The sequence below is a fragment of the Blastomyces dermatitidis genome, assembly GCF_000003525.1.
Source record: "Blastomyces dermatitidis ER-3 genomic scaffold supercont1.5, whole genome shotgun sequence".
In the NCBI taxonomy this organism is placed as follows: Eukaryota; Fungi; Ascomycota; class Eurotiomycetes; order Onygenales; family Ajellomycetaceae; genus Blastomyces; species Blastomyces dermatitidis.
In genome coordinates, this window is record NW_025544778.1 from 2,794,437 (window position 1) to 3,230,878 (window position 436,442).

General features: G+C 41.9%; 99 protein-coding genes and 1 non-coding gene across 123 annotated transcripts; 45 read left to right on the forward strand and 55 right to left on the reverse strand.

Annotated features, from left to right (window-relative positions):
• Positions 1–49,338: 49,338 nt before the first annotated feature.
• BDCG_05213 (uncharacterized protein) lies at positions 49,339–49,773 on the forward strand (the record flags this gene model as incomplete). The annotated part of the gene is made up of 2 exons (XM_045420876.1): positions 49,339–49,371; positions 49,468–49,773. 2 exons carry the CDS (start codon positions 49,339–49,341, stop codon positions 49,771–49,773), a joined length of 339 nt encoding a protein of 112 aa, XP_045276887.1.
• Positions 49,774–55,308: 5,535 nt separating this feature from the next.
• On the reverse strand, positions 55,309–55,737 carry BDCG_17091 (uncharacterized protein; the record flags this gene model as incomplete). The annotated part of the gene is made up of 1 exon (XM_045426249.1): positions 55,309–55,737. The coding sequence occupies one exon, from the start codon at positions 55,735–55,737 to the stop codon at positions 55,309–55,311; it is 429 nt and encodes a 142-aa protein (XP_045281173.1).
• A 1,941-nt stretch (positions 55,738–57,678) lies between these two features.
• On the forward strand, positions 57,679–58,566 carry BDCG_17092 (uncharacterized protein; the record flags this gene model as incomplete). The annotated part of the gene is made up of 4 exons (XM_045426250.1): positions 57,679–57,900; positions 57,979–58,006; positions 58,116–58,261; positions 58,288–58,566. 4 exons carry the CDS (start codon positions 57,679–57,681, stop codon positions 58,564–58,566), a joined length of 675 nt encoding a protein of 224 aa, XP_045281174.1.
• A 5,284-nt stretch (positions 58,567–63,850) lies between these two features.
• Positions 63,851–65,515, forward strand: BDCG_17093 (uncharacterized protein; the record flags this gene model as incomplete). Its single annotated transcript, XM_045426251.1, has 3 exons — positions 63,851–63,928; positions 64,485–64,527; positions 65,244–65,515. The coding sequence occupies 3 exons, from the start codon at positions 63,851–63,853 to the stop codon at positions 65,513–65,515; spliced, it is 393 nt and encodes a 130-aa protein (XP_045281175.1).
• Positions 65,516–81,173: 15,658 nt separating this feature from the next.
• BDCG_05215 (Atg16p) lies at positions 81,174–86,225 on the forward strand. Its single transcript, XM_045420877.1, has 6 exons — positions 81,174–81,827; positions 81,978–82,399; positions 82,507–82,666; positions 82,783–83,367; positions 83,460–84,499; positions 84,567–86,225. Exons 1-3 carry the CDS (start codon positions 81,743–81,745, stop codon positions 82,663–82,665), a joined length of 666 nt encoding a protein of 221 aa, XP_045276888.1. The 5' UTR covers positions 81,174–81,742; the 3' UTR covers position 82,666; positions 82,783–83,367; positions 83,460–84,499; positions 84,567–86,225.
• Positions 82,729–85,640, reverse strand: BDCG_05216 (histone-lysine N-methyltransferase, H3 lysine-79 specific). Its single transcript, XM_045420878.1, has 2 exons — positions 84,702–85,640; positions 82,729–84,608 (listed from the first exon to the last, which is right to left on the reverse strand). Exons 1-2 carry the CDS (start codon positions 85,328–85,330, stop codon positions 83,639–83,641), a joined length of 1,599 nt encoding a protein of 532 aa, XP_045276889.1. The 5' UTR covers positions 85,331–85,640; the 3' UTR covers positions 82,729–83,638.
• On the reverse strand, positions 85,721–88,759 carry BDCG_05217. 2 transcript variants are annotated; one of them, XM_045420879.1, is made up of 3 exons: positions 88,442–88,759; positions 87,583–88,370; positions 85,721–87,489 (listed from the first exon to the last, which is right to left on the reverse strand). In XM_045420879.1, exons 2-3 carry the CDS (start codon positions 87,781–87,783, stop codon positions 86,488–86,490), a joined length of 1,203 nt encoding a protein of 400 aa, XP_045281176.1. In that variant the 5' UTR covers positions 87,784–88,370; positions 88,442–88,759; the 3' UTR covers positions 85,721–86,487. The 2 variants fall into 2 exon arrangements, with proteins under 2 accessions (XP_045281176.1, XP_045281177.1); XM_045420880.1 differs by having other exon boundaries at positions 88,437–88,638.
• Positions 88,760–89,107: 348 nt separating this feature from the next.
• BDCG_05219 (mannosyltransferase) lies at positions 89,108–93,443 on the forward strand. Its single transcript, XM_045420881.1, has 5 exons — positions 89,108–90,240; positions 90,327–90,725; positions 90,794–90,880; positions 90,951–91,362; positions 91,455–93,443. The coding sequence occupies exons 1-5, from the start codon at positions 89,966–89,968 to the stop codon at positions 91,794–91,796; spliced, it is 1,515 nt and encodes a 504-aa protein (XP_045276890.1). The 5' UTR covers positions 89,108–89,965; the 3' UTR covers positions 91,797–93,443.
• Positions 93,444–93,813: 370 nt separating this feature from the next.
• Positions 93,814–97,655, forward strand: BDCG_05220. Of its 2 annotated transcripts, XM_045420883.1 has the most exons (2): positions 93,814–97,194; positions 97,257–97,653. In XM_045420883.1, exon 1 carries the CDS (start codon positions 94,019–94,021, stop codon positions 96,737–96,739), a length of 2,721 nt encoding a protein of 906 aa, XP_045281179.1. In that variant the 5' UTR covers positions 93,814–94,018; the 3' UTR covers positions 96,740–97,194; positions 97,257–97,653. The 2 variants fall into 2 exon arrangements, with proteins under 2 accessions (XP_045281179.1, XP_045281178.1); XM_045420882.1 differs by having other exon boundaries at positions 93,814–97,655.
• A 167-nt stretch (positions 97,656–97,822) lies between these two features.
• On the forward strand, positions 97,823–100,328 carry BDCG_05221 (ran-specific GTPase-activating protein 1). The gene is made up of 4 exons (XM_045420884.1): positions 97,823–98,410; positions 98,816–99,068; positions 99,210–99,338; positions 99,422–100,328. Exons 1-4 carry the CDS (start codon positions 98,075–98,077, stop codon positions 99,502–99,504), a joined length of 801 nt encoding a protein of 266 aa, XP_045276891.1. The 5' UTR covers positions 97,823–98,074; the 3' UTR covers positions 99,505–100,328.
• A 29-nt stretch (positions 100,329–100,357) lies between these two features.
• BDCG_05223 (transcription initiation factor TFIID/TFIIF subunit) lies at positions 100,358–104,123 on the forward strand. The gene is made up of 7 exons (XM_045420885.1): positions 100,358–100,944; positions 101,152–101,192; positions 101,582–101,736; positions 101,857–102,002; positions 102,144–102,284; positions 102,387–102,507; positions 102,598–104,123. The coding sequence occupies exons 1-7, from the start codon at positions 100,936–100,938 to the stop codon at positions 102,684–102,686; spliced, it is 702 nt and encodes a 233-aa protein (XP_045281180.1). The 5' UTR covers positions 100,358–100,935; the 3' UTR covers positions 102,687–104,123.
• Positions 104,124–104,150: 27 nt separating this feature from the next.
• On the forward strand, positions 104,151–107,752 carry BDCG_05224. 2 transcript variants are annotated; one of them, XM_045420886.1, is made up of 3 exons: positions 104,151–104,639; positions 104,704–105,611; positions 105,680–107,752. In XM_045420886.1, exons 2-3 carry the CDS (start codon positions 105,410–105,412, stop codon positions 107,104–107,106), a joined length of 1,629 nt encoding a protein of 542 aa, XP_045276892.1. In that variant the 5' UTR covers positions 104,151–104,639; positions 104,704–105,409; the 3' UTR covers positions 107,107–107,752. The 2 variants fall into 2 exon arrangements, with proteins under 2 accessions (XP_045276892.1, XP_045281181.1); XM_045420887.1 differs by having other exon boundaries at positions 104,219–105,611.
• Positions 107,753–118,668: 10,916 nt separating this feature from the next.
• BDCG_05227 (uncharacterized protein) lies at positions 118,669–121,906 on the forward strand. The gene is made up of 2 exons (XM_045420889.1): positions 118,669–120,122; positions 120,201–121,906. Exons 1-2 carry the CDS (start codon positions 119,970–119,972, stop codon positions 121,089–121,091), a joined length of 1,044 nt encoding a protein of 347 aa, XP_045276894.1. The 5' UTR covers positions 118,669–119,969; the 3' UTR covers positions 121,092–121,906.
• Positions 118,767–119,694, reverse strand: BDCG_05226 (uncharacterized protein; the record flags this gene model as incomplete). Its single annotated transcript, XM_045420888.1, has 1 exon — positions 118,767–119,694. The coding sequence occupies exon 1, from the start codon at positions 119,283–119,285 to the stop codon at positions 118,767–118,769; it is 519 nt and encodes a 172-aa protein (XP_045276893.1). The 5' UTR covers positions 119,286–119,694.
• A 243-nt stretch (positions 121,907–122,149) lies between the features above and the next one.
• On the forward strand, positions 122,150–123,773 carry BDCG_05228 (methionyl aminopeptidase; the record flags this gene model as incomplete). Its single annotated transcript, XM_045420890.1, has 5 exons — positions 122,150–122,192; positions 122,254–122,421; positions 122,473–123,089; positions 123,145–123,657; positions 123,717–123,773. The coding sequence occupies 5 exons, from the start codon at positions 122,150–122,152 to the stop codon at positions 123,771–123,773; spliced, it is 1,398 nt and encodes a 465-aa protein (XP_045276895.1).
• A 1,059-nt stretch (positions 123,774–124,832) lies between these two features.
• Positions 124,833–126,335, reverse strand: BDCG_05229 (methionyl aminopeptidase; the record flags this gene model as incomplete). The annotated part of the gene is made up of 4 exons (XM_045420891.1): positions 124,833–124,936; positions 125,067–125,613; positions 125,731–126,090; positions 126,177–126,335. 4 exons carry the CDS (start codon positions 126,333–126,335, stop codon positions 124,833–124,835), a joined length of 1,170 nt encoding a protein of 389 aa, XP_045276896.1.
• Positions 126,336–129,353: 3,018 nt separating this feature from the next.
• On the forward strand, positions 129,354–130,848 carry BDCG_05230 (MIPC synthase; the record flags this gene model as incomplete). The annotated part of the gene is made up of 4 exons (XM_045420892.1): positions 129,354–129,632; positions 129,802–129,957; positions 130,071–130,430; positions 130,507–130,848. 4 exons carry the CDS (start codon positions 129,354–129,356, stop codon positions 130,846–130,848), a joined length of 1,137 nt encoding a protein of 378 aa, XP_045276897.1.
• A 721-nt stretch (positions 130,849–131,569) lies between these two features.
• On the reverse strand, positions 131,570–137,922 carry BDCG_05231 (leucine rich repeat protein). Its single transcript, XM_045420893.1, has 4 exons — positions 137,717–137,922; positions 136,792–137,659; positions 135,585–136,582; positions 131,570–135,446 (listed from the first exon to the last, which is right to left on the reverse strand). Exons 2-4 carry the CDS (start codon positions 137,032–137,034, stop codon positions 132,704–132,706), a joined length of 3,984 nt encoding a protein of 1,327 aa, XP_045276898.1. The 5' UTR covers positions 137,035–137,659; positions 137,717–137,922; the 3' UTR covers positions 131,570–132,703.
• Positions 137,923–137,977: 55 nt separating this feature from the next.
• On the reverse strand, positions 137,978–144,189 carry BDCG_05233. 2 transcript variants are annotated; one of them, XM_045420895.1, is made up of 6 exons: positions 143,645–144,189; positions 143,267–143,491; positions 143,010–143,202; positions 142,884–142,947; positions 138,094–142,828; positions 137,978–137,997 (listed from the first exon to the last, which is right to left on the reverse strand). In XM_045420895.1, the coding sequence occupies exons 1-5, from the start codon at positions 143,840–143,842 to the stop codon at positions 141,244–141,246; spliced, it is 2,265 nt and encodes a 754-aa protein (XP_045281183.1). In that variant the 5' UTR covers positions 143,843–144,189; the 3' UTR covers positions 137,978–137,997; positions 138,094–141,243. The 2 variants fall into 2 exon arrangements, with proteins under 2 accessions (XP_045281183.1, XP_045281182.1); XM_045420894.1 differs by having other exon boundaries at positions 137,978–142,828.
• BDCG_05234 (bifunctional purine biosynthetic protein Ade1) lies at positions 143,991–148,065 on the forward strand. Its single transcript, XM_045420896.1, has 5 exons — positions 143,991–144,379; positions 144,464–144,577; positions 145,063–145,360; positions 145,492–146,019; positions 146,093–148,065. Exons 3-5 carry the CDS (start codon positions 145,084–145,086, stop codon positions 147,691–147,693), a joined length of 2,406 nt encoding a protein of 801 aa, XP_045276899.1. The 5' UTR covers positions 143,991–144,379; positions 144,464–144,577; positions 145,063–145,083; the 3' UTR covers positions 147,694–148,065.
• Positions 148,066–152,440: 4,375 nt separating this feature from the next.
• On the reverse strand, positions 152,441–157,793 carry BDCG_05236 (actin beta/gamma 1). The gene is made up of 8 exons (XM_045420897.1): positions 156,797–157,793; positions 156,637–156,667; positions 156,288–156,343; positions 156,184–156,214; positions 155,323–156,094; positions 154,106–155,252; positions 153,928–154,022; positions 152,441–153,852 (listed from the first exon to the last, which is right to left on the reverse strand). The coding sequence occupies exons 1-6, from the start codon at positions 156,801–156,803 to the stop codon at positions 155,022–155,024; spliced, it is 1,128 nt and encodes a 375-aa protein (XP_045276900.1). The 5' UTR covers positions 156,804–157,793; the 3' UTR covers positions 152,441–153,852; positions 153,928–154,022; positions 154,106–155,021.
• Positions 157,794–159,060: 1,267 nt separating this feature from the next.
• Positions 159,061–160,646, forward strand: BDCG_05237 (hsp70-like protein). The gene is made up of 2 exons (XM_045420898.1): positions 159,061–159,891; positions 160,007–160,646. The coding sequence occupies exons 1-2, from the start codon at positions 159,499–159,501 to the stop codon at positions 160,253–160,255; spliced, it is 642 nt and encodes a 213-aa protein (XP_045276901.1). The 5' UTR covers positions 159,061–159,498; the 3' UTR covers positions 160,256–160,646.
• Positions 160,000–161,954, reverse strand: BDCG_05238 (uncharacterized protein). The gene is made up of 4 exons (XM_045420899.1): positions 161,576–161,954; positions 161,223–161,477; positions 161,023–161,120; positions 160,000–160,931 (listed from the first exon to the last, which is right to left on the reverse strand). Exons 1-4 carry the CDS (start codon positions 161,672–161,674, stop codon positions 160,868–160,870), a joined length of 516 nt encoding a protein of 171 aa, XP_045276902.1. The 5' UTR covers positions 161,675–161,954; the 3' UTR covers positions 160,000–160,867.
• Positions 161,955–162,128: 174 nt separating this feature from the next.
• On the reverse strand, positions 162,129–163,917 carry BDCG_05239 (uncharacterized protein; the record flags this gene model as incomplete). Its single annotated transcript, XM_045420900.1, has 2 exons — positions 162,129–163,786; positions 163,863–163,917. 2 exons carry the CDS (start codon positions 163,915–163,917, stop codon positions 162,129–162,131), a joined length of 1,713 nt encoding a protein of 570 aa, XP_045276903.1.
• A 248-nt stretch (positions 163,918–164,165) lies between these two features.
• On the reverse strand, positions 164,166–165,534 carry BDCG_05240 (vacuolar protein sorting 55 superfamily protein). Its single transcript, XM_045420901.1, has 3 exons — positions 165,239–165,534; positions 164,944–165,157; positions 164,166–164,794 (listed from the first exon to the last, which is right to left on the reverse strand). The coding sequence occupies exons 1-3, from the start codon at positions 165,275–165,277 to the stop codon at positions 164,661–164,663; spliced, it is 387 nt and encodes a 128-aa protein (XP_045276904.1). The 5' UTR covers positions 165,278–165,534; the 3' UTR covers positions 164,166–164,660.
• Positions 165,535–165,648: 114 nt separating this feature from the next.
• BDCG_05241 (20S proteasome subunit alpha 6) lies at positions 165,649–167,865 on the forward strand. The gene is made up of 3 exons (XM_045420902.1): positions 165,649–165,826; positions 165,903–166,014; positions 166,086–167,865. The coding sequence occupies exons 1-3, from the start codon at positions 165,789–165,791 to the stop codon at positions 166,728–166,730; spliced, it is 795 nt and encodes a 264-aa protein (XP_045276905.1). The 5' UTR covers positions 165,649–165,788; the 3' UTR covers positions 166,731–167,865.
• BDCG_05242 (uncharacterized protein) lies at positions 167,114–167,988 on the reverse strand (the record flags this gene model as incomplete). The annotated part of the gene is made up of 2 exons (XM_045420903.1): positions 167,114–167,834; positions 167,924–167,988. The coding sequence occupies 2 exons, from the start codon at positions 167,986–167,988 to the stop codon at positions 167,114–167,116; spliced, it is 786 nt and encodes a 261-aa protein (XP_045276906.1).
• A 739-nt stretch (positions 167,989–168,727) lies between these two features.
• Positions 168,728–170,078, reverse strand: BDCG_05243 (RNA polymerase II transcription mediator complex subunit; the record flags this gene model as incomplete). The annotated part of the gene is made up of 3 exons (XM_045420904.1): positions 168,728–169,435; positions 169,502–169,902; positions 169,985–170,078. The coding sequence occupies 3 exons, from the start codon at positions 170,076–170,078 to the stop codon at positions 168,728–168,730; spliced, it is 1,203 nt and encodes a 400-aa protein (XP_045276907.1).
• Positions 170,079–170,680: 602 nt separating this feature from the next.
• BDCG_05244 (RNA-dependent RNA polymerase) lies at positions 170,681–175,986 on the reverse strand. Of its 3 annotated transcripts, none has more exons than XM_045420906.1 (6): positions 173,515–175,986; positions 172,406–173,415; positions 171,931–172,301; positions 171,690–171,844; positions 171,062–171,547; positions 170,681–170,974 (listed from the first exon to the last, which is right to left on the reverse strand). In XM_045420906.1, exons 1-5 carry the CDS (start codon positions 175,367–175,369, stop codon positions 171,219–171,221), a joined length of 3,720 nt encoding a protein of 1,239 aa, XP_045281185.1. In that variant the 5' UTR covers positions 175,370–175,986; the 3' UTR covers positions 170,681–170,974; positions 171,062–171,218. The 3 variants fall into 3 exon arrangements, with proteins under 3 accessions (XP_045281185.1, XP_045281186.1, XP_045281184.1); XM_045420907.1 differs by having other exon boundaries at positions 170,681–170,966; positions 171,055–171,547; XM_045420905.1 differs by having other exon boundaries at positions 170,681–171,547.
• A 14-nt stretch (positions 175,987–176,000) lies between these two features.
• On the reverse strand, positions 176,001–179,976 carry BDCG_05245 (aminodeoxychorismate synthase). Its single transcript, XM_045420908.1, has one exon. It carries the CDS (start codon positions 179,148–179,150, stop codon positions 176,508–176,510), a length of 2,643 nt encoding a protein of 880 aa, XP_045276908.1. The 5' UTR covers positions 179,151–179,976; the 3' UTR covers positions 176,001–176,507.
• A 989-nt stretch (positions 179,977–180,965) lies between these two features.
• Positions 180,966–186,459, reverse strand: BDCG_05246 (HATPase_c domain-containing protein; the record flags this gene model as incomplete). Its single annotated transcript, XM_045420909.1, has 3 exons — positions 180,966–181,089; positions 181,194–186,254; positions 186,335–186,459. The coding sequence occupies 3 exons, from the start codon at positions 186,457–186,459 to the stop codon at positions 180,966–180,968; spliced, it is 5,310 nt and encodes a 1,769-aa protein (XP_045276909.1).
• Positions 186,126–192,054, forward strand: BDCG_05247 (hypercellular protein HypA). The gene is made up of 3 exons (XM_045420910.1): positions 186,126–187,365; positions 187,452–188,455; positions 188,533–192,054. Exons 1-3 carry the CDS (start codon positions 187,200–187,202, stop codon positions 191,953–191,955), a joined length of 4,593 nt encoding a protein of 1,530 aa, XP_045276910.1. The 5' UTR covers positions 186,126–187,199; the 3' UTR covers positions 191,956–192,054.
• A 1,186-nt stretch (positions 192,055–193,240) lies between these two features.
• On the forward strand, positions 193,241–195,847 carry BDCG_05248 (hydrolase). The gene is made up of 6 exons (XM_045420911.1): positions 193,241–194,327; positions 194,480–194,640; positions 194,740–194,820; positions 194,990–195,113; positions 195,207–195,335; positions 195,425–195,847. The coding sequence occupies exons 1-6, from the start codon at positions 193,530–193,532 to the stop codon at positions 195,641–195,643; spliced, it is 1,512 nt and encodes a 503-aa protein (XP_045276911.1). The 5' UTR covers positions 193,241–193,529; the 3' UTR covers positions 195,644–195,847.
• BDCG_05249 (uncharacterized protein) lies at positions 195,598–197,080 on the reverse strand. The gene is made up of 3 exons (XM_045420912.1): positions 196,534–197,080; positions 196,262–196,411; positions 195,598–196,157 (listed from the first exon to the last, which is right to left on the reverse strand). The coding sequence occupies exons 1-3, from the start codon at positions 196,837–196,839 to the stop codon at positions 196,014–196,016; spliced, it is 600 nt and encodes a 199-aa protein (XP_045276912.1). The 5' UTR covers positions 196,840–197,080; the 3' UTR covers positions 195,598–196,013.
• Positions 196,640–198,612, forward strand: BDCG_05250 (NADH dehydrogenase (ubiquinone) 1 alpha subcomplex 6). Its single transcript, XM_045420913.1, has 5 exons — positions 196,640–197,323; positions 197,432–197,493; positions 197,647–197,793; positions 197,977–198,084; positions 198,165–198,612. The coding sequence occupies exons 1-5, from the start codon at positions 197,281–197,283 to the stop codon at positions 198,174–198,176; spliced, it is 372 nt and encodes a 123-aa protein (XP_045276913.1). The 5' UTR covers positions 196,640–197,280; the 3' UTR covers positions 198,177–198,612.
• Positions 198,613–198,705: 93 nt separating this feature from the next.
• Positions 198,706–199,779, reverse strand: BDCG_05251 (DNA-directed RNA polymerase I and III subunit RPAC2; the record flags this gene model as incomplete). The annotated part of the gene is made up of 4 exons (XM_045420914.1): positions 198,706–198,827; positions 198,961–199,037; positions 199,307–199,398; positions 199,642–199,779. The coding sequence occupies 4 exons, from the start codon at positions 199,777–199,779 to the stop codon at positions 198,706–198,708; spliced, it is 429 nt and encodes a 142-aa protein (XP_045276914.1).
• Positions 199,780–202,001: 2,222 nt separating this feature from the next.
• Positions 202,002–203,245, reverse strand: BDCG_05253 (glycoprotein endopeptidase kae1; the record flags this gene model as incomplete). The annotated part of the gene is made up of 2 exons (XM_045420915.1): positions 202,002–202,744; positions 202,894–203,245. The coding sequence occupies 2 exons, from the start codon at positions 203,243–203,245 to the stop codon at positions 202,002–202,004; spliced, it is 1,095 nt and encodes a 364-aa protein (XP_045276915.1).
• A 152-nt stretch (positions 203,246–203,397) lies between these two features.
• BDCG_05254 lies at positions 203,398–207,439 on the forward strand. Of its 2 annotated transcripts, XM_045420917.1 has the most exons (6): positions 203,398–203,713; positions 203,791–204,377; positions 204,436–204,666; positions 204,723–205,494; positions 205,584–206,264; positions 206,723–207,439. In XM_045420917.1, exons 1-4 carry the CDS (start codon positions 203,563–203,565, stop codon positions 205,197–205,199), a joined length of 1,446 nt encoding a protein of 481 aa, XP_045281187.1. In that variant the 5' UTR covers positions 203,398–203,562; the 3' UTR covers positions 205,200–205,494; positions 205,584–206,264; positions 206,723–207,439. The 2 variants fall into 2 exon arrangements, with proteins under 2 accessions (XP_045281187.1, XP_045276916.1); XM_045420916.1 differs by having other exon boundaries at positions 205,584–207,439.
• BDCG_05255 (enhancer-polycomb-like protein) lies at positions 204,038–207,903 on the reverse strand. The gene is made up of 4 exons (XM_045420918.1): positions 207,554–207,903; positions 206,900–207,382; positions 206,546–206,842; positions 204,038–206,488 (listed from the first exon to the last, which is right to left on the reverse strand). Exons 1-4 carry the CDS (start codon positions 207,713–207,715, stop codon positions 205,700–205,702), a joined length of 1,731 nt encoding a protein of 576 aa, XP_045276917.1. The 5' UTR covers positions 207,716–207,903; the 3' UTR covers positions 204,038–205,699.
• On the forward strand, positions 207,440–210,430 carry BDCG_05256 (calcineurin subunit B). The gene is made up of 5 exons (XM_045420919.1): positions 207,440–208,389; positions 208,475–208,527; positions 208,634–208,707; positions 208,814–209,148; positions 209,266–210,430. Exons 1-5 carry the CDS (start codon positions 208,290–208,292, stop codon positions 209,274–209,276), a joined length of 573 nt encoding a protein of 190 aa, XP_045276918.1. The 5' UTR covers positions 207,440–208,289; the 3' UTR covers positions 209,277–210,430.
• On the reverse strand, positions 209,902–211,684 carry BDCG_05257 (uncharacterized protein). The gene has a single exon (XM_045420920.1). It carries the CDS (start codon positions 211,414–211,416, stop codon positions 211,066–211,068), a length of 351 nt encoding a protein of 116 aa, XP_045276919.1. The 5' UTR covers positions 211,417–211,684; the 3' UTR covers positions 209,902–211,065.
• Positions 211,663–214,561, forward strand: BDCG_05258. Of its 2 annotated transcripts, XM_045420921.1 has the most exons (12): positions 211,663–212,031; positions 212,124–212,161; positions 212,268–212,323; positions 212,405–212,434; positions 212,545–212,567; positions 212,664–212,805; positions 212,906–212,928; positions 213,014–213,051; positions 213,124–213,267; positions 213,379–213,631; positions 213,821–213,987; positions 214,127–214,561. In XM_045420921.1, the coding sequence occupies exons 1-12, from the start codon at positions 211,987–211,989 to the stop codon at positions 214,164–214,166; spliced, it is 999 nt and encodes a 332-aa protein (XP_045281188.1). In that variant the 5' UTR covers positions 211,663–211,986; the 3' UTR covers positions 214,167–214,561. The 2 variants fall into 2 exon arrangements, with proteins under 2 accessions (XP_045281188.1, XP_045281189.1); XM_045420922.1 differs by lacking the exon at positions 212,545–212,567 and having other exon boundaries at positions 212,412–212,434; positions 213,379–213,756.
• On the reverse strand, positions 214,554–220,509 carry BDCG_05259. 5 transcript variants are annotated; one of them, XM_045420925.1, is made up of 7 exons: positions 219,082–219,575; positions 218,353–218,945; positions 217,224–218,250; positions 216,863–217,108; positions 215,427–216,780; positions 214,968–215,233; positions 214,554–214,832 (listed from the first exon to the last, which is right to left on the reverse strand). In XM_045420925.1, exons 3-5 carry the CDS (start codon positions 218,053–218,055, stop codon positions 216,686–216,688), a joined length of 1,173 nt encoding a protein of 390 aa, XP_045281191.1. In that variant the 5' UTR covers positions 218,056–218,250; positions 218,353–218,945; positions 219,082–219,575; the 3' UTR covers positions 214,554–214,832; positions 214,968–215,233; positions 215,427–216,685. The 5 variants fall into 5 exon arrangements, with proteins under 5 accessions (XP_045281191.1, XP_045276920.1, XP_045281190.1 ...); XM_045420923.1 differs by having other exon boundaries at positions 216,863–217,129; positions 217,224–218,669; positions 218,824–218,945; positions 219,031–219,575; XM_045420924.1 differs by having other exon boundaries at positions 217,224–218,945.
• Positions 220,510–223,453: 2,944 nt separating this feature from the next.
• BDCG_05260 lies at positions 223,454–226,620 on the reverse strand. Of its 2 annotated transcripts, XM_045420929.1 has the most exons (4): positions 225,686–226,607; positions 224,589–225,598; positions 224,253–224,388; positions 223,454–224,066 (listed from the first exon to the last, which is right to left on the reverse strand). In XM_045420929.1, exons 1-2 carry the CDS (start codon positions 226,530–226,532, stop codon positions 225,507–225,509), a joined length of 939 nt encoding a protein of 312 aa, XP_045281194.1. In that variant the 5' UTR covers positions 226,533–226,607; the 3' UTR covers positions 223,454–224,066; positions 224,253–224,388; positions 224,589–225,506. The 2 variants fall into 2 exon arrangements, with proteins under 2 accessions (XP_045281194.1, XP_045276921.1); XM_045420928.1 differs by having other exon boundaries at positions 223,454–224,388; positions 225,686–226,620.
• A 34-nt stretch (positions 226,621–226,654) lies between these two features.
• Positions 226,655–228,764, forward strand: BDCG_05261 (elongation factor 1-gamma). Its single transcript, XM_045420930.1, has 4 exons — positions 226,655–226,871; positions 226,998–227,181; positions 227,464–228,150; positions 228,210–228,764. Exons 1-4 carry the CDS (start codon positions 226,842–226,844, stop codon positions 228,494–228,496), a joined length of 1,188 nt encoding a protein of 395 aa, XP_045276922.1. The 5' UTR covers positions 226,655–226,841; the 3' UTR covers positions 228,497–228,764.
• Positions 228,765–228,766: 2 nt separating this feature from the next.
• BDCG_17094 lies at positions 228,767–232,030 on the forward strand. Of its 2 annotated transcripts, XM_045426252.1 has the most exons (2): positions 228,767–230,099; positions 230,292–232,030. In XM_045426252.1, exon 2 carries the CDS (start codon positions 231,206–231,208, stop codon positions 231,626–231,628), a length of 423 nt encoding a protein of 140 aa, XP_045281195.1. In that variant the 5' UTR covers positions 228,767–230,099; positions 230,292–231,205; the 3' UTR covers positions 231,629–232,030. The 2 variants fall into 2 exon arrangements, with proteins under 2 accessions (XP_045281195.1, XP_045281196.1); XM_045426253.1 differs by lacking the exon at positions 228,767–230,099 and having other exon boundaries at positions 230,244–232,030.
• Positions 228,790–230,108, reverse strand: BDCG_05262 (rRNA biogenesis protein RRP36). The gene has a single exon (XM_045420931.1). It carries the CDS (start codon positions 230,077–230,079, stop codon positions 229,009–229,011), a length of 1,071 nt encoding a protein of 356 aa, XP_045276923.1. The 5' UTR covers positions 230,080–230,108; the 3' UTR covers positions 228,790–229,008.
• A 97-nt stretch (positions 232,031–232,127) lies between the features above and the next one.
• BDCG_05263 (NIF domain-containing protein) lies at positions 232,128–235,188 on the forward strand. The gene is made up of 3 exons (XM_045420932.1): positions 232,128–232,416; positions 232,511–232,863; positions 232,930–235,188. The coding sequence occupies exons 1-3, from the start codon at positions 232,327–232,329 to the stop codon at positions 234,620–234,622; spliced, it is 2,136 nt and encodes a 711-aa protein (XP_045276924.1). The 5' UTR covers positions 232,128–232,326; the 3' UTR covers positions 234,623–235,188.
• Positions 235,189–235,299: 111 nt separating this feature from the next.
• On the reverse strand, positions 235,300–240,509 carry BDCG_05264. Of its 3 annotated transcripts, none has more exons than XM_045420934.1 (3): positions 239,281–239,927; positions 238,340–239,191; positions 235,300–238,258 (listed from the first exon to the last, which is right to left on the reverse strand). In XM_045420934.1, exons 2-3 carry the CDS (start codon positions 238,624–238,626, stop codon positions 236,719–236,721), a joined length of 1,827 nt encoding a protein of 608 aa, XP_045281199.1. In that variant the 5' UTR covers positions 238,627–239,191; positions 239,281–239,927; the 3' UTR covers positions 235,300–236,718. The 3 variants fall into 3 exon arrangements, with proteins under 3 accessions (XP_045281199.1, XP_045281198.1, XP_045281197.1); XM_045420933.1 differs by having other exon boundaries at positions 235,400–238,258; positions 239,555–240,509; XM_045420935.1 differs by having other exon boundaries at positions 235,400–238,249.
• A 78-nt stretch (positions 240,510–240,587) lies between these two features.
• Positions 240,588–243,145, reverse strand: BDCG_05265 (Snf1 kinase complex beta-subunit Gal83). The gene is made up of 3 exons (XM_045420936.1): positions 242,032–243,145; positions 241,266–241,929; positions 240,588–241,139 (listed from the first exon to the last, which is right to left on the reverse strand). The coding sequence occupies exons 1-3, from the start codon at positions 242,979–242,981 to the stop codon at positions 241,092–241,094; spliced, it is 1,662 nt and encodes a 553-aa protein (XP_045276925.1). The 5' UTR covers positions 242,982–243,145; the 3' UTR covers positions 240,588–241,091.
• A 420-nt stretch (positions 243,146–243,565) lies between these two features.
• On the forward strand, positions 243,566–244,471 carry BDCG_05266 (uncharacterized protein; the record flags this gene model as incomplete). Its single annotated transcript, XM_045420937.1, has 2 exons — positions 243,566–243,673; positions 243,839–244,471. The coding sequence occupies 2 exons, from the start codon at positions 243,566–243,568 to the stop codon at positions 244,406–244,408; spliced, it is 678 nt and encodes a 225-aa protein (XP_045276926.1). The 3' UTR covers positions 244,409–244,471.
• A 396-nt stretch (positions 244,472–244,867) lies between these two features.
• Positions 244,868–248,793, reverse strand: BDCG_05267 (Atypical/ABC1/ABC1-A protein kinase). The gene is made up of 3 exons (XM_045420938.1): positions 247,662–248,793; positions 247,323–247,602; positions 244,868–247,261 (listed from the first exon to the last, which is right to left on the reverse strand). The coding sequence occupies exons 1-3, from the start codon at positions 248,484–248,486 to the stop codon at positions 246,099–246,101; spliced, it is 2,268 nt and encodes a 755-aa protein (XP_045276927.1). The 5' UTR covers positions 248,487–248,793; the 3' UTR covers positions 244,868–246,098.
• BDCG_05268 (urease accessory protein UreF) lies at positions 248,680–250,319 on the forward strand. The gene is made up of 2 exons (XM_045420939.1): positions 248,680–248,905; positions 249,015–250,319. Exons 1-2 carry the CDS (start codon positions 248,761–248,763, stop codon positions 249,875–249,877), a joined length of 1,008 nt encoding a protein of 335 aa, XP_045276928.1. The 5' UTR covers positions 248,680–248,760; the 3' UTR covers positions 249,878–250,319.
• BDCG_05269 lies at positions 249,972–256,620 on the reverse strand. Of its 2 annotated transcripts, XM_045420941.1 has the most exons (8): positions 255,616–256,620; positions 254,408–255,272; positions 253,661–254,340; positions 253,396–253,539; positions 253,264–253,315; positions 252,646–253,193; positions 251,514–252,587; positions 250,048–251,436 (listed from the first exon to the last, which is right to left on the reverse strand). In XM_045420941.1, the coding sequence occupies exons 3-8, from the start codon at positions 253,850–253,852 to the stop codon at positions 251,263–251,265; spliced, it is 2,184 nt and encodes a 727-aa protein (XP_045281200.1). In that variant the 5' UTR covers positions 253,853–254,340; positions 254,408–255,272; positions 255,616–256,620; the 3' UTR covers positions 250,048–251,262. The 2 variants fall into 2 exon arrangements, with proteins under 2 accessions (XP_045276929.1, XP_045281200.1); XM_045420940.1 differs by having other exon boundaries at positions 249,972–251,436; positions 254,408–256,620.
• On the forward strand, positions 254,228–256,665 carry BDCG_05270 (transcription factor TFIIIB component). The gene is made up of 2 exons (XM_045420942.1): positions 254,228–254,360; positions 254,418–256,665. Exons 1-2 carry the CDS (start codon positions 254,333–254,335, stop codon positions 256,178–256,180), a joined length of 1,791 nt encoding a protein of 596 aa, XP_045276930.1. The 5' UTR covers positions 254,228–254,332; the 3' UTR covers positions 256,181–256,665.
• Positions 256,666–256,981: 316 nt separating this feature from the next.
• Positions 256,982–258,008, forward strand: BDCG_05271 (uncharacterized protein; the record flags this gene model as incomplete). Its single annotated transcript, XM_045420943.1, has 2 exons — positions 256,982–257,443; positions 257,571–258,008. The coding sequence occupies 2 exons, from the start codon at positions 256,982–256,984 to the stop codon at positions 258,006–258,008; spliced, it is 900 nt and encodes a 299-aa protein (XP_045276931.1).
• Positions 258,009–258,527: 519 nt separating this feature from the next.
• Positions 258,528–260,861, forward strand: BDCG_05272 (maintenance-mitochondrial morphology protein 1). The gene is made up of 3 exons (XM_045420944.1): positions 258,528–258,600; positions 258,660–258,699; positions 258,769–260,861. The coding sequence occupies exons 1-3, from the start codon at positions 258,585–258,587 to the stop codon at positions 260,321–260,323; spliced, it is 1,611 nt and encodes a 536-aa protein (XP_045276932.1). The 5' UTR covers positions 258,528–258,584; the 3' UTR covers positions 260,324–260,861.
• On the reverse strand, positions 260,071–262,036 carry BDCG_05273 (1,2-dihydroxy-3-keto-5-methylthiopentene dioxygenase). The gene is made up of 3 exons (XM_045420945.1): positions 261,843–262,036; positions 261,374–261,745; positions 260,071–261,254 (listed from the first exon to the last, which is right to left on the reverse strand). Exons 1-3 carry the CDS (start codon positions 261,870–261,872, stop codon positions 261,129–261,131), a joined length of 528 nt encoding a protein of 175 aa, XP_045276933.1. The 5' UTR covers positions 261,873–262,036; the 3' UTR covers positions 260,071–261,128.
• A 100-nt stretch (positions 262,037–262,136) lies between these two features.
• Positions 262,137–264,997, forward strand: BDCG_05274 (tRNA uridine 5-carboxymethylaminomethyl modification enzyme GidA). The gene is made up of 2 exons (XM_045420946.1): positions 262,137–262,319; positions 262,388–264,997. Exons 1-2 carry the CDS (start codon positions 262,213–262,215, stop codon positions 264,375–264,377), a joined length of 2,097 nt encoding a protein of 698 aa, XP_045276934.1. The 5' UTR covers positions 262,137–262,212; the 3' UTR covers positions 264,378–264,997.
• BDCG_05275 lies at positions 264,708–268,064 on the reverse strand. 2 transcript variants are annotated; one of them, XM_045420948.1, is made up of 6 exons: positions 267,607–268,064; positions 267,048–267,402; positions 266,807–266,944; positions 266,282–266,595; positions 265,921–266,185; positions 264,803–265,279 (listed from the first exon to the last, which is right to left on the reverse strand). In XM_045420948.1, the coding sequence occupies exons 2-6, from the start codon at positions 267,260–267,262 to the stop codon at positions 265,126–265,128; spliced, it is 1,086 nt and encodes a 361-aa protein (XP_045281202.1). In that variant the 5' UTR covers positions 267,263–267,402; positions 267,607–268,064; the 3' UTR covers positions 264,803–265,125. The 2 variants fall into 2 exon arrangements, with proteins under 2 accessions (XP_045281201.1, XP_045281202.1); XM_045420947.1 differs by having other exon boundaries at positions 264,708–265,279; positions 267,048–268,064.
• Positions 265,571–265,686, reverse strand: BDCG_17095. The gene has a single exon (XR_006700908.1). It is a non-coding gene; the product is annotated as a 5S ribosomal RNA (ribosomal RNA).
• BDCG_05276 lies at positions 268,034–271,410 on the forward strand. 2 transcript variants are annotated; one of them, XM_045420949.1, is made up of 6 exons: positions 268,034–268,325; positions 268,434–269,004; positions 269,068–269,476; positions 269,533–269,887; positions 270,037–270,269; positions 270,395–271,410. In XM_045420949.1, exons 2-6 carry the CDS (start codon positions 268,452–268,454, stop codon positions 270,822–270,824), a joined length of 1,980 nt encoding a protein of 659 aa, XP_045276935.1. In that variant the 5' UTR covers positions 268,034–268,325; positions 268,434–268,451; the 3' UTR covers positions 270,825–271,410. The 2 variants fall into 2 exon arrangements, with proteins under 2 accessions (XP_045276935.1, XP_045281203.1); XM_045420950.1 differs by having other exon boundaries at positions 268,055–268,325; positions 268,421–269,004; positions 270,395–271,327.
• A 223-nt stretch (positions 271,411–271,633) lies between these two features.
• BDCG_05277 (vacuolar protein sorting-associated protein 45) lies at positions 271,634–273,540 on the forward strand (the record flags this gene model as incomplete). The annotated part of the gene is made up of 3 exons (XM_045420951.1): positions 271,634–271,750; positions 271,806–272,831; positions 272,902–273,540. The coding sequence occupies 3 exons, from the start codon at positions 271,634–271,636 to the stop codon at positions 273,538–273,540; spliced, it is 1,782 nt and encodes a 593-aa protein (XP_045276936.1).
• A 459-nt stretch (positions 273,541–273,999) lies between these two features.
• On the forward strand, positions 274,000–275,233 carry BDCG_05278 (oxidoreductase; the record flags this gene model as incomplete). Its single annotated transcript, XM_045420952.1, has 2 exons — positions 274,000–274,143; positions 274,223–275,233. 2 exons carry the CDS (start codon positions 274,000–274,002, stop codon positions 275,231–275,233), a joined length of 1,155 nt encoding a protein of 384 aa, XP_045276937.1.
• On the reverse strand, positions 275,143–277,499 carry BDCG_05279 (flavin-containing amine oxidasedehydrogenase). Its single transcript, XM_045420953.1, has 2 exons — positions 275,690–277,499; positions 275,143–275,619 (listed from the first exon to the last, which is right to left on the reverse strand). The coding sequence occupies exons 1-2, from the start codon at positions 276,920–276,922 to the stop codon at positions 275,479–275,481; spliced, it is 1,374 nt and encodes a 457-aa protein (XP_045276938.1). The 5' UTR covers positions 276,923–277,499; the 3' UTR covers positions 275,143–275,478.
• BDCG_05280 (tyrosyl-DNA phosphodiesterase domain-containing protein) lies at positions 277,474–281,326 on the forward strand. The gene is made up of 8 exons (XM_045420954.1): positions 277,474–278,834; positions 278,940–279,131; positions 279,193–279,371; positions 279,427–279,538; positions 279,602–279,662; positions 279,727–280,001; positions 280,081–280,187; positions 280,333–281,326. The coding sequence occupies exons 1-8, from the start codon at positions 277,965–277,967 to the stop codon at positions 280,625–280,627; spliced, it is 2,091 nt and encodes a 696-aa protein (XP_045276939.1). The 5' UTR covers positions 277,474–277,964; the 3' UTR covers positions 280,628–281,326.
• Positions 281,327–281,785: 459 nt separating this feature from the next.
• On the reverse strand, positions 281,786–284,704 carry BDCG_17096 (uncharacterized protein; the record flags this gene model as incomplete). Its single annotated transcript, XM_045426254.1, has 10 exons — positions 281,786–281,937; positions 282,173–282,437; positions 282,490–282,537; positions 282,681–283,205; positions 283,417–283,521; positions 283,633–283,703; positions 283,928–284,019; positions 284,090–284,170; positions 284,226–284,296; positions 284,396–284,704. 10 exons carry the CDS (start codon positions 284,702–284,704, stop codon positions 281,786–281,788), a joined length of 1,719 nt encoding a protein of 572 aa, XP_045281204.1.
• Positions 284,705–285,007: 303 nt separating this feature from the next.
• Positions 285,008–285,658, reverse strand: BDCG_17097 (uncharacterized protein; the record flags this gene model as incomplete). The annotated part of the gene is made up of 2 exons (XM_045426255.1): positions 285,008–285,516; positions 285,574–285,658. The coding sequence occupies 2 exons, from the start codon at positions 285,656–285,658 to the stop codon at positions 285,008–285,010; spliced, it is 594 nt and encodes a 197-aa protein (XP_045281205.1).
• Positions 285,659–287,162: 1,504 nt separating this feature from the next.
• Positions 287,163–288,416, forward strand: BDCG_05282 (uncharacterized protein; the record flags this gene model as incomplete). Its single annotated transcript, XM_045420955.1, has 3 exons — positions 287,163–287,312; positions 287,383–287,628; positions 287,691–288,416. 3 exons carry the CDS (start codon positions 287,163–287,165, stop codon positions 288,414–288,416), a joined length of 1,122 nt encoding a protein of 373 aa, XP_045276940.1.
• Positions 288,417–288,423: 7 nt separating this feature from the next.
• BDCG_05283 lies at positions 288,424–295,268 on the reverse strand. Of its 2 annotated transcripts, XM_045420957.1 has the most exons (9): positions 294,316–295,268; positions 292,582–294,184; positions 292,294–292,514; positions 291,663–292,217; positions 291,570–291,601; positions 291,253–291,506; positions 289,833–291,189; positions 289,378–289,761; positions 288,442–289,304 (listed from the first exon to the last, which is right to left on the reverse strand). In XM_045420957.1, exons 2-9 carry the CDS (start codon positions 293,871–293,873, stop codon positions 288,732–288,734), a joined length of 4,668 nt encoding a protein of 1,555 aa, XP_045281206.1. In that variant the 5' UTR covers positions 293,874–294,184; positions 294,316–295,268; the 3' UTR covers positions 288,442–288,731. The 2 variants fall into 2 exon arrangements, with proteins under 2 accessions (XP_045276941.1, XP_045281206.1); XM_045420956.1 differs by having other exon boundaries at positions 288,424–289,304; positions 292,582–295,268.
• Positions 295,269–296,307: 1,039 nt separating this feature from the next.
• On the forward strand, positions 296,308–296,763 carry BDCG_05285 (uncharacterized protein; the record flags this gene model as incomplete). The annotated part of the gene is made up of 2 exons (XM_045420958.1): positions 296,308–296,530; positions 296,723–296,763. The coding sequence occupies 2 exons, from the start codon at positions 296,308–296,310 to the stop codon at positions 296,761–296,763; spliced, it is 264 nt and encodes an 87-aa protein (XP_045276942.1).
• A 2,323-nt stretch (positions 296,764–299,086) lies between these two features.
• BDCG_05286 (Ryp1) lies at positions 299,087–300,577 on the reverse strand (the record flags this gene model as incomplete). Its single annotated transcript, XM_045420959.1, has 1 exon — positions 299,087–300,577. One exon carries the CDS (start codon positions 300,575–300,577, stop codon positions 299,087–299,089), a length of 1,491 nt encoding a protein of 496 aa, XP_045276943.1.
• Positions 300,578–311,437: 10,860 nt separating this feature from the next.
• Positions 311,438–311,899, reverse strand: BDCG_05288 (uncharacterized protein; the record flags this gene model as incomplete). The annotated part of the gene is made up of 1 exon (XM_045420960.1): positions 311,438–311,899. The coding sequence occupies one exon, from the start codon at positions 311,897–311,899 to the stop codon at positions 311,438–311,440; it is 462 nt and encodes a 153-aa protein (XP_045276944.1).
• Positions 311,900–316,344: 4,445 nt separating this feature from the next.
• BDCG_17098 (uncharacterized protein) lies at positions 316,345–316,830 on the forward strand (the record flags this gene model as incomplete). Its single annotated transcript, XM_045426256.1, has 1 exon — positions 316,345–316,830. One exon carries the CDS (start codon positions 316,345–316,347, stop codon positions 316,828–316,830), a length of 486 nt encoding a protein of 161 aa, XP_045281207.1.
• Positions 316,831–318,240: 1,410 nt separating this feature from the next.
• BDCG_05290 (uncharacterized protein) lies at positions 318,241–320,641 on the reverse strand (the record flags this gene model as incomplete). The annotated part of the gene is made up of 3 exons (XM_045420961.1): positions 318,241–320,159; positions 320,234–320,529; positions 320,586–320,641. The coding sequence occupies 3 exons, from the start codon at positions 320,639–320,641 to the stop codon at positions 318,241–318,243; spliced, it is 2,271 nt and encodes a 756-aa protein (XP_045276945.1).
• BDCG_05291 (MBOAT family protein) lies at positions 320,143–325,862 on the forward strand. 3 transcript variants are annotated; one of them, XM_045420963.1, is made up of 6 exons: positions 321,580–321,843; positions 321,901–321,945; positions 322,019–323,137; positions 323,212–325,162; positions 325,228–325,672; positions 325,765–325,862. In XM_045420963.1, the coding sequence occupies exons 1-4, from the start codon at positions 321,822–321,824 to the stop codon at positions 323,691–323,693; spliced, it is 1,668 nt and encodes a 555-aa protein (XP_045281208.1). In that variant the 5' UTR covers positions 321,580–321,821; the 3' UTR covers positions 323,694–325,162; positions 325,228–325,672; positions 325,765–325,862. The 3 variants fall into 3 exon arrangements, with proteins under 3 accessions (XP_045276946.1, XP_045281208.1, XP_045281209.1); XM_045420964.1 differs by lacking the exon at positions 325,765–325,862 and having other exon boundaries at positions 323,212–325,133; positions 325,228–325,251; XM_045420962.1 differs by lacking the exon at positions 325,765–325,862 and having other exon boundaries at positions 320,143–321,843; positions 323,212–325,229.
• On the reverse strand, positions 324,038–329,892 carry BDCG_05292 (serine-rich protein). The gene is made up of 5 exons (XM_045420965.1): positions 329,796–329,892; positions 329,188–329,687; positions 326,010–329,093; positions 325,725–325,927; positions 324,038–325,654 (listed from the first exon to the last, which is right to left on the reverse strand). The coding sequence occupies exons 3-5, from the start codon at positions 328,117–328,119 to the stop codon at positions 325,628–325,630; spliced, it is 2,340 nt and encodes a 779-aa protein (XP_045276947.1). The 5' UTR covers positions 328,120–329,093; positions 329,188–329,687; positions 329,796–329,892; the 3' UTR covers positions 324,038–325,627.
• A 2,050-nt stretch (positions 329,893–331,942) lies between these two features.
• BDCG_05293 (uncharacterized protein) lies at positions 331,943–332,535 on the forward strand (the record flags this gene model as incomplete). The annotated part of the gene is made up of 3 exons (XM_045420966.1): positions 331,943–331,953; positions 332,026–332,144; positions 332,194–332,535. 3 exons carry the CDS (start codon positions 331,943–331,945, stop codon positions 332,400–332,402), a joined length of 339 nt encoding a protein of 112 aa, XP_045276948.1. The 3' UTR covers positions 332,403–332,535.
• Positions 332,536–332,663: 128 nt separating this feature from the next.
• BDCG_05294 (oxidoreductase) lies at positions 332,664–336,120 on the reverse strand. Its single transcript, XM_045420967.1, has 7 exons — positions 335,762–336,120; positions 335,288–335,647; positions 334,694–334,897; positions 334,175–334,595; positions 334,059–334,120; positions 333,328–333,994; positions 332,664–333,210 (listed from the first exon to the last, which is right to left on the reverse strand). Exons 3-7 carry the CDS (start codon positions 334,883–334,885, stop codon positions 332,933–332,935), a joined length of 1,620 nt encoding a protein of 539 aa, XP_045276949.1. The 5' UTR covers positions 334,886–334,897; positions 335,288–335,647; positions 335,762–336,120; the 3' UTR covers positions 332,664–332,932.
• A 585-nt stretch (positions 336,121–336,705) lies between these two features.
• Positions 336,706–337,383, reverse strand: BDCG_17099 (uncharacterized protein; the record flags this gene model as incomplete). Its single annotated transcript, XM_045426257.1, has 1 exon — positions 336,706–337,383. One exon carries the CDS (start codon positions 337,381–337,383, stop codon positions 336,856–336,858), a length of 528 nt encoding a protein of 175 aa, XP_045281210.1. The 3' UTR covers positions 336,706–336,855.
• Positions 337,384–337,392: 9 nt separating this feature from the next.
• On the reverse strand, positions 337,393–337,776 carry BDCG_17100 (uncharacterized protein; the record flags this gene model as incomplete). The annotated part of the gene is made up of 1 exon (XM_045426258.1): positions 337,393–337,776. One exon carries the CDS (start codon positions 337,774–337,776, stop codon positions 337,393–337,395), a length of 384 nt encoding a protein of 127 aa, XP_045281211.1.
• A 127-nt stretch (positions 337,777–337,903) lies between these two features.
• On the reverse strand, positions 337,904–338,558 carry BDCG_17101 (uncharacterized protein). Its single transcript, XM_045426259.1, has 2 exons — positions 338,216–338,558; positions 337,904–338,152 (listed from the first exon to the last, which is right to left on the reverse strand). The coding sequence occupies exons 1-2, from the start codon at positions 338,438–338,440 to the stop codon at positions 338,033–338,035; spliced, it is 345 nt and encodes a 114-aa protein (XP_045281212.1). The 5' UTR covers positions 338,441–338,558; the 3' UTR covers positions 337,904–338,032.
• Positions 338,559–339,236: 678 nt separating this feature from the next.
• On the reverse strand, positions 339,237–340,848 carry BDCG_17102 (uncharacterized protein; the record flags this gene model as incomplete). Its single annotated transcript, XM_045426260.1, has 2 exons — positions 339,913–340,848; positions 339,237–339,750 (listed from the first exon to the last, which is right to left on the reverse strand). Exons 1-2 carry the CDS (start codon positions 340,119–340,121, stop codon positions 339,237–339,239), a joined length of 723 nt encoding a protein of 240 aa, XP_045281213.1. The 5' UTR covers positions 340,122–340,848.
• Positions 340,849–341,198: 350 nt separating this feature from the next.
• BDCG_05297 (prenyl protein peptidase) lies at positions 341,199–343,236 on the forward strand. The gene is made up of 4 exons (XM_045420968.1): positions 341,199–341,590; positions 341,672–341,718; positions 341,838–342,218; positions 342,293–343,236. The coding sequence occupies exons 1-4, from the start codon at positions 341,539–341,541 to the stop codon at positions 342,824–342,826; spliced, it is 1,014 nt and encodes a 337-aa protein (XP_045276950.1). The 5' UTR covers positions 341,199–341,538; the 3' UTR covers positions 342,827–343,236.
• A 7-nt stretch (positions 343,237–343,243) lies between these two features.
• Positions 343,244–345,357, forward strand: BDCG_05298 (uncharacterized protein). The gene is made up of 2 exons (XM_045420969.1): positions 343,244–343,910; positions 344,100–345,357. The coding sequence occupies exons 1-2, from the start codon at positions 343,467–343,469 to the stop codon at positions 344,811–344,813; spliced, it is 1,158 nt and encodes a 385-aa protein (XP_045276951.1). The 5' UTR covers positions 343,244–343,466; the 3' UTR covers positions 344,814–345,357.
• Positions 345,117–346,285, reverse strand: BDCG_05299 (uncharacterized protein; the record flags this gene model as incomplete). The annotated part of the gene is made up of 2 exons (XM_045420970.1): positions 345,668–346,285; positions 345,117–345,577 (listed from the first exon to the last, which is right to left on the reverse strand). The coding sequence occupies exon 2, from the start codon at positions 345,558–345,560 to the stop codon at positions 345,117–345,119; it is 444 nt and encodes a 147-aa protein (XP_045276952.1). The 5' UTR covers positions 345,561–345,577; positions 345,668–346,285.
• Positions 346,286–346,429: 144 nt separating this feature from the next.
• On the forward strand, positions 346,430–350,250 carry BDCG_05300 (leucyl-tRNA synthetase). Its single transcript, XM_045420971.1, has 3 exons — positions 346,430–346,998; positions 347,102–347,242; positions 347,301–350,250. The coding sequence occupies exons 1-3, from the start codon at positions 346,537–346,539 to the stop codon at positions 349,596–349,598; spliced, it is 2,901 nt and encodes a 966-aa protein (XP_045276953.1). The 5' UTR covers positions 346,430–346,536; the 3' UTR covers positions 349,599–350,250.
• BDCG_05301 (uncharacterized protein) lies at positions 350,069–354,128 on the reverse strand. Its single transcript, XM_045420972.1, has 4 exons — positions 353,020–354,128; positions 352,787–352,953; positions 352,351–352,730; positions 350,069–352,289 (listed from the first exon to the last, which is right to left on the reverse strand). The coding sequence occupies exons 1-4, from the start codon at positions 353,316–353,318 to the stop codon at positions 351,201–351,203; spliced, it is 1,935 nt and encodes a 644-aa protein (XP_045276954.1). The 5' UTR covers positions 353,319–354,128; the 3' UTR covers positions 350,069–351,200.
• Positions 354,129–354,576: 448 nt separating this feature from the next.
• On the reverse strand, positions 354,577–356,662 carry BDCG_05302 (diaminopropionate ammonia-lyase). Its single transcript, XM_045420973.1, has 2 exons — positions 356,527–356,662; positions 354,577–356,406 (listed from the first exon to the last, which is right to left on the reverse strand). Exon 2 carries the CDS (start codon positions 356,314–356,316, stop codon positions 354,943–354,945), a length of 1,374 nt encoding a protein of 457 aa, XP_045276955.1. The 5' UTR covers positions 356,317–356,406; positions 356,527–356,662; the 3' UTR covers positions 354,577–354,942.
• A 1,129-nt stretch (positions 356,663–357,791) lies between these two features.
• On the reverse strand, positions 357,792–358,742 carry BDCG_05303 (uncharacterized protein; the record flags this gene model as incomplete). Its single annotated transcript, XM_045420974.1, has 3 exons — positions 358,346–358,742; positions 358,158–358,253; positions 357,792–358,005 (listed from the first exon to the last, which is right to left on the reverse strand). The coding sequence occupies exons 1-3, from the start codon at positions 358,432–358,434 to the stop codon at positions 357,792–357,794; spliced, it is 399 nt and encodes a 132-aa protein (XP_045276956.1). The 5' UTR covers positions 358,435–358,742.
• Positions 358,743–359,669: 927 nt separating this feature from the next.
• On the reverse strand, positions 359,670–363,589 carry BDCG_05304. 2 transcript variants are annotated; one of them, XM_045420976.1, is made up of 6 exons: positions 361,644–363,589; positions 361,408–361,503; positions 361,192–361,218; positions 360,857–361,032; positions 360,171–360,715; positions 359,670–360,094 (listed from the first exon to the last, which is right to left on the reverse strand). In XM_045420976.1, the coding sequence occupies exons 2-6, from the start codon at positions 361,408–361,410 to the stop codon at positions 359,754–359,756; spliced, it is 1,092 nt and encodes a 363-aa protein (XP_045281214.1). In that variant the 5' UTR covers positions 361,411–361,503; positions 361,644–363,589; the 3' UTR covers positions 359,670–359,753. The 2 variants fall into 2 exon arrangements, with proteins under 2 accessions (XP_045281214.1, XP_045276957.1); XM_045420975.1 differs by having other exon boundaries at positions 361,192–361,503.
• A 174-nt stretch (positions 363,590–363,763) lies between these two features.
• BDCG_05305 (uncharacterized protein) lies at positions 363,764–364,343 on the reverse strand (the record flags this gene model as incomplete). The annotated part of the gene is made up of 2 exons (XM_045420977.1): positions 363,764–364,222; positions 364,317–364,343. The coding sequence occupies 2 exons, from the start codon at positions 364,341–364,343 to the stop codon at positions 363,764–363,766; spliced, it is 486 nt and encodes a 161-aa protein (XP_045276958.1).
• A 1,057-nt stretch (positions 364,344–365,400) lies between these two features.
• Positions 365,401–371,020, forward strand: BDCG_05306 (cytokinesis protein; the record flags this gene model as incomplete). Its single annotated transcript, XM_045420978.1, has 4 exons — positions 365,401–366,551; positions 366,616–368,786; positions 368,887–370,142; positions 370,283–371,020. The coding sequence occupies 4 exons, from the start codon at positions 365,401–365,403 to the stop codon at positions 371,018–371,020; spliced, it is 5,316 nt and encodes a 1,771-aa protein (XP_045276959.1).
• Positions 371,021–371,375: 355 nt separating this feature from the next.
• On the forward strand, positions 371,376–372,956 carry BDCG_17103 (uncharacterized protein). Its single transcript, XM_045426261.1, has one exon. It carries the CDS (start codon positions 371,397–371,399, stop codon positions 371,637–371,639), a length of 243 nt encoding a protein of 80 aa, XP_045281215.1. The 5' UTR covers positions 371,376–371,396; the 3' UTR covers positions 371,640–372,956.
• Positions 372,957–375,403: 2,447 nt separating this feature from the next.
• BDCG_05307 (uncharacterized protein) lies at positions 375,404–376,279 on the reverse strand. Its single transcript, XM_045420979.1, has one exon. It carries the CDS (start codon positions 376,123–376,125, stop codon positions 375,811–375,813), a length of 315 nt encoding a protein of 104 aa, XP_045276960.1. The 5' UTR covers positions 376,126–376,279; the 3' UTR covers positions 375,404–375,810.
• A 738-nt stretch (positions 376,280–377,017) lies between these two features.
• On the reverse strand, positions 377,018–381,167 carry BDCG_05308 (tRNA modification GTPase). The gene is made up of 3 exons (XM_045420980.1): positions 380,235–381,167; positions 378,616–380,159; positions 377,018–378,536 (listed from the first exon to the last, which is right to left on the reverse strand). The coding sequence occupies exons 1-3, from the start codon at positions 380,496–380,498 to the stop codon at positions 378,518–378,520; spliced, it is 1,827 nt and encodes a 608-aa protein (XP_045276961.1). The 5' UTR covers positions 380,499–381,167; the 3' UTR covers positions 377,018–378,517.
• A 1,404-nt stretch (positions 381,168–382,571) lies between these two features.
• Positions 382,572–384,555, reverse strand: BDCG_17104 (uncharacterized protein; the record flags this gene model as incomplete). The annotated part of the gene is made up of 3 exons (XM_045426262.1): positions 382,572–383,958; positions 384,025–384,365; positions 384,424–384,555. The coding sequence occupies 3 exons, from the start codon at positions 384,553–384,555 to the stop codon at positions 382,572–382,574; spliced, it is 1,860 nt and encodes a 619-aa protein (XP_045281216.1).
• Positions 384,556–385,011: 456 nt separating this feature from the next.
• BDCG_17105 (uncharacterized protein) lies at positions 385,012–385,206 on the reverse strand (the record flags this gene model as incomplete). Its single annotated transcript, XM_045426263.1, has 1 exon — positions 385,012–385,206. The coding sequence occupies one exon, from the start codon at positions 385,204–385,206 to the stop codon at positions 385,012–385,014; it is 195 nt and encodes a 64-aa protein (XP_045281217.1).
• Positions 385,207–415,981: 30,775 nt separating this feature from the next.
• Positions 415,982–416,441, forward strand: BDCG_17106 (uncharacterized protein; the record flags this gene model as incomplete). The annotated part of the gene is made up of 3 exons (XM_045426264.1): positions 415,982–416,084; positions 416,142–416,234; positions 416,338–416,441. 3 exons carry the CDS (start codon positions 415,982–415,984, stop codon positions 416,439–416,441), a joined length of 300 nt encoding a protein of 99 aa, XP_045281218.1.
• Positions 416,442–433,459: 17,018 nt separating this feature from the next.
• Positions 433,460–435,709, reverse strand: BDCG_05311 (C2H2 finger domain-containing protein). The gene is made up of 4 exons (XM_045420981.1): positions 435,545–435,709; positions 435,214–435,453; positions 434,651–435,139; positions 433,460–434,547 (listed from the first exon to the last, which is right to left on the reverse strand). The coding sequence occupies exons 3-4, from the start codon at positions 435,059–435,061 to the stop codon at positions 434,209–434,211; spliced, it is 750 nt and encodes a 249-aa protein (XP_045276962.1). The 5' UTR covers positions 435,062–435,139; positions 435,214–435,453; positions 435,545–435,709; the 3' UTR covers positions 433,460–434,208.
• Between the last annotated feature and the right edge of the window lie 733 nt (positions 435,710–436,442).

The following is a 436,442-nucleotide window of genomic DNA, read 5'->3' on the forward strand; positions in this document are numbered from 1 at the left end:
TTCTAACATAGTACTCATTTGTTAAAAATTCAATAAAGAGTATTATTAAATATTATTGCTTTTCTAAACACAGATTATAATTCATATATAATTTTAATTATAAAAAAAATATAAAATATAAAAAAAATAAAAAATAAAAAACAAAACAAACACAAGAAAAAATCACAATAAAAAAAAAAAAAAAAAGAGAAAGAAAAAAAAAACAAAAAGAAAAGAAAAAAATAAAAAAGAAAAATAAAAAAAATCAAGATTGTAGAGCTGCAGTACTCTTAAAATACTTACTTCTCAGAGTCTTTATAATATTCATTATTAATTATATATCTCTCACAGTGAGAGTAACACAGCTGTGATAAGTTATTATCTTAATATTATCTAATAAATAATCAGTATATATCTGTATAAATGTGAATAATTAGAAAATATATACTTAAAAAGTGTGATCAGAGTGAACTCTGCTATTACTTGAATAATATCAAGAGTAGAATACTGAAATCAATGATTCTTCTTATCAATTTCATAGATAAGATATATAAAGATAATCTTGAGAAATATAAGATTCTCTGACTTCTGATAAAAACAGATCTTATGAAGACACTCTATTTTTATAATATCAGAGACTGAGTATTATTAAAAAGCATTACTTTTATACAATGTATATATACTTACTGCAGTGATTCACTCTCTGTATATATAACTGAGAGTTGCAGCTTTCTCACACTGCATGACTCTCTCTGAGATACTACTGTCAGTTTGCAACTCATGCAGTCTCTCAGTTCAGCATGTACTGTGTATATACAGCTCTACATGCTGAGACTGTATTGATTATTATAATCTGATATAATACTCACTTTTTATGAGTCATATTTCATTTGAAGAGGAAGAGAAAGATACAACTCTTATTTTATTAAAGAGAGAATGAATAATTAGTATTATTGAATATAATTTAATTCATCTGTATTTAAAATTTGATTAATCTATACTCTTCAATTTGAGAGTTTCTATGAGTGTTTTAATAGTTTTCATATCAGCTTGAACTTAGTGATGAGTTGAAGAAGAAGAGAAAAGAGAGAAGAAAGAAATGAGAATAACTTATCTTTATAATATGAAAATAGAGAAGTACTGTAATTATTCTTTTTAATAACAAAGATCTGTTTTCTGCATGTATTTCTGATATAGATTATATGATAAATGTATATAAAGAATATTAATAGTGCATGTATTAAATGAAGATAATATTGCTATATAACATTGTAGCTGTTTCTATACATCTCTGAAAGCTGTTAATAGTTTCTTTATCTCTTTATGTTTAATAAGTTAATAATATATTCTGATACACTTTCTCTTTCATTATTATCATTATCATTATTATCATTATTACTATTATCATCATCATTATTATTATTATTATTATCATTATTATTATATTATTATCTGTCTTCACTCTCTTTTTAATACTTATTAAAATCAATTATATCATCTCTCTTCAAATATTCTGCGGTTCTGCGGATCATCAAGGCGCGTGAGCATCATCACAGATTGAAGAAAGAGAAGAAGAAGATGTTCAAGTGCAGAGAGACAGATCACAAGACATGTTATAATACCTTGAAGAGACTCTGTAAGAAAGTAGAATGATAATGATTTTAAGTAATACTTCTGATAGATTTAGACTGAACTAAGTATAGAAATAATGTGAATAATGCTGTCTATGAGAGATTGAAAAAGAAGACAGTGAAGAGTCTTATACAGTAGTAGTAAGATCAGAAGAAGTTCTGAGAATGATTTGAGACTAAAATGAAGAGAGAGAGAAAGAAGAAGAGTATTACTGTAAATAAGTGATAATAGAAGAAGATTGAGAAGATATTGAAGCAGAAGACAAAGAAGTCAAAACTGATAAGTTTTTTATTAAGAGATAATAATTTTTAATAACACTTCTATTCTCTAATTGATTAGCAGGAGCTGACAGAGAAGAGAATTGAGATCTTATTCAGATCTTAAATGTGCTTCATGATTCAGAATATTGAGAAGACAGCTCTACTCTCTAAGCATGCTAATCTGCTTACTGCTGAGATGAAATCTGAGACAGCAGATCAGAAAATGTGGGATTTTAAGATACAGATTAATCTGACTGAGAGAAAGCAGTGAGAACTCTCTTCTGAGAAGGTAGCAGAGAGAGATTTTAAAATGATTATCATCTCAGATGAGAAGAAGAAGAAGAAGAATGAGAATAAGAAGTGAATTATAAAGAATAATGAGAAGAATGAGAAAGAGAAGAAAGATAATAAGTAGAAAAAGTTTTTTTCTTTTTATATTAGTTAGTTATAAGTTTGTAACTATTAGTTAATAATTGAAATTAATTTTGAGTTTTCAAAAATTATTGTACAAGTTGTAATCAATTATTAATATCAGAAATAATATATATATATATATTCAACTATCATGTCACTATAATATATAAGTATCAATATTTTTTCAACATTGATATTCACAATATTAATATATTTTTAATAATATTATCTAATAACATAATTTGATAACACTCTCTTTTATAATATTAATATATTTCAAGAAATATGACAGAGATTAATCAAGATTATTTATTTACTTTTATACATTGATAATATTCAATCTGAGTTAGTACTAAAATTATAACTAAGCTAAGAAAGAAGATTATTTTCTCTTATATTAATTCTTCTTACACACATCAGTGATCAGTTATTGAAAATAAATTATTATCTTTCTTAAATTATTATCATATCTTCTGAATTCACTTCTTTCACTTATTTTACTTCTATTAAAGATTTATAAACTCTTCAAGAAATCACTGTGAATCACAAAGTCTATGTTATTTATAATTCAACACAGAATACTCTCTTTTAATCATGATAAATAATCACTTCATTCTTCATATCTGATTTCAGGTCATGAAATTTATGAAAAACTCAATACAAACACTGAGATGAACTATAAAATAATTATCAATAGATTGTATTATAGATTACTGAAGAGTCATCTCTCTGTTACAATTACTATAACTTTATTCAGAAACATTCATTATAAACTGATTATAACTCTGAAGAAATTTCTTAACATCTGAAGTTATCAGAATGCAGATAATAAAAGAAAAATAATCAGAAAATTACTACTAAGCTGATAAGTTACTCTATCAGATAATAATTTTTAATAACACTAACTTTCTAATTTGAAGAAAATCATGTGAAAATGATTATATATCAGTACTCTGATTTCATAACTCTTATCTGATAACTTCTGTGAATAATTACTTTATATATATATATCTCTAAATCTTTCTTTTCAATCAATTGAAAATCTCGAATTCTGAACACTTCTTTAAATACTTAATTCAAATCTTCATATTTCACATTAATTCTGTCTTTGATTCAATCTTGAGACATACTATAAAGTCAATATATAATATCTAGAATCAGAGTTGAAGAATCATTGAAGAGTGTCTCTCACAGTGAATGTATAAACTAGTATAAATAATCTTGTATTTATGAAAGTTACATGTTATTATATTAATGAGAACTGAACTTATCAAGAGATATTAATTGAATTTAAATCATTAATCAGTAGTCATACTGAGAATTATATAACAGAGATATTAATGACTATGATTAAAAATAACTATTGAGATATTAGTCTCAGTCTTCTTACAATTATAACTGATAATACTGTGAATAACTACACTATAGTTAACAGCTTGAAGCAAAAATTGACTTTGTATTTGTGAAATGATAAATAAGGTCATATTCTCTGCATTGCTCATAGACTGGCCGCTGGGATCATGAATTTCATATTTGATCTTCTTTGATCTGGTGGCCCGGTGGCGTAGTAGTTAACTACGCTACCATGGAGCCTCAATTAGCGGCCTTCTCCCCGGGGAATGAATGCCAAGAGAGGGTAGGTTCGAACCCTGCAAAGGTCATCTTAATCACAGCTTTCACTGTTAAGTTATAAAACAGTATCAGAAGCTCTCAGATGCACTATAGTGAATTATTATCAAGCTTAAGATGTTCATTCTGAGGGTTTTCAAGTGCTAATTCTCACTGATCTTAGAATTAACAGCTCTCTGAGCACTTCAAGTTAGATCAGTACTAGAGTGATTGAGGTCTAGAATGCCTGCAGAATAGTAAATCATTATCAAGCTTAACTGATCAGATCTCATTCCTCTCACTCTAGACACTCACTTTCAGAGAATGAGATTTAAAAACTATTCAATTAGAACACTCTGAGTCTAGCAAGAACCTAGGTGAGACAAGACCTAGGCACTCTTAATAGGTGGTTAGTGTAAGCAAGACTGTGATGATCAATTGATAGGCTGAAATGCTGAGATTGACAGCTGAAAGATTAGAGACTTAACTAGAATTAAGTAGCTCTGATATTATTCTTAGTGAGAATCTCACTTATGAGTAAGCTAGTTACAGAAGCTAGCTGAGTGATGACTCTTTAGAGGGAATGATAACCTCTGAAGTGAGCCTGAGAGAACAGAGACAGTGATCAGTTATATAGAGTGTTAAAATATGTATATAGCTTAAGATGTAAACTGCAGAGATCTGTTCTGTAGCTCTCTTTACTGTACTTATTTTCTTCTGTTCTTTTCTCTATCTATTTAATATATCTATCTTTAAGACTATGTTCTCTTTTCTTTTGTCATAATATTTTCAAATGATTTCAAACTATCAGAAGGTGTTAAAATACTGCAATTTGTAAACAGTTTTTATATTCTGAGCTGGAATTTTCTGATTTTACATATTTGAAATTGATAAATGTATAATAGTTGACTCTATAGATATAGGAAAAACTCTGAGAACTAAAGATTCTCAGGTAGATGTCATAGTCTCTGACTGCATACATCTATAATTGAAGAATAATAATAATAATAATAATAAAAATAAATTCTTTGATCTGGTCTCATACATTTCTTGGCGTGAATCCTGCTGAGACTGGCTATTAAAAAAACATGTAAAGTGACTATATATCAGATCTTAAAATGAAATCATAACTTGAAAAAAATAAGAAAGTAATCTCATTTGATCTCATTTAGTTTCATTCTTGGCATAAAGTTACTATTTTTAGACATTTTAAGGTTTTTTTTAGACTATTTTTAATTTTTTAAAAAGTAACACTTTTTGATAACACTTAAATGAGATTTAAAGTCATTTAAAGCAATAAAAATAATTTAAATTGAGAAGTGAAAATCATGATCTTATTTGGAAAATGTGATAAGAGTAGACAGTAAGTTTCACTGAAACAGTATGAGATCACTATTTAATGTTAAAACCGTGTAATGAGATCAGTCAAATTGATAATGAGACTATCAAAAAATCTGATTCTGGTCTCAGACACGGTCACACGGTCAGTCTAATTACTCATGTGATTCAACTTGTAATATAAACACTGATAAAGAATTTTAATATTGAGATGAAGAATAATAAGATGACTGATTCTTGAGATAAGAATGAGATGAAAGTGATTACTCAAGTAACTTTTGTATTCATTTTACAAAAGATAATATTTTTTGATAACACTTTTTAATATTGCTTTTTAATAATGCTTTTTGATAACACTACTGTTAATTTTGAATAGATTGACTAATAATTTAAATATTACAGATTTGAAACATTGTTAATACAATTTGTATCTCTTCTAAATAATAACAATGATTTTATAATATTCAATAAATAAACAAATCAGTCACATTACTGAAAATAATACAGAATGTTAGAACACAGTGAAGTTCAATATATAAGATAATTGTTCAGACTCTTTGATTATATCAGATAATTAATCATTGAGTGTAACACTCTGATCAGAAAAAGATTCAGATATTAAAACTTTCTAATATGAAGTGAACTCAGTTGAGATATATGATTGATTTACTGTTTCAGTTTTATAAGATAATAAAGATAGTCTCAATCACTTATACATCAATACTGCAGTCAGTCTGATAAGTGTATAACAGTTTATTTACTTATCTTGAGAAGTAGTTGAATCACTCAAAAAGAAATTCAGTCTGAAATGATGCTATAGCAAAGGCTATTATTACTGTAAGAGATAAACTGATATATTACTACAGTAAAACTAAACAATCTTTTACAGAGTACTATGCTGTAACAGCTCTACTAGATTTCTTCTATTAAGTTAATATTTACACTTCTCAAGATTGAACAGAGAAGAAATGAGACTTATATATTAAATTAGTCTGAGACTACTACAATGTCAACTATCAGAGATTTGAATGAGTAGATATTAGAGATGTGAAGATAGTGAAATACAATTCTCTAATAAGTAATGATCTTTGATAACACTTCATATCACATAGAACTATAATACTAACTTTGAAATAGAACTTACATACATTAATTACAACTGAAAATCAGATAAAACTATATACTTATAAAACTGAATTTTACTGCTATCTTCAAGATAATTCAATAAATTTACATATTAAATCAATTCTAGAGTTATGAAAAATTATTGAGAGTATATATTCAACTATTGCACTGATGACATGTGATATTCTGACAATTTCATTGACAGAGATGAGAATGAAGTGAAAGTTCAACTCAAGCTGAGATATTTATCACTATCATCAGAGACAATTACAAGGAGAAATAATTAAGAAACTCATGATTGTAAAACATGAAATTATCAGACAGTTTAATATCTCTGATCACAGTATATCAGAGAAGTGTAGTTTTCATGAGAAAGTAAAGAATAAACTTATATAAGAATGAATTTAGTTATTTCATGAGTGTTATCAATAATTGTTATCAAATTCTGATTATATAAGCAATCACTGAATAAATTGAATAAGACTGAATTTAATCTTCAGTCTCAGTTTCATTCTGATTTTGAAAGAATAATCATCTTTCACAGTTTATTCTGAGAAATTACTCTCATTTCAATATTCTTGAAATAAATCTGATTATTTTTCACATCATTTCTCTCAGAAATGATTCATTTTCAGATTTTTTTGAGACTTGATTCTGATGAGACTCATGTCAAGAAGTGTATGAGATCAGATCAAATAAGATTAAATGTGAAATTTATAGTCTCAGTAGCTAGTCTAAGTGTAGCAGGCATTCTTCAGAAGCTGGCACAGTTAGACTGATTATGTAATCATGTCTGAGATCAGAACTAGATTTTTTAATAGTTTCATTATCAATTTAACTGATCTCATTACACAGTTTTAATATTAGATCGTAGTTTTATACTGTCTCAGTGAGACTTACTATCTACTCTTATCATATTTTTCAAATAAGATTATGATTTCTACTTCTCAATTTAAATTATTTTTATTGCTTTAAATGACTTTAAATCTTATTTAAGTATTATCAAAAAGCATTACTTTTTAAAAAATTAAAAATAGTTTAAAAAAAACCTTAAAATATCTAAAAATAGTAACTTTATACTAAGAATAAGACTAAATAAGATTAAATAAGATTACTTTCTTATTTTTTTCAAGTCATGATTTCATTTTAAGATCTGATATATAGTTACTTTACATGTTTTTTTAATAGCTAGTTTCAGCAGAATTCATGCTAAGAAATGTATGAGACTAGATTAAATAGAATTAAATGTGAAATTCATGATTCTAACAGTCAGTCTAAATACAGCTATAAAATATTATTAGTCTGAATCAACCTCTTCAGTGTTTATAAGTTGTTTATACAGAAAGTCAGAGTAACTGAAGAAAGAAAGACAGTGAATCAGCTGCTTAACTAAGTGAAATTGAATATTTTAACTAGTAACTGAATCAGATTATCAGTACTCTGCTAGAATTTTTATACTTGATATAATTCAATATAACTATTATATATATAATATTCAGTGTTAACTGAATAGATTCTAATCACTTAATAATATAAGCTAAATAAATATAAGATCTCATCTTTCAGATTTTCTAATCTCAAGTTAGTCAGATATAGCAGTAAGATAAGTATATAAGATAATAATGAAATAAAAGTAATTCACTGACTCTTATTTAATAAAATTTATACTTAGTACTGCTATGTCTTTTTCTGATATAATAATCTTTTAAACTTTGAAAAAGAAGACTATACTTACTTTCTTATCTAAGAGACTCTTCTTACAGATCTGACACTTAATCTCTTCTTATATTACTTAAGCTGATTCAGATGAATCTTCACAATCTCATTCTCTAACTATTATATAAGCACTTATAGAAGAAATTGAAGATACTCTTCTCTAGTCTCATAATATAGTAGAATATGAGAGCTGCTTGTATCTGACTTAAGATAAGATATGAAAGAGTTACTAACTCTAACATAAGTTTTCTTTAAGAGTTCATTCTCAGAGATATTATTTAACAGTGTACTGAAAATAAATTGTAATAGTAATAATTTAATATTCTTCTTATTATTATTAACACAGCTGAGATCTTCTAAATTTATTAATATATACTCTCTGCAGTTCACAGCTATCAGTAGACTGACTGTGTGACTGTGTCTGAGATCAGAACTAGATTTTTTAATAGTTTTATTATCAATTCAACTGATCTTATTACACAGTTATAATATTAGATAGTAGTCTCATACTGTTTCAGTGAGACTTACTGTCTACTCTTGTGATTCAAAGGTTGCTTAAGCCAGCGTACGATTACAGGCGTACGCCGGCTTCTTATATATTGTAATATCATACGCTAATTATGATTAGCGGCCGCTATGGCCCCTTTACACTCATACGCGTACACTAGTAGTTTGGAAGCAGCTGTGTTATTATCTGATGGTTGTATGTTCTTTCAAATCACATTCTCCCCCACCAGATTCAGTCACGCCCACGTGACCATGTTGTATGCCCTAGCTCATGCGGATTAGCTCACTACTAGCATTTCATGATTGTGTGACCTATCTCTGATTCAGCTAGTGTTCTGTATACATTCTCACAAAGAAGCTTTTACTATATTACATTACTCATTTACTAACTTTTCTCATTCTTCAATTATCTTCTTCATTTCATTATTATTGAATATTATCATCTCATTCAAGATTTCTACTTCTTCTTCTGTTCAACTCTTTTTATCTGTTCATCTATCACATTATATGTGTTTCTGACAATGACTTTCTGTTCTCACAACAAGCATTATTGTAGTACTCATATCAGGCAGTTTGTTAGCAGTAAGTGTAATACATTGTGAAATGTGATCAGAACTTGTTTATCTTCTAACAATCACTAGAACAATGTATTATCATGAATGATGACACATTTTCTTCATCTTCTTATATGCTCTTAACTGTTTCTTCTTCTCAGCAGGTTTCTGATCATGTTTTCTAACATGATTTTGCATGGACACAGATGCTGATGTTTATTTTTATTCATGTAGAATCTTTATATGTTGACAGATCTATATTCACTGATGATAGTGAACTCAGTGTTGAATCATTGATTGAGAACTTAAAGAATGTGATAATGAAGAAATTGTCTGTGTCATATATAGCTGAGTCTTCAGTGTTCTTCTCTGCCTCTTCTGTCACTTCTTTCTCTGCTGCTTTCTCTCAATCTTCTACACTTACTTCTGTGTCTGATTTCCCTGCTTCTGCTACCTCTGTTCCCGCAACTTCTACTCTCACTACTTCTGGTTTTACTGTCTCTGCCTTCTTTACTAGCTCTCTCTGTTTCAAGAAGATGTTATGTAGACTCAGTGAATCATGTTTCTCAGCATGTACACTCTCACCCTTCTTACTGACCTTTAGAACAATTTATTGTATAAAGACAGTGTATGACATAACTATCTGAAGCTTGATCACAGACACTGATTATTATATTCATTTTAAATATTTATAATGAGAGAATCTAGACTGACTGTGTGACTGTGTCTGAGATCAGAACTAGATTTTTTAATAGTCTCATTATCAATTCAACTGATCTCATTACACGGTTTTAACATTAGATAGTAGTCTCATACTGTCTCAGTGAGACTTACTGTCTACTCTTGTCACATTTTTCAAATGAGACCATGATTTCCACTTCTCAATTTAAATTATTTTTATTGTTTTAAATGACTTTAAATCTCATTTGAGCATTATCAAAAAGTGTTACTTTTTAAAAAATTAAAAATAGTCTAAAAAAAACCTTAAAATGTCTAAAAATAGTAACTTTATGTCAAGAATGAGACTAAATGAGATCAAATGAGATCACTTTCTCATTTTTTTCAAGTTATGGTTCCATTTTAAGATCTGATATATAGTCACTTTACCTGTTTTTTTGATAGCCAGTCCCAGCGGGATTCACGCCAAGAAATGTATGAGATCAGACCAAATGAGACCAAACGTGAAATTCATAGTCCCGGCGGCTAGTCTAAGAGAATCATTCATTCATATCAGAGAATTGCCCCTCTTCTTAACAGTGTTGAGATTGTAAGTCTTTTTCTTTTTATCTTTTCTTTCTAACACTGATTTTCCTGTTCTTAGAGAAAATCATTATAGGTTTTGCTGTGTATGAAGTCATGATATTCACAGATATTAAGAAACTTTTCATAACTGTAAAGTTAAACATTATCAGAACATCTGCTCTAATGAATTTCTTTAAGATGATAGATCTGTATCAGTCTATTCTCTGATATCTGTTATTCAACTTCATGATACAGGTAAAAGATATCTGTGTTTTCAGAAATGAGAACACAGATGTTATACTCTTTTACATCTGCAGATGTGAGGCTTGTACATCTTGTCTGAAATGTTGTTGTAAGAATGAGCTGTTTGCACACTGCATTCTGCTTTCTGCATTCTCTCATGTCTCTCTCTCTCTTTCTGAGAAGTCTCATGCATGTTGTAATTGCATGTATAACTCTAAGGTCAGCAAGTGTTTATTCAGTAACTGTTCCCATCTCTGATTTTATAATTTTCATACACTAACAATAATTCTTAGTTGCTCTGGTGTCAGAGACCATTCTGATTGAAGATGATAATGTCACTGAGACTACTCTCTCTCATCTTCAAGCTTCTTCTGTTACTTTCTCTTTCTTCTCTGCAGAGAAGATTATGCATACATCAGATTGTAAGTGTTTAGCTCTGAATGACTTCTGTTGTTCATCTGATTCTGCATCTTCTTCTTCTTCTGTTTCTTTCATCTCTGTTTCCTCTGCTCTGACTTCTAGTCCTGCGGATTCTGTGCTCTTCTTCAATTTCTCTACACATATGCATGCACATTTCTATATTGACATTTCAGCCAATCTTGTGATCAATGACATTAATGTCATACATAGAGCAGTAGAGAAATCAGAGATATACACAGTGTTATTATAAGAGCAGCTTACAACTCTCAAATTTCTTGCAGATCTCAAGTTTTGAGATTTTCTTTATTTTTGATGTTTTTCAGGTGGTGTGGTGTTGAAAATAGATTAAACATGTGACATATGAAAATGAATGAGATATGTATGATAATATTTGTCTTTTACAGCTGACTCTTACAGTTGATGATCAATTCATTATTTCTTTTCTTTTCTTACACTTTTTCTTTATCTGCTAGCCACTACTCTTACACACTCTCTATATGATACAGTATTCAGTGACTAGATTCAGCAGCTTTCAACTTTTTATAATTCTGTCTCATGCATTATACTGTCTCTCTTCGCCTGCTCAGATCACTATAGTGAACAGCTCATCAAAACTAATCTCATCTGATCTCTGAGCATTCTCAGAGGTTGAGATGACTTGATTTCATGTGTTCACAGATGTTTCAGATAGTTCATTCTCTGTGATCTCTGCAATTGAACTGATGTAAACAGTTGAATTCAACTCTGAATTCCTTTTTCTTCTGTGATCTGACTTATGTGTAAGTCTGCTGCTTTGAGATCACTCTTTACTGTGTTGCACTCACTGTCTGTAGCATGTTATTATACAACTGGCTACAGTCTCATCACTTATTGAAGTATGATATTTGTCTGATTTCTTCATTTCTTCTCATTCTTTTCTTATAATTGTGAAAAGATTGAAATAAGTGAGATCATCTGATTCATAAGCATAGACTGACCGTGTGACCGTGTCTGGGATCAGGACCAGATTTTTTGATAGTCTCATTATCAATTCGACTGATCCCATTACACGGTTTTAACATTAGATAGTAGTTTCATACTGTCTCAGTGGGACTTACTGTCTACTCTTGTCACATTTTTCAAATGGGACCATGATTTCCACTTCTCAATTTAAATTATTTTTATTGCTTTAAATGACTTTAAATCTCATTTGAGCGTTACCAAAAAGCGTTACTTTTTAAAAAATTAAAAATAGTCTAAAAAAAACCTTAAAATGTCTAAAAATAGTAACTTTATGCCAAGAATGAGACTAAATGGGACCAAATGGGATCACTTTCTCATTTTTTTCAAGTCATGGTTTCATTTTAAGATCTGATATATAGTCACTTTACCTGTTTTTTTGATAGCCAGTCCCAGCGGGATTCACGCCAAGAAATGTATAGAACCAGACCAAATGGAATCAAACATGAAATTCATGATTCTGGCGGTCAGTCTACATAAGCATCTATAATTTCTCTTACTTTGTAAGACTTTTCAATTATAAGTCTCTTCTTTTTCAATGCTGATAATAGTACTGTAGATAATCATAATCTGCTCAGGTCTTACATCTTTGCTTTCATAAGTCATGAATCATTTATTAAGTTGTGTAAGACCTGTCTCTCTGATTCTTTCAATGTGTACATTCTCAGAGAATGTGATTTGAGTATCTTATATGACTCAAATCATCTAGGTTGAAACTTCTCAGAACTCTCATTGTATATGAGAACTCATGTTCTCATCTTGAGACTCAATTTCTTAATAAGTGAGTCTTGTATTCTTTTCAATTGAATTGCTCAGTTCAGAAGTAACTTGTTAGCTTTTGTGTATATGTAACTGATCTCTTTTAATCTTGATTCTGCATCTGTGACTGTTGCATCTGCAACTGCTACTGCTGTGTTCATAACTGCTGTTCCTGCTGCATCTGCAACTGCTTTCTCCCTCATCTTTTCTGAAGCATTCTCCGGGATGCGCGGATGCAATTCATACAACAGGTAGAATAATGAACACTTGAAGACTGCATGCTGCTGAATTCATGTGACTAATAGCACCTGTCTGAGATATTCATCTCATAGTCTCATAGGCTTGCTCACTAGATATTTCATCAGCATGTTGCTCAAGATTTCATTCAAGTATTTCATCTTCTCATTCATTCACAGATGATATAACATTGTTCTATAATGTCTTATCTGTAACTGACTCATGAAATGCCTCACTGCTTCTTCTACAAGATTCACACTGTTATCAGTTAGAATCTCATGCAGAATTCCATAGTTGATATAGATCTCATTATGTAGAAACTTCACTATCATCTTCTCTGTCATCTCTGAAACTGCTTTCATAACTAGCCAGTCAGTAGTGTAATCAATAGCAGTGATTATTCATCAATTTTCATTTGATGTTTGTGATAATATGTCTATGAGATTCACTTTTCATCATTCAAATGATTGTATCATACACTCTATCTAATGTTGTGCTTCTTCACATTCTAACCCTTTCTTAGATTCTTTCACAACCTGACAATTCAGGCACTTGTGAGCATACACCTGAATGTTCTCAGTCATGCTTGATCAGTATGCTCTTAATTCAAGTATACTCATGAGTTCAGAGCTTTCTAAGTAGCTGAATTCCTTGTGCATGCAAGTCATCAAGTTGTGTCTAAATGCAGGTTCTAGATAGAAAGCTTCTATGTATTCTAGATCATAATAAAGTACAACATTGTTTTTTAATTTCCTCAGCTTGAAGTTCAGAAGCATCTCTTCTACTACTTTCACAAGACACTTATCATTCAACATCTTATCATTCTCTAAGTGAGAGATCATGATGTTCACTCATTCTGATTCCTTGCATCTTCTCAGTATATTTAACACAAACATTTCTTGTATCTGATTCACAGAACTCTTACTCATGAAATCAGATCTGTGACTGATTGTATTCAGTATCACTGCATTCAATCTCTTTCAGTATTTGATATGAAGATTATACACTTGAAACTCTGAGATTCAACATGCTAAGTGTTTGAAAGGTTTTATCATTGATTATAGATAGATAAGACTTTCATGATCTGTAATCACTGTTGTTGTATACTTATTGTCAATATATCTATTTCACAATGCTAGTGTGTGCTTGATCACTAGCAATTTCTTTTCATACACTGAATAATTGAGCTCAGTGCCTGATAGTTTTCTATTATTATACATCACTGAGTGCAGCTTGCTGTTCTTACTCATCTGTAGAAGAGCATCTTCAATAGCTCATTCAGATATGTCTATCTCAATGTAGAAAGGTTTATTATAATCTGATTGAATAAGCACTGAGAATGTTGTTACATATTCTCTCAGTGTGAGAAAAGCCTCTTCACACACAGTATTTCAGATAATTGAATGAAACTTCTTCTTTTACAGATTCACATTCATTTCTCTTAAGAGATCTGAGAGTGATGCAGATATTTGTGTGAAATCCTTGATGAATCTGTGATAGTATGAGATCAACTCAAGAAACTGTTATACATGATGTATATTTCTCAGCCGCGGTTAATTTACTATGACATTCAATTTCTCTGAAATGAGGTGTATACAGTCATCACTCACTATATATTCTATGAACTTCAACTCTTTCATTTCAAACACACACTTGATTGATTTGATGTAGAGCTTATACTCTGTCAGAGTTATAAGCACTTCATTGAGATGCTTCAGATATTTATCATATAAGTTTGAAAAGACTAGAATGTTATCAAGGTATACAAGACATGAGGTTTCATTCTGTTTATAAAGAATTGTATTCATCATCATTTAAAAGATGACAGGCACATTTATCAGACTGAATAGCATTGCCAGGAATTCAAACTTCTCTCATTGTGTATTAAACACAGTTCACAGAACTGATAGTTCATCTACACAGATCTGTCAGTATTCTGAGAGAAGATTGATCTTCAATAGATATCAGATGTTTCTGATCATATTCAACTGTTATTGAATTCATGACAGTGAATATTCATTCTTGATTGTAAGCTTGTTAAGTGCTTAATAATCAATACACATTCATCACTTCTCATCTGCCTTTTTCATGAATAGAACTGGAAAGTCTCACACACTTGATAAGAATTGTATAAGATCATGTTCTAGAAGATCTGTGATCTGACACTTCTGTTCTTCAAGATGCATTTATGACAGAGAGTATGCATTCTAGTTAACTGGTTTTGCATCCCCTGTGTCAATCTCATGTATGAATCCTCATTTCAGCAGTAATTCTGATGAAAGATCTGTTCAGAAGACCTTTTCATACTTCTTCAGAAGCTTCTTCATACACTTATTCTTCTGTATATTCTTTATCTTAGTTTTCTTCACTTTCAGATTCTGTATGACATACAGAATACTTTCAGATGAGATCTTGTGAATCATTCTTTTTACTTATTAATGCATAAGCAGATTTAACTCTTCTATATCAGAGATATGAAATGTTCTTCTCATATCAGTTAATAGAATTGTATGAATCATTTTCTTTCTATCAGTTAACTGCATATGACATGTACATCATTGAATCTGTGAATTGAACCTTTGAAATCAATTAAGTCTGAGAATAAGGTTGTATTTCATGTTCTGCAGCTCTTGTACTCAAATATAGCAAGATCATTCTCTGAAGTGCAAGGAAACTCTTACTCTTGCAGATGATATCAAATATCAGTTATCAGATAATCTTATATATCAGAGATTCTTCACTCAGCAGACCTCTTTCAATCTTTGAATTATATAATTATCAATATATTGTGTAGAAGCTTCTGTGTCTGCTAACACTTTTACAGCCATCTCTCAATTCTTACTCAAGTGCCCTCTATATATTAACATTTCAGATCTCAAGACATTGAGATAAGTGTTCACTTCATTCTCACTTACATCTTATTCAGAAGCCTACTTCTTCTTTGCATTTACAGAATTCAGAGAGTCATCTAACATGAGTATCTCTTTCACTTTGAAGACTTTTCATAGAATATCAGTGAGTGTCTCTGAACTCACTGATTCTGCTAGTTTTTTAACTCTCTTACTTCTCTTGACTGTGTATGCTGAGTGCAATCTTTTATATCATGATTTTAGTATCTGCAGTTGAAGCAAGCTCAATGCTTGCAATATCAAGATTTTCACTCAGAGAATTTCTTTTTTGAGAAATTCAGCACTTTAGTGATAGTATTCAGATCTAGATTCATCATATTCAAGTATATAACTTGTATTATAGAAGTCTGATTACTCATTCTTCACTGAGATATACTTGATTGCAGTATTTTCTATTGCAATTGACTCACTTGTTTCTATATAATGAGAATATTATATACTTTCTTCACTGTGCCTGACTGTGAGATTAAGTATTTTCATTTCACTCTCAACTCAGATATAAGATCATGAATAAAGATCTGTAAACAGAAAGATGTTAAAAGCTCTTCATTTAACATGAGATAGTGTAAGCTGAAGTGTGTGAAGTATAATGTAAGATTATCTACTTATCTACACTCAGTGAAGTGTTCATAACACTTGTCTTATATATTCACTTTCTCAAAGTTGTGCAAGATTCACTTGAAAAACTCATTTCATGTTTGTGAAAATGAATATCACTCTGAGTCTGTAAGATTCATCTTTTTATCAGTCATTTATAATAACTTCACTTTTTCATGTAGAAATGCAGCAGATCTTAAGACTTATTGAAATTCTGTTAACTATCTGTCTGTAAGTTCATATTTAATCTGATAATATAATTATATCTGACTTAGTCAGCTGATTGCAGCATTATTTTTTCAGTTATCATTGAAGCTTAGTAGCTTCAGCAGATCTCTTAGCTTGATATATCTCATACTCAGATTCTCATTCTGCACAGCAGTCTCTGATGATGTATACACTTCTGAAGAGATTGTGAACAATTGTGATGAGATCTTCAGATTCAGTGTAGTTATCTGTCTATGTAAACATTTAATCTTCTGCTGCAGGTCTAAGATCTGATTTTCTCTATTCTTATTAATGATAATAATTGCATCAGCAAAGCTCTTCATAGTGAATACTTGATCTGCAGTGAATATCAATTATTGTTTAACTTTTACCTCAGTCTGTCACTGTGTACACAAGGTAGACTGACCGTGTGACCGTGTCTGAGACCAGGATCAAACTTTACAGTTGTCACATTGCCTAAAAGCATTACTTCTGATCATGGTTTATGTTCATCACATTGATCTCAAATCCCGTTATTTCAAATATTAAAGGTCTCAGATTCACTTTTCAAATAAAAATCTAGTCTCAGATAAAGAATATGTTTGAATTCTTAGTCACATTTTCATTCTGATCTCATTATTGAAAATGATATCAAATGAAACCATGAAATCATTTCTCACTTACATAATATCATAACATAGTACTCATTTGTTGAAAATTCAACAGAGAGTGTTATTAAATATTGTTACTTTTCTGAACACAGATTATAATCAATATCATTTTAATTAAAAAAAAAATGTACAATACAAAAAATAACAAAAAAACAAACAACAAAACAACAAGAAAAAATCACAATAAAAAAAAAAAAAAAAAAAAAAGAGAAAGAAAAAAAGAAGAGAAAGAAAAAAAGAGACAGAAAGAGAAAGAAAAATAAAAAAAAAAGAAAAGAAAAAGAAAAAAATAAAAAATAAAAATAAAAAAAAATCAAGATCACAGAGCTGCAGCACTCTCAAAATACTCACTTCTCAGAGTCTTTACAATGTTCATTATTAACTGTGTATCTCTTACAGTGAGAGTAACACAGCTGTGATGAGTCATTGTTTTAACATCATCTAACAAATAATCAGTATATATCTATATAAATATGAATAATTAGAAAATATACACTTAAAAAGTGTGGCCAGGGTGAACTCTGCTGTCACTTGAATGACATTAAGAACAGAATGCTGAAATCAATGATTTCTCTCATTGATTTCACAGATAAGGTGTGTGAAGATGATCTTGAGAAATATAAGATTCTCAGACTTCTGATAGAAACAGATCTCATGAAGAGACTCTATTTTCATTATATCAGAGACTGAGTGTTATTAAAAAGTATTACTTCAATGCACATGCACTTACTGCAGTGATTCACTCTCTGCACATGTGACTGAGAGTTGTGGCTTTTTCACACTGCACAGCTCTCTCTGAGATGCTGCTGCTGGTTTGTAACTCACACAGTCTCTCAGTTCAGCATGCACTGCATATATGCAGCCCTGTGTGCTGAGGCCGTGTTGGCCATTATGATCTGACGTGGTACTCGCTTTTCGCGGGCCATGTTTCATTTGATTGAGAGAGAGGGGGGGGACGCGACTGCTGTTTTATTTAGAGAGAAATGAGTAATTGAATCTGTAGAAGATAATTTGATTTCTTCTGCATTTAAAATTTGATTAGTCTATACTCTTCAATTTGAGGGTTTCTGAGAGTGTTTTAATAGTTTTCATATCAGCTTGGAATTAGTGATTGATTGAAGAAGAGAAAAGAGAGAAGAAAGAAATGAGAACAACTTATCTTTATAATATAAAAACAGAGAATTGCTGCAATTATTTACTCTAGCAACAAAGATCTGTTTTCTGCATATATCTCTGATACAGATTATATGATAACTGCATATAAAGAATATCAACAGTGCATGCATTGAATGAAGATGATATTACTATGCAACACTGTAGCTGTTTCTGTACATTGCTGAAAGCTGTTAATATTTTCTTTGAGTCTCTTTATATTTGATAAGTCAGTAATATATTTCAATGCACTTTCTCTTTTATCATCATCATCATCATCATCATCATCATTATTACTATTATTATCATCATTATTATCACTATTATTATCATTATTACTATTATCATCATCATCATCATTATCATCATTATTATTATTATCATATCATTTCTGGCCATCTCTTCTGCCTTCATCTCTCTTTAATACTCACTGAAATCAATCATGTCATCTCTCTTCAAATATTCTGCGGTTCTGTGAACCATCAAGGCGCGTGAGTGCTGTCACAGATTGAAGAAAGAGAAGAAGAAGATGTTTAAGTGAGAGAAGACAGATTGCAAGGCATGTTATAATACCTTGAAGAGGCTTTATAAAAGAGTAGAATGATAATGATTTTAAGTAATACTTCTGATAGATTTAAACTGAACTAAGTATAGAAATAATGTGAATAGCACCATCTGTGAGAGATTGAAGAAGAAGATAGTGAAGAGTCTTATACAGTAGTGATGAGATCAGAAGAAGTTCTGAGAATGATTTAAGATCAAGATGAAGAGAGAGAGAGAGAAGAAGAGTATTACTGTAAATAAGTAGTGACAGAAGAAGATTGAGAAGATGTTGAAGTAAGAGACAAAGAAGCTAAAACTGATAAGTTTTTTATTTATTGAGAGATAATGATTTTTGATAATACTTCTATTCTCTAATTGATTAGCAGAAGCTGACAGAGAAGAAGGGAATTGAGGCCTTATTCAGGTCTCAAATGCACTTCATGATTCAGAACATTGAGAAGACAGCTCTGCTCTCTGAGCATGTCAATCTGCTTGCTGCTGAGATGAAACCTGAGACAGCAGATTAGAAAATGCAGGATTTTGAGATGCAGATTGATCTGACTAAGAAGAAGCAGTGAGAACTCTTCTCTGAGAAGGCAGTGAAGAGAGATTTTGAGATGATTATCACCTCAGATGAGAAGAAGAAGAAGAAGAAGAAGAATAAGAAGTGAATTATAAAGAATGATAAGAAGAATAAGAAAGAGAAGAAAGATGATGAGTAGAAAAAGTTTTTTTCTTTTTATATTAGTTAGTTGTAAATTCATAATTATTAATAATTGAAATTAATTTTGAGTTTTTAAAAATTATTGTACAAGTTGTAATCAAGTCAGAAACAATATATATATATATATATATATTTAACTATCATGATTCACAAATCACTATAATGTATAAGTATCAACATTTTTTCAACATTGATATTCATAATATTAATATATTTTTAATGATATTATCTGATAATGTAATTTAGTAACACTCTCTTTCACAATATTAATATATTTCAAGAAATATGACAGAGATTAATCAAGATTGTTTATTTACTTTTATACATTGATGATATTCAATCTGAGTTAGTACTAAAATTATAACTAAGCTAAGAAACAAGATTATTTTCTCTTATATTAATTCTTCTTACACACATCAGTGATCAGTTATTGAAAATAAATTATCATCTTTCTCAAATTATTATCATATCTTCTGAATTCACTTCTTTCACTTCTTTTACTTCTATTGAAGATTCATAAACTCTTCAAGAAATCACTGTGAATCACAAAGTCTATGTTGTTTACAATTCAATACAGAATGCTCTATTTCAATCATGATAAATGATCACTTCATTCTTCACATCTGATTTCAGGTCATGAAATTTATGAAAAACTCAACACAAACATTGAGATGAACTATGAAATAATTATCAACAGATTATATTGCAGATTACTGAAGAGTCATCTCTCTGCTATAATCACTGCAACTTCATTCAGAAACATTCATCATGAACTGGTAATGATTCTGAAGGAATTTCCTGACATCTGAAGTCATCAGAATGCAGACAATAAAAGGAAAATAATTAGAAAATTACTACTGAGCTGGTAAGTTACTCTATCAGATAATGATTTTTAATAATGCTAACTTTCTAATTTGAAGAAAATCATGTGAAAATGACTCTGTATCAGTACTCTGATTTCACAACTCTCATCTGATAACTTCTGTGAACAATTACTTTGCATGTGTATATCTCTGAATCTTTCTCTTCAATCAATTGAAAACTCTGAATTCTGAACACTTCTTCAAATGCTTAATTCAAATCTTCATATTTCACATCAATTCTGTCTTCAGTTCAATCTCAAGATACACTACAAAGTTAATATACAACATCTAGAATCAGAGTTGAAGAATCATTGAAGAGTGTCTCTCACAGTGAATGCATGAACTAGTACAAACAATCTTGCATTTATAAGAGTTATATATTATTACATTGATGAGAACTGAACTTATCAAGAGACATTAATTGAATTTGAATCATTGATCAGTAGTCATACTAGAAATTATATAACAGAGATATTAATAACTGTGATTAAAAATAACTATTGAGATATTAGTCCCAGTCTTCTTACAATTACAACTGATAATACTGCAAATAACTACACTATGATGAAGAGCTTGAAGCAAAAATTGGCTTTGCATTTATGAAATGATAAACAAGGTCATATTTCCTGCATTACTCATGTGATTTAACTTGTGATGCAAACACTGATAAAGAATCTTAACATTGAGATGAAGAATAATAAGATGACTGATTCTTGAAATGAGAATGAGATGAAAGTGATTACTTAAGTAACTTTTGCATTTACTTTGTAAAAGATAATGTTTTTTAATAACACTTTTTAATATTGCTTTTTGATAATGCTTTTTGATAATACTACTGTTAATTTTGAATAGATTGACTAATAATTTAAATATCATAGATTTGAAACATTGTTAATGTGATTTGTACCTCTTCTAAACAATAACAACAATTTCATGATATTTAATAAATAAACAAATCAGTCACATCACTGAATATGATACAGAATATTAGAATATAGTGAAGTTCAATATATGAGATAACTATTCAGACTCTTCAATTGTGTCAGATGATTGATCATTGAGTGCAATACTTTGATTGAGAAAAGATTCAGATATTGAAACTTTCTGATATGAAGTGAACTCAGTTGAAATATGTGATTGATTTACTGTTTCAGTTTTATAAGATAACAAAGACAGTCTCAATCACTTATACATCAATGCTGCAGTCAGTCTGATGAGTGTATAACAGTTTATTTACTTATCTTGAGAAGCAGTTGAATCACTCAAAAAGAAATTCAGTCTGAGATAATGCTATAGTGCAGGCTATTATTGCTGTAAGAGATAAACTGGCATATTACTACAGCAAAATGAAACAATCTTTTACAGAGTACTATGCTATAGCAGCTCTACTAGATCTCTTCTATTGAGTTAATATCTACACTTCTCAAGATTGAACAGAGAAGAAATGAGACTCATATATCAAATTAATCTGAGACTACTACAATGTCAACTATCAGAGATTTGAATAAGCAGATATTTGAGATGTTAAGACAGTGAAATACAATTCCCTAGTAAGTAACAATCTTTGATAACACTTCATATCACATAGAACTATAATACTAACTTTGAAACAGAACTTACATACATTAATTATAACTGAAAATCAGGCAAAACTACATGCTTGTAAAACTGAATTTGACTGCTATCTTCAAGATAATCTGACAAATTTACACATCAAATCAATTCTAGAGTTATGAAAAATTGTTGAGAGTACATATTCAACTGTTACACTGATAACATGTGATATTCTGACAATTTCATTGACAGAGGTGAGAATGAAGTGAAAGTTCAACTCAAGTTGAGATATTTATCACTATTATCAGAGACAATTACAAGGAGAAACAATCAAGAAACTCATGATTATAAAACATGAAATTATCAGACAGTTTAATACCTCTGATCACAGTATATCAGAGAAGTGTAGTTTTCATGAGAAAGTGAAGAATAAACTTACATAAGAATGTATTTAGTTGTTTCATGAGTGTTATCAATAATCATTATCAAATTCTGATTATATAAGCAATCACTGAATGAACTGAATGAGACTGATTTTAATCTTCAGTCTCAGTCTCATTCTGATTTTGAAAGAATGATTATCTTTCACAGTTTATTCTGGAAAATTACTCTCATTTCACTGTTCTTGAATTAAATCTGGTCATTTTTCATGTCATTTCTCTCAGAAATGATCCATTTTCAGATTTTTTTGAGACTTGGTCCTGGTGGGACTCACGCCAAGAAATGTATGAGACCAGATCAAATGGGATCAAATGTGAAATTCATGGTCCCAGCAGCCAGTCTAACACAAGGCCTCAATCTCATTTAGAATTCTTGTACATGTACAGAGCTTTGATTTCAGTTCAGTGATCTCAGTCACTTTTCTTACTGCTTCAAGTAAACCCTCTAAGAGGTTCTGCATATCTTTCAGTTCAGATAGCAGAGAAGAGTGTTGTTCATATCAGCTAGAAAAGATATTCATTTCAGTGATTTCTCATTAATTGTATAATGTCTATTGTTATTACTGTATCATTATATTATTATATCACTGTATTATTATATCACTATATCATTATATCACTATATCACTCTGTTATTATTGTATGACTCCGGTAGTAATCATCTCTCTCTTTTATCTCTTTGAGTGAAGAGCAGTCTTCTTTGAATCTGATTCATCACTCTCATTTCTTTTCTCACATCTCATCTGTTCACATACATGGCATTCACCTGAGTGTGAAGTTTTCCCTCAACAAGTGAAGCAGTATCAATTGAATGCTCTTTCACTCACTGTTCTTTGTACACTATCTTTTGAGATGTTCTAAGATCACACTGGCATGATAACTACAAATCACTTTGTAGACAGAATTATCATGCTCTGAAGAAGCCTGCACTTCTCACCAGTTTTTAGACATGCTATCAGATGTGATTCAAAGGTTGCTTAAGCCAGTGTACAATTACAGGCGTACGCCGGCTTCTTATATATTGTAATATCATACACTAATTATGATTAGCGGCCGCTATGGCCCCTTTACACTTGTACGCGTACGCTAGTAGTTCGGAAGCGGCCGCGTTATTATCCGACAGTCGTACGTTCTTCCGAATCACACTCTTATCACATTTTTCAAATAAGACTATGATTTTCACTTCTCAATTTAAATTATTTTTATTGCTTTAAATGACTTTAAATCTCATTTAAGTGTTATCAAAAAGCATTACTTTTTAAAAAATTAAAAATAGTCTAAAAAAAACCTTAAAATATCTAAAAATAGTAACTTTATATCAAGAATGAGACTAAATGAGATTAAATAAAATCACTTTCTTATTTTTTTCAAGTTATGATTTCATTTTAAGATCTGATATATAGTCACTTTACATGTTTTTTTAGTAGTCAGTTTCAGTGAAATTCATGCTAAGAAATGTATGAGATCAGATTAAATGAGACTAAATATGAAATTTATAATCTCAGCAGTCAGTCTAGCTATCAGAGAAACTCATATTTATATATAATAATTATCTTTGACTCTGACTCTGATACTGACTGAGAGAATTCTATTAACTGTGATTCTGACTAGACTGACCGTGTGACCGTGTCTGAGACCAGAACCAGATTTTTTGATAGTCTCATTATCAATTTGACTGATCTCATTACACGGTTTTAACATTAGATAGTAGTCTCATACTGTCTCAGTGAAACTTACTGTCTACTCTTGTCACATTTTTCAAATAAGATCATGATTTCCACTTCTCAATTTAAATTATTTTTATTGCTTTAAATGACTTTAAATCTCATTTGAGCGTTATCAAAAAGCGTTACTTTTTAAAAAATTAAAAATAGTCTAAAAAAAACCTTAAAATGTCTAAAAATAGTAACTTTATGCTAAGAATGGGACTAAATGAAATCAAATGAGATCACTTTCTCATTTTTTTCAAGTCATGATCCCATTTTAAAATCTAATATATAGTCACTTTGCATGTTTTTTGATAGCCAGTCCCAGCGGGATTCACGCTAAGAAATGTATGAGACCAGACTAAATAAGATCAAACGTGAAATTCATGATCTCAGCGGCCAGTCTAATTCTGACTATAACTGTATCTGTAGCTTCTCTTTCAAGTTCTGAATTAATATTATCTCTCTACTTCTTTCATTATCAGTTTCACTATTATACTCACACTCAGTGTTATCTTTAAGAGATGATAATTCTCAATCTTTACTAAGAAATTTCATATTATATTCTTTATCTAATCTATTATTCAGATCAATCAGATTATTCAGTAATAATTCAGATTTATTATTAACTGAGTAAGAAAGACTCAGACAGATAAATTATAATAAAAGTTAATTTATAGTTAGAGAACTTAATCTAGATAATCTCTGAGAATTATAGAAACTTACTATCAAGAATTTTTATTTAAATACTGATCAGATTTTAATAGATTTTATATTAATAACTCAGAGCTGTTATATCTACTTGAAATCTTGCATACTACAGCATGTTTTAGCAGAGAGTGTATTATTATCTGAGTTGAAATTACTGCTTATAATAATGAGATCTGAGATGTACTTGCTATACTTATACTCTGATATTTTTTATAGTAATAATTTTGATCAGAAATTTAACATCTTTTTATATTTATAACAATCTTAACACAGTGAATAAGAGAAATTCTACTGATACTATTTTATCTACTCACTTTTATCATATTGTCTCTACAGGAAGAAATTATTATAATACAAAAATATTAATATTATAAAGAGAAGATCAGTTAAATTCTTATAAATCAAGATAGAAAAATAAGTGTTATATAGATTATATAACATCAGTTATTATTTATATAGAAAGTAAGAGAAGATTATAATCTCTCTTACTTTTTATTTTCTAAACTGTAGCACTGACTGATGAGATGTTAGATAATTATTATATAATTATCTATTAAATCATTGAAGTGCAGATTAAGAAAATAGAGAAACTTAAATATTATATTATTATTATATTATCTCTTTCTCTTCTAATTAATTTAAGCTCTTAGAAGGCTGAGACTGAAGCTTCTTTTTCAGTGAATATCTATCTTTATCAGCTTAATTAGACTGACTACTGAGACTATAAATTTCATATTTAATTTCATTTAATCTGATCTTATACATTTCTTGACATAAATTTCACTGAGACTAGTTATTAAAAAAACATACAAAGTGACTATATATCAGATCTTAAAATGAAATCATGACTTGAAAAAAATAAGAAAGTAATTTCATTTAATCTTATTTAGTCTCATTCTTAGTATAAAGTTACTATTTTTAGACATTTTAAGGTTTTTTTTAGACTATTTTTAATTTTTTAAAAAGTAATACTTTTTAATAATACTTAAATGAGATTTAAAGTCATTTAAAGCAATAAAAATAATTTAAATTAAGAAGTGAAAATCATAGTCTTATTTAAAAAATATAATAAGAGTAGACAGTAGACTGACCGTATGACCGTGTCTGGGACCAGGACCAGAATTTTTGATAGTTCCATTGTCAATTCGACAGATCCCATTACACGGTTCTAACATTAGATAGTAGTTTCATACTGTCTCAGTGAGACTTACTGTCTACTCTTGTCACATTTTTCAAATGAGATCATGATTTTCACTTCTCAATTTAAATTATTTTTATTGCTTTAAATGGCTTTAAATCTCATTTGAGCATTATCAAAAAGTGTTACTTTTTAAAAAATTAAAAATAGTCTAAAGAAAACCTTAAAATGTCTAAAAATAGTAACTTTATGTCAAGAATGGGACTAAATGAGACCAAATGAAACCACTTTCTCATTTTTTTCAAGTCATGGTTCCATTTTGAGATCTGATATATAGTCACTTTGCATGTTTATTTAATGATTAGTCCCAGCGGGATTCACGCCAAGAAATGTATGGGACCAGATCAAATGAGATTAAACATGAAATTCATGGTCCCAGCGGCCAGTCTAGTAGACAGTAAGTTTCACTGAGATAGTATAAGATTACTATCTAATATTAAAACTGTGTAATAAAATCAGTTAAATTGATAATAAAACTAGACTGATCACTGAGATTATGAATTTTACATTTAATTTTATTTAGTCTAGTTTCATACATTTCTTGATGTGAATCTCACTGAGACTGACTATTAAAAAAACATGCAAAGTGACTATATATCAGATCTTAAAATGAAATCATAACTTGAAAAAAATAAGAAAGTAATCTTATTTAATTTCATTTAGTCTCATTCTTGATATAAGATTACTATTTTTAGACATTTTTAGACTGACCGTGTGACTGTGTCTGAAATCAGAATCAGAATTTTTGATAGTTTTATTATCAATTCAACAGATCTTATTACATAATTCTAATATTAGATAGTAGTCTTATACTGTCTCAGTGAGACTTACTGTCTACTCTTATCACATATTTTAAATAAGATCATGATTTTCACTTCTCAATTTAAATTATTTTTATTGCTTTAAATAACTTTAAATCTCATTTGAGTGTTATCAAAAAGTATTACTTTTTAAAAAATTAAAAATAGTCTAAAAAAACCTTAAAATATCTAAAAATAGTAACTTTATGTCAAGAATGAGACTAAATGAGATTAAATGAGATCACTTTCTTATTTTTTTCAAGTCATGATTTCATTTTGAGATCTGATATATAGTCACTTTACATGTTTATTTAATGATTAGTCTCAGCAGAATTCATGCTAAGAAATGTATGAGATCAGATTAAATGAAATCAAATATGAAATTCATAATCTCAGTGATCAGTCTAAACATTTTAAGGTTTTTTTTAAACTATTTTTAATTTTTTAAAAAGTAACACTTTTTGATAACACTTAAATAAGATTTAAAGTCATTTAAAGCAATAAAAATAATTTAAATTAAGAAGTGAAAATCATAATCTTATTTAAAAAATATAATAAAAGTAGACAGTAAGTCTTATTAAAACAGTATGAAATTATTATCTAATGTTAAAACTGTGTAATGAGATCAGTTAAATTGATAATGAGACTATCAAAAAATCTGATTCTAATCTCAGATACAGTCACACAGTCAGTCTGAATAAAACTATTAAAAAATCTAATTCTAGTCTCAGATATAATTACATAGTCAGTGTAGTATATATTATCTGTAGTGTATACTGATCACGTATCATACATGTAAAAAAGGTAAATCTTGTCTTATTCTTCAAGATGGAGATGAGCGGACGCCTCTATATATATATATATACATGCTTGTTTGTTTATTGTGATTGACTTTTACAGAAGAAAGAAGTGAAAGCCTCAGAAAGAAAGAGACAGAAGTCTCAGAAAGAAAGAGATGAAAGTCTTAGAAAGAAAGAGATAGAAGTCTCAGAAAGAAACAGAAGTCTTAGAAAGAAAGAGATAAAAGTCTTAGAAAGAAAGAGATAAAAGTCTCAGAAAGTAGTAAGAAAGAAAGAGGCAGAAGTCTCAGAAAGAAAGAGACAGAAGTCTTAGAAAGAAATAAAAGTCTCAGAAAGAAAGAGACAGAAGCTTTAAAAAGAAAGAGATGAAAGTCTCAGAAAGTAGTAAGAGTGAATGCCACAGTCTCTCTGTCTGAAAAGAGATGAATGTGTGAAAATGAGATGACAGAAAAAAAAGCTAAATCTAATAAGAAATGAGTTAGGCATTTTTCAGATGTGAGTTAATATTCTTCTTGTGTGAGAGGCAGGTAAAGAAAGAAGTTGAAACAATAAGATGATAATAACACAGTGATAAAGAGTCTGAGATAACAAGATAATAGATATCATAGAGAATCTTTATCTGTCGCGGATATTATATAAGTACAATAAGATGATAATGAAACAATGACTATAAATAAGATAAAGAGTCTGAGACAACAAGATAATAGAAGTCATAAGAATGAATAAATAGATGAAAGATGAAGAACTGTAAAATACAGAGTAAATGCAGATGAAAGAGAATAAGAGAATTGAGAATAATAAAGAGACAGATCTTCTGTCAGAAGACTGAGAGTGATGTAAGTGAATAATCTATAAGTATATAATATAATCAGTCATCTCTTTCTTCTTATTTTTCTTTTCTCTTTCTTATTATCTTTTTATCATCATTCTTATTATTATAAAAAAATTTTCATTGAAATCTAGAGAACTCATGACAATGAGTTCAAGAAAGATATTCAGAATATCAGATATGAGAGAAGTAATTAATCAGATTAATCATCTCAACAGAGATAGTATAAGAAGAGTATTGAAAAGATTATTTCAATCATTGAGTCAGAAAGAGTGTAATACTCTTCTTAAGACTGCAGAGAAGACAAATGAAATTGAAGAGTCAGAATCTCATTCTTCAATATCTAAGATAGTTTCAAGAAGTGATAAGAAAAAGATAGTTATATCTCATTGTTAATTGACTAAGTTACATAATTAGAAAGTTATGAATAAATTGATGAAGAAATCTGAGAGTAAAAGCTTAAAAGATTCAGATATAACTGTAGAGAGATTTAAACAGAAGTTTATTACATCATTCACTGAGCTGAAGAAGTCATGATCTTCAAATATATATAAGTTCTCCGACAGAGATACAGATGTGAAGGCAGTAACTGAAGATAAGATGAAGTCAGTAGCTTAAATAGAAGTGAAAGTGAAGTCAGTGATGAAAGACATTCATAAGAAGAAAGATGAAGAGAAATCAGAGCTGACTGAAGTAGATAAACAGTGATGAAGAGATAGTCAGAAGCAATGTAGCATATTAGAGAATAACATACTGAGAAGAATAAGATGAAAAAGAGTTATTGAAGATAATCAGATATCTTGACTGTGAGATGTAACTTATATACACTGTCTACATCATGATGATAAAACTAATCTACACTTTTAGAAGAATGAGAAGCCAGCTCAGCTGAGTGTATCAATAATGCAGAATCTGACTGTAGAAGAACTTGCAGATACTATATCAATCATTGAAAGACTCACAGAACATAGTGAGAAAATACTGTTTATAAACTGTGAATTTTTTATTCTGCTCAGTCAGCAGTTGATCAAGCAGCTGAGATAAATGCTTATGTAATAAAAGTTGCAGTGATAAATAATAAATGATAACTTGATTACTCTAAGAACAGTTGATCTCAAAGATTCAGCTAATCAGAATATTGTTATTCTTCAAACTTATGAGAAAGTAGCTTTCATGTCTTGTCAGTCTTATACAGTGAGTCACAGATAATTCAAAGAGTGTATAATTACTTCTTCAGATGACAACTGAACTCAGCAGAGATATAATACTTATATTAACTATCAGTGAGATAACAAGAATACCTGCTGTTCTTTAAATCATTATAGCTGATACAGGTTTGAAAAAAACACTGATAATCTACTGTTTAAGAGAAGTGTACTGAGGTTTGAGAAGACTGTGAGTGTGAATAGAGATAACACTATTAAAGATAGTGATACAGATGAAAACAATTTAATCTTTATCTCTGTTAAGAAGACACTTACTCTCTTAAAATAGAAGATCTTGAATCTGATTACTCTGAAATCTATCAAGCATGTCTGAATTAGTGAGAGAGATGCTAGTTCAACTTCTGTCAGAGTAATCAAGAATATCAAGATAAGTAGTGAGTAGTAATTATCAATTTTATCTTTCAGAGATCAGACTATGAACTGTATAACACAGAATCTGAAAATGTTAAGACAGTTATCTAATCTTGATAAATATAATCTGAACATTATGCAGACTGCTCAGAAGAAGTTAGACAAGATCAGAGAATTTACTAATATAATCTCAGTCACAGATAATATCATTAACAACAATTATTTCTTCAAGCTGTCTAGTGAGACATGCTTCAGTAATCTCATGAATAGCAGTCTGTCAGTGAATGTTATATTCTGAGACACACATCTTATTAAATAGAAGGCAAAGCTGTAACATGAGCTTGAGAATAATTAATAAGAGTCAGCATGGCCCAGTTGATAAGACTGATAATCAAGGCCGCACACATTAGAGATGTGTGGATTCGAATCCCACCACTGGCATCTGTCACTTCTTACCCATGAAAGCCCTCATGTAATAGAGGCTGAGCCTAATTAGTAAGGCTTGGTGCGGAGTAGAACTCTCTACTGCAAGCCAAGTCACTAGTTAAGTGAGATCCTGCGAACACTCACCAGGGCTGGCATAGAGTGTCAATATCTCACTATTCTACTATGCACCCGTCAAGGTTCTAATGATATAGAGTCAAGCCTAATGTAGTGATTATACACTACTTAAGTGAGTCCCTAACTAGAGCTGTCATCAGAGCCTAGCTCCCTCTTAAATACAGAGAATGATTTTGAAAATCATCTGACTAGCAGGTCTAGACGCGCATCTAGGCCCTAGGCAGGGCACCCTGATAGGCTAGAGCCTGCAAGCTCCCTGCCAAGCCCTAATACTGGCAGGGAGGACTGCAGTCATCAAGTCTATGATTAGTCCCTAACACAGGGCAAGGCCATGATGGCTGATTGGTAGGCCTATGGGCATCTAATGGGGCCGAGATCAGCAACTGGAAGCTTGGTGTGTATGCCATCAAGTGGGCGGTGGCAGCCACTAACTAACACCCCTGGAAATTAGTGGCTGGCCCGAGAGGACAGACGCGGTGATCAGTTAATTATAGAGGGTTAAATGTAATTAGCTTAAGATGCATCCTGCGGGTGGCTAGCACCCATAGATTCATGGCAATGAATTGGCTGATTCAGCTGCAAAAAAGAGTGCAGAATTAAGCAGATCTATTCAAAAAATTATATCCTGATCTTTTATAAAGAGAAAAATAAAAGAATCTTGTTTAGACAAGTGAAATGAAAGCTGGCAGAAATAAAAGAAGAGTATACATTATTCAAGATTTGAAATAAAACCCAAGTGAAAATCTTGTTCAATTAAATGTAAAAAGAAAATATTCTCATCTATAATACAGCTGAAACTAGGACATGACTATTTCAAATCTTATATACAAAGATTTGATGATAGATTTGACTTAATAGAATGCTCATTCTGTAATATAAATGAGAATTCTGAGTATATTATAATACACTGTGTATTATACAATAGTCTCAGAGTCAGATTGAAAGAGAAGTATAATCTAAATCAATTAAATATGAGATTCTTATTCTCAACTGAGACAGGAATTAAATACTTAATAGACTTTCTATCAGAAACTCAAGCAGCTATAAGAAAATAACTAAATTCAGAACTATCTGAATATGAAGAGGAGAAAATTAATCAGATATAGTCTGTTAAAACAGCTATACACTCTCTTTTAATAATTTGTTTTATTATAGTCTCTCTTTACTTTATCTTTTTCTGTATCTTTTTCTTTCAATTTCTTTCTATCTATCTATTTAATGTGTCTATCTTTGAGACTGTATTCTTTCTCTCTTTTCTTTTGTCATAATATTGTCAAATGATTTCAAAGTATTAAAAGATGTTAAAACACTGCAATTTGTAAACAGTTTTTGTATTCTGAGCTGGAATTTTCTGATTTTGCATATCTGAAATTGATGAATGTACAATAGTTAACTTTACAGACATAGAAAAAACCCTGAGAACTAAAGTTCTCAGGTAGATGTCATAGTCTCTGACTGTATACATCTATAATTGAAGAATAATAATAATAATAATAATAATTGATAAGAGGCTTGAAATAAATGTAATGAGTGAAAGATCTCTGATTTTACTTTTCTTTATTCTGTTTTCTTTTTTTTCTTTTTCTTCTGCAGTCAGTAGTTAAAAATAGTGATAATGAATTTTCTTTTCTTTTCTCTTTCTTCTCTTTTTTCTTGTTACTTCTACTCATAATATTCTCTTTCTTACCTGTCTCTCTTAGGCTTGACATGGTCGCCTGCGAGGTCTCTTAATCATGAAGACTTTGATAAGATCTGAAGTATTCTCTGTGATCATATTAAGAGATTCTCAGGTTGAGTTTTCATATTCTCTTCACTTGATCTGAAGATATGTTTTTTTCCTCTCTATGTGTTTGTCAATGATCTTTTCAATTTCAAATTGAGACTGATTAGTTATGATGATTGACTCTGAGAGTGAATGTTTAAGATCTGCAGAACATAGAAGTGTTTTTTTCAAATGAATAACAGAAATAACAGAGTGTATGCATCACTTAAGAGAAAGTAGTAGATGAAAGACAATATCAGAGACTTTTATAACAATCTTAAACAGATCAGTCTGCAGAGATGAGATCTTTGAAGATTCTTGAACAGTATATTCTTTTTCATTCTTGCAGGCCAGGTTAAAAAAGACAAAGTTACTCATCTTAATAACTGATTGAGTATAAGAGCAGTCAAAGAATTCTGTTATTTTAATCTTTGCAAGAGTATATAAATCTAGAGTGTTCTGCTGTATAATATTATAAACTGTGATGAATTCAGCTGCATCTGCTGAGGCTTCTTTATTTCTCAGTAGTAGTCATCTCAGCTTGACTTCTGTGAGTAATTCAAATGAGAAGACTACTGCTGAGTGAGTAGCTACTGAGTTCAGAGCTCTTTTCATCTGATTGAGTAGAGTTCTTTAAGATGATTTCAATAGTGAGATTGATTCACTCACTCTGATCATTTGAATGAGAATTGTAGACAGTTATTATTCAGCTCTTGATTTTCATCTGTTAAAGAATACTCTTTCAAAATTATAATATGAATTTGAAATCTCTATCTGAGATAATGATCAGTGAAAGCTATCAGTGACAGACTACTTCTCTGTAGAACTCTTTCACTTATCACAGAGTATTTTATTTCTCCTGCTTAGTAATCAGAATAACAGCTTTTGAGAATTTATCTGTAACTATTTAGAAAGTAGAAAACTTAACCTTACTAAGTACATCACTTAATCTCATTATGTAAGCTGATCTTGTAAATGTGACCCGTGTCACTATCTGACCTCGCTTAATACATCTTTTCTTATAATTTGAAATTACTCAATTATTTATCATTAATTCTACAATCAATTCTTAATTAATTCAAAATCAATTCAAAATTAATTTAATACTGAAATTATTCTTGAATTTAATAATAATACTGAATTGATTATTAACTGATTTTCAATCAATTATTAATTACTTAAATATATAGATTAAATCTATTTTTATTACTATAATCAATTCAGAATCAATTTAAAATCAATTCTACAATTAATTTAAAATCAATTCAAAATCAATTCAAAATTAATTTAATACTGAAATTATTCTTGAATTTAATAATAATACTGAATTGATTATTAACTGATTTTCAATCAATTATTAATTACTTAAATATATAGATTAAATCTATTTTTATTACTATAATTAATTCAGAATCAATTCAGAATCAATTTAAAATCAATTTAAAATTAATTATTAAATATTTTTATCTTGCAATTCAGAATCAATTTAAAATCAATTTAAAATTAATTATTAAATATTTTTATCTTGATATATTTTAAAATTCTGTAAAATATCTCTTTATATTCTATATGAATTTATCTGTTTATTTAATTAATTATGAATCAGCTATACATGCTTTGATTGATTGATAAGCTGAATGAATGAGTGAATTGAAAGATTGAAAGTCAATTACCAACTGATTATTACTGTATTATGCGAGGTCGGGGTCATGATTATATAATGAGATTAAGTGACGCACTTAGCAAGGTCAAGTTTTCTGTATACACGTAACTATCAGTATTGTGTCACAGTCATTGCTTATGTCACACTCTCAGCCGCGTCAAGACTCTGTTACGGTTTCACATGACTCATCACTTTCATATGAATGATTTCATCTTATCTGAACCGGTTTTCAACTGCTCTATGATATTATTTGAATATATTATAGAAAGATCTGATTAATGAGTATGAAAACCTCACTTCTATATAAGATCAGCAGATTACTCTTTCTTAATAATAAGATACTGCTGAGATATCACTCTGACTATTCTCACTTATGAAATGAGAGAAGAGTATTCACTCATTGTCTATATAGAATAGCTAGATACTGGCTTCTTATCAAAGAAGTCAGTAATTCATCTTTTTCTTCTACTGAAATATATACAAGAGTTACTGTATATCTTATACAATCTTCTTAGTATACTAAGTATTATATCTGTGATATTCTTGCAATAACTCTGTAGTCTATGAGCTCACTATTTAAGTAAGATAGTCAAGCTCACTTATACAGCTTCTTAAATAACTATCTCTATATAACACTGCTGACTAGTTACTGCTTCAGTTTTATTATATTATAATTTAAATTACTTAATCTAATTATACATTTGAATCAGTTAAGCTTTAATAAACTGATATAACTTTATATATCTGTGCTGAGACTGATCTGATCTCACTCTCTGAGAGAAACACTACACTATTCTCTAGAGTATGTATATCTCTATCTTAGTAGAAATCTGAGATTTCTGAATCTGCTGTATATTTTAATATAAGCTCTTCAACTGCTCTATCACTGCTACAGTCTTTACACACCTACATCTATCATAGAGATAGAGAGATTAAGATCAGAGATTCACTAAGATATAAGAGAAATATCTTATCTGAATTTCACAGCTTTATCTGTACTCTTGAATGAAAATTCTGCCTTAATTCAAGTCAGTATAATACTCATAAGATATAAGTAATATATACTGTCAATCTTCTTGAAGACACCTCTGCAACTACTTGAGCTATTAAGAAGAGAGAGCTTGAGTGTATCAATACTATTATAACTTGAGAAGAATTCAAGAACTTTCTACTGAATTAAATTGAAGATCACTGCAACTGCAGCTTTATAACAGTGTAGCAGTTCAACTTATTATATTAATAAGATGATGAGAATTCTTTCAATTTCAATGTAAGATTTGAAGAATATTGAGAGAAATTAACTGATAATTTAAATCAATTAAAAACACAGCTTTATCTTGTGAAGCTGACTTATAAGATACAGATAATAATATTATAATATCAGAGTTTATTAATTAATCACACTAAGCTTGTCAATCTGACTTCTCAGATCTATTTGAATAATCAATTCTCTAAGAAAAAGATCAATAAGATCTCTTCTAAGTAATTAATAATAAGATCTAAACAGTACTGTGACAGCTTCAGTGCAGAGAAACTAAAGAAGAATTTCAAGTATTCTGATTCTTCACTCACTGTGAAGAATTATTAAAAAAGATTTGATAAAGATCTCTATTTTAACTGCAGAGCTGATAATTACTATGTTAGTGATTATAAGAAGCTGAAGAAGAGAAGAAATTAAGAAGACATCTTCTCAAAGTTAACTTCTCTTCTGATAAACATATCTGTAGAAGATAAAGAAGAGAAAGAAAAGAATTGATAATTCTCATATCTCTGAGTTTATGTTACAATTACAATGTATACTCTGAATAAGAAGATATCAGTGAGATGTCTACTCAACTCTGAGATAAATATTAACTTCATATTTTATTTCTTTTCTTTGATGAAGAATTGAAAGAAGATAGATCTGTCAGATCATGTGAAATTTATAGATGAAATAAAATATCACTGTTTTGTGATTCAAAGGTTGCTTAAGCCAGCGTACGATTACAGGCGTACGCCGGCTTCTTATATATTGAATCTCATACACTAAATTAATTAGTGGCTGCTAGAGTCCCCTTTACATTCATACACTAGTAGTTTGAAAGCGGCCGCGTTATTATCCGACAGTCATACATTCTCCCGAACTACATCCTCTCTCACCAGATTCAGTCACGCCCACGTGACCATGTCATACACTCTAGCTTCATGTGAATTAGCTCATCACTAGTGTTTCACAATTGTGTGATCTATCTCTGATTCAGCTAGTATTCTGTATACACTCTTATAAAGAAACTTTCACTATATTACATTACTTATTCACTAACTTTTCTCATTCTTTAATCATCTTCTTCATCATTATCATCATTGAATATTACTATCTCATTCAAGATTTCTACTTCTTCTTCTATTCAACTCTTTTTATCTGTTCATCTATCACATTATATATGTTTCTGACAATGACTTCTCATTCTCATAACAAGTGTCATTGTAGTGCTCATATCAGGCAGTTCATTAGCAGTAAGTGTAACATGTTGTGAAACATGGTCAGGACTTGTTTATCTTCTAATAATCACCAGAATGTACTACTATGAATGGCACATCTTCTTCATCTTCTTATACACTCTCTTCACCTTCTCATACATTCTTGACTGTTTCTCTTCTCAGCAGGTTTCTGATCACATTTTCTGGCACAATTTTGTGTGAATGCAGATGCTGATATGTTGTTTTTATTCACATAGAATCTTCATACATTGACAGATCCGTGTCTGTCAATGATAGTGAACCTGATGTGAAATCATTGATTGAGAACTTGAAGGACGCAATAATAAAGAAATTACTTGTATTATGTGTGACTGAGTCTTCTGTGTCTCTCTTTGTCTCTTCTGCTGCTCTCTTCTCTGCTGCTTCTCTCTCTGTCTCTTTCTCTGTCACTTCTCAATCTTCTACACTTGCCTCTGTGTCTGGTTCTCTCACTCTCACTATCTCTGTTCCTGCAACTTCTACTCTCACTACTTCTGGTTTTACTGTCTCTACCTTTCTTACTAGCTCTCCCTGTTTCAAGAAGATATTGCATAGACTCAGTGAATCATGTTTCTCAGTATATACACTCTCACTCTTCTTACTGACTTCTAGAACAATTTATTATATGAAGATAATGTACAATATGACTATCTGAAACTTAATCACAGATGCTGATTATTATGTTTATTTTAAATATTTATAATGAGAGAATCATTTATTCATATCAGAGAATCATCTCTCTTCTCAACAGTGTTGAGATTGTAAGTCTTTTTCTTTTTATCTTTTCTTTCTGATGCTGATTTTCCTGTTCTTAGAGAAAATTATTATGAGTTTTGCTATGCATGAAGTCATGATATTCATAGATATTAAGAAACTTTTTATAACTGTAAAGTTCAATATTGCTAAGATATCTGTTCTGATAAATTTCTTCAGAATAATAGATCTATATCAGTCTATTCTCTAGTATCTGTTATCTGACTTTGTAATGCAGATAAAAGATATCTGTGTTTTCAGAAATGAGAACACAGATGTTGTACTCTTTTACATCTGCAGATATAAGACTTGTACATCTTGTCTAAGATGTTATTGTGAAAATGAGCTGTTTACATACTATGTTCTACTTTCTATATTCTTCTGTATCTCTCTCTCTCTTTCTGAGAAGTCTCATGTATGTTGTAATTACATGTACAACTCTAAGATCAGTGAGTGTTTATTCAGTAACTGTTTTCATCTCTAATTTTATGATTTTTATATACTAATAATAATTCTTAGTTACTCTGATGTCAGAGGCTATTCTGATTAAAGATGATAATATCACTGAGACTATTCTCTTTTATCTTCAAGCTTCTTCTATCACTTTCTCTCTCTTCTCTGCAGGGAAGATTGTGTGTATACTGAATTATAAGTATTCAGTCTCAGATGACTTCTGTTATTCATCTGATTCTGTGTCTTTTTCTTCTTCTGTTTCTTCTGTCTCTGTCTCTTCTGCTCTAACTTCTGATTCTGTAGATTTCATGCTCTTCTTCAATTTCTCTATGTATACACATGTGCATTTCTATATTAGCATTTCAGTCAATCTTGTAATCAATGATATTAATGTCATATACAGAGCAGTAGAGAAATCAAAGATATGTATGATATTATTATAAGAGTAGCTTACAATTCTTGAATCTCTTATAAATCTTAAGTTTTGAGATTTTCTTTGTTTTTGATGTTTTTCAGATGATATAATGTTGAAAATAGATTAAATATATGATGTATAAAAATGAATGAGATGTGTATAATAACATTTATCTTTTTACAGTTAACTCTTATAGTTGATGATTAATTCATTATCTCTTTTCTTTTCTTATGCTTTTTCTTTATCTGCTAGTCACTACTCTTATGCAATCTCTATATAATACAGTGTTCAGTGACTAGGTTCAGCAGCTTTCATCTTTGTAATTCTGTCTTATGTATTATACTGTCTCTCTTCACTCACTTAGATTACTACAGTGAACAGCTCATTGAAACTAATCTTATCTGATCTCTGAGTATCTTCAGAGATTGAGATAACTTAATCTCACATATCTGCAGATATTTCAGATAGTTTATTCTCTATGATCTCTGTGATTGAACTAATATAAACAGTTAAATTCAACTCTGAATTTCTTTTTCTTCTGTAATCTGACTTATATACAAGTCTGCTGCTCTGAGACTGCTCTTTACTGTGTTACATCTGCTATCTGTGACATATTATTATATAACTGGCTACAGTCTCATCACTTATTGAAGTGTGATATTTATCTGATTTCTTCATTACTTCTCATTCTTTTCTTATAATTGTGAAAAGATTGAAATAAGTGAGATCATCTGATTTATAAGTGTCTATGATTTCTCTTACTTTATGAGACTTTTCAATTATAAGTCTCTTCTTTTTCAACACTGATGGTAGTGCTGTGAATGACTATAATTTACTTGAGTCTTGTATCTTTGCTTTTATAAGTCATGAATCATTGATTAAGTTGTATAAGACTCATCTCTCTGATTCTTTCAATGTGTATGTTTTCAGAGAATGTGATTTGAGTATTTTATATGACTTAAATCACCTAGATTAAAACTTCTCAGAACTCTTATTATGTATAAGAACTCATATTTTTATCTTGAGACTTGATTTCTTAACAAGTGAGTCTTATATTCTTTTCAATTGAATTGCTTAGTTCAGAAGTAACTCATTAGCTTTTACACGTGTGTGGCTGATCTCTTTCAATCTTGATTCTGTGTCTGTGACTGTTGTGTCTGTGATTGTTGCATTCACAGCTGCTGTTTTCTCTCTCATCTTTTCTGAAGTATTCTTCAGAATGCGCGGATGCAATTCATATAACAGGTAGAATGATGAACACTTGAAGACTGCATACTGTTGAATCCGTGTGATCAATAGTGCCTGTCTGAGATATTCATCTCATAGTCTCATAGACTTGCTCACTAGATATTTTATCAGTATGTTACTCAAGATTTCATTCAAGTGTTTCACTTTTCTGTTTATCTGTGAATGATATGATGTTGTTCTATGATGTCTTGTCTGTAACTGACTCATGAAATGCCTCACTGCTTCTTTCATGAGATTTACACTGTTATCAGTTAGAATCTCACATGACATTTCATAGTTGATATAGATCTTATTATGTAGAAACTTCACTATCATCTTCTCTGTCATCTCTGAAACTGCTTTCACAACTGGTCAGTCAGTAGTGTAATCAATAGCAGTGATTATTCATTGATTTTCATTTGATATTCATAGTAATATGTCTATGAGATTCATCTCTTATTGTTTGAATAGTTGTATTGTATACTTTATCTGATATTATACTTCTTCATATTCTAATCCTTTCTTAGATTCTTTCACAACCTGGTAATTCAGGCACTTGTGAGTGTATATCTGAATGTTCTCAGTCATGCTTGATCAGTATACTCTTGATTTAAGTACACTCATGAGTTCAGAGCTTTCTAAGTGACTGAATTTCTTGTGTATGTGAGTTATTAAGTTGTGTCTAAATAAAGATTCTAGATAGAGAGCTTCTGTGTATTCTAGATCATGATAAAGTATAATGTTGTTTTTCAATTTTCTCAGCTTGAAGTTCAGAAGCATCTCTTCTACTACTTTCATAAGATACTTATTATCTGACATCTTGCTATTCTTCAAGTGAGAGATTATAATGTTCACTCATTCTGATTTCTTGCATTCTCTCAGTGTGTTTAATGTGAATGTCTCTTATATCTGATTTGCAGAACTCTCACTTATGAAATCAGGTCTGTGACTGATTATATCAGACATCACTGTGTCTGATCTCTTTTGATATTTGATATGAAGATTATATGCTTGAAACTCTGAGATTCAATGTGCTAAGTATTTAAAAGATTTTATTATTAATTATAGATAGATGAGACTTTCATGATCTGTGATCACTGTTGTTGTATGCTTATTATTGATATATCTATCTCACAATGTCAGTGCATGCTTGATTGCTAGCAATTTCTTTTCATACACTGAGTAATTGAGCTCAGTGCCTGATAGTTTTCTATCATTGTACATCACTGAGTGCAGCTTGCTGTTCTTACTCATCTGTAGAAGTGTGTCTCTGATAGCTCATTTAAATGTGTCTGTCTCAATATAGAAAGATTTATCATGATCTGATTGAATAAGCACTGAGAATGTTGTTACATGTTCTCTCAGTGTGAGAAAAGCCTCTTCACATGCAGTATTTCAGATAATTGAATAAAACTTCTTCTTTTGCAGATTTGCATCTGTTTCTCTTAAGAGATCTGAGAGTAGTACAGATATTCATGCAAAATTCTTGATAAATCTGTAATAGTATGAGATTAACTCAAGGAACTGTTATACATGATGTATATTTCTCAGTCATGACTAATTTGCTATGACATTCAATTTCTCTGAAATAAAGTGTATACAGTCATCACTCACTACATGTTCTATGAACTTCAACTCTTTCATTTTAAACACATACTTGATTGATTTGATGTAGAGCTTATACTCTGTCAGAGTTATAAGCACTTCATTGAGATACTTCAGATATTTGTTATATGAGTTTGAAAAGACTAGAATGTTATTGAGATATATGAGACATAAGATTTCATTCTGTTTATAAAGAATTGTATTCATCATTGTTTGAAAGATGACAGGTGCATTTATCAGACTGAATAATATTATCAGGAATTTGAACTTCTCTCATTGTGTATTAAACACAGTTCATGAGACTGACAGTTCATCTATACAGATCTGTCAGTATTCTGAGAGAAGATTGATCTTTGATAGATATCAGATATTTCTAATCATATTCAACTGTTGTTGAATCTGTGACAGTGAATATTCATTCTTGATTGTAAGCTTGTTAAGTACTCAATAATTGATACATATTCATTACTTCTCACTCACCTTTTTCATGAATAGAACTGGAAAGCCTCATGCACTTGATGAGAATTGTATGAGACTATGTTCTAGAAGGTCAGTGATCTGATACTTCTATTCTTCAAGATGCATTTATGACAGAGAGTATGCATTCTGATTGACTGGTTTTATGTTCTCTGTGTCAATCTCATGTACAAATTCTCATTTCAGCAGTAATTCTGATGAAAGATCTGTTTGAAAGATCTTCTCATACTTCTTCAGAAGCTTCTTCATACACTTGTTCTTCTGTATATTCTTTATCTTGATTTTCTCCACTTCTGAGTTCTGTATGACATACAGAATACTTTCAGATGAGGTCTTGTGAATTATTCTCTTTACTTATTAATGTGTAAGCAGATTTAACTCTTCTATATCAGAGATGTGAAATGTTCTTCTTATATCAGTTAATAGAATTGTATGAATCATTTTCTTTCTATCAGTCAACTGTATATGATATGTACATCATTGAATCTGTGAATTGAATCTTTGAAATTAATTAAGTCTGAGAATAAGATTGTATTTCATGTTCTGCAGCTCTTGCACTCAAATATAGCAAGATTATTCTCTGAAGTGTAAGGAAACTCTTACTCTTACAGATGATATCAAATATTAATTATCAGATAATCTTATATGTCAGAAATTCTTCACTCAGTGAATCTCTTTCAATCTTTGAATTATATAATTATTAATATATTGTGTAGAAGCTTCTGTATCTGCTAATACTTTTGCAGTTATCTCTTAATTCTTACTCAAGTGCTCTCTATACATTAACATTTCAGGTCTTAAGACATTGAGATGAGTGTTCACTTCATTCTCACTTATATCTCATTCAGAAGCCTACTTCTTCTTTGCATTTACAGAATTCAGAGAGTCATCTAACATGAGCATCTCTTTCACTTTGAAGACTTTTTATAGAATATCAGTAAGTGTCTCTGAACTCACTGATTCTGCTAGTTTTTTAACTCTCTTGCTTCTCTTGACTGTGTATGCTGAGTGTAATCTTTTACATCATGATTTTAGTATCTGCAGTTGAAGCAAGCTCAATGCTCATAATATCAAGATTTTCACTCAGAGAATCTCTTTTTTAAGAGATTTAATACTTTAGTAATGATATTCAGATCTAGATTCATTGTGTCTGAGTGTGTAACTTGTATTATAGAAGTCTGATTATCTGTTCTTCACTGAGATATACTCAATTGCAGTATTTTCTGTTATAATTAACTCACTTATTTCTGTATAATGAGAATATTGTATGCTTTCTTCACTGTGTCTAACTGTGAGATTAAGCATTTTCATTTCACTCTTAACTCAGATATAAGATTATGAATGAAGATCTGTAAACAGAAAGATCTTAAAAGCTCTTCATTCAATGTGAGATAGTGTAAACTAAAGTATGTGAAGTATAATATAAGATTACTCACTTGTCTATACTCAGTGAAGTGTTTATAATACTTATCTCATGCATTCACTTTCTCAAAGTTGTGCAAGATTCACTTGAAAAACTCATTTTATATTTATAAGAATGAATATTACTCTGAGTCTGTGAGATTCATCTTTTCATCAGTTATTTATAATGACTTCACTTTTTCACATAGAAATGTGATAGATCTTAAGACTTGTTGAAATTCTGTTAACTATCTATCTGTGAGTTTATATTTAATCTGATAATATAATCATATCTGACTTAGTCAGCTGATTGCAGCATCATTTTTTTAATTGTTATTGAAGCTTAATAACTTCAGCAGATCTTCTGACTTAATGTATTTCATACTCAGATTCTCATTCTGTGCAGTGATCTCTGATGATGTGTATACTTCTGAAGAGATTATGAATAATTGTAATGAGATCTTCAGATTTGATATAGTTGTTTATCTATGTAAATGTTCAATCTTCTGCTACAGATCTAAGATCTGATTTTCTCTATTCTTATTAATGATGATAATTGCATCAGTGAAGCTCTTTATAGTGAATACTTGATCTACAGTGAATGTCAATTGTTGTTTGACTTCTGCCTCAGCCTGCCACTGTGTACGCAAGGCCTCAATCTCATTTAGAATTCTTGTATGTATATAAAGCTTCAATTTCAGTTCAGTAGTCTCAGCTGTTTTTCTTACTGCTTCAAGTAAACTCTCTGAGAGATTCTGCATATCTTTCAGTTCAGATAGCAGAGAAGAGTGTTGTTTGTATCAGTTAGAAAAGATATTCATTTCAGTGATTTTCTTGTTAATTGTACAATGTCTATCATTATATTGCTGTATTGTTATATCACTATATTGCTGTATTATTATATGATTTCTGTTATCATTGTACAACTCTGATAATGATCACCTCTTCTTTTATTCTTCTTTTAAGTAGGGAGCAGACTTCTTTGAATTCAGTTCATCACTCTCATTCCCTTTCTCACATCTCATTTGTTTGCATACATGGCATTCACCTGAGTATGAAGTTTTCCCTCAATAAGTGAAGCAGCATTAATTGAATACTCTTTCACTCATCACTCTTTGTACACTATCTTTTGAGGTGTTCTAGAACCACACTGACATGATAACTATGAATCACTTTATAGATGGAATTATCACACTCTGAAGAAGCCTGCACTTCTCACCGGTTTTTAGACATACTATCAGATGTGATTCAAAGGTTGCTTAAGCCAGCATACGATTACAGGCGTACGCCGGCTTCTTATATATTGAATCTCGTACACTAAATTAATTAGTGGCCGCTAGGGCCCCCTTTACATTCGTACGCTAGTAGTTCGGAAGCGGCCGCGTTATTATCCGACGGTCGTACGTTCTCCCGAACCACAGTTTTAACATAATTCAAGCAAAGTGTGTGATCACAGACTTAGAAGAAATCTTCAAGAAGAGCAGTCTGCTTCTTTACACAGTTAATATTATAGATAAGAATATCATTCTAAATCTTCTGTAATTGAGAGAAAACAATTCTCTTATTAACTGAGTTACTTAGATGTGACAGTACTATCTCACTAATGAAGAGACAGTGATAGAGAAATCTGAAGAGTTTCATCAGAAGAATCTTGAGAAAAAGATTGAGTTAATATACTATATAGCAGGTGATTGAGACTTGAAAATAGATAAAGAAGTCATCATTCTCACTGTAAGATTAGCAGCAGTATCTGTTATTGAAGATGAATATATATAACATCTCTTTACAGATTTTAAGAATGTCTTTTTGAAAAGAAAAGCAGTGAAGTTTCCTGATATCAAGATATAATATAAGATTTATCTTGAAGATAATACAACAGTGCTGTACAGATCTCTTTATAACTTATCTGTAAAGAAATTAAATGTTCTGCATAAATATCTTGAAGAAGTGCAATCAAAGAACTGAATATATTTATCAAAGAGTTCAGCAGAGATGTCTATACTCTTTATACTCAAGAAGAATGATAGACTATGTCTATATATAGACTACAGAGATCTCAATAAGATGATGATTAAGAATTACTATTTACTATCATTGATTGATAAGATGATTGATTGATTATCTGAAGCAAGAGTGTTCTTAAAGATTGATATATAAAATATCTATCATAGAATCAGAGTTAATAAAGATGACATTTGAAAAACAGCTTTTCATACTAAGTACAGTAATTTTGAATATCTTGTTTTATCTTTTAGTCTTTGTAATGCTTCAGTTATCTTTCAGATCTATATAAATAAGATACTGCAGAGTCTTGTCAATGTCTTCTATATAGTATATCTGAACAACATTTTAATCTTCTTGAAATCAGAGAAAGAATATAATATTCATATTCAAGAAGTGTTGAGTCACTTGAGACAGTATTAACTCTATATAAACACTGAAAAATACTTGTTCTACATGCAGGAGATTGATTTCTTAGATTATATTATTAAGATGAATGACATTTCAATGAACAGAAGTCAGGTCTTCACTATTGAGAACTGATAAGCACTGTGAATATATCACAAGATGCAGATATTTCTAGAATTTATGTATTTCTACAGATAATTCATCTATACATATTCACAGATTACTGTCTCTCTTACAGATCTGTTAAAGAGAAGTGTGAAAGACAGAAAAATAAAACTGTTTATTCTCACTTAAGACACTGTACAGATATTTGCAGAATTGAAACAAGCTTTCACAGATATTATAATACTGAATCACTTTAATCTCAACTTACTTAATCAGTGTGAGACTGATGTATTCAGAAATAAAATCTATGAAATCTTTTCACAGTTAACACTGAAGATCTTTCAATGTTGAAAGAATCAGAGAATAATTATCTCTGAGAAAATAGATAATGAATTATCTGTGAGAGAAGACTTTTTCACAGAGTCTATAAGACACTGTGAATAAAGATCAGTAATCTTCTTCTCTAAGAAGTTATCACTCACACAGAGAAGATATGATACTCATGATTAGAAGATATTAGTAATTATTAAATTCTTTAAGATCTGATAATATTATCTTCAGAGTAATAAGTACTCAGTGCAAGTTCTCACTGATTATATAAATCTGTGTTACTTCTTGATAACAAAGAGCTTGATAGAATGTCAAGTCAGATGAGTAGAGCTGCTTTCAGAGTATGATTTCTATATCTGATACTGTTCAGATCAGCTTAACTCTGCTAACATACTATCTAGATAATCTAATTATAATATCATTGATGCAGAGAAGAATTCTACAAAAGAATCTCTATCATCACTACAGAAGAAGCTAACTACAGAGAGTTGAAGTTCTCTAAAGCTCAGAAACAGCACTGAAGAGACAGCTGTATAACTCAGTATAGAAGATGAAAAAGAATCTGAGTCTCTGTGAGAGACTGACACTGAAGATCATGAGCTTCTTATATTATATCTTACAATCATTGAATTAATAAAGAATGAAACAGTCTACAATCTTTCAATCTGACTACTTTTGAAATTCATTAATAAATTATAGAAGAGGGATATCTCTACTACAGCTTGAATTCAAAAGTTAAAGAAGAAAGAATTCAGTTCAAACTTGAAAGAGACAGACTCTGAGTAAGACAGTGCTGCTAAGAAATCAAGTCACTGATAACTAGAAGAATATAAACTTCTACTACTGAATGATTCAATCTTCATCTCTTATAGCAGAGCAGTGCACTAGAAGTTATTAAGAATTCATCATAATAATTCTCATGCAGGACACTTCAGATTAGAGAAGACTGAGAAGCTTTTAAAATGTAAATACACTTAAGACAAGCTCTGAGCAGATGTTAAAGAGTATATTAAGACTTATAATATCTATCAAAGAATAAAGATTCTACAGTATAAGTAATACAATGAGTTGATATCACTGTCTATTTTAAAGAGCTTATAACAGAATCTATCAATGAATTTCATAGTTGATCTGCTGAAGTCAACAAGAGTCAAAGAATATAACTTAATTTTAATTATTATTGACTGTTTCATGAAGATGATCAGATATATTTCTATTTATAAAAAGATTAAAGTCTCTGAATTGACTGATCTATTTTTAGATATCATTATTTATAATCACAGTGCTCTGAAATCATTAATAATAGATTGAGAATCTCTCTTCATCAGTAAATACTGATCAGCTTTTTACTATTATCTTATAATAAGATGTCTTCTCAGTATCATATTTCATTCACAGATTGATAATCAGACTGAATATCAAAATCAGATACTAGAACAGTATCTTTAAATATTCTATTTATATTATCAGAATAATTAACTCAAACATCTTCTGATCACTGAATTTATATATAATAATATAAAGAATACAATCTTAAAAGTATCTTCTTTTTATACTTATTATGAATATAATTCTTCATTATTCAGTGACATTGTGAACAACATTTCAAAGAAAGAGATAGACAGTCAGAATATCAGACAGATATAGAGAATGAAGTATTTTTCAGTATTAGAAGTAAAAGTAAGATTGAAACTTTTAAATAAAATTTATAAGAAGACAGTGAAAAGTATTCACTACACTTAGAAGTAATAGATAAAATACTATAATTGAAAATATCTTCTGATGAAGTTCTTGATAGAAGATCAAGTACTATTTTTAGTAAAGAATATTAAGATAATAAGACTGTGTAAGAAGCTCAGTGAGTGATGACTAGAATCTTTTCTGATAATAAGAGTAATAAGTAAGTAGATATATAAGTTAAAATTACTCACAGAATTGAAATCAATTTATTCTATTTTTCACATTTTCTATTTAAAGCTCTATAAGTAATGTCTCAGAGTGAAGCTATCTTGACTGAATAATATCAAGATCAAGAGTAATACTGAATATCTTATAGAGAAAATATTGAATAAGTGAATATATTACAGCAAGCTTCAATATCTTGTTAAATAAGAAGAATATTTATTATCAGAGAATTTATAAGAACTGCTTAAGTATTTGAAAAATACTGAGAAAGAGATTGCAAGCTATAAGATGACTAGTAAAGACTATCTTATTATATATATATCAGAGATATTAAGTAAGAAATACTACTTAAAGACTTCTTATTTTTCTTAAAGAATTTTTTAGAGATTATCTCACAGTGATAAGTCAGTGTCTTATAGACTCTGTAGCACTCTTCTTCTATTTTCTCTCAAAGAGTTTTTTAAGAGTTTAATAAGACTACACAAGTGTAAAATTTCTGAAACAGTTAATAAGAAAAGAAAGAAATATTTAAAATCAATAAAAAGATTAATATTAATCAATTCACAGACTGCTGCTAATCTAATAAGATTACAGCTTACTGAAAAAGTAAAAAAGAAGCAATCTCAGAGTCTACTTATCAATAATCACACTCTTATTAAACTTATTCTTTATCATTGAAGTCTTCAGTATTAGTATCTTTATCTGCTGAGAAGTTAGTACTGCAGTGCTACAGAGAAGCATGCTATAGAAGAGTATAAGAGATACTTAAAGTATGGTTCGGAAGAACGTACGACCGTCGGATAATACCGCGGCCGCTTCCGAACTACTAGCGTACGCATACAAGTGTAAAGGGGCCATAGCGTATGCTAATTAATTTAGTGTACAAGATTACAATATAAGAAGCTGGCATACACCTGTAATTGTATGCTGGCTTAAGCAACCTTTGAATCACATCTGATAGCATGTCTAAAAACCAGTGAGGAGCGCAGGCTCCTTCAGAGTGTGATAATTCCATCTATGAAGTGATTCATAGTTATCATGCCAGTGTGGTTCTAGAATGTCTCAAAAGATAGCATATGAAGAGTGGTGAGCAGAAGAGCATCTGATTGATGCTGCTTCACTTGTTGAGAAAAAACTTCACATTCAGGTGAATGCCATGTATGAGATGTGAACAGATGAGGTGTGAGAAAGAGAATGGAAGCAGTGAACCAGATTCAAAGAAGTCTGCTCCCTACTTAAAAGAAGGATAAAAGAAGAGGTGATCATCACCGGAGTTGTACAATGATAACAGAGTGATATAGTGATATAACAATATAGTGATATAATAATACAGTGATATAGTGATATAATGATACAGTGATAACAATAGACATTATACAATTAACAAGAAATCACTGAAATGAATACCTTCTCTAGCTGATACAAACAACACCCTTCTCTGCTACCTGAACTGGAAGATATGCAGAACCTCTCAGAGGGTTTACTCAAAGCAGTAAGAAAAGTGACTGAGACTGCTGAACTGGAATTGAAGCTCCATACATGTATGAGGATTCTAAATGAGATTGAGGCCTTGCATACACAGTGACAGGCTGAGGCAGAGGCTAAACAACAATTGACATTCACTGTGAATCAAGTATTCACTATGAAGAGCTTCACCAACACAATTGCCATCATCAATAAGAATAGAGAAAACCAGATCTTAGGCCTGCAGCAGGAGATTGAATGTTTATACAGACAGGTGACTACACTGAACCTGGAGGTTTCATCACAATTGTTCACAACCTCTTCAGAAGTGTACACATCATCAGAGACTGCTGCGCAGAATGAGAATCTGAGCATGAAATACATCAAGCTGAGAGATCTGCCAGAGTCATCAAGCTTCAATGACAACTGAAAAAATGATGCTGCAATCAGCTGGCTAAGTCAGATATGATCATATTATCAGATTGAATATGAACTCACAGGCAGACAGTCAATGAAATTTCAACAAGTCTTAAGATCTGCCGCGTTTCTACGCGGAAAAGTGAAGTCATTATAAATGACTGATGAAAAGATGAACCTTGCAGACTTGAAGTGATATTCATTCTCACAAATATGAAATGAGTTTTCCAAATGAATCTTGCACAACTTTGAGAAAGTAGATATATGAGACAAGTGTTACAAACACTTCACTGAGTGTAGACAAGTGAGTGATCTTATATCATACTTCACACACTTCAGTTTATACTATCTTGCATTGAATGAAGAGCTTTCAACATCTTTCTGTTTACAGATCTTCATTCATGGTCTTACACCTGAGTTGAGAGTGGAATGAAAATGCTTAACCTCACAGTCAGACACAGTAAAGGAAGCATATAATATTCTCATTGTACAGGAATAAGTAAGTCAATTGTGACAGAAAATACTGCAATCAAGTATGTCTCAGTGAAGAATGAGTAATCAGACTTCTATGATACAAGTCACACACTCAGATGTGATGGATCTAGATCTGAATGTCATCACTAAAGTGCTGAATCCTCTGAAAAAGAGATCCTCTGGGTGAAAATCTTGATGTTGTGAGCATTGAGCTTGTTTCAACTGTGAATGCCAAAATCATGGTGTAAAAGATTGCACTCAATGTGTGCAGTCAAAAAACTAGCAGAATCAGTGAGCTCAGAGACACTTGCTGATATTCTATGAAAAGCCTTCAAAGTGAAAGAGATGCCTGTGTTAGATGACTCTCTGAATCCTGTGAATGCAAAGAAGAAGCAGGCTTCTGAATGGGGTGCAGGTGAGAATGATGAAGTGAACACTCATCTCAATGCCTTAAGGCCTGAAATGTTAATGTATAGGGGGCACTTGAGTAAGAATTGAGAGATGGCTGCAAAAGTGTTAGTGAACACAGGAGCTTCTACACAATATATTGATGATCATATGATCTGAAGATTGAAAGAGGTCTGCTGAGTGAAGAATCCCTGATGCATAAGATTATCTGATAACTGATATTTGATATCATCTGCAAGAGTAAGAGTTCTCTTGCACTTTGAAGAATGATCTTGCTATATTTGGGCGTGAGAGCTGCAGAATGTGGAATATGACCTTATTCTCAGACTTGATTGATTTCAAAGATTCAATCTGCAGATTCAATGATGAACATGTCATATGCAGTTGATTAATAGAAAGAAAATGGTTCATACAATCCTATCAACTGATATGAGAAGGACATTCCATGTCTCTGATATAGAAGGGTTAAATCTGCTTACACATCAACAAGCAAAGAGAATGATTCACAAGACCTCATCTGAAAGCATCCTGTATGTCATACAGGACCTGGAAGTGGAGGAAACTAAGATAAAGAATATGTGAGAGGACAAGTGTATGAAGAAGCTTCTGAAGAAGCATGAAAAGGTCTTTCAAACAGACCTTTCACTGGAATTGCCGCCGGAATGAGGATTTGTACATGAGATTGACATGGGGGATGCAAAACCAGTCAATCAGAATGCATATTCCCTGTCATAAATGCACCTTGAAGAACAGAAGCATCAGATCACTGATCTTCTAGAATGTAGTCTCATACAACTCTCATCAAGTGTGTGAGGCTTTTCAGTTCTATTCATGAAAAAGGTGAGTGAAGAGTGACAGATGTGTATTAATTATCAAGCACTCAACAAGCTAATGATCAAGAATGAATATTCACTGCCATGAATCCAACAACAGTTAAATATGGTTGGAAATGCCTGATATCTATTGAAGATTGATCTTCTCTCAGAATACTGGCAGATCTGTGTAGACAAACTGTCAGTCCTGTGAACTGCATTTAATATGCAATGAGAGAAGTTTGAATTCCTAGCAATGTCATTCAGTCTGACAAATGTGCCTGTCATCTTTCAAATGATGATGAATACAATCCTTTATAAATAGAATAAAACCTCATGCCTTGTATATCTTGATAACATTCTAGTCTTTTCAAACTCATACAATGAATATCTGAAGCATCTTGATGAAGTGCTTACAACTCTGGCAGAGCATAAGCTCTACATCAAATCAACCAAGTGTGTGTTTAGAATGGAAGAGTTGGAGTTCATGAGACATGTAGTGAGTGATGGCTGTATACACCCCATCTCAGAGAAATTGAATGTCATAGTGAATTGACTGTGGCTGAGGAATGTACATCATGTACAACAGTTTCTTGAGTTGATCTCATATTACTGCAGGTTTATCAAGGATTTCACATGAATATCTGCATCACTCTCAGATCTCTTAAGAGAAACAGATACAAATCTGTGAAAGAAGAAGTTTCATTCAATCATCTGAAATGCTGCGTGTGAAGAGGCTTTTCTCACACTGAGAAAATGTGTAATAACATTCTCAGTGCTTATTCAACCAGATTGTGATAAACCTTTCTATATCAAGACAGACACATTCAAATAAGCTATCAGAGACACTCTTCTACAGATGGACAAGGACAGCAAGCTGCACTCAGTGGCATACAATGGTAGGAAACTATCAAGCGCTGAGCTCAATTACTCAGTGCATGAAAAGGAATTGCTAGTGATCAAGCACACACTGGTGTTATGAGATAGATATATTGACAACAGGCATATGACAACAGTGATCATGAATCATGAAAGTCTCATCTATCTACAATCAATGATAAAACCTTTCAAATGCTTAGTATGTTGAATCTCAGAGTTTTAAGTGTACAATCTTCATATCAAATATCAAAAGGGATTGAACACAGTGATGCTGAATGCAATCAGTTGCAGACCTGATTTCATGAGTGAGGGTTCTGTGAACCAGGCACAAGAGATGTTCATGTTAAATGTGCTGAGAGGATGCAAGGAATCAGAATGAGTGAACACTATGATCTCTCACTTGGAGAATGACAAGGTGTTGAATGATAAGCATCTTGTGAGAGTAGTAGAAGAGATGCTTTCAAACTTCAAGCTGGGGAAATTGAGAAATGAAAATGATGTTGTGCTTTACTGTGATCTAGGATATGCAGAAGCTCTCTATCTAGAACCTTCATTTAGATGTGACTTGGTGGCTCATATGCACAAGGAATTCAGTCACTTAGAAAGCCCTGGACTCATGGGTGTACTTGAACCAAGAGTGTACTGACCAAGCATGGCCGAGGACATTCAGGTGTATACTCACAAGTGCCTGAATTACCAGGTTGTGAAAGAATCTAAGAAAGGATTAGAATGCAAAGAAGCATAACATCAGATGAAGTGTATAATACAACTGTTCAAACAATGAGAGATGGACCTCATAGACATATTGCCGCGAATGCTAAATGAAAATTGATGAATAATCACTGCTATTGATTACACTACTGACTGGTCAGTCATGAAAGCAGTTCCAGAGGTGACAGAGAAGGTGATGGCAAAGTTCCTACATGATGAGATCTATGTCAACTATGAAATGCCGCGCGAGATTCTAACTGATAATGATGTGAACCTTGTAGGAGAAGTGATGAGGCATTTTGTGAGCCAGTTACAGACAAGACATTGTAGAACAATGTCATATCATCCGCGGATGAATGAGAAGGTGGAACACTTGAATGAAATCTTGAGCAACATGCTGATGAAATATCTAGTGGGTAAGTCTATGAGACTATGAGATGAATATCTCAGGCAGGTGCTATTGACCACACAGATTCAACAGTATGCAGTCTCCAAGTGTTCATCATTCTACCTGTTGTATGAATTGCATCCGCGCATTCTGAAGAATGCTTTGGAAAAGATGAGAAAGGAAACAGCAGTTGCAGATGCAACAGTTGCAGATGTGAAACCAAGATTGAAAGAGATCAGCTATGCACATGCAAAAGCTAATGAGTTACTCCTGAACTGAGCAATTCAATTGAAAAGAATATGAGACTCACTTGTTAAGGAATTGAGTCTCAAGATGAGAATGTGAGTTCTTATACACAATGAGAGTTCTGAGAAGTTTTAATCTAGGTGATTTAAGTCATATAAAATACTCAAATCACATTCTCTGAGAATGTACACATTGGAAGAATCAGAGAAATGAGTCTTATACAACTTAATCAATGATTCATAACTTATGAAAGTAAGAGTGTAAGATCTGAGTGAATTATGATTATCTACAGCACTATTGTCAGTGTTGAAAAAGAAGAGACTTACAATTGAAAAGTCTCATGAAGTAAGAGAAATCATAGACACTTATAAATCAGATGATCTTACTTATTCTGATCTTTCCATAATTACAAGGAAAGAATGGGAAGAAATGAAGAAATCAGATGAACATCACACTTCAATAAGTGATGAGACTGTAGCTAGTTGTATAATAACATGCTGCAGACAGTAGGTGCAACATGACAAAGAGTGGTCTCAAAGTGGCAGACTTGCATATGAGTCAGGTCACAGAAGAAAAAGGAATTCAGAGTTGAATTTGACTGTTTACATCAGTTCAATTGTGAAGATCACAGAGGATGAACTATCTGAAACATCTGTGAATGCATGAGACCAAGTTATCTCAATCTCTGAGAATGCTCAGAGATCAGATGAGGTTAGTTTTGATGAGCTGTTTGCTGTAGTGATCTGAGCGGGTGAAGAGAGACAGTATAATGCATGAGACAGAATTACAAAGATGAAAGCTGCTGAACCTAGTCACTGAACACTGTATTATATAGAGGTTGTGTAAGAGTAGTGACTAGCAGATAAAGAAAAAGTGTAAGAAAAAGAAAAGAGATAATGAATTGATCATCAACTGTAAGAATTAGCTGTAAAAAGACAAATGTTATCATACACATCTCATTCATTTTTATATGTCACATGTTTAATCTATTTTCAACACCACATCACCTGAAAAACATCAAAAACAAAGGAAATCTCAAAACTCAAGATCTGTAAGAGATTTGAGGGCTGCAAGCCATTCTTATAATAATACTGTGCATATCTCTGATTCCTCTACTGCTCTGTGTATGATATTAATGTCATTTATCACAAGATTGACTGGAATGCCAATATAGGAATGTATACACATATGTGTAGAGAAATTGAAGGAGAGCGCAGGACCTGCAGGACCAGGAGTCAGGGCAGGGAGGACAGAGGCAGAAGAAACAGAAGGAGAAGGTGCAGGACTGAACAAATGACAGTGAGAGTCATCTGAAGCTGAATGCTTACAATCTGATATGTGCACAACCTTCTCTGCAGAAAAGGGAGAGAAAGTGATGAGAGAAGCTTGAGAGTGGAAGAGAGTAGTCTCAGTAATGTTGTTATCTTTGATTAAAATGGCCTCTGGTGCTGAAGCAACTAAGAACTATTGTTAGTATATGAAACTGCAGAATCAGGGGTGGGAACAGTTACTGAATGAACATCTGCTGGCCTTAGAATTGTACATGCAATTACAACACACACGAGGCTCCTCAGGAAGAGAGAGAGAGATATGAGGGAATGCAGGAAGCAGAACACAGCATGCGAACAGCTCATTCCCATGACAACATTTCCAACCGCTCCACCACGAACTCGCTCGATTTTTCGAATAAGAACCCGCCGATAGATCCATCGAAAAGCCCTCGATCATACGAGCACTTTGACCCCATCGCCGACCGCATACCCCGTGTGGTGGTGGAGTTATCCAGCCAAACGTGAACCGGACGTTGTTCGAAGCTCCTGTGTGGGATTATCCCCCGTTCTCCCCTACCACACCACAACCCCGGGCCAGAGTGCCATACAAATTGTAAGGTGAAGTGACCTAGCCATATGCACCAATCTTCTCGATTTTGGAAGACCCCCGACCTGTAGTTGTGGAGATATCCGAGGAGCGACCTCCGCGAAAACCCTGTCCATCTTTGATGTTCCAAAACACCAACGCCAAGTCTCACCCTCGTACCGCCCTTCCCAATCTGGCCCATCCCCGGCAGAAAAATACAAAAAGATACCTCGGCGATAATATCAAGCACATAATCAACGGACTCTTCTGAAGTGCAACCTCCACGGTCCGCCGCCAGTGTATCTAGACTTCAACACCAAGTCTCACCCCTGTACTACCCCTCTCAATCTGGCCCATCCCCAGCAGAACGATACAAAAAGATACCTCGGCAACAGTATTCAATACATAACCAGTGGACAACGAGTCAACAGCACATCAACAACTATAAAATCAGTATACCTCAAGGTCTGACTGAGCCTTTGATCCCTGCACAGTGAGATATATTAAATCTAGTTTTAATACCTCAATATTCAATAGATTCTGCAAGGGATTGAGAACAGCAACACTAGGTTTCTATTGAATTTGAGAATTAACTCTATATTGATATAATCATTGACAAAGTCTTCTATTTTGAGATATAAATAACCAGTTCCTCTACATCCCGCTGGCAATATTTATATTATCATATAGAAACAGACTTATATTCTCTATAATATCAAGACCCTGAAGAGGGAAAGTCTTGGTAGGGGGTATACAGTAGTGCATATCTTAGCAGTTTCTATCTCATTCTTCTGCAGCAGTTAATGCAAAAAAAAAAAAGATCTTAGAAATAGTTTTTTACTTCTCTTGAAAAAGTAAGGTGTTTTTCTCTGGGTTTTACACAATATTCTTACAAAGAATTAAAAACAGAGTTGTTTTCTGTCATAATTTCATATTCTTTTAAGTAAGAATTACTATTTCAGTGGCTGAAGAGCTTTCATTAATACTTAATTCTTTTTTACACTCTTTATTAACTGATTTGAGTTGCACACTTGTTGTGTGAGGAGAATTGGATGATTTAGAATAAAATTGAATAGTTTTAATCAATTTCTCTGCAAAAAATTGATTTATTTTTTGTCAGTTTTTCTCTCAAAAACTGTCATATCATCTGATTTATTATCAATTGATATCATACTTTTCCTCACTGTATCCCAAGAAAGAGATTGTAAAGATTTTATTGATTTATCTTAAAAATCAATTTTAGTTTATTAGATTCTCTTCAAAAATCTAACCTAGTTACTGAACTAGTGTGAAAAAAATCAGGTGTTTTATACACAAAAGTCTTTTATTCTTCTTTTGAAACAGTCTGACCAACTTTTCAATTGAAAACAGACTTAGAAATATCTCAATTGAAACAGTCTGACCAACTTTTCATTGAGTGAAAACAATGAGTTCAAAAATACACTCAGTTGATGTGGAAAAAGATGCTTTCTCAAATGCTATTCCTGAGATTGAAATTCTGAAGAGAAGAAAGAAAGAAGAAATAGAGAAACAACAAGTTCTTGAAATACAGGAACTTGAAAAAGCAAGCAAGATTCTTGGAAAGCAGTGTCTGAGTGAGATGAATGAAGAAGTTCTGTTAATTCTTCATGCTCAGGCCAGACAACTACAGGAGGTGATCAAGTTCAAACTTGGAATCTCAAACACAGTTCAAAAAACCTTGAAAATTCCTAGTACAATCACTGACTCTTCATCTTACTCTTTTTCTTCCTTTCTTCCTACTCCTTCTTCTTCTTTGAATCAGAAGAAAACATATGCTCAAGCAGCTGAATCTGCTGTCTCTAAACCTGCTGTCTCAAAACCTGCTCAAAATCCTGAGAAAACTGAGAAGAATACTGCTCATGCCTCTATTCATGGAAAAGTGGAAAAGAAAATGTAAAAAGAGAAAAACTTTCAAATCTCTAGAAATAGAAGACTCATTCTCAAAGTCTCAAACCAGGACATTCTGCAAAGAAACAAGCTAAACTCAAATCTCATTTTCAGAATCAGAAATGAAATTAATCAGCAGTTCTTTTCTCAGTTGATGACTGATATTGAAGTTCAAAAACCAGTTATAGCTTCAATTGAGCCATTATTCTTTGGAAACTCTATTATTCTGACTACAATGCCTGAATTCAGTGCTGAATTCCTTATTCAGAATGAGAATCTCTGGAAGTCAGCAGTAGAATCATTGCTAAACACAATAATTCTATCTGAAAGAGATGAAAAGTGGGGCAAATTCATTCTTCATGATATTCCAGTTGAAATTTTTGACTGTGAAGAAGGAATGCTACTTCTCAAAAATGAATTGGAAGAATACAACTCCATTCAACTGAGAAAGGAGCCTGTATGGCTAAATTCAATTGAGTTCAGACAAAGCAGGAGAAATGCCTCTGTTCTAGTATATACAAAAACCCTTGAACAGTCAAAGATCTCTGAAGTAAGAGTAGCAGGTTTGAAAATGAGAGTTCATGAATACAAAGACTCAAGAGTGAATCTCAAAGCTCAAACACAGTGTTCAAACTGTCAAAGATATGGACACTTTGCAATCTCATGTTTTAGAGACTCAAAATGTGCATTCTGTGCCAGAGATCACAAAACTAGTGAGCATAAATGTGAAACATGCTCAAAAAGAGGTGAAATTTGTCAACATACTCTGCTTAAGTGCTCTAATTGTAAAGAAAAACATGCATCTAGCTCTAAAGAATGTATGTTTGCTCCTAGAACTCAAAAGAACTGGAGAAAAGATGAAGCTCAAAGTCAATCTAGAACTGAAGAGAAGAGTCAAGCCAGTAAACTCACAACTGCAAGCTCAAAAAGAAGAAACTCTCAATTATCTAAGTCTTCAAACTCCAATTCTCCAGCAAAATGTAAACAGAATTTGAATTCTCAAACTTCTGTTAAGATTAGAGAATTGAGAAATGACTCTGGTGATAAACTAGATATAATGCAAGCAGTTGAGATTCCTACTTTTCAGAACAGTTATAATCTACTATCTGATGATAGTGATTAGATTCTTCTCTACTCTCTTTTAGTATGAATATACAACAAAAACAACAAAAAAAGTTTAAAAACTCTTCAAAAATCACATTTATTCAAAATAATGTGGATAGAAACTCAAATTGCATTTATTCTTGTCTTCAAATTGCATTTGAACAAAAAGTTGATTTTGTACTGCTTCAGGAGCCGAATTTTGATGCTGAGCAAAAATATGTCATTTCTCATTCAAGCTACTACTGCTTTTTACCTCAAAAGTCTGAGATAAAGTCAAGAGTAGTGATCTATGGAAGAAAGAGATCAAGATATCAATTTAATCTAAGATTTGATATCATGTCTGACCCTGATATTCTGGTGGGTGATATTATAGATAAAGAAAATGAGTTTGATACTATACAGCTCATAAATATCTATAATGAAAAGTCATTGAAGGAAAATAACAATATCTGGACAATTGATAGAGGATTTCTGAACATAACTTCATCAAGAAACTCTATAATTGCAGGAGATTTCAATGCACATCATCTCTGGTGGAATTCAGAATGCAAGAGAGCAGTGAGAGCTGATAATCTGGTTGAATGGACCTTTGAGCATTCAATAGATTTGGTTAATAAGTCTGATCAACAAACATTCTTTAGAAAAGGCATGAAACAGAAGTCTATTATAGATCTAACATTCATGTCACAAAATCTAATGGAAAGAAGACTTGTAAACTGGTTTATTGATTCAAATGAGACATCAGGATCAGGTCATGAGATTATTCAATTTGATATTGAACTGAGTGAAAAACAAATGAGTGAAAATCCTCTTCTCTCTAATCAGTATAACTTTGAAAAAGCTGATTGGAAAGCAGTTGAAGAAAGCATAAAACTGTTAAAATCTGAAAGACAGAATGAGCTATATTGGAATTCTGGTCAAGATATCTCAAATGAAATGCTTGAGAATAGAGTGAAGCTTATTACATCTATCATTCTAACAAGTGTTAGAGATAATATTCCAAAAAGAAAATCTTCTGAGTATTCAAAACCTTGGTGGAATGAGAATATCTCATCTAAAAGAAAAGAATTAGCTACTGCTAGAAGAGATTGGAAGAATGATATAATATCTGATGAAGAGTTCAAAACTGTCAGAAATGAATATTTTTCAGATATTAAAAGAGCTAAAACAGACTGCTGGAATAAATTTCTTGAAGAAGCACAAGGGAAGGAAGTTTTTAAAGCTTTTAACTATACTAAAACAAGAAGTGTAGCAAAACTTCCAGCTCTAGAATATGAGTTTCAGAATGAATCATATACAGCAAACTCTTTTGAGGAAAAATGTCAAGCTTTCATGAGAATTCTCTTTCAGAACTCACCAGATTCAGATTCAGATTCAGAGGAAGAGAATATATCACTTCTCAACTACATTGATGAAAATGACTGGGAATGGCCTGATCTTACACAAGATGAATTAGAGTCAGCTATCTTCTCAAGTTCTGTTAAAACTGCTGCAGGTCCAGATTCAATTAATCACTTGATTATTCAAAATACATATTCCTACTTAAAGAATGAATATTTTGAGCTCTTTTTCAATCTCTTGAAAAATGGATATCATCCTGAATGCTGGAGAGAAGCCACTGGAGTGATTCTTGCAAAACCTAATAGAAAAACTTCAATTCCTAAGTCATATAGAGTAATATCTCTATTGAACTGTTTAGGAAAGGTTTTAGAAAAGATAATAGCTACTCGACTATCTTTTATAAGCTCTATAGATGATTCTCTTTTATTCAGTGAACAAATGGGAGGTAGAAAACAGTGTTCTGCAATTGACACTGTTCTCTCAGTTGTTCATGATATTCAAATAGCAAAGCATGAGGGTCTGGTCTCAACTGCAGTTTTTATTGATATAAAAGGAGCGTTTGATCATGTTTCAAAGTCAAAGTTAATTCAGACATTGAAGATATTAAAACTGCCTCTTTCCCTAATAAAATGGGTTAACTGTTTTATGTCTAAAAGAATTATACAACTCTTCTTTGATGGAATGAAACAAGACAAGACTGAGATAAAAATAGGAGTACCACAGGGGTCTCCAATCTCACCCATTTTATTTGCAATATACACTGCATATCTATTCAAAAATAGAAATATGAGAATAGTGCGATCTCCGAGTTATGTGGATGATATTGGTCTAGTCTACAGCTCAAAAACTATCAAAGAGAATTTGAAAGTAATTGAAGAAGCTGCAAAGGAAATCTTTGTTAGAGCAGATATCAATCAAATTCAATTTGATATGGATAAAACTGAGTTAATTCATTTCTTTCCTAGATTCAATGAGAAAGAACTATCTCTAACTCTTTTAAATAGAGAGATTAAACCCAGTGTAAATGTCAAATGGTTAGGAGTATGGTTAAACTCCAAGTTGAATTTTAAATATCACATTCAACAAAGAACTGTCAAGGCAGAAAGACTATTGAACAACATAATCAGACTATCAAATACAGAGAGGGGTCTATCCTTCCAGGCTATGAGACAGTTATATATAGCCTGTATTACATCAGTAGCTGATTATGGAGTTCAAGTTTGGTGGAATAATCAAGGGAATTTCACTGAACTCTTTCAAAGTCTGCAAAACAGAGCCTTGAGAAGAATTCTGGGAGCATTTAAATCATCTCCTATTAAAGCAATGGAAATTGAAGCTTCAATTCCTCCTCCTACTATTAGATTTGAAAAGGCCTGTATGAACTATGCTCTGAGAGTTGTAAAGATGAGCTCAAATCATATAATCAGAGAAAGAGTCTCTTCTTCATTTCCACCAATTAACTCTGGAAATGAACTGGATTGGAATAGATTTCTTGATTGGAATGAAAATAATTCTTCAAAGAAAATGCCTTCTCAACTGTACAGACTATGCTCTCTGATTAAAAATCAATTTTCTTCTTTAAATGTTGAAAAAGTTGATCATGAGAAGTTATCTCCCTGGAGAAAAAAGCTTGAATCTCTTATAGACTTACAAATAAGTGAACTATCAAAAGAGAAAGAATATGAACAGCATTTGAAGAGAATTTCTACAATCAATATAAAAGACTCTATTCTGATTTATTCAGATGGCTCAAAAAATGAGAACTTGAACAGATTGGGCGCAGGCATTGCTTATACTGAAGATAATATTAATTTTATCTCAGATTTCTGGAATCTAGGCTCTGAATGTGAAGTCTTTGATGCTGAACTATTTGCAATAGTGAAAGCTTTCAAACTCATTGAAATAAAATCTCATAAAAGAGGAAATTGTTTGAAAGAGGCATGGATATTCTCTGATAGTCAAGCTGCTTTAAAAAGACTTAGAAATAGTCAGATTCATAATGGTCAAATGAATCTTGAACTGATCTTAAACTCTGTTTTAAAAATTCAAGAGAGAAGAACATCAAAGCTGAGAATTCATCTGCACTGGGTTCCTGCTCATATGAATATTCATGGCAATGAATTGGCTGATTCAGCTGCAAAAAAGGGTGCAGAATTAAGCAGATCTATTCAAAAAATTGTGTCCTGGTCTTTTATAAAGAGAAAAATAAAAGAATCTTGTTTAGACAAGTGGAATGAAAGCTGGCAGAAACAAAAGAAGAGTATACATTATTCAAGATTTGAAACAAAACCCAAGTGGAAATCTTGTTCAATTAAATGTAAAAAGAAAATATTCTCATCTATAATACAGCTGAAACTAGGACATGGCTATTTCAAATCTTATATACAAAGATTTGATGATAGATTTGACTCAATAGAATGCTCATTCTGCAATACAAATGAGAATCCTGAGCATATTATAATGCACTGTGCATTATACAATAGTCTCAGAGCCAGATTGAAAGAGAAGTATGATCTAAATCAATTAAATATGAGATTCTTATTCTCAACTGAGACAGGAATTAAATACTTAATAGACTTTCTATCAGAAACTCAAGCAGCTACAAGAAAATGGCTAAATTCAGAATTATCTGAATATGAAGAGGAGGAAATCAATCAGATATAGTCTGTTAAAACAGCTATACACTCTCTTTTAAGAATTTGTTTTGTTATAGTCTCTCTTTACTTTTTCTTTTTCTGTATCTTTTTCTTTCAATTTCTTTCTATCTATCTATTTAATGTGTCTATCTTTGAGACTGTGTTCTTTCTCTCTTTTCTTTTGTCATGATATTGTCAAATGGTTACAAAGTATCAAAAGAGGTTAAAACACTGCAATTTGTAAACAGTTTTTGTATTCTGGGCTGGAATTTTCTGATTTTGCATATCTGAAATTGATGAATGTACAATAGTTAACTTTACAGACATAGAAAAAACCCTGAGAACTAAAGTTCTCAGGTAGATGTCATAGTCTCTGACTGCATACATCTATAATTGAAGAATAATAATAATAATAATAATAATGACAACATTTCAGACAAGGTGTACAAGCCTCACACCCGCGGGTGTAAAAGAGAATGACATCTGCATTCCTGTTTCTGAAAACATGAATATCTTTTGCCTGCATCATGAAGTCAGACAACAGATATCAGAGAATAGGCTGATATGAATCTATCATTCTGAAAGAATTTGTTAGAGTGAATGTCCCTGCAATGTTGAACTTTACAGTTGTAAAAAGCTTCTTGATATCTGTGAACATCATGACTTTGTGCACAGTAAAACTCATAACAATTTCTTCTAAGAACAGGAAAATCAGTGTCAGAAGAAAAAGATGAAAAATAAAAAGACTTACAATCTAGACACTGTTAAGAGAGAGGATGATTCTCTGATACAAATGAATGATTGTCTCACCATGAATATTTAAAATGAATATAATAATTGACATTCACAACTGAGCTTCAGATAGTTGTGTTGTATACTATCTTCATGTAATAAATCATTCTAGAAGTTGATAAGAAGGATGAGAGTGTATATGCTGAAAGATGTGGTTCATTAAGTCTACATAACATCTTCTTGAAATGGAGAGAGCTGGTAACAAAAGCAGAGATAGCAAAACCAGGAGTAGCAGGAGTGAGGGTTGTGGGAACAGGGGTAGCAGAAGCGGGAGAACCAGACACAGGAACAGGTGTAGAAGATTGAGGGAGAGTGGCAGAGAAAGGAACAGAGGAGGCAGAGAGGGATGCGGAAGACTCAGCCACACATGGCATGAACAATTCCTTTATTATCATGTTCTTCAAGTTCTTGATCAATGATTTAACATTAAGTTCACTATCATTGATGAATGCGGATCTGTCAACATGTGAAGATTCTATGTGAATAAAAACAAACATATCAGCATCTGTGTCCACACAAATTGTGTCAGAAAACATGATCAGAAACCCGCTGAGAGAGAAACAGTCAAGAGTGTATAAGAAGGTGAAGAGAATGTACAAGAAGTTGAAGAAGGTGTGTCATTCATAATAGTACATTCTGACAATTGTTAGAAGATAAACAAGTTCTGACCATGTTTCACAATGCATTACACTTACTGCTAATGAACTGCTCAGTATGAGCACTACAATAACACTTGTTGTGAGAATAGAGAGTCATTGCCAGAAATGTATATGATGTGATAGGTGAACAGATAGAAAGAGTTGAATAGAAGAAGGAGTAGAAATCTTGAATGATGATAGCATTCAATGATGATGGAATGAAGAAGATGATTGAAGAATGAGAAAAGTTAGTGAATGAGTGATGTAATATAGTGAAAGTTTCTTTGTGAGAGTGTACACAGAATGCTAGCTGAATCAGGGATAGGCCACACAATTGTGAAACACTAGTGGCGAGCTAATCCGCATGAAGCTAGGGTGTATGACATGGTCACATGAGCGTGACTGAATCTGGTGGGGGAGGATGTGGTTCAGAAGAATGTACGACCGTCGGATAATACCGCGGCCGCTTCCGAACTACTAGCGTACGCGTACGAGTGTAAAGGGGCCATAGCATACACTAATTAATTTAGCATATGAGATTACAATATAAGAAGCCGGCGTACGCCTGTAATCGTACGCTGGCTTAAGCAACCTTTGAATCACAAAAGTATCAACTTATCAATTTATAAAGTATCTCAGTTATCTACTTTAATTGAAGTAAGATTCTCTTTAATCAGTGATTAATCTCTATAGTGCTTCTAATAGTAATACTGACTAATCTCTTCTTAGAGTCAGCTATTCTGAGATATTTTTTTATCTTGAAGATTTATACTTTCATCTTCTTTTATAGATAAGTAAGAAAGATCTTCTCAGTCTTGATAGAATCTGTTAATACTTAAAGCTCTGAGATTCTCACTCTGTACTACTTAAGTATCTGAGCTTCTTGTCAGAGCTGATATGATATCTTCTTGTAGAGTAAATAATACTTACAGAAAGATAGAAGTCATTATTGCAGATATAATAGAAATAATAGAAGTAAGAGAAGAAGTAGATGCATAGAATTCCTCTCTTCTTCAGCTGCTTAACACAGTATAGATAAATAGTAGTGTCAGTCAGAAGCTGCACTGAAGCCTTCTTACAGAGAGAAGATGAAGAAATCACAGAACTCTGCAGACTCAACTTAGTATCATCTTAAGCAGAGCTCAGATATGCTGTAGAAGAGAAACTACAGATTGAGCTTCTTAAAATTACTATCTCTGAAATCAAGCTCTTCTCAGGTTTCTCTCTGAATGATCACACAGAGTCATATATCACTGTATTAACTGAGAAGAGAAGTAATGTTACAACAGTGATAAGAAGAGCAGAAGATAAACTGAACACAGACACATTAGCTAGCAGAAGAGATATTACCTCACTGCAAGGTATGACAACTACTATCACAGCTGTGAGAGAAGCAGGAGAAAATGTGACAATAAGAGCAGTGCTTCCGCGGCTCATTGACACTGTCTTCACCTTCAACCTGGCTTTCTTAACAGTCACAGAGGCCGCAGCCGCACCACAAAGATGTTTATTACTCACTAGAAAACATCAGAATAAGCCTCTTATTATCTCTCAAGAATAATGCTCTCATGCACTCACTATTACAGATGAGGAAGAGAGGAGAAAAATGTGTCATAAGAGAGAGAGATCTTTTCAAAAAAATCCTGCTACTACTATTAACTTTGTCTCTAAAATACATCACTTTTGCAGAGAATTTTATATGTAGAATAGAATATATTGAAAGATCTGTAAGTCACTTATTAATTATATTTTTCACATTTTAAATTGATATATAAGGAATTCACTTATCACACATTTAATTTAAATGAAGATGAGAAAAGAAAGATCTATGCAGTTAGCAGAAAAACTTATCTTTATATCATACACAGCACATGCACTGTCAAATGATTGATAATCATTGCTATACAACAAAGATAATTTCTAATTCAATAATCTTAAGAGTATAGAGACTATACTCTTAAAGAGAAGAGTATTATCATACTCTCAGCTGTATCAAGATCTTATTACAGTTTCACACAGCTCATTGCTTTTATATGAATAATTTCATCTTATTCAAACCAGTTTTCAATTACTCTATGACATTATTCAGATATATCATAGAAAGATCTGATTGATGAGTATAAGAATCTTACTTCTATATGAGATCAGCAGATTACTCTTTCTTAACAATGAGACACTGCTGAGATATCACTTCAGCTATTCTCACTCATGAAATGAGAGAAGAGTATTCATTCATTATCTATATAGAATAGCTAGATGCTGGCTTCTTATCAAAGAAGTCAGTGATTTGTCTTTTTCTTCTACTGAAATATATATAAGAGTTACTGTGTGTCTCATACAATCTTCTTAGTATACTAAGTATTATATCTGTGATATTCTTACAATAACTCTGTAGCCTATGAGCTCACTATTTAAGCAATATAGTCAAGCTTACTTATACAGCTTCTCAAACAACTATCTCTATATGACACTGCTAACTAGTTATCACTTCGGTTCTGCCACGTTACAGCTTATCAGTAATTCTGTAATAAAATTGATTGATAGAATCTCAAATGATTCTTTTAAGAATGAGATGAGATGTGATTTCCCTCACTGAGAGTGATTTAACAGCTTAGACAGTTGACAATTAAGATAATATAAGATGTGATCAAGAATTCATTTACAAGCATGAGATAAGAAGAAGAATTAGTGTATAATATCTTCTATTTGATGAAGATCTGAGTGTCTGATAGTATTATAACATATGCAGATAAGATCTCCTGCTAAGATCTGTGTAATACAGAGACAGTTGTTGACAAAGAACAGAAGATTATCTTGAAGTGTAAATGAATAATATTTTCTCTCTCACATCACTTTACAATAGATCTTTCTCAAGATTAAATCAGCTGATAGATTCTTACACAATTGATCTTTGATATTATTTAAGAGAGTGACATCTATATTGAATACAGTAGGTAGTAATGAACTTATTCTTGATTTCATTGACTTACTAAGTAAGTACTTGATGTATCTTTTCTTAATCATCTTGAGAAATCTCTTCAGAATTTGTAAGAATAAGTGCTCGCAGGCGATTATTCGGGTGTTTGCAGCTTGGCGTGATATGTACTGTCAACTACTAGAAGTGTTTGTGATAGGAAGATAAATGTAGAGGTTAAATGTATAATAGCATTCAAGCTGAGTTGTGAATAGTATTCGTGAACTCCAGTCTATATAGTTGTGTGTAGTCAAGGGCTGCTAGCCCTATTGATTACATGAGAGATAGGAATAGAGATAAAGAATCTGTAAGAAGTGGGATTTCTTACATATCTCTCCCTCTCTAAGGCTTCATCTGCAAAGCCTTTCACTGAGTGACTTCATAGTCAGCTCAGCACTGCAGTGATACTCACTAAAAACTCTTCATATCTGTAAAAAATCTCAGTGAGGAAAAATCCCTTGTTACTATAAAGAGAAAAGAGTCTGTCACTCAGTTTCTTATTCTGTGAGGTTCTTTGTAATCTACAGATTCTTCTCTGACTATCATACAGATTCATCTCACACCTTTCATACAGAAGAGTTCTGATTGACTCTCAATCATTTTCATAAGATTCTTGTATGATCATTACACAGATTTATCTTGCAGGTGAATCACTCTCTGTGAGATCATTCTCATCAAAGAGAAATATTCATGAGTTGATCTTTCATTCATTCTTACAAATCATTGCTCTTTGACACTGTAAAATTGTGAGGAATTTTTCATTCTTTCATTAACTCTGTAGAATTGTAGAATCAAGATATCTGCAGTCTGCAATCACTCTTTGTAATCATATAGAAAGATTCAGGTCTGTGATTCACAATCACTCTTGTTTACTAGAGTGATCTGACTGTTTCACAGAATCACTCACAGTGCAAGTAAACCTCTCTAGAGTAGTATAAATATCTCAGATCTGTCTGTGAAACCTCATCTTCTTTTTTCTTTTTCTGTAACAGCTCTCATTCTTATAAACTGTGAGTATTCTTATTCATCTGCAAAGTGATTTTACTCAGATGACAGAGAGAGAGTGTTTCTAACAATGTTCATGTATTGATTCAAGAACTTCTCAAGAATAAAAATTTTTTCAATTTCAACATCTTTATAAATAATGTCTGACTGCTGCTGAGCTTCTTGTGAGTGTCTCTGCAACTCCTTCAGTTGCTTTTTACTGGCTGATGAAGCAGGGATGCTGTCATTCATAACTGTGCCTTTATCTCTCTCAGCCCTGCCACTGCACCTGATCTTCAGGCCAGCGGTCCATCTCATTCCTCTCTCAGGCCCAGCCCCTGGTTTCAAGCAGTGCAGTCTCTCTCTTTGCTGTAAGTCTTCTTATAAGTAATTTCTTACAGACTCTAGCTGACAGTTCTTGCAAAGCTTCTGATGTTGTCAGTGTCTTCTGCAGCTCCGCAGGCCTACAATCACCTTCTCTCTGCCTGCACAATCTCTGACCAGGCATATGCAAATATGCCTAGATTTCCTGTCAATGGTCCTCGCGCCGTGGTGCATTTCCACAATCTCATTGTCAATGAGAGATGGGTCTCTGAGTACCTGCAAAATCTGGGTAATCAAGGCAATGTGAATGTCATGAATTTGTGATGAGAGTTGGCCTGGGCAGATGAGCTCTCTCTCTATGTTCTCATTGTTTTCAGGCTGAATACTTCAGCACAACTGAGAGAGTGAACACAGCTTCATGAGAAGTATCTGATCACATGCACAGATGACCAGTCTTCAAGATTCTGCTGCAACTATGTATACTCTGATGTCTGACTTTTCTGAAGTCTGTGCATTTCTGATGATCTTCACATTAAATGCAATAATTATCTGTACTGCAGACATGATACTCTCTGCTTCTTTAAAGAGAAAAATTGATAGTTGTGAGAGGATTGAGTGTCATGAGTGTTGATAATGTGAGTGTGAGTTTTCTTTGTTTTTTCTTTGTTGGTCTCTAAATTGTATTCACAGCCCTGTTTATTTTCTTGTTTTTTAGCTTTAATGAGAATATGTTTTCTTCTTCTCTTACATACATCACAGACTGTTCATTCCAGTAGAAACTCATTATCTTATAGACTAGGATTTGCAAATGACAGTGTTAATGTCTTTATCACAACCAGGTTCTTAGTGAAGACTGTGTCATTCTGGCTTGTCAGAATTTATAGTATAAAAGTCATGTCTCAGCTTCTGCAGATGTCTTATCTGCTCAGATGATTCTTAAGTGAACTTATTCACCTTGTCAGAATACTCTTGTCACTGAACCTTGAATCAGAGCTTGCAATCTCACTTCTCTGAGTCAACAATCTCTTTGACCTGATATTCTCTTTCACTCTCTAGTGCTTTGTGAACAGGGTGATGAGTCACAGAGTTCTCTTCTAAGAATTCCTTATATTTGCAGAGTAAAGAGATATGAAAAACATTGTATATCTACAACTCAGGTGACAGTTTCAATCTGTAGAACTGTGAGCTAACTTTCTTCATAATCTTATAAGACTCTGTTCACAAGAGATTCAGCTTCTTACTAGATCTCTGTATGATGATGTTTTCTAGACTTAGCTAGACTCTATTATCTTTCTTAAAACTCTTCACAATGTGCTTGAAGTCATAGTATCTCTTCTGATACTCTTGAGCCTTTCTCAAGAATTCATGAACTTTCTTCTGAATCTCCTGAATTCTCTCAGCTCATTCACAGGCATCACCACACTCTATAGTGTACTCTCGCGGGTTCATCAAGGTCATCCGTGGATGAGTCTCAGTGAGCATCTCAAAGAGAGTTTTGCCTGTGCTGACATGCTTTGAGTTGTTGTATATGAACTCTGTGAGTGACAATCAATGCACTCAGTCATTCTGATTGTAATTGACAAAGCATCACAGATACTGTTTTAATATACTTATCAGGTGTTCTGTCTGATCATCTGTCTGTTGATGAAAAGCTGTGCTTAGATCTCATGAGATCTTCAGTATAGTTATCAGATCAGATCAGAACTCTTCTGTGAAGATTGATTCTCTGTCTGAGACAATGTTTACAGGCAATTCATGCAACCGGATCACATTGCAGATGAAGATATGAGTCAAATTCTTTGACTTCAAGTTCTTGCAAGTGAGTATAAAGTGTATCATCTTGATGAAGTGATTCACTATCACCAGCACACTGTCAAAGCAGGCATCATATATGTTCTTGCTTTCAGAGAGGCTCACAAGAGTATTCATTTCTAGCTGTTTTCAAGGTTTCTGTGAGATGAGTAGAGAAGTAAGTTCTTCATATGACCTGGACTGCACTACCTGCAAATCCTGATAAACAGTACAAGAATTCACTATCTTCTTCACAAGTCCTTGCATCTTCAGTCAGAAGTATTTTCTTGCAAGCAGCTCATGAGTTCTAGTATCTGTAAAATGATCTGTTAGAGAAGAGTCATGATGTCTTTTGATAAGTTCTATACATAGAAACTCATTCACAGGCATATAAATCTGGCCCTCTCTTTGCAAGAGACTATTTAAGTCTCTTCAATCCTTTGTTTCTGCAGGGTTGGTCCCTGTCATAAGCAGTTTCTGAATATACTGAGCATATTCATTCTTCAGTTGCAGTTCAGGCAATCTGAATAGAAGACCTTGTGAAGACTTGTACTCTGTTTTCCCTTGTATCAGGTCTTTCACAGTACTTCTCAAAGCCTGCAAACTCTTCAGATTATAGATACTCTCTTCAAGAATTCTTACAGAGATTCTCAGAGTGTTGACTCTCAGTGTCACAGAGAGTAGTTGTACAGACTTCTTTTCTCTCTCCCCTCTCTTCTCTCACAGAGGATTGAGAGACTCTTCAGTCAATCTCTTTGCAACACTCAGTCTGAGCATCTCATGAAGCTTTTCTGCCTTCTCTAGCCTCTCTGTGTCTGTCACTCTGGTCTTCTTAACATAGTCTGGCCTGTGAGAGAGTTCATCTGCTGAGTTCTTAGTTCTCTTGATATGTTCTATCTTGAACCAGAACTCACTCAGTCTCTGAGCCCAGTGAACCTGCTGCTGTGAGAGTTTCTTGATTGAAGTAAACTATCACAAGCTGTTATAATCAGTTCTAACAGTAATCACTGTTACAAGGCCCTTGAAGTAGTGATGTCAGTGATGAAAGAATTCCACTATTATGAGAAGCTTCTGATTATGAATGTCATAGTTAATCTTCACAGGTTGCATCTTTCATGAGAAAAAGGTCACTGAAACTCAGTTCTCATTTGACTGTAGTTGTAAGACTATTTCTGAAATTGCAAAGAAGAAGGCATCTGTCTTCAATCTGATTAAGAGCAAGAGATTAAAGTGAAACAGTATCACTGTATCTGTGAATGTCTGTTTCAACCTTGCAAAGACTCTGTAAGCTTCTGAGATAAGAAAGTTCTCACAGTTCTCTCTTCTCAACAACCTTTTCATTCTCTATTTGCAGAATGACTTCTTCTTGTTTCCACTCTTCAGCATGTCTGTAAGGGCCAAGAAGATTCTTGTGAATGCAAAGATAAACTGTCTATAGAAATTCACAAAGCTCAGAAAGATCTGAATCTCATGAATACTAGTTAACTTCAGTCATGATAGAATAGTCTTAATCTGTGAAGATTTCATCTGGATATCATCTGCAGTGATTACATATTCTAGGAAATTAATTCAGTAGATACTGAAGTTGCACTTCACAAGCTTAACATACAGTTCTGCCTCATCTAAGACCTTCAACACACTTTGCACATGCTCAGTGTGTTCTTTCTTCTTCATGAAGTACACCATCACATCATCCAGATATATTATCACAAAGACATTCAGATATATATGAAGTGTTTTATTGATGAAAGACTGAAATACTGTGAGAGTATTAGTCAGATCAAAAGACATCACTAGATATTCAAACAATCTCAGTGCAGTTCTAAAGACAGTCTTTCATTCATTCTCAGACTGTATTCACAGCTGTGTATATACATTGATCACATTCAGTTGTGTGAATATGACAGCTCTCATGAGACAGTTGATCACATTCTCAATCAGAGACAGGGAATAGTGGCTCTTTGTTGTCTTGAAGTTCAGATCATGATAGTCTACACACAATCTGAGATCTTCATCCTTCTTCTTCACAAACATCACAGAGGCTTCCACAGAGGCCTGTGAAGATTGAATAAAGTCATTCTTCAGATTCTTCTTCACATAGGTCTGTAAGACCTCTGTCTTGTGATGAAAGAGCTTATAGATTGATTCTCAGAAGAGTTTCTGCTCTTCTATTAAATCTATTGTCAGATTCTTCTTGTGATAAGAAGGAAGCTCAGCTGCCTTAGCTGGGCTGAACACCTCTGTGAGATCTTGGTATTTCTCTGATATCTGAAGCTCAGTTTTCATGACTGTGAGATTCTCAGACACTCACAAAGTCATTACATAGATGAGCTTATCTTCTCTAATCAACTCTGCAGCATCAACTGCTTCTATCTCTGTGAATGAGTCTGTCAACACTGATCAGAAGTATAAACCTGACTCACAGACAGCTATGTGTGAATTGTGTCTTTGAAGTCATGTAAGTCTCAAATACATGTCATCTGTGATGTCTGTGATAATCACAGTTTCTGCAAATCTTCTTCAGGTTTCAGAGAGATCTTGCAATTCAAAGATAACTCTTGTGAGTCTCTCAGTTCTCAGGTCTGAGTTCTCACACTCTGCTTATTACAAGAGCAGGTTCTCAGTCTTCATCTTTCAGCTCATTCACTCTGCAAGCTTTAGAGACATCACAGTGACCTGAGATTCTGAGTTCATCAATACTTTTCATGCTTGTGAGGCAGCAGCACTGCAGTACAGTCTCTTCTCATGAGCAAGCATTTTCATTGAAGAAGTAACAGATTCAGGTGTCAGCTTCAAGACTCTTAAGAAGGCTGTTGCTGACTCTGTCTGTGACTTCTCAAATTTCTATTTTGATTTGTTCAGACAGTTTGCATGAAGATGTTCTGATTTAGAACAGATGAAGCAGAGTCTCTTTTTCTTAATCTCTCTGTTATGCACTCTGTTCACAGGAGCTTGTGAAGCTCTCTCTCTCTGCTCAGCAGTCAGATGTGAATCTCTCTGTGTCTTATCATCTTTTTCTGATAAATCTGTTCTCTGTTGTTCTGACCCTTGCAGGGCCAGTTGATGATCTGCTCTTCACAGGTCTGTGGCTCTCACAGTGATCTGTAAGTGATGAATGAGAGTCATCAGTTTCTTCAGAGTCAAGAGCTTAGAGTCTTACTCAATGAGCTTGTTCTGCATGCCTTTATTCAGTCTCTTCATGAACATCATCATTCAGGTCTTGTTTCAGAGTCCTGTTTTCACAGGTCTTAATTCACATCACAATTCCATGAAGCGCCGTGAGTAGTCTTCATCAGATTTCTCATCTCTTTTCCTAATATTGATGATTGCAGCTCAGGTGTTCTCTGTCTGACTTATGAAGTCTCTTAACTTGTTCTCTAGATAGGTCTTGAGAACAGATCATCAGAATCTCTCATGATCATTCTCTAGATAATTCAGCCAGTTCTTGACTTCAGTGTAATAGAGGCCTGTCATTGTGTAGGTGACAGCTTCTTCATCTTTCATGTCACACAGTCAGGCTTGCAAGTCAATTTTAAATGCAAACTCACAAAAGCTTTTATAGATTGTGATTCAATAGATGGCCTTAAGTGATCACAGCTTGAGGAAGTTTCTTTTCAGTTCATGAGTATCTCTGAAGATCATGTCTAGAGACTCAGTTTGAGGATGTTTGCGGGCAGTAAGCATTTCTTATAGAAAAATAGCTTGATTCTGCAGGAGATGCTCAAGGATGTTCTTCACTGAGATTGATTCATTTGTGAGTTCAGAGAGTTCTCCTGTCACAGATGTAGAGAATGGTGTTCTGTGAGTGATTGATAAGTCCTCTGAGACTTCTTTCACAGAAGTTATTCATGATTCGGGTGGCTGCTCCTGGATGCCTGTAGTAGAGTTTGCAGGGGTTGAAGCATGTGAGTTTCTAGTTCTTTCAGTCATAACAGGTGATTGCTGACTGACTGAGCTTGAAATGTAAGAATAAGTGCTCACAGGCAATTATTCAGGTGTTTGCAGCTTGGCATGATATATACTGTCAACTACTAGAAGTGTTCACAGTAGAAAGATAAATGTAGGGGTCAAATGTATAATAGCATTCAAGCTGAGTTATGAATAGTATTCGCGAACTCCAGTCTATATAGTTGTGTGTAGCCAAGGGCCGCTAGCCCTATTGATTACATGAGAGATAGGAATAGGGGTAAAGGATCCGCGAGGAGCGGGATTTCTTACAGAATTGTCTGTAAGAGTGTATAATCAGAAGAGAGTATTAACATTATGATATAAAGTGTCTTTGTAATAGCAGATTTTCATATGCAGAATATACATACTAAGAGTCAGAGCTCAATTTATCAATTGATTGCTCTGATGACCTGTGATGAGTGACTGAAGAGTGAATATAAGTGTAATGTAATTAATCACAACAATGAATTCACTGTTAAAGTATTGAGAAAGCTTTTTCAGAGCTCATATCAATTCTAAGCACTTTAATTCAGTCACTCAATACTGTCTCTCTGCTGAGTTCAATTATTATGATAGAAATAGAATGAGTCTCTCAATCTCATCAGCACTTATCTGATGCAGTGTGATCTCTATTTCATGCTGTTTACTAGAATTCACATACACAATGAATGATTACTTGAAGTCAGAATATACTCTCATGAAAGTGTTCATTAAGACCTGTTTAACAGTATTGAAGAAAAGTTGAGTCTCTGTGAGTAGAACTTGAAATTGTAAGAATGCTTCAAACTCAATTAATTTGATTCTTACTGCATACAATACTCTTTTCTAACCTGTTCAGAGGCTGTTGTGCAGTATTCTGATTTTAAGTGTTTTCAGTACTTCTATCTTATCTGTGTAGAAGTTCATGAAGTTGTAATAGTAGTTAAAGAGACTGATAATCTTCTTCAGCTCTCTGAGAGTTATAGAGAAGATTAGATTTATAATAGCAGCTATCTTCTTCTTCTAAGTGAATATTCTCAGTCAGTCAATATAATGACTCAGTAAATATATAGAGAAGTAGATAAAATAATATTTGAATAAGAACATCATTACTCTGAATATCTTGAGAGTGATAAATACTGTCTGTATGTAATAAAGATGATCATTTAGTAAATATGAGAAGATAATAATGTTATCAACATAGATTAAGATGAATTATCACAAGAATTGTATCAGTATCTCTTTCATATATTGCTGAAAGAATCTGAATAAGATTATCAATCTCATTATAGCAACTGTAAAGTGTTCAAGCTCTCAGTACAGTATGATAAAGATGATTTTAAAGTGATCAGAATCTTCTATAAGCTGTTGAAAGAAGTCTTGATAGATATTCATTAATGAGAATACTATGAAACTGCTTAATAACTGCAGAACATTCTGCTATGTCAGTAAAGAATATATATTTGAAAGCAATTATAGATTGATCTTTCACAAGTTCACAATTACATGCAGTTTCTCTTTATATCAGATTATGAATATGAGAGAAGTAATAGAGTTCTTAATCTCAAGAGAAACTCTCTCAATTCTCTTATTTTAAATAAGTAAGTTCAAGATTTGATCAGCTGCTTTCTGATCCCTCTGTGAGAGAGAGTATAATTACTACTTCAGTCTGAAAAAATTATCTTTATTAATGAACTGTAGCAGCATCTTCACATTGTCTGAAAATAATCTCAGATTAAGATTAAAAAGTTTGTGATATCAGTCAATAATCTTCTGAATTATCTTATAGTTATCTGCTACTCAGTAATCTGATATCTGTGCTTTAACTCACTTAGTGAGAATATCTGCTGTGAGAATCTGAAGAGAATTGTTATAATCTTCTGTATCTATCAATAGAAATAATTCTGTGTGTGAGATAGAAAACAGAGATAACTTCTTAATTAAATCATTATTAATAACATTGACATTCACAGAGTAGATCATGATTCTTTTTTACTTTTATAATAAGAGAGAGTTTCTATCTGTATGAATAGTGTCTCTGATGATCTTGACATTTATAGTATATTTTTCATAAAATATAATACACTTGTCATGAACATTGATAATAACTCTTGCTAATGATAATATATTATTTACTATAATTATATTGTATCTGAGATATTACATTAGGTGAAATTCACTCTTCAGATGAAAAAGAGCCTTATTATTCATCTTTAAAGTGAGAGCTGTTGATATGAATAGATTCAATTCATTTATATTTAAATTAACTTCTTGAATGTACACACATTGATCATGTGACAGAGCAGCTGACTGACATTGAGAAAAGAATAAGCTTGTTATCACTGCATTAATAAGTAATATATCTGTGCCTGTATCAATACAAACTGAGAGATTGTCTTGAGAGATATCAATGAGAATAATAAGAAAGATATAGAGTAAGTACTGCAGTCTACTAACATGTTTTTAATCACTTATGAGAACATCATATACTGTGATAGTATATATATCAGTGTTAAACATACTCAGATAATTATCTGAGAAAGTGTTTGTAAATAAGACAGGTCTCTCAATATCTGACTTATTATCTATTTTTTCAACTCACTGTCAGAATCTAGACTGAGATCTAGTTGTAATAGATTATCATTCTCTTCTCTATCACTCTTTTATTTAACTTAATTCACTAGATTCTCTTTTCTGAGACAGTGATTAATGTAATGAGAGTCTCAGCATACATAGCACTCTGCTGTGAGTGCTGATGATTTGCTCTCTACATGTCTAATCAGCAGTCTGCTCACTGCAGAGATGCTTGTGAGAGAAGTTATCACAGAGTTCACAGCAGATACAGATAACTTGATAGTTTTTATATATAATCTGATCAAGAAAGTCTGATAAGAGTGATAGTTATTATTTTAATCAAGTTATCTGAAGTCTTGTATATATTCAGTGAATTGAGTTCTTTGATTAGTTCAAGCATATCAGACAGCTGACTCATTATCTCTAATTCTTCTTTGAAAGTTATTCAGATGCTCAGTGAGAATAAGAAGTGTGATCAGAGATAGATTTGATTTCAACTCTTTTTATAGAAGTCTCTTCATTATTATAGAGTCAGAGATTGAGATGACTTACAGTAAGTTAATCTTTCATAAGATATACAGTGTCAATGACAGCTTATTTAACTTCTTAAAGAAGAAATGCAGTTCTTGAGCTTTCATTCAGACTTCTCTCTCAGATAGCTGAAATTCTTACCTCAGCTTATTAATTGTGATGAGAAGAGAAGTACTTATATTCTTTCTCATTTCTGTAGATAGATTGTTATGTCATTCTAATATCTATCTCTTTAAGTATAATGAAAAGACTCAGAGTACTGCATCTTCTTTCTTCTATATGATAATAAACTCTAAATGACTGATGAATACTATTACATCTGCTTTCACTGAATTAAACAGTATAACATTGCTCACTCTCAGTTATATCAGACATTCTCATTTATCATCTTCAGTATAGTGAACTGCATCATCAATCTGTCATAAAAATGAACAGAATCTATTATCTAGTAGAAAGTCACTATAATTACAGATGAGACAGATCTTCTTCTTTAAGAGTACTGCAAGTGCTTACTCTCTGTGAACTCAATTCTCTTCTGTGTCATAGATGAAGTGTAGAATATCTGTCTCTTATATGAAATTAAATCTATCTCTTATCATGTTTGAGTGACAGGTTCTGTCTCTGAATACATCTCACTCAGTATTACACAGTCTTCTTGAAATTGCAGGTGTCTGCAGAACTCTAGAGAGTGATTTGAAGTCTTCATTAAATAAAATATTCAGTCACTGAGAGAATTCAGTGAGAAGATTATTATCTTTAACTTAAGTCAGTTATTTCTGCTGCTGTTAATTTTTATACTGCTGCTCTTATTTCTGAGTAACAAGTACTGCTTTCTCTGTACAGAAGTTACTTCATATCTCTGTCAGTCAGCTTCTTTCATCTGTCAAATACTGAAGATTGTTCTGAAGCTTGTTGATATACTCATTAATAAGAGTGATACACTTATTCAGCTGATTCTGCTGCTGATTGAGCTGATACTCACACTTATCTAGCTCACTTTCTCACTGAGTCAGCTGAAACTTCAGTTACTTCAACTCTTCAATTGTATTTAATACAGCAGCTTCATCAGAAGAGGCATGACTCTGATCATTAAACTTAATATAGCTTGAAGCTATTGATTCTCTTTCTTTTATATACTTTGTAACCTCTGTACAGAAAGTCTGTAGTCAAGAATCAATGATATTCTTTTATTTCATAACAGGAACTGAGTCAAGAATCATCTTAATATTGTTATAATATCTGATAAATACTTTTATAAGAATACTCTCTGTCTTAATATAGTTATATGATGTGACTTGATTCTTGATACTATTATATTATTCATTTGCATTCTGTCAGATCTTTATGATTATAACAGTGTATTTCTCTGCTACTGTCTGTGAGTAGATATACTCAGTATCAGATCTCTGAGTGAGTTTATAAAAAGCTTACTTCTCAGCAGACTCATTCAGTCTGATGAAGTGAAGTAACTGATAGAAGTCACTTCTAGTGAGATGTTCATCCTGCTTCATTGCAGTGTGTAATAGATGTGTATAGAGTAAGTCTATTATAACTGAATTGATTATCAGCTGCAGTGATCAAAAAGATAGAGTAGTTAATCAGATTAATTATCAGTTGACTGAACTTCATCATCTATAACTCAGATTAATTATCAGTATTACATCTTCTTAAAGATAGAAAGAATATAGAGAAATCAATCAGATTAATTATCAGTTAACTAAACTTCATTATCTGTAACTCAGATTAATTATCAGTGTTACATCTTTTAAAGATGAAGTAGAATCTAAGAGAACTGAGAATCTTGTTCTTAATAAGACATACTATCAAATTACAGTATACATTATCTGTAGTGTATGCTGATCACATATTATACATGTAAAAAAGGTAAATCTTATCTTATTCTTCAAGATGAAGATAAGTGAACACCTCTATATATATATATATACATGCTTGTTTGTTTATTGTGATTGACCTTTACAAAAGAAAGAAGCAGAAGTCTCAGAAAGAAAGAGATAAAAGTCTCAGAAAGAAAGAGATAAAAGTCTCAGAAAGAAAGAGACAGAAGTCTCAGAAAGAGATGAAAGTCTCAGAAAGAAAGAGATAAAAGTCTTAGAAAGAAAGAGATGAAAGTCTCAGAAAGTAGCAAGAAAGAAAGAGATAGAAGTTTTAGAAAGAAAGAGACAGAAGTCTTAGAAAGAGATGAAAGTCTCAGAAAGAAAGAGACAGAAGTCTTAGAAAGAAAGAGATAGAAGTCTTAGAAAGTAGTAAGAGTAAACATCACAGTCAGTCTAAGCTTGATATTTTACTGCTAATTAAGAGAGAAAATAATGTAATATTCATTCTTACTACTTCTCAGAGCTTTCACTTCTTTCTTTCTGAGACTTCTATTCTATTCTTATTTCTCTATTTAATACTTCTCAGAGCTTTCATCTCTTTCTGAGACTTTTATCTCTTTCTTTCTGAGACTTCTGCCTCTTTTATTGTGAGACTTTCACTTCTTTCTTCTGTAAAAGTCAATCACAATAAACAAACAAGCATGTATATATATATATATAGAGGCGTTCGCTCATCTTCATCTTGAAGAATAAGACAAGATTTACCTTCTTATATGTATAATACGTGATCAGTATATACTACAGATAATATATGCTGTAAATAGTATAATTAAGAATTTACTTATACTGAAGTAGTTTAAATTATATTTATAGTATACATCAGTTATACTGTGAGACTTAAATTATCAGAGAGATTTTTTTCTTTATCTGAATATATTACTCTTACAATTAATCAGATCTTTCAGATCTTATACTCTAATCAGAGTCTGATATATAATAATTTACAGTGCAGTAAGACAGATACTGTTTCTATTATATAAAGATAATTTTTTTATTAACATACTATCTTAATAAGTGGAGACTGCTTATTATTAGTATGTATTATAGATGAGAAATATCAGAGTTACTAACTAATTATAGAAGAGAAAGATTAAGAATAATAATAAGTATTAAAATTTAACTGATTATATGATTATATCTAAGATTAGAATCAGATTTTTTAATAGTCTTATTATTAATTTAATTAATCTTATTACATGATTTTAATATTAGATAGTAATCTCATACTATTTTAATAAGACTTACTGTCTACTCTTATTATATTTTTCAAATAAGATTATGATTTTCACTTCTCAATTTAAATTATTTTTATTATTTTAAATGACTTTAAATCTCATTTAAGTATTATCAAAAAGTGTTACTTTTTAAAAAATTAAAAATAATCTAAAAAAAACCTTAAAATGTCTAAAAATAGTAACTTTATATTAAGAATGAGACTAAATGAGATCAAATAAAATCACTTTCTTATTTTTTTCAAGTCATGATTTCATTTTAAGATCTGATATATAGTCACTTTATATGTTTTTTTAATAGTCAGTCTCAGTGAAATTTATATTAAGAAATGTATAAAATCAGATTAAATAAGATTAAATATGAAATTTATAATCTTAGTAATCAGTCTAATTAAGATACAGATAGAATAAATGAAATTAACAGTATTAATAAAATAAATGTACAGAATCTTAAAACATTAAATATAGAATTTAAAGTATTAGCTTATTATATATATAATAAGAAAATAAGATTAATAAAATGAATAGAAAATCTCAGCTAGTCACAGTCTCAGACAGACTAGATATCTCAGTAGCAGGCCTCAGTCTGTGCATAGTTTTAGAGTAACTTAACAGTAGAGTGAGGTGAAATTGCATCTGAGAAGAAGAGAAAGTGAACATGATCACTATATTAAGAACAGTTTCAGCTGCAGCACAGCCAGGCCAGGTGACACTAGCAGTGAGGCCCAAGGGGAAAGAGGGGATGGGCACAGCACACACGAGACAAGAGAATTATGAGGAAAGAAAGGGAAAATAGGGATGATGAAGAGAGGATGTTCAAGCGGCGAGAGGAGGGGATTTATATAGTCCAGAAAGCAGCGATGTTGTGCTAAACCCGATCAGGATAGCGCTAAACCATGGAAGGCAATTCCCCATGATACGGTATACCTAGGTAGTTAACGGAGACGGCGTGATACCCAGTAGTTACTGCGTTACTCCGTAGTATGAGTTCATAGCCGCGCAGCTCATCGCTTGTAGGAATCGAACGATCCCAGAGAGAAACCCCAGAAATGAACCCGGCCAAGCATGCCTTTGCACTGAACGTCCAAGGAGGTAAAATAGCTTGCTTATCCAGAACATCTGGTTGGATATCCTATTCCTCGTCGTGGATAGAATGGTCCCGTTTTTTCAGGGTTTTGTAACCACAGATGGGAGCGTGGGAACGGAATTATTTATTTCCTTCCTATAAGTTAGAGCTAGCTACGGTCCTTGTAGTATACAACCACCGCAATCAACCCACACATCATACGATACGGCAGGGCAGGTTTCAATCGGATGTGGGAAGTTGATGGGATGAAGGTTAATTCAGGGGCAATATCTATTGCATGGCGATTGTCTTAACTTTTCCTCCCAACATCCCAACAATGCTTTGACACCAGTTCATCCTTCCATCCCTCACACACCTCTCCTCGTCTATCTAGCCCCAACTGGCTTGCTAGACACATCATCCCCCATATATCCGATTGCGGTGTGGCAGTGACAGCATACCTAGCCCGCTCAAATCAGGCTATGAAATAATGTCTAACTGGCAAGAAGAATACTTCTTAGCTTTGGGAGTGAGAGATGCGCGTGAACAAGCAAATGCCTCTCTGTACGATGCTTGTATGTAAAGCTGCCGCCTCCCTCCTCCCCCTCCCCCCCCCCCCCCGGGGCCTGGGAAGGTGGGCAATTAACCCCGTTTGCCTATTGGCATATAAATCGTCTCCCACCCAATGAGCGTACCTTCATGAGCTTACACCCCAAAATGTAAAGACACCCGCCTAGCCGACCGCACCAGCCATCTCCACCAGCAACATCCTTCTCACCCCTCCTCCGCCCCCACCACCCCGTCCACCCAGCACAGAACGGGTTCCCCCGCAGGCATCGACAACAAGAACAAGAAACCAAACCCCACCTCCAAACACCAACACCAACAACACCAGCATCAGCACCACCACGGCACCGACACCGACGCGCTCCTATCCGCCGCGCGCAAGGACCTCTCCGAAGCCCAGCGCTCGCGCACAGAGCTGGCAGATAAACTCGCCAAGACCAGCGCGGAGCTGGATAAGCTGCGGCGGAAGACGAATGGCGATGCGCGCCGGATTGAAGCGCTGGTCGCTGAGCGGGCGCTGCTGCTGACGCGCGTGAAGGATCGCGATGAGGAGTTGAGGGGGAAGGCGAAGTTGTTGGATGTATGTTGGTGGACTCTTTTATATATATATATATATACATATCCTCCCTCTCGTTATCGTTCCCCGGGGTTCTTGATGCGTATATATAATAGCTGACCTTCGTACAGAACGTGCAAACGGAGCTCGTATCCCTGAATCTACAGTTTAATATGGCGGAAGAACGCTCGAAGAAGCTGGAGACGGAGAACAAGGAGTTGGTTGATCGCTGGATGGCGAGGATGGGACAGGAGGCGGAGGCCATGAATAAGGCGTCCAAATTTTCTTGACGTACGTCCACTTTTTTTTTTTTTTTTTTTTTTTTTTTTTATATATATTATTTCTATTTTTACAGAGGGTGTTTTCTTGATGCTCCACGAGCTGATGAAATCGGATCGATCAAGCAGATCGATGGGCACGGCGTTTTTCTTTTTCTTTTTAGCTCTTGGATGGGGGTCTATTTCACGGAATTGATATTGAGGCTTTTTCCTTTTTGAGAGGGGATCATGCAGGCGCATTATCTGGTATATCATAATATATTAGAGATACATAATTGAATTTTGAATTTTTGGGATAGGAAGATTCGCTCTAAATAAAAAACTACCCAGAAAGAAGAATCATTACAGTCCCGCAATCACACTATTTGACTAGACGGGATACCATCGCATAGCAGAAAGTAGCGCTGGTCACACACGTCATCTAATCGAATAGGCCAGCCTTTTTGCCGCTCGTCAAATGGATATTTCAAAATCCCCCCCAAAAAAATGGAACGAGAAGGAAGGGTATCGCAGCGTCTATCATGAAAGAATAGGGGACCCAAAAAGAGTAAAAAGCAGAAAGGAAAAGGAAAAAAAAAAAAAAAAAAAAAAAAAAAAAAAGCAGAAAGGAAAAGGAAAAAAAAAAAAAAAAAAAAAAAAAAACCGAGAAGGAAAAATGGGTGAAGAAACCCACCAAGGTATCATCATGAAAAAAAACCCGACAAAAAAGCCAAGGTACGTGCCGGAATTCCAACCTTTAAACCAATTTGCCGTCGATTTGTGCATCTAATTTCCCACAGCCAACTCTAACCCAAAATATCTAATAGGAGAGCCGGGGGAAGAAAGAAAATCCAACGCCTCAGAAAATGTGATCGTAGCGTTTCCAAAAGCATTCTTCCCAGCCAACGAGAAGGCGAGCCTCCATCCAAAAAAAAAAAAAAAGAAGGGGAGTGGGGGGAATCAAAAGAAAAGCATAAACAAAAGGAACAGGATATCCAAATGTTCTTCACTCATTCAACATCCCCTCCGCAAAAGCCTTCAACCTCGAACTATCCTTGGTCGCAATAAAATACGTGCCCCCCGCATGCGTCCAGCTAACACTATCAGACCAGTAATCCTTCTGTCTGACCGACAACAAATTAACCGGCGAATTCAAATTCCGCGCCTGAATCCGATGTCCCGCGGGTACAAACGACTTGAGCGACACAATCTGACACCCTTCCTTCATATCCAGGAAGTGGTTGATGATCGAGTTGTTCAGCTCCGGCGTGAACGCCTGGTTATTAATGAGCACGACATCGGCCCGCTGCAGCGCCTTAATGATGCTTTCTTGCGACAGGAAGCAGCCGCGGATAAGCCGGACGGTGCCCGGGGCAAGCCCCCAGAGCCGACAGCGTGCTTCGAATTCGCGCCCCTGCAGCTCCGCGAGGTCGCAGGCGTTCTGCATCATTTCGCAGCCCCAGCTCTCGCAGCCGATTTCCAACGCTGCCTGTAAGACGACGTTGCCAACCCCAGAGCCTAGGTCGACGAATACCTGGTTGGATTTTAGTTTGGTTTGCTTGAAGATCTCGGAGATGAAGCGGGGGAGGAGCTCGCCGTAAACGTTGTCTGTGCCATTTTCGTACCGGCGGAGGGACTCTACGCGTGGGGAAACGGTGCGGGCGTATATTTGGTTCAGGATCCGTTCGACTAAGGGGAGCGGCAGGCTGTGTATGGTATCGAGGTGTTTCGCGATGGAGCCGTCAGCTCGGAGCCGGGTGATGGTATTATTATATTCGTCGATTGCTTCCATGAATTCTGATTGAGAGGCGTGCGCCAGGGCGCGTCTGAAGCGGCGATTAATGCCAGTGGCCTCGTCGTTAAAAAGGTGGGCATATTCCTCAGGTATATAATTTTGTGACACTATGTTGACCAGGTGGACTATGTCATCCAAGGGTTTGAAGCCTTCTTTCTCCCGAGGTACGACAAGTTGGTATCTAGCGCCGAACGACGAGTAAGCAAACATCCCATCAGCAACACAAACGCAAAACGAACAAACCTAGCTATTTCCACAAGTCATCGTAACTCACTTTTCACCCTGGGAAGCGCCGGGATACTGCAACCGAACTGTAACCGGCTCTGCAGCCCCAGCATCACCCCCATCCTCAAACGCTCTGATAAACTCCGCAGGTTTATCCACAGATGTGATATCAGCCGCGTTTACTATGGTGACCGTTTGTTCCCCCGCATTTTCCACAAACGCAGCCGTGGACCGAACCCGGCGCTCTTTATCTGGCCCCGCACTGGCACTAACCTTCGCCCGCTTGCGAACTTCAAAGAAAGCCGCATCCGTATCGCTCTCGTCGCTGCTACTCGATAACCTTTGGACAGGCGATGGCCGCTTTCGGGGTACGGACTTTGCTTTTAGACGCCGGGTGGGTTCATGGTGTCGGGATGGGGTGGGATCGCTCGCTATGGAACTTGCGCGGATAGAACTGGATGAGCGTCTGCTGGATGTGAGAAGGCGATCGCGGTCACGGCGGGGGTGAGCGTGAGAGTGAGGAGTTGGTCTGGAGGCTGAAAAGTCCGATGTGACTGATGCGGCTCTTGAAGGGGCATGTTTGGCGGGTGTGGTTACTGCTTCGACTTTTCGGATCTGCGGCCGCTTGGGCTGAATCACTATGCTTCCCTTCTTCTGGAGGTGGTCGAAAAAACCCATGCCCTTCTTATGGAAAAATTTTGCGTCTAGCCCAAATACAGTGTGATCGATCGGTGGTCTACTTCGCTTCCTTGTTGACACCCGACGGCTTAAGACACACGGGTGAACGAATAAGAGGCCTTAATGAAATAATACAGAGCGGTAAGAGAGAGGAAGAATAATAAAAGAGAGGGGTTGGTAAACTGTTAATAATATAAATGATCGTACGATATTCATAAGACTGGTGATGTTTGTTGGAAGTGGCACTTATAAAGAGCTGCGGATGTACGCATACGCAGTAACGGAGTAGTTTGTCAAAGGCGGCTCAACGTCTTTCTGGGTTCGGGGCTTGGCGAAGAAGCAGCGTGGAAGGCAGCGTTTCTTGGCAAGATTAGTCATCAGGACAACACAACCAGCCAGTTGTTGGTTTTTCTTTTGGTCAAAAATTAACAATATAAAAATTATAGCTCAAATTGATTCTTCGTCAGAGTCTCTTCTCATATTAGTCTGCAGTCCAATTCAAACAGTAACAATAGTAAAATCTAAGGGAAAGTTGCTGCAATCAACCAAAAAAGGAAGATGAGCAGCAGATGGAGTACAGCTGCTGCCAAGAGGTCAAGATGTATGCATAACAAAGCAACACAAAGGGGAAAAGAAGCAAATGAAAATAACAATACAAAATCAGAAGGGTATCACTGCCCAAGAAAAAAAAAAGTAAACAGGTATGCTGTTGGCAGTCAGTTACAACAATAAAAACGGAAATAAAAAGAACAAATCTGACAGCCTGTAACATAAGTGCTTCTGTGGGGGGGAAAAGAAGGGAAAGAAAAGAAAAGAAATATTCAAGTCAAGGCGCTAAAATATAAAAAGCAAATGGAACGTGGTTGGTGATATTAAAACATGTTATGTACGTCGGAATCCAACAGTAATGACCAGCTGCGGCAGCAACAGTACAGGTGGTCGCTTTTCACCAATACGCCAAAAGGAGAAAAAAAGGAAAATATAATAAAGTATGTGGGTATGTCAGTGTGTGCGCAGAGACGTTTGTACGTTGACAAGCAACGAAAACACAGCAATGATGAACAAAGGAGATATTATGGCTTGCAGTGAGTGCAGTTGTTGTCTTGATGGGAAGGCGAGAGTGGGAACGCCGTCACGAATGTTTTCAACGACTAGTTTCAAGAGAGCCCAGCGACAGCAGGTCCAGCCGCGTGCTTTGATGTGCTACCGTGCCGCCTAACCAGTAGGCTCTTGAGCGCACCCAGCCATTTCGCGAGAGCTTCTTCATCTGGCGCGCAGAATCGATATGTCTTGTCCTCCGCGATGACCTGGAGGCAGAACTTCTTCGATCGGGAGATCGGGTCAATTTCTGCGGCGTTGATAACTTGCAGCATCGAGATGATTTTGGTCGCGGCGTATTCTTGCTGATCTTTATAGAAGCAAATGTTATGTGGTCGAAGAACAACCCAGAGCTTCTTCCATTGTCGAACCCCTTTCTTGCTTTTTAGGCAGAGGAGGTAGCCGTGGCAAATGACACGTTCTGGAGCAAGGTTCCCGAGGGCGCCATCAGCGAGCTGAGCTGTGTCCCGCGGCAGTGAGGGACGACGATCTAAAGGCGCAGAGGGTGAGAGGGAAGGTCCATCATGGGGGGGCAGAGAGGCTGTGGAGCGGTGCGGTGTAGCGCTGGCGACAGCATCAGAGAAATCCGAACAGGATGCTATTTCGTTCCCGGAGTAGTCATGCGTAGTAGTATGTGAAAGCTGCTGTCGCGCCTGCCGATTGCCGGAGCGGATGGATGGGGCGTCATGTTGACTCGCTCTACGGCCATCACAGTCGGTCTCACTCGCGCTCTCAGCAGCAGCTTCTCCCGGTTTCTTATTCTCCGCAATGTCATAGCCTTCAAGCGAACCCGCATCATCCGAGTAGCTCTCGTTGCGTATGCGCTCCACCCAGCTCTCCGCATCGGCTTCGGATGTGGCTTGAAATCGATAGTTATTGGAAGGGGAGAATATTCCAAATATATGTTGGCGTTTGGATTTGGTGGCTTTCAACGAGGCAACGGCTGTGACATCAGACAAGTCGATTGAGACTTGAAGTTCTGCTTCCTCTGCATCCTTATACAAGGACAGGAGATTGGGCCGCAATACTAGATATCCGGGTTTCCATGAAGATTTGAATGCCTGTAAAATATAAGAAGCCACTGTTAGCTTTTCTCGAAACATGTGTAGAGGTTCGTCGTTATAGAAGCCAAAAATAAACAAGGGTAAACTGACATGCTTATTTTTTGATCTTCTCAATACTTTCCCTCTCTTTAATACCTGATCGAAAGCAAAGCTGCCATTCTCGTTGACCGGAGAGAAGGTATCAAGATTCAGATGTCCGTGACGAGAAGAAAAACCCCGCTGAGTTTGTGTCGTCCCCCCTGTCACGGACTGGGCTGGATTCTCAATCTGGCTATCGATCCGTAACGCCATGGTGAAAGGTTTAAGAGAAACAACGGGAAGAAATAGTTAGTTGGTAGTGAATCATATAGGGTTGACGGTATCCCCCTTTTTTTTTTTTTTTTTTTTTTTTTTGTTTGTTTGGATTTGCAGAATGCAGAAGTGGGAGGTCGCGTGGGCTCGGGCAGCTTGAACGCGATGAAACAGTAACAGAGTTAATTGTGGCCGTGGATTAACCAGGAAATGGGCCAGTCCAGCATTTTTATTTTTAAGGGACAACAGGATGAAGAGAATGCCAAAGTCATTCTTCGATGGTTGGCGAGGATCAGGCCCCGTTTGCCGTAGTCAGTTGTATGTTGCAGGTGAGCAAGTTTCAAGTCAACAAGGAGAAATGACGGCAGAGAAGTGGCACTGGTGGTGGTGGTGGGTGTAGGGTGTGGGAGGCCGGGGCTTGGCATGCCTCCCCCCCCTTTTTCTTATTTTTTTATATATATTTTTCTTTTTTTATTCTTTCTGTCGCGTCAGGCCGCTTTGGGTATGGCGCAAAAGAAGAAAAAATAAAAATAAATGGTGGAGGAAGCCGAACTGGTTGGCCAAATACAGAATATGTATTCATAATACTTCAAGCAAAAGAGATCTGTCAGTATGACTCGGCCCGGATTTATCAGGTAAGCGGTTATACATACCATACCTTCATATGTAATCAGGATAACCAGCTGGTCTAAATATTCCTCAGGTGTGTGGCAAAGGGCGGCCTCTGGATGGATGGATCTGGCTATTGATCATAAGAGTTCATTCATTCCTTGCACACAGCAGCGGTGCCATCACATATATCGTTCAGATATAACCCGTACGTACTCTATAGTTTATATAACATCTCAATTCCTAATATTTACAGCGTAGATTCAGCTTGCGGCTGAATGCTGGGGTGCTGTGCTGTTGCTGTGGATCATCCTGGTTGGGGCAGTAACATACGTAACTTACGTACCTCCGGAAAAATATCTGAAAGATACTCCGTAGATCTGCGCCTGGAAATAAAAATAGCCTGAGAAATCAAGATGCCCCCATCGTAGAAACTATTATCGAGGAGCATCACTTTACTTCGATGGACTATACTCCGTATATGTATTTGCGCAATATGCTTATGCTTCGAGAAATCCAAGCCGGCAATAATAATAATATTACCATATATGTATACATCATAGGCAGGGATAAACTTCGACAATTTTGTACACATTGGTATGGTACGGTACAGCAGATGGCGTACGGTAAGCGTCAGTACAACCAGTTGTAATCAAAAAAGAGAAGATTCTATTCACAGCCCACAGAGGCGACCTAGTGCAGCATCTGAGCCAATCAAAACATCATCCAGACAAGGCCATATTACGTGTCCCGACCTTGTATTGAGCATTACACGCAAATGTTTTCATAGAGACCAAGCAGACATTTTTTGCCTTAAATACAAGAATTGGCACTGTAGCACCTGGAATTTGCCTCTAGGAGCATAGACAATCCCCTTGGGCAGTCAGAAAATCACCCAAAGGCATCGTGCTGGGGGGGATACACTAATAACGCTCGCTGTTCCATCCAAAGACTTGCAAGTTGTTCTAGGCGATTTCTACGTTTCGGGCTCGAGCGGGTCTTGGCATCCTCCCGTCAAACGCTTCGTCCTTTGGAATCTCAATCTCCAGAAAATCGAACATCCCCCATATTGCTGCCACCTTCACTCCTCCAGCTCCAGCTCGCACATAACCTCAGCTCCCACACCTCATGACCACCGCCTGGCTCGCTGTAAGCTTGCACCGCGTTAACCGGCTGTTCATTGAGCCAGTATTATTTCCTTTCCCCTATCCGCTTGATTAACCACGCCGTGAATCCGTACCGTATACCTGCAGATAGGGGACGTCTCATTCCCGGCCATTCGTTTCCTCTCGAATAAGAGCTCTCCCTTCCCAGCGTCCACTATCTCCCCTCTACGAACCGCTGCTGAACTCTTCGGATTTTTCTCCATACTCGAATTCCCTTCCTCGTGGTGGCAGCTGTAACTTGCTGTTGTTAACTCTCTCAGGCTGGCTTCTTGAACATCCCCCCGGTCCAGGAGCGCTATCGCCATCAAGTTCCCCTTTAAAATAAAAAAAAAACTAAAAAAAAAAAGAAATCCAGAAAGCTCCTTTCCATCTGTGCCGAATTTCCTCAAATCCACCCGTTCGTGCCCATGGGGTTCGTACAACGCCTCGCGAAGCGAGTGCCTTACTTGCCCGCAGCCCCTGCCTTTGATAGCGCTGTGAATGAAAAGGGCGCCATAATACCCAAATTCGCTTTCTTCAAGCGGCGGATACGACTCCGAAGGAACTCTGCCATCTCAATACCACTGGGCTTTGTTCTGTTATTTCCTTGCATCGTAATAGTTCTTATATTCCTTCTCATTGTCACTCATCCTTCTTCTCCTGGTCGGATTTTGATGCCAGCTGGAACGCCTCCGACAATTAGGTTCGTCTTTGCTACTTGTATATCTTTACTGTGGAAAACTATCTTTAACTTGCTTTGGAATGCTAATTACTATGACTTCAAAACAGAAAAATTAGCGAAAAACATGACAAAGTTTTTGCTACTGGCTGTCTTGAAATGGACACCAGTACTCCAAGAGCAAATGCGGCCTTCGTTGTCTTGGCGAGAAATAAGGAATTAGATGGAGTGATTCAATCCATGAAATCTATCGAACGACATTTCAACCGATTCTACAATTACCCTTATGTTTTCCTAAATGACGGCGACTTTGACCAGAATTTTAAAGATACAATTGCCAACTATACCAGTTCTTCGCTGGAATTCGGTAAAATCGACCCTTCCATGTGGGGATACCCTGACTGGATCGACCATGAAGTAGCCAAAGAAGGAATTAGGAAACAAGGAGATGCTGCAATTATGTATGGTGGCATGGAGAGTTACCACCATATGTGTCGATTTTATTCTGGGTGAGTAGCAAGTTATCTAGCCTGTACCGCGTAAATAGGCGCCTGTTGTACTAATATGTGGCGGCTAGATTTTTCTACAGGCACGAGCTACTCATGAAGTATGAGTGGTACTGGCGTCTGGAGCCAGATATCAAATATTTCTGCGATATCACCTAGTATGGATATCCCCATCCGATCCTTTTGCTATCCTTCATATCAATTGCTGTTTTCTGACTTGTATGCCAGTGATCCATTCCTCAAAATGATCGAACACAATAAAACCTACGGTTTCACTATTGCTGTTAAAGAACTCAGGGAAACCGTTCCAAACCTCTTCCGTTATGCTTCCGCCTACAAGAGAACAAACAATATCACATCCCAGGGTTTGTGGGAAATGTTCCTTGAGGATCCGCCACAGCCCAAGGAGCCAACAAAGGAAGATGCAGAGGATGAACCATTGCCAGATGAAATCTTACAAACGCAACCAGGTGATAGAGGCATTAAAGATGTCGATCCTGAAGCCATGGAAGGGGAAAAGTATAACATGTGCCATTTCTGGAGTAACTTTGAAATCGCTCGACTTGATTGGTTCCGTAGCAAGGAGTACGAGGACTTCTTCAACATGATGGACAAAAGTGGTGGATTCTGGATGGAACGTGTAAGCACCAATCACTCCTTCACTCCCTTTTTTTTTGGTTTTCGTCTCCAATTTACATTCGATTTCACTGATATTTTGACATCCGTATCTAGTGGGGTGATGCACCAATCCATTCGCTTGCAGCCGGTGTCCTACTCGCGCCAAAAGACATCCATTACTTCCGAGATTTTGGATATCGACATACAACAATCCAGCACTGCCCAGCCAACGCTCCCGCTCGTCAGCAGGATAGGATTCCCTATCTCGAAATGACCACTCTAGACCCGAAAAAACGACAAGAGGAAGACGAATACTGGGATGTTACAGACGTGCCCAAAGAAAACGGGGTGGGCTGCCGGTGTAGATGCGACACGGATATCACCGACGTAGAAGGAAAACCAGGAAGTTGTTTGGCCGAATGGGTCGAAGTTGCTGGAGGCTGGGCATCACCCTAGACATTTCATATACCAGGCTAACCAACGCTGATATAATTCTTGGACCGCTCGATCGATTTTCTCTCATCCTCATTGCCCAAAAAAAAAAAAAAAAAAAAAAAAAAAAAGAAAGAAGAAAGAAGAAAAAAGAAGAAAAAAGAAAAGGAAGAAAAGGAAAGAAAAAAAGCCAATCCAGACCAGGCTAGATCAAGTTTTTGTTTTCTCTCAAATATCCGAACAACCCCCTTTGGCCATCTTGGAGTTTATTATTCTTACCCCTGCACGAGCTATTTCTTCTCGTCTCTTTTCATTTCTTTTCTCTGTTTAACCGCTTATTGGGAATTAAGGCGTTTTTGCATGTCATACTTAATTCACGGCTTTTTTTACTTGCCTTCTTACTCTTCAATTTTGTTTTATCGCTCCCCTTTTTCTTTTTCGTATCAACCCTAATGTCGTCGCGCCTTTCCGCAAACCTATTTTTCGATGTCTCCGCTACTCCACCAGGCTTTCGAAACTTGGCATTTAGTCAGGCATCGTGTTGTCATTCTGGGTACATAGGATGTGCTCTTTTGGAAACAAGTGCACTCGCAAAGTGACCCCCGGATATACAGACATTTTGCATCCTACCATTACCACACGATCAGGGAAAGCAGTCCCGCCAGGCCTTGCTATATAACACTGCTGTTGGGGCTGCTACTTGGGGGGCTACTACTACCACCAGCCCTAATTAGTCATCGCCTTGTATATATACCTCTCATTCAGCGTCGAGACTTTCATTTTTGCATCCAAAACCTACGGCTGTGGATACACTCTCAGGTCAGAAATAACGGGACACAGTCCTACCTCGAGAATTGACAATTCGCAAACCAACCAACCACCCACCCCGGCTCATCTGTCTAATGCATCAAAGAAAACAAAAAGAATGGCAACATATAGACATTCGCTGCGGTGAAAGATTGTTGAACAATACCGACTCGATTGATTGACGCATTTTAATCCATGCGGGAAACCTAGACAAAAACATTCATACCCATCACCGAACAAACAAAAAGACCGGCCAACACAGACACGGCAATTATCTATTTTAATCCTTCTTCCAACCCTTATTTGTTTCTAGCTTACTTTAAAAACCTTCCATTTATCCATTTTTTTTCCCCTTACTGTAGTTTTTATTTTACCACTTTGTTTCTTTCCTTCTTTTGGTTTCTTCCTTTCTGTGCTCTATTCTTTTTTTTTACTTTCTGAAACTGTAAATGTACATACATCCGTAAGACTGCTACTCTTTCCCTTATATAGCTGACCCTTTTCTGTTTTGCTCACCGTCCTGCTTCTATTACATCCCTTAGTATATAATATTCCTCTTTTTCAATTTGTTCGCCTGCTTCTTTTTGGGTGCTGGTTTTAATTGATCCATTGATTGGCTTATTATTATTGGTTAATTGGTTCATACTCCTTTCCTCCGTAGCTGTTTTCTTTTATATTTCTCTTTTTCCAGTCCATCCCGCTAGGATAAGTAAACAGAAGGAAATCATCTAGATATCTAGTTATATGTAACCACCGGAGAAATGGTTATGAATATAGAGGACAATGATGGGAGACTGAATGTGATGAGAATGTACTATATGTATTTTTAATTTTTATTATTTTTATTATTATTATTATTATTATTATTATTATTATTATTATTTTCGGTGGTTTCCTCCTTGTGTTATTCTAGCTCTTGACTGTTCCTGTCTGGATACTTGAAATCCGCTTTCAGGTTTCAGGGGACAAGGGGAAAAGTATTGATACTTAGGTTGCTCCTTGATGCCTTCTCTCAGTTTTTATCCCAAAATTGACTATCAGACAGCAAGTTATTAGCCATAACAAGCAATGCCAGAAATAAGACCAAAGATATCGTCCAGTTGTATGATAACTAATGTATAGATAATGTAATGTACATGTACATATATATATAGAGCATCCCAGAAAGGCATCCCAGAAAGGCAAGCCCTCTCCTGCTTGAGCGGCTCTAGACCAAACATCGCCCACGCCAACCGCCAACCGCCGGTTCTCCGCCAAACCTAGCTGCGAAGGTTGTTCCACCTGCCTCCGGGCGCCTGCCTTCGCCCATTCCCCGCGGCAGCCCGAGCATTGACTAATACAAAGGCCCACCCCGCTGCCCTTGTCGACAAGACAACCTTGAACCCTTCCACCTACCTCCTCAACACCTCTCGACAACAACAACAACAACGCACAAGAACATGCCAGGCTCAGATGAGTCTCCCAGCAAGCCCCAGAACCGTCGCAATCATCATCGAAGTAATAACAATAGCCTGCCTCTATTCCAGTTTCCAACGCTCCCAGTGGCCGGTGCCCCTCCCGTTGCGTTCCCATTGCAGCCTGACGCTGAACCAATGACGTCAGACAATCATAGGTGTGAGCGGCCCAGCAGCTCCCTCAGCGAGAGCTGGGCTACTCTCAGCGGCTCTGATATCTATTCCGAGGACGATTCCCGCTCAGAGCAGACAGACACCGCCTCACTGGTTGGTCGCAGTGTTCCTGACGATGTCACCAGCCTTGAGGGCAGGGATGATGACGATAGTGAGGCAGACAGCGTCGACGTGCACAGCTACTACTCTGAGCCCACACCACTACTACCCTTTCCCTCCCATATGAGAGAACAAAGTCTCGAGAACAGCGGGGCGACCATCAAAGCTCCCTACCAGCTGGGGTCAGACTCTATTAAATTCGTTGAGCCAGACGCCTGGCCTGAAAATGAAACTATCGAGCTGAAGCATACCATCAAGGTATTCAATGAAGCTGAGACACCGGAATTCCTGCGTACTACTCTGGCCCACGATCTTGGTGATGGCCATCTATCCGTCACTGTCCAGCAGGCAATGTCTAAGCGCGGCCTTGACCTTACCAAGCCATTCCGTGCTCTCTACATCGGTGCTCCCGATTTCAAGCATATCATCCTTGATAAAATGGGGGATGTACTCGTTGCGGGCTCCGATGACGACTTCAATCATGTAGTCTCAGGAGACTCCTCTCGTTTCCATGTCGTCCCCGCGTCCTTCGGCACTGGTGCTAGTCCCAACTACGCTGAACTTCTCCCAATCCATGTTCAACTCATTGTCGACGAATGCGTTTCGGCTATGGCACAGGGGGAGGGCGACAAACCAAGCACTATTACTATTACACTAAAGAATCGAAATCCGTGCAGTTCAGCCTGGACTGGCTCGGACTACGAAATACAGTCCGCTACTCCTTGGGATCCCCCAGACCTGGCTATTTTCTTTATAGCCCAGGATGACAGTCCTATAAACCGCAAGACTCTTTCTCTGTGTCATACCTTCATGAAGCGGCATGGAGTGCCATCCATGGTCATCTCCGAGAATCCTATGTGGACTAAGCAGAATCCGATAGTTCCGCTGGACTATCAAAGTTTACATGTCTGTCTGGAGTCCCGCCAAAAAGACACAGGCGAATCACAAGTACTGGGGAGGTTTCCAATTGATCTGAAAACCTTTGAGAGTATTGCCCCTGGACAGTTAAATAGGAATCTTGCATCCCTTTCGGGACATCATTCTTCAAAAGCTATTACCAAATTGCGTGAAACTCCAGAAAAGGATACTACAACACCTATTCACGTCCGAGGTTGGGAAAGCTTGGTGTGTATCAAGTGGTTACCGGATGGCTCCTCTGAACTCTTTCTATTTGGAACACCGTACACTCCCGAAGACCTTGCGCGCGTGTATTTTACAGCTATCACCTCTTTTCTTGGTCTCCTGATGCTAGTGATTATTTGTGGCCCTCTGCACTCCTTTATTTTCGTTGACCTCCCCACTCGATTTCCCTCCCTACCTATATCCCCTCTCGTCGGTGAATCTGTCACGACAACAGCTCATCTACCTCCTAGAACAACGACAGGCAGTACCGTGGAAACCACATCGCTCATGCCTCTCTCCGTAAGCGACCTGATCTTGCCTGACTGTACTGGGAAAGATTCGTTCGACGTAGATACCTATATCTCGAAGCTTACCCGCCGCACTGAGAAACAAGGGGGTGAACCGGATAAATTCCAAGTGCATGTTATTGGTGATTGCCATGTTATTATAAGACTTCCACCACGCCTAGCCTCACGGCGTAAATCTCCAAAGTTTGATGTAACGGTAACCAGGACCAATCAACAGATTCCGTTTGACCGGGCCCGCCTGTTTGACGGAGTATATACTCTACGACTGCCCAGGGAAGACGCATATGGACCTATGAACATTTCTATCACCACGAAATCGAAACCCATCATCGAACAGGTTACGGAGGTCGATTTTGGAATGCCTTGGCTGAAGATCGCAAACTGGAAAAAGGCCGCCCAGAAACTCTCTGCTCAACTCAAAAGGGATCTCAACATCGCCTCTGCAGGGCTGACTGTTGTATATAACCGGATGTCTGCAGATTTGCTTGAAAGGAGCGATGCTCTACGAGGGGAAACGGAATCAGTAGGTCGGGCCTCGTTGCAAAGGGCACTGGAAGCCACGAACGTGATACTAGCCAAGTCAAAACAACTTTCCGACGAGGTCACGCGGCTCACACAGGATGGGTTGATGGCTTCTACAGCCTTACTCCGCCAGAAACTGTCCACTGTGAACACAGATGTCGTGCAATTCGTGAATGAAAAGCGGTATACGATCGAAAAGGAGGCGAGGAGACTATTCCAGTATCCCGCATCTGTGCATGACTTCAACTTCGCTCGGCGCCTCACTGATAACGCACAACGAGTGAAAAGGTCTCCGGGAATGGCGGCGGCGCAGAAACACGCGACGCATTTATGGCAGCTGCTGCGATCTGGGCCTAACAACGAACTGACGAACGCTGTACGTTGGCCTAAATGCGAGACGGGGAGACGCCAGAAAGTTCGACGTGGGAAATTACATGTACATGGGCGTACACATGGTTCTTGGGGCTGTGGGCGCCGGTGATAAAAATACCCTTTTCGTCTGCTTTCAACTTCTTCCATTCGCTGGTATTTTCATTCCATATCTGTCTCTTCTGTTTCTCCTTTCTCTTTTCTCTTTCTGTCATTTTTGTCAGGTAAATGGTGAGGTTTCAGCGACTTCTTTTATGCACAGATTTAATAAGGACTGGTTGGTTTTTCTGGGGAGGAATTGGGGGCCTGGAGTTTGGGTTGGGTTCGGTTCGCTCCCATTTAATATTTTATGCTTTTTGATCTTATTCCCCACTCCCATTCAAGCAGGCCTGCGGGATAACAACGAGGGAAATGGATGTTGATGGGCATTGTACTTTTCTTTTCCGAAGGCTCACGGAGGATGGAGGTAGGAAGCAATATCTGAGTCCCTGTGTCCAAGCTTTGGGTCCCTGAGTGAGAGAATAGGGCAAGGTTCAATGGTCATTTTAACGGACGGCGTTGGCAGTGGTTTGTATTCCCTGGTACCTCTTTTTTCTTCTTTCTTTTCAATCATTGACACCCGCATTCAGCTGGCTGGGAGATGGCGTGGGAAGGACAAACGAACAGTATGACGGTCGATGAATATGACGATGTTGACGATGTGGCGGGACAGGGTTTGGGAGGGGAGCTATTTTCTTCTCCTTTTCTTCTTGCTTTTTTTTTTTTTTTTTTTTTTTTTTTTACATATTGATTTGATAGTGTTGAGTACATAAAAATATAAAAATCTACTCCGTGTGTAGTACAGTAACTAGCTATCTCACTCATTCAAAACATTTCATTTGTTTGGCACGGCTTTCTTTTTGTATGTAGTTAATTGTATTTAACCTATTTGAATATGTGGAATTGTTCTCGATAAAATATTAGTATTCAGCCCGTAACGGTGGTGGGGTTGTCTGAAATATATAGAGATATTTAACACGGCTCAAGCCACACTTTAAGTTACCCCTCCACACCACACCGAGAAACAAAGGATGAAGGCGGAAGGACAGAAAAGATCCCAAAATAAAACTGATGCTAGTGCAGACCTGGCTAATAAATAATAAATAATAAATAAATTATAATAAATAATAAATAAGTAATAAAAGTAAGTAATAACCTCTGATCGTCCCAGCCCCCCAACCAGCCAACCACAGCGCCCCGCAGACCCTCTTCACCCCTCACTCTCTGCCTGGAAACTCCCTCACCTCGACCTTTTACAACTAACTAGTTAGTTACTCTACTACTACAACTTCAACCTTCAACTGCATCCTTTCCTCCCACCACCACCACCACCACCACCACCACTCCATCAATCCAACAAACGTCCTTGAAAATATAAATACCACTACCACCACCGCGCACCGCAACCATGACTGACCTCACCAACCAAAAGCCCGAAGACCCCACCCCCACCACCACCGCCACAACCACCGACGAGGCCGCTGCCGCCGCCGCTCCCGAGACGGATCAGAAAACCGAAGAACTCAAGGCAGACACAGAACAGGCCGCTGACGCTCCTGCCGGTGATGATGGGGACGTAAAGAAGGACGAGGCGGTGGCAGACGTCAAGCCCCCCACCACCACGTCTGATAGTGTGTTTTCGATGTTTGGCGGGGGCCCGAAGAGGGAGAAGAGACGGGAGGAGGACGAGGAGGGTGAGGATGAGCCGTCTGGGTCTTCGAAGAAGAAGGAGGGGGATGTTGCGGTGAGTTTTGGGGAGTGAAGTTTTTATTTGGTCTATTTTCTTCTCTCTTTTTGGTGTTTTTTTTTTCTGGTGCTGTTATGCTTTTGTCTTTTTTTGCCCTACTTTTTATCTTCTTTTTCGCACTGGTTTGCTAGATTTGTGAGGGACTTTTTTTTCATTTTTTGTCTATGGATATTTCTCACTCCTGATATGTTGTGAAATTACCTCTTCTTTTTTTTTTTTTTTTTTTTTTGCTCTCAAAAACTCGTTGTTTTGAGATGGACACTGCGTTTTTCCCGAGTCTCTTTTTCTCTATTTTTCCCGCCACTCTTATACTGTCGGAAAACCTCTCTTACACTTTTCTGAACAAATATGTTGTTTCTGTAACTGACATGACGCCTTTCATTTTGGCTGATTATGATGTAGGATGAGGAAGAAGTGGACGTCCACTTCGAGCCTGTCGTGCACCTTACCGAGAAGGTCGATATCAAGACAAACGAGGAGCTGGAGGAACAGACCTTTAAGATGCGTGCGAAGCTTTTCAAATTCGACCGTGACTCGCGAGAATGGAAAGAGCGTGGAACCGGCGATGTCAGACTTCTTAAGCACAAGGAGAACCACAAGACACGTCTGGTTATGCGGAGAGATAAGACTCTGAAAGTTTGCGCGAATCATTACAGTATGTGTTTGGGCCCCGCTACCTTTTTTTTTTTTTTTTTTTGACAGAAAGAAAAAAAGGAAGACGCTTGCTTTTTGGATGATGTGTTCCGTGATGTTGAGGGTAGGAATGGTTCCACTGATGTGAAATTTTTCTTTTTAGTTGTGCCTGATATGAAGCTGGCTCCCAATGTCGGTAGCGACAGGAGCTGGGTGTGGAATGCCGCTGCGGACGTTAGTGAGGGTGAACCCGAAGCACAGACATTGGCTATCCGCTTTGCTAATAGCGAAAGTGAGTCCTAACCGCCAGCCCTTGCCTCCTCTCTATCCCTCCTATGTATATATGTAGTTACTAACTCGCGCCATTTTCTGCAGATGCGAACCTCTTCAAGGAGGCCTTCGAGAAGGCCCAAGAGGAGAATGAGAAGCTTTTCGCCGCTGCTGCTGCTAGCGAGTAAAATTCAATAGCCCGACCTGGGACTATATCGACGCTCTTACCCTGATCATCATCATAAATATCATCATCTTCGAGAACAATTTACACGTCACTGAGAGAAAGACGAGTGGTTTCACAGCACGTGCTATTCCCCGTATGGATTCGAAACCCCACTCCCCACATCACCATGATATCACCATCACCATTCCCTCTCCTTGTGGACTCCCCGAAAAATCCCATTTCCCGCCTTTATAACCCCTTGCAAAAGCCCCAATACCCCTCCGCCTTTTTGGTCAACGAGACTGCTTTTCCCCCGCTTCCCATTCGATGATGGTGTGTGTTTGTCTTATGAAGCAACGGTGTAGATGAAGTATCTTTTATATTCCTCCCCCTCCCCCCCAAAAAAAAGAAAAAAGCCAAAAAAGAAAAAAGAAAAAAAGAAAAAAAGAAAAAAAAGAAAAAGAAAAAGAAAAAGAATGAAACGAAAAAAGCCAATACAAAACGAGATAAATTTGAAACGCTCATGACTTATAGAAGTTGGGAACATCCGGCGAAATGAAATATGGTTCAAAGTCAAGGCTTCTTCTTTCTCACCTCAACTACGGCATGGGAGGAGGGATTTAAGAAGGGAAGAGGGGACAAAGGACAACACAGAAAAAAGAAAGCACGAAAAGAAGTTCAGAACAATAATATTTTTGCGGTACATAGAACGAAGCATCTCAATCACAATTCCCCGTTCCACCCCCCCCCCCCCCCCAACCCGAACAAGGGGCTCCCAATGGATTTGCCATCCAAGGCTGTCATGCCTCCCGGTTAGCCCCATCCCGGCCGGTTGGTTTTTTTTTTTTTTTTTTTTTTTTTTTTTTTTTTTTTTTTATATATTTCATAACGAGGGGCGAGTCATCTCTGAAAGGGTTTGTGTTGGAGTAAAGATGCTCCTTATTATTATCTCGTAGAGAAAAGAATTTAGCCTATTTCCAGAATCCTGTTTGCTATTTCCAAAGTAGATGTTGTTCTGCTTATTTTATATTGTATAAATCAAGCCCTTTCATTTATTTGGCTGTGGAGCGCAAACCGCGACCACGAAAGGGACAAAGCAGCATGAAGCCAACTCGTGAATGAAAAAGGGAAACCGAATGAACAAACCTCAACATTATTTACAAAATACAATTTAAATATATTTATTTTTTCTCTTTGAAAACTCAAAATAACCCAGAAACACCGCACCTTGTGTTTCCTCCGCCACTGTTGGGTAAATATATCATCATCTTTCTCAGGAGCTTTAACCATTTTTTAGCCCGAAAAGCTTAGCTCTCCACCCAACCACAACCACCGCCCATTGACGACCAGTAACAACGAAAACACTACACACACAAAATCTTCCTAACACGGCCGAACCAAAGAGGGCGAACAACAAAGCAGGAAAGGAAAACGGAGGATTAAGCAGACCAACATGCCCGACGTGAGTGAGCTCTTTTCTATTCCCAATCTCCCCCATCTCTCTCAGAAGGCGCGCGTAGACGTGCGGAATGGCGCGAACTGCGAAAGCGACAACGGATGGCGCTCTCCTCTGCTTGGCCCCCCGCCCCCCCCCTCGGGCGGCGGTCCCCTTACAGAACTCATCAGCTAATCTATTCTCTCTTCTTCGGTGGATATCGAATATCCGTAGGTGAAACGCACAGTCAAGCTCGTCACGGAGCAGAATCTCAAGTTCGTGCCCTCCCCCGCTCTTTTCTGCCCCTCCAACACTCCTCCCCCCTTTCTCCCTCAGTATGCTGTTCCCCTCTCCAACCGACATTGCTGTTCGCGTAGCCCTAGATGCTATGCACCCCCTCTGGCTCCTCGCGAGTGTATTGGCTTTTTTTTGCGAGTGGCTCCGTGACGCGGGCTAGGAGAACATGGCAGTCCTCCTTTCCTCCAGCTAGAATAGTCAGGTTGGATCCAGTCCAACACCACGTCGCTGCAAAACATTATCTGCAAACTGTATACACGCGGAGCTTCTGGAGGCGAGTGGGAGGGTCTGCTGTACACAGCACGGGATAATATATATGGATGATAGTTAATTGGCGAATGCTTACACGGGTTCTCTGCGCATATAGAGAAGGAGAGACGGCGTCGGAGGTGGAATTGCCGCTGCGGAAATGGTCGATTGAGGTTTACTTGCTGAACGAGCATGGCGAGGAGGTCCCCGCGACGATGTTTGACAAGGTCACCTATACGCTGCATCCGAGTTTTGGGAATAGGGCGATACAGAGTACGTGTTGATGGGCTTGATTCTGCTTACCGCTATCTTGCACATGCATTGCATGCAGGTGTGTACAGCTTTTATTTGTGCTGACAATATTCCAAAAAACTTCGAATGGATAAAATACAGCTTTCAAATCTGCACCCTTCAAAATTGAGGAGGAAGGCTGGGGTGAATTTGATATGCAGATTGGTTTCACAGTTCTGGACAAAGAACATATTGTCAACCATGACCTACATTTCCAGCAGAACAAATATGAGTCAAAGCATGTTCTTGTGAGTCTATACCTGAACTCCCAAGCACCAACCCGCATCTCACCTTCCCTCACTGTGTTTGATGGGTTTGTTTCATTTGACTTCTTCTGTGCATTTGGGTAGACTAATGATGTTTTCATCCATCTAATAATATGGCCATAGACCTTCAAAAACCCCAAACCAGCTCTTCTAAACATTCTCCGAGAATATGGCCCTGTGCCTGGCGATGAGAATGGCGTCAAATCGAAGCGTGGAGGTACGCAGGATGAGGGCTCGAAGAAAAAGAAGCGGATAGATAAGAATGTATGTTTATAGTACCTCCAGTTTCCACTCCACCCTCTCAAAACAATGAATATGTTCCGGCATCCGCCTTTTTCTTACAATATCCTGACTGTCATTTATCAGGTCGACATGGATAAACTGGCAGACGGCCTGCAGAAGCTTGGTGAAGATGACCTCCTCCAAGTTGTGCAGATGGTCCATGATAACAAATCCGCCGACTCGTATACCAAAAATGATATTGAGCGTGCGTTCCTTTTCCTTTATTTACATCTACCCCTACGCTTTTTGTCTCACGCGCACACATACACACGATACTGACATCTCTTGAATACAGAGGGCGAATTCCATGTTGATCTCTACACCCTTCCCGACTCCCTTATCAAGATGCTGTGGGACTTCACACAGGAAAAGGGAGTTGTATGAGCACGTGGCAGAAAAAAAGACACATCCCTCTGATTCTGTTTCTGATTAAACTAATGCCTTTTTCCCTTTCCTTTTCTTTGACCTGTCCTTTCTTCTCTGATTTTTTCTTTTTCTCAATGGATAACTAATGAAATCAAATTCATGCATGGATTCATTTGGTCTCAAGAGCATTTTCCAACTCTATCTCATTATATCCGTTTCTAAGATGTAAATTATGCTAAAATCTTGTTTTGTCCCCCTAACCTTTTTTTCATTTTCTCTCTTACGCCAGTTGTCTCCTGCCGTCTTTTACACTTCAACCATCAACTTTGTATTTTTCACTTTTCGATTTTGCTCCCCCGGTGTTTTCTGGAATGATGAGAAAACCACTCTTGAATTCGTTTCTCCTCCAGTTAACATGCCGTCCTTTTCCTATATCCTGTACTGCCACGTTTTCCATGTCCCCCCCCACCCCCCCTTTTTTTTTTTTTTTTTTTTTTTTTTAATTATAGGGCATACATACATTTGTCCCCTTTCCGCCCGCCGCCTTATGTAGCAAAGTTTAGTACTCTATACTCTTTGGAATTGGAATTGACTATGTTCATTATTTCTTCCCTGGTCTGTGTAGGGTTCACATTCAATTGAATCAGGAATGAAATTCTATTCACTCTGTTTCTACTTTTCGCGGGCTGCGTGTAATAATAATAATATGAAAGTCGGGTTACACGGAGCTGGAGGTTAAGATTTCTCCCTGCCCCACTCATTTAAGCTTAAACGCATCAGTGATCCTGGATGATGTCTATCTCCTACTTCGGAACTTCTTTCAGAATATGCATGCACACATGTTAACTTTTGTTGATTAACCTACATCTACTACGAAATAATCTAAACCGCATGGCCTGGGAGGGAAAAAAAAAAAAAAAAAAAAAAAAAAAACGGAAAGGAGGATGCCACTGCTCCAGCCCAATCAGTAACGTAGCTAAGCAAAGCATATCTCCTACCCCAACCCACTTCGCCGATTATTTGGAGTTTTATCAAACCCCTTTGCTAAAGCAAGAAAGACGATTTCGAGACAAAAAAAAATTAATGAAGCTCTCGGCCCGAGGAAAATTTAAGCATGGCGACTAAGCTGGCCTCGAAAAAAATGTCCCACTATCACCGAGTTGCTTGCTCGCAGTGGGTCCTCACGCTATTGGATTAACTAGCGCCGTTCCTTGTCAAATCAGAAGGGCGTGTTGTTCTAGGCAGGGCGTCCCATGGCCTCGAAAAGAAGCCCACGCAGTTCAAGATGAGAGGGAAACGTGTCGCGATAACCAGAAACGTCTGGCCAAGTGTTCTTATTGCGGTGGAAGTGGGCAAGAACACATGAACGAACTTCGAACGAGGAGCGGTGGTGAATTTAAGCTCCCTCCCAACGGAGAAACAAGCTTAAAAGAGCCTCACGGGCCAGCTGCTGAGATAAGCGTCAAAAATAACTTAACTAAGTTAACTAGTTAACTAGTTAGTTAATTATCCAGGCTAACATCTTTATTTCCAACTTATGAAAGTAATGACTTCTATTGCGCTTGTTCAATCATAATTTATTGACGTCATCTCACAGGACAAGGAATCCATGAAGATTGATTAATCAACATGAATGACTAATTCAATCCCCAGCTCCCGCTAAGACGGCAGACTCCAAGCTCGGCGGGTGGTCCAGTTGACAGTGATTGGCCGGTTTTGGATGATACGAAGAGGTGAACTTCGAGAACCAATCAAACTTGCCTGTCTTTAAGGAACCCAGAAGCATGTACGGATCGACCCGTCCGTAAACGGAGGAAGGCTTCAGCAGTTCAATAATTATTCAGCATGGAGATCGTCCTAAGCTTGTAGGTGGCGGCAACACGAAGCTCCACGTCCAATTGCGAAATCGGCGGGGTTGAGCACAATCTTGGTTGGCACGCCCTTGTGAGACGACGCGGTGTCTGTATACGGGTTAGGCTCACCCTTTTGTCGAGCGTTCTTAAAAGACCGTGCTCTAGCACGGCTTCGTTCACAGATTGCGATTAATAATAATGATGAGCGGTTGAGCGATGAGGTCATTTATGGTCTGATGGACTGCTTCTCGTTTATGTCAATATGATATGCAGCCCGTAGAAATGAGAGGTTTCAACAAAAATGAGAAGACAAGAGAAAATGGATGCATGTATTTATCCAGCTATGCAATAGCTCTTTATTGTTTTTGCCGCCACAGGAAACCATTCGGGTCAAAGCAGCTGTACAAAGTAGAATCAGATTCAACTCCGACAGCTAATAATATACAGAATGTTTCGCTGACAACTAGCGGGGGGTCTGAGCCCCTTCCCCATAGTTTGTCCCTGGCCCACGCCCTGTGGTGTCATTTTGTGGAGACCTGGATCGCAGATTAGCGAGCGGGAAATTTTTTGTAATTCATGGATGCCATTGAGAGAAGAAGTGTTGTTCTTGTGACTCTATACTAAGTTCGGATCTATAAAGATGAGAGCTCGCCTCCCCAAAGACATGTTCATATAGTACCAAATAATTATTTCATAGTCAACTTTAAAAAAACAGTTTTACCATCATACTTCTTTACTCCTTATAGTTCCTCAATCTGTGCTTGCTGCTGTTGGGCGACGCGTTTATCATCACTGATCCCACTTGTCCTATTTCCCCCTTGGTTCGTTCTCAAGGGATTTATATACCCGCCCGATATAGGATTTAGATACGGAAATATAGACAGCACAATGGCTACCTCAGTTACAGCCCGTAGCTCAAATGATTTCGATACCCTCTCTCTACGCTCGAAGCCTTCGGTGATAATTTCTCTCAAGAATCAGCAGGGATCCCCAATCAACTCATATACAACTCTTGATAAAATCGAAGGAGAAGTTAGCGTCACATCTGATTATGATGTCTGCTTTACAAATCTCTCTATTTCTTTTGAAGGTAGGACCTAACCTTCTCCTAGTCATACAATCGTCTACTTAGGGCCATTGCTAAGTGCGATTCAACAGGCACATCTAGAACCGTCATAGAATCACCTGGAATGTCAGGTCCTGCCATTGGTCGATATTCCGCATTTCACACGTTTTTGCGCCTTGTGCAGCCGATCGATGAGCAACAATATCCCCAGGCTGGGATTATCAGTGCAGGCCAAACATATACATTCCCCTTTACCTTCGTTGTCCCTAAGCATTTGCTCCCCAATTCATGCAATCATAAATGCAATCATCCTCAAGTCCACGCGGAGCACATCCTCTTGCCACCGTCGCTAAGTGATCCAACGATATCGGGGAACGGGGGCACGCTTCTCGATGATATGACTCCCCAGATGACGCAGATTCAGTACGCGGTTAGGGCCCAAGTTTTCAAAGCCAGCCCGGTGGATGCTTCCCTCAAAGTGCTTGTGGACACCAGACAGAAAGTTCGTGTCATTCCGGCAGTGGATCAGGCTCCCCCGTTGAGCGTTCTGGACGACAGCGAGGAGTACCGAATGCGCAAAGAAAAGGACGTTAAAAGAGGCGCCCTAAGGGGCAAAATCGGCCGAATCGTTATGGCCGCAGGCCAACCAAAAGCAATCCCCGTCCCAGCATCAGCTGCAACTCAATCAGCAGAGAGTACTCCCAGCACCATGGTGACCTTGCATCTTCGATTCGACCCTACAGACGAGAACCAACAACCTCCCCGCCTGAGCAGGGTCTGGACTAGGCTGAAGGTAAACACCTTCTTTTCGGCCGAACCATGGGCCGACATTCCTACCAAGAATACATCATTAATGTGGGCCCTAAACCGAGGCGTCTATACCGATACCGTTTCTCTCGCATCTCGCTGCGTCGCATCCGCAAAATGGAAGAAGCACACCGGCACCTCCCCCTGTCCCTCTGCGGCATCCTCCCTTCACCGCCGGGACTCCTTCCAATCAACAAATTCAGTCGAGTCCCTCGTAGGCCCCAGCGCTGAATACGCAGGGGAGACCTACTACACTGCGGCCATCCTGGTACCGATCAGCCTGCCACCCACACGTGCATATGTCCCCACATTCCACTCCTGCCTCTCATCGCGCACCTACACGCTCGAAATCTCTCTTTCCTACAACACACCCAGCGCCAGTCTAACCGTCCCCACACTGGCTGTCCGTGTACCCGTTCAGATATCCACCACAGAGAGCCTTGCAGAAGCTTCTGCAGCGCGTGGGACGCCGGAGAGGAGCAGAAACAGAAACACCGGTGACGAATTCTTCACACCGCGCAGCATCGCGCCCCCACAGGTACATTTCGCTGAGCGCTCATCGGCGCTCTCGACAGGGCCCGGCAGGGGACGAAGCGATACAGTGTTATCAACAGAATCTACCCTGAGCATGGCTCCCCCGGAGTATTCGAACGCTTCGTCCCCGTTGGCCAGGCGGCGGTCAAATCCAACGATTGTCAGGGCTGCTTGTTGATTTAACAACCAAATAACCGCAGCCATACGGCTCGATGTATCGATATTTAATTTTGGTTTTGGCGCTTTATGCATGGGTCCTTGGGATTCGGTTTTCTGTTTATTCCATTATATTTCATACCATGACCTCGATTTCGGTTTACGATGACGATTTTCTTAACACGCGCACTCACTTTCTTATAGTAATTTTTTCTTTTATTTTTCTTTTCAGATATCATTTTGTTTTTCTGTTGTCGTTGCGCTTTTGAATGAGCTCTCGAATATACCCTACATATGCATATCTCATTCTGTCTTTTTCCTGTTCACTGGTGTTTCCGGTTGATCTTTTTGTCACGGCCCAAAACACGATATAGTAAACTGCTGGACGTATAATTTGTCACTGAAAAGCCCTGTTGTCTTTATTGTTTCCATTTCATATCTTTCTTGTTTCTCTGGAGGTTGCCACAATATTGCCAGATTCGTCCAATAAATCCCTGCCACAAAGGCCAGTTGTTAATGAACTCCTTGTGATTTCCCTGGTTTTGCTCGGGTAGCTTCAATGGCTCCTAAGAAGGATGGGAATTTCTTGTCTGCATTTTAACAAAACTCGCTCAGCATGTGATTTAAATATGTAATACTTTAATGGGATAACCTTAAGTCTATTCATATCATGTGTGATAAAATATTGGATAATAACCGTAGACGGCTGCCTACAAGAAAGTTTTCAATAGTTAGGTTAGTATGACACCGGTTCATCAATATTCGCCAGTTGTGGATACCAACTTTTTTTGTCTCTCGAAAAGAGGGAAATGCTCCATCCTCGGATCGAATATATTGAGTGTGGAAATACACGTATATATTTATAATCTGGGGCAATCTCCAGGTCACCCACCTGGCTGCGACGCACATGGAAGCACACTTCCTGTGTCTGTGGTTACATCCATTCCAGAGCACGGCAAAACGGGAAAGCAAATTCAGAATAACCGAACATGATATGTTCTTGAATAGCAGGCAGTCTTCGGTTGATGAGTAGCTAGCGTATAGAACTTTCCTGTTGACCCTCTGATGCACCGCTGTCGCCGCGAATCTACCACCGGTAATTAGACGCTAGCTTACCTACGGCAGTCTATAGTGACAAATGTAACAAATGAATGTTGATTTTATAGCCATGCACCGATTACACTAGTCCTAATATAGTTAATATATTATTACATATGGTTTAGTCAGTCTTGGCTTTAAGACTATGAGCTCCACCTCACAGATCAACAAGGTGTATGGAGGCCCCTTCCGCCCTGAGTATGAAGGCCCCCAGGTATATAGATATAGAGTGCCTCTATGTATAAAGCCCCTGAGTATAGAGTGGCCCCGGGTATAGAGACCTCTGAGCATAGAGACCTCTGAATATAGATTCCTCTGAAGACTGGCCTGAGCATATAGAGACTGTTCCAGGTTGAGAGCCCTCCACTGATATGAGCATTATTTCATACAATCTTCAATGAGAAGATCTTGATTGCTAATACAATCAGTATCATCAATGTGTGCTCATTTATAACACTAGTATAAAATACTCATTTGTCACATTTGTCACTATAGACTGCCGTATTTTCCCATTGGCGCATTCTCTCTGCTTCCAGTGTGGCACTTGGTGCGCAATGATGATTCAAAAAGCTGAGGCGGGGCTTGGGGAAACGATCTATCAGACCACTTCCGCGCCTCCAAGCAAATGTGCTAACACGGCCTGTTCAGCGAGGCTGTGTGCGTCCGCTCAAGACAATAGGTAGGTTTAGCTTGCGGCGAGGTTTTGCCTCACATTCCAACTGAAGAAAGGAAGCCGAAGTAATTAAAAGAGAAATAAAGGTTGGAATCACCCGCACCCGGGGACTGATTATTAGAACCCATCCGAAATCGGGGTTCCAGCTTACGTCCCAACATGTAGCAAGGTGTCAGAGAAAGGTTTCGTAATGGCTTGTCTCAGGAAACTAATCTCACTGGGATCCAAAGGTGTCGAGACAGGTGCAGCTGAAATAATTGGCAAAGCAGCAATCCATTAGGTAGGTTAGTTACCGGCATCGCTTTGAAGTCGAATGACCCTATGAAGAAGGGCAGGATCGAAGGCATGACTTAGGGCAAACCTCGTCACCTGATCACAAGGGAAAAAGGACGAAACGGATTATCTCAGCAAGCTCAGACGCTTCTCCAGATATTCATTGGTGTATACAGAAAACTTGACCTCGCTAAGTGCGCCACTTGACCTCGTTACATAATCATGACCCCGACCTCGCACAATACAGTAATAATCAGTTGGTAATTGACTTTCAACCTTTCAATTCACTCAATCTTTCAATTCACTCAAAGCATTAGCTGATTCATAATCAATTAAATGAACAGACAAATTCATATAGAATATAAAGAGATATTTTACAGAATTTTAAAATATATTAAGATAAAAATATTTAACAATTAATTTTAAATTAATTTTAAATTGATTTTAAATTGATTCTGAATTGATTGTTAATTAATTATAATAATAAAAATAAATTCAATCTATATATTTAAGTAATTAATAATTGATTGAAAATCAATTGATAATCAATTCAGTATAAATTATATAAATACTTACTTTATTATTAAATTTAAAAATAATTTCAGTATTAAATTGATTTTAAATTGATTTTAAATTGATTCTGAATTGATTGTTAATTAATTATAATAATAAAAATAAATTCAATCTATATATTTAAGTAATTAACAATTGATTGAAAATCAATTAATAATCAATTCAGTGTAAATTATATAAATACTTACTTTATTATTAAATTCAAAAATAATTTCAGTATTAAATTAATTTTAAATTGATTTTGAATTGATTGTAGAATTGATAATAAATAATTAAGTGATTTTAAATTATAAGAAAAGATGTATTAAGTGAGATCAGATAGTAACACGGGTCATATTTACAAGATCAGCTTACATAATTAGGTTAAGTGATACACTTAGTAAGGTCAAGTTTTCTACTTTTTATATTCATTACTGTTTTAACACTGAATTAATAATTATATTATGAGCTAACCTCAAATAAGCAATAAGCTAACTCAAATAGTAAAATCAGGTTATATAAGTGATAATATCTTGCAAAGTATCTGAGAAGAAATGATTTCTGATTGTTAGTATTATGCTTCTGACTGTGTCAAGACCTTATTACGGTTTCACACAGCTCATCACTTTCATACAGATAATTTCATTCTGTCTGAACTAGTTTTCAATCACTCTATAACATCATTCAGATATATTATAGAAAGATTTAATTAATGAATATAAGAACTCTACTTCTATATAAAATCAGCAGATTACTCTTTCTTAATAATAAGACACTGCTGAGATATTACTTCAGTTATTCTCACTCATGAAATGAGAGAAGAGTATCTGCTCATTATCTATATAGAATAGCTAGATACTGACTTCTTATTAAAGAAGTCAGTGATTTGTTTTACTTTTACAGAAATATATACAATAGTTACTATGTATCTTATATAATCTTCTTAGTATACTAAGTATTATATCTGTGATATTCTCACAATAACTCTGTAGTCTATAAGCTCACTATTTAAGCAAGATAGTCAAGCTCACTCATATGACTTCTTAAATAACTACTCTTACATGTTGCTGCTGACTAGTCACTGCTTCAGTTTTATCATATTATAATTTGAATCACTTAATCTGATTATACATTTGAATCAGTCAAGCTTTAACAGACTGATATAATCTCATATATCTGCACTAAGACTGATCTGATCTCACTTTCTGAAGAAAATACTACATCATTCTCTAGAGTGTGTACATCTCTATCTCAGCAGAAATCTGAGATTTCTGAACTCACTGTACATTTTAATATAAGCTCTTCAACTGCTTTATCACTGCTACAGCTTCTACACATCTACATCTATTATAAAGATAGAGAGATTAAGGTCAGAGATTCATTAAGATATAAGAGAAATATTTTATCTGAATTTCACAGCTTTATCTGTACTCTTGAACAGAAATTCTGTCTTAATCTGAGTCAGTATAATACTTACAAGATATAAGTAATATACATTATCAATCTTCTTGAAGACATCTCTGCAACTACTTGAGTTATCAAGAAGAGAAAGCTTGAGCATATTAATACTATCATGACTTGAGAAGAATTCAAGAACTTTCTACTGAATCAAATTGAAGATCACTATAACTGTGACTTCACAGCAGTGCAGCAGTTCAACTCATTATATTAATAAGATAATAAGAATTCTTCTAATTTCAATATAAGATTTGAAGAATATTGAGAGAAACTGATTGATAATTTGAATCAATTAAAAACACAGCTTTATCTTACAAAGCTGACTTATAAGATGCAGATAATAATATTATAATATCAGAGTTCATTAATTAATTATACTAAGCTTGTCAACCTGACTTCTCAGATCTATTTGAATAATCAATTCTTTAAGAAAAAGATTAATAAGATCTCTTCTAAGTAATCAATGACAGAATTTAAACAGCACTGTAACAGCTTCAGTGTAAAGAAAGTAAAGAAGAATTTCAAGTATTCTGATTCTTCACTCACTGCAAAGAAATATTAAAAAAGATTTGATAAAGATCTCTATTTCAACTGCAGAACTGATAATCACTATATCAGTGATTACAAGAAACTGAAGAAGAGAAGAAACTGAGAAGATATCTTCTCAAAGTCAACTTCTCTTCTGACAAATGTATTTATGAAAGATAATGAAGAGAAAGAAATGAAGAATTGATAATTCTCACATCTTTAAGTTCAGATTACAATCACAATGTATACTTCAAATGAGAAGATATCAGTGAGATGTCTACTTAACTTCAGAGTAAATACTAACTTCATATTCTATTTCTTTTCTTTGATGAAGAGTTGAAAGAAGATAGATCTGTCAGATTATATGAAATTTACAGATGAAACAAAATGCCATCATTTTAATATAATTTAAGCAAAGTGTGTGATCACAGACTCTGAAGAAATCTTCAAGAAGAGTAGTCTGCTTCTTCACACAGTCAATATCATAGATGAGAACATCATTCTAGATCTTTTATAATTGAGAGAAAACAATTCTCTCATTGACTGAGTCACTCAGACATAACAGTACTGTCTCACTGATGAAGAGACAGTGATAGAGGAATCTGAAGAGTTTCATCAGAAGAATCTTGAGAAAAAGATTGAGTTAATATACTATGTAACAGATGATTGAGACTTGAAGACAGGTGAAGAAGCTATCACTCTCACTGCAAGATTGACAGTAGTATCTGTTATTGAAGACAGATGTATATAACATCTCTTTACAGATTTTAAAAATGTCTTTTCAGAAAGAAAAGCAGTGAAGTTTCCTGACATTAAGATGTGATATAAGATTTGTCTTGAAGATGATGCAACAGTGCTGTATGAGCCTCTTTATAACTTATCTATAAAGAAGTTGAATGTTCTGTGCAAATATCTTGAAGAAGCACAATCAAAGAACTGAATATATTTATTAAAGAGTTCAGCAGAGATATCTATACTCTTTGTACTTAAGAAGAATGATAGACTATATCTATGTGTAGACTACAGAGATCTTAATAAGATGATAGTTAAGAATTACTATTCACTACTGTTAATTGATGAGATGATCAATTAATTATCTGAAGTAAAGATGTTCTCAAAGATTGATATACAGAATATCTATCATAGAATCAGAGTTAATAAAGATAACATTTGAAAAACAGTCTTTCATATCAAGTACAGTAATTTTGAATATCTTGTTTTATCTTTTGATCTCTGTAATACTTCAGTCATCTTTCAGATCTATATAAATGAGACACTGCAGAGCCTTGTTGATATCTTCTGTATAGTATATCTAAATAACATTCTAATCTTCTCAAAAACAGAGAAAGAATATAATACTCATGTTTGAGAAGTGTTGAGTCACTTAAGACAGTATTAACTCTATACAAACACTGAAAAATGCTTATTCTACATGCAGAAGATTGATTTCTTAGATTATATTATTAAGATGAATGACATTTCAATGAACAGAAGCTGAGTCTCTGTCATTGAGAACTGATCAGTGCTGTGAATGTACTGCAAGATGCAGATGTTTCTAGAATTTGCAAATTTCTATAGATGATTTATTTATACATATTCACAGATTACTGCCTCTCTTACAGATCTGTTAAAGAGAAGTGTGAAAGATAGAAAAATAAGACTGTTTATTCTCATTCAAGACACTGTGCAGATGTTTGTGAAATTGAAACAAGCTTTCACAGATGTTACAATGCTGAATCATTTTAACTCTGACTTACTCAGTCAGTGTGAGACTGATGTATCTGAGAATGAGATCTGTAAAATCTTTTCACAGTTGACATCAGAGATCTTTCAACATTGAAAGAATCAGAAGATAATTATCTCTGAGAAAATAGACAATGAATTATCTGTAAGAGAAGGCTTTTTTACAGAGTTTACAAGATACTGTGAATGAAGATCAGTGATCTTCTTCTTTAAGAAGTTATCACTCATGCAGAGAAGATATGATACTTATGATCAGAAGATATTAGTAATTATTAAATTCTTTAGAATCTGACAACATTATCTTCAGAGTAGTAAGTACTCAGTGTAAGTTCTCACTGATTATATAAATCTGTATTACTTCTTGATAACAAAGAGCTTGACAGAATATCAAGCCAGATGAGCAGAGCTGCTTTCAGAGTATGATTTCTATATTCAATACTATTCAGATCAGCTTAACTCTGTCAATACATTATCTAAACAGCCTGATTATAATATTGTTGATGTAGAGAAGAATTCTATAAAAGAATCTCTGTTATCACTGCAGAAGAAGCTGACTGCAGAGAGTTGAGATTCTCTAAAGCTTGAGAATAGTGCTGAAGAGGCAGCTGTGTGACTTAGTATAGAAGATGAAAGAGAATCTGAGTCTCTGTGAGAGACTGATATTAAAGATTATAAGCTTCTTATATCACATCTTACAATCATTGAATTAGTAAAGAATAAAACAGTCTACAATCTTTCAATCTGACTACTTTTGAAATTCATTAATAAGTTACAGAAGAGAGATATCTCTACTGCAGCTTGAATTCAAAAGTTGAAGAAGAAAGAGTTCAGTTTGAACTTGAAAGAGACAGGCTCTGAGTGAGATGATACTGTTAAGAAATCAAGTCACTGATAACTAGAAGAATATGAACTTCTACTGCTGAATGATTCAGTCTTCATCTTTCATAGCAGAGTGATGTGTTAGAAGTTATTGAGAATTCATTATAATAATCTTCATGCAGAGCACTTCAGGTTAGAGAAGACTGAGAAGCTTCTAAAACATAAATATACTTAAGACAAGCTTCAGACAGATGTCAAAGAGTATATTAAAACTTACAATATCTATTAAAGAATAAAGATTCTGTGATATAAGTAATACAGTGAGTTGACATCACTGCCTGTTTCAAAGAGCTCATAACAGAATCTATTAATGAATTTCATAGTTAATCTGCTGAAGTTGATAAGAGTCAAAGAATATGACTTGATTTTGATTATTATTAACTGCTTCACAAAGATAGTCAGATATATCTCTATTTATAAAAAGATTAAAGCCTCTGAATTGACTGATCTATTTTTAGATATCATTATTCATGATCACAGTGCTCTGAAATTGTTAATAATAGATCAAGAATTCCTCTTCATCAGCAAATACTGATCAGCTTTTTACTATTATCTTATAATAAGGCATCTTCTCAGTACTGCATTTTATTCACAGACTGATGATCAGACTGAACATCAGAATCAGACACTAGAATAGTATCTTTAAGTCTTCTATTTATATTATCAGAATGATTGACTCAAACATCTTCTGATCACTGAATTTGTATATAACAATGCAAAGAATGCAATCTTAAAGATATCTTCTTTCTATGCTTATTATAAATATAATTCTTCATTATTCAGTGATGTTGCAGATAATATTTCAAAGAGAGAAATAGACAGTCAGAATATCAGACAGATACAGAGAATAAAGTATTTCTCAGTATCAGAAGTAAAAGCAAGATTGAAACTTTTGAATAAAATTTATAAGAAGATGATGAAAAGCATTCATCACATTCAGAAGTGACAGATGAAATACTATAATTAAAAACATCTTTCAATGAAGTTCTCAATAGAAGATTAAGTACTACTTTCAGCAAAGAACATCAAGATAATAAGACTGTGTAAAAAGCTCAGTGAGTAGTGACTAGAACCTTTCTCAGTAATAAGAATGATGAGTAAGCAGATATATAAGTTGAAATTACTCACAGAATTGAAATCAATTCATTCTATTTTTCATATTTTCTATTTAAAGCTCTATAAGCAACACTCTGAGACAGAGCTGTCTCAGTCAGATAATATTGAGATTGAGAGTGATACTGAATATCTTATGAAGAAAATATTGAATAAGTGAACATATTACAGCAAGCTTCAATATCTTATTAAATGAGAAGATTATTTATCATCAGAGAATTCATGAAAACTGCTTGAGCATTTGAAAAATACTGAGAAAGAGATTGCAATCTATGAGATGACTAGTAGAGACTGTCTTATTACATGTCAGAGACATTAAGTAAGAAATACTGCTTAAGACTTCTCATTTTTTCTAAAGGATTTTTTAGAGATAATCTTACAGTGATGAGTCAGTGTCTTGTAGACTCTGTAGCACTCTTCTCTTATTTTCTCTCAAAGAGTTTTTTAGAAGTTTAATAAGACTACACAAGTGTAAAATTTCTGAAGCAGTTAATAAGAAAAAGAAAGAGATATTTGAAATCAATAAAAAGATTAATATTAATTAACTCACAGGCTGCTGCTAATCTAATGAGACTGCAGCCTACTGAAAAAGTAAAAAGAAGAAATCTCAGAATCTACTTATCAACAATCATACTCTCATCAAACTCATTCTTCACTGTTGAAGTCTTCAGCATCAGTATTTTTACCTGCTGAGAAGTTAGCACTGCAGCACTGCAGAAGAACATGAGAAATGTATAAAATATTAACTTATTAACTTACAAAGCATCTCAGTCATCTGCTTCAGTTGAAGTGAAATTCTTTTTAATCAGTAATTAATCTCTATGACACTTTTAATAGTAATACTGACTGATTTCTTCTTAAGATCAGTTATTCTGAGATGTTTTTTCATCTTAAAGATTCATACTTTCACCTTCTTTTGCAGATAAGCAAGAGAGACCTTCTCAGTCTTGATAGAATTCATCAATACTTAAAGCTCTGAGATTCTCACTCTGTACTGCTTGAGTATCTGAGCTTCTTGTCAGAGCTGACACAATGTCTTCTTATAAAGTAGATAATATTTACAGAGAGATAGAAGTCATTGTTACAGATATAACAGAAATAATAAGAGTGAGAGAAGAAGCAGATACACAGAATTTCTCTCTTCTTCAGCTGCTTAATGCAGTGCAGATAAGTAGCAGTATTAATCAGAGATCACACTGAAGCCTTCTCACAGAGAGAAGATAAAGAAACTGTAGAACTCTGCAGACTCAACTCAGCAGTATTCTGAGCAGAACTTAAGCATGCTGTGAAAGAAGAACTATAAATTGAGCTTCTCAGAGTTACTATCTCTGAAATCAAGCTCTCTTCAGATTTCTCTCTGAATGATTATATAGAGTCATATATTACTGTATTGACTGAGAGAGAGAACAGTATTACAATGACAGTGAGAGAGACAGAGAACAGACTGAATATGAATAAACTAACTAGTAGAAGAGATGACATCTCACTGCAAGATATAGTAACTATCACTGCAGCTGTAAAAGAAGTAGAAGAAGAAGAAGATGTGATAATAAGAGCAGTGCTCTCACAGCTCATTGACACTGCTGTCTTCATCTTCAATCTGGCTTTCTTAACAGTCACAGAGACTGCTATCACATCACAAAGACATTTATTACTCACTAGAAAACATCAGAATAAGTTCTTGATTATTCTTCAAGAATAATACTCTCATGCACTCACTGTTGCAATTGAGAGAAGAGAAAGAAAAATGTTTCATAAGAAAAAGAATCTTTTCAAAAAATCCTACTACTACTGTTAGCTTTGTCTCTAAAATATATCACTTTTACAGGGAATTTCATATATAGAATGAAATATATTAAGAGATCTGTAAGTCACTTATTAACTACATTTTTCACATTTTAAATCAATATATAAGAAACTTACTTATCATACATTTAATTTGAATAATGATAAAAAAAGAAAGATCTACACAGTCAGTAGAAAAACTCATCTATTTCTTTGTATTATATACAGTACATATGCTGTCAATCAGTTAGTAACTGTTGCTATATAATAAAGATAATTTCTAATTCAGTAATCTTAAGAGTATAGAGACTATACTCTTAAAGAAAAGAGTATTATCATACTTTCAATCATATCAAGACTCTGTTACAGTTTCACACAGCTTATCACTTTTATACAGATGATTTTATCTCATCTGAATCAGTTTTCAATCACTTTATAATATTATTCAGATATATTATAGAAAGATCTGATTAATAAATATAAGAATCTTACTTCTATACAAGATCAGCAGATTACTCTTTCTTAGCAATGAGATATTACTGAGATATCACTTCAGTTATTCTCACTCATGAAATGAGAGAAGAGTATTCATTCATTGTCTATATAGAATAGCTAGATACTGACTCTTCATTAAAGAAGTCAGCAATTCATTTTACTTCTACAGAAATATACACAAGAGTTACTGTGTATCTTATACAATCTTCTTAGTATACTAAGTATCATATCTGTGATATTCTCATAATAACTCTGTAGTCTACAAGCTCACTATTCAAGCAAGATAGTCAAGCTCACTTATATGACTTTTTAAACAACTACTCTTATGTGTCACTGCTGACTAGTCACTGCTTTGATTTCATCATATTATAGTTAGTAACACAGAAAGAATTTACTCAGTACTCTGAGTATGAAAGAGAATTTCAACTCAACTTCATAGATTCATCATTTCTGTATTATTTTAAAATCTTAAAATAATAATGTTCTCACAATGTATCTGATTTTTATATTCATATCTCAAGTTTTTAAAATAGAAGTATCATCTCAAAGTTGATCAGTGTGTTTTTGAACACAGGAATTTTAATTCAATTTCTTATACAAAAAAAAGCTCTTAGAAATTCTGAGATCAAAAAATATAATCATTTTCAAGAGTATACATCTATCTTAAATATAGATTTTTTTAAAATATTAAAGAAATATTTCTATTCTTCTTCTCTTTAGTTATAAGCTAAGGTGATTTTCAAATCTTAAAGATATGTGGGTATATATATAGTAATAGAAAGTCAAAGTTGAAGAATCTGAAAAATCCTTGTAAATCTCAGGAATCTTCATTGAAGATGGAATCATTTCTTCTCAGACCCTCTGGTGAGGATTGCTCTGAGCACATGACTTGTATCAAAAGTAGGTTAGTGTCATGCCAGATTAACTAGTTAATAATAATGCTGCAACCCGTTCAAACCGAGCCAGAGGGTCTGAGCCCGCTGAGATAAGAAACGGACGACAACTCCCAAAGAGCTTGTCGCTTCGTCCAACAACCGCCTGCCAGCAAATAACTAGTTTTTGCGAAGTCTCTGGTATGCTGCTTGTTAGGCACCGTTTGTGCCCGACGGATCGACTAGGATGCATGCTTCTGCATCCAAAAAGCCAATTATTAATGGAAACTCCCCTGGCGTCATCCGTCGGGTCGCCTCACGAGTCAATGAGCCAAGGTGCTCGTTCGCTGCAAAGTAGCATGAAGTCCGCTCCTGAATGGCTGGTTTGGGGCTTTCAGTTCCCATCGCCAAAAAAATATCTCGAGTTTTGACCGGTTTCTTCAAGGTTGAAAGCCCCCAGGGCGCGACGCGACGTAGATGCCAAAGGGTAATGTTGATACGGTGGGTGTGACCATGTTTCGTGTCGATTTCATTGGCGCTTGCAAAACACGCCAACCGTTTCCTATCAACCAGTGATTGTTCGCGCCCAGGGATGATCAGAAACAAATAACCACGTCTTGCGGTTGGAATATTCAGGTCACTCTGACCAAGACCACAGGGAGGAGTATCAATCGCCGTTTCTCCAACCGTCTCCTTTGAATTCTCAGTGCCATATCGAATTGTTCTCGGCATTTCGGGCTTTTTTGGAACATTATGACGTATATTTGCATTCCAACCTGGCTGTTCATAAAGCCATTTCACATTCCAAGCCAGACGCTGGCCGCCACTGCCTATCAATCGCTTATGAACAACTCATCGCGGGGAAAACTGACGACTGAGAACTTTCCAAAACAAATTGCAAAGCTGGCTTGTCCCTGACGATTTGTCTTTTCGAGCCTAATTACCAATCAAGTTGAACCGCCTAGTCGGTTTGGTATCAACTGCTCCGAATTCTGAACCGGAAACCAGCGATTTCCATCCCACAACATCTGAGTTCTAACACCAATTTTGCCCAACTTCTAGGTATGTTTTAATCAAGGGGTTGAGGGCAGCGAAATACAGGTTGTAGAAGGAAAGCTATTGGTGGGAAGCTGCACTTTAACTCCATCATTTCAACTCCCTGAAAGTTAAAAAGGCAGTTCTTTACCATCCAAGGTTGGAGGGAGTGAGGCGCAGAATAGGGTCAAGTTGGGTATAAATAAGCTACCCTCCCAACCGAAACTCCGCCTGTCATTTGTCAGTCCCGTCGTGTTCAGACGCGATTGGCCTCCGCCTTGCCCGTCTTCCCGACTCTGGGTCAAACCTTTTAATGTCCCCATCCCGTTCCTGAGCTTACCATTTCGTAAACTTAGGAACTGAATCCAAAATTGTTCCCAGATGATGGAGGCCCCAACTGAGATTGATCACTATCAGGTCCTTGGTCTCACACAATCCGCGACGGCGGCAGAGATCAAAAAAGCGTACCGAAAAAAATTACTGACGACCCACCCGGACAAGAACCCAGGGATATCAGCGGATGAATTCTGCAAGGTTTGTTCATTCATATCCCTTGTATCTATGATCATACAATATATCAGAGAATACTTGATTAACTTGGCCCCTTTCCAGGTGCAAGAGGCATTCGAAACGCTCCAAGATGACGAAAAACGAAGAGTTTTCGACTTAATGTATGACGACATTCGGGAGCAGTGGGACCTGTATGCGCGGGGGGAAACTCGGGGACGAAAGGAAAAGAAAGCCCCAAGCAACCCACCCTACTCACGACCAGCGCCCGCACCAGAGAAGCATTTTTCAGCACGAAGAACAAGTCCTGCACCGCCAACGTTCCGGGTTCACTCCCCAGAACCACGCATGCGAACTAAAGCGCGCAGATCGCACTCACCCCCTCAAAGAACCAAAACACGCTCACCATCCCCCCAACTACGACATTCTTACAAGTGTCACCGCCCATGGAAATCAGATTTGCCATCGCAGAAACGCGACCCATCACCGAAGCGACACACATACTCACAATCGGCCCCGTCGTATAGTTACAAAACTATCAGACCCCGATGGGCCGCTAATGACGAAGTTCCCGTCATAACACCTAAATCACACCGACGCGATGAACAACCAGAGTATGAAGAAGTCCACCAACGCAGCCCGCGTAGCCCGCGTAGCCCGCATACCCCAACCCGAACCCAAACAACCCCAGCCACGCTCTACGCCGAAACCTACCCGGATTACTACGTGCAGCAAGCGACAGCTACAGCAGTACTAATTGAGCCGCGTAGTCAGTATACGCCATATAAAACTATAACACCCGTCACAGTTGAAAGACCAAGACCCGCGCCATCGCCATACGATACCGTGACAATCCAACCGTCATACAGCTATGCATACTGCCCACAATACGAATACCCAGTGCTCGTAGGCAGTAGCCGACGATTAGGGAGCGTCGTTGATATGCGATATGCCCCAACACTGAGGATGCAGCGCTTTAATTCTAACGTTTTCTAAGTGTGAGAAATTTTCCGGTATACCGTATTTGCGGTGTTTTAGTGGCGTTGGAGGTTGTTCCGTTCCACAACCGCTAGCATAACGGGGGTGCCATGAGGTCTTAATACCACATCACCTTTTGCGGGCCCTTTTCGGTGTCTGATCGCGAGGACTATTGATCGGGGGGATAACGGGCTGGCATGTGGTTATGATTCAGGGCTCATGGGCAAATGATACGAAAAAACAGACACATTGATAACGACAGGAAACAGCGAGATGAATTTTCATCATTTACTATATTTTGCACTTATATTTGACCTTTGGCACTATGATACGATACGCGCTTGTGTAACAGGGCTATTGGCTGGAGGATATTCTTTGGTCTTCGTTCCCCTCTTTTTTTTTCCACTCTATTACTTCATTCTCCATTCCTCCTTTATACCACTCTCGAGTCTTCTTCTTCTTCTTATGCCACATTTACGGACACCTTTTTACCTTTAGTGCTTTTATCTTCTGTAATCTCCCCTTCATTCTACTTCTTTGATATCCTTTCTTATTTTCTGGGGATTTGGGTTGGGGGCTGGGACTGGGTTGGTGATAGGATTTTGGTAGAGGGTTTCTACTGGTCGGTTCCTGGGGAATTTCATTATTACAATTAGTAGCCTTGTTATGATTTAAAGATCATTACGGTGCAATCCTGTGATTTAAAGATAGCAGCTATACACAAGTCATTTACATAATAGGATATATATACTGCTACCGCCGCGTTTCTGGTCATTATTGGCATTTCCTTGTTATTTCCAAAATATTAAAATCAGCAAATCACTCAGTTACGCACAGTAATTCAAGAATCAATTCCACTCAATGGCTTGTGGCTAGTTAAAGATTTGGTGCTTGACCGTATCAGAAGGCATTTCCTAAAGCGGGAAAGCATGTCCTTCCTAAATACTTAAATAGGTCACGCCAAGGTTGGAGTGCTTTCGACGACATCTCATGCTTTCTGATATTCAATCACAATCACATCGACCATCAACCATCAACAACTCAAGACGCCTTATGAATACAAGTAAAAGCCGACCATGGGATCCAAGACACCTAACGATCATCGTCGAGGCCCAAATGGTATGGGAAAGAAATTATTAAGTTGGTCCCTTTTTGTAGCAACCCCTTCTGACGCCGTGAGTAGAGTCATCGCCCCACGCTGCAATCGATACCATCAATCCTCCGAAGCATGCCGCAGCGAGTGGACTCCTTCATGGTCCACTCGAAGGGGAAACCGAAGACGGGGAGGATGAGGATGACGATAAAACTGGAGCCGACCTAAAATCTGTTGGTCAGCTCAACAATAGTAGTAAGCCAACCTGAAGTAGTATGTATTTACTTGATACTAAATCACGAGAAGCCAAGAAGAAAAACAAGAGAAAGAAGAACAAAAAGAAGAAGAAAACGCTACTGGGCGGGCTACAGACGACTCCGCCTAGGGTTGCATTGTCCAGCATCTTTTACGACCAGCGATACCCAGAGGCTGAGATTGTCGGATACACCACGAACAATGACAATCTTCAACGGATCACCGCTGAAGAATTTCGTCACCTATGCGTCGTAAACGACATGGACGATGAGTTCTTGAATGATTATCGCAAAGCTGCCGAAGTCCATCGCCAGGTCCGCCAGTATGTGCAGACAATCACAAAGCCTGGCATTGCCATGAGCCAGCTTGCCCAAGAAATTGAGGACGGTGTTCGTGCACTGACCGACCACCAAGGTATTGAGACCGGAGACGCTCTCAAAGCCGGCATGGCATTTCCAACCGGGCTCTGTTTGAATAACATAGGAGCTCACTGGACTCCCAATCCTGGCGCAAAGGAGGTCATCCTGCAGTACGACGATGTTCTCAAAGTAGATTTTGGAGTTCATGTCAATGGCAGGATTGTCGATAGTGCCTACACCATGGCTTTCAATCCAGTCTATGATGATTTGCTTACGGCTGTCAAGGCAGCGACCAATACCGGTCTTAAGGTATGAAAACGAAAGTCTGCCCTGTACCACATTGCAATGCTAAATAAACTCCTAGGAAGCTGGCATTGATGCTCGGATTGATTGCATCAGCGAGGCAATCCAAGAAGTAATGGAGAGCTATGAGGTTGAGCTCAACCGAAAAATCATCCCCGTCAAAGCGGTTCGAAACATAACAGGTCATAACATCCTTCGCTATAAGATCCACGGCGATAAACAAGTTCCCTTCGTGAAGACACATACCAACCAACGCATGGAAGAAGGCGACATCTTTGCAATTGAAACGTTCGGTAGCACTGGCAAAGCGTACCTCGACGACGACATAGGAATTTACGGCTATTTTTGTGATGAGCATGCTAGCGCTGCTGGACTTCATCACTCCTCCGCCAAATCGCTACTGAAGACCATCAAGGACAATTTCGGGACCCTGGTCTTCTCCAGACGCTACCTTGAACGGTTAGGAGTAAAGAGCTATCACCTCGGCATGAGATCACTCGTCTCGAAAGGCATTGTCCAATCATATGCGCCGCTTGTGGATGTTCCTGGGTCCTATGTCGCCCAGTTTGAGCACGTAAGTGGATTCCGTGTCTTGAACACCTTGAGATATACTAACACAACCTTTTCAAATAGACTGTTTTGCTCAGGCCAAATTGCAAAGAAGTGATCTCTAGAGGAGATGACTACTAAAGAGAAATGTGGGAGCAATGCCTCTGTTTTAATTTTCGGTTTTCCTTGACTTCAATAGTGATGGAAATATGACCTTGCCAAATGATTCAACATCCTTTTCTTACAACATCTATGACGCTCTTTAACCGCAAGAGATGAGCAATTCAATTTACTAGCGTATGAAACTCTGCTCTTTCGTTCTATCGCTTCCATTCGTCCATGTTGCATCTACCCGCTCCGATGGGAAGCTGTCTAGTAGAGACAAAACATTGCTAAGCATGTAAATATAACTGCAATGCTCCCCAACGCCTGGCCCCCGCTGAGAACACTTGATCAACGCACCGAATAGCCTCTCGGTATTGTTAAAAGAGAGACGTTCATACACAGAAAACTGCACTCAGCTGGGCGTTTGAAGCACCAAGCTTGTCCTTCGCCAATATCCCTATTGCGTAGTCTTCCATCTCTACTCAAGCCCTCCATCGAGGAGTAAGTCCGAAAAATCTTGCTCCAGTTGCCAATGCCCAACGCACTTCAAAATTAAACATTTTTTACTACTTAGTTAATCGAAGTTCTGAAAGACCTCACGCAGAATCTAGGCTGTGATATCCGGACCTTTCAGGGGACTCCTCGGTCCGCCAATCTACGCACAACATCATTCTTCTCTGATCACTCCAATCATTAAAGACAACTGTCCCGAAAAGTGATGCGCACGAACCACTGGCTTACATTCTACTTCCACTTCCACATGCCCTTTGAACGATTTTGCGGGATTTTGGAGCTTATGTGCTAAAATAACTCAATTTCCCGTTAGATAATGAAGATATCTGTATATACCCCAAGCTACCCAAGAAATTTCCCGAGCACTGTAGAGCACAGCAGCTATCTGTGATTTGGTTTTTGTAAGCTGAATGAGCCTCCAATGCTGGCGTGAAGTAAATCTCCGATCGTTCCTTTCATGCTTCCGTATTCGAAAGGAAAAGAGTAATAAAAGGAAAATGGCCTGAATAGGCTATGATGGCATCTAACTATGCAATGATGGGCGAGAATCTATCCGCCGTTTGCACCAACAACGTCCACTGCTCAATCAGTAGCAGTCGTTGGTATTGGAATCGCGCCTCCTGGAGAATTTTCGTTCCGCGCAGTTAAGACCTCGACGCCCGTGTCCGTAACAAGCAGAGTGTGTTCTACAGCGCATGTTAGCAGTGTTTGGCGACCCATAAGAGCCTAGGAGAAACAAGAGGCAAATGACAACAGCCAGAACGAAAACGAAAGCCTCTTGTGGTCAATGTGCAAGCACAACATGTTTATACCCACCGAATTGAGCAGTACGCCCACCATCAACAGTAACATTCGTCCAATTATCCGGCCAATAAACCTCCCTTCCCCTCCCCAGCGCGAGGATAGGTTCAAGCGTAAAAGCCATGCCGGCCTTACAAACCCCAACCGCCTTGCTCTTGGCATAATGCGGGATCCACGGCGGGGGGTGGAAGTTGGTGTTGATGCCATGACCGCCCCATGTCGCCATGATACTGCAGTTTCTGGCCTTTGCATGCATCTCGATGACGTTGCCAAAGTCTCGGATGGGCGTGCCCGGCTTCACGAGCTTGATAGCTTCGTTCAAGCATTCGCGAGCCGTTTCGACGACCCGGACTGAGTCCGGGTCTGCCTTGGCTCGCTCGCCGATGTAATATGTCTCATTTACGTCGGCGTGGTAGCCCTCGTGGTATAAGGAGATGTCAAGATTGAGGATGTCGCCATCGAGGAGGATTCGTTGGTCGGGGATTCCGTGGCAGACGACTTCGTTTGGAGAGGTGCATAGGGACTTTGGGAATTTGTTATAGTTCAAGGGGGATGGATATGACTTATTTTGAGATAGTTAGGAAGGGGTTAAAATATTAATAAGAATTCCATCGAGTCATCCCTTTTTTTTTTTTTTTTTTTTTTTTTTTAATAAATGAGACAAGGAGTTCGTGCTTACATTCCGTTCTATACAAGCTCTGTGACAAATTTCGTCAAGATAATCTGTGGTAACACCCGGCTTGAGCTCGGCAGCGACAACATCCAGTACCTCTCGAGCCAGTCTACAAACCATACGCATTGCTTCCTGACCCCTGGCGTCCAGGGTGTCAATTTTCATCCTATTCAAACGCCGCTCGCTCTTGGGTATACCGGTCTCAGCATAGTCGGGCCGTGCGATTGATTGGGGAACAGGGCGCTTCGCAGAGAGCGGGTAGAAGGGCCGAACAGAGCCCGTGAACGAATATGTCGGGAAAGGATTGTATAAGCCGGTAACTGGATCTGGCTGAGGGGTGATTTTGTGTACAGATTTATGTTGGTTCTACACTCACGTCAACGAGAATTGAGGTGAGGTTTATTTTCTCCAAATCAGCCTCTCAAATCCTTTACTATCCGCTGTCAACGAACCCAGTTCTTCTTGAAGCAAACTTGGGAACAGAAGTAACTGCCTTTTATCGCTAGCTTCCGACATGTTGGGCATTGAAGAGCTCCAGCGTCATTTCCACAGTCTAAGCCAAGGCACTTCCACTTCCTGGATGGTTGTAGGTCTGCTAGGCTGTCGGCCATCATACCAGGCAAGGCTCTGGGCCCTTGTAAGTCGGAGGGACACACGGCAAATAGCCAGATCAGATCGCAGAGGGTGGAAACCGTAAAGAAAAGCACGTATCTCGCCGCCAATATTGTGTTTAGTCAAATTCAGCCTCGGGTTTCTGATAGTGTTCTGGCAGCCCCGTTGAATCGTTGAATTGCGCAGTGTTGTGCGTAAGACCACGAATGATTAGTTACTACTTAAATCCGTTGCCAAACCATGCTACATAGGATCAGGCATAGTGCACACCATCAATGCGGGTTTCACCGAATGGCGACTCAGCTCCATCCGGCGACAAAAGATGCTATTTCTATTTCTATGCTAAATCACCGGAGAAGGGCTTTCTAAAAATAGCCACGAGGGCGACGAGACAGACGGCGCGCCGCACAGATCTTGTCAGTTAAACTGTCTTGGCCTAAAAAATCACTTATTAGTTAGTTATCTCGATATTTCACTTCTTCTCGCATAACTTACGTAGATGAATCGCTCTTTGCCGCGTTGGCACTTAACGGCGACAAATGACGACGACGAAAACGACGACGACGAAGACGACCATGCGGGTTACACTGGAGAGCGCCCATATTTTAGAAAGAGAATGTATTGATTTCTCCGCTAATGCGCTGCAGCGGGGCAGGGCTGCGCAGAGTCTTCAACAGTCGTGCACCGGTCAAACGGCCCCGGCGACTCAGCCCGTACCACCCCAGGAGATAAATTTGTTGGCATTCCAAGGTTCTTTCAGCTGCCTGGGACAACATGGTGCAGGCCAAGCAAGCCGGTGTTATTGCTAGGGGTGAAGTGCACAACACCTGACAGTTAGGAAACGCCCTCACTACGGAGTAGTTGTTAAGGTTGAGAGAGCCCTCGGCAAAGAGGCCAGTGAGTTGAATAGAGGCAGCTCGTAGATACCTAGGTAAGGAAGATCAAAGGCCCAAGACACTATATAAAGGTCACAAAATATAATAAGGATAATAATAAAGATATCATAGATATATATATATATATATATATATATATATCAGCAATTGTCGTGACGAGGCCGGAAGTACCTTCACACCGGAGAATGGGGCGGAGGTACATACACGGCGCTAGCATTGGTTAGGATTGATTAGGCAAGGATTCTGCCGCACCATTCCCGTATCCAGACTAGCGTCCTCGCCACCGCTTTCCCTTTACGGGCAGGGTCTAGCCCCTTTTGGAAATAAACAACCTCACCAACGACGACTTCATCCAAAACCTCATCGTCAACGCCAACATCAACAACCACAGCAATGCAATAATAATAATAATAATGGCTATACGAATGCCTGTCCCTTTAGTCTATATCTAGTCCTAGCATCCTCATTGTCTGCTTGGCTCTGCTATACGAGCTGGAGCGGTGTTATCGATGTAATCGGTTATCCCAACCTCCTTTTTCTTTTTTTTTTCTTTTTTTTCTTTTTTTTTTTTTACCTTTTAACTTTCGGCTTGCCTTTGCCTAGCATGGAAATCCCTGCCTGTAAGCCACAGTCAAGCTCTCGTCCACGTTTCGTTCTCTATCCCTCTTAAATTGTGCTTATTATCCTTTTCCACGACTTATATTTTACTGGTCCAGCCTGTGAGTCTTTTCCGCTTTCCACGGTTCGGTTTACCGAATACTGGCTCGTCCAAGCTCTCTGATGAAACTTTTTCCTACAGCTAGCAGAGAAGTGTCAGGCCCTCCCACTTTTTTCTTTTTCTTCTCCATTTTTACCAAAATTTCATTATTTCATCCTCCCCACAGCATACGATCACTGCAGAAACACAACAACCGGACCTATATGTGAATGATTATAAATAAAAGACGTCCCTACAGCGTAAACATCCCATATAAAATCCGGAACCAAGCCCTTCTACAACCTCTTACAACCTCGAGGTCCAGAAAATCCTCCGCTGCTTATTCCGCGGTCTCTAACGAGCCCTCCCCAACCAAAATCCGCGCGGCGCAAGCAGCTAAACGTCGCGCGCCCCAAGAAAGCCTAAGAGGCGGTTGTGGCTCCATGCCTAGCCTCCACTATCTCAGCCATTCAAATCCATTATTCCCAGCCAACCAGTTCTCCCCGATAACAATGTCGTCCGGCTTCTGCACATCTTAAGCCCCAATTCTGCGTCTTCCCTGTCGTCCTATTCCAGTTAGCTCTTGGGCTGGAGAGCCCGTCGCTCCTTTAGTTTCCCCCGGTTCCAAAACGCCTCCGCTGCATACGCATTTAATTCTCTTTCTCTCTTTTTTTTCGCCCTTTCACCCAACGAGATCGAGTGTCCATTTCAACCCCCATTTCTATTCGTCCACTCCTTTGATTTTATTTTATTCATTTTATTTTAAACGCATTTTAGCTTCCAAGTTTCCCTGATCCCCCTGAAAGTACCCGTCACACGTTCGTTCTTGGCCTTGCCCTCAATCTTCTTCTCCTCGATTGTGCAAACAAAACTCGTCACCATTCCCTGGGGATCATTCAATCCTTCTACGCTCCTTTCTCATCTACCTTACCTTTCATAAAATTTCATTTCCTCTGGCCTGCGCGCCCCTTCCCTTCCTTCTCTTTTTTTCGTGATCCTAGATTTCATATCTTGTGGCCCTCCTCGAAACTACTCGCCATCCCCTCCAGCGAACGATCCCATTCCGTTTTTAGTACCGATCTAAAAGAAGCGAACAGGAGTCTAGCGTCGTTCTTCCTCACGATACCAAACCTCTCCTCTTCACTTCAACAACAACGTCCCCTGGCCTCCTCCCAACCGCAGCTTCAACAGAATTTCTCACCTGCATGAAGAGACAATTCTGTCAATTGGACCAGCCCCTCGCTTCTCCACGCCTCAGCCAAATTGCTATATTTCTTGCTTCTACAAACCCCCTTCTCTTGCTTGACTTCTGGGGGGAAGAAATCTAGCTTTTTCGCTCCCCTTCTCCTCTGTTTTGCGCACTCTCCTAGACTCTAACCCACCTCCTTAGCTAGGTGGTGTTGAAAAACTCAAAAACCTCAACAATGCGGAAAGGCTATCTCATATTTATCATCGTCAATTTCCTCATCGTCGCGTTCCTCGTGCGCAGCGTATTTACGCTCCTGACCCTTCTAATCGAAGATGCCTCGGCTGATGCAATTCGACGTTCGGACCTACCTTCACCCAATTCGAACTTAATCGAGTCCCGTCCACAGATTATTCCCAAGATCATCCATCAGACATATAAGAATACCTCAATTCCTGCTGTGTGGCAGGGTGCTCAGCAGAGCTGCATCAGTATACATACTGATTATGAGTACAAGGTGCGTTTTGTTTGAAAAAATAACAAAGGAGAAATAGGTTCCGCATATGGTGCGACTCCTTGTCGTTGGCTGGGAGCCGGCATACAATGCAATTGTCCACAAGGTTCCAACTTTGCTTGGGGAAAGGAAATGGAGAAAAGCCAATTGAGGCTAACGAGGAAACTATTAGCTTTGGACGGACGAGAAATCGAGAGAATTTATCGCGAGCGAATATCCTTGGTTCCTAGAAACTTTCGATAACTACCCGCATAACATTCAACGCGCTGACGCCATTCGATACTTTGTGCTGGCACATTATGGTGGCACTTACATTGATCTAGACGATGTATGTTTGTTTGGATTTATTTGTCCTCCCTTCCGTTTTGTTGCTCCTGCAGGGAAGAAATGCAACCTGCACCCAGGTGTTTCTAACTAATTCAATGCTTTTTTATACTACAGGGTTGCAACCGTCGACTGGATCCCCTCCTCTCCTATGGTGCCTGGGTCCGTCGCACAGCGCCCACGGGCATCTCCAACGACGCTATGGGGGCTATCCCCCAGCACCCCTTCTTCCTCCGTGTCCTCGACTCACTACAAGCGTATAACAAGAACTGGGCGCTACCCTACATCACTGTCATGTATTCGACTGGCCCACTCTTCCTCTCAGTCATCTGGAAAGAATACATGCTCTCCGAGCCCGCCATGGCCGATCGCGTACGCATCCTCATGCCAGACGAGTATAATCGGCACTCATGGAGCTTCTTTACACATCACCAGGGCAGCAGTTGGCATGGCAGAGATGCTAGGTTAATATTCTGGGTGCGTAGAGAAACTCTCGCTATACTCCTCCCCCTTTTTATTGTTTTCAGCGTACACTAACACCAAACCAATCTAGATGGGCGGTCACTGGATGCTTCTAACGGCGCTCGGTTTCCTCCTTGCCGGTGTATTCGGCTTCTGTCTCTGGTGGGCCTACGGCCGCCTCCTCTTCTACACATCCCGCTGCTTTCGCTACTCCCCACTCTCCCGACGACCACCGCCACCGCCACCCCACCCACCGATCCCGCAACGCTCCCCATCGTTCTCACCCTCTCGTCGGCACGGCAACCGGTTATTCCAAGGTTGGCTGCGCCGGCAAAGCCCCGCAAAGCGACGTGGTGACGAGGAAACTGGCCGGTATGCGGATACCGCTTATGAACTTCTCGGCGGGCGCAAGAGCAGTTTCCGGGATGAATGAATAATTTAAAACAAAGAATGCGAATTGAAATAGAACGGGGCGGAGCGGGGGGCGTTTTTTATTAAGCCATCTATTTTTTTCCTCCTCCTTACCCTATCTACTCTTTCACCCAATATAGTAAGCGATCTACCTACCACCAACCCCCTTAATAATTATTTGTATATGTATGCATTATATCCTGTGTGTATTGTGCGAGGGCCTCATTCATGGCCAAAACACGCAGGACAAGAGAAAGCGAGAAATTTCCAGGAAAGCGATTTTGTTTATGTTTTCTTTTAATCAAGTTTCCAACGGGGAGTTGAAGAGCGGGTGGAAAGGGAGGGAAGGGGGAGGGAAGAAGAACCTGTCCCGCCCACTGGTCCGTCCTTTGTTCTCCGTGTCGTCGATTTGCCTTCGTTTTTCCTTCGTGATAGGACGGGCGTACACACATCTTTTGTTTACCAACCTAATGCGCATATATCCCGGTGTTGTGGGTTTTCATCGTCCTATAATTTTGCTCCAATTTGTTAGGAAGTTTTACGGTGTTCATTTATCGGAGTTGCTATTTGGTTTGGCAACTTAGTGTGTTAATTTTTAATATTTTTGCTTCTTCGCTCTTCTTCGTTGTGAATGTTGTACTTATTTTTTTTCTCCGTTCTTATCAACTCTTTTGTTTTGAGGGTTCGTTTCATCTAGTCTAGAAATTGGAGTTGTTTTTGCTGGGGCATATATATATATATATATATATATATACTGCTCGTTCTATGTCCTCTCGAGAGGGAAGAGAGGGCTCATTATTTATGATTTATCTAATATAAAATACATATTTGTTATCTAATATTTCTGGTATCTGCTCACCCCACACTTTTTCATGAATGAGAAGGAAGATGCATAGAGATTGAAAGAGAATTCACATTGATGAGACAAAGCTGAACATCAGATGCTATTCAGGAGGAAAAACAATGGCATTAACATGCATTAGCCGTATCTATAATTCAAGTCAATAGAATAAGCTTGGTATACGTTTAGAGAAAATTTTCAACGTAGCAGCACTTCAATCGTTATTATTTTGACAGGCCCGTCCATCGCTAATATAAAAATCGGGACAGGAGCAAGAGAACAATACGATCCAACTAAAATAGCTGTCATCATGGGCGTTTCAAGCTCTTTTTTTTTTTTTTTTTTTTTTTTTTTTTTTTTTCCCTTCTCAAAGAAAATTGATATTTCCAACAGAAAATACCACATGAAAGGGCAAGTTGCCAAATAATCAGTGATAGGGTCATACGAGCCTCAAATTAACCCGTTGATGTCCCCTTCCAACATTTTTGCTGTCATCAAATCGGATATACCCACGACTCTCCATGAGCCAAATGATACCAGGCTATTTGCAACGGCCTGTTGGAAGGTTTGAAAAGCAAATGAAGCGGAACAGAAGATCAGATAGAAGGGAGAAGAAAACCAGTAGAGAGAAGAAAAAGGCGCAAAGTATGTAATGTATATAAGCGATATGTATATGACGAGGGGTTTGAATGTGGGAGACGAAAGCATAATAAACAAAGCGAAAAATCAACTAGCCCCCCCCCTGAGACCTACTAACCCGTAGATGAAAAGAAAGAAAGAAAGAAAGAAATAAATAAAATAAAATAAAATAAATAAATAATAAAGTAGATAGACGAACAGAGACACAATACCAAAACAAGACATGCCTGCCAGGGAGAACCGGCCCCAGAAAATGAATCGCTAATAACAAAGAGAAAAAAGGCAAAAGAAGTGAAAGAAGTGAAAGAAGCAATACAATCATTCCCAGCGGAAAATAAAATAGAGGGGAAACGAGCAAGAAAAACGATAAAATATAATTAGCAAATATTTAAGTGTTTCACATTTCCAAGTCAGGTAACCTCCAATCAAGCCTAGGTGGCTGGTTGAAGGTTAGGATAGGCCCCTTATCATTCTTTTGCTCCCGTCGCTCCGCTGATCGCGCCAGAAGCAATCCGCGTAGCGAGGAAGCAGTTTCGGATAACCGGGTGCCTGTGCCGGTTGATGTGCTAGTGGATGTGCTGGCGCTCAAGTTGCTATTACTCTTGCTTGTGCGGATGCTGTTACCTGCAGTCGCTGGGATGGCAAGGCGTGGGAGGGGCGGGGTGGGGCAGGAGTTTGCGGAAGATGTTTGTAGGCCGCTAGATGTGTGGTATTTGAGGAGGGGAGGGCGGGAAGAGCGGGTGTGAGAAGGATCGGGTGTGGATGATTGCTCATCAGTCTTGGCGCTTTGGATGGTAAGCTTTTCGTCATCGTTGCCGTTTTCAAGCTCGCAATTTTGCTCTGCAGTTCGGGTTTCATAAGGTAATGGTTCTTCACTTCGGGTTGGATTGGTCTCATCAAACGAGAGCTGGTTGAGGAATGTACCAAGGCTGGCTGCCGTAGTCGGCCGGCCATCGCTCATCGCATCGTCGTCGGTGCCGTTACTGTATTCATCGATAAGACCATGGGCCAGATTGTAGTTCCGGACTAGATACCGTTGGAGGCGTTGTACTTCAATATCCCATTTCTGGCTTAGCGATTGAAGCACGGCTTGCACATCATGCCGGATGAAGTGGGGTGGGGTGGTTGAGCTAGCTAGAATAGGCGCGGATGAGGCTAACGGCGAGGAGACTGTGGCTGTATGAGGATTCCCCTGTTGTAGCGATGCCGGTGCTGCTTTTGCCAACTTGTTACCCGAGCTTGTACCTCCCCCAGAGACAGCGGCCTGGAGAGTTTTGCGGATAGTAGTTGCTTTAGACCCGCCGGAGTTTGAAACGTTCTGGCTCACGGATTCGATTTCACGACGAACCCGTTCTAGACATTGCTCTCTGTCCCGTACCATTGCGGGAAGATGCAGAAGCTTCTTGTTTTTCTGTAGGCCATTAACTAGTACGGTAAATGACTGGAGATTAATTTCATTATTATCACAGTAAACTTCAAAGAGGGTTCCATTTTCCTCTAACACAGAAGCAAGTGTATTAGCCCCTTGAAGCCCCAGTCTTTGATGTTCAATCTTCAGTACCCTCAGCGAAGTGTTCTTCTTCAGCCCAGTCAAGGCAAGGTTTAAACCAATACCAAACCTAGCAACGTCTAGGTGGGCATATTCACCGCTGATATCTAATTCCTCGATTGTGGTATTTTCTTCGAACATTAGTTGGAGCGCCTTGCACGTTTCCGGGCCAGCATCATATGGCAGAGACGCCTTCGATATGTCGAGATACTTTAATGTTGTGTTTTTCCTCACGGCATCAACTAATTGCCGGAAGTGGTCTTCTTTTTGAAATTCCATCATTCTCATAGTCAGATGAGTTGGAGTCTTATTGTTCGCAATCGCGGTAACTAGGAGGGAGTAGTCCAAATGAAGGCGATTCTCGCTGACGTGAAGATGGATGTTTCGTGGTTTGCCTGAATCACTGGTCATAGAATGGAGAAACACAGCAACGTCTTTTCCTGTAAGGCCACATTGGTCGAGCTTTAAATTTCGAAGTGTACTTGATTTGGAGCTTGCCAGGTATGCTGCGATCGAATCCACAGTTTGTTCATTAACCGCTGTGTGACTCAGGGACAACTCTTCGAGTCGCCAATTTAGTAGTGTTTCTGGAGCTATTAGAGGTTCCGGTCCGGTTGTTCTTGAAATGTGGGTCAGGTTTATCTTTCGGATGTGTGCAAAATAGCCTATTTGCTGCTGGAATAGTTCTGGGCTTAATCTACCCTGAACACCGGAGATATCAATGGACTCCAGAGTGTTCTCCTGAGTAGTGAATGTAGAAAGAATGAGGTCTAGATCATGAATTGATAGGCCGCAATGGCTGATCTCAAGGGCACGGAGGTGGGATGATTTCTGTGACGCAGCATCAACTAGATAATCTAGGTCCGAGTCGCCGAGTTTGATTCCATTTAATACGACCCAATCCACGTTCGTTAGCTGGCGTCGACAAAGGGGGAATATCGCCTCCGGAATTCCGCAACCCGGATCAAGCACCCCCCTGCTCGAGGATGGCTGCCTAGTTAGACAAAACGAGAAATCTAGCTTTCTAAGACGTTTATTCTTCAGACATAGGGCGCGAATTTCCTGAGACAAGATAGACATATTCTCTTGGCCAGGTAGTCGAATAGCAAGGTTGGAACGGGTTGTTGCAGCATCTATATCAATTCCACAGGGGTCGCGTATACTATGAAGAACGTCTAAATTGATATCCATGAACGAGATTGTAACGAAGGACTCATTATACCGTAGCGAGCGCATAACAGCAAGAAGTTCTAAGGCGGAGTACTTGCGGCGGTCCTTGCCGTTTGCGGGCTGTAGTAAACGGAAGCATGGAGCATCATCACAGGCGTAGTCGATTGTATAACGTATGTTTGAGGTGTCGATATCGTAGGCGGCGCAATAAGCAGTAAGAGTGCGGTCGAACCCACCATGATCTTGGTCCACGTACATTAATGGAGTGATTTGATCTTCTATATGTTGAGGAACGTTGAAGGCGAAAGGTTGCTGGAGCCATTCGGGCCTAAGCCATTCCGCTCTCTGTCGTATCAGAACAGCGATCTCGCTCGAGAACGATGACGAAAGATACAAGCCGAAAGGATGACGGAGTGGGACACTGGGAGAACGTTAGTGAGCGCTACAAACGAGGGGTAGTATAAAATCCTGGAACGACACCGCCCAAAAGAAAGGGGGAGGGGGGGGAATAATATATAAATATATATATATATATATAAGAAAATAAACATAAAAATACCGGAAGACTAGCTGGAAGGCATCGTCGCCTCGTTGCATCGATAGGGACGCCAACGTCATCAACCCAAATGACATGTTCATATCCAACTCGGCTAGAGAGGCGACGGAGCCCCGATTGGATGACTTTGGCAGAGGTATTAAATGGATTTTATGGACGCCGATAGCCAGATAACACACATTCGAAGTAAGCTTCGCGAGATCGTCATTCGATGATCTACTACTAGACTTGGCCGACACGCGTTGCACGACCTTGTACATTCGGAAACAATCTGGGTCATAGTCTCGTTCAAGTTCGAGGGCTCTCGCAACGTATTCCACAGATTTTTGGTCAAACATCGGAGGGTCTATAGCTCGGGCTTGCTCTGCTGCTGCACGGATACCCGCTAGCCATAGTCCAGATTCCTCCGGGTCATTAAGCTGCAGCTGCAACGACGATGGTTTGGGGGATCGTTCATCCATATGACAGACCTCAATTGAAAAGTAAGGTCGTCCATCATCAAGCTTGTAGACAGCCACTATAGAGCTCAATGGTATTCCCGACGCAAGGTCCGAATAGGTCGCCAGCTGTGGGTCTTGAAAGGAAGCAATCGAAACCATTGAATGCCGATTCGTGGATGTTGAAGCCAGAGAATTTCGACCCCACGAAGCCGGGATTGAGGGGAAAAGCTCTCCCGCCTTTGACTGGCTCTTGAACCGTACCAAATGCGTATCCGTTAGTACTAGGTACTGACTCTTCTTCCGCCACATGCCGCCTGTTGTTTGGACTTCGCCATGGTGTAGGACTTGGTTGCCCAGGAGGGATTTCAGGGTGGCCAAGCTTGTAGCAAGGTCTTCTTCGTCGCCCGAGGACGCTTTGGAACGGGCTCTTGTCGAGCGCTGGTCGTCATCGATTGAGCCCAGCGAGCGCAAGGACCCAAACACGGATTTTCGCATGGATTTCTGAGAGGATTTCGACCGCGTATTGGTGAACTCATCTGTGGACTGGAAGGCGAAGTTTTCCTGTATAAAGCCGCGAGAGAAATTAGGGACTGAGAGAAAAAACTAGAGAGCCCAAAACCATAATTGGTGGAACGGCTTGGCCATTCCGGGAGGCATCGAGAGTGTGTAATGCCAATATGGTTGGAAATAACATGCAAAATATTTTGTTTCAAAGGGAGTGAAGCAGAAAGGATTAATATTATGGCAAACAGGGACGTGGTGCAATTTACCGTGACAAACAGGGAGCCGCTACTGTAGGGTCGCCCGCTGTTCTTCCGCAACCTTTGCTGCACCCTTGGCGGCTGCAAATCTGAGCGGTGTGCTGTCTCATACCAGCCATCGGAAACAGATCGATCGTGTCCGCGCGGGGTTTTGGCTGGGCCAGCAAAGCCAGAACCCAGTAATCCAGTCCGGCTAAAGAAACTTAAGCTCTTCCTCCGCTGGGCCTTATTATTATTAGATCTCTCCGCCATCGTGGTAGCGAGGGAAGAAAGAGTAGTCCCAAGCAAGAGGAAACGCCGAATAACGGAACCTCGCGGAGATCCAGATTGGGTAGAAAGAAGAGCACAAGTGCAACTCAAGGGAATCGGTGATTGGAGGCTGACCGATAGAGGATACAGAAATTGATAGAGCCAAAAACAAGCGGAGCTTGTGCTTCCAAGCCCCTCAGCCTTCTGGATACACTATCGTCTGGAGAACGTATTATCGAACGACGCTATTACTACTAGCTCATCCAGATCAGCCGATCAACAACAAGCTGGCTGGCTGAGATGCCATGCCGAAAAGGGCGACCTGTCACCGATCGAATGGCGTCCAGTAACACCGTAGAATGGAGGGCGGTGGATTCTTATGCAGTAGTCAGACGGATGAGGTGGCTGCGGGATGTGGTGTCAGTGCACATCAAGAGGCAATCTAAATATGATTCATTGATCTAACATCGGCAGACGGAATATGAGGAGAAGAAGGAGAAGCAAGAAGAGAAGAAACGCAGGTGGGTGAGTTGTCGACGAGAGGGGGTGAAGTCGAGGTTGGAAGGAAAATGTCTTGGATGCGAGCCGAGCAGAATAGGACGATGTTATAACTAAGCAAAGCAGGCCGCTGGATACGGTATCAATACACGCCCTCAATAATACGATACATCTACCATATACTTACTATTATTTTCTCTGCGCAGCGTCTGTCCTCCTGCTCATCGTCATCAAACAAACACATGGCATAAACTGCCGGCAAACGGCATGTCGATCGGCGATTGATCGCTATTCCATTGTTTGAACAATCCTCCGAACCAAGGTGCTGTGTGGCCCTGATAAGGTTACCAAGGTAAGCCGTGGCTTGCGCGATTATTAGTTCCAGAAATACCACCCCAATCATAAGAGACCATACTCCGTATAGTATATATATATATATATATATTATTCTCTCGCCGCTGACACGCCCTGCAGGTATGATTGTCATTACTCCGTACTTTGGGAGAGAGTTAAGAGACAAGTTTTGTTTGTCTGTCGTTGGTTTCCAACATGGACTTCTCTCACACTCAACTCCCCTCCCAATTATGATTCCACATCGTTCACAACAGCTCTCCGGCCAAACAGTCAAGCTCTCTTTGGCCCTTTAAAAGCGTCTCTGGGACGTCCCGCTGTATAGTCATTGTGACGTGATGGCTGCCCCTTAACCCCTGAGCTTCGAGGATGGCTGGCCTTCCATGCAACATCAGCACAATCCTCAATGCTACCTACGTTCTCCATTTTCGACTTAACTCGTTTGCGCTCCGTCTGCTATCCCGCATATGTCTCCGTATTCTTGCCTGATACAGTAAGACGAACGATTGTTTACAGCATCAGAACTTGGAAACAGAAAGATAACTCATGTCATCAAAGGTGCATGTCCAAGTCGACTATATGATGATGACAAAAGGACTGTGCAGTGTATGTATAAATAATCCCATGAGCTATTTGAAATTTATTGCCTGAACCATCAGTTGAGTGCATCTTGAGCGTTACATTGAATGGCAAATAAATATCAAGGACGCGATGCGCGCGAACTACCTTGGAGCACCATGGACGAAGTGACTTGAGCAAAAAATCTTCTCAAAACACACAAACACCTTATCATTATTCAGTCGGTAGATTCTCCGGAGACAGATCGCACTGCTTATACGTGAATGTTGTGTTTTTTATCTACATCGCCAAAACCACCTTCGAAGCAGACCTGTTAGAAATTACGATGGTCGCGGATATCAAAAAAGGTGGCGCATGAATCGGCTAAATGTTCAGAGCTGAAAAATAAGACCAATGTGGGGTAAACCAAAACTTCAAAAGTCAAAACAGGGAAAATGCGAAAACGAAAAGCAGATTCAACGATTTGGGCAAAACTAGTTTTGTGAGGATGGTTGATCTCATTAATCTCGGAGAAAGCTAGCTACGGATTATGGTGGATCACGTGCATGTGAGGCGATCGCTGTGGCAACACGCCTGAGGTGGCGGCCGCTACAGTTTGCATGCTGGCCTTAGGCGCTTTGCATACGCCGCCAGGCACGTCATCATCGACGAGCGCACTATAATCCTGTCGATCTAGAGCTCTTGTCGCCATCGAGTTTGATATTGGGCAAGCTCCATCCAATGGCAAGCCCGTATTGGCGGGAGGTCGAGAACGGGACTGCTTGCGAACCAATCAGGCAACTTGTTGATTTTGCGCGGTTCGCCATCAGGCTCCCCTGTGGCTCCTCTCTCGCGCGTTAGGAGAAGGTTTGGTGGACTGATGGCTTTTTCGGATTCTCAGCCTCCAGGTGAAGCTGCAACTTTGCTTTTTATGACGAAATGATAAGCGAGTATTTAACGTTTGACTGGCGGCTAGGCTAGTGTTCCGACTTAAGGCACCGAATTGACCAATGAACAACAACGGATTCTGATCGCTTCCAAACTCAGGGGAAGGACTTTTATTTATCTCATCAAACATAAAACAGCACAGCGCGCCTTCGAAAGCACCTGTGATCTCTGATAATTATGCCATCGATATCTCTCACAAATAGCCGTTGTTGCTCAACTTTATTTTGCCATTGGAGCTTAAAAAGGTCCACGTTTCGGTAGATCGCGCGCTGGAATTTCCCCTTTTTGTGCTGTTTTTCTTATGGAAGAAGAACAAGAACAACATGGAGAGACGCTTCACAAGTGTATGCAGCCGTGTTTTCTGGAGTATCAGTAGATACTGATAATATATTTGCTCCTCCACTCGATAAGAGGCAAACCCTTTTGGGAAACACAGCCATTCTCAAAATGATACCCATCTCTCTGAAGCTGATTTCCCAAGCACTCCATTTGCTACAACCAACTCCTTCCTCTCCTCACTTGTGAGCTAGTTAATGGTTGTACCGAATTCATCATAAATTAAATCCACCCGTTCGTTGGCCATGCTGATATGCAGCCTTCGCGCAGCTGCTCCATATGTGTATATGGTTGCAAGGCGCACCCAGGAATCGTATCTAGACATCGAAATAGCATCTCATCAAGTCATGCAAATGGTTCAGGACTATCAACCTTTTTTCTCGAAGCTATCGTAATTATTCTAGCCAGAACTAAACTGCCCTAGTGGTCTTGTAACAGAATATATATCGATATGTGGTGGAACACAGCCGACACGATTGAAATAACCTAAGCATATATTTGTTAAGCAAGATCTAGAATGCAGGCTTGGGCGCTGCTGACTATGATGCTTGCCGTTGAGAGCACTGACAGCGGGATTGTCACAAGGGGTGGAAGCAGGCGATTGCAGAAGTTGTCATTTCTGTTAGTTTTGCCTCTCCCTATGGGATAAAAATCGGAGCCGCCGGTATGTCTGTACCCAAGTCAGGAAACACGGTAGAAAATTGGAGATGGGCTAGGAGGAATAATATCTGAATAATGCACAACATTCAGCGTACGTGTAATCCTGGAGACCCTTCCAAAGTTCACAGAATTCTGGCCCTTCTAGACCCGGAATTATGCATTCTGGTTTAAATATCTGAACCGTCTCACAGGACATTGTGCCCAGTCTAATCTTAGATGCGCCTGGAGCAACTAAAACAGGAGCTTCCTTCAAGCTTTTTCTTTCCGTGTCTTGAAAAGTCGTTCCACAAAAGCAACAAGGGAGGAGAAACGCAAAGAAATCTATTTTCATACTTGGCAATGCCGGGAATTCAGAGAGAAAACATGACAAAAGCAGCATTATTCTATAAACAGGAGCAAAAAATGAATAAAAATATATATGTAAAAGCAACACGAACGCCAAAAAGCCAATTAACTCACATGCGAAAGAACCAAACATCGCATAGAGCTTTAAAAAAAAAAGCCGAGGAGGAAATAATAGTGCGATATTAAAGCCGTATGTTATGCTTATCAGAACAGATGGGGTTGCAAATCATGAGGCAAGCAGAGGGCACCCATTGCATATAGTACAGTGTAGTGTAGTGCTGTGTTCTAAAATGGAAGAAAGTAATAAAATGGATAAAAGGGGTAATATAAACATGTTGCCATATATCATCATCATCAAGGGGTAGGTAAGGCAGCAGAAGAATAAAAATATGGGATATGAAAACGCCAGAACACGAAGTATTATTACCCAGAACCCTTTTAAAATACCTTTTGATACATATTTCCTCAGCTCCCGAAGAGCGAACGATGGAAGGCGGCTGTCATATCCACTCTGTTCTATTGTAGAACAATGGTGCCGGTCTCCTGCTCTATTCTATCTTGCCGTCTGCGCCACGCCCTGCCTTCTTGGCTAATCTTCTGCAACTGGATCTGAAAAGCGTTATCCTCGATGGTTTCGTCGTCGTCGAAGTCAAGGCTGAGTTCCCGCCTTCTCTGGCAAGCTGAGTAAATTGCCCACGCGCGTTCTGGGTTGTTGAACGTAGTGAATGTGTACTCCACATCCCACTTGTCTCTGGCAGTGAAAAGCTGTGGCCGCTCGACAGGTCTGCCATTTACCTTGTTGTTGATGGTGATGCTCATGGCAAATAATGGTTTGTTAGCGAAATCCTCGGAAGGCTCAGCGGTGATGTCAGCTGCGGCTTCGCCGTCAGAAACTGTAATTTCTGGCTCAGATGAAACGGGCTCAGTGATTGTTCCTGACGATGCCTGAAGGGAGGTCCCTTCTTGGTCGAGGGCATCTTCACCCTTCTGTTCGAGTTCGTCGGGGAATAAGAGTTTTCTTTGAACAGCTTCAATTTCCGCCTTGTTGCGATTCTGAATCTCTTCAATTTGTTCCTCTGTGACGGGTTCCGCAAAGACATACATGCAAGGTGTTTGTGTCTCCCGCGTTTCGAAATGGAAGCGCAGCGATTGGTTAGGGAATTTTTCGGTAGCCTTAGCCAGAACTGTGTCCCAGAGGGACACACTAAGTTGAAACTCCGCGTCTCCAAGGGCGGTATCTGTTTGGCCGTGAAGGGCCAGATCCATCTCGGGCAAGCTGACATATTGGAAACCGAAGATGCGTTCAATGTTGTGGAAAGCAACAAATATGCCATCCATACGGCCGACGCGAACTTGTAGGGAGTATTTCAGGAACGCTGCGCGGATCATGTCGAAGTACTCGCGCTCGAAAGACTCGAATTTCCCAAATCGACCTTTGATTTGGTATCCGAGTCCACGATCGTAGTGCCTTGTATTCATCCGGATCGATAAAACAGCCCGAGTCTTCAAGTCAAACATGCCGGTGCCTGGAAGGCGGGGGTCGTAGGCATCAAGCTGTGCCCTCATCAAGAAGTTGCCGCAAGTGGTATAATGGTAAGTTTCGGGCGCGACGGCATCAGGTGTAACTTTATCGGTACTCGATCTCCGGTACCGCTCGAATTCTTCAGTGGGCATAGTTAGTAGTTTCTCCATCGACTTGCCCAGGTTCATAAGAATGTTCGCATTGTCATATTCCTTATCCGCATCGATGGCGTAGACCCCATCCTTATAACGCAGAAAGACAGCGGACGGTGCTCGCAAGATCTTTGTGAAGTTCTTTGCCACTTCGGTAAAGCCCTGCGAAATAGAACTAGTATTCAGGGGCCGCCAGGCGGAGAGCAAGTAGTGGAAATGTGACAGAACAGATGTCATGCTTGAAGAGGACCCAATGTATTTCTTGCCATGACGAACGGCCAGCTCGCGCAACCCATCATCCCGCGAAGATGTTATATATTCGTTGAGCGCAGAAAAGTCGAATTCCTTGACCGGCATAATCGATCCCAGATAGGGATCAAAGTTGTACACTCGCGTCCTCGGATCCTGAAGATGGTAAACGCCGGGGCTGTTGTTAACCAGTTAACAGGATGATTTCATGAGCGGAGTTGACATTTACTTACTTGAATAAAGCCCTCTCTAAACCATACGAAAGTCTCGGTACCTCTGCGCCTTCCATGCTAAGAGCTAGAGATCTGTTAGCTATGAAAATAATCACGACGAGGACACGACAGAGGCGAGCGCCTTACGGGTTAATGATACACTTGTCGACTGCAAAATGCCGGTGTGCGCCACACTTGTTGCTTTAGGTTTCTCTTGTTTCTTCCGTAGCGGCTTGGGTGGAGCGGGATCCCCAACTGGCTGCCTGGGACGTCTCGATTGTTGGATGTCTTTAACGGTATTAAAAATCGCACTATCCTGACGGGCACGATGCCGAGGAGACTACGTTCAAGTTAGCTGTTTGAATCTGCGACCTGTTACTTGCGTAAGTGATAGATAAACTCACAAACTGATCGTGTTTAGGTCGACTTGGCGACGGTTTTGTCCTTAGATGTGGAGCAGGTGTATGTACAATGTGTTTCTTGAGCGGTATGTTGTTGCGTGTTTTGCGGACCACGCTCTCTCCCCCTGCGGACTTTGGATTTGCTGGTTCCCTGACATTGTCCGCTCTTCCGATTTTTTTCTGTTTAGTAGCCTTTTTCTTCTGCCTTTTGCCGCTTCCCGGAGTTGTCTTCCATAATAACTAGATATTAGCTTTTGAAAATCCGATTTTCGCCAGTAGGAAAAGATGCGCCGTAGATGAAGGCGAAAGGTTGTGGTCTTATATGGGAAGAAAGGATATGTCACGAATGGCCGCGACTGTATCCTGGGAAGTACTGCTCACCGAGATTGCCCCAATAGGGGGGTATTTTATATTGGCTATCACAGAAGGGTTTGTCGATTCAGAGACCACAGGGACGGTTGTTAGAGAGCGACGAAACGAGCGGACGGCATGGGTACGGAATCCAACTTCAACCAGACAAGGCAAACAGACAAAGCCACACGTGGGGCGTGTGACGGACTTGAGCGATCTCCTAAGCATTCCAGCGGTTGTCTGATAGCGAGAAATAAAGGGATAGGAGTGTTGTATCAAAAATCGTCAATAGAGAGAGGAGGCGAGAAGCAATTTAACCGCGAAAGGAACAAACTGAAAAGAGAAAAAAAAGAAAAGAAAAAAAGAAAAAATAAAGAGAACAGGGAGGGAAAAAAAGAAGAATAGAGGAGCGACCCCTTAGAGACTCGAGAAACGGCAATTGAACCTTACAAGAGGTCCGTTACCAGCAGACTCGAAAAGGCGATAATGAATGGATGAAGCTTGGAGCTGGAAAAGGAAAAAAAAATTCTCGAGATAAAGCGAAAAGACGGAGATGTATCAGTCACGTGAGAATCTAGTTCTTTTTTGGGTTAGGACGCTGAGATTAGCTAAGCACATACAAATCTCTAGAGTTTCAGTTGTTGCTGTGAACAGTGTCTCTTAAATTGGCAGTACGTGTTAATTTACTATATTAAGTATGCCGATAGGTGCTTTTAAACGACCTGAGGTGCTCTATTATTATATCTCTCTACCACACCAGTATCCGTAAGTGTTGACTCAATTTGCCTAGAAGCATAGCATAGTTAACACCCCTTAACTTACGTTACACGTCGGCGAAACGTTTCCCAGTCCCGGCGCAAAAAAGTCCGCAGCCACAAAAAATTCCCACCTGCGGAAAGCAGAAACCATTCGAGGCTTTGATGCCGTGATATATCGCCAATTTGCCGTTTATATTCCCCGATTGTAAGTCAGATCTCTTTTGTCTTGTTACTTTGCCTCGATGCCATTTCATATGTGTTCTCCTTTTTGTTCTGGAGTTTTTCTTCCTTTCGAGGCCCTGATAACCCCACCATGCTGGAAATGTCCCCTCCATGATGCATATGATATCAGCTCAGACCAATGCCAACTGGGGCCTCAAAGTCAATACCGGTACTGATATGTTGATAAGCTACAATGAGGAAGATTTTAATTGCTACTTTTAATATATTTCATACCGGTCTAAATAGTAGATAGGCAATATGCACCCCTCACTCTGACATTTGGGCTAGATTATTTTATGATATGAACATTGGAGAAACCTACTTTGATTCATATTTGGCGTTCTGCTCACCTTCTCATATTGTCATGCTATACATGTATTATGCCTCGATCCTAGTTACCTTACTCCTGCCTTTTAAATTGCACACAGCACATGCCACCAGGGACCGTTTTCTAACTAGAGTTCATAGGCCAAGGGCAGAGAAGCCAACATGCTGCAGGAAAGACTGCGTGTCCTTGTTGTAGGGAGTGGTGGTCGAGAGCATGCATTTGCTTGGAAGCTCAGCCATTCGCCAAGTGTCGATATTGTTTATGTTGCACCTGGAAATGGAGGTACGGCAGCAGGCGACTCCAAGATAACCAACGTCGATATCAAGGTCGACGACTACGCGGGATTGGTAGCGTTTTCTCAAAAGAACGATATCAATCTTGTCGTCCCGGGCCCTGAAGCCCCGTTGGTGGATGGCATACAGAAATTCTTTCAATCCGGTTAGTCACTTCCGCAATCTCACTCAAGATCTTTGAGCCGGCAAAGAAATAGAGAAAAGAGAGAGAAAATTAAAAATCACGGTTAGAGATAAAGAAATTGCAGTAAAACTCAAAATTAACAACATTTGTAGTTGGAATCAGGTGTTTTGGTCCTTCACAGGCTGCAGCACGCATGGAAGGCTCAAAGACGTTTTCCAAGGATTTCATGAAACGCCATAACATCCCAACCGCTGCCTACGAAAACTTCAACGATTATGCCGCAGCAAGTAAATATTTAGACTCCGTCAGCCATGGTGTTGTTATCAAAGCTAGCGGCCTTGCTGCCGGGAAAGGAGTTATTATCCCCCAATCGAAGGAAGAAGCTCAAAAGGCTCTACGGGAAATTATGCTCGACCGACAGTTTGGAGAGGCGGGAGACGAAGTCGTTATTGAAGAATTCCTTGAGGGAGACGAGCTTAGCATTCTTACATTCTCCGATGGGTATACGGTCAGGTCTCTCCCACCCGCGCAAGATCACAAACGCATCTTTGACGGAGATCAAGGCCCCAATACGGGAGGCATGGGTTGCTATGCGCCAACACGAATTGCATCAAAGGAAGTCCTTGAAGAGGTTGACAGAACTGTCATTGTACCCACCATTAACGGAATGAGGAAAGAAGGTAAATCTCGCGGTCCCTCCATCCCCCAAAATAATTCTATTTTCTCGACATATCACTGAACACGAACTTGTAGGTTTCCCATTCGTTGGAATTCTATTCACTGGACTTATGATGACCAAGAACGGACCCAAGGTCCTTGAATATAACGTCCGTGGCGGTGATCCAGAAACACAGACTCTTTTACCCCTCCTGAGCGATGATACTGATCTAGCTGAGGTGATGATTGCCTGTACTGATCATTGGCTTGATGGCGTCACGATAAAAATTGAGCCGAAATTTTCCGCAACCGTAATCGCCGTCGCGGAGGGCTATCCAGGTTCCTACGCGAAAGGTCGAGACATTTCTCTAGCTACACCCGCCGCAGATACCCTAATTTTCCACGCGGGCACTACTCTAACGAACAACCACCTTAAAACTTCTGGTGGCCGAGTTATCGCGGCGACTTCGACAGCCGCCACTCTCGAGGACGCAGTCAAGAACTCCTACACGGGCATCTCCACCATCCATTTCCAAGGGATGCATTACCGCAAGGACATCGCGCACCGCGCCTTCAGATCCACATCCACCACCGCAACCTCCACCTCCGGCGCCGAATCCCTCACCTACGCCGCTGCCGGCGTCTCCATAGACGCGGGCAACGACCTCGTCAAACAAATCAAAGCCAACGTCGCACAGACTCGACGCCCAGGAACCGATGCAATAATTGGCGGCTTCGGCGGCACCTTCTCCCTCTCAACCTGCAACTCAGGCTTCCACCCCTCCTCGCCAACCCTAATAGGCGCCATCGACGGCGTCGGCACAAAACTCGTCATTGCCCATGAAATGCGCACGCATAATACCGTCGGCATCGACCTAGTAGCCATGAATGTCAACGACCTCGTCGTCCAGGGTGCTGAACCCCTCTTCTTCCTCGACTGCTACAGCTGCGGCAAGCTCGACGTCGCCACTGCAGCCGCATTCGTGTCCGGCGTCGCGGCCGGCTGCGTCGATGCCGGTTGTGCATTGGTCGGCGGTGAAACAGCTGAGATGCCCGGGTTATACGTGGGCACGAGTTATGACGCCGTGGGCGCGGCGGTTGGGGCGATCGATACCGCAAAGCGCACAATTCTCCCCGACTTGGAGAAAATGCAGGTTGGCGACGTGCTCCTTGGCCTTGCCAGTAGCGGCCCGCATTCCAACGGATACTCTCTGGTACGAAAGATTGTCGAGCGTTCGGGCTTGTCATACCACGATGTTGCGCCCTTTGAGACCACAGCCTCGTCCCTGGGTGTTGCGTTGCTGACCCCTACACGGATCTATGTTAAGCCACTTCTAGCGGCGCTTGCTACGGCTCCAGGTGCGATTAAGGGTCTCGCACATATCACCGGTGGCGGACTGGTGGAGAATATTCCTCGTGCGTTACCAAAACATCTAACAGCTCTTGTTGATGTGGCGTCATGGTCTTTGCCGCCGGTGTTTAGATGGCTAAAGAAGACCGGTAGGGTTACAGGGGCGGAGATGGGGCGGGCGTTTAATAACGGGATTGGCATGGTTATCGTTGTTGGGAAGGAGAATGCGGAGCGTGTGAAAAGTCTGTTGGAGGAAAAGGGAGAAAAGGTGTTCGTTGTTGGAGAGTTGGCTACGCGTGGAGAGGACGAAGGCTGCGTGTTGAAAAATTTGGAGAGCTGGGAGTAAATTTTGATGTTTGGTTGTTTGGTTACGGATTTTGTACGTCGTTTATGACTTTCTCTTTGATAGGTCTATTTTATCTTTCTGTTTAGTGCTCGGTACATTGACTGTGTAAATTTTTTAAAAGCAATACACTACATTTGGCTATTGGGCCGCTCACTTCCCCTCCTCTTTGATAAGTTAGTATGAACTCGAAGGCCCTACCCATGCTTATGCATTTATAGTCGGGCGCGTTTACTTTAATTGGCGCATACATCACTTTATTTCAACCTCTTCTTATTACGATAATCCCGCGAAAGTAGACAAATACCTACTCACAGTTATTCTCCCTCATCAACAGACTGTAAATTATTAAGGTGGAATATTCGTAAATCAAACTACGATTCTTTTTTCCTAGGATTTAAGTGGATATTCAATTTCGTTTAACTCAACAAATCATAAAGAAGTTAAATATGCAATCACGCAAGGGGAAAAAAAGGATCAAGTTCAAAGGCAGCTCAAAGGTGTGCAGCAGCAAGAGAAATGTTGAAAGGAGAAGAGGCACATTATCATAGCAGGAGTGATCAACTTTTTCGATTTATCGTGCCCGCTCGAGAAAGGAACTTAAGCAAGAATAAAGCGAGAAGTGTAGATAAAGGCCCGAAGTGGGGAAGGGATATTCAAAAGTCAAAGGATCAAGGGAAGGAAAAGGCATCAAAAACTAAATATGAAGTGCTCAAAGAATCGTAAATTCATTGGCAGGGCTAGTGAAACTGGGACAGATGGCTGAAATGTTCGCAAAGAGAGTCAAATTCAAAGAATAATTTGTTGGGAGGGCGTTTGAGTATTCTCAATGGCCTCTCATGATGGCACCAGTGCGTGGAGAGCCGGATGCATCGAGAGGAAACGGGCGAATCAGGCGTAGCGAACAAAAATGAGAATAGGGTTAAAAAAAGCAATGGAAAATTCGTATCCCATCAGTCAAAGCGTTGCGCAGGAGGATTAATGTCCGTCTGGCCGGGGGTCATGTTCAGGGCACCACTCATAAATGTACTCGACGTTCCAGTCTTCTTGTACACAATTGGGGTGTCTCGAACACGGCCCATCGATAGGGGTTCTGCTCTTCAAGCAGAAGCACCTATAGTAAATAGTGTACATCCTGCACATGATAGCGGATTATGTGGAAAACGGTGTCTCCGAGAGAGAGAAATGGAACCCCTATTCCGGATCCTCCAAGTAGAAGCTCTGATAGTTTTGACTCTCTTGACTCACGACGAATCTCACACAAGGAGCAGATTTTGTCAAACTCAGTAACTTCCTCAGAGTGAGATCAAAGGCTACCGGTATTACAGTCTTCGAAATCGATGTGCTTACATCCACACGTGTGACTTAATATCAAAATGCTTGGCACATTTAATATATTATATCGAAGTGTAATATCTTGAATGGCCGCACAAATTGTTGGCTTGAGGAAAACGACCGATTAGCTGTGCCTACAAACAACGCCAGCAGCGTATTTCAAGATAGACATACACCTGGTCGTGTTGGCAATCGGGGGAATCTGGACAGAGTGTGGCGGTTTCTGATTTCAAATGCCCACAGCAGTAATAGGTGAGGACTTGATAGCACATTGAGGATCAGCCGGCAGAAAATTTTGAAGCGCGGTTTGTTGCAAATTGCAGCTTTAGAGACGTGGTATGAAGATAAGCGGTCGGGTAAAGAGAGGACGTGGAGTTTCTGACTTTTTTTGAGCGTGGTGGGAAGGATGGAGGGCAGAGAGTATGAAGGTCTTCTAGTGCGCAAGAGGCCTTTTTCAAGAAATGGAGAGAAGTTGGAAATTGAAATGTGGGAAATGGTGTAGTTTAGTTCGCTTGATAACCAAACTCAATATTTGTGTGAAGTTCGAGATATTGATGATATTAAAGAAGTAGAAAAGAAAACAAGAAGCCAGGAAGTGAGGGTCAATTTATACCCTCGAGCTTCGCGGAAGTTGGTGAAGGCCCGCAACCACCCCATGGACAGGGAAGTTCCGCCCCGCTATACCGCTGGAATTGGCGGCATAACACATTCCATTTCCAGTATATAACACGCTGTTTGTTATATCTTTTTCCCCTTCACCAGCACAGCATTTTGCGCTAAAGCCAAAATGAAAAAGACTAACCTCCACAATGCATGCCTGTATCACGCGATAGCCCGTGGGATTTGCCGTAGCGATATGAAAGAACAGTTTGCCTTTTTTTTTTTTTTTTTTTTTTTTTTTTTTTATCTGGTAGGTCGGATGGTTAGCAAACGGAATAATGAACATGACCAAGAAAGGAAAATAGAACTTGTGTCTCCATCAAGTAGTGAAAAGATAGGTGACAGACGGAATGGGAGAAATGCAGTGATCTGGCATGTGTGACATGATCCGGCAAATACCATCACTGAAATCCGTACAGAGTACATTGGATATAAATATAATCATGAGAAATATAAGAGGTATCACAGCGAGTTTATACACAGAACTTGCAATGAGGTTGAATTAAGCTACTCCACGTGGTCACGCCTGCCCTAAATAACTAACTTAATTAACTAAGTTAAGATTTAGTTAACTGACCCCCTGAAATATCCCTCGGAATCTCCCCTGGGAAAAGTAAACCAATTTTCTCATTTGTACACATCTCCTACTGATCCCTCATAGGTAGGAGGGAGAAGTCCATATTCTAAAAAGACTGAAAGGAAAATAAGCCTCATTTTCTCCCTCTCAGCCAGAGCGTACTCTGCGTACATGTAGCAATTCTAGTACCCTATACTCCTCATTTTTTCACAGGTTTCATGTCCATAATAAAGTCATTTGACTCGTCTTTTTTCACTCTAGATAGAGCCTTGGCTGTCTTCTCCTGCAAGGAGGGCGGGTTTTGCCAGTCTCATGCCTACCATTGGCTCTCCGCAATAGGGTAGGAGGTAAGACTGAATACCGCTGCTCCCCTTTGTCGTTGTTAGATATCAATGAGACCACTTTGTGTAGTGGTTAAATGTTCCACACATGATCGAAGCAGGCAAAACAATGTGAATTCTAAAAGACGTTTTGTTTGAAAGTCCCGACGAGGGCGGTGGGCTTGTATCAACTAGCGGAATCTGTACAGCTACACGGAAAACATTAGCGTTCTCGACGAGCTAAGGTCAGAGTTGTAATGAGAATATTGAATTAGAAGAAATAGGTATTCGATATGAAAAATAAGTGAATAAAAGAGAGAAAACATGGGGTACACATACTTATATATCAAGAGAAGTTATGATTTCAGCACATTGTGAAGCTTGGCCATTCTCTTGAATGATATCTAAAAATGGCAATTCTTTTTTATAGTTAATTACGTATATAAATTTTAGTAGATAACTATATCAAAAGATGCGTTTTACTTACAAGATAACTAGTGCCCCTTATGAAGTATTCCATATTATGAGCCCCTCAATCACTTCTATCAGGAAAGATTCAACCTTAGCCTCTCAGTATATGAGTGATGAGTTAGACTTCACTTTCTCTGACACTTGTGTTTCGATTCTTTCAGCTCAGCTTCACGCCTCTACCCTTGAACTACCAATGTTCTATATGGCTGCTCCCACTTATTCAAACAGAGATGTTTTCTTCTTCTAGTAAAATTTGAAGCTGGAACTTCTCTGGGAGACAGGTAGTGGTCTCTCAAATCATGAAAAAGCTTTGTAATGACAGACACGTTCTTTTCTAATCTTGTTGTTTTGCTTTGTACTGATAAACCTCAAGAATAAGAAATATATTCACATTGACTCCTTGTTTTTCACATGATTGAAAATAAACCCTGTCACACTTCTCTCACTTTTCACTGAAGCAGGCACAGCTAACTGCATTCCATCTGTGCACTTTAAAATGTCACTGATGACTAACATCATGACTGCAACTCCCTATGAATATGAATCATCTAACACATGGTCATAGTGTGGTAGTTGATATGATAGTGATAGATGAGATGGGCTTTATTCCAGCCTTTTAAGACAGAGTAGCAGAGAGGTAAGTGAGGATCAAGTTCTTGAATAGTGAATTGATCAGAGAGGTGATAGAATTATAACTTCATAACTCTTGAGTGTAAGTGCTTTATAGAGGTATTTAGAAAGCATTTGATGTTATATGAAAATGTGTGCAAAGTGAGAATAGACTTGTATGACTGAGACTGATATTATGTATCATATTGATTGATGAAGATGCACATGATGACATGAAGAATATAATTGTAATAAAAATGAAATATTGTGGACAGTTTTATACTCTTTGATATTATACATGAAGTATTAATCATATTAACTTCCAGCCTGTCATTCAATGAAAAGAGTAAAGGTGTTTTAATAGAGAGAGAGTTTTTAAAACAACATAAATATCAAGAATTTTAACTCAATTCTATCACTTTCAACCAACCTCATTGCCACTGATGCAATTACTCCCAAGGGATAATTGCAGTGCCTGGGAATTGACCAGTGATATATGTTGTCAAAATCTTCTCTTCTTCCGACTCTAAGCTGTTCTCCTCTGACTAGGAAATAACTACACACACTGTGAGGTGGGTGGGTGTTCCTATAGGTGGGTGTTCATGGTGCTTAAGGCATGTTGCAACAAACAGTAACTACAATTAGCTATTGAGTAATACCAGGCATACTGGCTGGGATTTATCATCAGTTGCATTAGCATAGTGATAATATTCAGGTCCGATGTTCACCATGGTAAAAACAGCATGTCTAACAGCTTTTCTTTTTAGTCACATAAATACTTGAGTTATGGCACCACCTCTTTTTGCCCTCTTTTTTCGAAAAGAAAAGTGGTAAATGGGAACGCCCCTGGAAGTGAAGGCAGGCCCTTATTGTGTTGGTTCTCATATTATGTCTAAAATTATAACCTAGGTTAATCTTCAGAGGCGATATCCTGAGGATAGTGTTGAAGCTCACAATGCGCAGGAATTTTTACATGAGGATGGGGAAGTCCTATATCAGGTGCTATGAGTGATGTGACTATTTCACTCTAGTCCCTTCTACGAATGTCACTATTAAAGGGGATAGTAGGCTGGCTGAAGTTTTGATCTAGCTGCCGTGTTATACAAATCTGATCCCGTTACCTCTGCTGTATAGGATATAAGGTGGGGGGGAACTAATGAAGTAATAGCAAAGTTGGATTTTACTTGCGATACTTATCGACCTCTACCCACGGAAAGCAGTTATATAAAATACCCAGATCGACAAAAGCTCATCAAAATCCCAGCTCCTTCTCAAGTATCTCCTTCATCAGTATCCAAAGTCCAAAGCCATAACCCGTCAACCCATGCATCCAAGCCCGGTCTTCTCTTGAATAAACCTCCCGGTGTACCGGCCTTCTCCAACATATAATAAACCAAATACCGTTTATCAAATAATGCGCAAAAACCTTCCTAGACAATACAATGGATCAAAAATATCACGGCCTCCATTCTCTTCACCTTGTGGAAACCAAGGTGAAAAGTCAAGAGACCAGTTGGTGACGGCTCAATCTGTGAGAGGAAGTTGAACACTCATATGGGTTTTCTGATAGCTGTTCACCATTCCGATTTCTCCTTGTGTCACTGTACATCGATGTGTCTAGTATCCACCAGTTGTAGTCCAGACCGGGGAACTGACGGTTTTCACCATACACATGTGGGAAAGCAGATATGAGAAATTGACATCGCGATATGGAAGCAGGAGATGATGTGTGGCAGGCTGACTATGCGCTTCTCTGGGCATATGACGACCATGTGCAGGGCGTAAAGAAGAGACAGACCTATAATTCAGCGATCAATCGAGGGATGTAAGGGAATGAATGTCTGAGAAGATATCAGAACAGAGATACAGAGGGGGTATCTGTGGGAGTAAAGAGTTCCGCTTGAATGGAACGTAGCTCAGATTTGGGATGGCAGGACATCCAAGTTGATATCTAAAGTGGAGGGAGATATCTGACTGAATCCCGGACACTGACCATGTTCAATTGAATGAAAAGGGTGTGGGAAAGACTCGGCCGTGTATCCATAGTTTATAGAAGCTGAGTGAGAGGTATTCGCGGCAAAAGGTCTGGGGAGAGGAGAAGGGGGAGAATCCCAGGGGCAAGGATTCTTAACTAAGAATGTCCCAAATGGAAAGAGGGAAAGAGAGACGTGAGGAATACCTGCGTTTATCCTATCCGTGGTGTATAGAAATTAAGTGACGGTTTCGAGAACAGGTTGAGAGAGGGAGAGATACAGGAGTATGTACCTCATCAGAATATGAACAAGAAAAACAGTTGCCAATCTTTGACTCACAGTAACTTAACCAGCAACTGTAAAGAAGGAGGATACAACTCCAGATAGCTAGGTTAAAAATATCTCATCAGCTATGAAACTTACAAAGATATCAACTTTGAAACCATCATAAAGGGATGGAGCTCACTCACCCTTCTATAAACATGTAACTAATTCAATTTTAATAATAATAATAATAAATAAAGGGAGGGAAATGGGACTCGCATTTATTAGCCAGGACTATGACACCAATCACCCTCACTCACTCCCTACATCACATCGCCAATACTCTCACTAGTTGTTACCCTTGCGCAATAACCTGCCGCTTCAGCTACTACTACCATGGCGCTATCAACATATTCAGCTCGCACAAGGTGAAGAAGATCGATCAAGCAAGCGGGACTTCAATTCTTTTCAGCAAAAAAAAAAAAAAAAAAAAAAAAAAAAAAAAAAAAAAAAAAAAAAAAAAAAAACCTCAATACTCAACTAACAACACATACAAGTTGACGTAACTAGCAAACAATAGGACCCCAATTCTCACGGGCTTTCGACATGGGATTCGATGGAGAGAGGAGGCAAGGGAAATGCAAATTTTGTCTCCAGTTCTCTCTCTCTCGGCGGAGTATGTCGTGTACACGTGCTAGCGGAATAGTTGGTTCCTTGCCTTTTTTTTTTTTTTTTTTTTTTTGAGATACAGGAGGAGGGAGTTGAGGGGTGGGGTTGCTCTATCAATCAATCAATTGTCCGGGTCGTTGAGATCGAAAAGGGGGAGGGGGGGAAACTAGAACGTAGGATGAAGAATAACGGAGAGTAAGAAAAACTATCGGGTTAAATTTTGTTTTCTTGTAGTAGTTTTTGTTTTTGCGTAGTTTTTTTCTTTTTCTTTTTTTCCTTTTAATTAAGATGTGTAAAAATAAAAAGAAAAAAAGATGTTTGATACCCTTCTTCCTAAAAGCTAAAAACAACTGCTGCAACAACTTGCAACAACAACGAAAACCTAACATCTCATTTTAATAACAAAAATGAAAAAAAATAAATAAAACAAACGCACATACACACCCCCATACCTTAGAAGCACTTGCGGTGGACAATGGAAGGTCCAGACTCGTCGTACTCCTGCTTTGAGATCCACATCTGTTGGAACGTCGAGAGGGACGCCAAGATGGAACCACCGATCCAGACGGAGTATTTACGCTCGGGAGGAGCGATGATCTTAACCTTCATCGACGAGGGAGCGAGGGCGGTGATCTCCTTCTGCATACGGTCGGAGATACCGGGGTACATAGTGGTACCGCCAGACTAGTTCAATTAGTTAGTATTTTGCTAGTACTAGAAGAGCTAAGTATGGATAATATTCTTATGAACTTACCATGACGATGTTGCCGTAGAGATCCTTTCGGACGTCGACGTCGCACTTCATGATGGCGTTGTAGGTAGTGGCGTGGATGCCGCCGCTCTCAAGACCCAGGACGCTCGGTTGGAAGAGGGCCTCTGGGGCACGGAATCGCTCGTTGCCAATGGTGATGACCTGACCGTCAGGGAGCTCGTAAGACTTCTCCAAGCTGGATGATTGGGAGGCAGTCTGGATCTCCTGTTGGAAGTCGAGGGCGACATAGCAGAGCTTCTCCTTGATATCACGGACGATTTCACGCTCCGCAGTGGTGGAGAAGGAGTAGCCACGCTCAGCCAAGATCTTCATAAGGTAGTTGGTCAAATCACGGCCAGCCATGTCGATACGGGAAATGGCGTGTGGAAGAGCGAAACCCTCGTAGATGGGGACGACGTGGGTAACACCGTCACCGGAGTCGAGAACGATACCAGTGGTACGACCGGAAGCGTAAAGAGAAAGGACGGCCTGGATGGAGACGTAGAAGGCAGGGGCGTTGAAGGTTTCGAAGACGATCTGGGTCATCTTCTCACGGTTGGATTTGGGATTGATGGGAGCCTCGGTCAACAGAACAGGGTGTTCTTCAGGAGCGACACGGAGTTCGTTGTAGAAGGTGTGATGCCAGATCTTCTCCATATCATCCCAGTTCGTGACAACACCGTGCTCGATGGGGTATCTGAGGGTGAGGATACCACGCTTGGATTGTGCCTCATCACCAACATAGGAGTCCTTCTGGCCCATACCAATCATAATACTACAGGCGGGGTTAGTGTCCTTGGTGTCCATATATCATTTTGCTTTCGTGGGAGTTGGCGGAAGGCCGGGTGGGAGAATAATATTTACCCATGATGGCGAGGACGGCCGACGATCGAAGCTATTCCATGTTAGCAGACAAAAAATAATGCAAAATGAAACCAATACCTTGATTTAGGTGGAGAAAAACTTACGGAAGACAGCTCGGGGAGCATCATCGCCAGCGAAACCGGCCTTGCACATACCGGATCTGCAGGTACGTCAGTCAGCATCGCAGAACCAGAGAAGCCTCTGCCTTCAAACATCGATAGTAGCCATAATTGTGAAATCCCACAACTCATCCCATGCATAGGCTAGAAAAGGGGCCACGCAGCGTCAAGTGATGAGATCGAGTTGAGGGCGAAGCAAGATTTCGAAGTTGTTGAGAGGGAAGTTCCGTTTGTGTAGTGCGCAAACTGGAAGGGCGCGGACACAGCAACACAAAGGGGGTGGAGGGAACTATTTCCTCCGGGGGATGAGGTGGGGAGGAGACGAAAGACATACCCATTGTCGATAACGAGGGCAGCAACTTCTTCTACACGAGTCGAGAGAGAACATATTAGCCCAGTATTTGGAAGAGTGGATAGAAAGGATAGGATGGATGAGTGAGAACCAGGCCACGGGGAGGAGGGGAAACTGGGGGCTGACAGAGCGAGAGACTTACCCTCCATTGTAAATTGAAGAGATGGCAAAAAAGGGACTACGAAAATAAAGCAGAAATAGAAAAGAATTGGATGGGAGAGGAATGGAGGGAGGAGAGTTGTGGGTGGGCGAGATGTGAGATGGGGCGAGGTGAGTGTTGGCGAATTTCGACGTTGAAGATGAGAAGAAGAGAAGAGGAAGAAGGAAGAAGAGGAAGTTTGGACGAAGAAGAGAAGAAGGAAGTGAAGTGGTTGGGTTGGGTTCGACTGGCGGGTGAGCAGCCGTACTGCGCGGTAATATTACGGCGGCCCAGAGGTTCAGCTCCCTTATATCAAGACCTCCCCCCCCTCCTGAGAACAACTGCTGCCTCTGGGTTGTTGAGCATGAAGAGGACGGCTAAGGGGGCCACGGAAGGGGGGGCATGACGAATACATGGTCACATAGAAAAAATGCCAGTGCCTATTCTATTATTATTCTATTCTCCCAGGCATACATGATTTATGGTCATTATCCCAGCTTCTGCCACCATCTGAACATTTCTTGTTTGGTTTTGTGGTTTGTGCGGACCATGCTCTTGCTCCAGCCCGTTGCGCTGGTCTGAGCGGTATCCGCACGGTATTGTTAAATTACGGTATCTTGCCATGTTGTCTAAAACATAACATGGCGGGGTTAAAAGGGACATCTACGGTACCTGTTGCGCCATACAACCTCTGCCTGCATTCCTTGTACCGCATGTGTCAACCTCCATTCCATTCCCCCTCCCCTCTCTCCCGCTCGCTCTAACGTAGTAATCTCTCTCGCGTTAAAACTATACCATACCAGCTGAACAGAATATGAAAAAATCCATCGCCAGAGGAGAACTGCGGCTTCGTGGCATATTATTATACTAGTCTACCTAGTCCGACTATAAGCCACCTCACCTTGGTCTTATTTAACTAGTTAGTTAACTAATTGACAGCTTCTTACTAATGAGAAATGAGATCTCACACCATCCCATCCTGGCCCATTCATCCATCGCCTTCCATGGAATAATATACAACATACTGCGTAGTAAGTACGCTCTCCCGAGAATCTCCACAAGGCAACCGCCAAACAAGGGACGCGCGTTGTCCGGCGGCAAAAAGAAACTCAAAACCCACCACAAAGCAGAAAGCTATCTCGGAATCTAAGGAACCTAATCCCATCCAACCTATGTACAGTTACCAGTTACATGTACAGTACATGTTGTGTTCTTGTTCTTATTGTTTGAGGCTATCTTCCGTTTGCAAGCAGAGACGTGCTCTGTTCAATTGCAAAGAGGATGGATAGTTGAGCACCACCACGCAGCCTTCCTTGGAGAGTTAGAGCCAACTGACTGTCAACTGATGGCATCTGGCTGGCTCGTCATCTCTCCCCTCCCTCCAACCATCCTTCCAATAACATCATGATCCCTTCCGCTATCACAATATACTAGATACCCTAAGCTGCTAGCAAACCGCGCCTATCTGACTGAATTCTCGGCCAGGGGAAACTAATGGCAAACCCAATATCAGAACAGGTATTAGAATATACGAAACCAGGCCCCCTCGGAATCTTTACGAAGAAAATATCTATACATATGTGCCCGCAAGCATCAGCTCCCTGATTAGCCGCCAGATGTCGAGACGTAGGATGAAGTGTGCAGCGATCCATCGGTCCAACAAGCAAGCAAGCAAAGGCTTCGATTGATCGAACAATTCATCCCAGAAACAGTATTGTGGGCCACGTTTTCATCAGTCAGACCACAAACGCCGATTTTTCCTTTACTTACTCGATATTTTATTGAGGAAGAAAAGAGGAGTGACCGTTGACACTCATTTCGTACGTTGAGCAGGCAGCAATATATATAAGCTTGATTTGGAATTTCAACCGACCTTGAACTGGGATGTACACAAACAGGCCACCGGTTAATGGCTACTATTGGGAAAAAATTCTATGAGCTCCTGAACTCGTGGTCAATTCCCCCCCAGGACGGGTGGTGAGAACTGGCTGATGAAGGAAAGTAGGTGAGTATACTGGATGGGCTTTTGAAATTGGGAATAGTGTCATTAGTGCTCTTAGAGGTTAAGAGAGTAGCAAAACATAAAGCTTTCACAATTTTATTTATTTATTTATTTATTTTAATGTCTACAGACCAGCACAAGCTTGATATATAATTTATGTTCCACTACCGCAAATGATTCATATCAGTGCAACTATCAGAAAACGTATTGAACCCTCGCTATCTGATTCAAGGATTTACCAATTAAATATGAAACATGGAGAAAAAAAAAGAAGGCCTCCTTTCAACATTGTACAGACAGTATGCATGATTGGTGATGCAGTCCAATGCGTTGGAACCACGCGGCATATTCTAGAAAAAACACCCGCCGCCACCAGCGATGAGTTGACAGGTCTTGGCATCAGAATTCCTCTTTTCTGTTCAACTAAATAACATTAACTTGCCTGGGACGAGAAAGTTATAGTACTCACATATATATCTCAGCTAAACATACTACTTTCCGTCGCTATTTGATATAGACTCGGGAAATACAGATTAAAAGATAAAGAAACCGGGAATCACAAACCGCATCCCCCTCCGTTTCTTCCCCCGCTCTCCGTTCCGCCCCTACATGTACCACCCATCCCTCCCGCCCGTCCTGCCCGTCCTGTGCTCTTCCACCCCCTCCACTCAAACCACACACACACACACATACACACACAACAATGGACGCCTCAATGAACAACCTCTTAAAATGGAGCATCGAAAACTCCGTCCCAAAAACCTCCGATGATAATAATAACCCCCCGCGGGCCCCGCGCGCCCTCTCCCCCACAGCCCTCCAACGCATCCTCCTAAACGCCCCCTCAGACGCCGAGCTGATGAAAAACGCCATGGCCGCCATCCGCTCCCCCGCCACATCGCTAGACGACAAGCTGATCGCCTTCGATAACTTCGAGCAGCTGGTCGAAAACCTCGATAACGCGAATAACCTGGGCGTGCTGGGGCTGTGGGAGCCGTTGGTGGAGGAGTTGGCGGCGGAGGAGGGGGGTAGGCGGATGATGGGGGCGTGGTGTATTGGGACGGCTGTGCAGAATAATGTGGGGGCGCAGGGGATGGTATGTTTTTTTTATTTTTATTTTTATTTTTTATTTTTATTTTTATTATTTCTATCTTTATATTTTACTTTATGAAACCATATATATTAACAAGCTCACCCTCTCTACATAACAGCTCCTCTCCAAAGCCCCCACAGCTCTCTCGACCCTCTTCGCCCTCTCACAGAACGACCCGGAGACCACCGTGCGACGCAAGGCCGTCTATGCGCTCTCATCCGCCATCCGCAATCACCAGCCCGCCCTAGATGAGCTGCTGCGACATATACCCGAAGATGTAAGGAAGGAGTTGGGAGAAGGCTTTGACGCCAGCGACATGGATGGTGTGGATAAGTTGGTTAACTGGTTGAGACGTGCTTTGGCGTAACCAGCATAGATATATCAGGATTGGGTTGTTTTTTGCCCTCCCCCTCTTGGGAGGTGGTTATGAGTTTTTTCATTGGTTGTATGATTTTATGTGCATGGGTTAGGATATATACATTGGCGTTTCGCGGGATAAAAAAATGGATAGTTAAAGTTCTTGCTTTCTCTATTATATTTATTATATACGTCCGTCTGTCTATCATGACCTACGTGTGGCATTCAAACAGGGTGTTTGATCGTATGATAAATGCATAATGTCGTATTGCCGCACCGCTATCTAGCACGCCATAAAATAAAATAAAAAATATGTCAATTAAGGGATGGATTCATACATTGAACTAAAGTCCGAGTCATAAGGATAAAATAATGACAACAATAACGGGATAGGATAAGCGCTCTCCAGGTCAAAAGAAAATCTTAAAGATCGCACCACAGACGCCGGAACAACTCGCGTGAAACGACCAAATCATTCGGGCCCAAAAGAACGAGAATTACGTGACAAGGGGAAGAAAAGAGGGACATATGGTAGCTGAAATACGAGAAAGGATTTAATCGCGATCAAAAGCTCTCCAGGAAGACATAAAACGGTTGCCTGTACCGTGATCTCGACGGCATCCTACAACGTCAGGCTGTATGTGTAATCCTCTTCCATATTCTGCGATACCCATAGCACAGCGGAGCTAAAATCCGGGAGTAATAGCAGGTGTCAGTATATGCTCACGTTCTAGGAAGAAGGGGGGGGGGGGGGTTGAGGGAGAGGGAACAGCCCACCTCATCATGATCAAGGAATTAGCGATAACATTAGCAATCCCAAAGTATACCGTTTTCAGCGGATAGTCCTTAATAACGTATTTAAGAACAAGCACAGTCTACAGATAACGCATGTTAGCCATATTTCCCCTCCCCTCCCCTCTCACCTCCAATCCACCCAACACCTCAATCAGTTAAATGGACACAAAAAGAATACATACCACACTCCCCGCCAACCCCCCAGCCAACAACGCAAAGCCCAAAAACAGCACAAAGCGTGCCTTCCACGCAACCCCATTCCCGGAATAGCTGTACGAATCCGCACTCAACCGCGACTTCTCGATGGAGTTTATCACCAGCATGCCCAGCGCAGAGCAAATGCCTGGAATCCAGTCGACGAACTTCACGTGGACGAGGCCGCCGTAGCTGCGGGAGTAGGCGGCGGCATCGACGAGAAAGAAGAAACCGAGGGAGAACTGCGAGAAATGGGTTTTCTTTCGTTAGCTGGATGGTCGGGAGCAGCCTGGCACAGGTTGGTAGAGCTGGCTGGCTGGTTTGGGAGAACAATGCGTACCAGAGCGCCGGAGGCGTAGATTCCAGCCGTGCGCGCGTTGGCGCTACTTAGCCATTGTGGCTTTGTGAAGCGGAAAAGACGGTTATCCGAGTCGTCCATGGCGGGTGAGCAAAGATGTGAGGATGTTGAAGCTTGGTGGTTGTTTGAGTCAAGGGAGCGGGGAGCGGACGGGTAATTATATGTTATCTATTTGTTTAAAGAGCGCAAAGAGAAGGATTTAAGCATATAATATCCCCTCGTATTATGTTCGGATGCTCCACGGTAAGCCTCTGTGAGTCCGCAGCGGATGTGTTTGATATCTTGTTCAGTTTGTTCGCAACCGTCAAATGGCGACGTCAGATTGATCGAGCTTGGTCACGTGCGTCTGATTGCAGTCTCCGCCGACACGTCCATATCAACTCTCACTATTATACTAGAAGTCTACTCCGCATTGGCGAATCTTGACTAAGGATACATCTTTATGAAGCGGTAGTCTAGCCTAATTTAACAGAGGATATGCCTCATCAGGAGAAAAAAGAAAGAATATATATATATTTTCGCCATACAATAGCCCCTACGTCTCGCAAAACAACCTCAATATACCATCTACAAGATCCGTAGCTTTCCCCCTTTCTAGCAAAGGCACACCCATCCCCCCCCCTGTTTCGGAAGAAGCATTATTTAATCCATTTGTCCCCGCCACTGCTGAACCTCCCGTACCAGTAGACCCATTCGTAACATCTTTCAAATACCGCCTCAGCGCGAAAGATGCCGCGCGATACGCAGCATGATACATAGCTTTGAAATCGTCGTCTTCCTCTGTATCTGGTGGAGCAGCAGCAGGGATAGCGGTAGCTGTTGAAGGCCTTGAGTACGATTGCGATGGCTTCTCCGTTTGCGCGTGGGTAGGCATTGGTGTTGGCACGGTTGTCTTCGTCGGGAGTACAACCGGGAAATCCACATCCGTCGATCCTGGTAGCGGTGGCTGTTTTGACTGACTCGAAGTGGCAGCTGGATTGTTCGTGCGCGAATTACGATGGAACCCATACAGACGCATGCACGTTAGGATGGTTCTGGTTAATAGTGTTTTGTTTGCTGAAATCGTTTCAGACGGTGATGAATAGGCTAGCTGTGGTGGAGAGGGTATCTGCCTATCCTGTTGTTGTTGTTGTTGTTGTTGCTGTGGGGCAAAGGGTCCAGGTGTGCTTCTCCAACTCGAGACACTCGCGGTCCGTGGGCGTGCACCGATGTTCGAACTGGAATCGCGTAAATGTGTCGATAACGGTGTAGCAGACGAAGATTGCTTGGGTGTCTTCGTTATCCTACTGATCGATAACATTCGTGGTTTATGTGTACTGCTATCACCATTGTTATTAATATTATTACCTTTATCAAGGAAGGATGTATCCAACGGCTCTTTCTTAATCTTCGCAATTGCCGACTTCGACAGCTGATGGCCCGACGCCAACGACAAGCTGCGCGACATCAGCTGCGAAACCGCCTGGCCACCTTTCCGTCGGACCTTCTTATGGTATTCAGTCGCTGCGTCGAAAATGCTTGCCATCCGCTTCCGTTTGGGGCATGGAGATCGCTGTTCCGGTAGGAATTCGGCATATGTCTCGTTATCGTAATCGTTGTCATTGTCATTATCATTATCATCATTATTATCAGTGAAAGAGCCTGGGTTTGGGCTAAATGGGGGAGATGGTAGGGCTTTGGCCATCGAAATGAGCCCCGAGCAAAGTGTAACGGCATAGATCCGCAATTCCCTCCCCGGAGCACTGCCTTCATTGTCATTTGAGTTTTCTAGGGTTGGATCAGGGAAAGTAGGTGATGATGAGGGAGGAGTTGGCGGCCGCTTTGAATGTAGAGAGGTTAAACCAAGCACCCCGTACACAAGGATATCCGTCACATCATTGTTAAGCGTATTGGAGGTACTACCACGTCGTTGGGGCGTTTCAACAGCTAAAAGCACCCCTGTTGGGCACTGGATAGGCAGCGGGTCATCGACGCGATCATCAGCGTCCTCGTCCTCGTCACCGACACCACTTAACAGTCTGCATTTCCACCATTCTATCGACTTGAAGTCTTTGATATGGACCTCGAGAGCGGGGCCAATTCGCGCGTAATAGGGGATAAGGGTTGGATTAACAAAGGAGCGGAGGGAGAGCCGGGCGTCCTTCTGTAGGGCGCAGTGGCTAATCAAAGTCGGATCGACCAGCAGTGAGATGCCTAGTGGACAAATGGTGTTAATATCATGAATTTCTTCAGATTCCAGCTCGGATTGTATCTTGCGCATAGCACGTACCTTTCCCATGCGAAAGATCCGCGGCACCAGTGACTTGGCCTGACCAGACTTCCATCCGGATCAGAACGCGCTAGCAAAAACTTCAACAATTGGGTGGGATGGGTTTTGTATGGAACATAATTCCAATGTGTAGATGTATCAATTTTGAAATTGTCTACCATAAATAAAGATACCTCAAAATCCCATGCACCGTAGATGTTGGAGCTTGTTGAAGTTTTTGTCTGAAACTTCGAGTTGCGATGGTCGCGACAGGTGCGACGCGATATCACGTGGTTATCAGTCGAACCTTGATACCTAGGTAGTTATAGGACTCTAAAATATAAACAGGTAGAGATCGGGTAATTGGAGAAGCGTACAAAGCTAAGACCGATATATATGTTTGAGGCGATCCCTCCATGTGTCAACCAGGGGTACATTTGCGAAAATCGAGAAAGAGTATATTGGTATTAGCATCCATAACTACAGTAGCTCGAATATGATCTTCCAGGCTTGCAATATAGCCCTAGCACAAGGCGAAACACCAAATGCATGTACACACTCTTGAAGAAAACGGTGAAACAATAGGATTAAAGCAATAACCAAGACCCCAAGAGAGAAAAGTCATAAAACGCAGAAGGAAAGAACATAAACCGTAAAAAAACAACAAATCACCGGCTCCTGGACTCGTAGGGTGAACTGTCGTGGGGTAAATAAGATGTAAGGGAAGCGCAGAAAACTAATAATAGTGGGTGAATATGGGTAAGGTAGGCGGGGATAGAGGGGGAAAAACACAGCACATTAGTCTTGGTTCTAGCCTTCTTAGAACTCTTCCTGCTCCTGGAAAAACATCGAGAAACTGATGATGGTAGTATATATCAATAGGCCACCCAGGATCGACATGACCATCGCGGGAATCTGGATGGCACCGCTATGAGCCAGAAGAGTGGGGAGGGCTATTTATTCAGGCAGACACGTTTTAAGTTAGCAGGCCACTTGAATGCAGGCAGGTCCTCAAGAGATCCAAGCAGGAGGCCTTTCGGGTAAGGAGTATCGCTGCAGCTGATGTATACAAGAACAGCATTTATGGAGGAAGTCAACGCACCAACGCCCATCACAACCAGGAAGCCAGTGCACCACCTCCCGAAATCCACCACAGCGCTCCCCGCGCTCTCCATGAAATCATCAGGGTTGGCACAGCGGCCGCATATCCAGTTCGGTAGTGGAGCGATTACATATGTGGCAACGACGAGGAGGGGGAGATAGTTATGCCATAGCGCGGCGGAGAGGATGACCAAGAGGAAACCGATTGCGAGGACCTGTTTGTTATCCAGGCGGGGAAGAGCGGTTAGGCAACTGTGGTCTATCAGATGGGGTCAGGAAGAAAGGGGTAATCGTACAAAGGAGAGGGCGATGATGGTTTTTAGTCCCGCTGCCATGATGCCTTGGAGGATGGAGGCGGGCAGGAGAGTGGAGGGAGGGGAGATGAGGGAGGAGGTGATGGTGTTTGATGATGTGAAGCCCGCTCCAGCTTCAATCAAAGGAGTATAGCGGAGAGTCCTGCAGACGCAGGCGGAGAAGTCAGAGCAGCAGACGAAATAAAATAAATGAGAATCTGTAGCAAAAGCTCAGCCCCAAGCAAGCGATATTAAATTGATTAATCCAGTTGGATGTATGCGATAGCAACGAAGCGCCGAAGCTGGGTTGTCGGATACAATACGGTACCGTACGATACAGCCACCTTTCTTACCAAATCACTGGTTCTTGGCGAGCTAACCCGATCTGGACTGAAGCTCTACCGCGTCACTGCTTTGCCTACGAGATATCAAATCCAGACATACTATTATACAACCTAAGTGACGCTGCAGCATCTAATTACAACAGGAATATCTCTGGTATAGCTGTTTTTCTCTCAGATACCCGTCCCGCAGCTACCAGTGCCTATTCGCTATGTTCAGAAACAACTACGACAACGATTCGGTGACCTTGTAAGCAACACGGACAACCAGATGCTCTCTCCATTAGATAGACCCAATTCCACTGACCAGGCAATCCCCCTTACAGCTCGCCGCAGGGTCGCATCTTCCAAGTCGAATATGCCCAAGAAGCCGTGAAACAGGGGTCAGTAGTCGTCGGAATCGTCAGCAAGACACATGCCGTCCTGGTGGCTCTTAAGGTGCGAGGCCATGCCAGACCAACCCTCCGCCCACCGTTCAATACTAAATATTAATATATTGATATATACAGCGCAACGCCGAAGAATTATCCTCCTACCAAAAGAAGGTAATCCCTATAGACCAGCACCTAGGCATCGCCATCGCGGGCCTCGCCTCCGACGCCCGCGTCCTGTCAAACTTCATGAAACAGCAATCCCTCGCCTCGAAAATGACCTACGGCAGACCCATCCCGCTCGAACACATCGTCACCAAACTCGGCGACCGCGCCCAGTCAAACACCCAACTGTACGGTAAACGGCCCTACGGCGTCGGCCTGCTCGTGGCCGGCATCGACGACGCAGGCCCCCATCTATACGAATTCCAGCCATCAGGCATGACGCAAGAGATGGTTGCTTGCGCCATTGGTGCGCGGAGCCAGATGGCGCGGACGTACCTGGAGCGTCATTTGGAGAAGTTTGAGGATTGTGGGAGGGAGGAGCTGATTCAGCATGGGCTTAGGGCGTTGAAGGAGAGTCTGTCGCAGGATAAGGAGCTGACGGTTGATAATACGTCAGTTGGCGTTGTCGGAGTTGGGAGTGGGGTGGGGAAAGGGAAAGTTGAGGCCTTCAGGTTGTATGAGGGTCTGGAAATTTCTGGGTTTTTGGAGAGTGCTAGTTCTGAAGGGCAACAGGCAGAGGCAGAGACGGAGGGGCAGTCAATGGAGGTAGACTCATGATTATATGACGATCGATGATCCTGATTTTTGATTTCTTTCTGTTTTAAATGCAACCTCCATGTTTTCTAGCCATGATTCGCTGCTTATCGGAATAGATGACGTTTTCCATCACCGCGATACGATCCTAACACTACTCACATCATAAGCTAACAATAATTGCAATTTCTGGCTATGGAAAGCAGGCATATTCTAACTAGGTATATATATACACAGGCCGGTCGTGTGCATATCTGATGCATCACGTCAACCCTGTACTCAGCAAAAGCAACACCGGAAAAACTTCATGACTATTAATAAAAGGAGTCAACCGGAGGAAACAAGGGTACTGACAAGAAGACTCCCGCCTGATCCTTACTTCCTTTAGCTCTTACTTTTAACCCCCCTTAACTAGATGCCCAATCCAGCGTGTATCTCCCCTCACTGAGCCTGTAATCCCTCAATGCCCCCAAAACCTCCTCAACACTGCGACATTCCACCAAAATGCCCTTATTCGCTTCATTCACAAATCCAGACTCCACGCTCTTCTCCACCCACTGCAAAAGCCCGTCCCAATACCCATCAATGTTCAACAACACAATCCCGCAATGATGGATCCCAAGCTGATTCCACGTAACCATCTCCATAGCCTCCTCCAGCGTCCCAAAGCCGCCCGCAAGGGCCACAAACCCACTCCCGGGACCTCCCTCCATAACCTTCTGCGCCATTATCCGTTTGCGCGTATGCATATCCGGCACAAGCGTCGTAAGGCCATACTCCGACTCCCCTAGCAACGATCCCCGCTGCTGCCCTCCCCCCTCCGCCTTGCCAGCATCACCACCATCCTCACTCATAATTACTACCCGCTCCGGCGCCTTCCCGCCCACCTGCGATTCAGCAGCTGTAAGCGATGTCCGGTATCCATTCTCGATCTTGACGAGGGCGGTGGGGATCACACCATGGACAGCCCTGGGGCCCGAGAGGGAGACTAGCGTACGTGCGAGCTCGCCCATGATGCCCCCTGTGCCACCGCCGTAGACGAGGGTGATGTTTGCTTTGTGGAAGATGTGGGCGAGGGCGCGGGCGGAGGCGAGGTGGGCGGGGGATGTGCCCTTGTGGGCGCCACAGCTGGTCAGTGCGGGTTAGTTTTTTGGTGTACATGGTATATTATTTTCTATATCGGGGAAGAGGAGATTGGTAATAATAAATATACTTACAAAACGCAGATTACGGTGGGTTTATCTGCGTTAGGATGGGTGGTGGTGGCCGCGGTGGTAGCCATGTTGGGCGAGATTTGTTTAGTATGGGGTCGCGGTATATATATTTATTTGATCGAGGGCGTAATCGCAAGGTTGCACCTCACTGCTAACTTTTTGCAAATGGCTTTCTCGATTACTTATATGAGTTTGTCTCTTTATGAGAGCTGCGGGAGAGGGTCTCGATATTGCAGATAGATGGCCCGGCGCAACGGCGACGACAACAAAGGCTTGACTCACTTCAAGCGCGGGGAATTAGCGAACAATGGATGCTAAACTTGTAGAACTCTATTATCGAGTTGGTTAAAGAAACACGGCGGCGGTGGATATACAACCCAACAATGACGGTATGTGTCCATCTATATACAGTTACCGCGCGGGGAATAAGTGTCTAGGACGAGTGGTAAGTTTCCGAAGACAGGCGGGACCTCTGGGGGCAGTCACAGGGTTCTATGGCAGCGGTGATACGGAAGTTTAGAGGCCTACTATATACATACAAGTACCATTTGTGGCAATTTTATTGGAATAGGATGAAACAGAATGGTTGTAGTTAAATGTGAAATAGCTGCGAAATTTGGTAAATATGTAAAAGAATTGTACACATTATTTAGATCCCCACCTTTTGCGCCTCTTCCGTATGTATTTCATGAACTCATGGTATATTCCCCCAATTACATAGACCCAGATATAAAACGCTCAATCTAAACGTGAGATAAAGAAGCCAACCGTCAATCAACTTTGAAAAAAAGATACTATCCACATAAATCAAGAGCCACCCGCACTCGATCCTGCAGCCAACGACGCCACCGTAGCAGACGATACCTTACTCTTCCTCCGCTTAACCCTCTCCTTCCCTCCCCCGGGAGTAGTAGGACTCTTCTCCCCTCCTCTTCCCGCCTTCCCTGCCCCAAGGGTAGCCGCATCAGTTTTGATAGCAGGCGGCGCTGCTGCTCCTCCTGTTGCTGCTGGTGTCCCCGGTTTACTCGCACCGGGCCCCGCACCAGCAGATGGGGCGGGAGTGGGAGCCTTGGATACCTTGCTACTCATAGGCTGGCGCATCCCCACTACCAGCGGCTCTGTGGATGTCTTTCCGATGATGAAGGAGCCTGGCTCACCAAGTAAGGGTGCGTCGTCCATGTATTCATCGCCGTAGCGGGAGAGGAGGTTGAACGCTTCAACGAGGCTGCGGGAGTCTTGTGTTGTTGTTGATGATGAAGCTAGCGGGGATGTCGAGGCTGTTGGTTGTTGTGTTGTTCCGGTTGCTGATAGGACGCTTCCGCCCTTGGATTGTGAGGATGCATCGGGCATGGGAGCATCGCCAACACTCTGTTGGCCGGATTGCTGTACGCCCGGGCGTGATGCTTCGAGGGATTTGGGGACGGGGGGCATGTACGTGTGGCCGTATGAAGGGGAGAAGGTGGGCAATGGGGATGCGACAGAAAGGGCTCTTGTTAGAGACGTTACCGCAGAGAGCTGCCAGGATAGTAGTCAGTTATTTATGCAAAAAAAAAAAAACTCTCCCATGGGGCACTGCAATACCATCCGACTCCCCACAACCCTCAACACCGACGGTGCCATAAACACCGAATCCCCCACAACAAAGTATGTCGCGAGCACTTGAATCTCATCATCACCGCCTGCAGCTCCCGATCCCACCCCCGTCCGCTTCTTCCGCATCTGTTTCCGAATCACCCAAATATTGGACAACTCCTGCTGCTTTCGCTGTTGTTTCCCACCCACCGCGGCGGCCGCCGCCGCCTCCTGCAGTGGGTCATGCACGACCATGAACTCCAGACCCTGCATGGTTTTCAACCGGCCCTCAAAGGCCTCGCGTGTCTCAATGAAAGGGCGGAAATTCTCATTATAATTCGCTTGGATGGCAAGGGAGGCGTTGTTTGACGTCTGGTCGAAGAAGGGCGATTCGGCGAAGTAGAAGAGGACTGTTTGGTGTATTGGGTTAGTATCTCGGTTATAGCAATAAAGGAATATAGATATAGTTATGCATAATATGTATATACCTACTGTTGTTTGAATGAAGGAAGCCACCCATCGTCTGCACATGGAGAGGAGAGCGCCAGGTGATTTCCTCCAGTGGGACCGCAGACTGGGCAGCCATGGTGAACTAGGGGGGCGGGAATTAGAGAGATATGGATCGGGGCGCTGGACGGGGAGGTTAGGATTTTAATAAATGTTGTAGAACATGGCTGGGCTGGGGAACTGTATTCTCCCGCTCGGCGCATCGCATATCAGTAAATGTGAATAAAACTGCCCGAGATAGCGGAGAGAGCTTCAAGTTTCTTACTAGTGTATCAAATATGGTAACAAGATGCAACGAAAAAATACGGCAACCTTCCATCAATCTCTAATTTATCGTTTCTGAGGATTTATCACACTGAAAGAACCAATAATTTTTTATACTAGTGTTGCAATGAGATGATACTCATTGTATTAGTAATTGAGATCTCATTGGAGATTGTATGAAATAGTGACCCACATTGAAAGAGAGCTCAATGTATCATAACCCCGGGAGCCTCTATGGGGTCTCTACACCTGGGGGGGGGGGGGGTTTCTATCCCCGGGGGATCTCTATACCTGGGGGTCTCTATACGGGGGGCTCTATACCTGGGGGGCTCTATACCCTATACCGGGGGGTCTCTCTATACGCTTGAGGAGATTCTATAGCCGGGGTTCTGAGAAATGTTGGAGAGATCGTGGGGGGTGGAAGCTCATAGACTGATTAAATCATATATAGTAACATACTAACTGCATTAGGACTAGAGTAATTCATGTCTACTCTTGGCTGCCGTAATATTCTGCTGGAAGAAGGAGGGCAAGAGAAAGCAGAGGATGAAGAAGAAGTATTAGTGAAATACATTATTTAATGAAGGAAACAAAGATAAAACAAATGCCACCCACCCAACCATCACCAGTGCAAATGCGAGGAAGCAAAACAAAAGAACAAGATCCGTTAGACTGCCGACGCCAACACCTCGATGAAGGATATCTACCTACCTAGACAAGTCAGAAGACCATCGAACGCAAGTGAGGAAAAGATTAAACAGGGAAATAGGAAATTAAAGCTGAATACCCACTCCATACCCTGCTGAACCGTGGCCACATCACTCGTGCACCTTCCCTGAGAAAACCTCCGCACACACGCACCAGCAACTATATCATACCAGAACACACCTGCGTTCTAAAAACCTCCTCACACCCCCCCCCCCCCCCAGATCTCCTCCTGTACGGGGACGTATCCCTAAAACGGCATAGTTTGCTGCAGCTTATCGACCTCCTTTAGGCACACAATTGCCGCAATCCACGGGAAACTAAACAGCCTCTGCTTTTTACCCTGCTTGTTAGTCCCGTAGCCATCTCCTGATCGACCCTGGTATTGCTGTTCCAAATTATGACGGTAACGAGTGGCGGAGGCATCGGGTTTGGATACCCGTGAGGATTGGTTATTATGCTTCCCCTCTTCTTCAATGGCGATGTAAAGGCAGGCGATGGACCGTTCGAGCGATTCCATCCCGCCCGTTTCGCGACCTTGGATCATGGCGGTGACGAATTGGACGAGCCCCTCGTATTCTGGGTTTATGATGGATTAGTGGTTTATGGCTTTTGTTGAAGGAATGGGGCATGATAGTGTATATAATAATATAGGGAACGCGGATGCGTATTGTGTCTTTGAATATAGAAAAGTGCAAGTTATGCACGGGAATCAACGTACCCTCCCTCATCTGTTTTGACGCGTCCTTCTGTCGATGGGTAATTTTCTGTCCGTGGCCCAGGATAGTGCCGACGAACACTTCATACTCGGTGATGGAGCTCTTCCATGGGGTGGAGGAGTACCGAGCCATGATTTCTAAGAGGTTATCTTCGTAACTAAATAGATAGAACGCAACAATATGTTAGTAAAAGGAGGACGAAGAGCGACAGGCAAAGAAGGTATAGCGATTTCCCTCACATACATCTGCCGAATTTCCAGTGCGTTCTCAACGTGATGATCCCACAGAAACCCTACCGTCTCACTTTGTACGAACGCCCAGACGCCCTTCAGCACACTAGGAGCAGCCATCGCCATCGAACGCTCAATGGCATTCTGCCGATGCTGAAGGAACTCCACCTCATCAATAGCCCTGTACAGTTTTCCCAGTATCTTTTCGCTTTTATAGTACCTTGCAGTCGGGCGCTCGTCTTCTTCTTCATCATCATCATCCAGCACAGTCATCTGGTCATGTTCTTCGAGCAGAGATAGGCTCTCTGCAATGCGGACGCGGGGTCCGGGGGCCTGGAAATCTGGACGGTAGCGAGGAAATTTGGGGATGCGCGCTAAGTCAACCTATTATTTTGTATAAAGTATGGGCGGTTAGCATACAATCTAAAAGATACATCGATAACAGCTTCTCAAATACAAGTTGAGGAGTTGCTTAACACAGAACGTACAGGGACCCCGCTCTTCGAGAAATCTACAGCAGTAGAATGCAGCTCCGCAAGTAACAAGCACTGTGGATCAAAAGTCCCAAGAGCCTTCTGATCTGCAATGGTTTGATGAACCGTAGCAATCCTTCCCAACTGATCTTGCTGCATGAACGTCACGAAAAAATCTATAATATCGTCGCGTACGACGGGCCGGTCAAGTACTTTTTCTTGTACGCGAGGATACTGTGCCGGGGGACTAATAACCCTAGGAATTAATGTATCTTCGAATATGACGTTGTATAGATCACCATCTAGATCTCCGCCGCTCAGCATGCTGGGAAGGTCACGGTCGCCGTGCTGGCTGAAAGCGATGCAGTTGTGGAGTTGGCGGAGCGGGGAGTCGGCGGGGACATCGACGGCTTTTGCGATCTGGACATCTCCGGGATGCATAGCTGGGGAGCGAGTCACAACAACCTTAGGATTCAAAAGCACCTCCCTGCGTCCTTTATCGGACAAACTCGTGCAGAAAATCTCTCCTTCCTTTAGGTATCCGGTCTCATCCATAATGCCAAACAGAGTCACTGCCTTAGGAACTCGGATTCGAGCGCGATATTTTAGATCTCGTAGCTTGATCAGGACAACAAGCTCCATAACTCGACGCAGGAATTCGTCATCGGAGTGGCGGAGTCCAAGGGCTTCTAGGATGCTGATAAGCCACGGGAGACCTACAGACTTTGCGATATTTGTGTCTTCCAAAAATTTCGCCGCCTGTGTAGTCGAAGTCGCTGTAGCGCGGAGTCTCAGAATCTCGTCTCGCTGTAACTTCAAGAAGACATTGCCGTCGACGCCCAGATCTTCCAGAATCTTGATCAACTGAGCATTGAGGAAGAACGGTAGCGACCTTATCCCCGATCCACATATTTCGATGTTGTAAGCATTGAAGGAGGTTGTAACGGGGAATTTAATCATGGAGGGCCTCAGAACCAGAGATTCCCCTTTGTTTCTGCTATCTAGAGAGACCATCCCTTTGGCGCCTGCTCAAAAAACAAGTTAGAGGAGAAATGAGAAATAATATCCATCCTGAACAAACTTCAAGGCTTTAAATATATAGAATTGAAAGGGGAAATAAATACCCGCAATCCTGATTTGGAAGACAGTAGGCTTCACCATTGTCCGTAGCGAGTAGTCCTTCCAGATCATATACATCACGGAGGGCGATATTGTACCAACTCCATCGCTAAAGACTCGGTCGTTCCGCCTCACGTCCTGCACTACCGAAATAATTTCCTCGGATATAGGGATGGAGGTCAAGGTCTCGGAAAACGTCTGTCCAATTCTTGCCGCCTGTTTCGCTGGAGAGTTAATATGATCAAATCGACCCAGGTTCTGAATGATAGTCGTGGCATTGTACAGAATCCCATCTGCATAAAAAGGTGCCACGAACCAACACGTCTGAGAACGAAGTGACGAATGAGAGAAGCCAAGAAACTCAAACTTGCGGCCTGCGATGTTGATTCCGTTTTTCAAGACACCTTTGAAGCGTTGTTGGAATATCAGGTCAATAGATGCGCGCGGGTCATATCGGACAGGGTCTCCGCTTTCGTCCATAAATTCGACACGGAGGAAATGGTCGACATGATTAGCATAGCGGCGCAAAACTCGATTCTTGGATTCCATGTAAGGCCCATCCAAGTAAATACCACAAGGCGTGACCTGAACACGGTGGATGGAGACATGATTGGGGTTGGTATGGCGATTGGTGCTGGCCATCTTGTGCTCGCGGACGGCGGCTTCAAGGGCATTTCTGAACGTTGCTACTAGCGCAGACACGTCGACTTCAGATGGTTCCACGTCTGGGGACGGCCACTTTATATTCTGCCGCAGCCTCATCAACGCTTGAACGACGACATCCAGATTTTCAGTAACCAGTGCAGCTTGGACACGGGATGCAAACGAAATTGCTTTGGCGGGCGATATGTCACCGTTCCACACAAGTTTTTGTAACTGAAATCTGACCTGGTATGGAAGACGCTCCTGAGATAAGAAGGCCATCAACCTCTGCATCAAGGTGGAGTACGGCACGTCGTACTGTGCGCGATGGTCCAGCCATCTAGCAATATGGGGGATATGGTGCTCATTGCCAAGGTCTCGAACAGCATTGAGGTCGCTTGCATCCCTCAAGAGAAATCGATAGACAAAGCAAGTACCGGCGAGATACTCGTGTTCATCGCCGAAATGGCCAACTCTAGTTTTTGGAGGAGGCCCTCGCTGCCATTTCGGTCGGGATGGAAACATAGCACCAAATTTGGCTTCTAACACATCTGTTGGATCAGTCTTGTATAGTCTCGGGGCAGTATTAGCCGTGATGGTTATAGAAGGTGCCTTAGTCGTGCTAGTGTAGATCGATCCGTGTATATTGAAGTAGGTGAATTCAAGATGATAGATAATATCGTGCATCGTCTCAAGCGCAACCCGGATAGCAGTTTTACCAAACGCGATCTTGCCATTCTTCCCGGAGCGATAACATTCAATAAACACCGGATTTCCCTCGTGATAATCCCACATACCACAGGACATAGAAGTGATGGAGAAGCTCTTGAGCCGTTTGACAGGCGCTGGCTGGTGATAGGCCTGCACATTGCCGGAGACTGCCCCTCGCGAAAGCCTGGTTTCTTCCTCATTTATTAATGTGCGAAGTAGATATTCGTCCGGGGTATTGCGACCTTCTTGTATGAAGATATTCTGCCCAAACATCTTCAGTTGTTGCCTAGGAGGTCTTCGCACCCTGCCCTGGCCAGAAGTTTGTCCATAGGTGGAAAGCAGCTTCAAGGCCTTACTATAATCGGCAATAGTCAAGATAGCATTGCAGTTGGGGAGCTTGCGGCAGCTGAAGCAGTGGATACCGAAGGACGCAAGTACTGGTTTGAATTGTCGCTTCAAATGGCTGTCCTGGACCTGGTTGGGAACATTTCGACAGAAGATCTCCATTGCGTAGAAGCAGAAGCCCCTTTAATTAGCGATCGAAGGACAGTTTGCGAACTGAAACCCAGTGAGTGATAAGAGAAAGGTCAAGTCGACGGCAGTCGAGTTGAAAGAGAACAGCCTCAACAGAAATATAAAAATAAGAAAAACAAAATAACACATGAGAAACTTGAGGCCTCCAACGAGAATCCTCTACCCTGCAAGACAACCTCCTCTTGGTTGTCGTCTGACGAACAGAAATCACTACTGCCCAAGCCTGCTGCAGCTACAGTCCGACCCAATGCACTAGCAATACCACATTATTAGTGTCTTGTAGCGGGCGGGCAATGTAAAAAAAAAGGATTGAAAGAATATAAGCAAGTAAAGAGGGTGTAGCGGGCCGAGCAGCATAGTTGGGATGGTTTAAAAGGAGAAAAGTCTTTTCGTGAATGGTGATAAGCGGTGAATATTCGTCCTTTTCGTTTGTTGCTTGAGGTCTCTCGGGAAGTTTTTGTCACGTGCATGCAGTGTAGTATAGCCGTGGTTGTACCTAGGTACCCCGGCTAGCATTTTCAAAATTATTACAAAGTCAACATTATGTAGTCAGTGCGAGAAAATATATATATATATATATTTCCGTATAACTATCTTAATTGATGACGATGGTGGTGTAGAGCGTGGTGGGAAAAGGGACGGTTTACAGCAATAATAAGCCTTGAAAAATCTGTTGAGGGTCCCGGGAGTTGATCGGCCCTTCTACCAGCAGCGCTGGTGGTGACTGAGCTCTTTTGCCCCAGTAGAGTAGCCTACAAAATCCAAGGATGTAAGCTAGTAAGAAATAGCTAGCCCGAAACAAAAAACAATAGCTTGTAGACCTGTAAAACGGGATCAATCTTCTAAAAATATTCTATCAGGAATAATAATAGTACACGCAAACAAAAAACTTGAAACCCACGCTGTGTTGAAACGCCTCCAACCCCAAATATCTAATTTATTATATGCAATGCCATGCCGTCTACCTAATGAATGATGAATGGGTAGGGATGTTCAACGGTTGACCAAAAGTATAAAACGAGAGAATAAAACGAGAACCTTGAAATATACTGTAAAATAGAGAGGTTCCGAAACCATCCATCTTTTACCCTACCCCTTAAATCCCCGAGTTCTATCGGCTAGGAAACGTGGGTTTATTCTCATTTGCAGACAACGAAGAATCATCGTGCTCATCCTCGATTGTTGTATGGCGTATGCTTCCATGGGCGTACTTGGGATCCGGACCATATCCGGGATAATCATGGAGTATGTCCCGCAGCACAGATCTTTTCTTCTGCTGACCAGCATCAGCAGCATTTCCATCTCCATTCACACAAGCATCCGCATCCGCATCCCCATTCTCATCGCCCTCTGCTGAACTGCGGAATATCCCCAAGACCGTGTCCAGCTTCGTGACCATCTCATCCCACTCCCCCTCGGGGGTACTCAGCGCTGTGACTGCCCCTCCAGCCCCAATGCGCCACACCTCTTCCTTATCCGTGGTGTTGCTCCAGCAATATGCAGTGCGGATGAGAACAGAAAAGCATGCCTGACCCCCAGCATCAAAGTAGCCCATCACACCAGAGTAGATACCGCGCTTCTCTCCTTCAATTTTCTGTAAAATTTGGCATGATCGTTTCTTTGGCGCACCAGTCATGGATCCCGGGGGTAGACATTCACGAAGAGCGGAATAATCATGCGGTGTGGTTTTTTCTCGTAGCTTCGCAGACTCCCAGTGCTTCGCAGCTGGCGCAACAGTCTGCGGATTACCCCTGACATGAGTGATGAGCTGATAAACCCGGCCATGATCTTCCACTTCAAGCAGTTTATGGACAGTCACGCCACCAGAGTTGCACACATTGAATAGGTCATGCCGCACTAGATCTGCAATCATCAAGTTCTCGCCCATCTCCTTCGGCGTATTTAGAATTTCCTTGGCTTTTTCCAGCGTCATACCCTCACTTTTCTTGACGGTGCCCTTCATCGGTTTCATGTCGATTTGACAATTCCTGTCATACTGCAAGAAGCACTCAGGACTGCTGCTGATGATTGCGGCGCTGCCGATTCTCGCGAACGCGCCGTAGGTGGCTGGGGTATATTTCCGAAGTCGCTTATACAAAATCCAAGGACGGAGGGTCACCTCTTGCCTGTATTGGCATCGGGGGAGAGCCACCTTTGTTTGATCCGTCAAGCAAAGCTCATAGGATTCGCCGTCACGAATATACTCTTGGCATTTTGCAATTTTCGCCTTGTAAACACATTCGTCAGGCTTGATGATTCTGGATCCCTTGACCATCATGTTCGCGAGTTGCTCATCAGAATACTTCATCCGCAGGAGGTAGTTGCTATCCTCGACCTTATGATGCGAAGTCACCGCAAGATTGAGCATGATACTATCCATTGAGTTTGTATATGCGAATCCAAGAAGCCGTTTCGTTATAAGATCTATCCATTCACCAGGCTGCTCGTCAAACTCTCGAATTGACTGAACGTGAATTTGCTGAGCCTTCTGGTCGATCACAATGCTTCGCTCAACCCACAGCAGACCCACATCCGTAGTGCCATCGCTGCTCGTCATTTCCGGGGTCATCTCGTTATCCAGATCAGCAAGGCCCATTTCGTAAGAAAAATAGCCCATAAAACCACCCCAGAAAGGTAGAGAACTACATCCGTCCAAAACCTTCTTTTTGGAGAGGATGCGACGCAAGAGTTCCCAAACTTGGTAATGTTCTTGGCGGTATTCCTTACTCGACTTTAAGCCGGATAAACGGGAGAAGGTACTGGTTCGCGTGGAAAGGGAGTACTCGAGTGACCATGAGCCAGGGCTAAGAACGGATATAATGCTGTACTTCGAGTTCGAATCTAGAACGACACATGATGCCTCTGGGGCATCGACAAGTTCGCATATTTTTGCCGTTGTCAAGTAACCGCGATCGAAGGTTCGATATGATGATGTGTTAGTTGACGAACTGCACCACTCGAGAATTTCATCGCTGGCCTCGAAAGGGATATCGCCTATAGCTAAGGGATCACGAAATTTGAACGGCCCCTTGGTAACATTCCGAAATTTAGAATTGTGCTCAACAGCAGACGTCCACCAGTTCTTGATCATATCACGACAGGCTATATCGGATTTGCAGGATTCAGGGTGAAACTGCACACCCCACAAGGGCTTCGCGCGATGGCGAACAGCCATCAGGTTAGCTTCACCAGGTGTTGCACCATCACGGAACCACGCGAGAGGTACCAGATCTGGACACTTTGCACTTGAACTCCAGCATAGCTGGCGGTCAGAGATGTCCCCAGACGCTTCTAGTTCATGTTCCAAATCCACCTGTAACGAGTGATACAGCGTAACGTCAAGACTTGCGGGCAAGTTATCAAAGATATCCGTTCCAGAATGGGCAAATGTAACCACTTTCCCATGGCGGGGTTCGGGGAGCTTGCGGATAGATGCGCCATAGTTCAGGCAGAGACTTTGAAACCCAAGACAAATACCCAAAACGGGAACATTCAACTCCCATATATCACCCATAATACCCACATCCTTTGGATTTGTTGGGGTCCCCGGCCCGGGACCGGCGACAATAGCATCATATCCATTAATAAACGTCTCTCTGTCCTCTGGCCATTCGGAATCATCAATCTTCCTAACGGCGACCACAACATCTAGCGTACTTTCGATCAGATCAACGACGTTACGGCTAAACGAGTCATAGGCGTCAATATATAAAATACGTCCCGGACCCTTGACCTTGGGCTTATTACGCGTCATGGCGGCAATTAGAAAGTAGGTATTAGAATAACAAGGAATAGTAAAATGATAGTGAAATCAGACGTGCTCCCTAGGGTACTCTGCCCCAAAAAGATGGTAACGCGTAAAGCACCCCTTTGCCTTTCAGCCCAAATGGATGGTAGTCGGGACAATCGAGCCGCAGAAAATGAACAGGATCAGGGTTTCTCCTCGCCTAAGTATTAGAGAGAGCTCGTTGTCCCTCGTTGTCCGAGTCCAGAGGCGGAGATATGGCTGCACGAAGACTGCTAGCTATCAGGCAGTTCTGATGCAGGAGGTGAGGCTGGAATAGCCTAGTTGTTCAAAAAAAGAGAAAAAAGAAAAAAGAAAAAGAAAAAGAAAAAAGAAGTGAACAGCCAGAAAATAATAGAAAGTAAAAATATATATGTATATAAATAAATAGGGATGCCCGGGTTCGCTGGAGGAGCTATCCCCACATTGACCGACCTAGCTAATCGCTATGCCAGATGGAGAATATAGCCACTCGAAGCAAAAGAGTGGAACCCCGAGTATAGACAAAGAATCGGGTAAAAAGGAAATTATCAATGATATGTCAAGTCTCACAAGCAGCAGCCGGGGATTCTCCTCGTTGAGCAGAGAGAGAGAGAGAGTGGTATGTGTGAAAGGGAATAAAATGAGAATGAGATGCTCAAGGTACTTAGTTTGTTTTGCGAGAAGGGGGGGAAAAAATGGCCGCCTCTTTCCGTGTCATGACTAAGAATAAGCTTTGAGCAGGAAGTATCCGGGCACAGCGGGAAGAGGATAAGATAAGATAAGATGCAGTCGCACTTTGTTGTAGACTGTAATGTAATGCAGGACTATATATATATATATTAAGCAGCCAACTATGTGCATATCTCTTCGTCCGAACAGGGTGCTGAGATTTGGGTCTAATAATAAGACTTTCTCTGAGAAATTGCCTCCGATTGGCAAAATATTTGATCACGTGATATTGAATTACCCCTGAGAAGCCAATACTTTATTCAGGGGATGCATCGATTTGAGGATGGCGGGGGCTATTGCCCAAAGTGCTGAAGGGACGAGTATATTCTCTATCCAATTATCATCATTGGCCTAGTGCGCTTCATGATATACATACATACATAGTGTTGTACATGTCTGAGAGGGGTTATTCATCATCTGCATCCCACAACACCCAACGCCTCAAAAAATGAGTCTACAGATCTAGATGCTTTGGCTCATGCTTGTTTGCATTGCGTCGCAACGATTAATTGTAAATATCTAATGTGTATCATGCATGATAGTGAGCAAGGAAATAGCACAAACGAAAATTATCACATTAGATATTTACAATTAATCATTGCGACGCAATGTATATTCTCTATCCAATTATCATCATTGGCCTAGTGCGCTTCATGATATACATACATACATAGTGTTGTACATGTCTGAGAGGGGTTATTCATCATCTGCATCCCACAACACCCAACACCTCAAAAAATGAGTCTACAGATCTAGATGCTTTGGCTCATGCTTGTTTGCATTGCGTCGCAACAATTAATTGTAAATATCTAATGTGTATCATGCATGATAGTGAGTGAGGAAATAGCACAAATGAAAATTATCACATTAGATATTTACAATTAATCGTTGCGACGCAATGTATATTCTCTATCCAATTATCATCATTGGCCTAGTGCGCTTCATGATATAAAATGAGTCTACAGATCTAGATGCTTTGGCTCATGCTTGTTTGCATTGCGTCGCAACGATTAATTGTAAATATCTAATGTGTATCATGCATGATAGTGAGCGAGGAAATAGCACAAACGAAAATTATCGTTTAGCGGGGGCAGCGGGAGAAGAGAGGCCTGGGGACGCAGCCGCTACAGTCGGGGTTGCCATGTACTCTGCGATTTTCCGTGTAACTTTCGCAAAGTATTGCGCAACAAAACCTTCACTGGTGCCCAGAGTAGCAATGAGTCAGCAGAGAGCTCCTCCCTTTTTTAAAGGGAAAACCAAACTAAGTAAAAGAAGAAAGAAAAGAAACGGGGCCAAACATACGTATAAAAACTATGATCCGAGCTATGGTCCGCAACCAGATTATGAGCCAGCTCATGGCAGAAGATGACCCACCAGTACACCAGCGCCTCCTCGCGACTCTCCGGCCCACCGTCCAGCATTCGCGACTGATGCAGCTGCTGGAAATAGAGGTAATTGCAGAAAATGCTACCCCGGCTGTTAAACGCAATGGTCCTACCAGCAGGGTCATAAAATATGCTGACGCTGTCTAACCGGAGCGAAAACACGCTAGCGCAATCTACCAATATTGACGCGAAAGCATTAAGGCCATCAGAATTTGCGGTTAGAAACGTAGAGCAATTGTCGACAGTTTTTGTCACGAATATCCGAATTCCGGAGGCGGAGTCGGCAGCAAATAAGAGGTCATGGCTGGGTCGCTCGTCGCAATATGATTTGGTCTCCATGACTTTATTTTGCTCGCCACGGCTGTAGAGTGTGGACGATCCATGCGGTCGACATGCTTGGATGGCAGACATCAGGTTTGATTGGAGTGTGTGGGGTGATGTCACGTTTTGAGGATTGGGATGTCGTGTCGAACCCGTTTCGTTAGTACTGTATGGCGGTGGAGGCGCGTCGGATGAAGAGGTAGGACGCTGTGCCCTATCGCGGAAACCTTGTAGGGCGGATTGTACCGGATTGTTTGATCGCGAGAGATCTTCCAATCCAAAGCGACGAGTGAGATCAGAGAAAAGCCCTCTTCCACTCTTTGGGCGGGATGATGTTGCTTCTGAAGATGCTGCGTCATGGCTAGACTTTCGGTCATGAGGTGGGGAAGAACTAGGAAAATCTCCAGGCATCGACTGCTGTTTGTGTTGATCTTGTTGCTGTTCAGATTGCTGGTGTTTCCTCCAAGCAACTTCGCTCTCTTGTATTTGTTTTAACTCTGCTTCTAGCTGCTGTTGACGCTTGGTCTCCGCCATCCTGGCTTCAGCAGCCTTCTGGCGTAGTATACGCTCGACATTATACCCTCGAGCACGTAGCTCGAGGAGATCGGTTTTGAGCAACATCTCCAGTGTGAGTGTTGAGTGTAATTTCGGCCTATTGAGAATGAGATGGACAAGTGCCTGACTCACTTGGTATAAATCTGCTCGACCAGCCGCTATCGATAATACCCAGCCGGCTCGGGTCTGCATCACAGCAGCGCTCCGTTGTTCAACATGTGAAGCATGGCGCCCCTTAAGGGACCGCCTCAAGGAGATAGACTGCACAACTTGAACGGACAGGTTTTTCTCCAGCCACTTGGTATCATGTTTGATCATCTCACGAGGCAAGTCATGGAGGAATAAACGAGACCGCTCGTAAATTTGCTTCTGCAATTTTACTGCAATGCGCTGATCGGGTGCCAGTGCGCCACATCGGGGTTGCTCCTCCACAAGCTCACTCAAGCATGGTGTGCCAAGGGCTACATACATATCTTCCAGCAGCTCCTCTTGCGGGGCCGCAAGGATATTTTGCTTAAACAAGCTAAAACTAGCATAGTCATCGACGATAATAGCATCACGAGCTTTTACAAGTTGCCATTCCTTAATGCCTTGCGTCTCGTCTTCATAAGTTTCATCATCGACATCTATCAATTGTTCGTTAGGTTTGCGAGAAGCAGTCGGTTTGGAAGGTAATTCTTTGCTCGCGAGTAGAAATGGTGCTGTCTTCATGTCCCTGAACAAATCTCTGTTCTTCTTCAACAAGTGAATGCTCTCAGCGACACTTCGCAGTAGATTCAAATATTTGTCAGGGCTTTGAAGCTTTGCGGATACTCTGGCTGGTTCCTTGACCAACATGCTCGCAACTTCAGCCTTGGTCGGTTCCCGCTTCGAGCCACACGCAAGAAGAAACAAGTTGGCTTCCTGTCCAAAGTCAACAAAATCAAAGATGTCTCCGTAGTCATCACTTTCGCCGAGATAGCAATCTCGTGGTGCAATATAAGTAACTGGTGAAGACTTCTCATTTGGAAAAAAACTGGAATTTGACGTCTTCCGGGTTACGGGGACAATGCGTGCTTGACCAAGGCGCTCCGCTCGAGGTGAATTGATCTCTCCTAGACGTTTTGCAAAATATTCGAACAAAATCCTAGCTTCCTTTTTCGAGGACGGGGGCTTGCCAACAAGAATGTCAATACAGCCACTAAGTGACGGATGCTGGCTGACTCCAAATTTCGAGGCATGAGGGTGAAGCTCTCTTTTTAGGAGATCAAACCCGAATAAGGTAGCTCCATCATCGGTGAAACAATGTTTCGGTGTACTGAGCTTGGTTTGCCCTTCAACTGGAAGGAATGGCATGTTAACCGTGGATGCCTCAAAATTGACATATCCATTGGAAATATGGTTCGTTATATAATAGGTCATCGCCTTATCTCGGAGCTTGGCGTTGTCAGCCGAGGCTGCCCAGGCCATAAGTTGTAACACCTCCTTAGCTGATGGAAAGCTCTTGAGACCTAGGAGGGTTAGAAACCGTCCCTCGGAACTGCTTGGTGAATACCTTCCCGGCCAATAGAGTATTGGTAGCTCAAGAGCCCTTACTGATTCATCCGGCGCATAAAGCTCGCTAACTTTATATCGTATACCATCCATGTTGGCATTTCCATTGGTTACAGCGGTGCATATTCTCGCTTCTTTCAACTTCTGAATGTCTTCTGGTGGAATATCGTCTCGAACAGAAGTTAGGTACTTGATCAAATCAACGTGACTCCACTTCTTGCGGGCTGGGGTTCTGTCAGTGGGTACATCGTCATTGTTCAACAGCCGTTCGAAAATAACGTTAAGTTCAACTGTCTTCCGAACGCCCAAGGCCCCGAGGAATTTCTCCTTGACGTTGTTTAGGCCTGTGACCACAGGTAAATCATCAAATAACCTTACAGACGGGAAATATGTTTCAGGTGGCCTTTTCATCCCAGATTTTGTGGGGATGATCGTAATATTTCGTAGAAGACCAACGAGGGTACCTTGTGTAGCTACACCTAAGCTATCCCATTGTCTAGATAACACCGGGAGCACCTGGGCAGCAAATGAGGCTATTTGAGTAATATCTTGGTCCGAGCGAAGCAAGTCCCTATTCTTCGCATTTTCTACCAGCCACGTAATCCACGTAGAAACCTGCAATTCATTCCACCCTAAAGCCTCCAGGTGGTATTTTGGCAGATTTTTCGTGTACTTGAATGGCATGACCGACGGTGGCATTGGTAATTCCACGGGAATTTTATTCGGATTTAGGAAACTATTCACATCGCTAAGGACAATGACACGGGATGTAGTGGCGTCGAGCGGTTCGTCATTTGCTACTGCCACTCGCAGTAAAGACCGAACTGTCGAAAGATCGATTTCGCGGCTGGAAGCTTTCTTGGTCACCCACAACAAAAATTCTTCCAGTTGCTTTGGGGTAAGAGGACTCGACTCCAACTCTTTGATAATATCCGATACGGTGATGTCAGTGACAAGACCGAAATCTGTCAAGCGCTTCACAAAATCCTTTGCGCCTGCCATAAGCTCGTCTGGTATTACCGGTATAGAGTCCATGAAACTAAGGTCCTTGGGTGCAACTCGCACCTGGTGACACGGGAGGATTCCACAGGTGGATAATACCTCAATCATAGCATTTTTGCTGCAGGTCCAGAACGAATCTTCAATTACCTGGCCAACCTGCGATGTTGGAGTCGATTCACGGAAAACAAACTGGTTAAAAGTATGTACTGCCTCCGGTAATAGCAGAGCTATATCGTCCTTCCGAATCTTCGATCGGCCAAGAGGGCTTACTCCAGCCTGGATCCGGCTATTGAGGGACGACATTTCGGCAGAGAAGGCAATCCTACACACGATTCCTGCCGCTCTTAAGAGTTCTACGTTCCAAGTGCGAACCCATCGGGCATTGAGATCAATACTCTCTCTCTCAACAGTCGGGATCACCGATGGTGCAGAAATATGTGCATTTAAGCCAGTAGTCTGGTGTGTAGGAAAGCCAATAAAAATTCTCCCAGACTTTGAGGGTAGAACAGACGCAAAAATATCTGTATCCCTCGGGTTGTTGTTCTGTCCGGGTTTTCGTAAATCATATGATGCCGTTAGAACAGCAAGGGTCGTCGTCTTCGGTGGGGGTTTCTTTGTCGCTCGTTCAAGTTCGCGAGCAAATGACGGAACAACGGACGTTTTGATAGTCCCAGTGCTAATGTGAAATAATACCGATGATGTTTTCGTGGCAAGCAAGTTTTCCTTGGCTTCATTTTTGCTTGCTTTATCGGGGTTGGCTGTTTTGGTAGAGTTGTTAGTCGAGGACGACCCAGTCAGGCGGGAAAAGAAGGATTTCAACGACACTGTAGGATCATGATGTCTGGAGCTGTCGAAACGGGACGCATTGCTTGGGGTTTTCCACGACACTGCTTCCATCCATGTCGCATTCATTTGAGCAACTTCCTGTAGCACGCTGGATACTGTCATAAGCTCCTCATTAGTTTTGGTCTGAACATCTCTGGGTATCTCTATATTAACACTTGGTGCAACTTTCTTAGCTAGATGCGCCAGTTTCCAGCCGTCAAGCCAAAGCTCGACAGATTCCAACCCAACAAAGGTTAGAGCACTGGCGAGAAACTGGCACAAAGGCATAAGAGCGGGGACCGGCGATGTGGTATTTCTATAATCCAGAACGAAGTTCGTATTCGGGCTTGAATCAGCTTCCCCTAATTTTAGCCGACGGGTGAACAGGGCATTCTCCTTCCAGTAAAATGCAATAGCTTCCGAACCAGAGGATACAAAGGGCTCTTCGCAATCCGAAAAGACACTGTAAAACCCGACTCCAAACGCTCCTATCTTGGTTTCATCCGGATTCCCCTCGGCAATCCGCTTAAGCCGAGCCCAGTCGTTTGGAGAGAAGGGAGTTCCATTGTTGGTGAGTATCAAACGTTTGAGCGTGTGGTGAGATATCACATGTTTTAGAGAAGCCGACGGATCGGGCTCAGTCGGGGCCGGGACGCTCGTTGAAGGAAGAGTTTCGAACTTGATAGTAACGTTTGAGGCGCAGGCATCAGCTGCGTTTTGAAGTAGCTCACGGAGGACGGTCCTGTAGGAAACCAGTCTGTCAGCAGATCGCAAAAGAGAAAAAAGATAGGGGTAAGCATATAAGCTAGAGGTTATGCATACCATTCTCCAGAGTATCGAGCCAACACTTTATCTATGAGAGCGCGGGTGTTGACAGTTACAGCCTCTTCGTCGTTCCCAGAGCCCAAAGTCCGTGCCTTCAAGGCGTTAAAATCGATTGTCGACATGACGACGAAAGTGAGCGCGGGATTAAATCATAAAGAGTTGGAGGAAATCTTCAAGCATAGTTCTTGCATTAGCAAGCTCCAAATAGTTCAATATAACGGTGCACTCCGCGTTGAGTGAGAAGATAGTAAGGGTATATAGGCTCTGATATCAAGCTGTTTCTAGGCGGCCATATTATTATGACCTTGCTGTGGACGGCGACGGATGTTTGACTTATGGTGCAAGTAAGAGAGGAAAATCCCGAACGAAAGTGGCAAAGCAAGGAACTCCGCCTTGCACCGCTCCCAACCAGTCTATTATTTCAAAGCAGCCTCCAACCCGCGAAGTTGTTGTTGCTGTGTTAAAGAAACCGATACGAGTGTTGCGGAGCTGCGGAGTTGGTTTGTACAGCCCCCTATAGTTAACTACCTCACGTGACTGAAATACGGCAGGCCAGTATCACCAATCCCGCACTCTGTAAGCCGCAACGGGGAAAAATGAAAGCCGTGGCGTATAGTTATTATTTATATGGGTATGGTATGGGGATATAGGGGACTTCGTCTGTTTCGGAGATCTCGTTGCTCCTTGTGACTATTCATTCACCGACCCTAAAGCCCTCCACGTTTTATCCTCATCTTCTGCAAACTACAGTATTGCTCCGCACTATCTATGACTTCTAGGTCTCGCTCGTTGCGTGCATCTCGGAAAGCGGTCTTGTGCGCATCACGGACTGCCTCCTCCGCTCCTTATTCCAGATGTCAGCATGGCAGTTGACCCCCTTTCTCCTATCGCACCGGCGCGCTTACGAGCTCTACTGCTACCGGTGGGAAAGATAAAGCGATCCAGGTTTTTAAATCTGGTCAAGCGCCTTCAAGCTCAAAATGTCGTGCGTTTGGGCGATGTTAGTCCTGATGGACGCCCCAATAGAAGTATGCGCAGTGGTTTAACGTGTTATTTTATTCTTGGAATCGTTGCGCTTATTCTTGCAAATTGCTAATCGCTGCCGTATATGCAGATTCATTCTCCCCAATGGCTTTTCCGACAGGCATGGTAGTTTACGACCTATCAATATCAGTCCCTCCGATTTCCCATCTTGACCTGTATCCGTTCGAAATATTCAGAGAGCCTCTTGCTATAATAGCTATTGCGGACGGAGCGGAGTTACCTAACGAGCCTACGGGGACAGAGCCATCCTCACAAGCTCAATCGAATGGCACCAAGGTTCGCAAATACCCCAGAGTAGAGGGTCTCAAGGGGCTCCAGCAGGAGTTAAATGCGCTCAAGGACAGCTATCCCAGATCCCTTGTTCAGCAGCTACTGATATTCGATTATGCCGGCGTGGAAAATCTTATTACGGGGCCTGATACCGTGGTATGGGTTCCGCGCCCTGAAGCTGCAAGATCAACGGCGGTGAAGACGGTGATGTGTGACATAACTTCGCGACTACTTGGAGAACTATCTGGACTTGCCGAAAGAATGCAGGAATGGCCAACTGTTGAATCCCCGAAGGCCTCATCTTGGGGCCCGCGACGAACACCTGATGTTCGTCCAGCAGCCCCTGACAAGTTACAGCACAGAATGACTATGCCCGCGCAGATGCCAGGGGCTAACGGAACATTCATCAATGCCTCTGATACCAATTTTCAACCAGCTGAGCATGACTCTCCAACCACTTTTGATGAAATCACCCGATCCATTCAGCTTTCCAATCGTGTAACGTCTTCGATAAAGTCCTCCCCGAAGCCAGGTTCGAAGGAACACAGCCGTGAGAGAATGTCGGTACATGGACTCGGGTTTGTTGGTGCAAGTGAGAGAAGCAAGAACCGAGTCAAAGGCCGTTTGAATATAGTCATGGGTACCTTGTTTCTTCAGGCTGGTCGATGGCCTGATTCGCTTAAGGAACTGGCTGAAGGCGCAGCAATAGCGAGAGCAAACAGCGATTATATCTGGCATGCAAAAGCGCTCGAGTCGATATTGCAGTGCCTCCTAATGCTTGGATGGGCTGGGATGGACTTTAGGGTATGATTTTAGATTGCCGTGGAAATCTTCCTGTCGGAACAAAGTCGCAAAAACTAACAGTAACCACTTTTTTTCAGATTCCACAAATTTGTTATCCATCAGCAGATAAATTTTCAAAGTCCGTTTCTCAAACACCATCTATGAGCCTCACAGAACTCTACAACATCGGGCAATCAAATCCCGAAAGCCGCATCGTTTCACTTCAGAACCTAGCAAATCTCCTTCCTGATCTCTCAAATAATATCCTGCATCTTTATACTCGAGCAGCGAATATTACAGACGAGCCAGTCCCACAACTAGTATTTTCAGAAACCGTAATACGGCTCGCGCGTATCCTCGCTACGATTTATATTCGCGATGGCTCTCTTGACGATAATGCTCTAGGAAACATTGTCATGAATGATTTGTTGAAGTTTGTCCGTTCACCAGAACGCCCCCGAGGTGCCGTGTCACTGCGCAAGTCAGATATAGCAAGCTTTTTGTTCCGTGCTTTACCCCATTCGCTAGGCACCGATGTTCCAGTTACTGATTCCTCTCCGATTTTGGTTGGCATGGCATCCGTACTATCATCATTAGGTTTAGATCGGAAAAAGGCGTTTGTATTGCAACAACTATTTACTATTTTAATTCCAGGGTTGGTCCAGGCGCGAAAGATTGGAGCCGCGGAAGTCGGAATTCACCCGGCTGCGGGTTTATCAAGTCTCAACCATTCAGCTTTTGAAATAAATGCTTTGGATATCGGCCCCGAAAATATGGATGAGAGCGTTAGGATTTTGCTGGCTGTGGTGGGTACAACCTACGGTGTGCCGGGCACAATGATGTGCGACGACAAACAACAAGGCCTTTCCAGGCAAAACTCATCTACCACCCGCGATATTGTACCGGAGTACGACTCTGTCGATTCAATAGTTGACAGAGCATTTCGCCATTCGGCAATACATGGGTTCGGGGATCATTCTTTAAAAGTCGAAATTCTTAAGGCGTGCATTAATTTCTGCGAAGCGCTGCCTGACTTCCAAGGTGTTCTGCAATTTACAGTTGACCTCCTTCAAACAATCAAAGGCACTCTTATGCTTCCTCCGGACAGCTATCGCGGTCACCCTCTCTTGCCCATTCAGGATCAGGTGCGGCTGTTTAACAACGTGAAACGAACCGTTGCAGCAGCCAAGAAGCTTGGCGATTCTCACCTCGAAGCCGAATATTGGGATGATTTCCTGGTGCGCGGTGTAGAACTTGTCAATCTTTCTGATTTCAAAGAACCTATCAGACGATCGAGAACGGACTTTGGCTTCGCCAACGTCGAGGAACGCCTGGAGAAAAAGAACCCGTTTATATACAGTGCTTTCTCGAAGACTACAACGAGACGCTCGGAGAATATCCTGATCGCTGAAGAACAGGCAACTTTCAAAGTCACGCTACAAAACCCTTTCGAGTTCGATGTGGAAATTGAGAGGTTGCGCATAGATGGCACTGGCGTTTCTTTCGAAGCAGCAGCTACCTATGGACTCTGGCTTGCGCCATTCACAACTCAGGATTACTTTATTTCCGGCCTTGCAACCACTGAAGGCACGCTGGAAATAACGGGATGTACAGTCAAGGTCAAATTTTGCCGTGAAAGAAGGTTTCCTATATTCAAAAACTTCTGGAAACCGCAGAAGGAACAGAAGATAAAACGAACAGGGCTTGCTGCAAAGGAACCGTTTTCAGAACGTCCTTTATCATGGAGCTCAAATGCTTCGGGCAGCCGGTCAGGAGCTATTCAAAAAGGTCCGGAGCGGGATATTGTACACGCGAAAGTTATCAAAAAGCAGCCAACAGTAATCATCCAGTCAACATCACTGTCACAATCGGCCATCATGCTGCTGGAAGGGGAGACTAGATCATTTGATATTACGCTCCAGAACATATCGACCTGCCCGCTGGATTTCATATCATTCAGCTTTGAGGACTCTACAACCCGCCAGCTCGAATCAGCTCTAACCAACAAAGAAAATCTGCCGACTGATATATACGAATTAGAGTTACGGCTCTCTACAAACCCAGCCTTGTCATGGCGGCGTGATAATCTCAGCCAGAGTCAACTCTCGATCGCTGCAGGAGAAACCGCAACTTTCACGATTGATGTATATGGAAAGCCAGGCCTTGATAATGCCCTGGTCAAGATTGACTATGCGCACGTTTGTACCTCGTTGTCGGATCTCCCCGAAACATTCTACTGCAGACAGATATCCTTACCGTTGACTGTCACGGTTAATACCAGTGTTGATGTCACAAGATGCGATGTTCTACCACTTACGGGTGATTTCGCATGGGCCAATAATAAGCTGCAGCATGGCGAAGATTCGCGCGCGGCAACTGGGGACAAGGAATCTATTAAATCAATGGAGCTCTCGTCGACACCTCGATCCATCACGCAACTCAGGGAAACGCAATTTTCACATACTTTATCCCGCCTCGATCTCGATTCCTGCGGGTTCGGCCATTGCGTCTTACTTCTAGATTTGCGTAATGCATGGCCAAACCCTCTAACCGTTTCTCTATTTGTAGACGAAAGGAGTTCGGATGACGTGACAAATACTGATAACCGACCGCGACAAGATATGATTGGCATCCATGAGGTATACGACGAACTCCAGCCGGGTCATGCTTCGCGGTTTGTTCTTGTCGTTCCCCGCGTTTACCTAGAGAATCCGGAGAAACCCATCCCATCTTTAAATGTGAGCAATAAGCGCCAATTTGTCGTCAGTGCGAATAAGCTCAGTTACGAGGCAGAATCGTCCGCGAGGGAAGTCTTTTGGTTCCGGGAAGAACTTCTCAAGCGCCTGCGCGGGTCGTGGAAAGACGAAACGACGGGTCGTGAAGGCGCAGTTGACCTGCGCGCCATCCGTCTGAATGCACGGATGGTCGACGCGCTCCGGGTTGAGAGTGTCGACGTCACTTTCTCTCTACGCCCGTACGCATCAGGTATTGCTAGTGACGATAACACTAGCGAAACGGATAACGAGAGCGTCACCCAAATGGGCCACTCCAAATTCATCGTAAGAACAAACACCTTCCTCACCCTCTCCGCCACAATAATAAACCGGTCTTCCAAACCCATTCACCCGCTCCTCCGCCTCCAGCCTAGCCTACGCCATACGCCGCATGCCGTCGCCCTTGATCTCTCCAAGCGCCTCGCGTGGTCTGGGATGCTACAGCGCGCCCTCCCCATTCTCGAGCCATATCAAACCACCGAGGTAACGCTGGGTATCACAGCGCTGTGTCGTGGGGATTATGAGATCAGCGCCAGCGTGGAGGAGATCCGACGCTTGAAGCAGCACTCTGCTGCTCCAGGGGCTACTGTGGGCCAAGGACAAGAGGCTGCCGAAGACGTGAATGGTGATGTTGTTGCTGCTGCTGCGGCGGACCCATATTTCGATAATTTCTTTATTACCAATACACCGAAGCACAGACGAATATGGCATTCACGCGTACCTTGTATGATATCTGCTCGCGATTGAACATAGGATAAATATATTTTTTAGCGGATTGATTGTCATCTTCTTTTTACTTTAAAGGCTGGGCTGGGTTTACTTCAAAAAAAAAAAAAAAAAAAAAAAAAAAAAAAAAAAAAAACCAAATATATCCTTCGTTCAACTGTGGTTTAGTTTTACTCCTTCCCTGTCCGGCCTGGTCTTGTCTATTTTTTGTCTTTGCGTTCCATACCATACCGATATACACCGATGTTTTTGCGCCCTTTATTTACTTCGTCCATCAGATCTAGCGATGCTTCACAAGGGATTGATGTCCCCCGCACCCAAACCTTTGGATGGAAGCTTGCATATATAGTTACATAGCATAAAGCATCACTTTCCCTTCCCTGTTCGATTTATATGTGCTCGCAGGAATTTTTATCCGAACACTCCCAATTCGTGACGACGGACATGAATAACAACGGACTTTTATTTACCCTCTAGATGAGAGATGAACAAGATGAACAAGATTATCACTTACTATATCATTTTCTCCTTTCTCTCCTCGTGGTATGGTAATGGTATGTATTCACTCCGAACTCTACTCAAAAAATTATTCTTTATCTATCCCCTTTTTACTCCGTGCTCTAGAATAAGATTTCATGTCACATTTTACCCCTATACTATACCTACCACCCCTCTCTTTGCCCTAAATATTTCACTTCTATGTTTCCGCCGTCAAAGGTCTCCCGTTGATTGTTCAGTCGATCAAGTAGTATGCCCTATCCTATCCTACCCTACCGTCCAATAGAGCTTGTTAAAACGGTGTGCGTGTGTAGTTTACATCTCAACCAACAAAAGGCGCCAATCGTTCGTTTCTCCGAGTTTTCAGACCTTGGATAAAAGTCTGTTCTTATGTAGTTTTGCCCCCATCCCATCCCCATCCATCAGCCGCTTTGTTCCTCGCTATCCCGAATACGAACAAGAAATAAAAGATTTTTTTAACTCAGAAACCAAAAATGCCGAGGCTCAAGTTTTTCTTTCTTGCTTGTATTTAACTTCAATATTCTTCTTCTTCTTCCTTCAACAGACATTTCTTTATTTTATCCTGCAGCATTGTGCAGCATTCTGCAGCATTCCGAGTCAAACCACTTAGAAACACGATAATCAATAACCACGGCCGTCTTGTGTTACTCGAGGGTGTTCGGGATTTCGCCCAGACAGGCCTCCGAGCGGGCGGCGGACCCGAGCAGCGATGATGCTATTATATGCTAAATAAATAAATATGCTATCCATCGCAATTGATAAATAATAAACCATAAAAACAAGCTCCCAGCGGGACCCCGATTTTACTTGATTTTATTTATAGAATTTTACTTTTTCTCTTTTCTCTGCATATGATTTTCGATTTTTTTTTGCAATTTCATGTAAATACACAACCCCATACATATATATACCTTTAGAAACGGATGCTGTTATTACTTTATAAATAATACTATCCCAATCGCATCTCATTACCTCCACCTTCGCAGTCTCCATTCGAGTGTGTATCCAACAGAAGAAACTGGATACAGATTGCCTACAGATATCCTTTTGTTCGCCATAGAACCCTCCTTGGTCAAATGGGCTATCTTTCCTCCCTCCTCCCCAGCGGAAAGGTTTCTTTCCACCATGCGCCCAAAGCCCTCCGCCTAGCCCTAAAACCTTCCCCCTCCTCCGCTCCCTCTTCTTCGTCCACATCAACAACAGCTCAAAAAGATAGAAAAGAAGATGAGCAAAACCAAGAACAGCCATACATCTCCCTCCCAGACCTCTGCAAAGCTTCCACCCCTCAAAAATGCCAATTAAACCCGCTCCTCTTCAACGGTCACCTCCAAACAGCCTACACAGTCGTCAAAATCGATGACGTCCCCGTCTACTACAAACGCTGGACCTTCCAGGCCAACAACGCAACCTACAGCGGCAGCTTCGATGTCGACTTCGTCGTCCCGCCCTACGAAACCTCGCTGGCCGAAGATACAAGCCTCGGCGCACAGGAGACCATAAACAAGACACCAAAGCATGCCGCTCCCCCTCCCCACCTCCTCCCGCCACGCACCTCCTTCTTCACACCGGAGGAATTCGCCGCCTTCCCCTCCGCTACAGATACAAAGCCTATGCTAGTGGTCCTGCACGGCTTATCCGGCGGTTCGCATGAGATATACCTGCGCCATGTGATCGCGCCACTGCTCAAGGCTGGCTGGGCCGCCTGCGTGCTGAATTTCCGCGGGTGCGCCAAGTCGCGTGTTACGAGTCCGATTCTGTATAATGCGCGAGCGACCTGGGATGTGCGCCAGCTGGTGGGGTGGGCGAGGGAGGCGTTTCCGCAGCGGAGGTTGTTTGGGATTGGGTTTTCCTTGGGGGCGAATATCTTGACGAATGTAAGTTTGTGTGTTCGTTCGTTGTGTTTTTCTTCTTCTTTGTGTGTGGTATTTTTATACCAAGTTCAAATTTTGGATGGAGGGGGGCATCTTCGTTTTTGAATTACGCTGACATCATTTTTTTTTTTTTTTTTTTTTTTTTTTTTTAACAGTATCTAGGTGAGGAGGGCGAATCCTGCGTGCTCTCAGCCGCAGTTATCTGTTCTAGCCCGTGGAACCTAGAGGTCACTTCGTTAGCGTTGCAGCGGTCATGGCTGGGGATGGAAGTGTACTCCAAGACTATGGGCAGAAATATGAAAAGACTTTTTGAGCAGTAAGCTTTATATCTTGCATAGTTATATGCCTCTCGCGGAGATTTTTCGTACAGGTGAACAAGGATATAAAAATTACTAAAAAATAAATTAAAAAATAGGCATGTCGACGAGATCTCCAAACATCCGCGTGTCAACGTTGAGCGAATTCGAAACATTACATATCTGCATGAATTCGATAGGTGTGTGTTGATTTTACTTGCTTTCATGGCTCCCCCGTAACACTCCTTAGATAAATATTTCTTGTCTATTATTATCTTCCATAGATATAAGATAGGCAGAGGAGGGGTAGAAAAAAAAAATCAACGCTCTGTTTGACCAAACGCAATTTGCTAAAGACATCTCAAACAGAGAACTCCAAGCACCAGTCTGGGGCTACCCTACAGAAACTGCCTACTACCGCGACGCCTCCTCCATCGACTCCATATTCGCCATAAAGGTTCCCTTCTTCGTCATCCAGGCGGAGGATGATCCGGTAGGTATAACATACACATGTTAAAAGCACACCTGGCCACCCCTATATTCACAACCGGAGTATTCTTCATTTGCTAACATGAAACCCCAACAGATCGCCGTAAACGAAGCGTTGCCATACAATGAGATCAAACGGACGCCGTATGGCGTCATGTGCACGACGTCCTGGGGCGGACATCTATCCTGGTTCGAATGCGGGGGTACTCGGTGGTTTACGAAGCCGGTATGTCCAAACCAGAGAAAGTAAACTACAGCTACATACATACATACATACATACATACATAGAGAACCTAACAATAATTACGTGGCAGATAACAACCTTCCTGTCCAAAATGGCCACGGAAATCGATCTGGACGCACCGCACAAGATCGAAGGTGACGATGCTCAGGAGAAAATTGAAGGGATCCACCACAAAGACGCTGATGGCGACCCTGGGTTGAATTTCGTTGCGATGCGTCGGAAGTTGGATATGCCGGTTGTGTCGTTTGTGAGTATGGGGAAGAGTACGGCGGTCGATTTGGGTAATTAATTTAAGCATTGGGCTGGATTAAGTTGCTGTTGCAGTTGGGTATATGTTCGGTCTGTATTATATAACGACGATATGTTTTCCCCTATTATATATAGATTTAGAGAGATATTTTGATCAATAGAGAAGGCATTGAAAAGTATGATAAAATTCGTTCCAACACTGCTGTACATATCATAACGGGAAAAACATATTTTTAGAAACAACGCCAGTGCCCTATTCAAGCAATTCAGATCAGATAAAAGAAAAAAGTGAGAAAGAAAAAAGAACAAGGAAAATGGTATCATGACGAATATAATCCCTTCCAGTAAAAGACAATACTTTTCCATTTACTCCATGGTGCGCCTTCCATACAGTTTACAACGCTATCCTTTCACGCGAATGATACCCGCTTCCGACTAGGTTTTGACGACTTCGTTTCTCCCGATGACGAGGACGATGATGTTTTCTTCCCATTATGCTTAGCCCCATCAGTACTCTGCCGCTTCTTCCGTCGGAGCGAATCTTTCACGCTTTCCTGTTTGTCGAGAAGACAAGTTAGAGCCACATATAGCACGGATATAAAACAGATGAGATAACGGGGGGAGTAGAAATAAGGAGGAGTGAAAGGATAAAACATACCAGCTTCTCCTTCTTCTCCATCTGCCTCGCTTCCGCCTCCTTCCTCCTCGCCTCACGGATCTCCTCCAGCTGTCTCGCCTTCATCATCTTCGACTCGATCTGGCCCTCCTTTTCTGCATTCACCATGGCTAGAATAGTCATCATACTCTCCTATAATATAACAAAAGAAAAAAGATTTTTTTTTTTTTATCAGCCCAATTCCTTTCATATCTTTTCTTCAATCTACACTAATTGACCCATCCAAAAAATGAGAAAGAAAAAAAACAACATACCTGATCATCCACAAACACCTTCCCCTTCTTCATCCCCTTCGGCTTGGTCACGCCCACAGGCGTAATCATATTCAGCTGCGGCAGATCCAGCTCCTTCTCGGTGTATACGCGTCTCTTCCTTTTCTTCAGATTCTCTGGGGCGGTGCGCGGTTTGGCTTTTACTTCCTTGGGTGGGGGCCGGGAGACGGAGGACTTGGATTTGGGTTTGGAGACGCGGGAGCTGGAGGAGAGGGGTTTGGATTTGGATTTGGAGGCAGAGGAGGATTTGTTTGAGGCTTTGGAAGAGGAGCCTCTGTTGGGCGCCATTGTGAAAATGAGTGACGGATATATGCGGGGAGGATTGGAAGTGGTACTATGTGTATCGGGTTATGGATGGGTGGAAAGTGGGTGGATGGTTTGTAAGTGAGGACGATTTCCGATGAAGAACTGGCGAATTCCTAGGTTTCAGATAAATTATCGTGTGTATTATACTTATTATATCCTCAAGAACAAGTCATTCCGCATCTTTGGTAGGAAAATATCTAGTAGTCAACGGTTTCTATTGAAGTCCGACCCACCCTGCGAAAAAATTCATGGCAATATCTTTGGGAAAGGCGGTGAGGCCCTCGCTAGCTTCGGACGTTCCAAAGCGGGCGAACGTCAGTTGGCGGCAGATACGGAGCTTTCCAGGCAATAGTGACGCACTCACCACATCCATTGGACCTGCGATTCGCCCTCTGGTTCCTTCATAGACAACTACAGCCCATCATGGTGCTCAATCCCACTTATCTGGCGCAGCGGACGCGGTCCTGTATGTTTTATACCACCCCCGGACTGCCTTGCCGCAGTCCACATCGTCCCGCACCCATCCACCCACCCTTGTCTCTAATCCAGAATCCAGCTAACGAAATGAAAATAGCTGTCAATTGGCAAGATGCACGAAAGAGAGTGTTGAAATCATACCGGGAATGGCTGCGGGCGGTAAGTGCAAGCTTCCTGGCGGTGCCTGGCGCCTGCTAGAGGGCCTGAATTCAACTGCACACCCCCTTCGAACCAATGCCGACATGGAAAAGATCGGAGTAATGGGTTGTATCGTGAAATTGCTAACCTATGCTGATATCCCACTCACTTTAGTCGCCTGAGATCCAAAATATGTACTCCCTTAATCTCCCCGTCTCCGCTATCCGCACAAAGATCCGCCAGGAATTCGAACGTCACCGATACGTGAACCAATTACCAGTCGTGGATGTATTGGTATCCAAGAGCAATATCGAGTACCAGGTACGATAATAGGAATGGTGGTTTTTGCTGCTTTAATGAAGGACCCTCGGAACGAAAGTTCCTGCTGCTACCCGGACACTGGTGTCGCGCCTAGAGCGAGGCATATTTTCCTCGTATCTTCTTATATCTCTAGCATTGTATAGCGATAGCTAATCGCCGAACCTGGTTAAAAAATAAATATAGGAAACACTCAACTACTGGAAGCAACTCTCACACGTCATGAAATACTTCCGCGTCGAAGAAGACCCCACCGCAAAGCTGCCGAAGAACTTCATGTCTGGGTTCCTGGAGGTGAGTTTTACTCTGGGAGAAGGGATCGGTGCAGTACTCCTGTGGATAAGGCGATGTTTTCTAACGTGGTAATCCTTTAGGGTCGCAATTAATATAATTTTCCTTTACTTCTTTTATCTTTTCTTTCCCGTTGCTGGAGACCTCAAATAGATATGTGTATATATGTTACTTACTTGTTCGTCTACTTGATTTAAAGCCTTCATAGTTACGCGATTGACTCTTAACCATAATCGGGACTAGTTGGCTTGCCGGCTGGTGGCCAACAAATGGCACAGATAGCCATTTACCAAGGGAGCCGAAACGAAAGGAAAGAAAAAAGATACTCCGGATCTTGTTAATACCCCATCTACTTCTGTCAAACCCATTCATTTCGATTATAAATAAGAAATGGAAATACCGACGAAGCGACCCAAGACAAAGACCAATATGTAAAATGTAAAATAAAATTTGACAAATAAATAAAAACTCCATGCACCAGTTAAGCTGTGTTAAATACCATAAGAATCAAAATACCATCGAATATTTCCCTTTTCCTTTGGTTTTCCTACTTCCACTTCCTGTTTGCAGAAGAAATACAGGTGAGCAATAAACGAAAAAATAAATATGATCTCTCGTCTTAAATCATTGGCTCTGAATTTCTCCGAAGGCATTCTTTGCCTCCATGAAGGTCTCTGTTACCGTATCGCACAGATCCATGAGGTCATCAAAACCCTTTTCCAGGACTTCAAAGACGTTTGTCGTGTCTGTTTGGCTGGCTGTTAGTTTTTTTTTTTTTTTTTTTTATTTGGGATACGTAGCCCCTATTTGTGGTAAATATGCCACATGCACATGTAAACTGGGGATTAAGAAGGGAGGCAGAGATCGAGGTATACGTACCATATGTCTGGATGCGCAGGTTCATTTTAGCTTCTGAAGGATGTGGCATTGTGTATCCGCAGAATTCGACTTCGGGACTGTAGAACGGGTGAGGTTAGCAGGCTGAGACAGCAACTACCCTGTAATATCCTGTACGCGGATCAAAGGGCTGGTTCATTGCTTGTAGCTAATGAGACGTGAAAAATTGAACAAGGGATAAGAGATACGAGATGTGCGGTCCACATCTAGACACACGCCGTCCCTTGGAAGAAAGGGATATCGAGGGCTCCCCCATGCATCCCTTGGTGACAAATTTCGCTGGAACGATTTACCCATGCTAGCTGCTACAAGCTGAAGGAATACTCACTTTTTCATAATCACGTATCTCAGTGCGTTTCCAAGGGTATGGTCTTCCTTATCGAACTGGAAAGAGGCAGCCGTCTCCGCAGCACCAGGTAACTGGAAGCAGGGTTAGCAAGAGGTCAAAAAAAAAAAAAAAAAAAAAAAAAAAAAAAGTTTCCTGAGATAGAGTATAAATTATCAAAAGCATGGCAGATAAAACATAATCATGTAGCTACTTATTTTAAAATAAGAATAGTTGGAGAAAGCTCTGGCGTTCATTGCTCGCCTAGAGCGGCAGTGGGCATAGCTAAACCCTAACAAAATGTTTGAAAAAGGGGGCGACAACAGCTAATTACTCACAATGGTAATTCTCTGACCATCTAGTTCGATCGTATCTTCTTCGTCCTCAATTTGCTCTTGGTGCTGCGGCTCTTGCTCATGCGATTGCGGAGCAGCATCGGGCATAGATTCATCTTGGGAATGCGTGGAAGCTGGCATCTTGATGTTTGGATATTCGCTATAAGGATGTAGGATATATCGTATTTTACAGAAATTTGAGTAATTTAATGAATGTGAACCAAAGGGATTTCCGTCAGCTCGGTTCGAATTGTGCCCGGATAGATGATCGCGGTAGCCTCTAGTGCTAGCAAGTTGCGACTCCTCAGGTAACTAACTGTAGATTTGAATATATGACGTTGTATTTTTAGCTAAATTATGTAGAAATCATATCAAAAAAAATTTCCCGCTGGCCTGAACTGGAGATAAAAAGAATTTAAAGTTCAGATGCATCCTGTTTTGGGACTAGCGCCTGACACCTTACAATCGCAGCTTATCTTGACGACAGACATCGGCCAAGTAGCTATGATGTCATCACCAGCTCCCGCGCTCAACTCTCTCGAGAAGGCGTAAAGCTACTATATCCTAGTAGCAGCTAGAAAGTCAATTCGAAGTGTGAAAAATGTATCATACAAACATGGATAGTGCGAGGGTATTTAACGACGCCGAAGAAGAAATCCACCGAGTTTTCCATCCTGAGCATAGTCCATTCTATGGACCAGTGTTCCGCTACTTCCCAACTCAACTGGTTACATACAACCAACAAAGGGAATACTTTCAGCTGCAAGGCTGCGTTCCGTCCGCACCAGAGGTTCCACGGCCTGCTAATTCCACACTTGCTCTATATATTCATGGCGCATGCCATAACGAAGGGCGATCTGTTGCTCGGGCCGCTTATAGCGTTTTCTTCGGACCCAACTCCCGCTACAATACCTCCGAGCTCCTCGAGCCGACGATATCACAGACCAAGACCCGCGCTGAGATTGAGTCGCTTTCCAAGGCACTGCAGATAATAGGACACATCTCTGAGGAGAACATCAGCGTGCAGCATGTCAAGCTAGCAACGGATTCCGAATATCTTGTGAATGCCTTCGGTGTGCCGATGCACAAGAGGATGCATAAGAAGGAGCTCAGGCCTAACGGGGATAACTGCCAACACTATCAACTTCTAAAACACATGAGTGATGAGATGGATGACTTAGAATACATCAGTGGTGGAGGTATTACTTGTCAGATGTGGCATGTTCCACTACACCAAAATAGGGCAGCGGCTGAGCTTGCGAATTTGGCTCTGAACGGCGCGTGATCCGTCTGCAGGTGAGGAAAGTCGTGAGATTTGCTGTTTTTTCTCTGGTTGTAACTAAATATAAATATTGAAACTCGATCAAATTTTTCTCCCTTTGTTCTGCTTCCACACCCCTTCATTTTATTCATACTCTGCTTCAATTGGCAATTGACAACTGGTGCGGGTATGCAGAACCGGGCTGCCGCCGGCGGGTAAAATATCAGAGCTCCCTCCTGGAGATAACACTAGAAAATATATGAAAATATAGCTGATTCATATCCCGGTTTCATTCCCAGAACCACAATCCCAGGAAGAGTAAAGCAAGGCAGCAAGCCAGCAAGACGGTCGCAGTTGATAGATTATATCGACAAGGAACGCATACACGGACTCTTGTTTCAGTGGGGCTTTGCCCATGCTTGCGTAACTTTGCGTAAGCTGAGGAATTCAGGGGTTCCAGAAGCAAGTAAAGTGATAACTCAATCAGAGCGAACGTGTTTTCCCTGTCAAAAAGCGAACGATGTTAGGTCCTTGATGCGCAGCCAGGATTCCTAGGATCCTCGTATCTAGTTGATGTCTGTTCGTAATACACAAACTTAACCACCACATTTAAGGCTGCGCTTCTTTCCCATTGCGGGCTAGAAGACATGAGCCGAATCCGGTACCGGTTTATTGGTAAATGTTTGTGTTGACGAGCAGCCGCTGAGCTTAGAAACGACGTGAGGCCATTGGAGAACAGCCCATTTGATCACATATAGGGCCAAAGTGAACAGATACTCTTGAATCTTGCCCAGCTAAAGTATGCTTCGAGATCGCGGCATGTCGAAAATAGTCTGGTATCCTTTTGTCTGGAAGTTGCTTTAGGGATTTGCTTGAAAATTTAACACCCAAATTCCTTCTATGGATGCTCTATGCTTATCGCAGTAGCAGGAAACTGTTCCCTTAATCGATGTAGTGATGAAATCACATTGCGTTGTATGTTGACCCGTCGCCCAAAAAATTTTTAGCACGCGAAATAGGATTAGGTTCCAGAGTATGATGACCAACCGCAACGCCTAACTGTAAATGCTCAATGTCTAACCGGTACGCCTGAGTTGATATGTCAATTATCTCTCCATTTAACAAAAACATCATCAGTCCTAAACCTCTGCGTGCATGTCGAATCCTCCAACTTCGTTCGAAATCCACTTTTATAAGCCAATAAACCAGCCTGAGCGATCATTATACCATTGTCAATGCAGAACCGTTCGTCCGTTGCGTATACGCTTCCGCCACGATCACGAGCCATGATCCCCATCATTTCTTGTAAACGCTCATTACAGCCCACGCCGCCGACAATCAACACTTCTTTCGAGTTGACATGTGCCATCGCACGTTCTGTGATTTCAACAAGCATGGCAAACACTGTTTCCTGAAGTGAAAAACAGAGGTCTGCCCGCGTAGGAAGGTCGTCATTCGTCATGTCACTGATGACATCTACCGATTGCTCGACAGCGTCTTTACTTGCCTGCTCTTCCCCGCCCAGCCCAAGAGATGTAGCTAATGCATCCACAGATGCTAAAATTCCCGAGAAAGAGCAATCCATCCCCTTGACCGCATAAGGAAGATCTACCAGTCTCCGCCCCTTTTTTGCTAGCTGTTCAATATTGTACCCAGGTGCTGGATCGTTAGAGATATGTAGCGTACGAGCAAATCTGTCAAGACAGTTTCCAACGGCAATGTCAAGTGTTTCGCCAAATATTCGATACCGCTGGGAGCTGTATGCGATAACTTGGGTGTTTCCCCCCGAGACGTAGAGCACAATGGGGTTAGGAGCTCCCGTTATATACCGTCCCATTTCGATATCTACTGTCCAGTTAGAAAATCCGCGCTGATTATGATTTTCTAAGTGATCCCCGAAACCTAGGCCTCAAACGGCCCAGTGATCTGAAGGTTCTCAAATTTGGGACTTATGGAATTACAAAATGAAGCATGAGAGAAAGCGGGAAACATACGTCCAACACAGTGGTTAACTCCAACCAATTCTTTCCCCCATAATAAGCTTAACATCCTCGCAGCGACAGCGACACTCTGTAGAGGGGCGCCCATGCCGGGGCCTTTCGTGTAACAGATACAATCCACATCACTCACTGTAACTCGAGCTTCTTTCAAAGCGCGTTTCACAAGATTCACAACCCATGCGCGATGATGCCTAGCCGTGTCCTTAGGTAAAAACCCCTCGCCCGGGGGAGAAACGAAGGTATGGCGGATATTGGAGAGGACTTGCGGCGGACCACCGTCGTCAGGATGTAGCATCAGCCCGACTCCCAGCTTGTTAGCCGAGCCCTCCAGGCCTATAGCAATCATGGCTGTCGATTACTAAGTATGTCGGAAACAATTAAATGCGGGAATTGGGATATGATAGTCATGGCCATCTCACGAACTGGACGGTGGGGTAAGATGGATCCCACGTGATTTCCCATTGGCGGAACAACCCCCAGCAGTTTATCCGAAGCTCGGACTAATCTCGTTCACACCGTCTGCACTCAGAAGATTTGGAAAAGTATTATATCCTCAGGGTTTGTACTATATTTTTCATTCCCCTCGTTTGTACGCTCTCCAGCATCAATCTTACATTCATCTTCCCTCGTTTGCCATTTTTTCGCACCTGGAATCCAAGCACTATGTCGAACTACAGCCATTTTGGGGAGTGCGATAGGTTTTCGCAGTTGTCAGACGAATTTATGTGCTGGCTAAAGCAGAGCGCTGGAGTCAGAGTGAGCCCGAAGATTAAAATTGCAGATCTGAGGTCTGAAGGTGCCGGAAGAGGCATTGGTTTGCTTATCCCACTTTATTCCTTTGAAATCCTTTCATTGTTGCTTTTTTTTGTGCTAATGCTTCTGGTGTACCAGTGGCCCTTAGCAATATCAACGAAGACGAAGAGCTCTTTGCCATACCACAAAACCTAGTGCTTAGTTTTCAAAATTCGAAGCTTAAAGATCTTCTACATATAAGTGAGAAGGATTTGGGCCCATGGCTTTGTCTCATTCTTGTGATGATATACGAGTATCTCCAAGGTGGGGCATCTCCATGGTCACGATACTTCCAGGTCCTGCCCACAGAATTTGATACCCTGATGTTTTGGACTGATGAGGAACTCCGGGAACTAAGCGGAAGCGCCGTATTAAACAAAATCGGTAAATCTGATGCAGAAGCGGCTATCCTTCGGGATATTTTTCCTATTGTTTCAACGAATCCTCACCTTTTCCCACCCATTAGCGGTCTGGGATCGTATGACTCGCCAGATGGCAGGGCGACACTACTCTCTCTTGCTCATCGAATGGGCTCATTGATTATGGCTTATGCTTTTGATATTGAAAAGGGAGAGGACGAAGAGGGGGAGGTCCAAGATGGTTACATAACAGACGAGGGGGAGGAGCTGACCAAAGGAATGGTGCCTTTGGCGGATCTCTTGAATGCGGATGCAGATCGAAATAACGTGAGTACTTCCACTTATCGCAGCATCATATACATTCACATGCTGACTATGCGTAAAGGCACGACTGTTCCAGGAAGATGGTTATCTTGCAATGAAATCAATAAAACCCATACGAAACGGGGAGGAAATTTTCAACGACTACGGCGAACTACCTCGTGCAGACCTGCTAAGACGTTATGGTTACGTTACTGACAACTATGCCCAGTACGATGAAGCTGAAATTTCCATGCAAGCCATTTGTAAAGCAGCTGGGATCCAACCTGCAACCCCCGACCCAGAGCAGCCCCGCGTATGTCCTCACTTCACCGAGCTTACCTGCTTAAAATATGACTAATTTTCCTACAGCTAGAATTCTTAGAAAATTTGGGAGTGTTTGATGACGGCTACGGCATCCCACGACTCAACCCCAATACACCCTTAATGGAAGCGCTCCCCGAGGAGCTATTGATCGCTCTCAATACCCTAACAATGCCGCCCGAACAATTCAGCGAGCGCAAAACGAAGAATAAGGCTCCGAACCCTACACTAGGAGTGACGCAAGCTACTTTACTTGGACACGCGGTACAACAGGCACTGGGCGGATACATCACAACGCTCGAGCAGGACAAGCAGCTTTTAGCTACAATTTCCAACGTCCAGGCATCCACTGTGTCCGGAAGGCGCTTTAAGATGGCACTGCAAGTCCGAATGGGAGAAAAAGAAATACTGTCACAACTCCTTGCCGCTCTTGGAGAATTCATTAAACTACCTGACGCCAATTCAGGCATGAAGCGGAGTACGGAACTCTCCGTAGCTTCGGACGAGAAGCGAAGGAAGCTATGAACGAATGTGGTACAAATCAATTGAAGGAGCTTAGAATCCAGAAAGGCAAAAAATAAAACATTCTCTAAAGAGGAAGGGACGAAAGAACGATGATGTTGAGTCGTTTTTTACAATATTTCCCATTTTTTTTTAAGGATTTTTAGCTAACTTTAGCAGTATTGTACACGGTATACCCACGATATACCATTTTGGACTATGTACATTAACATATATAGAGGTGAAAGCGGGGTGCTCCATTTTTCCGCAGGTGATGGCAAATTTATATCGCCTGCGTCGATGTAAGATGGAATTGAGGGTGTGTTGAAAAGAGTCCAAAACCCCTCCTAAATGGTGACATAGGTGTATGTGAGGATGTCACTAAAAAGCTGACCAACCCTTCTCAAGATATTGTGACGAGAAGAAGCACCAAAACGAAAAACCTGAGAAACCGGGCCAGACCACAAACGCCGACCATGCTAAGAGGCACTCACGAAAACGAAATAGAGCGAATAAGAGATACATCAAGACGGAGCTTGAGCCGACGGCGGCCCTTTCAGTACTGTGTTGGTCGCTCCGGTCAAGGAGCTGTTTGGACCCGCCATCACAGCGGCTTCTCCCTGAAGGCGCCGTTGAGCTTGCAGCTGGGCTTGCAGCTGGGCTTGTGCTGCGGCCTGATCCCTCGACTTGGCTGAAAGATACGCCCGGTGTTGCATGATTTGGACATCGAATTGATCCATTTCAAATATCGGATCCATGTCCTCATCGTCTTGATCATACTTGAATCGCTCGAGTTTTATCGGATCAACCTCTGACTTATTTCTGAAGGGAAGGTTGCGACGATCGATCATCATCCGCCCGCCACGACCTACACGTCGCCGGAAGGACGGCATGTTTCTACTGGACTCTTCTTCTGAAGGTGTACACTGTCGCACCTTCATGGCGAACTTGGTCAGTGCATCGAAACGGTTCACCTCTTCCAACGCATCTCGACTATGGTCCGAGGACTCCGAAGCTGGAGGTGTGGGAAGATATTCTGTGGTGATTGCCGGACGGAACTCCGCATCAAAGCTATGGTCTGAAGTTGGAGTAAGTGGTGCTGTCGTCCAATCGACATATCCCTCATTCCATTTAGCATGTTTGGCGATGTTTTGCTTGATTTCACGTAAAACTTCGTTTTCTTTATCTGCTTGAACGTCATCCAGCAGTACCAGGTCCTCTCCAGGGTGCCCTCCAGGTCGGGGGGGCATGCGGAGCTGTGTGGTGACAGGACGACCGCCAGCTGGCGTTTCTGCAGGCCGTTTCTTAGGCTGCTGTGATACGACATTAGCAAGAGAGTTCTCAGGTCGTATGCGAACCACAATTCTTACCCTTTGGTTGACGAGGTCATCATCATCGTCCTTGATACCAAGTTTCCTTTTCATCTCCTTTACCTCAGCCCGTTGGACAAATATTTGTCGCTCTGCGATAAGCAACTCTTTCCTTGCTAGTTCGCGTTGTCGTACCATGGCGACCAACTCTCGAGCTTCTTCTAACTCCTTTCTAAGTCGCCGAAGCTTCTCGGCACTCTGGGCATCCCTACCACGGGTTTTGCGGATTTGTCGCACCTCCCTTCTACGGAAGCAAACGTATGGATCACCATCGTCTGTTTCTTGGCCGGTCTCAAACTGTGAAAGGCGCGTTAGCACTGGACATCCACTTCTATGCACGATTGCGGTACTCACTTTGAGTCCTGTCTGTAAGGGGCGATTTCCAGATTTGGTTCTCCTGGCCTTCCAGTGTTCATAGATATCCTTGGCAAACCTCCTTATTTTCTCATCTACAAGCCCGTCAAAGGAATTTTCCATTTCAGAATATGGGAGTACCGGAGGGCTATCGACCGATGCAAACGGCTGCTTGGTCTGGGCAGTCTCCTCGAAGAAGGCCATGACCTCTTCGAATTGATCCTCGGTGCATTGTGTCGACGCATCCTTCTTCTGGTTCATAATCTTAAGAGCGACATCGTCCTCTTCGACTAAATTATAACTACACCCGCTACAATCTTCCACCGTGGATGAAAAACGGATGTACGTCGCAGGTTGCGAGAAGGTGGGCTTGTACAAGGTGTCATATTTGATGGAGCTTGTTACTGTTTCGGGGGTAGGGATATGAGCCTGCGCAACGTTCCCACGAGCAGCAGCATTTATCGCCGCTTGGAGATGGTATTCCTACAGAAGATACAGAAAGCAAGCGTTGTCAGCGCAATCTGCCGCACTTATTTCCGATTCTTTTTTTTTTTTTTTTTTTTCATATTCATTTTGCTCTTCTCGTTGAAAATTTTCAACATCACGTGATAATATAACTAGGCAACACGAAGAACACTGGGGAATGTGACTCACGGTTTCCTCAGCCTTCTCAACGCCGGTATCGATGGCCTGTAGAGTAGTTTGGAGGTCATCGTCAATAAGATCTACTTGATCTTCACGGAATATGGGGATGGGTTGTTTGGAGGTGAGTTTCTTTGGACGCGTCGAGCGCATCATCCCCCCGAGCCTTGACATAACTCTGGGGCGAAAATATCCGGTCGGTCATAAGCAACAGGCCCTAAAAAGGGTATCAATCAATAGGCCAGCTCATGCAAAGTCGCATAGAGGTATTTCCAGCGCGATCGAGCGACGTGGTGGTCAGATAAAGCAGTTGGCAATGCCGTGGCAAAACAGTGGTTTCTTGGGTTGACGTTGGTTTGACACTAACAACGGCCTGTTTTGGGCATCCAGACAGCCTCAGGGGCCCGCTTAAATTCCCCAATGCGGCTAGTGCGGGGACAGTCAATATCAAAATGCCTCAGAACGGCAGAGCCTTCCTATTATGGTTTAGTGCTACTTACGTCATCTTTATCCTTTCTGGTTGATTGAACGGAAAGTGACTTCAATGTTGGATTTTTTGATAAGTTACAACTACAACTACTACAAGAATACAATTCACTTATCGCGTTATATAAATGCCGTTCTTAAGATAATAGCCAGTCTTGTGCTCTTCGACTTGCACTTATTATACCTCATGATTTAGATTTCAGACCTTTCAATTCCCATTTCCCCGCATATAATCCTTCCTTTGGCTCCTCCCACCTTCACCATGGCCGCAGAACCTAATAACGCAGCCATGTATGACGCAAGGCGCAGACAGAAGACCTCAGGCTCGGAGGTCCTAGATAGCATAGTGTCAGCTTCCAATTGTACGTTGTAACTGTCGTTGCTAATGCGTTCCCCGTCATATCCTATAACCACATGCAGTTAACAATTGGCATTTGATAATTTCAGTCAATCGGGATGAGGTCGACAGACTACGGAAACGGTTTATGAAACTTGATAAGGTGAGGCTCCACTATTGATATGTTTTATATTTTGGTGTGCGACTCGCGGAGGAGAGTTTCGCAAATGGGTTTCATACCCTGCTAAAATCCATGGAATCTAATATAGGATAATTCCGGCACGATTGAGCGTGATGAGTTCCTTTCCCTTCCACAAGTCTCCTCGAACCCTCTTGCGACACGGTAATTGCCCGCTTTCCCCGGCACCGTGATAACTTCGACCCAACGGGGATACTCCCTTCCTCACTGTCGATTGTGAGCACTTCGCTAATCCCCAAATCTTACGCAGAATGATTGCCATTTTCGATGAAGATGGAGGTGGCGATGTGGACTTCCAAGAATTCGTCTCGGGACTATCAGCCTTCAGTTCAAAGGGTAATAAAGAGGAGAAGCTGCGTTTTGCTTTTAAAGTCTACGATATCGACCGCGACGGTTACATTTCGAACGGGGAGCTGTTTATTGTCTTGAAGATGATGGTTGGGAGCAACTTGAAGGATATGCAGCTGCAGCAGATCGTGGATAAGACGATTATGGAGGCTGATAAAGATGGCGATGGGAAGATTAGTTTCGAGGAATTTACGCGCATGGTGGAGAATACGGATGTCAGCATGAGCATGACCTTGGGTATGTTTTTAATGTTCCACTAGTTGGAGAGAAGGCCCGTTCATTGCGGTGGCTTTTTCCCATCTGTTTCACAACTTTCTTGCTTCGATCGCTAACTCTTTAAAATCACAACCTCAGATCAATTCTGAGCATACATTTGTCAAACTTCACTCCGTCTTTTTTACAATCTTGATTCCCTCCTATTAATTTGATTAACGCCCATTTACGAACTATTATTTCTTTCCGTCTGCCTTCCCTTTTATCCTTGCAAACCCGGCCAGTGGCTTTGTTTTCTAGAAATCGGGAGCCTAAGGCTCGAGCCGCCAATAAATTTACGATCACCTTCTCTGCCCATTAAGCCCACTACCTAGAATCACATAGCACAGCCCATGCCATCTAAACCTGGTGAAATCACTTATATAGCTGACAGGTGACTCGCTGAACATCTTCAATCGGGAACTATAATACATACCGGACCGGACTCCTTCGCGTTTCTCACTGCTGCATCCCCTTGTGCGAACTTAAAAAAGCTTATCCGGCCGGTATCCGGCGCCATGTCTTGTCAGCCACATTTAAGATTATCGGTTGTTGAACTGGCATTCATGTTAATGTGGAAGCATGTGTTAAGTTAACCGACGAACGTCGAATAAATAGCTTTTGAACTCAGCACTATTTGAACAAGCCCGGTTTATGGAATAATAATGGGATTCCATGGTTTCCCAGTACATATGGCCGTTTTCAGCCACTGAAAATCTGATTAGACGGGTGAGATGGTTGAAGACTTTTCTCCCGATTGGTTGATTGATTCATTGATTGATTTGATTGATTAATTTAATTTACTGATAATGATATCAAAACGGTCTGCACTGTACATCCGGATGTACATGTACGTTCTGTTTGTTTCCAGCATGCCGCTATCGTTACTTGAAAATATACCTATTCCCCCGACCAGCTGAGCTAAACGGTGCATCTATCCCCTAGCCAGGTTCCTAGTTCAATCTGCCGCCTCGATCAACAACAAATTAGATTGTACGAGCCTCCTCCAAAAGCTCTCAGCAGCAACCCAAATAATCAAAAGCCGGATTTAAACTTCGCCGCCTGCTGACAACATAAGAGGAGTGTAAATTTTAAAATGTCGCTGGTCGTCTCATCGTCCACTACCACACAAGTGCCGTCAGTAGCCAGCTAGTGCGTAAATCCCGCGAACCACAACTAGAGGTTGTCGATTCCCAGCAAATCAAAAATAATGATTGTACTATGCGTAGAGGACCCTTAAAATCGATAATATTCTAACCTAGCCCGTTTTTCTTTTTTTAAGGGGGCGGGGTTGGTTGCAACAACCTCTCTTTGTCGGGTCTGACTATCCTAAGCTTCAAGGTTACGCTGACTTCCAACTCCTCGCTGGGACAAGGTCAGATCCAGCCGTCTGGGACTGCAATCATTGCGCAATCCTTCGAAGAGGGGGGATGTGCGACCATCGTTTAGAACCCTGTCCTGCCAACATGCAGAGAAACGGCCCAAACGCCCAATGATCCGTTGGCACCAGAGGCGCAGAAGACATCCCGCTTAGGCCTTTAGCGGCATTGCTGGAAACCCGTGAGGACTCCAAGGAAGAGGGCCACCCGACGATACGTAGCTGGCTTGCAGAATGGTTGGGAGAGCGGTCTTCCCGTGGGAAGGGTACAGCCGAACGCGCCGAGTCGCTTTTCCCATTTGCTCGCCTTCTCACTGGGTTCTTGTAGCGGGGAAGGAGTTGAATGTATCACATCTGTGATCTGGGCACCCTGGTCGCTTGGTTTTAACTGAGCTAGTTAGGCATCTTGGGAGTTGTCGGCGGGGTTTGCATGGGTCGGGATATGCATGGCATCCAATTGATGACGCCGAGCAACTGCATAGTTGTCGTTCTTCTGGAGAAACGGGCTGGAAGGTTGCCGTATTTCAGACTTCGTAGGGCTCGGTCTTCTTGGTCGTTAATGTTTTTACCTTCCTCCTTCGTTCTTGAGTTTCTAAATAGTCCCGAAACATAGTTTGTTTGTTTGCGTATTGTTCGGATGTTATGTGCTCCCCCTGAGAACCGCGCGCCATGAGTAACATGTAGCGAATGACTGTTCCCACCGAAGCCCACAGTCGAGCCAGCAACACGATCGCTGGGATTTTCGCATGGTCAGCGGCCCCGGCGCTCCTCAGCTGCCACCGCCTGGTGCAATTTAGAGTTGGCCCAGGCGGAGAGTCTCCAGTAGCCCTCTGCAATTCCCAGACTGGCGGCACCAGAGCCAGGCATTTACCCATCGACCGGGCTGGGCTGGGAGCTGTCTGATTCACCAGTCCCCGGAAGTTCTGCTTGTGCCCAACTCAGCAATAATGATTGCGAAAGATTTGTAGCTCGCACCCGCCAACGAGCCCAGCGGACAAAAGCATAATAGCAATAAACTCTGATAGTTCGCTGTATTCCAACTGACTAGTCGGTAGTCAACAAACTAGAACGAGTCGGGGTCGTTGTTTTTGATCCAGCCAAGGTGACTTATTACTGTCAGGAAAAAGGCGCTGATAATCTTCCCCTCTGCCGCCATGTTTTCATTTTTTTTTTTTTTTTTCTCTCTCGATCACTCGCCGCCTTTTCGCTGGCTTCTGTTTCCCTTCTCCTCGCCTCGCCCGCGCATTTTCGGACCCGGACCAGAAGAAGGCGACGAACTATATAGAAGCATATATATAGATATATAGACATATATATATATTCGTAAAGACATCCGCTTCCTTTCTCGATGCGGAATTTATCACAGGCTATATCGTTGCTAGCCGCGTGGGACATCAGCGTCCAAGGATAAAATCCATACATATATCAGAATAATTTCTTCGCAAATGTCCTCCGCAAACGAATCACCGCCTATCTCGGTTGATTCTGAGGTATGTCTACTGCTTGCTTTTTTCCCCTCCTACCAACTCTATTGTTTGGCCTGATAATTATTATAAGCATCATTCTAACGGATATCCTTTAGTGCGATACCAGTGGTGACCAGATCTATGGTGATGACCTGTCAGTAGATGCTGAGCCAATAGCTAGCCAATAACTACATATTCTACATAACGATATAACCTCCAGCATGGTGTTGCTAACGTGTTGAATTCTGCAAAAATAAAAGCTCGTCGTTCGTGCAATCCTTAGCTTCGACTGTTATCACAGAGACTTATGAAAATGGTATGTTCTGCTGTTGATGGAATTGGATCAGGAGAGATTATACCAACTCGACAAAATACTTACCATGCTATTTACCGGCAGGAAGAAGATACCATTCTTTTAGAGAAGGCTGTAAGTTGCCATTTTATTCATTTCTGTGTTGCACGTTTAACATTCGTATATCGAAAATCTGGGCAATTTTCTTTTCAACTCTCAAAATATTTCTAAAACTATCTCAATAGCATACATATTTCCCAACGACGAAGTTAGTTGAGTCAAACTCCCATATTTTGTTCTGGATACCTCGCTCCGGATTTATGGGTAGCAGGCCTCTGACTGATTGCTCATTTTCTCACCGCAGAAGGAGAGTAACCGACTTGATATCGTTCATTATATGATGGTCACGCTCTGCGATGAAAAGCTTCACCTTGCACCCATTGGACCGAGTCCCCAGAATATCCTCGATATTGGAGCTGGGACGGGCATTTGGTGCTGTGAAATGGGTATGTTCTGGCATCTAATTCTCCGTGAAAGCTCTTGTTCTCGGAAGAAAAAAAAAAAAAAAAAAAAAAAAAAAAAAGCGAGCTAATATAAGCTTCCTAGGTGATGAATATCCTTCTGCACAGGTATGTTTAGGATGTATACTGGTAACAGGCGCCAATATCTTTGGCCAGCCGACTACACCTAAGAGTTAATCTAACAGCACATCAGATATTAGGCGTGGACTTGAGCGCAATACGAAACACAATGTATGTAGCAACTCCCCAAACCAAAACAACAGGAAAAGAAGGAAATCATTTTTAACCTCCACCTTGTTGAAGGCACGCCACCCCAGAAAACGTGAGATTCGAAATCGACGACATAGAAAGCGAGTGGGCATTTATCGACTCGTTCGACTACATCCATTGCCGCTACATGTACGCTGCAATACGAGATTGGCCACGGCTGGTTGAAAGATGTTTTGAGTAAGTCCCGTTCTATCCTCGCCATAGATGCGCATTTCATTCTATTAGCCAACCACCATACACATAATGTATATCGTACATCCATGCTAATCTCAACGCTCTCTACTGCAGGCACCTGACACCTGGCGGCTGGGCGGAATTCCAAGACTTCGATGTTCATTGGTATTCCGATGACGGATCGTACGATCCCAAGTCAGCCCTCGGTCGATGGTTCAGCCTGTTCTATGAAGCTGCCCGCCAGCATGGCCGGGAGCTGGCGCCCGGGCCTAGACTTGAAGGGCTGGTCCGCGGCGCTGGTTTCACGGATGTGGTTGTTAAGAAGATGCGGGTTCCTGTTGGAAGGTGGCCGAAAGATCCGAAATTGGTGCGTATCCGTCCTTTATCATCATTATATTTCAGTATTTCATTTATTTGCTTGTTTATTTTTGTTTCCCTCCCACCAGACCTGTGTAATTAGAGAAACAATGGGAAGAAGGGGCTGAGTTGACTGTAGAGTTCACTCCGAACCCAAGACCACATGCATGGACTAACAGAACTAATGATTATAACACAGAAAACGGTCGGGACCTGGAACCTCCTCCAAGTCATCGAGGGCATGGAAGGATTTTCTTTGGCCCTCTTCTCACGCGTATTGGGATGGTCTCCTGATGCCATCCAAGCCTTCGTCTCTGAGGTGGTGAAGGACCTCCGCAATCCAAAAATGCACGCACAGTTCGATCTGTAAGTGTGCCTATTTACTAACCCTTCCCCCCCTTGTCCATGGTCCCAGTACAATTCAACCACCTCCTCACCCCCCACACCCCCTGGGGTCCCCTAAACGGACTGACTTAAGTGAGTTGACTAACTATCCGTCGACCAGATACATTGCCTACGGCCGTAAACCTGAATCGAGCACATGATATGCATCCAACACGGGGACGGTTGGAAACAAATTCTAAGCCGTTGAGAATGTTTAAATGGAAGGCGAATCCCAAATCTACGAATTTGAAAAAGCAAAAAGGAAAAAGAAAAAAGAAAAAAAAAAACATTGACGATCTCAACTATCTTGAAACATGCGACTTCCGGTCGATTTCTTCTATCCAGTTCGAGTTTCTGGAAGGAGGAAGGCCGAAGGAAGTGGGAATGGGTGGCTTATTCTCCAATTACATAGGGAAAATGGAAAAGAAAAAAAAAAGAAAAAAAAATTGTTTGAGAAACGGGGAGTAATTAAGAACAAGCACATATGCATACATACATACGTACATATATATATATATATATATATAAGCCTTAGCGCAATATACATATATGGGAAATAATATATTCGCATTTTCAATTCCCATCTGCATCTCTCGTTATACGAATGTACAGTACAAAAGTCGAGACGAAACTCAGAGCTTGCAGAATGATGGGCAATTAGACTCTCTAGTTCGTGGGAAAGGTGAAGATGTAAATGTAGAACCAGTCAGTCCATAGGGCATCCATCCCATTCCATTTCAATTCAAATTCGCAAATTCGCAATACAAAGAAAGATTACACCCCGGTGCTCATGATTGGTTCGAAATTTCGAGTCGGCGTGCTGGCAGCTGCAGGAGTAATAATGAGGAACTGACGAATTGCAAATGATAAATGATAGATGTGGAAATGCATTAAGTGGTACGGTACGGAGGTACAGTGGCAACAAGTGACAAGATAACGGAAGACTGCAGGTGTAAACTAACTATGCCTGATTGCCCCCTTTTTTCTCTCTAGCTTTTTAAATCTTGTACGGCGTATAAAGGGGTTAACTGAGCAGATGATGATGTTAGCCAGGTTATATAGTCGGTTGTTAGATATGGGCCGGTGCTAAACGGAGTGAATGATGCGTCTCATAGACTTTAAAGTGTGAAGACAGGCGAGGCAGCCTTCTGGAGGAAGTCCGAATAAACTGGGTATAATTTAGATACGTGCTGTTCTGGAAAGGAGTTTGTTAAGGGGTTTTTATCATCTGCAGGACCAATAATGAACAGCGCAACCTGTCAGCAATTAATCCGCTGTTGCTTAGGGCCACTAGGGGAAATATATCAAAGTACAAGATAACCAAAGCCAGTCCGTTATCACCAAAAGGAAAAGAAACCGGTCCCTGGGTAGTTTTATTGAGGCGTGGATGCATGCATGATTGAAAAAGAAAGGGGTAGTACATTGTTACCGCAGATCCAACCACCAACCACCAACATCCTAAAACTTCCATTGGCTGCCAAAGCATAGCAAGGAGTGAGAAATTAAAACTTTTTTCCTGCAAGTGTTATCTTAGACGCTTGGCTACATTGAAATGCAACGCAGATGGCTTATAACTAACTGTGTAATGTGATCCTGATCCTTGTGCGATCCTGCAAAAGAAAAGCAGCTAACCATCGTCCATCTCATTAATTTCAGGGCCCCATAGACGGAAGCGGGTTGGCCTCACAAAGTCATTTTGACTGGCAATTTCCATAGGAAGGTAAAGAGGGAAAGAATAAGTAAAGGTTCTGAAAAAATGCGAGCCGAATCACAGCTAAGAAGAAAATAATGTGAGATGAAAAATGTCAGGTTAATATATGTATATATATGCTGTCAGCAACACTGCAAGATCAGAAAAACTGGGAGATAAAACCGGAGGAGCATAGGTAGCCAAACAATATTAAAAGTATATCGTAATCCACTTCCCAGCTCAATGTCTGTTGGGACGTGCGATCACTTCTGCTATAACGACCAATGGGCAAAGAAAGAATAGAAAAATCAGATGGAAAGGGCAAGACAGCATTAACATATCAAATAATCGCGAATCGCACCAATTCCCCAGTCTGATCTACATATATTCAACCTTCTAGATGCAAAACGTGCATGCTATTCCTCCAAAAACAGAAAAGAGACGTGAAATAAAAGTAAAAACGACGTAGCCAATATTAAACGGTTTCATACGCGTATTGTGCAAATCAACAAAAGGGGTCACATGAATTATGTGAAAGAAATATTGACGATAATAAATGCACTCGAATATAGCCTAGCTTCCGCGTCCTCATAGGAGCGTTGTAAATTAGGTAGATATAGAGAGGGGAAACAGTCGACGAACAGCGGTAGCTCACCGGCAATGGATATTAAACATTAGTGGATGTCACTCAAAGGGATTTCTCGGTTCCAAACTCTCAGTTGTAACACTAGTAGATCGACCCGCAACCTTCGCTTCATGCACATGCACATTGAGAACGAGCCGGCACGCATTCATTTGACATAATTATCTGCGCCGTTGAAAACGACAATGTGACCCTGGTGACCCACGGAGGATCAAGAAAAGAGAAAGCGTAACATGACTATGCGCCATCGCTGATGCAGTATTGTATAATACGATTAAGGTGCAACGAAAATAAGGAAACACATCACGGTCATCAGAAGAGCGGTGAAAGGGGAGAACTGGGCTCGATCATCGTGGAACTGTGGAGGTAGATGTTTTGGCGGAACTTCCTATCGTAGGATTGTTCTCGTTTCCTTCGAGGAGGTCAAGACATTGGCCCAGCACTAGATTCAGACGGTCAAGTGAGCTAAGGGAGCCCCTGGTTGTGGTAAAATTGACTCAGGTGTGATTGATTCGACTTCTTACCGCTTAGAATTTCTTCTTCCCATACGCCCATCTGGTAGTCAACAAGACCATGCTCCTCCATTCGATCACACAGGCGGACCAGTTCCCTTCCCATCTTGTTCAAAATATCTTCCGTTAAAAGGTTTTGCGGTGTGGCGCCGGATCGGGTTTCCAACACTTCTTGGGTCATATCCTTTTGTTTCTGGCATACCGCAAGCCAGCAGGTATTAAACTCATTCCACAGTTTTATTCGATCCGGGCGCAGTTCTTCCTCGTCGCGAGCAAGACCTGAAATCAGCTATTAGCTCGAAAGGTAATGCACCACCTAGGTGCCAAGTGAATGAAAGAGGGGAGCAAACCGCAACGTGTGGATGGTACGTACCAAGCTCCGTTGCATTCCCGAGAAGCCACTCGGATATCTCTAATAAAGACTGGCTTGCATCTAGCAATCTGCCAGATCGGGTATTTTCAAATGTTTGTCTAAGAGCTCGTTGGTACTGGTTATAAGCGTCGTCAAAACCAGAAGGCGACTCGCGAGGAAAATCTGCATGCTCGAGTCCTTCAGTCGCTGCGGAAGCGTGGAGGTCAGCCATAATCTCGGGTAATGCTGATGTCGTAGATGCGCGCGTAGGAGAAGCCGGCTGTGAATATTGGGTCGACTGAACTTGGGAAGCAGTTAAGTACTGGTCAGATACTCCTGCAACTGCTGGTCCTGCTGGTTGGAAATACTGTGGAACACCGAATTGAGTTGCCAGCACCTCGATGGCCGCAGACTGTCGCGGCTGGTATTGTGACACCCCTTCGTACGGAGCCTGTGGCTGGACTTGGGGCGTGATACCATATACCATATCGCCATCATATTGTGATAACCGCTGCTGCTGCTGGTCTGGTTGCTGGTTTCTGGGTGAAGTGGAGGAAAAGTTCGACTCATATTGTAACCCTCCACCCTGCAACGTCCCGCCCTGTAGCGATGGAGTATTGCAGGACGGTGGCTCTGTGTATACATAGGCCCCATAGGCAGAGAGTGACGAGGTCCGGTCTTGAGGTATCACTTCATGAGTATCAGGTCCTCGAGCTGGTTCGGGCTGTTGCTGGTGTCTGAAGCGATCTGATGAGCTGCCAGACAAATGGCGAATAGGATGTTGTCCAATTCCAGAGCCCGTTCGGTAGCCAGAAGGGCCATACGTCTTTCGTTGGTGACTATCACCATCCATCCCACTGATATGGTCTGAGATACTCCCGCCCCACGACGGATCGAGGTGAGAGGGCCGATGCGCCGGAGGCGAGATAAGGGGCTAGCGCAGATTTACAGATTTTGATTTCCGTCACCAGTTCCCCAAACCAATACTTGCTTTGTACGACAAACCCAAAGGAAGGTTTCGCGACTTTTAGGAGCTTGTTGGAACGATCTAGTCGTTTAGTTAACGGGCAACCGTAGTATTAGAACAAGTTTTAAGGAGGGAGTGCTGCCCTTGCTTGGTTGCAACCAAGCTGTAGCTTGGGGTACTAACGACTTTCCACGGGAACGAGATTAGAGTAAGGTCCGATTAAGTTTAGTGGCTCTCTTCCTGATAGCGCTGATTTGATTTTTTCCTGGGAGAAAGTGACAGGGAAACCGAATCAATTATAACCAGGCGAGCCAAATAATGAATATTAAGAAATGTGAGTCTTAGTGGAGAAGGGTGGAGATGCCGACTAAGCGTCACTCTGTTTTGCGCTAAATTCGGGAGAAGCAAGGGCGATACGGGTAGATAGTTGGATTTAGATTAACGGTAAACGGGATGCTGCTCTCAAGCCGAAGCCGGCTAAAGAAATAACAGGGCCAATCCTTGATAGCAAGTCAGCTGGCAGCACCTAAATCTCATAGGGCTTGTATTTGGGGTAATCCCAAAAATAGGCGTGGGGCTGACTGAATTATGGTGCTCAGGGAGACAAGTAAACGTGAGGAAAAATTGCAGCTTCGCGGTTGGGAGCCTGCTCACAAGCTATATGTGGACCAAAAGGAGTCTTATACCAAGATCCATAAGATTAGGTCGCCGAGATTTCTGTCGTAGAACGAAGATGAATGGCCCGACCGAGAAATGAATGGAACGTGCGGAAGTAACTTCAAGATGATATACATACTGGTTAGTCAGGAAATCAAGGGACAGATGTAACTATAAAGTTCCAGTTATGTTGTTACAACATACTTATTACCGGTAACTATCGTATCTGTCCAGCACCGTTTTTTAGTTTCTCACCTTCTTTCAATTTCTGCAGGCCCTTGCACTCGACCGCTAGGTTCAGCTGTTATGGCCTCGGTGTAGATCCTGTCCCGTAAAGAATAGTGGCCAGGGAGTGTCCAGTCTTACGCAGGAGACTCAGACAGCGAGCCCAAGAGGGTGGCACAGTCATTGGGCCCTGGCATGGATATTTACCGGCCAAGGAAAAAAGAAGGGTCAGTTGATCACAAGTGTTCGGCGGCTCTATTTCAAACAAAATATTCGGCCATATTCACGGAAAATACCAGGCGTTTAAGCCAGGATAATGTCCAGGAAATTGAAAGTCGGACAAAACTTTGGTGTCCCAGTCTCCAAGCTCAAAACAAGAAGATTGAAGATGGTTAAGATACTTCACACACATTCTCCACATGGGAAACTTGTGAGCTGGACTTCGGTCCTATCCATTATTAAGTTCAGTGCTAGGTGTCTCTGCTAGCCTTGCTTATTTTTTCTCATTAGGTGGCACTTATTCAAAGCCTAGTTTGATCGGAGCAAGCATCAAACGAAGATCAAGAACCTGCCATGGTTGATGGCTTGGCCTTCCCCTGGAATATTAAATCGGACACAACCTTAAAATGCGGGCGGCGCCATCTCACAGGGCTAAACATATCTCACTATGCATGTTTCAGGATAGGCCAGAGACTGTTGCCGCATTGAAACACCCGTGGGCAATTCGGGGCTTTCGATGACCGGACTGTATACGCAAGACAAATGATAAAAACAACTTCATTGTAGAAAATTGTTCGATTTTCTTAACAGCAGTCTCTTGAATTATCTCATGCCTTTGCTGCATTCCTCCATAAATCCGATCTGACTCCGTCTCTGGGCCAATGGTTTGACAACCGACATTCCCGGAGTTTCTCATAGTCAGAAGGAGCAATACATGCCACAGAAATTAGTAGACGGGGTATTTGGGTGTGGCACTTAGGTTCCAGCAATTCGCTTTGCCGGAAGTTCAGAGACGGGGAAATTGTAACTCGACACCTATCTTGCGCGGGACTCCCCTTCTTTCCCATTATCAGAAATATGCCGATCCCTGGATGTTGGAAAAAGGGGTTCTGTAGCTAATGGGCTTGGCTCATATGTTGCGTCTTGCAATAATAATCGAACCTCCAATTGCAGGCACGGCAAAAAGGTAGTTAGCTCGAATTAGCAATTTATGCAATGGCAACATCGCGTGAATCGTCATTATTACCCGGGATACAACCTGAAATTAATTTAGGTAAGGTCTGCCTGGTGCATTATTAGACCTGAAGTGTGAGACCCACGCCAACATTTTTAGGGTGGATGTAGGCGCGTAGAATTTGCGCATGAAAATCGATTTTTGCCATGATCCTGGACTCCAGATTCGTTCGCTAAGCCACTGACCTGTACGAGGTTCAGTTTGGGTGTTTAATATGAGTTGCTTGAGGTTGAGGTTGAAGGTTGAGAACTGAAGCGGAAGTCCTGAATGGGGGTGGGTGGACTGTGATGACTAAGTCAAGCCAACCTTTCCTCCATAACCTCCGAATTCCAGTTGGGTAAAAAAGCAGAAAAAGGAGAATTATCCATTGAAACCTACATGCACATCCCCAGGAAGTGCCATATATTTCTAGGGGCTATTCTGAGATTCCAGTTGGAATACATACAATTTTTGGAGAACTGAATTATAGGGATTTGTTGGTGATGACGAGCTCCCCAATCCCATACTCGCTTGTTTGATTTCCAGTTGAGTACGATATCTCAAGATCACAGCAGATACTGGCTTTTTAAGCTTGGCTAGAAGCAGAAGCAAACTTTTGTCGAATAATATGTGTAATATATCGAGTATGTAACAGCTTTGCTAGAGAATCTGCGTTATTTGGGGTTGAGTTTGCCTGGTACTACGCATCCAAGGCTATATGTGCTATGTAATATGTTAATATATTTCTAGGACGGGAGAAAATCCTGGGATCATTCGATGAATCTCCGTCGATAGGGCAGCGATTTCCCCGTGGAAAATGTTCTCTCACAGAACCTGAGCGTATGAGGATGCTACTTTTGCGATGGCTGAATTATCCGAACCTCGGAATATATGAATAATGATACTAATATTGGCAGACATTATGCTTACATCTTTCAGGCCCCGGCGTCGATCCTTGCAACCAAGGCAGAATGCTCCTGGCAATTTGATTCCGAGTGGCGGATCTCGTCTGAGGAATGCTTGACGATTTCGTGTTCGAATTGGAAAATCTGGGGTTCAGCCATTTGGACCCGCAAGTTTCAAGCCCGTGTCTGAGTTATTTGCCGCCGATTTCATCCTCCAGCATCCTCCCATATTGACTTCCCAATGCCGCAAAGCTTATATTCAAAGGGCAACCTCCGAGAATCTTGGAAGACACCTTAAGCATCACTGATCTCCGCATGATTCTGCAACCATGGTTAATATGTGGCCAGTCAGAAACAACAATTTCTCCATTTTCCTGGTTCCTTCTCTATCCCAACAGCAGCAGCTAAAATCTGCGGCTTGAATGGATGCCGCCACTGGGATAAGTGATTTAAGGGCTTGTCTCATTTTTGACATTCATTTTAGAAAGCTCTCCGGATCTCATAAAACAGCTTCCTTGGTGTGATCTGCATGCCACTGATTCTAATTTATAGAGTCTACTCCGATAGCAGGGGTGGTTTTTGGCTGGAGCGCATCTCCGCACGCTCTGAAAAAAAGGGGGGATAGGACGCCTCGTGAAGATTGCATATTATGGAACTGGGTTGTCGCAATCTACTATGCTATGTAGTCGTTTCGTCACTAAATAGCCTTTTCAGGAACTCCTCAGAACACTGGGGTTGACGACTTGATTTTCCACTAGCTAAAGGGATTGCTGAGCACAATGAAAGCGGCCCAGCCCAGCTGCCGGACAACCTGTGGTTGAAAGCGCTCATCATAGTCTCTATTTTGTCAATGGTACCATCCATCTCAAGTACGACCCCACCCCAACATCCGTCATATCCTCTGCCTCACTGGTTCTCGTCGTGTCGACCGCTCATGTCGTTGGTAGACCGGAGATTAAAACCGTCGGTTGCTTCTTCGAAAATTCTTCCAGAAAGAAAAAAGGGGTCGTCTGGCCAATCAGTATCAGGTCTCATTTGACGAATGCTCCTCCTCGCATATTTTATGCAGCTTCGCTCTTCTTAGCGGCGGCTCTTGAGCCATCAATTGGCCCCAACAGGCCCTACGTCAGCCACTCCTCACTAGCTTGTCGGGTCACCGCCTGGAACACCCAAAGATGGTGTCAAGAAATTTCATGTCTGGCTAATCTTCACCTGCAGAAACCAAGCTAAAAATGACGTCAAGTTGCTTGACACTGCCAAGCGAGCGGTCAATAGTCCATGAAACCCTGCAAGGGACTTCTCCTGTGGCTGCTCTTTGCGCAGACAAGGCAGTCCACTACTAGTTACTGGGATCTCTCTGTCAAAGGATGCTGTGCGATGCCCCGTAACTAGGTAGTGAGATGCAAATCTTCTTTTAGGATGATTAGTCCTAAACGCTGTGAAGAAAAACAACTTTGGAATAATCCTGGCTTAAATCGAGTGAAAACGTCGCTCCAAGAACGTACGGTACGTACAGGGGGGCACGAGAGAGAAAGGTCATACGAAAACTGTAAAATTATCAATCTCTCGAATCAAAAAGTGGATTGCGTCCTTTCAGTTTCAATGCTGGTTCTCAGCGTCCCCACCAAATCACTCATCCTTTACCACGCCAGCGGTTTAATGATAATGGGAAATAATGGAAAATTGACAATAGCTAACAACAAGGAAATTACAAGCAGCCGCAGACTATATTAATAATAAGTGCTCGTCGGTTAGATGATCCGACCAATACCTGGAAGTTACACCGTATGCCAAAAAGAAAACACTATACGATTTACATAAAAATCAGCGACGCCTGCCCCTTTCTAGGGTTTCATCTTTGGTTTTTTCTGCCTTATTCATTCCTTTGAAGGGCCCCTTTCGGCTGCCTCGGGTCTATTATATTACATTTCACAACCTGTCTGGAGACCGGATGTCCAATTCCACCGAGATTCCTCCCAAAATTCACCAATCCCACATCCATTAGCGGTATGATGGTCAGAAACATCTATGATGGCCGGCGCACACGTCAACCAAAGGAGGAGCCATACGGAGTACACGTTTTCTATTTCAGCCGCAGGTTAAATCATCCTAGCGCTCTACACTTCAATCGATAAATTTCGGATACCTAATTTCGAAGCTGGTGCATGTGTCAGATGTGAAGATAGGGGTGCATGAATTTAATTTAAAGCCAGCTTAACTCGGTTATTTCCGGCCCCCAGGCTTGGCCAAGGTGCAAGGAATGTTCAATTCGAAATACTAAAATTGGTACTATTACTCAACTATGTACAGAGCATGCATGCTCATTCCCGCTGATATCTTGAACTACAGTGCGCTTCGATTGTATATAATTGTACAGGATTTTGCTTCATATTAACCCATCTCCGAGGTAGAAATTATAGTGACGGATAGCGTGGTGCTGATTACAGAAAATAGCACCTGATCCTTCCACTTGCCCAGTGTCACGGAGTGACTGCGCACTTATCTTACAGGTTATCAACTCCTAAGATCGTATATTCTAAAGAAAGAAAGGCAGGGGAAAAAAAGATATAAATACCCCAAACCTGTCGACAGAGAATCTGGCCCGCAACCACCAAGCGGATGTATAAAAGGGAAAATAAGCAGCAGGGGCGCAAGGGGATGTTTGCGTATTATCCTCGTCGATACATTCCTTAGAAGCCTGGAACGTCCATGACAACCGAGAAGCGTGCACCAAGCGACCCTCGCATGTCATACAGAATGTAGGCATGTCTACCTCCCCTCATGGTGATATCCTTATGCAGAACTATATCTCCGATTACAAACGGATGCAATGCATAACTAGATTTCAGAAATACGTGGAGCGGCCTGAGCAAATTGTAGTAGGTTGAAAAATTGTACTACAGGAAGACTTTTGGGAATCAGCAGTCGCATTCCAACCCTCAGCGGGCGCATTTCAAGAATGGAAGGGTATTAAGCTCGTTTGAGATACTTAATTTTTCCGTTGAATGGTACAAGGATATCCACCTCGGCGTAGGGATGTGATGTTGGTAGCTCGAAGACGAAGCAGTAATAAAACAACTTGCATTTCAGCATCTCAATATTATCCACTGATATATCCACATTCTGTAGTAGACAAAGTAGTGAGCAAAAAGTAGTTTATAGTCTGGACTGAGTTCTGTCAACGGTGTTGACATGGTATTGTCGCTATCGTTTGGAGTCCTGTTCATAAGCCTCAGCAACGCACTCAGTGGGATGAAGCAAATAAGCCAATGCCACGTCTCCCGCAAGTTCCGTGTAAGTGATAGTTTGGCAAAGTCTACGGACACTCTTAACAAAGGTGAGGGGGTAAAGGGCGCAGTGTGGCGGTAGCAGGTCATATCAATGAAAGTGCACACCCAACGTTTTCAAGTAGAACTTACATATGAGCCAAGGTTTTGGAAAACAAGACTCCATTTCTCCTTGTCATCTGTCATCTGGATACATTCCAATCCGAGCCGACTTTAATCCCAACCTAATCCCAGTAGGACTCCATAACATCGTTTCTTAATGAAAACCCTCTGAACCACGCGCAAATAGAGCAGCAGGAATACGGTAGAAACAGGGCCATCGAGTCCTATATATCCAGGGTAGAGTAGGCGACGTGTATGTTGGCTCCGGACGAAATAAAAATGTGCATGTGGATGAAGAACGGTATCAAATGTCCAGAAGGCGTCATAGCATGTAGTCTGTAGTCAATAAGGTCACGCTGAATAAAATTATACATCAAAAGACCAGAAATCGGCAATGGGTGATGCCACTCACACAATCTGCCAAGTGGTTGCGGCACTTTAAGCTAGAAGGAACCGGTTTGTCTCCATTTGTGGTTTTTGGAGGTCTGTAGTAGGAAGAGGCGAGTTTCGGTTTCTGCAGAGCCATGCATTCGGACCTGGGTACCATTCCTCCATACGTGGATGAAGCCAGGGCGTGTATGGGGTAGTAGTAGGGGGAGAAAGTGAGAATAATATGTATCATGGCTAGGTAGCGCGTGCCCCTACGTTTGATATTATTCTCCTGTAATACATGCCCTGTCTGATATGATATATCACATTTATCGAGTGAAAAAAAGAATTTTGAATTCCAAAGTGAATTGGTACTGTCTGAAAAATTCAATTGAGCTCTATGTTGTTCTCCGAAACCGTCAATGAGCCGCGCGTAGGCGGGGAAGACAAAAAAATACAAGGGAAAATCTCTGATATACAGGTTTGTGCATAATGGGGGAAGACAACGTTAAAAAAGGATGAGGCTAATACAGAAAAATGAGAAGTGGAAAAAGTGTACAACAAACGATGATGCATCCTTCACCGTCTGACCCAGGCGGGCATCTTTCTGGCTTTCAAGTGACCATGCTTCTTTCTCTCGACTTGTCTAGGGTCCGTAGAGATACAGCCGGCTAAAACCAAAACATAAGTCGTCAGCAGCGGAATAATTTTCATTTCATATGGACATTGCAAAAATATTAAATGATATAATAACGTACCTTTCCTTAATATCGGCTTCATGGCAGGCTCATGCACCAATAGAGCCTTCCCAAGAGCAACAGTAATAGCTTCCGCTTGACCAGTAACACCACCACCCCGCGTAATAGCAAACACGTTATATTTATCTAATCGATTCGTCGCCCTTAGGGGCCAGAGGGCACTCTCCCGGTCATGGACGCGAGGGAAGACCTGGACAATATTTTTGCCATTGATAAGCACCTCCCCGTCGCCCTCAACTAACCAAACCCTCGCATGTGATGTTTTCCGTCGGCCAACACCTCTAGCCCTCCCCATCTCGTCGAGTGTCTTGGGCGCAAGTTTCTGTTGGTAGGGGTCACCAGGTCGCGTGAAAGACTTGAGCATATCCTTCACTTCCTGCGGTACCTTGTCTGGTCGGATCTGGTTTAATCTAGCGAGAACCTTCTGCAGCTGGCGATATTTGGCAGCCGGCACCTCCTCGTTGATGGCATTTTTGTAGTCCGCGTGTTTAAGGAACGCGGTCCGTGGTGCTTCACCTGGAGGAACGGTAGGTAGCAGGAAGTATTTACTGTGTATTTGTTCCAGCTTCAACACATGATCGATGAACTTCGGAGTTCCGGTAAAGTAGGCCGGCGAAGCAGGGAGAATGCGTTGTGGGGTGCATTTCAGTTTCGTCGTGTCAATTGGAGGCGCAGCGGTAATATCAAGTTGTTGCTCGGGTGATGTTGATAGGGAGCGTCTCTGGGACCGCAGATATGTGGTTGCTGTGGATAGATATGGCTGGTGGGAAAGGTGACATTCCGATCGGAAGCTATGCTGCGCAGATCTGAGAGCGCGAGCAATGCAGCTCGGCCCCTGCCATGCCATTGTGTAAAGGATTTGCCTGTGAAAGGCGATATTCAATTGCTGTCTGATTTTATACACTTCCTACTTCGTCGTCGATGTCATTCTCATAATACCATCCTTTTGGATTTTTTCGAGGTGGATAATTATATCACGTGCCTACCACCGGCGGCTCTGTTTCTCCGATACGAAGGTGGGCCCAAACAGGAAACTTTCAACCTCTTCATTTTCGATTCCAACAAAATCTTTTTCCCTCCTCCACTTAACACCAACTCTTCCCTCTCTCTCTCCTCCCCCTTCACAGGACTTTCCAATCCTTCTGTGGCTCTCAATATGACTTTCGGCACACTCTACGGTCTCTCTGTAAGTTAGCTCTGTGCCTTGTGTGCTCTCCTACTCTACATTTCCCACTTGTGCTCTCTTGCTTTTGCAAGATGCAGCAATGAGGGGCTCGATGGGCACAACTAACACCCAATTCTTCACCTCCAGGACAACCCACGCACCACTGCGTGCCGGGTTGCAGCCAAGGCTAATGACCTTGAAGTTAAACTCGTTGAGAAATCATCTATCAGCCCTGCTGAGTACGAGAAGCACAATCCTCTGAACAAGATCCCCACCTTCGTGGGCGCCAATGACTATGTCTTGACTGAGTGCATTGCCATTGCCATTTACCGTATGTACCCCTCCTCCTTTTCCTCGCCTGTTATTATCGTATAGATTTCTTCGCAACTCTATATACATATATATATATGTCTTTCATGATGAGTCATATTATCATTCAGTTATCCCTGACAGAATTTTTTTCCTGTTGACTACTCTTAACTCTGATCACAGTTGCTTTTTTTTTTCTTCTTTTTTTCAATTTTATAAAGTGCAAATTTTGCCCCACTTGCCCTTGAGATGCCTAGATATTTTCAGATGTTCGTATCCAAACTGACATTGTGAAATATTGTAGTCGCGTCCCAGAATGAGAAGACCACCCTTCTAGGCAAGACAAAGCAGGACTATGCTTCTATCCTCCGCTGGATGTCGTTCGCCAACAGTGAGCTCCTTCCAGCTCTTGGTGGCTGGTTCCGCCCTCTTGTTGGACGCGACCCATACGACAAGGCTTCCGTTGAGGCCAGCTCTAAGGCTGCTCTCAGTGCCCTTGCCGTTCTCGAGAAGCACCTGACCGTTAACACTTATCTGGTTGGCGAACGTATTACTCTTGCTGATCTCTTTGCTGCTTCGATGACTTCTCGTGGCTTCGAATTTGTTCTTGGCAAGACCTGGCGATTGGATAACCCAGCCGTTACCAGATGGTATGAGACCATCGTTAACCAAGCCGTTTACAAAGCTGTCGTTCCCAACCCAACTTTCATTGAAGAGGGCTTGGAGAACGTCCCCCCAAAGCCCAAGGCACCGGAGCCTGAAGAAGAGCCCAAACCAGCCCCAAAGCCCGCCAAGCACCCTCTTGAGAGCCTACCCAAGCCATCTATGATCCTTGATGACTGGAAACGCAAGTACTCCAACGAGGACACCCGGTCCGTTGCCATGCCATGGTTCTGGGAGCACTACAAGCCCGAGGAATATTCCTTGTGGAAGATGGAATACAAGTATCCCGAGGAACTCAAGCTGACTTTTATGTCCAACAACTTAGTTGGTTAGTTAATACGCTCGTTTAGTGTTTCCCTTCATTATTGCTAACATTTTCCGTTATAGGTGGCTTCTTTACCCGTCTTGAGGCCTCCCGCAAGTTCGTTTTCGGCGCTGCCTCCGTTTACGGAACGAACTACGACAACGCAATCGTAGGCGCCTTTGTCATCCGCGGCCAAGACGCTGCAGCTGCTTTCGACGTCGCTCCCGACTGGGAAAGCTACTCTTTCACCAAGCTGGATTCCAGCAAAGAAGAGGACCGCAAGTTTGTTGAGGACCAGTGGGCCCAGGACGTTTCCATCACCATCAACGGCAAGGAATACCCCTCCGCTGATGGCCGTGTCTGCAAATAAAGAGTGAGCGGATTGATTCCCACGTCGATTACGTGTTGCCACGATTCCCTCCCCCTGCCTCAACCCTATCTCTTTTACCTCCCGCACACGTTTTTACAGGATGCTTTCCACAGCACTATTATAATTTTCTTCCTCCCCTTCCAACAACATGAGGAGCAGCGGTTGACGATATCGCACAATGAAGTAATGTGACAATGATTCGATTTAGTGTAGTTAAAGAAAAAAGGAGTACAAATTTCATCCAAAAAAAAAAAAAAAAAAAAAAAAAAAAAAAAAAAAAAAAAAAAAAAAAACTGATGATAATAGGTCTTTCATCAAACTATAGAAGTAGCATGAATTCATTCGTAGCGTAATATAATGCTGAATATGACGTTGGCCGGCGATGTGATGGAGCGTTTATCATCGACTACATAATGTCCCCCTCCAGCAACAATAAAATGAAATGAAAAAAAAATAAAAATAAAAATAAACATAAATAAAACATGCTAGACAAAAAGAAATAAAAAAACAAACTACTCAACCACCCTCCTCCCCCACGGCATCTCTTTTCTCTCCTTCCCAGCAACCTTCTTTCGCCTCCTCTCCAACGCCCTCTGCTTCTCTTTCCCACTCATCTCCGTAAACCTCTTCGCAACGGCCTCCTTCTTTACCTCTCCCCTCTTCAAAAAGTACGGCTGACTCTTCTTTCCCTCGCGTATCAACTCCCTCTCCTTCCGTCGATGCTGTACTAGCACCTCCCTTTCCATCTCCTTCCGCTCAAACGTGCGCTGTCGATCACTCATAGAGGTAATCTGGCGCTTGAGGCGCGCGAGCTCGCGCTCATCATAGTTTGTCTTATGTTTCTTGGTTTGTAACGTTGAGACCTGCTTGCGCAGCTGCGCAATCTCGTCTTTGCGGTAGCTGTCAAGGAAGGCGTAGTTTTTGCGGGCGTGGATGGCGGCGTTACTTGCGGTGGACGAATTGCCGTTTGTGCTGTGGCTTAGGACGACGGAGTCGAAGCGCGGGTCACGGGCTTTGGGAACTGGGGGTGGTTCGAGGATGGTGCGTTTGCGGGAGACGGCATGGCGGGAGGATTGGATTGTGGGAGCGTGTTTGGAGGTTCGGTGGGTGAGCTTTTGAGGTGGTTTTTTGGCGTTGGCGGCGAGGTGTTTTTGGTATTCGGATAGTTCTGGTTCTGGTTCTTGTTTTTCTCCACTGGATGAGGCAGAAGGAGTAGGCGAGTGTCGGCCAGGAACTTTCGCTCTTTTGGGCGAGATGCCCCCTGTTGAGGCGGTTGGCCGCTTTCGCTTTCCGAGGGATGCTTGGGCCTTTGCGAGGGCGCCGAAGGAGATGGCGTTTAGCGAGGGGTTTATGTCGGAGGAGGAGTCCTCTACATCCCCATCATCGTCATCATCTTCTTCTCCTTCGTCATCGTCCTCCTCGCTATGATCTTCAGCGCTATTTTCTTCCTGCTCTTCTTCGTCCTCAACAGATTCGCCTCCCTCTAACCCTTCATCTGAGGTAGACTCGCCCGAGAATTGCTCAAACTCGTCCTCTTCTAGCCGAGCTCTTACCCGCTGATTGAATTTACTTGAAATCGGCATGTTGAGATCTTGCAGGATTTGTAAGTACATGTTTCTTTTCTTTGGTTGGTCGGATGTGTTAAATTATTCTGCCGGGATATTCCACCAAAGCGGTCAGGCAGCTTTCACGTGATATTCAAACCCCTTTTTAACACTTATCATACAAAGTCATCATAATTTATTATTCTTCTAGAATATCTCACCTTCTGATCCGTTTGATGTTTTAATTATAGATTTTAGAACTTTGTACCAAACTTATGCCTGAAGGAATCAACCAAGTATCCCCACAGCCTTCCTCGGTGAAGTTTCAGGGGTCTCCCAGGATACTCCAAATACAACATTCAAAACCTTCCCACCTTCGCCCAAGAACTACAGCTACTTGGAAACGGTACCACTATTCATCCCCGTTTAATACATTTTACTGTCCTCTTTAATGGAGTATACGCCGGTCTGGCATACGGGTTAGACCATTCCTAGTGGTGGCTGTCTCTGTTGATATGAAGAATATGCTACGAGTCCGTAGACCAGCATAGTTCATGCGAGGGAGGCATGAGCCAATCAAGCCCGTTTCCACACATCCAGGCCACCGCGCGTAAATTCGTTGAGATAATCCACATTTTGGTGTTTGGTTGCAGAAATTTAGTAGTAAGATACCTAACCACCGACATTCAAGCTGCGCTTGGAGTCTACTGAGTTGGTTCGCTGGGGTCCGAAAAAAAAAAACAAATATTCCGACCGCTTGACCCTGGAAATGATTGCTTGTCACCAATTCATTGGTGAGCGTCAAGTGTTTGAAATAATGCAACGAAGAATAACTATCTTTCCAGGTATGCGGAAACCAAGTTCGAGTACTTGAAGCGATGACATCCATCGCTTCAGTCGTCACTCTAACAGCGTGCAAATCAGAAGCACACCCAATCTCGAGGATCGCGTTCCATTGGCATATGGAAATCTCCTTTGGGCGAGACCTATCTCAAACTGGATAAAAAGACCTTCAAAATTCCAATTGATGTGAAGAATGAACCGCCGTTAGAGGGGGGTGTGATTACCATTCTAAGCAAGCAAGGTGGTCGACTGGTTCTTGAACAAGATCGCTTATATGTTTCCAAGGGCGGAACGACTATAAGGCGGCGTCGAGGTTGAAGCCATGAAGCTGGTAGCGAAGCACACCTCCGTCCCTCTTCCCGAAGTTATCTACAGCGTCATCAATGATTGCTGTGGTGAGATCGGGATGATATCTCTCGACCCTCTAATTGAAAATTTGGACTGCCCAGGAACCCCTCTATGCACAGATGATGATCTCAGAACCGGGACATACCGCCGCTATCTCTGTTTCGGCGGCGTGCGATATAAAATGAGTTATCAGACATGCTCCCTCGATCATCAGGGACTGTCTTCACACGCGCTGACATTGCCCCACGAAACATCATGGTTGATCACAATTATCGCATCACCCGTATCCTCGACTGGGAATATGCCGGGTGGGCGCTCGGTAGAAATGGATGGATCTCCCTGTGATCCGGGAATTGGATATCTGGACATTGTAGCTGCGAGGCGGGTTCTATTTTGATGGTACTTGCAAATACTACTGCTAGGAGTACTACCACAGTCCGCTGTGAAAACGTACAGTTGCAATGGCTGAGATATGGCTGATCCGCCCTCTGAGCATTACCCACTGAAGTATTAAGCATGTTCAAGCCACTCACTTGACTGATTAGTGGTAAAGTGGGTTGACCAGCCCGGACAGGTGCATTTTGTTACCTGATATTGTGTGTATATCAGAAAAGGAGTCGGGATAAACACATATGACCATAGGAAGTGGAAAACAGTGCTTCACGTCCGCTCAGCTGTACTTAAGCCACTCACCAGCTGGTTTTAAAAGGTTTTATTTAAAATAAAATGATTTGAAATAGAGGTGCGGAACGCTAGTAATTTAAGTGATACAGAGAATATCAGCCCTCCTGAACCTGTTTAGAGGTGGATTCCGGGCTCTGCTGACGCCTGTGAGGAGCTGATTGGGCACTACTCAGTGCCTATCTTTTAGGGCCCAAGCCCCTAAAGATTCAAAGAGGTGGACCGGAACAATTTGAATCCGGTACTGGAATTTCAACATAAATTTCTAGCCTGTACTCCGTACAGATTATTAGATGCCATATAATTTACATCTCACAACTAAATCGATAGAAAAGCGCTTTGATCCTTTTATACATGGAATGATTATATAGTCATATTCATTCCTTGCTGTTTTCCTCTCCTCCTATTTCTTATATGATGGTCCGATTGCACCCTTTGCGCTCTCACTTCTTCAGTTCTTCCAAGCAATCGCGGACAACAACAGACACACCAAGCCGAAGCATGGTGAGTATTGAAGCAACCCTTCTCTCTGTTCTCTTCTGTAGCCTGCTTTAGCGCTCTATTTCCCTTCATCTAAAGTCTTTCTCAATTGCTGCAGTTTGCCGCTATCACGGTACATCCTCATTCCACAGCTCAACAGCCCCGCGCCCCGGCAGATATGAGCACTCCAAACCGTCCACCGAAGCGCGAGGATGACCGACAGATATCTAGACCAGATTCATGGAGGCCTTTTAATAACAGATGGATGGCACATGAGCAAGACAGGAACCAGAGACCACAACCCTACGAACGGACGTCTTCATTAGGGTACGAGGGGAGTAGAAGACGGAAACGGGAGCGAGCCTTAGATCCCGATGCGCCCACATACCGTACCTACACAACGCAGGGCTCCTTGCAGGATAGGAGATATGTACCTGCGTCTGAATCTGTATATGCGCGGACGGCGTCGATGTGAATATTTACCTTTCCCCTATCTGTTGAACGCTTTCAAAAACTTTTGTTAATTGTAATATCTAGACCCGTGTCGGGCGCAGCAGCACCACCACCATGGCTATTACCAAACTATTCCTCCCAGCAATACCAACAGTCGCAATATCACAACCAATACCAATATCAAAACCCATACCAAAACCAATATCAATACGCTCCCTTCCAATATCCTCCGCTCGCCTTCCCAATGACGTCCCCATTTACCGCTATCAACGCATACTCTACACTGGCCACTCCCCACCACCCCTTCTTTAATGGACAACGTGATCCTGGCACGCATCCATCCCGACCTGAAAGCTCCAATCCTGATCCGCGCCCCCAGGCCTCCCCGCGCCGCCGCTCTGTTACTCCCCCGCGCGCCGTCCCTCCAACATCCACTTACCTCGCCCAATCCTCTTCCCCGCCAACCCTAACCACAGCCACCCAACCCCTCCTCATTATCCTTGATCTGAATGGCACCCTCATACACCGCATAGGCCGGCGGCCAATCCGTTTCAGGACCCGTCCAGGCCTACACGCCTTCCTCAAGGAACTCTTTGAGAACTACACCGTGATGGTGTGGACGAGCTCGCAACCGCAGACGGTGCGGGAGGTACTGGAGAAGACATTCACGGCGGAGGAGAAGGAGCAGTTTGTCGCAGTTTGGGCGCGGGATACGCTGGGGTTGAATGCGAGGCAGTACGCGGAGAAGGTGCAGGTTTACAAAAGGCTGGATAAGGTATGGGCGGATAAGGGCATTGCGAGATTATACCCGGGATTCACTGAAAGTGATGATAATAATGCCGCTACTACTCCTGATTCTACTACCACTACCGTTATAACTATTCCTCCCGGCGACAGTAGCGTCGAGAAAGCGAAGAGAAAGAAGAAAAACAAGAAACAAAGAGCCAGAGAAGCCACAGCCGCAGCCGCACCATCTGGCAATAATACCCCCTGGAACCAAACAAACACTCTCCTCATCGACGACAGCGCCCTCAAAGCCCTCGCGCAGCCATACAACATCATCGAAATCCCCGAATTCACAAGCGCACACCCGCCAGAGCATGAGGAGAAGGTACTCGACACCGTCCTCCGCCAACTGCGCGTGCTAGCGCACTATGCGGATGTTAGCTGCAAGGTGCGGGAGTGGGAGGAGCTGAGGAGGGGTTTGCAACGGCAGCGGCAGGAAAGGGGAGGGGAGGTGGGAGTGGAAGCGGATTTGCCACAGTCGCATTCGCAGGCGGATATTGAAGGGTTCTGGGATGCGCAGTTGGCGAGGGATGAGGAGGCTATTCGACGGATGAATGGGGAGGGAGAGGGCGCGGGCGCGGGCGCTAGCGGCGGCGACGGCGTGCGCGCTGCAAAAGCAGATGCAGATGCAGATGCTGCTGAAACGGGTATATCGACACCCCGTCGCGCAGAGTGCGATTCGCAGGCACCGCAGGCACATGTACAAATCCTCCAGACACACAGCCAGGAAAGGACGGCGGGCTCCAAGCAGCAGCACGAGCACCGCTATTCATCCAGCCTCTCGATCGAAACGCACACGCTGTCCCGTAGCGGGAATGAGGGAGCAAAGGCCGCAAAGAACTATATAAAGAGGCAGAAGAACACTGCACCTGCACGGCACGATGTGACGACCGGTACAGGTGCTATTACTTTTACTGGCGAGGGGAGTAGAGGTGGATACGAGGATGTTGACAGTGAGGCAGATGGTGGTGTTGTGTTAAGGGTCCATTGAATGACGGAAATTAAGACCTACTCTGTTTTGCCGTTTTCGGAAAAATGGGTGGTTTTAAACCTAGTCGGTTATGTGAGGGTTAGGCAGATGGGACGGAGGGGGATGGATTTTACGAGGCTTTCTTTTGTTTTGGTTTTTTAAACTTGGGGATTAATGGGGTTGGTTGCATTGCATTTTCGCACTTTGAGAGCTGACATTTAGCATTTGGCAGTGTACTGTACATTTGATTCGATTGAGGGGGGCGGGAAATCCTTTTTTTTCTCCCCTCTCATCCTCCTATTTTGTTTTCTCTCTTGCTCACGCATAAACCCATAATAATACACATAGAACTCCGTCTCCGTGCTTTCACTATGTATAGATAGATACATACCTCCCTTCGAAGGGAATGAAGAGCTTTAGAATCCGCGAGACAGAATATCCTACAGTGCCTAAATTCACATACACGAAACAAAACACCCATGAATCTCTTTCTTCCAGCATACCACCTACTCTCTATTACATACTACATATATATGACAAAAAAAAAAAAAGAGAGATCAAAAACAGCATGCAATGCACGAGATGCAATGCAGACGGACGAGCGGTGAAGGAAAGAAGGGTAGGACAGATCAATCATAGATCTACGGGAGGCCAGGCAGGCCGCTCACTCAAACCAGGCTCAATGGAGAGGTTCATATATACAGCTTTCTTTCTCTCATCACATATGCAGGCTGATCAGTTTTATAAATGAGTATATTTTATTTAGATTGCATTCAACCAAGATATACCTACATCTCAGCTAGGTGGCTAGAGTTGAAGAAATGATTGATAATACTTGTAGATATATAGCTGATTAGGTAGTAATTGATTTACTCAATTAACAGTGCTGTGCATGTATATAGCATATTCTTCTCATTAGATATTAATTTTTAACAGAATGGTGTGTGAATGAAAAACACCACTCAACTATTCAAAAACTGAAATAATTAAGTTTTGCCTAGATCAATATGATGACTATGGAAAGAAAAAGGAAATAAGAGTGTTACTTCATCTGAAAGAAGGCAAAACTGAATCTGATATTCAAATGTTGAAAAAGAAAATGTGAAAGGTAGATAGATAGATATAGAAGAGAAAAAAATATAGAAGTTTGATAATTAAAAAAAAAAAAAGAAAAGAAAAGAAAAGAAAAGAGGAAAAAAGTAATCACTCAGAGAGAATGAAACTTTTCCAAGAAGAAATGAAAAGAAAAAGAGAAGAAAAATTCCGAATCAGAAGTAGCATGCACCAGACACCCGTTGGGAAATACTAGGCGAGAAAATAAATGGAAAAAAGCCTGTAGAAGCGAAAAAAGAGGGAAAAGCTGCAAAGAAATTTAAAATTAGAAGAATGAGAAAAAAGGAGGGGGAAACGGCAAAAAAGTGAAATGTCAAGAAAAAAACAAAGTTGAGTTCAAAAAGATGGATGTGAATGTAAAAGTGTTAACGGGAAATAAGAAGCAAATCAAGGTAAGAAGCGTTTTTTGAGCTGGGGATATGTATAAAAATAAGGGGGCAGGAGAAACGAAGATAGATAAAACGAGACAAAATGGGTAGAGCGAAAAAGTAGAAAAGAAAAAAAAAAGAGGAAGAGAAAACGAAAGAAGAAAAGGTAGAGCAAGACAAGACATGACCATCAACATCAACAGCATTTATCAAAAGAAAAAACCGGGGAAAAATATTTGTATGTATATGGGAACGTCGACCAGGCAAGCCCTGCAATCAAATCCGATCCACATATCATTTGTACCGGTACCAATTCTCAGGCACGCGCATAGCGTAGTAGAGATCGGATCGGCCACCACAATCCCTCCAGTAGGAGCAAAAGGGAGAGAAACCGTTAACCGCGCGAACACCAAAACCGAGAACCGAAACCGAAACCGTAACGGAAAGTGATATAGATCAAATCAATCAATGAAATGGCAAGGAAATCAGAAGAAATAAAGGGAAATGGACGAGAAAAAAAAACCCCTAAACCCTACGACCCCGCAAACAAACCACCCCCCCCCCCCCCCCCCCCCTTCCACATTTCTCCGCCCTCAAACTCCATTCCATCCAGTCACAACCCACATCTCACACCCCTTACGAATGGAACAAATCCCACGCCCGCGCACACAAGCCCAAAAACTCCTCTTTCTTCCTCCGTTGCGTCTCTGGCGAATCCCTCACGGCTCCAAACGCCCCTCCTCCAAATCCAAATGCACCGCTCGTTCCAGTGGAATAGCTTGCACCACCAGCAGCACCAGCGCCATGCGAGTGATGGTGATGACCGCCGCCAGGACTCCCGCCATGCGCTGCAGTTGGCCCATGGGATGTCGTAGATGCGGCGGTCGCAGGGGCGCCGCGGAATCTCATATCCGGGGGCCCGGTGCCCAAGGGCGGGCTGCCATTATCGCGCTCGTATTCGTTGCGCGTGCGGCGGCGGCCGGAGGTTGAGGGTGGGTAGGGTTGTTGTTGCTGCTGCGGCTGTTGTTGCTGATTGTGGTGGTGGTGATGGTGGTAATGGAGTGAGTTGGAGGTGTGCTGCGTGCCGTTTATACTAGCACCGGGAGGAGGGGGTGAGGTGGGGTGGTGGCGTTGGTTAGTATTATTGGTGGTGGTTGAGTTGGTGCTGCCGTTGTAGTGGATGATGCGCGGGAGGAGCTCTTCACGGCCGCCGGCGAGTTCGTGCACGGCTTCTTCCGCGGAGCGGTATTCGCGCGCGCGTTTTGTGGTGGTGGTGGAAGATGTGGAGGAGGATGTTGGGTTGTTTAAGGCGAGGGAAGGGGAGGGGAGGGGTCCTAGATTGTTACTATTATTGTTGCTGTTGGCATTAGAATTACTGGTGGAGTTATTATTAAATGAAGAAGCGGTGGATTGGTAGAAACCGCCGTTGTTATTGTTGTTGGTGTTGCTGTTGCGGCTGTGGGAGTTGTTATTCCTGTCATCGCGGTCCCAGTCACGGTGATCGCGGTCTTGGTTGCGGGGGACGAGAGCATCGGAGCCAAAGACGTCAGCGATCGGCGGGAGGCGGTTGTTTGTCTGGTTCGCGGGAGTAGCATGGTGGATGGGGGAGTTCATATGAAGGTCCGAAGGGTGGTTCATGAGATGGCGGCTGATGGGGTGGGGGTGATGACGGCCGGTGAAGGTCTGGTTTAGCGGGGCGGACTGGATGACTCGTTCATTCGCGAATTGTGAGGCGGAAGGGGGGACGATTGATAAGCCCGGTGGAGGTCGTTTCTTGGAGGAAGGGGTTTTGAGAGAGCCGAACAGATTTGATTCTGAGGGTTTGATGCCATCCGGACCGTCCCCCTTAGCGGTTTTCTGCAGCCGGGATTCGATTATGGATCTCTGCTGGTCTCTGACGGAAATGCTGCGTTGGAGCTGCTCGCGGATGGCAGGGTCTTGGGTTTGGAAGCCCGGAGATAGACAGGCCAAACCAACATCATGCATAGCAGTCAGGCCACCTTCTCTTGCGGTCAAGGGGCCGCGGGATGTGGACGAGCCAGATTGTGCGGAGAGGGTGCTGGCAGAGAGGTCGAGTTTGCGAGGGCGATGACGGGAGCTGGAGTGAAGGCTGGGAGAGGTTGGAGGTTCCTTTTTAACTGATATTTTGGACGAGCCAGCGCCCCCGCTTCGAGAACTATACGGGTTAGTTTACTATATTCAATACTAAGGAAAATGAAAATGGATTCAAGTAGCGCGGTGAGAGAGAAAAGCGTACGTATTTGGCGAACGTTTTCCATCAGGGGGAGTAATTTTCCCGGACGCGCGATCCGTAGTTGGCCGCGAAGGGGTGGAGGTGGTAGCAGGTTGAGAGGAGGAGGAAGACATGGGAGCGAGGACAGGATGGGAGCTGGAAGAGAAGGAGTCGTTGTCACGGCCACCAAAGGCACTTGGACGATCACGATCACGATCTCGGTCGCGGTCACGGTCACGGTTATGATCACGGTTGTGGTCGACCATTGGGGGGAGGGGAGCAGCGGTGGGTGGAGCGACCGCAGTGGACATATCTGGGTGCGACGGCGAGATATTATCGGGTGGGGTTAGTTGGAGGAGGAAGGGAGGGATTGATTGATTGGGAGGATTGGTGTTTCGTCTTGTAGGGGAGTGTACTCCGTAGAGTAGCCCTGGTTCGCACAAACCGACAGTCGGGAGCGATATAAATAAGACGATAAGGACGATAAGGACAAAAGATATAGCAGATTGAAAGAACCAGATGAAAGAGACTAGGTAGATATATCTCCGTCCAGCTGATTTTTTTTATTTTCCAGTTCAAGGGTTTTTGAACTAGCCAGCCAACCGTTCCACAATGGGTATTTATTTCTTCCAAACGAATGATCGACGATAGGTCAAACGGGGATTAAAAATAAGTAAAACGAATGGATAGTTAGGGAAGTTCTTCTTCTGCTGCTGCTTCTTTTTTTCTCTTCGTCTTCGTCTTTGTTGTCGTCTCCTCGCCTACCTCTCCCGTCGCAGTCTTCCCAAAGCAAGCAAGTAAGTAAACGAGCGAAACGAGGTAGGTAGGTAGGTAGGAGGAGGGACGAGGCCGCGAGCGATGTTGGACTGGACTGGACTGAGATGCAAGTTAGCCGCCAGCGTGTGAAAGAGAGAGAGAGAGAGAGAGAGAGAGAGAGAAAAGACGAAGAAGAAGGGGGGCCAAACCCAGGCCGTCCAACAAGTTAGCAAGCTCGCAGCTAATAAGCACCCAGCAGATACTGGAGCAGAACGGGCCAGAGCAGACAGTTGGGATAGTCGATGCCTGTTGCCGCTGGCGAGTGGGCGACGAGCGAGCTGGTTGGCTGGAGGCGGGTTGGGGAGTGGAGGGGGGGCTAGGAGGAGGAGAGGAAGAAGAAGAAGAAGAAGAAGAAGAAGAAGAAGAAGAAGAAGAAGAAGAAGAAACAATAGTTGTATAAAATACAGACAGGGACTGACTTACAATAGTTGACTATTAGTTGATTACTCCAGCAGCCAGGGGGAGAGAGAGAGAGACAGAGAGAGGGAGAGAAGATGAGGTTGAAAGAGAAGTGGAAGTTGAGATAGACAGACAGACAACATCTCTTTGTCCATCACCATCACCATCACCATCACCATCATCCTCTGTGTCTATTTTCTAGTTTCTATCTTCCATCTTCTCCCTTCTCCGCTTCTCCTCTTCGCCGTCGTAAATATCGCCGGCTGTTTCAACCCGCGACAGAACACGGGCGATGCTGTTTCAGCTGTCCGCCAATTAGACCTGCGACACGCTGCTGTCTCGTCTCGAAGATCTTGGTGAGCGAGTTTCCTCTGCAAGATATTATTTATTATTTATTAAATATTAGTTATATCCAATATCTACAACTGCCAATGACTGAATTACTCCTTCAATAATATCTCACTAACTTATAATATCCCAAATCCACCTTCGTTACATAAAAGTTACCATTCATCTCAACCTCTTTTCGTTTCGAGTAAGCCCCTGTAACCGCCCTAGCCATTGCTAGCACCAACAATGGCCCCCAGCCCAACCAAGCCCATGCGATTGATAGGCCTGGATAGCGGCCAGTCGGCGGCCTCTGTCAAAGTCCGCTGCGTCTGTTCTATGTGCTCACTACCAATAATATCCACTATCGATCCACACTCACTCGGGAGGAAATCTTCCCCCCCCCCCTTCCCTTCCTCCCCCTTCCTCAGGCTGGACTCTGCACCCATGCAGGGACTTGATCTTCGTCGTCGTCGTCGTCTTCTTTCATCCCGAGTCCCGGATGTGTGCAGAGAAGTGTGTGCAGAGGGAGCTGGTTAGGATGTTTCATTTCTCATATCTCACACCACCCCCGCCCGGGCCTGTTGAGGGTATTATTTAACAAGGTATGTAAGCTTGTGAAATGAGGATTATTTCAGTAAATGTAGTTACTGGGGTTAAAAAAAGAAAGGGAAAAAAAAAAAAAAAAAGAAAAGAAAAGAAAGAAGAGAAGAGAAGAGAAAAAAAAGGACCATGGGCCCCCCTCATCATTCTACGTATACTACTATTTACTATGCCACAGCTAATATACGTTACTGACTACTGCTAACCCGTTCTTCTTCCAACACGGGCTATCTGGAGAAGAGGGGATGAGGGGATTTCTCTCCTTCCCCCCCTTTTGGTACTAACTACGACGAGGAGTCTGTACTCTATGCTCCATTATTGCTTGAATTTAGTATGCTTGACGTGAGATTCTACATTAGTCTGTCGTTATCTGATAGCTAGCTTTTCCGTGTATGTATATATATCTACACAGCTGCGTATGTATTATTAGATTTTCCAAGAGAAAACTAGGGAAAGGAACAATCGGGCCCTTCTCTTTCCTTTCGTATTTTTTTTTTCCTTTCTTTTTTTCTTGTTCCCCTCTCTCTGACTAAATAATTCTGGGCTCAATGTTTCCTTTAAAATTTTTCCTTTCCTTTTCTATTCAATCATTCATCATCCTAAGTATCTCCATTTCAAGCCTTGGTTACTTTCACCCCGTGATATCTCCAGTCGGCTTATACACAATGGTCGTAACGCACTAGACGAGACGTATCTTAGTTAGCAAAAATAGATACAAACCATGATTATCATATAACCAAAAAAAAAAGAAAAGAAAAGAAAAGGAACGAAAAGAAAAAAGAAAAAAGAAAAAGGAAAACCTCACCTTCGCCTTATACCTCGTTGACACACTCGTCGCCAACACCCCATTCTTAATACTGCTCGTCGCCAAATGATTCAATGTCGTATGATTCGGCATATTTAGCACACTACTATCATCCTTCATCGGCGTCGTCATGTTCAATATCGACCGCGAAAGCAGTATCGGCAGCATAGGGGGCACTGGCGAGTCACCAATGACATTTGCCGCCTGCTGGTAGAGGGGCCCGTCCTCTTCCTCGCCGTCTATGTCGGTTAGGAAGGGCGGGATAATGGTGCGGAAGTCGCCGGGTGGGATTTCTTCCTCGGGCGGCTGCCGTTCCTGTTGTCGTTGTTGGTGTTGGGAGGAAGTGTCGGTCGAGTCGGAGGTGTAGTCGCGGTCTGAGTCGTGGTCCGGGTGGACTTCGAGGGTGTCCGGGAGCACCTGGGGTGGATAGAGGCCTGGGGGGATGGAGTATTTTGGAGGCCGATCGCGGTCGGATTCGCGACGGGGGCGCGAGAGTTCTTCGGGTTCTGGGATGACTTCGATGTAGTTTACCAGGTGGTTAGTAAAGTCAACGGCGGTGGGGAGTTGGTCAGATGTGCTCATTATCCCGTCGACGATGAATTTTAGGTGGTGGGTTCCAGGACGTAGTTGGAGGGTGGCTGTTTTGACACCATCTTCCGTTTCGCTGTATAGATATGTTAGCTATCATAATGATATATATGGAAAAAAATTAAAAAAAGTTAAAAATTAAAAATAAAAGAATAAAAATAAAAATAAAAAAACAAACCTCTTATGCAATCGAAACTTCCTCTCCCAATTCACAAATGTCCCCGTAACATACACCTTCTCTCCACTGCCCCGCCACTCAATCGTCGTCGTCACCGCCTTATTAACACCTAGCCCTCCAATCCCAACGCCCATCCCCGCATCCACCTCCAATTCATCAATCATCTCGTCTTCCTCGTCCTCATCCCCCAACCCAGCCCGACCAGCCCGATCCACGCCCTCCCCACTTCCCGATAACTCCAAGTCCGCCCTATCACTCAGAACAGGTACAATCGCATGCGGCCCAGTCATCGACGATGGCGCTACTATCGGCGAGCCAGGTGCCGTCGTCGCATCACCAATGGGCAATGGTAGCCGCGGGGGGCGCGAGAGATGTGCGGAGGCACCATAGTAGGCACTTGACGTTGGACCTGAAGGTTCTATGGGGCGGTATTGCTCGCGATGCACACTAATATTGTGGCGCCTGGTTACATTGGTACCGGCGCCTGTATTGTTGGCAGCACCCGGACCCCGGTCGGGCGCGAAGGGGACGCGGACTGCCTTTGAAGGTTCTGGGGAGGGTTCCCCCTGGTAACGAGTGGGGAGATGTTCACGTTTATCGCTGGTTTCTCGCTGGTATCTTGGGGAATCTCTATGTTGCGGTTGCTGCTGTTGGAGGTGGTCATATCGTGAGGAGTCACTGAGGTTACGGGACTGCAGCCAGTGGTGAACAGGGCCCTGCTGGCGATGAGGGATGGGATGGCCAGTCGCGCTTTCTCGAGTGGCGGACGGATCGGCGGCGGAAGATTTAGTACCGGTGCCTGTTGCGCCTGAGAGGGCCTGAATGGAGGTGCGGCGATTTACGCGCCTGTCATTGTATGTATTTTGCTGGCTGCCCGCCGTAGCTGGATAGTTGGTGTTGGCGTTGGAATCCCCGCCAGGTTGGGGGGGTTTGGATGGGGTGTTCCCCATTTGTTGGGCGGGTTGTATCCCACCTTTTCAATCTGGCATATAATCAGATGGTCAAAGTTGGCTCAGATAGCGAACTGTCTCGGGCATTGTCTGCCCACGGTGTTGATGTATGCATGTAGATACAGGTTGTTGTACAGATCCAGCCGCGATGAAGTCAGACGTCTCTTATCAGCTCGGACATTTTCCAGATCGGGGAGGGGTTTTAGGGTTGGTGCACGGATCATCTGCTGGATTAGTCATAAACAAGTCATCTATAAGTTGGTTATTATAGTATTGTCAACTTATACATAGCTACTACGAATATCAATATAATTTAATTATTACTTTACACACACATCCTGTCTCTTTAAGTTAGATTCCAAATTAAACCGCTTACGGTGCAACCACACGGGAGGTGTCGCGGTAGATTCAGCAATTCATCCATCCCCGTCCAACTTCTCCTTCTAGTTCTGAGCTAGATCATCTCTCCCCGCAATAAACATCCCATCCCAGGCCAGCCAGATTGGCAATACTTGCCTGTAGTTAAACTACATGCATACAACTAATCTCCCAAGAAAACAGTAGAAAGATAACGGGGACAGAAAATGTCCTGGGCAACGGTCCTCACAACCACAGCCTTCTATGCCATCTACCCCGTCACCATCACCGCCAACATCCTACTGACCGTTCTACAAGCACTCGCCACTCCCTGCGTACATGTGGTACTCTATATATTCCATATCTGTATCTTATTGCCCCTGCGCTTCTTGCTAAAATTCGAGGTGAATCCTCCTCATCCATCTGGCAAAACCCCGTGCGCCCCCCTTGACTTTTTAAACGTTTTAATATCCAAATTAACCAAAGATAAAATCTCCTAGTCGCTATACATCTTCCTCAGCGTCGCTGGTGCCCTTGGTGTGTCCGCGGGGATATCTTTGCATTTCTTGTCTGGGTATATGCATCAATTGCTTAATATCAGCCCTGGAAGCGAGGACAACGAATTCCCAGACAGCAAGAATAAAATAGTTGGTGATGGTAGTAGTAATAGCCGCTATCTACCCAGCCCAAGCCAAAAAATCAGACGTAGAAATAAGAAGGGGGATGAGGAACGGACGGGAATGCGGGGTTTGTGGCGATTGCCCGCGTTTAAGACAGAGCGAGTGGGTAAGGGGTTGGGCAAATGGGAAAGTGAAGATGAAGATGAAAAGGAAATTGGGAATAGGAGTGGTAGTGAGTGGATTTATAAGGGGGAGAGGGATAAAGAGAACCTGCTTGTGACGATGATTCTGGAGGAGGATGAGGAGGAGGATGACGATGGTGAGGGTAACATGGATGAGGATGAGGATGATGATTGTGATTATGATTATGATGATGATGTTGATGATGATGATGATGATGATGATGATGATGATGATGATGATGATGATGATGATGATGAGAGGATATAATCCACTATCTGAATGAGTATTGCTGGAATCCGTATGTTGATTTGCTTGTTATTTTTGCCTACGGCTTCCTGTTGCATGTAATTCCATAAGAATTTATATACCATTCGCTACCAATGCTGACATATAGGATACTTTAAAAATCGTCATCAAATCTCCTTGCCCTCTCTTGTCACCCTGTCAGCTCACCTTTAGACTAACAGCTTGACTTTAACTTCCGGAACCCCTGTCCATGTCCATTTAATAAGAGCTAACTTATTATTAACGTGGGGAGTTCAAGTTTGCCATTTATGCCAGTGCGAGGAAAAAGGAGGTATCCGAGGGTCCTTCATCAAGAATATTGCGGATCGCGTGCCAGAGCTTACCTTGGGTAAAAGAAATACCGGAAATTGGAAAATTGAAGATAAAATATCCGTTTTATTATGGGATCATACTTGCGGGGAAAGAATTTAAATCCAAAGGTAAGCAGTGTTGATGGCCTAAGTTCGTTATATCCGGGCAATAATACTATCTATGTAACTAGATTAGTTAAGTAGGAGAAGAACACCCACGGGCTTAATGTGTGATGGTCAATTAAGCAGAAATCTGAGTGAGGAATGTCACCATGTAAAATTGAATTGAGATTGGAGGATTATATTGCGAGTAGAAAAATAATAAATGAGTAGGCGCGCATTCATTGATTGAGATCCAAATCCAATTCTTGTGCTTAATGAGCGGTTCAGCATCTTCACAGGCTTGCCTCGCGATATCAATCGCGGTGTTGGTCATGAGAGAAACAGACTCAAATTTGAAAGTTTTATCTAATGCCCCCTTACATTCCCGCACATGTTCTAGCACCCTAATGAAATACATTTGCCCGTCATCAAATGCGTTGGATTCTTCGTCGCTGGGGACACGAGAAAATATTCCCCTTCAAATTCGCATCGAGTGGCAATAACGCTATCAAGGGTTTTCACAAAATTTCCGTGGAGCGACAAGAGGATCAATAGCAGCCGCGAGACAGTCTGCCAGAAGGGGATAATCTTTGATTGGAAGAAAGCGAGGAGGAATTTAGGAGCCATATCTGTCCCCAGCCTCAGGTGTTACCTCTTCCTCTGTCCCACGAGCCTTAGACATTGGCTGCTCTTATTTCTTGGGTATAGACGCGTTCCGTCGCCGTTGTTACTAGCCATGAAGTTACAGTATCGGTATCTGCTTTGTATTGCAGATAACTGTTTGCAGTGAGACCGGACAGCATGGTTGCAAGTTTATACTTCAATGCTGCCTAAATAAGCACCTGGGATAGAGGTCCCTGATGGGCGAATATGATGAGTTTGTGTCGAAAGGAGGCATCCGAAAACTCAACCTTCGTTTGATTGACAGAACGGTCGATGTTGGGAAGGAAACATGGAGCGTCAAAGAAACGACGAAGGTGCCATGAGACGGTATTTCTTCGAGTTGGGCGAGGGAATGGGCTCATGTTCCCAGTCGCTTTTCTGCTGTGGTATGGGTTTCTCATCACCTTCTTGCCGAATATGGTGAGACCTGTGGTTATTAGTTAGGGTTTGAAGAATAAAGACATCGCCCAAAACATGCCACTTGATCGAAATGGAAATGAAGCTTGGAAACGGAACTTGCTATTGGTACATATGGCTAAGACACTTCCTAATAATATCGTACAGTATATCCAAATCTAAACCAAAAGTAGTACACCTCATCCAGCCATGGTCACCTTCCTCAACCCATCAACTAGCTCCTCACCCTCGCCCACGGACATCTCATCCTCATCTACCCATTCCACCTTCTCTAGCGCATTCTCAAACAACTCCTTACACCGCACCCGACTCCCTAATCTAGCGCACAGTAAGAAAGCCCCACTAAGCTTCCTATGCAGACTATACGTTTCCTCTGGGGGTGGCGCAAGTCGCTCACGGAGCATCAGCGGAATCATATCCCGCACTCGGTCCGTGATGGTCTGGTCACTAAAGTCATAGACGTCGGGCGATGAGGCCATGAAGGGTTCTGACAGCGTGAGTATAGATGTGATATGCGCGTTGACCATAGCAGGAGATTCGAAGCCAGTCAGGTAGCCCAGTTTGATAGAGAGGTCGCGGCAAGTTTCACGGTCATTGCGGGAAGCAGCCTGGAGGATACGGAGGTAGCTGGAGATGAAAGAGGCAGGGTAGTCTCGTGAGGCGCCAAAGTCGAGAAGCTCGAGTTTGTTCGTCGACGAGTTGTAGAGGAAGTTAGTCCAATTGGGATCCGTCTGCATGAACCGAAATTCGCAGATTTCACGTAGGGAAAGCCGCAAGATTTGCGTGCCTATCCAATCGCGTTGGGCTTGGGTGAAATTTTGGACGCGGGTAACGGGGATGCCCTCTAGGTATTCCATGGTGAGGACTTGCTTGCCGGAGGCAGAGTGGATAATTGCCGGGACCATAAATGTTCCTGTGTCGTCCTGGAGGAGCGAGAGGAACCGTTGGCCGCATTCGGCCTCTCGTATGTAATCGCACTCCCAAGCTAGCTCAGTGCGGGCATTGGCGATGGTTTTGTCGAGGAATAGCCCTTTGGGCAGTAAGCGTGAAGCGGTTAACAGAATGGAGAGATTACTAAGGTCAGAGTCGATGGAGTTTGCAACCCCCGGATATTGAATTTTGACGGCAACTGGTTTACCCGTCTCTTTTAGCACTGCTCTATGTACCTGACCTATGGAAGCAGCGGCCATGGGGAGCTCGTCAAAGGACTCAAATAAATTCCGCCAGTTCTCGCCTAGATTGTTTACAAGAACACGGTCCCTTTGTTTTGCTGGCATATAATTTGCTTTGTCTTGGACCCGTTGAAGGACTTGGTGAATAGCCGGCGGAAGCATTTTCGCATCTGGGAGCACTATTAGGAACTCATCCGGTTTGTATTTACATGGTTAAAGCGCAGTGCTCACCTTGAAAACTCAGCAATTGCCCTAGCTTGAGGGCCGCACCCCTCATTTTTGACAGTTTGGCCACGAGTCGCTCGACATTCTCTGGGCTGAATATCAAAGAGTCACTGCTAGAGTCAACGCCAACGGTTGCGCGACGAATGCTCTGCCCAGCGATACCGAAGACCATAGAGGTGGCTAGTCCTCCATATTCCCACAGTCTGCCTAAACGGGTTGAAGGAACCCGGGATTCCACCATCTGATAGGCAGGAGTTGGCGATTGACCAAGTACATCTTGTGACGCCTGCCGCGGCGGCGGGTTAGTATATGAAAATGGTAAAAGAGATCATGGCCCTAAATTACCTGAGAGGTCGCGGTATCATGCGCAAGCTCAGCTCCCAATGCCCTCATGTCCTCTTTCTCTGCATCTGGGGATGTGGAGAGCTCGGACGATTTAGATGATACGGCGGTTTCAATTGTCGGCGTATTTAATCTATCGGATAGTGGTGAAGAATTTATGACGGACGATCTATCAATTTTAGTAGGCTCTATATTACGTTGTTTTACACCATATCTGCTGCCATTCGTCAGCTTATTTGCCACCCTTGGGCTTCGGAATAGCTGCTGCATGATAGCCTCAGAGGGCTCATTGCTGGAAGTAGCCGTCGTTGAGTCACGAAGAACTGTATCTTCAGTAGATTCGGCAAGCGTAGGTGACCGTTTCAACTCAATGGATTGCTGTGGCTCTTCTGGCACAGCGCTTGATATGTGCCCTGAAGATTTTTTCGTTGTGTTTTGTGGGTTCAATTGCTCCCGCGAAAGTTGTTCCCCCGATGTGCTCTCTACCCCTTGGTCTATATCTATTTTTCTGGCAAAATCTTTTGCTCTCTTCTCCGTCGAAACATCCACGTCACTCTGTTCATGTTCAGTCCCACGGCCGCCACTCCGCTCGGTGGAAACAGTTTCAGCCGGTTGCTGCTGTGGGGAGTCATCAAACTTGCGCGCCAGTTCTGAGGCCGCCCGGAGCCCAAGGGAAATATCATCAAGTTGTAATTTGGCCTCCCTGGTCAAGGAAGACGTGCGAAGATACAGATCTAACTTCCGCCTTTGATGGGAAACGTGCCTACCGGCGACACCTCGGGAGGCATTGAGGATGATGAGAGCGTCGAGGAGACGCCGCCCCGACATAGCAATATGTATTGAAAGGAAATAAAGGTGTGGTTACTGTAACGAGTTCATTTTAGCCGTTAAATAGCTATGTCGATATCGAACCAAATTAGCGCAATGGAGCGGATACATACTGCGAGAGCCTTTTTTGTTGTTGATTTCCCGGAAATATTAAATAGCGGTGTGAGATGGCAGTATAAAGTGCCTGAAAGGATCTGATTTGATATTTAACCATAAGAACAACTAATTCCACCTACGTCGATGCTCTACAATTGCGCAGGGGGGCCAGCGAGCAATGCAACGTCCCAATGAGCCCGAATCCGATGTGGTAAGCATACAGGAAGAGATAAATGACCTCGAACGCAAACTGGAAGATGCGAAACAGCGCCTTCGCTATGCTAATAGAGCTCCATCTCCCGCAAAAAGTTTAACCCCTCCAGGTAGCTATAAGTAACAAACACTCCAATGACTCTCTATATATATAAGAAGAAAAACCTAGATTAAAAAGAAACAAGTCTCTCGTAGCTAATGTATTTCTCTCCAATTTAGGCCCTGGTCCCCTGGCAATCCCCCACGCCCTTCTGCTCCTATCCGACTCCGCCCTCCCGCTTGGTTCTTTTGCCTACTCTAGCGGCCTAGAATCCTACCTTGCACATAACAAACTGCTAAAATCACAGTCTCAATCACAATCGCAACCTCACACGAACCCAATAACGTCTTTTCACCTCTTCCTGTCTTTCTCCCTCGCTTCCCTCGCCAGCACAACCCTCCCCTACGTTTTGACTGCTCACAGACACCCCGAGCAACTAGAAACACTAGACAATGACCTGGACGCATCAACCCCATGCACCGTAACACGCCGCGCAAGCGTAGCACAGGGCCTAGCATTGCTAGGGGTCTGGGAGAGGGCGTTTAAAGATGCTTATACACACACGCACGACAATAAATCCACAAACAAAAACACGAACACCAACGGTATAAATATTACACGCCCGCCCACACACCCACTCGCCCCCTCCCAAGCCGCCGTAGCCGCCCTATCTGCATTCTCCAACACCCTGAAAGCTACTTTCTCCATCCCCTCCTCCAATCCAACTGACCATCTAAACGGCCACCTCCCGCCTCTCTGGGCCGTCGTCTGCGCCGCCATGGGCATCGACATAACCTCCACCGCGTACGTCTACATGCTCAATCACGCAAAGGCAGTGCTGAGCGCTGCCGTGCGCTCGTCCGTGATGGGCCCCTACCAGGCACAGGCGGTGTTGGCCAGTCGGTGGTTGCGGGAGATGATTGAGAGCCGAATACAGATGCACTGGACTGTGAGGCCTGAGGAGGCGGGCCAGGTTGTACCAACGGTTGATTTGTGGGTGGGGAGGCATGAACTGCTTTACAGTCGAATATTTAATTCATGATACGGTGGTTTGCCATATGGATACTTTAACTAGGCGGTTTCTAATCTAGGTTGGGGGTTGTGGAAAGAATGAATGAGAGATGAAGTGGTACATGTTAGTGTTTATCATTGATTCGGGCCATGCAATTTTTCCGGCCTGTTGATATGCTAGGATCCCTTTCTGGTAATATATTGCGAAAATGATTAGAACTTGCATTGTTTATTTGCTCCACCATAGAAGCGGGGTTCTGCAACTAAGAACTAATGTATAATATCATTGTTATGATGTTCATCCTGACAATAAAGACGTAAGATCAACTCTAACCTTGTAACTAAAGCCTAACACAACTGAACTATATACAAATCAATTGAGTTTGTTGGAAAATGGGAAGCCTAGTTGTAGAAAACAAAAAGAAAAAGAGTATTTCAAAGTTCATTAAACCATTGTAGTCGGTAACCAGTATCTAGATGCGCCATTCATCCAGCTAGAAGTGCTTGGAGGAAACAAAAGGTAGAATGAGAACCGCAGCAACCTAGGCCCGTAGACTCCTTTCCCAGCTGTATCAAACCCAAACTTGAAGTAATCAACGAATATGCAGGCACAACACCCGTGGATTAGTTGATAATAGAACGAAAAATAGGCAGAAGGAGAGGCAAAAAGAGGGCGAAAGATAGATAAGGTCCTGGTTTAAATTGTTACACGTCATATCACATCTCACCTGCTCAATGCGGGACAAACACAGGAAATTCGGGGGAAAAAAGGAAAGAAAGAAAGAAAGAGAAGAAAAGGGAGGGAGTGGGAAATATTTTCAGAATTCAAAAAGGAGAAAAAGAAGGAAGGCATGGTGAGCATTTGCCAGCAATGGGCAGAGTAAAGGAAAAAACCAAGAAAGGAAAGACAAGGAAATTGGCCTGTTCCAACTGCAATGTAATCAAAATGGAAGAAGATAGGCTACCACGCCGAATTTTTTTTTCGCCTTTCTGCTTTGCCTTGGTAATCCATGTTTAATATCCTTACTCCCAAAAAGGGCACAACACACACACATGGGGGAGAATTTAGGTCACAGGGACTGGTTCCGTTATTAATAGAACAAACAAACAAAAGGAAATGAATAAAAGAAAAAAGAAATTACCTTGAAACCAAAGACACCAAGGTCAAACATGACTGGCATAAGATGGGAGAAGCAAAAAGAAAATAAAAGAAAATAAATAGAAAACAGCCAGTGTTATGAAAAGAAAGGAAAAGAGAAGAATATGAAGGTGAAGAAGAAGGTATAGTACATGAATGGGGAAACGGAAAAAGTTCTGGTGTGGAAAATCGCAGCATTGCAATGCGCAGGCGCGTGCGTGGTTCACCAAAGAAAATGCAAAAAGTAAAATAAAACCCATATATTAAAAAAAAATCTCTTAAAGGGTGATATGCATATAGTCATTGCTTCCAAACGATTTATTGCAATTGGGACATTTCCTCGATCGAGACGTTAGCCGCTCTTCCACACACTCCTTGCAGAAGACATGTCCGCATGTTTTGATAACGGTATTTTTGAAATTTCTTCGGCAGACAGTACACAACGCGAGAGACTGTTTAACAAAAAGTTAGGAGGATGTTCATACACCTGACATAACTTGTATGGAATTGGGGAGGGGTGTAAACTTACTCTCAACATTTCATACTCTGATGAAGAATTGCCCAGTCCCTTATTCCTCCATGATTCCAGGCTCTTCTTCGTATCCGCCAATGTAGCTTTAAGTCCCTCGACTTCTGTCTCAGCTTTACGGCAGGCACTCGTGGCTGACGAGAGGGAAGAGTCCTTGGTAACAATTTGCTTCTTCAGTTCCGTTACCTGCGAATTTAATCCTTGGATAACGATATCTGCTTCCGCGAGTTGTTGCCGTGCACCATAGTACTGGGACATGGTGTTTGTAAGCGTTTCTTTGGTCTCGGTGAGTTGCTTCTCCACGTTGGACACCAAAGAACGAGTCGTCGTTTCCGCTTCTTTGAGCTGAGAGACTATATCCGAGCTTTTCATATTTTGGATTCGCAAAGATCGAAGTTCGGCATCCCGGGCCTCTTTGCTCTTCATTGCCGCAAAGTACTTTTGGTCCGCCTTTGATTTTTCTGCAGTCAAGCGTTGAACCTTCTCCTCAAGAAGGTTGAGATCTGCGAGCTTTTGAGAAGCTAGTTTGGATGTCTTTGTGAACGCCGTTTGCATCGAGGCCAGCTCTGTGTTCAACATTTCGTATTGTTTTTCCAGTGTTTGGTACTTGACCCGTAAGTCTTCCAAAGGCAAGTCTTCGATGCTAGAACTTTTATCCTTGATTCCCTCGATCTGGAGTTGTAATCGCTCTATTTCAGATTCCAAAGCGCTGATCCGAGATTCCTTTGCATCGAGCAATTCCCTTGTTTGGCAGATTGAGGTTCTCTCTTGTTCCTGGGCCGCCTTTCTCATTTGCTGATCTGCAAGAAGTTCATCACGAGCATTTCGAATTCGAGCTAGATCTGACTCTGTCTTGGCGAGCTGAGCTTCTTTCTCTCCCACCGCAACTTGGGATTCATTCTCGATTTGGATTCGATATGCATTTCTTTCGGCCTGTAGTTTCTCTGCTTCTTCACGAAGCTGCACATTGGTCGCCTCTAAATGGTTTATTCGTTTGATGACGTCCTCGTGTTGTGACTTCAATTGCTTAAATAGGTCGGTATGGGCATAGTCTTCATCGGATAACTTTGAAAACTGGTTTGCTGTGTTAGATTATATAAAATAGGATCAAAATGGATGAGAATAAACTCACCTTCATATTGAGTTCTGTGACCTGTGTTAACAGCTTCGAGTTCTCCGCTTCGAGTTTTTCTAGTTGTTCCTTTTGCTTTTCTAATATGGCAACAGCTCTATTACGGCCCTCTTCTAGTTCGGCAACTCTATCAGATGAATCTCCAACTCCGTTGGAAGAAGAGCTATCTTCTCGTTTGACCGACGAATTGTCTCCGCCAGGTCTTTGCGCTCCAAGAATATATTGCTTTTCCAGGCGCGCTACAGTCAGGCTTCGAGCACGGTCAATTTTCTTTTCAGCCACCATGTACCTTAATGATGCGGCATCTAGTCGCTCTTCCAATTGTTGCTTTTCGGTAACGCTCTTTTCTAGCTCTGCAATTGCGACCTTTTCCTCCGCAAGTTTTTTGGCGAGTTGACCTTGAAGGTGGGTGACTTCAGCGGAGACATTTGCGGGACGAGAGAACAGCTTTGAAATAGTTGCTTTAATATCATCGGAACGCGCTTGTAGGTGCTTTTCAAAGTTATCATGATCTGCGAAAAGTAATGCGCTGGGGAAAGGTTGTTTATCTGAGGAAATGAGCGTTAACGGATCCAAATTGGTCATCAAGCAAGAGTTGAATTGCCCGCATAGACTTACCCTGGGTTTCATTATCCGATGAATCGACTATGACTTTGACCTCATCAATTAGCTGGAGATAGAAGATGATATTAGCGAACTCTTCTGGCCGGCAGTCACGGGACACAGCCCGTTTGATGGGAAAAACTTCACCTGCTTAAACCACGCATCAATTATACGAAGGTGATCGTTGTGATATTCAGTTGCTTTGGTTAATTCTTTTAATCTTGCTTCCAGCGAACTCTTCTCGCGTTTGTATTCTTGCATCTGGCGCAAAATGGCGTCTTTTTGAAAGCGCTGATTTCACGGCAAAATTCGTCAGCATGCTGATCTTCAATTGGTAAACAGAGACAGGCGATGGAGTGTTATTAAATTTTTACAGATGCAAGGTAGAATGGTGAGAAGGTGAGATACTCACTTCTAGGTCATCTTTCCAAGGCATATCTGTGTCTGGGTGAGGCTTGGCACCACCGTTCAGCGAGGTTGCCTGTTTCTTCAAGGGAGGGGTAGATTCGTTGGGATCGTAAGCAGCAGGTCTTTTCCGGTCTTCCATTTTAACGACAAGGCCGGATTCGGCTAAGGGAACCGTTGACGCTTCGACGGCCGGCATCAGGGCATAAGGGGGCACAAGCAATTTTGCGATCACTGCCTTGACAGCCACGACAACAACGAACACCCGTGACAGTAGCAGCGATGGGCAGGAAACCTGAACTCAAGGAATATAATAGGGAGAGAGAAGGTATATTGCGGAGTCTGAGAGAGGCAGAGGGAGAGAGAACAGGTGCATGAATGAGAGTTGTTGAAGGAGATGATGATGAGGGAGAAACAGAACGAGAAGAAAGACAAGAGTCGATTTTGGGCCATTTCTAAATCCAGGTTAGCGCGATAACTTAGCGCCTCTCACGTGATCATTTTACACCACTTAGCTTCTTTGAGTTAGACTCATCACGGGATCTCTGGTCTCCTGTTCGGCAACTCTTATCAACTTCATCCCATGTACTCGTCGATTCTAGACGGCTGTATATGCAATGTCAACGGTCGACACTCCCTGACTATGGTATATAGAATCTTAATGATTTAACCTTGCATCATGGTATCCTTTTCAAGCTCTGTAATCAGTAAGTGCGATCCACATGTCCGTTTTGCCTGCAGATCCAGTACTAACCGTGCTGTAGATAAGTCCGGGAAGAAGTTTGCGCCCAAGGCTCCCGTTCGCCGTGTAGGTGCCACTTCAGCCGGCTCTCAGTCTGCTAGAGCCAGTACAGACAGACAGATAACCTCCAAAGCCCCTCAACCTCCTCCGTTCTCTATCACGCCTGAAGTTGCTGCCCCCAGTCCTCCCAATGACCCCGCCAAAAGTACCCCGCAACCTTCTAAAGAATCATCTCAATCGCCGCCACCACCACTGTCACCACCACCACAACAAGAACCGCCAACACCATCACAACCCCAGTCCCCACCCCTCCCATTGATCACTCAACACAAAGTCAAATCCACACCTATCCCAATTCCTGCTCCAAGGCGGAGACCGTCTATCCCCTCCGTACAGGAGCCTCCATCTCAACCTCCACACCCTACCGCAACTCCCGTCCCAGCCTCCATACCTAGAGCACCCTCATCAGAAACTACTTTACCCACAGCAGCGAAACCACAATTTGATCGACGACAGATTCCTCAAATAACTCAAAATGTTCCAGAAAGTCCCAAGCGGCAGCGTGTAGAGCACGCTGTCGACAATCGACCAGCAAAACGCACCAAGATAGTGCAACCGGTTACAATACCTATATCTACTTCACGAGAGGAACCCTCACATCCTGGACCTAGCACTCAGGTGCAGCAGGCTCAACGTGAAGCCGTGCCCGCAACAAAACGCTCCGCTAAGAAAGTTGCCAAATGCTCTACAGATCGGAGACAATCAGCCGAACAGATAGAAGATGGCATCGGCGCTGCCGCTACAGAAAGGAAACCCCGCGCTCGAAGGAAACGCCAGCCAACACCGGAAAATGCAGAATCCATAGAGATTGCGCCAACTGTCGTGAAAATGTCAGATCTGTGCAGAGATCTCCGCACCGGGAAGAAATCAAAACGGGAGATTGAATTACAAAGTATGGACCTGACGGAACTTGCAAGGAAACAGAAAGAGCGCGAGGAGCGGATCAGAAATGGACATAAAACATCGAAGGCTGGATCAGCCGAAAGAAACATGGTGGGTGATGACCTCGATCGAGCGGAAGCAGCCGCTCTCGGGGGTCCACAGATGAGGATTGTAAACGGAGAGATCGTTGTCGACGCAGCTTCCCTCCAAATCGACCGCCACGCCAACGCAGCCAGAAACGAAGGCGATATGGAAGAAGTCGAAGAAAACCCACTTACAAAACGCATAAACGCTGCCTCCTTCGGCAAACGCACCAAAGTTGAGTCCTGGGACGAAGAGATGACTGATCTTTTCTACCGTGGCCTGCGCATGTTCGGCACCGATTTCATGATGATAAGCAAAATGTTCCCCGGCCGCTCGCGGCGGCAGATTAAATTGAAATTTTCAAACGAAGAACGTCGATGCCCGGAGCGAATTAAAGAAACCCTTTTGGGACCCCGTGAAGCTGTCGATCTCGCGACGTATTCTGAGATGACAAATACTGTTTACGACGACCCGCGGGTTATTGAGAAGGAGCTGGATGAGGAGAGGAAGAGGATGGAAGCGGAGCATGCGAGAGAGAAGGAAGCGAAGGAGGAACTTTTGCGAAATCCGAGTGGGGTATCGTCCTCGTCTACGGTGACGCCGGCTGGGCCGTCGAATTCGAATGTCTTGCCGAGTATTGAAGGTGGGGATGGTAGTGGGGGCACAAGGGGAAGGAAGAAGGCGGCCGGTGCGCAGAAGTTTGGCGGAGGGACGGAGGAGATTTTGGGGACGATTGATGATATTGCTGTTTCTGCATAGTTTTAACTCTGTGTACTCTTTATAAATATATGAGGTGTTTTCTCGAGCGAGGTTATTTTATGGTTACGTTGATGACTTTGTATTGTACCCAGTAACTTAATTTGGGTTGGAAGAGAATAGGCAATGAATCCGGCATTGGGTGTTGAATTCCCTTTCCCCAGTTGGCAGAAAGACGTTGCAGGACTTATCAGCTATATCACACCTATTTCCGCGTTCCCTCAGCCCCTATCCACCAAGAGTAATAAGACCAACCCGCAATATCTTAATAGCAACTGCTTGGATTTTTCGTTGCCGTGGATGTTACATGATGCATCGACAATGATTTTCTTCCGCTCAGACTAGAAGAGTGGAATTTTTGGAATTTGGCGTTTATGACAAGTATCCTGGTGTTAGGAGTAATAATTAACTCGGGAAGTCATTCATATAAACACAGAAGCTTCTTCAACGTAATATTTGAAGATCAACGTTGGCGAGGAAGGCTACCGATGAAGATTGGCGGCTACCTAGAACCGCGCAATGCTCCTATTGGGTGTGTTAAGCGCCAAACGACTGGGTGGGTTCAACCAAGATTTTGCCAGAAGTTGACAACTATGCCTCGAAAAAATTAGTTCTATGTCTGCCTAACTTATTAATAATAATTATGTCTCCACGAGCAGTATTTATTGAGCAACATCTCAGTGAAGGAATACACTAACCTTTATTTACCCATCGCAGCCATTAATATAGCATCACATCCACGTATACTCCGTACATATCACAACATCTATTAAAACAAGTCTCAACCATGCCAACCCTCCAAAAATGATTCCCATCTACACAACGCTCCTCCCCCTCCTCCTCCCCCTCCTCCTCCCCCTTCTCCCCACCCAAACCAATGCTTATAATCCCTCAAAATCCCCCGGCTCCAAAAATGCCGTCCTCCTCAGCTCTATCCAATCTCTAACCTTCTACGCAAACCGCAAAACAACCCACCGCCGCGTCCCCGCCGTCCAACAATTAACCTGCATCGGGCCCTCTAAGAAGATATGCGCCCTCTATACCCCGGATGTCATGCGCTGCATAAACCAAGGCCATGACTATGACGAGAACGACGTGCAGTGGACATGCACGGCGCAGTTGCCGCCGGAATTTAAGCTGGGGAGTACGGATGTGATCTGTGAAGGATATAGGGATAAGGAGGATCCCTGGGTATTGAAGGGCAGTTGTGGAGTGGAGTATCGGCTGTTGTTGACGGAGAGGGGGGAGCAGAAGTATGGGAAGCTTGTTGGTGGGGATGCGTGGTCATCCTTCAGCGGTGGGTATAGGACTGCGCGTGGATGGTTAGAGTCCCTCGGAGAAATTATATTTTTCCTGTTCTTCTTCGGAGTGTTGGCTTTTATCATTCTGACAGCCCTTGGCTGTCTGGGTGGCGGTACTGGGCAGAGGAGAGGCTGGCGCCCATGGGGCGAAGGATGGGGATGGGGAGGTGGGTGGGGTCCTGGAGGCGGAGGCGGAGGAGGCGGAGGATGGGGTGGATGGAATGATCCGCCGCCTCCATATGATTATTCGGGATTTAGGAAAACGCCGTCGTGGAAGCCTGGATTTTGGACGGGTGCTGCGGCGGGAAGCGCGGCGGCATATGCTCTGGGGAGGGGAGCCAGGTCGGGCTCGAGATCGGGATCGTCGAGGTCAGGGTGGGGATGGGGATCGGACCAAGCGGAAAGCTCAAGGTCGAGCTCTTCTCGACCGTCATTCTCACCCTCTACTTCTACGTCGGAAAGTACTGGATTTGGGGGCTCTAGGAGGCGGTAGAATATTGAATCTCCACCAGCTACAACGGGGCTTATGATGTCTTTCAATGGGAATTTACGGATGTCCTCTTTATCCTCTGGAGTTACGAAAAATTACCCCTCTACTCTTGAGACTTTTAATGATCGATTTTACTATTTCATGCTGCCTATGGCATTGGCTCCTAGTTCTGTTTGCGATCTCTAGTTTGCAGATCACTCAAAGGTATGCATGCATGTTTCGAGTTACAGACACTGAGCTTTTCGTGAGACATTCGCAACTACTATGAGAAGCCAAGAGTACCTTTATGAAAAGTCCAGTAAATAGTATGATATTCTAAACCATAAAACTCCATCGATACCAATGTACGGTGTAATCACCGTAAATTAACCCTACGTTCTTCCCGTATGGAGGTAGTGAGCGGATATCATGTGATCGAGATCAGAACTCAACTTGAGATAAGATCGATCTGATAACGGCTTTCCCGCTCGCCGACATCATTCCATCCCCACGACTATTTTATAGCAGGTTGATACCAGATACCAGCACGCAAACTACGCCTTAGCTCGCTTCACACTACCCATTGAGCCATGGAATCGTGTAGCTATCGGTGGTCGCTGTTAATATCCCTCTAGAAATGGCAGGTCCTTCAAGTTGGTCTCCACCGGGCACTCGCAATCATCCTATCCTAAGCTAACCCTCTCCACCACAGATCAAACTCAACCGCCGCCGCCCGTTCTGACGCAGCCTTCGTACGTGTATTCCCAGTCTGTCCAACCCCTTTGAAGCGTCCTCTAACCATTCTAATGTCTCCTGAATAGACTCTCTTTTACTCAAGGCCTTCTTGTCGGCCAACTCTCTGTAGTCCTGCTGATCGGAGCTTTCATCAAATTCTTCATATTCGGCGAAGCTCCTCCGCATCCTTCTCGAAACGGCCTATCCAATCGCACGAGCTCTCACCGACGGTCATATTCCCTAAATTCAATATCTGCAGATTCTAGTCCACGGACACTGAGAGAAAAGCCCTCGACATCCAATATACTCCGACCCGTCCCCTCTTCCTCTACAAACACCCGCTCCATCCTTCGAAAGACGTACTACAGCGCCACGCCCACGAATCCCACGTCCAAGCATAGCAGATCCCGCCCCCATCACTCTTCCCATCAGCCGGAATCTCTTGATTGGTTCAATGTTCTGATCGCACAGACTATCGCACAGTATCGACAGACAGCATATATCCTCAAAGACTCACCTACATCCTCCATCCTCGCTTCTCTCTCCGAAGCGCTAAACAACCCGGAAAAGAAGCCTTCCTTTATCGACAGCATCAAGGTGACAGATATATCATTAGGAGAGGAATTCCCCATCTTCAGCAACTGTCGAGTTATCGCCGTTGAAGACCCAAATTCAGATGGCGGCCGCCTCCAAGCACTCATGGACGTCGATCTGAGTGACGATAACCTCTCACTCGCCGTCGAAACCTCCCTCCTTCTAAACTACCCAAAGCCCTTCTCCGCCGTCCTCCCCGTCGCCCTCGCCGTCTCCGTTGTCCGCTTCTCCGGCACATTATGCATTTCCTTTGTCCCCGGCCCAGGCACCTCAGACCAAACAATGTCCCCATCCCCAAGCCCGCCAAAGGAAGCCAGCGCAGAAAACATTGCCGTCGACCACCAAAGTCCTGAGCGACAGAGCGCTAGGCAACGGGCACCTCACCAACACAAATATACAAATACAAATACGGCCGGTGCCACTGCCGCTGCCACCGCCGACGACAACGACACACACGCCAAGCTCCCCCACGGCATCCCCAAAACAAGCCTCGCCTTCTCCTTCCTACCAGACTACCGCCTAGACCTTTCCGTGCGTTCCCTCATCGGCTCCCGCAGCCGCCTACAAGACGTGCCCAAGGTAGCACAGCTCGTCGAAGCGCGCGTGCAAGCATGGTTTGAAGAGCGGGTTGTCGAACCGCGCGTGCAAGTTGTGGGGTTGCCCAATATCTGGCCGCGGATGGGGAGGACGGGGGTGAGGGGGAGTCAGGAGGAGACTGAGGCTGGGGCAGGGGGGTCAGCGCCAGCTGATATTCCGGGAACGGCTGGTGGGGATGGTGTGGGGGTTCGGGGAGGGGGAGGGGGAGGGGGAGTTGGTGGAAGTGGTGGTGGAAGCATGAGAGGGACGTCGGGGTGGGGGATGGGATATGATGGGCTGCGGTATCGGCATAATGCACATGGGGATGGTGGGGTTGGCGCTGGGCCGGGACAGAGTGCGGGTGCAGCGTTGTATGGTGGTGCTCAGGGTGGTGGAGGAGGCGGTGGGAGGGGCGGCGAGGAACAGTTTGCGATACCAGGTTCGATGCCAGACCCGGTAGTTGTGACATAGGTGTTTTAAGGTTTTTGGAAAGACACAAGGGAAACGGGGGTTACTTAAATTTGCATACGTGTTGGGATATTGCATACGATTTTCCTTTTATAATATCCAAGATGGAGGCAGGTATCTGGCAGCTTTTCCTATGTGTATTCCGTGTCTTCTTCTTGCTTGTATAGCTATCTAATCATTGGTCTTTCTGTTGCGATGTTTCTGTCATTCCAAATAGAGCGATTCATGCGAACGGCAGTAAACAAATCAGGACGATCCTTCATTATCCCGAATAAATTATACCTGAACTAAATAACTGAATTAACACCCGCTTGGGTCCATTGTCACCTTTTTTTTACCCCGGAAGCAACCAGGGTCAACCAAGGGGAAAAAATACAATCATTACCAAAGGGGATATATGCCGTCCGCTAGGGAGTTCCTCAGCGCAAAAAACCCACATTTTCCATCAAACATCACAATACTAAAACGTCGTCATTACAGTATTGCAAATGCACCCTTAAAATATAAAAATTAAAATTAAAATAAAATAGAATAAATCATGACAGCATACACATCATCCATTCATCCTACCGGCCATGCAGATGGATGAACCCCAATCGCAAGCAAGCAAAGATACCTGCATATGTGGGCAGAAAACGTACCCGGAACGGCGTAGTACAGATCAGTATCAGTTAAATATGTCCCATTAGCGTCATAGCCACGGCCATAGGTTCAGTGAAAGGAAAACCATTTATCTTCTCCCTTCTTCTAAACAAGAAATGGAATCAAGCGTATGAGGGAGCGGCGGCGTCGCATTTTCAACGAAGGATTAAGAGAACGCGGAAGCAAGAGTTTCCATGTATGCTTTTCGATGCCGGTTTGCATCCAGTTCCGGCGCGCGATTCAGGGGAGTCCATTTCGGTTCGTCTTGGAAGAGACGCATGGCCTTCACGTACTGTTTTGTCAAGGTAATTAATTAGTACGGTTAGCATATATCCATATCCCGCAATCCACCGCCCTTACTTTCAGCATCCACTTCGCCTCCCAAATTTCTCAACAATTCAAAGTACTCACATTATTCTCATCCGTCGTAAACCGATGATAGATGCCCGCCGGCAACACAATCAAATCCTCCTTCCCTAGCCGAATGCGCACCCACTCATCATCCTGACTGCGGACATCGAAAAACCCCTCGCCGTCAAGTATGTACCGAATCTCCTCGTCCTCGTGCAAATGCTCGTGGAAGAACATCTTCACTTTATCCTCGTATAGGTCGCCCATTTTCTCGGGCGACACAGTGATCTCATCACGGTTCTTGTAACCACGTTCCTCAGCTAGGGCGTCTACAGCAGATATGGTTGGACAATGGCGGTAAAGGACGCCGATACTGGCGAGGTAGGACGCATCAACAGGGCGGCCGGAGTCATGGGGAAGGCGTTGGTCGCCCTGTAGGAGTGTAGGTTAGCATGGTTAGATATAACTTTGGTCAGCTAAACAGGGGTGATGAGGGGGATGGAGGGGCACCAGACGCGGGGAAACTTACAGGTAGGTTATCGTACCAGTAGGCTTTCATCTTAGGAACCTAGGATAGATGGTAGGTACAGTAGATCCAGAATAAATATATACGGGACAGTCAAGGTAAATGGTAATGAAAAAAGAAAGTTGGAATAGAAAACGGCGGAAGACGAATGTTTTATATACATCGATCGAGTCTAAATTATCAGATCGCGAGGGGACATCTTCACGGTGATATTTGATTGGCTAGTGGATCCTTACGAAACATTAATAAGCTTTCTTGGAAATCAACTAATATAAATCACGTGCTACTACACTTTTTTGATTTACACCGAGGTTGCGCTGATGGATCAGGTTTCTGGCAGTGTATCTGGATTTATTTCTGCTGGACTGTTACGATGTATTTGAGAACACGGCCATTTACAGCACTCCGCTGGGCCTGTGTTTCTCGTCCACGACCCTCTCGAAGTGTCAGAACATTTGCGACTGTGAACTCAGATGCCCAGTCAGTTCCCCCAGTGATATCCCGGCGGTGGATTGTGCGAAATATACTAAAATATAGCTGCCTTCTAGACCTTACGATGTTGTTGTCATCGGAGGCGGCCATGCTGGTTCAGAAGCATGCGCTGCTGCTGCCCGCTTGGGAGCCCGAACCGCCCTCGTAACGCCCTCTCGCTCGAACATCGGCGTATGCTCGTGCAATCCCAGTATCGGCGGAATCGGCAAAGGGACCATGATACGGGAGATCGATGCGCTAGATGGAGTGGCAGGCAAGGTTACTGATAAGGCTGGGATCCAATTTCGGATATTGAACAGGTCCAAGGGCGAGGCTGTCTGGGGTCCCAGAGCCCAGATCGACCGTGTGTTGTATCAGAAAAATATGTTGGAAGAATTGAGCAATACGCCCGGGTTAAGCATTGTTGAGGGCAAAGTGGGGGACATTATTGTTTCAAAGGATCACTCACCTGAGGGGTCTCAAGGGAAAATTGTCGGTGTACGACTGGAGTCTGGCGAGGTGATACCGACTGGACGTGTGATTATTACAACAGGCACATTCCTCGGCGGAGAGATACATATTGGGCTTGAATCCTTCCCCTCAGGCCGTATGGGGGAAGCAGCCACATTTGGATTAAGCAAGTCCTTGCGTGAGGCCGGATTCAAGCTTGGTCGACTAAAGACAGGAACACCTCCCCGACTTGACAAGAAGACGATCGACTTCTCGAACTTACAAGTCCAACCAGGAGACTCTCCACCCGTTCCATTTTCGTATCTAAACAAGAGAGTAGATGTCAATGATGAGGACCAGCTCCCTTGCTGGTCTACCTATACCAATGAGGCCGCGCATCAGATTGTCAGGGACAACCTTGACAAATCCATCCACATTCGCGAGACGGTGAAAGGTCCTCGATACTGTCCATCCCTCGAGTCCAAAATCATCCGATTCAAAGACAAACAGCGACATATGATCTGGCTGGAGCCCGAGGGCTTTGAACCAAATGAAGTTATCTACCCAAATGGCATCTCGATGACAATCCCCGCCGATGCGCAACTTGCTATGCTTCGAACGGTTGCCGGGCTAGAAAATGTCCATATGCTCCAGGCTGGTTACGGAGTAGAATATGACTACGTCGATCCACGCTCGCTACGACCAACACTAGAAACTAAACTAATCAGCGGCCTCTATCTCGCGGGCCAGGTCAATGGCACTACGGGCTACGAAGAAGCTGCAGGACAGGGTGTTTTAGCTGGTATCAACGCCGGCTTAGCGTCTAAGGGAAAGCCTCCATTCACTCTTTCCCGCTCGGATAGCTTCATCGGCATCATGATCGATGACCTCATCACAAAGGGCGTCTCTGAGCCCTACCGAATGTTCACCTCGCGGAGTGAGTATCGCATCTCCACCCGCTCCGATAATGCAGATCTACGCCTCACCGCCCGCGGTCGAGAGGTTGGAGCCGTCGGTGATAAGCGCTGGGAACACTTCAGCCAAGTCCAGGAACAGGTCACAGAATTACAAACACTACTCGAGAACACCAAATTCCCATCGACCCTATGGGCACGCAAAGGTTTCGCCGTTCACTGCGACCACAACCCCCGCTCAGCCTTTGATCTACTCCGCCTACGAGACGTCTCTATCGACGATATCATCCCTCACATCGAGCCACCATCGTCAAAGGGTGGAAAGGCATATACAACCTCTTCATTCCCGCCGGAGATAAAATACCGCGTCTCCATCGAGGGCCGCTATGCACCGTACGTAACAATGCACGAAGCTAGGGCGCGCAGCTTCGAAAAGGATGAGGCTCTTTTACTGCCGCCGGATATGAACTATTCACTAATCACTGGCTTGAGCACTGAGGAGAGGGCGGCGCTGGAGAGGGTCCGGCCGGAGAGTATAGGTATGGCCCGCAGGATTGAAGGGATGACACCTGTTGCAGCATTGAAGCTGTTGGTATACGTTCGTAAAAATACGACCGGCCAGATTCGGGAAGATCCTCAATTGAAAGCTGGAGAAGATTTGAATGTACCTGATGAAGCAACTAGGGTTGCGTCTTCGATATGATCCTGTCTATCGTGTCTCGGGAGGATTTTCCTATATATATATCCCTGTATTTTATTCGTGTACATGTACAAAACGCTATTTCCCTTGCGTCATTTCCTTCTATCCGAGCTATGGAAGTTTTCCCCACTCTGTCTCGGGGCGTTTGGTACTTAGCTTCTTATGTGGACGGATGCATATTATGGTATACCTCTTTTTGAAGATCTTTTGCATATATGTATGTCTTTGGGTGCATAGAGGGCGCCAAATCTGGGATTCCCCCTTCATACATTTGGCGTGATGTAGTTTTCTGGCGGCTTATTTCTCTGCTATTTACCCGATGGAAGATATGGATGGCGTTGGAAAAGTATATTTATTATTTTATTTTGACCATTACTTTTAATCCCTATCGTTTATAACTTCGGGCTGGTATATAAAATAATATGTGAGAGATTATTGCCAGTTTCTTGGGCGTTAGCTGGCTGCTCCTGTCGGAGAGGAGAACTCCATATATATATTGCGGCCCACACCTATCCTGCACCTGGCAAAACATAGGACAAGTATACAATGATATACAAGTGCATCACAACCAAACACGTAGATATTACAGTATTATAATGAAATTCAAAATAACTATACATACAACGTATTTATTTATATGAGTATCTAGCCAAAATTATCCCTTGCCCTCGCTTGGCCCCAGCATAGTGAAAAGGGAAGTAAATGGGACGGGACACATATCCGCACGTCTGCCCAACCTTCCGGCTGACATTTAGTCCTTCTCATTCTTGTTGCTCGTATCCTCCTCACTATTCCTCTTCAATTCTGCTCTCTTTTCAATCTCCTCCGCGGTGAGGATCTTGACAGCATCTTTAGAGTAGATGTAGCTGGCCCCTGACCAGACGGTGGTACCGGCGACAATGTATCTGTTTGTAAGAAAATAGTTCGTTAGTTTCCAAATGGATATTATTTTATTCTTTAAATAGCACCGAAGTTATTCGAATCGTTGGACGAATTGGTAGGGAAAAAAAGGCTGTGGCAGGCAGGCGAGCAAAAATCCATGGCACGTGACCGAGAGTTCACCCACCACCGAAGCAATAATGAGGAATAACAAGCCACGAAACCAAAATGATGTGGACAAGGAAATAGATAAGGGGGAAATGAAAAGATGGCGGAAGTGAATAATGTTCAAAAACATAAATTTAGACATATAAAAAAACATACAACAGCCGGGATTCGCTGGTGGTCACCCACCCAACTACTAACCGGCCGGCGAGTGGCTTAAGTACGGCTGAGCGGACGGGAAGCCCTGCTTTCCACTCCCTATGGTCGTATGTGCTTGTTTCCTTCTGGATAGCCAATTTATAGCGGGTTTTCCAAATCGTTTCTCACCAAAAGAAAACCAAATGGCAACAACAAAGGGGAATATACCAAAGGAAGGAAATGAAAAAAAGGGAGGAGGAACGATTGCAGAAAGGAAAATAAAAATAAAAATAAAAATAAAAAAATCTGCAGTCATATTCTCCAACATTGACAATATGGGAAATAACGAGATGGACGACTTAACTGTAAACCGGTCATTCCTTCATGCAAACTCCAGGCCGATGAGATCGCCTCTGGTACGACCGGCATTGCCATGGCAGACCCAACAAGCAGCAACTGTAGCGCAGTGTTCGCTTTTGATACCGCAGTCGGCTTCACCTCGGCCGACGGCAGGGAGAAATCCCAGTATCGCGCCATTGTTTTGGGCGGTGGAAGCGAGATCCATCTGTAGTAGATAGCGGAAATAGCTAGTCCGACATCGCGTGCGAGAATGAGGCCGGCTAGCCAGACTGTGATTGTTCAATTTTCATGTTAGTGTTTCCTTCCTCTCTATTGGCTTGATACGTAGAAACTCCCTTGAAAGGCGGGAGCTGTGGAATGAATACCGGGTATAGCTGATTTGAGGGCAAGGCAGATAACCCCTATTGTCATGAGAGCTTTATCTGCCATCGGATCAATGACAGTCCCAACCACAGTTTGCTGGTTAAACTTTCTAGCAATGTAGCCATCCACAAGATCCGTGACAGAGGCATAGGCAAAAAGTGAAAGCGCCGCTATGTCATACGAATGCAGGATGCAATACCCAATTACGGGTGCAGCTGCTAGGCGGGAGAACGTCAGAATATTGGGGATCGTATAGATGTTTTCGTGAACTGGGAGGGGAATCCGGGAGAGTAGGCGAGCAGTTTTCGATGTCGGGCTACAATTTTTGAAGTTAATTCCCCGATATTTGATGTCGCCAGTATAGGACATGATATTTGAAGCTTTTTTTTTTAAAAAAAAAAAAAAAAAAACTACGGTCAACCGTATTGTCAAAACATCGAGTGGTGTAGTCAGAACAATCACGTAGGCACAAGGGCATGCACAGTAATTCAAAAGGAAGCTCGTGAAAAATCATGAAGGTTACTTACGTGTTGTCTTGATTTTTGTCGTCGTTCCCTCTACCTGACGGCGGCTCTGTGCTCAGAAGTCTTCGCCCCGACGATGTCCAACTTAACGGAACTACTTGGTTACGATTCATTGGTGTTGAAACAAGGGTCGAGCATTTTCTAGCAACGCTCATATTAGATAAATTATGGAACAAAAGCACCAAGCGCCATATGCATACAAAGGAAATAGTCCATGAAACGCTCCAGAAGAGCTTAAACTGACCTTTGGGGATATCTAGAACCCCTGGAGAAGATGGGTCCAGGAGATAGCGGCGATGAACAATAATTCCGGATTGATGCACAAATCAAGAGTGAATGCACGCTCTTTGCTCCTGCAAGACCACAAAGAGTAGATGCCGACTCCCGAAAATGATAGGGTGATCGTGAGCTAATTCGAGATGCCCATGAAAGGGGGGACAATGCCATGCCAGCCATCATGTAGATTATTGAACAGACGAACACTCTATGCAAATGATGCTTTTGAAGATCTCCCTGGGGATGAGTTGGTTGTTTTCCCAGCCCGTCTGGCTGTTGACCGTGGTAGGTGACAGAATTGTGCGGTGACACCCACAGGTCGACTAGTATATTGAAAGGGCGGAGGGGAATATATTAGTCCAGAACAGATGCAATACTATAACTGGAACATACCCCGTGCCCTTGTGGGATTGTAATCAGATTGTAATGGCTTCTTTATAGAGAACCTCCCCAGGTTTGAGGAAATGGAACAAAAAAAGGAAACGAGATAAGCCAACTCCGCCACGACTGGAATGGTATAGACGCGCAAAAAGACGTAACAATACAAACAAGAACGACAAGACTCTATGCAATAAGTAAAGTTGAAAATAGGAGGTCAGGAAGAGGTGGTATAGGGTATAGGGAGTGGTTGGGCTGGGAATGGAACTAGGTCCGGCTGGTGAACGGAGAGCTGAGTCTGAGAACTGGACCGATGCACGATGAAGCCGGACTAATTCGGTAATTTGGTAACAGGTATAGGAATTTCCAGGCTCAGCAAGCAGATACTAAGGGGGTAGGAAGACAAAAAAGGATGTTTTGTTTTTATCTCAACCTCTGCAAAAGAGGTGTTTGGAGCTTGAATTTATGCCCGGATGTTAGTTTTTCCGGAGTCCTGACAGCAGAGGTATGCGATCACGTGATTTATACTTCTCTCCCAAGCTCAGATCCTATATTTATTACTACTTCCCTCCATTTCCTGTATGTGAAGTATATATTGCGCTTTTTTATTAACTACAAAAAAATCTAGAATATATATCCTATCGCTGATATTCCCGGAGAATTTCGTATTTTTTATACTAATTTTGTGACTATCGCCAGCCGGCCCCTGAGTCATCTCTTATCGATAAGGAAGTGATTGCCCTAGCCCACTATTTTTGCTTGCTTTGTCCCTCCAACATCCACGTCCTAATAGAACTTCCCCCGCCTTCACAACATTTACACTCTCCGCACTCAGATTAGTAACTAATATATTAATATTAACTACAGGGTATGACTGTTTCTTATTCTATTAATGTGAATAATGTTGCTAGGCCTGGTAAACCGGCCAAGTAGTTGAGTGCTTCCCATTGCTAACACTTCCAGTTCTACTGCACAGTCGCCAAAACGGAGCATCATGACCGACAAACAAAAGCTAGAAAACATGGACACTCCGGTCGACCTTCCTGATCGCACTAAGGCACCGGCAAATGCTCAAAAACCGCGAAAAGAAAAAGCTCCCAAGGCGCCTAAACCGCCCAAGGGCCCTACCCCGCCAAAGGCGAAGAAGCCAGCTGCCATAGCTTTCAATGAAGATCCAGACTCAATGTTTAAGACTGGATTCCTTGCCGACGTCTATAATGAAAGGCCAATCGGTTCTGAGTATGTTAAGAAAGTTGTAACACGTTTCCCACCCGAGCCAAATGGCTACCTTCACATCGGACACTCAAAAGCCATTGCGATCAATTTTGGTTTCGCGCGATTCTATGGAGGAGACTGCTATCTTCGATTTGATGATACGAACCCTAAGAGCGAAGAGGAAAAATATTTTATTGCGATTGAAGATATTGTCCGGTGGCTGGGTTTCTCACCAGTCAAGGTCACATATTCCAGTGACAATTTTGATCGCCTCTATGAGCTGGCGGAGGACCTAATCAGACGGGATGGCGCATATGTTTGTCACTGCAACAGTAAGTCCTTTTCTTACACATAACTGCCCTTTGATAGGTAATGCATTCTAATAATTGAAAAAGAGGCCGAAATCCAAGCACAGCGAGGCGGAGGAGAGGGGGAAGGTAAACCTCGATTTGCCTGTGCGCATCGGACTCGTCCTATTGAGGAATCGCTGACGGAATTCCGAGCAATGCGTGATGGCAAATACGCGGCTGGAGAAGCTGCTTTGCGTATGAAGCAGGACCTCAAAGATGGCAACCCCCAAATGTGGGATCTCTTTGCATATCGTGTCATCGACGACAAGGAAAGACATCATTTCCGAACTGGAGATAAATGGAGAATATACCCTACTTACGATTTTACTCACTGTCTCTGTGATAGCTTTGAGGGCGTTACTCACTCCTTATGCACAACGGAATTCGAGCAGTCCCGAGTTTCTTACGAGTGGCTTTGCGACAAATTAGAAGTATACAGACCAATGCAAAGAGAGTTAGTCTCCTCATATTCTTTTCGGAATTAACCACTTCTTCTAACAATATTTACAGATACGGCCGCCTCAATGTTACGGGAACGATTCTTTCCAAACGGGACATTATGAAGCTTATCGATGGAGGACACGTTGGAGGATACGATGATCCTCGCTTGTATACCCTCGTTGGTCTACGTCGTCGGGGTGTGCCTCCCGGAGCTATTCTCTCGTTTGTGAACGAGCTTGGAGTGACCAAAGCCAAGACAAATATCCAAGTACATCGCTTTGAACAATCAGTGAGAAGGTATCTCGAGACGACCGTTCCACGATTGATGGTCGTCATGGAACCGCTCAAAGTTATCATCGATGATCTCCCTGAAGATTACCTTGAAATGGTCGAACTTCCTTATTCGAAAGATCCCGCGTTTGGAGTACGTTGAACCCGTTCCGCAAATTTTTGAAAAAAAAAAAAAAAAGAAAAAAAAAGAAAAGAAAAGAAAAGAAAAAAGAAGAAAAAAAGAAAAAAAGAAGACTACGGTTCGCGTATGGCAAGTTTCACATTCTGACAGCAGTTACTTAGGTTCACAAGGTCCCGTTTACGCGGACAGTTTATATCGAGAGAACTGATTTTAGAGAAGTTGATTCGGCGGACTACTTCCGACTAGCCCCTGGGAAAACCGTTGGTCTTATGAAAGTGCCTTACCCAATTACGGCAATGTCCTTTGAGAAGGATCCAGAAACTGGGCTAGTAACCTGTGTTCACGCGAAATATGAGAAACCGGAAGAGGGATCCGCTCCTAAGAAACCCAAAACGTAATCCATCCCCGTCCACAAATTTTGATATTCCAGTAAACGCCGTGTATTGCTGTGTGGCTAGTAACCCAAAATAAATTTACGCAAAAGAGCACCATAATATTTAATTCTAACAATATCTGCAGATTCATACACTGGGTCGCTCTCTCCCCCGAGCATTCCAGCCCTATAAAAGCTGAGGTTCGCGTCATCAATCGATTGTTCAACTCCGAAGATCCCAAGAGCCACCCGGACGGCTTCCTAGCAGATATCAATTCCAACTCTATGGAGATCTACCGCGATGCCATGATCGATATTGGGTTCCCTGAAGTTAAAAGTCGCGCACCTTGGCCTGCTAAGGAAGGCGAGAAGCTCTCTAACCCGGAAAAGCATGAGACGGAAGAGTATGACATCAGTGGCGCAGGAGGAGTCGGTGCAGATGGGTCGATTGTTCATCCCGAAACAGTCCGCTTCCAGGGGATGCGGGTTGCGTATTTTGCGCTCGATAGTGATAGTACTGAGGATAAGGTGATATTGAACAGGATTGTGGCTTTGAAAGATGATGCTGGGAAATAGTAAGGATTATTTTTCCAGAGACGAGAGTACCTCAAATGTGGTTTCTGAGATTATATTCACCTTTGTTTTTTGTTGCAGGGCCGATACTGCTAGTGGTAGGCCAGCGGTTAGCCAGTGCGTGTAGCGGGCGATATCCATATTATCCAATTATTTTGGCCAATTGGTTAGATATCTAAAAAGAGAATGAGTGAACTGCTTTTGTTTGGACGATATTAGAAATCTTCTGCTACGTCAATTTATTTATCTCATGGTGCTTATATATATGGGCCGGCCGTTAATGCGAAAGCAACAACGATGAAAGTCAGATACTATCTCGAGTAAAAGGAAACCTGGGTATACTCCAGCTTATTCGTGACAAAATACGTTGGTTCTGCGCATATTTTTTGGGCGGACAGGATTGGGGGAGCTATGTTCAAGTGGCCTCCGCGGTCTGTACCCTAGCTTGCTGCAAGTGTAGAGCTCCTGTGATAAAAAGGAATAACGTCGCGCCATAATGATTTGCCAATCTGCTACGCCGTACAAATGAAGTTTGGGAGATGAATTCAGGAGTGAATCCATTTCCCCTTCTGGAACTTTTGACGGGCAATATGTTCACGTGATACATTCCTTAGTCATGCTTGGCTAAACCAGACAGTGACGACAGCGGCATCAAACAGCATCAACATGCTTTTGGACTGACATTGCACATTAACGCCTTGCCTGACCAGTAGAACGAATTGCTCGACGTACTACGGGAGGGGCTTAAACCTCGCTATTAAGCCTTTCGCAGATTTCCCTGTGTCGGTTCGTTCGATAATCACGCTGTCGCAATGGATGTCGTCTCTGCTGTGTCCGGCTACATCTCGAAGATGGTCTCCGTCGGGGACTCATCTGCGACCGGATCTTCCACCGCTAAGATGAAGATATTATTGCTTGATAGTGAGACCGTGGGAGACGCGACCTTCTAACTACAATGACTGGCAGGGCTAACAACCTTCCTAGGTACCCATCGTCTCCACTGCCATGACCCAGTCCGCTCTCCTGAACCATGAGGTCTACTTGATCGACCGCCTCGACAACCAGAGTCGCGAGAAGATGCGACACCTGCGATGCCTGTGCTTCGTTCGCCCCTCTCCTGATTCCATACAGTTTATTATTGATGAATTACGGGAACCCAAGTATGGCGAGTACTACCTCTACTTCAGCAACGTTGTCCGCAAATCGTCACTGGAGAGGCTGGCAGAAGCAGATGGTCATGAGGTTGTTAAGGCCGTGCAGGAGTATTTTGCCGATTTCTCCGTGATCAACCCCGACCTTTGCTCTTTGGGTATGGGGTACCCGAAGCAAAGGATATGGAGCCAGAGTCCAGATATCTGGAATTCAGACGCTCTCCAGCGAGCGACGGAGGGAGTTATCGCACTTTTATTGTCCTTAAAGAAGAACCCCTTGATTCGGTACGAGAAAAACAGCCTCATAACTAAGAAGCTTGCCACTGAAGTCCGATATCAGCTCACTCAAGAGGAGCAACTGTTCAATTTCCAAAAAACAGATACCCCCCCCATCCTGCTGATACTCGACCGTCGGGACGACCCTATCACACCACTACTAAACCAGTGGACCTATCAAGCCATGGTCCATGAGCTCCTTGGCATTGATAATGGAAGGGTTGATTTGAGCAATGTTCCAGACATCAGACCGGAACTTAAGGAAATTGTGATATCCCAAGATCAGGATCCCTTTTTCAAGAAGAATATGTACCAGAATTTCGGCGACTTGGGCGGGAATATTAAGGAATACGTCGAACAATACCAATCTCGAACAAAAAGCACTATGAGTATAGAGTCTATTGCGGATATGAAGCGATTTGTGGAGGACTACCCCGAATTCCGAAAGCTCTCGGGCAATGTCAGCAAACATGTGACACTAGTTAGCGAATTGAGCAGAAAAGTAGGTGAGAATAGCTTGCTGGATGTGAGCGAACTCGAACAGAGCTTAGCCTGTAACGATAACCACGCGAATGATCTTAAGGTTGGTTCTCTATCCCGTACCCAAAACGATCTAGCAGGCATATGAGATAATAGTATACTGACCATCAAAGTCACTACAACGGTTGATTCAATCTCCATCAGTCACAGCGGATAATAAAATCCGCCTAGTCGCATTATATGCGATCCGTTATGAAAAACAGCCTTCGAATGCGTTGCCAGTTTTGATCGACCTACTTACAGCCGCGGGGGACGTGTCGCCGCATAGAATTAATATTATCCCAAAGCTATTAGCGTACCATCACTCACTCCAAGCACCTCCAGTTGCTGGTGGATTCTCAGATCTATTCGAGTCCGCATCTTTTCTCTCTGGCGCTCGCGACCGGTTTAAACCACTTAAGGGTGTCGAGAATGTATACACCCAGCACTCTCCGCGATTAGAGTCCACTCTCCAGAATCTCATCAAAGGCCGCCTGAAGGAGCTCCAATACCCCTTCCTCGAAGGAGGCGGACACACTCGGGACAAACCTCAGGATATAATCGTATTCATGGTTGGAGGAGCAACGTACGAAGAAGCCAAGATGGTGGCGCAGGTCAATGCGAGTTCCCCTGGCGTCCGTGTTGTTCTGGGGGCCACTTGCATCCATAATAGTGCTAGCTTCCTTGAAGAGGTTGATGATGCTGTTGGTAACTGGCCTGAAGCCCCGCCGACCACAGTCGAGGGAAGGCTTCGGAGGGAAATTGGTCGTTGATTATGTTAAGCTCATGGTTTTGTTATTTGAAATGAGGTTTTTTCATCCGGTATGGCGTCAATTAATTAGGGTGGTTTATATCATCAGTGTATTTTTCTTTAAAGTAGCAGCTTAGTTCGTCGGAAACTGCCGTCGATGTCTCCACATGAAATCATTATCAACTTTTATTACTCCGTAGGCTATTTCCTAAATTTTAACTAGAGCCACCAACCACGTGGAGTTTTTGTACTGTAGCAGCCAGCTAAATAACTACCGCCGGGAGAAACATACATACCATAGTAGGTAGGCCTCTTGGGCCGTCGGAACAAACCATCGACACAGCCCACGGAGCTCATATTTGCTAAATATTCCAGATAAGTCTTTTTAGCGGTCGGTGAACAATGTCGCAGTTTGAAACCTGGCCTTAATTGTACGAACAATACCTTTTTTCGTCCCCGCCCTCCACAAATCTGATTCGTTATGGATCCGCGACCCCGCGAAAGTTTTCGCGCAGCCAATTCGCGCTCCCCTTCCACTATCGTAGCGCAAGACGCCCGTCTACATTTACCCGCAACAACAGACCCGCCAGGACCTCAAAATCCTCCCAAGCAGCTAGTATGGCTGGTACGTTTGCCCCTACTGACGATATGTCTGGGTTTCGCTGCTCTTTTACAGTGGTTGCTAAACAAAACCTCACCTGTAGATATTTGGTGCAACAGGCCACATGGGCCGCTCGCTAGTCAAATGCACACTAGCCCACGGGGACCTCGTTGCCGCCGTCGGACGCACATTTGAGAGCTCCCCAGCAAGCATGGAAGCCCTCCATTCCGAGAATAGGAACTGCATCGGCCTCCTCTGTGACGTGCGGGCCCGCGAAACCGTCCGCGCCGCGATCGACAAAACCATCGAACACTTTGGCCGCATCGACTGCATTGTCAACTGCTCCGGCTACGGCGTCGTGGGCGCCTGCGAGGATCAGGATGAATACGACATCCGAAACCAGTTCGAGACCAATTTCACCGGCACGTTGAATATCATACAACTCTCTCTAGCGTATTTCCGACAGCGGCGTGCGGGGAGGTATTTGATATTCAGCTCCACGTCGGGATCGCTTGGCGTACCGGGGCTGGGACCGTATTGCGCGACCAAATATGCTGTGGAGGGGCTTATTGAGAGTATGCTCTATGAGATTGATCCGTTTAATATTAAATGCACGCTGGTGGAGCCGGGACACATGCGTCGAGACGATTTTGATCCCTCCGAATCTCCCCCGGGCTCCATTGCACCGGACTTATCGCACTCCTCCCCACTCCCATTGTTCGGGCACTTTCTTATAAAGCCAGCAAGCGACCCGTATAGCTCAGCGACGGCTCCCGCGTCCCATGCTAGACGGATCATCCAGTGGATGGGGGATAAGCAGCCTATAAGCGCGGTAAAAGCCGCTGAACTGGTTTGGCAACTTGCTCATTGCTCATTTCCGCCATTACGTCTCCTTCTTGGCAGCTACGCTGTGGAGAGTATTAGGGATAGGCTGAAATGCATCACTGAGGAGATTGAGGATTGGAAGCATTTGAATTTCCCGCTTCCTGATGGTGATGCACAGCAGCAACATTCTACCAATTCGAAGGAGGAAGCTGCGGGTACTAATGATATTAACCTGAAAACTGAAGGAGAGGATAACCTGATGTCGCATGACGTGCCAATGATGGAATGATCTATTGTTGACGATCGTGGCTACATTTGTGCTAATGTGCTTATCATTTTCGAGCTTCTGTCGATACGGCTCTCACAATCGGGACTACAGTAAATCAACTCGACCGAAGTCCGCACCTAATAATATTACATATGACGAGTTGACCATCATGATTCAGGATAGACGAATTTCGTGGGTCACACAAGTGAGCAAGATGGAAGCCCCAGATAACATTTGAAAATTCACTACATGTTTTGCTCCCCCATTCACCTTCCGAATTTAACCCCATGAGCGTTTTTCAAATACTTTGCAAAATTAGATGCAGCAAGGTCGTCAAAATTTTCATACTCCGCACCAAGGCGATACGCTGCCGCAATGCCAGATATACATGCGACCTCATGAATATCCTGTGTCAGTGCTGTCAGCGCACGACGGCCTATAGTTCATATATATGCTTCGAGTTTGACATGGTCTCACCACAAGTGTCCATGATCCTGCGAAATATGTATTCTTCTTGCCATTGATGAACCGTATAGCCGGAGCAACCCTAACATAGTGCTGCCAGCGGGGAGATAGCTGATGCCACCATCTCCGTTCGATGATACTGCTCTCGTCGATCTTATTAGCCGTCCAAAGATGCTTCAATTTACCATCCAAGAAATGGCTTTGGAAAACGTGACGGTCAAAAGGCAGCGCGGGTTGCCCCGATCTGATATCTGGCTGGAACTGATACTGGAAATTCGAGCAATCAAATCCCGGCTCCATCTTGTTTTTCTGTTCGGGGTAAGCACGGGTATAGTACATTGGCCTGAACCCAGGCTGCTCGCCTGCTGCACCTCTTGCAAAGGATATTTGATCTTCCTGCTCTTTCGTCCGGGGCGGCGCGCACAGCTCCTCTCGGAAGCGAGTTTCATAGAGTTCTCTGATATACGCAGAGTCCGAATGGGTGATAGTGAGACGGTTGAACATCTTGACACTGCCAAGGATAAGCCTTTCCTTCCAGGTTCCCCCTTTGCCCAACAGACGACTCGCCTCGTCCCCGGGAATGCAGAGGACTAACTTGTCGAAACCCTCAATGATGCTGGTGTGGCGACGTACTGAACTGCCACTTAATATATCGCTGTTAGCCCGTGCCGTCTCGACAGCGACGCCGTGACGATCTCTGCGTATGATCTTAGTGACCTCAGTATTTAAGCGGATCCTGACCCCATTGGAGCATAGGCCAATCGCCCAGTCGCGGTAGAAGAGTCGCATGTTGGGGAAGGTAAACATGCTTGGAAGATTTGGTACGAATGATACTGGGTCGTAATCCCACACTTTCATTCCAGGGTCATAAAAAAGCTGTTGGAGAAGACCACATGGGAAATCTTCCGTCTGATTCCCCGTTCCAAGCACGACCGAGGCAAGAGGAATAACCATCTTGTACCGGAATTCCTTGCTAAACCGGAACAGGCTTAGAAATGTCTTAACAGGCAATACCCAAAGCGCAACTCCGCCTTTCCTAATGATCTCAAGCGCCGTACCAAACCTCCTAATCTCGTCCGCGTGTTTCTCAATCAGCGCTGTCGGAAACACATTCGTCCAGAAATCTTCCTTACCCTTCCCGAACGAAAACTGCAACTTCATCTCTTTTGGCTCAAAGCCATAATCCCGGAGGTATTTGAAGGTGTGTCGGAATAGGCTTGGCCCCCCCTGGACACCATTGTTCATCCAATCTGCTCCGTACAGGCGTGTATCTAGCGATAAGGACGTCGCAACACCCCCAGGGACACTGGCGCGCTCTATAATCGTGACATCGAATCTGTTGGGATGTTCGGCTAGAGTTGCTGCGCATGACTAAATGAATTTTTGTGTGATTGGGAATGTTTTGGTTACCTTTTTACTATTCCCGACTAACGCGGTTGGGGAAGGGAGAGGATTGGGCAAGGGAGTTTGAGTGGGAATGGGAATGGATTTCTCTTGCTTGCTTGCTTCGTCTCTTTCTTTCTTTCTGGGATATTAGCGTACCATTCCTGCTGCTCCGGCACCAATTATAAGCACCTTTTGCCTGTCAGTAGTGGATTGCGCTTTGAACGCCATGTTGCGCCTTATGTTTGCAGTCGGCTACTTAGGTTCTGTGACGATTTGTTTTCGGTGTGCTTTCCCATTCTGGGATTGGAATCTGTAAGCTTTTCACGATTAATTGAAATATGATCAGGGTATATGAAAGAAAACATTTTATTTCGTTCGATTTTGCTTGTCGTGTTTTGTAAGACCGACGACGATGATGTCATGAAGACGTAGTAATAGGCTCGTTGGTTGCTGGGAGCTTGGACCACCTCAGCTGGAGCCTCCAAACCACGTGATATCGAGTGGTAACTAGGTACTTACAGTGGAAGCACACTACCTATAGCCCCTACCGTCCAACAACTTCTACGTCTCGCTTTGTTGATTTAACTAACACCTTGAGAAAAGCGGGCACGAGGAGAAGGAAACAGATAGATGTGGTTAGCAATTTAGGGTGTGATACAGACTGATATGGTTTAAAACAAAGGACCTTAAGCGGATTGTGGTATCTGGGAAGCTTCCTTAGACTCACTCTACCCCCCTACTCTGGACAGACACACAAGGTTTCAAGACTGTGAGATACAGAGTGATTCTTTCAAGACATTTCGCTTCACTATCGTTTAAACACTTCCTCAACACAAAAACAACAACGAGCCTCGTGACAGTAATAACACCCTTTGCAACCATATGTTAACGGCATTACGCGATGGATAGTCATGACTTTTACGGTCATGATGAGGATGAACTTATGAGAGCTGCCATCCGCGCATCGTTATTGGACGCAGCAAGACAGTCACCAGCGGTAGCAGCATCCGCAGCGCCACCTCGCGAGTCCAATTTTGTTGATCTAACAGTTGAGTCTGACTCAAGCGACTCTTCGCAGTCAGATCCCCAAAGATTAGCAAGAGCTTCTGCTGGGTCGTTCAAGGAAGTGGTTGAGGGCTCAGACATGGAGCTTGAAGAAGCGATTAAGTTATCGTTACAAAGGCGCGATTCTTCGGGAAGTACCGGTGCAAAGGGGGAGGCACCGTCTGCCCTGGCTGAAAGGGGTGGAGAGAAGACATCTCCAGATGATGCGGCGCCTGGCTCCACAAAATCAAGTTCTCTAGTGGGTATTTTGGGGATGGATCGCAAGAAGATGGAGGAGGAAAGATTGGCGCGACTTGGAAAGAAGCGGAAGGCTTCAAGTACATCCGAGCTTCCTGCATCGAAACTTGCTGCGACTAGAAGCAAGAACGAAGATGCCGCTGTTGGAGCTGAAATGCCTGGCCATCATCTACCTGGAAATGCAGAGCGGAGCAGAAACAAAGAGACTACAAAATCTGGAGTTCTGTCACAACCACTGCCATTGGCGTCTACTTCATTACAGTTCCCGAATGGTGTAGTCAAGAAGACCTGGGCTTTTGGTTATGATAGGACAGGCGACGATATCAAGTTTGAAGAAGTGGTACAGAAATCGGACCTTGAGCTCGCCGTCCTGAGTTCTTACATGTGGAATGTGGATTGGATGTTTTCGAAATTTGATATTAAACAGACTAGGTTTCTCCTTATCATGGGAGAGAAGGAAGAAGACAAAGTATGACCCATGTCATTGTGCTAATCTGGTTTACCCTTTCTCTCCTGGCATTATTCCAAAGTCAATAGTATGTTTATTATTATACACCACTGACATTATTAATAGAAACGGGAGCTTGAGAATGACACGAAATCAATGGGATCCGTCAGACTTTGTTTTCCTCCCATGGAGCCGCAAGTGAATTGCATGCATTCCAAGCTCATGCTCCTTTTTCATCCCAGTTACCTTCGAATTGCAGTACCAAGCGCGAACCTCGTCCCATTTGATTGGGGCGAACAGGGGGGGGTCATGGAAAATGTAAGGACCTAAGTTACTTGCAATCTCATTCTCTAACGTTTATGTGGTTCTAATCTCTCAGATTGTGTTTCTTATCGACCTACCTCTGAAATCACCGGATTTAGCCAACGGACCTGGTACATCATTCCTCGATGATCTAGTTTACTTCCTTCAGGCGTCTAATTTACACGACCAAATTATAAAGAAGATGCTTCAATTCGATTTTAGCGCTACGAAGGATATCGCGTTTGTGCACACAATGTATGTATCTCCTGGTCTCCTTTCAAACACTCCTATCAGGTTAACTATTTTTTAGTGGCGGATCTCACACAGATCCGAAATGGAGAAAGACGGGACTGTGCGGACTTGGAAGTGCCATAACCGCACTGGGTCTTCAAACCACTCGTGATATAAACCTTGACTACGTTGTACGCTCATCGATGCTCCCTTGATCTCTACCTTTTATTGCACGAGGCTAACGGGCCGCGCAGACTTCCTCAGTAGGCTCACTGAACGAACAATTTCTGCGATCTATGTATCTTGCAGCACAAGGTAAACCAAGTACTAAACTACATGTAAATTATCTCATTTTAACCTCCACTAATGGTCTATATAGGAGATAGCGGGCTAAAAGAGTTGACCCTTCGCACATCCAAGAGGTTCCCGTCCGAAAACTGGGGAGTGGTAACCAAAAGAACGGACGGTGGAAAGTGGAAAGACAAATTCCGTGTCGTTTTTCCATCGCTTAACACGGTTCGGAAGTCCAAAGGCGGCGCGGAGAATGCTGGGACGATATGCTTTCAATCAAAGTGGTATAATTCAGCGACATTCCCGAAAGACATAATGAGAGATAATATCAGTCGAAGAGAGGGATTATTAATGCATAACAAGGTATGCACGGAAATTTACCACGATAAACTTGTATATATTTTCAAACACATTTGTCCAAAATATTCATGATCTCCTGCAGATACTTTTCGTCCGTCCCGAGAAACCCATCACCAGCTTAAAGGACAATTCCACCCGCTACGCTGGTTGGGCATACGTTGGCAGTGCAAATCTATCAGAAAGTGCCTGGTACGTACACAGCAGGATCCCATTTTCCCCTAGTTGTAATCCCCCCGCCTTGCCAACACTTCAAACTCCGACTTCCTAAAGCCTATTTGGGCCTCTTTCCACAATCTTACTAACAAAAATGCCTGTTTCCGCCTATGTAATCCAGGGGCCGCCTCGTCCTCGACCGCTCAACCACCAAACCAAAATTAAACTGCCGAAACTGGGAATGCGGTGTCGTGATCCCCATTCGCCACAACGATGCAGGAAAGCTATCATCCATCCCGTCGACTGGTAGAACTGCTACTCTCCTCGCTAAATCCGAGTCGGAGGACTCCAGCGCCAACTCAGACGACGGGTCAGAGGTCACTACTGTGTTCGAGCCGACAATTCCCGTTCCGATGATTGTTCCTGCACCGAGATATCACGGGCGTAATAGACCGTTTTTTTATATGGAGGATTGATTAATTTGATTGTACAATGTCGGTTATTTGGTGCTATTTCCTTCTCTTCCTTCCGGTCTCTTAGCGACTGGAGATGTTCTTTCCCTATCTGAGGAACGGTAATTCGCAATTTGGTGTTATATAAGGCGATATAAAAAGTGACTGCAAAGCGGCAACGTAATTCATAACACATGCACTGTGTTTCTTATTCATCAATACGGTCAATGGCGGGTGGCTGTTAATGTGACTTTCGGCCTATCCCTCGCCCCCTTTCCCCAGCAGTTTACATTCTCTATGCCTGAGGCAACCGACGAAGCGAAATACCTTTGATAACTTGGACAATAAATTTCCACTTCATTATTATCTTGGACAGTTCAGATCATGATAAAATGAAGAACATGTGACTACCCCAGCAGGAAAAAAAGAAGACAGGCAGTGGCATTATTGAGTGAATAAATTGAAACAGGACAAAAGAAAATCTCATGACACGCAAATAGAGTTGATTAAACCGTGAAACAATTTGAAATCAGTGGGCACCAAGTCATAGGAGGCTGGAATCGTGACTGGCTGTTGTTAACTTTCCCATTTCCAAGTGTATTACCATGCCATGAGCGCATATCCCGATTGTTTTGCGGTCATGCTTTCCGCATAATAGATCGTATCTGTAGCTTAATGCGCTGCTTCAAATTTTTGTAAGTGATAAAACGAATTCTTGCCTTGAGTCTCCGTATCTTTGAATCAAAAGTTCCTATGGTTTAAAGAAAAATCAGTCATCAGCTTGAATTGTATTATGAAAGGCTTCAAGTCAGGTATCACAAGCGCTGGGTTCTACCTCTTTTTCCCGCAAACTACGTTCCAACAGCGTTCGAAGAACCTGTTTTTTCGTAATGACCTGGTCGCGGAATATGTCATGATCGTCGATAGATGACAATTCGATGAATTGGCTCTGAACATCACCTTCTGCAAGGACACGGCCTTCTTAAGCAGTAACTTGCCGCGGTTGGTTGGGGCTTACCAGAGCCGTATCCCCGATGATAATGAATGAGTGCGAGGTGGTGAACGTATTTTGCCCCCAAAACATCTCTCTCCCTTCCTGATAGAAGAAGTTGCATGTTTGGAGAACATTTATATTAATGCCGCTGAAGCTTGGATCCGGCAGAAGAACAGGGTTTGGAGATACTAGACAGCTTTGGAACTATGTACGGCAGGATCTCCAGTTGAGGTAGCTGCCGCCATGCATTGATCCGTCAATTTATCATTTGCCCGCAGCTGAAAGATCGACCACTCGTAAGGGAAGTGGCCTACGCCGTTCCACTCTGCACCATTCCACACTGACAGTACAGGGCCAAAAGCACCATGAGAACTTCTCGCCACACCAGTGTTCAGATATAGTCTTTAAGCCCCCTTCTCATGTCAAGTTGTATGCCGGGACTTATGGGCTTAAGCCGGCCGACCTCGTGAAGTTTCAAAAAATGTGCAGCGAGGCCGGCTGTATAAGCGGTAGCTGCGCTAAAGGGCATCCGTGAGTCAATTGCTAACAAAGAGTAGGTTAAATTTGTGATTTACCAAGGGAGGTGCCATCTGATTGCTTGTAATGCGCATTCCTAGCCCATTCCCCCTTATTCCCGTCCGCCACAATAATATCGACACCGGGCGCATGAACGTCAGGAATATGTCTCCGCTTATCCCATCCCGAATTCGATGAGATTTTTCCTTCAACTGTTTCCACGGCTCCGACAACTAATATCTGAGGAATATCTAGCCATCCTTGTAGTTCATCCTCAGTCAATGTTGAGACGTTAGCGCCAAACAGGGAAGGCCATCCCTTGATCTACATATCAGCGTTAGAGTATGCTTTGTGAATAGCCGAAAAGTGTACTTACGATTGATGAAGGGACATTACCCGCGCCAGCGACGGAAATATACCTCTCCTAACAAGATCAGTAAGCAGGGCATATATCCTTTTTTTGACAGACAACAAAATCATTGGGGACGCGGTCGTTGAACGGGGTCTGTATAAACTCCTTTTCCCAGAGTATCCAAGGCATCGAGAGGATTGCTCGCGTGATCCTACTACTGTCCGAATAGCGGTCACTGATCTTTGATAACCTAGCACATAATCCTCCGCCATGGGATTGCTGCCTCTAGGGTCCCTTCGCGGAGTGCGTACTATGTATGGTTTGATCTTCTTGGCGATCCCGAGCTTGGCACCCATCACGGCGCCTAACATTGTAGTTCCGTGCGGGATGCGAGTTCTGGCAGGAGGACAAATGCCATTCCGTGGCATTCCCGCGTCATCACGAGGGTCGAGGTTCTCTGCATGGTCATGGTCCTCATAAGCGTATATAAATTCGGCCCTTGTAGCTGCCCTGTCACCTTGATTGATTCCTGTCACAACATTGTTAAATTTTTGGGCATACAGACCACGACGAGTGTGCATACGGACTGGGTGATCAATTTGTGCTCCAGTATCTACAATGTAGGCAGGAATATCTTTCCTAGTGCTCTTGTCAAATATATACGGACGGTCCCAATTTGGGAGAGATCTGGCAGAGCAAATAGACATCTGACTGCCTACGTCAAATCCTCCAATGACGTACTTATTTTGTTATCGATAATATGTTATTTTTCGGAGTGTGCCTTGAGTCAGAGTGTCCCTGCCTCTGAGGCCATCTAAAACTTCGCGATACACTGCAATAACCTGTCTAAGTGCTATTAGCGATTTTATTGTCGATAACTCAACTCTTCTCCTTTTCCACTTTCCTGTAATAATCAGAGTTATCTAGCCATAGTGCACCATTTTTACTCACATTCGGTATGCCCTTGACATGCTGGACCTGACTAGGAGTGAGATATACTCTCCAGAAGTTGATACCCATAGATATTGTATCCAAGGTTCTAATCCTTGTCTCAACCTGAAGAAAAATTTTCAATTCGGTATAGATTGCAGTAGTTTGGTCCACGTTTCTTCCATCACCAGGCCAGGCATAATACACACTTGCCGGCGCGCACAAATTGTCACCTACCTGTCGCCGGTCTTTCCCAGTAGGGGTAGGGGTGCATGATAATGTTGCTGTGGTCGGAGATATAGAACATCCTGTTTTAGGAACTTTTGTCTCTATAGAACAATCTGTCGTTCCTGCCCCGCTGCATATGACAGCTACGTCAGTCACGGTTGAAATCACACAGTCATCCGCTTTAGTTTGAGTCGTCTTCTGGTTTGAGTCGGTCACTAAGCAGCCACGAACTTCATGGCATTTCGGCGAGAGTGCCTGCGAAGAGACCGTCTATAACGCCCCTTTAATTGCTGACACAACATACGATGTGGTGGTTGAGCATAGTGAGGCTGTCCTGGTCTCACATTTAGTAGGTTCGGGCTGGTTAGGGAAAGTTGGAATCCCTTAGCCCCGACGCTGGCGCCCAGTAAGGGAACGAAGGTTAGTTAATTAGTCTAAGATATTGACATATCCTGTAATTACTTACGTGAACTTGGGCCATGGCGGAAGCTCGCCTTGGAAGTTAATTCCCGGTGGAAGTTTGATATTCGGTGATGGAGGTCGCCCGCTATTGTCAAATATCGGTTTTTGTTCATTGACACGGGATTAATGGGAAGACTTACTGAGGGTAGATTCCGCTAGGAAGGTTCAACTTCCATCCCTTAATGTTTATACTGCCGAATCGAATGCAGATCTTAAACGAAATGATATATCAGCTTCTATGCATGGTATAACAACGCCGCCATCATCGCTGCCCGAGGGCTCAGGTTCTTCAACTTCTCTCAACGGTAACAATAACGGCATCGGAAGGCCATTCATCATATATGGGTAGCGGCTGGTGGCCCACAACGTCGCTTGTTTGGCTTGCTGTCGTGGTGGGAAACTGTGGATTGCTAACTGTGTTAGTTGAAGAAATATTTGGCCTAGGTGTGATGATTTGACTTTCTGTGGTCAATGCCCTTCCTTCGGTTACACGCGAAGACGTGAGGCTCAGAGTTGAACTGGAACCTGTAATGGAAGCTGTTCTGCTTAGGGGAAGATCTGTTTTTGTCAAGGAAGGTGGTGCAAGCGTCAAAGTTAAACCTAGAGTGGTAAGTGTCATGGTTTTTGAGATGCGAGGAAGAGTTGCTGTTGAAGTACCATCAATAACCAAAGTTTCAACGGCTTGTCCTGTGTGTGAAGGGGGGGTAAGAGTGAACGTGTGGTCTACAGTGATAAAAGTAGTTGTAGATGTAACGAGAGGAAGTGTTGCAGTTCGCGTATCAACTAAAACAACAGCGCCAAGGGAACTGGGCAGAAAAGAGCCATCTTCGGTGGTTGTGCTGGTGGGGATCTCAGATGACTCATCTGTAGTTTGTGAGATGTAGGGGCTTGTAGGGTTGATTGCAGATTGCTAGGTAGATATCTAGGCAGGTTGATCTGTGGGATCAGGTTGCCCAGAGGGTTGGCCTGTTGGGCGGCCCGTATACTGGTCTGTAGGCTGTTCCGCTGTATTGTCTATTAGCGGTTCAGTATACTTTTTGGGTTGTTCAGTTTTGTCAACCGGCGCGATCGTGGGCTGATCTAATGGAGCTTCTATAGATTTTTCAGGTTTACCGAGCGCTGGGCCGGTGGGCTGATTTGAGTGTGTGCCGGTAGTTGATTCAAATGATTCAGTCAATAAACCTAGGGTGTGCTGGGGTTGATTGCTTGACCGGCGACTGGGCTGTTTGACAGATGACACCACGGTTTTGGTTGTGGCTTTTCCTGGAGGTGGTATCGAGGGATGGTGGGTGGTGGGCTTATGTGTGAGCTGACTTGTAGAGTTTGGAGCTGCCGGTGGTATGACCTCTCCGTTGGGCACAGTGCAACTGAAGTTGACATTACACGTATGGGACCTGCTGGGGTAACACCCAAACCCGCAGCAGATAGTACCTACTTGGGCATTAGTTCCAGGTCCTTGGTTGGGGCTTTGGACAATGGAAGGCTGACCTAAGCCACACAGATTATACTGCCCATCTGGAGTCTGGCAGCATGTGTCGACGTCTGTTCCACAACGGTCTTGACACCAATACATGGATGAGAAAAGAAACCATTGCTAACCGCACATATATCAAAGATCTAGGCTTCTTTTGTACCCTTTTCCTTTCTCCAGGGTGCTTAAATTCCTATCCCTAGCGGGGGTTCAAGAGGACTTCTTGTTCCTCTTGCTCCCAATATTTGAAGCAAAGGTAATGCCATGGAGCCATATTCTATGCGGGTCCATGTCGCAGAACTAGGTTGATGGTAGCACACACAAAGTCCGTGAAAATGATGAACTCGATCCCCCCCGGAGCTGTCGGCGTGGAGAATATACGGTGATATAAACTGCGAAAAGCCGTTGACATAAGTAAAAGCAAATGCAGGAAAGAAAACCGGATTGGCAACTCCAGCCGGCATAACATCATGCAGCCGGAAGGCAAATAGGCCAACCGGTGGGAAAGTAAGCAAGCTATGAAATTTCTGTTAGACGAGTTTTGATCTGTACCTTTCATGTTAATGTCCGCTTTATGGCTCGATCTTGATTAGGTTATTATGGACGTTGAGACCGTGAAAATTCTCAGAGATTGCTAATCACGCTGTCCCCACTGGGGCGTGCGAACACTTTGTGAGGATTGTCCACCGAGGAAGGGAGTAGTATTGTACGCGCTTTAAAATGCTTCTCCGCTGAAATCCCATCCCGCTACATCCGGAAACCATCTCTCACCGGAGAAGATAGAAGAAAGTAATAGGCTCCCACCCATATCATCAGCCGTAGCACCTTCATGATGTTGCAGGCATGGAGCGAGGGAAAACTGCAGTCTGATAGAATTTACCGTGGCTAAGCCGGCTGCAGAAGCCACCTTGAGGCGGGGTGTGCGTGCTTTCATCCCGGGATGCCGGTTCAGATGTATGCTCTTATATGTCCTCATGATGTTTGAGGCAACCCATCCCTCTCGGAACTGGCGAGAAGTGAAAGAGTAGCGGAATTTCAAGCTCTTGGGGCATTTGGTGCTAAAACTTTTGCCTGCATGATGGCGGCCCATAGCAGGCAATAGGCTGGGGAGCCGCTAGCAGACTGGTCTTCTTGTTACTTTTCGCATTGCTTGTTGCTTGCCAGGTTGCACTTCTGGATGAGCAAGCGATGCCCTCGACGAGATAAGCTTATCACGTGGTCGCTTAGCACACAAAATCAGCCGCGCGCCACTCGGCAACCGGCGTTGGAACAGAGCCGGACAACATCCAATGCAAAACAACCAGGCTTGGAAATGCAAAAACCCCCTCCCCTCCCCTCTCCCCTCTCCCCTCTCCCCCGGGGTATGAGGTATCACGTAATTGGCTAACTACTAACCAATGGCAATTATCTATCGTCCACAGATCTGCAAATGCGGCGACGGGCAGGAGAAAGCTGACGGCGTTGGCGTGATGTTTCAAACTGTGCCGCCCATCCTGTTCAACATCATTGATGATGAAGGCCCTTGAGCCCACATTTAACTACTCACAGGATTCCTTTTTTTTATCTGTAGCCCCATTACTAGTATCAACCAAGTAAAGGCCGTGGAATGCTTCAATTCGATGCTACTTTGCTCCCAAGCCTTATTTTCTATCCCATGCCTGGCACAGGGTTGCCCTCCTTCCCGCAAATTACTATTGTGTCTTTTGGGGTAGAAAACGCCCATGGAACTCCTCGATTCGATAGGCTCTGTGAGAAGGTGAATCAGAGTCATCCTTTTTTCCCCAAGGCTCATATAAATATAAGCACTGTTTGCTGATCCTTGGAAGTTTACCAATGCTCGTCCTGGTGAGGATAGGCCTATCCATAAGTCTTTGGAGGTAGCTGGACAACACTGCTCTTCAAAGGTATGGTCCATACGTCCAGGATGCTACGAATGGTGGTGCACCACAGAGATATGCCGTGAGGCTCAGATCTTGATTTTCAAATACGATGTCACCTCCTGTCGAGGGTTCAACGCAATTTCAGAATGGTACAACATCCTTCTCCATGAAATCTACTGGTGGGAGCGTTGGGTACATGTAATGGGGAGGATGAGGCTCATTGTACGTCCAACAAAGCTCCCGTGGCCAAAAAGCCCCGGGACTTTCACTTGCTTCCCACGCTTGCCGCTACTGCGACTTCTACCGGCTACCTCTCCCAAACAGCTAGTGGAACGACTACCACACCAAGTATCACCACCAATTTAACGGGGTCACCAAAACCAATGGATATTGGATGCACTCCAGAGACTACTGACAAATGTGTGCTGGCCCTCCAATGTGGCTTCCCGCGCCGCACTGGTTGCCTAGACGGTAAATGCGTTTGTATTTTGCCTCCACCACCGCCGCCGAGCCCCCCGCACCCGATAAATAAAGGACCCACCACTCTTGTAACTACAACGAAGAAAGTCACACCAGTTGCGACGGAGAAACCCAAGGTACCTCTGAAAGTCAGCCAGCGGCAATCCCACGACAAAGATGTCTATCAGGGTCGCGGCGATATAACTGGCAAGTGGGTAGAACATCAAGCTGTACGTCTCTGCGACAAGAGCCGTGAAATACGCCCTGGCGAAAGCATCACCGACAGAAAAAAGAGCGGTATACCATATTTTACGGAGGTTCCATACTTCATGTCAATCCACTGGAAAAAGGGTTGTGAAATGGCCGTTAACATTGTGAACCCGGCCGAACCCGTTCAGGGCACCAAATGTGTTAACCTGCTTTACGAGAACTGGGAATGTTGTAAGTGTCTCTGCTGCTTTGATATGAGTTCGTTCACCCCTAGACACCCTGGGCAACGGATCCTGAGGGGACCGAAATGAGAGACCAGCAGCAACAGCGAGAAAACCGAAGTTGAAAGTTTTGTTTGTTCGCTTGTTTTCATTATTTGTTGTTTCTATATTCATTATTTTTTATTTGCAGTAATTAAGAAAAAAAAATAAAAATAAAAATAAAAAAATAAAAAAATAAAAAAAGTTAAAACAATAAAAGAACGCCAGCACAGTCTAAAAAAGATGCAAACCACAATTCTCATCCCGAATCAAAACAACAAAAAGGAATTAGAAATTCTAGTAAATTATCATTAAAAGTCATCCACAAGATCCTCACGTACCCTCTCCAATGGCATCTTTCCCCTTTCAGCTCGCTTGCTCGATTTTCCCCTCGCCCACACCATCCTCTTTCGCCTTTACCGACCTCGTCAACCCTTCCACCCAGGAGATCCCCTTCTCGACGAGACCGACCGCCGTCCCAAAGCCAAACGTCCACCCCTTAACCCTCACTGTATATATCATAAAGTATACCAGCGCCCAGTTAATCACCACAAATGCTAAGAAGATCCCGAAACCCTTCCATTTATCACCGTCGTGCACGTTCAGAGTGCGCATATATTCCGCTCCGTTTGAGTATGCGCAGTAGCTGCAGTCAGCTATCGCGTTGGGGTTGGTAAGGTAGCCTGATCGCGCGATGGAGGAGATGAAGTTACCCGCGTACTCAATGCAGGTTTGACCAGGGGGCGGGTTGAAGTGGGTGAGCTCGGCGGGGGAACAGACGACCTGTGTGTCCGGGAGGGTAGCAGACAGCACACCCCGGAGCCACCATGTGGTTGGGTTTGCATAGTAGATCCAGAAGCGCCAGAAAGCTGGAAGGACGAAATAAGGGCGCACGACGCCGTTGAAGAGGTTCACCATTACGAAGAAAAATGGGAGGACCTGGTTTTGTAACGGTTCGATTAGTTTGGGATCGCGTGGAAACTGTAGATGTAGAAAGCTTGATAGGGCTTACATTTCCTATAACGGTGAACGAGGGTGCGAACGCGCAGATCCACTGTCCCCAGCTGGCTTGGAAGAAGAAGAAAAGCATGGACATTAAGAACACATAGCCGGATGTGCTTGAGTCGGTGGGCAGACCAGTCGCAAAGTACCAGAGAACCCAATAGACAACACTGGTAACTACAGCTGCTGGAATCTCACAGACGACGTTCGCTGTACAGAATGCCACCCAGCCGTAGATTCGGCTCGGTTGCTCTCGCGCCTCCCAGAGCATTCTGTTCATGAAGAACTTTGGGACAACACCATTCATGAAAACTGGCGGGAGCAGGATGATCAGGAAAATGGAGAACATTCGGTTTTGCATGCTAGATATGGTATTTCCCAATTGCCAGTAAGTCTGTATGGTAAATGATATGGTTAATTCAAGGTCCAAGATGTGGGGGTAGTTCGAATGCAGTAGTAACTTACAAAGCCATTGAAAATACCAAGGATGACACTGATGAAGAGCTTTCCATAAATATACGAAGAATCTCTCCAGTAGTTGACAAATAATCGTTTTGTGAGCATCCAACACTGTAGAGCAACGGGGGCGGCATATTCATACTGCGAGCCAGAAGTCTCCAAGAGCGGGCGTTGGCTTCGCTCGAGGTTGATTTCCTGCAGCTCCGTCTTGAGTTGGGCAAGCTCTTTCGAGTTTCGCCACTCCTCATTCCAATCAATTCGTTTCCCGTTGCTCCTACGGCCCTTCGCGGCAGTCTCCAGGATGAATTCCGCGACGTTCTTATTGTCAGGACAAACGACGCCTCTCTCCGCGAAATAATCAACGACGGCACGGCCGTTCTCACCAACAGGCCCGAAATAAAAGGTATTTCCCTCGGGGTTTAGGGCAAGGATGGTATCAAATTGCTGAATTAGGAGTGAAGATGGTTGATGAATGGTGCAAATAATAGCTTGCCCCGCCTGGGATAGCTTTTTCAGGAATCTGATGATAGAAAAAGCTGCCTGGCTGTCCAGTCCGCTAGTAGGTTCGTCTAAAAACAGCAGTAAGCTCGGTTTGGCTGCCAGTTCAACTCCGATTGTTAATCGCTTCCTTTGCTCAACGCCAAGTGAACCGATGATGGCATCCTGGATATCATCAAGTTCCAACAAACTGATGACCTGATCAACATACGCAATTTTTTCCTCGCGGGGAATGATTCTGTCTTGTCGCAAGATCGCTGAAAATTCCAACGCCTCTCTAATGGTGGCAGTGGTGTCGTGGATATCCATCTGTTCACAGAAACCGGTTCCTCTTTGGAAATCTGGAGGAAGAGCTCGCCCATCAACAAGCATCTCACCAGACACAACACCGATTCTCTGTCGCTGCGCTAGAGTGTTGAGGAGCGTTGTCTTTCCTGAGCCAGACGCGCCCATCAAAGCAATCATACTTCCCGGTTTTACATAACCAGTTACCTTGTTAAGGAGTTTCCGCTCACCATTCCCATAAGGTACCGTATATTCAACGTCGGACCAAGTGAAAACCCTATCACTGGTCGAAAGTTTTGTAAAACTACCATTCTCGTTGTTGGCAGTGGCGGAAGACCTTCGAGTGGCAACCCCGCCAACATTTCCAATCCTCTCGATCTTTCCCGTCTCTTCATCTTGGGATTCGCTTTTCTGCTGAAGCTTGGACAATGCTTCTGTTCTCTTGGATTTTTTGAATATCAATGCACCGCCTCCTCCTGTTGTAAATGGGAAGACTTCAGCAGCGATTGCCGTGATTGCAATGTACGCGATTGTGAAGGCGACTACGATCCCAAAGTTACGCCACAAATGGCTCCGGGAACTAGATTTCATTTATTAAACTGTGCGCCCTTTTTTTTGTATTCGGAGTAGATAAGATACTCACAATTGAAATGAAAAGTCTAGGTATCGGGCTCCGGACACGGTATTACTACCCAACTGAGAACCAGGAAGAGAGCATCCTTGGTATTTTGGGTCAACGTTCGTGCCGAGCGGCACAAGTTGTTCAGGCGAACATTCCATAACACGATTCGAAAATTCATTACCCAGGACGGCCTCGAATGCGTACGATAGGGGGTTGACGTATAGCAGCCAGCCAAACCAGGGGGAATCATCAAGCAAAGCTTGCTTCGGAATCACCTAGACAAAATTTAATATTAGTATATCGCCCGAATTCGTAAGGAGTAGAATTGTATGACTTACGTATCCAACGTAGAAAACGAGTAAGTTAAGAGCTTTTTAAATCGTCAGTACCAGAATCCACAGTAAAACGAAACGCTAAATTTAAAAACCTACCTATTCCTCCAAATCGGACAGCATCGTCTATGGTGGCTGAGAACGCGGCAAACATGCGATACATAGCTGTGATAGATATCGTTGTAACATAGACGAACAAACAATAAATGAAGAACTTGGAAACGTCGACGTCCAATCCCATGAGGAAATATTCCACTACGGCGAGCACCACGAGCATTGCAAAAATGACTGGAATGTCGACGAGGACGCGAGCGATAACGACGGCAGAAGGACGATAAAAGGCATAGTCCTTGTGTCTCGCAATGATTGTTCTACCAGAGACGGCCGGCATCAACTCGGTGAGCTGAAGCCACCCAAGGAAAATAATGGAGAAGAACAAGGATCCGCCACGAGAGAATGCTCCACCGGTATCAAGAGACTGGCCGTAAAAGAGAGAACCGACAATGAGAGAAACAGCAAAGACAATGAAGAACTTGGTGTACAGAGAGGCTTTGTCGCCCCAAAAGAGCCAAAATTCTCGTTTCGTGCAAGCCATGACCTGCCGTGCGAATGAGACCGTGTAATTTGACCGCTTGGAGACGGTTTTGCTTTTTGCTGCAGGTAAAAATGTTAGTCCCAGTAATCAGGGAGGTGTGATTTTCGGCGTGAGGTTTTGGCTTTGTTCACTTACATTCGCCAACGTGCTTTTGAAATTGACGAGTGTCAGAACAATCAGTGTCTAGAATCTGGTTCTCATAGTCATCAACCTCCTTCAGAATATCTTTGTAAATGTCACTGCGTCTGAATGCTGCTTCTAGTTCTTGGGAGGTCTTAGGAGTCGAAGCTTCTCGGCCGGGCTGGAACTGGCGAACAATGGGGTCGCACAAGGAAGTAAGAAAGTCCGCCGTTGTTCTTGTGTGGTGTTAGACAAAAAGAAACTATATTTAAACCTCAGGCGAGAGATAGGTATATTACTTACGATCGTTCTGGGCAGTAGAATCCTAGACCTTCGAAATAAGCCTTTGCTTTATTAGCGGGCCCTTGGTATAGCATGCGGCCTTCTTCGATAACCATAACTTTATCCATCAGCTCGTAAATTCCCTCTCCTGCCTGGTAAAGTGTAACAAATGTGGTTCGATTGCTGACATCCGTCATGACCCTGAGAGACTTGACATAATCTAAAGCAGTGCTGGCATCGAGGCCCCGGGTAGAATTATCCCAGCAAACAACCGATGATTTGGTAGTCAGGGTCTCTGCGATGCCAACACGCTTGCGCTCTCCACCAGAAACGCCACGGACAAACTCGTTGCCCACGATGGTGTTTTTGGTGTGACTGATCCCGAACATTTTCAACAGCCCGTCGATGACTATTGGGATCGAATCTTGGTCTCGCTTCTTTGTCTTGTTCATCAGAGCGAACCTGAGGGTCTGCTCTACGGTTAAAGCAGGAAAATGTTGGTCGTCTTCGGGATTGTAATTGACCTCCCCTCGAAAATGTTTGTCTTGCTCTGCCGCCGAGATCCCACCATAGCTGACATCTCCCAGGACAGCCGCGAAAGATGATCGATTGTTGGCGATGGCTTTTAGAAAGGTGGTGCATCCAGCACCAGGCCTTCCGAGGACCAGCATCATTTCCCCATCTCTGAGAGCTCCCGTAAAATCGTGAATGAGACTGCGAGTCGGGGGTGGTTTTCCGAATCTTAGTCCCGGAACGAAGCGAGTAATAAGATTGTAAAGGTCAGGCCCGAAGGTTCCCTTCACAGCATCCGGAAGCGTCTTGACAAACGATGAGGTAGCATCAATCCCCTCGACGGTCAGATTTTTGAAGACTACGCCAATCTTTTTCCCAGGGCCTCCTGCCGTTGTTCTCCGTTCTAGACGTCCATCTCTCAAGAATTCGCTCAGTTCGAAATCGCCCTTCACGGATAACGCTGAATCCAACGAGTCACGTTCAATATCGATATCCTTTTCCTGGTTCATTGTAGAGTGGGCGGTAGATTGGCGGACAAAACTTTTCCTTCTCTTTGCTGAAGACTTGCTCTTTTGTAGACTCAGTTTCGTTAACTCCTTCGACATTTCAGCAAATTCCTCCATGGCGCGACGACGAGAGACCGGGTCGCCCTCTTCATATTCGCCCCATCTACCCCCGCGACTCGATTCGGATAGCGCTATCTCTGGATCTGTGTCCACAGATATCTGCGAGGGGCTTGTCCAATCAGTCGATTTTCCCACCCCTTCGATGTCGGCACCTGTGTTGGACGGGGATGCCATTCTGGGGAAATCCGGTCTAGCCAAAAGGGACGAAGTGTGATTGAAATTACCGTGCCGGTTCGAATCACCTCTGCTGTCAGGAAGGGACGCTGATCACTTGTTGGGATGCCCAGTCCGAACAAAATATGGTATTTGTTTTATCGGGATCGCAATCTGGTCCGAGCAACTGATGTGACACACACCGCCCAAGCTTCCAACGAAGCTTCAACTCACCCAGTACCGAGCAAGCTTGGTCACGCCAGCAGCTCGCACAAAGTACTGAATTGATTATGCAGGAAACAGCAGGTATGCTTCGCAGCTGGCTTTCTTTTCTGGCGAAGGGAGAATTTTTGGTGAAACCTGTCAGGTCGTTTTGAATCGACAGCGTAGAATGAAAAGAAATGAAAAACAGAAGAAAAGATATTCATTGAATTCCATGATCATCAATTGGAATGTAGCTTACTTATATGTAGAATCCTGTATGAGCTCCGACTGGCTGAATGAAGAATTTTTTACGTTTTGATTGCATTTGTCAGACGTGGTGGATATGTGATAACTTAGATCTCCAACCAGCTACTCCGAGTCAGGCAAAGTTACTGTGGATTCCCTGCTAATATAAATTTGGTTTGAATCATGGGTCGATTGCATCATCCTCGATTCGCGTCTAAGCTGATACGCGACTGGGGTGGGGATAACAGTTGTGAAGCAACTAGTTACGGAGTACTTCCTCCGGAGAGGGAACGAGTTAACCGCCCCAACATCGATTAGCTTCATGTTCTCGGCTTTACTGTCCTTGTCGCAGCATAAAACCGGCAGACATCTGAAGAAGCATCACCGTCGACTGGCCCACCAGTGTTAGGCGATTCTCGAACCCTGGGCGGGGGGGATGAGGACGATTGACTCATTTGTCGTCATCGGAAATTGGGTGCTGGCCCTGCACGCCAACACGAAACAAAAGCTCCCGATAGGATGACTGGGTAACTGTTAGATAGCTAGCTCACGTTCAGGTAGCCTTGGGAGCGTGGCTTCGCCAGCGCCCAGATCAGGGGAGTAGCAACGGTCCAGAAGACAGCGAGCACACTACTCCGTAGGCACAGCACCCCCGAAAGGTTAGGTTAAACTCCGTTAAAGCCGCCAATTATTAGCGCATCCGCGGACTGTCCACTGCTGTTGGTTGTCTGAACTCCTTGGTTAACTAACTGCTCAACTCCCAAAGTTTTGCAGATCACATCATTCCTCAATATCCCATTTGTAAGCCGGTTAGCGTTATTTCCAAGTCGTAACACCGAACCCCGAATCCCAGAAAACAGCGCCCCTTGTGAGTCGATTAGCTTCTGCTGAATGAGGTATTGAATGTGGACAAGAGAGAGTTGATTAGCAAGCAATTGAATTATTGTCAAGCAAATTGGTTTCAGCGGCGACTTTGTTTGCTTTGGTTTGTTTCCACTGCAAACACGGCAGATTATTGCCCTGGCTGACAAATCTCCCCTTCAACCCAGTAGTGGTAGTTATCTGTTGCCAAGTCACATGCCCACATTCTATATCCATCCCACCAGCAACCTCAATGCTGCATCGGACAATGTAATAATAGCCACAAATAGTCGGAGGATTTATTATACGTCCGGCATATTGGATGGGATGGACCGCCATTTGAAGCTGAGGGAGCAATTAGGAGGGGTTCCTTTGTCCAAGTCTTGGCCCAACTCCCCCGCTCAAGCATCGCGTCTTCTCCAAACACCGCAATCCACAAGAGATACCCATATACTGGACAATTCCCATCTCCATCTGCCGTTGTCAAGTACTGTTCATATCACACAGTACCTCAAAAAGACTTTGCACACACCATATCTTCTCTTTGGCCAAACGGTGCCGGCACTCAAAATTGAGAATCCTTACCTACGTGGGTTCCCTTCTTGGCCCTTTGTGCTACAGTCCATTATATCACAAACCATTATACATACATCCAGGTTGTCAGTGCAGTTCTGTGCTGGACAGCGGGGTTGGTATGCGAGGAGACGGTTACTCGGGTAAATCAGATCAGTCCCTCCATATGCTGTGTACTGTACATGTGCGGTTTGTACCTCTTAGGGACCCTGATTGCCCACCTATACGTACAGCACAATTCATGTATAGACCGGACGCTGTGTACATGTACCTCCGCGATCTGTGTCACCCTACTCGCATATAGGGATGTAACGCGGAACTCGAAGGGTACCTCCGCCATGGGAGTGCTAGGAGTCGCTGAAGACTGATATATGTAGGGTCGTGGTCGTCTATGCCCATATCGACCTACATATGATCGACCTACACATTCAGAGAGAAATGGCGGAACAAAAGAAGCAATAAGCTATGCATTTGCAACTCACAAACGGAAGACCGTCGCAGTAACCAGCAGTTATATCTGCCGCCCTCACTGCCGTTTATGTTATGGGGGCAAGCGGGGTGCGAGTGAGAGATGGACGTCCCGGACAATGGCCGTACCGCAACCGAGGCGTCTCTCGAAATGGAAGAAAGTTGGACTGCCGACACATTTCATGGCAACTTGATATTCTCAATACTGGTCGTGGATAGTCGGGATCTGCAGGATAGTGAAAACGGTTTGCCCGTTTCCTTGGATTCAGTCGAGTTCCGACGGATATCTAGAGCAAGGATATACCTAGGTATCTGCATGGCTATCTGTAAGTATATTTGCAATACTCTAGCTAGACCCTCGAGCTCTTTTCCCCGATATCTAGCAATGAGAATGGAAAAGGTAAGTACGGCCTTGCGCGTTGAATATAAGGGTGTACGATAATGCCTGAAGGTTCAATCCGTACTAACGATCTCCCGTTCCATGACTTCTTCAATATTCCATAAACCTCACCATCTAGCGTACGAGGACCCTGTCAACTCCATAACCCAGGTGTATTAACACAACCGGAGAGCTCTTTGTTTCGTCCTTTAGCTCCCTGTTTCTCGCATGTCCCACCGCATACTCAGAAATAGATTAAACAGTTGAAATAACTAAGAGCACAAAAGAAACGGCCGCCGTCCTACCTCTACAACCCGTCATATAATACTACAGTTAAACTATATCCCCCACCATCCGCCTGCACCTCTTCACCCACTAGTACCTTGCCCCGGTCACCTTTACCCCTGACCAAGCCCAGCAAATCCTCGCGCAACGAACAAAACACCAACTCCGACATCGACAAAAATGAATGATTTCACAACATCGCCACAAGCGTCCCCTCCAACATTACGTAATTGCTCTATGGCATAAATCATCTTTCTCAATTCTATATCCACACTCCATCCCCATTGCCAATGTCCATCCAGGTCTACATGTCCCAATTGCCGGATCCCTCGCTAAATATGACGACTCGAGGAAGGGGGTGGGTGTATGGTAAAGGCTCATAGACCCCACCACTGTTACATGGCGAATTATACGTGGGACGGGCGGACGCACCACAAATGTGAAAAAGAAAAATACAATTTCAGGGTCTAGAGACAAGACAAGGGTAGAGCAGGAACCCCCCCCCCCCCCCCCGGGTACAACAGGAGCACAGATGTAACAGCAGGTTAAGGTTAGAATAGCGTACCTGAAGAAAATTAACCTCGGGGTAAACCCTTTCAAACTAATCTAGAACCCCCCATTATTTACCCCTTTTTTTGCCTTGTATATATATATATATATATATATATATTACTTAAGAAAACAGCGTTACGGTAGCGCAAGAAGGAAAATAGCGAAAGCGCCAAACTTTTTTTTATTTTTATTTTTTTATTTTTTTATATCTCTGGGAACTTTAGATACCCATAACCTTAAATTAAATGCCTGATGATTGTGCCTGAACCAGCCGCTCCACCGCTCCTCCCCCCCCCCCTAAGATAAGATAGATTAGATTAGCCTTCCAGTTCCATCTCGGATCACGAAGATAAAACATGAAACTTTTATTAATAAGTTTACAGTAAAAGAAAAGCCTAGTTTGCAAAAAGTTTATTATAAGAAGTGGTGCGTGCGCGTTTGATGGAGAAAGCAGGAACAGGAGAGTTTGAAAGCAGTTGGAGGAAATGGAGCTGGAAATGGATGATCAACAGATCAAGCAGTGATTGATATTATTAGTTACAGATAAGAACAGTCGAACAAAAAAAATAGTTTTTATTTTTATTTTTCTTCATTATTACTCTTCATCCTTTTTTCTCTTGATTTTTTGTCAAAAAGCTCATGTTCAACTTTGAAATTGACTGACCCTCCCACTGCCCCTGCACCTACAAAAAGCCCAACTCCACAGTTTAGATAACAGGGGGGAAAAAAAAGAGAAGGAAAGAAAGATAGGGCAAATGTCAACTTCATCAGAAGCAGCGATAGAAATAAAAGACAGAAAGGTCAAACAAGTAATAAATAAAATAAATGATGATGAGATGGAAATGGAAGAACAAAAACCGACCAGCCATTTTTCGCAGAAAGAAAAGAAAAGAAAAGAGAAGAAAAGAAAAGAAAAGAAAAAGAAAAGCTAGCAGCAGCCGACCAACTACCCATATCTCAATTTTTCAGTTCTTTATTAAAAAATGCAAAACGCCCTGGGGCCTATGAGTAATACTATGTGTTTGATAGAAACGAGCGGCTATGTGCGCGCGCACGAGGGAGCTAAAAGCAAAGGAAGAAGAAGAAGAAGAAAGGAAAAGAAGAAAAGGGGATTAAAAAGAATCCCACACAAAAAACCCTTGCCCCTCCCCCTTTACGTATTTATCAAATTAAGAAAAAAGGGGGACAAACAAGGGGCCGGAACAGGGTAGATAAAATTCGAATTCGCCGGTACAATAGTGGGTGGGCGAGGGAAACATGAGCAAATCCAAAAAAGCAAGGAATCAATTTGAGGAGTAAAGCAAAACAAAGACTGAGCGGGAGAGGTGGTTCAGGCGGAAGACGGGGGAAAAAAGGAAGAAAAGTAGGAAAATTAGAACAGAGCACAAGCGTCCCTCCTATCATAAAACCGCAAGTTGAGACGCAAAACGGAGAAAAAGTCTCAAAAGCGATGTCCAAATTTTCAACTCGCAATAAATAAATATAAAAATAAAAATAAAACGACTGTCTTTTTCATAATCCCATTTATCATCCTCTCCACCCATCCCAGAAAGAAAACCTCAGGAAACTGAAAAGCAGCTAACCTGGATGAAAGAAAAATCGAATCAGAACAAACATGGAAGTATGAAAGTTGAAAAACGAAAAGAAAAGAAAAATATCAGTGTTTTCAACCCGTTGTAGCCGTATTCCAGGACATCGACGCCTGTTGGCCGGGTTGGTAACTTGAAGGCTGTCCCGGCTGACCACTACTGGAGAAATATTGTTGTGGGTGTTGTGGCTGCGGCGGCTGTTGTTGAGATTGATGAGGTTGTGACTGCGGTTGTGATGGCGGCTGTGGCTGTTGAGACTGACGGTCTCCATTATAGTATGAAACGCTAGGCGCCATGGCACTCGATTCCCGCCTCGTTGAAGGGTTGTAATGCTGCTGCTGTCCGACGCTCTGTTGGTCTGAGGAGTCAATGCCGCCAAAACTTCCTCTTGAATACGCTGGGGCACCTGCTGAACCGGGGTCGACCGGTCCGGAAAGTGAACCTGTAGGTACATCCCGCGGTTGTAATCCCGGGTTTCGGTAGAGGGAAGCGCTGCTGGGTTGTTGCTGTTGACTTCTATCGCCCATGGTAGGGTTGAGGGCAGAGGGTATCGTGGAAGCCGACATGGGTTGCGGTATACTGGGATTCATGGGGTGATAGCTAGGCGGGTACGATGCTGAGCTCCGGAAAGAGTAGCCTTCTAGCTTTGGCGGCATGTCGGCTGAACCGGGAGCATTTGTGAGATATGGATTGGATGTGGGGTGGCCTGGAATACCTGGCGCGCCAACTGCATAACCAGGGTGTGCGCCGTAAGCGGGAAGCTGGTAGTACGGCGCACCGGAGCTTGGCACCGCATATGCCTGCGCGCCACCTAACGTGGAACGATAAGCATATAGGGCGGAAGAAGGGTCTCCATCTTCCATTGCACCGTGCTCGAAGTCATCAATTGGCGCGCGGAAGCTTTGCTTCGTTGTGAGTTCTGCGCGTGGACGTATGCCCCTCAAATTCTCGTGTTGCATGGGTGTATGGAGGCGGTTTGACATGACATCTTCAACACTGTAGTATGACACCAAATGATGGGTCACCCCCGATACTGTCACGCTCATGGTTTTCTTTACTAATCCCGAATCCTTGAACCCATACGAGTCCACAAGGGAGCCCACGAGTTGCCGCTCCATATCTGTGTGTTGGTTTCTCTCTCCATATGGAGCTGCGCCGGGCGATGTTGCGGGCGAGTATGAAGTTCCGTTGCTCTCTTGAGGTCTTGGGTATGGTTCCCCTGGTCTTCCAGTTTGTGGTGGCCGCCTATTGCCCTTTTTCATGGCGCGCTTCTTCTCACCTGGAGGAAAAGGCTTATCAAGTTCGCGGTAGACGAGGAAATTACCCAGGATGCGACTGGGGCTCCATGTAACACCGTCTGTCCATCGCTTGATACCGGACGCATTTTCTTCGTAGATAAAAACACTCCCGCTTTTCACCAGTTGGCTTCTTTCTCGATCGTGGGGACGTCGTGGAACGTGGTGGAGGAGGCCGGTCAGACATGCTTCGAAGAGGATCAGCGCATCTTGCGTGGTGGCGACATAGCCGGTGAATGTCGGCTCTAGTACTGCAGCTGTGCCGTTGCCCATGTTGTGTGACAAGCTGCAGGGGAGTGTTAGTTTTTCACAGGTAAGGGCTAAAAGCTAACGCCCGGAGGCTTCTTCTCGTGGAGAGACGCGGTAGGGTTGTAAGCGCTGCAAGAGTAAAGTTTTGCGCGTCGACAGAAAACTATCAACTGCGGGAAAACTAAGAAACAAAGCTTGAGGGCTGTCGAAGTGACTTTCGGTAGTAACCTTCGTCTGATTTGCGCGAAAATGCGACAGAGTTGGTGTTATCGAAACGCAAATCGAAGGAGAGAGGGAATATGAAATAATAGGAATGATAATTTGAGGGGAGTAAAAAAAAAGAAAAAAGAAAAAAAAAGAAAAAAAAAAGAAAAAAAAGAAAAAGAAAGAAAGATATGAGGGAGAAAAAGAAAAGAAAATCGGGGGTATGTGCGGACAACCTGTCAGACGGGTCAAAAAGGCTTATGTAGAACAAGATTAGCAACGTGGTTGTTTGTGAGCTCTCCCGGTTTCGAATGGAAAAGAAGTGATGATGATGGCTTCTTTGAAGAGCAGCAAGAGAACCCCCCTCCCCGCGCAAAGGAGCTTGCAAAGAGAGTTTTGAAGGTTCTATGGATCGACAGACACAACGCGGGTCCAAAACTTTTTTTTGACCTTTTTCACTTTTCGGAATGGAGGGGCTCGATCGTGAGTAACAGAGTTTACTTCCACAACCCCAGTGCAGGGGAGGAGTTGTGAGGATAGATAGTAAGTTGCCAGGGCTTAAAGCAGCAGATAGCGCGCGATCAGGAACGTCGTCAGTCAAGGGCGGGCCAATTCGGCGGGCGAAACTCTATGTAGTTGGGACGGACCCAAGAACGCAGACGCAAGTGACGGAATGGTGGGAATTGGAGCGAGGATGGGAATGGCTCGGAAGGGTTTGGGTCTAGCCCAATGCCCAAGCTTGATTTTGGTTTCTCGCCACGCCACGCGCGCCCCCTCTAATTGCTTGGAAGGGAAGGGAAGCTTGTGGTGGTGGTGGGTGTGTTGAAGTCTGGTTAATGGCAGGAAGGTAAAAAAACTATGGCTTCTTCTTCCGTTTCCCTCCACAGAAATGTCAAAAGCAAAGGCGGGAACTGTAACTAAACAGCACCAGAGGTTTGTTAGAGAAAGCAGGAAACTACGGGATGTCTGTCAAACAAAAACGTAATGAATAATCGTGCTCCAAGGTTTTAGGGGGATCAAAAAAGGAAGGGTTAAAAAAAATTAAAAAAAAGTACAAGAAGAAGAAACAAGGGTGGCAGCGAAATCAAGGGAAAAAAAAAAAAAAAAAAAAAAAAAAAACGAACAGGGTTCAAGGACAAAAACCTCGTCCCAGACTCCCCAAGGGAAATAATAATAAAAATATCAAAAAGGAACAAAATATTGATCTTTGCTTTTTCCTGCTTCTCATCCCAATAATAATTGGCAGACACCGTCCGTTATACTGGCTTCCTGTGGGGTTATTTTTTTCTTTTTCTTTTGCTATGATTGTTGTCTTCCTTCCTCCCACAGTACCTCCTGCTGCATGGTAATGACGGTGGTGCAAGGAGTCCTTTGCTTTCCTTCTTTCCTTTGGTTTGTTATTTTGTTGCTTTTTGTCTTCGTTCTCGATATTTTTATTTCTTATTTTTGTTCTTTTGTTTTGACCTCGGACTTCCTGGACCCAGTGCAGTGGCGGGAAAGCACGGCACGCTGTGTGGAGACGGAAGAGACAAGGGAAGCCAGGTAAGGATCAGTCTACTAGTAGTAGTAGTAGGGGCGAGGACGAACGACCAGCACTAGTCGAAAATAATACAAGGGCCAAGCTGCTAGCTAGCTGCAAGCTCAACATTTCACCAAGCAATTGCAAGTTGAGATTTCAGACCATCAGCGCTGGAGCTAAGCAGTCGTAGAAGCAGTCGAGTCGCAGCAGTCCCAAGTCTGATGCAGTGATATGATGCAGCCGGGAGGACTAACATTGGGCTGACGACATTGATTACTGGATGGCGGGAAAAAGCAAGAGGATTTTGCTTATTTTTGGCGCTTTGATTCTCTAGAAAACCCGGCCGCAGCTCGCAGCAGCGAGAACAGAGGCTGGTGCGTGGATATTGCGGGCATACCGTGCGTGTGTTTTAGAGCTTCTGCTTCTTGCTTGCAGAATCGTCGGTGCGGTGCAGTGGGTATCTATCTATCTGGAGGCTAACTAACCCCCGGTGGAAAAACACACACTGGGGAAATAGTGGGGTTTCGGCGGGACGTGGTCGTAAAGGAGGTAGTGCGTGTGCACATGCCGCCAGCAGGAGGGGCAAGTCCGGGCAGGCGCAAACCCAGTATCGGAAGAAGTGGGGATACGCTTTTCGGGAGGAGCAGGGAGCACGCTTTGCCCAATCGGGAAATAGAGGGCTCCAGGCTTAGGGTTAGGGCTTGGCAATTCCGACCGGGGGATTCGACCAAAACAGAATCCAGCCAGAGAGACAGAGAACGACGACAAAACAAGAGATAGCCACAGCGCAGCTTGCCTGATGAACAGGAACCCGGAGGATGGCGGAAAGAGGAAGGAATTCCAGGCCGGAATTCCGGGCGGTGGAAAATAAAAATCACAGTTTGTTGTTATTCCCTATGTATGGGGCATGCAATATGTCTTCCCGGGCGGGGGCAAGTGATGGCCTGATAGGCGCATGGGTGGTCGTTGGCTGCAGAAGAGTAAATAAAGCCTAAAGAAGAGGCCAAAAAGACGCCTCAGCGACCCACCCCAGAAGTCGTACCCCACCCAATCCCATCAGATCAATCCAGATGTTCATCATGGTCGGATTTCGGGTGCGTCAGGGAGATAAAAAGAGCGTCGGTTCTGGGAAAGGGCTGTGCAGGTGAAACACGCGAATCATAGGCTGTATGGCATGTTGTCCGTGCGTAAAACATTCAAATTCGCGGCCCCCCTCTACCCTACTCTACTCCCTTCTTCCACGCACCCCCCCGGTTGACACATGTTGGAGAGACATTTCCTTCCAGCAGGGAAAATCCCATGTGTCAAAAAGGCAGTAAGAATATAAGCGTGGTTGGGCTGAGGGCTTTTTTTTCCCTTTTTTTTTTCCTTTCTTTTTCTTATTCTCTCTGGAACCGTCCTTTTATTTTTTTTAATTTTTTTTTTTTTTTTTTTTTTGGCTTTTTCTTGGGCAGGGTCAAGAAAGTATGTAACGCAGGAACGGGGTTCGTGTAACAGAATGACAGGGCTCGAAAAGTAAAACCATGAAGGGGTAAAAACAAAAAAAGAAAATAAATAAATTGACACTCGGATCCGACATCATGGTAACAAGTATCAAAAGCGATGCAAGGGCACGAAACTCTTCAAGAAACGGAGAAGTGGGGACACAACTTACGCGGCGTACTACTTCCTTAGACAACAAGCTAAAAAGATAAAAATCACCGGTGGATCCTCCTTAGCAAGATGATAGTAGTAGGGCGTCGGGGATGAAATAGAATAATATCTTCAAGAAACTCTCAAATCATAAAGCGTTGCACTTTAATAGCGCAGGGTCGATCGGCAAATATGAAAGTTTTCGAAGACGTGATAGTTAGTTCGAGTCGGTTCACGCTTGTTATGTTATGTAGGTGGAAAGGGCCTGGCGGGGGAAAAACTTTTTTGAGATTGCAGCGTCAAAAAAAAAAAAGTTAACCCTCGTTGTCAACAATCAACAATGCCCGTTGGAGACTGGCAAAAAACAAGGTTAGCTCCGAAGATCTGGGATGGGCCGACGCTTTTGCTTGAGATTGGGCCTTCTTCTATTATCAAGCAAGCAAGGAAAACACGAATTCCACGTGGGGGCAAGGCCGATCAAGTTGGATATTTCGACCTGCCAACACCGTGAATAACGATGCCGAAAAATCAGATGGTCGGACAGTGAGGAATAAAGTGTCCTGTCGTACTGCTTAAGGAGGGAACCTCAGGAACGAATAAATATTTCCACTGGGCGAAGGAAGAACTGAGGAGTATAAATGGGACGATAGATTGAAAAGGTGGCGATGGAGGCAGCGTTCAAGCACCAGATTTCGCCCGTCCTACTTGTTGTATGGCCGTTTAGGTTCAATTTAGACTGTCGTGGTGACACTTTTCGCAGGCTCATGCGGGGGCCAGCAAGTTAAAATCAAGGAGAATAAATAGCGTATTTTCCTTAAAAATAAAAGGTTTTGGGCGAGGTAAGGTTGGGGGGGGGGGGGGTAGTGAGTTTGATGGATCAGAGCCAGAAAACTATGCAAATATATTGGCGTAGTGGTAATCTATATAAGCCAGCGGCAGCCTCCTCCTGCAGCTCTCGATTTAGCGGAGCTCTGCTGATGGGAATGAGCCTTTTTCGCTCCTCTTCCCTCTCTCGTTATTGTCGGGCTTAGAATAGAATCTCTTTTTTCCGCTTGAGCGTTTCTTTTCTCCTTTAAAACTCCTTGGCAGTTAACGATCCTGCAATATCAAATTAAATAAAGGCGTTCCTTCATTGGGGGCCAGAGAGTGCACGGAAAGAAACAGAGTAAAAACAAAAGCGATAATCACTGAGCAAGGAAAAGAAAAGAAAAAAAAAAAGGGTAGGGGGTTTCGTCCTGGAGGCTAAAGTAGTTACCTTATCTGTTGCAGGTGAATAATGGAATAATTAATAGTATCTTCAGATAGCATCTTCCCGCCGCCACCATCGTACCAGCTCACCCATCACGAAATAAGGGAGAGCTCCGTAAATTATTATTTTGCGAGATGAAGTTGCCAGCGCCGTCTCTGATTTGCTGCGAACGATGAAGCAAGGTCCCAGTAAAAGGGAAAAGCCAAGCACAATCGCGTCAGCCCGTTCAAACAAGGGGAAGAATAAAAAAAGAAGACAGAAAAAGAAAGTTAACGAAAACAAGCACGCAAATCAGAAAGTTTAACTATATCACCAATAATAATTGCAGGGCTGTTAAGCCTGTAGCAGAAACTACTCCAGTCGTAAGCACCAAAAATATCGAAACTAAATAAACTGGGGAAAGAATAAGAACGTCCTAGGGGATTTAGTAGGGGTTCGTTTGGCCTGTTCCGCTTTGTTTTTGTGCGGGGTTTCTTTCTTTCTTTCTTTTTTTTTTTCGCGCCCAGGAGTCCAGAAACCAGCGGGACAATATCTGGCGCGAAACTCCACAAGTGTAGCTTTACGATTCACGCCCAAGAGAGGGCCGGGACATACCCCTGGGTCCTTCAAAGGGAGACCGCAGATCACGAAAGCCATAAGAGGCTCCGAAGCTTAAGCTGAAGTATGTCTGTATGTCTGTATGTCTGTATGTACGTACATACATCGAGGAGGGCGCCTGAGCACTGAAGCAAACAACCCGTTGTTTTGAAAAGCGTGTTTTGCTTGCTGGAGGCCTACTCCTCGGGTACATCAGAACCAAGTTCAATCACTATTCAATGACTCATATGTCAGTAAACAGGAGCTACCCGTGGACGAGAGAAATAGGGAACAGTGGTATTGGGCTGGTGGAAACTTGGACAAAAACGGCGCCCCGTCAGGGATGGCAGACAACTACCAGAATACCATACCACAACCCCTTGGGGAGGAGAGGAGAAGGAAGACGAGGAGAGTAGACTCCCTGGGCAGCAGACCTTTTTCTCTGCGGCAGCTCTGCATATCTGTAATAGAATGAATGGCCCTCATGGACAGACAGACAGACGTGTATATCCGTGTGGGGGATGGATGCCCAGGTCTCCCTCCGTTTATCACTTGTTGTTTTCTTTTTCTTTTTCTTTCTTTTTCTTTTTATTATTTTCATTTCTCGGTTTCCTGTGAAAAGTGATGTCGCCTACCATGTTCGTCCTGTGTGCGTTGTAATGTACGATGATGACGGGCCATGGAAAGACGGATGAGGTGTTGTCTGGGTTGTATCATATTGTGTTCCTTTGTTTGACTAGTTAGCTACCAACTAACTAGCTAGTTACTACTACATAACTACATCAACCACGGCCTATGTACGGATGAAGAAGGATGTCAACCCCAAGAAACATCCAAAATAGCACGATGATTGTTATCGAACACCGAGATAGATAGAACACTCAGGTACATGTACATGTACATGTACATATTTTTATTCCAAAGCGAGGCGAATAATGCTGATTCGTCATGCCAATCCAGCTCAGAAACAGAAGGGTTGGAACGATTTTTGGGGTTGATCTCCCAATCGATAAGGGACCAGGGTCGGTCTTAACATAGAGACAACTACGACCCCCTACGCCTGAATAAACTCAGCCGGGTGGAGCGAGCTGAATTACCTGGCGCGCTAACCACCGGGGGAGGAGAAAGGCAATGCGAGAAGGAAAAAGAAAACGCGACGTATCCAAAGCAGAGACCCATCTGGCCTGCCCAAGCTGTGGAACCCGAAGCTTGGTAGCTTATCAGCCACTGATCAGTCTTGAGCCATTTTGGACATGTGGGCGTTGAGAGCCACGGAAAACGAGGACAGGAAAAGTACGGATCCGAGAGCGCTCGACTAAACATTGTGAAACTAGTGACGAAGAAAACGAGGCATTTTTCACTTGGACTGTCCTGGAATCAAACAATACATTTCCAGAGGAGAAACCATCTCCCACCGCTGGGCCTCTTATCATTTTGACAGGACCAAATTCCAGCTACAAGCTCATCCATCCACTATGCAGATTCCAACAATGAAATGGCCTTTTGAAAAATAGAAAGAAGAAGGAAAGAGAAGAAGGGGAAGAGGCGGACAAAAGGAAACGGATGACAAGAAAACTTAAAGCCTGATGAAACGAGGTGAGGGGAAAGAAAATCTTGCTGGACTGGACTGGACTGGCTGTTGATTCATTCTGCCAAATTATCAACGGCACCAAACCAAGAAACATATGTGGCTTTGTCTTGCATGATGATTGCAGCAGGACGCACAGAGATTACCAGAGCAGCAGCCAGCTAGGCATGGAAACAAAAAGGCCTGTGCTTGCGCCAAATAAGGGCCTCCAGCCCCCTCATACTCTGCTAATATGGGTTGAAAAGTGTTGATGCTAATGACATCTAGATGCATTATGCATGGCGATGGATACAGCAGACGAGGCGGGGCTGAAGAATTACTTGAAGGCAGCACTGATACTTGCTGGTCAATATGAGGTCGATATAACTGGCTATTTTTTTTTTAGTTTTTTAGTTTTTTTCTATTTTTCCCTTGAAATCCCCTCAGAGACACCGCTTGGGTGGATGCTGGCTCCTCTTCATTTTAAATGCCTCCTGTAGGTAAGTTTCCGAGACAGCCACAGAGTGGAGAGAGGTCGTCACATTTTACAAATAAGAGCGCGCATAAAGCCCATCCAGGAAACACTTTGATGAATGTACGCTGGATATCTATGTGCACCTTGCCGTTAAGTGGCTTTTGCCCTCTCCCTCTCTCAACCGGGCCTCACCTCTACGATGCGTAGGACTCAGGGCTCTGGCTAGAACGACGATGAAGAGGCAGCAATCCGGGAGCTCATCCACTCACCCATTCGATAGAGATGCCTTTCCAAGAGACCCAAAGTTAAAAATACGTGATACGCGCGTTCGAAAAAAAAAAAAAATTTCAAGGAAGCAACAGAACGCTCAGGCAATTCATCGAACGGGTCATCACAGGAATCACTGATGGATAACTATGCTCTCGGTGTTTTCTATTGTTTTATTCAGTTTCCAAGCCACGTTGGTTTTGGGGGTATACTGCATGTCTTTATTATCATCACTATTGTATTTCTTTTATTTTATTTTTTTATTTTTTTGGTTTTTCGCCACCTAGTGGTAATATCGAGGGCAATCTCGTCAAGAATGTTTGATTCATCAGATAGAGATTTCCCTAATGATCTTCGTAGATATCAAGACCGCCTATGTTCGGGTAAGTTATGTGGCAGTTCAGCCTATATCAGCCATTGTCCAGAAATTGCAAGTTGAAGACGCCTCGTACTTGTCACGGTTGGAAAAGAAAATACTGGACATATTAAATGCTGGTTAGATGCGGTGGAGGCTAGGGCAAGCAAAAGTGGCTCGAGTTGGGACACGCCTCTAAATGAACAAAAATCTGTGCACTCAGGCTGTATAGAGAGAGAAAGATGAAGAGTTTTTATTTATTTTGTGGGCTCACTGGAGACAAGCCGTGCAATCCAATCGGTAAATAATGTAAATAGAGCGGTGAGTTTGGAGTTAGCTTCGACCTCCAACTTTCATCCATATCCCACATTTGGTGTTTAAGGGTAACTCTGCGGGAGCAGATATGGCCCCGTTTTCTTAACTTCAACATGATCTCTTTAAGCCCAAAGTCTCAACGGAAACCTAATAGAAACAACCTTCATGACCCTCTTTTTATGATTTCCTTGCCCCTCCCTCTGCGGCAATCCCTCCACCTTATTCTTATTACGCTTAACTAAACTACAACTTCCACTTCCCGCTCAGCGTCAGAGCCTAAATGGAAAATAAAATATCAAGGGGTCCACCAAAAATTTAAACTTAATTCAGCACAGAGGAAATATCTAACTAAACTCCAGCCTGGTTTGAACATACATATTTGCACCATACAACTAATATACTCAAGGTAGCGGGAGTCTGTTTGATTGGCCCTCGTCTCTGCCACAAACCACGCTCAATTGAGTTTCTAACGGCCAAATCCTTGTCCTACATCAATCATATTTACATATTGGTGCGCGTGGTGCGGATAGCGCTTCACTTCAGAAAACCAGCCGTCACATATTTATGGGAATTTCATATTCCTTTTTTTTTTAAGTCCTTCAAACCCGCGCCACAGTGCCGGGCTTGCGCTGGATTTGGTAACGAGGCACATAGGTATTGAAATCGCATGGCTAGTTACATGGGTAACTATTATTGTAGGTATCAGACTAGTTAACTACCTAAAAAAAGAAAGAAAAAAAAAAAAAAAAAATACGAGCAAACTTGAGAACAACTAACAACGCAGTAGTTAGTAGGTGGGATGCAACAGCAACACCATGCGCAGCACGGAGGAACGGGCGAAAGCAAAGATGAACCAATATTAATATGAACCATTTCCTGTGCACAGCTAAGTCAAGTTCCACTAGTCCCGAAGTAGTTTGGTGCATAGTAATTAGTAGAAGTTATAGAGCCCATATGACACTTCAGTACACCCGTCGACCCCTATTTTCCTCACACATTTTTTCTCAAAATAATACAATCTCTATATATTCTTCTCTTGCTTTCTGGAAAGTCACAAAGTTCCAAACTTATTGCATGGCACTGTTACCATGTTTCTTCTCAAGAGATAACCAAGGGCTGACAAAAGAGAGAAGCCCCTTCTCTGCTGTTCGCCACCTGTGTGGGGTTCAGTAGAAATTTGGTCTATTATTATCTTGTTGAAGTACCGAGGCATAAACGTTCTTCTGTACACAGGAAATATATACTATGATTTATGGTTATCAGCCTGGTTGTCAGAATGGCGCCTAGGCAAAAGATAACACATCGACTCTACCCTTTACATCCGGGGAAAAGAAAATATATATATATATATATCTTATATGGGGGGGCGGGGTTGAGCTGGTGGTATATAATGGGGGGGTTTTAGGGTTGCTTGGGTTTAATGGTTAACTAACTAGTGCTGCTTTAACTGGCGCAATTTGCAGATTGTTGATTTCCCTTTTACTTATTATTATATGCCTTGTTCCACGGTACGGGCAAAAGCTTGTGGGAATTGGTACGTTTAGCTGCTGTTCCCAAGGACCGCTGTGTCAGCAGATAGTTAACAAAGCATCAAGTTCGCTCTAACCAATGCCTTGACATGGGGAAACCCAATGCGTGCGGGTTGGGTGTGTGTGATTCCCGCAGGGTGACTCAAAACAAGGAACCTAACATCTTGGGTACCACAAAAATTGAAGATGTACTGAATCGCTACTTTGAATCGCTCATTTCTTCTGGGTTGGAAGCCTGTATTTGCAAGTGTTTAATTTGTTCTCTCTATGTATTCCCCATGTTTCTTGTTGTCTTGTCGTCAACAAATGAATGTTGTTGTGATTCCTCCATTACATAATCACATGCATTTAACATCACTCAAAGGACTCGTCATTATTAAATAAGTCTCTGACTGCATACGAGTAAATATAATAATAATAATAATAAGAAGAAGAAGAAGAAGAAGAAGAAGAAGAAGAATCATGTGGATGAGCCCGCGGTGAGGCATCATCGCCCTCGCGATCCCGCCAACTCACCTGCGATTAAAACAAAGGCACTTTGATGCCAATTCAATTGGTGCGGACGCAGGGACCAAAGCTTGGAAACCTAAGAGAGAGAAGTTCCAAGAAAACCCTGAGCATCAAGGCGCGGCTGATGACGAACTTGAGTCCTACGTTGACTTTTTGGCAGGACATTCATTACCCAAATTGCTGGCAATGTAACTATACTATGGCATTATTATTAGCGCTGAAGAAGAATCCTGACAGCACAGCACACAGCACACAGCATGATATGATGTTGATGTGGGTTTGAGCTAAATGCCACTCACGAGGTTGGGGGCCCTAAATGCACCACCACGCCTAGTACCGTACCCCATGCTGGCGGTTTGCGCTTCTCCCCAACGGACGACGGTATGTATGTAGGGTATGCAGCTAAAGAGGGCGCGCGCTGCATGCGTAAGTTACCGCTAAGAATTTAGGCAGCAAACGAACTTCCGTTCTGGCTTTGCTGGGGCACGAGGGCCGACGGCTCACTCGACTCGGGAAGAACAAAATGAGCTCTGGAGACACAAGATATCTACGGAGTACAATAATAATAATTAATAATCTTACATGTATGAACGGGGCTTCCGCAGAAACCACCAAATGACGGCGCCCTGACGGGGCGGGCATGCATGCATGGCTGAGATGCGGGCTGGCTAGTTGAAGCTTGCCCATCAAGCTGCTACGGACAACTCTCGTTTTAGCTGGCAAATTGCTGCACGGACAACCACTGGCCAAACATGAGTTAGCCAAGCTGAACGCCGCCAATGGCATTTGTTTTGCTTCTTTGCTTGTTTCCCCTCTTCAACCCGATATCTCGGTCGATCTATCCAGATCGCGTATTTTGCATGAACATCACACCTGCACGGTAGTGGAGTCTTGACTTTCTGAACTCGGCAAGTTAAAATAATACTCACTAGCGCGGGCTCGCTGGAGCATGCCGAGACTGCACATCTCCGCTCTGTTCTTGATGATGATGATGATGGGTGGGAAGTCTCTCCCCCCCCCCCCCTAATAACGGAGTACTCCGTACTCCGTAGTTTGAATCCGTCTGGGATTGCCAGCCCTTGACTTAAGCAAGCTGAGGCTTCACTAGTTCCTCTAGTTACCCTCAACCTCCTAAGCTTCACACCCATCCCACCCTAAGCCACGAATAAGATAAGCGGCTAGCTTTGGCCAGGATTCATTCATTCCCATTTCGCCTTGGGCAGCTTAACCCTTGAGAAGTCACAAACCAAGCGCGCTCCATTATTGTTATCAGCTTACTCGCAAGAAGAGTGCAAAGGGCCTCCCTTGCCTCGAGAACCGATCGAATCCTATCCAGATTCTTCAACAACGCTCCAGCCCTGAGATAACTACTCTCCGAATTCTTTGGCCAAGTTTTATTTTTATAGTTTCGGAGAGTGAATGCGTCAAGGGCTACAGCCACCCACCCGGGGTTCCTTTCTTCTTTTTTATTCTTTTTGTTCTTCTTTCTTCTTTCTATTTAATTCAAGCTGCCGAATTATACCGGGTTCAAGAATAAGGCTTTCGACTCTTAACGGCTTTACAACCAATGCCTGAGGTGGGAAAGCTCCTAGGTTGGAGATCCGGGTGCACCATGCGGAAATAATAATAAAACACTTCTCAGTCCGAACCGGCGATATGGCGGGGGTATTGGGTAGGCATCTAGATGCACCCACCCAGTTGATAGAAAGGCTCTTCAACCATCCAAAGCGAGGTAAAAACTCACACCAACGGGTTCTGGAGCTTCTCTGCGGAGGGCCTTTGAGTTAACCAATGGCCGAAATATATATATTCTATGAATGGTTCATACTGAAACTTCTGAAAATGAAGGCCTCAGTGGTTCAAAACTTACTATTCATCATCCACGAGCGAATGGAAGATTAGGTTGCCCAATATTTGCAAAATTCCCAATGCTGCAGCCGTTTCGTCCTTATCTGAACTTTAAAATTAGGCACCAACGTCCGTTTCATTCTTGTTGCCTCTTCAGCTCGGTGTCTCAAGGGAGCTCACTACTGAAACATGTAGGGTATCACTCACACACCCCCTATGTATAAACGTTCCATTGCTAATGCATAGGCGTGACAATGTCATTGTTCAGAGTAGCATTCTTTCCATCATCACCTAGGGACAGAAGGGTTGAAAACGGCCATAAATCATAAAGGCCCAGCGCCGGTTGAACGGGGGGGGCCAGGCTACCTTGAGACAGGGCTGCAGCCTGCAGGGAAACTCCAGGATGACAATCGCCTTGGGTGGCCCCGGTTCTAAAAATACCTAGTGCTGGGGGTAGGGTAGGTAGGGGGAGGGTTTTACGTAAGTAGGCGTATCAAACTCTTACGCTCGCATGCTCCGAAAAGGGAATGTCGCGCCTGTGGTTTTGTCACCAGGCTGCATTATCTCCAGGGTCTCTCGTTTCATTTGTTCACTGGTACCGGGGTTCTCCCTTTCTGGAAGAGAAAGAACTCGCGAAACTCATGTTGGGGAGTAAAGATGTTTTTGGTTGACGGACTGCTCGCGTTATCTTTCCCCTGTCATAATCTCGCACGCAAATCCCGAAAAAGATACCACTACCATGACATTTCCAAGGGCCACCTGTGGGCGCGGAAGTTTATCTGGAGCTATATACTGCTCACGTTATCTACTGGTGTCCTATGGGATGCCCGTGATTACCACATTGAGCGGCAGGGAAGATAGGATCGGATCAATTACATACGTGGCAAGAGTTTGTGACATCTGCGTGTAATTTTTTGAAAATCCCAAAGAGTCTTCTTATCAAAGGAAGAAGCGGACTGCCTCAATATCGCTCGCACCAACTGATGTGTGCCATTAGCCGCGCCTGATCTCAATTGAGTTTCCCTGCCGATCTCCGACCGGTAACCGAAATCCTTGCTATGCTCTCTCCCTAGTGCTTACAGAGTAGTGAAGTTCATATGGAGCACTGCACCACCAGGATATTGGCCAGGCAGAAAGAGCGCAAAAAAAAAAAAAAAAAAAAAAAAAAAAAAAAAAAAAAAAAAAAAAAGAAAACCCGGGGGGGCGGGGTGGTTTGCAAATGTAGTTAATAACGCAAGCCCCATGTTCTTATTTTTCGAAGCCGGTCGGTTTATTCTACAGCTTGATCAGCCCGCCCGACTTTCTCTCTGTCTCTGGATTTATGCATACTTATTCGCACATGCATGACTTGTTCTGTCTATACATCTGCCGTCGGTATGATACTCGTTCCTCATAAGTCTACCGTTGAAAAGATCAATTCCGCCCCGCAGAGAAGACAATGTATGTATGTACATGTACATACATACATACATGGAACCTGCTGGTGCCTACGAAGGGTATTCATGGCTTTTGACCTTTCATGGTTATAACAATGCCATTGACGGCAAGGCAAGCAAACCAAACAGGCACCATTCTCGGTTGTGCCATGCCCGCCGTGCAGTGGTACAGAATAGCAATGTAAAACCAGTGTTGAACGAACTTCCGTCTTCGGATAATAATAGCCCAGCTCAAGTACCAAGTAGCCGTCATATTTTTTTTATATTTTTTTCTAAAGAAGGCCGTGGAATGGAGCCCCGGCTCATGTTTACTTTTCTTTTCTTTTTTCTTTATCATTTCTTTTCTTGCTCTTACTCTACTCCGTCTGCTTCCTCGCAATATTCGAAATTACTTAAATAGGTATATATAGTTCTCCGCAACAAGGCAGCGAGTGAGGTTAGCTTTGTCATGGGAATTAGATTAACACGCTGCTCCATTATCATCAACCTTTTAACCGGACTGTTCTTGGGCGTCTGTGTTTCTCTGTGTTTTGGTGGCACTAGTTATCCATTCAGAATGCAGGCGGGGGGAGCCTGACGGAGGTCGCTTGCAAAACTATACAATTATAAGGGACCACCATTATTCGGTTTCAATTCCTCATAACCTCCGTAAAAATGGAAGGTAAAGAAAGTTGTTTAGCAGATTTCAGGCCGAAGAGTCAGTGACTCGTATTTAGCTAGCAACCTCCCTGCATCGAGCCTAGAGGACTTTAATTCCACATCTTCATCCCACACACCCTTCTTCTTTTTCCTCCTCCTCCTCTTCCTCCTCTTCCTCCTCTTCCTCCCTTTCTCCTCTTCCTCCTCTTCTCCTCATCCTCGTCAATGACCCCTACAACTCAGCCCAGTCAATCAGTGGAACAAGCATTCAGGCAATTCGATGACCTCACTTGACTCACTCTGGCGACTGAAGAATCTAGACCATCTCCACCAGCCCAGAATCAGCTGCCCTTTGTCTGGGACAGTCAGGAATCTCGATGTAGCCGGGTTGGGGCCTCGCCACAGTATGTGCTGGCCGTGGCGATGCAGCCAATCATTGCGGCGTTTGAAAGATATTCTCGCTTGTCGGGTTTCAAAGACGACATTTAACAGGAATTCTGTCACAGAACTTGCGTTGGACTAAAGACTTCGCAACTTCGGCTCTGGCTGGACAGGTGTCAATATAGGGCGGGGTTTGTCAAACTAGTATTCTTATTTTTGGTATTGGAGGTCAATCATGAGGCAGGCAATAATGAATGGCAAGGGCATGGTATGTACTATTCATAGAACTTGGCTGTGCCGAGATCGAAAACAGTTTTTGAGGAGCTCTTTTTTATCATGTCGCAGAATAGTCAGGTCAACACAACCCGTACGTACATCATTCGATGAAACCATTGAAGGTCTGTATGTAATTGGGAAAAAGCGTTGGTTGACAGGAAACGCCACAAGCCATATTAGTAAATTCTTGTCAACGAAGAACGAGTTGGCTCGAAACTCCGTTTTCAGCCTGTTTTTCTTCAAGCAGCCTGCCTGGTTTCAACTCAAAAGGATACTTGAAGCTAGAAGTTCCCTACGACCAATTTTTTTTTTTGGTTTTTAAACCGCTTCCAACCTCCCACAAGTCGCAGTCTTTCGGAAGCCTAGTAGAGGGTAACTAACCCGCTGGAGAAACTAACCCGCTGGAGACGTGCTCGCTAGGTTAGCAGGATGTGGATGAAGATGACCCTCTACGCTGTACGCAATTTCTTCCTTTTTGCGCTGCCAGAGGAATAGGCTCCTCTCCAGGGTTTCAATACAAGGATGAGCAGGGCAGGGGGAGGTATTAAGTGTATCAGACCTGATGGATTAGTGCCGCCTCGTTGTCTTGAGTGTATGGTCAACCCAAAGAAGCACCATAATTCACCTATCTCTTTGTGTGTTTTAGTATGGTTGGGATATTGCTGCTTGAATTTTTCGATATTGGATTTTGTCTCTGATTCCGGCCTGCTCTGCTGCTTGCAATTTCGTTCATCTCCTCCTTCATCCAGCTGTCATGTCACTATTTCCACCCCGTTTAATTTCCTTCCTTCTATCATCCTCAAGAACGACCCCTGCATGATATGGCTATAGGGTCCGCTTCAGTCCCGAGAAACTCTCCGGAAACCCTCCATACAGGTGGAAACTGGATCACACGCCCAAATACTCGGATTTCTTTCGTTCTCCATTCAACAAAGGGGTCATGAAGATTGGTATGCTAGAGACTAAAGCCTTTCCCACTGCATCAGCCCAGTTTGAATGGCACATTTTGAATAATGATACCATCCTTGAGACGCGGATGCGCTCGTGAAGGAAATAATAATGGGTCGGTCCCCCCGGTATCTGTCAATCAAGCAGAAGCCCTTGCTACGCTCCATATACCGAATGCTGAACTGACCAGGGACTCTATTGCTGGGAACGGGAAGAAACACTGTATCTTTCCCTGGCGGATCCCCAGGGATAAAGAATCCAGGCGTAGAGGGCAAAAAGCGCATCTATTCATCAGAATATTCCAACATCCCCCTCATCCCTTCTCTGACATGCGGAAACATCCTCCTGTCTGGTATGACATGATGGAGGGTGTCCCTAATATATTATTACAGGCGCATGATTTCATACAGCCCGTGGAGTCCAATTCAGCCTTCCGCCCCAGACATTTTGCCCATCGTTCCCCAACTCCATCCTCCACTGTATCCAAACTTTCCCCCAAGGCAAATTCATGTCTCCGATTATCAGTACCGCCAAAGGCGGAGTTTATGTAAATTGTTAGCTTTGGAAGGAGTCGGATTAGGAATATCTGCGGGGAAAATCTCGTGAAATATAGAATAAAAAGGAGATACAAAAATTAATATATATATATCCGAGATACAATAAAATGTATCCGTCTCTGGGGAATTTTTTTTTTTCAATTCGCTCGGCTCATGCTCATGTCATGTGAAGATTCAGAAATGTACATGTACATAGTGTCTCAATTTCCCACTTTGGAATCGCAGCATAAATCATAAATTCACCGCTCCCGTATGTGGCGACAGAAAAGACACCCCCTGGCGTTTGTTCTCTTTTAGTGTTTGAAGCTGTCCTCTCTCTTTATGCGCGTCACACGAGTAAAGTTTGCCAAGGTTGTGTGCAAGGGAAAGTGGGCGGCGGGAATGGATGTAAAGATTTTCTATGGGCAGGGAACTTGAGGTGGTGGCTTCGGGATCTCTCCGCATGCAGTCATTTCTTTGACATAAGGCGTGGAAACTCAGTATTTTCTCCCCCATTGATTTCTATCTTTAGGATAATAATGGCCTTGCTGAGGCATTTGCCTGATGACGATGTTCTTGGTGCCATTGCGCGGCCAAGAAAAGAGGGCTGGCATGTTGCTGTTTTCTCCTTTACATACTGCGGTGTGGGTGAGTACCCAGGGTGGTTGTTTTATCTTCGTTGCTGTTCATGGATGCATTGGTGCCCAGGGAGTATCTCGTGACCGCAGTCTCAGATCTGTGAGAGTAGTGGGCATACATTATTGGTTGTTGACATATGAATGATGCCAATGTCTGAGGATAAGAGGATATATGTTGTACAAGCCTCGTTTATGTAAAATAGTTGCATCCCTTGCTATTGGCTTATCGAAGTGGTTGTGTCAACTTATTCAGTTTGCCTAGCAGCACCAAATTTTTGGCAAGGTGGTTGAGCTAGAATTCCGAAAAATATTGGCATATTCCACTTTCCATGACCAGATAGATGGAGGGAAGGCTTGAGTGAAGAACGGTGATGAGTTTGGGAAATTTCAAATTAATATTCTGATATCGGTGGAACAGAAAAACAAGTGGAAACCTCGTACAAAGGTTCATTCACCAGATAGCCATCATCAATAGAAAGACTCCAAGAAAAAGGGACACATCCTTGACAGTGCTGTGCTGATAGAAATAAAAATTTGATGAAGTCATGCAGCTCTTCAATTGAAGAGTACCCTGCTGACTGAACACGAGAGGGCAAGTCTAAAACAAACTACACCAAATGATTATGTTAGAATATCATTCCACTGTCGTGCATCGGATGCGCCAGAATATGAGGAGTGAAATGTTGGATAAACCCTCAAGTTCAGAAATATTGGAGTTTTGGAGCTTTCCCAATCCATGAAATACCTTTCGTCCCGACAGTAGTCATAATGGTCGCTGAACCATCATTCACATGTATAATTTGTCTGGCGCTGCCATACTATTCTTGACCAGCGATATATGACCAGGTGTGAACAATGGCCTTGAGTCACCAATAAATCCTGGTAGATCTCGTAAAGCACCACACATTTCGTAGTCCTCTGTGCTTACAAACTCGCGCCGCCCCTTCACCTGGTCCGCAAAATCAGCCCCAAAACGGAAGAGACTGTACCCATCAAACGTTTCGGACCATCTCGGTTTGTGAGAGTAGATGAGAGCAAGAAACACAGACCCTATTGTCCAGGGAACCAGTAGATACAAAGGAATCCATATATTTTTCAACGGGCCACGGGTAAGGACTTTTCCCGGCGTTGTGGTGGTGAAGTTTTCGTGCGTGAAAAAACTGCGAGAATGATATTCGGAACTTGGAGCCTCAGAAGAGCCATTGGAATAACGGAGATACTGTGACAGGTTGTCGTACTTGGCAACTCCATCGTACGCCAATTCCAAGGCGAAAGCAGCATGGGCTTGGAGAACAGAGTTCCTGAGTTGCGTGGACTGGATGTAGCTGGGAGCTATCACCTTACGTCTGTTGCCAGGATCAATGTACCCTGGACCCTCCACGGATGAAAGTACATTTTGTGGCCCTATAGAACCAAGAGCTCGGTCATATTCGGCCAATTTAAATATCAGAGCTCTGACTGCGCCAGGGCCAAAGGGTGGAGCCCCAAGTATTGTACCCACAGCGGGTATAACATCATGAGGTTTGAAGTTGGTGAACGTGTTGGACATGCCGTCAACATCAGCGATCCCGAAATCAGACGCGGAAGTACACCGTATGCCAATGGCAACTTTCATAGTGTTGGTGGAATTACTCCCACCGGTCGAGTGGTGTTCAAGATGGTACTTCTCTGCAACATCAGGAATAGGTTCGTCGACCTCCATGCTCACTTGACCATGGAGACTTTCATCAAACTTATTGACAGAACTTTTATTGGCTGACTTGGGGCCTGGAAGGTCTAGATATTGATAGAGAATATATTCTGAGAGAAAATCCTTTTCGATTCCCCAGCGGCGTTCGGATGTATTTGTAGATTGATATCGTATAGCTGGATAACTGGGAAAACCGAATTCCATAACAGCTTCATAGTTTTCAATATTGGGCGTTCGATAATTCGCAAGGGTAACCTGGTCTTGGCCTACTTTTCGGTAATGAAAATTCGGAGTAACGATATTTGTCTCGGAATCGTACTTTGGCATTGAATAGTTCCCACGCTCGTGAAAACGATTTAGAATCGTAAAATCTGAAATTTTAGAGGCGGACGAGCAATTGTATCGAATTAGGAGACCACTCGTTGTCCCCAAGACTGGAGTAGGTGCTTGTGGAGCAAGGAAAATTTCAGGAACCCCTGAATCAGGAGGGAATGTGTTGGGAAATCTTTGAAGAAAGTCATATTCCGAGCGTTTCAGGCCTGGTCTCGTATACATCACGCCGATTCCAGGTAAACGTACGGGCGCTCCTGTTTTCCAATCGTTCGTGGCCTTCCCGTAAATGGAAAAGAGCTCCCGGAGGTCAAAATTGGCTTGATTTCGACCCAGAACAACCTGATTTGACGGACCCGACTTTCGAAAAATATAGCCATCTCCTGACTCCATACACAGGCCGGAAATTGGAAGCGCGACAAGTGGTAGAGCACTCAAAAACAAAAGCACAAACCAGAGGCGAGATGGAGCATGGCCTCGAGTATTTTGGCTAGACCGCCCATCTGCCTTCCAAAGGAACAGAGACTTTCGAAGGATCTTTAGCCAGCCGCTTGGGCCACTCCATGTTCGATCTGCATGCATCATGAGTTGAAGAGCATTCCTAGGCCCCAGAGATCGATTATACATCAGCATTCCCGCTTCGGTACCAATCAGGCCATATTTTGACAGGTTCAACCCAAAAACACCTGAAGACTCTGAATTAGACACATAGCTCCCAGGGCTTCCACAGCCGTTGGAGATCAATCACCAAGCTACATACCGATAAGGAACCAACTCCAAAACGCAAAATTCGCACCTCCCGGACCCACCCTCAAAGGATTCGTGTCTTCATCTTGAGGCTTTAGGTAATATAAGACCAAAAATGTATAATACGCCGTAACCACAGGAGGAACCACGACGCCAATAACCGCACGAGGCCAGAAACGCCGAAGCTTGTAGCCAAATGGTAAATCATCCGTGGAAGGGGAGCCAAGAAGCAGCTTGAAAGACGGTGCTGATGATTTCCTCAGGTGATGCGAAGACACGGTTGTGGTTGATATAAACTTGAGATTGAGCCTGTCCCTTTCATTCAGTGCCCCGGAATTGAAATAAAAGCCGTAGCAAGTACTTACTCATCGTCCCCCAGATTGGGACATTCTTCATCCAAACTGTCGCGTCCATCTTCCATGATGTGGTACACGCACAGCGGATAATTCTAAGCAATCGCAACCACAAGCAAAAATGTTTGAGAAACTACGGGGGAAGCCAGATTGGAATCCTGCTCTCTCCAACCTTCACAGCAGAAGTTCATCAACAGACCTGACTTCGTCGAATGCGACAAGCATCGCGTGCTCTTGTAATTTGATATCTTTCATTTTCCACACAGGTTTGTCGGGGGGACAGCGTGGCTTTATAAAGGCGATATTTGAGCCCCGCCGAAGTGCACCTAGTCGGACAGGTACACCACCATTTGACCAATTCCCAGGCTCTGTCTCAACAAAGATGTTGGTGTCCTGCAGCACAAGTGCATTGAAAACAGTCTAGGGATAGAATGACCTATCAGATTTCTCCCGAGCCTTGTCAACATGCGGCTCGTGTGCAAAGCACCCCCTCCCCGCTTGGTGGCGGGTGTGTTACTTATTTTAGCCCAAGATGCATAGCAATCTGCGCTTGGCCATGGATTGGTTTCGCATCGCCATTGGTTCCTGTTGCACAGTCACTACACGGCAGTAGAGGAGGCATAATTGTATAGCCTTCCACAGTTGTTGTGAGATGGTGCTGTGTTGGGGGGGGGTGGTGGAAAGCGGTTGGAATTTGGTAGCGGTATTGGAGTTACTTGGGAATATATTTTTTGTTTCATGGTATATAGTAGATCAGGTTATCGAGTGGGCGTTTGGATGTGTTGTACGCATCTAAGGGAAGATTCAATCGAGGACGACAGGTTGGTTTGACGTATTCCAAGGTTGATGATGAGAGTTCAGCGCGCAAATGACGACGGTTTGTTTGGTGGGTACTTGCCCGACGGGTAGACTCTCCGCGGTTTTACACGTGGAAATACTTGGCGAGCAAGTAACTAAGTTAGCTCCACATTTTTCCACCGCTAACTTAATCTCGTTGAGCTCCAACCAAAGCTTCATTCGTCACCACGCACATCAACCGTTTCATTTTCATCTCAACCAACGAGCAACATTCGCCTGATACGGAGGAGGAGACATAGTGAGCTCATTTAATATGAGCACTACGTCTTCACACGCCTCTATTTCTCTTGCGTGCGATGCTGATTGATTTTCTACTGCAATCCTCGTGCTAAAATAGCTGAAATATCGAGGTTTGGACTCCCTCCCCACTTCACTTGGGTACTGTTCAACATGCTGCCATATATCAACACCCGTAAGTTTCCCCCGGACTCTGTCATACTATTTGATGCTAACAATTATGACCGCGCAGCTTTCTCACCCGTTTCTGATGCAACGGGGGCTTCCATTGACGAGCGTATGTCCACCACCAACAAGACCCAGTTCCACATTTTCCCTTCCAAGAGCCACTAATTATCACCTTCCAACAGTAAAGTTGATCACCTCATTACTCCTCTCATACCCTCTTGCGGGAGTCTTAAAAAGGCTGCCAGACTCGAAGCCATGGCTCAAGAATGTGTTTATTGTTGGCGTTTCAATATTTTACCTGGTTGGAATGTTCGACCTATGGGACGGCTTGCGGACATTTCTCTACAGCTCCGCTGGGGCATATGCCATAGCTTTCTATGTTGACGGTCCCTTGATGCCATGGATCGCATTTGTATTTCTCATGGGTCATATGTCGATTAATCACATAAGCAGACAACTTGCTGACAGCCCATCGACAATTGATATCACGGGAGCTCAGATGGTGCTGGTAATGAAACTGACGGCCTTTTGCTGGAACGTACATGACGGTCGATTACCACAGGAGCAGCTGTCAGAATCACAAAAATACGCAGCTATTACCAAACTCCCTAGCCTGCTTGATTTCGCTGGCTATACTTTCTTTTTCCCATCTCTGTTCGCCGGACCGGCTTTCGACTATATAGAGTATCGAAAATGGATCGAAACTACAATGTTCGACGCACCACCAGGAGTAGATCCAGCAAAGAGGCCGCCGACTCGTAAAAAACGAAAGATTCCGAGAAGCGGCAGACCTGCTTTGCTGAGGGCAGCATTTGGTCTGTTCTGGATATTTGGCTTCCTCCAATTTGGGCGTTTATATAACGTCGAATTTATCCTCAGCGATAATTATTTGAAATACACCCTGCTGAGACGAGTATGGATACTTCATATGCTTGGATTTACTTCCAGGCTCAAATACTACGGTGTATGGTCCTTGACAGAGGGCGCTTGCATCCTATCCGGGATGGGCTACAATGGCTTTGATCCAAATACTGGCAAAGTGTCGTGGAATCGATTGGAAAACGTGAACCCGAAGGGGCTGGAAACGGCGCAAAGTCCGCACGCTTATCTCAGTAACTGGAATAAAAATACCAACCACTGGCTGAAAAACTACATGTATTTGAGAGTAACGCCAAAGGCCAAAAAGCCAGGATTCAGAGCTAGTCTTGCGACTTTCGTAACGAGCGCATTTTGGCATGGTTTCCACCCAGGATATTACTTTACCTTCATCCTAGGTGCTTTCATTCAAACAACTGCAAAAAGTACTCCATCTCCCCTTTGCCTGAAACCTATTTGTATTTATTCCCTGCAACTAATAGTTAACGAAATTTTCCAGACTTCCGCCGCAACGTTCGCCCCTTTTTCCTCACCCCAGATGGCTCCTCTCCAACCCCATACAAACGCTTTTATGACATCCTAAGCTGGTTGACAACCCAACTGGCCCTATCGTTCATCGTGGCACCCTTTGTAATCCTCCACTTTAAGCAGAGCATCCACGTCTGGTCAAGCGTCTACTACTATGGTATCGTCGGGATAGCAGCTTCGCAGGCTTTCTTCTCCAGTCCCGCGAAGGGCTATTTGGTTAAGCGACTAAAGGCCCGGGGTGGCCCCGTCTCGAGACCACCTGCTGGTGTTCGAGAACCCCGCGAGCAACCTGTGCTAGGTCTACCACCGAACCCTGGACAGGATATAGAGGACGCCGTCAATGAAGTTAAGCGGGAGATCGAATTGCGGAAGAGGAGGGGGAGTGTTGTCACAATGCCGTCTGGGCAGGAGCTGAAAGCGGCGGTGGAAGAGAAGCTTGGGAGGAAGCTTTGAGGGGTGTTATTTACAAACGATTTTTGGTAGCTGCCTATTTTCATCCGCCTAATTTTCTTTATACCTTTATCGCCTGGGCCTGGTGAATACGTCTAAATCTCTGGAGCTTTCACGATGTTTTTTTTTCGTTGTTCATTTAACCCACCATATAGACCATGTCTCGCCACGCTACGCACATATACGGCCACGACCATTCTGATTGTTTTGTGCTTAATAAATTGGGCTATATATATTCTCTACATTTTTGTCTTATAAATCTTCAATCTTAATTCCCCCCCGCGCACATTTTGTCTTCTAATTTCTTTTACCTAACCTACCCCCCCGCTCCCCCCTTTTGTTGCCCCAAAAATAAACCCCCCCCTCATTTCTCACATCTACCATACAAAATAATATATAGGCTTCAGCAGCAAATCGTTAATCTGATCTTCAAAAACCAAGCGGATTGACTATGACTATGACCAACGGATATATATACAAAAGAGGAACAAACAGCAATCGTTAAGCTTCAACAGCGGGATCTGGTGTTATATTTTCCTGGCCGAGTGGAGCGTTTCCATTGCTAAAAAACAAAACTCTTTTTATTTTAAGGCAGGATTTATTTAGCTTGGGAGAAGTCGAAATGGGTTTTCCACGGCAGCTAGGATCACACGACGGAAAAGAGCAAAAGAAGGGGGGATAGAGAGAGAGTTTGCAGGCGAGCATATCACGCCACGTAACTCACTTACTTACCTTTAACCGCCTTCACAGGACTCACAATCGTTACTCCCCGGGGTTCAATTAAAAGAATGTCTCTACGAACGTTAAAAAATTGCTATTCGGGCTATTGAATAGTCACAAAAGAGAAGGGAAAAAAAAAAAAAGAAACCACTCCCTTTGAGAAAGAATGTGTGAAAACACGATCATATATTATATAAATATATACGCTATGTATGCGCTGTACATTGGGTTATGTACATGAACAAACCGGTCTATCGCACAAAAAGCCAGCCGAAGCAACACACATCAAGATCCAAATCCGCACAGAGACTAAGGGAGAAAAGCAAAACCGGGGGATGGTGAAGTCAGTACGATGAGCAGAATGCTGATCGGATGTACAAGTGAAAGATAGCCCCGGGCTGCGGAAGAAGAAGTGGTCGCCTGGACGGATGAATCAGATTAATTGGATGGATGGGATTGGTGGGGGGGAAGGTGCAATACAATATCCAAAAAGATAAGATAAAAAAGACATTAAGTAGTCAAGACATAAAATATATGAGGGGGTTTAGGGGAAATATAGCTACACAGTCGCGCCAACCAACTCGGCTGGGTGAGAAATATATCCAGGTGCAGACGGATAGAGAAGGGAATGATGAGGGGCAAATAGGGGGTAGGGACTAACTAAAAAGTAGAAAACCACCACAAATCGAAAAAGATGCTAAAACAAAAAAAACAGGGACAAATGTAAGTTCAAGAATGAATATGTAACAAAAGTATGGTTAAAAATAAAACAAGGATTAGGCCCCAGTAGACACCAGCGCTAATAGATCAGAAGCAGAAGCAAAAAAGAATAATGTAAAAAGGACAAACGAGGAGACAAAAAAGAAAAAATCGAATTTCTTTTTGTTCCTGGTTTGTATATAGATAGGGCAATGCTGGACTGCGACTTTCGCCACGCTGTGGGATGTTATGAATGGGATCGGTTCGCACCAGGGCGTTCGAGGAAAGAGAAAAAGACGAGAATGAAATTTTTTTTTTTTTTGGGTGTTTTGTTGTCCCTTTGAGATCAGAGCCAGACAGAAAGCATGAGGTTCCGAGAGATTGGGGGAAAAGGGGTATCGTATCGACTCTATTTTTTATTACTTTTCTAGAAATAGTTTCGTTATCGGGTCATTAAAAAAGTTCGTAGTTGAGCGGGCCGGCGGGCGGGTAGGTAGAGGCAGACGGGGAGTTGTTTTTTAGGCAAAGAGAACTGCCATGGTTATCTGTCATCCAAAAATATTGTAAGTTTTCTTTCCTTCGAGCCTTCAAACAGAAAATAGTTTTAGCACCCACCACAACGACAATAATAACCAATCCAGCCGGGGACATGAAGCGATTGACGTTCCGCCACCACCGGGCATTTGCATGACGCACTTCATCAACCAGCACCACACGATTATTGAACGCATGTGCCAGATCCGGACGACTCGTCGTTGCCTCCTCGTTTATATGGCTAACTTGAGGAGGGAGGGGGAGGAACGCGGCGATTATCCAGGCTGTATGTAGCTCAGAATTCGTTAGTTATCATGCCATGCGCCGAGTGTTTTTAGGTAGACGTGGGGCGGGGGAATTACATACCGAGCGGAAACACAAAACCTAACGCGAAGGCATACACCTGGGCGTTTCGTCGGCCGAAAAGTCCCTCGGCCCTCTCATCCAGAGATGGCGGCTTCCATCTGCTCCTTCGTGTGGGGTCCACTCGCTTGTCCGTATGCAAATGTGGAGACCATGCACCGGGCAAGTCTTCCATTGTAACTTGGGTTCTAACACGGTCCAGTTCAGGGTCATGAACCCAATGGTTCCTGGGATCAATGGGATCGGGATTGGGTGGACGAGCAATAGCGGCCGCTGGAGGTTCATCGGGTTCATCGGGTTCATCGGGTTCATCGGGCTCATCGGGCTCATCGGGCTCATCGGGCTCATCGGGCTCATCGGGCTCATCGGGCTCATCGGGCTCATCGGGTTCATGGAATTCATCAAGTTCGGTCGAATATTCGATCTCGCGCGGACGTAGTCTGGGGTTGGTTATCCCTAGAGGCGTCCGGCTTACCATGCGCGGGTCACTGTTGTATGCTGCGGAGAACACGGAGACAGCGGTTATGGGCGGTGATGCGGGTGTTGAGGGACGGCTATCTGGAGAGAATAGCGAAGCGAACTGCGCTCCAGTGCTATAGTACACTCGGGCCCAAGCGGGGATCACATGGAGGAATGAACTGCCGCTTGACGAGCGGAGGAGATTTCTTGAATTGCTCAGAGCGGAGAGAGATGACTTGTGGCTCAAAGTACCAGAAGCCTTATTTCGGAGTGGTGGGGATCGCAAATGTGTCAGGTTATCGCCATGCTCCTCCATTTCAGATTCATCCACCGGGCATATTGACGGTCGTGAAGTATCCCGAAGTTTAGCTTCCTCCGGACGCTTCGGCCAACTCTCATCGGGCTGATCGGGAAAGGCAAGGCTCTGTGATCTCTCGGTAGACCATTCCGAGGGAACAGTCGACAAATGCGGGTTCCATCGGCCAGAAAAACGCTCCGTCATGGACTGCACGTAAGATCGGGATATCGTCGATTCGGCCCTCGAGCTAGCTGATGGGTAGCGATTGGTGGGATATTGGATAGGAGTACTAGTACCCGTGGGCGAGTGACCATCTGGACCAGATCGACTACTTTTTGAGGATGCAGATGAAGTTGACGGTTGAGCTCGATATGGCGTGATGGCGGGAAGGGCGCCGAACGATGAGGTTGATTGGTAGGATCTTAATGGCACATTCGGAGGGCTCGACGGGATGGAATGAGACGGGGTGGAGCTTTGCGGCTCGGAGAGCGAACCGTCGGTTGTCAAGGTGCTGTTCCGCTGACTGCTGTTCCACTGACTGTTATTCCGCTGACCGGCGCCGATGTACCTTCTCGCAGTTCCAACCGAGTTGGCTTCGTAGAGCGATGAATCAGTTAGAGGTTCCGACGCCAAAGTTGGAGATGACCGTCCAAGAGGGACTAGATTCGGTGACGAAGTATTGATAGGTACAATGTTTGGGCTGGAGGGCAGACCGATGAGGGCAACGTTGGGACTTGACTCCTCATTGCCATGAACATATTCCGAAAATATGGATTCGACGGGAGACTGGGCGGGAGGCGATGGGGAGTCGTCCCGCGGGACACGTTTGATTGTGGGGGGAAGTGCAATGCCATCGCTGTTAGATGAATTGTCATCTTCTTCCCGCCTTCCACCGCGCAAAGGCCGGGGAGTCCCTGGCACTGACTGGGGGATGGATGTCCTGCTTGAGTTTAAGGAATCATCCCATGCTTGACTGGATGAGTGTGTCCCGTGGATGGAGGAGGTCGCACCCGAGATGTCCCTTTCACCATGAATTGGAAGGCTGTGGTCGAGGTTGACACCTGAACTGGAACGGGGGATTGACTCCGGGGTTGAATGTGAAACGCTATACCCTGCATTAGAAGTCGACCCCTGCTTCCAACTCGCTGGCGGCAACAAGACATGTTCGGGCTTTGTTGGATAGGGTGTAGTGGAGTATATTTCGGTTTCATCTTGCAAGTCCTGATCCTGTATCAGTCGCACTGTCGGAGGGAAGCTTTGTTCGTTCGTTTGAGAACTCGATCGCTCATGGAGGGGGGTCCTGCGCTTCGGCTTTGTTGGAGACAAGGGTGGAACATTCGACGGGTGAGAGGGCATTTTCTCCGTCTCCCGTTTGCTGGTCGACGGTAGGGTGTTTCAATTGAAACGGGCTCGCGAGAAACAATTAGATTAATGGGATTAAATATCATAAAAATAGAGTCTAGATCGATCCGAAAGCTGCTGTCTATGGTTGTGTATATATATAAAAGAGTGTGAGAAGCATTTGAAAGGAATAATTAGTTCATGAAGGTTGGTTGAAGATAAAAAGAAACCGTTAAGGCATATAATCCGAAATTGAATCGTCAAAAAAGAAAGAAAGAAGAAGACCACCGAAAAGGACTACTCGATCATGAACAGCTCAGCTCCCAAGACACCGAAGGGTGCCAGATGAGCCGTTGGAGAGAGAGAGAGAGAGAGCGGATCGTTGAGATGAGTTGGGAGTGAGTGAGCGAGTGAGTTGGGAGCGGTTTGTTAATTACTCTCGGTTTGTGTATGGCTTTTCAATGTTGGACTCGGGCGGGTAGACGAAACGGGCGAAAGTTGGTTTTTTATTTATTTATATTTATTTATATTTATTTTTCAATGGGCGTGTAGAGAAGAAGCAAGGTACAAGTAATTAACTATGTATGGATGGCGAACGATGGAACAACAGGGCGGCTGAAACGAAGGTAAAGAGCGACTTGGAGGGAGGGGAGGGGGGGGTGGAATTGATCTAATTGAAACCAGACAAAAAGCAGATAAAAAGAATGTAGACGCAATCAGCGTTTTCGGAGGTTAAAGAAGGAAATCAAGGAACAGACAGAGAGAGACAGAGAGAGATAGAGATGAAGAGATGAAGAGATGAAGAGAAGAAGTTGAAAGATGAAAAGATGAAGTTGACGTTTGGCGATGGGCGTCAAGACGGCGCCGAAAGAGGACTAGCGGGGGTTCGGGGGGCCGGGGGGGCGGTGTGGAGATCACGTGGGCCGCAGCGTGCTTTGTCTGGATCGGGAAATCATGATTCATTCATCCGAGATAATTGATCGATATATCTTGATATACATCTTGATACATCTTGATACATCTTGATATATCTTGATATACATCTTGATACATCTTGATACATCTTGATATATCTTGATATACATCTTGATACATCTTGATACATCTTGATATATCTCGCTGCGTTACGTCTTGGGCTTGGGCTGCTGGCTGTTTCTTGTGGCGCCCGGATGTATGTATTATTATTATTGCACATCGCGTCCCCTGTTTCATCAAAAAAACAACAGCAAGGGTGGTTGCCATCGAGGCTATTGATTGATCCATCACCATTATTCAACAACTATTTCCCTTCTCACACTCCCCGTCACACATACTCCAGTTCCTGGATACTTGGATATCATGTTGAAAAACACCGGATTTCTTGGTTGACATCCGGGGAATCTTTACGCTGATAGATAGTTAGGCTTGCCAGGAACCCGCAAGCATAGTTAATCCGCCCGCGGCTCGAGTTTACCCGTGGGTCAAATTCATCATCAACCAGCGAGCCCCCTGCATTACAAATTAAATGCAGCCTGTAGTTACTCATTTTCTTCTTCCCGCTGCTGATAAGAAGAATAATCATATAATCCCTATTGTGGATACGCCTGCAGGGCCGCAGGGGGGACGAAACATTAGAAACATTTTCTCTCCTCGCATCAACGTCAAAGAAATAGTTAACCGCCAAATGAGTTTCTTAAAAAAAATCCACTTGCCAACGCAGACCTGCATAACAGCATAAACTAGGCACGCACGCCTCGCGATGATTTCTTTTCTCCAGAGGAATCTAATAAGAATTTTAGTGCTTTCGCCTATCCTTCTGTCTTTTGTTCCTACTACTGCTACTAAGTTAACTCAACCTGGTGTTGTTGGTGTTGTTGTAAGCAACTTCATGACGCAATGACTTTCCTTGTTGTTTATCTCAGAGTGTCTCTTTTTTTTGTTTTTTTTTCATAGTTGTTGTTGACAAAAATTATTATTGATTTCTACCCTTTTTATTGATTTTATTATCGAATATTTCTCGGACTAATGTACTGTACAGTACATACATAACAAAAACAGCCGAAAGCGAAGGACACAATCCCGCAAATTAACTCCTGCTCATAAAACCCCAACCTAAAAAAGAAACCGTCCACCAGCGAATCAAAAATCACGCTTGAGTCTCACTGCAACATACATCCCACGGCTAAATCCAGGTCCGCGAGGTTTTTAATTGGTCAATATGCACGGTACCTGCAGTAGTTAACGCTGTTTTAATTTATGCAACTGAAAATCCCACGATGGATGCGACAGAAGCGAAGTTTTCTGGCCTCTCATTCACGAATCACAGGAGGGCAAATTCGCAAATGACCCCAAATGGCCCCTCTCTTCCATTATTATTATTATTATTATTATTATTATTATTATTATTATTATTATTCGAGTTCGAAGCATGCATATGCCGGCGTACAGGTACTGCACATGAACTCGGCGCTCATGCGTATGGAACATGCCATATCATCTGTGCTGCAGAGTCTGTAGTTATATGTGACAATGACCGTGAGAGAGGTGGATTTTCGGAGTTACACATTACGTTTCCCAAGCGCAAAAAGAAATGAATAGCCACAATGCCTTTCAATAATGTTCAGTACGGAGTAAGTGGAATATATTTCACGAATAGATTAATTCTATATACATTGTTAACCAATCAGATAACTAATAGTTAGTTACTCCGTAACTTACGCAGTAGTAAATAATTATTAATACAAATATATCTCAACTGCAGCTTTTGCAAATACCATTCCCGCACATCTATTTCCCTCTTGTGATCATCTCGCTCACTCAACAAACACATTGCAACAGCCCAATGTCAATCAAACCTAGCTGCTGTCCTTTTCGCTCGGGAGACACGCTGCCAAATCGTAATTCCCATACGTTGCACGAGGGTAAGCAGAGCAAGCAACATTGGGAAAGCCGAGTGTTGCAGAGTCCCCACTACTCACTCCTATCCTATGCTTCTATGGGGCCACTGGGTTCGATCGACTGATAAGGGAGTTAGAGGAGTTTTTTGGGCAGTCAAGTCATACATAATAATAATATAATTGGGTAGGAATCAATTGTTTCCTGTATGCTGCATAATAGAACTGGAGCGGGAGGTTCGGTTTCAGGCGGACTGGCATCGTAGAACTCAACCAACTCACTTATCGCAACTACGAAAATACATGTATAACTATCCAATGTATCTTTGGAGAACTTTCATACCATCGCTCGCTCTGTTTGCTGGGGGCGCGGCTTTTGCTCCTCGCTCTTGAGGGGAGAGATGAGATAGTTCGCCTTACTCTTCTGCAAAAAGCAACTTCTCCTCTTTGTAACGAACGGCCTGTCAAAAATTCTTAACTACTGATTGACACGATTCCTATGCTTCCTTGATGTTCGCGCGAGGAGGCCAGGCGCTGACGGTCAACGGCCAAAAGGTCCCCTTTCCAAACCATGCCATGCTTGACTCCAATCACTGAAAATGCTTCTTTGCATGCCAGCAGCCTGTGTTTGAAGATATGTCAGTAAGGGTTTTTTAAGTTGAATTGCCCTAAACTGCGCAACGGCGGGGATTTCTGAAGAACCAAACCTGCATGCCCCTATTTTGGGGGGGGGGGGGGGGATCGATTGAAAGGCTCGTTCCACACGACTTTGATTTCACGATACGATAAATGTCTTGTTAAATATTTGCCGTATCATAAGCACAGGGGACTCATCGTGATCACCTATGAACGGTTCAACCAACCAAGGATAACCCCGAGTCGGACTCTACCGTCGCGACTGAAAACCACCAAAGCCCATGCTGATTTGATCCTTATCGGGACCTGCTTTATCTCCGGCCGTTAGCATGCAGACTTGGTATATGTAACTACTGTACTCCGTACTCCGTATAGAAAGAACAGTTCTCAATATTCCCAAATATTCCATCAGTCGAAGGGACCAAGAACCCCGGCCGTTGTCACGGATATGCAAGCTCCCAATTGCAGAACCTTCTTGCGCTCCCGCTCCACAACCGAGCCAGAGGCACACACCGACATCCATCCTACAGCGTAAGTTTCGCCTGCGGTGCATTTTGATTCGACATTCCCCGTCGTCCAGGCCCCTCCTCAGCTCTCACCAGCGGCGCGCTAGTGGAAGGCAGGAATCGTGCCACCGGCCAGACCGAGCAACTCACTGAAACTGCTGTCCTTCCAGTCCGCGGGCCAGATCATCGCCAGCCAACATGCTCGACTTCGCCGGACTACCTACCCAACGGTCCAACTCACAAGCACGTAGCACATTACTGTGATCTTACTGCGTATGGTTGATGGTTGATTCTGCGCTATTTACTGCGCGGTTACTGGAGAATCCGAGGCGTGATCGGCGCTTTGTTTCTGTGGTTACACTCCTCCTGCCGGGCGCGGTGTTGGGCGGGTACTTGACGCGCGCTGGGAGTACAGAGTATTGCGATCTGGATCGCCCCGTCGATTAAGATTGCCATCGCTGCGGCGTGGATGTTATGGAGGGATGATGAGGGGTCTATTCGTCTTTACAGTCCGTAGTGATTTTGGAGTTATTCCTTTGGAGATTTTTTTTTTTTTTTTATTTTAATTTTTTTGACGCTATCTTTGGGCGTTGGAAGTGGGTCCTTCTGGGAGTCATTCTTTGACCATGATCTCCTCATCCTATTTAACACTTAGCAACACCTTGCGCAGTACATCTAAGCAATACTCAATCCCCTATTTAAATATATCACTCATCGCAGACTTAATCAAATCCCCATCCATTCCTCCGTATAAAGAGTAATATCACTGTGTCACCGGCTGTGTTTTTGCAATGAATAAAACTAACAACCTAACTATGCCTCGGCGCTTAACTTAAAACCACCAGGCTGCAACTTTTCAAACACTAGATCAGGATCATACTTCGCCTGTACGCTCCTCAGCTGCCGCAAACTCTCCTCGCCATAACTTGCAAGTGGCGACTGGGTAGGCCCTGCGTAGTTCATATAGATGAAACCATCTTGAAGGTCAAGCTCTGTCGCGAGGGCGTTGGATCGAGATAAAATCGATTCGCTAGTTGGGATAACGAGGTAGTCATCGGCACGGCTGGCCCAGGAAAAGTTAAACAGAACAACTATATTCAGATGACGGTAACAAGGTATTAGTAAGAGCGTGTATGCATCTGACAGCTATCTGAATACAGAATTTCGAAACCATGGAAGGAATGGAGAGTATAGTGGTAGAAACTTACGCAGAAGCGGTCCGCGGTGTGGATTGACGCCAAGAATATTCCCACCCCTTTTTGAGAATTTGGATATCATTGGCAAAGTTATAGCTTGAAAGTTAACGGCTGAGACGAACCCATCAAGGTTGCTGATTTTGTCCCTGATCTTATCCGTCTCTGATATAACTACTTCAACAATTCTGTTCTGCAGCTCGACACTGTTCCTGTACGTTGCGGTTGTAAACTGGTTGCGGTACCCTAGTGGCGGATTATAGGAAGAGAAATCTTTGGTGAGATTGGCGAGGCGTGAAATTTGGGTAGTTTGATGAATAGGGTTAACGTTTGTGAGATTTTCGAAGCTGGATGTAAAGATATCTGGATCGGGTACTGCGTTCGCATAATGAGCAATGAGGCCGCTTATCCATTGGCCTTGGACGTTTGAGAAGCTTGTTATTATCGACAAACTTGGGTCATTACTGGCATGCTCGTTAAACACGGCTAAGCCTTCAGTAATGAATTCTTTGGCATCAAGCCCGTACGATCGTATAGTGCTCCACATTTCTCCCTGGGGGTAGGTGTCAAGGTCGAAGCGGACAACGATGCCAAAGTTGTTGCCGCCGCCTCTCAAAGCGAGATAGAGATCTGGATGAGACGTCTGGTTGACATTTTGCAATCGCGCGTCTGCCATGACGACCTATGGGTAGAAGAAATATTAACATTCCCATGCGATCGCCAAAGTAGTGGGAGGGGAAACTAACATGATAGTTGACAACATTATCGCAAGCGAGCCCCTCCCGCCCAGAGAAAAAGGATATACCGCCTACTAACACGTCAGAAATTGAGGGATAGCTTTGGAGGGTTGTGATAAGCATACCTCCAAGAGATAGCCCTCCAACTCCGATGGGAGATACCCGTCCACCCACAACAATAAGATCCAATTGATCTAGCTTGGTGTAGACCTCCCCCCAGCTCGCACCAGCACCGACGGATGTTGTTCGTTTATCATTAGACACGACTATCTCACGAAGAGGTCGGAGATCAATAGTTATGCCATTTTCAATATTGGATGCACCGGGAACATCCGAGTGGCCACCACTTCGAACACTAAATGGACACTGCGTCTTCCGAGAGATAGCGACAGATATTGACACGGAAAGGGATTCCGTTACTGCAACAAAGCAGTTTGGTGATAAGGCAGCCTGTTGCTCTGCCCAATAGCTTCTCTTATTGGAAACGTAATCATCAGTGCCAGGGAACTGCACTTCTGACGGGAGCACGGTAGAGAGGATGTCGCACTACTCGCATGTTACCACTGTATTAACATCAATCGTGCAACAATCCACAAGCCTTGAACATGGTATATAATGATCTCCTAGAAATGGGTCGTGCATACGGCTTTCTCACAACGTGTGTTTAGCGAAGTCCTCGCTAATTCCAGCTCTGATATATCTGTGAAAAACCGTTGTAGGCCCAACTGTTCAATAGTTCCGTCCAACGGATATAACGCGTTCGAAGCTTCAACATGAGCACCTATGACAAGGCTTCCTATCCTTAAGACCGATAATACGAAGGGGACATAGTTCATGGCGAAAGGAACCTAGAAGAACAACACAATAATTATTTATGCCTTACACATATAGTGAGATAATTTTGTCAAGATAACATATCTAGTAGGTAAAAACCGCTGTCTGTTTTTGCTCAATGGGTTATACGATTAGGCGACTAACTTTCCCACGCGACAAAGAGAGCAACTGCGAGGTATCCGCTTTGTCGCTTCCTTTATAAACCTGTCTGGTTTGGGATGGCCTGCCGATACCTTCACTGGGAGCTCCGATGCAATTCCCATGGTGCAGTTGTTCGAGCGAATGAAAAATTCCAGCGGGGGTACCGCACACAGGCTGACGAAAGCAAAGGAGGATTCAAATTGGCTGGCTGATCTCCTCCCTCAATGAAAACAGAACTAAAACAAGGCAGAGAATGGCCCTACCAAAAGTACGAAGTAAAACCGACATCAGAAGTCTAGAACGCCGGTAATACGTATTTCATTGGGCTTGCCGGTTTCTGACCAGATATGTACGCTGCGTACAATGTACATGTACACACATGTACAGCACATGGCTTGAGAATTTGGAGGATTCTCCCCGCGCGGTAGGAAAATAACCGAATGGCTTTGTAGAAATGGCGTGTGTACCTTCTTTTCCTCCCTTCTTCTGCCAGCCTCGTTCGCTCTTGCTCTCCGCGGGGCTGACGTTAAATGGGTTAAGCCATCCGTAATTTTGCGTTCAGGTCAGCTTTCGTTTTTTCCAGTCCTTTTCTCATCCATTCAATTGGCAGAAATTTGTTCCCACTTCATCACCTGTTAGCGAACCCACACACGCATCTTCAATTTGAGATTGGCATTAAATCCGCCAAAATGGCGGAGCGGGGGGCTAGAAAATATGAGTGCCACACGAAACCTTGCCTTGGCCCTAAGAAAATGTACTCGCTATCGACCTTCGATTAGTGAACCAGAATCGCTCCGTACAGTCCAAGATTTCCACAAGATTCATAGAGGAAGCATAGGAGAGTGTCGGGAGAGAAAGATTTCTTGGCTAGTAAATGTAAGACACAGCCACATCCATTAAAAAGTAGGTAAATCTAATCAAGTTACAGTGCTCAAAACGCGATGGTTGTTGTGGCTTCTTGGAATGCATCATTTTCATTTTCAACTGAATCATGGGCAGACTGCTGTACTAAAAGGATGAATTCGTAAGGTAGATTGTCGACTTATCCCATATATACAAGGCAGCATGTTTTATCAACCCCATCATGGCGATATAAACCGCAGCTCGTTTTCAAGTGCGCATGCTCGAGTTGGGCCCGGTTGTGGTGGGAATAAGGTTGTGGAACCCGCAGCGCTACCCCCACCCGGCCCGAACCCTATCTATCGGAAGCGGATTTACAGCAACATCCGGATTCCCGTTAATTTCCCTAACCACAGCAGCCACGCTTCAAGTGGATGTGACTGGTAAGCCTTTGTACGACTGCACAGCACAGGGCAAAAGAGCAATATCTCCTGCTTATGCATCCAGGAGGGCGGAGCTGGCCTTTCCTCATTCACACATGATATTTTAAGAGAGGTGAGACCCGTGCTACCTGAACAAGCGATGACAGGTGTTGGGACTGATGCCTGGCGCGGCATTTCTGATATCAGGAGAAAATTTGAATATTAAACTAGCTAAGCTCGCTCAATCAAAATAGACTGAATGTGCTTGGACCCCATGATCCCTATCAATTGTCCTTTGTTGCTGGCTGAAAAAAAAAAAAAGGGACATAAGAAGTATTCAGATCCTGCCCTGACTTTAATACTGAGAATAGTGTGTTGCTGTTGCTGCTCCAGCAACTCTCAGTGCTGGCTCTGCTCTCCTTAGAACCAAGTTTGAGAGTTTCTAGAGTTACCATCATCAGTGATGAAGCATGGTACTGATATGTGATATGCCACTAAACAAAATGAATAACAAACTTAAAATTCAACAAACACAGAGGAGTAAAAGAATACACTGAATTCACAGCAGTTCACAATGGATTTTTGCTAAAATATTCATTCCAAATAAAGTTGCTGAAAATATCTTCTTCCAGGACGGTTGGAATGTCCCCCTGGTTGGTGAGTGTCATATCCATGCCACCAAGGGGAGAATGGCCGTGGCCAAAACCTTGTTGGGTCGAGTCACCTGGTGCTCGCGGGCTTGAGTGATCCAAGCCTCCATGGACCGAGCTGCCTAGTGCTCGCGGGCTCGAGCTATCTAAGTCTGCAGGGACCGACCCGCCCGGTGCTCGTGGGCTTGGGCTATCTAAGTCTGCAGGGACCGAGCTGCCCAGTGCTCGCGGGCTCGAGCTATCCAAGCCTCCACGGACCGACCCGCCCAATGCTCGCGGGGTCGAGCGACCCAAGCTTCCGCGGACCGACTTGCCACGTGGTCGTGGTTGTGGCCGAGAATTAGAATCTGAGTTTGTAGTTGGGGCAACTGGACTCGGTGGGTCTGGTATTCCCGACATTGTATTTGAAGCGTCCAGTTGCTCAAGATCATGCAGAAGCTGCTCCATGTCCGGATGTCAGGTTCTCACAAAATCTATAGCACATGATATGCTAACATATGTGCTGATAACAATTTTCAGCCTCAGAGTATTAGGAAGGATGTATGATGGATACTTTTTGCTGTTCAAGTAGGACCTCATGAAGGCTCTTGGTAGGCCAAGGCCCTGGCATATTTTGGTCAAATTTATTGATCTAGATGGTACTTTGGTTTCATTGTAATGAATCCAGACCCATAGGTTGTCTATGGTAATGTTATTGAACAGTTGCAGTGCTAGAGTGAAATGATGATTATGCTCTCTAAAGTCAAAGGAAGTGTTTGTCACCTCGCCTTTCATGATGCTGTCAATCCTTGTGAAGCAGACTTGAGCAATCAGACAGTCATCTGGAACAGGCTCCAGCATTGTACCTGCAAAGTCTCGCAGGGTTTTCCGAATTGGGTCAAGATTTGGGGCGAACGTAGCGAGAGACTTAAACCACAGCTTGTGATCTCATGAGATTGGACGGGTTGGAAACCCGGTAGTGTACTTGAGAATGACTAAACCAATTGCCCAGATGTCCACTTTAGCTGTATATGGTTGATGATGATAAATTTCATGGGCAGCGTACAAATCAGAACTGCAAAAGGTCTGCAAATGATCCCGCGTCGCGAGCCTGAAATCAGAGAGGATTCAGATCTTCAAGTTGTTCGAGGGTTCCCATGAACATATATTCCATCACTAGGAAATTGCCTTTGTGCCCAGGTATCTCCATACTCTCCATGACAGACATGATGTTGTCCTAGACATATATTAGAGTGGTCTGGGATATACATTGCCAAGGGATGACAAGGGATGAGCGTACATGATCTAAATTTTGAAGTGCCTTAGACTCCTTGTCAAATCTCGCCTTGGCCGTTTCATTATCAACTGGGTCTTTGAATGACTTCAGCATCTTCATCGCGTAGAATTTTCCATAACAATCCATTACTTTGAAGACAGTCCCACTTGTCCCACTACTGAGAACCTCAAATGTCGAAATCTTGCCCAGGTCTAAATAAGTTGGCTTGCTAGTGCACTGCGGGATCATCAGAGTACTGGTCAGTGAAGGCCTCTTTATTCACTTGTTGTAATATTTTCACATATTCTGATAGAAAATTTCCTCATTCCTTTCTCAGTCTGGAATAATTATGGTGAGTATGATTAAACCTGCTAAAATTGTATCACTGGAAATAATAGAATGTGAGTGTTTGTTCAAGATGATGGTGAAATCAGCATTTTTTGATCTCAAATGAGTGTCAAGTCTGGAGTCATCCCAGATGAGCAGTGCTCCCGAGTCACAGTTAAGACTTAAATCAAAGTAAATGCCACTGACTCTGTCAGTAGACTTATTGATAAGCAGAACATCACACTTATTCTTGTTACTTTCAAAAACATATCTCTGATGTGAATTAATGAGTTTACAGTCATTCAAGAGAGATAGAATGAGCTGTGTTGGAGTAGTTTCTGAGTGAATAGCTCTTCATTGCCTCTTCCGTCCGCCCTGGGGTCCTGATGAAGGACTGAATTCTGTGGTATATTTCTTGTTGTGTGGAAGTTCTAGAGCTTCAAAGGCTTCTCATGTCACAGGCTTGAGAATGCCTATCACCAATTCAGCATCAATTGCCATTGTTAAGAGGTGTGAGAAATGTGAGCTGGATAAGAAACTATGGAGTTGAAAGAAGATGAACATCTGAAGGATGTAAGGTGGGCCGTGAAGAGGGGTAAGGCCGATCGAGTACAGTTCCATTGTTTCCGAAGTGGGAGGTTGCAATCTTTGGTAAATGGCATTAAAAGCCAACAAGCCTTGCATTAGCACTACCCTCCTTGTTGTGGTAGTCTGCCAATCAGCAAGCAAGTTTTCTTTTTCTGTGATGGTTGTTGATCGCCTGGTCTTCGCTTTTTCTTTTCTTTGTACTACTCGCGTTGGTTGCTGCAGGTAGTTCAGATTGTGATGCAGAAGAGTTCACTGAGGCTTTCTGCTTCAAATTTGCAAGTCGAGCGCTTCGGCGAAGAGTCTTCGGTGATCCACTAGAGCTGTCAGAGTCATATGCGTAGCCCTGATCTCGCAACATGGTTTGGTGAAAAGTGGGTCCTTGATGCTCAGCGTATACAAGGGGTTGCAAAAGACCTTCGTACAACATGTTCTCGCACTCCCAATATTTCGGGTTGTTGATGCCGTCGTAACGGGCATCCTCGTGGACTCTTGGGCAAGTAGATTTCCAAAATCTGCTCTCACATTTCCAATATTCGGTGTCTTGTATGCTCGTGCGGCTAGCCTGGTCCTCCTTTGCAGCACAAGCAGTTCTCCAAAAATCCGCCTCGTATCTCCAGTAAGTCACGTTCGAAATTTTAAGGCGCCTTCCCTCCTTAAATCATGACTTTGACATCCAGAACATGGCCTCACATCTCCAATAATGTGCATCGTCAATGGAAGACCGATGATCATCAACATCCGTCTTTCCTGATTCGGACCTCATCATCCGTACATATACCTCGCGTTTTGTCTTTGCCCATGAATACCAGTATTCCAATGGATACATGGGATGCGGATAACATGCGGTTTTAGGCGTGGGAGGAGTCGGGTGCCGATACGGAGTAATAGAGTAGTCACGGGGGTGGGGATTTGACATCAAGCGCTCGTTAACAAGGGACACAGGCAGGCCCACGCGAAGATGGATATTGTACCTGTTAACGGGGCCCCTGGCGGGGGTAGACATACCGTAGATCATTGTAGCGATAGAAAATAGCTTTGAATTCCGGAGAGAGGAGGCTTCGAAGCTGCAACAGCGGGATTTTCTCTTATTATACAAAAAACGTCTCCTCGTGAGGAGGCCAGGCAACTTTAGCGTCGTTCTTTCGACGACTCTTGTTAGGACAACAATTGGGATGAATCGGCGATAATACCAAATTGATCGCAGAACTCGACGAGAATTCAACTCAATGGTGTCTCTGGCGTATGAGAACAGGAGCGCCGACACGCTGCAAGCGTGATTGGCTGGTAGCAGGAATCCCGCTCGGTCCCATCCACTCACAGAGCTGGTTGCAGCTGTTGGTGCAAGTCAAGCCAGGGCGCTGGCTTCTGCGCCACCCAGCTGGTCTTTGCATGGACAGCCTATACTCCGTAGTGACAGATGAATGGGTCAAACAATAATAATGGCTTTTTTAGATGTTGTTCAGTGTAAAAGCCTAATTCCACATAATACTCATTATAGACACACACCAATACACTAGTATTAATGTAGTTAGTATATTATTATATATGGTTTTACCCTCCAGGTATAGAGCACTCCGGGTATAGAGAACCCTGGGTATAGAGTCTCCCAGGTATAGAGACCCCTGGGTATAGAGCCCCCCCGGGTATAGAGGTCCCTGGGTATAGAGACCCCTGGGTATAGAGACCCCAGGTATAGACACCCGCAGGTATAGAGGCCCCCCAGGTATAGAGACCCCTGGGTATAGAGACTGGCCTGGATAGAGACTGCCCCGGGGTATAGAGTCCTCCCTTGATGTGGGTCACTATTTCAAACAACTTTCAATGAGGAGATCTTGATTGTGCCCAACAGGAAACCATACAGATGAGCTGGCTGCCAAAAGAATGGCGGGCTGTCCAACGAAACACCGAGCCTTGGCCTGGTGAAACATACTCTGTATTTCCTTGTAAACAGAAATATCAACACTGAATCAATAATCCGATACCTAAGAGGAATAAGCTCAAGTAGTTTGATCGTTGTTTGTTGGGTTATGTTGTTCGAGTTCTGAGTTCACATGCTTCAAAGGTTCAAAGGTAAATGGTTCGATATTAAATGGTCAGGACGGTGGTGCGCCAAGCCTGGCAAAACTAGTTACTGCGTAGCTCCAGCTCAACGCCAGAGCCTCCTTTCATACCTTCAACCACCTGGCATTGCACAGAGAGAGCGGGTTCTTGCAGCCACCAGAAGCTTGACAGACCGTCTCTCGATAAGCAGCATGCTGGTTTGCCCGCTAGAGACTGTCATCTAAACCCCCCGCCCGCGAGCCAATCTTATAGCTTGTGGAGATATACCCGCAACCCTTTGCCCTGAGATCCACTTCGGTGTTTTCAAGCACCATCAAAGACATTTCATTAGTTAGTGGCCTGCCTTGATCGAAAACGTCGAGAAAGAGGTAATGGCACCCACGGGGCTGATGGATAGGCTGAAAGACCTATATAGCAAAAATGGTGTGCTTTGCTTTTAACAATTTTTCAGTTCCTGATTAAAACATCCATGCACTCATTCTAACACAACGTGCTGGACTCTAGAAAAACCGGAGCCAGTGCTTTCAATTTTTGCGGCTGTTCTCCTTTCGGTATGCACTCCAAGATCTCTGTAGCTCTCATCCACGGCGTTGGCCATGCGATATCTCGTGTCCACCATGGTTCTATCAACTACATCTCCTGGACAACTGACTGACCCACGTGATTTCAGGTTATATTTACTCTGCTATACGTTGTCCCTTTCTATGTGTCTCCCGCAACTAGACCGTCGCCTACTTTGAGCAGGGATGCACCATCGGTGATTAAAGCTCGCGTACGAGCTGTAACGACGTCATGTTTTCTCTCAAGCCTGGGAGTATTCTGCTTTTTTATCTATAAAGCCAATTATCCCCCCACAGAAGCGCTGCGGTTATTGGGATGGTGGCCTATCGGGGCCTTGGAGATTGTAAAATGTTTCCTGTTGACGGCGCTCCTTTTCATGGGTCCTTTATTCGAGGTTGGTATTGTTGAGGGAGAGTGGAAGGATTGGATTCGTGGCAGCCGTGTAGCAGAAACACTTGGGGGATGGATAGGCTGGAGGAACTTTGTTGCGGTAAGTCATCCATCCATAGCCCACCTAACTGTCAGCTGTCTACATTTTCCAGGCTTTATTCTAACATCGCGTAGGGGCCGATCACGGAGGAAGTCATATTTCGCTCAATACTAACTCCCCTCCACCTGCTAACCGATCTATCCCCTGCTCGAATTGTGTTCATCACCCCGCTCTATTTTGGAATCGCGCACGTGCACCACTTCTATGAGTTCAGACTTACCCACCCTCACACCAGCTTCATGCCTTCCATCGCCAGGACTCTTTTCCAGTTTGGATACACCACTATATTTGGCTGGTATGCCACCTTCCTCTACCTCCGGACCGGCTCTTTGCCAGCAGTGATCCTTGTCCATGCATTTTGCAACTACTGTGGACTGCCCCGCCTTTGGGGTCGCGTGGAAGCGCGGGAGTCTGCTATTCCAACTGTCACCAGGGGCAAGGAGGATGTGGACGGCGGACCCGATTTCATGACGCACAAATCGTTGAATATCGGATGGACTGTTGCCTACTACGTCATCTTGGTTGCTGGGGCTTTCGCCTTCTATTCTCAGCTCTGGAGACTGACAGAGTCGTCGCATGAGTTGGCATCTTTCACGCCTAGTGCTTAGTTAGGCTAGTTGAAGCTCGTTTACGGGGATATATATGCAACATATTTACTGCAAGCAGGGAACCCTGTGATGAGATCCGAACTTCTCGTTTACAAGCTTGGTGTGGCACTTCATTGCGAGAGGAGTATTTTTAGTAGACTTTATTATTGCTCTGTTTTACATAGTCATAGGGAGTGTGAATATATGAACATGTGCTCAAATTAGTTGTATATTACTTGCAAGGGATTTTCTATGCGTTATTCAGTCTCTCTTGCGGGCGGATCTACAGAGTATCCCCTTAAGCCAAATGCCTAGATAGATAGGTTCTGACGCTAGCAATTTTAGGTGATGTATTTTTAATATTTTTCAGTTCTAGTTTTTAGTTTTTATTTAGTTATTTCATACAAAGTTACTATCTTTAAAATATCTGCCTTTATCTCCAGAAAACAAGCTTGAGATTTTTAGAAACAACTTCTTCTCTTAACCCCTCTCATAGAATAAACTATTATACATGCCATCATACCTCTCGCATACGGTATGCTATTTAAAGTGTCATGGGTTTTTTTTATTTCTCTTCTTTTTTTTTATTTTTGGCTGAAATATTAGCTCTCCCCACTTAAAACATAACTTACCATCTCAGACCGGCGAATGCGGCCTCACAATGCCGCTTTGCAGGACTTCTACCCTTCCCAGTGCCCTCTTCAACATGGTACGTGAATGCGCATTCATGCCAGTGACTCGTTTCTCGACACTATGTCGCGCTAGACCCCACCTCCACTCCAACCGACTTCGTCCGCACCTCACCTCCAGAAACTCCTCAACTTCCTCACGTCGTATAACCATCCCCCCACCATTTCCCATAACGCCCTCGTGCCCGGAACCAACATGTCCCTGTGCGCCAACTCCAAAAATGCCCCAGGGCCTGGAGATTGACCACGAGCGCGACCTCAATGGCACCATGGCGCCGTATTCGCAGCAGGTGCTTATCTTGACCGGGCAGCGTGACTGGAGGAGTAGGATTGAGGAAGACGGGGTGGATGAGGGCTGGGGAATGTTAGGGAGGGGCTTAAAGGGGCTCATTGGGAGAGGAGGAAGGTATGCTGATGTGAGTACGGAGTATACCGGTTTGATATAGGGCCCTATTGTCTGTTACGGGTGGTCCGGGAACACCGCGTCACCAACTCCCCGGTCTTGATTGCTGGATTCCCATGCCAGGAATGATGGAACCGAGATGTTGCAAAAAGGATTTCTCTACGAGGCTTCGCTAATTCGAATTTGCGGAAGTAAATAATAGCCATACAACAATATCATGATTACAAATACCTCATTCCGACCATACAACACAACCGCTTCCACCACCACCACCACCCCTACAACCGCTTCCGCCCTCCTATTCCCCTCATTCCGCTACATACCAACAATCCCCCTCGACGAACCCAGCCTAGATGCCTTCGTCCGCGTCTTTCTCCTCCCCACAACCCTCCACCCAGCCCACGACGCGCTCCCTGCCGCCCAGAGGGAGCACATGCGCCGTGTCCCCACCCTCCAACCCTCCCTCTTCCCAGATATGGTGCGGATCCAACACTCCCCCACCATCCTGATATGCGGACACGGCCATCGCGACCAGCGGTGTGGGATCCTGGGCCCGCTTTTGCAGGCTGAGTTCCGGCGCGTCTTGCAGGGGAGAGGGTTCCGTGTCAGTGGCGGCGAGGAAGCTGGCGATGGTGGGTTTGCAGATGATGTTGGGCAGGCGAATGTGGGGCTAATAAGTCATATTGGAGGGCATAAGTATGCGGGGAATGTTATTATTTACCTACCGCCGTCATTGTCGTCGCCGGGTAATGGACAGGGCGGGGCGATGTCATTGGCTGGGAAAGGGATTTGGTATGGAAGAGTTGAGCCGAGACATGTAGAAGGGATTGTTGAAGAGACGGTGTTGGAAGGTCGGGTTATTTCTGAGCATTTTCGCGGTGGGATTGGCGCGGATGGGGAGATTATGAGGCTGTGAGAGGGGTGGAAGGGTAGGTACTGTAGATTAAGATTAATAGATATGATTTAGATTTAGATTCAGATATGGTAGTCATTATTAAAGTCTGAGGAATTGGACATGTATTTTATGGTCACTGGACTCTGGGGCCAATCGTGTCAGGGGGTTGCTTCCCAAGAGTGGGCAGAAATTTCTAATGATTTGGAGATTAGTGCATAGTATAACTTCAAGATGACTGAGTTCTAAAATTGTCGGAACGTTTCCCGTGGTAGTGTCATAGCTTGGGAAAGGGCAGTGCGCCAGGATATCGTGGGGAAGACAACTCTAAGTAGTTATTTGAGTCAACCACACCTCAACACGTTGGCGAAGAAATGAAGTACACCAATGCACATGTATATGTACCGCACAGAGTACATGAACAAATAACAACTCAGGCCACACGATGCTAACCGGCTCAGGAGACTGTGAGGGAAGTTGGTGAGCCGAAGTGGCATAGGGAGCCACTCCGCAGCCAGCGGGTCCAACCTCGTGGCGGTCGGCGAGGTTGTTGATCAGCGCCATTCCTGGCCGGCTAGCACGACGATCATGGTTGCCGAGTTCCACTTGCGGCTCTAAACAAACGCTTTGCTTCAAACTCAGCCTGACAGCAACCTGGAAACCTGTGCGTGCTGTCTGGTCAGTGACACAAAATTCGAAGCATCCTTGTAATCGCATTGCATAAGCTCTCGGATGGCGGTTCCCGCCGATTAAGTTGCGGATTGTTTCCATGTGAAAATTGGATATGTCTGTGTGGAGATCCGTGAGCGCAAGTCGGAATATAGTGTACTCCAAGTTAGTAAGTTACCCGTGAGTGGGACATGAGAAAATCAACACACCTTGACAATTTGCTCAAACAGCCCGTTATGGCTATGAATGATTATCTCGCATGCTTTTTCGTCACTGCTGCCTTTAACTCCCCTCTTTACACTGTCGTGAAAGAGTAACGAAATCCTATTACTGACCAAAACTAGATTTTGGATCCGGAATGCCATACCACCTCTTCCTCCCTGGTAAATAGACAGCTGAGACTTTCTATGCTTCTCATATGTTAGCGCACAGGTCCCGGAAGCTACAAATGTTTTTAGGTCCATGTTCCCTGTATTTTAGACCTGATCATGCTTGAAAATTTCAAAATCAAGGCTTTCGTTGATGCATGTCTTCAAGATTATGACAATGATCATACACTGAGTCAATATCATTTTCTAGAAAATCCAATGACCAGCCTTTGTATCAACTCATCCTATCAAACTGAATCCCTTCCCTCCTGTATCTATCAGTAGAGTAGCTGCTAGCTCGGAGTAGTTGTAGGTGGTGGAGAAGAGGGGACGAGGGTATATGGAACATGTTGAGTCAAGCTTCGCTTAAATGATGTCGAGCACCAAACCTGTGAGACCTACCAGAAGCGAAAGGTCAAACCGACGGGGCATCCATGAATAGCTCAGCGCCATCGTTGTATAACTCTCGGTGATGTTCAGTTAGGGTTTCGTCAGTAAAACCTCAGATAGCAAGGGGAATACCCTAATCCCAAAGCAGCCTAGCGTATCTCCGAATTTCACCCTTACCAGAGCTCGGAGATTCTGTTACTTACGGATAAACAATCAAGTCAACGGAATTGCGGGCCACATCGCCAAATCACACTCGTTTTAAATGGCCTGACGGTGATTTTCTAGGAAGAGGGTGATATGGGGACACGACGTCGATCCAAATGAATTTCCGGCATGCAACCCTCGCCCAGCAATGGGGTCGATACCTCTTCTCTGGGCTCCGTGCCCGTCCCGCGATTCGCGCTTCATCGACCGCCTCGCGGAGACTAGATCTGTTGGCAGTGGACAGAAAATGGAAAGACAAATGGCGGAGTGATCCTACATCTGAATTGGTGAATAACCATGGCAAGGAAAAGGCATATGTCCTCTCAATGTTCCCGTATCCATCGGGCGCATTGCATATGGGCCATGTGCGGGTTTACACCATATCCGACGTATTGGCTCGGTTCAAGCATATGAAAGGATATGATGTGCTACATCCTATGGGGTGGGATGCGTTTGGGCTTCCAGCGGAAAATGCGGCAATCGAGCGGGGAATTGATCCGGCGCGGTGGACCATGCAGAATATCGCCAATATGAAGGAACAGCTGAGGGCGATTGGGGCACGATTTGACTGGGATAGGGTATGATAAATATATACTGTGTTTCGTCAGCTCCTGATGATATAGGATATTCTTGTGAGTATCTGGTTCACTGACGTTTTCAAATTGTTTGCGAGTGCTGTAGGAATTGATGACATGTTCGCCTGAATTCTATAAACATACGCAGCGCATATTCCTTATGTTATATGAAAAAGGGCTGGCGTATCAAGCAAAGGCGTTAGTCAATTACGATCCAGTTGACAAAACAGTTTTAGCAAATGAGCAGGTACGACCATCTTGAATATCCAACAGTATGCCATCTTCTGACACGGTAGGACCAACAGGTTGACGCGAATGGATGCTCATGGAGATCTGGAGCGAAAGTGGAAAAGGTCGAGCTCAAGCAATGGTTTTTCCGCATTACAGCTTTCAAGGAAGCATTACTGAAGGACCTTGATTCACTGGCGGCTGGTTGGCCTGAGCGGGTATTGTCGATGCAAAGGCACTGGCTGGGAAAGTCTTTTGGAGCACAAATAAAATTTCTCGTTTCTGCCCCCGATGATAATTACGATATTCAGGTATTCACAACTCGACCAGACACCCTTCATGGGGTTCAGTATCTTGCGTTGTCAATGACTCATCCTTTGGTGGTGAAAATCGCAAGCTCCGACCCTGAGCTGAAATCCTTTCTCGATTCCGCAGTATCTCTCCCACCAGATACAAAAGCGGGTTATCGCTTGCCGGGCGTCTTGGCTGTCAACCCCCTTAGCTCGGTTGAGGCAAATCCTTCGCTACAGGCTTCAATTCCGGTTTACGTTGCTCCGTATGTTTTAGGGGAGTACGGCGACGGCGCGGTCATGGGTGTACCCGGCCATGATTCTCGAGATTTTGCATTTTGGAACGAAAACTCAGAATCCCAGCCGGTGTCTTTTGTTGTTAAGCAAAAGCCATCACAACCAAGTGAACCAGCAGAATTACCAGAGGCGCAACTGAAGCCATTTACCGGCCATGGTATTTTAGCTGATACCTGCGGGTCTTACAGTGGCATGTCATCTGAAGAGGGTGGTAGAAAAATAGTCGAAGACTTGAAAAGTCAAGGCAATTTTGCAGACGTCGCAGAAAGTTGGCGGCTTAGGGACTGGTTAGTCAGTCGGCAGCGGTACTGGGGAGCCCCTATCCCTATTATCCATTGCCATTCATGTGGCCCAGTTCCCATTCCGAAAGATCAGCTCCCTGTTGAACTACCAGTCATTGAAGGTGCAGGCTTGAGAGGTAGTCACGGAAATCCACTTGAGTCAGCTGAAGAATGGCTTCACACTTATTGCCCTAGCTGCGGTAAGGCTGCTAAAAGGGATACTGACACAATGGACACGTTTGTCGACTCTTCATGGTACTTCCTGCGATTCCTTGACCCGGCGAACCCAACAGAACCATTTTCCCCATCCCATGCCCATCCCGTCGATATTTATATCGGAGGCATTGAGCACGCAATCTTGCACCTACTATACGCGCGGTTTATATATAAATTTCTAGCTACTTCCGAATTGTTTCCCAAGGAGTTGCCAGGCCCCGCGGGGGTTACAGAACCTTTCCTGAAGTTGCTATCACAGGGAATGGTTCATGGCAAGACATACTCTGACCCCTCTACAGGCCGCTTCCTCCGGCCATCGGAGGTTGACATATCCAATCCCGACGCTCCGCTGATCAAGAGCACTCAGACCACCCCAAATGTATCTTTTGAAAAGATGTCGAAAAGCAAATATAATGGGGTGGACCCGACCACTTGCATCGATACCTATGGTTCTGACGCAGTCCGCGCACATATTCTATTTTCTGCCCCTGTCAGCGAAGTTCTTGAGTGGGACGAATCTAAAATCGTTGGCATGGAACGGTGGTTCAACCGCCTGTGGCGCGTTGTATTAGATTCCCGCATTTCATTGGAAGGCCATTCGTTTCTGAGCGCTGAATCTTTCAAGTCCCTGAATGACATCAGACTACCGGACTTAAGTAAGATATCCGACGATGAATCCGCGATCCTACTTGTAGCGCACGATGCGATTACATCAGTTTCCCAGTGTCTCGATGGGATGCCCTACGGTCTAAACACGGTGATATCGAACCTGACCAAATTTACAAATTCCCTGGCGTCATCGCCACTACCAACCACGGCATCATCGCCAACCTCACAAACTATCCTCTACACAGCGCTATCTTCTCTCCTCCGACTTCTAGCCCCTATAACCCCAGCACTCGCCTCTGAATGCTGGGAACACCTCCATAGCTCAAACCCAAACACCTCCACTACGCCTTCATCCGCCAAAACAGTCCCGTCGATTTTTTCTTCACCTTGGCCTGCTCCACTCCTCTCGCCACCCGAGGTTCAAGCACTTCGCGCTCGCGGCGGCAAAACCGTCGCAGTGCAAGTAAATGGAAAACTTCGCTTCAGCACAACTATACCTGCTCCACCTGGCAGTGACTCTGCGTCGAAAAAGGTTTCTTCGGATGAAGAAAAGGCCTGGATTCTGTCACATCTTCTGGAAACAGACGAAGGAAAATTGTGGCTGAAGGAGAGGAATGATTGGGATAAGAGGAAACGAGTTATTGTCGTTGGTGGTGGGAGAGTTATCAACGTGGTGTTCTGATCGGGCTGTTTGAGCTGATTTTGCCTTTACGATGGCTTTGCTATCTCTTCACTGTGGACAGGAAACTAACTGGCTCCACCCCGAGGAGGGTCTGCCTTTTTATTTTTTATTTTTTTTATTTTTTTTATTTTATTTTTATTTTTTCAATATTTTCTTGGAGACCACAGAGCGGCAGGTTTGGATAATGCCCCATGACTATATTGTTGTGTAAGGAGTATTCGTGTATAATATATTATGACTTGTTGGGGGTGGAAACCAACCCATCATTCCCTAGTCCCCTCGGCTTTTTTTTTTCTCTCCCATCTCATGTATAACTACGTATATAGATATAGAATCATTTATTCCATGTGAACTTTTCTCTCTCGTTCATTTTATTTTATACGAATACTGTTCGAACGAATATATCTGTCCGGACGCGGAGAGCTTACCAGCGCGCATGGTTTCATATCAATAAGGCGATTTCAAAAGCCTCGATGTGTATGGTTTCGTTCTACGTATCAATAGCTCGAGTTTTTATTGTTCCCCACTTTCCCACCCGCTGTGTAGTGTCCGTGTTCAGACGCCTGATAGGACGGTACTTGTATTCAGCCTACAGTTACCTATATGTAACCAGGAAAATGAATTGAGTTTAGAGTACAACAATGAACTGCACCGGGTTTCTTTATGTTGCCTCCTGTCCGCTGAGCTGTGTAAGGCGCAAGTTCTAACAGCTAGGTGTGGAATAAGTCCTAAAGATTATAGAAAGTGAATGTACATGTACATCACTTCCATTTTGTTTCGGGACAGTTCACAAATGGATTTTAGCAATATTGTTGAAAAAAAACAATAATTTCTTACAACTCTCTGCATTTCTCAATTTCATGTTTCCTCCCATGTTTGTTGGGATATGTAGCATGGTGAAGAAAACGGAGCTCACGGGTCGAAGTGTACATAATAATATAAATAAAGGGAATAAAAGAGCACAGTTGGGGGGGGGGGATTAGCTGGAGACGGGGAGGGCCATGAATGAAGAGGCGCATAGTGGATATATTCTGTGATACATAATACATGAAAATAGAAGCGACTAGGTTGGTACTGTACGTAAGGGAAGGGGGTATATTTCGTCAAGTGTGTTGGTTATGAAATGGGTGGCGGAGGGTGGCGGAGGGTGCTGCGTTATAAAGAAATCGTGCGGGCATGCTTAAGAAAAAAAAGGAGAGAGAGACAAATGATAAAAATATGACGGTGATGTGGGATAGCCTTATGCCATTGTTGCCGGCATTTCTTGAAAATTTTTGAATTGAGCAACCAAACACAACATCTTAATAAAGGAAAGTCAACAGGGGGAATAGTAAAGCAGGCAGAATTCTCCAGGAAGAGTGAACCTGGCTCAGCAGGCCTAGTAATAAATGGTAGATGCAAGAGTTGATAACCGCAATAAGATACGCGGTATTGTCGTGAAGTAATGTAGGTTTATTTTAGATGTGCCTGATGGGGTACGGCTGAGGGGTCAATGATTCAACCGTGGGGTCTCTAGGTAGAGAGTTCATTTTGGGTTCGAGATTTGGGATTCGGCCAATATATGAATGGCAATTGTGGAATTGTGGCTTCATTCAACGCATACTAAATCCAATGAGCAGGCTGTTTGAAGGTTTGGTCTGGTAGGAGGGATAGTCGGCCAGGACGCGGCCATGTGGACTGCGACGGAGTAGGAAATGTAGACGGGGATTGGGCTAAAGGGGACCGTTCGTTCTGAGCATAGCTGTCTCCCTTAAAAATCAGGAGCGGTGCGGGTGGAAGGACATCTTTTTTGCTGGTTGAGGCTTCCTGTATTCTCGTTACAAGTGTCTGCCTGGAATACAATGGAGGGCTAATTCCAAGTCCAGGTGGGTTTTGCCTCAACGGGGATACTCGGGCAAGGTAACCGCTATTCTGGTTTACAGAGGGTGCGGTCAGAGACCCGGTTAAAGGCCCTAGCTCTTTCTGTGAGCCTTTAGATCTTGCGACTCCAGGACTGCGGTTTTCGATGGGCGACGAACGAATGGGTGTTCCAGTCTGAATGGGAACATTACCCAAGCTCGTCGTTGATGAGTTGTGGTTTTTAATATGGGCGGGTAGTGCAATGTTGCTTAGTCGAAGGCCAATCTGCACTGTGGCTGCACTCCCATCAGAGGAGAAGCGTCGATGGCGGGCGTATGATGGTCGAGGTGGAGCTAGAATATCTTCGTGGCTATCGTCAGAGTTCAGAACAAATCGTCTTGTGTTGCGGGAGGAGGCTTTGGTGGGGAAAAAAGAATAGCCCGACGGTTTTCCGGAATGTAAGACCAGTGGATGTGGCGTCGAGATTGGGTTGAATGGAGCTGGCTTAGGGTTCTTCGTTTTTAGAAACCTTGGCTCTTCGAGGTCATCTTCGACGCCAGCGAGAAAGTCTTTTTTCTCGAGGTATGATTCGCGTCGGTTCTCACAAATAATAGGTTGGTTGATTTCTGGTATTAGAGCACGTTCTGTGGAATCATGGCGTTTTGAACGCTTCTTCAACCAAGTCGAGGCCACTGGGCCGATCATTATGTTCCTTCCATTTGCACAAAAGAGGAGGTAAATAAAGGCATAGACAATGCCAAATAAATTCAAAGCTATAGAGCCCATCAACAGCGAAAAGTTGCTCACGCCTCGCAAAAAAGTAGCCTGTATCCAGAAAGGAAGAACCAAAGTCTTTTTGTTGTTAGACAAATAGATGCACATTATAAGAGAGGAAGTGTATTGATGCACTTACAAAGATGATAGTCGTGCCAGCCAGGTAATAGACAATACTGCTTTTGGCAATTCTATCCTGAGTGTCAAGCTTTGCCGTCCTCCATAGTTTCACTGATAAAATGGCTCCGTTCACGATAAACAAGACAATCAGACCTATTGTCAAGGCTAGACCGATATCAGACCAGCGCGTGGTCCATTGTAATAGAGTTGCCAAGCACCTGTCATTTTCCCTCTGCCTAATTTTGGAAGGTATCCATGTCAACAGAAGCATAATAGTTACGACCACCCAGCAAATCAACGAACTCCTTCGCCCAGTAACAGCAGATTGAAAGGACCGAAAACTTTGATAGACTGCGTTCGCAGTAAATGTCAATACAACGTAGCCGATAATCCACGCAGCTGCCAAGCAAGAATTAGTTTTGTGCCTCAAAACCTTCCAGAATAACAATAGCTACCTGTCCAAGTAATTTGTGAAGAAGCTAAACATCCGTCTGCAGATACGTTTTGGAGACCCGTGCTTTGAACACCTATCAATATCGAACTTTGTAAAATCGACGCAAACGAAAACATTAATGGAATAATATTGGTGGGAGGGACGTGACGTAAAAATTCGAAGCGTCTCCTGAACATTCTACATGAGCATAATCAGTCTGTAGGGGGGGGAGAGTCAAAGTTCAGAGTTCCTAACCTGATCCGGCGTCGATGGGCTCCCTTTGATAACTGCCAGCTACCATATATTATGCTCAGTATCACGAAAGTCGAGGCTGTCACGCTGAATGAAGCCGTAATGATAATAGAAGCGCGGCTCTGAATATTGAATTTCAAAAATATGAAAGTAGCCAAATTATTCGCGAAAATATTGCTTCTTCCAGGTTCTCCGCCAGAATTGGCTCCATTGCTGAACTGGTTCATCGGATTTCCCAACCAATCGCTAAGACCATTCCCAAGGTCATCTTGCTGATCACCAGAATATACCGGCTGTCGCATGCCAATGTTCCGATTCGCCAGCTTGGGACCGTTGGAGAGAATAGATGGCAACCAAATAAACGATAAAGAGATATCCAGCTATGGAGTCGTAGGAGCGACAAAGTGGAAAGAATAAAGAAGGACAGGATGAAAATCAAGAAAAGATGGGGGGAAAACAGTGAACTTAGTTGAAGATAGGTTCAGTGATTCTGAGGGCTGAGATTACCAGGGCCTTCTCACAATAGTGGCTTCAGATCCTGGTCACCTGCCAAAGAACATACTTCCGTAGGAATCCAACCTCTCCTGATCATGGTAAGAGGGGGATAAACTAGAAATGGGGGACAGAAGTTAACACATCGAACTACCAGAAGGTTATGACAAGTTCTCTCCTGCACTCCAGCGCTATTACGCATGCATGTCAAACTTTGGTGAGTCTGGAGGCCATAAGGCTTTGAGCTCCCTGATTAATGGCATTTCTCAAGCACACACAGTTTCAGCACGAGTTTGCTGGATACCAATCTATAGAATTCGGAATAGTCCCGCTAACATGGGGGTAGTTCTAGGTCAGAGCGCAGCTACCCCTGGGGATATCATCCTGGGTTAGAAATCATTCCAAATGCATCCAAAGAAGATATGAAATAGATGCATCCTCAGGGGCGAATCCGAGTAGAGGTGTCTAAACCAGACATGTTCGGCGTATTGGGAATTGTGAAAACAAGAATTAAATCCTTGGGATCGTCTGGAAGGATACTCCATTACCTATGTGGGCAGAAGGGAAAGATCTTGCTCCTCAAGCTTGTCGCCGTCACAATTATTCATGCGGGATGAAACTGCATCTGTTGAAGCAACGTTGGAGGTTTGAAGTTAAGGTTGATGACACTAAACCCAAATAGGAAGTTTGTAGCTAGCCCTAATAAGATCGGATAATCTGGGCCACTTCAATTTCTGTTCTTGACGCTTTGACTGTAGAAGGGACAGCAACCTAGAGCCATAAACTCACGTTTACCTACCTGCTCTGGCCGAGCCATCCAACCATTTTCACAATATCAACCCCTTTAGTAACTTAGGAGCGCTGGTTCAGATGCCGTAGTTATAACAGTCATCCAGGCTTCAAACCAAGCCCTAGTCGGAAAAATAAATATTGCAGCCTTTCTGCTCTCACAGTGGAAAAATATCGTGAAAGTCGCTGTTCTGGTAGACGATTCTTCAATCTTTCATTTAGTTCAAGGTCTTCCTTTGTTTAACAGTAGCATCTCACTTGTACTCAGCGCTTCTACGATCTCTGAGGAAAGCTTTTTATCTCTATATGGAATTAATTGATCTTCATAAGTTAATACCTCCTTTCAGGTAGAGAGACCCTACGCTTCAATACATTTGTCCACTCATACCCAGGTTTGACAATAGCAGGAGATAGTATCTCTTCTCGAGCCTGGAAGACCACACTTTGCGAGTCGATAACACCCACCCTTGCTGTTATCTCCTTCAGAAGGATTCAACGGTTTCAGATATTTCCATAGGGCCAATGAAGCCAGAGCCTAGATGCATCACTCTAATATTAATTCCAATTTTCACTCATTGAAACAGAAAGAAAAATACTAAATATTATTTACAAACTGAAAAATAACCAGCAAAAAAAAAGAATTGATTATTGTCGATCTGTACTGGAGGGTGGAAAGGTGTCTAACGCTTTTGGACGAAGTAGAGAAACCATAGACGTTGCAATGCTAGCCAGCTTATCACTTCCCAGGCCCAAACTGGTAATATTGTGGAGTTGACGAATGTCTAGATCCCGATGTTCCAACCACGCTGCAATATAGTCCTCAAGTTTTGCCTTTTCTCTCTCAGGAGCTTGGGAAGAAGATGGACTGGGTGATTGAATCTCATGTAGCAACTCTGAGAGAGCAATAGGGTCTTCGACGGATACATCGAAGGGGGTTGGATAGGGTCGTGATCCTTCAGTACATAGGAGAACGGCAACTGTAGACGGGTCGAGTGGTCGGACGCTGCCCAAGCGACGCAGAGCAGCTATGCCAGCTGCACCACAGGGTCCAGCTCGTATATTCTGTGACTCCAAATACCGAACCGCTTGATGTGCTTCGAAATCAGAGATGGTCACGCTAACGTCGACACCAGCTTGGAGGATTGGCCATGCGGTCGAAGAAACAGTGCCACAATCCAAGCCATTCATGATCGTACGCGAGGTATCGAGTGGAACACATTTCCCTAGCCTCAGGCTTTTGTGTAGGCACGCCGCTGTGTCAGGTTCAACGACCATTACAGTACTCTGGTGGCCTGGTGACTTGAAATGAGAAACGACGGCCTCTGCGAGAGACCCGACCCCCACAGGGGTGACAACCATCGTTGGTTTGACATTTTTTCCCCCGAGCTGGGAATCGATTTCGTGGAGCATAGTAGAGTATCCCTCTATGATCCACGGAGGGATTTCCTCGTAACCGTCAAAAGCAGTGTCTTGAATGAGAAGTCCACCAGACACAGAACTGGCAGCTTCCGAAGCCAGTCGAACCGCCTTGTCGTAAGTACCGGAAACTGAGATCACTTTGGCTCCTTCGTTAGATATCAGCGTTTTTGTAGCTTCGTCCAGTAATGCAGGGACGTAAATCCTCGCTTGAATCCGTAGCAACTTTGCCATGAATGCAACAGCTCTTCCATGATTCCCGTCAGTGGCTGCGTACAAAGTAATTGATTGTTCTCTAGCTGTGTCTGAAAGGTCCGCCAGGCTAGTCTCAGGGGAAACGTTAGTCTTTGCCACAATTGCGCGAAATGTTCCCCATGATGCGCCTAGGATTTTGAAAGATGGAAGACACAAGCGATCGCTTTCATCTTTGACATAGATTCCTGTAATCCCCAGCTCCCGAGCAAGATCATTAAGAGGGACAAGCGGGGTCCGGCTATAGTGGGGTAGAGATTGATGGAATTTCAACGCGTTATTGGAAGGTGTATTTCCACTGGTTTTCTCGACTGTTGGATTGAAATAAATTTGCCGGCGATGAGTAGACATGTTGTTAATTTTGTTTGGTTTTGTGAATGTGATCTTGGTTGGGAGGATACTTGCTGGAAAATCAACAAGGATGGATTGCTCGGTAACTAACTAACTATTTAATTGAGCACTTCAAAGTAACTTAACCTAGCGGCATGCGGATACCACGACCACACCAACAGACGCTGCGTACCTCTAAATAATGGAAGATGCGGATTTCTACAAACGTACCTTTTGGCATAGGCCTTGAAGAACACTGTCACTCAGGCCACATTAATTCTCATACAGAGAAAACAAGGGTGAAAAACTGTCACTTGCAGCATTGGCACTGCATGGCCTAGCCCTCGTATTCTCAGTTCAATTTTTCTTTCTTTCTTGATTCAAGTTTGTTCCAGCTTTCATTACTTGGAACATTGCATTAGTAGTACTATTTTATTCGCCATGTATTTTCTTTGCTACAATTCCCTCATTGCCATGATTATGAAATTCTGGGGTATATCGGGCTTTAACCTATAGTACTAGCTCTTACAGAAGTCATTGTATATTGACCTATGCATTGTATTGCAGCAGCTTAATGGAAGAAGCCTGAAGGAATATTTCCTTAAATCCAATGCGCCAGAATGCAGGGGACCTAGATATGGGTTCTACCTTGCACTGTGCCCACAGCATCAAGTATTAGAGCCACATGGAGCAAAATAGCTAGAGCATTACAGAGTAACTACTGATGACAATGCTTGTAGGGTAAAGATCAATGGGAATAAAATTAAGCGACACATTCCATAGAAAAAGAAGAAAAAGAAAAAAAAATCCGATTATCACATAACGTTACTGCGTAAACTTTCTTGCAAGGTTGCGGCGGCAGGGCCGTGTTTGGAGGCTTCACCGAGGCTGTCGTTAGCCGATTTAGGGCTGATTTATCCTCAAATTAGCGTAGTGCAGCCACCCGAGAGTTAATCCACCGTGATATGTCTTGTCTGACCTTGAGGAAGAAGTCCATCTTGGAGATTTCACGAACTGGATGGCAATTTTATTAGAGAGTTTCATTTCATCGCTCGCTTGATTAAGACTTCCTTGTGCAAATGTGGATGGGGATGACTAGATCATGCAATGTGCTAATATGAGCAAAATGATATATATATATATATATATATATATACGCATTTCCGTTGTGAGAAGAATGATGCGTCAAGGTAAAATTTTAAGAAATCCTCCACTGGTTTATCACTCTTGAAGTTATATACAATAAATAACAGTGTCATTATTCCCAGCCCAGCACCACATCTTCAAACCTACATTTATATCCCCCGCATCCCAACCATCTTACCTTTCTGCAAAACCTTCAAAAAGCACCAGGGGGGGTATCATTTCCGCATATGTCCATAGCTAGAGAGCATTTGCCGACAAAAAAAAAAAATAACATAAGCAAACCCATAAGAGTAAATTAAACTCCTCATGAAAATCACCCATCCCACTCCACTCCAACAAACCCCCCCCCCTTACGGGCCGCCGTGATATACATTCCCCGGCCTCTGCATCTCAATATGTCCATGCTGGGCCAGCCTCGGACCCCAATGCGATACTGGCGCGCTATACGGCGGCGGCGACGACGGCGATGATGACGGCTGATCGACCCCCTGAGCGAGAGGAGCAGAGGCGTCGGTGTCTACACGCTTCCTCCCCCGCTTGTGGCGCATGAGGAATACAATGCATCTAATAAGGGTTGTGTGTGTGTGTGCAAGACTGTCATCAGCGCTGTGGGGGGGAATAAGGGTGGGGTATTGGCAAAAGGAAAAAAAAAAAAAAAAGAAAAGAAAAGACAAAAACAAAAATATGTAAAGATATTATTGTTGGGCAACACGCACACCACCAGCACTAAGAGGCCGACGAGCACGCCGACGAGGGGCGCGACGAGGCTTTTGTCGGGACACCTGTGGCGGTTTCCGAATTTGTCTTTGCACCTGGGTGGATTGCGTGTTAGTTAGAAGGATTCTGGGAAGGGAATTTTGGGATTTCAGGGGGGAAGGTATGTGTATGTATGTACAGTACATACATCCTGGTGGTTTTGGTTGGCGAAGGATATATAAAGGAAGTGGGAGTTGGTGAGAAGCCATATCTGGTGTCGAAATCATCATTAGACATGCTGGGGACTGGCTGATTGAAGGAGTGAGTAAGTTAAGAGTAAGAGTTTCTCTCCAAAAAATATGCCGTCATCAAAAATATCAAGTAGGGACAGCCAGCCCCAGAATTCGGGGTATCCCCTCTAACATATAAAAAAGAACTATAAAAATCACCAGCGCTCTGCGACATTCAAACGCACGCTATGAGGATAACTAATTAAGTCTCGTGATCGACAAGCGCTTCGCCTTGCTCCTTATCATCCGTATATAAAATAGGTAACTAGCTAGTACAGTAGTTAACTACAGAGTACGAGATACTGCAGATCCTCTGCGCCAGAGAATAACTATTTATGTCACCCGACTCACTGCCAGCGTATTCGCTTTTCAATCGACTACTACATAGTACTGTGACCAGCTCAATTGACGGCAGTATTGAGTGACAAGTTAACTGAAGGGTGAGGTTAGGGTGGCTGTAACAACGGTTGTTAGCGGGTAAGCGGTTTCGAAGGTCAATGGTTGGTTACTCTTCCTTTCGCGGAATACGAGTTTGTCTTGCCCTTGCTTGGTCTTGGGTGTTTTAGAGTGTGCTTGGCTGACTGGGTATGAAGTCTGCGAGCATAGCATGAGGAGATTTTGGCCGAGATAAACTGTGAGAGAGTAGCAGGTATGGGTATGTATGATATGGTATGGTATGGAGCTGCTGAAAAGATTATACTGAGAGCTGTTTCACTAATTCAACTCTATATTCTCCATACTGTGGACTGCAGATTGCATAACTTGTTTATCTGATGAATTATCATATAAACGGTTAGCAAGAGTGATTCTATTCTTGTCAAATCTAGATTCTAGCTAGATACAGAGCTGTAAGTACTTAAGTATCAATATTTATGTTTATTCATCAGAGATAATTCAATCATTTTATCTGCTGATATATATGCATGAAATGATTTTCTTAACTACTAGTAAAAGGCTGATGGTGATTGAGCTCTGTGAATTTTTTATAACTACTTATAGCTTCATAAGCTTCCTCTCGGTGAAATTGTTTGACACAGTAACTCTGTCCGTAGTTTGATCTCTCTCTTTTGTTAAATAAAAATAAAGGGAGGAGAATAGCAAAAAAAAAAAAAAAAAAGAAAAAAAAAAGAAAAAAGAAAAAAGAAAGAAAAGAAAAAGAAAGAGAGAAATTCTGCTACTTCTTTAAATATCATATTTATCATGTCATTAATAGGGAAAAAAAAAAAAAAAAAAAAAAAAAAAAAAAAAAAAAAAAAAATAGAAAAATTTCACTTCTCACTCCCTATATCAGTTATGTTCAAAAACACAGCCTCACACAATCCCCCCCTACTTCCTCTGCCCATACGACTTCGTCGCATAATCCCCCGCATGCACAATCAAATCCTCCGGCCGATAATCATGCCTGCCGGAGAAATACGACTCGAGAATCGCCTTCGTGCCCTCCGCGTAGCGCACCTGCGCATCGATGGAGCTGCCGGACATGTGCGGCACCATCGCGTTTCCGCCGCCCCAGGGCCCCTGGACGTAGCGCAGCGGATGGTCCTTGGGCGCGGGCTGCGGGAACCACACGTCGCCGCCGTAGCCGCGCAGATGGCCGGATTTGATGGCGTCGGCGACGTCTTCTTTGACGACGATGGCGCCGCGGGCGGTGTTGATGAGCCAGGAGCCTGGGGGGTGGGGGTGGGGGGGGGGTTCATTAGTTCTTCTTGTTTTTGGTTTGGGGGGTGGGGGATAAAGACATACCCTTCTTCATCTTCGAGATGAGGTCTTTGTTAAACAAGCCGCGAGTCTTCTCGTGCAGGGGGCAGTTGATGGTGACAACATCACACTGCGCGAGCATTTCCTCCAGATTCTCCACGCGGCGGCATCCGATCTCCTTCTCGACCTCTGGCGTCAGCGGCTGGTAATCATAGTACAGCAGCTCCTTGCAGTCAAACGGCTTCAGTCGTCGCAGGACACGCTCGCCAATACGGCCCACGGCAACGGTGCCGACGACTTTTCCCTCGAGGTCATACTCGTTCTTCGCCACGGCGGCGACGTTCCAATCGCCGCTGGCAACCTGCTCGTGTGAAGGGACAAAGTTGCGGACCAGGACGAGAATGGTCATGACGACGTGCTCGGCGACGGAGACGACATTGCAGCCCGTCACTTCGGCAACGGTGATGCCGCCATTCGTCTTGTTGGCGGCGTTCAGGTCGACGTGGTCGGATCCCACACCGGCCGTGACGGCCAGTTTCAGGTTCTTGGCTTTAGCCAGGCGTTCTGCGGTCAGATATCCTGGGTGGAATCTGGGATAGAGTCACGAATTAGATGAATATGGATATGGATATGGACAAAAAAAAAAGGGAGGTAAGGCCAGACTGCCATCTTCTCTAGGGGATTGGAGCTTGATGCTGGGTGGTGTTTGCATTTTGCATTTTATAACGTACGGGGTAGTGATGATAACCTCAGCATCGACAAGCTCCTGGTCGAATTTAGAGTTGGCACCTTCTTTGTCAGAGGTGGTTACAAGGGTATGGCCCTTCTCTTCCAACCACTTCCTCAGGCCCAGCTCGTTCTCAGTCGTTCCGAGCAAACCAGGCTGGTCCTTCGCATGTTGTCCTCCCTGTAACTCATATTAGAAATGAAATTCCACAAGTTCCAGATACAATGGCTGAGACTCTCAGGAGTGTGAACAAGATGTCCAAGCGCCCGCAAACATAACTGAGAAAAGGACATAAAAAAAAAAAAAAAAAGCCCCGGGGGGGGGGGGGGATCAACTTACATCATACAAAACCAAGAGTACTTTACCCTGCAGTTTCGGACTCGCGGTCAGTGTTCTCACTCCGGTCAATGGTGGCAAAGGGGACGACAGCCCGTATAGCTGAGCATTGCTGCAAGGGAACGCAGCGGAGGAGGTGCAGGGAACAACACCGCGACCCGCGAGGACGGGGACGGGGACAGTGCGGGAGAGATGGCGGGATAAAGAGCGGAGAAATACCATTGTGGCTGCTTCAGGGCGGATTTGAAAGAAGAGATAGGCGATCTTTTACTTCTTTTCAACGAGCTGAGATGGGAGGAGGAATGAGTCGCGTTGCTGCGTTGATAGATGTTGTGTTGAGTAAGATTTTGAATAAGCAGCGGGGCGGGGAGGGGAGGGGAGGGGAGGGGAGGGGAGGGGGGAGAGGGGGGAGTGTTGTGCTTAGTCAGGCTAGCCACGGATGCGACAGGACGGACCTTTGAATATGATGTATTTGACTGATTCGAGTATGAGAGTCGCGGGTGTATAGCGTAGTATAGCAGATGGAACCTTGATAGTTGCAGGCGGGGTAAAACAACTTGATCACGGTAGAGATTACCTGGGCAAGCAATGAGAGACGAAAAAGCAAAGAAAACTGGGAGGTTTGCCCAGTTTATATATTAGACAAGCATCTAGGCAAGAAGAAAAAGAAGAAGAAGAAGAAGAAGAAGAACAGTAGGAGGAGGAGGAGTGTTACACCTATATATTCTAGTGCCCACCCCCACATGAAGCACCTCTCGTAACTATTGCACAGACAGACTCCTATGATATCCGCCGCATCCAACTCATTATCCCATGCTAGAAAAAGAACTCTCTCCCACCCCCCGACTACTGCCCCACTCACTCAACGAGCAAGAATTCCAAGGATTGGCTCTGGACCGGGCAAACCGCGCCAGCAGGACGGGAAGCAAAGACGTTAGTTATTTGCTGGCCTGGAGTGGATTGGATTATTCGACTCCATTCCTCCGAAACAGGGTCCTCCAGTCCTTCAGTTCTCCCTCGTCCGCCTGGGCGCGGTGATTTGTCCAGGTTTGGTTGCGGATAGAACAGATTCGCAGGGAAGATTGATTGATTGATTGATTGATTGATTTGATTATATACATAGGTTAAGGGGGGGGAGAAGAACTGAAGGGTTGTTCATTCCATTCCATGACTGGGAAATATATGCCGATCCCGTGCAGTACATTGCATCAAATCAGTTCGAGATATCATTCATATCCATTCCCTTTTGGCCCCTCTTGGCCCCTTTTGGCCCCTTTTGTGCACCCCCTTGTATAGACTAAACTATCTGTATCAGCAATACTACGCTGTATGGCTGGCCCCTTGCCCCCCCCGCTTTCCTCCCTCGGTCCCCTCCGTTGCTGGAGAGGAGAACACTCAGTGCAGCGGATGGCTGGAATCCCCCCGTCCCAGGATGGATGGATGGATGGATGGATTGATTGATTGATTGTCTGAGATCTTGTATGAGGAGGTGAGGAGGTGAGGAGGTGAGGAGGTGAGGAGGTGAGGTGAGGGGAAGTGGTGATGACATAAGTTAATGCGGGGTTCGTGCGGGGGAAAGTCTAGTCTTTCCCGTTCAGGGTAAAAGTCGCTGCTCTTGGATAATTCTCCTGGTGATAAGTCAGGTGTAGATATCGAGGTAAGGGATCCATAGCTTTGAATATCCCCATATTAATATTGCATCTCTATTCTGCAAATATTTCAATATCTAAACATATATAGAAAGCAATTGTTACGAAACCTCCCTCCGTAACTTATCTTGCCCACATCTGTCTCTGTCCCCCACATTGTGTCAGCCGGGAGTAAGTTCTTTTTCCATTTGCATATCCACTCCCTCTTCTCGAATAATCAATTGATAAAGAAGGGATCAAGAATTATTTATATTTCCAACTCGACCTGGTTGCTCTGAGGAAGGGATACCACCTACAACCTATTGTTGGCTGGATAGAATAGGTTGTAAGGGAGGGAGGGACCTTGGGAGAACGCTGTGGGCTAGGGAGAATTCATGACAGGGATATAGATCTTTTCTTTTTCTGTTTCTTTGTCTTTTTCTTTTGATTTTGACTTGGTCTTTGAGTTCTTCGCAGGAGTCTTCTTTCGCATACGATATTATGACATTCTTCCTCGGGTAATAATCGGACTCTGCTCTTTAAAGCAGCGGGCATCGGTTTCCATCATGGGAGATATTGGCATGTATTTTGATCCGTTCAGCAGGGCTCGCAGGACATTCCAACATTCATCCATGCACAGGCCCTAAATTGCGCCTGTCCTAATAATAAAAAATAAAAAAAACAAGCACCAATAAACCGGGTAAGCGACATAAACCCCCCCCCCCCCACAAAAAAAAAAAAAAAAAGGTAAACCGCTCGTGATATGTCAAAGCATTATTTTAAAAAATGAGCACGAGTATGGCGAAAAAGAAGATATTATTCCGTCCAGAAGTAGGCGCCAAAAAGGGTTGTCAATAGATAAAGAAAATAAATGAATACATAAACAAAGGGGGTTTTTTTTTTCTCTAAACCGCTAAACCGCAATGTCAGCTACCACCACCAACGACTCAAGCCCGCCTTTCATCCCCTCCCTCCTCCTCCTCCTCCTCCTCATCACTATCGTCCATAAACCCTTCCTCAAGATCCCGACTCAGTCGCCGGTCCGTTTCCACACTGCCGCGGCCGCTATGATGGTTATTACCAATTCTCCGCTGTTGTTCCAGCGCCTCGCGCCTCGACGACGCATCCATCTCGAACCCAACCATATCCTCGCCCTCTTCGTCATCAAAGACGCTGCCCTCTCCATCCTGTGCGCCAAATATATGCCGCTGTCGCCAGGAGGATGGGAGCAGGAAGTGCATTAGTGCGTCGGAGGCACGTTCGCGCAGCGTGGAAGCGTGCGCGGAGACTGTGTGGAGGGGCAGGTACTGGGCGTATCTTTGTCGATAGCGGCGGATGAAGGGGATTATTAAGAAGGAGAGGAGGAGGTAGACGGCGAGAGAGATTAGGGCGGGGAATAGGAGGGTCTATACATATTGGTTCATTATGGGTATGGGATTAGTGATGTGATGTTATTTTGTACCAGTACACATTACTTTTCTTGTGGTAATCGGGACGAACCTTCGCTATGTCCAGCGAACCCGCCATTATTGCGAGACCATATATAAATAAGCTAGGCAGTTATTTGTAAAATAGAGAGCGCAATGGTGGAGAATAGAGTACAAACGCAGCGCGCAAATACGGAGGAAGGTTCCAGGGGTGTTGTTTTGGCTAGGTTTCAACTTTCAAGCCTTACTTATCCTCAGGCTGGCAACAACAAAGAATAGCGACGATTATGCGAAACCGGTAATGAGCGCATGCCGCTGGTTCTATCTGGTCTCCCTTTGAGTTCTGATGGTCGATGCTGCACTGAGGAATGCAAGAGTAGGTATGTTTTAATGCCCCGTATGTCGTTGTTGAGTGGCTTCGTCATGGAAGCTGACAGGAGCCGGATTATCTTATCGGCCGACGAACCCATCACGTGCCTTCCCCCTTAACCAAGGTTCCTCTGGCCTGGGCGTGGACACAAGCCAGACCCCCCCCTTTTGATATCTTGATAACTGAACCTGTTTGTTCGTTGCCGACGCATTTTGGGGGACAACAAGCCACCATCTGCGTGGATTCCTGATTTCTTCATCCCGCCTTGCTGATGCCCCTAGCTCTCACCCTGTTTTAGGTGCGAACATCCCAACCAACTTGTTGCGATCAGCAGACGCATCAAACACATCGCGGCATTTTTAAGACATCGAGATCAAATACGAATGAAGATACCACCACCACCACCGTATCCGAGCCTGAACTAGCGTCTACCAAATCGTCCTCCCCGCCATTCATGTCCCGCCAGCGTGACGATAACTTGTGTGTGCTTGACTACTCCGGAGGAAGAACGGAACAAGTTCGCAGCAAAGCTGCAAAGAGCTGGGGGTTCTGGGCGCTGTAGATGACACCGAACTCCGTTAGAACACAACGACTGCACATATAAACGCATGCGCTTCTAGAACTAAACGTCCTTTTTCTGTTTCTTTTTCTTTTTCTTTTTCTTTCTTTTTTTTTACTTATTGAAACTGCAGGGGGGGCATATTCACTGGCAGTAGCTTTGCTGCCAAGTCCTGCTTAATGTCGCAGATTTACTCCTGCTTAACCACATCTTACACCACTTGTCGAAATGCCGCCTCCCCATACTGCCTCCGATAAGTCTAGACAGTCGTCAGCGGGCAAATCGTTTTTCGGAAGAAAATTACATAAGGATCGTCCCCCAGATACCCGGTTGGAAGGCAACGGTGGTCTGGAGGTGTTTGGGGCTAGCGGCTCTGCGTCGGGATCACGCTCCTCCCGGCATTCCAAGCGCGAATCCGTACTCTCGGTGGACGTACCTTTTGACCAAGAAGGCTTCGGAATGTCGTCTGGTATTATCACCGCTATCCCTTACGATAGCGTCGCGCCAGACCCCAAATCACCGATCCCCGTTGATTACCTCCCGAAAGTAGACCAGCAACCACGAAAGGAGCCGTCTCCCCATCACCTAAATAAGCCGGGATTTGACCACCACCAGTATCCGTCGTGGAATGGCCAAGTGCCATCTACTGGGTCATCCCACCCGGGCGGCCCAAGGCCTCCGCCGAGTGCCAATACAACAATGGCTGCAGGCCAGACGGGGGACAAGGGACCCAAATACCAGCAATGGGGTGGGCCAGGAAACGGCTACCCTTCCTACTCGACGCCCGACTCGTCGACAAATTCCCGCACATCCCTAGACCAGAATAGCATTTACTCATCTATGTCATCCGCCACGCGAGGCTCCACTCAAACCTCCATTGACACTTCCTCCCGTCCGTACACATCCCAGTCTAATGAACGATATGCGCTACCCTCCGCGTCATCAGCACCCAGATACTCCTCCACAACACAAGCGCAATACTCCTCTACCAGTCCCTCATCCTCGTTGACAGTTTCTGCCGACGGAAGCATGAATCGACCGAAAGATGATAGAATCGTTGACCAAATGTTCTACGAACTGATGATCAAGAGAGGGTGGCAGAACCTACCGGAGCAAGCGAAGAGACAGATGCTCGCATACCCAGCCTCCAAGAAGTGGACTCTAGTGCACCAGGACCGTCTGACGCAATGGCAGGGGGAGCAAAAGAGAAAGCAAAATGCTCGGCTCACATATGGCTCTGCCGATGGCACCGCAGGCCTGCTCTCAAGAGCAGACGAAGAAGGGAGCCCGGAGTGGTATGTGAAAAAGGTAATGGATGATTCGATCAATACAAAACAGTTACAAAGTCTCAGTGTTAGTTTGCGGACGCAACCAATAATGTAAACTTGATATATACCCCCTCCCTTCTACTTGTTGTTTTTTACTAACTGTGGCATGCTCCAGCTGGGTAAAATCATTTGTGGAAGCCCAAGGACCTATTGCCCTGACAAGCGTCCTTATCAAAATTAATCGACGGAAAGCCTCTGGACCAGCTCCAGCTTCATCGGCATCCGGCGACAGGGACCTCGATCGCGAATATGATATCGCGAAATGCCTCAAGGCATTAATGAATAATAAATATGGCGCTGACAATGCTCTGGAGCATCAACAAGTCATTATCGCACTCGCCAGTTCGTTAATATCTCCACGTCTGACCACACGCAAAATGGTCAGCGAAATATTGACGTTCCTTTGTCATTGGGCTGATGGCAAGGGCCATCAGAAGGTTCTCCAAGCAATGGACACTGTTAAAAACATGCAAGGAGAGACTGGTCGTTTCGATGCCTGGATGCGCATTGTCGAGGTTACTATCGACGGACGAGGGAAAATGGGAAGCCTTGTTGGTGCCAGCGAAGAATTTCGAAGTGGAGGCATAGGCATGGAGAACTTGTTGATGGAGTATGCGCTCTTTACCATGTTCTTGATCAATATGATCGTCGACGCAGCAGAGCATGATCTGCAGCTTCGCTGCCATATCAGGGCACAGTTCACCTCTTGCGGGATAAAGCGACTGCTGGGGAAAATGGAAGAATTCCAGTATGACGCTATCGACAAACAAATTGAAAAGTACCGAGAAAATGAAGCCATTGATTATGAAGATCTTCTCCAGCGGGAGAATAGTAGTATGAAAGATAGCATCGAAGGGGAAGTTACTGATATGAACGACCCGGTCCAGATTACGAATGCGATAGCGGCTAAGATGAAGGATGGCCGTTCACAGGATTACTTCCTTTCTGCAATGCAGCACTTACTGCTAATCCGAGAGAACTCTGGGGAGGATGGAGTGAGAATGTTCCAACTCGTGGATGCCATGCTTAGTTATGTGGCCATGGATCGTCGGCTTCCAGATTTAGATCTGAAGCAAAGTTTAAATTTTACGGTCCAGAGCTTGCTTGATAAACTACATACAGACGCAGAGGCAAGGCGCGCATTCGATGAGTCTCTTGAAGCGCGGCAGATTGCAGACGCCGCCATTGCCGAGAGAGACGAGGTGAGGGCACAGCTTGAGCTTGGTGCTGACGGGCTAGTTAAAAAGCTCCAGAAGCAGATTGAAGAGCAAACGGATATCATTAATCTCCAGTCACGACAGAAGGATGCCTTGAAGGCAGAACTGGAGGATCTTCAGCGACTACGGAGTCAGGAATTGCAGCGGAATGAGTTGGAGACACGCGAATTGTATCTTATGCTTCGTGACGCACAGGAAGTTGCGGCCTCCAAAGCACAGAAAGCGGGACAAGAGATTCTTGGCGACACAGATCCGGCTCAGATGAATGGCATTCTCGATCGTGAAAAACTTATGAGTCGTCTCGAGAAACAACTGGAGCGAACCAAGACGCAATTCAAGCTTGAGGGTAGAGTTTGGGAGGAGGGTGGGGAATCGGATAGGCTGCGCGAATTGCGCGAGCAAATGGATGGCGGTGACATCGGATCAGCTGGTGGATTCGATGAGGAAACGAAACGAACTTTCACTAATAGCACGTTTGGCGTTGTTTCCCGGAACCGAAGTCAGGGCGCCAATAAGAAGGACGTTGAAGATGAGCAGCATCTTTCCGACGTTGGTGAGGAGGATGGTGACGAGCAAGGTGTTGTAGAACGGCCGCGATTAGTTGAGATCAAACGGCCTCGCATGAACCCTATGCAAGCGACTGGATTGTTGGGCGAAATTGCGTCCAGGGTACAGAAGATTGACGAAAGTGATGACGAGAAAGATGAAAGTAAAAAGCCGAAGCCAGAGCCTACTACAACTCCTAAACCGCCTCCACCACCTCCGCCACCTCCTGCAGTTGGTGGCCCGCTGCCTCCTCCACCCCCTCCTCCACCGCCTCCTCCAGGTGTTGGCCTACCACCCCCACCTCCACCCCCTCCGCCAGGTGTTGGCGCTCCTCCACCACCCCCGCCCCCTCCTCCCGGCATAGGTGGCCCACCCCCTCCTCCACCGCCACCACCCCCTCCGCCAGGTGTTGGTGCTCCTCCCCCACCACCGCCCCCTCCTCCCGGCGCGGGTGGCCCTCCCCCTCCTCCGCCGCCACCTCCAGGCGTTGGAGGTCCTCCACCGCCCCCACCCCCTCCACCAGGTATGAGGGGTCCTGCCCGAACCCCACCAAGTCAAAAAGGAATGTGTGGACCCCCTCCGCCGTCACGACGACCTGGCAGTAAACGATCCAAGACCAGGAGCTGGATCAAGCATAGGCAGCTGGAAGAAGACGTACCTGCCTGCGGATGCTCCTGCAGCCACTATTGGGTTGCCGTTCATTCGACCGAAAAAGAAGTTAAAGGCTCTGCATTGGGAGAAAGTCGATTCTCCTCAAGTAACTGTCTGGGCAGCGCATGCTCCCACGCCTGAAGCGAAAGAAGAGAAATATACCGAGCTCGCCAAGAAGGGCGTTCTGGACGAAGTTGAGAGACTATTTAGAGCCAAGGAGACAAAGGTTCTGGGAACTGGCACGGGTAAAAAGAAAGACAAGAAGCAAATCATACCAGGTTCTCTCATGCATAAGTTTCAGATCTCAATGGCCAAATTTTCGGAGCTCTCACCTGATGAGGTTGTGCGGAAAATCATCCACTGCGATCCCGATATTGTAAACAATAATGTTGTAATGGAATTCTTGCAGAAGGACGAACTCTGCAGCGTTCCAGAAAACATTGCCAAGGCAATGGCGCCCTACTGCAAAGATTGGACGGGCCCTGACGCGGCAAACTCGCCCCGAGATCAAGACCCGAGTGAACTCACGCGTGAGGATCAAATTTATCTTCAGACTGCCGTCGAGCTTAATCATTATTGGAGAGGACGGATGCGCGCTCTTCAGCTAACTCGCACCTTCGAGTCGGATTATGACGATTTATCCGCAAAGCTACAGGAAATCGTTCGTGTTTGTGAATCTCTCCGTGATTCGGTGTCATTAATGAACGTTCTTGGTCTGATTTTGGACATTGGGAATTTCATGAATGGGGCAAACAAACAAGCTGTTGGATTCAAGCTCAGCTCCCTTTCTCGCCTGGCTATGGTTAAGGATGATAAGAACGAATCGACATTTGCTGACCTGGTAGAACGGATTGTGCGAAACCAATACCCGGAGTGGGAAGGCTTCGTGGAGGAGATTGGTGGTGTCGTCGCTGTTCAAAAGGTGAACGTGGACCAGCTCCGGACCGAAGCGCAAACATATATCAGCACAATCAAGAATGTTCAGGCCAGCTTGGATTCCGGCAATCTGAGTGACCCGAAGAAATTCCACCCACAAGATCGGGTCAATCAGGTAGTCCAACGGTCAATGAAGGATGCCAGACGTAAAGGTGAACAGATGCAGCTGTATCTTGATGAAATGTCGAAGACATATGATGATATCATGGTCTTCTACGGCGAAAATAGCTCGGATGACAATGCAAGAAGGGACTTCTTCAGCAAGCTCGCCGCGTTTGTCACGGAGTGGAAGGTACGTTCATTCGAGTATTATTATTGCTTTAACCCTCTTTCTTTTTTCTGTTGTCCATGGTATTCGGTCTTTTTTCATGCCCTGAGTTGGATGTTTCCTGTGTCGATGAAATCTAACGCTCACATCCTGCCGTTCTATAGAATTCGAAGGAGAAGAATATGTCTTGGGAAGAATCGCGGCGGCGAATGGATGCATCGTTGGCACGGAAGCGTAACAATGCGGCCGCTATCAACGGCCGTACGGAGAATGCCGATGCACAATCACCGACGTCCAGCGGAGCCATGGATACCCTACTAGAGAAGCTGCGAGCCGCTGCACCGCAGGCGCGCGACCAGCGTGATCGCCGGCGTCGTGCACGACTGAAAGAACGCCACCAGGTCAGGGTTGCGTCCGGCCAGAAAATGCCAGACTTGTCTGACGGAGCCGGTGAAAAAGCCACCGAAGGCGATGTCGAGGACGCTAGCAGTACCCCCAACGGCGATCTCTTGAGTCCACGCAGCCCGACAGATGATCCAACGTCTCCTGCGAAAGAAACACAAGTATCTGAGGGTGAGGACATCGCTGATAGGGCTGCAAGCATGCTTCAGGGGCTTAGAAACGATAAAGATGGCGCCGCCGATCGCGCGCGCCGTAGAGAGACTGCCGAAGAAGCTAGACGCAACCGGAGACTACGGAGGAGGACACCAGTGACTAATGGAAGCAAGGATGGCGATAACGCTGGTGGGCCTCCATCACCGGCGAAAGCACCTGATTCCGCGGGAACTGAAGGAGGGTCTCCGGTCAGCTCAACCATGCCCGATGATTTGCCACGGTCGTCGGAAACGCCGTCCATCGTCGTCTCTGGAATTAAAGATGCAGAAGCAGAACCATCGTCATGAACAAAAAGTAATTAAAGAGAGGGGAAAAAAAAAAAAAAAAATTAAAAGATAAAAGATAAAAGATAAAAGATAAAATGAAAAAGAAATTCAAATTCGCAACTTCCCTGGTCACGACACACCGTCTCTCCATTCTCTTTGGCTTGAACATGCTGGCTGCGTTCTCCGGAGTTTGGATTGATGGTATTTTTTTCCTGTTCAATTTTGTTTTTTATGATTATCTCTCCCCTGGTCCAATTTTATAGCGGCATCCTACCTTTTGTTTTTGCATAGATATCCTTATATCCTTTTGATTGTGTTTTGTGATTGTTTCATATTTTTCCTTTTGAGAATGAATTCCAATTTCCCTTCACCGCGATTTTTTTTTTTCTTTCTTGGCATGATAAAGAATTCCCTTGCCAGGATGGGAATTGAGCTGTTTCCTTTGCTAACTATGCTCTTCCTTAATAACACCCGCACACTTCTACACTATTGCAAGAGGTCGGTTGGCTTGGCTGATGCTTTTATCTTTCTAACTACGCTGGTTTTATTCTCATTTATAATTTCTTCTATTTTTGTCCAGTTCTCCATTCTTTTTATATTCATTCCCAACGTCGCCTCTTTCTCTTTATCTCTCCTATAGTTTATTGCTCCGCGTCTCTCTTGAATCCCTCGCGTATACTGGTTATGATTACTTTATGTAGAGTACTACTCTCTCGACGATTTTCTGCCCTCCTTTCCCCTTATTTATCTTATTTTCCCCTTTATTCACACATGGCATTCGTTGCAATTTTCCCCCTACAATACATAATTGTATTTTTATTCCCCCCATGTATGGCTTAACCAAAGGGATTGCTCTTGTATCCTGCTTTCTGGCTGGCATCAAGCATGTAGATGAGGTGGAAATGCACATTCGATTCGACTAGGTTAATGCAACGGCATTTCCAGTTCTCCCCGCACTTCCAGCTTCATTTTCCTTCCTTAACTCTTGTGATTTTCCCGGATTCATTTGATAGTTGTCTATCTTCTACATGTATTGTACTCATGCGGAGGATTACTCTCTGATATCATTTCTAGAGCCAGCTTCCCCCTGGACGTCACTGTTTCTGCTCTGGATATCAACAGCGTGCTGTGCTTGCTCACTCTCAACCCAGTCAGTCCCGAATCACAAATGTTGCGAACTTGTAGTAAATGGGGTTATAGAAATTATCATATGATAGATCAGAACCGGTTAATCTTCGGTTAACTGCCATTCTATTCGCATCTCCCTGCTGCAACTCACCGGGGTTCCTAGTACTCTCAGTATTGCTTCCGAAATCTGCCGCAGAGTCGTTCACCCAGGCTTGATGCCCTCTTCCAACACTCCGCCGGGTAGAACGAAAAGAACAAAAGATGAAACACTCTGACTCATTTTCCAGGTGTAAAAAGGCCGGCATTGATCGGATAGAATGGCTCCCATTTATTTATTTTCTCAACATGACCGCCAGTTCAACGTAGCTAGCCCAATGGCTGAATCAGCTGACAAACATCTATGACCTCACCGGAAAGATCTCACTCGTCAATAGTCAATATCCGGACAAAACTAATCCGTTCTAAGGAGAAGAAAAGAGAACGGACGGACGGGCAGTCATGGTCAAGCCAGGCCCCAGCCTCACCTGTCCAACCACCCAGCGGCCACTGGTATGTATGTTATGTAACCTGTGAGGTACTTGCACCATGTATACCACTGTCACTCACAAACTCCCTAGCTCGGATTGCCAACGTGGCTGATTCTGCGGGCCGGGAAAAAAAGCCATTGTTATTATTTACCGTATCCGATCGGATGTGCCTTGAGCTGCTCAGCCCTATGGCCCCAAGGGAGATTATCCCGGCAAGACCACGATTTACAATGCATAGGATGGATGAATCGTGTTACAATCTGCCTGCCTGTCGCACGGTGATCCCCCCCCCCCCCAAAAAATCGTTTTGTACAAAAAGATTAAAATAATTATTATTGGTGGGGGGGGGGGCCCGGGGACGGTGCTAAAGATGGGAACTGCGAACGAAGAAATGGTGATACATGTGCCAATGATGAGTTGGAATGACAGGAGCAATAATGTGTGCATTTTTTCATGGACCAACCACATATCCTGAGCTGAGTCAATTGATGCGACCCTACCAGCGATGAAATTACGTTTTACAAGGGCCAGAGAACCAACAAGAGCCAAAAAGTCATTGCGACTCATATACGGGGACCTGGGCGACTGGGTGATGCATTACTACCTACTAACTTATCCATCCTGCTCCAACCCTGAACTCCTGACGCTAGAAAATAAACAACCGCATCAGCCACACTTTTCAGTCATAGGGAGTACATGTACATCTGAACTCTTCAGCCCGAGATAGATATGACTCCCAGTGACCGTACCTACTCCCCAGTTCGTCTGATCTTTGATTACGAAGCTCCTGTCAACGGCCTTACGGTTCGGGCTGCGGGTATGAAGGCCATCATCTAGCACAGCAAAATACTTAATATTTCTATATGTTTCCCATGGTTGTTGGGCGGTACAACTGTTGAGCCAGCTCAGGGCCCCTTTTTCTCTAACTAGGTGGCTAGCTACCGTGGCCGATAACACGGTGCACGGAGGGTAAAACCTTTCGGGAGCAAAAAGCTCAGCATATCCTATTTTGCAGTGGAGCTTTCGCGAACCAAGACGCACCGAGACTGCCACCGCCACAGTCTAATTGACTTTCGGTACTTGGGAGTCTTGAAGAAGACTTGGTTCCCCATTTGTATGTATGTACATGTACCAGGGACGGCCTGGCCCGCTCTCTAACTCGTAAAGTGACTCAGTGTTGCATAGCTAGTCCTTCGCAACACCGCTGCCTGAAAACACTTGCTTGCTGCTGCGGAAACTGTCAAGGTAACTAAATAACAGATGCCTGAATCGTTGCTAGATTGCCCAGGCTCATTTGCTAGCAAACAACAGCGAGCAGCTAACGGCGCCTCCATGCTGCTGAAGAATTAACTGGTATCTAGATCTCAGCTTTCAATCATCGCAGACAATTGCTCCAATCTCTTCCATTCGCTTGAAGAATATGCCGAAATTCAACAGGGCAGGCATTTTTTCCAGCCACCGCCAGCGAACTTAAATCTTCGTATCCATAGGATCAGGCCCCAGAATCGTATTCGGTAGTCCAACCGAACGACGATGACACGCGCGTGGTTGATAAACAGCCGAGTCCCTGGCAGCCGCAGAACCAGTGCGATGGAAACGCTTCCATTCCCTTTTCCCAATGAGTTTCTCTGATACCTCGCGATGGTTAGTTGTATGATGACTCCACAAGGACATGTTTTGCAGAGGCTTGCCTGGCCGTGCAAATATCAGTTCCACAGAAGACAATCTGTAACAATTTGCTCGCCAATTGTCTTCAATCCTGACTGAGGAGATTCAGAGAACCAAGGTCTGTGGCCCCCAAAAAATCTACAGTAAAGGGTTTCCGTGCTGCAACCATTCAATTCAATTTATTTTTATTTTTTATTTTATTATTTTCTGTTCAATTGACTTCGCGCAGGCGAGGTCAGCCAACTTTCATCCACTGCCATTCGGAATAGTTTACCCTCGCCCAATCTAGCTGCGTTTATTAACGGTGCCTGAAACAGAGTCTCACACAGATGTGCCATAAATCTCCAACACAACTCTCCAGATCTAGGTAATGCCCATACGCATGCTCCACGTGGCAGCATCGATCCCGGCAGCGTGCCGTACATGCTGTGTCAGGCGTTTGTACCATCCAACGGCGTATTCTTTGGTGATTTCTACTCTGCATTTATTGGGAAATGTCGCACGAAACCGCTCGGAGGGATGCAAAATGCGGGAGAACGAGTGCTTTAATGGCAAGGTTGCATGGTATAGTAATATACATGTACAATCTATTCTTTATTTTATTTTTATTTATTTGGTGTATTAATATGCATGGTAAACAATCATTGAAGGCGTAGAGCACATGAACACTCGTCAATTGGAACCTAACTGAGCCTGAAGGGTTCATCGGCATGTGCCCGTCCCAATTTAATCTTTCTTCATGGTAATGTACATGTACTTAGAAAATTCATTCATCCACAGTAGTGCTATCAATCGCATCGCGGATAGCTACTTGATGGATAAACCCAAGACCTATCGATCTGATTCCATCTCTTTCACTGTCACTGCTACCAGCATATCAATAGCTGTTCGCTATTGAGCAGTTCGAATTTCTCGGTGCTGTTTCAAAGTATGCCTTTACAGATGAAGGGGAAATATCGCATCTGCACTGAACCTGATCAGAAGAACTGTTCATTGTTGTCATTGACCGTTTTGGCATGTTGCCGGAGTGGGGAGGTTTCAGGTCTTTAGAGTGTGATAGGGGGTAGTTCATTGTTACCAGCGGAAACAGAAATAAAAATAAATGAATAAGAATCCAATGAAAATTATCGGCTGCTTTACAACGTCCATTTCGTTTTCATATGATGGTCTTTGTTCCATGGTATTATTACCCGGTTGTAAATCAGCAACTCCCCAGCAGGACCGTACGCGGCGTGGATGTATTTCCCTTCCTGCTACTCTGTAGAATGCGTTTTCAATTAGAAAGTCATTAATCCTGGAAACCCAAAGATTTGATTTCCCAATTCTTCTTTCTCCCTCCTCGCCCTGTTCATTGTGCAAACGAATTTGACAGGCTCCGTATGCGCGTAAAACAGCAAACGTTCCGTCCCCATAATCGCCTTAAATTAAAAGCAATTGATACGACGTCCAATTTCAAACCCCACTAATCCTATCTGCTCAAAGGATTGATCAAAACAAAAAGGGTGCAAGAACCAAGCCACACCCAGGGCTCCATTTCGTCTTCAGCCCGTGAAATCGGAAACCAATCAGTTGGCCGCAATTGGAGGCGCTCCCGTTTGGCAGCGGACTAGAACCTTTTAGTTTGACACCCGTCACTTCGTGTCTTTGGTCCGAAGATGTGTCATGACATGCATCCAGGCCGGTGGGCCTTGCCTCCACTTGTTCGAGGCTGGTCGGTGGCCTGTTCGAGGTTAGGCTCTTGGCAAGGCAGCTTTTTCTTTTTTCTTTTTCCCCTTCTTTTGCAGAATAATCGTCAAGTTTCATTCTGCGCGCGCGTTTGTTTGATTGGTAGTTTTTAAATTCCCGTGAATCGTGAATCACCTGCGATATCCTAGACCACGTCGTATCCCATGAAGGTTCTGGTCTCTGACTTGGTCAGAGGCGGTCCTTTTTCTCTAACTAGCACTCTGGATTGCTTAAACTGGGGGCTACAGCTCGGCATTTATTTCCTCATAATTTAATATTCGGTCTCGTCAAGCGTCAGGTTTTAGCTGGTCTCGTTTATTCAGGTCGGCCTGCATCGTGTAACGAGTTCGCTAAACGAGTTCGTCGACTAGTTAAGGGTGTCATGTCGTTAACGTTACTGCAAGGGCACGACCCCTCGGTCCATGTTGTCAATATGATCGCGGGTTTTCGCTCCATCCGGATTTTTCCAAGTAAATATACAGCGTACGCAATTTAAAACGTAAGATTACCTGTGTTGAGTTTCAAACTCCCAACATAGTAAGGCGGGATTCCGCTTCTGTTTCAATAGATCGATCAACACCTTGAAATGAGTTAGGGCAAAACCAAATTAGGTCTAGCGGAAAACTTAATTCTACTTAGCAATTTCTATTTTTAGTTTTAGGCTCAGCCCGTGACTTGAGGCTGAAAACTATATCCACGTGATATCAAAGCCAGCCGAGGATGCTGCTCTTTGTCTCTTTTCTAGTTTGAAACCAGATTGTTTCTATACCTCTATGTAAGGGGAACTGAAGTTACATCTCTTCGTTAGGAACTTTAATCCAACATGCCGTTGAAAGGGAAAGTTTTATCAATCCTTGAAAGGAAAGGTAAAAACATTCATTCAGATCAATAGCATGACCAGAGCTAGCGCAGGGTAGAAAAGTTGTATTTTATACTTTTAGACTTTGGTGCCTGGGCCAAGCGGACAGGTACATCATCAAGGCCACTCCCCCAAATCATCCATGCCCCATCGTGAATTATTCACTGACCAGGTGCCAACCCAACCGCCTGGAATTGCCGACGTGACTCGGCCTCTAAGGCTTAGCTTCGTCGTTTTTCCGACGCTCCCCTACCCTACCAGGATCCTCATAATCCTAGACTAGCGTCCTTAGCCTCATCAATGAACAGGAAAAGAACAGTGCTTTCAGCAGGCAGGAAAATTGGGGCGCTCCAGTGGAGCACATAAGCCCCAAAAGAGGGTCTGAATCGTGGCTTGCATGCAGGCCAGAATATTTCCTAACCCATCGATTCCGGCCCGCATAATACACGTTTTTGTATTGTCTCTCTTGTGCGCAGTGCACCGTACCTGCTGAGGGAAACGGTGTTCCATGACTTGGTGTTGCATGGATGGGGGGATGCGGCTTGTTCGTTTGTTGTTGGGAAACCCTTTTAACTTAGGTGATTTCGAAATTTCCAATCAGTTTCGTTTACAACCTTTGTTTTTTTATAGTTTTTTGTTCGGCTGTTTCTGGACTCGTTTTGTGGCTGTTTTCGTTGTATCACACATTTTATTTTTATATCCTCTCGGATGCCTACTGACTAGGATTATTACATATTAGTCATAACGAGTAAATGAAATGGATACCTCAAGACCCAGGTATCCGTTGTATCGATCTGTATCTCTCATTTGGCGTTTATGTGTGGCTAGGCAGGAATCTTGAATAAATGAAATGGGGCTATATATATTGCGATGATTTCTTCCTTTCTGCCTGCTAACTTCGTTTTCTTTCTTCACATATAAGCCCATTTTTAATTTCATTTTCGAATTCTTTCGTTCACCAAGATATATAATAGTTCATATCTTCCTTTTAAACTTTGCGTCCTACTTTATAATACTTTTTTTGTCTGATTTCACCTCGAGACCCCTTTATCGATATTTTTATCACATCTATCAGGACAAACGCCAAAAGAAAGACAGAATCATAACTACAGAAATCCACCACATGGGCCGCGGAGGTTACAACTGAAGCAACAAGTATAATTTAAAACTAGCTCGGCGAATCCACGACGGAATCGAATAGCTCAATCTCAGCCCCAAAGCAACCGACCCGTAGATCTGAAGCAAAACACGCGCAACCTTGCGCGCAGCCATCGCTCTATCCGAATGCAAGCACCGATGGGACGTGGTGGCTATAACTGTCCCAACGAGCGAACTGTACCCTCAACGAGTATGTCATTATATTTGCAAGGACGGGGAGGTTACAATGATGTCAACGATGGAGATAGCGACGATTCATAGCCAAATGGGGAGAAGGAAGGGAGAGGACGGCGTGACTCATTTCGAATCTGCGACGAGAGGGTATTAAGAAGGGAGCGGAAGCGCAGGGCAGGACAGCAAGTGAGAGTGCCTTGCTTTACGACGCCACGACGGAGTTTCGATTACGGGCTATTTGCTGTTCTTAGATTTGTTCGACGGGACTAAAATCTACACTCATTTGCCGACACAGAACCTGTGGGCAGGTACATTGTCAGTATCACGGTTACCGCCATTAAGGGAAGTGAGAGGCTCAATTGCCAGGGGGAAATTACTTTTCGAATACGACGCCTAAGACATCCTCCACGTCCCCGCTCTCGCCACGACCGGTAATTTTCGCCAGACAATCGGCCGCGAACCTAAGATGTTCTGCCGCTGTTACGATGTCGATGTTCAGCTCAATTTGTTCAGCGTTTCCAGCATTATCAGGAGTTTGGCATGTTTGGGATAGAAAGTCGTTTAAGTGCTGGACACATTTTTGTAAATTAGAACTTTGACGATGCGTGACTCCCAATGAGTCTTCCCAATATAATTTATCAAATTTGTCATTTCCATTTTCCAATTCAGATGGTGTCGACATCCTTTTAAATGTGCGAATTAGTTCCTTAAGTAGGGTTTGGATATTGCCGGGATCGGCCGTTTCGGATTGCTCGTTCTCGGCCTCCCTACAAGAAATTAGGAAGATCTGATCTTGGACAATGTGGGGCACCAGGGATGTGATCTCCCCAGCCAAGCTATTGACAAGCCCTTGTGCTGTTCCATCCGTATTCGTGGCTGGAGTGTATTTGTCGAACTTGTTAACTGCCACAATCATGTGCTTTTCGAGGGCTATGCAGCTTTGAACGGCGTCAATAACCTCCGGCTCGAGGACCAACTTCACGCCCCTTCCGCTATCACCTTCCTCTAATGAAAGAACCACAATAACAACGTCCGATTCCAGTGCACGTGCCTTGGCTCTTCGAATACCTTCTTGCTCCACTGCACCGATGGGCATCTGGCCAGCCTGGGCTATGTGGCCAGATCGTAATCCGGCCATATCCCCAAACTTGCAGAAATAGCCACCGAGATCGACACCGACATCCACAATATCCCTTGTAGTACCTTCCTCACTGCTCACAATAGCCGCTTCTCTCCCAACAATTCTGTTCAATAGCGAGCTCTTACCAGCGTTGGGAGCCCCGAGAAGCGCAACTTTGATCCCATTCCGCAATAATTCTCCCTTGGAAGCGTTTTCAATGTGCATGTTAATTTGTCGAACCAGATTGCGAGTTTCTCCTGTAATAGAAGACACAAACTCTTCGGTTGACTCGTCGAAATGCTGGTCTTCTGAAAAGTCGATCAGTGCCTCCATTTCTCCACGGGTATAAAGTAGCTGCTGACGCCAACGTTCGTATCTAACGGCAAGAGAATCGTTGGTTCCTCGAATGGCCAAACGGCGCTGATGCTCGGTTTCCGCAGAAAGAGTATTTCCTAGAGCTTCGATTTGAGGTAAAGATAGACGGTCGTTGAGGAATGCACGACGGGTGAATTCACCGGGTTCGGCGTATCGGATGGAAGATGGTGCAAATTTGTCACTAGAAGCAGATTCCGCGCATCGGGGAATTGCATTGAGAACAGCTTTTACCACGGCGGGTCCGCCATGGATGTGCAATTCAAGGACATCCTCTCCCGTGACGGTTTTTGGGGCCGGGAAATGTAGCACAACCGCTCTGTCAAGGATACTGTTGACAGAAGGAGGAACGGAAGGGTCGAAGAGGGTGCGAAGGGCGGCAACTCGAGGTTCTGGGAGCGGACTTTTGGGGCAGAGAGCGTTATAGATCTAGGCGCATAGCGGGAGCGACAACATTAGCAAACTGAACAAGTGATTGAAGTGCTTTTGGACTGGAGAACAAACCTGAACACAAGCTGGCCCGGATATTCGAACAATCGCAATGGCCGCTCGACCCGGAGCTGTTGACAGGGCATAAATGGTCGGTGATGGCTCATCAAGCACAGAGCAGGCACTCTGCCATCGCCTCAGTCCTGGCTTGTCCCAGACTTTCAAATGGCTTGGCCTGCAAGGCTGATTCCCCTTAATCGCAGTCAGACGGCAAGATCGGGTCCATATTGGGCTTGGGATGGATGCCCAGCGACGAGGTTTCAAAAAGTGTCTACGCATACGTTGATAGCGAGATCACAGCCGTACTCCCTGTGATGTCGATGGTTGCCAATTTCGTCTCTTGGTTGCCCAACTTTGAACTTGATCACATGATTGCTGATTCAGCCAGGCTATGTGCGGGGCCATTGGTTATGCTTATTTTTAAGGTTGTGCTGCTAACGTTATTTATGTGAAAGGCTACGTCTTGCGTGTCAACTTGCAATATAGCTGGGCTATTTATGGTGTAGTTTTTAAAACAATGATCGAATAGGACCTTTAATCGAAATTACGGATATGATCCGGACCCGATAGTACAGAGTACACCACCAGCATTTTTCCCAAACTTTCATTCCAGCTATCAACCGAAATTACAACCTGGGATCAGTACTGGTGGATTCATGGCCGAGCAGTGATGCGTATAACAAAAAATAGACTAAAACTGGAGAAAAACTATCCCAGGTAACTATCCATGGAGTCCAAAGAAAGAGGAACACCACGGTTTCAGAGGAAACATTCATGGTGAAAGATATGAGCAGGAAAGGGCTGTGGTGTATTCTTCCATGTATCTGCTTGTGGCCCTAGCTGTCTAAATCAACACCTCTGAGCAGCGAGTGGTAGTGAAAAAATAAAGAACAAATAAATAAGAGGAAAAGAAAAATAAGATAGAGGGCTAGGTTAATTGCATTTTGCGAGACCAAGAGAAACACCTGCTCTCCAGGGAGCTACAGGGTCACAAGTAAAACAATGGTTTATCCGTAAAATAGTCTTCGAAAGCAAACTTAGCGGCATATAACCATAGAATTACAAGGGATTGTGCTAATGAATCATCAAAAAAAATTTTAAATAAAAATTAAATAAAAAATAAAGTAAAATAAAATAAAATAAAATGAAATGAAATAAATAATAAAATAAATAATAAAATAAATAATAAAATAAATAATAAAATTGTTGGCTGGATGCCCTATATGAGGCCACATGACCCACACACCTATAGAATGCTGCGCGGCTAGATTAGTGTACAAATCAACCAACCTTCCACCTCCATCAGGTTATGGGCCCTTGGCCGCTCCCGCGCCATCAACTACATGCTTTAAAAAGGGGTTGATTCTGTGAGTCTCCTACAACAGTGGACAAGATAAGGACTTGACAGAATGGCTAGTAAATAACTAGAATTCGCGTTCAAAGATCAACAAAGCTCTCAAAATGTGAGGCATTGAAAGCCCTCAATAAGAGGCATAAAAAAAAGCCCTTTGCAAAAGATATAACATATCTCAATCTCCTTCATACATGATCAAATCAGCTTCATTCTCAACTACAATCAAGCAATCCATTCTATCAAATGCTCAAGGCCTACTCTATATGAATATTCAACCAATCCTTTGATAATCAACTAAGACTGTCCACCAGAGTCAGAAGCCACATCAATGCCAGAGCCAGAAGAGCCAGAGCTAGAGTCAGAGTCAGAGCTTATGAGATGAGAAAGATGTTTTAGGCTATATAAGCAGGATGTTGTTGTGAAGAAATTCCAGGGAGGAAAGGAGCAAGAATGAGGGATATTGAAGCAAGAAGTTAGGGATCAATTGACATGATATAAGGAATCTTTGAAGAGGAAGAATCAATGGAATAACTAGGCAAGATTTGTATGTAATATCCACGCCAGCTAGCAGGTGCTTGGGTGCTTGTGGCCAGGGGGGGTGTTGGCCGGATGCCCTATATGAGGCCACGTGACCCACACACCTATAGAATTGCTGCGCGGCTAGATCAGTGTACAATCAACCAACCTTCCACCTCCATCAAAAATAAATAAAATAAAATAAAAATAAAAATCTATAAATCGACATTCACAGATAGCTGTGTGAGGAAAGTTGTACTAAGGCGAGGGAGGTCTGGAAAGTCACGATGGTCTATCCCCGAAACTACCTTGAACATTTGAATAATCATGGTGGGTAGCGAAAGGATAGCCCATAAGAATAGGAGGGCGGAAGTAGGGAGGAACTAATTCTAGGTAGCTAAGAATATAGGGGTTGAAGGAACCATCGCTGTGCCCTGGGACTATGGTGCACACTGTGCAAAATGGATATAGCGTGCAGGCAGCTATCTCACCCAATAAGAGTCAAAGACACGGGTGTGCTTGTAATCTTGCCGAATCATTTCAACATCATCTAATTCAATGTTTAGATCGGGCTGCCTCACTCTCAACAGCGGGTTCAACCGGTGCGCGAGACCCATTAAGTTATCCGGACATGTACTGATGTCATAAAACACTGGGCCGGCGCCAGGTGTTGCGGTGTAATCCTGAGAAAAATGGTTCTGAATCCAACGATCATGAAAATTTAACGGACCAACTGCCAATAGCTCCAGTGGTGATGAGCCGTTGTGGGAGTAATATGCCCTGTCGAGAAATGATGTTGCGATGGCCTTGGTTGCGTTGAGGACATGGGCTGTAGACAATAAGCGACCCTTCTGGATAAAGAATTCGCGGCAATGAAGTGTTTTAAGACGCGGTAGTCGTACCATTGCAAAAGGACGATGCGAGCTGATTCTGTCGATGTCCTGACCTCGTTGGTAAAGTAGTCGCATGTTGAGAACGACGCCGAGTTCTTCGAGATTCGGGCAGGTCTCACTCAAGAGCTCAAGGAAAGCAGGCCTGCCTCTAACAGGATTTTCTAAACAGAAGGGACGCTGGTGTCGATTACATTTCCGAATATCCCAAACAAGGACCTTTAAAGTCGGTCCATGCGCCAAAATAATTCCGGTGTAATCCATCATCTCACGTTCTGGCTCATCGTCAAGGAGTACAGATAACAGCTCTAGGCCAGTGAATGAAGTTAGAAACTGTTGTAAGGCGACCTTCAGCTCTAGTGTGGGACCTTCATAACGGATACAAAACTCCTTCAACCGCATCCGAGAAGCCACATATGGAAACATCATCTGGGGCTCAGGCCTTGACAATGCTTTCAAAAAACCTTCTGTGCCGACGCAGGAAACCAAGCTGAGTCTGTTCAGGTTGTACAAGTCAAAAACAGGGAGCAATGGGGCTAGCTGGTTAGGCGGCGAAGTGATATCCATGCCAATGATATCCAATTTGGAAAAATTGTCAAATACGGCCGGCATTCTAGCTAGTGGGAGCAAAACATGATATATCGATGCCTGTGAACGGGGCGGACTTGGAGCGATCGCTGTGTTTCTATCTACACTGATAACAAGCCCTTCATCCCCAAGCACGAGATGATTAAGACGCCGAGTTAAACAGGCAAGCAATGTTATCATTGATGGGTTCAGGGTATTATCCCAACCAGATGCCTGAGGGGCATATAGTGCTATTCTTAACCTGGGAAATCGATCCAAACTATGACTCCCGGGAAGAATTGGGACTTCGTCGCCCGTAAGCGCATATGTTTCGATTCCCATCAATGTGTCGACATGCATCGCAAAAAGGGAGGCAAAAGTTTCATAGTTCATTTTAAATAAATGAAACCAGCTATGAGAGTAAATCAAATTAAGTTCTCAAAAAGGAAATAATCAGGTGGGATTGTTCATAGCTTACCGGACAGTTCGTAGATTGGAAATGCTGGCAAACAAACCTCGCATCGTCTCATTGAAGTGGTTGGAATTCTGAGTAAACAGATTTCGCCGCCTCCACTCACCATTGCGGTAGAAACGGTAAGGATGTCCACTGCCTACGGCCCTTCGCTTCTTCCAATTCAGGATTGAAAGGTTTTGAACCAAAGCCATATTCTGCCGGCCCGCGGAAACAAACCGGTTTATGTCCTCGATAAAACTCTCATGTTGAGCTAGCCGGAGGGAAACCGTAGTATAAAGAATTAGACGAGCCGCATAAGACATGGCTTTGACCCTGGCCGCATTGAGCACATCCCGTCTTGGAACCTGCCAATCTCTATTAGTAAAATGTCATGTATCAACCCCGGCTGAACTCAATACTGACACGTTCCAAGATCGCGCGCTGAAGTTCGACCGGCAATAGTTCTAGCCCGGACGTAACTTGGGTTGTTTCTGGAGCATTAAGGCCCATCGGCTCATTGGTAGGGTTTGGTCCAGAACCCTTATTTGATGTCATCTGTAAGGGAGAGTAGGAGAAGATGGTTGACTTAGATAACAAAATGAATAAGAGAGCGACGTCAAATAAGTGTTTAGATTAGGGAACAGATAACAAAAAGTATAGAGGAAGGGCAGGCCCAAATTTCAGACTGAATATTCTCTGAGCATTCGCGAGAAGGGAAGAAGGGTGGGGAAATGGAAAGCTTGATTTAAATGGATATCGCTCATTCAAAAGTACTGATCCTCCAGAAACCTGAGGTAGAAGGGAGGGTAAATTAATGCAAAAAGAATAGCTGATAATCGAATACTTTGGGGAACTCGCCGAAACCTATGAGAAGGTATATTCGCCAACTGGAAATCAAATGCTGATAAATAGCCACAAGCAAAATATACTGTTCAAACAAAGAATCAGTTTGATGACACTATCGCGTCTCCCCATTCCCCTCCTTTTTCAACATTCTTAGGAATAAAATTTTCACTCACCTGGGGAATTGTTGAAAGGCGAAGCCCATTCCACTAATTGGCGCACTCTGCGAATAAAGGTCGGAGGTTCTAAAGCCTTCCCCTCCTCCATAGCCCTTTGGTAGACATATGGAAACAATTTAGCCCACCCGTTTAAGTACAGTGGGAAAGGTCCTTGATTCTCCGCAAACCGATAGCAAGCAGCCATGTTTCCAACCCGGAGGTCCTGGTAGGAGCAACCCGCCTATTAGAGATTAAAGTATGCTTCCCTACCAATTAGCACGACCAAAATTAGAGAATTTGATTTCCTCGTCGACACAGAGATGAATAGATACCATGAATTTTATGCTCTGAGTTCTGCCAAAAAGGCGTAAGGTAATGGAGGTTCTCAAAAAGATGGCGAAGTCGAGCTTATCAAAAACCAAACTCGGGGAACAGACTACGCTCGGACCACCGCTGACATCATCCAGGGGTGAAGTAACTAAAATGTTTTTGTAGCACACGAGCCTTGGTGTGCTAATTATTGCGGAGCTAGTCTGCATTAGGAAACAGCAATTCTACAGACAGACTGCAATATAGTAGAATTGAATATTTTCATTATTATCATTCTTCTCTATAAATCATTAATTTAATTACTCTGTAATAACTATTTTTTTTTTAAAAAAAATAACACTTACACAGCTCAGCCTGCAAGCTATCTAATTATCTTTGATAAATTCAATAGCTATTTTCAAGAGATTGTCACGCTCCCGGCCGCGCCAAGGCCCTGTTGCGGTTTCACACGGCTCATCGCTTCCATGCAGATGATTTCATCCTGCCTGAACCGGTTTTCAATCACTCTATGACATTATTCAGATATATCATAGAAAGATCTGATTGATGAATATGAGAACTCTGCTTTTATACAAGGTCAGCAGATTACTCTTTCTTAATAATAAGACACTGCTGAGATATTACTTCAGCTATTCTTACTTATAAAATAAAAGAAGAGTATTTACTCATTATCTATATAGAATAAGTTAATAACTAGATGCTGACTTCTCATTAAAGAAGTCAGTGATTTGTTTTTCTTCTACTGAAATATATATAAGAGTTACTATATATCTTATACAATCTTCTTAGTATACTAAGTATTATATCTATGATATTCTCACAATAACTCTGTAGTCTATGAGCTCACTATTTAAGCAAGATAGTCAAGCTCACTTATACAGCTTTTTAAACAACTATCTCTATATAATACTGCTGACTAGTCACTGCTTCAGTTTTATTATATTATAATTTAAATCACTCAATCTGATTATATATTTGAATCAGTTAAGCTCTAATAGATTAATATAATCTTATATATCTGTACTGAGACTGATCTGATCTCACTCTCTGAGAGAAATACTATATTATTTTCTAGAGTATGTATACTTCTACTCTGACAGAAATCTGAGATTTCTGAACTCACTATATATTTTAATATAAGCTCTTCAATTACTCTGTCACTGCTGCAGTCTCTACACATCTACATCTATTATAAAAATAGAGAGATTAAGATCAGAGATTCTCTGAGATATAAGAGAAATATCTTATCTGAATTTCACAGCTTTACTTATACTCTTGAATAAAAATTCTATCTTAATCTAAGTCAGTATAATACTTATAAGATATAAGTAATACACACTGTCAATCTTCTTAAAGATATCTCTGCAACTACTTGAATTATTAAGAAGAGAAAGCTTAAGTATATCAATACTACTATAACTTAGAAAGAATTCAAGAACTTTCTACTAAATTAAATCAAAGATTACTATAATTATAGCTTCACAGCAGTGCAGTGATTCAACTTATTATATTAATAAAATAATAAGAATTCTTTCAATTTCAATATAAGATTTAAAGAATATTGAGAGAAATTAACTAATGATTTAAATCAATTAAAAACACAGCTTTATCTTACAAAGCTGACTTATAAAATGTGAATAATAATATTATAATATCAGAGTTTATTAATCAATCACACTGAGCTTGTCAATCTGACTTCTCAGATTTATTTAAATAATCAATTCTTTAAGAAAAAGATTAATAAGACTTCTTTTAAGTAATTAATAACAGAATCTAAACAGCACTGTGACAGCTTCAGTGTGAAGAAAGTAAAGAAGAATTTTAAGTATTCTGATTCTTCACTCACTGTGAAGAAATGTTAAAAAAGATTTAATAAAGATCTCTGTTTCAACTGCAGAGCTAATAATTACTATATCAGTGATTGTAAAAAGCTGAAGAAGAGAAGAAACTGAGAAGATATTTTCTTAAAGTTGACTTCTCTTCTGACAAATGTATCTGTGAAAGATAAAGAAGAGAAAGAAATGAAGAATTAATAATTCTTATATCTTTAAGTTTATATTATAATTATAATATATATCTTAAATAAGAAGATATCAGTGAGATATCTACTTAACTTCAGAGTGAATACTAACTTCATATTCTATTTCTTTTTTTTAATGAAGAGTTAAAAGAAGATAGATCTGTCAGATTATATAAAATTTACTGATAAAATAAAATATCACTATTTTAATATAATTCAAGTGAAGTGTGTGATTACAGACTAAGAAGAAATCTTTAAGAAGAGCAGTCTGCTTCTTTATACAGTTAATATTATAGATGAGAACATTATTCTAGATCTTCTATAATTGAGAGAAAACAATTCTCTTATTAACTGAGTTACTCAGATGTGATAATATTATCTCACTGATAAAGAGATAGTAATAGAGAAATCTGAAGAGTTTCATTAGAAGAATCTTGAGAAAAAGATAGAGTTAATATACTGCATAGCAGATGATTGAGACTTGAAGATAGATAAAGAAGTCATTACTCTTACTACAAGATTAGCAGCAGTATTTATTATTAAAGACAGATATACACAATATCTCTTTACAGATTATAAGAATATCTTTTTAGAAAGAGAAGTAGTGAAGTTTTCTGATATCAAGATATAATATAAGATTTATCTTGAAGATAATGTAATAGTACTATACAGATCTCTTTATAACTTATCTATAAAGAAATTGAATATTCTGCATAAATATCTTAAAGAAGCATAATCAAAGAACTGAATACACTTATTAAAAAGTTTAGCAGAGATGTCTATACTCTTTATACTTAAGAAGAATAATAGACTATACTTATATATAGACTACAGAGGTCTTAATAAGATGACAGTTAAGAATTACTATTTATTATCATTGATTGATAAGATAATTAATTGATTATCTGAAGCAAAGATATTCTCAAAGATTAATATACAGAATATCTATCATAGAATCAGAGTTAATAAAGATGATATTTGAAAAACAGCTTTTCATATCAAGTACAGTAATTTTGAATATCTTGTTTTATCTTTTAATCTTTATAACACTTCAGTTATCTTTCAAATCTATATAAATGAGATGCTGTGAGATCTTGTCAATATCTTCTACATAGTACATCTGAATAACATTCTAATCTTCTCAAAATTAGAGAAAGAACATGATACTTATATTTGAGAAGTATTAAGTCACTTAAGACAGTATTAACTCTATACAAACACTGAAAAATGCTCATTCTACATGCAGAAGATTGATTTCTTAGATTATATTATTGAGATAAACAGTATTTCAATGAACAGAAGCTGAGTCTCTGTTATTAAGAACTGATCAGTGTCACAGATATACTGTGAGATATAGATATTTCTAAAATTTGTGAATTTCTATAGATGATTTATCTATACATATTTATAGATTACTGTTTCTCTTACAGATCTGTTAAAGAGAAGTATGAAAGACAGAAAAATAGAACTATTTATTCTCACTCAAGATACTGTGCAGATGTTTACAGAATTGAAACAAGTTTTTATAGATATTATAATACTAAATCACTTTAATTCTGATTTACTCAGTCAGTGTGAGACTGATACATCTGAAAATAAGATCTGTGAAATCTTTTCACAGTTGATACTGAAGATCTTTCAATATTAAAAGAATCAGAGAATAATTACTTCTGAAGAAATAGATAATGAATTATCTGTAAGAGAAGACTTTTTTACAGAGTCTATAAGACACTGTAAATAGAGATCAGTGATCTTCTTCTTCAAGAAGTTATCACTTATAATTAGAAGATATTAGTAATTATTGAATTTTTTAAGATCTGATAATATTATCTTCAGAGTAGTAAGTATTCAGTGTAAGTTCTCACTGATTATGTAAATCTATGTTACTTCTTGACAATAAAGAACTTGATAGAATATTAAGTCAGATAAATGAAGCTGTTTTCAGAGTATAATTTCTATATCTGATACTGTTCAGATCAGCTTAACTCTGCTGATATACTATTTAAATAACCTGATTATGATATCATTGATATGAAGAAGAATTCTATAAAAGAATCTCTGCTATCACTGCAGAAGAAGCTGACTGCAGAGAATTGAGATTCTCTAAAGCTCAGAAACAGTGCTGATAAGATAGCTGTATAACTTAGTATAGAAGATGAAAGAAAACCTGAGTCTCTGCAGAGAACTGATACTGAAGATTATAAGCTTCTTATATCATATCTTACTGTTATTAAATTGATAAAGAATGAAACAGTCTACAATCTTTCAACTTAACTACTTTTGAAATTTATTAATAAGTTATAGAAGAAGAATATCTCTACTACAGCTCAAATTCAGAAGTTGAAGAAGAAAGAATTCAGTTTGAACTTGAAAGAGACAGATTCTGAGTAAGACAGTGTCACTAAGAAATCAAGTCACTGATAACTAGAAGAATATGAACTTCTACTGCTGAATGATTCAGTCTTCATCTCTTATAGTAGAGTGATGTATCAGAAGTTATTAAGAATTTATTATAATAATTTTCATGCAGAGCACTTCAGATTAGAGAAGACTGAGAAGCTTCTAAAATATAAATATATTTAAGATAAGTTCTGAGCAGATGTCAAAGAGTATATTAAGACTTATAATATCTATTAAAGAATAAAGATTTCACAGTATAAGTAATATAATGAGTTAATATCACTGTCTGTTTTAAAGAACTTATAATAGAATCTATCAATGAATTTCATAGTTGATCTGCTGAAGTCAATAAGAGTTAAAGAATATGACTCAATTTTAATCATTATTAACTGCTTTATAAAGATAACTAGATATATCTTTATTTATAAAAAGATTAAAGCCTCTGAATTGACTGACCTGTTTTTAAATATCATTATTCATGATCATAGTGCTCTGAAATCATTGATAATAGATTAAGAATCTCTCTTCATCAGCAAGTACTGATTAGCTTTTTACTATCATTTTATAATAAAATATCTTCTCAGTACTGTATTTATTATTATTATTATTATTCTTCAATTATAGATGTATGCAGTCAGAGACTATAACATCTACCTGAGAACTTTAGTTCTCAGGGTTTTTTCTATGTCTGTAAAGTTAACTATTATACATTCATCAATTTCAGATATGCAAAATCAGAAAATTTCAGCTCAGAATACAAAAACTGTTTACAAATTGCAGTGTTTTAACATCATCTCATACTTTGAAATCATTTGACAATATCATGACAAAGGAAAAGAGAACACAGTCTTAAAGATAGACACATTAAATAGATAGACAGAAAGAAATTGAAAGAAAAAGATAAAATAAAGAAAGACTGTAATAAAACAAATTATTAAAAGATAGTATATAGCTGTTTTAACAGACTATATCTGATTGATTTCCTTCTCTTCATATTCAGATAATTCTGAATTTAGCCATTTTCTTATAGCTGCTTGAGTTTCTGATAGAAAGTCTATTAAGTATTTAATTCCTGTCTCAGTTGAGAATAAGAATCTTATATTTAATTAATTCAGATCATACTTCTCTTTTAATCTGACTCTGAGACTATTGTATAATGCACAGTGTATTACAATATGCTCAGAATTCTCATTTGTATTGCAGAATGAGCATTCTATTGAGTCAAATCTATCATCAAATCTTTGTATATAAGATTTGAAATAGTCATGTTCTAGTTTCAGCTGTATTATAGATGAGAATATTTTCTTTTTACATTTAATTGAACAAGATTTTCACTTGAGTTTTGTTTCAAATCTTGAATAATGTATACTCTTCTTTTGTTTCTGCTAGCTTTCATTTCACTTATCTAAACAAGATTCTTTTATTTTTCTCTTTATAAAAGATCAGAATATAATTTTTTGAATAGATCTGCTTAATTCTGCACTCTTTTTTACAGCTGAATCAGCCAATTCATTGTCATGAATATTCATATGAGCAGGAACTCAGTGCAGATAAATTATCAGCTTTGATATTCTTCTCTTTTGAATTTTCAAAACAGAGTTTAAGATCAGTTCAAGATTTATTTGATTATTATGAATCTGACTATTTCTAAGTCTTTTTAAAGCAGCTTGATTATCAGAGAATATTCATATCTCTTTCAAACAATTTCCTCTTCTATGAGATTTTATTTCAATGAGTTTGAAAGCTTTCACTATTACAAATAGTTCAGTATCAAAGACTTCACATTCAGAGCCTATATTTCAGAAATCTGAGATAAAATTGATATTATCTTCAGTATAAGTAGACTGGCCGCTGAGATCATGAATTTCACATTTGGTTTCATTTGGTCTGATCTCATACATTTCTTGACGTGAGTCTCACCAGAATCAAGCCTCAAAAAAATCTGAAAATGAACCATTTCTGAGAGAAATGGCATGAAAAATGACCAGATTTAATTCAAGAACAGTGAAATGAGAGTAATTTTCCAGAATAAACTGTGAAAGATAATCATTCTTTCAAAATCAGAATGAGACTGAGACTGAAGGTTAAAATCAGTCTCATTCAATTCATTCAGTGATTGCTTATATAATCAGAATTTGGTAACAATTATTAGTAATGCTTATGAAATAACTAAATACATTCTTATGTAAGTTTATTCTTCACTTTCTCATAAAAACTACACTTCTCTGATATACTGTGATCAGAGGTATTAAACTGTCTGATAATTTCATGTTTTACAATCATGAGTTTCTTGATTGTTTCTCCTTGTAATTGTCTCTGATGATAGTGATAAATATCTCAACTTAAGTTGAACTTTCACTTCATTCTCATCTCTGTTAATGAAATTATCAGAATATCATGTGTCATCAGTGCAATAGTTGAATATGTACTCTCAACAATTTTTCATAACTCTAGAATTGATTTGGTGTGTAAATTCATTGAATCATCTTGAAGATAGTGATCAAATTCAGTTTTATAAGCATGTAGTTTTACCTGATTTTCAGTTGTAATCAATGTATGTAAGTCCTGTTTCAAAGTTAGTATTATAGTTCTATGTGATATGAAGTGTTATCAAAGATTGTTACTTACTAGAGAATTGTATTTCACTGTCTTCACATCTTGAATATCTGCTCATTCAAATCTCTGATAGTTAGCATTGTAGTAGTCTCAGGCTAATTTGACATATGAGTCTTATTTCTTCTCTGTTCAATCTTGAGAAGTGTAGATATTAACTTGACAGAAGAGATCTAGTAGAGCTGCTATAGCATAGTACTCTGTAAAAGATTGTTCTGTTTTGCTGTAGTAATATGCCAGTTTATTTCTTACAGCAACAATAGTCTGTGCTATAGCATCATTTCAGACTGAATTTCTTTTTAAGTGATTCAACTGCTTCTCAAGATAAGTAAATAAACTGTTATACACTCATCAGACTGACTGCAGCATTGGTGTACAAGTGATTGAGACTGTCTTTGTTATCTTATAAAACTGAAACAGTAAATCAATCACATATTTCAACTGAGTTCACTTCATATCAGAAAGTTTTAATATCTGAATCTTTTTCTGATCAGAGTGTTGCACTTAATGATCAATCATCTGATGCAATTGAAGAGTCTGAACAGTCATCTCATATATTGAACTTCATTATATTCTAATATTCTATATCATATTCAGTGATGTGACTGATTTATTTATTTATTGAATATCATGAAATCATTGTTGTTATTTAGAAGAGATACAAATTGCATTAGCAATGTTTCAAATCTATGATATTTAAATTATTAGTCAATCTATTCAAAATTAACAGTAGTGTTATCAAAAAGTGTTATCAAAAAGTAATATCAAAAAGTGTTATCAAAAAATATTATCTTTTGTAAAGTGAATGTAAAAGTTACTTGAGTAATCACTTCCATCTCATTCTCATCTCAAGAACCAGTCATCTCATTATTCTTTGTCTTAATGTTAAGATTCTTTATCAGTGTTTGCATCACAAGTTGAACCACATGAGCAATGTAGAGAATATAACCTTGTTTATCATTTCAGAAATGCAAAGCCAATTTTTGCTTCAAGCTCTTCATCATAGTGTAGTTATTCACAGCATTATCAGTTGTAATTGTAAGAAGACTGAAACTAATATCTCAATAGTCATTTTTAATTACAGTTATTAATACCTCTGCTATATAATCCTCAGTATAACTACTGATTAATGATTCAAATTCAATTAATGTCTCTCAATAAGTTCAGTTCTCATCAATGTAATAACATGTAACTCTCATAAATACAAGATTGTTTGTACTAGTTCATGCATTCACTGTGAGAGACACTCTTCAATGATTCTTCAACTCTGATTCTAGATATTGTATATTAACTTTGTAGTGTGTCTTGAGATTGAACTGAAGACAGAATCAATGTGGAATATGAAGATTTGAATTAAGCATTTGAAGAAGTGTTCAGAATTCAGGGTTTTCAATTGATTGAAGAGAAAGATTCAGAGATATATACATACAAAGTAATTGTTCACAGAAGTTATCAGATAAGAGTTGTGAAATCAGAGTACTGATACAGAGTCATTTTCATATAATTTTCTTCAAATTAGAAAGTTAGCATTATCAAAAATTGTTACCTGGTAGAGCAACTTATCAGCTCAGTAGTAATTTTCTGATTATTTTTCTTTTATTATCTGCATTCTGATGACTTCAGATGTTAGAAAATTCCTTCAGAGTTATGATCAGTTCATGATGAATGTTTCTAAATGAAGTTGCAGTGATTGCAGCAGAGAGATGACTCTTCAGTAATCTGCAATACAATCTGTTGATAATTATTTCATAGTTTATCTTGATATTTGTATTGAGTTTTCCATAAATTTCATGACCTGAAATCAGATGTGAAGAATGAAGTGATTATTTATCATGATTGAAAGAGAGCATTCTGTGTTGAATTGTAAATAACATAGACTTTGTAATTCACAGTGATTTCTTGAAGAGTTTGTGAATCTTCAATAGAAGTAAAAGAAGTGAATTCAGAAGATATGATAATAATTTGAGAAAGATAATAATTTATTTTCAATAACTGATCACTGATGTGTGTAAGAAGAATTAATATAAGAGAAAATAATCTTGTTTCTTAGCTTAGTTATAATTTTAGTACTAACTCAGATTGAATATTATCAATGTATAAAAGTAAATAAACAATCTTGATTAATCTCTATTATATTTCTTAAAATATATTAATATTGTGAAAGAGAGTGTTACTAAATTATGTTATCAGATAATATCATTAAAAATATATTAATATTGTGAATATCAATGTTGAAAAAATGTTGATACTTATACATTATAGTGATTTGTGAATCATGATAGTTAAATATATATATATATATATATATTGTTCCTGACTTGATTACAACTTGTACAATAATTTTTAAAAACTTAAAATTAATTTCAATTATTAATAATTATGAACTTATAACTAAATTAACTAATATAAAAAGAAAAAAACTTTTTCTACTCATTATCTTTCTTCTCTTTCTTATTCTTCTTATCATTCTTCATAATTCACTTCTCATTCTTCTCCTCCTTCTTCTTCTTCTCATCTGAGATGATAATCATCTTAAAATCTCTCTTCACTGTCTTTTCAGAGAAGGGTTCTCACTGCTCTTTCTCAGCCAGATCAATCTGTATCTCAAAATCCTGCATTTTCTGATCTGCTGTCTCAGGTTTCATCTCAGTGATAAGCAGATTGACATGCTTAGAGAGCAGAGCTGTCTTCTTAATATTCTGAATCATGAAGCGCATTTGAGACCTGAACAAGGCCTCAATTCTCTTCTTCTCTGCCAGCTCCTGCTAATTAATTAGAGAATAGAAGTGTTATTAAAAATTATTATCTCTTAATAAATAAAAAACTTATCAGTTTTAACTTCTTTATCTCTCATTTTAACATTCTCTCAATCTTCTTCTGCTGTTACTTATTTACAGTAATACTCTTCTTCTCTCTCTCTCTCTTTATCTTGATCTTAAATCATTCTCAGAACTTCTTCTGATCTCACTGCTGCTGCATGAGACTCTTCACTGTCTTCTTCTTCAATCTCTCACAGATGATGTCATTCACATTATTTCTATACTTAGTTCAGTCTAAATCTATCAGAAGTGTTACTTAAAATTGTTATTATTCTGCTTTCTTACAGAGTCTCTTCAAGACATTATAATATGTCTTATAATCTGTCTTCTCTCACTTGAACACCTTCTTCTTCTCTTCCTTCAATCTGTGACAGCGCTCACACGCCTTGGTGGTCCGCAGGACTGCAGAATATTTGAAGAGAAATGACATGATTAATTTCAGTGAGTATTGAAGAGAGATGAAGGCAGAAGAGACAGTCAGAAATGATATGATAATGATGATGATAATGATGATAATGATGATAATAATGATGATGATGATAATGATGATAATAATAGTGATAATGATGATGATAATGATGATAATAATGATGATGATGATAATGATGATGAAAGAAGAAGTGTATTAAAATATATTACTGACTTATCAAATATAAAAAGACTTAAAGAAAATATTAACAGCTTTCAGCAATGTACAGAAACAGCTACAGTGTTATATAGCAACATTATCTTTATTCAATGCATGCACTGTTGATATTCTTTGTATGCAGTTATTATATAATCTGTATCAGAGATACATGCAGAAAACAGATCTTTATTACTAGAACAAATAATTACAGCAATTCTCTGTTTTCATATTATAAAGATAAGTTGTTCTCATTTCTTTCTTCTCTCTTTTCTCTTCTTCAATCAATCACTAATTTCAAGCTGATATGAAAACTATTAAAACACTCTCAGAAACTCTCAAATTGAAGAGTATAGACTAATCAAATTTCAAATGTAGAAGAAATCAAATTATCTTCTACAGATTCAATTACTTATTCTCTCTTAAATAAAACAGCAGTCATGTCCTCTCTCCTCTCTCAATCAAATGAAACATGGCCTGTGAAAAGCAAGTACCATATCAGGTCATAATGATCAACACAGCCTCAGCATGCAGAGCTGTATATACACAGCATGTACTGAACTGAAAGACTGTGTGAGTTGCAAACCAGCAGCAGCATCTCAGGAAGAGCTGTGCAGTGTGAGAAAGCTGCAACTCTCAGTCACATGTGCAGAGAGTGAATCACTGCAGTAAGTGTATATGTATTGAAGTAATGCTTTTTAATAATACTCAGTCTCTGATATAATGAAAATAGAGTCTCTCTATGAGATCTGTTTCTATCAGAAGTCAGAGAATTTTATATTCTTCAAGATCATCTTCACATGTCTTATCTGTGAAATCAATGAGAAAAATCATTGATTTCAGTATTCTGCTCTTGATGTCATTCAAGTGACAGCAGAGTCCACCCTGGCCACACTTTTTAAGTGTATGTTTTCTAATTATTCACATTTATATAGATATATACTGATTATTTGTTAGATGATGTTAAGACAATGACTTATCATGACTGTGTTACTCTCACTGTGAGAGATATATAATTGATGATGAACATTGTGAAGACTCTGAAGAGTGAGTATTTTAAGAATACTGCAGCTCTGCAATCTTGATTTTTTTTTATTTTTATTTTTTATTTTTTTCTTTTTCTTTTCTTTTTTTTTTAATTTTTCTTTTTCTTTCTGTCTTTTTCTTTCTCTTCTTTTTTTCTTTCTCTTTTTTTTTTTTTTTTTTTTTGTTGTGATTTTTTCTTGTTGTTTTATTTTTTGTTTTTTTGTTATTTTTTGTATTTTATATTTTTTTTTTAATTAAAATGATATTGATTATAATCTGTGTTCAGAAAAGTAACAATATTTGATAATACTCTCTATTGAATTTTCAACAAATGAGCACTATGTTATGATATTATGTAAGTGAGAAATGATTTCATGATCTCATTTAATGCCATTTTCAATAATGAAATCAGAATGAAAATGTGACTAAGAATTCAAATATATTCTTTATCTGAGACTAGATTTTTATTTGAAAAGTGAATCTGAAATCTTTAATATTTGAAATAACAGGATTTGAGATCAATGTGATGAACACAAATCATGATCAGAAGTAATGCTTTTAGGCAATATAACAACTGTAAAGTTTGATCCTGGTCTCAGACACGGTCACACGGTCAGTCTAAGTATAAGCAATGCCTGCGCCTAATCTATTCAAGTTCTCATTTTTTAAGTCATCTGAATAAATCAGAATAGAGTCTTTTATATTGATTGTAGAAATTCTCTTTGAATGCTGTTTATATTCTTTCTCTTTTAATAGTTCACTTATTTGTATATCTATAAGAGATTCAAGCTTTTCTCTTCAGAGAGATAACTTCTCATAATCAACTTTTTCAACATTTAAAGAAGAAAATTGATTTTTAATCAGAGAGCATAGTCTGTACAGTTGAGAAGGCATTTTCTTTGAAGAATTATTTTCATTTCAATCAAGAAATCTATTCCAATCCAGTTCATTTTCAGAGTTAATTGATGAAAATAAAGAAGAGACTCTTTCTCTGATTATATGATTTGAGCTCATCTTTATAACTCTCAGAGTATAGTTCATACAGGCCTTTTCAAATCTAATAGCAGAAGAAGGAATTGAAACTTTAATTTTCATTGCTTTAATAGAAGATGATTTGAATGCTCTCAGAATTCTTCTCAAGACTCTGTTTTACAGACTTTGAAAGAGTTCAGTGAAATTCCCTTGATTATTTCATCAAACTTGAACTTCATAATCAGCTACTGATGTAATACAGGCTATATATAACTGTCTCATAGCCTGGAAGAATAGACCTCTCTCTGTATTTAATAGTCTGATTATGTTATTCAATAGTCTTTCTGCCTTGACAGTTCTTTGTTGAATGTGATATTTAAAATTCAACTTGGAGTTTAACCATACTTCTAATCATTTGACATTTATACTGGGTTTTATCTCTCTATTTAAAAGAGTTAGAGATAGTTCTTTCTCATTGAATCTAGAAAAGAAATGAATTAACTCAGTTTTATTCATATCAAATTGAATTTAATTGATATCTGCTCTAACAAAGATTTTCTTTGCAGCTTCTTCAATTACTTTCAAATTCTCTTTGATAGTTTTTAAGCTGTAGACTAGACTAATATCATTCATATAACTTAGAGATCACACTATTCTCATATTTCTATTTTTAAATAGATATGCAGTGTATATTGCAAATAAAATGAGTGAGATTGAAGATCTCTGTGATACTTCTATTTTTATCTCAGTCTTGTCTTGATTCATTTCATCAAAGAAGAGTTGTATACTTCTTTTAGACATAAAACAGTTAACTCATTTTATTAGAGAAAGTGGCAGTTTTAATATCTTCAATATCTGAACTAACTTTGACTTTGAAACATGATCAAATGCTTCTTTTATATCAATAAAAACTGCAGTTGAGACCAGACTCTCATGCTTTGCTATTTGAATATCATGAACAACTGAGAGAACAGTGTCAATTGCAGAACACTGTTTTCTATCTTCTATTTATTCACTGAATAAAAGAGAATCATCTATATAGCTTATAAAAGATAGTTGAGTAGCTATTATCTTTTCTAAAACCTTTCCTAGGCAGTTCAATAGAGATATTACTCTATATGACTTAGAAATTGAAGTTTTTCTATTAGGTTTTGCAAGAATCACTTCAGTGACTTCTCTCCAGCATTCAGAATGATATTCATTTTTCAAGAGATTGAAAAAGAGCTCAAAATATTCATTCTTTAAATAGGAATATGTATTCTGAATAATTAAGTGATTAATTGAATCAGAATCTGCAGCAGTTTTAACAGAACTTGAGAAGATAGCTGACTCTAATTCATCTTGTGTAAGATCAGGCCATTCTCAGTCATTTTCATCAATGTAGTTGAGAAGTGATATATTCTCTTCCTCTGAATCTGAATCTGAATCTGAATCTGAATCTGGTGAGTTCTGAAAGAGAATTCTCATGAAAGCTTAATATTTTTTCTTAAAAGAGTTTACTGTATATAATTCATTCTGAAACTTATATTCTAAGGCAGGAAGTTTTGCTACACTTCTTGTTTTAGTATAGTTAAAAGCTTTAAAAACTTTCTTCTCTTATGCTTCTTCAAGAAATTTATTCCAGCAGTCTGTTTTAGCTCTTTTAATATCTGAAAAATATTCATTTCTGACAGCTTTGAACTCTTCATCAGATATTACATCATTCTTTCAATCTCTTCTAGCAGTAACTAATTCTTTTCTTTTAGATGAGATATTCTCATTTCATCAAGGTTTTGAATACTCAGAAGATTTTCTCTTTGAAATATTATCTCTAACACTTATTAGAATAATAGATGTAATAAGCTTCACTCTATTCTCAAGCATTTCATTTGAGATATCTTGACCAGAATTTCAATATAGCTCATTCTGTCTCTCAGATTTTAACAGTTTTATACTTTGTTCAACTGCTTTTCAATCAGCTTTTTCAAAGTTATTATTATTATTATTATTCTTCAATTATAGATGTATGCAGTCAGAGACTATGACATCTACCTGAGAACTTTAGTTCTCAGGGTTTTTTCTATGTCTGTAAAGTTAACTATTGTACATTCATCAATTTCAGATATGCAAAATCAGAAAATTCCAGCCCAGAATACAAAAACTGTTTACAAATTGCAGTGTTTTAACATCTTTTGATACTTTGAAACCATTTGACAATATCATGACAAAAGAAAAGAGAGGAAGAACACAGTCTCAAAGATAGACACATTAAATAGATAGATAGAAAGAAATTGAAAGGAAAAGATACAGAAAAAGAAAAAGTAAAGAGAGACTATAACAAAACAAATTCTTAAAAGAGAGTGTATAGCTGTTTTCAAAGTTATACTGATTAGAGAGAAGAGGATTTTCACTCATTTGTTTTTCACTCAGTTCAATATTAAATTGAATAATCTCATGATCTGATTCTGATGTCTTATTTGAATTAATAAACCAGTTTACAAGTCTTCTTTTCATTAAATTTTATAATATGAAGATTAGATCTATAATAGACTTCTGTTTCATATCTTTTCTAAAGAATGTTTGTTGATCAGACTTATTAACCAAATCTATTGAATGCTCAAAGATTCATTTAATCAGATTATCAGCTCTTACTGCTCTCTTGCATTCTGAATTTTATCAGAGATAATGTGTATTAAAGTCTTCTGCAATTATAGAGTTTCTTGATGAAGTTATGTTTAGAAATCCTCTATCAATTGTTCAGATATTATTATATTTCTTCAATGACTTTTCATTATAGATATTTATAAGCTGTATAGTATTAAACTCATTTTCTTTATCTATAATGTCACTCATCAGAATATCAGAGTCAGACATGATATCAAATCTTAGATTAAATTAATATCTTGATCTCTTTCTTTCATAGATTACTACTCTTGACTTTATCTCAGACTTTTGAGATAAAAAGCAGTAGTAGCTTGAGTGAGAAATGATATATTTTTACTCAGCATCAAAATTTGGCTTCTGAAGCAGTATAAAATCAACTTTTTATTCAAATGCAATTTGAAGATAAGAATAAATGTAATTTGAGTTTCTATTCACATTATTTTGAATAAATGTGATTTTTGAAGAGTTTTTAAACTTTTTTTGTTGTTTTTATTGTATATTCATACTAAAAGAGAGTAGAGTAGAATCTAATCACTATTATCAGATAGTAGATTATAACTGTTCTGAAAAGTAGAAATCTCAACTGCTTACATTATATCTAGTTTATCATCAGAGTCATTTCTCAATTCTCTAATCTTGACAGAAGTTTAAGAATTCAAATTCTGTTTACATTTCACTGAAGAATTGAAGTTTGAAGACTTAGATAATTGAGAGTTTTTTCTTTTTGAGCTTGCAGTTGTGAGTTTACTGACTTGACTATTCTCTTCAGTTCTAGGTTTACTCTGAGCTTTATCTTTTCTTTAGTTCTTTTGAGTTTCTGAAGCAAACATACATTCTTTTGAGCTAGATGTATGTTTTTCTTTGCAATTAGAGCATTTAAGCAGAGTGTATTGATATATTTCATCTCTTTTTGAGCATATTTCACATTTATACTCACTAGTTTTATGATCTCTGGCACAGAATGCATATTTTGAGTCTCTGAAATAGAAGATTGCAAAGTGTTCATATCTTTGACAGTTTGAACACTGTGTTTAAGCTTTGAGATTCATTCTTGAGTCTTTGTATTCATGAACTCTCATTTTCAAACCTGCTACTCTTACTTCAGAGATCTTTGACTGTTTCATTGTCTTTGTATATACTAGAACAGAGGCATTTCTTCTGTTTTATCTGAACTCAATTGAATTTAGTCATACAGACTTCTTTCTCAGTTGAATAGAGTTGTATTCTTCTAATTCATTTTTGAGAAGTAGTATTCCTTCTTCACAGTCAAAAATTTCAACTGAAATATCATGAAGAATGAATTTGTCTCACTTTTCATCTCTCTCAGATAGAATTATTATGTTTAACAAAGATTCTACTGCTGATTTTCAGAGATTCTCATTCTGAATAAGGAATTCAGCACTGAATTCAGGCATTGTAGTCAGAATGATGAAGTTTTTAAAGAAGAATAGCTCAATTGAAGCTATAACTGGTTTTTGAACTTCAATATCAGTTATTAACTGAGAAAAGAACTGCTGATTGATTTCATTTCTAATTCTAAAAATGAGGTTTGAGCTTAGCTTATTTCTCTGCAATATGTCCTGATTTAAGACTTTGAGAATAAGTCTTCTATCTCTGGAGATTTGAAGATTTTTCTCTTTTTGCATTTTTTTCTTCACTCTTCTATCACTAGAAGTATGAGCAGTATTCTTCTCAGTTTTCTCAGAATTTTGAGCAGGTTTTGAGATAGCAGATTTAGAGACAGCAGGTTTAGAGACAGCAGATTTAGCTGCTTGAGTATATGTTTTCTTCTGATTTAAAGAAGAAGAAGAAGAAGAAGTAGAAAAGAAAGCAGAGTAAACTGAAGAGTCAGTGATTGTATTAGAAATTTTCAAAGTTTTTTGAACTGTGTTTGAAATTTCAAGTTTAAACTTGATCACTTTCTGTAGTTGTCTGATCTGAGTATGAAGAATTAACAGAACTTCTTCATTCATCTCACTCAGACACTGCTTTTCAAGAATTTTACTTACTTTTTCAAGTTTCTGTATTTCAAGAACTTGTTATTTCTCTATTTCTTCTTTCTTTCTTCTCTTCAGAATTTCAATCTCAGGAATAGCATTTGAGAAAGCATCTTTTTTCACATCAACTGAGTGTACTTTTGAACTCATTGTTCTTACTCAATGAAAAGTTGATCAGACTAATTCAATTGAGATATTTATTAAACTCTTTTGAATTGAAAAGTTGATCAGACTGTTTTAATTAAGAGATTTTTAAGTCTGTTTTCAATTGAAAAGTTGATCAGACTATTTCAAAAGAAGAATAGCAGACTTTTATGTATAAAACACCTGATTTTTTTCACACTAGTTCAGTAACTAGATTAGATTTTTAAAGAGAATCTAATAAACTAAAATTGATTTTTAAGATAAATCAATAAAATCTTTACAATCTCTTTCTTGAGATACAGTGAGAAAAAGTATGATATCAATTAATAGTAAATCAGATAATATGACAGTTTTTGAGAGAAAAACTGACAAAAAATAAATCAATTTTTTGCAGAGAAATTGATTAAAACTATTCAATTTTATTCTAAATTATTCAATTCTTCTCACACAACAAGTGTGCAACTCAAATCAGTTAATAAAGAGTGTAAAAAAGAATTAAGTATTAATAAAAGCTCTTCAGTCACTGAAAAAGTAATTCTTATTTAAAAGAATATGAAATTATGATAGAAAACAACTCTGTTTTTAATTCTTTATAAGAATATTATGTAAAACTCAGAGAAAAACATCTTACTTTTTCAAGAGAAGTAAAAAACTATTTCTAAGATCTTTTTTTTTTTGCATTAACTGCTGTAGAAAAATGAGATAGAAACTGCTAAGATATACACTACTGTATATCTTCTATCAAGACTTTCTCTCTTCAGAGTCTTGATATTATAGAGAATATAAGTCTGTTTCTATATAATAATGTAAATATTGTCAGTGAGATGTAGAGAAACTGATTATTTATATCTCAAAATAGAAGACTTTGTCAATGATTATATCAATATAGAGTTAATTCTTAAATTCAATAGAAACTTAGTATTGCTGTTCTCAATCTCTTGCAGAATCTATTGAATATTAAGATATTAAAACTAGATTTAATATATCTCACTGTGCAGAGATCAAAGACTCAGTCAGATCTTAAGATATACTGATTTTATAGTTGTCATGTCTGCTAATTATGTATTAAGCACAGTTACTGAGATATCTTTTTATACTTTTCTATCACAGATGAGCCAGATTGAGAGAGATGATACAAGAGTGAGACTCAGTATTAATGTCTAGATACACTGAAGACAGACTGCAGAGATTGCACTTCAGAAGTAGCTGTTGATTATGTACTTGATATTATTATCAAGATATCTTTTTGTACTTTTCTGTCAGAGATGAGCCAGATTGAGAGAGGTGATACAAGAGTGAGACTCAGTATTGATGTTTAGATACACTGAAGACAGATCACAGAGATTGCACTTCAGAAGTGACTGTTAATTATACACTTGATATTATCACTGAGATATCTTTTTGTATTTTTCTGCTGGGGATGGGTCAGATTAGAAAGGGCGGTACAAGGGTGGGACTTAGCATTGATGTTTTGAAACATCAAAGATGAACAGGGTTTTCGCGGAGGTCACTCCTCAGATATCTTCACAACTACAGATCAGAAATCTTCCAAAATCAAGAAGATTGATGCATATGACTAGGTCTCTTCACCTTACAATTTGTATGGCAATTTGGCCCGGGGTTGTGGTGTGATAGAGGAGAATGAGGGATAATCCCATGCAGGAGTTCTGAATAATGTCTGGTTCATATTTGGCTGAATAACTTCACCACCACATGAGGTATGCGGTCAGCGATGGGATCAAAATGCTCATATAATTAAGGGCTTTTTGATAAATCTATCGGCGGGTTCTTATTTGAAAAATCGAGCGAGTTCATGGTGGAGCGATTGATTGTCTTGAATCAGATAATACAGTTGAGTACTGTATTTCATTCACAGACAGATGATCAGACTGAATATCAGAATCAGATACTAGAATAGTATCTTTAAGTATTCTATTTATATTATCAGAATAATTAACTCAAATATCTTCTAATCACTGAATTTATATATAATAATATAAAGAATGCAATCTTAAAGATATCTTCTTTCTATACTTATTATAAATATAATTCTTTATTACTCAGTGACATCATGAATAATATTTTAAAGAAGAAGATAGACAGTCAGAATATTAAACAGATACAGAGAATAGAGTATTTCTCAGTATCAGAAGTAAAAGTAAAATTAAAACTTTTAAATAAAATTCATAAAAAGATGATGAAAAGCATTCACTATATTCAGAAGTAATAGATAAAATACTATAATTAAAAACATCTTTTAATAAAGTTCTTGATAGAGAATTAAATGCTACTTTCAGTAAAGAATATTAAGATAATAAGACTGTATAAGAAGCTTAGTAAGTAATAACTACAATCTTTCTCAGTAATAAGAGTAATAAGTAAGCAGACATATAAGTTGAAATTACTTATAGAATTGAAATTAATTTATTCTGTTTTTCACATTTTCTATTTAAAGCTTCATAAGTAACACTTCAAGATAGAGCTGTCTTAATCAGATAATATCAAGATCAAGAGTAATACTGAATATCTTATAAAGAAAATATTGAATAAGTGAATATATTACAGTAAGCTTTAATATCTTGTGAAATAAGAAGATTATTTATTATCAGAGAATTTATAAGAACTGCTTAAGTATTTGAAAAATGCTGAGAAAGAGATTATAAGTTATAAAACAGTTAGTAGAGACTGCTCTGTTATATATCAGAGACATTGAGTAAGAAATACTGCTTAAGACTTCTTATTTTTTCTTAAAAGAGTTTTTAAAGATAATCTCACAGTGATGAGTCAGCATCTTATAAGCTCTGTAGCACTCTTCTTCTATTTTCTTTCAAAGAGTTTTTTAGAAGTTTAATAAGACTATACAAGTGTAAAATTCCTGAAGTGATTAGAGAAAAGAGATATTTAAAATTAATAAAAAAAATTAATATTATTAATCTGCAGACTACTGCTATTCTAATAAGACTACAGTCTGCTGAAAAAGTAAAAAGAGAGAACTTCAGAGTCTACTCATTAATAATTATATTCTTATCAAACTCATTCTTTATCATTGAAGTCTTCAGTACTGATATCTTTATCTGCTGAGAAGTTAGTACTGCAGTACTACAGAAGAGTATGAGAAATATATAAAAATATTAACTTATTAACTTACAAAGTATCTCAGTTATCTACTTCAATTAAAGTGAGATTCTCTTCAATTAGTAATTGATCTCTACAGTACTTTCAATAGCAGCACTGACTGACTTCTTCTTAAGATCAGTTATTCTGAGATGTTTTTTTATCTCAGAGACTCATACTTTCATCTTCTTTTATAAATGAGTAAGAGAGATCTTCTCAGTCTTGACAGAATCTATTAATACTTGAAGCTCTAAGACTCTCACTCTGTACTACTTAGATATCTAGACTTCTTATCAGAGATGATATAACATCTTTCTATAAGATAATACTTACAGAGAGACAGAAGTTATTATTACAGATATAATAAAAATAACAGAAGTAAAAGAAGAGATAAGTGTATAAAATTCTTCTCTTCTTCAGCTGCTTAATATAGTGTAGATAAGTAGTAGTATCAGTTAGAGACTATATCAAAGTCTTCTCACAGAAAGAAGATGAAGAAACTATGAGATTCTGTAAACTCAACTCAGCAGTATTCTGAGCAGGGCTCAGATATACTGTAGAAGAGAAACTACAGATTAAGCTTTTCAGAGTTACTGTCTCTGAAACTAAGTTCTCTCTGAGTTTCTCTCTGAATGATCACACAGAGTCATACATTATCATGTTAGCTGAGAGAGAGAGCAGTGTCACAATAACAGTGAGAAGAGCAGAGAAAGAATCAGACATAAATAAACTAATTAGCAGAAGAGATAACATCTCACTGTAAGACATGATGACTATCACTGCGACTGCAAGAGAAGCAGAAGAAGAAGAAGAAGATGTGATAATAAAAGTGATACTTTCACAGTTCATTAATACTGCTGTCTTCATCTTCAATCAGACTTTCTTATCAGTCATGAAGACTGTAGCTGCATCACAAAGACATTTATTCACTAGAAAACATTAGAATAAGTTCTTGTAAGAAATCCCGCTTCTCGCGGATTCTTTACCTCTATTTCTATCTCTCATGTAATCAATAGAGCTAGCAGCCCTTGGCTACACACAACTATATAGACTGGAGTTCATGAATACTATTCATAACTCAGCTTAAATGCTATTATATATTTAATCTCTACATTTTATCTTTCTATCATAAATACTTCTAGTAGTTAACAGTACATATCACACCAAGCTGCAAACACCTGAATAATCACCTGTGAGCACTTATTATTATTATTATTCTTTCATTATACTCATATGCAAGCGGAGCTTATGATGAGTCCTTGCGTGATGTTAAATACAGGCCAAGTGTTGGTTATACAGAAGGAAATACAGGTGTTGAGACCACACCAAGATAATGTGGTTCGGAAGAACGTACGACCGTCGGATAATAACGCGGCCGCTTCCGAACTACTAGCGTACGCGTATGAATGTAAAGGGGCCCTAGCGGCCGCTAATTAATTTAGTGTATGAGATTCAATATATAAGAAGCCGGTGTATGCCTGTAATCATACACTGGCTTAAGCAATCTTTGAATCACATCTGATAGCATGTCTAAAAACTGGTGAGAAGCACAGGCTTCTTCAGAATGTGATAATTCTGTCTATGAAGCAATTCATAGTTATCATGCCAGTGTGATTCTAGAAAACATCTCAAAAGATAGTGTATGAAGAGCAGTGAGTAAAAGAGCATTCAATTGATGCTGCTTCACTTATTAGAGGAAAACTCCACACTCAGATGCATGCCATGTATGAGACATGAACAGATGAGATGTGAGAAAGAGAATAAAAGTAGTGAACCAGATTCAAAGAAGTTCACTCTCTACTCAAAAGAAGAATAAAAGAGAGAGTGACTATCATCAGAGTCATATAATAATAACAGAAATCATATAATAATATAATGATACAGTAATATAACAATAGACATTATACAATCAATGAGAAAATCACTGAAATGAATACCTTCTCTAGCTGATATGAACAACATTCTTCTCTGCTATCTGAACTGAAAGGTATGCAGAATCTCTCAGAGAGATTACTCAAAGCAGTAAGAAAAGCAGCTGAGACAGTCAAATCAGAATCAAAGCTCTGTACATGTACAAGAATTCTAAATGAAATTAAGGTCTTGTGTACACAGTGGCAGACTGAGATGAAAGTCAAACAACAATTGACATTCACTGCAGATCAAGCATTCACTATGAAGAGCTTCACTGACACAATCATCATCATCAATAAGAATAGAGAAAACCAGATCTTAGGCCTGCAGTGTGATTCAAAGGTTGCTTAAGCCAGCGTACGATTACAGGCGTACACCGGCTTCTTATATATTGAATCTCGTACGCTAAATTAATTAGTGGCTGCTAGGGCCCCCTTTACATTCATACGCGTACGCTAGTAGTTCGGAAGCATACGCGTACGCTAGTAGTTCGGAAGTGGCCGCGTTATTATCCGACAGTCATATGTTCTTCCGAACCACATCCTCCCCCACCAGATTCGGTCACGCCCACGTGACCATGTCATACGCCCTAGCTTCATGCGGATTAGCTCGCCACTAGCGTTTCGCAATCGTGTGGCCTATCCCTGATTCGGCTAGCATCCCACATACACTCTCACAAAGAAACTTTCACTATATTATATCACTCATTTACTAACTTTTCTCATTCTTCAATCATCTTCTTCATCATCATCATTATCAAATGTCACTATCTCATTCAAGATTCCTACTCCTTCTTCTGTTCAACTCTTTTCATCTGTTCATTTATCATATTATATGCATTTCTGACAATGACTCTCTGTTCTTATAACAAGTGTCATCATAGTGCTCATACTGAGCAGTTTGTTAGCAGTAAGTGTAATGCATTGTAAAACATGATCAGAACTTGTTTATCTTCTAATGATTGTCAGAACAATGTATTATCATGAATAATAACATATCTTCTTCATCTTCTTATATACTCTTAACTGTTTCTTCTTCTCAGTGAGTTTCTGATCATGTTTTCTGATATGATTTTGTGTGAACACAGATGCTGATGTTTGTTTTTATTCATGTAGAATCTTCATGTGTTGACAGATTCATATCTGCTGATGATAGTGAACTCAGTGTTAAATCATTGATTGAGAACTTAAAGAATATGATAATGAAGAAATTATCTGTATTATGTGTGACTGAGTCTTCAGTGTCTCTTTCTGTCTCTTCTATCACTTCTTTCTCTGCTGCTCTCTCTCAATCTTCTACACTTGTCTCTGTGTCTGATTTCCCCACTTCTGCTATCTCTGTTCCTGTGACCTCTACTTCTGCTACTTCTGATTTTACTGTCTCTGCCTTTCTTACCAGCTCTTCCTGTTTCAAGAAGATGTTGCATAGACTCAGTGAATCATGTTTCTCAGTGTGTATACTTCTATTCTTCTTGTCAATCTCTAGAATGATTTATTATATGAAGACTGCATATGACACAACTATCTGAAGCTCAGTCATAGATACTGATTATTACATTCATTTTAAATATTCATGATGAGACAATTATTCATTCATATCAGAGAATCATCTTCTCTCTTAACAGTATTAAGATTATAAGTCTTTTTCTTTTTCATCTTTTCTTTCTGATACTGATTTTTCTGTTCTTAGAGAAAATTATTATGAGTTTTACTGTACATGAAGTTGTGATATTCACAGATATCAAGGAACTTTTTATAACTGTAAAGTTCAACATCACAGAGACATTCACTCTGATGAATTTCTTCAGAATGATAGATCTGTATCAGTCTATTCTCTGACATCTGTCATCTGACTTTGTGATGCAGGCAAAAGATATCCATGTTTTCAGAAATGAGAATGCAGATGTTGTACTCTTTTACACTCACAGGCATGAGACTCATACACCTTGTCTGAGATGTTATCATAGAAATGAGCTGTTCGTATGCTGTGTTCTACTTTCTACATTCTCTCATGTCCCCCTCTCTCTTTCTGAGAAGCCTTATGTGTATTGTAATTGTGTGTACAATTCTAAGGCCAGTGAGTGTTCATTCAGTAATTGTTATCTCTGTTTTTATGATTTTATATACTAATAATAGTTCTTAGTTGCTCCAGTGTCAGAGATCATTTTAATCAAAGATGATAATGCTGCTAAGACTACCTTCTCTCACTCTCAAGCTTCTTCTGTCACTTCTTCTCCCTTCTCTGCAGAGAAGATCATGTGTATACCAGATTGTAAGCATTCAGCCCTGAGTGGCTTCTGTTATTCATCTGATTCTGCATCTTCTTCTTCTTCTGTTTCTTCCATCTCTGCTCTCTCTGCCCTGGCTTCTGATTCTGCAGGTTTCATACTCTTCTTCAATTTCTCTACATATACACATGCACATTTCTATATTGATATTTCAGTCAATCTTGCAATCAATGACATTAATGTTGTACACAGAGCAGTAGAGAAATCAGAGACATGCACAGTATTGTTACAAGAGCAGCTTGCAACCCTCAAATCCCTTATGAATCTTGAGTTTTGAGATTTTCTTTGTTTTTGGCATTTTTCAGGTGATATGATGTTGGAAATAGATTAAATGTGTGATGTATAAAAATGAATGAGATGTGTATGATAACATTTATCTTTTGCAGCTGACTCTTACAGTTGATGACTAATTCATCATCTCTTTTCTTATGCTTTTTCTCTATCTGCTAGTCACTACTCTTACGCGACCTCTATATAATACAGCATTCAGTGACTAGGTTCAGCAGCTTTCAACTTTTTATAATTCTGTCTTGTGTATTATACTGTCTCTCTTCACCTGCTCAGATCACTACAGTGAATAACTTATTGAAACTAATCTTGTCTGATCTCTGAGCATCTTCAGAAGTTGAGATGACTTGATCTCACATGTCTGCAGATGTTTCAGATAGTTCATCTTCTATAATCTTCACAATTAAACTGATGTAAACAGTTGAATTTAACTCTGAATTTCTTTTTCTTCTGTGATCTAACTTATATACAAGTCTGCTGCTCTGAGACTGCTCTTTGTCATATTACATCTGCTGTCTATAACATGTTATCATACAATCAGCTACAGTCTTATTACTTATTGAAGTATGACATTCATCTGATTTCTTCATTACTTCTCATTCTTTTCTTATAATTATAAAAAGATCAGAATAAGTGAGATCATCTAGTTTATAAGTGTCTATGATTTCTCTTACTTCTCAAGACTTTTCAATTATAAGTTTCTTCTTTTTCAACACTGATGATAGTGCTGTGAATAATTATAATTCACTCAGGTCTTGCATCTTTGCTTTCATAAGTCATGAATCATTGATTAAGTTATGTAAGACTCATTTCTCTGATTCTTTCAATGTATATATTCTCAGAGAATGTGATTTGAGTATCTTATATAACTCAAATTATCTAGATTGAAACTTCTCAGAACTCTTATTATATATAAGAACTCATATTCTTATCTTGAGACTCAATTTCTTAACAAGTGAGTCTTGTATTCTTTTCAATTGAATTGCTTGATTCAGAAGTAACTTGTTAGCTTTTACATGTGCATGACTGATCTCTTTTAATCTTGGTTCTGCATCTGCAACTGTTATGTCTGCAACTGCTACTGTTGTATCTGTAACTGCTCTCTTTCTCATCTTTTCTGAAGCATTCTCTGGGATGCGCGGGTGCAATTCATACAACAGGTAGAATGATGAACACTTGAAGACTGCATGCTGTTGAATCTGTGTGATCAATAGCGCCTGTCTGAGATATTCATTTCATAGTCTCATAGGCTTACTCACTAGATATTTCATCAGCATGTTGCTCAAGATTTCATTCAAGTATTTCATCTTTCTGTTTGTCTGTGAATGATATGATGTTGTTCTACAATATCTTGTCTGTAACTGGCTCATGAAATGCCTCACTGCTTCTTCTATGAGATTCACACTGTTATCAGTTAGAATCTTATGCAGCATTTTATAGTTAACATAGATCTTATTATGTAGAAACTTTATCATCATCTTCTCTATCATCTCTGAAACTGCTTTTATAACTGGCCAGTCAGTAGTGTAATTAATAGCAGTGATTATTCATCAATTTTCATTTGATATTTGCAGTAATATGCCTATGAGATTCATCTCTCATCATTTGAACAGTTGTATCATACACTTCATCTGATGTTGTGCTTCTTCATGTTCTAATCCTTTCTTAGATCTTTTCATGACCTGGTAATTCAGGCACTCATGAGCATATATCTGAATATTCTCAGTCATGCTTAATCAGTACACTCTTGATTCAAGTACACTCATGAGTTCAGGGCTTTCTAAGTGACTGAATTCTTTGTGCATGTGAGTCACTAAGTCACATCAAAATAAAGGTTCTAGATAGAAAGCTTCTGCATATTCTAGATCACAGTAAAGCACAATATCATTTTTCAATTTCCTCAGCTTGAAGTTCAGAAGCATCTCTTCTACTACTTTCATAAGATGCTTATCATCTGATATCTTGTCATTCTTTAAGTAAGAGATCATGATATTCACTCATTCTGATTTCTTACATTCTCTCAGTACATTTAACATGAACATCTCTTGTGCCTGGTTCACAGAACTCTCACTCATGAAATCAGATCTGTAACTGATTGCATTCAGTATTACTGTGTTCAATTCTTTTCAGTATTTGATATGAAGATTATACACTTGAAACTTCAAGATTCAATATACTAAGCATTTGAAAGATTTTATTGTTAATTGTAGATAGACAAGGCTTTCATAATTCATGATCACTGTTATTGTATACTTATTATCAATATATCTATTTCACAACATCAGTATGTGCTTGATTACTAGCAATTTCTTTTCATACACTGAGTAATTAAGCTCAGTGCCTGATAGTTTTCTATCATTGTATATTACTAAGTGCAGCTTGCTGTTCTTACTCATCTGTAGAAGAGTGTCTCTGATAGCTCATTCAGATACATTCATCTCAATGTAGAAAGATTTATCACAATCTGATTGAATAAGCACTGAGAATGTTGTTACACATTCTCTCAGTGTGAGAAAAGCCTCTTCATACACAGCATTTCAGATAATTGAATGAAACTTCTTCTTTCACAGATTTGCATCTATTTCTCTTAAGAGATCTGAGAGTGATGCAGATATTCATGTGAAATCCTTGATAAATCTGTGGTAGTATGAGACTAACTCAAGAAACTGTCATACATGATGTATGTTTCTCAGCCATGATTAATTCACTATAACATTCAATTTCTCTGAGATGAGATGTATACAGTCATCACTCACTACATATTCTATGAACTTCAACTCTTTCATTTCAAACACATACTTGATTAATTTGACATAGAGCTTATACTCTGTCAGAGTTGTAAGCACTTTATCAAGATACTTCAGATGTTTATTGTATGAGTTTGAAAAGACTAGAATGTTATTGAGATATACAAGATATGAGGTTTCATTCTGTTTATGAAGAATCATATTCATTATCATTTGAAAGATAACAGATGTATTTGTCAGACTGAATGATATTATCAGGAATTCAAACTTCTCTCATTGCATATTAAATGCAGTTCATGAAACTGACAGTTTGTCTACACAGATCTATCAGTATTCTGAGAGAAGATCAATCTTCAATAGATATCAGATATTTTCAACTGTATTTAACTGTTGTTGAATTTATGACAGTGAATATTCATTCTTGATCATAAGCTTATTGAGTGCTTGATAATCAATACACATTCATCACTTCTCATCTGCCTTTTTCATGAATAGAACTGGAAAGCCTCACACACTTGATGAGAGTCATATGAGATCATGTTCTAGAAGGTCTGTGATCTGACACTTCTGTTCTTTGAGATGCATTTGTGACAGAGAGTATGCATTCTGATTGACTGGTTTTATGTTCTCTGTGTCAATCTCATGTACAAATCCTCATTTCAGTGACAATTTCAGTGAAAGATCTGTTCAGAAGATCTTCTCATGCTTCTTCAGAAGCTTCTTCATATGCTTATTCTCTCACATATTCTTTATCTTGATTTTCTCTGCTTTCAGGTCCTGTATGACATACAGAATGCTTTTAGATAAGGTCTTATGAATTGTTCTCTTTGCTTGTTAATGTATAAGCAGATTTAATCCTTCTATATCAGAGATGTGAAATGTCCTTCTCATATCAGTTGATAGAATTGTATGAATCATTTTCTTTCTATCAGTCAACTGTATATAGCATGTATGTCATTGAATCTGCAGATTGAACCTTTGAAATTAATTGAGTCTGAGAATAAGGTCATATTTCATGTTCTGCAGCTCTCACACTCAAATATAACAAGATCATTCTCTGAAGTGCAAGAGAACTCTTACTTTTGCAGGTGATATCAGATATCAGTTATCAGATAATTGTATACATCAGAGATTCTTCACTCAGCGAACCTCTTTCAATCTTCACATCATATAATCATCAATATATTACATAGAAGCTTCTGTGTTCACTAACACTTTTGCAGCCATCTCTCAATTCTTATTCAAGTGCTCTCTATACATTAACATTTCAGGTCTTAAGGCATTGAGATGAGTGTTCACTTCATCATTCTTATTCATATCTCATTCAGAAGCCTGCTTCTTCTTTGCATTCACAGAATTCAGAGAGTTATCTAATGCAGGCATCTCTTTCACTTTGAAGACTTTTCATAGAATATCAGTGAGTGTCTCTGAGCTCACTGATTCTGCTAGTTTTTTGACTCTCTTGCTTCTCTTGACTGTGCACACTGAGTGCAATCTTTTACATCATGATTTTGATATCTGCAGTTGAAACAAGCTTAATACTCATAATATCAAGATTTTCACTCAGAGAATCTCTTTTTCAGAGGATTCAGTGCTTTAGTGATGATGTTCAGATCTAGATTCATCACATTCAGATGTGTGACTTGTGTCATAGAAGTCTGATTATCTGTTCTTCACTGAAGTATACTCAATTGCAGTATTTTCTGTCATAATTGACTCACTTGTTCTCATACAATGAGAATGTTGTATGCTTTCTTCACTGTGTCTGACTGTGAGATTAAGCATTTTCATTTCACTCTCAACTCAGGTGTAAGATCATGAATGAAGATCTGTAAATAGAAAGATGTTGAAAGCTCTTCATTCAATGTGAGATAGTGTAAGCTGAAGTGTATGAAGTACAATGTAAGATTACTCACTTATCTACACTCAGTGAAGTGTTCATAACACTTGTCTCATGTATTCACTTTCTCAAAGTTATACAAGATTCACTTAGAAAACTCATTTCATGTTTATGAGAATGAATATCACTCTGAGTCTGTGAGATTTATCTTTTCATCAGTCATTCATAATGACTTTGCTTTTTCATGTAGAAATGCAGCAGATCTTAAGACTTGTTGAAATTCTGTTGACTATCTGTCTGTGAGTTCACATTCAATCTGATAATATGATTGTATCTGACTTAGTCAGCTGATTGCAGCATCATTTTTTCAGTCACTATTAAAGCTTGATGACTTCAGCAGATCTTCTGACTTAATATATTTCATACTCAGATTCTTATTCTGTGCAGCAGTCTCTGATAATGTGTATGCTTCTGAAGAGGTTGTGAACAATCATAATGAAATCTTCAGATTCAGTGTAGTTATCTATTTATATAAACATTTGATCTTCTGCTGCAGACCTAAGATCTGATTTTCTCTATTCTTATTAATGATGATGATTGTGTCAGTGAAGCTCTTCATAGTGAATGCTTGATCTGCAGTGAATGTCAATTGTTGTTTGATCTCTGCCTCAGCCTGTCACTGTGTACACAAGGTCTCAATCTTGTTTAGAATTCTTATACACATACAGAGCTTTGATTTCAGTTCAGTAGTCTCAGCTGCTTTTCTTACTGCTTTGAGTAAATTCTCTGAGAGATTCTGTATATCTTCTGATTCAGGTAGCAGAGAAGAGTGTTGTTTGTATCAGCTAGAGAAGGTATTCATTTTGATAATTTCTGATTGATTGTATGATGTCTATCATTATATCACTATATCACTGTATGATTTCTGTTATCATTATACAACTTCAGTGATGGCCACTCCTTCTTTTATTCTTCTTTTGAGTAGGGAGTGAACTTCTTTGAATCTGGTTCACTGCTTTCATCTTCTTTCTCACACCTCATCTGTTTATATCTCATACATGGCATGCATCTGAGCATGGAGTTTTTTCCTCAACAAGTGAAGCAGTATCAATCAGATACTCTTTCACTCATCACTCTTTATACACTATCTTTTGAGATGTTTTCTAGAACCACACTGGCATGATAACTATGAATCACTTCATAGATGGAATTATCATGCTCTGAAGAAGTCTGCACTTCTCACCAGTTTTTAGACATGCTATCAGATGTGATTCAAAGGTTGCTTAAGCCAGCATATAATTACAGGCGTACGCCGGCTTCTTATATATTGAATCTCGTACGCTAAATTAATTAGTGGCCGCTAGGGCCCCCTTTACATTTATACGCGTACGCTAGTAGTTCGGAAGCGTACGCGTACGCTAGTAGTTCGGAAGCGGCCGCGTTATTATCCGACGGTCGTACGTTCTTCCGAATCACAGCAGCAGAAGATCAAATGTTTATGCAGATAGATGACTACACTGAACCTGAAGATCTCATCACAATTATTCACAATCTCTTTAGAAGCATACACATCATCAGAGATCACTGCACAGAATGAGAATCTGAGTATGAAATATATCAAGCTGAGAGATCTACTGAAGCTATCAAGCTTCAATGATGACTGAAAAAATGATGCTGTAATCAGCTGACTAAGTCAGATGTAATCATATTATCAGATTGAATATGAACTCACAGACAGATAGTCAATGAAATTTCAATAAGTCTTAAGATCTACTGCATTTCTATGCAGAAAAGTGAAGTCATTATAAATAACTGATGAAAAGATAAATCTTGCAGACTCAGAGTAATATTCATTCTTATAAATATGAAATGAGTTTTTCAAATAGATCTTGTACAACTTTGAGAAAGTGAATATGTGAGACAAGTGTTACAAATACTTCACTGAGTGTAGACAAGTGAGCAATCTTACATTATACTTCACACACTTCAGTTTACATTATCTTATATTGAATGAAGAGCTTTTAACATCTTTCTGTTTACAGATCTTCATTCATGATCTTACATTTAAGTTAAGAGTGGAATGAAAATGCTTAATCTCATAATCAGACACAGTGAAAGAAGTATACAACATTCTCATTGTACAAGAATAAGTAAGTTAATTGTGACAGAAAATACTGCAATTGAGTATGTCTCAGTGAAGAATGAATAATCAGACTTCTATAACACAAATCACACACTTGAATGTGATGAATCTAGATCTGAATGTCATCACTAAAGCACTGAATTCCCTGAAAAAGAGATTCTCTGAGTGAAAATCTTGATATTGTGAGTATTGAGCTTGCTTTAACTGCAGATATCAAAATTATGATGTAAAAGATTGCACTCAGTGTACACAGTCAAGAGAAGCAAGAGAGTCAAAAAACTAGCAGAATCAGTGAGCTCAGAGACACTCACTGATATTCTATGAAAAGTCTTCAAAGTGAAAGAGATGCCTGCATTAGATGACTCTCTGAATTCTGTGAATATAAAGAAGAAGCAGGCTTCTAAATGAGATGTGAGTAAGAATGATGAAGTGAACACTCATCTCAATGTCTTGAGACCTGAAATGTTAATGTATAGAGAACACTTGAATAAGAATCAAGAGATGGCTGCAAAAGTGTTAGCAGACATAGAAGCTTCTACACAATATATTAATAATTATATAATTCAAAGATTGAAAGAGATTCACTGAGTGAAGAATTCTCAATATATAAGATTATCTGATAACTGATATTTGATATCACCTGCAAGAGTAAGAGTTTTCTTGCACTTCAGAGAATGATCTTGCTATATTTGAGTGTGAGAGCTGCAGAACATGAAATACAATCTTATTCTCAGACTCAATTGATTTCAAAGATTCAATCTGCAGATTCAATGATGTACATGTTATATACAGTTAATCAATAGAAAGAAAATGGTTCATACAATTCTATCAACTGATATGAGAAGGACATTTCACATCTCTGATATAGAAGGATTAAATCTGCTTACACATTAACAAGTAAAGAGAACAATTCACAAGACCTCATCTGAAAGCATTCTGTATGTCATACAGAACCTGAAAGTGAAGAAAATCAAGATAAAGAATATGTGAGAGGACAAGCATATGAAGAAGCTTCTGAAGAAGCATAGAAAGGTCTTCTGAACAGACCTTTCATCAGAATTGCTATCAGAATGAGGATTTATACATGAGATTGACACAGAGAATGCAAAACCAGTCAATCAGAACATATACCCTCTGTTACAAACATATCTCAAAGAACAGAAGTGTCAGATCACTGACTTTCTAGAATATGATCTCATACAACTCTCATCAAGCACATGAGGCTTTTCAGTTCTATTCATGAAAAAGGCAGGTGAAGAGTGATGAATGTGTATTAATTATTAAGCACTCAACAAGCTTACAATCAAGAATAAATATTCACTGTCATGAATTCAATAATAGTTGAATACAGTCAGAAACATCTGATATCTATCAAAGATTAATCTTCTCTCAGAATACTGACAGATTCATGTAGATGAACTATCAGTTCTGTGAACTGTGTTTAATATGTAATAAGAGAAGTTTGAATTCCTAGTAATATCATTCAGTCTGATAAATGTGCTTATCATCTTCTAAATAATGATGAATACAATTCTTTATAAACAGAATGAAACCTCATGTCTCATATATCTTGATGACATTCTAGTCTTTTCAAACTCATACAATGAATATCTGAAGCATCTCAATGAAGTGCTTACAACTCTGACAGAGTATAAGCTCTATATCAAATCAATCAAGTGTGTGTTTGAAATGAAAGAGTTGAAGTTCATGAGACATGTAGTGAGTGATGACTGTATATACCTTATTCTGAAGAAATTGAATGTCATAGCAAATTGATCACAGCTGAGAAATGTACATTATATATAACAGTTTCTTGAGTTGATCTCATATTACTGCAGATTTATCAAGGATTTCACACAAATATCTGCATCACTCTCAGATCTCTTAAGAGAAACAGATACAAATCTGTGAAAGAAGAAGTTTCATTCAATTATCTGAAATACTGTGTATAAAGAGGCTTTTCTCACACTGAGAGAACATGTAATAACATTCTCAGTGCTTATTTAATCAAATCATAATAAATCTTTCTATATCAAGACAGACATATTTAAATGAGCTATCAGAGATGCTCTTCTACAGATGAGTAAGAATGACAAGCTGCATCTGATGATATACAATGATAGAAAACTATCAGACACTGAGCTCAATTATTCAGTGTATGAAAAGAAATTGCTAGTAATCAAGCACACACTGATATTGTGAAATAGATATATTGACAATAAGTATACAATAACAGTGATCACAGATTATAAAAGTCTCATCTATCTACAATCAACAATAAAATCTTTCAAACACTTAGTATGTTAAATCTCAGAGTTTCAAGTGTACAATCTTCATATCAAATACTGAAAAGAATCAGACACAGTGATATCTGATATAATCAGTTACAGACTCAATTTCATAAGTGAGAGTTCTGCAAACTAGGTATAAGAAATATTCATATTAAATGCACTGAGAAGATGCAAGGAATCAGAATAAGTGAACATCATGATCTCTCACTTGAAGAATGACAAGATGTCAGATGATAAGTATCTTGTGAAAGTAGTAGAAGAGATGCTTCTGAACTTCAAGCTGAGAAAATTGAAAAATGACATTGTACTTTATCATGATCTAGAATATACAGAAGCTCTCTATCTAGAATCTTCATTTCAACATGACTTAGTGACTCACATGCACAAGAAATTCAGTCACTTAGAAAGCTCTGAACTCATGAGTGTACTCAAACTAAGAGTATACTGACTAAGCATGGCTGAGAACATTCAGATGTACACTCACAAGTGCCTGAATTACCAGGTCATGAAAGAATTGAAGAAAGGATTAGAACATAAGAAAGCACAATATCAGATGAAGTGTACAATATAACTGTTCAAACAATGAGAGATGAATCTCATAGACATATTATCACAAATGTCAAATGAAAATCAATAAATAATCACTGCTATTGATTACACTACTGACTGGTCAGTTGTGAAAGCAGTTTCAGAGATAATAGAGAAGGTGATGACAAAGTTTCTATATAATGAGATCTATGTTAACTATGAAATGCCGCGTGAGATTCTAACTGATAATAGTGTGAATCTCATAGAAGGAGTGATGAGGCATTTCATGAGCCAGTTACAGATAAGATATTATAGAACAATATTATATCATTCATGAACAAACAGAAAGATGGAACACTTGAATGAAATCTTAAATAATATGCTGATGAAATATCTAGTGAGCAAGTCTATGAGACTATGAAATGAATATCTCAGGCAGGCGCTATTGATCATGCGGATTTGACAGCATGCAGTCTCTAAGCATTCATCATTCTACCTGTTGTATGAATTGCATCCGCGTATTCTGAAGAATACTTTGAAAAAGATGAGAGAGAGAGCAGTTGTGAACACAGCAGAAACAGCAGTTGCAGACACAACAGTCACAGACATAGAATCAAGATTGAAAGAGATCAGCTATACACATGCAAAAGCTAACAAGTTACTTCTGAACTGAGCAATTCAATTGAAAAGAATACAAGACTCACTTGTTAAGAAATCAAGTCTCAAGATGAGAACATGAGTTCTTATATATAATGAGAGTTCTGAGAAGTTTCAATCTAGATGATTTGAGTCATATAAAATACTTAAATCACATTCTCTGAGAACATACACATTGAAAGAATCAGAGAGATGAATCTTACAAAACTTAATCAATGATTCATAACTTATGAAAGTAAGAGTGTAAGATCTGAGTGAATTATGATTATTCACAGCACTATTATCAGTGTTGAAAAAGAAGAGACTTATAATTGAAAAGTCTTGCAAAGTAAGAGAAATCATAGACACTTACAAACCAGATAATCTCACTTATTCTGATCTTTTCACAATTATAAGAAAAGAATGGGAAGAAATGAAGAAATCAGATGAATATCACACTTCAATAAGTGATGAGACTGTAGCTGATTGTATGATAACACATCACAGACAGTGAGTGCAACATGACAAAGAGTGATCTCAAAGCAGCAGACTTGTATATGAATCAGATCACAGAAGAAAAAGAAATTCAGAGTTAAATTCAACTGTTTACATCAGTTCAATCACAGAGATCACAGAGAATGAACTATCTGAAATATTCATGAACACATGAGACTAAGTCATCTTAATCTCTGAAGATGCTCAGAGATCAGATGAGATTAGTTTCAATAAGCTGTTCACTGTAGTGATCTGAGTGAGTGAAGAGAGACAGTATAATATGTGAGACAGAATCATAAAAAGTTGAAAGCTGCTGAACCTAGTCATTGAACACTGTATTATATAAAGATTGTATAAGAGTAGTGACTAGCAGATAGAGAAAAAGTGTAAGAAAAGAGATAATAAATTAATCATCAATTATAAGAGTCAGCTGTAAAAGATAAATGTTATTATACATACTTCATTCATTTTTATACATCACATATTTAATCTATTTCCAACATCATATCATCTGAAAAATATCAAAAACAAAGGAAATCTTAAAACTCAAGATCTGTAAGAAATTTAAGAGTCACAAGCTACTCTTATAATAATATTATACACATCTTCAATTCCTCTACTGCTCTGTGTATGACATTAATGTCATTTATCACAATATTGACTGGAATGTCAATATAGAAATGTGTATATGTACATGTAGAGAAATTGAAGAAGAGTGCAGGACTCGCAGGACCAGAAGCTGAGACAGAGAGAGTGAAGATGAAAGAAACAGAAGAAGAAGAAGGTGCAGGATCAGATAAACAATAGTGAGAGTCACTCAGAGCTGAACACTTATAACCTGGTGTGCACACAACCTTCCCCGCAGAAGAGGGAGAGAAAGTGACAGAAGAAGCTTGAGAGCAGAAGAGAGTAGTCTCAGTGACATTGTTATCTTTGATGAGAATAATCTCTGACATCAAAGCAACTAAGAATCATTGTTAGTGTATAAAAATCACAAAATCAGAGATGAGAACAGTTACTGAATAAACACCTGCTGGTCTTAGAGTTGTATGTGCAATTACAACATGCACAAGGCTTCTCAGAAAGAGAGAGAGAGACATGAAGAAATGCAGAAAGCAGAATGCAGCATGTGAACAGCTCATTCTCATAATGATATTTCAGACAAGGTGTACAAGCCTCACACCCGCAGGTGTAAAAGAGTATGACATTCATGTTCTCATTTCTGAAAACATGGATATCTTTTGCCTGCATCATGAAGTCAGATGATAGATGTCAGAGAATAGACTGATACAGATCTATTATCTTAAAGAAATTCATTAGAGCAGATGTTTCTGTGATGTTGAACTTTACAGTTATAAAAAGCTTCTTGATATCTGTGAATGCTACAACTTCATGCACAGTAAAACTCATAACAATTTTCTCTAAGAACAGAAAAATCAGCATCAGATTGAAAAGATGAAAAGAAAAAGACTTATAATCTCAACACTGTTGAGAGAAGAAGTGATTCTCTGATATGAATAAATGATTGTCTTATCATGAATATTTAAAACAAATATAATAATCAGTGTTCATAACTGAGCTTCAGATAGTCATGTCATACACTGTCTTTATATAATAAATTATTCTGAAAGTCAGTAAGAAGGGCAGAAGTGTACACACTGAGAGATATAGTTCATTAAGTCTACACAATATCTCCTTGAAACGGGAAGAGCTAGTAACAAAAGCAGAGGTGGTAAAACCAGGGATCATGGGAACAGAGGTAGCAGAAGCGGGAGAACCAGACACAGAGGCAAGTATAGAAGATTGAGAAGCAGCAGAGAAAGAGACAGAGAGAGAAGCAGCAGAGAAAGAAGTGGTAGAAGAGATAAGAGAGAATGTGAAAGATCTGATCATACATGATACAGACAATTTCTTCATTATCATGTTCTTTAAGTTCTTGATCAAGAATGCAACATCAGGTTCACTATCATCAGTGAATGCAGATCTGTCAATGCATGAAGATTCTATATGAATAAAAACAAACATATCAGCATCTGCATTCATGTAAAATCATGTCAGAAAACACAATCAGAAACTCACTGAGAAGAGAAATAGTCAAGAGTGTATAAGAAAGTGAAGAGAGTGTATAAGAAGATGAAGAAGATGTATCATTCATGATAGTACATTCTGACAATCATTAGAAGATAAACAAGTTCTGACCATGTACATTTCACAACACATTACACTTACTGCTAATGAACTGCTCAGTATGAGCACTATAATGACACTTGTTATGAGAATGAGAGACTATTGTCAGAAACACATATAATGTGATAGATGAACAGATGAAAAGAGTTGAACAGAAGAAGAGACAGAAATCTTGAATGAAATAGTAGCATTTAATGATAATGATGATGAAGAAGATAATTGAAGAATGAGAAAAGTTAGTGAATAAGTGATGTAATATAGTGAAAGTTTCTTTGTGAGAGTGTACACAGAATGCTAGCCAGATCAGGAATAGATCACATGATTGTGAAACACTAGTAGCAAGCTAATCCGCATGAAGCTAGGGTGTATGATATGGTCATGTGAGTGTGACTGAATCTAGTGGGAGAGGATGTGGTTCGGAAGAATGTACAACCGTCGGATAATAACGCGGCCGCTTCCGAACTACTAGTGTACATGTACAAATGTAAAGGGGCCCTAGCGGCCGCTAATTAATTTAGCGTACGAGATTCAATATATAAGAAGCCGGCGTACGCCTGTAATCGTACGCTGGCTTAAGCAACCTTTGAATCACAATAACAAGAACATAGGAAATACAAAGAAGTGACAATTAGATACATGCAATAATAACTTCCCAGCCCAGGATCATAGAGCGATTTATTGAAGTGATTTGTACACCTCTGTATTTATTAGAAACCTGAGGTGCTTGGGTTCCGGATTTAATGTATTCCCTGCAGGTTTCGAACCCACACGCCTTGGTTTCCCACGCCAAGGCACTACCGGGTGGCCGCATTAACTATTCGGCCACTGGGGCACCTGTGAGCACTTATTCTTACATTTCAAGCTCAGTCAGTCAGTAACTGCCTGTTATAACTGAAAGAACTAGAAACTCACATGCTTTCATCCCTGCAAACTCTACTACAGGCACTCAGAAGCAGTCATCTGAATCATGAATAACTCTCATAAAAGAAGTCTCAGAGAACTTATCAATTACTCACAGAATATCATTCTCTGCATCTGTGACAGAGAAACTCTTCAAACTCATGAATAAACTAATCTTAGTGAAGAACATTCTTAAGCATCTCTCACAGAATTAAGCTATTTTTCTACAAGAAATGCTTACTGTCTGTAAACACTCTTAAACTGAGTCTCTAGACATAATCTTCAGAGATATCTGTGAATTAAAAAGAAACTTTCTTAAGCTGTAACTACTTAAGATCACTTATCAAATTATAATCTATAAAAGCTTTTGCAAGTTTGTATTTGAAATTGACTCACAAGCTCAGTTATATGACATGAAAGATGAAGAAGCTGTTATCTATATAATAACAGATCTCTATTACACTGAAGTCAAGAACTGACTGAATTATCTAGAGAATGATTATAAGAGATCTCACTGATCTATTCTCAAGACCTATTTAGAGAATAAGTTGAGAGACTCTGTGAGCTGAACAGAGAACATCTGAGTTATAATCATTAATATTAGAAAAAGAGGTAAGAAATCTGATGAAGACTACTTACAGCATTTTATAAAATTATGATGTGAATTGAGATCTGTGAAAACAGAGCTCTGAAACAAGACCTGAATAATGATATTTATAAAGAGACTGAATAAAGATATATAGAACAAGCTCATTGAGTAAGACTCTAAGCTCTTGACTCTGAAGAAACTGATAACTTTCATTTATTACTTACAGATTACTGTAAGAGTTATAGATTTATAAAGAGTAAATTATCAACTAACTCTGTAAGAGCTAGAACAACAGAGAACAGATTTATTAGAAAAAGATAATAAGATATAGAGAGATTTGTATCTGACTGCTGAGTAGAAAGAGAGAGCTTCATAAGCTTCTGTAAACAGAGTATATAATAGAGAGATTAAGAAAAAGAGACTCTGCTTTATCTGTTCTAAATTAGAACATCTTCATATAAACTATTCAGATAAATTAAAATAGAAATTTAAGAAGTCACAGACAGAGTCAGTAATAGTCTTCTTAAGAGTTTTAAAGCTGATATCTGAATCTGTTACTTCTCTGATAAAAATGCTTGCTTATAAGAAGAGACTGTGCTACAGTACTGCTGCCTCATAAGTATGAGAAGTATTGATAAACTCAGAATCTCAGATCACTGTAATATCTCTAAAGCTTGTGAAGTGAATGAGCTGAAAGATGAAGACTGAGAATCTGCTCTTATAATAAGCAGAGTGTGAGAACTCAGACCTGAGAGCTGAGAAACTTATAAGAGTTATTTTTGAATTACAAGATCTCTCTGAAACCTGGAAAAGATTTATAGAAACTGTGATTATTACAGATATCACAGATAATATGTATTTAAGACTTGTATAACTTTAAAGATACAATTCACACATAGCTGTCTGTGAGTCAGGTTTATACTTTCAATCAGTGTTGACAGACTCACTCACAGAGATAGAATCAGTTAATACTGTAGAGTTAATTAGAGAAGACAAGCTCATCTATATAATAACTTTACAAGTATCTGAGAATCTCACAATCATGAAAACTGAGCTTCAGATACTAGAGAAATACTGAGATCTCACAGAGATATTCAGCTCAGCTAAGACAGCTGAGCTTTCTTCTTATCATAAGAAGAATCTGATAATAGATTTGATAGAAGAACAGAAACTCTTCTGAGAACTAATCTATAAGCTCTCTTATTATAAGACAGAGGTCTTGTAAATCTATATAAAGAAGAATCTGAAGAATGACTTCATCTGATCTTCACAGGCCTCTGCAGGAGTCTCTGTGATATTTATAAAAAAGAAGAATAAAGATCTCAGATTATATGTAGACTATTATAATCTAAACTTCAAGATAATAAAGAGTTACTATTCTCTGTCTCTGATTAAGAATGTGATCAACTGTCTCACAGAAGCTGTTATATTCATACAACTTAATATAATTAATATATATACATAACTGTGAATATAGTCTGAGAATGAATAGAAGACTGTCTTTAGAACTGCACTGAGATTGTTTGAATATCTAATAATATCTTTTGATCTGACTAATATCTCTGTGATATTTCAGTCTTTTATTAATAAAACACTTCATATATATCTGAATGTCTTTATAATAATATATCTGAATAATGTGATAATGTACTTCATGAAGAAGAAAGAACACACTGAGCATGTACAAAGTGTGTTGAAGATCTTAGATAAGACAGAACTGTATATTAAGCTTATAAAGTATAACTTCAGTGTCTATCAGATTAATTTTCTAGAATATATAATTACTATAGATGATATTCAGATGAAATCTTCACAGATTGAGACTATTCTATTATAATCAGAGCTAACTAGTATTCATGAGATTCAGATCTTTCTGAGCTTTGTGAATTTCTATAGATAGTTTATCTTTGTATTCATGAGAATCTTCTTGATTCTTACAGACATGCTGAAGAATGAAAATAAGAAGAAGTTATCTCATAAATAGAGAATGAAAAGATTATTGAGAAGAAAGAACTGTAAGAACTTTCTTATCTCAGAAGCTTACAGAGTCTTTATAAGATTGAAACAGATATTTACAGATACAGTAATACTATTTCACTTTAATTTCTTACTCTTAATTAGATTGAAGATAGATATCTTCTTCTTTGTAATTTCAGAAATAGTCTTATAACTACAGTTAAATGAGAACTGAGTTTCAGTGATCTTTTTCTCACAGAAGATACAATCTGTAAAGATTAACTATAATATTTATAATCAGAAGCTTCTCATAATAGTGAAATTCTTTCATTATTAATATTACTACTTTAAGAACCTTATAACAGTGATTACTATTAGAACTGATTATAACAGCTTATAACAGTTTACTTCAATCAAGAAACTCTCACAGTGACAGGTTCACTGAGCTCAGAGACTAAGTGAGTTCTGATTCAAGATAGAATATATCAAGAGAACTAAGAACTCAGCAGACAGACTCTCTCACAGATCAGACTATATTAAGAAGATCAGAGTGACAGACACAGAGAGACTAGAGAAGACAGAAAAGCTTTATAGAATGCTTAAACTGAGTATTATAAAGAGATTGACTGAAGAGTCTCTCAATCTCTTATAAGAGAAGAGAAGAGAGAGAGAAGAGAAGTCTATACAACTACTCTCTATAACACTAAGAGTTAATACTCTGAGAATCTTCATAAGAATTCTTGAAGAGAGTATCTATAATCTGAAGAGTTTGCAGGCTTCAAGAAGTATCACAGAAGATCTGATGTAAGAGAAAACAGAGTATAAGTCTTTATAAGATCTTCTATTTAGATTGTCTGAACTGCAACTGAAGAATGAATATACTTAGTATATTCAGAAACTGCTCACAGTAGAGATTAACTCTGCAGAAATAAAGAATTGAAGAGACTTAAATAGTCTCTTACAAAGAGAAAACTGAATTTATATACTCATGAATAAGTTTCTATATATAGAACTTATTAAAAGATATCATGACTCTTCTCTAATGAGTTATTTTACAGATACTAGAACTTATAAGTTACTCATAAGAAAATACTTCTGACTGAAGATGTGAGAACTTGTAAAGAAGATAGTGAATTCTTATACTATTTATCAGAATTCATGAATAGTGTAGTTTAGATTATATGAAGAACTTACTTCTCTACTTATTTCACAGAAATCTTGAGAACAGCTAGAAATGAATACTCTTGTGAGTCTCTCTGAAAGTAAGAACATATATGATACCTGCTTTGACAGTGTACTGATAATAGTGAATTACTTTACTAAGATAACACACTTTATACTTATCTGCAAGAACTTGAAGTCAAAGAATTTAATTTATATCTTTATCTGTAATATGATCTGATTGCATGAATTGTCTGTGAATATTATCTTAGACAGAGAATTAATCTTCATAGAAGAGTTCTGATCTGATCTGATAACTATACTGAAGATCTTGTAAGATCTAAGCACAGCTTTTTATTAATAGACAGATAATCAGATAGAATATCTAATGAGTATATTAAAACAGTATCTGTAGTACTTTATCAATTATAATCAGAATAACTGAGTGTATTGATTATTACTTACAGAGTTTGTATACAATAACTCAAAATATATCAGTACAGATAAAATTCTCTTTGAGATACTCACTGAGACTTATCTGCAGATGATCTTGATAAACCTGTAAGAGTATACTATAGAGTGTAGTGATGTCTGTGAACAGACTGAGAGAATTCAGAAGATCTGAGAGAAAGTCTGTGAATTCTTGAGAAAGACTTAAGAGTATTAGAAGAGATACTATGACTTCAAGCATATTATAAAGAGTTTTAAGAAAGATAATAGAGTCTGACTGAGTCTAGAAAATATCATCATATGAAGATCTAGTAAGAAGCTGAATCTCTTGTGAATAGAGTCTTATAAGATTATGAAGAAAGTTAGTTTACAGTTCTATAGATTAAAACTGTTATCTGAGTTGCAGATATATAATATTTTTCATATCTCTTTACTCTGTGAATATAAGAAATTCTCAGAAGAGAATTCTGTGACTCATCACTCTGTCTATAAAGTACTAGAGAGTGAAAGAGAATATCAGATCAAAGAGATTATTAACTCAGAGAAGTGAGATTATAAGCTCTGATTTAAGATTCAGTGATAAAAGTATTCTGATAAGATAAATGAGTTCACTTGAGAATTATTCAGATAGATAAGATATCTGCAGAAGCTAAGACATGACTTTTATACTATAAATTCTGATAAGTCAGAATAATGTGATCTTCACTAAGAATCTGATTGTAATAAAGATATTAACACTGTTATTTACAAATTCTAGTCTATAAGATAATAAGTTTCTACTGAGATGAACAGTCTACAGTGTATATAAGAAAAGAAGAAATCATATTCTTATTAAAGTTAAAAAACAAGAAAATAAACAGAGCTGTGAACACAATTTAAAGACTAATAAAGAAAAAACAAAGAAAATTCATACTCACATTCTTAATATCTGTAACACTTAATTCTCTCATAACTATCAATTTCTCTTTTCAAAGAAGCAGAGAGTATCATGTCTGTGATACAGATAATTATTATATTTGATATGAAGATTATCAGAAATACACAGACTTCAGAGAAGCTGAACATCAGAGTATATATAGTTATAGCAGAGTCTTAAGAGCTGATCATCTACATATGTGATCAGATATCTCTTATAAAGCTGTATTCACTCTCTCAGTTGTGCTGAAGTATTCAGCTCAGAAATAATTAAGATGTGAAGAGAGAGCTCATCTATTCAGATCAACTCTTATCATGAATTCATAGCATTTATATTGTCTTAATTACTCAGATTTTGCAGATACCTGAGAACTCATCTCTTATTGATAATAAGATTGTGAAAATGCATCATGATGTGAGAATCATTGATAGAAAACCTAGGCATATTCACATATACCTGGTCAGAGATTGTGCAGATAGAGAGAGAGTGATTGTAGACCTGCAGAGCTGCAGAAGACACTGACAACATCAGAAGCTTTATAAGAACTATTAGCTAGAATCTGTAAGAAATTACTTATAAGAAGACTTACAGTAAAGAAGAAAACTGCACTGCTTAAAGTCAGAAACTGATCTGAGAAAGAGATGAAATTAGTCACTGATCTGAAGATCAGATGCAGTGACAGAGCTGAGAGAGATAAAGATGTAATTATAAGCAGCAGTGTCTCTACTTCATCAGCTGATAAAAAGTGATCAGAGAAGTTACAGAAATGCTTATAAGAAGCTCAGTGACAGTCAGACATTGTTTATAAAGATATTGAAATTGAAAAATTTTTTATTCTTGAGAAGTTCTTGAATTAATATATGAATATTATCAGAAATACTCTCTCTCTGTCATCTGAATAAAAATACTTCATGAATGAATGAGAATACTCACAGTTTGTGAGAATGAGAGCTATTACAGAAAAAGAGAAAAGAAGATGAGATTCTGCAGATAGATCTGAAATATTTATACTACTTTAGAGAGATTTATTTACACTGTGAGTGATTCTGTAAAACAGTCAGATTACTCTAGTAAATAAGAGTGATTATAAATCACAGATCTAAATCTTTCTATATAACTATAAAGAGTGATTGCAGACTATAGACATCTTGATTCTACAATTCTACAGAGTTGATAAAAGAATGAAAAATTCCTTACAATTCTACAGTGTTAAAGAACAATGATTCATGAGAATGAGTGAAAGATTAACTCATAAATGTTTCTCTTTGATGAGAATAATCTCACAGAGAGTGATTTATCTGTGAGATAAATCTGTATAATAATTACACAAGAATCTCATAAAAATGATTGAGAGTTAACTGAAACTCTTCTGTATGAAAGATGTGAGATGAATCTGTGTGATAGTCAGAGAAGAATCTGTAGATTATAAAGAATCTTATGAAATAAGAAACTGAGTGATAGACTCTTTTCTCTTCATAGTAATAAGAGATTTTTCCTCACTGAGATTTTTTATAGATATGAAGAGTTTTTAGTGAGTATCACTGCAGTGCTGAGTTGATTTTATGAAATCACTCAGTGAAAGACTTTGCAGACAAAGCCTTAGAGAGAGAGAGATATATAAGAAATCTCACTTCTTACAGATTCTTTATCTCTATTTCTATCTCTTATATAATTAATAGAGCTAGCAGCTCTTGACTACACACAACTATATAGACTGAAGTTCATGAATACTATTCATAACTCAGCTTGAATACTATTATACATTTGATCTCTACATTTTATCTTTCTATCATGAATACTTCTAGTAGTTAACAGTACATATCACGCCAAGCTGCAAACACCCGAATAATCGCCTGCGAGTACTTATTCTTACAGTTCTTTATTATTCTCTGAGAATGATACTCTCATACACTCACTGTTATAATTGAGAAAGAGAAGAAAGAAAAATATTTCATAGAGAGAGAGATCTTTTCAAAAAATTCTATCACTACTGTTAACTTTATCTCTAAAAATACATCACTTTTGCAGAGAATTTTATACATAGAATGAAATATATTGAGAGATCTGTAAGTCACTTATTAACTACATTTTTCACATTTTAAATTAATATATAAGAAACTCACTTATCATACATTTAATTTGAATGAAGATGAGAAAAGAAAGACTTACACAGTCAGTAGAAAAACTCATCTATTTCTTTATATCACATGCAGTATATACACTGTCAATCAGTTAATAACTATTGCTATATAATAAAGATAACTTCTAATTCAGTAATTTTAAGAGTATAGAGAACTATACTCTTAAAGAGAAGAGTATTATCACACTCTTAGCTGTATTAAGACTCTGTTACAGTTTCACACAGCTTATCACTTTCATATGAATAATTTCATCTCATCTGAACTGATTTTCAATCACTCTATAATATTATTCAGATATATCATAGAAAGATCTGATTGATAAATATAAGAACTCTGCTTTTATACAAGATCAGCAGATTACTCTTTCTTAATAATAAGATACTGCTAAGATATTACTCTGACTATTCTTACTTATAAAATAAGAGAAGAGTATTCACTCATTATCTATATAGAATAGCTAGATACTGACTTCTTATCAAAGAAGTCAGTAATTCATTTTTCTTCTACTGAAATATATACAAGAGTTACTGTGTATCTTATATAATTTTCTTAGTATACTAAGTATTATATCTGTGATATTCTTACAATAACTCTGTAGTCTACAAGCTCACTATTTAAGTAAGATAGTCAAGCTCACTTATACAGCTTCTTAAACAACTATCTCTATATAATGCTGCTGACTAGTTATTACTTCAGTTTCATCACATTACAGAGATACTAAACATGATTTAATTTTCTCTGAAAAGAGATATTCTCACAGTGCAGATGTTCAATCTTAACTTCTTTAATATTAAGTTACTTAATACTATCATCTCTGATCTGATATTTAGCAGCAATTCTCTGAAAGTCTCAGAGACAGATTATGAGAATTCTTTAGAGAGTTAAGCTGTACTGTTAAAGTATTTTCAAGCTCTAATACTTCTATAGTGATCACAGCAAGCTCTGCACATTGTAAAAGAGATATTTAATAAGTGATTAGATGTAAATTACTCAAGAGCCAGTGAATGATAATATTCAGAACAGGTCTTATTTCTCATAACAGATTGCAGATAATAGATATATTACTACAGTCTGCAGAGAAGCTGTAGAAAATTGAAAAACTGTAATAGATTGAAAATATAAAAGAATCTGCTATAGAACATAGTTCTGCAGCACAGAGAAGTAGTTTTGAAATAGAGATCTTATAGAAGATAAAGATCTTATAAAAGAGAGAGTAAGATCTCTTGTTAAAGCTGTAATTACCTGCTTAATAAGTGATGACTATCTATACAGGCTATTACGGCTTTCTATACGGGCGGTCACATGAGATGTACATTTTTTCAATTAATTATATTTATCTCAGCAGGCTCAGACTCTCTGACTCAGTTTGAATGAGTTGCAGCATTATTATTAACTATTATTATTATTATTATTCTTTCATTATACTCATATGCAAGCGGAGCTTATGATGAGTCCTTGCGTGATGTTAAATACAGGTCAAGTGTTGGTTATACAGGAGGAAATACAGGTCTTGAGACCACGCCAAGATAACAAGAACATAGGAAATACAAAGAAGTGACAATTAGATACATGCGATAATAACTTCCCAGCCCAGGAACATAGAGCAATTCATTGGAGTGATTTGTACACCTCTGTATTTATTAGAAACCTGAGGTGCTTGAGTTCTGGATTTAATGTATCCTCTGCGGGTTTCAAACCCACGCGCCTTGATTTCCCACGCCAAGGTGCTACTGGGTGGCCGCATTAACCATTCGGCCACCGGGGCCATTATTATTAACTAATCCGGCATGATACTAACCTACTTTTGATACAAGTCATGTGCTCAGAGCAATTCTCATCAGAGAGTCTAAGAAGAAATGATTTCATCTTTAATAAAGATTTCTGAGATTTATAAGAATTTTTCAGATTCTTCAACTTTGACTTTCTATTACTATATACTCACATATCTTTGAGATTTGAAAATCACCTTAGCTTATAGCTAAAGAGATGAAGAAGAGAAATATTTCTTTAATATTTCAAAAAAATCTATATTTAAGATAGATGTATACTCTTGAAAATGATCATATTTTTTGATCTCAGAATTTCAGATACATCGCGAGAACATTGTTATTCTAAGGTTTTAAGATGATACAGAAATGATGAATCTATGAAGTTAAGTTAGAATTCTCTTTCATACTCAGAGTACTGAGTAAATCATTTCTGTGTTATTAATAATCAGAAACTGTTTCTTCTCAGACACTTTGTAAGATATTATCACTCACATGACCTGATTTTACTATTTGAATTAGTTTATTGCTTATTTGAGGTTAGCTCATGACATAATCATCAATCCAGTGTTAAAACAGCAATGAATATCTGGAGAAGCGTCTGAGCTTGCTGAGATAACAATCATATCACAGAATGAGGCCTGCAAGATCACACCTTCTATTCTAATCAGGTTTTTAAAGCATCTAACATATTGCTTCGCTTCGCTTCACAAAAAAGTAACACACTACACTACTCTACTCTACTCTACTTGAATAATAAAAAAAAGAAAAGAAAAGAAAAGAAAGGAAAGGAAAAGAAAAGAAAGACAAACCACAATATGTTCCTTCATAGAAAGTACTAGACTTATGGAATATATCCGTACATCCCTCCATGGGCTTCTTCCACTTTGTGCAGCCCTCATAGACAAAGAGGAAAGGGCCCCTTCCACGTACACAAGGAAATAAAGAAGCACTCAAAGATTACTGAAACCTCCTCTCCTCATACACGCAATGTAGCGAAAATGAGAGAGCTGTTTTTGCAGGACATTCAACACATGGGTAAAAATGCAGTGGAAAGAATGAAGTAGAAAGAAACATCTAACCATCATAATCTGAACAGACAAAAGACCACCAAGCACATCCCCAGAACAAAGACAAAAGAAGATGGAGAACAAGTGCACAGGACAAATACATGTAAAGCCACATGGCAAATGTCTGTACAGGCCGTTTGATTACAAAATTTTACAGAGTTCAGACTTCAACTAAAGCAGTGCGACTGCAAAGGCCAAAACACTAGTCAGAGAGTTCATTGTTGAGGTGGTGTTCCAGATCATAAAGACAAGAACCGTCTTCAAGCAAGTTTTGACACTCTAGGCGCATTTCAACATGCTGGTAGAGTCCAGAGAGGCGGGAAAACTCGACGTCGCAGTTTGAACAATAGAACGGGAAATATTCATCAAAACCTCGGAAATATTCGTCGCTCTCCATACATTCGGCAGCTATGGACTTCAACTCGTCCCTGCTTGTGCAACACCTTCCGGCCTCGAGATGGATCAGCATGGCAGAGAAGGTTGAAAACATCCTTGTGCATCCGTAACATTCTCTGTCGCGCTCTTGGTGGGTGATCATATGCTATGGTTTGTTTTAGTAAGAGTAGAACGGAATGTAAAGATAACCAAATCACGGCAACCGTTTGCAAGAGCATTTAGAAGTGGGAGGAGGCCTTGGGACTTACCATTCGCCGATTATTATCATTCGGGAAAAAGATACCACATGTTCCACACATGAAATGCCTGTTGATATCATGCTCTCTGAGCTGATATTGACTCTCTGCAAACCAATTGCAAGGCTTGCACCAGTTATGGCACTCCTCTTTATGGTCTACCAACTCATCAGATATTGGGAAGTCTTCATAACAATCACCTCTCTCGCAGATGTGATGTGCAGAAGAATATTTCAAATGATCATCCAGTGCCGTATTGTGAGGGAATACCCTTTCACAGCGATTGCACCAGCAATGGGCCCGGGAATCACGACAGTGTTGGGTCAGGGCAGTGAGCGAAGTTGTGGTTTTGTAACAGTAGGCACATTCATATTCAGTCCTGCCGTAGTCGATTCGCGTGATATATTTTCCTAGATTCACCATGTTGCTCGTCGTCGAATAATAGCTAGGGCAGAAGATGGGGTGCAGAGGATGTGTATGTGTAGTACTAGTAATGAAGGACTAGATATTTGGCAATTGGCCAAGGGATATTAGACATGTTAGGGGAAACTGACGAAGAGATAGGATCCACGAACAAAATAAGTTTTCAGCCACAAAAGGTGTTGCTGTGGTGAAGCTTGGTAGGCTGAGATCGTCAATTACGATAGAGAACGCCGTTCAAGAAGAAGGGGATCATTCAGTTGTTCACAATAGCGCGTGTTACCACAACACAGGATAACAGTACACTGGGTTGTTGAAATTTCTGAGAACTTTGTGCGCTGGGGGTGTTGAAAAAAGAAGAGAGAAGAAATTAATTATGGCTCAGAAATGTGAATCTTTCAATGGATTTTAAGTTAGTTATTAATATGTGGATCTTCATGTAGAAAACTAGTTACGTACAAAAATCAATTGAACACAACAACTTACTAGCAAATACCTCCATGAAGCAGCTAATGATAGGTGCATTCATATCGAATTCGGCGGAGTTCAGAGACAATGCACGGTTCCTCATCCAACATTTAACATAATCAACCACCTAACACTTGTTTCCACCCAATGCTCACCTTTGTAAATCAATTACAATCATGTCAGATCGGATTGCCTCCCTTGCGGGCCGACTGCTTCCGCCCACACACTCACTACAGCCACTGATCCACGTGATCAGTGATTGCAAGCTCCTATAAAATGCCATGTAGCAGCTAGCTTCTTATAATATCAATCAACTACTTCAAGAACTCCTCTATCATCTCTCTATATATTATAGAAAAACCAACTTTTCCGAGTAAAATGCCCTGTAACATGACCTCACATGATATCACATGCACCTCATCAAATTCATGAAACAGGATTTACATTCTTTATACTCTTCTCTACATTCATTAATATACTCTATTTATTATAGAAAAACCAACTTTTCCATGTAAAAAACACTGTAATGTGACATCATATGCATTCTATCAAAAATATTTGAATGCTCTGACTCATACAGCTCAGATCAATCTTTAAATCTTCATTCTTTTTTTTATTCTGCTTCTTTCATACATTCTTTACAGTACTTACATTTCTTATGCTCTTCTCTATGTTCATTTTATCAAATGCTCTGTAACATGATCTCATGTGATGTCATATACACTTCTTTGAATTCAGATGGGATTGAAGAGCTGGCTCTGCAGCGGCGCAGCCTGTACAGCTCTGATTAATCTGATAATGGTGATGAAGGTGATACAGGGTGGAAGAGAGTGATTAGGTTGATAGGGTTGGCCGGGGTGGTAAGAGGAAGGAAGAGGGTGGAATGTAGAAACGGGGGCTGCGGGGTTGTTAGGGT

Excerpts from the sequence above, each read along its gene's own strand:
- BDCG_05307 (XM_045420979.1), bottom strand. The coding sequence starts at position 376,125 with ATGAAACTTGACGATTATTCTGCAAAAGAAGGGGAAAAAGAAAAAAGA.
- BDCG_05240 (XM_045420901.1), bottom strand. The coding sequence starts at position 165,277 with ATGGCAGCGGGACTAAAAACCATCATCGCCCTCTCCTTT. Across the intron at positions 165,158-165,238 it reads CCATCATCGCCCTCTCCTTT|GTCCTCGCAATCGGTTTCCT; the intron begins GTACGATTACCC and ends GATAACAAACAG. Across the intron at positions 164,795-164,943 it reads CCTGGTTGTGATGGGCGTTG|CCCTCCCCACTCTTCTGGCT; the intron begins GTGCGTTGACTT and ends CTGAATAAATAG.
- BDCG_05302 (XM_045420973.1), bottom strand. The coding sequence starts at position 356,316 with ATGTCTACTCATCGCCGGCAAATTTATTTCAATCCAACAGTCGAGAAA.
- BDCG_05224 (XM_045420886.1), top strand. The coding sequence starts at position 105,410 with ATGGCTACCTCAGTTACAGCCCGTAGCTCAAATGATTTCGATACCCTC. Across the intron at positions 105,612-105,679 it reads TCTCTCTATTTCTTTTGAAG|GCACATCTAGAACCGTCATA; the intron begins GTAGGACCTAAC and ends GCGATTCAACAG.
- BDCG_05221 (XM_045420884.1), top strand. The coding sequence starts at position 98,075 with ATGACTGACCTCACCAACCAAAAGCCCGAAGACCCCACCCCCACCACC. Across the intron at positions 99,069-99,209 it reads AGTTTGCGCGAATCATTACA|TTGTGCCTGATATGAAGCTG; the intron begins GTATGTGTTTGG and ends TTTTCTTTTTAG. Across the intron at positions 99,339-99,421 it reads CCGCTTTGCTAATAGCGAAA|ATGCGAACCTCTTCAAGGAG; the intron begins GTGAGTCCTAAC and ends CATTTTCTGCAG.
- BDCG_05272 (XM_045420944.1), top strand. Across the intron at positions 258,700-258,768 it reads CCCGTTCTGACGCAGCCTTC|ACTCTCTTTTACTCAAGGCC; the intron begins GTACGTGTATTC and ends TCTCCTGAATAG.
- BDCG_05227 (XM_045420889.1), top strand. The coding sequence starts at position 119,970 with ATGATGGAGGCCCCAACTGAGATTGATCACTATCAGGTCCTTGGTCTC. Across the intron at positions 120,123-120,200 it reads CAGCGGATGAATTCTGCAAG|GTGCAAGAGGCATTCGAAAC; the intron begins GTTTGTTCATTC and ends GCCCCTTTCCAG.
- BDCG_05245 (XM_045420908.1), bottom strand. The coding sequence starts at position 179,150 with ATGACGCGTAATAAGCCCAAGGTCAAGGGTCCGGGACGTATTTTATAT.
- BDCG_05294 (XM_045420967.1), bottom strand. The coding sequence starts at position 334,885 with ATGAACTATGTCCCCTTCGTATTATCGGTCTTAAGGATAGGAAGCCTT. Across the intron at positions 334,596-334,693 it reads ACACACGTTGTGAGAAAGCC|TGCGACATCCTCTCTACCGT; the intron begins GTATGCACGACC and ends ACATGCGAGTAG. Across the intron at positions 334,121-334,174 it reads TGGAGGGCTATCTCTTGGAG|GCGGTATATCCTTTTTCTCT; the intron begins GTATGCTTATCA and ends ACGTGTTAGTAG.
- BDCG_05280 (XM_045420954.1), top strand. The coding sequence starts at position 277,965 with ATGGATAGTCATGACTTTTACGGTCATGATGAGGATGAACTTATGAGA. Across the intron at positions 279,539-279,601 it reads ATATAAACCTTGACTACGTT|ACTTCCTCAGTAGGCTCACT; the intron begins GTACGCTCATCG and ends CGGGCCGCGCAG. Across the intron at positions 280,002-280,080 it reads GATTATTAATGCATAACAAG|ATACTTTTCGTCCGTCCCGA; the intron begins GTATGCACGGAA and ends GATCTCCTGCAG.
- BDCG_05247 (XM_045420910.1), top strand. The coding sequence starts at position 187,200 with ATGGCAGTTGACCCCCTTTCTCCTATCGCACCGGCGCGCTTACGAGCT. Across the intron at positions 187,366-187,451 it reads TGATGGACGCCCCAATAGAA|ATTCATTCTCCCCAATGGCT; the intron begins GTATGCGCAGTG and ends CCGTATATGCAG. Across the intron at positions 188,456-188,532 it reads GGGCTGGGATGGACTTTAGG|ATTCCACAAATTTGTTATCC; the intron begins GTATGATTTTAG and ends ACTTTTTTTCAG.
- BDCG_05215 (XM_045420877.1), top strand. The coding sequence starts at position 81,743 with ATGTCTAACTGGCAAGAAGAATACTTCTTAGCTTTGGGAGTGAGAGAT. Across the intron at positions 81,828-81,977 it reads TGCCTCTCTGTACGATGCTT|ACACCCGCCTAGCCGACCGC; the intron begins GTATGTAAAGCT and ends CAAAATGTAAAG. Across the intron at positions 82,400-82,506 it reads GGAAGGCGAAGTTGTTGGAT|AACGTGCAAACGGAGCTCGT; the intron begins GTATGTTGGTGG and ends ACCTTCGTACAG.
- BDCG_05262 (XM_045420931.1), bottom strand. The coding sequence starts at position 230,079 with ATGCCGATTTCAAGTAAATTCAATCAGCGGGTAAGAGCTCGGCTAGAA.
- BDCG_05258 (XM_045420921.1), top strand. The coding sequence starts at position 211,987 with ATGTCCTCCGCAAACGAATCACCGCCTATCTCGGTTGATTCTGAG. Across the intron at positions 212,162-212,267 it reads CAGATCTATGGTGATGACCT|CTCGTCGTTCGTGCAATCCT; the intron begins GTCAGTAGATGC and ends CAAAAATAAAAG. Across the intron at positions 213,988-214,126 it reads ATGCACGCACAGTTCGATCT|ATACATTGCCTACGGCCGTA; the intron begins GTAAGTGTGCCT and ends TCCGTCGACCAG.
- BDCG_05263 (XM_045420932.1), top strand. The coding sequence starts at position 232,327 with ATGATGGTCCGATTGCACCCTTTGCGCTCTCACTTCTTCAGTTCTTCC. Across the intron at positions 232,417-232,510 it reads ACACACCAAGCCGAAGCATG|TTTGCCGCTATCACGGTACA; the intron begins GTGAGTATTGAA and ends CAATTGCTGCAG. Across the intron at positions 232,864-232,929 it reads TATGCGCGGACGGCGTCGAT|ACCCGTGTCGGGCGCAGCAG; the intron begins GTGAATATTTAC and ends TGTAATATCTAG.
- BDCG_05298 (XM_045420969.1), top strand. The coding sequence starts at position 343,467 with ATGCCGCTTTGCAGGACTTCTACCCTTCCCAGTGCCCTCTTCAACATG. Across the intron at positions 343,911-344,099 it reads GAGGAGGAAGGTATGCTGAT|CCATACAACAATATCATGAT; the intron begins GTGAGTACGGAG and ends AGTAAATAATAG.
- BDCG_05260 (XM_045420928.1), bottom strand. The coding sequence starts at position 226,532 with ATGGCATGGCAGGGGCCGAGCTGCATTGCTCGCGCTCTCAGATCTGCG. Across the intron at positions 225,599-225,685 it reads GAAGCCGATATTAAGGAAAG|CCGGCTGTATCTCTACGGAC; the intron begins GTACGTTATTAT and ends TTTTGGTTTTAG.
- BDCG_05238 (XM_045420899.1), bottom strand. The coding sequence starts at position 161,674 with ATGGACGACTCGGATAACCGTCTTTTCCGCTTCACAAAGCCACAATGG. Across the intron at positions 161,478-161,575 it reads TCTACGCCTCCGGCGCTCTG|TTCTCCCTCGGTTTCTTCTT; the intron begins GTACGCATTGTT and ends CATTTCTCGCAG. Across the intron at positions 160,932-161,022 it reads AATTCCTTGATCATGATGAG|CTCCGCTGTGCTATGGGTAT; the intron begins GTGGGCTGTTCC and ends CCCGGATTTTAG.
- BDCG_05234 (XM_045420896.1), top strand. The coding sequence starts at position 145,084 with ATGCTGCAGGAAAGACTGCGTGTCCTTGTTGTAGGGAGTGGTGGTCGA. Across the intron at positions 145,361-145,491 it reads ACAGAAATTCTTTCAATCCG|TTGGAATCAGGTGTTTTGGT; the intron begins GTTAGTCACTTC and ends CAACATTTGTAG. Across the intron at positions 146,020-146,092 it reads TAACGGAATGAGGAAAGAAG|GTTTCCCATTCGTTGGAATT; the intron begins GTAAATCTCGCG and ends ACGAACTTGTAG.
- BDCG_05274 (XM_045420946.1), top strand. The coding sequence starts at position 262,213 with ATGTATTTGAGAACACGGCCATTTACAGCACTCCGCTGGGCCTGTGTT. Across the intron at positions 262,320-262,387 it reads ACTGTGAACTCAGATGCCCA|ACCTTACGATGTTGTTGTCA; the intron begins GTCAGTTCCCCC and ends GCTGCCTTCTAG.
- BDCG_05216 (XM_045420878.1), bottom strand. The coding sequence starts at position 85,330 with ATGGGTTTTTTCGACCACCTCCAGAAGAAGGGAAGCATAGTGATTCAG. Across the intron at positions 84,609-84,701 it reads GGCGCTTCCCAGGGTGAAAA|ATACCAACTTGTCGTACCTC; the intron begins GTGAGTTACGAT and ends GTTCGGCGCTAG.
- BDCG_05300 (XM_045420971.1), top strand. The coding sequence starts at position 346,537 with ATGAATTTCCGGCATGCAACCCTCGCCCAGCAATGGGGTCGATACCTC. Across the intron at positions 346,999-347,101 it reads CACGATTTGACTGGGATAGG|GAATTGATGACATGTTCGCC; the intron begins GTATGATAAATA and ends CGAGTGCTGTAG. Across the intron at positions 347,243-347,300 it reads CAGTTTTAGCAAATGAGCAG|GTTGACGCGAATGGATGCTC; the intron begins GTACGACCATCT and ends TAGGACCAACAG.
- BDCG_05217 (XM_045420879.1), bottom strand. The coding sequence starts at position 87,783 with ATGGCGTTACGGATCGATAGCCAGATTGAGAATCCAGCCCAGTCCGTG. Across the intron at positions 87,490-87,582 it reads GAAGATCAAAAAATAAGCAT|GCATTCAAATCTTCATGGAA; the intron begins GTCAGTTTACCC and ends TATATTTTACAG.
- BDCG_05270 (XM_045420942.1), top strand. The coding sequence starts at position 254,333 with ATGGTATCCTTTTCAAGCTCTGTAATCA. Across the intron at positions 254,361-254,417 it reads CTTTTCAAGCTCTGTAATCA|ATAAGTCCGGGAAGAAGTTT; the intron begins GTAAGTGCGATC and ends ACCGTGCTGTAG.
- BDCG_17094 (XM_045426252.1), top strand. The coding sequence starts at position 231,206 with ATGAAGCTGGTAGCGAAGCACACCTCCGTCCCTCTTCCCGAAGTTATC.
- BDCG_05261 (XM_045420930.1), top strand. The coding sequence starts at position 226,842 with ATGACTTTCGGCACACTCTACGGTCTCTCT. Across the intron at positions 226,872-226,997 it reads GCACACTCTACGGTCTCTCT|GACAACCCACGCACCACTGC; the intron begins GTAAGTTAGCTC and ends CTTCACCTCCAG. Across the intron at positions 227,182-227,463 it reads CATTGCCATTGCCATTTACC|TCGCGTCCCAGAATGAGAAG; the intron begins GTATGTACCCCT and ends GAAATATTGTAG.
- BDCG_05237 (XM_045420898.1), top strand. The coding sequence starts at position 159,499 with ATGGACGCCTCAATGAACAACCTCTTAAAATGGAGCATCGAAAACTCC. Across the intron at positions 159,892-160,006 it reads ATGTGGGGGCGCAGGGGATG|CTCCTCTCCAAAGCCCCCAC; the intron begins GTATGTTTTTTT and ends TCTACATAACAG.
- BDCG_05301 (XM_045420972.1), bottom strand. The coding sequence starts at position 353,318 with ATGCGACAGCCGGTATATTCTGGTGATCAGCAAGATGACCTTGGGAAT. Across the intron at positions 352,954-353,019 it reads GCCCATCGACGCCGGATCAG|GAGACGCTTCGAATTTTTAC; the intron begins GTTAGGAACTCT and ends TAGAATGTTCAG. Across the intron at positions 352,290-352,350 it reads CTGGCACGACTATCATCTTT|ACTTTGGTTCTTCCTTTCTG; the intron begins GTAAGTGCATCA and ends AACAACAAAAAG.
- BDCG_05220 (XM_045420882.1), top strand. The coding sequence starts at position 94,019 with ATGCCAGGCTCAGATGAGTCTCCCAGCAAGCCCCAGAACCGTCGCAAT.
- BDCG_05267 (XM_045420938.1), bottom strand. The coding sequence starts at position 248,486 with ATGTCGGGGCGGCGTCTCCTCGACGCTCTCATCATCCTCAATGCCTCC. Across the intron at positions 247,603-247,661 it reads ATGATACCGCGACCTCTCAG|GCGTCACAAGATGTACTTGG; the intron begins GTAATTTAGGGC and ends CCGCCGCGGCAG. Across the intron at positions 247,262-247,322 it reads GCAATTGCTGAGTTTTCAAG|ATGCGAAAATGCTTCCGCCG; the intron begins GTGAGCACTGCG and ends TAGTGCTCCCAG.
- BDCG_05248 (XM_045420911.1), top strand. The coding sequence starts at position 193,530 with ATGGGCTATCTTTCCTCCCTCCTCCCCAGCGGAAAGGTTTCTTTCCAC. Across the intron at positions 194,328-194,479 it reads GGGCGAATATCTTGACGAAT|TATCTAGGTGAGGAGGGCGA; the intron begins GTAAGTTTGTGT and ends TTTTTTTAACAG. Across the intron at positions 194,821-194,989 it reads TATCTGCATGAATTCGATAG|AGAACTCCAAGCACCAGTCT; the intron begins GTGTGTGTTGAT and ends CATCTCAAACAG.
- BDCG_05236 (XM_045420897.1), bottom strand. Across the intron at positions 156,095-156,183 it reads GGCCGTCCTCGCCATCATGG|TATTATGATTGGTATGGGCC; the intron begins GTAAATATTATT and ends CCCCGCCTGTAG. Across the intron at positions 155,253-155,322 it reads TCTACGGCAACATCGTCATG|TCTGGCGGTACCACTATGTA; the intron begins GTAAGTTCATAA and ends TAATTGAACTAG.
- BDCG_05259 (XM_045420923.1), bottom strand. The coding sequence starts at position 218,055 with ATGGATGGTGATAGTCACCAACGAAAGACGTATGGCCCTTCTGGCTAC. Across the intron at positions 217,130-217,223 it reads CGGGAATGCAACGGAGCTTG|GTCTTGCTCGCGACGAGGAA; the intron begins GTACGTACCATC and ends AGCTGATTTCAG. Across the intron at positions 216,781-216,862 it reads GGAAGAAGAAATTCTAAGCG|TGCTGGGCCAATGTCTTGAC; the intron begins GTAAGAAGTCGA and ends GTCTGAATCTAG.
- BDCG_05311 (XM_045420981.1), bottom strand. The coding sequence starts at position 435,061 with ATGGTGAATCTAGGAAAATATATCACGCGAATCGACTACGGCAGGACT. Across the intron at positions 434,548-434,650 it reads ATGATAATAATCGGCGAATG|CATATGATCACCCACCAAGA; the intron begins GTAAGTCCCAAG and ends AACAAACCATAG.
- BDCG_05291 (XM_045420962.1), top strand. The coding sequence starts at position 321,822 with ATGCTGCCATATATCAACACCC. Across the intron at positions 321,946-322,018 it reads GGGGGCTTCCATTGACGAGC|TAAAGTTGATCACCTCATTA; the intron begins GTATGTCCACCA and ends ACCTTCCAACAG. Across the intron at positions 323,138-323,211 it reads CATTCAAACAACTGCAAAAA|ACTTCCGCCGCAACGTTCGC; the intron begins GTACTCCATCTC and ends GAAATTTTCCAG.
- BDCG_05249 (XM_045420912.1), bottom strand. The coding sequence starts at position 196,839 with ATGGCGCCCAACAGAGGCTCCTCTTCCAAAGCCTCAAACAAATCCTCC. Across the intron at positions 196,412-196,533 it reads AGGTGTTTGTGGATGATCAG|GAGAGTATGATGACTATTCT; the intron begins GTATGTTGTTTT and ends GTTATATTATAG. Across the intron at positions 196,158-196,261 it reads TGGAGAAGAAGGAGAAGCTG|GAAAGCGTGAAAGATTCGCT; the intron begins GTATGTTTTATC and ends CTCGACAAACAG.
- BDCG_05223 (XM_045420885.1), top strand. Across the intron at positions 101,193-101,581 it reads GTCACGGAGCAGAATCTCAA|AGAAGGAGAGACGGCGTCGG; the intron begins GTTCGTGCCCTC and ends CTGCGCATATAG. Across the intron at positions 101,737-101,856 it reads TGGGAATAGGGCGATACAGA|CTTTCAAATCTGCACCCTTC; the intron begins GTACGTGTTGAT and ends GATAAAATACAG.
- BDCG_05273 (XM_045420945.1), bottom strand. The coding sequence starts at position 261,872 with ATGAAAGCCTACTGGTACGATAACCTACCT. Across the intron at positions 261,746-261,842 it reads ACTGGTACGATAACCTACCT|GGCGACCAACGCCTTCCCCA; the intron begins GTAAGTTTCCCC and ends ACACTCCTACAG. Across the intron at positions 261,255-261,373 it reads TTACGACGGATGAGAATAAT|TACGTGAAGGCCATGCGTCT; the intron begins GTGAGTACTTTG and ends TTGACAAAACAG.
- BDCG_05308 (XM_045420980.1), bottom strand. The coding sequence starts at position 380,498 with ATGCGTAGACACTTTTTGAAACCTCGTCGCTGGGCATCCATCCCAAGC. Across the intron at positions 380,160-380,234 it reads CCGGGCCAGCTTGTGTTCAG|ATCTATAACGCTCTCTGCCC; the intron begins GTTTGTTCTCCA and ends CTATGCGCCTAG.
- BDCG_05257 (XM_045420920.1), bottom strand. The coding sequence starts at position 211,416 with ATGGGTAAATGCCTGGCTCTGGTGCCGCCAGTCTGGGAATTGCAGAGG.
- BDCG_05256 (XM_045420919.1), top strand. The coding sequence starts at position 208,290 with ATGGCCGCAGAACCTAATAACGCAGCCATGTATGACGCAAGGCGCAGA. Across the intron at positions 208,390-208,474 it reads CATAGTGTCAGCTTCCAATT|TCAATCGGGATGAGGTCGAC; the intron begins GTACGTTGTAAC and ends TGATAATTTCAG. Across the intron at positions 208,528-208,633 it reads GGTTTATGAAACTTGATAAG|GATAATTCCGGCACGATTGA; the intron begins GTGAGGCTCCAC and ends AATCTAATATAG.
- BDCG_05264 (XM_045420934.1), bottom strand. The coding sequence starts at position 238,626 with ATGTCCACTGCGGTCGCTCCACCCACCGCTGCTCCCCTCCCCCCAATG. Across the intron at positions 238,259-238,339 it reads GGAAAACGTTCGCCAAATAC|TTCTCGAAGCGGGGGCGCTG; the intron begins GTACGCTTTTCT and ends TAACCCGTATAG.
- BDCG_05254 (XM_045420916.1), top strand. The coding sequence starts at position 203,563 with ATGTCGAACTACAGCCATTTTGGGGAGTGCGATAGGTTTTCGCAGTTG. Across the intron at positions 203,714-203,790 it reads AGGTGCCGGAAGAGGCATTG|TGGCCCTTAGCAATATCAAC; the intron begins GTTTGCTTATCC and ends CTGGTGTACCAG. Across the intron at positions 204,378-204,435 it reads CGGATGCAGATCGAAATAAC|GCACGACTGTTCCAGGAAGA; the intron begins GTGAGTACTTCC and ends CTATGCGTAAAG.
- BDCG_05297 (XM_045420968.1), top strand. The coding sequence starts at position 341,539 with ATGGCACCCACGGGGCTGATGGATAGGCTGAAAGACCTATATAGCAAA. Across the intron at positions 341,591-341,671 it reads AGACCTATATAGCAAAAATG|AAAAACCGGAGCCAGTGCTT; the intron begins GTGTGCTTTGCT and ends GCTGGACTCTAG. Across the intron at positions 342,219-342,292 it reads GCTGGAGGAACTTTGTTGCG|GGGCCGATCACGGAGGAAGT; the intron begins GTAAGTCATCCA and ends AACATCGCGTAG.
- BDCG_05292 (XM_045420965.1), bottom strand. The coding sequence starts at position 328,119 with ATGCCCTCTCACCCGTCGAATGTTCCACCCTTGTCTCCAACAAAGCCG. Across the intron at positions 325,928-326,009 it reads AGGTTTTGTGTTTCCGCTCG|CCTGGATAATCGCCGCGTTC; the intron begins GTATGTAATTCC and ends AGCTACATACAG. Across the intron at positions 325,655-325,724 it reads TGGTTATTATTGTCGTTGTG|ATAACCATGGCAGTTCTCTT; the intron begins GTGGGTGCTAAA and ends TTTGGATGACAG.
- BDCG_05219 (XM_045420881.1), top strand. The coding sequence starts at position 89,966 with ATGGGGTTCGTACAACGCCTCGCGAAGCGAGTGCCTTACTTGCCCGCA. Across the intron at positions 90,241-90,326 it reads GGAACGCCTCCGACAATTAG|AAAAATTAGCGAAAAACATG; the intron begins GTTCGTCTTTGC and ends ACTTCAAAACAG. Across the intron at positions 90,726-90,793 it reads ATGTGTCGATTTTATTCTGG|ATTTTTCTACAGGCACGAGC; the intron begins GTGAGTAGCAAG and ends TGTGGCGGCTAG.
- BDCG_05265 (XM_045420936.1), bottom strand. The coding sequence starts at position 242,981 with ATGGGGAACACCCCATCCAAACCCCCCCAACCTGGCGGGGATTCCAAC. Across the intron at positions 241,930-242,031 it reads AAGTTTCGATTGCATAAGAG|CGAAACGGAAGATGGTGTCA; the intron begins GTTTGTTTTTTT and ends ATATCTATACAG. Across the intron at positions 241,140-241,265 it reads CAACGAGGTATAAGGCGAAG|TGCGTTACGACCATTGTGTA; the intron begins GTGAGGTTTTCC and ends CGTCTCGTCTAG.
- BDCG_17101 (XM_045426259.1), bottom strand. The coding sequence starts at position 338,440 with ATGATCCCGCAGTGCACTAGCAAGCCAACTTATTTAGACCTGGGCAAG. Across the intron at positions 338,153-338,215 it reads CACTTCAAAATTTAGATCAT|GACAACATCATGTCTGTCAT; the intron begins GTACGCTCATCC and ends ATATATGTCTAG.
- BDCG_05279 (XM_045420953.1), bottom strand. The coding sequence starts at position 276,922 with ATGAACAATGGTGTCCAGGGGGGGCCAAGCCTATTCCGACACACCTTC. Across the intron at positions 275,620-275,689 it reads CAGGATCATGGACACTTGTG|GATATTCATGAGGTCGCATG; the intron begins GTGAGACCATGT and ends GCACTGACACAG.
- BDCG_05250 (XM_045420913.1), top strand. The coding sequence starts at position 197,281 with ATGGTGCTCAATCCCACTTATCTGGCGCAGCGGACGCGGTCCT. Across the intron at positions 197,494-197,646 it reads ACCGGGAATGGCTGCGGGCG|TCGCCTGAGATCCAAAATAT; the intron begins GTAAGTGCAAGC and ends CACTCACTTTAG. Across the intron at positions 197,794-197,976 it reads AGAGCAATATCGAGTACCAG|GAAACACTCAACTACTGGAA; the intron begins GTACGATAATAG and ends AAATAAATATAG.
- BDCG_05283 (XM_045420956.1), bottom strand. The coding sequence starts at position 293,873 with ATGGCATCCCCGTCCAACACAGGTGCCGACATCGAAGGGGTGGGAAAA. Across the intron at positions 291,507-291,569 it reads TCGTTTTCTACGTTGGATAC|GTGATTCCGAAGCAAGCTTT; the intron begins GTAAGTCATACA and ends AATTTTGTCTAG. Across the intron at positions 291,190-291,252 it reads CTAGACTTTTCATTTCAATT|TTCCCGGAGCCATTTGTGGC; the intron begins GTGAGTATCTTA and ends AATGAAATCTAG.
- BDCG_05244 (XM_045420906.1), bottom strand. The coding sequence starts at position 175,369 with ATGGAGATCTTCTGTCGAAATGTTCCCAACCAGGTCCAGGACAGCCAT. Across the intron at positions 173,416-173,514 it reads CTTCCAAATCAGGATTGCGG|GCGCCAAAGGGATGGTCTCT; the intron begins GTATTTATTTCC and ends TTTTTTGAGCAG. Across the intron at positions 171,548-171,689 it reads GTCAAAACAGATGAGGGAGG|AATACGAGGGGCTCGTCCAA; the intron begins GTACGTTGATTC and ends TCATAAACCCAG.
- BDCG_05268 (XM_045420939.1), top strand. The coding sequence starts at position 248,761 with ATGCAACGTCCCAATGAGCCCGAATCCGATGTGGTAAGCATACAGGAA. Across the intron at positions 248,906-249,014 it reads AAAAAGTTTAACCCCTCCAG|GCCCTGGTCCCCTGGCAATC; the intron begins GTAGCTATAAGT and ends TCTCCAATTTAG.
- BDCG_05255 (XM_045420918.1), bottom strand. The coding sequence starts at position 207,715 with ATGTCAAGGCTCGGGGGGATGATGCGCTCGACGCGTCCAAAGAAACTC. Across the intron at positions 206,843-206,899 it reads CCTTACAGACAGGACTCAAA|TTTGAGACCGGCCAAGAAAC; the intron begins GTGAGTACCGCA and ends CGCCTTTCACAG. Across the intron at positions 206,489-206,545 it reads ATGACCTCGTCAACCAAAGG|CAGCCTAAGAAACGGCCTGC; the intron begins GTAAGAATTGTG and ends GTCGTATCACAG.
- BDCG_05275 (XM_045420947.1), bottom strand. The coding sequence starts at position 267,262 with ATGATGGCTGGCATGGCATTGTCCCCCCTTTCATGGGCATCTCGAATT. Across the intron at positions 266,186-266,281 it reads CCTCAAATCAGCTATACCCG|TCTGGCTAGCCGGCCTCATT; the intron begins GTATTCATTCCA and ends GAACAATCACAG. Across the intron at positions 265,280-265,920 it reads GAAGGAATGACCGGTTTACA|ATACATTGTCGCCGGTACCA; the intron begins GTTAAGTCGTCC and ends TCTTACAAACAG.
- BDCG_05233 (XM_045420895.1), bottom strand. The coding sequence starts at position 143,842 with ATGCTTAGGAGATCGCTCAAGTCCGTCACACGCCCCACGTGTGGCTTT. Across the intron at positions 143,492-143,644 it reads CCCCTATTGGGGCAATCTCG|ACAACTCCGGGAAGCGGCAA; the intron begins GTGAGCAGTACT and ends TTATTATGGAAG. Across the intron at positions 142,829-142,883 it reads TTAGAGAGGGCTTTATTCAA|CCCCGGCGTTTACCATCTTC; the intron begins GTAAGTAAATGT and ends GGTTAACAACAG.
- BDCG_05241 (XM_045420902.1), top strand. The coding sequence starts at position 165,789 with ATGTTCAGAAACAACTACGACAACGATTCGGTGACCTT. Across the intron at positions 165,827-165,902 it reads GACAACGATTCGGTGACCTT|CTCGCCGCAGGGTCGCATCT; the intron begins GTAAGCAACACG and ends TCCCCCTTACAG. Across the intron at positions 166,015-166,085 it reads CCGTCCTGGTGGCTCTTAAG|CGCAACGCCGAAGAATTATC; the intron begins GTGCGAGGCCAT and ends TGATATATACAG.
- BDCG_05269 (XM_045420940.1), bottom strand. The coding sequence starts at position 253,852 with ATGCCGGCCGTCGAAGCGTCAACGGTTCCCTTAGCCGAATCCGGCCTT. Across the intron at positions 253,194-253,263 it reads ATCGGATAATGAAACCCAGG|ATAAACAACCTTTCCCCAGC; the intron begins GTAAGTCTATGC and ends TCATTTCCTCAG. Across the intron at positions 252,588-252,645 it reads TCACAGAACTCAATATGAAG|TTTTCAAAGTTATCCGATGA; the intron begins GTGAGTTTATTC and ends ACAGCAAACCAG.
- BDCG_05304 (XM_045420975.1), bottom strand. The coding sequence starts at position 361,410 with ATGGTATTTCTCCGCTCTTTATCCCGCCATCTCTCCCGCACTGTCCCC. Across the intron at positions 361,033-361,191 it reads TACTCTTGGTTTTGTATGAT|GGAGGACAACATGCGAAGGA; the intron begins GTAAGTTGATCC and ends TATGAGTTACAG. Across the intron at positions 360,716-360,856 it reads GAGGTTATCATCACTACCCC|ATTCCACCCAGGATATCTGA; the intron begins GTACGTTATAAA and ends ACTCTATCCCAG.
- BDCG_05276 (XM_045420949.1), top strand. The coding sequence starts at position 268,452 with ATGACCGACAAACAAAAGCTAGAAAACATGGACACTCCGGTCGACCTT. Across the intron at positions 269,888-270,036 it reads CGAAAGATCCCGCGTTTGGA|GTTCACAAGGTCCCGTTTAC; the intron begins GTACGTTGAACC and ends GCAGTTACTTAG. Across the intron at positions 270,270-270,394 it reads GCTCCTAAGAAACCCAAAAC|ATTCATACACTGGGTCGCTC; the intron begins GTAATCCATCCC and ends CAATATCTGCAG.
- BDCG_17103 (XM_045426261.1), top strand. The coding sequence starts at position 371,397 with ATGATAAAGAATTCCCTTGCCAGGATGGGAATTGAGCTGTTTCCTTTG.
- BDCG_05231 (XM_045420893.1), bottom strand. The coding sequence starts at position 137,034 with ATGGCGGAGAGATCTAATAATAATAAGGCCCAGCGGAGGAAGAGCTTA. Across the intron at positions 136,583-136,791 it reads GCGGCTCCCTGTTTGTCACG|GAAAACTTCGCCTTCCAGTC; the intron begins GTAAATTGCACC and ends GGCTTTATACAG. Across the intron at positions 135,447-135,584 it reads GCCTTCCAGCTAGTCTTCCG|TGTCCCACTCCGTCATCCTT; the intron begins GTATTTTTATGT and ends ACGTTCTCCCAG.